We start from the raw sequence: 495,905 nt of genomic DNA, 5'->3' as shown, positions 1-495,905 counted from the left end.
TGGAGGCCGTGAAGTGGGAAGATGTCCCTAGTCGCCCGAGAGCCAGAGCGTGGGTCTCGGCTAAGCCTGCAGAGCCTGAGAAGATCCTCAGGTTACTGCAGGTCTGCAACCCCCACCTTCCTACAGCCGATTGGAAGGTGGCAAAGGTGGAGGATATCCAAGGGCAGAGGCGCCAGGTTATCCTCGTCCTAAATGAGGAATCCATTGATCTCCTCGCAAAGTCGGACGGTGTAGTGGATTATGGCTACAAGAAGGTCACCATATCCACTTACAAGTCCGATCGCAAGGGCAGGCAAGTGGAGGTCGAGCCAGACCCGGAGCTGCCGGAGATCCCGAAAGAGGGGGCCTCGTGCGAGGAAGACAACCCGGCGTCGGATGCGGCGTCCATGATGTCGGACGATATCTTGGACGACTACGCGTTCGACGAGAGCGACCTAGCCAGAGGTCTCAGCCACATCGTTGTCGGGGAGGAGCCGGAGTCCCCTGACAGCGATCTAGAAGTAACAATGGTGGAGGCGAGCCTCAGGAATGTCGTTGACGCTCCTGCAGATAAACCTCCACCATTGTAAGGCAGCATGCGCTGCTCTACTGCTCCACCTGGCCAAGGATGGAGCCGACATAGTCCTCATTCAGGAGCCCTGGATCCTCGGAAACAGGGTCTCCGGTCTGAGGACTTCTGACTACAAGCTATATGTAGCTGAAACCGCAGGTAAAATTCGTACCTGCATTCTTGCAAAAAGAGAGTTGCACCTATTTTTGCTCCCAAATTTCAGCAATGAAGACCACACCGCAGTGAGCCTCGAAGGCCAGGAGCGCTCACTGAGGATCTGCTCCGCATACATGGGGCATGAACAACCAGACCCCCCTCCACACGCGCCTCTCCGGGCTCTAATCGCAGACTGCTCGGCCAAGGACATCGGCCTAATTGTGGGGTGCGATGCCAATGCACATCACTGTCAGTGGGGAAGCACTGACACAAACGAAAGGGGTGAGTACCTTTTCAGTTACTTACTGACCACTCAGATGGTCTTACTAAACCGGGGTAGTGATCCCACCTTTATCATTAAAAACCGCAAGGAGGTCCTGGACCTCACGCTTGCCTCTCATGAGATACAGCGTAACATTGTATCCTGGAGGGTCCTGGAAGAGCACTCCTTCTCGGACCACAGGTACGTGGAAACTGTCTTCTCCTTCTCAGTACCGAAGCCAGTCCGATTCCGAAACATCAGGCGGACAAACTGGACTCGGTACTCTGATTACCTCTGTCGTGTTCTCCCTGAGCCCCCATCTGAGGAGGAGTTCTCCACGGAGGCCACGACTCGTCTTCTTAAGATCTTTACCGACGCCTGCAATAAGGCGCTCGACAAAGCATGCCCCTCTGGCAAGAACAGAGGCCGGAAGAAACCTGAATGGTGGAATCCGAAACTGGGTGAACTCCGGAAAGCCTCCCGGAGACTCTTCAATAAAGCTAAGGCTGAAAACGTTGAGCAAAACTGGGCCGAATACAAGGCCAGTCTGTCAACCTACAACAAAGAACTTAGAAAAGCCAAACGCGCCTCCTGGCGTAAGTTCTGCAGCGAAATCGAGAGTAACTCAGAAGCCTCACGCTTGCGCAGAGTTCTCTCGAAGACAACACCCACCCTGGGCTACTTGAAGAACACCGACCAGTCGTGGACTACGTCCAGCGAGGAGTCGCTAAATCTTCTCCTAAATACCCACTTCCCTGGCTGCGATGAAAACAGACCCAACTACCTCGCGCCTCCTTCTGTCGCCTCAAATGCCATCTTGGGACTGCTAAGCCAGGAAAACATTTCCTGGGCGATCAGAAGCTTTAAACCCTACAAGTCCGCGGGGCCAGACGGCATTTTCCCTGCCCAACTGATTCACGCGGGACATAAAGCCATTAACTGGCTCAAAATAATTTACGAGGGAATCTTCTCCCACGGGTGCATTCCTGACACCTGGCTTCAGACCAAAGTCGTATTCATACCCAAGGCAGGCAAGCCCTCGCACACTGCCCCAAAAGATTTCAGACCCATAAGTCTATCGTCTTTTCTTCTAAAGGCGATGGAGCGGCTCCTGGGGCTGCATCTAACGGCGTGCATTCCGTCCAGTCTGATCTCAGACTCCCAGCATGCCTATCGGAAGGGAAGATCCACCGAAACGGCCCTACACTCGATCACATCGATCATCGAAGCGTCCCTTAACTTTAAGGAGTACACCCTAGTAGCCTTCCTCGACATAGAAGGCGCCTTTAACAACATCCTTCCGACCGCCATCACGGGCGCACTGACGGATCTGGGCGTTGACTCCAGGACGGTGAGCCTGATCGATCAGATGCTACAATGCAGGACGGTTGAGGCATCACTGGGGACGTCAACGTGTACCAGATTTGTCAGCAGAGGCACACCGCAGGGCGGAGTCCTCTCGCCCCTCCTATGGAACGTGGCAGTGAACACACTGCTGCGGGAGATAGAGGGGGGTGGCTGCCGTGTGGTGGCGTACGCGGACGATGTTGCCATAGCATTCTCCGGAAAATTTCCGCAGACATTGTGTGAGTGCATGACAAGTACTCTCACGAAAATGTCGAAATGGGCAGACAAATGCGGGTTAGGCGTCAACCCGTCTAAAACGGAACTGGTGCTTTTCACTAGGAAGTACAAAGTTCCGGTACTGATTCCCCAAGACTATGTGGGGAAACGCTAGTCTTCAGCAACAACGCCAAGTATCTTGGCCTAATCCTCGATAGAAAGCTCGATTGGAAATTGAGCATAGAGGATAGAGTAAAGAAGGCCACAGTGGCCCTCTATACCTGCAGGAAAGCCATCGGACTAAAATGGGGAATGACCCCCTATATAGTTCGGTGGCTCTACACCGCCATCATACGACCAATCATGCTCTATGGAGTGGTGGTATGGTGGCCAGCCTTGGACAGAAGGACATGCCTCAATAAACTCAGCAGAGTTCAACGCATGGCAGAGCTATGCATAACTGGCGGGCTACGCACTACTCCAGGGGAAGCCCTGGATACTGTGCTGGACCTCCTCCCTGTGGATCTCATGGGAAAGAAGGTGGCAACACTTTCCGCCCTCAGAATGAGAGAAGCCAGACTGTGGAAAGCATCCGCGGTTGGGCACTCGGGAATCCTGATGAGACTCCCGCAATTACCAGAGAGGACAGATTACTGTATCCCCAGTGATCACCTCTCGACGCCCTTCCAGGTATCAATCCCATCTAGGGAGGACTGGGAGATGGGCGAACCAGGACCTGCAAATGCGGTCCACTTCTACACTGATGGCTCAAAGCTAGACGGCCGCGTGGGAGGCGGAGTCTACTGCAGCGAGCTGAACATCAGTCATTGCTTCAGGCTCCCGGATCACTGTAGTGTGTTCCAAGCGGAGGTTGAAGCCATCAAGGAGGCCATTTCGATTGTCTCCAAATTACTTCTAGATACGCACTTAGTGTGCGTCTTCTCGGACAGCCAAGCAGCTATCAAAGCTCTAGGCTCAATATCGTCGAACTCAGCGACTGTAAATGACTGCCGCAGGTCTCTGCACGAGATCGCAGAGCAGTTAGATCTCTTCCTTATATGGGTCCCCGGCCACAGGGACATCGAGGGGAATGACGCCGCCGACGAGCTAGCCAGGCAGGGTACTACGATTCCTCTCCTACCGGAGAGGGAGCAAGTAGCGATGCCCTTGGCTACCTGCAGGCTCCTAACGCACGAATTGTTCGAGCAAAATGCCAATAGGAGATGGCAGCAAACCGTTTCCTGTAAAGTCTCAAGATTGATATGGCCATATCGATCGAAGAAGCGCTCAGCAGAGCTGTATAAACTCAGCAGAGCACAGTGCTCTGCAGTTACTAGAGCCATTACGGGACACTGGCAGATCGGCACTCACGCCTCTAGACTGTCAATCCCTCATAACGACTTCTGCAGGAGTTGTCGCGACGAGGAGGAGGAGGAATCGGTCCCCCACTTCTTCTGCCACTGCCCAGCCCTTGGAAATCGTCGTCTTCGTATTCTCGGGGCCGCTTTCCTCACGGACATTTCGGACCTGTCCGTAATCAAACCAGGGACCTTGTCCAAATACATCCAAGCCACCGGATGGGACTGCCCTTAACCTGCAGAAGTATGCTCTCACGGTTCGGGCAACGCGAAGGGGCACATGCCCATGCGGCAACACAACGGACCTTTTATAGGTCCAAGTGAGCTTGGGGGCGGGAGGCTCTTATCCCCCCCCCTCCCGGCTACCGCCTTAACCTAACCTAACCTAACGGGCCAGGGCACGATCCCGGGTCCTGGTCAGCTGTCAAGTGCTGACACTGGGCTGTCTCTGTTATTCTGTGGACGAGCATATCTCTGCCTGACCGTGATGAATGGATCGCAAATCTCTGAATGGCCTCAGATGAATGATGAACTGAATACTGAAATAATGTGGAGTGAAGTGCCCCTCTCTCGTAGTAGGTGTACAACGTTCTGACGATCCTCAATCAACCTTGCAGATGCCACTCGCTAGCCCATGTCCATGGCCCACGTCCTCTGAGGGCCGTGCAATTGTTGAGATTGCAAAATATTGAGTTCGTTTTGATTGATCGCCCACCGATTTTTGGCAGTTGCGCTCGTGTGGATCTGCAATCCAAATGAAAAACAAAAAATGCTTACAAAAAGTATATTTTTTTCGAAAAAAAAAAAACCCTAATAGTAATGAAGAGTGTTTGGGGAATTGATTGATTGCCGTTCGTTGATAGTTGGAAACGAACCTATAGTGAAATTCATTCCCAATCAGATTTGCTGCGCCTGCTGCAGAGACAATATCCGAGTATCTGACGGGGAAACCGCAAAAACTACTGTAAATTGACATCATAAATTAAAATTACTTCCACCCTTCTTCACCTATGCGCTCCAAGGGAAGGCCGAGACCATGGCCCAAACCCCGTCACAGCCCTCAGGGTTTGCCAGCTCTCAGTGTTAGGGGGTTGAGCCGGGGCTTTGGCAGAGGCCGAGGCCGGGGCCGGGGCCGGGGCCGGGGATGGTGCGACCACAAACCAAACCCAAATTCCAGCAGTGGGGGGAAACAGGAGATAGAAATATATGTATACAGAGAGAGAGAGAGAGAGAGAAAGAGAGAGAAGGAGAGAGAAAAAGGCTGAAAGAGGGAGAAAAAGGGGCGAGAACGCAGCCATCAACACGATTATTTCGCATAAAATAAATTGATTCCTGTTAAAAGTCAAGCATGTCCTTTGGTGCCAAGAGAGGAACGCCATACACCCGAGCACATAACAGACAAACCAAACCGTAAACAGCGCTTCAAAAATGTCGAAATTTGTCCACAATAAGTTCTTTATTGAGTCGCCACAGACAAAGGATTGCTCCGTCGCATCCCCGTCCCCGTCCACGTCCACAGTCCCTACCCGTTTTCATCTTCGCTATAAACCACGGCCAAACCACTCGATGAAGCAAGAACAAAACAATGAGACAATAGAGCCGAAGACTGGGACGGACTGTGGCATGTCTTCGCCGTGATCTGCGCCGGGCAACCGCATCTGGGAGAGGGGCTGTCCTGTCCCGACACCTCTGGCTGACACCTTCCCTCGCTTTGTCCGCATAGAAAGTGGCATATAAATAATGACGAGCGGGCCAATTTCGGGCAGTTGCGTCAAAAGAAGACTCGATTCTGACTCTGCTTTTCCATTGTGACTGCGGGCCTTTGTCCGAGCTCGACTCTCGCATCGGCTCGGAGTACCAGCGGAGTACCAGCCACCTTTCGTAGCCACTTCGTCCTGCGGCAATGCGGTCGCCAATGTGGCTAGCGGCAGGGTCCTGGCCTGTGGCTCCTGTGGCAGACACTGGGTCGCCGCTCAAATTGAGCGTATTAAATCGATTAGGTAACGCATTTTAGTCACCATATTTGTATTTAGTTTATAAACTAATTCGATACTGGACGGCCCATGAAACATGCCACCTAGGGAGTCACTCAGGCATTTCATTCATATCTGCGAGGGGCAGAGGTTGCTTCAGACCTATGAAGGTGTGGCTGGTTACGGTTGATGTCGGCATATTTTACAAGACTGCAGGGGGTTAGGTTGATTATTAATGAAACGTTAGAAGATATGATCAATACGATTATGAACTATCGACGGGCACTTGAATAATCTGTGTAATCGTAGAATCTGCCGTTGACTGCCGAAGACTGGGCTATTTATTATTTAAATGTAAGGAGAACATTAAAGACTTGTTTTTATAGAAGGCTTTAAGTTGATGTTTCGAAAAATGTCATCCTGGTATGGTTTGGATAAGCTTCGGATATGTGTATTTATATTTTCGTTAGATTCTTTATGCCTGTTCTGACATTTAGAGACAACTCATTCAGTATATTTCATACATAATTGGATGACCCGGCAACCATTTAAAGCAATATCGTGACTTCAGGAACCGTTTAAATGGTCCGGTGGTGTCCCAATTTCCGGTAGTTGCAGTTTTCATTATACGAAACACATAAAAACTGAGTCATATTTGAATTTGAGCCTATGACAATAACGACAATCTTTGTCCACGGCACATATCAGCACTTTCGAATGAGCGGAATATTTAATATTTGGCTCTAACTTAAATTCGAGACGAAGACACAAAGCGGATGCAAGTGCTCGTAGTACCTTTTGCGTTATCTGTGAGTGTCAATTACGAACCAACGGAACGAACTCCGTTCCAATTGTCGTTGTTGATCGTTCCTCTTGTTATGCCATCGCTACATGCTCATACGCACATTTTCGTTATCTTGTTGGATTCGTTCGTCTGTTCTTTCTGGCAAACTGGTGGTCTCCAAATCCAATACAGCGAATGTGGAAATTCAATTTTTGCTCTGCTCAAACCACCTTTAACGCACATTGACATTTGCTCAGAAATATTATGACCATCTTGTAAAAAAAAGCGCAATAAGGCAACATCGCGCTTACATCAAACTAGAAACCAGCCAAAAGAAAATTATCCCTTTCAACCATTAACCATCAACGGCTTACTGATTACTTGGAGAGTAGTGTAGGCTCAAGCCATGGATATGCCGGACAATTCGAGTAGAAGTATGCGGCTGTCCTCCATGCCAGCTATGGGGTGCAATGCCCTGGATGCCAGCATTACGATGGAGTCTCTGGGCATGCATGCCCACATCCCCAAAATAACACAAAAGGGAATATATTATAAGATAATTACCCATATCCGAAGAACTTGTAAGGCTAAGTACCCCCTCTCAAAAAGGGCTTCTTAATATAATAAAATTGTGTATAATGTTTTAATGCCACTGAGATCTACTTCAAGAAAAGTTAAAGTTAAAAAATAAATCTCCTTAAATCCCTGTCAACGAAACAAAAGACATACAAATCTGTATGTTAGTTAAAATATTTATATACAAATATCAGATCCAGAGATATATATATATAGAAAGATATAGATGTTCTACTCCCAGTGGCTTGCAGAAATATACCAACAATTTTCTAGCTATTACTTTGATGTGTGGGCGTTTGTTCTACGGCGTGCTTTAGCAATTCTAATTTTACTTTACGTAAAATTTAAAATGTTCATGTTTCTCTCCTCGGCTCTTTAATGGCGGTGGAAGTGGCATAATTTCGCCTGCAATTTTCAGTTTTTTAAAATACCATATTTTTGCGTAAGCCTAAGCAATTTTGTATTAAATACAAAAAGTATGATGAGTAGACAAATTTGCTTTTATAATGAATTTTTTCCCGTTTTTTTGTTTATTTTGGAACATTATTTGTTATTGCAGTCAAAGTTTTTATGTAGAAACAAAAAGGAATATCGTCGATGACATTTAATAAATGAAAATCAATAGGGGAAATCGAACATGAAATAATACAACTTAAGTATTAAATAAGTACAATTTGATTTCGAGTTATACATATATGTATGCAAATCTACTGATAAAGAAATTCGATAGCATGGATGCTCTGTAATTGAAATGTTGGTGTCAGCGATCGTGTTTGTATGTGTCCTTATCACTTATTGAAGGCAGATCGCAGTAAAACAGCCAAAAAATATAATCCACAACCAAATGGGAATCAGCTTCTCTTGAAATGTTTATTGCGTTCAATCGAATGTATTTGAGTAATTAATTAGCATGATTAGCATAGCAATAATAATAAAGCAATAGCAATAATATGCCTATAATAATAATATTCTCGTATCTTCAAAATAGTGTATGCCGCAGATACCAAATTTGGTTTGTCTTGCTCTTATAGTCTCTGAAAGCTAGGAATCTAACAATACAGACAGACAGCCAGACTGACAGTCAGACATGGCTATATTAGAGTTGTGGGGAAAGTGGATGTGTGTTACTCCCAGAAGGAAGCGTTTCCGATCCAATAAAGACTATATATTCTTGATCAGCATCAATTGCTGAATTGGTAAAGCCATCTGCATCCAGACTCCCGTGAGTTCACACTGAATCAAGTTTGTTTCAAAATTTCACCACGCCCCCTTCCGCCCCCAAAGAACGAAAATCTGTGGCATGTACAACGCAGAGTCTTACATAATGACCATATGTAGCAGATTGCCGAACCTGTAACTTTTAAAATAAATATGGAATTTAATTATTATTTTTTATTTGTATTGAAATAATGAAAAGTATGCGTTTTTTCTCATTTTTATTAAAAAAAAAACGAAATAACGTGTTTATTTTTTCAATAAAAATTGGAAAATATAAGTTTTTTTTTTTTAGTTGGCGTAAAATACTTCCTTACCATTGATTTATTTGGGTAAAATTTGCATTCATAACTCTTTGCGGTCCCTGGATTATAGTATAGCCCATGGCATATTTGATGATTAGCTTTTGTAAGAAAGAAAAACTGTATGCTAGTGGCATTATTTATTTCCCGATTACACGGTTTCCCGGAATCTTTTCTCTAATTTTCAACGTTAGCTGTGGGTGACCATTTATGTACAATGTACATATATTGCATTCATTTATTTATTGTGTGATTTAAAGTTCTTTCAAGTTAACGAAAGCCGTGGACCTGTTCACACAAAGAGTACCTTCCGTAAGCCATTCACCCGCATCCCACATTCTCATATCTTAATCGCTCATCCCATATCGTATGATACAACTTTAGCTCCCGTGATTGGCTTTAATTTACAATCGCCTTAACGACTCCGACGTCTCCTTAACGTTTGACAGCTAACAAAACCTTAATAGTGGATAGCGAACAAAGCAGCTCTAAGCTGCTCATTGCCCACCATCCAATCCCTGAAATTCGTGAATCAAAGTCATATTTCTGCGTAACTTCTGTCAACGTCAACTCAAAGGAGCAGCCGCTCCGTTTCCCGGGAACTACTGCGCCCAGTTACTCGAGAGCCGAGTTTCGCAGACTGAATGTCTGCCCGACCCCGCCATGCCATGAGGCTTGTGATGTACCGACTAATAATTGAGCCATTTAACCTGTTACAATTGAATTTCGGAGAGCCGTCATATTTCTTGGTCCTGCCGGACCGATTCTAGTCTCGAGTTTCGAGAGCGCTCCCATTATTAATTAGCAGAATTGTCTATTTGTGAGGTGTCAACAGGTAAATCCGTCATTGTGATTGCGATGCCGATTTTTACAAGTGACGAGCGAGAGCGAGAGTATCCTCGCCGAGCTGTCTTTGTTTTTGCAAGAGGCCGACGGGGCAAGAGCTGGCGGCTAGATCAGAGGGTGCGGCATGTAGCCATGTCACGTTGCACATCAGAAAGAGCCCGATCATCGGCATCGTCTGGGCTCTGGGCTCAATGTAAAGGATAATGTGGCAAAATCCAGACAATTGATGTCCTCTGCGGCACTTCAAATGGAAGATCGTTTGTTTGCTGTTTGCTATTTGCTATTGACCAGGCCAATGCACTTGACGCTTGTGGCTAGGGGAGGGCGCATATAAATAATAATCAAACAAATACCCATAAATGCGATGCCGGGCCATTGTTCGCCTGTAATGCAATTTTTCAACAGTTCCAAACCTCGAAGTTGGACACGGACTGTTCGGGCCAGACCTTTCGTTCAAATTCCAGCTTTGGCCGTAACGTAAAGCTCCCATAGATGGCGCGCTGAGGGAGACAGTGTCAGAAAGTTGGCAACTCTGACATTTCCTGCCGACGCGCTCGGCCGTGGTGGGTTTCTGTCACCCCACCCTGCCCCTGAGGCGAAGTTGTGCGGCAGACTTGACGACGCGCCACAGTGCGCATTGAATTTCCAAAACTCGGCGGAGTCGGTTGGCGCTAAAACGCGAATAAGTGCACATCGCTCGCAAACAAAGCTCGCGCCTGGTCTCGGTCCCGTTCTCGTGTCGAGCCACACACACACATACACCGTCACAGCCACAGTCACACACACACACACAACAGAAACAGAAACACCAACACACCACAGAAGTGGTCCCGTTCTCCCCCTCGAAAAGAACACGGAAAACTAAATAATAACGCGTCGGTGGAAAAATGCATTACTAAGCTAACTGCTGGTCGAAAACAGCTGCAGCGAGTGGAGCGGAGTGGAGGGAGTGATTAACGGGATAGTAGCCCTAGCCGAGAACGAAAAGTGAACTGAAAATCGCAGGCCAGGCCACATTTCCTCACATGTTTTCCAATGCAACGGTTTTCTTCTGTATCTGTTTTCCGCAAAAACCCATCTAACGACTGCAACTGACAAAAAGCCTGAGCGAAACACCGAATTTCAAGCCGAGTTTTAGTGAAAAGTTTGGCTCAATCGACAGCCCCAGGCACAATAAGCAAAATGGTAAAAAGTGATTATGAAATGGGCCTGCACGGGGGCGTGAGGTGTGAGCTGTGGGTGTGGGCCTAATCAGCTGAGCCCCTGTTTATCCAACCAAGTTCCGAACCCCATCCCCTTCCCCATCCCCATCCCCATCCTGTTGGCTTTATGCAAATTGCAAGTCAATTGTCTACTTTCCTTTATTTTTGTTCCTCCTCTTGCTTTTCTTTTCTATCCCTTTCATGAGTCCTCCCATTGTCTTTGCACCGCTGAGGAAAACACGAGTGTGTATGATGTAAGCCGAGGCGCCCCAGTCCGACCCAGTCCGCGCCACAAGCCCCGCCGACACTTCCTTCCTCATCTATTTAGTTAGCGCAGCCATTTATTTTTATAAGATGGTCGCTGGGTCGGTTGGCAGCAGCCTCCTTTTACTCTTGCGAGCGTCATTGACGACATCATCGTTGCTTCCCCCACCACCACCTCGACACGACATCAACAGCAACAACTGTAACTAACAGCAAAAGTCAAGCGAAAAGCGCTCCACCTACAGCCCAGCCCCCCACTCAGCCACCTTACCCAACAGCGCGTAAGAGTAAAAGCTTCGTGGAATAGCAGAAGAACAGAAGAGGAGGGGGTCGGTCCATGAATGTGCGAGTAAATCGATATTATGCGGCATGACCGAGTGGCCCACAAGGCAGGCGCCGAGGTGGACGGGGACAACACTCCCCTCTTCGCCCACCATTCATCGTTTGTGTATTTTTGTGGTGAAAAACGCCACTTGCTCTCGCTCTCTCCCTTTCTCTCTCTCTCTCTCTTCTTGTACCCCCTGACATCTGCTGCAAATTTTCGCTGTTATCACACCAGCAGCAACAGCAACAGCAAAATCTGCAACATCAACCAAATTGCCACTAAGAAACAAATTTATTCAAAAACATTTACGAGTATTCTTGCTGCTGCCTGTCTCCGGATCCTGGCAGCACGCGTCGTGATTGAAGGAGTCCCCCGACGACGACGACGACTTGTAGGATATGATGTCATACGATGTCTGTGGACCCACGGGATGCCTTCGAATGTATATAGTGCGAGTACTCTCGTTCCGGCCGAACCGCCTCACTTCTCAGCGCCTCACGGGCCTTGAGTTTACAGCTGCTTGCTGATACATATATTTACTGAGCGCTTATCACTCTGGGATGAGGTGAAACACATCAGTGTGCCCACGGCATTGACGCCTCTAATTACTGCCAGCAAACAAATCGAGGAGGCTCTGGTATATCGCCAATGGTGTATCGTCGAGCGTGTGTGCTCCACTCTGTGAAGACTGCGGAATTCTAGATTTCCTTGAGCCCACAAGAGCAAAGTGTGCCGTATTGAATGTCACCCAACTCCAATGGTCTTAGGCTGCGCATTGGCAAGACAAATGCTAAAATCGCTAGCGCTAACGGATATTCAATTTCAAGTCAGACCTACTGGTCAGCCAATCGGTCATTCGCCATGTCTGAGTACTGTGGTTGCTCTTCTCTTTGGACAGAAGGAAGCACTTTTGCAGGCCAATCTGTCATTTCCCGCTTTTATAGGATAGAGCAGTCTTTAAGGCCATACATATACATATATGACATAGGAATTATCGATCTATCGATCGTTAAAACATTTTCATTAGACAGGCTCTGCAAGGATGGTAAATTTATTGGTATATTTCCGATAAGAGGTATATAAATACAAAATAGAAAAGTTCACTTTCATTGTTGATGTTCTGCAGTACAATTTGCTGATAAATTAATGGAAAGTCTTTGGCTGGTGCTACGTTTTTCTTGTGCCATTCAGTAGTAAGAACATTGCTCTTAACCATGAAAGGAGCCTGTTTTCATCCAGGGTATCACTACACTCGCAGCAAATTGATGTCGTTGTTGTGTTTTTCTCTTTTGCTTGCATTTACATTTGGGATAGACGGCTGCAGTTCAGGGCGGGTATCCAATTTCCAGTGCCAGGCCCCCAGACACAAGCCGGCACAGTACCACAAAGCCAAGCAAAGTCGGTGGCAATAAACCTTATAAGCTTGCCATTTTATCCGAGGCGAGCTGCGAATTGCCCTTTAGGTACACACACTCGTAGACTCGTAGGTCTAAATGAGTAGGTACTTCTGTTTCTATATACTCAGGGCTGACGCCTCTAGGCGCTCCAACGTCGCGTACATAAGCCGCACTTTCCTAGCAGTCGCTAGGGTGGGCCCTGTAGGGTGGGGCCCATTGTCTTTGGCTGAAGGGTTCTAATCCGTAGCCTCCGTTTCCGCACACAGATCGTACGTCGCCGGTCCCGTCGCGCCCGTATGTGGAACATGGGTCTGCTCTTCCTGATCTACTACTGCGTCAGCATCTACTCGGCCAAGGGCGACACCAGGGAGGGATCGGCGCTACCACTGGACGTGGGCAGCCTGGCCGAGGATGAAGGCGATGCCGAAGCTAATGGAGAAGTAACTACCGAGATGAATCCAGAGCTCGAGAGCACCACGCCATTTGATGTGAGTAGGGTCTGATAGGCGTTTCACTGGTTGGCTTCACCCAATTGTTCCCTCCACAGGCCCCGAAAGCCACCGAGGCCACTCACTTGCATGGAGCCGTCCCGACCTGGCGTCCCAGGCGCGACAATTGCACCCCGCCGGCCATCGAGCAGTTTCCTCAGCCACTGATGAACAAGTGGGCGCGCCAGCACGGCGGACTTATCCTGCACATCCTGGTGGCCGTCTACACCTTCTTTGGCCTGGCCATCGTGTGCGACGAGTACTTCGTGGCCAGCCTGGACCGTTTGTGCGAAGGTGAGCCCGGAGACTTGAGGGACTGGACCGGACCGGACCAAAGCTTCCGCTGGGGCGCTCTACTAACTCCAAATATTTATTACAGAGCTAAAGCTTTCTCCGGATGTGGCTGGCGCCACATTCATGGCTGCCGGCAGCTCGGCCCCCGAACTGGCCACCGTGGTCATAGGGGTGTTCTTCGCCAAGGACGACATTGGGATCAGCGGAGTCATCGGCTCGGCGGTGTTCAATATTATGTTCGTGATATCAGTCTGTGCCCTGTGCTCGGGAACCGTTTGCCAGCTGAACTGGTGGCCACTGGTGCGGGACTGCTTCTTCTACTGCGTTTCTATCCTGGTCATGCTGATCATTATCTTTAACGACGTCATCTCTTGTGTAAGTGCGCGGAGAGTGCAGCGAAAGCCACGTAAGACCGCAGACTAATCTTCGACTTTCTCTCCAGTTCGAGTCCGTGGTGATGCTGCTCTGCTATGTGGGATACTGTGTGGCCCTCCACTTCAACACGGAGCTGGAGCGCTGGGCCCTCGGGCTGAACTTGCCGTTTAAGCTGCCCAGCAAGGAGGAGCAGTCGGCCTTGGTGACCTACAAGAATGTTCCCGAGAGCTCCTACACCCAGGGCAGTGCAGGACAGGGACAACAGCAACAGACGAGCATGTCCAAGGAGTCCAGCGATGGCGTGGACGCCACTATCACCCAACCCCAGGGCGAATATCAGAACTACAGCGACACCAATGCCAGCTGGGACCCGAATTCCGCCTGGGGCGAGGAGAACCAACCGAAGCCAGCGGCCGCCAGTGCCAGGCCAAGCCAACCACCGGTCGACGACTGGGGTATGGGGCAGTTCAGTCAAGGCCAGGGACAGGGCCAGGAGAACATGGCTTACAACTCCGATCAGCCCGAGTCTGTTGTGACGGGCGAGGCTGCGGCTGCGTCGGCGTCCGCGGGTGCGGGTGCAGGTGCAAGTGCGGCTAAAGGCCCAGTGGTGGGCGCCCCTGCTCCCACTGGCGTTGACACTGGCTACTACAAGTCGACGGACAAGCAGCGCGAGCCCCGCCCAGATCCCCTAATGCGACCGACGGAGGCCGGTCTTCCAGCGCTGGTTGCCTGGTATGTAGTGTATCCGATACACTTCCTGTGCAAGAAGACGATGCCCGACTGCCGGCAGCAGCAGTTCCGCAACTGGTATCCGTTCACGTTCCTGCTATCGATGGTTTGGATCTCGTTCTACTCGTACTTTATGGTGTGGATGATCACCGTGATCGGGTCCACCCTGGCCATCCCCGACACCGTGATGGGCCTCACCTTCGTGGCTGCTGGCGTTTCTGTGCCGGATGCCCTAAGCTCAATAGCCGTTATCAAAGAGGGCTACGGCGACATGGCCGTGTCGAATGCGATTGGCTCGAATGTCTTTGATATCCTAGTGTGCTTAGGTCTTCCATGGTTCATACAAACGGCCATCATAAAGCCCGGCTCGCACGTGAATGTCATCTCCAAGGGTATGTACTCTCTCCCCCATCTCCCCCTTCCCCGCCCGCCCGTTTGTGTCTCCCCCGCCCGTAGTACTCGTCGTATGCAACATGTGTGTGGTATGCCTGGCATGAGTGTTCTAACAGTTCGCCTAGCTGACGTAGCAGCAGCCCTGGCCGTCACCCGGTCTAATCTTTGAGTGCCCTCTCTTCTCCTCAACCATTCCAGGTCTCGCCTACTCGACGCTCTCGCTCTTCTCTACCGTCGTCTTCCTGATCCTCTCGACGCACCTGAACGGCTGGAAGCTGGACAAGCGCCTGGGTATAATTCTGATGCTCTGGTACCTGTTCTTCATCACGCTGGCGTCGCTCTATGAATTGAATGTCTTTGGCTATATGAACCCACCAGAGTGTCCCAGTGAGTATCCAAATCCATTTCCACAAGACGTTCCCCCTAATTGCCTAATTCCCCTTCAGGCACTTTCTAAGCAACCAAGAGGATACCAACACCAAGTACCATATACTCTTATAGTATAGTGCATAAAGAAGCATACAATACATAGTACATAGCACACACCCATGCATTTGCATATTCATATTCAGAGGAGAGTCGTGCATAGTCGCATCAACAACAAACTGAAGCGCCAGCCACAGCCGCCACAACCGCAGGAGTTCGTCATTGTAAGAGGAACCGACTCGTACATTTAATGTTAATTAGTGGACAAATTGAATACTCAAATCGCGTTTTACATGGATTTTTACATTGCACCAACCGAAGAGAGAAACGATAAACTATAAACCAAAAAGATAAAAAGATAAAAGATGATTATATATATTATATATTTACTAACATATACATATACAATATTTAATGATATTTAGGCAAATAACAAACCATATACATATGTACGAGAGTGCAGCCACAATTAAAGTACACATACCGGATAAATAGCACTGTAGATAGGGAGACAAATGCAATTAAACAAGCAACAGAGGAACAGAGGAATTTGTTGCAAAACGGTTTTAAGGAACAAGTCGAACAGAACAACGCAAACTTCTCACACCACAAATCAAACTAATTATACGATCATTATACAACATATGTACATATATTTATGCATATGTATGCATGTATGTATATCGTATAAGTATGTATCTGCATGTATATACTTTTGTATCGCATCGCTTTGTTAAACAGTTGATCACGCTTAGTTTTAGTTTAGTTTTAGTTTTAGTTTTAGTTTTATAGTTTAGTGTATGTATCTCGTTAAGGATCTCTCCATTGTTATTTCTTGTGCAGTCGATGTACACGAAAACGCCCGTAGAGACTTTTGGCCTCCGGGCTGGTCGATCCAGACCAGGAGCGCATATCCCTGCGCCGCGGAACAAGAGCAACGAATTTTTTTACGTTTTCGGATATTTTATTTTTGGTTCTCATATACAAGATGAATGAAAAAACCAACACCCATGTATGTATGTATATTTTTTATATTTAAATAATACATTTTCAAATAATATAGCCACTTCGATTCCACGAGAATCGTCCTAGGTTTGGCCGAAGACATTTGGGTTTAGATTCCGAAAGAAAGTTCGAATAGCAAAGAACAGAGAAATAAAGAAGCAAGGGCCAAGCGAGAGAAAAGGAACGAAACAAAAAGAAAAGAAAAGAAAAGAAAAGAATACCTTATGGCAATTAATCGCGTCAATTTTCGGATGTAAATAGTATGAGCGGGAGCATAAATAAACTAAAAAGCATTATACAAATCACATATATTCAAGCACGAACAGTGAACGTTTAAAGTCAATTTTTGGTGCAAATTGTTGCGCATAAATCGAAACAATATTTACTAGGAAGTGATAGATCTTCAGAATTTAAAATGACTTTTCGTTTCATTTGATGGTGATGCGGATTCAAGGCATAGCAATTACTTGTTCAATTGATAGATGGAAAATCAAATCAGGCTAATCATTGATTTAACATTTAATTATTTTCCCACTCAAGCAATCCGAGTAAAGTAAAAATCCAAAATGCGGAATCATTCCAGCTTAGGGAATACTGATTACATATATGTACATTATTTTTGGCGCACTTTGGCTTTCCTCCCAGCTGTCCAGATCGAGACCGAGATCCAGATCCAAGATCCAGGCCAAATCCAGCTGCATTTACCACACTTTGCCCAAAGCTGCTTTGCAAAACCAGATGGATCTGACCATGACACAGAATCAGTATCAGAATTAGCTGCAAGCAATGTGTAAGACAAATACGAGGATATACATTAATACTACTACTATATAGCATAAAGAGCAATGCACTGCTATAAGGACGCGCTCAAAAGATACATAGTTACATACCAACACACATTCATACATACATATATGTCTACCTAAACATAAACATAAACATATTTATACATACAATTACAAAATACATAAATACATACATATACAACATATACAAGTAAAGATATAGTTACATACAAAGATACAGATACAGATAAAGGATGTAAATGCTTAGTAGGTATATGAGTATATACAGTATATACATATGATGAAGGAACCGAAATGGAACCCAAGTAACTGAATCCAATGATTTATCGAAGCCGAAGCCGAAGCCGAACGCAACTTCCCAGAATCGAATCGACTTATAAGCTAAAGATAGTAGTCTTAATCCAGTAAATGGAACAACTACGATACAACCATAAAACGTACGAACAATCGCCGGCTGAAACTCCCCACAAAGACATACATAAGTGTATGTCGTATAACATATAACTACTATAAACATAGTCACACCTCAAATGCTACTACGGGCATTGCCCAGGTACAATGTTCTTCCTCCGGACTCCCTTACTCTATAAAGACAGTCAGTGAAGCCAGAAGTTATTCCGATCACGTTGTACATATTATATTAAGTTAATGATGGTAATCATTGGGAGAAATTTTTAACTGCAATACCTTATATGTACGCTTCCACAGGACATGCAGCACTCTCAGTTGACTCTGTGCACCCAGTACTCCATGATATTCCAGTACTGCTCCTAAACTCAAAGTAAACTCAAATAGTTTCAGTGTTGTTTCGATGACAAACTTAAATTAGCAGTTCGATTCAATTATTAGGGCGAAATCAACAATTTAACAGATCGTTACAGAGCGTTACGGACTATGAAGGTATCTACTTATACCAGTGTTCTATTCAAATTATTTGATATCTACACACAGTACAGTACAGTACATACATATATGTATCCTTGACAGACTCAAATCAAATATTATATATTTCGCGTTACTTTTAATTGTATCTAATGCAATTTGCAATCTATAAACGGAGTACTATATACGAGTATTTAGCAAAATTATGTAATGATGTGGATCATGTTTACTTAAGAGTTAAACACTAAGACAAAACCCACGCCACACTCACGCCACATACATACATACATACATACATACATACAAACTATACATATATATTTATGTACAATAATTGATACACTTTTACGAGTACAACCAAAATATACTATACAAAAACCACACAATACAATATTACCTATTACCTACATATTTACATCTGACATTTGTGTTAATTACGACTATAATTGTTTGTGAAAACTATATTGAACCTATCAAATTTAATTACGAGTACGAAGCCCGTTTAAAAATAAACTTCAGAGGGCAAAACCCACACTTATTCGTGGGATGTACACTAACAAAACAATAAACAACATAATAAACTATTGCTAATATACAAAACTGTTGATGTTATGTTTAGTCTAACAATGAATTCCGGAAATAAATGCATAAATATACACAAAACGTTTCAGGAGACAAATGTTCTTTGACCTTTACAACTAAATTAGAATAACGAAATAGGTGGCAAAAAACTACCTTTTCACATCCGCTTTCCGTATTGGATTCGTATAGCGCCAAACAGGCTGAAAATATATTGGCTATTGCTCAAGGAGCTGTGTTTCCGAATCGGACGTTGAGATGAGGTACTGACGTACAGTAGGTCCGTTTCGGGTCGTCTTGATACTGCTGGTTCTGGGCACCTATTTTCCTTAATCAGACGTATGGTCAACAGGTATCCTATCCGTATTCCCTTATAAAACTTGCAATCCTTCTTGGGCATATGGTGGGCACTTCTTAAATGTCTCTCATTAGAGGTACAGTATCTTTGTCATGTTTCTGGTCAGCTCGGCTACCATGTATCGGATCGGTCGGCAAAGAGGGCTAGGGCCTGGCGGTATCTTTGTAAACTCCAGCGGAATAAAGTAGTTCGTGTTAGTTGGAACGATGCTATAATTCATCAAGAGAGATGAGTGACAATCTGAGTTTCTGTGCACCTATTTCTGCCTGCTCCTTTCCTATTAAGTCTGGCCTGTAAATGAATAAAATGGAATTATGCCAATCATTGGGAGACAACTGTGTTGTCCCTAGAAAACTAAAACTTCTTTGGGATGCCTGCTTATTCGCTGGTGAATTTGAGGTTAGGCCGTTGGCCTAATCGGCCACCGCTGACCCACCCCACCTGCTCGTTGGACCAGATATGTGTACATATTATAGTCTGTATGTCTATAGTATGTTTGACGTTATGTTGTGGTCCAAAGTATAAAAGCTCAAAAGCGTTCGGTTCCATCATAATTATCTGAACAAGGAATGGATTGGGGAGGGTGGGCGAATAGTAAATGCTATCAGCAGGCTGTCCAAAAGCTTGGGCAGCTTAAAAGTCCCGCTGTTAAAGTGATAGTAGCGCAGAAAAGCTCTCTCGCCCTTTTCCAGAATTCTCAATGTCAGCGAGGCCGAAATACAGTGGGCTCCAAAATAACCGTTACACACAGGCCTTAAAAGAACCAAACGAAAGCTTTCTGGAGCAAGCAGACGACAGACAGCTGGCCGGCGGAGGGTTCGTTCGGCGTCGTGTCTCATTCGTTTTTCAACGGTCAAAGTGGTAGCAACCAACGGTCCGAGAGTTCTGTGCGTGTGTAAGTGCTGTCGGGTGGAAAGATTATACAATTTGTACACGCACACACACGGCTACGTACGGGCGTGTAAATTCTGCAACCTGTTCTCTAGCTGAGTTGTATGCTGGGCAGTACGCTGGGCCCCACTGATAAGGCTTATGGATTTGTCGATTATGTTGTCGTAGACCCAGTTGAATTATATAACGTTTACAAACAGATTGTATTCTGCATATTCGAACAGTTGATGGCAACCGTGCTGTGCTGACAGCTGACAAACAAATTCAAAAATCACAATATATTAGCACTGCATACACAAATGTAGAAACAGATGTAGATACCCATGTTCTGATGTGTGTGTGGTGTGCGCACATATACGTATAGTATATGTGTATGTATGTATATGTATTTCGAAAACAGAATCGCACGGCTCCCCGGCAGAAACTTGTTTACCAGCGAGATAAGGCCAGAACCGTTGGGTCACAAGCATCGCCTCTGATAAGGAGTGTTTTGCCCGAGTATTCCGATTGAGTTCATACGATTTAGAATTTAATTATGGCAGACCCCCAGAATCCAATCCCAAATCCAACCTCAGTTCTAGAGTAATATCTTATCAGAGGTGCAGTACGTTTTAATTAAAATTTGACTAATCTCAATAGGCGGGACCAATTTGCAGCCTTTTCGAAAATGACCCCACTGCCCCGTGTTGATATTGACCAGCCCAAATATGACCAGAGCACTTATGTGGGCAGGGCAAAGCATTTCTTGCTTGTTACCAATCCGCTCAACGTGCTGGCCACCAACACGAAGCTGGAGCAGGCCCGCCAGATCGTGTTGAAGTACAGAGCTGGCAAGGAGGTGACTGAGTGCCGAACGATTGAGGATGTGTGGAAAGCAAAGTACCTGTATGATTCGGCCTTTCACCCGGAGACGGGAGATAAGCAAATCATAATTGGCCGCATGTCGGCTCAAATGCCCATGAACATGCTGATCACTGGCGGTGAGTGGGACATCAACTTTTGTGATTCAATTGTACCATTCCAGAAATTGCTTCCGCGCTTTGATTAATAAAATAGTGTTGTAATGGTGTACGTATCGCTTTTTTAGGAATGATGGCTTTTTACAAAAGCACGGGCGCCGTTGTCTTCTGGCAGTGGATGAATCAAACCTTCAACGCCATTGTCAACTACACAAACCGCTCGGGTACTTCGCCCCTCAGCAACTCGTAGGTACCTCAGCCGTGAGTACGATTCCACATATTAAGCATGTTTGCCTCTCTCCCCAGGCAACTTTTGACCTCGTACTGCCTGGCCACCGGCGGAGCACTGGCCACGGCGCTCTCTCTCAATCGGGCCGTAAAGAACATGAATCCACTGGTGGGTCGTATGGTGCCTCTCGTAGCTGTGGCCGCCGCCAACTGCATAAACATTCCCTGCATGCGAATGCAGTAAGTGGAGCTGGGACAAAAATTGACATAATAATTCACTCGAAATACTTTCAGGGAGATTCGCAACGGAGTCGTATTGCTGGATGAGAAGAACGCCGAGGTGGGCGTGTCCAAGAAGGCCGCTTGTGTTGGCATATCGGCGGTAATAGTGAGTCGAATTTGCATGGCCCTGCCAGGAATGAGTAAGTCCAGTCCCAGCCTCAAATATGAGAAGTACGGATTTACAAAAACTAACATATTAATTATTTTCAAGCGTTGACTCCGATGCTCATGAACTTGCTTGAAAGGAGGGGCTTCCTAGCCAAATACCCGAAATCGAATGCTCCTATCCAAACCCTATTCTGCGGTTTCGTGCTCATATTTGCCACACCACTGGGCTGTGCGTTCTTCAAACAGCGGGCTGCCATCAAGGTGGCAAGCTTGGAACCCGAGGTTCGCGAAAATATTGAGAAGAAACGTCCCGAACTAGACACCGTCTGGTACAACAAGGGCTTGTAAGCCGCCCAACTACGAGCTTATAGAAGACAATATCTTGGTTAAGACTTTTATTTATTTACTCATTGTGCATTTAGCAGGCATTTTTGTTTTTTTGTTGACAAATATACCTTAAGATCAGATAAGGGATAATTTCTTCGCATGGCGTTTAAATTTACGTCTGTATGTATGTAGCTTGTTTTACTTATAATATTACTCCACATTGTTAATATACCTTATGCGAAAACCAAAATGATACTCCAGAATTGATGTTGTCTGTATAAAAAAAATTCAAGCAAAGCCAATAAATTTCTGTTACACGTTGAATTTGAATTGAAAAATAAAATTGTATCTGTCTCCCTGTGTGAATGGTAGTGTGGCCTGTTTTCCGTTTACTAACACTCTCAAGATAATTTATAGCCTATCGTTACCGAACCACCTCAACCGCAATGTTGGAGCTGTATTTCGACTGTTTTCAAAGATACTATCTTTTACCAGAAATTTTTAAAATTAATGAAAATTACTGTTAAAATAAAATATGCATTATGTTATAAACGTAAGGCATACAAATTGTTTTGTATTGCTATTATCGCCTTAGAGTACATTATGAAAAAAATATACATAAAGGAAAAAGAATATAATAGAATTCAGAAATTTTTTGTCATTCCAGGCTCCAATTAACGAATAAACTAGTCAGTCTCTGTTTTAAAGCCATTAACGATATTTTGCAGTTAGTGGTTGGTATATGTATATATACAGGAAACTAATCAAAGGAATGAATAGGTCTAAGAATGTCAACCTAAGAAGAAGTCATTAATAATGTTTTAAATAAGCTTGGAAAAGAGAATTTTAATTTTAATTAAATGAAATAGGGTATTTCCATACTCGTAGCGGATACCTGCTGACCAGAAACAATGACTTAACATTCCAGACCTTACGTTTCCTTCCGTACTAAAAATGTTCCAGTCCCACCTGAGCGATAGTTTACCCAGGGCTGAGGGCGACGCGCCATCTATCGGAATTCCAGGGAGGCTTGATGGTGTATGGTGATATCGTGTGGGCGCTGGGATTCGTACTGGGGATATAAGGAGTAGAACAGGATTAGCTAGATAGTGATTAGGGAGATTAGCTTGATGTATTATTGAGGTTGAAAAGAATTAATAGACGAGAAAACTATCAGAAAACGTTGATTGAATTACAGAAATCATGGAGCGTGGACGCCAGGGTAAAGTCGACCCGTACCGAGGACTTGTATGGTTAAGACCGAAATTTGAATGTGAGTAAAAAAAAAAGAAGGCGGGCCACTCAAATGGGGTTTAACGCAGTATATTTTGCTCATAGCCGGACCGGAATACAGCCACCGGAACCGGGACAGAAGGTTACCTGGAGACGGTTACTTGTGTTCGTGACCTGTCCAACGTGAATATGCCGAGTGAATTATGTCCAGTGAGTTTGTTCCTTTTGGGTGTGTGTAAGCCGAGAAGCGCGTGACGTGAGACGGTGGGCAAGAGGACCAGCGTTGGTTCCAGGGCAAATGAAGCCTGATCGTTGCAGTGCCTCCCACACTTATAGTCTCGTGCACCCCGTCAGAGTCACACACAAAAGAACATAATTCACACACAAAAAATAGTTCACATTTAATGTTATTTTCTTCCTCGTGTTAGCTGGTAACAAGAGCTGTTGGTGGGTTAGTCTCTGTAGGGGTCTGAGTTAAATTAACTCACGTAAATATCGTATTTATTTACCTACACCTATGCCATTAAGCATGTATGGTATTGGTGTGTAAACTACAGGGATACTAGTTTAAACATAATTTCAGCATGTATTTCGTTTTTTTCTTTTGGGTCAAACGTTGTGGTGTTCTTTTTTTTGTTGCCTAAAGCCTCTCAAATTCGAAATTATTGTCCATTTCGAATTTGAGAGAAACTGAGGCCGGATTAAAATGGTATTAAAGTAAGAATATTTAAAGAAACATGAAAGCGTAAAATAATATAGAGGGAGCCCGCGTTGCATAAGCCACGGATTAAGCCAGCCGCAGCCGTTCCAGCAGAGGGTGGCCAAAATTACCGTTGTTTTTGGCCAGAGGTAGGGCGAGCGCGTGAAGTGGAAACACCTACAGTGTTCACTTGTGAATACATGCTTATCACTTTTCACTTTAAGCGCTTGTAAAATCTTTAAGAATGAATCAATCCTTGTGATTTTTTTTTAAGATTCTTTAATTTAGTGAGAATGAAAAAAGACAATAATTTCAATTCAAAGAGATCCTTTTACTTTAATAATTTTTTTTAAATATTTGTTCCCAAGGGCCTTAGCTTTTATCATATTCCAAATAAGTATTGGCATACTCGCGACTAAATTTAGTAGGTGCTGGCAAGGTATCTTGCGCCACTCCGACTTCACGCGCTTCCAAAGACTCACCCAATCCCTTTGGTACAAATTCGTACTGAGGAAAAAGAAATCAAAGTCAAGTATTTAGAATAAAATTATGTGGGCATGGCTAAATGTTTTATATAGCTGGGAATATTCGACGGAATATCTAAATTGAGAAATATGTATAATAGAACTTGAGCTCGTCAGTATATTTACGGTATATTTTTAAAATGAGACGGTATATTTTGGTATATTTCTGAGGGTCGGACGCTATATTTTATCAATAACTCCGCGGTCACACTTTTGCTGTGCCCAGTTTTGTTTTTATTTAATTTTGAATTAAATTTTGAATTATAGTTTAAGGTTGTTTAGTGATAAAGTTATACTCAACAGGTGGGTGTAAACAGCTTAGAGCGTTAAAGTATCATTGATCAAACCCATGAATAGCGCTTCAACGCTCTGAAGGGGATGTTAATTGTTGTTGAAAAGAATCTTAATTAAGGTGTGGTTTGGATGTTTGACTAAGCGCAGCTTAGTTTACTCATCATGGGCGGAGCACCTCCTTCAAAGACATAGCTCCACTACAGCCAAGCTTTGTTTTTTCACTTGGATACTTACATTTTGAATAGTTTAATTAATTAATTCTCGTATTATATGCGCAAAGATTATTAAGAGTAATTCCAAGTTGATTCAATGAAACGAAAGCTTACGACCACACCTATCACACGAACACACACACACAGACACGTAGTGGATTCCTAATAACGAAAAAAATAACGACTGACGGACCGATGTTCGGCGATTTGTTTATACGTCGCTGTTTGTTTACGGCACTAGCTGTGAAAATAAACAAGATTTCAATTTTGCATTCTTCTGCTTATAGCCTCAGACGAATCTCGAACGAAAATGTGCCACTAGTCTGGAGCGAAACGACACCTGAAGTAGTTCCCAAATTAGACTTGATCTAAACCAAGCCAGTATGCCACTGAAAGGCGGCCTTTTGGCCGGCTTGTTCCTGCGATTACTTGTCCTGGCAACGGCCCAGCAGCCTGGAGACCTCCCGAAGGGCCAACTGGAGCAGGGACCGCCTATGCAGCCCCAGGCATATCAGCCCAGCTATAACAAGGACTACTCGCCGCGCTACAATCCGCTTTACACTGGGCAGCAATCGAATCCGGATACCACGCAATACGACAATCCCTTGCTGGACAAGCAGAACCCAAACAGCTACAACACTTACTACGATGGCAATCGGCAGATGGGCGTCGGTGTCGGGGGCGGAGGCGGAGGCGGAGGCATCGGAGGCCTCGGAGGCAGCAACATAGGCGGACCTGGGAACAGTCTGGGCGGCGGCTTGGGGGGACTGGGTCCCCAATACGATCCCTTCAATCGAAACAGTATTAGTGCAGGCGGAGTCAGCTATCGGGACATGTACAGCGACGAAGATAACTTTTGTCCAGAGTATTGGGTTTCGTTTAGGCAAACGTGCTACCGCTTCATACGCTCGCCGAAGCGCAATTGGGCGGAGGCGAAGAAGATTTGCAAGGCCTACAATGCGGATCTGCTCAACGTGGACAATCTGGAGAAGCACGCGTTCATACTCAAGAATCTCATATTGCAGAACCATCGGCAGAATCGCTTCTTCATCTCCGCTCGCCAGACAGGACCCCAGAATTGGGTCAATGACGACAACACTCAGCTGGTGCAGATCGAGGACTCATTTGCCTTTGACGAAGAGCAGCCCTGGGAGAACGAGGATCTGCACGACAACAGATTTCTGGTGCAAAACGACCTCATCAGCCGGAATCGGAATCTAAACAATCCCAATCAGTTTTACAATGCAGTTCCTGGCAATGTTAACCAACGAAATCAGAACAATCTGCGTGGCTTCATCGGTGAGTAAACAAGTCACTTAAACATGTTGTAAATGTCTCTTACCTACGAATTCCAATTACGAATTACCCACAGGTCCCAACCAGCCTTTTGGAGACAACGGCTATGTGCGTGACCGCGTCGTCTATGCCTACTCAAAGAAGCGGGATCGGTGGATGTTTATGCCGGCCTACGAGATCGAATTGAATCTGTTCATCTGCGAGTCCCGGGTGCTGTACAGTCCGGACAATGTCAATATCAAGCTGGACGACAAGCGTCCATATCACTATGGTCTGGACATAAGGGACATAGAGCGCATACCGCGCGGACCGTACTTTGTCAAGCAGCCTAATGACACCACCTTTGACGTTAACAAGAATCGTCTGATCAACGATGTGACACTGAGCTGCCTGGCCGGCGGCTTCCCCACTCCGTCGTACTACTGGTACCGTGAAGTGTATGTGAATGATACGTTGGAGTACCAGAAGATTGACCCCTTGGCTCAGGATCGCTATACGATATCGGGTGGCAATCTGATCATATACGCGCCTAAGCAGGCCCTCGACCAGGGAGCGTACCACTGCGTGGCGGAGAACAAGTTCGGCCGCATCCGGTCGGAGAGTGCGCACTTGAACTTTGGGTTCATCATGGAGTTTAATCTGAAGCGTTCGGCGGAGACCAGCGAGATGAACTGGGGAAAGTCTATATTCTGCGACCCGCCACAGCACTACCCAGACGTTCGCTACTACTGGGCCCGTGACTATTTCCCGAACTTTGTGGAGGAGGACCAGCGGGTGTTTGTCTCCCGCGATGGAGCCCTCTACTTCTCATTCATCGAGACTGTGGACAGGGCCAACTATTCGTGCACGGTGCAGACTCTGGTATCGGACACGGGTCGCAATGGGCCCTTCTTCGCCCTGCGCGTCACGCCCAACAGCAACTACCAGGCTCTGATATTTGCCAACACCTTCCCAAAGGTCTTCCCGGAGGCACCAGTGGCCGGTAATGAAATACGCCTGGAGTGCATGGCCTTCGGCTATCCCATTCCCTCATACAATTGGACGCGCAAGGGCTTGCCATTGCAGCGCAATGCCTACACGGCCAACTACGGGCGCGTTCTGATCATTCAGAACGCGACAACCAACGACAATGGCGAGTACAGCTGTACCATTAGCAATCCGCGCAAGACACTGGAGAAGAGCATCTACATAAACATCCAGATGCGACCCGAGTTTACGATCCCTCTGAAAGATATGATCAAGGACTACAACAGCGATGTGACCTTTATCTGCGAGGCGTTTTCCATTCCCGACGCCAACTACACGTGGTACAAAAACGCCGAGCGCCTCGACCCGCTGACCATTAATCGGGATCGGTATGTGATCCAGGATAATGTGTTGACCATCAAATTTCTGGAGAGAGAGAAGGATGAGGGCATGTATCAGTGTGGAGCCCAGAACCAGCTGAAGACCTCATTCTCCTCGGCCCAGTTGCGAGTGCTCTCCATGAAGCCATCCTTCAAAAAGCACCCACTCGAGTCCGAGATCTATGCCGTTTATAACGGCAACACAACGATCGTCTGCGACCCCGAAGCAGCTCCGCGACCAAAGTTCCAGTGGAAAAAAGACGGTCAGCTCCTAGGCTCGGGTGGACATCGTCGCATCTTGCCCAGCGGCACATTGATCATATCGCCCACCTCTCGCGACGATGAGGGCATGTACACCTGCAGTGCCTCAAACCAGGCCGGTACAGACGAGTCCCATGCTCGCGTCATTGTGCTTCGTAAGATAAAACTGTGCCTCTAACTGTGGCGCAACTGTTGAAAACAAAACTATTTTCTATTTACAGAGGAAATACGCTTCATCCAAACACCACCCCAGCGCATCGTCTCCAAGGAACACGATCTGATCTACCTTCACTGCGAGGCCGCCTATGATGAGCTGTTGGACATTGCCTATGTCTGGAAGCACAATGGGGAGATTCTAAAGAACAACCACGACGGCACTGAGCGCATTGTAAGACTGAACTGATATTGACTGCTCTGTATTGAAACCGATCTAATATCATCCGCATTATCCGCAGATTGTCAACTGGAACAGGTTGACGGTGCACAACACCACCATGCGGGATGCAGGCGACTATGAGTGTGTCGTCAAGTCGGCCGTAAATGAAATCAGCAGCAAGACCAGCGTGGTGATAGAGGGGGCACCCGGCGCCCCAGGCGGCGTTCAGGTTATTCAGATTAGCAAGACGAAGGCGATCATCGAGTGGGTGGACGGAGCGAACAATGGTCGGGCCATCCGCTACTACAACATCCTGGGTCGGACCAATTGGAACCGTACCTGGGTAAATGTGTCGACGCATGTGCAGGCCCGTGAAGTCGATCGCTACACATCGCGGCAGCAGGCCGAGGTGGTAAACCTGACTCCCTGGTCGGCCTACGAGTTCAGTGTTACTGCTGTGAACGACCTGGGCATAGGCACGCCCTCAGCTCCCTCGCCCATCTACAGCACGTATGAGGACAAGCCCTACATAGCGCCAAGGAATGTGGGAGGCGGCGGTGGCAAGATCGGCGATCTGACCATCACCTGGGATCCCCTGTTGCCGGAGGAGCAGCACAGCCACGGCATACGCTACAAGGTATTTTGGAAATTAAAGGGCGCCCTAGAGTGGGCAACCGACGAGATAACGAAACAAAACATGGGCGTGGCCGTGGTCAACATTCCGCTCAACAACTACTACACCGAATACGAAGTCAAGGTGCAGGCCATAAACAGCATTGGCAAGGGGCCAGAAAGTGATGTCGCTATTATTCATTCTGCAGAGGATATGCCCCAGGTGGCTCCGCAGAAACCGTTCGCTATGCCTTTCAATTCGACCTGCTTCAACGTCACTTGGTCACCCATTGACATGTCTCGCGAGAATATCCGCGGCAAGCTGATTGGTCATCGGGTAAGAATCTGAATGGATTCTGGCCTGAACTATTTATTATAGCTTTATGCATTTTTAGTTGAAGTACTGGAAGACAACACACCAAGAGGAAGATTCCGTGTACTACCTCTCACGGACAACAAGAAATTGGGCGCTGATAGTCGGTCTGCAACCAGACACCTATTACTTTGTCAAAGTGATGGCCTACAATGCTGCGGGCGAGGGACCCGAGAGCGAACGATTCGAAGGTTGTCTCAGGCGAGAACAAGAAAGAGATTTCATTATTTAATTGTGGCTTTCCTTTGAATACATTCCAGAACGCACATATCGCAAGGCGCCACAGAAGCCGCCATCTTCGGTGCATGTTTATGGAATAAATCCATCCACCGTTCGAGTTGTATGGCGATACGTATCACCCTCGCAGGACGAAGAGCCGATTGAAGGCTACAAGGTAGGGGAGCTAGTCCGCGATATTGGATTAATTATTAACACGCCACTCTTCTTAGGTTCGCATTTGGGAAACGGATCAGAACATGATTACTGCCAACAACACGATCGTGAAAGTGGGACAAAAGCTAGAGTCGTACATCAATACCCTCACGCCTGGCAAGAGTTACAACATGCGTGTGCTGGCCTTCAGCAACGGAGGCGACGGTCGGATGTCCAGTCCCACGCTGCGCTTCCAAATGGGCAAGACCACGCGTAATGCCGCAAACACGCACTATGGCCATAACATTAATACGGCGCTGATCATGAGCGTGTTGCTCTTTATCACTACTTTCTTTTACACAAATCACTAAATGTAGGACAAATCAGGAAGCAGATCAGCTTATTAGGCAGTAAGAAACGAAGAGCCGTCCAGGATTAGACAAAGCGCAAAGCTTTATTGACTATACACACACAAAAAAACCCAAGAGTCTCGTTTAGAAGATAAAAAGGTCAACAAGCATTCCGTATTTTCTTAAATACCAAACATGACGAACTCGAATTGATCACATATAGACGTATATATATATGCACAAACATCAAAATACATATACATATATATGGTAAAAAGTTAAGAAAGTGACCTTATATAAGAATAAGTAGCCCAAAATGGGGAAAAACAAACCTTTTACAAAGATTTTATGAACATATTTTTGGATCTAGCAACGAATTAATTGTATTAGTGTAAGCTGAAATCAGGTTTCTGATTTTTTATTTTTTGTGTCCATTATTTTGTGCTTTTTTTATACCAACAAGCTTCATGTAAATGCAACTCCGTCCAACTTTCTTAAAAAAAGGAAAAATAAAAATGTTTTCATTTATTTCAACTTGAGCAGTTCTTGTTTCCATTTATCTATGTTGTCGATGAAGCACAGCCGATATGGTGCGGGAGTATCGTGTTTCCATGAAACTGGCTGCTAAGTAACTTATAAAAAATATTTTATCAGTCGTTTGGTATCGCTGTTCGCCAAAGATACGATTTTGTTTTTTTCCAAAAACAGTTTCATAAAAATCGGTCGAACAGTTTTGGAGATTTGTATATTATATATTATATTTTATCTGTATCTATTTTTCCTTACATTTTTTATAAACATCAGTCTGTTTTTTAAAGCCGATACTCAAAAAGAGAATTGGGGCATAGTAGATTTGTTTAACGCCCAAAAGGAAGCGTTTCCGACCCCATAAAGTATATATATATATCCTTGATCAGCATCGTTAGCCGATTTGATAAAGCCATGTCTGTCTGTCCGTCTGTTCGTCGTTCTTGTTTAAAGTCTAGTTATCAGAGACTATAATAGCTGGACCAACCCAATTTTGTATCCAGATATCACACAGCTACTAGTGTACTTACAAATTTAGCCCCGCTCCTTTCCGCCCATACAAAGAACAAAAATCTGTGGCATGCACAATTTTGAACATACGAGATAACTAAAATCTGAGAATCATAGAGAAGGCCGTATCTAGCAGATATATAGCCAGAAAAAAAAAATTACATTTCAGTGGCTACACAACTCCGTCCACGCGCTTACTTATTTTTTGTATCTCTCTCTCTCACACACTCTTTGTCGTGCATTACTGACCTAGTATCGGGTATAAATAAATTCCCCCTCGTTTATTTCAATTGTTGTCCGAGATATCCTATCAATTGGTATATTGTGCAACCTGCGGCCTGGGAAACACTCAGTACACCCCAGTACCTAGTGCAAACGAGGGGGCACGTTGTGAGTTGCTGCTGTGACCGCAACTCTACTATAACACCCGATACTTAGTCAGTATGGCTCGTCGGGCGCTGCGTAGCCACTGCAAATTGATTTGTTCTTTTTTGCTATAAAAATGATCCGATCTGATCCAGATTCAGCAATATGATATATAATTTTTAGATATGATAATTTTCTATGATTGTGCCTTTTTAGTTTTCTCGCATCTTCAAAATTGCGGATGCCACAGATTTTCGTCCTTTGTGGGGGGCGGACTAGGTTATTGATGCTGATCAAGAATATATATACGTTCCATCTATTTTCACCACAAATCTAACATACCCCTATACTCATTTTGAGTATCGGGTATAAAAACCAAGTAATAATCTCCTAAGCCATACTAGCCCCTGCCTGGAAGTACGGCACTCAGGTGTATGGGATTGCCACCAAGACTAACCTTGCGAGGATCATGACATTCCAGAGTACATTTCTGCGTAGGGTCTCCGGAGCTGAGTGGTATATCCGTACCCGGGACATCGCCAAGGACCTTAACGTACCATTTGTTGGTACCATATTTGTAAGCTCAAAAGCCACCCTAATGTACTGGCTAGGCGTCTTGCGAGAACCAGATACAGTCGTAGGCTGGCCAGATTACACCCAGTCGACCTGCCCAACAGCTCTACCCTAGAAACCTGGACAGATAATTGAACCAAATAATGTCCTCCTCCAAATTCTTCGACCTTGATGACACGTATTTTTTGTGATTATTTATTTATTATTTTATAATCAAACATATAAAATACAATACTAATTATAAAAAACAAATCTTTCTCAATCAATTTAGAAAATAATATCGGAACAAAGATATATGAAAGTGTGTTTTTATTGACGGCAATGCCCATATTAGTATCAAGAAATTTTATTTCCGATGATGGACAGAGAACGAACGCCTTAACGACCAGTGAGCATTTAATTATTATGATTATTATATTATTATTATATTTAATATTATGAAACTTGAAGAATTTTAGCGCAGTTCCGGTGAACTGGGGGGTGGGTTTTTTGTAATTAAAGAGGAAGGATAAAATGGATCTACAAGAGTTTAATTTTAATTCAAGTTGTGCACCTGTTTGAATGGAGGGAGTTAATTGGGTTAAGTTGGTTTTTTTCATTGGTATATTTCGGTATACTTCTGAGGGTCAGACGGTATATTTTATCGCACTGCATGGAAACCAGGGTGACCGTTTACCGTATTTTTAATACTTTTCGGTATTTTTTAGGTCAAAATTGAACCGACGTATATTTACGGTATATCGGTGTATAATGGTATATTTTGTCAATTTCATCAATCTATTAAATTTCATTTTCAACGTTATATAAAAATCCAATAGAAGCAAGTATTTAAAATAAGCCAGTTAAGCAGAAAATTGATTCATCAATCGTATAAAATTACTTCGGCAAAGCTAAATGTTCTATATAGCTAGTAATATTTGATGGAAGATCAAAAACCAGGAATTCGTCGTAATAACCGGTTGACAACAATGATTCTCGGCAACCTAATTTTCATACCCTAGAGAAAAGGATATTATAGAATTGAGAAAATGTTTGTCATCGCAGCCTCCGTAGGTTACAAGATACTAATCATATGCATGAATATGTCTAAAACATATAAATTTTGGAAAATTTCGTTGTTAATTACGTTTTAAAAAGAGTTCGGAAAACAGGGTCTTCATAATAAATTAACGAAATAGGGTATACAAAGGCCTACACACGCATCAAGTCTTTAACATTGCGACTGTTTTTAACGGAATCTCTAAATTGAGCAACATAAACGACTATCCTCTTTCGTTGTTTTGTGCGACCTATTTCGCTAAAACCTTTTTTCAGACAAGATCGAATAAAAGCAAGTGGTTAAAATAAGTCAGTAAGGTAGAAAATTAATTCATTAATCGGATAAAATTATGTGGGCAGAGCTGAGGATTTTATTTAGTTAGTTATATTGCATGGAATATCAAAAGCTTGAACTCGTCAGTATATTTATGGTTTTTTTTTTAAATTAATCGGTATATTTTGGTATATTTCTGAGGGTCGGGCGATAAATCCGCGGCCACACTGATGGAAACGCAACAGACAAAAAATACATTAAAGCTTTGTTGCGGCGTTGAAGAAATGCGAAAATGTTTCTATAACGCACATCGAAAGGCCGGACAATTGGAAACACAAACTAACAACCCGAACAAGGGTTCGGAAACAACACCCTTCCACCAGAAACCTCGAGAAGAGCACATCGTCATGGCGAAGGCGAACGGTTGGTGCGGAAGTTCCTCAAAATATACGCGCACCACAGAACTGCGGCGCGTCGAGGATAACGACATCTACAAGCTGGCCACAATTTTGGATGTCAATGCATGCTGGCGAAAGCTTATGTCGATCATACCCAAAGGCCTGGACGTGCAGGCCTGTAGCGCAGCCGGTGCGGTGAAGATTACTGCCAACGGCGGGCCAAAGTATACAGCTCAAGACATAAGCCTGATTGACGGAGTTGCGGAAAGGTTACCTCCCGATCAAAGCATTTCGCAGGTAATGATTGATGAGTGGAAAACTTCGGGGAAGCTAAACGAGCGCCCCACTGTCGGAGTGCTACTGCAGCTCCTAGTAGAAGCAGAGCTTTTCAGTGCAGCTGATTTCGTGGCGCTAAATTTCCTGAATGGTAAGGTTGGAATTTTCTGTTTTTATTCAATTAAAGAGTTACGTATCGTGACCTTTCTTTATTTAAGAGCCCAAACCTGAGCGCCCTGCTGATGGACCTGCGGCGCATTTCAGCCTAGAGCTCGGCGACGATATGGACGTGGACACCGAGGCGACGGATGCAAGCTATCTGCCCAACACAGCAGCATTGAATGCGGCTGCCCAAGGTAGTCTGGGAATCAACTTAGATTACTTTGACAAGCACATGGTGCGGCGCGACAAGAGTGTGCCGCAACCATCAGCGAGTGTTCCTCCCACAGCGCCGCCTCGTTCCTCGCGACATCAAAAGAACGCTGCCAGCCCTAGCGCCTTGACGGGCACCACATCTGCGACGGCAACCACTCCCAATATACCTAATCTAACAATCCTCAATCCCAGCGAACAACTACAGGAGCCGGCGCAGGTTGAGCAGCCGCCTCCACAAAATATCCCAAATCTGTCTATACTCATTAACAGCTCAGCAGCATCAATGACAACGGCTTCCACTGCGCTTGAGAATACGAGCAATGGAAGCAGCTCCACAGATCCACCCAACATACCAATAATCACTCTTTTAATTGATAACCCCGCCGAGATAAGCGGCCCTGTCGCTGCGGATGCTGTATCAGCCAATTCGACAACTACCCCTACGGCGGCAAGCCTCAATAATTTGCCAATGATAAGTGCTTTAAATTTGAACGCTGAGAATGGCGAAGCCTTCCATCAAGACAGTGGTAGCACAAGCAGTTTGAGTAACGACGAAGATGACGATGACGACATAGACGAAGAGGGAGACTACGCCGATGCATCCCTGCCAAACCTAAGCAATTCCGAGCAGCACAACTCAAACAACGACTCCAGTCTGACGACGGTCACTGGTACAAGCGGTGATAATAGCTTTGAACTAACCAACGACTCCAGCTCAGCTTCGAACGATGATTATGCCAGCAACATTCCGAACTTGAGTGAATTGCAGCAGTAGATACATATGTAAATGAGAAGACTTAATCGTCCGAATACTTAGTTTCCGGACAACAAGCCAGACATTCCATTCCGTTAACCATATTAGCTTAAGTCTATACAATGTGCATGTTCGTGTATTTACTTTTTACTTTATACGTTATGTTAGCCGATGTTGACGGCGGCGTGTAAATGTGGGCCTAGTTATATGATGCTTACACCTATAAGGTCCAAGTAGAGTCTAAGATTTAAGGCAAGCGTTTAGCATATGTATGTTTGTTGTCCATATCGCGTCTACTGACACAGTCCCACGGCGGGTGCGACGGTAATATCAAGCATTTCCATTTCATCAACCATATGTGTATGTAACCCTATAACAAATTTAACAATAATTTGTATGTTTTACAAATGAATGCATTATAAAAAAATGAAGATATAACCAAAAAAAAAAAAACGTTTTGGGGGTCTGGTTGCCGATTTTTAATACCCTCTAAGAGGGCATATCAAATAAATTATTATTGATTAGAATGACAAGCTAAGGTGTATTCCAAAGCAAACTAATAGCTCAGCTTAGAAGCTATTATGGACAATCTTTGCTCCACGTAGTACATATGTCGAAACGGTCCAAATCAGACCACAAGTGTGCGGGGGATAAACTTTTTACGTGTATGTAAATCGGCAAACGAAAGTGCGTGTTCGGCTATTTCTATCCGCTCCCACCGATAGCTATAGCATTCGGAATGTCCAATTGTAGTTGTGCGATAGACAAAGACCAGTAGAATGATTATACATATGTCATTCCTTTTGATTAATTTAGGACATTGAAAATTTATTCTCAAAAGCGCGCTTCTCAGGAACGGAACCACGAACTGAACTAGTATCTCTGGTGGAACCAGAACGCTGACATTCGAATTCATGGTACCCTGAAATTTGTCGGCAGCCCTGAACGACACATCAACAACAACAAGAAAACAATACAAAAAGGCAGAATACAATAGCACATTTATTAAAACAATCAATCTATTATTGTATTTCCAAGTTCCAGTTTCCAAATTAAGTATTTTGAGTTCGTCCGGGCGAGTTTGGTTGTGTTGAATCCAGCAATATTATTCGAAACATGGACGAGTCGGAATTGCTTTTCAATCTGTTTTACCTTTTACTTTGTTTGGTCATAATTTACCCACCGGAGGAGTTTCAGCGTCTGGGCTTCACTATCGAGCAGTTGTTCTCATGGTTTCTTGGAGAGGAAACGATGGACTTCGTAGGATATCACTTGCGCCGCACTTCGCTCAATCTCTTCATGCACTCGTGCCTGCCGTTTGTATACTTTCTAATCCATAGGCTGAAGTTCTCCGTCTTTGCCACGCAAGAGCCGCTCGAGCACTCTGAGCTTGACCCAGATTTTCCAATGCCCCAGGAGGCGGTAGCGTTCAAAACGCTCACGTGGAAGACGGCCCAGCGGTTTAGCGTTCTGGCCGTGCTCGCAGTGCCCGCCCTGATATTCAACTGGCACCAGCAAAACTGGCGGCGACATCCAATCAACAAAGCCCTTTCCAAATACGCAAACACGCCGAGTAGCTACAGTGCCGTCGCCAGCGACATTAGCACTGAGTTTCGTCGTCCGGAGATCTATAAAAAGAAACTAAATTCCATAAGCACTGTAATAGCCACGGAGAACTGGATAATAAAGACAACAATGTACAATGTTCACTTTGCGCACCAAACGAACACGGCTCTCAGTGTGGCAAAGGTCCGGCTATATGTGCTTTTCCCGCGATCGTTTATTAATCCTCTTTCCTTGCAGGCGGAGACCTACAACATAACACACCACGATCAGAATGACACTCTGCAGATGATCAGCATCATAGTGCGACCCATGCGGCAAGGTGTGGCCGATTTTCACATACGAATCAATGCATTGGAATTCAGAAATTTGGAGGAACGGCTGAGGCGGCCCATTGCCATACCTTCCAACATACAGTTCCATCGCAACGTGCTTGACCGCTTTGTGGATGTTTTTAAGGCCCAAGTGGCCCTCAATCCCGTCTTCCAAGCGGAGCCAGTAACGGAAAAATGCTTCGCCTGCATGCTGATCGATCCGAACATTAAAATCAACAAGCAATGCGCCGATGTGGAACGCAATGGCGCTCCCCTGACGAACGAGGCATCCTGCTCCAACTGCTACTGCCGCCCAATGTGGTGTGTGGAGTGCCTGGCCCGGTGGTTTGCCGCCCGCCAAACGGACGTGGATCGCGCAATTTGGCTGGAACAGAAGTGCACGTGCCCAATGTGCAGAGCGAAGTTTTGCGTGCGCGATGTGAGCTACATCAGAGCGCCGGAACAGCGGGGCGATGTCAATGGAATCCCTAGCTCATGATTTGAAACTTTCCGACTGTGCTAAAGCAACGATTAAACGACTCGTTAGATCCAACCTTGTGCTTTATTGGCTAGACTCAAATGTACTGCTTCTGACATACATGCAATACAATAATGTAGCTATAAACTTAAAGATATTCTATAATTTAGTGCAATTATCACGTTTTAATACTTTTACAATCTAAGCAAGCAGCAGATAATAAATTAACATAAGTACAATCGATCCAAGTTCAGGGAGAGAAAGCGTGTATATTATATTGTATATATTATGTTGAATATATGAATATATATAAACCCCTCAGCATGCTTCATTAAATGCTAAAACAAACCTAATCAAGCAGCCAGCGCAAAAATTAGACGCAGCCTTTACTGGGCGTAGTGTGCATTGTAGTCCACAAATCCTGCAATAAACCTTCCTGCTCTCTCTATCTCTCTCAAACTCCCAATTTTATATAATAAAGCGTCATGCACTGTTATATACATATAAGTGCGTAGAGAATAAATCAAGCTGTGAAACAGGTTTCCACTATCTATAAATTCGTTTCGTAAAAACTTTTGTAGCACTCCACTTTTTCGCGTTGACTTCGAGCTGAACTCCCTGTTACCGTTGGAGTGCCGAAGGGTCCTGTTGTGGGTGAGGCTGCAGACTTGGGCCCGGCGCTAGAAGAACTGCGCGATGAGATCTTAAATAAAATAAAAATAAATTAAATTTGTAAATATAGATGTATGTTCGAACTGAATCTCCTTAGATCCCACTTATCGTTCCGGGTCAGGAATCACAGCACAGACTCTAAGCTAATCAGAAGACATGCCCGAGCAGGCGGAATATGATTTCTTGTTATGATTTAGCACCTGATTTTAATCAAACTTGGGGACATTTATATAAAAAGCCTTTTTGACAGGTTGCCGGAAAGAAAGAGAAAAACAAAAGCAGTGCGAAGCACAGCCACTTCAGTGTTTGTATCTATACATATATGTATGTATGTATACATGTGCAGAAATTTGTTATTGTTATTTCACAGGTTTTTGTTCTTTGATAAGGTAAAGAGGAAAACCTGCAAAATACGTGTATGTATTTGGTGTATGTCGGTGCCTGCTTTTCTATTCTTTAACTGGAAATGCCATCGTCATAATTTGTGCGCTTCATTATTATCAGAGATACGCCACAACCGTATCGTGTTCTAGCATACCCATATACTGATAAATAAATACATACAGACATGCCTCAGCCTTGATTTTGTTAGCTGATAATTCCAGAAACGGAAAATAACACCAAAAACTTTCCCATAATTTGATTTCAAGAATTCCTACTCGTATTTCACGAATAAGCGAACCATCTAGACTACTTGGATCCAGATTTCTCTAGAATGTCCTAAGCCATTACTGCATTATGGGAAAAATTGTATCTTTGGATCGCTTGTCTGAGCTGGAGATCTCTCATCTAATCCCCTTACTATATTCTCTCTATTGACGATCTTTTATCTGGCTTAGGAACGGCCGTAAAATGTTAATAAACGTATACATATACCAACGGAGAGTCCTCATCAATCGCCGATATAAATATCAAGTCGGCATCATAAAACGCTTCTCCCAAGTTCAATGCACAGACGACAATGACGCGACAACAATGTCGGCGGGCAATCGATCGACCGGTCAATGCATTTGCATTGCGCAATCAGCTCCACACGCCCTCCTTGGACATCCCTCACACGATACGCGACTCACGCCCCCGTCTCAATCGTTGATTTGGCGCTACCCTGTCGTGCATTTCCTTTACTCGTAATATGGAGTAGAATATTGTACATAAAATGGTGTACAAAATCGTATTAAATGACATTTTGGCCAATCTGAGTCGCTGTACTCATCAAAAGTATAGTGTTTCCAGATAGGTGTGTTTTTTCGTGTGTCGGGGTCGGGTCGGTCTCAGGTGAATATGCGTGGCAGAACGAACAGAACAGGCAGCAACAGAAGCAAAACCAGAAAGAAGGCACATACAGAACACTTTTGATCTTGTTTGTTTGGCATACACACGACTTTTGTTTCTGTTTAGTAATTCCAGTTTCTCAACTCTGTTTCGGTTCATTATTTTGTTGATAAAAAGCTTTTTTGCGAAACAAACAAACGATTATAAAAAGAGAGTGCAGTGCGCAGTGTATTTCGATTGCACTTTACGAGCCTCATTTATGGGACCTTTTGTCTGTAATTGCCCTAAGGCATACATACATATATATTTGATAGGGGGTGTGGGGTTAAACCCTAATAAGCGCCTTTCCGTAGTACATTGCATACTACGGTAAGGAGGTGAGAAATCATTCATTTCACCTACAAAGTACGTCGTTGCAGGTAAAATGGCAAAAAAGTTCCCTTTACAATCTAATCTTATCATGGCTTAGTTCTTTACATATAAATCTTGCCAAGGCCAAAGTACACCAAGAATATAGTTTAATTTTGTTAACTTCCTTTGTAGCCTTTATAATATAGGCGGAACCAAATGACCATGAACGGGCCACAATCTTGGGCAAGCTTTGGGGCTCATATACTGGCGTTTTAAGGGACTTTATGTCATTCCGCATCAATGCATTTTTAAATTAGTAAAACTAATTATCATTTGAGTAACAAAACACAGCATTCTCGCACACATCAGGATCGAGTACCGCCAGTGCAAGTGAGCATCATCCTGGTGTTTTCAATTTCACTCGACGCCCTACCTCAAGTGGCATTGAATGGTAAACAAATACTTATATGAGTATACATGTGTGTATATACATATGTATCCGGGCGCAGATCTTACAAAATGTCCAATCCAATGCACTTGAATGAATAAGACCCCACAATGCCTACACTATACTATATACAATATGACTACTGCCTTGAGGTCTGTTCTTATCACAACAAAGCCAACTTCCGTTTTATTAATGAGCATTTCCGTTTTCCCGGACTGACTTTGTTGTGTTGTAGTTTTATCTGAAAAGTCAAAATTGTTTGCATTTCACTAGGAAAACGTGGGGCTGAGAAAGGAACCAAGAAACCCTAAAACGAGGTAAGTCTAACTACGATTGAATTGGTGGAACTGCTGAGTTTATAGACAGTGAAAGAAATCACGTACCCAATTCACAATATGGGTCGCTACTCGCGATATACTGATATTTATAGAATGTCTGCGCTGATAAAGCAACGGGCCTCGAGCAGGGAGGATCCGGGAGATAGTAGATGGGAGTTGGAAAATTGACGCACCTTTTCGTTTTCCTTCGTCGCCGCACCGCCATTGTGTGCGTCAAAGAGCTTGCCATCGACCACATCGCGCTTCTTGTTCTTTGACCTGAAGCGTCCGGACCGAGAGATCGTAAAGTTGCGCCACTGATGGCTGTAATCGCACCGCTTTTCTTCCTCATTAAGGACGCTGTCCAGGTAGTGGATGGTCGGCTCGTGGGCGGTTGTCATTGTGTTGCTCATTGGATGGATGGTGGGGATTGGGATTGGAGTGGAGGATGGGGGATGGAGGATATTGCGTTGAGGATCGTTGGTGAACCTATTTCTTCTCCTTTTTCAGCTAGCGGCAGCGTTGGTGACACACTGGTTCGATGGGACAACAACAGCCTTATTCGGCTTCGCTTCAGTTCATGTTCCTCCTCTCCTTTGTGGGTTGATTCAGTTGATATATTGATAATCTCGGGCAGGAGCGATAGGAGCACTCACGCTCATACGATGCACATACGAGAGGTTTATGGGTACTACACACACACATACATATGTTACATATGGATGTACATTTGTCTTTTGTTTTGTTTGTTTTTGTTAAAGAGATGACGCGTCGTGCGTGCCGAAACCTCACTCAATGGTGCCCGTGGCGCGTGTGGTCTGCGATTGGGGGACGAGCACCCGATGTGGCTGCTATAACCGTAGTCGCACCGACGTCGACGTCGACGCTGGCGTTGACGCTGGCGCTGCTCCAGCGCACATTGGGCCAGGCTGCCGAAATTTTGCCATAAATTCGAAAAATTAGGCTAAAGACTTGAACCTAGGTACAGTTGACTGTATTGATATACATATTTATAAGAACCGATATACATTTTAGACCGATCCGACCACGCACATCCCTACTGCCCATATACGTGCAATTTTTACTAGTTGTTTTTGTTTAGCATTATTATTGACGTAATTATTTGATGAGTATTTATACATTTCCTCTATTCATGCTTATTTAAGACGATAACCATTTGAATGGCATCTCCTTAAATTTGTTATATTTCTACAGCATTTTCGATTTAAGTGTCTAAGATCATTATTTTTTTTACTAATTTCATCATTTTTCTCCGTGCTTGAAATATCAAGCTCACGACAATGAAAGCATGTATATTGATATACTCGTACATCCAAATATAGAGCTGCTTTGTCTAAAAAAAATTCTGACTAACCTACTAAGTGAAAATACCCGTAAAATTATAACGGTCACAAGTGGTCGCAGTTAATTTAATACACATTAGTACTTTACAAATCTAATACATTAACTTAACATAGTTAGTAAGGGGCATAAGAAGACACGAACAAATTTGTGGACCTCAATTGACAGGCAAGTTAACTAGGGTATGCTCTATGATAACGTATCATTCAAAAAAGGTTTTGGTTCCAGAATATTCGCCGTCTGGCCCAATGTGCAGCGACTCGTTACGTTATGTGCCTTGGTCTGTAGACTGCCGCCTACTTCATACCGCACTCTCCCTCCTGCACACCCCCACCGTCAGTCACAAAGAACAAACGCAACCCGTTGGCTTTGTTACTGTTCTTGCTTCTTCCGCCAAAAGTGAGCAAACCCCAGACCCGAGGCGAAGAAAGAAAGCAGCAAGAAATCTTTCTACTGCCGCGAGCGCAAAAGCGTGTGATTGCTCCTGAAAACCCAAACAGGTGGGCCAAACACACAAATGCACATACACAGCTGTGCTCAAGCACACATACGTCACCGGTACCGTGTCGTCTCCCTCTCTCTATCACTCTTCTCTTTCTCTCTCTCTTCTCTTTGTGCTCGTACGTGTATGTGCCAAGATTAACTGTGTATGGGTCTTCGACTTCTACAACCTCTCCAATACCCTACCTACGTTATATGAAACCCCAAGCGCCCTACATTTTTGAAAGTAACCAAATTATGCCTATATGTATAGGTATACCTATATCTGTAATTCTTAGATAACCTATTCAGATTGAAACAAATACAAATACTATTTATTTATACTTGTAGAAGGACTAGATATGACTAGATATCATTGTTACGAAGCCCATCTATAAGTCGAGTCGGCCGCATAGGGTTCGCTTTTCCTTCAGTGGAAGTATCTGCCAAATGCACACCGATATCTTGCTGCCGGTGCTGTCGATGATAAGCGCAAATAGACAAAACAAACACAAAACTTGCTAACAATTATAAATGATTAGATCGCTTTTTGGAGCATTCACTTTGGACGGTTCTTTAACAGTATCTTTTTGTATTGTACAAATGTATATGTACACACATATGTACATACATATATCATCCGTCGCAAGTTTACAGACGACTTTAGATTTTATATACATTTGAAGTATGTAGTTGTTCATTTATATAAAATGCATGAGTCGCTGGATCGGCTTAAGCCAAGCCAATGCTGCTTGTGTGCTGGGGATATATGAATCACACACCTGCATAGATTCAGCTTTGTACAAACATACATACATATGTATGCCAGGCGGCCAGTTGCGTTGCGGATAAATTATCTTGAATCGGAATGACTCAGCAGCCCAGCCCCAGCCGGCTTACAAGCCAGTACATATTTATAAACAAATTATTCGCACTTTCTTACAGCTTGCATAGACCAGTACCAGCTCATACTCTGTCTGCGCTCTCTCGCCCACGGACGTCAGTGATATAAAAAGCCTATCTAATCTGGCAGCCGGAGCACAAGACCTTGCGAATTGCACTAAACTGCTCACAGTGTGGTGTTACACCAAAGTTCAGAACAGACCCAAGCGGTTCCAAAGGTCGAGAAGTTGCAGGGGCAATCGAATAGGAGGCTATCAATGTCCTGAAATACCCGTAATATGATGTTTATAATTCACCCACAGCCAAGGGTTTGCTTTTATTTACAGAGGCAACTTTGTAATTTACAAAAATGGTAACGAATAAATCAAATATGTGGAAGCATATATGTATATGTATAACCTACTTGAATATTACATCTATGAAGGGACATGGGAGGGGAGGGAGTTTTATTTGTGTTGCTAACAAAAAGCTTGGCCAAATATTTCAACATACACTTCATTTTCTGAAGACTTGACTTCTACAATAAATTTTGCTGGCTGGTTCTCAGCTAGTCAATAGCGTGCTCCTGCAGGTGCGAGAGATGAAACAATCTACGTAAAAAGCCGAGAACTAGAAAAAAGTTAGCATTATCAATTGGGTCCACTGTGCCGTCCATCTAGACAATGTCCCCATGCTGGCGGTCTCGTTCACGGGCTGCTGCGGCGGCTATCCGGGAAGCTTGGGCCACCGGGGGCTGCTGTGGCTGACGTGCGCCGCCGGCAGGATTGTTAGTGTTGCGATGCATAAAATTGCGTATATTTTCCTCCGTGTAGTCCACGATGCGACGCTTCTTTCGACGCGCATACTGCTTCTGTTTCAAATATATTTTTAGGATACCCTTAACCGTTATGAAGGTCAGACCTCCCAGCAGCGTGCGATGTAACGTATTGTCCACAGAGTCGAAGAGAATGCGACCTACGATTGATGAGATGGTGGGCAAAAGAAGGGCCCCACAGAATACACGTGTAGCTGAAACTGGATCAGACAGAGCAGGTGTGGCCGGATTGCTGTTGATTGGCTGCTCCTCCTGGGTACTGTGGAATTAATGAACGAATAAATACTTTGACCATCCAGATAGTTTCAATGGACTGTGTTCTCTTACAGGCTCGGATACAGGAGGTTAACAAAGGGAAATTTGCGCACCACTGTGCCACGGTTGCGAATCAGACGCAGCAGAGCATCCTCCCAGCGTATTAAACGGCCGAGCACCAGACCCACTGGAATGGCTGGTAGCCCGATGAGAAGAACGAGCGGATCTCCCGCCTCCATTATGGACATACCATGCTCATGACCCACGATCTGTCATAGGAAATGTGTTTTCAGGCGATCTTAATAACAACAAATAAGGTAAACGCTTGCCTGTAAGAATGTTACCGCCCCGTAAGTAACTGCTGTCCAATATAGTGAACCCACAAAGAAACCAGCGGCCAGAAATGGACTCAAGCGTTTGATCATGTTATCAACAGCTTCCAGAGCGCCACCGAGTTTTCCCATTTGTGGGAACACAATTATGTATTCTGTTTGACACTGCGGGCAGGATACGGTGCGCAGCGCATTTCCCTTCTGCGTCTTCTCATCGATCCAGCGATATAGGCAGCTCTGATGCACCCACTTGGTAGTCCCGCGGCACTTGCACGGCTTCACCCAGGCAGCCAAGCGGTTGTCCTCGTCGGTGGCAAAGCATATCCAACAGCAACGTTCCGATTCAGGGGGCTCACCACCCACCAAAACTGTTGTGGATGTGGTGGCATCTGTCGATGTTTTATCTGCGTGGGTGGAGACTTGGGCGTTTCCTGATCCTGGAGCAGGTGGCAATATAAGAGTCGTGTGGTCATCAGCGGACGCGGGTGAGGCTGTGTGCGGCGGGCTATCACCGGTATTAACGTCAGTTGCAGTTGCAACATCGGCAGTGGGCACTGCCGCATTGTCAGCCATTTCGCTGCAAATGTCACACCATATACTACTTGTGTTAATCGTCTGCACCTGAATTTGACCTGTTCAATTTAGCTTACTCTGCGTGCGTACCGCGGCCTCTAGTTTTGCTTTGTTTCTTTTGGTGCAATTGGTACTTTCAGCTGCGTAGTACGTCTGAATTTTTAGTTTTACAACAAAACTAAAGCGAAACTAAAATAAATTGTTGATACATATCTACAGTGTGACTGACACTCAGAAATATATATCAAAATATACCGTCTCATTTGAAAAATATACCGTCTCACTTGAAAAATATACCGTAAATATACTGACAAATTCAACTTCTATTTTACATATTCCTCGTTTTTGATATTCCGTGGAATATTACTAGCTATATAGAAAATTTAGCCACATAATTTTATCCGATTAGTGAATTTATTTTCTACTTGACTGGCTTACTTTAAATAATTGCTTTTTATGGGATTTCTATATAAAGCGAAACTAAAATAATTTGTTGATACATATCTAATTCCGATTAATTGAAACCAGGCTTTATTTGGTATTTAATTCTATGACCGCATCAGTGTTGCCACTTCAGCTCTTTTATAGCTGGGTGTGGCCATTTTTAAAGTTCGATTGCTAGAAAATATGTTTTATTAGCCGGAAATCTGGCTATTTCAAATATATCGGGCTTCCGATACATACCAATGAACAATAAAAATTTTTTGCTAAAAAACGTTGGTTACTTTTTAAAATTTTTCAATTAATTTATTTTTTTTATTTCCGACAAAATAACGTTTTTTTTTTAGATGTCGTGCTGTTATGCTGGCAGAGTTTTTCTCAACGGTGACTGGCCACATTGATCGTTTTGATTACTGTCACATCGTCACTTTTCAAATATGTAAATATTAAGGGGTTACGTGAAAGTGTGGTAGTATATGTCTTACATTCAATCCCATATTATCATTGCGGATTTCACCATCATTGGTAGTTTCATTAAAAGTTGGGGTTACGCCGAATTTCAAATCAGCCTCCCGGCTCATCCCAATTTTTTTGATTTGTGCCGACGACTTTCCTAAGATACTCCTCTAAAGTTCTGTTAAAACGTTCTACCATTCCATCGGATTGAGGATGAAGTGGTGTTGTACGTGTCTGCCAAATTCTTAATGTCTCACATGCATCTTTGGACGTGTGAGACTCAAAATTACGACCTTGGTCAGAATGTAATTTCATTGGTACTCCGAATCTTGTTACCCAATTATTTATAAACACATTCGCCACTGTCGATGCCTCTTGATTAGGGATCGGATATAAGAATACAAATTTATTTCCACTGTCACTGGTTGGGAATGGGCCTGTTATATCCATTGCGATCCTCTCAAACGTTGCTCCTGAATTGTACTGCCGCATTTTTCCGAAAAAGTTTTTGGGACGGAGGGCAACATAGAGTCGGCCCGTCACCACTATCTGCTTTCACAGAACGGCAGTCTCTGTGGTCGAGTTTTGATTGAAATCAGCCAGAGCCGAGGGTTCCAGAGCGAGGTGGATTTGTTTCTGGTGCAAGCAGTCCTTCAGCAACTGTCGCTGAAGGATCGCAAATCCGCCGAGGACACGTTCATTGAGTACACACGCTATCACCCGAAGCTACTGAGGCACGAGTTTCCCTATAAGGAGCCACTGGTCAACTTTTTGTACTTTCTGTTTCGCTTGATCGAGACAAAGAGTGTGACAGGCTTTCGTTCCCTGCGAAAGCTCTACGATCCTTCGCTAAAGCGCGATACATCGTTCTTGAAGTACGTAACGAAAATTGGAGTCATCTACTTTGACGAGCAGCCGGAGACAAATGCCGGCCCTCCCGGATTGGGTGGGATGTTCGGCGACATATTCAGTCGGCTGATGCAAGGTTTTGACGAGGAGGATGCGGAAGATCAGAGCACGCCCCAGAGAAGGCAGAACGTGAACGAGCTCGACTAACAGCAGTTCCAGCTGCAGCTTCGTCACGAATGGCAATGGAGAACTTCTTGGTTCTTTTTATTAGTGGGCGCTTTTAGTCAACGAGGTTCATTGGCGCTATTTCACAGGACTATTCTTTTCCTTGTTATAATATTATTTTGAGAATGGTTAAATACGGAGAGCTAAAATTTGAACAGTTGAAAAAGGAATTAGCTGAGCGGGGCTTACCGACAAGCGACTTGAAATCCGAACTGCAGCTACGGTTAAAAGCTGCAATGGAGAGAGCAGGCCTTAATGTAGAAGAACTCGTAGTCTTGGATGAGCAAGGCTCCAGGTCGACAGTGCAGGAGAAGCAGTCGGTGGCAAACAATGGCCAAATGATGGCGATGTTGCAACAGATGATGCTCCAGATGAAGGCTGCCGAGGTGCTGCAATCGATTCCCGACGCAGATAAATTGAATTATGAGGCTGTTAAGCGTGCATTGGAGCGTCGATATGGAGGTGACCACATGCGAGAAGCGCATTACTTAGAACTGAAGGACAGAGTACTTCAAGAGTTCGCGACAGACATAGAGCTACTCTCACGCCTGGCTTACAATGATGTCCCAACCGACTTTCTAGAGAGATGCAAAATCAATGGTTTTATAGACGGTATCAAGGATTTAGACACACGCCGCGCAATGGTACTGATGCACAGAAAAACATACGAGGAAGCGGTCAGTCAAGCATTGTTGACATGTGAAACATCGGTATTCATATCCCGTCCATCACCAAAAGTGCATACTGTACAAGCGGAATTGAATAATGGTAATCGACCGAAAAGAGCGAAAGTACAAGGAGTATTTAACGGAGCATTCTTCATTTGCAACCAAACGGGTCATATGGCGAGAAAACGTCGCGACAGACAAAAAAGACCGAGATCCTGGTCCATGGAAAGGACCTCGCAGTACTTATAGAAGGTCTAAAACATACTAGAACTATAAAAACAGAAATTGTTTTAACTATACAGAGAGAGTTTATTTTCGAAAGGATTAATGAGTTGTTCCAAACAACTTCTAGCTAAGACTGACTATTTTCCATATTATCCGACATGACAACAATAGTCAGTCTACTAAATGTCCATTCGTTACAGTATATTAAAATTATAACAAGGAAAAGAATAGTCCGGTGAAATAGCGCCAATGAACCTCGTTGACTAAAAGCGCCCACTAATAAAAAGAACCAAGAAGTTCTCCATTGCCATTCGTGACGAAGCTGCAGCTGGAACTGCTGTTAGTCGAGCTCGTTAACGTTCTGCCTTCTCTGGGGCGTGCTCTGATCTTCCGCATCCTCCTCGTCAAAGCCTTGCATCAGCCGACTGAATATGTCGCCGAACATCCCACCCAATCCGGGAGGGCCGGCGTTTGTCTCCGGCTGCTCGTCAAAGTAGATGACTCCAATTTTCGTTACGTACTTCAAGAACGATGTATCGCGCTTTAGCGAAGGATCGTACAGCTTTCGCAGGAAACGAAAGCCTGTCACACTCTTTGTCTCGATCAAGCGAAACAGAAAGTACAAAAAGTTGACCAGTGGCTCCTTATAGGGAAACTCGTGCCTCAGTAGCTTAGGGTGATAGCGTGTGTACTCAATGAACGTGTCCTCGGCGGATTTGCGATCCTTCAGCGACAGTTGCTGAAGGACTGCTTGCACCAGAAACAAATCCACCTCGCTCTGGAACCCTCGGCTCTGGCTGATTTCAATCAAAACTCGACCACAGAGACTGCCGTCCTGACAAAGCAGATAATGATGACGGGCCGACTCTATGTTGCCCTCCGTCCAAAAAACGTGTGCAATGAGCTTGTGCAAGACCGGATGTCCGTACTGTCCGTGCAAAGAAATGCTCCATTTGATGGCGCGTTGCTGAAACGACATTACAATTCAAGGCCCATTTTATTGGAAAATTTCATTACTTACAATCAGCGTCTCACGCTCCACTATGCCTGAGCTAAGACCTTGTATGAGGGTGCCCAAGCGTGGCACCCAGAGGAGGTTTTCGGTGTCCTCAGGCAGTGGCCCCCTCTTCTCGAGTGTGTCCACCAATAATAGACACAGGTCAGCCGCGCTACCCTCCTGCTCCTTGGCAATCAGCTTCTGGGCCCCGTCAAAAAGCAAGTCCAGGCAGTCCTGGTAGCGTTTCTGCGCCGTATAACGAAAATATAACGTTCTGTACATCATGTGCGCTTCGTAGAAAGCCCCCCCGGCCAAAGAATGGGACAACTTGGCAAGAACACGGCTAACACCTCGCTGGCCCGTGGAGTTGGAAGTTGAGCTGCTGCTGGCGATCTCGGCGGTGGTCATTGTGTATAACGGATACGGCACTGGAGTTTTTAGGCAATTTATTGGTGATTTCGAAGTCTAATTTTATAATTATATATTTATATGTACGTACATATTATCGAAATAGATTATTTGTCCGATGACACATACTCGCTGTGAATGGCAAGATTAATCTGGAAAGAAGAAGACAAGGAAACAGTGGAATCAACTAAATACAAAAAATAATTCATTTGTGTAATTTCTAAAATAGATGGATAATGAGCCGAAGGAAAGAGATACTGAAGAAGACGAGGCCGCCAGTGGGAGTATTTCCGTCGCAAGGAGCTTTGCCCCCAATCGTTGGGTTAAGCTGAATGTGGGCGGCCAGATATACACTACCACTATTGACACCTTGGTTGGCAGAGAACCGGACTCTATGCTAGCGCGAATGTTCCTGCAGGATGGCAGCATGAAGCCCAGCGAAAAGGATGAACAGGGGGCCTACCTGATTGACAGGAGTCCACGTTACTTTGAGCCCATTATTAATTACTTAAGGCATGGCCAGTTCGTCTGTGACGCCAACGTTAGTGTGATGGGAGTTCTAGAAGAGGCACGATTCTTTGGTATTTACTCGCTGATAACCCACTTGGAGGAGCGTCTAGGACAGCAGGAGGAACCGCAAAGCGACAGACCGCTTACTAGAATGGATGTTATAAAGGCCATCATACAAACCTCCGTCATAACGGAGCTCCGTTTTCAGGGAGTCAATCTGTCTGGAGCTGATTTGCGAAAGCTGGATTTCCGCAACATTAACTTTAAGGTAAGCTGTCAAGCTGGTCAATGGGAGCCTCCCACATTATTCTACCAAATGTATCTACCACTACTACATCCCACAGTACGCGAATATGTCGCACTGCAACCTTTCACACACAAATCTCAACTATTGTTGTCTGGAGCGAGCGGACCTGCAGTATGCGAACCTGGAATGCGCGCAATTGGTTTCGGTGCGAGGTCTATGCGCAAACATGGTAAGAAAATGCTGTATACGATTGGTGGCCTGAGACAGATTAATCTCAATTTAGGAAGGGGCCAACCTACGCGGTTGCAACTTTGAAGATCCCACAGGAGTGCGTACCAATCTGGAAGGAGTTAATCTGAAAAGCGCCTGCTTGGAGAGCAGTAACATGGCTGGTGTCAATTTGCGAGTGGCCAACCTGAAGAATGCCAACATGAAGAATTGTAATCTTCGGGCCGCCGTTCTGGCCGGAGCAGACTTAGAGCGGTGCAATTTGTCTGGCAGCGATCTCCAGGAAGCTAATCTGCGAGGAGCGAACCTAAAGGATGCCGAATTGACGCTAATGGTGACACCCCTGCACATGTCGCAAGCCATACGTTGACGGAAGCAGTTTTATTTATTTTTATTTTCTTAACTTCGTAGAAGGGACAATACCGTGTGCAATTACATATCTCCTTAAAGTTCTAAATTATTGAAACAGATTACGATTTAAAATTAATGTTTGTAAATAATTCAGTTTTTAAAACTAGCCCCTTAAATAAACAGTGTTAGGATTAAATTTCAAAATATCGTCATAATGTTTGCAATTCGATTAATTTGTGCATCGCTGTGAGAAAAGAAGCGATAACCCTCCCTATGTCACACACCTTGCAATTTCTTGGTAACCTTTTGTTTTGGTAACGTGCAAGATGTTATTGTTTTTTTTTTATTATTTTATTGTTATTATGTTTTGTCCAATTCTTGATAGCCTCCCACATTATTCACCTTGGGGTGATAAGAATGATGGGGTGATAAATTCGATGTGTATTTTTGGAAAGAAAGAAAGAAAATGTGAAGCAGTCGGCGGAAAAAACGGGCATTGAAAACATGTTAAAGTTTTATCAGGACAATGATCCGAAGCATAAGACCCATAAAGTAAGGTCTTGGCTGCTATATAACTGCCCAAAAGTAATCCCTATTGAAAGTTTGTGGAGTTATCTGGACCGCCGTGTACACAAAACGCCAATGTCGTCCATATCCGGACCTGCTTCAGGAAGGTAAAACACATGGGCATTTCCGCGAAAAGGTCAACCAAGAGTCGCAAAAAAAGTACCGAAGAACTTACTGTTTTTTATTATATATTACATATTAAGAAGTATTGAAATTTTATGTTTTTGGGTTAAAATAGTGAATAAAAGTTCATATGTAAAAAATAATTGTAAGCGAAGTTGAGTTTGTATGTGTCTTGCACTAGGAACGTTTTATAGGCTTATTTCGTTAAAATGTTTACTACATCTAGAGTTCTCTTCGCGTAGAGCTTCTCTTCTTTAATTGTACTTAGATAAGTGAAGTTACGGTAAAAATTACAAGGAGAGACAACAGAGCACGAATTAACCATATTTGGTCTAATCTTTAATCTGATCTTCTTTTGTCGCGTGAGTGACCGATAAACAGCATAAGTTGTCAAAGCTTTTGCATTTATTGATAATAGTGTACGAAAATACATATACTCGGAACTGTTCGTATACACGTATTCATATTACTGTATTTTTTGTTTCTCGTTTCCTGGGCTTCCTCTGACATCTCTCCAATTTGTAGGCTCTGATGTCCAATTCAAATTTGACCATGTGCCAGAATTTTATGAAGCGTGGGAGCTCTGCTCTAACAGCTCTGCAGTCTTCGAGGCATATTCACCAAGCTTGCGGGTATTTTTTTTTGCAGTTCAAAATAAACAAAATGGTACCCAATCTTTTTAATCCACCGCAGTTAATTGTGCAGTAATTTCGTTTTTCTCAAAGAATGTCCGTGATGAGTTTCCATCGTTTGTGTTTCCAAACCGACCGTTTTTCGTGCAAGCTTGTGGCAAGTAAATCGGTATAGAAGCCGAACGGCTCCGAAACGCAGAATGCGCTTTTAGACTTACGTAATATCTTATTCAAAAAACATATATAGAAAAATTCTCGGATACAGTATGTGAATAAAAGTTACATAAATTTGTGAACACTGAAAGAATTTTCAACTACGAGTGCTAAAATCTTCTAAGCTAATAGTACGATTATTATATGAAAACTTGATTTTTAAGAGCTCTGGAAAACTCTCTATTAGATGCGAATATAAATTGTATACAAAGCGCTCATGTACTGGCACATATGTATGTATGATTAGTGGTTTAGCTCAAGTTGTTAACCTGTTTAAATAAAGGGGGGGTTAAGTGGGCTAAGTTCGCTTTTTCAACGGTATATTTACGGTATATTTTGAAATGGGACGGTATATTTCTGAAAGTCAGAGTATATTATAGTATATTTTGAGTATGTTATATCGATAAGTCCGATGATACATCGTTGTTTTCAAAATGTTCGGCTAAAATTAACCCATGAAGGGTATGAAATGAATATAGTAAATAAGTTTTTTTTTCAAAACAGGGTAAAATAATTTCAAAAAGAGTATTTTTTTATTTTAAAAAAATTGTCTCCAAGGCAATCATACAAATTTTATCAGAGCCATTTAGAAGTGGTGCCTAACGTGTCAACTATCATCACTCATTAAGGGTGGCCTAATAATTATAGCTGAGGGTAAAGGCGAAAAATAAATCATTCAACCTAAAACTTCAAACTAATTTTATCATTAGATCACACACATTAGCAATATTGTAAACATCGATCACATCGATGTTGTTCCAAAACTTTTTTTTTCGCAAAAACGTGGTTGTGTTCATTTTGTCCATTTCATATAGAAATCCAATAAAAGCAGTTATTTAAAGTAAGCCAATCAAGTAGAAAATTGATTTATCAATCGTATAACTATATCTGGGCATGGCTAAATGTTCCATATAGCTAGTAATATTCCACGGAATATCAAAAACGAGGAATATGTAAAATCACTATCCATACAGTATATACTGTATGGTTAGTGGTAAAATATAAGTTGAATTCGTCAGTATATTTACGGTATATTTTTAAAATGATGCGGTATATTTCTGAGGGTCGGACGGTTTATTTTATCGAAAAGTCCGCTGTCACACTGGTGGAGTTGGAAGGCACGTTGCCGAGAAATTGTGTTCAGTGAAAAAAGAAATTGTTGAAGAAAAAAAAAAAAAGAAAAAACAGTTCAAGTACACAATTTTTAATCGAATTACTATGGAAAATCAAAGCAACTCAGATCCTGCAGCTGCAGCCGCCGCGGAGAATGGCGCTAACACAGCCCAGGAGGTGTCATCGACAAGTAAGTATTCTCCGTCAGGGTGACGGTGACGAAGTAGAACTGAAAACTTGCATATATTTTGCGCGAGTGTGAGAATGTTATCATAAACATTCTGCGTCGTCGCGTTCGTATATGTGTTTAGTTAGTGCATTGCACTATTGCTGCCTTTAAATGAGATCAAGGGAATTATTTTAGCGGGCGGCCCTAGACGAATATTTTTTCTTTTTTCTCACTCCCCCCTCCACCGTGTACATTCGGCCATTTTACATAGAGTGCACAAAAAAGTTGTCAAAAAATTCCGCCATATTTCTTTCTATGCGGCTCTTGCGGTAAATGAGTTGTCAAATTGCCGAAACTATACGTCAAAAGGAAACTCGGATGAAGAAGGATAAGAGCAGAGAGATGAGAAAAGGTACAACAAAAACAATTGTCTGTACATGCCCGCTTTTTTCATGTCGGTCGGCGGTCTTCGGTTTTTGTTGTTGATACCAATTACGTCATCGTGGCGCGCATTCTTATGCTAAAAACTACTGGGACTGCTTACAATTACCAAGCGGTGCCCGCAAATAGTGCACAATGAATCATCATTTTCGGCAAACATTTTGACTGCCCTTGCTCGATCTGTCTAGTTTTCGGGCGGTCTAATGTCATTCTTGTCGCCTGTCCAAATGGACAGGCACAGTCGAACACAAGCACACATCACTACTCACATGCATACATATTAATTGAGAAATTCGCGTTTTGATGCGCTCATCGCCAAGAAATGTTTAGTGCGTGTGTGTGTGTGCCTGAGTGCTAGAGCGTTGCCAACTTATTGGTCATGCGTCAATATCGATATTTAAATGCTTTTAAATTGAATTTTCAAACACGCACACGCAATTTCTTTCTGCACATCTGTATGCACATACATTCACGTATGTTCATGTGCACCAGAATTTGTTTGTCATCATTATTTCTGCACACACACGCACGTATGCATTTGCGTGTGTGTTCATGTGCATAGACTTTACGGAAATTCAAACATGTGGCAACCCTGCCGAATGTTTTCCATGCACATTTGTTTGTTGAAAGACAGTTCCGTGCCGGCGTTTAGTAGTGTTTGTTTAGACTAAATTGCTAATATCTGATTGTTGGGCGTGGAAACCGGTTTATCAGCTCCAGTATCAGCTGAGAAATTTATTCGCTTTCAGTCCAGCGTAAAACTGGCGTGATAACATGCCTCAGCTATGGGCTCGGGTCAGCGATAAGAACTGGCGGCGACCGCCGCTCACTTCTTTTTGTTTTTTACCGGCTTACGTACTTATGCATTACTTGTAAACTGAATGCTCAAGAAACTAACATGTTTCCTCCAACAGCTCAGCCCGTGGAGCCCACAAAGCGCTCGCTCCGTGTGCAGACTTGGAAAAAGATCCAGGAGGGCAAGGTTGGCATTGGATTTAACAACATATTCAATCGGATTCCTGCATTTGTGGATGCCGATAAGGCTGCTGCATTGCTCATTCAGGAGGAGGAGTTCAAGAAGGCCGGTAAGTTGATTGAGTGATCACATTTATAGGACACGACACTCATTTATGTTTCTATTTCCGCAGAGCACATTAAGGTGAACATCGATCGCGCTCTTCACGACTTTAAGGAACAGGCTTTGCTCGCCGACAAGTCTGTTTATTTGCCCAGCACACGCGACTCGTCGGCACTGTGCCTTAAGGTCGATGTACCAGCCGACGCCACCGAGGAACAGAAGAAAGAGGCTCTGCGCGTCCAGGATATTCTCAAGTTCCGCACGGAAATCGGAATGGAGAGTAAACTTAAATTAGACCTTGTGGTGATTGGTTCCGTCGTAGTTTCACGCGAGGGCTACCGTATTGGTCGTGGCAATGGTTTTGCAGACCTGGACATTGGTCTGCTCATTGAGTTGGGTGCCATAACACCGGACACAGTGATAGCCACGATTGTGCACGATCTGCAGGTGGTGGACACTCTGCCCTTGAATCTGTTTCAGAAGTACGATTCACCAGTGGACATTATCGTAACGCCCACAGAGGTCATACGCGTTGCAAAGCGCTTGCCCCGTCCCAATGGCGTCTTTTGGGAGATTTTGTCTGAACGTCGCCTTAAGATCTTGCCCGTTCTGCAACAGCTCAAGGAGCAGGAGGAGAAATCAGGCAAGACCATTGCCTTGAAGTCGGAGGACACTGATGTTGAGCAGCATCAGAACAGTAGGCGCCGTCGTGGGCCATTGCGTCGTCGCTTCCCACGAGGAAACCCAGGACGCACCACCTCACAGACTGACAACGAACAACAGGGCGTAAGTAAAATAATTAATACATCTGTCTAAAGTGTATATTGTATGGATATATGTATGGTTCACCAATGCAGGAAAATACCCAGAAACGCGCTCCACGCCGAAAGGGTCGCTTCGTCAACCGCCGCAGACGCACAACCAAGGTGATTTTAATTGATGGTACTTTGGGCCATTATGGACTCCCTTTTCACACTTTCATTAAATTTCAGTCTGAGGGCGATCAGTCTGGAGTTGAGGGAGGTGCCAAGAGTGAGGATCGTAAGTTCGATGAGGGGGGCGCTGGCGAGCGTCGTCAGACGAAGAAGAAAAACCGCGGGCCGCGTGACTTTTGCGTTAAGTTGACTAACTTGACTCGTGACATTCGCGTCAAGGATCTGAAGAGTGAGCTTCGCAAGCGCGAATGCAATCCGATGTCTATCGCTTGGAAGGGTAAGTAGTTTTATAAAACTTTGGAGGAGAGGAGAACAATGACTCTTTACTCACTCGACGCTTTTCCTGACAGGCCACTTCGGCAAGTGCTACCTCTACTTTGGCAACCGCAATGGCACTCCCAGCACCCAGGACGATGTCGACAAGGTGTTGAAATCACTGAACGATCTCTCGCTGACCATCACCACCGGTGGCGAGCCGGCTCCGGCAGTCGCAGCTGTTGCCGAGGGTGATACTGTAGTGAAGTCGGAGCCAGACGAGTCTGCAGAGACAGCGCAGAGGAAAACCATCAACGTGCACGTCGAGCTGATCCAGTTTGGCGCCAAGAAGAATGGCGAAGCTGCCAATGCCGGCGCTGTCGAGGTGGGCAACGATGTCGATGGCGGTGCGCTGAACGGGGCGGAGTCTGCTACTGTGGGGGCCAAAGACGAGGGCGCTGCACGTATCGAGTCTGTGGACACCACCACAGTATAGTATGACCAAGCGCTTAGTGCAGCCACCAAACGGCTGCGGCGGATGTCCGCCGGCAGTGCCACACATGGAGTTCAACGAAAAAAAGTAACATTTTGTTTAGAAAAAGCCGAAAAATAACAAACAAAAAATGACACGCCGAACTCCAAACACACTACATACTATACTACACTACACATACACTTACACTCATCTCCCTCCCACACACTCACACAAACATACACGGAACATCATTTTAGCAGCTTGTAGTTTCTTCTACTCCTTCATTCTTCTAACAAAAACAAAAAACCAAAAGAGGAGAACAAAAAAGCCGATTTTCTAAAGAGACACAGAACACACACACACAACTGACGCTTTTCTAAACAATTGCATTTGTTTTTGCTTAAAAAAAAAACAAAAGAAAAATTCGTTAAATCTTGTAAGCTATTCAACTTAATTGAATCTTTAAAATACTCCTTCCACAAATACAGAGTGGAACACCATTTCTATTGAGAAAGAATCATTCACACACTTGCTCTTTACGCTTCTCGTAGTAAACGCTCCCCGTGCTGGGGACTTTCTTGATTTTTTTCTATTTTCTCACCCTCGCACCGACACCCAGCGACCATCTTCCGACCCCACCCAGCCCCCAATGCAGTTGAGCTGCTGACGACAGGGTGGGGAGGGGAATGATGGGTGAAAGATGTTAAAATGATATTCGTAAAATGTAAAATTAACCGTAAAAGCCCACAAATGAAAACGAGAGAACGCGGATAGAACCAGAGAAATTAACAAACTATTAACATGTTGCATTTTGCTGATAAAATAATATACAGAAGGGGATTATTATAGAAATTTGGTTAGTGTTTAGCCACTTTCGCCACACACCAATCCAATAATAACACCAACCCAGAATAACTATTTAACGAGAGATCAACAAGTGCGTGAATACAACAATTATACATACAGAACATAATTATTTACTCTTTTTTATACAAAAAAAGGCATTACAAAAATATGTGAAACATGAATGAAATATAACTTGAAATAAAAACTTAAAAAAAATCGAAACTACGCTGCCAGTTTTATTGAGTTCTTCCGAACATTCCTGGTGAGGTAAACCCCGCTTTCTGCAGTGCCTCTTTACATTTATTTTGATTTCAGCTAACAGCTAATCATACATACACGCATATGTACAAAGGGACTTACAGTTAAGACTTAGGCAAAAGAAATACAAATTATATGTTTTATTTTATTTATATTTATGTATAACTACGCGTACACGTGCTCGTACAAAGGTGAAATTCAGCGGAACTCGAAAAATACTCGTAGGTTCTGGATCTCTATGGATGTGCCTTGGGGCTTGTGCTTGTGCTCGCAGTGAAACCTGTTGCGTTGCCACACGATGATGCATAAATATGTACTTATATGCACATACGAGAATGTGCCATTAGTTCCGTGCGGAGGGTTCGGGTGCTATTCGCACTGATCGTACGAAACTACTTTTGTGCCGTGCCCGTTGCCTTGTCCAACGTGCTGCAGAGCCGTGTCGGGGTGGCTGTTGTGGCTCCTCCGCCTGTGCCCTGCGGGGACGGCGTGCGATCTATGAATTCGATGCTATCACTCTCTTTGCAGGCGGTGCACCTTGCGTTGCCAGATGGTGAATTCGTGGCTGCTGGCATAGGCGTGGGAGTGGTGATCGCGGGGTTTGTTGCATGGCTAATAGACGTGGAAGTGGACGAGGCGGGCCTCTCTTGAATGGGGGCCAAGCTGTTGACTATCGAGTTGGCCATGGCCAATTCGAGCTCACGCTGCCAGTCGTTCTCCTTCTGTTCCATGGCCTTTCGCTTAAGCTCTTTGTAACGATTGTAGACGATGAACTCTTTGACGAGCACGGTCTCGGGGTCGCTGTCGCGTTGGGCTGACCGCTGTTTGGCCAGACGCTTCTTTTTTTTGTGCAGCGGCCGCGTCTCCACAATCATCTCCTCCAGTTCCAAGCACGGGTCGCAGTTCAGGTGGTCTTCGGGTGGCTTGAAGATGGGCTTTATTTTCTTGTCGAGCACCTGCTGAAAGTCAATGTTCCGCAGCAACGGCGTCTGGTGCAGCTCATGCTGAGTGCTGATCCTGCCCCCGGGATACGTGGAGAGTAACTGCAAGAAAGTAGAGTGCGATCTGAAACGACGATAACTCGGTGGGCGCGCGCAGCTAACCTACCTTCTGCAGCAGATCGATGAAGTTGCTGCTCCAATAGCGGGGATAGTGCACAGGGGTGTTCAGGATGTTCTTGATCTCCGCCAAGGGCGTGTTCGAGTGCACCACAAAGGGGCGGACGTTGCTTCGCATTTCGTAGGCCACAACGCCCAGGGACCACCAGTCCACTGGGTAGCTATAGCCAGCTGTAATTAAATTGAAACAATCAGGAAGCAGTCAATTATCGCTTCGGTAGGTTTAATTCAGCTTGTGCCCGGGCAGACACACTCACCCACTTCGTCCAGGGCGCATAGAAAAACCTCTGGCGCCATATACGGCTTCGTTCCCGACATGCTGCAGGCCATCGCATCCTTCTGCAGCCTCGTCGCAATATTAAAATCAGTCAAATGAGCGTGTCCTGGAATTAATTTCTCGTCAGTGGGGGCGGCACTCTTAATGCATGCAAGTGGCTCCTTCGATTGGGCGTACGAGTGGGTGGTAATCTAATTGCGGTTGGCTTTCCATTTCCATTCGCCCATTCCCTTTACTCCGCTTGCAATTCAATAACAATTATTATTGAATGTTCTTGGCAATGTTCGTGAATGAAGTGCATTCGAGAATATTGAGTGGAACACGAGCACTGGCAACAGCAGTTGTACTTAGACAAAATCTACTAAATTGCGGATTTTTATAGCCTGAATGAAGAAAACAATTTCCCGCGGCTGACTCGTATATTTCTGTGTTATTGCCACGAACAAAACGAGTCAGAAAATCGTTCCGTGGTTGGAAATTCCACTTAGATTGGGATTGGAAAAAAATACTTTCCCTAACACTATAGACAGTGTGAATCAGAACACAATATGTACGTGGATATGAACACATCGTTGGATCACCTGAATGTCATTAAATAGACTCTCAGCCCGCCTGGCTGGTTGCTCGTCCCATGTCGCCATGTCCCACTGTATGGCTGGGTGGCAAATGAATAATTTGTGCCACCCCAAGAGAAGCTTCAGTGGCCGTACTGTGTACAGAACTTTCCAAATGAAATCAATACATTTTTGAGCACGACCACCATGTCATTATTATGAATTATAGACGCGGATGGCCTGGATGTTGTCTCGGAAAATGAAAAGCGTCTCCCGTCCAACCGGAGCGAGTCCTGTTCTCCGGATACTCACCGCCATCATCCAATAGAATATTGTCTGGCTTGATGTCCCTGTGGACCACCCGCTGCGTCTGCAGGTACTCCAGCGCACTGCCAAGCTCGCACACTAATAAGGCCACACTCTGCTCGGAAAATTCAACCTGAAAGGAGAACGGACACAGGCATGGGCCCGGAAAAGGAAGTGGGAGGGCGAAAATGGGGAGAGTCTGAGTCTGAAGGCTAAGAGTTGTCGCGTGCGGACTTACTCGGTTCTGTAAGTGATATCTCAAATCGCCACCAGTCAACAGGTCGCATACCATGAATAAGTCCTCCTCGTCTGGATGTGGATGTGTGGGTGTGAGTGTGCCATAAGGATGAAAGATATACGAGTATAAATGTCATAGTCTCGGGCTTCAAAGGAAATGTACAGAGTTAATTTGCATTTTGATTGCCAATCAGCCACAGCAACAGAAACGGCAACGGCTCCAAGAGCAGTGATAGACTCAGGAACGGAGCTGCTAAGCGGCCAAAGGTGGCAGTGCCAGTGGCAGTGGCAGATTCATTTGCATACTCGAACTTACGGGAGGTGCTTGCCGGGTCTGTCTGGGCTGGGTTTGGGTTTGTGTTTGTGTTTGTGTGCACTTACCCTGAAATGAGAACCATAAATTGACTAGAAACGGATGCTCCAATGAGGACAGCAGCTCAACCTCCTTGATGACACCGCCCAGCGCTCCACGCATCTCGCAGGCGGAGCGACTCACATATTTCATGGCATACAGAATGCCGCTGTCTCGCTTCTGCACTATGCACACCTGTGAATGTTCGATTTTTCATCTTGTTAAGCTCAGTCCCACACGATAAGTATGCCGGTGCACCCATGTGGGTGCATGCGGATGCTCTTACCTTGCCAAAGCTTCCCTTGCCGATGGCACGAAGTATTTGGAAATGGTCAAAATTTACTGCAAATGTAAGAGAGATGGAATGCGTATATCAGCTACATATATCACCTGATTTTAAGGATTGCAGACCACTTTATTTACAATTGAACACCCACCCGCACACCCCCTAAAATGTATTACTACCCAACGCCAACGGCATAGTCTGTCCCAGCTGATGCAATAATCGCGGGCACAGGAAGAACGGCGGCAGGAGATCGACCTCGAGGAGCCGCAGCTGGGGAAACCTGTGCCCGACGAGCACTTCAAAGTGGTCCCTGCCCAGGTAGTTGAGCCTCAGCTCGTTCAGCTGCGCACGGCCGTTGGTCAGGAGGAAGTCAAAGTCGTCCTTGTGCAGCGGCACCTCCAGCAGATTGAGCTCAATCTCGGTCAGTTGCGAGCGCCAGATGCGCCCCAGGAGCGGGCGACACCGCTGGAAGGTCTGGAGCATGGCCAGCTGGTCCGGCAGGGCGAGGCATTTCAATATTTTCACCAGGCACAGTTCGTCCATTCTCCACAGCTCCATGGCCCCCCCAGCTTTCGACCCCTCAGTTGGTTTCGGGTGCGTGCCCGTAAGCTATTTCAATATTTTCAGTCAAGGCCGGGCTACTGTGATGTTCAAGCTACATATTTGCTTTAATCTATCCCAATCCCCACTCACCGTCATCGTCGGCGAGCAGACTCGCGTCGGCTCTGCTCGATGTATTGGCGCCCATGGCTGTTACATCAATGGTGCTCGCCAACCTGCGGATCCACCTCTCCCTTTGAAATCCAATTGATTCGGCTGTGGCCAGTCCTGTCCCTGTTGTGTTCCGTACCACGTGTCCGTGTCCGTGTCCGTGTCCGTGTCCGAGTACGTGTGCGTCCTCGCTGCCTCTGGCCGCAGCTGTGGATAGGATGCGGATGTGTGCTCCCAGCGGAGTACCCCGGTGTTTGCTTGTTGACTCGGCTACCTGCCCTCGAACTTGGGGAGCCAGTTGCAAGCACGATCCGTCTGAAACGACAGACAGAGTGGGGGCTGAGTGGATGTGGAATAAAGGTTCCGACATGTCTGCGGAGTTTTATTTTATTGCTGGTAAATATCTAGTGTAGGTAAAGCCGATTGTAGCTCTCGAATAAAATTCACTGCGGAATCAAACGCGGAGATTTTTCTGGCATCAGAGCAGACTGAAAACTTCAGGAATCTAACTTTCTCAAATTCAGTTGAAAAATTCCGCACAGCAGACAACAACAGAATCGATCGTTTTCTTTATATCTACAATTCATACGAGTCGACGCCATGAGCCGCGGAAACTACATAGAAATAGTGGCCAAGTCCGTAGATATGGAGGCAATCGTCTCGGTGCGCAAGAATGAGTTGATTCGGAATCTGCGGGCCCTGGTGGCCGTGCGTTTCGAGCAGGCTATTGACAAAATCGTGCTGGTCTTCGGCGGCCAGGTGCTCCGTGATGATGGCACTATTGACACCGTTGGCATCACTTCTGGCGTCAATGTGTATGTGGTGTGCCGTCGAGGCAGCGCAGCGCCCAGCCCACCGGCAGCTGTGGCCGCGCCCCCAAAACAGGCGGCGTGGACCGGCCTGGTCGGGCGTAAGCTTGCCGAAGGCTTGAGAAAGATTATCTATAATTCGGACAGTCTGAGGAACCTGTTGATGAAGCACTTGAAGCAGGTTCTGAAAAAGAATGGCATCACGGGCGACGCGCTCCGTAGTTACTTGAAGAGCAATCGCAAGGTGGCCCTGAAGGTGTTGCTGCCCATGAGTCTGGCCAAGCTGGAGTATGCACGCCGTCGACGTCATCTGCTAATAATGCACTTGGAGCTCGTCCCTGGTGGTCATCAGCTGCTGGGCCGCCTCGAAAGTGAAATGCGCAGATCCGAAGAAGATATTGTGGCCAGGAACTATCAGCAGTTCTCGCGCGGCCAGGACAATGGGGGAAATTCCCAGCGCGGACTTGAGAACAGAGAGCCGCTGCCCAACCCTTGGCAGGCGTCGCACAGCGCCTTGAACCTGGGCGACATTCGGGCCGTTCTTCGGGAGGTCATGTTGGATCTTATTTACAAGTATTTGCTACTGTCTTTTCGTGAGCAGCTGGAAAAACTGATTGAAATGGGCTACAATAATCATCTCCGCAATGTTCACGCTCTCGTCATCTCCTCGGGATGCCTGGAGAACGCTATCAAGCTACTGGATGTCTGGAACCGCTAATGGAGCACCAGAACTTACACATTGCCCCATTTACCCCCGCAGTCATATACACACACATACAAGGCACACATTCTTATTTTTTCATTTCGGACATATTGTACAAAAAAAAAAAAATGTAATGCAATGCAGAATTCAGATCAGATCGCATAAATATTATAACCAGAACGAAGAAAACAACTCGGTCCCACAATTTATTCCTCGGCGCGATCGAGACGAAGTAGTCTAGTAGTCTAGGAAGAGAAAACACAACGTCACGACTGGTCTTTTCGCTATTATGTAGTTACCCTGCAGTACCAGCAGTGAGAGATGACGAATGTCATCTACAATGTCATCGAGGCGTTGACGCCAGCCAAATCGAACCCTTTGTTTTTTCTTTTGTTTCTTTCTTTTCCGCGCGTGCCGAACGTAATTCGGTTCTGCCGACCGTGCGCAGTAGCAGAGAACTTCGTTTTATCTTTTCGTCTTCTTTGCGCCTGCGTCGACAGAACTCTTTTTCTTTCTTCGCTTTGCATTTGCTATTTTCCGCGCGTGCCGAACGTAATTCGGTTCTGCCGACCGTGCGCAGTAGCAGAGAACTTCGTTTTATCTTTTCGTCTTCTTTGCGCCTGCGTCGACAGAACTCTTTTGCTTTGTTCTTTGCTATTTGCAATCGTCACGGTGAAGATGAAAATACCCGACGAGCCAGCAGAAAAAGTGATTCGGAAGGTTATTCACAACATTAAGAATAGTCATTTTCAGAAGACCTCAAGAGAAAAAAAAATACAAAGCAGACAATAATGAATAATAATAAATAAAAATAATTGGAAAAATAAACAATTACAATGTATTACTTTTTATATTAAATGCATGATTTTTCGTGAAAAATCACTTATTAAGTGCATGATATTTAGGTAAAAATCATCACCTATAAAATGCATGGTTTTGAGGTAAAAATCATCGCTTATTATGTGCATGATCTTTAGGCAACAATCATGCATTTAATAAGCGATGATTTAAGCCAAAAATGCATGATTTTTCGTGAAAAATCATCGCTTATTAAGTGCATGATTTTTCGGCAATGCTCGATGACAATGTCATCGATTATACCCTAGGACATCTCCATGTTAATGTCATCAGCTCAGCGTATGGCCGGTCATCGACTATGTCATCGGGGGTAGTGACGCGGTCATCGACGTGTCAGCAGCTGAGTCATTAATGACCCGTACTGCAGGGTATGTACATATATTCGCTAGTATTAGTCGGTGTTTTAGTTTGCGTAATATGCAGAATATATTGAATGGAGATTTTTCGCTATCGAAATTGTTAGTCGAAAGCTCCTGGCCCAAACATTGCCAATTCAGGATCATATTCGGACCATATGATAGATCTCCTCAGGTCGATTAATCTGTGAATTGCCTCATATTCCACCACGAAGTGATTACAACTAAGTGAGTCCTTCCGCTGTTTCTTTTTCTATACCCGATACTCAAATTGAGTATAGGGGTTTATTAGATTTGTGGGGAAAACGGACGTCCCCATAAAATACACATTTTTGATCAGCATCAATGGGCGAGTCGATTGCGCCATTTCTGTCTGTCCGTCTTATTTGACGCCTAATTTTCAGAGACTATAGGAGCTTCAGCAACGAAATTTTATATCCAGACTCCTGTCATATCACTCTGGATCTAGTTTCTTTCAAAATTTCGCCACGCCCTCTTCCGCTCCTACAAAGGACGACAATCTGTGGCATCCAAAATTTTGAAAATACGAGAAAATCAAAAACAATCAAATTTGTTCCTTTTTTCCTTTTGTTTATAATAATGACACAAAACAAAAGGAACAAATCAATTTCCGGTCGCTACGCAGCGCCCGACGACGCGTTCTGACTGATTTTCTGTCTCTTTCGCACGCACTCTTTTGTGTGTCGTTCAATATTAGCGCCGTCAGGTGGATGAGAGCCATACTAGCTATGTATCGGGTATAAATGTAGAGTTGCGGTGTCCGCAGCAACTCGTGATATGCAATACTGCATCTTTCAATTGGCAATGTAATTACTGCACCATCAAGTGGCCCGTGTGATCCCAGGCGGTTGCCCTCCTGCCGTCCAACCGACCGAGGAGCGCTGCCGCATGACGCGTGGTGCGTCAACCGAACCGAACCGAACGCGAACAGGAAAGACAGCGGTTAGACTAAACTTGCTAAAAGAGCTACGCATGCACTCAAAATACAAATACAACTACAATTACTAATTACGAGACAGGTACATATGTGAGTATTAGTAATTTAATAAGAGGAAGGGAATTAGAGGTGGATATAGTCTGGTAGAGGGAATTATAGGCCGAGCATAAGACCCTTAACGGATCTACAATGTGGAGGGGACAACGATATATGTGTAGTTTCTAGTGAATCTAATAGAAATCGTGACGTTTATGCGGCTCAACAGATCAGGGCTAACTAGGTCACCCATGATAAAGTTGTGCATAAAAATCACACCAAGCATTTTTCTACGGTTCACTAAGGATGGCAGGCTTACTAATAGCAATAGAAAGACGGCGTTCCCGTAGGCCCCGTAGAGCGATGAGTAATTCGTGACCAGTTTTCGTTTTTAAAGCTTGATTGGTTTTGTTTGACACTTGTGCACTAAAGTGGTCAGAGCCTTAGGGATTTGTGGAAAATATAAACATGTCAGCTCTCCGTAAAGTTTCCCCCGTCAACGTCAAATATGCGGGTCTCCGAATGTCCTCCTCCTCAGGGTTATAGGGTACCCAGGTCCATAGTTTAATAGTTGCAAAGTGTTTTAGTTTTAGACTCGATGCCAGTCTGCTTTTGTATCACAATACTTTCACCATTGGCACCTCAAGGGATGCCTCGCCACGCTTAATTGGAAGCAGTGTTTTTCTATGATTGATTGAAGCAATTTTGTCGTGCCTGGCATACGTATTTGGATGGCTTCTGCTGTCCCACTCCTGCCTCCGCTCGATAAGCCGTTGCTTCGCTTTCCTTCAGAGATCTATCCATCAAGACGTCTTTGCGCTCAGCCCCTGACAGTTCTCATCGTGTCTCGTCCATCAAGGGGTTCATCCCGTTCCTAGCCGTTCCGTTTCCCCGGCGTCATTGGAAACGTATCAATTGTACGCCATTTGCCACCAGACGCAAATACACCCGCCCTCAAATAAGTAGTACAGTTCTGTATATTTCCATCATGCGAGCTGTGGCCAATGGTTATGTAAAAGTACCATTACGTTGGGAGCCTTCCACGATACGGGGCTCTGAGAATACAGGCAAGGAAAGATATATCCGGATGGAGTACATATGTACATGTGTATGGGTCATTGGGCAGGCGGACCCATGGGATGATTTTTCAAATGTCTTTCGGGCCATCCCGTAATAGCTAAACTTTTACAAATCGCAGTGGGCTGTTAGGGGGCTGGTAAGATTCCCTCACGACATCCAGCTAATGGAGCACACTTCCGCGATATCGACTTACATTCCGTCAAAGACTGCTCGGAATGGACGTTGATTTGTTTATCGCAAGAAAGAAAACGAATACTCCCAGCCTATTCCAAGTTCCAGGCTAGCTATAACAGAATGAAAATTATGATTTTTCCACTTTTTGTTTCATTAGTTCTAGAATGTGGGATGGGGTGGGTGCCATCCCATTAGGGATTCCATTGGGTATTTAGCTTCACAGGGCGAAGAGCGACGGGAACAATGGCTGGTGCCGTTGGTTCGGTGAGAAAAAGTGTCCCACGGGTGCCGACTGAGCTAAAGGAATTGCTCCAAAGTCTAGCTGCTCATTAAATGCTCAAGGGGAGCGGGAATGGCCTCCGGCTGTGGGGGCTGGCGCTTTTGTTGCTCTCATCGCTAATGTAGCGAAACATTCGTCCGTTTTGCATGCTCATTTTTGCATTTAAATATTTTATGAATTCGTTGATGCGGCGCAGCTCGGTGTGGCGCCACGGCACATCAGCAGCTCAGACTTTCCTTTTGATGTGATTGCTTGAAAAAGAAAACCAGTCAGCAGTCTATCCCTGAGCCACGTGTCACCTTGAAATCCCCAGTGGAAGTGGAAAGTCAGCGAACGTGTTCCTCTCTTTTTCGCCCCTCAATGGTGGTAGTGTGTGCTCCTGGTCCTGTTCGCCAGGTCCTCGGTAGATTGACGCGGGTGGCGGCTCTGGTTGCTTTTATTTAAATTAGAAGTCCTTTATTGAGTTACGTGAACAGCAATTTCGTCAACTTTGCTGTGGTTTGTGGCCAGCCTCACCTGCGGTAGCAGCCAGGGCCCCACCTCAACGTCTTTCTGAATATTAATTTTCCAGCGCATACGCCATCCGGCATCCGCCATCAGCAGCGAGAGGTCCGTTTGAATTCAGCATTAGTATTTAGCTATTGTCTCTTTTGGCACAGGCCACAGTAAGTAGAATCCATTCGCAGTGAAGGTGACAGTGGGAACCAGTTTATTGGGATATTCACGGCACATTCGGGCATGCCCACGGTGACATGCGAATCCTTTCACCAACCCACCCGCACATAAAGTGGTGTGCGTGGCTGTGGGAAGTCGCCAACCGGTCCACAGAGCACTCATAAAGCGGATTTCGGCTTTTGGAGAACGGATTTCATCTTACGAAATCCGCTTCCGAAGTCCCCGGCTTTCTTCCGCTGGATAAAGCGTTTTCATCTCACGGAAAACGAAGTTAGCCCGACAAAAGCGTTGGCAGGGCAAGGGGTGACAGGAAGGGACGGAGCTCCACTTTAAGTTTCAATTCTGTTCGCGGTCTGGACGGGGTCTGATACTGATGCGATAAAGGCGTAGGCGCTTAGCTGCTCTGCTGGCCTTTTTATCTCTGCCTGCCATCGTTATCTGTTCCCTTCGCTACCCTTCGCTCGGTAGTCTCCGGCATCTCCGGAACGTGACTCATTGACGCCAACCCGTCCGCAGTTGCACACCTCACTCCACGCTGGCTGCCAAAAATAATTTACTTAATTTATCGATTTTACATAATTAACAATCGCCCGATTTGGGCGCACCGAAATGGGTCGAGTAGGTGGGGGGCTTGGAGCAGTCGCTCCGCTAGCCATTAGCCAATGGGCTATACATTTGTAAAACGGTGCTGGGCCTTCGGCAAACACCACATAAAAAGCGAAACTCGATCTGCGAGGACTCTGTGCTGTTTGCACTGGCCCCCCCCGCAGTAACGCATCAAACATCGAGTCCGTGACAGCCGTTATTAAAACACAAATGACAGCAGAATCAATCAAAATGCTGCCTCGATTGGGGTGTAGGGCGTTGGGCGTGCGGCGTGGGGCGTGTCTGCAGACTCCAATTAGAAGAGCGCCTAATTAATGCCACGGCTCAGAATGTTTTCATATTTTCAGAGCTTCTCTTAGCAAACGTCTGCCGAAACTTGTCCGGGGCCACGGCCTCAAGGAACGGAGCGTAGACGAGTGGCGCCGAATCTGACCCGAGCCCATCATTAGCAGCATGTATAAAAGGGCAAAGCAAACACCGGGAATTCAGCTCTGAAAATTTGCATTTTTTACGGGCGTTTTCCCTTTGCTTCGGCGTTTATCCTGTCATTGCTTTTTCCCCGCTAATGGGATAAGACCCTCACAATGAAAATCTGGAGAGGCAATCCAGCCCGACTCGCAGAAAACGAAGCTCAAAATGCGCACTAATCCCTGGCGTGCCTCCAACGGTGTGCCTGCCACAATGCCTGTCCTGTGCTCCAGGCGTCGCCCCCTCCGGGAGCTCCTCGAAGGATTACAAGTGTTGACAAAACCACGGCGGAAGTGTGAGTGAATGCCGCCAGACACATGTTTCCCACGGCAAGCCCATCCCCACGTCTCTCCGATACAGCTATGTATATGGCGACGCCTTCACTATTCACACCACTTAATCATAATTCATATGAGGATGAGGTCTGCCCCTTCACGTCCACAGCACATTAACACAAATCGCAGCACAGAGCAAGCCAGGGGAGGGAGAAGGAGCGCAGCAGATGGGCATTCCGCCGTAAGCTCCATAACGGGCAAGGGCCTCGTAAACGGCTGCATTTTATGATATTTTGTGTTTACGATCAGAGCGGACCTCAGGGCGAAAAGTACGAGTATTACTCAGGTTACGGGAATGGTATGGTATGGTATGGCTGCCGGCGTATTGTGGCCTTTCGTTTTGTCCGTTTTATGATTTGAAAATATTATGGCGATTTATAAACACAAATTTACTTGCGTTTTAATATTTATACCCCGTGCGCGTTTAGGGGAGCCCCAAGCATAAGGCACTTCCTGATTAGAGCCTTGAACCAGTACTACGGACTGGTGCTGAATTCTGTCAAGTTTCGGGATTGGAAAATGGGACAATGGATGGGGAAAGCACTATTCATAATGGCGCTTTTTAGCGCTTGGACTGGACTTGATAGTCAATCAGTTACAACTCTGATCTGTGGGCAGGGGCTTAGCACAACTCTGTACCAATCAACCTGCGAATCAGAACCCGGCGAAGTGACATCATCGTTATAGCCAGATGAAAAATCTATAATTCGTAGCGACTCGGTGGAGCCGGTACAGGCTGTGCACGCTTATGGCTGGTCGCTCAGAGCAGAGCAGCCCTTTGGGAGAGCCTTTAATGTCTCGATCTCGAGCATAATCTATATTAAAATGTCAATCATAGATGGGATACACACAGAAAAGATAACCATTTTGGTGTCAGGAGTCGCCGCCACCCCCAGAACTGACAAGTAAATTCAATGCTGCGGACCCATACGAAACGGGGTTCATTGACATCCCGAGTCCTTCCCTTCCTCTCGCCTGGGCAGGCCAGGGGCAGGCAGCAAAAATAACAGTACGCGTTCGAGTCGAGTAAGAGCACACCCAATCGGACACATCAAATTTGCTTAAGTCAGCAGCGCACTTTGGGAATAATTGCTAGGGTTCGGACTGGGGGAAGTGCTCATGGAATTCCAAAGATGGGTGGAATGGTAGGGTAGGGTAGGGTAGGTAGGGTAGGTACCACTTGGCTCCTTTGAATTTATCGATTGAGATTGCTCACTGCCAAGAAGTGGGTCCCTCGCACGTCTCGTAGACATGATATGCATGCATGTGATGTATGTACAACGTTCGGCTATTCAAATTGCACTCGCAACATTCGCCCTGTTGTTAATGGTCCAAAATGTCGGCTCACAACATGCCAAGACATCTAGGACACGACCCTCACACCCAAAGGGGGAACTGTATATGTATACACTTGGGTACACGCTTGGGTACCTGCATTGGCGAAAGCACATAGAAATTGTCCTTCTTGTTAGGTGGAACTCCGCTCCTGATGGATGTATTATGTGTGTTAAAGTACGCCGGCGAAAAGTCACGCGATTTCCCAGATAAGCACTCGAACACATTTACTATGGGGGCAGGGATAGGCGCCATTACCGCTGTCATTACCGTTACAGTTAGTGCTAGTGTTAGCATCGCCGTCGGCAAATCACATTCACGAACAGCCCGTCTGTGTCTGCGGCCGTGCCACAGAGACCGAGACCGTGTGCGGAGAACAACCGGTGGCCGCCATTGCCGGAGAACAACAGAACCGAACAGAACAGAACAGAACAGAACACACAACAGAGGACTGCTCGTAAGTGGAGTGGATGCACCCTTTGTTTACGCTTTTACGCGCTCAGCGTTGCCAGACTGCCACGCCGCGCGACCAACAGAAGAGAGCGCGAAGACGCGCAGACGCGCAGGAGCGCTAAGAGAGCGGGCAGTGCTTTTCGGAGGAGGGAAGTCTGTGCCGAGCCTTATGAATGAATGCCAATTAGCCAAGCTGGCCTGGCTCTGGCTACACTTTATTGTCGTGATTATTTTCGTTATGCTTATGATTAGGAGGTCCTACACCGGTCCCACAACCGGTGCTGTGCTTGTTGTCTGGGCTGGAGGGGCATTAACCTAAACGCAAATTGATTGGCCGCATCGCATGCTTTAACATCCAGAGCCAGAGCATCCATCTCGCTGACGGATGGGCCGGCCCCGACTGGGGGCTGGAGGCTGCCATTTGCCTTCCAAAATGAGTATTGAGGTGCAATGGAATTATTTTTTAAGTGCCTACACATGACATTCTCCCCAGACATCGTACTAATTCTCCCGTTGAGAGAGCTTACACTTGTAGCTCTTCATGCGAGTACCGGGGGCACCTGAAGGACCGCTATCCTCACGACCCCCGACCACCTTTGGCGCTTTTCTCGGCACTCTTCTCGGCCTTTTCGTGGGAAATACTTTTGCGAGCTGTTCGCACTGTTTACTCAAAATTTCATTGTTTATTCTGCTGATAATGCTGCAAAGAGATAGCAACGAGAGACACACAACCGAAATACCTCCTCTGCCGGAATACATGCTCTCCCAATCAAGAAAATTTCCGTCCCCTGTCCACAGTCCCGCGCTACTAATGCTCCTGGCGCCTAAAAGGCCATTTAAATTCTACAAAGTCAAAATTGTTTGTCTTATGAATAACGGGGCCAACACGTACATATAATCCAATGCAGTTTAGGACGCTCTCTTTGTGGATCTGTATCTGTCTGCGTATGCGGCAAAAGAAAGGAATGCCAACTGGTGGCACTGCCTTCGTCCGCTTCGTCCTAGGACTGATTATGAAACTGTTGAAAGGGTATAATCAGCTTAATAGATGGTAGGCTCAAGGACATGTACGTTGAGAGTGTTCCCAGGTAGTGTGTGACCCTCTGATAGGATTCCGCATTGTTTTCCAGGCTCTCCACTCCTTGCTGGGCTTCGCTTTGTTTCATACAAAGAGTGCCACACAAAGCACACAAAGACGCCCCCAACAAGGATGTGTTTTGGCTGGGTGTTTTGGCAAGGCAGCCTAGCCTGCTGGATTCCTCTGCTGTTGGCTGCCATTTCAATTTGCCAGCCAAAGGGAGGGTGCCCGCTCCTGCCCGCTCATGGGAACTTTTTCTTTGCCACATCCGACCAAACCAAACCTCCTCACCGACCACTTGCCGCACCGCACTTCGCTACGCCCCAGGCAACAGGCGCCGTTTGGGATTTCAATTAATTGAATTAAACGAGTCGTCTCAAGGCGACTTCAGTGCCGAGGTCAGAGCAGAGCGAGCGCACTCCGTCCGACTTTCTACAGCCCCGCTCGTTGCAGAAGCTCGCGCCGCCTTGCACCTGCAGCCGTAGCTGGCAACCGAATCCCCCCAATCTCCCCAATTTGAATCAATCACAAAGCACCAGGACAATGGAAAAGAGGACCCTCGTTGTTCTGCAATTACATAGATTTCCCTAGTGTTGTTACCCAGAGTTACATTCTGGGTTACATTCATCCGAATCATTTTGAATCCCTGTAATCCTCGTACTGTGCGAGTGCAAGGCAGATATACTATGCTATAACAGTGTGTAGTATTTTCTCATTAAATAACAGTGGTTCAAGAAAATCCAATTAAATCCCTAATTCAAAATGTCAGTTTCTTTTTACTTTTATTTACTGCCAAAGCATCCACAATTATTTCACTATCTGCCAGACTATTCTCCTCCTGCGCTTGAGCCCAGCAAATCGCCCATCAGTTCTTGACAGCCTGAAGCAGGTGAGGACGACCGTAAATCAAGTCAGTAAGTTGGACTTTTATATTTTCAGTTCATAGGTTTATCCCAGCTCAATTCCCGTCAGAAGTTAACAAGAGCCCAGGCGGCCCCTTGAACTCCAGTGCTGTTTGGTTCTACTTTCCTTCTACCCATCCTGGTCGTATACACACTCGTAGATACTCCTGTCAGAAGCTGCCATCTTGGCAATATTTAATGCAAATCTACTATACTTTTATCGTCGCTTTACTATTTGGCTCTGTTCTTGTATTGTACAATTTTCCTCCTATGCACTGTTTGAGCTTGAGGTATGGAGCGCTAGATCACTTCCTCTGATTTGTAAACTTTTAATCAACACTAATGTACCGGAGCCAAAATGAGCCGCTAGTTTCTATCGTAATTGGAACTAAAACTTCGGCAACGATACCAACTAAAGTACGGTAGCGGTAACGCAATTAGGTTTGGGGTAGTTTTCAAAATTGCCACAAAAAGTTTACAGCTGCAACGCTTCCATGCGCTTGTGGGAGGGGGTGTTGTGGGGGGGTTGTGTGGCAGGCGGAAAATCGTGCAACAAAGGGAATCATCCAACGTGGAAAAAGAGCGTTCGAGCGGTTTACTTGTCGTCTTTGCCTGTGTGGCGGTCGGAACGGCTCAGGGGAAAAGTCATGCAAATGTTTGATTAGAAGCGAGAGGGGTGTGGGGAAGTGCTCAGCACATTTTCGGTGCTAGTCGAGTATCCAATTAAATGCTGGAGCCAGTTCTCTGCTGGCAATCAATATTATTCGAGTGCATAAACGGGGAGGAGGCTGAATATATTCTGTGTGTGTGTGTATTCATTCGTGGCTGGGTTTCTCGGTCTGAACATTTCATTCGATAATGGGCGTACGATTCTGAAATAAAAGTAAAAGACTTTTTGCAGATAAAGTAAAGAGTTGTGCATATTTCTGCAAGTGTATCTTAATTTTTTCGTTGTGTCGTGCTGTTTTCAGTTGCTTCGCTCAAGCAGAATTGCCCGGAGATGAATACCAGGAGAGGCCTCGAATATCTTCCTACCTGCCCCTTCTGCTGGTCATGTGGGCTCGACACACTCCCTGCATGTATGGACACAAACGCAAGCCACACAACATGCCACAGGCGCGGCGCGCTGGGGACAGAGAAAGAGGAGACCAAATATTTGCGCCGCGAACAGGAAAGTACATATGTTTATTGCTCAAGGTGGCTGGTTTCTGTCATTGCAAGGAACTCAGCTCCCCATGCGACAGAGCAGCATACTTACGCTCACACCGATACGGATACGGATACGGATACTGGCAGGGACTGGCAGTCGTACAATTAAAAGTTTCAATATTTTGATGCATACTTTAAGGCGCCGCCGTCGCTATCGCACCCACCCCCGCCCCTAGTGGCCCCGTGTCACCCGCCCCCTTCCACTGGCCGTGCAATGCTTCAGCGTGTTAAATGCGCCGGACTGGGCGTTGCGCTAATTGTTTTGCATTAATAATCAGCTCTGCCGAGGGGCCTGACTCCTTGGCGTCCTTTGGCACTGCCTGATAGTCCAGCCAAATGTCATTGGGGGCGCGTTGGGGCGAGACCAGACCAGGCCATATGCCAGAGCAGTCGGAGGGGACGGGCCGTGGCGATGGTTTTGTTAACGCTTCATAAGCTACCAAGTCGAGTGGCCTACATGGAGCTGCAAGAGCATGTAAAGCGTTTCACTATTGCTGCAGGACAAGGACATGCCGGGATGCCAGCACCCATTCCGGAGCGGCGCGGCGAGAGGTTGTTGGAAGATCTAAAACCACAAGTTAGATATCCAGTACAAAGTTCTTCTTTTCGGTGCTTACCCACCCATACACTGGCTGTCGCAGAGATGTGGCAGTAGTGGTGGCTGCCAGGCACACAGACAGATACGAGCACAAACGGAAGGCCTTTCTCGGGCTCAGTTGGCTAGCAAAGTTTTCTTGGCCAACTAATTTACAAAAGTGCGTGCTCCCCAGTCGCCGCTGACTCTTTGCACGCGGAGGGCCTACGAGTAGGACCTACTTTCTGCAGCAAAACCTGAATCTCAGATACCTGGAAATCTTCGTCAATCCACATTGAGATATGAAATGAATCAGATTTAATAAACTTTACATCCATAGTTTTTGTGCAGGATTAGAAGGATTCCTCTCACTGTGAGCCAATAGATACAGATTTCGATATACTTTTAGATTAAGCAATTGGCATACAAACCTGCTTGAATAGGCAAAAGTTCGGTTTTTTTTCATATTTTTATAGTCCTGATTTCCTTTACTATTATCTGCTTTATGAAAGATGATTCTTGATTCAAGTTTTTCCTCAAAGTCTGAAATATTGAATCTTCTTAAAAAAATCCCAGAAAATTGGCACAATCTCGGCTAACGTTATATTTTTAATCTTTTATTACCCCGGAATTGGGTAACGTACGTCAGATGCCTCCGGACCTTTAACAAAAACACAGAAAACGTTTTTATGGGTCATAACTGAGAAAATGAACACTCCATACTTCATTTATTCGTATAAAAAAATGTATACTCATAGTCCCATCTAATTCGCGGAGTTTTTTAATTTTGAACCCCAACCTCAAAAAACATTTATGTTTTTGATAACGTAACATCAGGTCATATTTTGTCTTATTTCTTTAAAACCGTACATTCGATTGTTGTCCTTTTTGTTGGTAAATATATAGGGCTATCTACTGTTGTCCTTTTTGTTGGTAAATATATAGGGCTATCTACTTACTACTGAAATATAAATGTACGAATGAAACGTAGCCCCCAATAGAAATGCCCATGTGTAGTTATTACCTTTCGAAAACATTAGACTGCGACCGGTAGTTGGGGTTCAAGCAATTGTTTATTTGACCAGTTGGGTGGAGTGAATGAACAACTTAAACTTGTTGAAACAAAGTCAGTTTCTTTACTACTTATGTAACAAATATGTACAATAGAGCCCTACATGAATCCACAGTATTCCGCTATACACATGCCACTTGAGTGCGAAGCCTTCCTGCAGATTCATTCAGATTCAAATCACTAATAATATACGGATAAACTGCGGATTTTGTACGAAAAAAAGGAATAACGAATATTTTTAGCGGGTATCTTTTAGTCGCAATATGCAATCATGGCCTTTTCACTGCTTTTGTGGCTGCTTTTGTTTGGTGGCGTAAACTTTTCCCAATTTGCCCCACTGCGGTTACTGAGAGCTGCGCATCGCTTAATTAGCACAAGCCATTAATTATACTTGTTTGTTCTATTTGGCTCCGGACTCTATTATTGCATTAAAACACGAGCAGATACACTGTTTTTTTCACTGTCAAACTCAATTTCGATGCATGGGCGAGCGAGGGTTTCCGCGGAATATGAAATGTCAGAGCGAACTGAGACTCGATGAAAAATTTAAAGCTTCGTGCACACATCCGCCATCCGTATGGGATTATATATATTTAATGGGATTTCAATGCGGATCCGATTAATGACTTTTCCCCGACAGTCGACAGTCGACAGTCGACAGTCACAAAGTCACAGAGCATTTCGCTGCGGCAATTATCATTCTGTTTCGCTATTGTATGCTTAAAATTATGAATATCATGTGTACAAAGAGAAAAATACATTCTCGGGTGAAACATGCGAGTATGTGTAACCATTTCGATTCCGTAACCCGCTTAGTCCTTCTGTCAGCCGTTAAATCAAACTTTAATCCTGCAATTAAGTTAAACAAGTAATCATTTAAGGACAACAGCCGCCACTCCCGTCCCGTCCCGCCCCGCCCCTGTCCAGTGTCGTGTCAAAAAGGTGTCCACGTGGGGCTGTGGGCCCAAGCTGCGGTCGGTCTCAGTTCCAGTTCCAATAATTGCCCCTAATGGGCCTGCTAGACAAGCATGAGTCATAAATGCCAATCACTGGGTCTGGAAGGGGACCCTCTGCCAGCCAGAGGCAGATGGCACTGACCCGCCGGGCCATTCCGTGGTCACATTCCGCCTTTATTATCAAACTTGATGTCGCCCCCCAGCACCAGAGGCCGGCCGGCAGTGGATTATTATTGCATATGTTATGATAAGCGTTGGCACCTCGCTCCAAGCACCAGCACCAGCACCGGCCAGAGCACCTCCAACAACAACCCCTCGACAGTGTCCAGCCCCAGGCGAATGTGGCCTCCGGGTGATAACATAATAACAACATGGCCATAAAAGAGGTTTGTTTGCTTCTGGCCAACAGCACAAGCTATTTATCGTCCACCGACCATGAGGAGCAGACCATCCACTGGGTACGTGGCCGAAGGGGAGCCACACTCCTACCAGCCCCCGGACCATACAGTTTTTTTGACGCAAGGGACCAAGGGCCAATGTTCCTTTTTTTGTTTATCAAAGCTGCAACTGAGCTCGGTCCAGTCAAAGAGCTAATGGCAGGCATATTCATGGCTGACGTGCGGGATAATTGCAAAGTAACCATACATAATCCTACACACACAAAAAGAGTTGTTTGATAAGTGAAATCTAGTTTCTGGCCTCATTATTTTGACTATCAGAGTCCCCTGAGAATACAGGTTAGATACTGCCACACAAGTATTCTGCGAGCTTGAACATGGTCCGTCTTGCAGGCAGTTCCCGTCACATTTCGAGTGCTTTAAGTCGGTAAAATGTATCCTTTCCCATTGGAGAATTTAAACCGAGCTGAAAACGATGCAGTTTAATGTTTCGTTTCGGTCCGACTGCGAGACTACCTTTGCCTTTTTCTGTATCACATTCCTTGGGAAAATGAAATAAAAAGACAAATAAGGGAATATTTTCATAGCTCCACTGTCTGCGAATGTTCCAGCCCGACGGCGAGAACATCCCTCGGCCTGGTCTGGTCTGGTCTGGTCTGGTTTAGTCTGGTCTGAGCCGACCAATAGAGCTTTTCTGTGCCGTGTGCCCTGTGCCCACAAAGACTTAATCCGAGCTCTGTTCTGCATGCATTCTGCATTCCCTTTCTCTCCCAGCTCCACCCTGCTCCTTGTGTCACCTGCAGGGTATTAAGGTGCGACAGGGAGGAGGGAAGGAGTGCTACGCCACACACAGCACATTCATTGCAGAGCCAATAATGTTGTTAGAGCTGATGGTAAACTGTTGCATGCCTTCCATTGTGGCGCTTCCGTGCGTAGTCGTCGCGTCGTTCGCCTCGCAACAGAACAGAACAGAACAAAACAGAACAGAACGCAATTAAAAAGCACAAAAGTGGGCCAGAACGAGAGGATGGAGCACCAACAGGAGCAGCACAGAGGAAAGAAGAGGCGTGGGGCAGAGAGGAGAGGAGGACAAAGAGGTGCACTCGAAAGCAATTTTCCCCAGAGTCAACAAAAGCGGCGAAAAAGTGCAATTCCGAGTGGTTCGGAGACGGGGGCGAGCAGAGGAGAGGAGAGCAGAGTAGAGCAGAGTCTAACACAGAAAACTTTGTTAAGTTCTGGGCAATGCCAAGTGGCGGACTTTGCGGGCTTAAAGTTTTGATTATTTATGCTTCCAACTGGCTTACGAACTTGCACTTTTCGAGTGGGCAAGCTCGAGCTGCTGATGGCCACGTCCCCCAGTCGAGTCGGAGCTCCCACTCGGTACTCAGCCAAATACTCGTACCATAGCACTGTGTACTGCACAGTGGTGAGGGCAAAGTGAACAATTTAACTTCAACATATTTTAGTTGAACGCCCAAGGATAGGCAAAAACAACAGCAACAGCAACCCTCCCAAAGAGGGTCCGCAGAGTGGGTCAGCTGTAATAAAGGGTGGCTGGAGCTGCCTCTAAGCCATGATCTGAAGCGAGCTGGCACAGATTGACTTGCTGGTTGCCAGCAGGCAGGGCGGGCACGGCAGGCCGGGCGCTAAGCGCATATGTGGCCTTGGCCTTGGCTCTGCCCTAAGCCGGAGCTGAGGATGAGGCTGAGGCTGAGGCTGAGCATGAGATGGCAATCGAATAGTGTAAACAGACCCATCCCTTTTGCCTTTTGGCCTAGGCAAACAAGTGTTTGGAAGCCAGCAGTCAAGAGCTCAGAGCCCCGGCTTAAGTCGATGGCGAAAGGCAAACAAACTGAAAATGAGATTTACGTTTCGTTTAGTTGAACAACGTGGAAGGGGAGGGCGGCGCGGGGCTTGGGTCCGGGCCTTGGGTATGCCCTCGGCATCCCAACGCCCCTCCTCCTCACATATGCCCACGGGCGGAGTCCAGGAATGTGTCCTAGTCGCAAAAGTCAATAATCAGGGAAAACTTGAATGTGTTGTCAAGGATACACAAACGGCAACAGATATCAAAGTGCTTCGACTCGGGCTTGAGTGTGTAGATGTGTCACAACAGAATCGCTTTAAAGCAAACTCAAACCCGAACTTGAACACCGAAATCATTAAGGGGCCAGCCCTATAAATTTCTCAATTTTAATCCTAATGTGGATTACTCTTACTCCCAAAAATCGAAACCATATTGCACACAATAGAGGGTATGGGAGAGACAATCTGGGAATGAAGTGGCCATTCGATGCTCTCCTAGAAAATTCAGTGGAATGCTTTGCATCCGACTTCGCATTAGTTGGCCATCTGTTGGCGTCCGGCTAATCTTCACTCATCCACGTGCAGGGCTGGGACTTTGGGCTACACTTTGATATGGGGCTAATGCAGGAGCTTTGCATTAATTACTGGCCCTGATGGGACCTCCCTGATAGGCAGCCAGCTATATTTAGAGCGGGTTCATCGGAGCGTGTGATGGATGGGACTAATTATTGAGTCAACTCTTGCGCAATGCGTGGTTGGAGCCGGCTGTCAGGCAATTAGTGGGTAGATGGGATGTTCGGAAGTATGTGCAACAGTTGAGCTGCAGACGGGGGCACACGGTGACGCACGGTGACGCACGGGGACGCACGGGGACCTAGTCTACGTCTGTCAATCCCGCGGCTGACATCGCACTTTGCTTTGTTTCTGCCAAAAGAAAACCATTCCAGGCACTGCTCTGGCGCTGCTCTGGACTTTCAAATTTATTTTATTGTCACTTGAAGCAGAACGGACAAACCTTTTAGTGTTTCGTCATTCGGAAGAACGATGCTGCTCGGGACAGTATTGGTTCAGGCCAAGTGCCGGCAAATATTTACCCAAAAAGACCAAATTAACGTTGCCTTCCATGGCTACGGCCACCTTCGCATGTATCCGTTGAATTTAAAATTCTGGCAATTAACTTGTCGACACTTTGATGCGGTCCCTGGTCATTGGGCCGTTCGACTAGCCGGCAACTTTTCCTAGCTGAATTCATAAAAAAAAAAACAAAAACTAAAATGCAATACGTAGTACAAAGGTCTGAGCATTTGTTGTGGTCAATACAATCCAGTGTATTCGATCCTGGTGGCTCACCTATGCACAAATCAATGGCTTACTTTTAAGGAGGGCCTTATGAAAATGAAAATAGATCACTATATGTGTAGAAGGCATGGAAACGATTGGTCGAATTGTATTTATATTTTAAAAAACCGAGATTGCCTTCTTGGCTGACTAATGCTGTCATGCCGGACTACATTAGACACTCCAATAAAGTCTCTCTGTGTAGTAAAAGTATTCTCTGTTTGACTAGTGACTAGTGCTCTAGTTGTGAGACCCTTGCTTGTACCACTAGGAAAGCCAATAAAATAGGTAATAGAATGAATAGGATATACTTTTGTTATGTCATCGACATCCCAGGGGGTTTTTAGGGTTGAACTTAGATCTCTGCACTCTTACACTCTTATTATTTAGCCAATGACTCAAACTATGGTATTCCTTTCTGTGCAACAAACAGTGCAACAGGATTCTATTCCCGGTGGGCATCTGCAGGGAGCTGCGGCAGGACACCATCTCCTGGCAGAAGATGGACTGCTTTGAGAGCATATTCGGACATCCACTCTGGCCTGTGGTAGAGCACCCACAAGTTTGTATTAGTAAAGCAATTCATTGCTTAATTGTTTTGTTTAGCCACTGGAGGAATGGAAACACTGGCCTGGCTGGTATCACGAGAAATCCCAGTACCTTTATCGACGGTGTTTCAGCTAAAGCAATGTTGGGGCCAGGACACTGGCTTTGTGCGTGTCAAATTTTGGGCTGGGGTCGGAGCCAGAGTGCGGTCAGGACTCTGCGACGTGGGCTATCAGAAAATCGAACCGTAATAAAAACCAATCAAATACAATATAAATATTTGTCATAAAGCATCGCATGGAGCCATGGAGCGTCCGAGACCGACTGGCGAATGCGTCCGATTGCCCAGCAAGGCACTGGGACACGTTCTTTGCCGTTGGTCACGTGCGGAGCTATGCTCAAGAGTCCTTTTTTGGGTACTCCCCTCCCCGCCCTCGACCACCCCGTCCACCACTGTTCGAACAACTTGAGTTGAAGCTACGAGAATTCCACAACTATTTAGGGGCCTAATTAAGCTGTCAGAAGCAAGCGGTACAAAGTGGAGCACTTTGCTTGCATGGATGTCTGAACATCAAAAGGCCTGGCTCATCGGGACCTCTTTTAACCGCCGAACAAATCCGGCCGAAGTGCTCATTTCCCGGGAGGCGGCAGGCGGCGGGCGGCAGGCGGGAGACGTCCTGAAAACAATATCCTGTTTAGGGCTCAGCTAAAGCAAAATCGCAGCCCAGACAGGCCATATTCAATTTGCGTTGCCTGGCGACGGGAAATGAGTTTTCCATTTTATTTCTTGTTGTTCCTGCGGACCCCCAAATAGCCGCTTAGCCTGAGCCCCAAGCCGCCAAGCCAAGCCATGCATAGCCACCCCCTCTCCTGCTCAAGGCGATTGCGTCCACGCTGCCACGTTTTTTGCCAACTTTTAACTAATGGCACGCATCCATCAGGCCCCACACACGGGTGCCATTCCGTCCACAGGTTCGGGAAGCCCTTTCTGTTTGTGGGGCAGAATATCGGGAATTCTGGTCCGACCGGCTTGATTAATGCCATGCCCTGCCCTGGACGTAGATATGCTGAACCACCGCAGAGGTGCACCTCCTACTGCTAGTCCTGTGCCAGGGTTTGTTTACACATATACTAGGTTCATATACGATTATCGGATTCCAAAGCCCCGAACAAGTGGATTTAATTAGTGCTGGTTAAAGTCCCTTTTAACCCGTGCATCCATCTGCCCTGCCCGCCTACCCTGCCTACAGCCTGGTTCTTACTTTTTGAAGGAGCCTCCGTTATTTGGTTAGGTTAGTTAAGTGAATTTAGCATGCGATTCGAGCATCTCCGGCCCACACCATACCACATCCACTTCCACATCCAGGGCTCCCTCCCTTCACTCCACTCTCGAGGATGTTTATGCGTATAAGTGATATTTATTTGCACATTGCCGACTGGCGCCAGGCTTTGACACATGCGAACAGACTCCTGCCGACGCAGACACCGAACCGACAAAAGCACCGACGGACAGCCACACTGCTCTGCCTCCGGATATTACGTCTTTGGTAGTCGCTTACTCCGTCCGAATCGTCGTCGCGTGTAGCACCCGCACCGTGAACGGCTAAAACCAAACTGAAGCCATAATATTATTTGGCACAGAGCCGTCAGCCGTCTTGTCGATGGTGCCAGGCGCAGTCGCAGTCGAAGTAGCAGTCCGGAGTCCTTAGTCCGGAGTTCGGTAGACGTCAAAGAGCGGCTTCAATGGGGGTCCAGTCAAACACTCGCCGGAATATTGGCTGACGCTGAACGTATGTGTGTACGATGACAATATTTGTGCACTTCCCAGCGATTCCGCTTCTCCTGGCCCGAGGAGCCAGCCAGCGTGCACTTTTCCGCCTGCTTACTTGTTGAAGCTGCCATTTTCCATTTGCCATTGGCCGGAAAAACGATTTGGATTCGTCGGCAATTGAATTCCGAGAGTTGGCTGGTACATATTCAAGGCTTTCCGGATGGCATTTGTAACAAAATTGTGGGCGCAAACTTTAAATTCGATTGGATCAATCGACGGTTTGATAATCCTGAAATATTTATTCCCGATTTCATATGCTAGTTCAATTGAGTTTGTTAGTCACGCCTCATCGGACACGTCACAAATTATTCAGAGTGTTTTTATACCCGGTACTCAAACTGAGTATAGGGGTATATTAGATTTGTGATGAAAATGAATGTGTGTAACGTCCAGAAGGAATTTTTTCCGACCTCATAAAGTATATATATTCTTGATCAGCATCAATATCCAAATCGATTGAGCCCTGTCTGTCTGTCCGTCCGCCCCTATGAGCTCAAAAACTATAAGAGCTAGAGCAACGACATTTTATATCCGGCCTTCTGTGATATGCCACTGCTACAAGTATATTTCAAAACTTCGCCCTGCTCACTTCCGCCTCCACAAAGGGCGAAAACCTGTGGCATCCACAATCCACAATCTGGGGCATCCACAAATCTCAGAGACTATTAAGGCTAGATTAACCAAATTTGGTATCCTGTTAGATCTCACTATAAAACGTATATCTCAAAATTTCGTTCCCGCTCTTTGTTTTTAATTTTTATACCCGATACTCAAAATGAGTATTGGGGTATATTAGATTTGTGGTAAAAGTGGATGTGTGTAACGTCCAGAAGGAATCGTTTCCGACCCCATAAAGTATATATATTCTTGATCAGCATCAATAGCCGAGTCGATTGAGCCCTGTCTGTCTGTCCGTCTGTCCGTCCGTCCGTCCGTCCGTCCGTCCGTCCGTCCGTCCGTCCGTCCGTCCGTCCGTCCGTCCGTCCCCTTCAGCGCCTAGTGCTCAAAGACTATAAGAGCTAGAGCAACGATGTTTTGGATCCAGACTTCTGTGATATGTCACTGCTACAAAAATATTACAAAACTTCGCCCCGCCCACTTCCGCCCCCACAAAAGGACGAAAATCTGTGGCATCTACATTTTTAAAGATACGATAAAACCAAAAACGCAGAATCGTAGAGGATGACTATATGTTCTAGAGTGTAAAATCTCAACCAGATCGTATAATTATTATAGCCAGAATCAAGAAAACAATTTCATTCTTTCTCGCTCTGTCTCTCTCTAACACACAGGTTTCATGGTCGGCTTTGCCAATTGCAAAATATGAGTTCAAGGATCTCAGAACCTATAAGAGCCAGAGCAACCAAATTTGGTATCCACACTCCTGTGATATCGGACCTTGACCGTTTCGTGTCCAAATTTCGCCACACCCCCTTCCGCCCCCGCAAAGGACGAAAATCTGGGGCATCCACAAATCTCAGAGACTATTAAGGCTAGAGTAACCAAATTTGGTATCCGCACTTCTGTTAGATCTCACTACAAAACGTATATCTCAGAATTTCGCCCCACCCCCTTCCGCCCCCACAAAAGACGAAAATCTGTTGCATCCACAATATTGCACATTCGAGAAAACTAAAAACGCAGAATCATAGATAATGACCATATCTATCAGATTGCTGAATCTGGATCAGATCGGATCATTTTTGTAGCCAAAAGGAACAAATCAATTTGCAGTGGCTACGCAGCCCCCGACGTCACGCTCAGACTGATTTTCTGTCTCTCTCGCACGCACTCTTTGTCGTGTCGTTCAATATTAGCGGCGTCTGCCGGAGAGAGCCATACTGACTTAGTATCGGGTATAACTGTAGAGTTGCGGTGTACGCAGCAACTCACAACGTTCCACCTCGTTTGAGTTTTATTTTAAGCAAAAACAATAAAAATCAAAAAAAAATAATTATACAATAAAAATCAAAAATTATAATTTTTAAATAAAAATCAAGAATAATAATTATAAAAATAATTATTCAATAAAAATCAAGAATAATAATTATTCAATAAAAATCAAGAATAACAATTATAATAACAATTATTCAATAAAAATCAAAAATAACAATTATAATAATAATTATTCAATAAAAATCAAAAATTATAATTTTAAAATAAAAATCAAGAATAATAATTATAAAAATAATTATTCAATAAAAATCAAGAATAACAATTATTCAATAAAAATCAAGAATAACAATTATAATAACAGTTATTCAATAAAAATCAAGAATAACAATTATAATTACAATTATTCAATAAAAATAAAAATAACAATTATTCAATAAAAATCAAAAATAACAATTATTCAATAAAAATCAAGAATAACAATTATAATAACAATTATTAAAAAAAAATCAAAAATAACAATTATAATAACAATTATTCAAAAAAATCAAGAATAACAATTATAATAACAATTATTCAATAAAAATCAAAAATAACAATTATAATAACAATTATTCAAAAAAAAAATCAAGAATAACAATTATAATAACAATTATTCAATAAAAATCAAAAATAACAATTATTCAATAAAAATCAAGAATAACAATTATTCAATAAAAATCAAGAATAACAATTATAATAACAATTATTCAATAAAAATCAAAATTAACAATTATTCAATAAAAATCAAGAATAACAATTATAATAACAGTTATTCAATAAAAATCAATAATAACAATTATAATAACAATTATTCAATAAAAATCAAATATAACAATTATTCAATAAAAATCAAAAAATAACAATTATTCAATAAAAATCAAGAATAACAATTATAATAACAATTATTAAAAAAAAAATCAAAAATAACAATTATAATAACAATTATTCAAAAAAAATCAAGAATAACAATTATAATAACAATTATTATATAACAATTTAAAAAAAAAATCAATAATAACAATTATAATAACAATTATTCAATAAAAATCAAAAATAACAATTATTCAATAAAAATCAAGAATAACAATTATTCAATAAAAATCAAGAATAACAATTATAACAACAATTATTCAAAAAAAATCAAGAATAACAATTATAATAACAATTATTCAATAAAAATCAAAAATAACAATTATAATAACAATTATTTAAAAAAAATCAAGAATAACAATTATAATAACAATTATTCAATAAAAATAAAAAATAACAATTATTCAATAAAAATCAAGAATAACAATTATAATAATAATTATTCAAAAAAAATCAAGAATAACAATTATAATAACAATTATTCAATAAAAATCAAAAATAACAATTATAATAACAATTATTCAAAAAAAATCAAGAATAACAATTATAATAACAATTATTCAATAAAAATCAAAAATAACAATTATTCAATAAAAATCAAAAATAACAATTATAATAAAAATTATTAAATAACAATTATTCAATAAAAATCAAAAATAACAATTATTATTATTATTCAATAAAAATCAAGAATAACAATTATAATAACAATTATTCAATAAAAATGAAGAATAACAATTATAATAACAATTATTCGAAAAAAATCAAAAATAACAGTTATTCAATAAAAATCAAGAATAACAATTATAATAACAATTATTCAATAAAAATCAAAAATAACAATTATAATAACAATAATTCAAAAAAAATCAAGAATAACAATTATAATAACAATTATTCAATAAAAATCAAAAATAACAATTATTCAATAAAAATCAAGAATAACAATTATTCAATAAAAATCAAGAATAACAATTATAATAACAATTATTCAAAAAAAAATCAAAAATAACAATTATAATAACAATTATTCAAAAAAAATCAAAAAGAATAACAATTATAATAACAATTATTCAATAAAAATCAAAAATAACAATTATTCAATAAAAATCAAGAATAATAATTATAATAATAACTATACAATAAAAATCAAAAATAATAATTATTCAATAAAAATCAAGATACTTAAAATGAGTGTAGGCGTACATACATACATATATTAGATTTGTGGTGAAAATGGATGTGTATAACGTCCAGGGGGATTGTTTCCGACCCCATAAAGTATATATATTCTTGATCAGCATCAATAGCCGAGTCGATTGAGCCCCGTCTGTCTGTCCGTCCCTATAAGCGCCTAGGGCAACGACATTTTGTATCCAGACTTCTGTAATATGTCACTATTACACGTACATTTCAAAATTTCGCCCCACCGGAGGCGGAAGGGACCTCCACAAAGGACGAAAATCTGTGGCATCCACAATATTGAAGATTCGAGAAAACTAAAAACTCGCAATCATAGAGAATGACCATATCTATCAGATTGCTGAATCTGGTTCTGATCGGATCATTTTTATAGCCAAAAGGAACAAATCAATTTGCAGTGGTTACGACGAAATGGTCATACTGATTTTCTGTCTCTCTCGCACGAACTCTTTGTCGTGTCGCTTAATATTAGCGGCGTCTGCCGGAGGAAAGCCATACTGGCTAAGTATCGGGTATAAATGTGGAGTTGCGGTCGCAGCAGCAACTCTCAACGTTCCCCCTCGTTCATGTTCAATTTACTAGTATATTATGCTCTTTCGTCTGCCAAATCGGGCGACAAATTTGGCTTCAAAACTTCAGAACGGAATAGTTGCATCCTTACAGTACAGTACTCCGATAAGTTTGCGATACTCGTACTTGATATATGATTTACTATACCTATGTATAATGTTCCGTATACAATACACCCTTGTGCTCTGCTTATACAGGGTATAGAAACCAAAAACCAGCGACTGACAATTGACTTTTATTCGAAGTGCGTTTCGAGACAATAGTTAGTTCGTTTTGGTTTTGGCACTCAGTTAATGGCCTGCAACGGAATGTAGTATTTATGAATATTTAAAGCTGGACAGCTACTGCTACTGAGAACAAGTTCAGATGAAACTATCAGAGATACCAGACAGAAATACCAAAGTCTCGACAGGTTTTTCTGATTTTGTTGTTTGTTCAATCTAAAAGAGCTTGCAGGTGACACTTTTCATCCATGGGAAACATTGACGGACAGGCCAACAGACTGACAGACCGACACAGAGATAGAGCAGAAAAACATGTCACATTCAGTTCTACTGCTTTCCCACTTCCATCGCCAACACAATGGGTGTCACCATTGCATTGTCCTGGCAGAGTCCCAGGGTCTGTCCTGTCTGGTTTGGCATCATCTCGTGTCATTCCCACTGCCTCACAGCACCACAGTGCCACACGGCGAATACTCGTTGCTATTTGAGTTGTTTTTCCAGTCGAACAGTTTGATGGTGCGGTGGAATAAACGCATTTTAATTAATGGCCATGTAAACTATTTACTATTTTCGGCAGGCCAGATAGGAACTGTTCGACAGAAAAAGTACTCGAATGATACATTAATATGTATTTGTACAATATTTAAATAGGTCCACAAATTATTCCAAATTAAAACAAAAACCATTATCTTGGTTCAAAAACTACAAATGTAGAAGAAAACATTGAAAAAATACATCCCCTAAGGTCAGTCAGTAAGGTCATTTCTATATGTCCCATTTTATATATGTATTTATTAAGTTTTATAAACAAAAAGGTGGTTGGCAGTACAACTTGTTTATTGGCCAATTGTCTTATGTCGGCTACTATCTGATACTCGTATGGTGATCCGATTTTACCCAAATCTGTACAAGTTATGCTAAAAAATATTCAACATTTCTTTGAATAGTTTTCAAAATAGTGCTTTCTATTTCATGGGATCGGATTATTCATTCTTTTATGGTGCAAAAATCAATTTCAAAGGCATACAAAAATATTTTTGATTAAGCTAAAAATCGTTATAGCTAATCCTCAATATAAACATGACTTGGGTTTATGATACATGTTTATGGACACTTCTGTGGAAGTGTCAACAAAGGCCAAACAATTAAAAGCCGATAAAAACACATTTCCACACACTTTTGTCCCGATTATATTTCTAAATAATTCCCGATTCTAAATTGATTGGAATACATTTTCGTTAATTTTGATCTGAAAACCTATTAAACTAGGCAAAATTTCGCTTTTTCGGTTGTAGTCATGTTTTCCTTCGCTGTTTTCTCCTATAAGAAAGATGATTATTTTTTAAATTTGTCCCTCAATGTCAATGTCAGAAGCAATCCGTTGGCCCAAGCAGATCTTTCTATGCTTATCTGTATCTTTATAGAAGTGTATATTGAAAAACAACATTTGTGAAATTTGTTTACTACATGGAAGGTTATATTGTAGAAGTTATTGGGCCTTCTAAAGGCACCCATCACTGCTGAATGGCCACAAAGATTGAGAGACACAGGATAACGGAGATGATTCCTGCCATGGGAATGCCGTAAATTACAATGATATGACATTCGGCGTAGCTCACTGCTGAGTTATGGCATCTGGAGGGAGATTTGCGCTAACAATTACAAGGCAGGGCTGCGACGAGTTAGGTTTGCACGTGTGGGCGATCAATATCACATGAAATAAATTGTTAAGGCGTGTGTCATACTACACCTAATTCTGTGTTTACACGGACTTTTTTAACACGGTTTTGAAATAACACGGTTTGAAAATCATACATTTTGAATTTTTTACACGGTTTTACAGTACAGGTTGAGCGATTTGTTTTTAAATCGAATTGAGTAACTTATACAAATTATTTCTGCAAACACTTTGATTTGACATCCCTGCCATTTCATCTCTCTCTCTCTCAGTCATTCCACCCACGAATTACTATCCGGCCGTTATGCCTCGCTCACTCCACCACTTTTACAGAATATCGCGATAAAGCGGTTGTTCGAACTTATGGACGTAGGCGATGGACTTCTTGGTAAAGTAAATCTGTTGGCTCATGGAGGCCATGAAGAAAAAGAGGGACAGTGAATTATTTGTATAGGTGCTCGGCAGTGGGGAACTTACTATTAGCTATTTTCGCATACGATCCAATCGAATACTGTATCATAGGCCATAATATTGAATTCGTGGGTTCAAAGTGGGCCCAAAAAGGTTCAACTGTTCGTAAGTACATACATACATATGTACCGATCGAAGTCAGAGGATAGCTTGGCAGTCGGACTGGATTGGAACACGGCCATAGCCCAAAGGTATACTTGCCCTATCCTTTTCAAGACACAGCATTTATTGTTGTCCAAAGCGGTACTGGCTTTGGTTGTGCAATCTGTTGGCTGGCTCATCATCATCCTTTTAGTTGCTTGTCATTTGTCCACTGACCAGGTCCAACAGCTTTCCGGAGCCATAACGAAAAGCCAAATACCCGTACAAATGCTGGCCAACGCACACTCGCATAACCAGGACGAAGAGCCAGGACAAAGGAAGCCCCAGAACGACACCAACATGAGCCCAACAGACATCAACTGTGGCAGCTGCCCGTGCAGGGAATCGGAGCCAAGGGAAATACAATTTGAAACCTTTGTTGCGGTCTTCCCTCAGTTGCGTAGCCAGCTCTCAGTATTATATGGTTTTGCTCCTGCCCTCCACAGCTGGCACAGGCGAATGGTTGACAGGGCCCCTGTACAGGGCTGGAAAATCTCTTACATAGTTCCCTCCTACCGTGGGAAACTCCTCTACTGGGTCCTGTTTGGAGCGTGCTGCTTTATTATAAACGTCCCACAGGCGTGCAGGCGGAACAATTCGACATTAATGGGAGAAATAATGCTGGAAATCAGGACGGATATTCCTGACAGCCTTGACATGGATTGCAGCACCTTCCGTGGCAGGCAGAAGTTGCAGTCACTGATGTTTGGAACGAGGCTGCGAGAGTGCCCCGAACCCCATGAAACATTTAGTAACCTGAACTAGGAATTTGCACTTGAACTGGTCATCAGTCACAGATGGTGTGAACTTCCTCCATGGAGGAGTGGGGGGAGAGAAGTTCGACATCCAAATGGTGTAAATGAACTAATCTCAACTAATGGCCGTGCCTTGTGTTGGGAGCCAATCATCTCCTCCTCGGAAACCAGAAAAAGAGCTAGGTTTCAATTCACTTTGCTGGATCTAACAAGCATTTAATAATCTATAAAAAGGATAATTGTACAAAAGAACTTAAGGAACAATTTGTGGTGTCTACTTAATTACTCGTACGATTACGATTTTTGTGGCTTAGGCTACACTGTATGTGTGCCACAGTTTGGGTTTCATGGTTTTGTAATTTCGATATGAAAAATGAAATAATTTCCTTCCTTGGATTAGATTTATTTGCTTAAACGAATTACGTTTTAATTTCGGTCTTGCTTCTGTGGATTGTGTGCTTGCAGAGTTTACGTTTGGCGTATTTAAACAGCTCGGTGTTTGTGTGTTCTATATTGTGTGGTTGTTTGTGGTTATTCAAAGGACATCGAGTAAATTAAACGTACATACAAAATATTCTCTTTACAAACTAATATCAAAGTTTAGTTATCAACAGTTTAATTCGTGGCCGACGCATGTAGCATGCGCGCTCCTTGCTCTCTCAACTATAGATATATGCATGATCGCTGTACATATATTATATTCTATTCAGCGAAAGGCTGTGTAGCGTGTTCCTCTCGCTATTTCTGCGACCTGGTGTCACCTCTCGCTCGTTCAGACGTTTATACTTTAGTTCAGTTTCAGGGGTGTATGGTTGTATGGGGGTGGATAGATGATGGATTGTTACAAGGCTGTTCTGAGTCTGTGGAGTCCGTTTCTTCTCTGGATTTCTTGCTAACTTATCCGCAATAAATGACTTTGTGTGCACCTTACGTGCGGCTATCACAATTCCATTTTCGTTCAAATTTCTTGTCTCATTTGTAGTTGTAGTAGTTTCCACTCTCGCCCTCCAGAATTATCCTAGCATATATGTATAGTGTAATAGTCTCGTTGCTTGCAACGCATAGCTCTGCTGTCAACTAGTGTACGATATCGAAATGATTAGAAATTATAATCAGGCGTTCAGGTCAGAGTTGGAAACTTTGGGGATTGGTCTACGGACACATGCCATGCCGTGTGGCATATAGATAGGTAAGGATAGGAAGGGATGCTCACCTTCCAGGCTAAACAAACGTAAAAAGTAAAGTAAAAATACGAAAAACTGTCTGCTGGAGCAAAGATGTCAAATCTGACTGTGATCTGGCGCCGGTGCAGCTGCTGGTCCAGTTGCTGGTGTTTCTGGCTTGCCAGCATTCAGCTTTGCCTTTACTTTCAGCAACAAAGCTTCAAAGGAGTCCTCCTGCGGCTTTGGGGCCGGTGCTTCCTTGCGAAACACATATGAGTGATAGTTGTTGATGCCAGCATTGTCTGCGAAAGGCGAAGGGTGAGTTATGTTATTCAAAGGCCCTTTAACCTTAGCCTGCGACTCGTTTGAGACACTCACCTAAATCGGCATACGAGGCACGGCAGAAGGCGCGTCTTCCGCCGAAGCTAATATCATACATATTGATCTGTGGATCCTTTGGGCTTGTGTCGATGGCCGTGAATGCGTCCTGCGCTCGCTCATACGTCACAAAGCCGTACTTCATGCTGCAACAGTAACAAACAAGCGATTAGAATTGCAGTTCTGTTTGCTGGAGTATTCTGCTCTCCACTGCTTACCCGTTCTCCTTGTAGTGTATTGTTATCTGCTTAATGTTGCCATAGGTCAGAAACTTTCGGCGCAGCAGCTCTTTGGTGGTCTCCTGCTCAATGCGACCCACATACACAATGCGGCGCTCCTCCACCGCCGGCTGTGATACGTTCCGATCCACAAATCCCCGTCTATTGTTGTTGTTGTTTTCGAAGCGCGCATCAGATTGTGAGCGCGAACGAGAACGCCGCAAGGGGCGCTGCGGACTGCGACTACGACTACGCTCCCGATCGCTGATTTCGGAGCCCGAACTGGAGTAGCCGGCCCGGTTTGGCTGCTGGTTTTTCGAGCGTCGCTTGTTGTAGCTGGTGCGACGCTGTCGGCGCTCATATTTGCCCGCCTCCGAGTACGATGAGGAACTAACCGAGCTGCGGTGGCGGTGCGTGCTACGTGAGGAATAGCCCCCGTTGCCAAAACTGCTGCCTCCGCACGTGGCCGTTGCATCCAAGCTGCGCAGCCGCTCTATTAAGTGGGAGCGGGAACGGGAACGGGAACGTGACCGTGACCGGGATCTGTACGAAGCCAGGCTGCTGCAATCCGAAGTGGAACCTCTCGAGGAACTAGATTCATCCGAGCCTGGGACTCGCCGTTTGCGGTAGTTGCGCCTAGAGCGCTCGCGTGACTGCCGCGTGGTGGCGGGCAGCACCAGGAGGGGAAATTCGGGTTGCAGATCCGTTTGGGTATACATGCTGACAAGAGTTTTGCGCTCGCGGTTCTTGGGCAAGTGCATGATCACCATATCCTCGCCATGCGGCACGTTCGTCTCAGCCCCACTCGGGGGCTTGGCTCCCTTGCCCCCGCCAGCATTGCTCTTCGGCAGCAACGTGGCCATGGCCGTGCTGCTGGTCTGTCGCACCACCTCGGTCTGTATGCTGGCTATGAGGGAGTTGCTCATGTTCTTTTTCGCGTCCGTGCCGTTGGACATGTTGTACAGGAGGACCGAGGACTTAAGCAGCGAGCGAGGCGAGGCCTTGCTCAGCTGGTTCGGTGGTATCGTTATGTCCGTGTTACAGCTGGCCGAAACAATAATCAGTGCGTCCAAGTCGGGGCGGAGTATGTTCTTTCTGGGCGTCGTCGCTGTTGCTGTTGCTGCTGGAGGCTCGCTGTTGTTGTCCCCCTCCAATTCGACGCGGTACGTGTCCTTCACAATGTCTTTGAGCGGCGGCAGCTTCGTTACGCGCGGCACCTTTGCCGACACGCGCGAATCGATGATCTTCAGTTGCTGGGCCCGCTTCATCTCCAGCATGCGCAGCACCTTGTTCTTGGCCACAGTAATGGGATCCATAGGCAGGTCTGCTGCTGTTGCCCCCCCTTTAATGGGGGGGCACTTGAGACTGTTGACGATCTGGGCTATAGCCACGCTCTTCTGTTGTTGCTGGTTCGAAGGCGTTGTAACTGGCATTGGTTTCAGCGCGCCCAGAGCACCCACTGCGCCAGTTGGGGCCGTCGTTTGTTGCTCCAACTTGGGCTGTTTGGGAGGCGTGGGCTTGACCTTCGTGCCGGTCTTGGCGACGGCAGTACCGCCGGCACCGCGACGCTGCTTGTACTCCTCCAGATTAAGTTTTCGTTTGGGCGCCTGTGTCGATGCCACAGTACCTGTTGCTGTTGGTGTTGCTGTTGCTGTTGCTGGTACTGGCGGCACGCTTGCTGCTGCCGCTTCCCGATCATGCTTGAGAAGAGCCAGATTCTTCCCTCCCAGGCCCAAGCCAGTGCTGGCGGCAGGCCGCTGCTGCTTGCTGCCGATTGCAGATTTCTTGCCCTCTTGAGTTTTCTTCGAGGCCGCTTTATTCGACTTGGACGCGGCACCTCCCGCCACCTTTCGTTTGAGGAAGTCGCACTGCTTCTTGTTGGGCACCAGGCAAATGTTGTTTGTGGCCTTCGGCTTGGCTGAGCCGGTGGCTCCTCGAGCCTGGATTTCCTGGTTTTCCATCGGCGCCAGCTTGGGCTAAATGTGGAATGGGCGAGAGAGCATTTAGGTATTTCAACTGAGAGTCAAAACTCTTGGCACTCACCTCTTTAGCAAGAGACAGTGGCTTCTTCGCAGACCCTTTCGGAGACCAGGATGGATCGGCCTTCACATTGTCCACATAGCACAGATCCTCGGGAGCAGCTGCCTCCGCTTGCTCCAGATTGCCCTTGACCCACAAGGTCTCATCCACGTCCACCACATCGACAGTTTCCACATCGATGATCGAGTCTGAGTCGTCGTCAGAGTCGCGCAGCTTCGTGGGTACAGCTGTAGGTTTTCGCACAACAGAAGCATTGGCAGCACCAGCACCGGCTGATGGAGTAGATGGTGGCTCTGATGACACTTTGGAGTGAGTAAGTGGAGCTGTTTCTTGGATCCGCTTCGACTCTGCCAAGCGGCTCGCGCTTACGTTCTCCGAAAAGTCATCTTTAGTGATAAAATCAGCCAGATCAAAGTTATTAGCGTCAATGTTCAGCCCCAGGGCATCCGCCTCCGAGACTATGGTGTTGGTGCTCAGCGTTCGACTCTTGCGATCGCTGTACTCATCCAATGCATCGACATTGTCTCTGAGCAGACTCGTATCGTGCTTCCGTTGTTGTTCCAGTTCCGGTTCCGGTACTGGTTCCTCGTCATCGTCGTCGTAGTCGCTCGAGTGCGACTCGTAGTCGCCAATTGAGGAGCTATCTGTGCGCGTGCGAAACGTAGAGTTGCTGCATTGACTCTGCACATCCTCCCCTTCCTCCTCATCCTCCTCTATGTGACCTCCTCCAAGACCTGCAACGGCTAGATCATCATATTGGCCTGCGGCGCTCAAATGACGCTGCTCATAGGCCACTTCCACCTCGCTGTCGGTGAAGGCCTGATAGACCTGGGCATTGAGTGCGTTAGCCTCCTGGTCGTTCAGCTGCTGCTCCACGCAATCGCTGTAGATCAGCTATTCAAACAGATGGATACACACATTTAGCCTCCTGAGCAGTTCAGTGTTTCAAGTTCTCGGGCCACCACCTACCAGGTTCTTGCTGCTCTGCAACTCCACCTCCTCGTCGCCGTCGTGGCCCAGCAGGGAGTGGGCGTCTGTGGGCGCAATGGGCAGTATTCCGTTCAGTGTATCCGTCAACTGCAGGCTGAAACCGAGAATAAAACAAATGATGCATAAGCATACATATTGTCAGCTCCAGTATTCAGTACTTACTCGTCGTTGGGAGACCAGAAGTTCGGCTCGGTCTCATATTTTGCAAAGTTTCCCTCGAAGGGATCCTCGTGGAAAACATTCAGCAATCGGGAGTCCATCTCGTGTCAAGGGGATTGCTGCAGACCGGAAGAGATGCAGAGACTCGGTTTTGTTAGATATAATCGTAGCAGTCGAGACATAGCCAAAAGGAAAATACCACATCCGTCTCCGAGGGATAAACAGTGGAATATCAAGCACCCGCAGAAGCTAACCATGGTGGGGGAATCACACCGCAGGGACTTTCTTTCCACCAATCATTGAGCCATTGCCATTGAGCCAGGCAAAAACCACACACTCACGGACCTGAGTACATATTAACAACTACCAAATGGAGATTCGGAGATGCCTCCTTCTGTTCAATGCAAAAACAATAACTCTTCCGGGGAAACATCGTCTCCTTCTTCAAGTAGCCTTGGAAAAGATATGTATCGAGTATCGATAGCGAGTAATCGAAAGTGCCTTTTGACACTTTAAGCCTGTCAAGATGACTTGAAGGAGGCAGAAATTGTTCATTTGGCATGTGCTTTCGAAGTGAAACAGAAATACAAGAAATCAAGTAGTAAAATCATAAAATATTATTGAAAAAATTGCCATTTTCTGAATATATATATTCGTAGAGGGGAAAACATGCCACAAAAGGTGTTAACACGTCGCCAGCGGAAGGCAGCCGATGCCACACGTCAAGCAGAAGAAGAGGCGCTCAAGAATCCACAACCAGTGACCGCTGTGAAGGGTGTGAAAAGGGTTCAGGCAAAGCCGCCGGAGAAGCAGCAGCAGATAACACCAGAAGGTAAGCCCCCCGCAGCCACGCCCCTATCACCGCCAAAGCCACCGACAAGTGGCAGAAAAGGGACTGCTCCAATCAACAAGACAGCAAAACTGACACAGAAGCGGACACAATCGTGCAAACTGGTGGAGTCGATAATCTACAGCAAGAACCCAGTGCCCAGTGGAAGGCTTCCGAAGAAGAAGCCCGAGGCACTAAACATTGAGACCAAGCCCCTTTCTGGGGCTAAGCCTCGGACTGCTGGCTCAGCCTCAGCCTCTGCCCCTGCCGCTGCCCCTGCCGCTGCCGCTGCCGTTGGCCCTGGCACTAGCACGGAAAGGGAAATGTGGCGCAAGATTCACCCCGGGCATCAGAAGCATGCCAAGGAGCGTCTGCTTTCGATATGGAACAAAATACATAAACATATGGGCTTCAGCACCATGAACACTGAAAACTCGCCTAAGACGGTGAATATCCCATTGCTGAATAAGATCTGCGAGGAAATCAAGACTCGTTGGCAGGGAATCTTGCCGGTTGAGGGCGAAGAGACCCAGCCGGAGATCTATGGGAGGCGCCAGAGAGAAGTGTCGCCGAGCTTGTCCTCGCTGAACTTCACACCCAGTGAAATGGAGCTGATTCCAGAGACATTGGATGCAGTCGAAAACTATTTGGCGAGCATCGAGACTGAAAACGAATTCGACTTCGAGAAGGACGCGTCCACACATCCCCCAGTACAGCAGGCTGATGCCGCACAGATTGCGCCCCATTTGCAGCCCGAGCTCCCTGCAAATAGTGTGAAAAAGCCCGAGAAAGCCCGGAAATCTGTTACCATCCGTCCAGACGACTCCATTGAGATCATTGACCGAACCGGCTACTTCGTCATCAGCGGCACAGACGAACAGTTGGCCCAAAAGCTCATCGACCTGAAAGACCAAGGCGTTACTGTCGAGCAGTCCCTACAGCTCCCGGAGGGCACTGATGGGATAGTGCTGCAGCAGCTGAAGGAGCTGCTCCTGAACCGTGAGCAGATTATCCAGAAAATGCACTCAAAGCATGACACGCTGTCGATGAGACGCGAGCTGCATGAGAAAAAGGAGCAGAACAAGAAAGCCTAAAAATCTCATTGCTAAGCATTACACACTAACAAATAATAGACAATAATCCCAAAAAACATATGAATTGATCGACACTGGACAAAGAGCACTCACACACACATACAAAGACATTAGATAATTCCAAATTCAAATTTCGCGCGCGCAAGACTCAACAAGTTGGCAACGCCAGCAATGCACCGCGGCCCAAAACGGAACAGCAAAAAGCAGCGTGGCACGTTGACAGGAGAAAGCAACATGCAGTTTTACCCACCCTCTCACGTGCATCCCGGGGTATGGGGTGGATGCACGTTGCATCTGATGGAGAGGCCACAGGATTCACAGCGTCTGAGCCGCCGCTCCTAGAGGAGTTCCCGTACTGTGGCTTAAATTTAAATCACGGGCTAACAACAAAAACAAAACACATGCGCACGCACACACACAGACGAGAGACAGATGGAAGAAGAAGATAAGCCGCCGCACATGTGTCGCGGGCCCACGGACCACGTGTGGGTGTGTGTGCGCGCGCATACGCTTGTATGGGTAAACGCCGCCGCCACGCCATGTGCTTTTTATGCTCCTCAACACAACAATCAAATTCAAGACTACACTTTTGCTACAGTTCGCTATCACATTTCCCGAACACCCGCACACCACACTCACACCCCTTCATAGACACCAGCCGCATTTTGTTTAAAAAGCTGTTTTCATTCGAAATAAATAAATGTACGCGAAACGGATTCACCGACATATGTACGTATTAGTGTTCTTGCGAATTTGATGACCCGCCAGAGCACCCACTCCGCGGCTGGAGCGCCTGGATCAGCTTTCAGGTGGTTTTCAGTTGCCATATATTACCTTTGGGATATTTCAGCCTGCGCACGGCACCTATTCACTGTTGATCTTGAATCCTAATCCTATGTCTACTGTGTATAAATTGTTGTTTCTTATAGCTTGTTGCCGCCGTCTGTTTGTCTGTCTGCTTTAACCTCACATGTTGAGCGCTGCGTCCGCAGCACCAACACAAGCACAGGTCCCTTAATCTACGTTATTGGTTTAAAAAGCGTCGGCAACGATATCCAGCTATGTCTCACTGACACTTTCATTCAAATTCACAGATTATAGTATTCGAACGCCACTATAATTCATTTCACGCTCGGTTTATCTGATAAGTTTATGAATCACATTGCTCAAAATATGTTCACGTGGACCTGGCTGCGCGGCAATGTTATTCTGTTAGTTCGCGGGCCCCTCAGTGTGACTGAGTGACTGACCCTATGAAATATACGTAAATATACCGTCTCATTTGAAAAATATACCGTAAATATACTGACGAATTCAAGTTCTATGTTACATATTCCTCGTTTTGGATATTCCGTGGAATATTACCAGCTAAATAGAACATTTAGCCATGCCCACTTAATTTTATACGATAGGTGAATCAAGTTCCTACTTGATTTGCATAATTAGAATAATTGCATTTATTGGCTTTTGTTTAAAAAAGGGTTTAGCAAAAAAGGTCACAAGAACGGCGAATTAACCAACAACAATGTCTCGATTTGAACTAGAGGTGGAGAACTATCGATTGCACTGTTGATGTTTTTCGAAAACCTATCGTCTACTATCGGTGGTGCCCACCATTGGCCAGCAGTGTGACCGCGAACTTATCGTAAAAATATACCGTCCCACAGAAATATTTCTAAATATACCGTCTCCTTTGAAAAATATACCGTAAATATACTGACGAATTCAAGTTCTATGTTACATATTCTTCGTTTTTGATATTCCGTGGAATATTACCAGCTATATAGAAAATTTAGCCATGCCCACATAATTTTATCCGATTAGAGAATTTATTTTCTACTTGACTGGCTTGCTTTACATAATTGCTTTTATTGTATTTCTATATAACGTTGAAAATTAAATTTAATAGATTGGTGAAATTCACAAAATATACCACTATATGCCGATATACCTTAAATATACCGTCGGTTCAATTTTGACATCAAAAATACCGAAAAGTATGAAAAATTCCGTAAGCGGTCACCCTGATAAGGCTACATACAACATTTAGGCCAGCGCTACTAACCATACATACTGTATGTATAGTCTTTGTACGAACTCAACCTCGTCGTCCTTACATACTCTCCCCGCTGTTAGTAACATTTGTTGACAAGTGCTGTTAGGCGCGCTCTGTTATCGCTTTAATTCAAACACAAATTCTTTTTTTAATACCCTACAGTGAATGCAAAATGGTCATGATGACGTATGAGGAGAGGAATTCCACTTGGTTAGGTTGGAACATATTTATTTTATTTTCAATTTACTTTAAGGATGCAGATTTCCGATCCGAACATCTGGCACAAGCATTTGTTTAATTATTGAGCTGTATAGCGCTTCTTCTGACCCGACAACGTACAAGTAGTATAAAATCAGAAAAACATGTTCGGGTTAGTATGGTTTGTATAGACGAAAATGCGGGGGATAACTACACATATATATATATATAAGCCGATTCAACTCGAGGATAATTTAACGACGCTTCACACTAGTCCATTCGCCATCGTCTACGGCCTTGTTTTCTGTGGGAATTAAATTATTATTAACTCTTCAAAGCTGGACGGGGGTGAGGGAAAACTTACCCTTGTCCTGGGGCTGATCGCGTTTGGGAGCGGGCTCATCGCGTGGGCCGGGTGCAGTGCGCCAGTTGCCACCACCACCGCCACCACCAGCAGCAGTACCAGTACCACCGCTGGGTCCACCCTCCTTGGGTGCGCGGGATTCTGGGCCGCGCAAATCGCCGCCACGCACCTCGCGGTCGCGTCTCTCGCCAGCAGGGCGACGATTGTCACGATCACTCTGACGTGGAGCGTCGCGCCAGTTGCCACCGGTTTCGCGCGGTGCAGCATCATCATTGCGGCGTGGCCCATCGTTGCGACGGAAGCCACCACGGTCGCGATCATCTCTGTCGTCTCTGTCCCGGCGCGGTCCATCGTTGCGGAAGTCACGATCACGATCGCGGTCGCGGTCTCCGCCTCGTCGCCACTTATCATCTCGAGATGGCGGGGCAGCACTACCGCTGGCATCCTTGACTCCCGCACCACGCTGAGAATCTGGCTCGCGACGCACACGCCAGGAGTCGGTGCCCTCGTTGTCCTTGCGCTCACGATCGCGATCTGCACCTCTCTCGCCGCGTTCTCCACCGCGCTCCATGCGTTCGCCACCGCGATCCATGCGATCTCCTCCACGCTCTGTGCGCTCTCCGCCGCGCTCCATGCGATCTCCTCCACGTTCCATCCGATCCCCGCCACGCTCCATGCGCTCTCCACCACGCTCGTTGCGGTCCCCGGCACGTTCGTTCCGGTCGCCTGTTGGCGCCGCAGCACGACGCCACTCTCCGGCTCCGCCGCCACCTCCAGCTGCAGCTACCGCTGCGCTGGGCCTGTCGCCTCCACGTGGACGCCAGGTGTCGCGCTCTTTATCACTACGCTCGCGCTCGACGGCCACCTCCCGAGCCAATCGGTCGCGGTCTTCCTTAATTTTACGATCGGCCTCCTCCTCCTTGGCGCGCTGTTTCTCGTACTGGGCACGACGCTTCTCGTCCTCAGCCTCGCGCTCGAGGCGACGGGCCTCGGCAGCGGCACGCTCTTCTGCGGCCTGCGCCAGGCGGATCTCTTCCTCCTTGCGAAGGCGTTCCTCTTCCTTTTCGCGCAGGAAGGCCTGACGACGATCCTCCCGACGACGAATAACGCGGTCGGCCAGGCGCTTCTTCCGCTCCGCCTCCAAGGCGATCTCGAACTTCTTGAGCTTCTCCACGTAGAGGGAGGCGCGCTCCTTCTTGAGAGCCTCAAGGAATTCATCTCGGTCGATATACATGCGCTTGAGGCGCTCCTGCTGGCTGACAGCATCCTTGCGCTCAGCAATGGCATTCTCGATGCGCGTCTTCTCGGTGGCTTCCCAGAACTCCTTGTCCTTGACCTGCTTCTCGGCCAGATACTTCTCGAAGAGAGGGATCTCCTCCAGGCGCTTGGCGCGCTCATAGTAGTCGATCTTCTTCTCCTGCGACTTGAGCTTCGACTGCAGCTCCTTGGCCTCGCGCTGAAGCTCCTCGCTCTCGCGCTTGGCGATCTGCTCGGCGTCGAGCTTCTTGATGCCCTCCTCGTCCAGCTTGGAGAGCATTTTCTTGCCGTGGGCGGTTTGCGATATCTGCTGCACCTTTTCCTTGAGGCTCTTCTCTTTGATGGCCTGAATTTCATTCTGGTGGCGCTTGCGCTCGCGCTCCTCCTGCTCCAGCTCCAGGCGTTTCTGCTCGGCCAGCTTGGCCTTGCGAGACTCCTCTTCCTGGCGGCGCGCCTCCTCCTCCTCGCGCGCGTTGTTCTGCTTCTCGATGTACTCCTTGCGATCCTCGATGATCTTCTGTCTCTGCAGAATGCGCTGGTGCTCGCGATCCTTGATCTCATGGTAGTGGTGCACCATTTGGGTGCGCAGCTTGGCCCGCTGATCGCGCTCCCTATTCGGATAGACAATGGACACGGCTCGGGTCAGCACGGTGGACATGTTCACCAGCTGGGAGCGAATCTGCTCGGACGGCATCGACTGCAGGGCCGGTCCATCCGGGCGGTACTCGCGCTGACTCTCGGTGAGGTCGGTGCCAAAGTAGATGCTGTTCTTTTGATGATCGATGCGTATCTGCATGTCGTTGTGGCGCACCGACTCGACCAGCAGCTTTTCCAGCTCGAAGATGTTGCAGAAGGTGGCCAGCTCCAGCAGGCGCTTGAACTTGATGCTATCGTACACCTGCGAGATCTGCCGAATCAGGCGCATGATGGTGACGTCCTTCAGCGACTGAATGTAGGGGCTGAGCAGGTTGGTCTCCGTGGGGCCCGTCTCGATGATGTCCACAATGGACTGAATCCTCTTGCAGAGATTCAGGGGGTTGAAGTCCACCTCCAACCAGTTGTACAAGTTCCGGAAATCCTCGGAGACGAGTTGCGGCACATTCAACCGCACCTAGAGGGGATTAATACTCGATTAACACTCGAAAATCCTTCAGCGGAGCTTCTACGATTGCTACTCACCACCTCCCGGATGAGAGAAACACGAGTGGGCGGCTGGGGCAGGCCAAGAAGGACGGCCAGCTTCTGGGCCTTCTCGAGAGGGCTCTTGTCCGCCTCAATGAACCTGTCGAATTCCGGATGGGCCGACGGCAGAGGAATCGAAAGGGTGGCCAGGAGAACATGTGCAGCCATGCGCTGCAGGTCGTCCTTGGTCAGATTCTTCTTCAGCTCGCGCGTCAGCTGGAAGAGCTTGAGCAGGGCGGCGGCATGGAAAAGCTGATTGCCAGCCTTGCTGAAGACCATGGCAAGCTTCTGGTAATAGTTCGCCATCGTTTTGGGCACGGGCGTCTTCTTGGAGAGGGCCATCAGGCCGTGGATGTCCTCGATGGCCTTGTAGGCCTCCTGCCACAGCTCCATCTGGATGGCCGAGTCGAGCAGATACAGCCTGGTGTCCAGGCATAGCTGCTGCGTCTCCACCTTGTTGATCGAGACGCCTGTGGTCTGGTTGCTGCTCTTGCAGATGTCCTCAAGATGCTTGCGCAGCTTGTCACACAGACGACGGAACTCGCTCTTGCGATTGTATTTCAAACAGAATTGGAAGGCCATGCGAGCGATGTCATGGTACAGCGCCTCGCAGTGGGTGTTCACACGAAGCAACTCCAGGCACTGGCAATACGACTCCCAGAGGAACTTCACCCAGGGCAAGAGAATGGTGCGGTCGGACCGGTCCTGGGCATCTTCACCACACACTGCGCTCATCAGGATGCTCTCGGGAGTGGCGATGTTGTCCAAGTCGTCAAGCTCCAGCACAGCCACAGCCGCGGAGGACTGCGCCTGGGCGGCCTCAGTGTGCTCCTCGGCCATTTTCAAGTAGCCGCGGATAACATTCTCCAGCGAGTTCACGTTGACCAGCTGAAACATGTTGCGGTACTGGAAGAGACCCTCCTTGGCAATGTGCGACTTCTTGAGCTCCACGCACAAGTACAGGTACTTGAACATGAGCGGCTCAATGACCGTCTCCGAGTAGGCATAGTTCCACCTCTTGTTGCGGAACACTTCCTGAAGAGTATCCAGGGCCCTCAAAGGCTTGCCCACCTCAATAAATTCTGAGGAGACACACAGAGAGAGAGAACGCGGAACGTTAAAATGCGAATGGCAAGTAAGAGAGAGAGAGAGAGAGTAGCCGTCTGACATTTGTCGTCGGCCACCGCATGGAAAATTTTCTGCACTTACCATTAGCTCTTTTAAGAGCATTTTCCGGACGTTGGGTATAACGCGCCATGTTTGCTCAATTAAATGTTTGTGCACTGACACTGGCAGTTGCTTTTGTTAATGTTTACCGGGCCCGAAGAGCTGAAAATTGTACAAATTTTCGGCGCGCCTACGTGTGGCCTTCGAGGTTAACACAAAATGGCCGAGTTTACGGCTGTCAGTTCCAGTACTGCCAGATTGAAGAAAAAATAGGCTAGAATAAGCTACAAATGAAAAAAAGCTTAAAAATAAGCATACCATAAAAACACATTAAAATAATGGATTATTGAAGTTTATTGATATAGATTTTTGAATTTTTTATTAAATTAATGGCATGATTTATCCACTTCATCATGCTATGGCCGAGTGTACAAACAAACTGCAGCCTTTTGCTGGCGTAATTCGCATGACTTGGCCCCAATTGTTGCCTTTCAAAAGCAGAAGTAAGCTTTTGTGGGGTCAGTTGGCACATTGCGTAGACCCTCCTTAAATTCATTGAAATTCAACCAAAAATTGTGGAAATTTTTTGTATAAAACACTTTTGGACTTTGTAATTTTGCAAACATGTGCAATACTGTAGTGTGACTAAAATTTATCAACGAAAAATTACTATACATTTACACACAAAATTGGATGGTATGGTTTAATTTTTGTCCGATTTCTCGATAAAAATTAACAAATATAACAATACAATTTTTTTTAAGCCAAAAAAGTGAATGAAATTTTAAATAAGCTAGATTTCAAGTATAAGCATTTTAATTAATTCTCAAGTATTTGATTTTAAAATAAGCCAAATCTACTTAAAAGAAGCTAAAATGGCAGCACTAGCCAGGGCTGGACGACATTGATGTTATCAATAGCTGCCGATAGCTATTGATGATTTGAACTCGGCCAGCCTGCCAGATGTAAACAACAACACGCGGGAACAATTCGCAAATGCACGAAAACTACGAGCTAAACAATCAAAATGTGGAAGAAATATATACTATGGTTTGCACAGGAGCATGTCGACTTCAGAATATCAGAGTTCGAATCACTTGCTAAGATGTTTGGCTTTCAGTTTCGACGAGTGTCCGAACAGCTGTTGGTAAGTTACTTGTCAGTTAATTTAACTTTGTTTAACTTGTGTTTTGCAGAAACCCTTCTGGCTGGTGGAGTTCCCCAACGAAAAGACTGCTTTGCAGTATGCATCCCGATCCATTGCCTTGCGTGCTATATTCGAGCTCTATTCCCACTCCAATACCCTGCCAGAGTTTCACAATAGACTTCGCTCTCACGTGGATACGCACCACAAAGAGATCGCGCGCCTCTTCAGCTCCGATGTTAGCTTTAAAATCACTGTCGAGACCTACAACAAGCATTTTAGTCAGCGGGAAAAAGTTGAGAAGATTGAGACGATGGACTACTTACCCATTGAAGGCACTGTCGATCTGAAGAACCCTCAGGTGGAGTGGTGGTACATAGAATTCTGGGGCTTGGATCCAAAAGCAGTGCCTCCTGTGCCCGACGACATTCTTTTCGGACGGCTTCTGGCTCAGGGTCAGAGGCATTTGATCAAAGATCTCTCTTTGAAGAAGCGAAAATTCATCGGAAACACCAGTATGGATGCTCAGCTGAGTCTGCTCATGGCCAACCAAGCGATGGTGCGTGAGGGCGACTTGGTGTTTGATCCATTCGTCGGGACGGGCTCATTGCTGGTAAGCGCAGCCAAGTTCGGTGGGTATGTCTTGGGAGCCGACATTGATTATATGATGGTGCATGCGCAATGCCGGCCCAGCCGTATATCCCAAAGGGTTCGGGAAAGGGATGAGAGCATCAGGGCGAATCTGAAGCAGTATGGGTGTGCGGATCGCTACATGGATGTGTTGGTAGCCGACTTCTCGAATCCTCTCTGGCACCCTCGCCTTTTATTCGATAGCATCATAACCGATCGTAGGTGGAGCAGTATTGCGGCGCAAAGTGTCCTCCAGTGAATTCTAAACCGAAATTTGAATTTTTAGCTCCATACGGAATACGCGAGGCCACAGAAAAGGTGGAGACCAAAAAGAGTGCCAAAGAGGACACACGAAGTGAGGATATGGTCCACTATCCGTCCACTTCGCACTATTCCCTGCAGAGCTTGTACTGCGATCTGCTCGAGTTTTCTGCGAAGCACTTGAAACTAGGAGGACGCCTCGTTTGCTGGCTACCCTTCCATCGGTGAGAACCCATCCATTTAATAGATTGGCCAAATTAAAAAATTCACCCACCCCACTCAGAGAGGACTACGATGAGGCAATGCTGCCACATCACAAGCATTTGCGGCTGGTGGCCAACTCCGAACAGCCCCTGACTGGCAACACGTCCCGCCGCCTGCTCACCTATGAGAAGAGTTCGGAATACAGCCACGCAGAAGCTTCAGAGCCCAGAATAACACATGTACCTACGCCCTCGGAGGACTTCAGAGATCGCTACTTCAACAATGCGCTGGAGTCTCGCAAGGATCGGCGAATGCGCAAGGCAGAAATACGTGAGCTCGGTCGCCTGGAAATGGAAAGTCGGGGGAAGATTCCCACTGACGGGCGCGCGAAGAAATGTGACCTGAACAAAGCCCGTTTCGTCTAGACACAATAGTAATAAATCTTGTATAGGATTTGTATTCTTTAACATTTGTATCCTAGAGAAATCACAATCAAAACGATAAGCTAATTTGTGTCCCGTGCCACCGCATCGGCCTGCTCTGCTACACGACAGTCGAAAATGTTGGCAAAACTGCTGAGAAAGGCAGTACTGGCCTCCGGGATGCCAATGTGCCTGCCCAGCTCTTTGGTGAGGGAGGTTACACCTTTGCCCTCGATTCCACATGGGATGATGTGCTCAAACCACTTCAGATCAGTGCAGCAATTCAAGCCAATTCCGTGTGTGGTGACATAACGAGAGCCGTGCACGCCAATGGCACAGATCTTGTGGTCGCCCACCCAAATGCCTGTGTCCTGTGTGGTCGTAGCATCTGGAATACCCAGCTGTCGGCATGTCTCTATTACCGTGCGCTCCAGGGCGGCCACATACCAGCGGATACTCGGCTTGAATTGCCGCAAGTGGAGAATGGGGTAGGCAACCAGCTGACCAGGCCCATGAAACGTAATCAAACCACCACGATCCGTGCGATGGAATTCTGCTCCCAATTTTCGGAGCCGATCCTCATCGTCTTTCGTATAACTCTTGCTCCGAATTCCTATGGTGTATACAGGATCGTGTTCCTGGAGAACGATGTAATTGCGAAATTCAGCGAACTCGCCTAAGTTTTGTGTGGACTTCGCCAGCAGCTGCTGCAACTTCAGTCCGCTGGCATAGCTATGGCGTCCAGCGCGCACCACAGTCACGAGCGGTCGTCTCACACACATGTTAAATTCATTTGTTTAACAAAAAACATTATTCATTTTCATATTTTAAATTAACCAAATTAGGGTTGCATTTACAGTTTCCAGCCGATGAAAACTTATCGATGTATTTTATCGATACTTTGGAAATTGACAACTTGCCGGGAACTGCTAGATTACATTTAAAAAATATATATTTCAATTCAAAATAGTGAATCAACTCATTTTTAATATTCGATTCGAAATGAATCATGGATAATTTCATGGATAATAATTTTGTTGTGCGTGCACGCACCCTGTGACTGGCTGCTAGCGGTGGAAAAACCTCGATGCTCGTTGTTTTCGATGTTTTGGAGTAGTTTGGTCGCAATGAGCTTCTTCTTCTTATATTTGACGTTTGCAATAAGACGATAAAAAATACACTCACACTCGCACGCGTTGGACATTATTTGTGAGTTTCGCGTAAAAAGACGTTGCAAAAAGCAGATCAGCATACTTATTGATTGTTTTAATGCCTCACAGCTCGGCCCTCGCTGGAAATGCTGTAGACCGTAAATGTTTCGTCAGGACGAAGGACACGCGTAGACGAATGAAATTCCAATAGGAGAGCGCAGAGCTCAGTGTGTGAAAAAGACACAGGCTCGAGAGCACGCTTCTGCGTTTACGTCGCGGGATATGGCGACACGTCAGGATGACCGCGGCGATGAGATTGGTGGGGGCGGGGAGCCTGCAACCTATCATGTTCTGCCCCACACGGAAGAGATGGCGAATTTTTTGGCCCATCAACAGCAGCAGCAGCAACATCAGCAGCATCAGCAGCATCATCAAAACTTTATGCTTCATCAGCAACATGGTCAGGCTCCGCCCGGACCCATGATGTGGACACCGCCTCCTCCGCACTTGGGTGCCCCGTTTCCGCCGCATCTTCAGCAGCAACAGCCGCAGCCGCCACCGCAGCCCCATGTGTATAATGAATATCTGTACAACCTGGCTTATTCGGGCCAGCCTGGACAGCCCGAGACCTACTCGGTGCTGCCCGTGGGGCATGGGAATTTTCTCAAAGTGTATCACTGTCCCGAGAGCCCGGTCAACGACGGCACTGCTCCCCACTTCACGCATATCAACATGGCATCACTGAACCACCAGCATCCACATCACCAAGCCCCGCCACCGACACCCCCCCAGCCGACGCCTCTTTATGAACTTTTCGCCGCAAGTCCGTTGCTGCCGAAGCCGGAGATGAATATGGTTGGGGCATCACAGCCTCAACCGTCACAGCCCCAGCAACAGCCCCAGCCTCAAGCCCACCTTCAGCAGGCCAAGCCCCATCCACATCCACATCCCAATCCACAACCACCTCCGCCCCCTCCTCCGCAAGTCCTCCACCCTCCAAGTAGCGCAAATCTGCTCATCAACAATCTGGTGAACAACTGGTCGCCAAATCTGACTGGAGGCAGCTACATACAATTCGGGGACGAGATCAATGAAAACGCCACCAACCAGAAGGAGTCACCGCCGCCTGCACACCATGAGCAGCCATCGCAGGCGACGCAGCAGCCCCCGCAGCAGGTGCCGGAGCAATTGAGCAAGCCTGCAAGCCCAATGCCTGTGGCCGCAAAGGCCGCCAAGTCTTTGCCAACTGCCACCGTCTGTAAGTCCCCTATTGTGGTGACAGGTCAGCCCGATGGCAAGAAGCGCATTGTGGCCGAGGTGAAGCCCATGCCAATGTCCTACTCGGATGTCCTGAGCAAGGGCACGCAGTCGAGCGGCTCAGGAGGCGAGACGCGCACGGCCAACGGATTGGACTATGCAAGTCCGCAGCAGCAGCAGCGACGGCAGGGTAAAGAGGAAGGCGTCGCCGGTCGGGAGATGCGGACTGCGAAACGTTCTCCATTGCATGATGCAAAGGACACGCCGCTTCTTCTGGCCTCGAATGCTGGTCATGCCCATGGCAGTCGTGGAAAGAAGCGTGGACAATCCAATCACGCGGCACAGCTAAAGCAACAGCAACAACAACAGCAGACGCAGCCACAGCCCCAGCCCCAGCCCCAGCAATCTGCAACGCAGCAGGCCGCTCAGATCAAAACGAATAAAGCCACCAACCAGGAGAAGAAGCGGCCCTTACCGACAAGGATCAACGTTAGGGCTAGCGAGCAAAAGACAAGCACCTCATCGACTCCCGCCAGCAACAGCAATGGCAACGGCAGCGCCCAGAGAGAGAACCACACAAGCAACGGCAATTCGACAACGAATCCTGCCATCAATCCAGGCCTTTCGTCCCGCAAGCCGAGCAGCAGCAGCGGCAAACCCAGCGCCAATGCAAATGCAAATCAGTCGAACTCCACTGCCTCATCGATTCCAAATTCGGGCAACAGCAACAACACAAACAACAACAATGTTAGTTCCTCTTCGTCCAAGCGATATTCCTCCTCAAACATGAACGTAAACTCGAATAACAGCTCTGGCTATTCGTACTCCTCGAAGCGCAATCGAAGCAACAACGCCTACTCCTCCTCATCCAACTCGCCCTCCCACGCCAGCAGCTTGTCCAGCAACAGGAACTACGAGCTGGCGAAGCGGATTCTGCACACCTGGTGGATTTACACTCTGAAATTGCTCACCTGGCTGTTCTACCTGGTCTACGACATTGTCGTGCTGGGCTTCAGCATGGCCTATGATAGGCTGGCTTTGGCCTATGTGGCCGGGCTGGCATATGCGCGGCAGCTGCACAAGGAACTGAAGCAGAACTCCGGCAAGCCGAGCATTTGGTGGCGCAACTACTGGCGACGCTTCGATGCCCGTTTCGCCAAGAACTCGCGCTGGGCCTTCTGGCGGCGATTCTACAAGCGGAAACCACCGGAACCCACCTCAGAATCGTTCAAGACGGGACGCCTTCCGCAGACAGGCGAGGAAGCAATGTACTCGCTGCTTAATTGTAAAGGAAAAGATGCATACAGGTGAGCCGCCATGATCAACGATGCCCAAGCTTTGCCTTTAAACACACATTTTTCTTGGTTGCAGCATACTGGGAGTGCCGCCAGACAGCTCGCAGGAGCAGATCCGCAAGCATTACAAGAAAATTGCGGTGCTGGTGCATCCGGACAAAAACAAACAGGCTGGCGCGGAGGAGGCTTTCAAGGTGCTCCAGCGGGCCTTCGAGTTGATCGGGGAGCCGGTACGGTTTGCTGTGGACCCATTAATCCACAAAATCCCACCTCGATGGCAGTGCAAACTGATCCGTTTACTTCTTATTTGCAGGAGAACCGTCTCCTCTATGACCAAAGCATCGCCGAGACTCTGCACGCCGAGAAGGCCTGGACGGAGCTGCATGATCTGCTGTCGCAGCTGCAATCCAAAATGGCTGAGGCAGCCAACACTATAAGGTATGTGACCGCAATGTGCCGAAAGGCAGCAAAAGCTAAAACTTGCGATGAATTGCAGATGCAGCACCTGTGCCCAACGCCACCCTCGCAAACTAACCGAACGTCCTCACTACGCGGCGCGCGAATGTGCCTCCTGTAAGATACGTCACTCTGCCAAGGACGTAAGTATCCCTCATTCTGAGTAGGAAGTATTTGTAGTTATTGTGTGTCTTTTTTCGTGGCAGGGGGATATCTGGGCCGAGACAAGTATGATGGGTCTGCGATGGAAATATTTGGCTCTGATGGATGGCAAGGTGTACGACATAACCGAGTGGGCCAACTGCCAGAAGGGCGCCCTGTCTCATTTGGAGCCCAATTCGCATATGGTGCAGTATCGCATAGTTCGCGGTGCCCAGCAGCAGCCGCCATCGCAGCAGCCGCAACCACACCACCACCCACAGCAGCAGCAGCAGCAACAGCACCCGCATCCGCACCACGACCGCGGTGCGCACCATCCAGGCGGTGGAGTCAGCGGCGTTAGGTAAGGAGAATGCGGCGATAGCCGTATCCGTATCCAAGGCATTTAACTGGCAACTGGTCTCTTCTTTTCCAGCGAGGCCACGCTGCACGAGTTCTTGGACAATTTGTACAGCGGCCAGCATCCGGGTGCGCCCAATGCCTTTGCGGGCAACGCACGACGTCGCGCGCGCCGCAACTGAGTCCCTGGCGCTGCATAGCCCTAAGTGTTTTTAAAATCTCTAATCTACAATTATAATCCGTGCCCATGCGTGTCCATCGTCGGCTGCGTGGTTTTTACTCACTTGTACACACCCATGCGCCAGCAGCAGAAGCAGCAGAGGCACCACCAGAAGCCGAAGCAGCTGCAGAGCAAGTACTCATCTTCCTTTCTCATCCCGCGCTGGCCTGCAACACAGTGGCCCGCCCAGCCCATCAACGTTGAACAGCCATATTTAGCACTTCTCTGTATAGTTTACATATTGCTTTCAATTTGAAAGATTAAGATGATCGTGAAAATGTTGTACTTGTCACGTAGAATCGTACGATCGTACAATTGCCTACCACTTAGATACTGTCTATGTTTTAGCCTCTATTCTAATTGTACTTCTAATTGTACTTCTACTTCTGCCTATCACTTATGGACAGCTTAACACACGCCTAGCTCGTAGCCAGCAAGTTTAGCTCTAAGTTCTAAGTACATTAGACCCCGCCCCGCCTTCGGCCTCGCATACGTTTCTGCAGCGTACAGCGGGGAGGAGGCACACATGTAAAATCTAACGCATCCAAATTAAACATAAATGTTAATAAAACTGTATTGAACGCCTAAACCCTTAAATCCAAGTCTCGATTCCAGCAAATGACAACAGACAGAGAGACAGAGAGAGAGAGGGTAGGGCAGGGCACTACGAACGAGTGTGTTGCTCCACAAAAGACCCTAGATGGTGTGTTGTTGTTTTGCCGTTGGAATCGATCCAATATATCCCACACCTATGCCAATTCGAATGTTCCGATCTGGATTCCTCTTTTCGTTCAGCTTCACCATTTATTTATAATAAATTAATCGAACATTATGTGGGTAGTCGTTAGCCGGTAGCCTGTGTTCATTCTTTTACTTTTAATTTGTTATTACTCCGTTTATTTTTTAATTTAGTTTGAAACGTTGCACAAATTGGCCCAATCCGATCCCGATACTCGGTATGTTATTGTGGGGGGGTTTCCGTTTCCGTTTCTGGTTCTGGTTCTGGTTCTGCCTGACTTAAATAGTGGTTGACTATTTTGCTTGACTTTTATTTGTAACAATTATTGTGCCTAATTTTAAATTACACTTGTTTTCTGATCTATACATTTACAAAACTTCTCGTCGTTGACTGCCACGCCAGCAAACTCTCTTTTTTTAATTATTATTATTATTATTATTATTTATACGTGTACGTGTCCGTGTATCAGTGTGTGTGTGTGTGTGTGTTTACGTGTGTTTGTATTATATAAGTTAAATTCTAGATTCTTAAATAGTTGAATTCCATGCTCACACACAAGCTCAATTGAATAAACTTGAGTTAGCTTTTAATTTAGTTTATAAATTGTTTTCATTTTCATTTTCCTTTTTCTTTTGTTTCTTGAATTTTCGCATTTTATACAATTCTCATGGTACTGTACTTCTAATTTGTAAGCTTTGTACAACTAAAGTAGTTTTTTAAAAGAAAAGAAGCAACAAAATATTGTATGTGTAAATATATATACTCGTATGTATGTAAGTATGTATGGATGCATGTATGTTTGTATGTGTGGAACTCCGATCTGACGCACAATCTGATTCTGATTCTGGTTCTGGTTCTGTTTCAGATTCTGTTCAGATGATTCGCCTATGCAAAGCCTATACATTTGGATATGGGGATGCATAAATAGGTATGCCTGCGCGCATACTCTCAGCATGACTGTATGTCCGTGTTTGGGAGGTGGGGTGGGGTGGATGTATTGGTGTGGGGATGCTTTGTAGCGGAGATACGACGTAAAACATGCCCATAGTCTAAGCTTTCGGTTAGACTCTTGGGAGTTTCTCTCGCCTTTTTCTCCAGAATGTGTTCGGTGTGTTTATTACTTGTATTTATATTTGTATTTCTCTGTGCTGTGTCTGTTTGAGTGGATGTGTGTGTGTGGATGAGAATGGGAGAAAGTGACGTGACGAGACGTGTGACGTGGTAATGACTTGTGGAGCTCCCCCCGTTCCGGGGGGGCACTCCCGGCGCCGCTGATCCATGCCTGATCCTGTCCTAGGCTCTGTGCTGGCGCCGCCCCGCTTTGCCCCGATATTATTTCTGCGTCTTCCGCTGCTTCAAGTCCTGGGAGGCGTCGTCCAGCAGCTTGGTGGCGTATCCGTTCGTCAGCAGGCCGTTGGGCCCTGCCCCTCCCTTGTGGGCGCTGCCGTTATGCGTCGTCGTCGACGCCGGCGCATTGCCGTTGGCCAGCTGCTTGTAGCCGTTGCTGAGGCCATTCGCATGCCCGTTGGTGAGGGGCGCCGCGCTGCCGTTGGCTGCCTTCGACGCCGGTGTCACCGACGCGGCCGTCGGCTGGGGCATGGCCAGGTCGTCGTGGGCATTGATGCTCTTGCAGTAGCCGTTCGGCTTGGCGTGTCCGTTGGCCAGCAACGCGTTCTTTCTCTGCAAAATGGTCAAAAACGGGAGAGGTATAAGGATCGATGCGATGCCGACTGCGAATACCCCACGGATGCCCCCAGTCCCCTCGCCCTGCCTCCGGCCACCCAGTGACGTGACCCACAACACCACAGCCATCGTTATGCAATGATCTGCCCCATCCGAGTCGGAGTCGAACTCGAAGTCGGAGTCTGTGTTTGTTTTGTTTTGTTTTGTTTTGTGTCTTTCCCGTTGCTGTGGCTCCTCCGTTCAACTTTCACTTGTGCCACGCACAGCGGATGCCGCCGCTGACGATGGCATTATAACGATCGTTAAACGGCTTCGTTTCGGCGCTTTTGTACCTTATTTTCGCCTTGTGCTGTGGCTGTGAACCCAACGCGGCATCCGAATGAATCCCAGGCCCCAAAGACCCACTTGACGAAATCTCGTTAATGAATTTGGACCACAGCATCTCGCGCATATGCAATAGGCGGACGGTGGACGGCGGACGGCGGACGGCGGACGACGGACGACGGACGACGGACGCTGGACAGAGACGTCCGCAAGGTGCAGCGCTGGCGATGATATAAGCGGCGCTCTTGCCCCCACTCTTGGGATCGTTTTCGTATTCGTATTCGTTTTCATTTTCATTAACACAGACCGGAATCTGGAACACTGTGTTTCTGGTGGCGTCACAGAGCCACAGAGAGCCCCGAGTCCCCTTGCGACACGCTGCCTTAATTGCGGTCTTGAAAGACGCCTCGGGCAACGTGGGAAGTACGAGCCCAAAAATCTCCGATAGATAATAATGGGGCCAGGCCGAGGCCCCCACCCCGCCGCAAGACCACCGTTTTGTGGCTGTCTTCGGCTGATCTTGGCCAATGATAAACGCTGGCCCGTTAGGGCCATTAATGTGAGAAAGTGTCGTCGGGGGGAGGAGCATTTCCGGGTCTGTTCGGAGGCAGTCGGACTCACCATCAGACGGTTCCTGTAGGCTGCCTTGTAGAACTCGTTGAACAGGAAGAAGAACATGACGGCGTGCATGCCGATCCACCAGACGAACGCCTTCGGGTAGTTGCAGTCGATGAACAGGAGCTGGAAGGCGTGTACCATGATCAGGATGAACTGGACCTGCGAAAGAAGGTGGCAGAGAGATGGAGGGACAGTTATGGAGTTATGCATTTCCCTAAGGTTAATCTGGCCGATGGCAATCTTACCATCTGAAGGGTGGTCAGGTACTTCTTCCACCAGAGGTACTTCTGGTATTGGGGTCCCATGGCCGAGAACATGTAGTAGGTGTACATCACGATGTGCACGAATGTGTTGAGCAGTCCGAAGAAGGTGCTGTGGCCGCCTGGTGGGACGGTGGATGGGATTGGACGGGGGGATCGGATCAGTCAGTGGGCCAGCCTTTGGAGCAGCGCAAACACTCACCTGGAGTGAATTTCACGCCGAACCAGACCGACATGGGCATGCAGCCGTGATGGATGACGTGCAGCGTCGTTACCTGGCTGGTCTTCTTGCGCAACACGAAGAAAATCTGTGGCGACACAAAACAAAACAGCGAGAGCGCGTTGATTCATGAATGCAATTATCGCTCAAGGAGCGTCGCGAGGCGGCGCCCCAGCTTTGATCTGTCACTCACCGTATCCATGAACTCTGTGAACTTCGAGAAGTAGTACCACCAGCAGGCATGGACCATCTGATGATTCCGTCATTCAAAATGAAACGGGAACAGCAGGCAGCAGGCAGCGGGGAAGAAAGTTACATATCGATTAGCGATGTTTCTCTTTCCATATTTCTGTGGTTTATTTCTGGCATTCATTTATCTGAGATTGAGTATCTCCTATCCCTATCCCTATCCCTATCAATCATATCCCCATCCATTGGGGGGTTTAAGAGGAGCTTGAACGCCAATAAAATTCCATAAAGGTGGATCTAATAGTTTATTTTCTCTGGGATTGAAATGGAATTTACGGATGGGATGTTTATTACCTTACAGTTTCACTTCGGGCTCGGGCTTTTACTCGTATATGTTTCCAAGGATAGGGAAAGTAATGTTCTTTGGGATAGGGATAAGCTGTACACTCGTGTCGGTCCAGCCGACAACGGATCTCACTCGCAGCACATTCACAGCTCGTTCCATTAGGTAATACTCGTTACTGTTACTCGTTACTCGTAAATCATATTCAAATCAAGATCGATATCAAATCAAATCAAATCAAACATTCATGCAGACTTTTCAGGGCGGAAAAATAGGATAGGGAGAGAGAGAGAGACAGAGAGAGAGAGAGAGAGAGAGAGAGAGAGAGAGAGAGAAAGAGATTCCATAAACAAATTAAGTATTTCCGCTCGAAAGTATCAAACGAACCGTTTACGGGTGGATACATTCAATCAATCGTTTCGTTTGATTAATTTGAGTTAGTTTTATTGGATCGGAGTAGATCAGACAGATCAGAAGTCTTGAAGGGGGCCTTGGATCTCTTGGGTTTAGTGACAGTGGAAACACGTTGACAGTTATCAGTTATCAGTTATGTACGGCATACACATGCTACAATCTGGGGAGGGGGTTAGGATCTGAGTGTGGTGTGGTCGATGTTAGCATTAGTTTTTTGTATTTTTTTTACTTAGAATAGAGTTAACCAACCATTAACCCAACCAACTAATCCATAAATTAAGTCCCGTATTATCAGTGTTTGTCCGCGCATGTATCTACATCTACATCTATGTATATATCTATATCTATAGCTAGGTGTGTATCTACATATGTGTAATGCTAGGAGTATTCCCACGTATTCACGCACACAAACCAAGGCGAAAATTAAAATAATTAGAATGCTTATCGGTCTATGGGTGCATCGCAATCGCAGTCGCAATCGCTACTGTTATCGTAATCGTTATCTTACGGCTCGTGGTGAGGTTAACACATACCCTTAACGTTCTAGGATTATTACTATAGTCGACTGGCTGACATCGGAAGCTATAATGTCCAGTTAGCCAACCGGAAATGGCTATCTGCAAATGTAGAGCACAAAATGACACGTTTATATCCGTTCTTGGTTTTCGTTGGAGGAAGAGGGGATGCGATGCGTGGATCGAGGATCGTGGATCGTGGATCGTGGATTGTGGATCGTGGACGCAGTCGCAGTCGTTGTGTTGGTCGTGTCGCTGGCTTCCTTCCTTTGGCTCTTTGGCTTTCTGGCCTTCTGGCCTTCTGGCCTTCTGGCTTTCTGGCTTTTGTTGTTGATTTCGTTGGTTGTTGTTGATTACTCACTCTGGTATTTACACTTGTGCATGTTCGGAGGCGGGTGCGGGTGTTAGTATGAGTAAAAAGTAAAGACTTAGATAGTATATCTACTTAAGCAAAAGAAAAGCGCAACTATGATTAATCGAAGCGAAATTAATCACCATTTGTAGAGTATTTCGGTATGTGGCTAGCGTTTATATACAAAACAAAGCATTTTTCATTTTGTTGCTGGACAGCCAGGATCTGCAGGACCTGCTGGATCTGCTGGATCTGCTGGATCTGCTGGATCGATACCGGTACGTTAGAACGAACACTCGTTTGGGATTAGTCAAAGCCGGCGCGCACACACACCTGCCGCAGCGCGGAGTGGCAGGAGTCGCAGGAGCAGCCGTGTGCGGCCGAGAGTTAATTGTGCCATGGATAATGGATGTACATACTTAGTAGCAATAATGATTGGTGGTAAAGGGGGTAAAAACAACGAGGCGAAGCATTGCGTTGCATTGCACGGCTTTGCATTGCTGGTTAAAACTCCAAGAAGCGTTGGCTCAATCGCTCGCCGCTCACCGATCACCGATCAAAATGTGGTTTAATCAAAGCAATGCATACGCTGGAATGTCTTTTAATGCGCAGATCTATTGCACTGTATGCGGATAACTGCAAGAATCGAATCGGTGGGGGGGATGGGGGCAGGGCTTGGCCCTCCTCGAACTAGAGATGGCTCTGAATGGGGGGCCTATGCCTACGCCTACGCCTACGCCTACGTCCAGTTTCTGAGACACTGGATCGTGGGAGACTGCACACACTTATACGCTAGTAGGGGGATTGGCTTTCGGGACACTTACTCTCCGGGATGTGGCACTATCTGTGTAGTCCACCGGCTGGCAGCGGAAGCTGTACGCGCCCCACCAGCCGCCCATTAAGCACTAGAACAAAGAAATCATTTGCAAAAGAAAGGAAAGGAAACAGAACAGAACAGAAAATGTCATAAAGTAAGCCAAATCAGGATCAAATCAAATCAATTCAAGCGCCAAGCATTTTCCCATTTCTCCATTTATCCATTTATCCGCTTCATAGGTTTTCCTCCAGTTCCAGGCTCCAGGCTCCAGGCTCCAGTTTACGATGCGACAGCGACGACAACGACGACGACGACGACGACGATGAGAATGTGGCATGTGGCTGTTGGGAATGTTATGGGGGATGGGTGGATGGGTGGTCGAGTACCTACCTCGTAGAACAGCCACGCGCTGAAAACAACCTGTATGGCATTGTAGAGGACTAGTGTGTTCTGGAGATGCAGGGGCTTTCGATTCTCCATTAACCGCGGTCCCAGCACCTGCGAACGAGAGAGTTCCGTATGGAATCATCGATAAATACAATCGCCGGCTCGGGCTTCCCCCCCACGATTCGCCCTGACTCATGGCAGTCCCAGCCTGTGCTCTGATCCCACTTGCTCGCCTATCGCTGACACTCCCACGCGGCCAGGTGGAACTAGCACTTGAGATTACCGCCGCCGATTAGCTTAGTCCGCGATTAGCGATTAGCTCGATTGGCGGACGGACTCGAGTGGCCTCGAGTGGACACCTGTTGAGGCGGCAATAGAATCCGGAACTCACCTTGACCAGGTAGACGTATGTGAGGCACACAGCCAGTGTGGGAAACGGGGATGACATCATGGGCCAGTCCTTTGTCCTTGAGTCTGCGCGCGGAGACAAAGAGGGAAGCAAATCGAATTAGTAGTCCTCTGGCATGGGCCCCTGCCTCTTGCACAACACCAAAGCAGCAAAGCAGCAGAGCAGAAAAACAGCAGTTACAGGCATCTGTTAGATAAGCGCTCGCCGTGCTCTTATCATTCGCAGCCACATCGCCGGCACTGGCCCTGATCCACTCCGGGCCGTTTCGTGTCGCCGCCTGGCCATTGGCATTGGCCATGCCCAGACGGCACGGCGATCTTCGTGCGTGCATCGGAGGGGAGGCAGGGCGATAATGAAGAGCTGGGCACACACGTGCACGCTCTTAACACTCTTAATTGCGGTCCAATTCAGACCATGGCGTATCTGTATCTGTATCTGTGCCTGGGTCCGAGTATCTGCATGGTCTATGGCCGAATTTCACATTCGAATCGCCGCTAAATGCCATAATTTTCGATTTAGTTCGTAGGAAATTAGTTGGGAAATTTGTTTATGCAAATATTTCTCCGGAAATTATCATCAATTAATAATCATTGTAATCGCCTACAGAGCGATATTGAAATGTTTCTTCTGATTTCATCTCACTTCAGAAATATTACCACAGGGAAGCGAAAGTAAGTTATGTTTTTGAATTCCATCCGCCAAGGCGTAATATTATATTTAGTCCAAAGGGAATTGGAGCTCACCGACTCTCTGTGAAACTTCGTGGCCCATAAATCGATTTCACTTGGCCGTTTAATGGCCCTCTTCTATTTCGGCGCGAGATATCGAATATCGCGATAGGAACTGCATGGCATACAATACACTATATATAGGTATTTGTACATGGCTTTGTATATGTACAGTGAGTGGGCCAATGGGAATACATAGAATGTTATCATGTAGAAATACTATATTGGAGCAGGCATTGGGGCATGGAACTTCCCTTCGCTGTTCTTCGGACTACAGATATATTACGAGTATATTCTGCCTCTCTTCAAATATATATACATATGTATTGTATGTACATTTTTGTAAGTTTGTACTGGCCCCCGGTCTCTGGTTAATTAGAGAGCAGGTGTCAAAAATTATTTAATCTTTTGCCAAACCTTTTGCCGGTTTTGCAGAGAACTGTGCGAGAGTACCAGTTGCTGTTGTTGTTGCTGCTGTTGTTGCTGCTGTTGATTGTTGGTCAAAGCTCCCCCAAAATCAAGGTTAGGCAAATTAGCAAAGGCCCCCGTGGGCCGTCCCCCCACTTACCACCATGTGAGTCCAGGTACCTGGTTACGGTGTCGATGTATTTCATAATTAAGGCCATTGTGTTACTGTGTAGTGGTTGCCGCTTCTGCTTCTGCTTCTGCCTATTCTACTGCAATTTTGCTGGTGCTTGGGGCTGATTGTATCCTTTTCTTGGTGGTTCGGAGTCTCCTGTTCTGCGAGGATGTGTGATCAGGGCTGGTCCGGTCTGGTCTGGTTCGTGGATTCAGAGCATTCGGGGTGTCGAGCTGCAACGAGGGGCGAAAGATTAACAATTTGTTATAAATAAAAACATCTGAACACTGTGTGGACCCAGCAGATGCCGGCACGTGATGTGGCACTGCCCCTCGGTCTCAGCTTTACCGAAGCTGATGCCAATACCAACCAACATCGATACCAATTCGAACTTCATATCAGCCCACTTTCGGCACACCGAATATTTGGCACAAATATCTGTATTTCAATATTCATGAATATCATTCGTGCGAGCAGTAGAGCTGGGCTCTGGGCCGAGAGACAGCAGCGGATTGGGAATGGGAGTGGGAATGGAAATGGGATTGGGAATGAGGTTAATAAACCAACAGCAAAAGCTGCTCCGTCAGCATTTGATCGGCACATTTACATCTTGTTTGCAGTCGATCGTTCTCGATTCGGCTCGTCTTTTGTCTTGCCATTTGTTTTTTGGCGATACACCGACTCACCGCAGACTTTGAGCCCCTTATCGCCGACTCGCGGCCGATACTCGTATCTCAGATCGATAATTGCCCAAATAGGGCGAGGAGGAGTGGCGGAATGTGCCAGCCAGAAAGTTCAAGGACAGCTAAGCGGGCACTTAGCTCCACGGTCCAAAGTCCAGCACTCTCGAATGTCTCCTCTCTCTGCCCCTTCTCTCGCAGTCTCCAGGAAAGGTAAAGCTCCTTATAGAGACCCTGAAAGGCAGGGCTTATTTGGCTGCCAGCCGTAGGGGAATGGCATCTATTGGGAGTATAGAGATACTCTTGGGTGTACGAGTATTTATTTTCAAGCCATTGTTCTCTCTCCCGCTCTCTCCCTCTCTCTGCCCGTCTCCCATTCCGTCCCATGGGGCATTACTCATACGCCGTGTGGAACGTCAGACAAGTGGCGTACCGTAAATGTTTAATAATAGAGCTCAATGGCATCTTTGAGCTGCACGGGGCAAGGGGGAGGTGTAGGGGGGGCGTGTAGGCGATAATTGTGTGAGCGGAGAGCACTGTGAAAGGGCATCGGCTAATGGCACTACAACGGTCCTTCTCGGGGCCTCCTCGGAGGCCGGATAGGCCGACAGGCCACGGGCCGTGGGTCCCAGATCAGAGACAGCAGGCAGCATAATGAAAGCACTTTTGTGGTGTTTTCCGTTCCACAGAGCAGGCCAGGACAGTGCCGGGAAGTGCTCTCCGTTGAGGAGAGAGGCAATTTATCGGAGACGGACTCCAGTGGGAATGGATTCTAACGTCTACTCGGGCCTGAAACTACTCAATGGCCAGAGAGCAAACAGAAACTACAAATGTTTGCCCATTTGATGGGCTTGGCGGCTGGCGGCTGGCGGCTGGCGGCCCAAGGCAGCAGCGGGCAAAGCAAACAGAAGTGCAAACACCTTTGCCAAACAACAACGACGACGACAACAAGAAAGCAAATTAAGCCACTGCCACCGAAAAGCCAAATTTAAACTAACCCAAAGTCAAAACAAGGCAACAAAAAAAAGAAGACATCCACATAGACACAGCCAACGGAAAATGCTGTCAACAGAGATACAACAATACAACAAATGGAAGAAGACGGGGCAGAAAACTGGCACGAACCACCGAGTGGGCGGCGGCGGTGGAGGAGGAGGTGGAGGAGGAGGTCTGGCAATGGCTTTGTTTCGCCTTCGCCTGATTTAACAGCGTCGAGGGGCATGGGGTATGGGGTATGGGCTCGGTTGTAGCCCACCCATTGCAGCCAGGTAATCGTAAGCTCACCTTCATTTAGAAGAGGGCTCTGAGCGCTGAAAACGATGCCAGCCAGCGAGTTTAAGCCGTGCCAAATATTGCTATTTCATTGACCTGATTTCGTTGTTGCTGCCGCTGTCGTTAGCCCCATGTAAGCCCACACAAAAGCCAAACCCATGAAGCAACAATGCACACATGAGCATGTAAGGCGACACCCCAAAACGACACCAGCACCAGTCCCAGCACCAGTCCCAGTTCCAGCCCCAAAACAGTGCCCGTGCCCATTCGCGGCACAGACAGCAACACGCCGTTTAGCCGGCGCCACGTTGTCACACTCGAACCCGTACACCCGTACACCCGTACACCCGTACAGCCCCGTACAGCCCCGTGCAACCCCGTGCAACCCCGTGCAACCCCGTGCAACCCCGTGCACCCTTTCACCCCCGTACACCATCACGTGATGCCGACTCTTTGGACTCTCCATGCCTTGCCATTCCATTCCATTCCATTCCGACCCGTTGCTCGATTGCTACGGTTTCTCTTCGGCCTGCTCTTGCGCAGAGACTCGAGGCGGATTCTTGAATGAAAAACGCGACTACGAGAGGAAAACCCTGCGGGGCCTCGACTCGCGTGACTCACTCGACGCACCCCCAAAGGCTCGCAGTGCCACCAGCCCAAAAACTAAAGTAAAAAACAAAAAAAAAAACAAAAACAAAAAACAAAACCAAAGACCAAGAGGCCATGCAAAAAAGTGAGGCAAAGCCGGTGGGGTGGGGAGGGAAAAGAAGCGCCCACCACGCCATGAATGACGCCGAAAAGGCGCGTGGCGTGTGGCACGGTTCTTGTTTCTTGTTTCTCGGCTTTTTTTGTTGGTTTTGTAGCAGCTATTATGTCAGTCACCGTCGGGAGAGGGTATACCCCAGGTGGGTTGATGATCCACCTCATCAATTCACGCCAGGTCTGCCTGGTGTCACGTGCGTGGAGGAGTTTGGGGCTGGCCTCTCCCATTTCCCATTTCCCCCCTTCTATCTGCTATTTGCTATTGATTTTTATTTTTTGGTGAATTCTTGCGTCTTCAATTTCGTTGAGGCCACAAGTCGATGGGATGGGCGGGTGAGGCAACGGCAACCCTTCGCTTGGGGCGGGGCGGGAGGGATGGGGAATGGGAATGGGGAAACCGTTTGTGGATGCCGACTGCAGTTGTTTGGCAATAAAAAAAAGCAACACACACTCTGACATTTCCGCGGGAGCATGCACCGTGTAACGACGGGTCATCCCAAATGCCAGATGAAATTATACCTGAGTTATTGGGCTTTTAGTCCCAGGCAAAGCCGCAGCAGCAGCAGCAGCCACATACTAATTTGTATGCCCCTTCCCCTAACCCTTCCCCTTCCCCAGCCCCGGCATCATGAATTAGCATTCCAGCAAAAGGTTCAATCACATCCACGGAGAGAAACCGTGAATGCTCGTATTTGGCGATAATTAATTCATAATTAATTCGATGTAAATTGCGAAAGTTGAGTCAATTTGTTGCGCATACGATTATGGAGTGGAATAAACCGATGGAGCCCGAAAAAAGGGAACAACTCCGACAGACGAGGACAAGGGTGGGAGGGAGAAGAGTGGCGGCGCAGCTCCGGGCAGCTATCCCGGGGACCACACCATAAACACTTTTTGATCTTAATCCATTCTGTGATCCTTTTCGCCGAGGTGGTGCCGAGGATTTACCTTGATGCGGAGTTGTTGCACTTGAACGGAGCACAGGACAGCGATCAGCGATCAGCGATCAGCGGACGGCGGACAGCGGATGGCCAAAATTGGCCGAAATTATCCGTCTGGCGCTCCTCTGGGGCCCGTGGGTGCACTGGGGAACCGCGCGTCGAGAACGTTGTAACAATTATGTGGTCGGTTGTTGTGGGGAAAGTCGACACACACTCCACTCATGGGCTCTTATCACTTTGTTGCAGGCTGCATCCGAGTCCTGTCAAACACTGCCCTATTCGGACCTGGGCCTTTTTGGGCCGCGCGGTAGGGCGGAGACAGCAGCGGAGCAGCGGAGGTGTAGCGTATTCGGGACCGGGACCGGGACCGAGGGAGACACAAAACCGTCAACAACGACTAGCGGAGCACGACTAACTTGGTAGGGATGTCGGAGATATATTGATATATCGCCAAGGCAACCGACTCAAAACAAGACAAAACTTCTCTGTTGTTTCGCTGTCCGCGGCCGAGAAAGTATTGAAATATTAAAGCAAAATGCCCAGTCCCCATACCCCAGTAGCATGCTGGCGTCGCTGTCATCGCTGGCGTTGCTGGCGTCGCTGTCATCGCCGGCGTCGCTGCCAGCTCCGCGAAATCGAGCATTGCGCTCTATTTTGCTCTCCGCCCGTTCTCTCGCTTGAAATGAAGTCGGATTCTTGCTTTGATGCGAATAATCCGAAATAGAAATAAATCGAGTTGTTTTTTTGAGGGCTTTAATTGGGTTCTGAATGTGATTTCTATTTAAGAATCACCCACTCAACGCGAGAGCAATGCGTTGGGCCCAGTGAAAACGAAGCCGAGCGAGAGAGAGAGCAAAACACGATGTCGCACTCGAAGTCGCCGATTGCAAAGTCGGGCTTTCGACGTCAGCGCTGGCGTTGGCGTTGGCTTCGGCTTTGGTTTTGGCTTTGGCTTTGGCAGGTACTTTATCTTCAGGCCTCGCGGCGCTGTCGCTATCGTAGTCTTCGCCCGATTACGAATTAATACAAATTTCTTTGCATACATTTCTATTGTGATTGGCGGTCGAAAGGCCTTTGACTGTGTGGCTGCCCGATTTGGGTATTTCGTGGGACTTGATTTGGCCTATTCACGACTCAAGATGAACCGTTCCCCGCCCACCAGCTCGGCACCACTCCCTTGCGTTGGGAAATCTCCGAGTGGACCATCCGAAAACCAGAAAGAAAGGCCAGGTCAGTTTAAGGTCCGAACATAAAGAGAAATCCCCGCAGACCCATCTTTCCTATGGCCTACTAGCCGACAGATTTCTATCATTCGTGGCTCTGCCATGTGGAAATTTGGATGCCCATGGAACAGGGTCGGAATGCTCTCTTCTCTGCGCTGCAAACATCGGCCCAAAGCCATTGTACTCTCATCTCGGAGAGGGTATACATAATAAAAACAACAGGTGAATATGCTGTCGGCGCTGTCGCAACTGCGCTGCCTCGCTGTCGCTGCCTCTGCCGCTGCCGCTGCAGCGACTTTGAGTGGTGTAAGGGCCAGCTCCGCGTCATGATCATGATCGATTTCGGAGGCAGGTGATGGCCCGCATACCAAATCATCGAATCCCCGCACTTGTCGATCAATTAATTATTACGGCATTTCACACACACACACACACACACACACACCCCATGCACGCACACACGCACACACGCACGCACAGCTCTTGGGTTTTTTTTCACGTCTTTCAGGTTTTCTTTTCACGTTTCTCTTTGACCGTTGATGGTTTTGCTTTTGGTTTTTGGACTTTTGCATTCAATATCGAATTCATGGTCAAGCCGTTTCCGAATGTGTGTCGCCAAAAGGAATCCCCCCCCCCCCCACCCCCTGTCCAAGAGCAACAACAAAACAGGCAACAGCCAACAGGTTGACCTGACGAAATGGAGCTGGAAACGCGTTTGGCTCTTGACGCAACCATCTAATGCGGCTTTTGTTGGTTTTTTGTTTGTTGATTGTTGGTTGTTTATTGGTTATTGGGTCGCTCCCCCTCCCCCTCCCCCTCCCACTCCCTGCCACGCAGCAGAATGCCATTTCATAATGCCGAAAATTTCGATGTTGTTTTCAGATCAAATCCGGGCAAATATTCAAACGTTCACGCTCTGTGCCCGCATTCATTCCTGGAGCTGGAGATGCAGCTGGCGAGGGTGGGGAGGGGACGGGGGTGGTGCCCACCCACATTTCCGACAAACAAATTGAATCAAGGCTGAGGGCCAAGCGATGACTTGTTGAGGGGTCCGGTCGAACGCCAGCACCTGATGGAAGGCGACGGCGGCCCTCTCTTTGGCGCTCTCTCTTTGCGCGCTATCTAAGAGCGCAGGCAGAGGCAGAGGTGGAGGCAGAGAAAGATAAAGATAAAGAGAGAGTTCTTTCTTTCCCTTTGGGTGATATGCGAGTGGAATATCTTGGAATTATGTCATACATATCTTTACACTTACACGCACACACACACACACACACGACGTGAGGTGTGTCGCCACACATGCCCCGGCCCGCGTCCCTTTTAATCAGTTCGTATCACTCTTGACTAATCGGCTGACCCCATCTGTCGCCGGGGGAAGGGGCGAAACTAATGAAACAGATAACTGCAGGTGCCCACAGAAGAGAGGAAGTGTTTGTGGAGACACCCAGAGAGTGAGAGAGAGAGAAAGTCCAAGAGAGGGAGAGAAATAGTGGGCCAATTAATGTTGAAAAGCAGTGCAAGGGCGGGGGCACCGGGCACCGACCGGGCACCGACCGGGCTATGGGACAGGCTAATTGAACAACACCCGGACCCGGACCCACAACCGATCCACACACGGCCAGTGGGGGCAGGGAGGCAGCATTAACTGATTTCGCTTGACATCGCTTGATTTATCGAGTGGAATAGATAAACAACGTTTAGCATTCGATAATGTGTTTTCCATGGCGCGGGGGGCACTTTCCGAGAGGCGGAAGCCGACACTTGAACTGCCGTCTGTTACGTGGGTATCCGTCAGATACTACGCGTATTAGATACGGTATCTAACGTACCAACATACTCGTACTACCGTACTATCGTACTACCGTGCTAGCGCGACCGACGCGACGACACTCCTCGAGCTGTTCTGCTCGGGCCACTTGAAAGTTGAAATCAAAATCAACATCAAGAATCGAGACTGCAACTGCAACTGCAACTGGAATTGGAATTGGAATTGGAATAAACACTTTACTTTGGTCTTTTCGTGGATTTGTGGCTGTATCTCGGGCAGCGACCAAGGAATTTTTGTGTGTGGAAATCGCTGTGGCCTGACCCAAAAAGCGAACCGGACGAGACACAACTCAAAGCGAAAAGCGAAATTCAAACTGAGGCCGGAGAATCGGGCGAAGAGCGACCGAACCCCCAAAGGCCGTCCAAATGCCGCTGCAAGAGAGCAGAGAGCAGCAGAGGGCCAGACCAGAGAGAGCCGCCGCGGAAGAGCGCGAGACGAGACGGCGACGGCGACGGCGACGGGGACGGCGACGAGTGTGCTGTGGGCTGTGTATCTGTATCTGGTGGATGGCAGCAGGCGGCAAGAAGCAGACACCGCCACCGCCACCGCATGGCAAATGGCAAGAGCTGCAAGAAGAAGCACTGGGGGCAGTATGCTACACCTTCAACGTTGCGTCACGCGCACACCACATAGCCACATAGCCACCAGCACCAGCACCAACACCAACACCAACAGCAGTGCCAGCGCACAGAAGACACAGAGATACAATCTGCCAGATACATTCGCTGCGTTGTAGCGCCAAAAGGCCGGCTGCTCTTCAATGCCGCTGATAACGTCTGCTCGCTCTCTCTCTCGCTCTCGCTCTCGCGCTCTTTGTCTCCCTCTGTGCGTTCTCTTTGGCTGCGGCAGGCAGCGTGTATCCATTGGATACGAGGGTTGTCGCTACGTTTCGGGCCAGCAGCCAACAGCCGCCCGGAACGCACATGCCGCCAAATAAGTGGCAGGCTCGAGTGGAGTGGAGCCCGAAAAGAACATCGAACACAGCAGCAACAACAACTCGTGTGCCCAAACATGTGGAGGCCCGACCGACCCGACCCGAGCAGTCGGCGGGCATTATGTCATCGGGGGAGTCGGTCGCTGGGAGACCGAATCGCTCTCTCTCTCTCCCACTCTGTCTCTCCGTCGCTCTGTTTCTCTTTCGAGTCGATTGTTGTTTGTTTGCATTTTACTGTTGTACTCGTATTCGTATTCTGCTCTCAATCTGTCCCAAAGCCACCCCTTGGTGGCACAGGCACGCACACATGCACAACGATACGTACACGGACAGGACACGGGTCAGTAGTTGCTTCGGCTGGTCCTTCTGGGTGTCATAGTACCCTGTAATCGCGGGGTATATACTAGAGCAGAGCGGGGTATTTGTTATTGGTACTCCTATGGGTATGGCTATGGTGCTAAATGGTGCTTAGTAGAGGGTATCTTCCAGTCGTAGCACCAACACCAACAATGTTCGGTTGTTCGGCTTTTCTGCTCCTCTTGTTGCTGCTCTTTTCTGCGGAAATGAACCGGAAATGACGTTACCCCTTCACAGATACCGAGCACCCCCTCTCTAGACTGAAAGGACAGCTCGAAATTGTTAATCTAGTGCAAGCATTTCCGTCTCTATGGAAATTGCCAGACTATGATAAAACTGGAACAGTATACTTGGAATATATAATTGTCATTGATATTTATGATACATTTACTAGCATCTTCCAGATGCAAATGTATCTCGGCTGAATACTAAATGCCCCGGTGTCTGTATTTGCATTTGTATTTCTTATTTTCGAACATGTCTTGTGCTTTGCTTCTCTTGAACCAGAATAATAATATTATTAATGGCTATGATAATGTTTCTGGAGTGTCCATCAGCCACAGGCAGATCATCTGCTCTCACCTCTGTGGTTCTGCCTATGCCATATACCATACGTACCATTCCGAGATCTTAAATTAACAAATAAACCATCCAGCTGATTGCGCACCAAATTTGTGAAAACTGTTGGCGATACTTCGGATCTCTTCGGAGGGCAAAACGTATCGACACATCAAGTGGGAGAGAGAGAGGGAGACCTGCTCCTAACAAAGCCGTTTCAAATAAGCAATTAATATTGCATTATTGCGCAACAGAAGTGAGCAATAAATAAATAAAAAGTCGGCGACAGCGACCGACCATAACGCACTTTTGAAGGCAAACAAAATGGAGTCAGAGGAGGAAGAAGAGGCGGCAGCGCCAGAAGAAGACAACAAATCGAGTCGAATCGAATCGAATCGCATCGAGTCGATTCCAATAGATTCCGATACGCATGCGCAAAAGCTTCGACGGCGACGGCCCGACAACTCGACGATTTCGTAACACGAACAAAATGCGTAGGGGCGTGGCGTAGGCGTGGCACGGCCAAGTCGGTGGGCTCCGACTCTGTTTCTGGCCCGTGGCCAAAATTCTTGGGGCTTTGGCATGACAATGTCAAAATGAAACGTGTCAAGCCACGATCCACGATCTACGATCCACGATCCACGTTCCCCGCTCCCTAGCTCCGGGCCCTTGTGTCATCGCGAAACGCTAACGGTTTATCATCCACAAAGAAAGACACCAATTTACATCTCACCTTGGGGCCGCCTGCATCGCCGGAGCCGCTCTCCGCCGCTCTCCGCAGCGCTGCCTCGGGCCGTGTGTTTGTGGGGGGGGGGCTCTGTCTGTGTGCCCGTGTGGCAGTGGGGCAGTGTGCCGGCGCATATAAATCGATTAATAAGTTTCGTAAATGAAATGCCATTATCAACAGCGGCAGCGGCAGCACTGCGTTGCCACAGTCAAGCAACAGTACAAATAACGGCAAAGCCGGAGGTTGCATTGCCGCCTGCTCCGACTCCGACTCCGACTCCAGCTGTTGCTTGCCCCAGGCACAGCATCATCATCCGCAGCAGCGGCAATTAAAATTAGCTTATGGCTCAGCTGTTGCTGAATTTAATTAACGAATGCACTCACACTGAGTGGAAGTCCCCAATGAGAGCCGCAATGAGAGCCACAGTGCGAGCCGCCTTGCACAATGGTGGGCGGCTGTGCAATTAACTAATCATAGTCATAATCACAGTCATAATCCTAGTCCTACGACCAGACTGGAGCCCGGCCCGTACTCGGTTTCCTTCTTCAGATTGATTCGACCTGGGCCTGCCCGCATGCTCCGCCGCATTGATCATGGATGATATGCATTCCGCGCATGCGCCACGGCCACCTCGGGGCGGCACGGAGCACCACGGAGCACCACGGAGCTGCGCGGAGCTGCACGGAGCGGACCAGGTCAGGCCAAAGTAATTGAGTCAAGGGCGCGAGCGTTTTAAGCAGCCCAGACACGTAGGGAATTCGATTTTGGTAAAGCCAACGCGTGCACCAGACCTTGGCCGGGGCAGACGAACTCGAGGGGCTGGAAACCGTCGAAACAGATCAGCAGGAGGTTCTATTAGAACTGGCCACTCGTAAATGTCATATCATTAAAGCACTTCCTGACCTTAAAGCAAGCTTAAATCACCTTTCACTCTAGTAAATCACTCTTGTTAGCACATGCAACAGGTTGCTCTGATAAATAATCTGTGGGGCTCTCGCATACAGCATTCCACTGTATTCCACTGTATTCCGCAGCATTCGAAAGACAAAGCGAGGGGCGGGGCGGCTCATTACGATAGCAGGGCCGCGTAACGAGGTTCTCCACGAGTATTGGCTCGCTGGCTGATCGCACTGACACTCGACCGACTATAAAAATAATTAAATATGCAGCAAAGAGACCAAAACCAAACAGCCAACAGCCAAAGACAATGGCAGCGACAAAAAGAAATCTATTTAAATTGGACTCGGGTTTGGGCTGGCGCTGACGCTGACGCTGGGGCTGGGGCTGGGGCTGAGGCACTTGAGCCATTGCACAATGGCCACCTCATCGCAATAGACAAAGCACAGAGCCCAGAGCCCAGAGCCACCTTTCAAATTGAAGGCTTAGTTAGCTAATGTGTGGTAATGATAATGATTAAGCTTGGCAAATACCCCAAATGCCAAATATGCGTCGTCTGGGGCTGGGACTGGGACTGGGACTGGGAGTGGGAGTGGGACTGCGGCTGGGACTGCGGCTGGGCATGGGCATGGGCCTCGGTCTGGGCCAACTCAACCGAAAGTGACAGCCCAATGGAAGCTCCATTGCGATTGCGGCCCTGACTATGACTTTCTCGTGGCCAACACTTGACAATTCTACGGGCCATAAAGCCGAAGCTGAAGCTAAAGCTAAAGCTGTCGGCCCTCGCAATTGGCCGCAATAAAAAGTTGAACCATCAAATGTGACTCGGAACGGGTTCTAGACCCCGAGAAACGCGTGAAATTTGGCTAAAAATTACGCTCAATGATAATGAGAAGATCATATAGCATATGGCTTGAGTTCGTATCACTGTCTACGTCCGTATCCGCGGCCACGCCCAGCCAGATGGGGGTCGGACCAGCTGTTTGACTAACGGACGGGTCGGGTATGACGGTATGACGTTATAGGTATGACGGGTATGGGTATAGGGATGAGGATGGAGATGGAGATGGTGAGACGATCGCAAACACCTAGAGGCTGGAAATAAAGCTCAGTCGAGCGTTACAATTTCGCAATTGCCAAGCAAACACAAAAGGTTTACGGAAAATAATCAAAATAATACCCGTGCCCGTGCCCGTACCCCCAGCAGCCGGGTTAGGTTGGGCTACTTAACCTTTCACAGATCCGTTGCAGCGGTGCACGTGCAACGCCCACCTAGGAGGAAATTTGCATGGGAATAGTGCGACGCATTTGCGATGTCATGGGAAACACGTCAGAGCCGCGATCTGCGTTTGCTCGTATTTGGCTAGAACGGGGGATGGGAGCACACAAGCCACACACTCTCCATACCCATTCCCATTCCCATTTCCAGCCGCTTTATTTGCTCCACACAATCGGATGGATATTTCGAGAGTGCTAAGGAGGGGCCCGGCCCGGCCCGATCCGATCCGATCGGAGTATTGGTCTCTTGGAGTGGAGTGTGGGAATACGATCGAAAGTTGATATCGTCGTGGGCCACACATGGCGCAATTTGTAGCTTATTTGCCTCAAACAGCGGACAATGGATAAACAAAGTTCATCTTGGGGTCCGTTGAGCCGCAGCACTCGAGTTTTTCCGAGGCAAATATTTGGCCAGCCCAGCGAACATTCGACTCCGATCCCAACTAACTAACAAAAATTCAAATATTGGAAAGCTTGTCTAATGCGAGGGAAAGGGAAGGGAAAGGGCAGGGTACGGAAGGAAAGCGAAGGGAAGGGAATGTACGATGCTCGATGCACTTTGGCACCGAAGCGATTACGGAAGGGAAACGTAACCAATGGACGGACACTTTAATTAAGATAGAACCAGTAATTAAAAACAACAGGCGTCTAAATGTTGTTGTTAATCAACAGCTATTCGAGTACGAGTACGAGTACGAGTATTCCAGTAATCGCAGCTCTCTACAGCTGCGGCAAAACAGTGCCATTTCACGATGGAATTCCTTGGGTAATTGCACACAATTCGATGCAATCGAAGGTGCTTATACTAGAGCCAGATGCAGGCATTAAGCATCGATTAACGAATGCCGGGCTGGAATTAACTTCATTAATGCTACCTCCTCCAGGAAGCCACCGCCCACCGCCCACAGCCCACCGCCCACCGCCCACCGAGCACTCAGGTCTCGCTAAGGTCTCTCTAAGGTCGGCTTGATCTTGCAACTTTGGGGGCAGGGCCGGCCGTCGGAAGGGAACGTGCCGCCGCTGCGACAAGTGTTTCATGCCAATTAAAATGGTTAAACGCTGGCGAGCCGAGGCCGGCTCTTGGGCACATTTCTCACCTCACATCCGTCCCAAGGCTGCCCCGCTAATAGCCACTAATCTGTGTGCAAACCCGCAACAAAACACCACCATCCCAGCCACCGCCGACCTATATAGCCACATGTGCGTGCGCTCCTCGCTCTCGCGGCCCATAGACCACAAATGAGCACTCGGCGCTGGCTGGAGCAGGCCCTGGCCAGGCCAAGACAATGTCGAGTCGGAGGCGGAGGCGGAGGCGGAGGCGGAGGCGGAGGCGGAGGCGGTGATGGAGGAAGAGTGGGCAAGACTGGGCAAGAGTATCTTTTTTGGGTCTGTTTCTTTGTGGAGCTGCTGCTTGGGCTGGTGCTGTAGCTGGCATTGTTGCTGGCTTTTGACAACTCAATCAACGTCGCAAGGTGGTTCATCGCCGCTGCCAGCATCATGAACATCTCCACCTCCGCTTGTGCCCCCACTTCTTACTTCCATTCCATTCCATCTTCTGCCGCATTTCAATGTCAAAATCCGCTGGCGAGAAGTCGGGGCTTTGTTGACAGCTTTATAGCGAGCAAAGCGTCGGCGCAAACGACCAAAAAACTCTCATTAAAAAGAAGCAGCTCAAATGCGCTGTACAATTGTACAGACAATTGTCTTTTGTTTTGGCCACATTAGTCACTAATTTGAGGCTGGTCGGATCGCGGCCTTCGGGGTTGCGTTACGGGCCCGGACCCGGGCTCAGGCTTGTGTCTCACCCCCTCAGACTGCTTCCGGAGTAGCAAACAGAATCCGTTTCGGGCCTTGACTCTGCTCGGTCCAGGTGAAAATCGTCAATCGTAAATCGTCAATCGTAAATCGTAAATCGCAAATCGCAGATGCGGAAATAATCGGGCCGTGAAAAGCTGTTGAAAGCCCGTCACAGCCCATTCGGGGGTTAGTTCTGGTTCTCTGAGAGCGTGCCCCACAGCATTTCCAAATTGCGATGCAGATGGGAAAATTGTTCATTACTGCATTACGGCCCTGTGTTTCCGCTGCCCTCAGCCCTAATGGTCGACACAATTTGGCCAAAAAGCGCCAATCACCTCGGAGTTCAGCTAATTATAAGCCTGGCCAACTGGCCAACTGGCCAACTGACCAACGGAGTAGCTTACTGGAGGGAGGGAGAGGGAGAGTCCCATGGAGCAAACCCCAGCAAACCCCAGCGAGCCCCAGCCCGAATCGTTTATGGAAGATTTTGTAATGATCAATTTGTTGCATTTTCCGCTACTCTCTTCGTTCGTTGTTGTTGTTGTTTTTTTTTTCTGTTGTTCGTCGCACTAATTACGGCAATTAACAGGCAAGATTTGTAGACAACTTCACACATACACACACTGATGTGATTGGCTTTTGTATCTCCATCTCCATCCCCATTGATTGTATCTGCGCCTTTTAGTGTCTTTCGGCAGTTTCGTAGTACTCGAAGTCTGCAAGTGGGGCAGCAGATGATGACGGATTGAAGCCGATTGGATTGGATCGGACCATCCCGAGACCCGAGAGTGAAGTTCAGGCAGGGTCAGAGGGGCAGAGGGGGGAGAAGCTATCAGCTGATCCGGAGGGAATTTCATCTAATCTCGTAGTCAGAGTCACAATTTCCTCCTCACACGCACACGTCTCCCCACACATGCACCTTCTGAGCCCCTGTCAATATCTGTCCAGATCGGTGAGATCTCGCTTCTGTTTCTGGTTGCTTGGACATGCCCCACACGTAGCAGACAGCGGCAGACGAAACTCTGTTAATTGTCTTTATTAGTCACCACAGAACCCCAAGAGCCAACTGAAAACTTTTACAGGTATCTGTATCTGTATCTGTATTTGTATCTGTATCTGTATCTGTACGAAATGTGATAATGTATTGTATTTGCATATGGGTATTTTTATTTATATTCGTACTCCCCCTCTGAGCGAATCATGTGGCATGGTGCCCGATCGAGAGGCCTCTCCAAAGCCCCGGCCATTTCGCAAGAATCTCCGATCAAAGTTCAATCCCGAAACGATGACGCTCACAAATGGCAGGCAGTACGAGCAGAGACGTCTATTATCTGATTCTAAAATGAATGACCATTCAGTTTTGGTTTGGTTACGGCGACTGAACCTAAGTGAATGGCTGTGGAATACTCGTATGTAATTATTGGACAACACATCAGAAACCATAAATATAATGATCTCTACTACTGCTCTCTTCATATCTGCCCCAACACTGTGGCAAACCCACTCTGCATCCCACCACATCGATGCATGTCGATACAGTCCTACCAGTTGCTGCCAGTGCATTCAATTTCCTCCAGTTCTAGGCAGGCATAGCGTAGTTCCACTGTACATTCGGCAGCCTTCAATCCCTGGGCTCCCTCAATCTGGGAGCAAATACATGTATGTATCTACGCGCTTTGTTCCTTCTATTTTGATAGCCACTCTGCTGCTCTCTCCCAAAAGCACAGTTGGATGGGCGTGTGCGCTGGCTGTTTGTCAATTAGCAGGTTGGTCCCGCATCCCCCCATCGCCGAGCGGTGAGGAAACGGAGATCCTGTTCCAGACGGAACGGACGGAATGGATGTTTGAATTATTTATAGAGAGGTGAGTGAGCATAGTGCCGCATAGCCGTCGAGTGATCAGCGCTTTAGTCGTGATGTACTGAGGTCTGCCCGCTGGATGAGTAGTCGCTCTAAGCCGGTCTCTGGGAACGAGGCACATTGACCGTAGAGTGGGGGAGCTGGGCGAGGGGGAGTGGGGCCTGCGAATTCGCTTGAAATGGGTCTACGTGCGTGGCATTCGAAGATCGGCGGAGGAGCGCGAATCGTTTGCATATGTAAATGCCGAAAACACAGCCGCGGCTTACAATTTGAAATGATTTGCTTGAAATGATTCTTGGGCGTGGACAGCGGCAATTATCTGTAATGTGGAATCTGAAGTCTGGAATCTGTAATCTGGTATCTGGAATCTGGAATCTGGAGAGGAAGCAAGAAGTCGTCCCGCTCTGAGTCAGAACAAAGGAATTGGCAGCAGGTAGCAGCAACTGGAACTGCAGGAAAATCCCGGGAGTTTCCAGCCCATCCATTAACCTGTTCAATTAATTGGCAACACGGAAGCGAGCATCGAACTGGTGGGCCCATCTGAGCATGAGGAGGCCATTAAATATGCGCCGCTTCCATCATAATTCCTCGAAAGTTGTTCCCAAAAGCCGTTTACAACTTGATTCTGATTCTGATTCCGATTCTGATACGAACGATTGACAGGGGGAATTGGATGAGGGCAGGATGCAGATGCACTCCGCAACAAACCAGACTCTGGCCTGTCACGTCAAGTGGAGACGGGCACCGATCCGGCAGAGAGTCAAGTCCAAGGTCAGGCCCGGTCCAAGGCGGTCCAAGACACACAGGTTTTATGGGGAAGTTTTTGCGCAGTTTATCTTTGTTTTTACTCCGCATTAATATTTACAATATTACGATGCTCCATCCAGAAAGGGGAGGGCTGCACCAAGGGCGTGCTAATTGTGGGGAGCAGAGAGCAAAGAGCAGAGCAAAGAGCAGAGCCCAAAGGTACGAGAAACAAAACAGACGATCGATTGCATGGAACGTGGATGATGGACGGGAGCTTTCAAGCTCGATCAAAGCTCTGCACCTGCATCGGGCACAACAACGAACAAGTGGAATGGAAGTGGAGTTAATATCGTTTCCGATGGGCAAGCAATAAAAACAAAAGCCAGCTGATCAGCTGATAACCATTGGAACACTTTCGGAGAGCGAACACGAAAGATCTCTTCTATGCTCTTCTCTTTGCTATGCTAATTCGGTTGTGCTCGCCTTTCGTCGCTCGGGTGCAAGTGTCAAAGCGTCAGGGTTGCCACATAGCGCGGGTAATGATAGTCGATTGACCAGTTTAATCGATTAGCTAGACAGAGTGGCACGGGGCGGCAGGGAGCCGAGAGGTGGAGAGAGGTAGTGTCCAAAATGGTTATTGTGAACGGACCCACGAACAGTTGCAAAAGAGCAGGCAAAACACATGTGGAGGCAGGCAGGCAGGCGGCCAGGCCTGGCTTACCAACTTACCAACAACTCTGTAGATCGGCAACAGCGAGGCAAGGCGAGCCACAGCGAGGAACGACGACGACTCTTGGTAAATCGCGCTAGCAACCGAAAACCAAAAACCAAAAACTGAAAACTGCAAAAACCACAACACTAAAATTGCACGCGGCGCGAACTATTTCCCAAATTGTTGCCAAAGAACTTTGTAAAACTGATTATTTTCGCAACTGCTTGCAGTGGCCCACACGATCGAGACGGGGAGCCGACGACGAATAGCGCGCTTGACTTCTGAATGAAAACTGAGTTTCGCTCGCGATGTGGGGCTGATTAAACGCGAAAAGTGGGGACGCGGCCGTCTGCCGTCTGCCATCGGCGTCTCCGTCTCCGTCTCAGTCGTCGTCGGCGCCGCCGCCGCCGCCGCAGTCAGCGTCAACCAGCCCCAACGTCAGCTTAGCCAGTATGGGCAGAGCACAGGCGCAGGCGCAGAACTTGCAAAGCTTCTGGCTATGGAAACTTTACGGTCGGATCGGTCGGGTCGGTCGGTGACAAATGCAGCCAGAAAACTTTCCGCGGTCCCAGCGTCGAGTGCATGGAGCAGAGCAAACAGTCTAATTGCCCTGCCCTGGCCTGGCCTGGACCCGACTCGACTCGAACCCGAGCCTGAATTTGAACCCGAACCCGAACCTGAACCCCTGCACGACGTGCTCCTGTTGTTGATGTCAGCGGCGCATCCAAGGTTCAAGGGGATACATCGCATCACATCACATCATTGTTGTCCATTTACTGGTTTCTCCCACTGTGGAATGCTGTGGAATGCTCAGATCACAGCTTTCCAGCTGTGCAATGTCCAAGGGCCTCGGCACAAACAGCAACACGTTACAGATGCCGCTGCAGGACCCAACACTTGTTCCAATTAACAAACTATGCCCCAAACTCGATAAATCGATCAACAATAGAGGCCCGTTGAAGCAGAAGGAAGGGTTTTTCTCTAGGTAAAGTATTCCCGATCAGCTGGATATCGGACACAGGAAGAGCTAGGAAGTATAGCTACACAATGTACTCGTGCAAGGATTCTGGACTCGTTTTGTTCGATTTACCAAAAATTCTGTGTAGATCAGATCTACTATATGGAAAATATGTACTTTGCTTGGACCAAAATGCATCTGAGCAGCGAGATGGAGTGACGACAATGCCGTTCCTACTTTGTTGAAAATCGAAAATTGCAAATCATCATTTCTAGGTATAGTTGATTAAAAATAAAAGGGAAATTTAGTAGCTGCCTCGGAAGGTGCTTCGAGTGGAAGAAGGTCGACTGCAAGTACTAAAGTATGTAAACATGATTTGGCAATAGCTTCGATCGATAATAATCGACTTGGCAATGAAGAACCATCGCTGTACATTCGCTGGTTCGCAGACTAGAGCCTAGAACTGGATCGAAATGTATTCACTTTACTGCATTGGGTGGCCGCGTTTAAAGAGCACTGACGAGTCTTACAAGTGTTTGATTAGCTCAATTGAGCACGCGCGCGCGCCACTGACTCGCACTGGGAATTACACAACAATAGACTTGAGGCAAGTGGTGCCCTCGAGGCAAGTCCCGGCTCTAGACAACTCCACACAACATCGCCGCCAAGAGCGGCTCCTCATCCTCATCTCAGCTCATCTCAGCTCATCTTGATGCATTTAGTTGTGTAAACTTGGCTAAAACACTAGGCCGCCGGATCTCGGATCTCAAATCTCGGCGGACGGCTGCGGCTTGCGCCTGCACTTTGACAAGGTCAAGTGGGTGCCAAATATTTACCGTCCAGCGGTCGCCACCCATCGACCGGACACACACAGGGCACTGCCCACAGCCAGCAGCCAGCGGCCCGTCGGACGGTTTTTATTTGCCAATAATTAGTCAATTAAGTAATTGCTAATTTCGATGTTTAGCCAATGGCAAACATTTCATTGTTATTAACTTTTCCCCGCATACTCCTATGCTGCTACGCTGCTCGCCCAGCCAAGCGTTGCTCGCCGACATTGGCGGCGCTGCCGTTGGTCAGCCGCGACTTGCAACTGATCCATTTCGGGCGCCAAGTGGGGCATGGCATGCAAAGCTCTCCAGCTGCGGCTTGTCTGTTTGCCGGTTCCGATTCGGATGTTTTATGGACTCATTACAGACCCATTCGCCATTATGAGTGCTAATAAGTACGTACAGCTGTGCATGATTGATTCCCAGCGACAGCTTAAACTTTGCCTTCGATCGTCGTGGCCAAGTGGATTTGCCTATTCGCCAACTTACATCATCTGGCCGTTTTCCCCTAACGGTCAGGTGGTGTTTCTATTTATAATCCCATCTCCAGCGGCTTAGATCAATGTTGGCTTGCATACGTAACAGCCGCACGAGTGGGTTGCAGCGCAGAGACCCAGCGGGTCACAAAGTGATAGTCATTGAACATGGCAATGGCAATGACACCACACGGACACAATTCCAGGAGGGAGTGTCCTTTCTGGCGGAAAGGCTTGAAGTCGAGAAATGAAAAAGAGATGAGACGCGGAGACTAGATGGGAATGGCCCTATCTTAGTATTGCCTTAAAGATAATGAATTTAAAGATGCACAAAACATACATTTCATTTAAATTTTGGCTGATGTGTCCGCCCTAAAAGTAGGCAACACTACAAAAGTACAATTTTCTTGCAGCAATCCTGGCCCTCGCCTAGCACGGAGGATACGTTCCTAGAAATGTCCGTAGCGAGACATGGATTCAATATAAAGAAAGCTAAAATGTACTTCCTGTTTTATATTTATCATTAACAGATTAAATCTTGAGACATTTTCAAAGGCAAGAAGGGTCATAACATAACATATTGTTACGTTTTTAAGGTTCGTATTCGATTAGGAAACAGAGACAGAGAGTTCTTTCCCTCTATTATTTAGAAAGGCTTTATTTCCGAAAGAATTTAGGCTGCGTTCCGAAGGAGCTGTGGGCTTCAACTGACTATTTATAGAAAAAAGCCCCGCAATTAATAGTCGTCCTACTCAATCTTCCATTCGTTACAATGTTTTCTTTTTTTTGGTGGCTCCGCTTGCTTATCAAACATTATTATCGATTCTTCAGTGGCTTTAAACGTTGCTTTGTAGCCCTCCCTATAAGGTAACTCCAAGCAGCTAACATATGCGAATCCTTCTTGAAGTTTTTCCATCTCTAAACCATTTATGGGTTCGGTTTCTTCCGAGCTGCTGCAATCTCAATCAATCATCAATGCCTCCATCTTCAAACAACTCTTGAAACAATATTCCAACCTTCAATTAAATTCACATTGTGGCACTTTTACAGGTGCTTTGTTCTGTTCTGCCGCTGTAAGAGCTGCAAATTGTATATTTTATTTATTTATTATTTATTAGCGTTTTGATTTAATCGAGCTGTACGAACGTTTCACTTACTACAACGTCATTAACATTTTATTTGCCCGTTTTCAAAGCTCAAGTTTGACTCAAGTGTGGTCTTCCCCTCGTTCTACATGCACCCCATTCGTAGTAATATCAATATTCTGGGTAATCGTCTGAGGACGGGGCCTTCAGCGTGTTGAAGGGGGAAACAGAGCCAATTTATAATCGTGTAATCGGGCTCGGTGTTTTGCAGCTCTGCCGATAGCAGAGCAAAAATAGTTTGTTGGCTTTACCATTTCAATATAAATTAATAAGCTTTATTCAGGTTTTCCATAGTTTTTGAACTTGTCAGCTTAAACCACATAACTTAATAAAGAAACCAATCAAATACAATACAGTACGATACGTTAAGTTTCGCTAGGTTACGTTACGTTACGTTACGCACAGATTAACAGACAGTTACACATACGAATAGATCTTCTCGAACACTAACCTCCTCGCTCCTCTTCTCCGAAGTGAAACCGCTTAGCTAACAACTTCAAACCAAAGTGGGGAATGGGGAATTTAATACAATAAGTAGTCGTAAGGCCTACACTTACAAAACATACGAGTATACATAAGCCACACCAAATGAGGTCCAATAAAAACGAATAGTCGACAACTTTTGTTCTTCGTCTGCACCGCTGGCGCCCAACGCAAAAAACTGATTGTCTGCTCCTCAAGCCGTTTTGCACTTACAGTCTAAAAGCTTTATCTCCATGGTCTGTCTGTCTGTCCGTCCGTCTGTCTATCTATCTAACTATCTGTTTGATTGCTCAGTTAGCTCTTGTGCTTGTGCTACACATAGGCTGGGGATCGTGTGTCTCGTTTCGCAATTGGCTAGCTAACTACTTCTCAAGCACTATACTTATCAGTATTCATACATAAGTTTTACTATAAGACCTTTACAAAGTATTGCAACAAACAAAAAGGCTCTTCCTTCCCTTCTCTACATTCCTCGCTCCTGGCTCCTCGCTCCTCAATATACAAAAACAAGCTACAAATAGTTTAACGTGTTCTTTAAGTTTAAAGCAGACCTAAGAGCAGTTTAGTTATCGTTTATCGTTAGGATTACGTCTCGACTGTTATCAAAAATTGCCGTAAAAAAGTCTACAACTAGAGTGTGTGTGTCGCCCGTTCGAGTATATCTGTATACATATCTTTAGTGTGTGTGTGGGTGTGTGTGTGTGTGTGGGTGTGTGTGTGTGTGTGTGTGTGTATAGTGGTAATGGGTATTTGCTTGGGTAGGGGGATCTAATACAATATAAATGGATCTGTTCTGTCGCTGGTTTCGAACACGTCTCGCGATTCATTGGGGATCTACAAATATCATTCGAAAATATATGTTTCTCTGTCGACTGTCGACTTTCGAGTGAGTGTCTGCGTCTGTGATGGGATCGTGTGGGGGCTGGGCTTGTAAATTTGTGCCACAATAGAAAACGTTTATAAAAAGCTCGGTTCGGTGTGCTCTCCTCCTTATCCTTCTCCTTCTCCTTAGCTTTAGTCGGTTCTGTTTAGAAGGCTCGGTTGGGGTAGGATGGGGTGGCGGCAGGACAGTTTGACTCGGTTCGTGTCGGTTCAATTTGGTACAATGCGGTTGATCCGAAGGGATTCCGAGGTGAATTGTTTTGTGTATTAAACGTATTTGTTTATAAGTTAATAAAAGAACAGATCAAAAAGCGATTGGTTCTCCCGGGTCCAGGTTCCTTGCCAGGTTCCAATGGTCATACTGCAGCTGCATCGTGGCCGTCTTGTTCTTCAATCTGGTTCGGTTACATGCTAGCACTTAACGGTAAACATAATGAATATCATCGTAGTAAATCTTAGTAGTAGTTATTTGACTTTGCGCTGGTGCAGACTAGAGCTACTGCTGTCCGGATTCAGGATGGACTCGTTGCTGGACAACGCACCCTCCTTGAAGAAGCCCTCCTCGAAGCCGCCGCCACCGGCATGCCCGTTCCCGTTCCCGTTCCTCGTCACGTACTCGTCCTCCAGCACGGGCTGCAAAGAGAACAAACGATTGCCAAATGAGTTCAAGTTCAGACTGAGGACTGTGTCCAGCGGACGGCGGCACGACACGTGTATGCCGCGAGCCGAGATTCATCTGCGCCAAGCTGCGAAGCTGCGTGTGTGTGCCATTCTAATGGACAGCCGCAGAATTGGGATTGTGCCTATGCTTGGGCTTGTGCTTGGGCTTGGGCTTGGGCTTGGGCCTGGGCCTTCGCATCCGGCTTCACATGTGAGCGCTAATTGAAACGTCCCCCGCCAGCGCTGAAAGTTTGCAAGTGCTGTGCTGTGCTGTGCTGTGCTGTTTGCGTTCGCGTTTGCTTAACTTAGCTAGTTAGAATTTTTAAGTTGATCAACAAAATTGATGATACAACACAACTGCCCACAGCGACTCGACTCTCCTCCAACTCTGATGGCCCAGGCAACACAACAAACGATAGACCCCTGGACAGGGTAGGCCAGGTAAATGTGTTTGCTCAGCCAAGGCTAATAAGACTCAAGGGCTACTCGATCTAAGGTTGCGCATTAAACTGCGCATTAAGCCCGCCCTGGAGAGCGGGAGCCGATGTAACAATGTGACACCTACCATGCAGGCCCCCTTATTGCTGCCGTTGGCGACCAGTGCATCGCCGTTGCCCAAGTGCTTGCTGTGCCCGTTTGTGTGCAGGCCATGGCCATTGGCATGACCGTTGGCCTTGACGGCCTGCCGGCGACGACGGGTCACAGTCAGGTATTTGGCTTTGTAGAAGTCGGAGAACAGGAACAGGAACATCACGCCATGCAGGCCAATCCAGACCATGAAGCCCTTGGGATAGTCGCAGTCGCGGAACAGCAGCTGGAACTGGTGCGTGAAGATGGCCACGAACTGAACCTGAAAGAGGGACCGTTAGAGCGTGTGGCACGAGTGCACGGGTAGATCTTACCATTTGGAAGGTGGTCAGGTACTTCTTCCACCAGATGAACTTCTGGTACTTGGGGCCCATTGCTGCGATCATGTAGTAGAAGTACATCACAATGTGCACAAAGGCGTTCAGCAGGGCGAAGAAAGTGCTGTGGCCACCTGGGGCAAACTTAAGACCCATCCAGACCGAGAACGGCATGCAGCCATGATGGATTACGTGCAGTGTGGATACGTGCTCATTCTTCTTCCGCAGGATGAAGAAGAGCGTGTCAAAGAACTCGGTGAACTTCGATATGTAGTACCACCAGCAAATGTTGACCATCTGCAAGGCATAGAATGAAGTTCTACCTGTCGGAGGGCGGTTCTGTGGTTCTGTGGAGCACTTACCCGCAGGGCCAGGGGACTGTGGCCGTAGTCAACTGGCTGGCACTTAAAGCTGTAGTGGCCCCACCAGCCGCTCATTAAGTACTACAACGACAAGAGATTGAGAGTGTTTGTTCTGAGGGGCAGGTGCTGGCGATTCTAACCTCGTAGAAGATCCACGCGCTAAATATCGTCTGTATCGCGTTGTAAATGACTAGCACCGACCGCAGTTCCATTGGCTTCCGCTTGGCCATCAGCCTTGGTCCCAGGGATTTGCTGAAATATGCATAGAATATGCACATTCCGAGGGTCGGCAGTGGCGAGGAGAGCAGAAAGAAGTCTTTCACACGGGGATCTGAAATAAAAATGTGCGTCATTATCAAGATCCATTATCCATCATCCATCCTCCATCATGCTTACCGCTCTTGTTGTCCAAGAGCTCCCTGTACCACTCCTGGGCCTCTTGCAGTATGATCGCCATTCTTCTGCTCGTCTGCTGCTAGCAAGGCGGTCTGCAGTTCCTGATTTCGGTGTAAAAAGCTGAAAGGGAAATACCATTAGTGTCAACTAGTCATCTGCTGAGTAGGATTCCCTCTCTCCCCATCTGCATTCGAAGAGCAACAGCTAGATCGCTTTCAGCAGGAACAGGAAGCGATACCCGACCGATCGGCATGCCGGACACGCTGTACGGTGACATTGAACCTCACCGCGAACCTCACAGAGTGGCATCTGATCTCTCTGTCCCTGTCTCTCTCCCTCTCTCATCTCCCTTTGTCCATCTCTGGGCAGTGGTCCCGGCTCGCTCTCGACAACAGAGCACACGACAAGTTAATTGCCGGTGCTTTTGAGGCTAGTACACACAATAAAATGCAAAATGCATGCAATTAACAATCTGCCCGTTAATCAACACTTGGGATCGGGAAATTACATTAGCGACGTGTGTGAAGAGGGCGGCGACGGCGGCGGTAATCAGGGGCGTGACTTGGCCAGTTGCTCGCCCCTGCATCGAGAAGAAATTGCACAATGATCACGGCTATTTGTCGTTTGCTATTTGCCAATTGCCATTTGCTGGCAGACAGCAATTATTCCTGAAATGCAGCCGCTGGCTGGACAAAGTCTGTACCTTGTGCTAGCCGGATTCCAGCATACGGCGTACCGCACCCCCCTTCCGCACCGCACTGATCGCTCAGATCGCACGATCTGCTCAGGTTCAGCGAGTTCAAGCTCCGATTCAGGTTCTCGCCAACCGTCGTATGAATATCAATTGATTTGTGTGGCATTAAGTCCAGTGAAAGCAAATTCCTGATCGTATCGCGATCGCCATTGCAGTCCCACCAGAGGGTTCTGTCTCCGGCAAGGTTTCGCTTTACCCTCAACGGCGTGAACGGCCTTCCCGCCCACGGGCTCCGTCGCCATCGCCCGCGACGAGCCAAAGGCATTTGAACGACCTGGTCGCGGTTGCGCGGCCACTTCAGGTTGCTTTTTTGAATGTCATGAACAATAAATTGGTCATGGAGATGGCTGTGTCGATGTCGATGGCGATGTCGATGGAGACGTAAGAGTTGAGCAACTGGCTCAATAACCGTTGACAAAAATGTGCCGCTTTTATTACGGCTGTCGTTTCCTCAGCCAGCGCCAATTTCGCGGCTGTCGCAATTGGCGTGGCTGTGTGGGTCAGTGGCACGCTTTGGGGGCGGCTGACGCTGCCGCTAGCGTCAAGCCGAAGGCGTGCAGCATCCGAGGTGCGACGACATACAGCCGCTGTTTTTGGTCGCATATTTTTTTGTATTTTTCGTGTTTTGTTTCGAATGAATTACGAAATACTCGTAGCATTCACGATGACATTTCTTTTGAGGAACGGGATGGAATGGGATGGGCAATGGCAATGGCCCCAACTAGAGACCCCCACCCACCCCCCGCTGCCTGCCTGCCTGCCTGTCGAAGGTGTTGCGGGTTCGTTCGAATTGTCATGGCAAACAAACACAGAGGCAGAAAAAGGGAGGAACGCTCCCGCTTATGTAATTGACTCGCTGCCAATGGGCCCAAGGGGGCCAAGGGGCCAAGGTGCCAAGAAGATACAAGCTACGGAACGCAAAGTGAAGCAAACAAAATCCGCAAACAAGTCGGGGGTCGCGGGTGCGCGGTGCCCGGTGCGCTGTGCAACATGTGCTGCGGCATCGTCACCGTTTGCGCCCAGGTAAACAATCAATGAGCCATCAAGCCCCAGCCGCCTGTTGCTCTTCCGGCTGTGGCAGCTCGACAATCCATCCCCATCCCCAGTGCAGCCTAGAGATGCGCAACGTAAGTCGTAGTCCAGAGAGTGGCAGAGTGGCCGAGTGGCAGTTGGGGGATGGGGGGGATGGACTGACGCCTGCACGCCACTGTTTGTGGTGTGTTTACACGATGTTGCAGTAACCGTGGTGGAGTGGTTGCATTTTATAAATCAATTAGAGCAGCTCCGCCCCACCGCCAGCAGCAGCAGCAGCAGCGGATAAGGACAGAGGCAGAGGCAGAGGCAGGGGCAACAGACACACAGCGCAAATAGTTTGATGAGTTTGTTGATTTTATCGCCATCCATCCTCGGGGCGTATGGTGTACGGAGATTATATGGCTCTGGCCATGTTTTCCATTGTAATCGTTCGTTTAGAAAACCTAATTAAGTGGAAAATCGATGCAGAAGAGCGCCACTACAGGCCATGTATGCAAATATGTGTGTATGTGTGTGGTGAATGTACCGAAGTGGGGCATGGGCATGGTCATGGGGCAGGGCCAATGACGCATTCCCGGGCGATAAGCCAGGGACTTCTTGAACACGTTCACACACGCACACACACTTTGGCCCCCCAAACCGACTATCAATAAGTGAGTCACATGGCAGACTTTTAATCTCCAGAGATAGGGAAGCAATTTCGTCGAAGTACTCCCGGCACTGGCCCCAATCGGCGGCCCTCGTTCCACAACGGCTCTTATCAATCTCAAGGAGTATGTATGTATATTTTTGGCGCTGTTCGCTCCTCGGCAGATGTCAGATGGCAGATGGCTGATCGGCTAATTGGATTTGGCCGATAAGCCACCAAAAGCCACTAGCCACACCACTAGACCTGACCGCTCGACCACTCTTCTGTGTGCAGCATATCCGAGTACCGATCGCCGCACGGAGATCATACAAATTAGCTTCTGGCCGTGCTTCTGTTATCTTTGCCTTCCACTGGATGTGTGTGTGTGTGTTTCTGTGTGCACTCGAGAGTCGCGTCACGTTTGGGTCGCACTTGGGGCGATTATACAATGGGGGATTGCAAGACCGAAACACGGGCGGCTCGAGCGAAGTGGCCATTGGTTTCGGCCACGCCACGCACCTGCTGCCTCCCCCTGAAAGTTTCGCTTTCTTGCGGGAATGTAATGCTTTATGTTTTTTGGCACTGGCTGGGTTTTTGGTTTTGGTTACGGATTCGGCCTCAGTTTGGGGTTTGGGCCCTTTAATTATGTACACATGTACATACAAATATTTATGGGCGGGCTTACACAGATTATCTAATCACACGCACTCGACACTCGGCACTCGACACTCGCACTCGCTCTGGACGACACTCACACTCACAGTAATGAAATCAACACGGAGTTGTGGCGGGTCTTCTTGGCCCGCGTTGTTTGGGTATTTGGGTATTATTTGGCAACAGTTTGTCGCTGATCGGTTGTTCCGGTTGTGGCCCGATGCTCTGCGTTGGACGCTTTTAAGCCAACTGACGGCTGGTTGGATGTGCGTCTGAACCTTATCAGGCGGGCGGGCAGTGGCGACAAACGACAATAGCAACGACAACGACAACGGCAGCGGCAACGACAACCATACGACGAAGCTGAATCGATCAGTGCGCGCACGAGTAAAGCGATTATACGGCTTAACGGTGAATCATGCCAAGTACCAACTGCGAGAGCGCGCGCCCTGTAGGGAGAGCCAGCCCACGAGAGAGAGACAGAGAAGGAGTATCGGGAGAGAAGTGAATTTACTTCGTTCGGCCCGGCCAGGCTTATCGAAGTCGTCGTCCGGTCGTGCATGCGCCGTGCATCGAGCGGCGTGAGTCGCGTGAGTGGAGTGGACGAGAGCCAGCGGCACGACACGACACGTCAACGTCAACGTCAACGTCAACCCGCTACTTGAACCGTTGGCCAGCGTGCCAGAAATCCAACTGAAGCCGCGTTCCGGCCGGTCCAAGACGGCCTGCTGCTGGTCGGGCCGTGCTCCGCGTCCAACTCGAGCTTGCATTGCAAATTATGTACATGGTGGCATGGTGTGTGGACGCAGAGATACACATCGTAAAGAGATACACGCAGGCACAGCTGCAGATACGGATACACTGAGAGAGAAAAGCATGCAGAGACAAACAGAGAGAGAAAGAGAGAGAGAGAGAGATGTTGAAGCGGTGCTTTTTCTGTTTCTGTTTCTGTTGCTGCCGCAAGTCGCCATCTTCTGTGGCGGCAACAGTTGGCTGATGTAACAGCGCTGGCTGGCTGGCTGGCTGGCCATTTCTATGCATTCGAACGGCTCTGGCTGTGGCCTGCTCTGCTGGCTAGATGGCTGGTTGTGGGCTATTAGAGCTGCTGCCAAAACCACTTTCGCTTTCCGGGCCGTTTCTGTGTCCGTGTCCGTTTGTGTGTGTGTGTGTGCTGCCCGCTGTCCAGAGAGTGGGGTAGTAGGGTAGTGGGGTGTCAGACTCAGACGCCACTCGGAAGCAGCGCCGCTGCTTGCAAAACTGTGCCACATGCAACAAGTGTGCGGAAATTCCCGGCCAGACGAGACCGGAGACCAGAGACCAGAGACCAGTCTGTGCCGCGTGCGCTCATGCTGAGCGAGACAGAGAGAGAGAGAGAGACAGCTGATGTTTTTGGTTGCAGCTCAAAGTCGAGTAACCGTTACCTGCATGCTTCCATACTTGAGGCCTAATTTGTTGACTTGAGTGGTCGGTCGGCCAGTCAACCGGCCCGCCGGTCTGGCCAACGACAGAACTTGGCCAGCTGGAGATACGCTTTGGTATCGCCTGGGCCTCTGCCTCTGCCTCTGCGTCTGCCTCCACTTTCTTTTCGTTCGATTCGTTTCTGTTCTCTCATAACGGAATGCAAATGTGACCCTTGGTGGCACGAACACAAGTTCGTCTCCAACTCCATACTGGGGAGGGGCAGGGGGCGATGGTTGGCGGCGTGACTGTACCTGCTGTCTGGCATTTGCCCGTTTACCTATTGTTCTATTTGCCTTGCCGAACGGTTGAGAGTGCCGTTTTCCGCCTTTTTCCATCATCTTTTCGGCATGTGTCGCTGAGACAATGTCTGTGGACAAATTGGTAAACAAACTAAAGGTCGACTGCAGGGGAAACCTTTGGATCGGAGATCCAACCAACCCCACACCCCCCCCCCAAAGGCGCACAACCCCACAGTATCTTTGGCACGAGAGGGGAGATACTCGAATACTCCACTGATATGGATGCGTTCGTTCCTCAAAGGTCGTTAGAGTCGTGCGATAACTTAAGCCAACAATCCATCAATTAACTCCATTCGGGGACAAATATACTCGTCGCATACTTTGGACGCAGCAGATCCATTTTCAAAGTAAACATAGCCGGGGACCGAGAACGGAGAACGGTGAACCGAGAAGCTAGAAGCTACAACCGAGGGTTGAGAAGCGCTGGGTAGCAATCAAATCAGTAAATCGAACAAATAACACCTCAAAATTCCCCTGAATAGTGCCGTTCAGAATCGTTAGCCTTACCTTGACCCCAGCCATCAGTCACTGCCGTAACTATCGTGGGTGTGTGTGAGTGCAAGTGTGAATGTGAATGTGTGAATATGAATGTAAAATGGCTCGAAATTTGAAAATAATACGCGAAACGGGTCAAAGTCAGACAAGTGCGGGGAAATTGCTCAAATCAACGCTCAACGCTGAATGCTGAACGCTCAACGATCAACGCTCAATACTAAATACTCAACACTCAACGTTCAAGACGCAACGCAAATTAACTTTCTTACAAAACGGAAATAGTAGCACGTAGCCCCAAATGAATTTCATGGTCAAGTTGCGCAGCCAGCAGCTAAAGACATCTTTTGATACCACACACACATATACGTACAGTACAGTGAAATCCTCCTTGGGCGGACATTCACGGTCAAAGTCAAACCGAAGCGCACGCAGCAGAGGTCGAAAGGCAAAAAAAAGAAACAGAGTTTATGCAAATCCACGTTGACACAGATCGCACCGGACTACATCTCTCTCTCTCTTGACAAATAAATACATTTAATCACATTTACATATATGCAAACTATTTATATTTCGTCATACGGGGGTCTTGCGGGGATTATTTATGTGCGAAACATTTGGGCGAATATATGGATCTAGGCGAAATTCATTCCAGGGTATTCTCCACCAAGAGAGACCAAGAGATGTTTTCACTCTTTCGAGCTTGCACTGTAGGTACATAAATAGGCGAGTACATATGTATATCCTTTGTGGGCGCATCTCATTAACGCTAGATGGCGCTGATTGCATGGGCAAACACATGATGATTCCACACCCTTCTACCCGCCCAGCCGCCACATGACCCGTGGATATGGAACACACTCGTAGATCGAGTAAATTTGCTCGGGGTTTTTTTTGTTATTTTATTTATGAATGAGTCGAGCACATCCATAACTATGTTCACGCACACTCGTCGCGTATACATACATATGTGCCCATGTATAAACTCATGCATGTAAAAAGCCAATGGAGGTCGATGAAAACACCTGTCCAACTGGCCAAGCAGAAGCAGCGTCAGCACGTACAAGCCAGGCCAAAATGCGAGCAGCAACACAAGGGCCAATCAATTTTTGGATGCGCCCGGAATTGGCGCAAGCGACGATTTCGCTAGAGATGAGCACATTGAATGGGAATCGGAGAGGAAAAGGGGAAGGGCTTTCGGGGGCACTGACTTATGAGTAAGGGATATGCAAACTGCGCCACCCTGGTATTATCACTGTGTGAAATGTTTGCTTTCAAGTGTCACTGCACTTTCAGTCGATCGTTTATTCGGGCTGCTGAAAATCGAGCCCGGTACTCGATACTTCGACCACAAAATCTACAGTTGCCAAAGGAGGCTATCTCTCCCAATCTCAACCGAGTATTCTACGATAACTGTGACATTTTTGTACCTGATACATATACACCCATACATACATACATATGTACAAACGATATATATTTAATTTATTTTTAATTTGTATTTAACACATTTGTGTTTAAATCAAAACTGAATTATAATTTGTACATACATATGTATGTACTTAAAAAACTAACATTTCTCTTGGGGTAGCAAATTGCTGTTCGTGGGAAGCATCCATTGTTTAGAAATAAAAATAATTTTAGAGCATGGCGCAGTGGTAGGTGTTTATAATTCCCATTTAGTAGCATACCAGAGATACAGCAGGGAGAACCAATAAGGCCAAAATTCCCTGAGAGGGAGCATCGACCAGAGTACGTACCCCCGCAGCTCCCAACGCCAAGAAAATAAATAAACAAGAAGAAAACTCTGGATTCTGAAGGTCAAGTTTTAGATACCCTCTCAGATATCGCTACTCGATATATTCAAGTCTATTATGAAAATACGAATGTTTGGATCGATCTTTTCAATGGGATCCGTGGGATTTGGGGATACGAATCTTAGAAGAGACGTTCAAAGGGTCGCCAATTATTCTCTTCTTTTTGCGCCCTTTTGGGCAAAATTGTAATACACCTTGAAAGAGTATAAAAACAAAAAGTATATATGTACATATTGTATGTATTTTCAAGTGCGTCGCGTCCCCTTACAGGCCAGATCAGAGAAGGCCATGCCGCGGCATGGCATGTAGAGATGGGCGCAGTCGGGTTTCTATGAAACTATATAAAGTATAAACTAAATATAGGAAATATATTGCTGGAAATGACTTTTAGTTTCCCATGAAAATTGATTATACAGATTATACAATTCATTGGGAATTATATAGTTACGCCAATACCCCAAGTTGATTGCAACTCCAAGTATCGGAGAGCTCCATAAAATATAATCAGCATTTTAGTAGCTTTCGTTCTTGGTGTGAACTTTCGAGCACGAATGAGTGCAGCACGGGCCACGGGGAAATACAGAGCTGACGTCCATCTCTACTTGGAGGCTTACTGCAGTAAAATACTTGGCATTCCACGCGTCTCAAAAGTCAAATAAAGGCGGCCCCGATCAGTTGGTTAGGCCGCTTGAATCTACGCCCGAAGCACTGATGGTAATGTTGAAATGAAAGCGCAAGTATCGGGCCCACAGCCGGTCACGCCCGTCCAGTCCCAGTCCCAGCCCGAGCAGCCCCTGATATTTGGTTAGTGGCTTGACGGAGAGGCCAAGCGCAGAAGCAACGACAGCAACTGACCATCTGACAATCTGACTAGCCTAATGAGATCTTTGATCACTGACGAACTCGCACACGCATTTCCCCCGAACACTTGTTGATAATAAGTCAAATATGTACGCATTGAAATGCATGATTCCGGACGGAGTTTCGGCATTCTAAGTCGTGGTGAAACCATTGAGAGTTGACGTTATATAACGTCCGGCCAGGTAGGTTGCCAAAAATAAATAAAAACTCGTCTGGATTATGGTAAGACGGGGCCCAGAAAGTAAAATACCCGTCCACAAACGCCACACATCCACACATGCACACATACATTATGTATTTATGGCATGGCATGGCATGGCATGGCTTGGCTTGGCTTGGCTTGGTATCGTAAGGGCAAAGGAAAACGAAAGAGCAGCACACAACACAGATCGAGATAAACGCTCGAAGAAAACAAAACCAGATGACGAACCTGGTGCGGGACCAGCACGAGCACAATGTGCAAAATATGTAAAATACGAAGTCAAAGTCAAAAGGGCCCGCGATATGCAAGAGCTTCGAGATTGTTCGTAGGGATACAATAAAACAAATGGATCATCTGTGGATCAATTCAACGCTGTTACCGACTACCCGGACTCGGAGCACGACAAATAAATGCTTCCAAAAAAACACCAATGTGTACATACGTAGTTCGGGAAATTTGAAAACTTGTTGGCGATGATTAAATTAATATGCAATCTTGGCCATCACAAGTCCATAGAGATGCCAAATTACAAGTTGTGTTTCAGTTTAGTTTTCGGGGAATGGCCTTAAAAGTTTTTTTTGGAAAACCCCATGAAACACGCACACTGCGAGCCCCGTCTTTTGGCGATCATCATATGGGAATCCTGTGGGCAAAGTCCCAGACCTTTATGCAAATTTCCTTAATTGATGCCAAAAGAATCGATGCAGCGGGGCTGGGGCTGGGGCTGGGGCCCGTCTCTAATTAGAATTATCTGGCATCTGGCATCTGGCATCTGGCTTCAAAAATAACCATTTCTATAGCTTCGACTATAACTTATGCAAATCAGCAAGCAGTTGGCCCTTTTGAACGGAGCGAGACTCTCGAGGCATGGCCATAAAATCTAGGCCTGATTCTGATACAGCCTCTGGGCTAGGCGGTAAATATTTATAGAGCTGTAATATGCTGAAACCCGATTAAAGAAGACTTTCAACTGCCGCCAGCACTGCCACACCACGCCGCGCCTAACGGCATCTCTTGGCTTTACAGCGCAGAGCAGAGCACGGCAACAGGTGGTCGAGGCAGTTCTGATGATGCTGCTGCTGCTGCTGCTGTGGTGCGGTGCCATTCCATTCAAATGTTTGTGGTCAAACAAATGACTGGCAGCTTCTGACATGGCTCTGGGAAGTAGTAGTCTGGGAACAAAATGAGATGTGGTACAATGACCGAGGGGCTCCGATGGCATGGAGAGCATTAGGAATCCCGGCAGAAACTGGTTGGAACAAAGAACTTTGAGCATAATGACAGTGGTGCCGAAAAGTGCTTATTAAGCATGCGCTGCTAAAACATATATTAGCACACACGCAAACAGACGAAAATATTTGTGCATATGTGTACGGTATACATAGGTACTATGTCGGGTCCGAAGAGCCAAAATCGGTTGGACTTTGGACACGCTATCGTAATGAAATTTCTATTCGCCACGATATGTTTAATCTGCTTATGTGTGCGTGCACTGAGCAGATCTCTCTCGCACACGTCGTCTGCTCTGCTCCCGGGAGAACTTCAGAGAGAGAGAGAGAGAGAGAGAGAGGGGTGGGAGGTGTGATGTGTGAGGTGGGTCGAGGATCCGACGAGGCAACACCACACCCAAGCAACCAGCCATTATGGCTATGGCTTTTCTTAAACTGATTTATAATGAGCAAAGTGGAATTATCGTAAACAGTGTAATTTGCCCCCACCCTCCACAACCCCAATAACTGTCGACTCGGCTTTTAGTTCTCACTTCTCGCAATCCTCCACCGCAATGCAATTATCCGTACAGCGGCACGGTGGGGGCAAGGTGCAAAGTGTTCAGTTAGCACTTTCGGTTCAGTTTGCATAGATTCCGGACTCCGGACAGCGCTAATTGATGTCAGGGCACAATTCGAAGATCGTAACGGCCAGCAGTGCGAGCCAAGTATTTGGCGCATCAACGCAACGTGCTGAACCCGCAGAAAGCTGCAGAAAGAAGTGCTTCCGCATTGCCGGACAGGGGACAGGTGAAACTTTCTTGATTGACGGACAGCGAACAGTGAACAGCGGACAGCGGACAGCAACTGCAAGCAGTGCCGCCGTTTAGGGCTGGAGTTGATGTAACGGGGAATACATACGAGTACATACATACATATGCATGTGCGCCAAGAGGCATATCGGCGCCGCCTGCATTCCCAATTTACCGTTGTTTATTCCCAGCAGTACGACACTATGCCCCCCCTCCCCCTTCAACAAATCACCTAGCACGTGTGCACTCTTCCGCTCTTAAGGCACTCTCTTAGGCTGTCTGTTGCTTCGCGGCGTGACTCTCTTCGTGAGCGTCTGGACTGGGTGCGGTGGGAACCAGGAGCCGCCAGCGCTAGCAGCCGCGCCACTTTTTTAATTAAACCATTGCGGCATATAAACCACAGCGATGACTAATTTTTCAAGGTGTTGGAGTGGGGTGGAACTGCGAGGGGAGTGCGTGGGAAGGTATACAATTCTTACCGTCAGAGTTTGCAAGGAAACCGGCAGTCGAGTCGAATAATGTAATATTTCGGCGGGGAATTTTGCTTAAAACGAAAGAATTTTAAACACACACGAACACACACACGGCACAAATACGGCAAGAGAGAACACAGATATACGGATGGACGCGCGCTTTTGGAAATTGAAAAAGCGACGATCGCTACTTTTCCGCTACGCCGACCTCAACGATGAGATGATGATGATGAGAACGAAACCAACAAACAACAAAAGGCAGTTTTTTCACTCTAAATTAGCACACACCACACGAATCGAATCGAACAAAAATTATATCCGAAAACAAAAAACGCAGCAGCAACAGCAACCATGCGCAAGAAAAGTCGAAAAAACCATGGTAGAAATCATATCTTCAACTCTTAACTCTTAACATAACTGAATCATCTTAAGAGAGAGCGAAAGAGCACGAAGAGCACGTATCCGGCAGATTTTGGTTCATGGAATGGAACGACTGATTCAATCAACAAGACACTGTTAAGCGAGATACATACAGAGGCATCAAATCGGGAGAGAGAGCTTTGAGCGAATCACCACCTTGATTGGATTGATTGATTATTGGATCAAACAAATTTATTTAAATATATCTAAATAAATAAAATACCTATAACGCAATTACTACTCAAACATTGAATGCGTAATAGGTGCGTCCAGTCGCATGTTAAGTGAATCCAGAGTATCTACAGACTATATTAAGTGTTAAGATACTTCGTAGCATACTATTGGGTGTAAATGTAAAAATCAAGTAGAGAGCTAGGAGCGATGTTCAAATGTGTCAAATGGTATGTGTTGCCTATCAGCGCAGTGGTATTCTGTGGCCACGATTACGAGTTGTGGTATTCTGTGTCCCATTAAAATCGAACCAGTTAACTCCACTCATTTAAATAGATTAAGTTAAACTGATTGTACAACATATTTTATGAGCTTATTGTTTGTTTAAATTTTTTGATACATATGTACGTGTATATTTATTAAATATTGTTGTTTTAAAGCATGTTTTAATTGCATCCCTGCGTAGTTGGCATTTAAGTAAAATTAAGAAAGAGTTCCGTTAAAGAAAAGAGTTCAGAGAGATATCTTTATTTTCAAAAGTATATTTAAGAATAAATGGTATAGAAACTTATACTTTGAACTTTTGATTTCGGTCATTCAAATAAATAAATTAACGTTACGTGCTCTCTCTCCTCTCTGCTTCACTTTCTCCCTGACTTCTCTTTATTTCTGCCCTGCCTTCTTTTATTTTTCATACGAGTGTTATTGAAAAACACACCGCAACTCTCCCTTCATGCCCTATTCCGTCAGAAGCCATCGACCCATTAGAGGTTTTTATGAATAAAATATATATATTAAATCAAAAGTTGTTGCCATTGAAACAAACAAGTAAATGATTCATAAATTTATAAAAAATATCATTAAATAGTGGTTAAACAGTCGCCCTTTGTCTAAGTTAATCCAATTAACTGAGGAATATTTAACTTCGAGAGCATACTCGTACTCGTACTCAGGAATAGACCTGCGATTCTCCAGCGAAGTCATCTAAGCCACTATTTCAATCGGTTAAGAGCTCTCTGATTGGTGAAAAGTGGCTTTATTGGAACTATTCGATTACTATGTAATGATTACTTACCACTGCTCTTTGTTCCACGGACCTTTGGCGGTTACGATTTTAATCGTACATACATATGTACATAGGTCCATGGCTCTCCCTCCTCGGGCACCAGTACTCCAGATGGACGCCTTCCAGCGAGCAGCAATGTGCACAAAATTAAACGTGCCTTCGTCCATGGTGGAAAACGCAGCGAAAAAATTAAAAGAGCAGAAAGAGAAAGACTTTCTTAGTACAGATTGACCTGCCATTGAATCTAAGGGAATTGAGCGACTCGGAGTTTGTTATTTATGTAGACGAATACCATATGCCATGGTACAAACACAGTACAACATCACTTGTCCAGAAATGCAAAGTTCTGGCAGTCGCTGCAATTCCAATAGACGTACTTTCTGTACCTCCATACATCGCAAACATCTCTTTTGGGCGGCATCGTGATCAAGGAAGTACTGGATAAGGTTTTGAAGGAGATTCATTTCATGGGTATGCCAGCTTATCTGCTCGGAATCATATCAGACGCCAGAGTTTTAATGACGAATTCCCCATATTGAGGGACCTGCCTCAACTAAAAAATATTTTAGGCAAGACTTTTGTCCATGAGGATGTTTTGTTGTCCAAAATATATGCAAGGACATGGAAAAAAGAAAATTTCAGATCTATATTTCAGGCAACGAATAACTGGAAGGACACCCTGCCCCCAGACGTTATGTCTAATGATGTTAAAAGAATCATGAATTGCGAAATATTAAACCTGTTGCGCGCCGCGGAAATACATTTCAAATTCACTGACGAAAACATTACTTTTAAAAACATGAACAGTTTTGCTTTCGAGGCACGTGGGAGGCACTTGGGCGCAATGTTCCGTAATATCTTAAAGGTCTCTTTTAAAAAAGATGTTAGTCATAATCCATTATTTTATAATACAGTAATAGTGTGCATGGCTATATCCATAATGAACGAAAAATTAAAAGTATTAAGTAAGTCATTAGAAAATATTTTTTTAGAATTAATAGTAGTAATAGCATTCATGCCGCGACAAGACAACGCTTGTTCGAAATTGACCATGCGATCAGATGAATACGAAGAAGAATCGCGCCGTTTGCAGCAGTTGGAACAATTGTACGTTTCTCGCAAGCGCTTAGGTGATCTCAAATTAAGCGTATTGAAAACGGAGAAAGAGGCTATGGAGTTGGAAACGCCGAGAGATTGCATCGACTTGACGCACATTGAGGCGTTGATGCGTCCATTTTCTGGAGATGACGACCAGGCTGTAACCAGTTGGATAAGTAACTTTGAGGACATTATAAATTTCCATGGTGTATCCGAGTCCAAATTCTGGATATTGGCGAAGCGGTTGCTAGGCGGATCGGCGAAGGCGTACATTGACCATGTGGCGCCACTGACTTGGCAGTTGATGCGAGCAGAATTGCTCAACGTCTTTGAGCAGAAAGTGACAGCGTGGGACATTGGAAAGCGGCTGGAGGCACGAAAAATTGCAAATAATGAAAGCGCATTGCAATATTTCGTCGCAATGTGCAGAGATTAATTTCGGAGCTCTTGAGAGACTTTATTAGGAACAAACGCATTGTAGTGTACATGGATGATATATTAGTAGCGACTAAAACAGTTGAAGAACACATGGATATATTAAAAAGACTATGGATTCGGTTTAGCGAGCAAAATTTAGAGATAAATCTAAAAAAGTGTAGGTTTGTCAATCGAGTTCCTGGGGTATAAAGTTATTCAAATCGGAATAGTTCCTAGTGATTCCCATATTGAGGCCATGAAAAAATACCCAGTCCCTCAAAATGTAAAAGCACTGCACTCATGCTGGGGATTCTTTTCGTATTTTCGACGTTTCATGTTGTCATTTGCGACGACAGCTAAGCCCTTGGTGCTGTTGTTAAAAGAAGGTGGTCCGTTTCCCATGAATAGAGAACAGGTGAAGACTTTTGAAACTCTTAAGAATGCGTTGGCAAATCCTCCGGTATTAGCCATTTTTAGCCCAAATAGAGAGACGGAATTGCATACAGACGCAAGTTCATACGGTTATGGCGCAATACTGATGCAAAGACAAGATGATGGGAAGATGCACCCTGTGTCCTATTATTCCGGCAAAACAACAGAAACAGAATCACGTTATCATAGTTTCGAACTAGAGACATTGGCTATAATTTATGCATTGAGGCGTTTTAGAGCATATTTGGAGCATAAACTTGTCCTCGACAAGTATCGATATGCCAACACACATTCATTCGAATACGACGATCAAGAAGGAAGAACATACAATAAAAACGTGTTATTAAAAGTTTACAGTATTAACAAATTATTCATTTAAAAACACGATGACAACCAATAGACAGAAATGCAGCTTGCTTATGCAGCGATAAAACACCAAAGAGATGCAATATACTTTTTTAAAACAAGCAAAATGTATTAAAAAATATCAAGTCATTCTAAAAGCAGTTTACACATTTGATTGGATATTGAAAATTTAAAAAAAGGATATATAATCTTTAATAAGCTTAAAATTACGCATGAATAAATTCAGCGAGGCCACGAGAAAGAAAATGTATATCCTTTAACGCTAAGTATGTTTAATCTGGTGTTTTTTGGGTATTAACGTTTCTGCCATCATACAAAAATATAATATTTTAGGATAAGTAGGAAAAACTACATTGAGTATAGAGACAATATTGGGTCAATTCGAAACTGGCATCCATGCCGGTAATGTATAAGTGTTCAAACCTCTTCGACCACTTTGGGAATTTATGCCGCAAAAATGTTATCACAAACTCGACTATAATATTTTGGATTTCAAAATAAAACGCCGATAAGTCTCGCACAAAATATCCGATATATTTCTGTGCCTGTGCATCGATAAGTAGATTCAAAAGACGCGGGTATAAAGATAGAGAAGTAAGCAACAAAGCAAAAAAAAAAAATCGTTTCTCCGAAGGCCAGTGTCCGAACTCAGCAAAGTAGTTTCGTTGCAGATATATCTCACCTAAAAGACCATATTATTATCTTAACCAGTCCAAAAAAATTAGCTTCTACCAAAAATATATATCGATATATTGATATTTCAATTAGGGCTGCATTATTACATTGACAAGTTTTAAGATAATTAAGAAAAGGGCTAAAGAATTAAATAAACTCGATACTTTTTTGTTTCCAGTATTGGAGCCAATCTGTATCCTGCGATGCATTTCCAAGAAAATTGCAATAAACATCGCATCGGCTTGGCATATTTTTGTTCAACTATCATCTTTTCCTCCAGGAAGTTGTACAAACTATTACTATTTACTGATGTTGGGCTTGGAGGCATTATTAAATTCACTTTCTAGACTTCGAGGCCCTACTTTTTCTCTCAAGCGATATATTGATATTTGAAAAAACATATCGATAGAGACATCGATAATTCTTGCAGCCTAACGATATTCATCCCTAGCATCACGTATGTCATATCGCGTTTCGCATGGAAATATCTTGAAATAATAAATAACAAACCAACAGAGGCATTGCAACCCGGATTGTGCTGACAAAAAACACATGCAACAGAATAAAAGACCCTGTGCATCGTGAAACAACACAACGACGAGAAACAGAAGAAAAGCAGTGTTCATCCATATAATCGCGTTGTTTGAAGGGTAAGTGTTTGTTTACTAAATGGTATTGTATTTTTTCTTAATTTTTCCCGCTTTTCAGGCCTTTTCGCTAAGATAGGATTCGGCCAACACCACAGATTCTCTTCTCTCAACCCATAGTATTGACGCAGGTAAGTAAGTCCGCTCATTTCTTAGGTAGTTCTAACTAATTTAATACTCAATACCTCTCCCTGCAGTGATTTTGCAATACTCGGGCGGCAGCTCGCACGCACCGTAATAGGGCTACCACTTTCACCCCCGCCCCCCTACAACTTCATCGCTTTGTAAGTGCTTCATCTAATTAATTGGATTGTTTTTGTATAGTTTTCCCAAATTTAGTCTGCTACTTTACCACTACCTCTGCCTTATACCTGTTCCTGCCTGTACACTTCCGCACTCTGTGCTGTACTGGTAACTCAGTACCGGATCCCGTGATCGCTTATCAGGCTCATCTCCTCCGCACAACTGTCTCCGGCCACTCCTTCCGGTCAACCAGTGTCCAAACTGCATATGCTTCTTGGACTAATAGGGGTCCTCTGTGCGCATTTAAATCCTGCCACTTGTTGCTGCTGAATTCATGGTAATCTAGAGTATTTCCAAATATTACTTTATAAGCAGGTTAATTTGATTATTAATTAATTATGTCGTATGCCAATCAAAAAGATACGCGAAAATCCGGTTACAAATGCATTATTCCTACCTGTCTGTCTGGATATAGAAAAAGTTCGGCCAATTTACCTGTAAAGTTATTCAAATTTCCATCGGATCCATTGTACTTCAATAAATGGGTTGAGGTTTGTGGCTTAGATAAAAATTTGGTGAAAAAAAGTGCACATATTTGCGTACGGCATTTTAAAGCCGAGGATATAGGAATGCGTAAATTGAAGTCCAAATCAATACCAGCATTGAAATTGTCTGCTAATACTCCATTGAATCAGTTGCATGAAGGTTTTTATGATGAGAATTCATTTTCGGGCAATGCAGAAGATAACGAACCAATTGAAAATCCAATGAAATCAGAGGGAATCAAACTGGCCGAAGTTCATAATAACATTTCAAACGAACTAGAGCAAGAGTCCGAAACAGAAACACCTGATAAAGATCCACTAGAAAATAATGAATTGAATTCAAGTATTTATGGTGAGAATTCCTTTTCGGGCAAGGCATTATATAACGAACCAATTGAAAAACCTATGAAATCAAAGAGAATCAATCCGACCGAAGTGCATACTACAATTTCGAACAAACTAGAGCAACGGTCCGAAAAAGACACGCCTGATGTAGATCCACTAGAAAATAATGAATGGATTGATGTCAAATGTTGTAAAAACTGCATAGAAAAAGATAAAAACGAGGCATATTTCACGAGAAAATACTTTGAGTTATTGGCAGAAAAAGATAAAAAAGAGGAAGACATTAACAAATGGAAGAGACGATATGCGTCCCTGAAACAATCTATATCTCGGGCCAATGCTCATAGGCGCCGGAAAACTAAAACTAACTCAAATTTGTCTGTTCTTCCCATAATAGCCAACATGTCTCATGTTTCTACGGAGGCAAAAACGATATGTATCATGCTTTTGAAAAAGTCACAGATCTTTAGCCCCGCAGAAAGAGTTATTGCGCAAAACTTAAACTTTTACTCGAAAAGGACTTATGAATACCTCCGAGATGTTTTAAACTTACATTTGCCAGCAAATATAACTTTAGATCGATGGAGTGAGCGTTTCGGATCAGGATTTACTCCTAAATTACTCGGGCCCCAGTCCCCAAAAAAAGTTGTATAAATTGCTAAGGAAGGGAAATTATAGCCAAATACATAAAAGCTGTTGGTGAGAGAGGTCTGTGTTTTCACGATATATTATATATATACTAATATTTGTATTGTTTAATTTATTTTACTCTGTCGGATTTCGTAAATCATGCTAATAAATAAAATCGGTCGCACAGTGGTGTCTCAGCTGAAATCAGAGGGCAAAAGTTAACTAAACGGATCTGATAGAAAATTTTCCAGAGCTTTCCAAAATGTAAAACTCATAAACAGATTTTAGCTTTGCAGTAATAGTGGATGTGTGTAACACCCAGAAGGAAGCGTATATTCTTGATCATCATCAATAGCCGAGTCGATTGAGTTATGTCTGTATGTCCGTCTGCCTGTCCCGATGAGTGCCTAGTGCTCAGAGACTATAAGAGCTAGAGCAACGAAATTTTGTATCCAGACTTCTGTTATATGTCACTGTTACAAGAGTATTTTAAAACTTCGCCCCTCTCCGTTCCGCTTCCACAAAGTATGAAAATCTGTTGCATTCACATTTCTGAAGTCAGGAGAATGACTTAATCTTCTAGAATTTGAACCAGATCGTATATGTATAGTATTACTATAGCCAGACTGAAGCAAACAATTAAATTTTGTTTCGCTCTGACTCTTTCCAACACAACAAAAGAAGAAGGAACAATAGACAGTAAATCAAAAGAAGAAGAAATTGAATTACAGGAAGAGGCTATAAATAATCTCACAATTCCAGCAATAATAACGTTACCTGAATTATCAGATACAAATTGTTCAGATGCTGAGCAATAGTCTAAAAATAGTTTAAACGAACAAGAAAATACCAACATAGCAGAGTCTTCAGCTGCCGATCGGGTATATGCCAAGGAAATTTTGCAGGAAATTCCTGAATTTGGTGGTAATCCATCTAAAATGATTTTTGACAGCAATAAAATTGGTCAATTTAGCAAAGGTACCTTACGAGAAAATTTCTGTAATTTAAGCAATAAAGTAAAAAAATAATTGTCTCCACGCTCTGTAAAGGCCAAAAACTACTATTGATGCAGCTATCAATAAATTGCAGGCAACTATCGTCGTACAAACAATCCCATTTGGTAATGAGATAGACAATTTACAGAAATTGCTCGAATCTTCGTATATGATGAAAGACTGAAGAAGCCGTAGCTATGGTAAAAAATTGTGAGCATGGTAAACTAAAAACTATTCTTGAGGATGCACATTTAAAACAATGAAGGAAGCAAATACAGAATGACACTGCAGTACAGAAATGACTGGTAGTGCAAGTTCCATTCTATACTCCCAAAGAGGACATGCGTGCCGTGGCAATAACTATAGAGGTAACTGATGTTTATCTCTGTACTGTAACAGTAGACTCCACCTCCCACGCGGCCGTCTAGCTTTGAGCCATCAGTATAGAAGTGGATCGCATGTGCAGGTCCTGATTCGCCTATCTCCCAGTCCACCCTAAAGCCCGCCAGTTTAGCATAGCTCTGCTAGTAGTTGACCTCTACTGAGTTTGTTGAGACAAGTTATACTCCTTAGAGCATGATTGGACGCTTCGATGATCGATGTGATCGTGTGTAGGACCGTTTCTGTGGATCTTCCCTTCCTATAGGCAAGCTGGGAGTCTGAGATTAGACTGGGCGGAATACTCGCCGTGAGATGTAGCCCCAGGAGCCGTTCCATCGTCTTCAGAAGGAAGGACAATAGCCTTATGGTTCTGAAACCTTTGCCTGCCTTGGGAATAAAAACGACTTTTGTGTATAGTGTATTTTTGTCTAGCGTGAATCAGTTGGGCAGGGATGATGCCATCTGGCCCCGCAGACTTGTATGGTTTAAAGCTTTTGATTGCCCTCACTTGAGGCAACGGAAGGAGCCGCGATGTAGTGTGGTCTGTCCTTGTATTCGGCCCAGTTCCGCTTAACGTTCTCAGGCTTAGCTGTGTTAAAGAGTATCCGGGAGGCTTTCCGGAATTCACCCAGTTAAGGAGTCCACCATTCAGGTTTCTTCCGGCCTCTGCTCTTGCCAGAGGTGCAGGATATCGTGCGCCTCATTGCAGGCGTCGGTTAATATTTTAACAAGATGAGTTTGGCCTCCCTGGAAATCAGGTGGGGTCTCAGGGAGAACACGACAGAGGTGGTCTGAGTTCCGAGTCCAGTTTGTCCGCCTGAGGTTCCGAAATTGAGCTGGTCTCGGTAGTGAAAAAGAGAGTACGGTTTCCACGTACCTGTGGTCCGAGAAGGAGTGCTCTTCCAGGACCCTCCAGAATACGATGTCCCCATGTATCTCATGAGAGGCAAGTGTGAGGTCCAGGACCTCCTTGCGGTTTTTAATAATGAAGAAGGGATCACTCCCCCTATTTAATAGGACCATCTGGGTGGTCAGTAAATAGTTGAAAAGGTACTCACCCCTTTCGTTAGTGTCAGTGCTTCCCCACTGGCAGTGGTGTGCATTGGCGTCGCACCCTACGATTAGGCCGGTGTCCTTGGCCTCGCAGTCTGTGATTAGCGCCCTGAGCGCCTGTGGAGGGGGTCTGGTTAGTCGTGACCCATGTACGTGGAGCAGATTCTCAGTGAGCACCCCTGGCCTTCGAGGCTCACTGCTGTTTGGTCTTCATTGCTGAAATTTGGGAGCAAAAATAAGTGCAAATCTCTTTTTGCAAGAATGCAGGTGCGGGTTTTACCTGCGGTGTCAGCTACGTATAGCTTATAGTCAGGAGTCCTCAGACCAGAGATCCTGTTTCCGAGGATCCAGGGCTCCTGAATGAGGACTATGTCGGCTCCACCCTTGGCTAGGTGGAGCAAGAGAGCAGCGCATGCTGCCTTACAATAGTGGAGGTTTATCTGCAGCAGCATCAGTGCCACCTCGGCAAACGAGCGGTTGCTCAGTGTTTTCGTCCTCTTGGCCTGTTTGGACTTGCGCGGTGGTGTCCTCCGCCGAGCGTTGCCGCTTGCTTGGGGCCTTGGCTGCGGCCTTGCCAGCTTTGGCTGGCTGGTAGTCGGGCAGGACCGTCTTGGCCCATCGCCGCGATTCGATTCCCTGGGCAGACGCCAGGAACACCGGGTCGTCGTTGACCAGGATGAAGGCCGCACGTCTCTTGTCTTGACACTTGGGCCTATCTTTCGAGGCAGAGGCGCCGCCTGCCGGGGTTGTCAAGGGGTCCCCGGTCCCAAGGGGTCTGCCGGCCCCGATATAGCTCTGCATGGCCGCCACACCGGTAACCAGGACGCCCTTGGGGCCCCCGACGTGGATTGGCCCGCTTGGCTTTTCGGTCCTCTCCTCGCAGCGCCTGCTGCCTGAAAACGGTGGACCGACTTAGTCTCCTTCCCCGTCGTTTTGGGCACTGGTTTCCCAGATGCGTTAGTAGAGGGATGGTCTTTTCCCTCCGGCACTTTAGGAGGAGTGCCGAGCTCCTTTGCAGTGTTTTTTGTATGTATATTTAAGTTGGGCATAGTTGGTCCCACGACACGGGAAGGGGCTAGTCGCTAGTGGTGTTAGTCGTTAGTGCTCATGTAAGTGTATATCCTTCAACGCTAAGTATGTTTAATCTGGTGTTAATCATAATCATAGGTTAATAGGTTATTTAAACATACCATTTCAGAAACTACATTGAGTATAGAGACAATATTGGGTCAATTCGAAACTGGCATCCATGCCGGTAATGTATAAGTGTTCAAACCTCTACGACCACTTTGGGAATTTATGCCGCAAAAATGTTATCACAAACTCGACTATAATATTTTGGATTTCAAAATAAAACGCCGATAAGTCTCGCACAAAATATCCGATATATTTCTGTGCCTGTGCATCGATAAGTAGATTCAAAAGACGCGGGTATAAGGATAGAGATGTAAGCAACAAGGCAAAAAAAAAAAAAATCGTTTCTCCGAAGGCCAGTGTCCGAACTCAGCAAAGTAGTTTCGTTGCAGATATATCTCACCTGAAATACCATATTATTATCTTGGCCAGTCCAAAAATATATATCGATATATTGATATTTCAATTAGGGCTGCATTATTACATTGACAAGTTTTAAGATAATTAAGAAAAGTGCTAAAGAATTAAATAAACTTGATACTTTTTTGTTTCCAGTATTGGAGCCAATCTGTATCCTGCGATGCATTTCCAAGAAAATTGCAATAAACATCGCATCGGCTTGGCATATTTTTGTTCAACTATCATCTTTTCCTCCAGTAAGTTGTACAAACTATAATTATTTACTGATGTTGGGCTTGGAGGCATTATTAAATTCACTTTCTAGACTTCGAGGCACTACTTTTTCTCTCAAGCGATATATTGATATTTGAAAAAACATATCGATAGAGACATCGATAATTCTTGCAGCCTAACGATATTCATCCCTAGCATCACGTATGTCATATCGCGTTTCGCATGGAAATATCTTGAAATAATAAATAACAAACCAACAGAGGCATTGCAACCCGGATTGTGCTGACAAAAAACACATGCAACAGAATAAAAGACCCTGTGCATCGTGAAACAACACAACGACGAGAAACAGAAGAAAAGCAGTGTTCATCCATATAATCGCGTTGTTTGATGGGTAAGTGTTTGTTTACTAAATGGTATTGTATTTTTTCTTAATTTTTCCCGCTTTTCAGGCCTTTTAGCTAAGATAGGATTCGGCCAACACCACAGATTCCCTTCTCTCAACCCATAGTATAGACGCAGGTAAGTAAGTCCGCTCATTTCTTAGGTAGTTCTAACTAATTTAATACTCAATACCTCTCCCTGCAGTGATTTTGCAATACTCGGGCGGCAGCTCGCACGCACCGTAATAGGGCTGCCACTTTCACCCCCGCCCCCCTACAACTTCATCGCTTTGTAAGTGCTTCATCTAATTAATTGGATTGTTTTTGTATAGTTTTCCCAAATTTAGTCTGCTACTTTACCACTACCTCTGCCTTATACCGCCCTGTACACTTCCGCACTCTGTGCTGTACTGGTAACTCAGTACCGGATCCCGTGATCGCTTATCAGGCTCATCTCCTCCGCACAACTGTCTCCGGCCACTCCTTCCGGTCAACCAGTGGCCAAACTGCATATGCTTCTTGGACTAGTAGGGGTCCTCTGTGCGCATTTAAATCCTGCCACTTGTTGCTGCTGAATTCATGGTAATCTAGGGTATTTCCAAATATTACTGTATAAGCAGGTTCATTTTTTTATTATTAATTAATTATGTCGTATGCTATTCAAAAAGATACGCGAAGATCCGGTATCAAATGCATTATTCCTTCCTGTATTTCTGGATATAGAACAAGGTCGGCCAATTTTCCTGTGAAGATATTCAGATTTCCACCGAATCCATTGTACTTCAATAAATGGGTTGAGGTTTGTGGCTTAGATAAAAATTTGGTGAAGAGAACTGCACGAATTTGTGAACGCCATTTCAAAGCCGAGGATATAGGACTGGCTAAATTGAAGTTAGGAGCAATACCAACATTGAACTTGTCTGATAATACTCCATTGAATCAGTTGCATGATGAGAATTCATTTTCGGGCAATGCAGAAGATAACGAACCAATTGAAAATCCAATGAAATCAGAGGGAATCAAACTGGCCGAAGTTCATAATAACATTTCAAACGAACTAGAGCAAGAGTCCGAAACAGAAACACCTGATAAAGATCCAATAGAAAATAATGAATTGAATTCAAATATTTATGGTGAGAATTCCTGTTCGAGCAATGCATTATACAACAAACCAATTGAAAAACCTATGAAATCAAAGAGAATCAATCCGACCGAAGTGCATAATACAATTTTGAACAAACTAGAGCAACGGTCCGAAAAAGACACGCCTGATGTAGATCCACTAAAAAATAATGAATCGATTGATGGCAAATGTTGTAAAAACTGCGTAGCAAAAGATAAAAACGAGGCATATATCACAAGAAAATACTTTGAGTTATTGGCAAAAAAAGAGGAAGACGTTAACAAATGGAAGAGACGATATGCGTCCCTGAAACAATCTATATCTCGGGCCAATGCCCATAGGCGCCGAAAAACTAAAACTAACTCTTATTTGTCTGTTCTTTCCATAATAGCCAACATGTCTCATGTTTCTACGGAGGCAAAAACGATATGTATCATGCTTTTGAAAAAGTCGAAGATCTTTAGCCCCGCAGAAAAAGTTATTGCGCAGAATGTACGCTTTTACTCGAAAAGGACTTATGAATACCTCCGAGATGTTTTAAACTTACATTTGCCAGCAAATGTCACTTTAGATCGATGGAGTGAGCGTTTCGGATCAGGATTTACACCTAAAACTGGAAATATGTTGTAAGCTATAGGATTGTTTCTGCAAACGGTACAAAACACAAACAAAAGTTATTGCCTCAGGGCTTAATGTAAGAGTAGTTATTATTTTTTTTGTGAAATCAAAATTAAATTACCACACCAGAAATCTCTTATTCGATGATTTTTAGATGACCTAACAGAAGATGACAGTTATTAAAAAATGCAAAAAATAAATAAAAAATGTATTGTCATATTACGAAATCTATATAAACATATTTCACTATTTTTTCACATTTAATTTTTTCTTTTTATATATATTTTTATTGTTGAATTCACTTTGCTCTGTCGGACTTTGAACTGGGGAATTTATATCCTATAGTACATATAGTATATGCTAAGTAGCAATCTTTAAAGATCGGTCAATAAAAAACGACGATCTGAGAATCTCTTAGCGTCGCACAGTGGTGTCTCAGCTGAAATCAGAGGGCAAAAGTTAACTAAACGGATCTGATAGAAAATTTTCCAGAGCTTTCCAAAATGTAAAACTCATAAACAGATTTTAGCTTTGCAGTAAAAGTAAATGTGTGTAACACCCAGAAGGAAGCGTATATTCTTGATCATCATCAATAGCCGAGTCGATTGAGTTATGTCTGTTTGTCCGTCTGCCTGTCCCGATGAGTGCCTAGTGCTCAGAGACTATAAGAGCTAGAGCAACGAAATTTTGTATCCAGACTTCTGTTATATGTCACTGTTACAAGAGCATTTTAAAACTTCGCCCCTCTCCGTTCCGCTTCCACAAAGTATGAAAATCTGTTGCATTCACATTTCTGAAGTCAGAAGAATGACTTAATCTTCTAGAATTTGAACCAGATCGTATATGTATAGTATTACTATAGCCAAACTGAAGCAAATAATTAAATTTTTTTTCGCTCTGACTCTTTCCAACACAACAAAAGAAGAAGGAACAATAGACAGTAAATCAAAAGAAGAAGAAATTGAATTACAGGAAGAGGCTATAAATAATCTCACAATTCCAGCAATAATAACGTTACCTGAATTATCAGATACAAATTGTTCAGATGCTGAGCAATAGTCTAAAAATAGTTTAAACGAACAAGAAAATACCAACATAGCAGAGTCTTCAGCTGCCGATCAGGTATATGCCAAGGAAATTTTGCAGGAAATTCCTGAATTTGGTGGTAATCCATCTAAAATGATTTTTGACAGCAATAAAATTGGTCAATTTAGCAAAGGTACCTTACGAGAAAATTTCTGTAATTTAAGCAATAAAGTAAAAAATAATTGTCTCCACGCTCTGTAAAGGCCAAAAACTACTATTGATGCAGCTATCAATAAATTGCAGGCAACTATCGTCGTACAAACAATCCCATTTGGTAATGAGATAGACAATTTACAGAAATTGCTCGAATCTTCGTATATGATGAAAGACTGAAGAAGCCGTAGCTATGGTAAAAAATTGTGAGCATGGTAAACTAAAAACTATTCTTGAGGATGCACATTTAAAACAATGAAGGAAGCAAATACAGAATGACACTGCAGTACAGAAATGACTGGTAGTGCAAGTTCCATTCTATACTCCCAAAGAGGACATGCGTGCCGTGGCAATAACTATAGAGGTAACTGATGTTTATCTCTGTACTGTAACAGTAGACTCCACCTCCCACGCGGCCGTCTAGCTTTGAGCCATCAGTATAGAAGTGGATCGCATGTGCAGGTCCTGATTCGCCTATCTCCCAGTCCACCCTAAAGCCCGCCAGTTTAGCATAGCTCTGCCAGTAGTTGACCTCTACTGAGTTTGTTGAGACAAGTTATACTCCTTAGAGCATGATTGGACGCTTCGATGATCGATGTGATCGTGTGTAGGACCGTTTCTGTGGATCTTCCCTTCCTATAGGCAAGCTGGGAGTCTGAGATTAGACTGGGCGGAATACTCGCCGTGAGATGTAGCCCCAGGAGCCGTTCCATCGTCTTCAGAAGGAAGGACAATAGCCTTATGGTTCTGAAACCTTTGCCTGCCTTGGGAATAAAAACGACTTTTGTGTATAGTGTATTTTTGTCTAGCGTGAATCAGTTGGGCAGGGATGATGCCATCTGGCCCCGCAGACTTGTATGGTTTAAAGCTTTTGATTGCCCTCACTTGAGGCAACGGAAGGAGCCGCGATGTAGTGTGGTCTGTCCTTGTATTCGGCCCAGTTCCGCTTAACGTTCTCAGGCTTAGCTGTGTTAAAGAGTATCCGGGAGGCTTTCCGGAATTCACCCAGTTAAGGAGTCCACCATTCAGGTTTCTTCCGGCCTCTGCTCTTGCCAGAGGTGCAGGATATCGTGCGCCTCATTGCAGGCGTCGGTTAATATTTTAACAAGATGAGTTTGGCCTCCCTGGAAATCAGGTGGGGTCTCAGGGAGAACACGACAGAGGTGGTCTGAGTTCCGAGTCCAGTTTGTCCGCCTGAGGTTCCGAAATTGAGCTGGTCTCGGTAGTGAAAAAGAGAGTACGGTTTCCACGTACCTGTGGTCCGAGAAGGAGTGCTCTTCCAGGACCCTCCAGAATACGATGTCCCCATGTATCTCATGAGAGGCAAGTGTGAGGTCCAGGACCTCCTTGCGGTTTTTAATAATGAAGAAGGGATCACTCCCCCTATTTAATAGGACCATCTGGGTGGTCAGTAAATAGTTGAAAAGGTACTCACCCCTTTCGTTAGTGTCAGTGCTTCCCCACTGGCAGTGGTGTGCATTGGCGTCGCACCCTACGATTAGGCCGGTGTCCTTGGCCTCGCAGTCTGTGATTAGCGCCCTGAGCGCCTGTGGAGGGGGGTCTGGTTAGTCGTGACCCATGTACGTGGAGCAGATTCTCAGTGAGCACCCGTGGCCTTCGAGGCTCACTGCTGTTTGGTCTTCATTGCTGAAATTTGGGAGCAAAAATAAGTGCAAATCTCTTTTTGCAAGAATGCAGGTGCGGGTTTTACCTGCGGTGTCAGCTACGTATAGCTTATAGTCAGGAGTCCTCAGACCAGAGATCCTGTTTCCGAGGATCCAGGGCTCCTGAATGAGGACTATGTCGGCTCCACCCTTGGCTAGGTGGAGCAAGAGAGCAGCGCATGCTGCCTTACAATGGTGGAGGTTTATCTGCAGCAGCATCAGTGACTGTCTAAGACTCCAATGAGGGTTTTTCCTCTTGCCACCTCGGCAAACGAGCGGTTGCTCAGTGTTTTCGTCCTCTTGGCCTGTTTGGACTTGCGCGGTGGTGTCCTCCGCCGAGCGTTGCCGCTTGCTTGGGGCCTTGGCTGCGGCCTTGCCAGCTTTGGCTGGCTGGTAGTCGGGCAGGACCGTCTTGGCCCATCGCCGCGATTCGATTCCCTGGGCAGACGCCAGGAACACCGGGTCGTCGTTGACCAGGATGAAGGCCGCACGTCTCTTGTCTTGACACTTGGGCCTATCTTTCGAGGCAGAGGCGCCGCCTGCCGGGGTTGTCAAGGGGTCCCCGGTCCCAAGGGGTCTGCCGGCCCCGATATAGCTCTGCATGGCCGCCACACCGGTAACCAGGACGCCCTTGGGGCCCCCGACGTGGATTGGCCCGCTTGGCTTTTCGGTCCTCTCCTCGCAGCGCCTGCTGCCTGAAAACGGTGGACCGACTTAGTCTCCTTCCCCGTCGTTTTGGGCACTGGTTTCCCAGATGCGTTAGTAGAGGGATGGTCTTTTCCCTCCGGCACTTTAGGAGGAGTGCCGAGCTCCTTTGCAGTGTTTTTTGTATGTATATTTAAGTTGGGCATAGTTGGTCCCACGACACGGGAAGGGGCTAGTCGCTAGTGGTGTTAGTCGTTAGTGCTCATGTAAGTGTATATCCTTCAACGCTAAGTATGTTTAATCTGGTGTTAATCATAATCATAGGTTAATAGGTTATTTAAACATACCATTTCAGAAACTACATTGAGTATAGAGACAATATTGGGTCAATTCGAAACTGGCATCCATGCCGGTAATGTATAAGTGTTCAAACCTCTACGACCACTTTGGGAATTTATGCCGCAAAAATGTTATCACAAACTCGACTATAATATTTTGGATTTCAAAATAAAACGCCGATAAGTCTCGCACAAAATATCCGATATATTTCTGTGCCTGTGCATCGATAAGTAGATTCAAAAGACGCGGGTATAAGGATAGAGAAGTAAGCAACAAGGCAAAAAAAATAAAAATCGTTTCTCCGAAGGCCAGTGTCCGAACTCAGCAAAGTAGTTTCGTTGCAGATATATCTCACCTGAAATACCATATTATTATCTTGGCCAGTCCAAAAATATATATCGATATATTGATATTTCAATTAGGGCTGCATTATTACATTGACAAGTTTTAAGATAATTAAGAAAAGTGCTAAAGAATTAAATAAACTCGATACTTTTTTGTTTCCAGTATTGGAGCCAATCTGTATCCTGCGATGCATTTCCAAGAAAATTGCAATAAACATCGCATAGGCTTGGCATATTTTTGTTCAACTATCATCTTTTCCTCCAGGAAGTTGTACAAACTATAAATATTTACTGATGTTGGGCTTGGAGGCATTATTAAATTCACTTTCTAGACTTCGAGGCCCTACTTTTTCTCTCAAGCGATATATTGATATTTGAAAAAACATATCGATAGAGACATCGATAATTCTTGCAGCCTAACGATATTCATCCCTAGCATCACGTATGTCATATCGCGTTTCGCATGGAAATATCTTGAAATAATAAATAACAAACCAACAGAGGCATTGCAACCCGGATTGTGCTGACAAAAAACACATGCAACAGAATAAAAGACCCTGTGCATCGTGAAACAACACAACGACGAGAAACAGAAGAAAAGCAGTGTTCATCCATATAATCGCGTTGTTTGATGGGTAAGTGTTTGTTTACTAAATGGTATTGTATTTTTTCTTAATTTTTCCCGCTTTTCAGGCCTTTTTGCTAAGATAGGATTCGGCCAACACCACAGATTCTCTTCTCTCAACCCATAGTATTGACGCAGGTAAGTAAGTCCGCTCATTTCTTAGGTAGTTCTAACTAATTTAATACTCAATACCTCTCCCTGCAGTGATTTTGCAATACTCGGGCGGCAGCTCGCACGCAACGTAATAGGGCTGCCACTTTCACCCCCCCCTACAACTTCATCGCTTTGTAAGTGCTTCATCTAATTAATTGGATTGTTTTTGTATAGTTTTCCCAAATTAAGTCTGCTACTTTACCACTACCTCTGCCTTATACCTGTACCTGCCTGTACACTTCCGCACTCTGTGCTGTACTGGTAACTCAGTACCGGATCCCGTGATCGCATATCAGGCACATCTCCTCCGCACAACTGTCTCCGGCCACTCCTTCCGGTCAACCAGTGGCCAAACTGCATATGCTTCTTGGACTAGTAGGGGTCCTCTGTGCGCATTTAAATCCTGCCGCTACTGCTTAATTCATGGTAATCTAGAGTATTTCCAAATATTACTTTATAAGCAGGTTAATTTTATTATTAATTAATTATGTCATATGCTAATCAAAATGACAACCGAAAATGCGGCTACAAATGCATTATTTCTTCCTGCCTTTGTGGATATAGAGACAGTTCCACCAATTTTCCTGTGAAGTTGTTCACTTTTCCATCGGATCCATTATTCTTCAATAAATGGGTTGAAGTTTGTCGTTTAGACAAAAATTTGGTGAAGAGAACTGCACGAATTTGTGAACGCCATTTTAAGCCTGAGTATATAGGAAAGCGTCGATTAAAGTCCAATGCGGTTCCAACATTAAACCTTTCTCCGCTGACTCCATTAAATGCAAGTATTTGTAATGAGAATACATTTTCTGGCCATTCAGTAGGCAACAAACCAATTGAAAAACCAATGAAATCAAAGAGAATCAAACTGGACGAAGTGCATGATAAAATGTCAAACAACTTAGAGCAATCTTTTGCAGATTATGACTTAAATGCAAGTATTTGTGATGAGAATTCATTTTCAGACATTTCAGTAGACAACCAATCAATCGAAAAACGTATGAAATCAAAGAAAATCAATCTGACCGAAATGCATAATAAAGTTTCGAACAAACTAGAGCAAGAGTCCGAAACAGAAACTTCTGAGGAATATTCAGTTAAAGATAACGAATCGAAAGATTCATTTGAAGACAATGAATCGATAGATATGGAATTGCGCAAAAAGATGCCAAAAAAAGAATCTTCCGTTAAAAAAAAACACTACCGCCCAAACGGTTGCAGGTGTATTATTTCTTCCTGCCGTTGGGGATATAGAAATAATACGAAAGATTCCCGCGTTAGATTATTCCAATTTCCGTCGAATCTAGGCTTGTTTAATAAATGGGTTAAGGCTTGTAATTTAGACAGCAATTGTATCAAAAAAACTGCACGAATTTGCGAACGCCATTTCCAGTCCAAGTATATAGGAAAGCTTCGATTGAAGCCCGAAGCAATACCAACACTGAACTTGTCTGATAATACTCTATTGTCTCCATTGAATACAGGTATTTGTGACGAGAATACGTCTTCAGGCCATAAAGTATACAAAACACCAATTGAAAAACCTATAAAATCAAAGAGACTCAAACTGGGCGAAGTGTATAATACAATTTCAAACGACCTTGAGCCAGAGTCCGATTCAGAAACGCCTAATGACGATCCATTTGAAGATAATGAATCGATTGAAATAGAATTGTCCAAAAAGGGACGGCATTTTGACGCCAAGTATATAGGAAAGCTTCGATTGAAGCCCGAAGCAATACCAACGTTGAAATTGTCTGATAATCCTGCATTGAAACCACTGCATGAAGGAAGTTATGGTGAGAATTCATTTTTAGGCAATGCAGAAGATAACGAACCAATTGAAAAACCAATGAAATCAAAGAGAATCAAACTGGCTGAAAGACATAATACAATTTCAAAGGATCTAAATCAAGAGTCCGAAACAGAAACGCCTGATGAAGATCACCTAGAAAATAATGAATCGATTGATGTCAAATGTTGTGAAAACTGCATAGAAAAAGAGAAAAACGAGGCATATTTCACAAAAAAATACTTTGAGATATTGGCAGAAAAAAGAAAAAAAGAAGAAGACTTTAACAAATTAAAGAAACGATATGTGGCCCTAAAAAAATGTATATCTCGGGACAAACGGCGTCGGAGAATTAGAGCTAACACAAATTATTGTGTCCTTCCCATAATAGCCAACATGTCTCATGTTTCTGCAGAAGCAAAAACTATATGTATCATGCTTTTGAAAAAGACAAAGATCTTTAGCCCCGCAGAAAAAGTTATTGCGCAAAATATACACTTTTACTCGAAAAGGACTTATGAATATCTCCGAGATGTTTTACATTTAAATTTACCAACAAATCGCTCTTTAGAGCGATGGGCTGTGCGTTTCGAACCAGGATTTAGTCCCGATTTAGTAGGCCAGCAGTCCGAGTAATTGCTAAGGGGAAAAGAAGCAGTAATTGTGGCGAGGTCTTCGTTTCAACTATATGAGCACATGATACTCAAGGCAACGAAAAGTATGGCCAAAATTCAAAAAGGCCGTTGGGGAGACAAGTCTGTGTTTTCATGATTAGAAATCTGGATATATATTGTAAGCAAATGGTACAGAATACAAACAAAAGTAATTGCCTCAGGGCTTAATGTAATAACAGCTATTTGCAATTTAAATTTATATTTATTTCATGCTATTTTCCAGAGCTACAAGCCTAAACTTATTATTACTTACTTATTACTTACTAGGAGTGAGTTATTTTCTTTCGAAACCTATATTAAACCAAGGGCCATTGTTCAAACAAGAACTCATTATTAAACACGTTCAATTATGTAAACCGAACTCGATCTTTTACATAAATTAGCGGAGTGTGAGCGGAGGTCTATTAATCCATTAACAAGTACGACAACAAAACATAAGTGGAGAAACACTTATCCAATATAGTCCCAAAATAACACTTATGGATGCATGCACTCGAATTGCAAACCGCATTAACTTTGTACCCATTTCGTGGGTCTTGCACCTCATACCTTATTGTTAGATCATATATGTATAAGGCTTAGATTTTAAGAATAAAATTGAGTTCGAATTTACTACTCAACTCACAATTATCTACTCTTTTCTTTTAAGGTCCCAAAAATTAGTATGTAAGTTATAAGTTTATTTTTTATTTGTTTTTGGATGTATATATTTGATGTTTTCACATGTCTCATTTTTCTTCGAAATATTTATATCATTTGATTAATTTTCCTGTGTCGGATTTTCCAAATAATAATAAAATAATAGTCTCTGAGATTTGTGGATGCCCCAGATTTTCGTCCTTTGCGGGGGGCGGAAGGGGGTGTGGCGAAATTTTGAAACTAACTCGTCAAGGTCCGAAATCACAGGAGTGTAGATCAACAATTTGGTTGCTCTAGCTTTTATAGTCTCCGAGATCTAGGCGCTAATGTTTTGCGCTAAGCAAAGCCGGCTATGATACGTGTGTGTTAGAGAGAGACAGGGCGAGAAAAAATGAAATTGCTTTCTTCATTCTGGCTATAGTAATGATACGATGCAATTCAGGTTCTGCAGTCTAGAAGATATGGTCATTCTCTATGATTCTGCGTTTTTTTCTCCTATCTTTGAAATTGTGGATGCCACAGATTTTCGCACTTTGTGGGGGCGGAAGTGGGCGGGGCAAAGTTTTGAAATATACTTGTAACAGTGACATATCACAGAAGTCCGGATATAAAATGTCATTGCTCTAGCTCTTATACTCTTTGAGCACTAGGCGCTAATAGGGATGGACAGACAAACAGACGGACAGACAGACAGGGCTCAATCGACTCGGCTATTGACGCTGATCAAGAATATATATACTTTATGGGATCGGAAACGATTCCTTCTGGACGTTAAACACATCCATTTTCACCACAAATCTAATATACCCATATTACTCATTTTGAGTATCGGGTATAAAAATGTAGCATTTTACATAGGAAAATATGCACCAGCAACAAAGTTAAACCTTAACCTATTATTGTGAACCTTTTAGACATTGTAGCATAATGTACTTACCGCTACATCTGTCTCTGTCGATGCCTACCAACACCAGCCGTTATATGTATCTATGTAGCTTACCTCTGCCAGGAGGCGCACACTGAAGGAGGAAGGGTGGTTAGTGGGCAGAGAGTTGAGGTTAAAATAATGATCTGATCTAATCAAAATTTTGAAATCTGGTAAATATGGTAATATTCTGATTCTGCGTTTTCGGTTTTCCCTCTTAAAAATTGCCTTTGATTTTCGACCTTTGTAGTCTCCACACAAAATTTTGTTGCTCTAGTTCTAATAGTCTTTGAGAACTAGATGTAAAACAAGACGGGCAAACAGATATGGCACTATCGACTCAGCTATGGATGCTGGTAAAGAACATATATACATTGTGTGGTCGGAAGCGATTCCTACCAACTCAAAACTAATATAGTCCTAAACTCTTCGAGTACCGAGCATAAAAAGTACAATTTGGTTGACTAGGAATATCAGTCGACAGCTGGCACACTATTTGTGGAACAACACTTTCATGCCGTCAAGGCGGTCAGATTAGCCAACTTACATATGTAACCCAAATCATTCTCGATATTGAACGGGTAAGTACTATTTTACCAAATACATTGTCCAGAATTTTCTCTTTTTGGAGAAGTGTCGACCGTATGTACACACCCTCCTACGAATTCGTATTTATTAACTTATTAATGTTTGTACTTGTCTTGAAGGGATGAGCACGCCCTTCCACAAGCCTCGCTTCCATCTGGGTGTAACACACATCCACTATCGCCACCATTCTAATATAGACCTATACTCTTTTTGAGTATCGGGTATAAAAAGAAACTTCAATAGCTCCATTCACGAGAAGGGGAGTTCCAAATCGCTGTTGTCAGAACGATTATTTTCTATGAATTTATAATTTATCTTATCTTCAATCTATTTCAACCGATTTCAATCCAATTCCATCGATTTCTACCGCCTGCAAGCTAGTTCGATCGCCTTCAACTTACTTAAACATATTTCAAACAATTACTTACTTTAAACAATTTCAATCCATTTTTACCGTCTTAATCCTAGTTCAATCAACTTTACAATATATTTCAATCGAATTCAAACAGTTTCAACTGAATTTCAATCTAGTTCCATCAAAAATAATCGATATAGATAATTATTGATAATTGAATTATAATTCAAGAATGATCCAGTTCAAACAGTTTCAACTGAATTTCAATCTAGTTCCATCAAATATAATCGATATCGATAATTATTGATAATTGAATTATAATTCAAGAATGATCCAGGCCTGCAACTTAAGATTTCAATAGTTTCAATTTGTAGTATTGATTGAACTCCTTCCATGCAAGCCATTACTGATTAAATATCAATCGTATATGTATCTCATTTCATTTGAATGGACCAGCACGCCTTAACACCGCATATTTAATAAATTTAACAGAAAAGGATTCTTGACCGATTTTCATTTTTAATATCATTCTTTTATTCAATATGTAGAAGTATTTAGTTACAAGTTTTTTCATTAGTTATGTTCATCATTCGTACGTACATGCGTGGCTAATAAGGTTTCATGTTCTTCTCGTTAATATCTTTGTTTAATTTAAATCAAGTTTCTGCGTATCTTCTCTGAGTGGGTATTGTTGGGGCTATAGGGTTTTAAAATATAAAGGAGTTCAAGCATTGGTCAAGAGCGGCTTCTTTAAGCACCCCAAACTAAAGTGGAAGATCGATAAATGTGGGCATTGAAGGGTTAGAAAAGTAAATACAGGGAATAGAACTGGTTCGAGGTAATTGATTGCTTTTCTTAATAGACCTTTCGACCTTCCACTTTCTAGATCGTACAGCTTGCTGTTGAATACAGGTTTTATTCATATACAGTTCGGCTGTATATTTATACTGTATGCTGTCACTTGCTCTGCTGCTTTTTAAACTGATTTTCGCTTGCCTTATTGTAGTTCAAGGAATGACCAACTTATGGTTTAATGCTGTGGAAATATGCCTACCCTACCCGAACTTCGGGAGTGCAAGTACAAATCTAAATACATTTATGTATACATTTCTACAATTTGGAAAAATTCTACTAGATGATAAATGGTATGGTATGAATTTTATTGTTGTTTTTTTTCGACTTGATTTTTGGTTTTAGGCTAGGTATCCTTCCTTTTAGTATGTATAATCTTGTTAAAATTTATGGCCTGGTAAAAGATTTGCTTGCCACGGCTGATAAAAAAATATTTCTTGTTTACTTACTGGCTCATTATAAAAGTTGATCATTTCTTGGGTATACATATAATATAGACAGCTATTCTGTTCATATATAAAAAATGCGCCGTATAAAATGCCTCAAGCTTTGCGCTCATGTTTGTTGTGCCGTTTTGTTGGTGTCGGGAAGGGCTGAAGGGTTTGGTTAGTGTGTACTATTTATATATATGTATGTATTTACTTTCATGTATATTTAGTAATGCTATGCTATTCTCTAATTTCATGTCGTATTAATATCAATTTTGATTTTAGTTTTGTTGTCATCGCAGCCTTCCATTGAAGCCAATTTGTTGAATCTTGAAGCTGAACTTGAAATTTATAGAACTGAAACTGAAACTCTAACAGAAATAGAAATAGAAACAGAAACAGAAAAATAAGCCCAAGTTTTTATTCTAAATCCATGTGTGGTGTATTGTGTGAAGAAGGGCCAATTGACTCGATCAAATTGAGAAATAAAACGTTTGCTTTTTGCTACATAATAAACTTGTTTTATTTTTTTCACAAAGAAATTAGCGTTAATCATATTCAGTATAATCATAATAAACATAAGAGTCTAATGCATAGTTAAATCAAATGCTCGAATGCGTTCCAAAATTTTGTATATATATACTCGTACTCGTAACTTGTGCCAATTGCTCGCCGTTTACAAAACTAAGGGTTGGCTCTGCTTGTATACTTGGATTGGTTGATCCAAGTGTCCGTGTTCGAGTGTGTAACTACAAAATACATCTCGTAATTATCCAATATAATTTATATTTATATTTATATGTATGTATATATTAGTATATTTTTATATATAATTTATAGTTTTTCTTCTTCACGTCTGCTTCAGGAAATGCCTGGCCGTCAAATTTCCTTCCTCGCTCGGTTCGTACTTTCTTTTTACAACAAATTACAAATGGTTTATTCAGTGTATGGTTTTTAGCTATGTCCTTAGCTTAGTTTACAAGGTTCTTCTGTCGAAAAATTTTACAAATTTCTGCTGCTGCTGTGTCTATATGGTATACTTTACAAATCGGTAATTTGTATGCCTTTTCAATATCGTTATCCATTCTTGTTTCCTATTTCGTTTTTACAATAAAGTTGGCAAAGAAAAATGTACAATTTTCATTGGGTTTCAGCGACCTTCTAGCTTTTCTTCTGCAAATTCGGCTTTCGACCACGTGGGCCGTTGGCCGTTGGCCGCGTGCCGTGTGGCACACAAAAACCATTTCACTTCACGTCACAAGTTTACATGGATCTCGTAAAAGTTACACTACATATCTCCGACTCGTGCTTCGACTTGCTTGTTCAAGTGATCTACATGCGTGCAAAAAATTGTTACTGTAAAAAGTGGGCGCGTGTAGAATACGCCAGCTTACGTGTAAATTTCACTGTGTCTCTGCTCTGCTCTGTATTTGCATATACTTATTCAGTATACAGTATACATATACATATACATACATATTTAAAAACGTTGCTACACGTCGAGCTCAAAACTAAGTGTAAGACATATGTTTTATATCTGTTTGTGTATATAGGTATAGTATATATATATTTATTGTATATATATATATGTATATATGTATGTATGATGTATGTATATAGAGTTGCAGGCTTACACTTACTATTACGACTAAGCAGCTTGCTGTATGTATGTGTTTCTGTTTCTGTGAATGTGAGGGCAAATGTGGGTGTTCGGGCGTTCGGGTGTGCGGGTGTGCGGGTGTTTTGTGTCATGTGTGTATACTAAACGTTAAATGCAAAGAGCGTCTAACGTCCAGCATGTACATATGTATGTATCGCCTACAGAAGCATGTCGAGATTCCTACATACAATGGATTCCTCTATGGATTATATGAATTAAAATTATCAGTGCATTGCGCTCTAGAGACAGGCAGTTGATTAGTTAATAACTAAAAATACCAAACGAATAATACCAAACTAGTGTTCGCGCCGTCGCTTGAAATGCTCAAATGATCTTAGCGCTGGCGATTGCGGGTTTATTGCGGGGCCGCACTTCTATGTATCATGTTTGTTGTTGGTAGGGGTACAGAAAGATATAGTTACAAATGGTCGATGAATGGTACATACATATTACTTTTGTTATATACAAAACACGACAACGACGATGATGACGATGACGATGGCGACGACAACGACAACGACAACGACAACAACAACGACAAAAACACGACAACGAAATTGTGTGTACAAAAATATGCATTAATACACTTTACATTCATCTCCAAAAATTGTTTTGCATGGATACATCTGTGCTTCGACGAAACCGACAAAAGGTCTAAATTCGTTCGTTTTAACCGTCTCTCGTTTCAGTAATCAGTATTCAGTATTTTAGTATTGGAATAAGGCGTCCCGAAATAGTCTAAATTTATATAACAAAATGTACAAAATTCTTGGTACTCGTATTGTTGGTTACTTTTTACAATGTATGTATACATATAAAATTTTTGTTTGCAATTTACAAGTGTTCGATAACATGCTAAAAAAATTCTATACACTTACGTGAGGGATAGGTTAGGGGGATGGAAAGGGATGGTATCGGATCGGATGGGATGGGATGGGATGGGAAATGAGGCTCATAGATGATTCATAGATGTCTGTTGCACAGCGATTGCAATTCAAGCCGCGCAGGGGCAGTAAGCACTTTCTGTAGTCTGGAGTTGTTTTTAAGCATATCCGTATAAATACATTCTATTTCGTACAGTAAGGTGGGCTGGCAATGACTGACAAACGAAAGGGTTTTGCAAGAAATTTGGGAAACCAAAAAAGGGGACACGTAAAATTTTGCATTCGCTTCGTTTATGGTTTATTTAATATGATTTGCGTACATTTGTTCTGCCCTCTCTTCTCTCTTATTTGCTGTTTCGTTTTGCTGATACAAGTAGTAAAAATCGCTGAGAAATCAACATCTTCAATTAAAAAAAATCATAATTCGGTAATCAGTTGGGCTTACTTGGCTAAACAGGGGTTGGGTTCTCTCTACTGGCGCCCACCTTTCGCTTATCTTCTTCATCCCGATCATATTATATCATCGGTGCGTGGGGCCATGAGGATGTATAAAATTATAAATACATGCGTGTAGGATCGAATAGAATATGTATAGTAGTATGGGTTACTGCGACTTAAAATCAAACAAATTTACAAATTACATACATATGTATACAAAATGGATAATAATAATAATATTAACTTGCTTCCGATGCATGCGTGTATGGGTGTTGTGTACGTGTGAATGTTGGTGTGTACAGGTGTGTATGTATGATGTTCTGTGCGTGTGAGTCTTCTTGGTTCGCTTTCGTTATGGTAATCGGTTTCGTTTTGTTTTGTTTTGTTTTGTTTTGCTTCGTTTCGTTTTGTTTCCCTCTATACACAGCAAGTACATCATTTACAAAAAATAGTTCAATTAAAATTAATGAGAATTTTACATAAAAGTTAAATTTTACATGTGAACAAATTGAAAAATTACATGGTTTCATTGATACATGGTTTGTAGTTTGGGGTTTTTTGTACAAAATTTTACACAGTGCAAAAGCAGCGCGAATGAGTCGAAGAGTCGTTAATTGTGAGAGTGTTTGAGTGTTTCGGTGATCGTGTGTGTTGCGTGTGTGTGTTTGTGTGTGTGTGTTACCGGTTTCATATTGTTTTGGTAGCTGCTGGCTCCATTAACATATATTTACTCTACATTCTACACTATGTGTGGTTTATGTTTGCTATTCGTTATATAAACGTATGCATATTTGAAATGGTTCCTCTGTCCGAACTTATAAATTCTACGCATATTCGTGCTGCCGCTCTCTATACTCTTTACTCGTTACTCTTTACTCTATACTCTCTACTCTCTACGCTCTATATCGCAATCTCCTCCAATTTCCGGCTCTTCGGTTTGTCCTCTTATCAATTTACAGTCGAAACATTAATCATTTACAGATAGGCTTGCTATATAATCATTAATTTACAAAGTTACAACGAAAGTGTACGCAGACAATTTGTTTCTTTGACAATTACATTCATAATAATTTCTTTGTTTTTCTTTCTTCTTTTTTTGTTTTTAACTTAAACATGCGATTGCATTGTACAAATATTTCGTTTGAAATCTTCCGTTCATCTATGTGCTATTTTTTGTTCGTAAAAATACAAATTAATTTTGAGTTTTTTTTTTTGTTTTTTTTCTTCTTTCGAGTGCAGTGCGCACAGTGATCGTTGCGGCTGCCACGAGACGCACGCCATGGAGGCATGGCATTCAATTTTGGGTGTTCTGCTCGGGTGTTTGCTTTCACTTGTATTTGAGAAGCGTGCATGCGTGCGTGCGTGTGAGTGAGTTAGTGCTCTCTTTACAATTCTCCGACGGCCCAGGCGGGGCCTGGAGATGGGGGTCTCTCTCTTCTGATTGCAGCTCGATTCGGCTGCTTGTTCAATAAATTAGATTACATTTATATGTATTTATTTATAGTATGCTTTAGCTTTTGGCTCGTCTCCTTTGCTCTCCTTTGCTCTCCTCTCGTTTTGGCAGATGCCAGACTAAAAACTAAACCTCGATTCGAGAAGGAGGATGTTGTTTCTGTTGACTACATCGACCGTATGATTTCTTCTTTACTTGTCTTTATAGGACGCCGTTGGCGGCTGTTGGTGGTCCAATGGGACCAAGGCCACTGTTGACGGCAGCCACCATCGGCGATGACGACTCGGACACAGCTGGCGATGTTGGTTCGACAATCATGGCGCTGCCATTCTCCTGCACGGAGCAAATCGTTGGCGAGGCGATGCTGGTGGTGGTCGAACAAGAGTTGGTGCTGCTGCTGTTGCTGTTGTCCAGCGAGACGGCTAAGGATGCGGTCGCTGCAATCGAGCATGTGGATGTGGTCGCAGCTGCGCTTCCGGCACCGCTGACTGCCCCCGCAACGGATATGGGCGTTATTTTCATGTAGTATTTCTCCAGCTTGGCGTTGATGTGCTTCCCGTAGGTGTACTTGCGCAAGGCCGTCATGTGGGGCCGTATCTTGGTCATCAGCTTCTTCAGCTGCGTCGGCTCGGACACATCGATCATCTTCTGGACCACGTAGTTGGCATACTGGTCCTTCATCATCACGTGCAAGGCGCTAAGTAGGGCGGAAAGTAAGGAATGGAGTGAGTCTGACATCACTGAGATTAGCGATCGGCTGTTAGCGACTTACTTGTCATTGAAGGTGCACACCTCGTCGATGAGGCCCGTGCGCTCGCCGCGTGTGGCGTGGGTGACGCACTTCTCTACGACGTTCGAGGCGAATTTGTGCTGCGAGAGCACCAGAACCTTGCCGCGCACGCTGTTGATGAGTATGGACTTGTCCTCCTGCTTGCCGTGCTCTGTATGGACGGGTGAATGGGAGAGTCAAGGTTAGTGGGCTGCCAGGCTCCCAGGCGGACGCTGGGATTCCACCGCGGAAGGATGACTCACCTAGCACGTGCTGTATGACGTAGTTGCCGTACTGGTCCTGGATCAACTGCTCGGTGTTCTCGTGCAGCTCGTCCAGAATGGGCGTGGTCTGCTCGGCTGTGCAGTGCTCGAGGATGCGCTGGATGACGCGACAGCCGTAGGGATGTGTGCTCAGCGAGTAGACCTGCCCCTTGAAAGCGTTGATGATGAACTGCAGGGCCACGGGGTCGACGCACTCGATGCATTTCTGCACCACGTGGTTGCCGTTTTGGTCCTTCACGCACTTCAGCACGTGTCCGTCCAGCTCGTGCACGATCTCCTGCTGCTGCTCGGGCGAGATGCTTTCCAGGGCCTTCTGGATCACGCGGCAGCCGTACATCTGCAATGCCAGCTGCAGCACGTGGCCCTTGACCTGCATGCCCAGGGTGTTCTTCTGCTCGGGCGTGCCGAACTCGAAGAACTTCTGGATGACATAGTTGCCGAACACGTCCGTCATCAGGCTGTAGGCGGCGCCAAGAATCTCGCTGAACACCATCTGTTTCTCGGCGGCCGTGGCCCGCTCCAGCTTCTGCTGGATGAACCGCGATCCGTGCTGGTCCTGCGAGAACTCGACAATGTGGTTCAACAGGTCGCGCAGCTGCAGATTCGGGTAGCGCTGGTTCCGGAAGTCCTCCAGGAGCCGGGACCTACCTGGCTGCGGGGCCCCCCCTGCACCTCCAGCAGCTCCGGCCGCAGCCGCCGCCACCGCAGCAGCGGCGACCACCTGGCGCGAGTTGGCTGCCGCTGCCGCAGCTGCCGCCGCCGCAGTTCCCGGAATGGCCAAATGGCTCGAGAACAGCGAGCTGTTTGAGCCGAACATGTTGTTGACGGCCGCCTGGGCAGCCGCAGCGGTGGCCGGAAGGCCCACGGCCATCTGCCGTTGCCGCGACTCGGCGCCCGGAGCCCGGTTGCCCAGCAGACAGGACTGGGCCGACGGGGGCGGCGTCAGCGGGGCCCCGATCGGACTGGCCGAGGCGTTGGCCGCCGCAGCAGCGGCTGCTGCTCCCAAGGCCCCGTAGGCCCCGGCGCCCGACATCGCTCCCGGCCACTTGGCGCGGGCAGCGGCGGCAGCAGCCGCCACGGCCGCTGCCTGGGCCACCGTGCTGTTGACCGCGTTGGCGGCCGCCACTGCGCTGCTGGTGTAGTCCATGGCCGAGGGACTAAAGGCGGATGTGGAGCGATCGAAGGAGTCCCGTCGACCCGTCAACGAGTTTGTGTTCAAGGCGAGGCCTGCAAAAGTGACACAGAGAGTGGCGTTTGGTTATTGTCTGCTTGCAATATTCATTGTGTCTCAAAAGAAAGGTAAATCTATTCACACATCTATTTTAAGTGAGGTCTATTCTGGGAGTACTACGACTATGAAATATGATTATTTGCATGTTGGAAAGAAAGGGGAAGAATGAGCATGGTTGGTGTTGTTCGACGAAGGATCAATGCCTTTGTTGGGCAGCCTTTTGCCAGTCTTTGCCAATAAATGTTCTATTCGAATCGCCTTTCCGTTCAGTTTACGGCCTTAACCAGTTTTATGTTGGGCATAAACCTCTGGCGCAACTGTGCCGCTTTCCTTGTAATTAATCGAGCGTACCGGGAACGGGAGGAGGCAGGAGGGACTTGGAGGAGTGTCTTTACGGCGCCTGTAAAACTTAATTGCCCGCTTCGAGGCGCATCTGCCTTGGCGGCTTGGCTTAGTTTTCGTTGGCCAGTTGGCATTTCAAATGCAGGAACATCTGCCTCTGCCTCTATCTATCTCCTCTCCGAGTCTTTATGTACAGCATTAATGTGGCGCACACACATGACTCGTGTTCCAGCCCCAGGGGATATGTAAAAGGATGCTGGACTGGAGCTGGGGCTGGAGCTGGGAAACAATAAGTGGATGTAGCAGCGGGGAAGGCGGTGGCAACTTGATTGATGCTGTAATCTGTCACTAGCATTTGATTTGCCATCAAGCCGGGGGCGCCGGGGAAGTGACAGCGAGAGATTTACAGCAAAAGAATCTCCTATTGCGTCCCCCCTGAGCCCCCTCGAGCGATGAGTTGGAAATGCGAAACTCTTCGCAAAAGCGAAAGTTCTCAGTGCGAGACATGAGGCGGGGCAGAACATGGAATAACAACTCCACTTTCCAGCCGATTCCAGGACCCCTCAGAGTGGGTTTGCCGCATACATCGGAAGCTGCAACTTGCAACAGCGCGCTGCAACGAGGAGCAACGTTTCAGAAGGGCAGCACAATATTAATTGCACAAATTTATATTTGGCGAGGGGCAAGGCGGGAGGAGGTTCGTAGCCACAAATAGAGGGCGTGGCAGGGCCACGTGGGCACTCCGTTGACACAGAAACTTATCCAGCAACTAATGCAGGGCCAAAAGCTGCGGCAAAGCGGAAAATGGGCTGCCAAAGCCCGGAAGTAAGTGGCTCCCAGGTGGGCGGTTGGGCGGTTGGTCGGTTGAGCTGTTGAGGGGTTCCGTGGTTTAGTGGTTGAATTGGTTGAATCCTGGCTGGATGGTTCGTGTCAGAGCGGAGTGGGTTCGAGGGAGAGCACTCTGTGGCCGAGTATGTGCAACATTCAGTGGGGCACCTCTGGCCGCGTCTGGGGTGCACATTGAATACAAATTGTCCCCATTCCCCCTAATGATAATCCATATGCCATAAGGATCTCAACGACACTTTCCACATCGTGTATTTCCCATAAATAGGCAGATATACGAGCATATAGGGTGTATAAAGATCGGTTTCGGTTACTTTCAGACGCTTAAACACTAATTACATTTCATGGAATGTCCTCGTGGGATGGTGGCCTCTAAACTGCTCTTTTTCATAGCCTACTTAGCAGCGCCAAAGTTGACACAAAGTTGCCCAGGCTCATAATAGTTCCCCGGGTCCCGCTCGCCCTCTCCTCCCCCCTTCAGTCCTCTTTAAGTGACTTGAAATTATAATGCCCCGCGATTTTCTTAGCGCCAAAGACAAAGGCAAAACGCGAGAGAGAGAGAGAGGGAGAGGGCGAGTGAGAGTGAGAGTGCGAGTGAAACGTGAAACGTGTGTGCATGTGCATAATGGGCACGTGTGTGCATTTATAATTCATAAAATCATTACATTAAGCCAAGGGCGGGCAGAGTGCCGTCTGCTGCGTGCGGGTGTTTGTGGAACGTGTGCATAAGCCACAAAATGTCGCCTGCAATAAACTTGGCGTCTTTTTAATGCCACCCTCGTGCCACCCCCGTGCCACTCCTGCCACACACTCGTGTATCCAATGCCTACATACAAACATATGTACTTGCTCGTATAATGGTTGCAGTTTCATTTGGCAAAGTGTGTCCCCAACGCGGGGCCTGCTCTCACACCCCCATCTACCCATCTCCATCACACTCTCGCTCTCACTTGAGCAAAGGAGGGACAGCGAGTGTCTGGAAGAGGGAATGTCCTGCCGCCCCCCCCACAAATTGCATGAATAATTCCCTTTTAAATTGTGCAACTACACGCACCAGACCCAGACCCAGACCCAGACCCAGGCACAGACCAAAAGACAGATCCAACCCCCCTCCCCCCTAGACTGGGGGTGGACCCCTAGACCAATGAGTGGAATAGAGCAAATACATAAGCTGAACAGATGCGGAACATACTATTCCAAGAGCCTTCTACTTCGCCTCCTCATCCTCATCCTCCTCCTCCTCCTCCTACTCCTCCTCCTCCTCAGCCGCGACATTTCATTGATGCAAATTGTTTGTGTATTTTAGCCCTCCCACAATCGCAACCCCCCGGCATCGTCTGCATTTGAAATGGCATTTAGTCGCTCTAGAGACTCTAGGCTCCATCCTGCTGTCTCGCTCCCTCTGAAGAGGCGCCAAATTAGTTGCAATTTAAATGCACGAATTAAAAACTTTTGCCGCCACCGCCAGCGCCACTGCCGCTCTGCCCCTCTGGCAGGCAGAGTGTTTGCTGTCATTTATTAAGCATCGCATTCGCAGTCGCATTTCACGTTTTTTACAAGAGAATTTCGGAAAACTTTCCTCTGCCTGCAATTAAACTCCGCCCCGAAGGGCTGCAGCTGCTGCAGCCCGATAAAAGTAAGCAAATTTTAATATATTTATCAGTTTTGTAAGAGAAATAAAGTTAGGGCGAGCATATCCACAAGACCCAAGCCCAAGCCCAAACCCATGTCAATCGGCATCATTTTCGTTTTGTATTCCCTTCGCCGTTTGCACCACGTTTCGCCACGTTACGCATTTTCCGTGTTTCGGTGCACACGGCAGTGAGGCTTTCATTATGCGTAAGAGCCAGGGTGGCAGGGTGGCAGGGGGGTGGCAGGGAGCCAGCAGCGTGCAACACCTACCGACACCACAGCAAGTGTCGAGCGTGTGCTCGACTTCCTCCGATGCCCGATGCGCCGTGCCCCCGTCCTTTGGTGCCTCTGTAAGCCAACATAGCAATTGACATTTTACAAAATAAACGAATTCATTTGCACAAAAGGCTGCAGCACAGAGGAGCGAAGGCAAAGGCAAAGGCAAAGCCAGATGCGGATGTAGAGAGCGGCTCAATGTGGCAGTGGCAGGACGAACAATGTGCTGCATTGTATGCAAAGTGGTCGGTTTACTGGGTGGCACGGTGGTTGTGCCTTCACTTTCCCTTTCCCTCTGCCTGTGCGAGTGTGCGCCTCGAAGGAGGAGTCCTTCGATCCAATCACATGTTGCCAACATGCGAAAGGTGTACATAATAATTTAGCCGGCAGAGAAGGAGGAGGATGTTGCCTGCTGCCACTCGTACTCCCATTGTTTTCAAGGCAATGCCCCAAAATGGGTTTGGCGGTTGCAAAGCCAAGCCAAGCCAAGCCAAGCAGCCGTCTCCCTCCTCAGCCCCTGAGTCTCTGGCAATCCAACAGGCAACGCAACCCTTCAGACCCAGGCCAAGGTGCATTAACGTTTGTAATTGCAGCTTGTCTCTGAGGCAGCAATGGATTCCTCCATTCCTCCCACTCTGGTGCACAGCTGCTGCTGCTGTTCTCCTTCAGTCAGCCACTTAAAACAATATAATCTCCATTAAAAAGCCTTTTTGACATTGCACACAGCGAGAGCGAGAGCCAGAGGCAGGGGCGGATGGAGAGAGCAGGGGAGAGGGCATCGATTGCACAACATAATGAGGAGGGGAATGCCTCCACTGCCTCCTGGTAGTGCGAGAGGAGGCCAAACTGTGGGGGGCCCCAATGTGCTAATTGTAATTGAGATGCGAATGTGCAAGTGGAATTGTCAGTGAATGTGGATGTGGCTGCAGAGGTGGATACGTGCATCTGGTACACTTCTCGAGAGACCCTTGGCCTAATCACCTGCATCGCAGTTTTCCACTGAGGCACGTCGGAGGAGCTTGGCTTGCATCTAGGAATAGATTCGATTGATTCCCATTTGCATTCGCCCTTCTCGCTCGATTCGAGGGCCAGGCACAGCTTTAAGCCGCGCCAGAGAAGCAATTACGACAGTCCGTTGGACTGAAACACACACAATTGAAATGCGTAATCACTCATACGTCATGTGGAACAGTCGACGGACGGTGTGTGGGGGGGGGCGGAGTCGGGGGGAAAACTTCATTAAACTGCCATATGAGAAGCCAAAATGAATTAACGATATAATAATGCACGCGCCGCTGTTCCACTGTCCATTAATGGTCCGTTGCGGGAATTTTTGCATGCGGTAAGCACAGGATAGGGGGGCGGGGGGGTAGGAGCTGGAGTTGGGGACGTCCGTCAGTCGGACAGATTCGAAAACTGTCGGCGGAAAGCGCAATAATTGATTTCGCCCGACCGTTAATGGAGTTAATGGAGCTGTCCACGTCCGATCGGGGCAGCTTTAAAGCTGCCCGACTCCTGGCCGTCGATTTAAGGATATGTAAAGGAAAAGGAGAGTGGCATGGGGCATGGGGCATGGACAGGGGGCAGACAGTTTGAGCACAAAGTGTAAACTTTCATTGCCTGACTGCTGTTATTAATTATAATTTGAAATTCTATAAATTTACAACAACAATGATAAGCCAACGTCGACATTTTCCTTTCAGCCAGCTGGCCCCACCCTCTCCGCCTCCCCCCGAAGGGCTTTTGGAGCTCGACTTCAATGGCAAAATGTTATTTTTGGCCATGCCGCACAAGGAGCAGCAGAAGCAGAAGCAAACACACTGGGAAAACAATAGGCACATCGAGTGCAGAGGGCAGGACCCACAGCCTGTGCTGCCAACTTGTTTGAAATAAGCTCCGAGTCGGCGCTGCCATTCAATTGACGGGAAAAGAATGTATACAGAATGTATAAGGACTATTGCCGTATTTTGTTTGAATATTATCTATCAATCAGCCGCATGCCGTGGCTGTTTCGGGTCCCTCCTCGGCCATAAGCCTGGAATAACTATCAGCCGGTTGCAATGTAAAACGGAAAACCCCAGAATAGAACCTGCCAAAAGCCAAAAACCTGGCAGTGGCACTCGTCGAGACTCGTGCCACACCACACCACGCCACCTAGGGAGTGAGTGTGTCGTGTCTGTAGCAAACGTTGAAGTTGCAGCTGAAGTTGTTGCAGCAATAATAACATTTTGCATTTTGCATTTTGCATTTCGCATTCCCCTAGTTTTCCCCCGATGGCTTTTCTGTTTTTGATTAGATATATTCTGTACAAATAAAAGAATCTACCGATTCTCCAGCATTTATCTTTGGAATTGGAAGCAGTGTATGACTGCCAGACACCCCCTGATCCGATGGGATCTCTGAAATCCCTTGGCATTATAATTACAAGCGACGCCCAAACACACGGGCGGAGGCTTTACCGAATGGGGATTGGTGGATAAACCCAGATTAATGACTATACAGATATACAGGCTATACAGTGTGGTGGAGGAGGGACAGTGGGAGTGGGAGTGGGAGGAGGATGTTAATGATATGCAACACTTTACACTAATTACAATGGGGGTATTACTTGGGGATGGTGGTGGGGGGGGGCGAATGGTGGGATTGACGACTTACCTCCGACACTGGAACCATTCTGCTGCGAGTAGAGATTCTGTTGGGCTGTCTGCGGCTGCGGCTGGTACAGTTGTGGGCCCTGCGGCGGCGGGGGTCCGGCTCGGGCGGCGCCCGGCGGCACCAGCACGGGGGCGGGGCTAACCAGTCGCATCGGCGTGCCGGTGCGGGGTCCACCCATCAGGAGCGAGCCGGTGTGATCGAGGAAGGCCGGTATGACCTGGACGATATTTTACAGAGATTTCGTTGTGGTTGGTTTCATTTTGTACAGGGTTAGAATCGTTTATGCAATGCAGATGAGTATTGAAAAGAGAACAGAAGTAGGAGAACATAACGGGCCCACTGTACAAGGGCCCCCCACCTGTGGCAGGCGGCAGGTGCACGCAATTTACATGACTTCAAATTTACACGACTCAAGCCCTGGGCCTTGTACAGCGCCCCAATCGGTATTGATTGTACAATGTGCTGAGGTGTGTTTGTATGTACGTGTGTGGTGGGGTGTGTGGGGTGTATATACAAGGCGCTGAGGGGAGCGGGGAGTAGTCGACGACTCACCTGATACGGCTGATTATCGGCTCCCTGCTGCGAGGGCGTCAGCGGGCGGCGCGGCTGGGTGCCCTGCTGTGGTATCAGATTCCCGGGGTACATGCCCCACGGCGCCACGCCGTAGTACTGCGGCATCTGGGCGGCGGCTATCATGCCCATGTAGGGGGCGGCCTCCTGGCCCGGATTGATGACGTACGGGGCCGCCTGTTGCGCGGCATAGGCCGCATTCTGTTGCGCCTGCTGGGCGGCCAGAAACTGTTGGGAGGCCGCGGCCATCTGCATCTGCTGCTGCTGCTGCTGCGACTGCTGCAGCGTCCCGTTGGGGGCGCCGGGCGGGGCTCCGACTGCACTGGCGGCGGATGTGGCGGCTGCAGCCGCGGCTGCGGCGGCGGCTGCATTGGAGGCAACTGCCGCAAGGCCCGGATTCTGCGAGCGGAACAATTGCTGTTGGAAGAAAAGCGGAAAGGCAGAGTTGCGGATTAGTTATCGAGCAATCGAGTAGTCGAGAGGCTGTAGGCTGTAAGTTTCCGAGTTGCCTGCCACAAGCTCACATCTGCACTGATCGGCACCAAATAGACAGCTTCCTCGCAGAAAAATTGCATTTCCTTCTCATTAACAAACAGAATCATTCTGGAACTATCTAGTTTTCGGCTTTGATTACTTATTGAACAGCTGTTTAGTTTAGCAGCTTTCGCAAAGGTATTTTGAACTGGTAAGGACTGTCAAGGACTGTCAAGGACTGTCAAGACGAGGCGAGTCTTGACAGTTCTAAATCGAGGGACATATTTCTAAAAGACTAAGTGACCGAACGAAGCCAATACCCCACAGAAACACACATCTATCGTGCTGCGATTACAATCGATATTTGAGCAAATTATCGATTGGTTCCCATCGCTATGCCACACACTTGTCGCACGTATAACTTTTGCCCATCTTCAAGAGCCGATGGGCCGCAGGGCCCGTCCCTTCCCATCTCATCGTCTCAGCTTTAATCCGGTGTGCCCTCTGATGCATGTAAAGCATCTGGCATCGTTTTTCAGAGGGCTCCGGCACATTCGTCTTGGCTTACGTGAATCTGTCGCGTAATAGGGCGCAACAGTGCCCGTGCCCGTGCCCGTGCCCGTGCCCGTGTCCGTGCCCGTGCCCGTGCTATACGTCATGCGAGTATCAAGTATCCGCATCCGTAGGGATTCTACGAGTAGCATACGCATTTGTAATATCTTGTGTTGTTCTAGCACACACGTGGAAACATGATAAAGTGTTTTCAATTGGAAAATTAAATCAAATCCAATCAAATCAACATGCGATACTCCCTCACTCGTGGGGGCACCGGCATTGGCAGGAGCGGTATCCAAAAGGAAAGAAAACAACAAGGAGAAAGGACGAACGCATGACTGAGTGTTCTGGCTCCATTCGATCCGATGCTGCCCCATGTTTCCCCTCCCCCCTGGGCCTTTGTTTGTGCCCTGTCTGCTGCAGTGTTGCCATATCATTGCCAGGGGCGACAGCTACTCAGGCGATGCAAAAAAGACGCAAAAATAAGGAAAAGGGCAACAAACGAATGGAAAAACTGGCAAAATTGTAGACTCGGACTCGCACAGTCTTTAAGGTTATAGAAACTATAGGAATCGCAGCAAAGGGGATTTGTTCAGTGTGGTGTACGGTCGAAGGACGATCTGTGGAGTAGAGTATCCCCTGAAGGAAAGTCTGCTGCCGACTGTACTACTTTTAGAGGCCCGCTTAGCCAGTCCTGGTCTGGTTACTCCGTCGGTTCCCCTCGGACCTCGGCCTGTGCGAGCTGTGCCTAGCAGCTTCCACTGCTCGAACAGGCTCCTGCGGGGAACGTACTCCCTCGATGGGGCCTCGTGTTCACGGGGCGAATGGAAATTGAAACGGCAACTTGGCCAACATTAAGGGGTAGCCGGGGAGAAGCCAAACAGTGGCAAGGAAATCAATGTGAATTATTGATGAATGGTGCAGAGAGCAGAGAAGCCAGAAGCCAAAAGGCAGAGCGAAAGCCAAATAAAAACGAAACGTGCCAGAAAAAGATTACAAAGTAAAATAATAATAACACGCAAAACTTCTGGAAAACAAAGGAATAGGAACCCGACCCGAAACCGAGTGCAGATGGTGGTAGGGGGTAGGGGGTAGGGGGTAGGGTTGGGACTACTGCTGTGCCGAAGGGCTGTAATGGGTATGTGGCGAAGGCGATGAAAGCCAAACATCATGGCCTGCATACTTTCGGGCGCGTGATGCGTGAGAGCAGCACTCAGGACTCGGGACTCGGTACTCGGGCTCGTCCTGCCTGCGCCGCCATGAAATAATAATCAGAAGCCGAATAAGCGTTGAAATCAGAGCCGGGCAGAGCTCGAGCCCCCGGTTGCCATGGTGTACCCCACTTCCCACCCCCCGCCACACCCCTTTTTGATTATTAAAACGAAATTGAAAACAAAGGGAAATTGTATGTCTACGAGTATGTGTGTGTGTGTGAGAGAGGGAGAAAGAGAAAGCGAGAACATTATGTAATTTCACGCCGTAAAGTATGCAATGCTTTGATTTATTTTTGACGAGTGCCGAAAGTGCTGTCTGCCGCACAACATCGCGCCAGCATCCCCTTCGAGAGAACAGATCCAGCCATTCCCCAATCCCCAAGTTCCCGACTTCAGCTGGCAGCTGGGAAAACAGCTGTTGTTGAGTGATGGCGCCACACTCGCTAGTTCGCAATCGCTAGTTCGCACTCGTTCCTTTTGAGCTGTCTGTGATATATGCAAATAGCGCATACTCGAAGTTCAGGCTCAACAAGTGAAAGGATAACAGGATAGACTGTGTTCCAGGAACACAGTGGAAAATGCTGGCCAATTTCCCGTCTCGTAGGGCACATTTCTGGCACATTTTTCCCTTTTCCTTTCTTTGCTTTCCTTTTATAATTTTCGGTGGCGTTTCGACCCCCCCGCCCTGGGTTTTCATTTTTATTTCATTTCATTTGCGAGTTGGCCAGAGAAGGGCAGGGGGCACGGGGGCACGGGTGCACGGGTGCAGGGGGGGCGGGGGCGCGTGCTTAATAAGCTCCCTGGTGTACAATTTTCAGCGCTCGACTCGTAATGGAAATTATAGCTGATGTCATACACAGGGGACTCTGCCCCGGCCTTTCCTCTGACTCAGGACTCTTTGCCAGTCCTGCGCTCCACTCCACTCCACTCCACTCCAGTGGGCTCTCCTGTTTCTGGTTTGTTTCTGTTCTGTGACGCCCTTGGAGTGAAAGTGAGCCAGCCAACTATAGGAATATTTCCCCAACCCATCTCCAGCCCAACCCCCAACTTGTTGCAAGTGGGTCGCAAGGGCAGCAGGGGGGGAGGAGAAGGGGCAAAGTTGCCGCTTTTAATGTTGCTTTGTGCCTTTTTGCCTGAGTGGATTAGTTAGTTGGAGGCAGGCAGCAGCAGGTGGGGCACACTCGCTAGTTGATTTATAATTATGGCCGGCAGCAGCACCATCACGAGCAGTGCCACTGGCTGTGGCAAGTAGGACCTCGACTAACTCCGCCCCCGCCCACCTTGCCCAAAGTTTCAAGTGGCACATACACAAAGTTGCTCGGCTTGATTTGCTGCAATTGGTGTGTGTTTGCCTTTTTTGGGTTTCCTCCCTTTTCTCCTTTTCCTCTTCCATTCCTTTTCCATTTCCTTCGCCTTCGACGCTGCCGATTGACATAGTTTCTGTTGTTTCGAGGGGTTTCTGTTTCCGTTTCTGTTTCGGTTACTGGAGGACTTTTCTGTTCTTTCGTCAAGTGTGGATGATATTGTTCAGGTCGGAGAATGAATGCTTCAAGTGATTCGAATTAGTTTTCACATTTTCCCCCAATATTTGCTCTTGTTGCTAGTGCAGGCCAGGCCTTTGTTTGCTCTTCCTTTGGTTCCATAGAAGTTCTCCACTTAATTATAAATATTTGATACTTTTCCAGATACATTCGGAGCTTTCATTCCCTTAAATATTCCATTTATATTCGTAGCCAACAAGATAACATTGAAAATGGATTTATTGTTCCAAAAACTATTCTGCAGGAGGTTGAACGGGCTTAACCTATTTTAGGAGCTTTTGTGGCAATGCCAAAAGTTGAACAAAGTTCATCGAAGCGTTCCTTGGAATCTTGAAAATCCATGTCGAAAATCGTAGCAAATTATGACACGGTAACTATTTTTCGTTTATCGTTAAATGATGGAAAATGCGACCGCACAAGAAAAAGCTGTCAGCATGATTTGGCCAAAATATGCAAGACTTTTGCAAGGAAGTTTCGATTTTGACCTGGTCAAGGCTATGGCTATAAAAGACAGGTCCCTACGCAGGTTGTTTGAACAGTTTCTTGGGCGTGACTCGTATTTATAGAATTAATTTAGTCGAAATACTTTGTTGTTTAATGTTACCCTGTTCACACTGTTCAGGGCAACAGCATTGTCGTCATTGCGTCACAGAGTGCGCTTCGGTTCCAACTCGATCGCGCACGCTCGGGGGCGCTCGGACGATCCACACATGCCTTACTCCCACGACCCACACAAGCCACCCCCTCACGATCCACTCATGCCTTCCTCTCACTACCCACACATGCCACCCTCTCACGATTCACACATTCCATCCTCTCACGACCCACACAAGCCACCCCCTCACGATCCACACATGCTTTACTCTCTCGATCCACACATGCCTTCCTCTCACGACCCACACCCTCTCAACCGGCCGCGATTCACCTACAATACACACAGACGATTCAGAGGTGGGTTACGCGCAAACTTATGCATATTACACGTATACGATTTATTAAATTTATAAAAATGATTGAAATTCATTAGAAAAATCACTGCAAGCGTTTATGTCGAGTCCGATGCCCCCCTAAAGCTCAGCATAAAGGTGTACAAGGGGAGCACTGATCTTCTAAGGTGCTTCAATTGATGTGGATTTTGGCAGAAATAAACATTTGCCAGCAATCTTCTATATGTGTTTGGAAAGCATGCAAAAATGTGTACTTTTTGGGGGGAAAAAATCGACTCAGGCTTTTCCTTGGATGCCAATAGCCATAGCAATGGCATAGAACACCTTTTGGGCATTCAGGGAAAGTTAATTTTTATTCGAGAATAGTAGTAGTGACAAAATTCGTCGAGTGTGAATCAAAATTGTATTGGCCAGAAATGGAGGAGGAAGCCAAGAAGCTGCAGGCCGCCGCAGGCGTCTGCTGCTGCAACTGCAGGCAGAAGCTGAATCCCCGCCAGCTGTTCGAGGACAACGTGGAGGACATCGCCAAGAGCCTGGCGCAGATAATGCTGATCTGCGGCATCCACGCGACGAAGTGCCGCCAGGCGAGGTCCATCATCAAGCGGGCCTTCGTGTACTACGAAAAGCTGAGGACCCAGTGCAGCCCGAGTGCGGCGCCGGGGTCGCGTCTCAATCGGAGCGACGTGCTGCAGGCGCTGCGCATCAAGTGCCAGATGGAGCGCGTGGAGGCCATGCTGTCGTACTCGATCGTCAAGCGGGCGTTCAAGGCCTTCTTCCACGGGAAGCCGCCGGCGTCGCTCAGCAATCCCTTCGGGGATGCCATGGCCATTCACAGCCAGCAGCGGGCATGGATGCATGCCGCCTACAAGACCTCCAAGATCTTCGAAGTCTACCAGCCGGCCTTCTTCTGGGCGCACAAGTTCTACGAGAGGGAGATCGGCGCGGTCTACGAGGCGCTCTACAGCCGCATGAGTGCCCGCTGCAACCCGATGCAGGTGCCGCTGTGCACCTGTCGTGGCTGCTCCAAGCAGGTGGTGCCCGGCGACCCAAAGCCCCCCGACAGACGGGTGCTTAGGAAGCTCGCCCTCAAGGACGACTGCGATCCGCCCAAGGACTGTATTCTGTGCGGCCTCCAGCTGCCCCGCCGAACGGCGCCGCTGCCACGTCCCGTGCGCAACGCAGAGGTGAATCTGCCGCGCTGCGACAAGTGCAACAGCCCGTTCCTCATCTGTGAGTGCAACATCGACCAGCTGACGGGCGAGCAGTACGGGGAATGCGGCCAGGACTCGTACAAGGTGAAGTGGTACCGCCTGGAGGATGAGCAGCCGCAGCCGAAGCCCAAGCCCAAGTCCCAGCGACCGCCGTGTGCAGGAGACATGCCACCAGAGGACGAGGACGGGGACGAGGACAGCAGCACGGCAGCAGCGTCCACCGAGGATTGGGAGAACCATCACTGTCCCGTGGACTGCAGGCACGACAGCTGCAGTGGGTCCTCGGATGTGTGCCCCGGCGACGTTGGATCCTCGAACGTCTGCCATGGCGGGGCCTCGAGTGAGGGTTCCACCAGCGAAAGCTGCACGGATCCTGGCGACAGTATGGTGGACAAGCTGGAGGATTATCTCAACAAACTGTGGGCCGAAGAGGTGGCCGAGAAGAAGAACCCGCAGACGTATGTGGCCAGGACCATTCCCGAGCCAAGAGAACCCTGCAAGCGCTGCAGGGGTTGAGGATCGATGCAGTCCACCCACTCCACTCCACTCCACTCCACTCCACTCCACTCTGTGTTTCTTCCTTTTGTCTGAGATTTCGGAAATACAAGAAGTTCGAGTAATCGACTAGAGATCCGCAGTAGCCATTAGTGTCTCTGGAATGGCGACGACCACTTAGCCACTCTCAAGTAGCCATCCGCACTTCTTCGAGGTGCACCGCCCCCCCCCCCCACCCCCTCGCTGGCAGGAGGCCACTCCTCGTGAGCTGCGCTTTAATTAAATATCAATTACGCAGTCGGCCCCCTCCCCAGTCCGCCCACGAGCTCAGCTGAAAAGCAATCAATTAAGTGTCCTTCCCAAGGAAGTGTCCATTTCCATTTCCATATTCCCGATTCCGATTCCGATTCCAGAGAAAGGGTAGGGGGAGGAGTGCACTGCAAATATTTGTAGTCTATTCCGAGGCGCAATAAAAACAGAACGCCAATCGACTATGAATGATGGAGCGGAGCCGGCGCTCCCCTTTCGATGGTCAGCCAGTGACAGTTGCCCCTGCCACATGGCAAATAAGCATGAGAATGGAACGGGTTCGTTGTGCCTCCCCCCAGCTCATCCTCCTCCTCCCCCTCCTAGGGGTGGGTGCACAAACGACTTGTAAACAAAATTAATGCCACAAACAAACATTAGAGCACTTTCGCTGTGTGGCTCATTAGGCAGGGTGTTCGGTTACCCCTGCCAGTGGCCTCTGGGCGGTTGGGTGTGGTCAACACCACACACATTCATTTCGTTCTGGAAAAGCCAACAAGTAGTCCGAAGACCACCGAAGAGTCCCAGTCGCAGTCGCTGACCATTAAACCGAATTACTTAATGGCCGCACGCGTGTGTGCCTGCTTTTAGGCCCAGGACACACCCACACACACACACACACACACCCACACACACATAGTGGACAGGCAAGACTTTCTTGAATTCGAGTTTCGGCTTTCTTTTCCTCCTTCGCTTCTCTGCTGTCCGTCGGTGTGTGCGTGATTGCTGTTTGTATATTGCTTTTTAATTTTCCTCGTTACTCGCAATTTCCAGCTGAAACGTGAGCCTCAAAAGGCGCACAACCGAAGAGAGAGAGAGAGAAAGGAAGAAGGATAAGGATAGGGCGCAAGGAGAGCCACGGTTAGAGGTGGCCTACTAAAACCCGCCTTAAGGTTGGGCCCCGGACTTACATTGTTGTTTCCATTTGGAGCCCCAACTTTGCCATCACATATTTCATAAGTTGGTGAAACTTCAGTTCCCAGTCTTGCCAGGAATTCGATAGTTGTTTCCCTTTCCGCTTCGTGCCTTTGCACTCAAGGATATCGGGGTGTGACCCCGGACCCCAGACCCCACATCGGGATGGGAAGAGTTGGGCAATCGATGACAGGCAAGCGGCGGACTAGTTAGTCGCTCAGTTAATCGGAGAACTAAGTAGTAAATGTGTAATTTGTGGGAAGCAGAGAGGGCCTGTCTGGCAGGGTACTCTCTCCCTCGAGGAATAATAGTTCATTTGCGCTCATTACCAGCGGCAATAAACCAATGGAACCTCTTTCTCTCCTCTCTTCTGCTCGGATTTACAATGTACGGGAGGGCCTTTAAGAGGGCCAGCCAGCTCCAAAATGCGCTCCATTTCCTTTGCAGTGTTATTTTATTTTATTAATGAAATTACGCAATTTCCCTTTTACGTTACGTTGCGTTGCGTTACGTTTGGTCTGGTCTGGTTTTTGTTTGCTTTATTTAACGAATGACGCAGCTCCCTGCGAATGGGGCGAATGAAGAGAATGAAGAGAGTGGAGGGAGTGGAGGGAGTGGAGAGAATGGAGAACTCTGTGCGAGTGTTAAGTAAATGTGACCTTAATTCGCAGAGCGGTAAATGCTATGTTGATATACGGCTGGGATGCTGCAACGGGCGGGGCACAACATTTGCATGGAGAGGACATTTAAAGTAAAATATGGCCAAATGCCGCAGGACAAATGTTCGATAAGCGGGCGCTTGGGTTCAAAGGACGCTGCAAATTACCGCAAAAGGAAGCTCCTCCACAAAGGCTGTTTCCCCGTTTCCCTGTTTCCCCGTTTCCCTGTTTCCTGTTCCAACAAATTGAACATAAAAATGTTTGAGGAAAATGAAGCCATAAATGCGCAATCACGGAATTACACAAAAAGTACGGCAAAAAGGACGTGGGCGCGGGCACGGACACGGGCACGGGCACGGGTGGGTTTCCCAGCCAAAGTGTTTATTTATGCAGTTTTTATTTCAGAGCGAAGTTCGTTCTAGCCGAACATTGCGCATACGCAACGTTGTGTGCCCCACGAAGGTAGAACAAACTTCAGCAGCAGCCGCCCTCTGCCTTCCCTGCCTTGCCTGCCCGTCAGGTTTAATTGCCTTGCAAATTGCAAAGGAAGTAAAACCACGCAGATCCCTTTGAATTTCATAACAAATTGCTGTAAATTGAAGTGAGCCACCCCCCCATCACCAGCCCCAGCCCCAGCCCCAACCCCGAGTCTAGGCATTGTCTTGGCCGGGAAAAGTTTGACTGCTCGGCTCGCATCGCCGGAAAACCGCCGCCCATTAAAACTATTTGCCGTAACAAACAAGTCGTCCGGCAGCTGGAAAAAGGAAGAACGTGGAGGGCGAAGAACATTTTTGTGTGTGGCAAAGATTCTTGCGGGGCCCAGCGGACCGGGTGGCAAGTGTGGGAGCAGTGGGGCTGTGCAACACCAAACTTTGATTGTCTGACAAGCTTTGTTGCATACTTTCGGGGCGAACGAAACTATTTGCCGAACTATTAGAAAGTCAATTAGGGCTTTTTTCTGGCACTTTTCTTTTATTTTTTTCCCCCTTTTTTCACACTTTCCAGAGCTGATTGCGGCTGTGTGCCGCTTTAAAGGGTTTTCCAGCTGCAAGCTGCCAGAGTTGATTGAATTAAGTCTGTGCTTCGGACAGGATGCACGTAATTTCAATTAAAATCTGTTTCTGTATCTGCTGGAATCGCAGGACACCTGCGGAGACAACAACTCGCACACTTTTCCCTGGTTTTTCCGGGCCGATTGTCCCCGTTTGACAATTGCTTTCTGATGTCCCGGCAAATTGCGCTGACAGCATTTCAACCGAAAAATAGAGATCGACCCGACCCGCCCCGCCCCGCCACGTGTCCGTGTCTGGCATTGGAAGGGCTTGCGATGGGGTAAGGGGGGATGGCATGTCCCGGGAAATGACAGACACAGATTGGGACAGAGATACGTGGATAAATATTATTCGAGTTTGAGTTTAATAATTGAGTTTCAATTAATTATGGCAATAGATACGTAATTCGGCGGACGAGAAATCGATTTTGTTCTCCATTATCTAGTCATACGAATGTTACTGGAAATACAGACACAGCCTGGCATAAAACTGAAGCAGAATGAAGCAAAAGCAATGTTTATTCTCTAGCATTTTCCCTGGCAGACTTTTGTGGCTTTTGTGGAGTGCATATTGTTTGCAGGGGGCGGATCTGGTCGCAATAATCCAACGTAGAGGACGGCATAATTACGTCGTGATAAGAAATGCAGGTGGGTTCCAATATGAATAGGTTATTCGTGTTGTATGTGGAATCGCAGCTAAAACTAGCTTACGATCCACGCAACGGTGAGCGCCGTGTGGATCGTAAGAGCGCACAGAAGCGAGAGAGCGAGGCAAATGTTAACAGAGCGAGGCAAATGTTAACAGAGCGAGGCGGATGTTAACAGAGCGCGGTACCCAGCAGCGATAACAGGCTGTTAGCTTGGGCTGCTAACAGCGCGGTTGTCCTGTTACAGCGATTACCCTGTTTCGCGCTGCTTGGCTCTAGCATTCGCTTCATTCAATGAATGATTCATTTGCTCACTTCCCGAGTACGTGAGCGTGTGTTTCCTTGGCCATTAATTGACAGGAATATCGACGTCACTTCCGACGCCCCCATAGCAGCCACAATGGCCCTCCTCCGTGTGCTTCTGCCACAGTTTTGCCACATTTTTCGGTTATGAGTGCTACGTGCCCAGCGTCTCGAATTCGATTTCATGCTCGACTTGCTTTTCAAATTAACTGAAAATCATTAATTGCTAAGCAAACCCAGAGAGTGGACGGATACTCGGGGATACCCAGTCCAGTATCGACCCGGACCCCGACCCCCTCCCCCCCACCAGTTCCGGGGATACCCGTCCGTTCCGCCCGGCTCCTCCGCAGGCTGCTAATTGCCAGTAAATTAGTTTCTATTTGCAAATTAAATAACCCAAACCAAACCAAACCGAACCAAGTGTCCAAGCTGTCAAGCTCTTTGACTGACAGACTGACGGACAGCCTGACGGACGGACAGACGGACGGACGGACTGGGCGACTACGGGACTGAGGGACGGTTCGACACGGCCAGCGAACTGCAGCGTTTTCAAATTCAATTTCCATTTCAGTGTAAAGTTTACTCCCTCCTGATGGAAATCTGCTTAAAGTCCTGGACGAGGACGAGGGGGTGGGGGTGGGGGTGGGGGTGTAGAAGGGGCCGCGTGTGCTGTGCAGAGTCAACAAAAAGCGGACGGAAAAAAGCGCAAGTAACCAGACACGCCCCCCTGCCGCCTCCTTCCGTGGCTGCTCCTGGGAGAAAATCGATAGCCTGATTTTCCACGGTGAAAGCAAACAAAAGACAAACACACATAGCATGGAAGGCACGGATGGAGGCCGAGGCGAAGGCGAAGGTGGAGCAGCATATTCCGAGGCAGCTTCGTCCCTCCCTGTCCACGCCCACAAAAGTAGGCAACGCTCTGCCTGCACACAATACATTTTTAATGGGTGCCCTGCTGCTCTCTAGGATTCCATCTGCGTCTAGGACATAATGAGTAGGCGCCGCACTGCCTGGCTCCCCCTCGTCTCGCCCACCTGCAGCCACACGCCTCTTGAATGCCATTTTGTGGGCGTTTTGTCGCCCACATTCAGAGAGGCGTACGACGACCATGAGATAAATGCATGAGAAGGAGAGCAGAGCTAAATGAAATTAAGCCCCCACCCCCCCCTACGAGCACACTGTTCCTCCCCACCTACCTACCTCTCTCTCTCTCTGTCTCTACGGGAAAACATTCTAAGCTTAGGCGTAAAATGCCATTAGATAAAAGTTGAAATGGCATTCCTATGAGAGGGGAATGCCTACTACACATCAAAGTCTTGCCCAATAATCTCTACTACTCATTTCGGCTCGAGCGAGCCGAGCGAGTGATCAGGGGGTTGTCGCACCATCAAGGCGAGTGTGCAGGGGGTTCCTATATTATTCCATTGATGCCTCCCCGCTCCCATGCAGAAAGTGTTGTCTGCTCCAGGTGTTTGCTTATACATGAACGAGCGCCTAATGAATCATGGGATATTTACCGCGCCCCAATTCGCCCCACAGTCCTCCACTTTGCCCCTCTCTCGTACTTTTCTCTTTACTGCACTCGTAAAAACCAAAAATTGAACGCATTTCGATATTTATCGATTTGCTGTCACGTTATCTGGCCAACATTTTGGGGCTTTACTAACCAAACAAACCCTCAACGCCATCCAAACCCCCCACCCCCGCTCCTCACGAGTGGAGTACCCACAAAAACTACCTTCTGCCGCTTCTAGGGGCGGGGAGGGGGGGGGGGGGAACTATTAATGCCGGGAACGTATCAAAATGTTTCAAACATAAATCAACACAAAAGTTCTCATAAAACCCACACACACGGATAGTGTCAATCAAATGGGAAATGCACCCAGGCCTGCCCAGCCCGTACTCTTTCGCTAACCCCCTTCCCTCCCCCACTTTCGCACCCGTCCAGCACCACCCAACACTCTTCCAAGTGCGAGGAAATATTTAAAAACAATTTAAGCAGTTACTTTGCTTTTCTCTTCTTTTTCGGGGGTAGAAAGTTTCCCTTTTTTTATCGAGAAAAGCAGGTGAAAATGTCAACGACAATTGCCATCGCCGCCAGGTGGCACTGGTGCGGGTGAGAAAGCAACAATAACAACAACAACAGGCCAAACAGGCGAAACAGCAACAACATTTGCATAAATTTCAAGCAACGTTTGGCGGCAAAAGTTTGCCCCGAAAGTGATTTACATGAGCAGAGGTAGAGGCAGAGGCAGAGGGGAAGGGAGAGCTAGATGGGGGATGGGGATGGTGTAGTCACCCCCCCTCTACTCTATGCATCCTTAAGTTCAGTTTAACTTTTGCTATAAACTTTTGTCACGCCTCCACATCACGGCCCTGCCCCTGCCACGCCACGGGGAGTTCTTAGCGCCTCCGTTAGCGGGTCGGGGGGTTGCTTTTTCTTCTCTTTTTGTACGAGTACGGGGGAATTTCAGCTTTTTCCTGGTTTTTGTATTTTTATTAACCACATTAGTTGATTTTTGTCACGCGAAAAGTTTCCCCCGCTGAAATGTGATTTATGGAAATTTCCTTCACACTTATGTCCCTTCTCCCTCCCTCTCCCTCACTCCCTCACTCTATTTGCGTGAATATTTTAAGAATATATTTATTTAGCGGCAGGACTACAACTACTGTTTGTGCGAGTACCTTTAACGATTCTCCTTCGAATTTCAGCTTGGGGTTTCCTGCATTTAGTTATTGTGATTTGCGTTGATTTTGTGGGTGTCCAGGGGGGCGACCAGAGGGGGGGGGGGGGGTGCAGGGCGGTTGGGGTGGGTATTTGCGTGGACTTGATTTAATGACCCCAGCAGTTTTATTATTTATTTATTTTGTTGGAATTTAGTCAACAATTTGTTTGATTTGATTGCTTGGGCAATGAGGCGGAGAAAACGAGCCAAGCAGAAGGGGAAAACACACAGAAAATACAACAGATGAGAATACCTATGAGATCTCTGAACAGAGACTATGCATCTTTAAATATAAACCTGGAAGTTAAGACCCAATTCAAGGGTAGGACACGCTTCGCTTCGATCTGCTGTTTCCATTCTGTGGGGTCTTTAAATTTGGGAGTTGGGCCAGACACCAATAAACTTGAGGGACTTTCCTGCCTTAACCACTTTCAAGTTCAGCACTGGACTCGACCCGATCCGACCCTTCCTGCCACTGCCACTGCCCCTTCCACGTGCATCACCACATAACCACGCTGTAAATGCCCAGTGAATGTCATAAACTTTGATTTCCTTTTACGGCCACGACTAATCCAAAATGGCTGCCCCCCCCCCTGCCCCTCCCAGAGTTTTTGGATGAAATTTTTATGAGACCGCAACACGCACGAAACTAACGGGAACACGAAATAGAAAACAAAACCCACTAAAAACAGAACCTAAATCGGACCACGACTACAATTTAATTTGTAAAAAATCTATACAAACACTGTGTGCACACACTTTGTGCGCCCACTGTGCACACAGTGCATACAAAAAATATACATACTCGCACATGTACGAGTATTGTGCCACATGCGAGTGGTACAGTACACAATCCATTTGTGTTATGGCTCGTCTCGTTGGGAACTTGAAAAATGTTTCAAAATGTTGCATGTCGTGTCGAGCACAACTATTTTTTAGTGTTTATTTTTACTTTCACATTAAATGCCATGCACTGGCAGTGGGACTGGCCTACCCGCACTACCGACGGCCCTAACTGGGGACATCCTGGCATCGCTGGCAGCCCTGGCAACCCTGGCAGCCCTGCCACAAGGCCTAACAGATTGTAACTGGATTTTTATGGATCTGCGGAATTTTGTTTCGCTGTTTTTTGTCGTCTGTCTGTCTGTGAGTCCAGCAGAAGCTGCTGCAAAGCTTGTTACATTTTTCATTTATCAACCCGGACCCGGACCCGTACCCGTACCCGTACGCGGACCCGTACCCATACGGGAGTTGTAAAATGATTTTCGATTCCTTTTTTTGTTGCTTCTGTTGAATGGTGAGTGCAACTCAGTACTTACAACATTTTGTGGAATAGTGTCAAGGGGGATTGGATGGCCGGAACTTACCTAAAAAGGGGATTGATAGGATCTATGAATGCATATTTTATCGACTAAATATCGAATGAAACAAACAACAAAACAAATACGAAAATGTGTGTAAAATCTTCAACCATTAAAGGGGCTCTTAAATTATTTCCATCCCAAAAACCAATAGAATTTAGAGAACGAGCGGGAGGGAGGCGGGGGCCTGTGCCCTTTACCATCGCATGATAGTTCCCGTTCCAGTTAAAATCACTTAATTACAAATAATACTTGAACTCGGTCCAATTGATTCATCGTTCATGTCATCGAACCCTTCCATCGCTCGTCGCCCGTCGCCCACTCGCTTTTCGCTCTCTCGATAATCATATGCAAATTATGATGCGCTTAATTTGGGATCACAGCTCCCTAGATAATTGCCAAAGTTTAAACTTTAATTAAAATTGAAAATTGTGTTGCCGTATCTGAATATCTCTCTGTGTTGTGGGGGCAGGTCCGGGTCCGGGTCCGGGTCTGGCGCTGGCCCTGGCTCTCGTTCTGGCTCTGGCCTGGAGCAAAACAGCTGCGATAACTTGTGGAATGGCTTTGTCGAGCCATCCCCCGGAATTGTTTTTGGATTTGTACAAATGTTTTGTCACTGTGCTAAATGCAAACTTCAATTAGTTTGCCCCTGCCCTGCCCGGTGGCTCTCCTCTCTACCCTCTGGCCCTCATGGAGCTTACAACCAAAGCCACGAGAGTCGGAGTCGAGCATATTTCAGGCCGAAAACGTTTGGCATATTGACAGGCGCATAATTAACACTATTATCAGCGTATGCCCATAGATAGGCGAAAGGGAGAGGGCCGGGGACGGGGCGGGGCGGGGAGGAATTTCCACAGATTGTTGTTGCCAAAATATATTTTGCCGGCCATTAAACTATTGCCACAGCTCTGGAGCCGTGGACAAGCTGCTGACCAGCGCAGACCCCCTCCCCACTCCCCACTATCCCACAGCTCAGGGCCAAATCCATGGCCATATTTTCTGATTGCACATCGGCCTGTCTAATCCTTGGCCAAAGTGTGCAGATCCTTCGTTTATTGGTCGGCATCAGCAGTCCGCTTCCTGCTTTCGAATGAAAGTTGCCGCCACACTCGAGCAGGCACTGCTCTTAAAACGTGTTAAAAAACAGCTCAGAAAATTACAGAAACGAAGCCGAGCCAGCTGCCAAAAGTTAATTAAACTTATTATTTCTTGGTGCCGTGGTGGCGTGCTTCGATTTCTCATGTTTCACGCTTCATAGCCACGAAAATTGTGCGTACAAACGCGAAAAACAAAAGCCAGCCAATTGTTAAATTGTTAAATAGTTAAATTATTAAATAGTTAGTAGGAAACCGAACAAATGGGACTGCAAATCGTCATCGTTGCTGCCACAGTTTGCCATGGTCTGCTAACGATTGGCGCAACGTTGGGTAACTCCTTGAATGCGGCATAACAATGGCCAAAGATTAGAGAAGGAAAGGAGGAAATTGAGGAGGCTCTGGAAACGCAATTAACAAGCAATAAAGCCACTAAAAGCCATTTGTAACACTATTCGAGGGAGGAGAAAATTGTATCTCCATTTGCCATGCATTTTGGGGTCATTTCATAAATTTCATAAATGCAACAAAATATATGCACAAAATTCATGTTTTTTCCATTTGATATTCGGCCAATGGGATGCACTTAAGCGGCACATTATTTATGCAACGATTCAGACTAGGAAAAAATAGAACAAAAATATATTCACACACGTTTGCGGACCGATAAGATGCCGTATCTGCGATGTCGATAATTTTATCGCTTATCGCGGATGTGGGTGTATTTTTGAAATGGAGACTTGCCGTGCCTGTTTTTGTCGAGTTTATTAACAGATGGCGGCGGCTGCCACGCCCTAAACCTAAACCCACGCTGCATGCCCCTGTGGCGAGGGTCGAGCGAGTGCATGCCACATTTAATTTCAAACAGATTGTTGTTGCGGTTTTGTTTGTAAATACAATCGAATTACGTTCACATTTACATTAGGGCGTTCTTTTTGGGAAGCGTGTGTTTTTGTGTGCGAAATGCATATTAAATATTTAATTAGTTGCCCTGCAAATTGATTGGATTAGTCGTCCGCGAGGCTTCGCTGTTCGATGCGGCACAAATTGGTTTTGTCGTTAATGAACTTTGTAAACTTTTTAAACTCTGGGGCATAGTTCACGTGGGCACGCGTGGGTGTTGCAAATGCCAGAGGATGCAAATATTCTCGAATTTATTCTGCGGTGCACACTTTTGTACGTGTGTGAGCGGATTGGCCATAAATTTCCTTTCATATGCAAGTGCTCGAATCGGCATCTCCATATTTCTCTAGAGACATTTCGAGACTGAGAAAGTTCAAGAGCAGCCAAGACACAAATCGACTGTATTGGAGGAAAATCTTTCAGCAATTTGATGAGAATTTATTAGCCTTGGAATGCATTTATATTTCATTCAAAGACTTTCTTCTTAGTTTCCCATATTTTGTTTTTTTTTAAAGAATATTTACCAAGAATTATTTATATGCAATAAATATTGTGTATTATTAAAGGGTCCTTCATGTGGCGTTAAGGCTTTCACAGGAACCTAAAGACCAAAAAATCAGTTGGAAAGCACGGACAAGCTGGGGCTGGCGTGGCAGGCAGCATCAGAGACAGAAGCAGAGCCACATAATGCCACTTAATTAGCGAACACAGACACATACAGACGCATACAGGCACACAGAAATACGGACTACCACAAAGGCAAACACATGCTGAATGCACATTAAGAGAGAGAGAGAGAGAGAGGGAGAGAGGGAGAGGGAGCCAACGGGCCAACGAAATTTGCCGCAAATCAAGAGCAACGAAAAAGTCAAGAAAAATTAAAAACTGGCACACATTCCAGAGAGAGCGGGGAGACAGGGAGAGACAGAGAGAGAGAAGAGGGGCAGCAGCAGCGGCAGCGGCAGCGGAAGCGGAAGGAGATGGCAAATGTGGGTCAACTACTGCGTTACCCATTGTTCACACACACACACACACAAGCAAAGCTCGGCTTTAATGTCATTTGCATTTTTTCCATAGCCCAACAAAATGGGCAGCTGCTTTTGTCTGCATTCAAGTGTGTGTGTGCACTGTATAGGTGTACTCAACGAGTGTGTGTGTGTGTGTGAGTGCAGAATTTATTCTTTCCTTTTACTTGATTTAATTGTGCATAAATATTTTCCCATTGCCATTGCTTCTGCATGCAAATTAGGCAGAGAGCAGAGCAGAGCAGGAGCACAGAAAAACTACAACTGACTTTAATGTCATGCAGGAGACGCATTAGTGTGTGTGTGTGTGTGTGTGTGTGTGTGTGTGTGTGTGGCTTGGTAATGTCAAAGACAATCACAATTGTATTTTTAGTCGAGATTTGCAGTCTTAGAGGGATAAGCCGAGATCAGGACGGGGCTTTGGCCCTGTGCTAATGGCACGTCAGCGGAGCTACTCGTAGAGCCACCAGGATACACCACACTCGCACTCGTAATCGTATTTTACTTTCACCACCAGGAGGAACGAATTTACGAGTCTATAAACCATCAGCCATTACATTTTCATGAGTCAGTTCTTTTACACAACTTTTGGTCATTAAAATCCAGTTCTTAAATTTCAAACGTCCTCTGGGATAACTAGCATCTGAGCGCTGCCACTCTAATGGCTGGGATACTCTCGTATTCGAAGAAGCGGCAGAGAGCAGAATTCCTGAGAAGATAGGAGATTCGAGGACAGACAGAGGGAGGGCTTCGTCCCTGACCGCGACCCGTTGCCTTCTCGGCTCCGTCTGAGTCGGTCCCAGAATACAAAAAGGTGCAGAAAAGACGAACTATTCGATCTCGTACTTTTACAGCCTTTGAAGATCCGCCAATGCGCCAAGACGAGGCATATTTTCCCCGAGACTGGGACCGACTGCGCCTCGCCAAAGACTGTGTATTTGTTGTGGGATTCTGGGACGGCCTCAGCAGCTCAAGGCATCCAACAGGAGGAATGGGGTTTGTTCCTTCTGAAATTGATTGGTGATTGTATAGACTTTGCTGCTGCCAAATGCAATGATTATATTTCTGATAGGCATGAATAGAAACAGCAGACTATTTGGCTAGGATAACGATGCCCCTTAGCTTTACTGAAGAAGGCGGAACCCCCCTTGGGATATCAAAGCAACGATCGGTGGATCCGACAATGTATTTTTGCTTTAGAAAAGTACACACTAGGAGTGCAATTAGATCTATAAAAAAATCTAATTAAAAGGATGGATCCATTCAGCTTTCAGCCGGGAGAAAGGAAGAGAGCCACGGCATGTGGGGAATCGATAATCGAAAATGATACTCTCGGCCTTTACTTCCCCTCGACTCCACTCCACTCTAGGGCAGAGCAGTGAAATCGAGTAGGAAATTAAATGCAGTGACAAATTGCACAAATTACGAGTGCAAATCCTCTGCAACATTGCAGCAGCAACTGCCGCTGCCACTGCCACTGGGAATTGCACTCTAAATTCTAAACTGCCAAATGCGGCAATTGCAACAAATTGCAAATGCATTTTAATTGCTGCTCGCAGCGTCGGGTGGCAGTCACAATTTTTTTTTTGCTGGCAAACTGGAAACTAAAACACAACTAAATAGAAGCCATCAAGGGGGCGGGAAGGGGGAGGCGTAAGCCCACTGGCTGTCGCACCCCCTGCTTGCCATTCCATCTGCACAGGACTAACGAGCAACATTGTTGTTGATGATGACAATGATTAGATGCGATAATGCAAATGAGTCAACAACGATGAGTCCTTGGCTCCAGCTCCCAGCTCCAGCTCCTTCTCTCCTCTGATGATGACGTTGCATCACCAAAAAATTTGCATGCCAATGATACATGGCTCTCTTGCCCTCCTCTTGCCACACACTACATGCATCTATGAATCCGTATATTCACTTGTGGGCGTGTCAGAAACGGGCGTTTACAGCAACGACAACGATGAGGTTGTCGGCGACAGGACGGCCTGGGAGACCGTTGATGACGTGTGGTTGTCATTAGAGGACCGCCCCAACCGCCCCACCCGCCCAACTGCCCGACTGCCCAACTGTTGGGCACATTCGTTCCTCCTCCTGTTTTGCATCGGTATCACTGTCACTGTCGCTGTCGCTGTCGACAAAATGCCCACCACACACTGACCAAAAATGCATACAACATGGCACAAAGGGGCAAGGACCCGGCTGGGGCTGTGGTCTTGGCGGCGGGCCCCTTTGTTGGGCGCTGATTTTCACCCCGTCACTGGCTGGGCTTTAGCTTTAATTTAAGGTTGCAGTTTTTCGAATTATGTGCAGGCTGTTGCATAAAATGCTAATTTTTTAGACGCTCCCCCCACATTCATTTGCATAATAACTCGGGGGAGCCCTGGGGGCAGCCCTGGGGGCGGGCGGGCTGCCCTCAATTATTGTTTGCCAACAATTCGAATGGGAATTTTTGTTTAAATTTCCAGCCCGTTTCCCCCTTTGGCTGTCACAACAAATAGCCAATCCCAATCCACTGTCCCTGCCCTTGCCCCTGCCCCCAGTGCTGCTCCAGATACGGCAGATCCTATTCCAGGCATATGTCGTCGCCCACCCACGTAATGACATTTTGATGACACATTTTTTGTTGGTAGCGGGCCAAAGTTGATATGGAAATGGCGAAAGATTGCACTGGCTTATGCATGGCTAAAAATACAAAAAAATGTATCTTATAGAGACACCAGCATCCAGTGCTCCCTGCGACAATTAACAGGACAATCAGGTGCGACCAGGATAATAGATTTCTTGCGTTAATTCCGTTTCCAGCCCCTCCCTTCCCCCCCTCATTGCTGCTTAATGACTGCTCGGCAGGGCTATTAAATGGCCACTGGCTAAACAGCAGTGAGGGTGTAAGTGTGAGTCCTGCCAGGATGCATTACGCACCCACTCATGCGAGCAGAAACCAAAAAGTGAGTTATCATGCAAGCACTTTTCTAATTACGATTTCGGGCAACGATTCTCCGTCTACGACTACGAATCCGAGACCGAATCTGACTCTGACGGCCTGTTGACTGCGAAAGGACATTTGGGGACAGGACCTGCAGCTGGTAGAGGCCCAGCGACAGACACAGGGACAACATTAGCCACTGAAATTTCCCCAGGCCAATGTTCTGCCCAGTTCGTTGTTGTTCTGGCGATGTTGTTGTTGCTGCTGCTGTTATGGATGCAACTTTAAATTGCTTTGCCAGTGAGTTTTTCTAACAGTTCTCCCCCGAGGCGAACCGACAATGCAAAGGATTGCTACTAGCTCTGGGTCTCTGGGTCCGCCCTGGACTGGCTCTGGCTCTGATGCTGGTCTTGTCTGACATTTTCATCGTCTACTCGAATGTCTGTCTGCTGCACTCCTGTGGGGAATGCGCCACTGCACTGATTGCACTTTGCCTCAAAATTTCACAGACTAGAGATGTGTGCCAGTGCCAGTGCGAAGCCCCCAAAATGTCTGAGTGCGTAATGCGTGGAAAGGCGGGGCGAGATGAGGCTTGGGGCAGATTCTGTGGTGCTGGGGTGCTGGGGCGCAGAGGGACGCCCCACAGATATGGGTGATAAAGTGCAGACATTTGACAAATTAACTGCTTTGCGTCATGCGCCGGAAATGTTGCAAATCTCGTGCCGTCAATCGCTGCGCCACAAGGCGCCCCTCCAAATCGCCGGACTCCAGTAGAGCCTCGGCTCTGGCGCGTTCCGATTTGATTGATTTATGATGCTTTGCCCCCCCTCACACACACACACACACTCTCTCACGACTCCCAGACAGACAGACGGGCATGCGAGGTGTGACATTTGATGCCCACCGTAATTGAGGGCCCCCCTCCCCCAATGATGAACGAAAATTAAAACAAAGGAAAAGGAAAACAAAAATCTTACTTGATTTTGATTAAAGGCCAGCGAAAGCACATCGTCACTTACCTGGAAATAGAAAAGAGAAAGAGAACATAAATAAAGGAACAAAGTGGAATGGAACGCAGAATGTAGTTATTTGGAACAGCGGAATGAAACAGTAAACGTTAGATACTCTTTAAATGTCGAACAATATGAAAGATGCGGCTTTTTCGGAGTTCGTTCAACAGAGGAACCCACCAATGCCCATCAATAAATCCCTCCACTCAGCTGGTACAGTACTGGCCTGGACTCGCACAATTCTGGACCGATTCCACCACCCACAACGGGTGTAACCACCCCTCTGGCACGAGCACCACTCTCTTCGCTGGGTCCTTCCCTCTCCTGGGAGGACATACATAAACATTAGCCAAAGCATATAATAACACAGCAACAAAGTCGCCGCAATGGGGCTTGTGCGGAGGGTGCGGGGGAGCAGGAGGCGCTCAAATTGTATTTAGTCGTAAACTGCACACACGCACACACGGAAAAGGAGGAGGAAGGGGACACCACAAGGATAACATAAAACTATCGGGGACTGCGGGACGGCCGAGGCCATATAAGGGCCATAATTTCGACACTAATGCTAAGCCACAAAAAAATTGCCTCCTTGGCGACCTTGCGGGGGGCTGGAAGTGGTCAGACTTTGACATGTGTCAAAGGAAACCCTCCTGATGGAGTGCCCCACCCCCACCCGATAGATGGGGGAGAGTGTGCCCTGCAGTAACACCTGCGACCTTAGAGAGAGATCCGGCACGAACCTCAATAAAAATCAACAGTTTATGCGAGACGCATGATGTCCTTGAGAGTGGGACGACGGGCGGGATGCGATGGAAATGTCATTTTTACATGGGGGCGAGCTCATCGAAAGGACATGCCGAACATGCCAAACGTGGCATCCTCCCACCCACCGACAGACGACAGACGACCGACAGCCGTCTGGCAAATGTATTGCCTTCTATTTGCATTTTCTATTTATTTCTTTATCCCTTTTCTGGTTCTGTTTCTTTTTTCTGCTCCTTTCTCGTGGCTGTTACTTCTGGGGTAGCGTCTGGGGCTTGGAGGCTGGGGTCTGGGGCAGCACTTGAGCTTGGGCCCGCCATTAGTGGCACGTCCTTGGATATTTCGTGTTTGTCCTGTCTTCCACTTTGGCACTCATATTTTATTAAGTAGCAAAGTTGACAAGGGATTTGCCCAGAGGAGAGCCAGAGGAGAGGAGGTTGGTATGCTGGGCGATTGGGCGATTGGGCGATGGGGCGGAGGACCAGCCCACGAGGGTCTGTCATTTTCTAAAGTAAATATTGGTAATTTTTATAGGGGATTTTCCTTGATTTCCCTTTGAGCATATGGCTTATCCCGAAGCTGGACACAAACTTTGCCCCGAGCTCAAAATTAAGGACATTTATTTTTGGCCACTCGAACCCGAGCCCAAGTAAAAGTCCAAGCCCGAACCCGAATCAAACTCGAATAGCATTAAGCGAAAGTGATTGCAGAAGATTCCCAGCCCCCTGCCCCCCTGCCTTGCCCCCCTGCCTGCCGAATACCAAAGGCCGAAAGCCGGAAGCCGCCTGGCAACACTCGAAAATTAGAAAACGAGCAAATTATTAGAAAAGTTGTCTTGGTGAGACGCTGGTGGAGGAGAGGGGGATGGGGATGGGGACAACGCTTCGTTGCACAATTTTGTGGACCTGCGGCGCAAATTTGTACAGAATGCAACAGACCGTAAGAGACAACATAAGCGATAACACAACAACCAGACGCAGACGCAGACGCAGACCTGGACTCAGGCCCGGACCCGGCCAGGATGTTGCCTCGAGTTGTGTTCACAGCGGTTGCTAACAGGATTTGCCACACCCGCCACATCTGCCTCCTGCCACTCCTCCCAGTCGTTACCATGGCAAAGACTAGGACTGCGACTGGCATTGGGGCCAAGTGTCGATGCCTGGCCTGGCGCACGCAAATTGCCAATCGGTAAGTGATTTCTGAGTCCGCTTTAAAGGTGCCAGTCGGAGAGTGGCGGATAATTATCCTTTAAGCTCGGTGCCACGCGCAAAGGTCTCCCCTCAGCAGCCTCTTCGCCACACATCATTTAACTCTGGCCCCAACCGGTTCAAGCCCTCAGAACCATCTAAGGAGCGTCTCTCTGTAGGGGCAGGCTAAGAAGGAGGGGGAAGAGCGAGTGATTTTCTGTTAAAATATTTAAAAATCATGCCCGGAGCAAACGAGCCTCAAGGCATCCGCCGGCAGTGGAAATCGGGAGAAAAGAGAGTGGAAGGATTCCGGCTCAAATATTCACAGGGACGTCCCAGCTTTTGCCCCAGAGAATCGAAAGTAGACACATACATTTATTTATGGATATACATATGTGGTTCCGATATAAATAAAATGCCATATTCCCTGACATGAATATTTAACAATGCAACAAACAACGAGACGGCCCCACTGCATTGGTAAAATATCACAAAATATTCATTTCAGTTTCATTTTCCCCTGTCCCTTCTCCCTTCTCCGAGCCCTTTCTTTCATCATCGTTTTCTGTGTTGATTTTTTTTGCTTTGCTTCGATTTCCATTTACTTTACATTTTAGTTTCATTTATTTTTCCATCATGTGTCTGTTGTGCGTACGAGTATTTTTTATTATCGTTGAGAAATTGGTTTTCCGCTTCCTTTCCCCCCGTTTTGTTGTGTTTGTATTTGTGCTTGGGGTTTCCTTGGGGGGCAGCCCGCAGTACAGGCAATTATTTTTGTATTCCTGGATGCCATTTTTCCTGCATTTTCTTCTAACGTGTTCCACTTCCACAATTCCATATCAGTAACAGTTCAAGCTTGTTCCACAACCAGTGTTCCCATTTTGGTGGTTCTGCACTATTTTTTTCCCTAACTTGTATCATATTTTCGGATGATAATAATTCTAAAAGGACAAACAGCGAGAAAACAAGTAATATTTTTGTGTCGCTGCTCGAACGGTCCCCTGCTGTCAGAGAAGCCCTGATTTATTCATCCGAATGTGTCAGCTTTCAGCATTTTCTGACGCAATACAGCAATACAATCAAATCCAGCCGAGGCAAGGCATTCCGCCGCATTTCGCAGTAATTTTGCATGACAGATTAATAAGCCCCTGCCGGCTTCCAGCTTCCAGCCAGCAGCAAAGAATTGGCATTAAATTGTAATAAATAGGCAGCAAGCAGCAAGCATCTTCTGTCCCAATTCATATGGCAAATCTCCAAGAAGCCAAGTGGCAGAAGGGGCAGAGAGCATGCCTCGAATTGCCATGGCACCAGCAGCAGGGCAGGGCAGAGGGGGAAGCTGGGAAACTGTGAAACTGAGCAACGTCTGCAGTTGAAACACGAATTTAATTTTCTACTTTTTATTTTTTTTTATTTGTATTTGTATTTATTTTTTGCTCCTTGCTCCTTTTTCGTACTTTGGCGTCTGGCAGACACAAACAGAATAACAAGCCGCAAGCCTGGGGCTGACAACTCTCCTTAAGCCACCTTACCTTGCCGCTTTTCCTCCCTCCCTACCTCCCTCCCTCCCTTTCTTTGGTTTTTTTCTTTCGGTTTCCCCCTCGCGGCTGCTCGGAAAATAGTGGAAACTTTTGATAATTACATTTGGCGGCTGTTGCTGTTGCTTTGGCAGCTGAGCCAAGGAGGACAGCACAGCCAGAGGCAGGGGCAAAGCCACAGAGGAAGCCAAGGTAAGGAAAGCCAAACAGCTGGGGATAAAATGGTTTACGAACACGGCTGAAAACTACAAATATGCGATGGATAGGCATCAGATTGTTCTCGTTGGAAGCCACAGCCCTCGGGGTCTGCTCTTGCCGGACGAATTACGACTAAAACTGATGTTTTAGAAGGATGATCACTGCCTTCCTTCCTGGGCAAACGATCAAAGGGGATCCCGTAATAATGGGTAATGGGTAGCCGTACCTTCCTTCCGATTTTCTGTCAATTTTATCTAGAAATGTGAGCAGTTCAGTTTGCTGGAATTTATTTCATTTTCATTCCATTTTATGCCCGCGAATCTTACGTCTTCCTGCTCTTTGTGCATAAAACATTTCGAGGGTAGATTTCGGTGGGGCAGGGGGGGGGAGGCGCCACCTTCGGGCAATTTCTTAAACTAATTTGCCACGAGGCTGCCGTTGCTGCTGCCGTTGCTGCTGCTGCGGTGGCGTCTGCGGCGCTTGTCGTTGGCGGTTTTTGTGCCTTTTAAGTGTCTGTCCCGGGCCCGTATACGGGTCCGCATCCTGGGGACTCCAAGTATGCAAAGTGGAAACGTTTACTGGCAACGGACCGCGGATGGGGGGCAGGGGGACTGGCAGAACTTTTGATGTTTTTTTGTTTGCCGGTTGGTTCCGGGGATTCCGGGGTTGCCGCAAAGTATGCGGCCATCAATCGGTCGTGGGTCTTGGGTCTTGGGTTGTGGGCATTTTTCGTAATATCCGGCTTGAGCATTTTTAATATAGTTTCGCACAAATTGATTGAAGGCGGATCGGACTGAATAGACGCCCCCCCCCAGTGGGGGGTGGCAGAGTCGAGAGTTAATTGCTTTTTGCCCAGAAATATGCCATCACAAAGGAGGAAACATGCATTCTACGAGTACAATGTATGAGTGTGCCTGCCTGCCACACATTGAGGCGTCTCTGGCAGGCAGGCAGCAGGAATTTAAATATGTAGTGCTCTGCCCCTGACAGCAGCTGAATGGGAGGGCGGGGCGGGGCGGGGCGTACGGATTCAAGATAAGCCCAAGTCCTAGACTAAATCGCAGGACAATTAAACTTTTAAGCAGGCAACGACCCAACGAGGGAGACGACAAACGGGAAACGGGAAACGACAAATGATGAAATGCATGTAAATGGAAAATAAATATCAAAAGCAGCACAATAAAAAAAAAGGGAGCCAGGGAGGCCAGTCGTCGGCTGACACATGCCACAAACGGAGACGGGACAGGACAACGGGACAGCAGGATTCACCCGGGCACAATGGAAGCGGCACGCCGAGATAGAGAGAGAGACAGAGAGACAGAGAAAAGGAGTTTTTCCTTTGGCTCTGCTGCTGGCCCGCTTTTGTTGTGCGGCTATGCAACAGCCGCAACAGTTCACATGGCTCATTTTCTATGGTCAAAGGAAGCACACACACACACACACACACACACACACAGATGCTTTTTTCTTCTTCTTTTTTTTTGTATACAATACAATAGAATACGATATATATTCATACGCACACCCACACACCCGCACGTATGTATGTATGCGTGTGTGTTTGTATATGAAATATGGCAAATGTCATTTAACATGACAGCTTGATGATAATAGCAACAACAGGAGCCAGCAACAGCAACAATGGCCCCACCCCGCACCGCCCCAGCCCCCCACAGGACAATGAGAAACGCAGCGGGAGAGCAGGAGAGCCCCAAAGATGGGGCCGGCTGGCTGATAGACGGAATCTTAACCAGCCAAATGGAGACGCTTTTGCGGGCAGCGAGAGAGAGATGAACGCCCAGAAAAAACGGAGAGAATGGTGAGCCAGAAATCACCAAAATTATGGCTACACACACTTCGGGGGCAGCCCCACCCACTCCGAAACAGTTCCCGATATGGACCCCATCCATATGGGCCCCATCGGGCAATGAATCACATTCGGAAAAGCCTTTCTGCGCTACCTGTTTGGAGCCACTGCCGCCCCACTGCCCCACTCTATCGGCTAGCAGCTTCTGCTCTGCTGGCATCGATGCCGAAAACCACAAAAGCGCATTTAGTGTAAACCGAGTCGACCGCAAAGCAATTGCACAAATGCGAATGCACAGAGGGGCTCCTGCGGGGGAAATGGAGTCCTGAGAGGGGGGAGAAGTCGCTAGTGGAGCTGGCCATCCGGCAGTGCTGTTAGGCGCCTGACTGAGCATAAACGTCAGTGTCAGGTGTGGCCCTGCTGTTGCTGCTGCCGAGAGCCGCCATTTTGCACAAGCGGCAGCCGGAAATGCGGTTACATAATCTCCATATCCGGTTGCCCAGGCCAGATGGCAGACCCGACCCGACCAGAGAGGATGCAGGATGCAGGACCCAGGGAGAACATGTCAAAAACTGCAGCATACTTTTTGGCACATTATTAATTTTTTAGTTTTTGCTGCTGGTGCTGCTGCGGCGGCATCCAGAGGATTGCCAGGATCTTGTTTGCATGCGCTTTTTTTTTCGCTTTCCCCAACCGTAAATTCCGTTTCGTTGCCATTCGTTTTGCTCCTGTTTCCGTCTCTGTTTGCTGCATATTTGATGAATATTTATTTTATCAGCAACAAATTGGATTTGCTTTCGCTAAATTTTAGCCAGTGAAAAAAGCCAAAAAAATAATCACTTTTTCAATTATTCTGTTCCCGAAAGTGAAACTGTTAAAGCTGCCGCCCCATGCTGCACCCCCTCCATGCGACCCGTGGAACATCCGCTTGCAAAGCCACAATGAAAATTTCCGGAAGTTGTGCATAAAATGGGCTATGCATACGGAAATCATCAACTCAATGGCTGAACAAACACACCAACCGAAAGAGAGAGAGAGAGAGGGAGGGAGGGAGAGAGGGAGGGAGAGCGAGACAGACAGGGAGGAGAGAAGTAACAAAGGCAAATGCGAGTGACGCCAAACGAATGACCAAAAACAATGCAAAACGGCTGCCAATGTCCGGCAGGGCAGCGAGAGAGACAGACAGAGAGACAGAGAAAGGAAGAGCGAGAGGCAGGGAGTCACCGCAGAGTACGGGGCTGGGGCTGGGGATGGTGATGATGATGAGGATTCTCATGGCGACCTTCGACTCTGCTGGCCTCTGTTATGAATGGTCCGCCCGCCGCAGGAGGGATCCGAGTTCTGAGGGCTGTCCGGCTGTCCAGTCCGGCTCTGTGGCGCGGGTCCTGCCTCATTCCGCCTCTGTCAGGGTCGATTTCACATTTATTTATTGTTTCAACTGGACGTCGACCAAGGACCGATGGAAAAAAGACCGAGCAGACCAAGAATATGGCTCGGCTCTCCGCGTGGCTGAAAACTCTCATGACTCATTTGATTTCAATGGCGAAACTTGTTCATTTGGCAGCGAAAGTATTTAACGTTTCCCAGGAACAATGGGCAGGGAAATTGGATGGAATGAGCAGCATATCGTTGTGGAAAAATCCAAATTGAATCAAGTGTTTGTCTGAGAAAGGGAAAGACTAAAGGATCGGACTATCGGCCTTATACCGAAACATATACCCAAAAATGTCCCTACTGTTCCCACTGTGGCCACTGTGCGGCCCCTGCTTGTGGGGTCAGGCCAAATCCGGTGGCCAGAGGGGGGGGGACGGCCAGAGTTGTCGGAGGACAGGGCTTTGCCCTACCACAATGACGCTGATTCCGATTCCGATTCCGTTTCAGATGATGATGATGATGATGATGAGCTTTTCAGCGGGAAGACCGGATCTGGGTGGAAACCGGAAGCCCACGACCAGCCAAGTGATTTCTGTGCAGGGGATTTGGTAATAGTTTCTGGGGATTACCGACAGTAAATGCATTGTCGTGCCGCGAGAGGTCATAGGAGGGGAGGGGGAGGGATGAGCGCAGCGGGGTGGAGATGGAGCAAACGTGGGGCCTGCTAAATGTTTAATAACTCAAGTAGAAAATTAAAATTTGTTGTTGGGGTGTTTTGTTGTTGCTCTTCCGTTTGATATGCAGAACAATTTTGGTTTCGAACAAAAGACGAACCGCAAAAACATATTTTACATAATTTCCGAGAGTTTTCAACTTGATAAACAATTTCATTGAAACAGAACAGCAGATGCTTAGCAACAACAACAAGAACAATAAAGAGTAATAAAAGGAATTTCGCTTTCATGTTCAACCGTCACAAGGGCGGTGGGGAGGGGGGGGGGGATGGGCCCAGGGGGAGTGCTGAAGGGATGCGTTGCTCGCCTTTTCTTTATTTTCATTTCTTTTGCCTTCACGGCAGGGCCAAAACTTTTCCAGGCACTTTATAAGCTTTTTCCTTGGCATTTACATGCACACACACACACACACACACACACACACACGCACACACATTATTGCACGCAATGTAAACCTTACACAAGAAAAGGTGCGTTCGCTTCTACGGGGTCCTCCACCCAGCAGGTGGCCGAAGTAGGTACCTACACGGAATGAATACCCTGTAAAAAGGAGCCACAGAGAGTACCCGTAGAAAGCTGGGGGCATGGATCTATTCCCCTACTACTAAAGCACTGAGCAGGGAGTAAGCTTTGGAAAATGCAAGCAGAAGCTTCCCAAATGATGTTCGATCGAACACTCGCCTCACCGAACGATGATCGAACCAGTTCTGTCGCTTCGAACACGTCGTTCGTCTTCGAACACAACAAAATCGACGAACAGGTTCGCCTGTGAATGCCCACCGCTTAAGTGAGGAAGAGGAATTCGTAGACTCATCTGAGGATATCCTTTGCGAAGGGTTGCTGGGGTTTCGATGTACTTGCACGATCAGTGAGTGCATTCGGAATTCGGGGTCTCCCCTGTTGCCTCCTTTTCCGCTTCTAATGTTTAAGGCGCTGCTGCTCTGCCGCTGCTCTGCCGCTGCTCTGCCGCTCCTCTGCTGCTGTTGTCCTCAAGTGCAGCCAACACATTTTTGTTTAAATTTCAATCAAAAACAATTTGAAAGCCCAACGAGGGCTGCTAGTACTCGTGGCACTGGGGGGATAGAAGTAGGTCCCAGAGGCTGCGGCGGCTGCAGCGGCGGAGGTATGCCGGCAGAGTGCCTGCAGTGCTCTGCCTTCGTAGCTATTCGCACATTGCCAAAGTTTTGGCCTTTGTTTTCCGTTTCTTTTTTTCTTTCGACGCTTTGTTGCCTGCACTGCCTCGCCTGCAACAAGTTAGAGCCACACACACACACAGACGGAGGCGCCTCCAAGTGCAGACGCACTGTAAAATGCACAAAATTGCCGTTGGAAAATCAACAGAGCCGCAGACACGGCGCCGCCTCCTGCCCCGCCTCGAGCGGCCATGCGAGCGAGTCCCGGCATCCTCTGCATTTCACTTTCCACCGACAAGAGAAAGGGGGGGGGAGAGAGTGCAAGGGCCTCTCCTGGAATCGTTATGTTTAACTACAATTTTCCTGGGGCCAAGCGGGGGAGCAGGGGTGCCGAAGGAGGGAGTGAGGGGCCCTTTTCTTAGGGAGTGCAACATGGTAAAGTTTTTTACATAATTAGAAATATGAAGCAGTTAGCAGGAGCAGGCATGCAGGGGCACCAGGGGCTACAGGGGCTACAGGGGCTACAGGGGATTCCGAGGATATGGGGCCTTTAATAATGATTTGTTTTAAGGTTCATTTGCCTCGCCAGAGAGGGAGATAGAGAGACGGAGAGACAGAGAGCGGAGAGGCGGCTCCTTCGTCTCTGAAGTGCAGTGTAAATGTCTTGACTTTTTGTGTTTGTTGAGCCCTTAAGCACCAAGCACCACTCTGTGCGAGGCACGTAGGCAAAAATGGTAACAAAAGATGAAAATATAGAGTGAAGGAGCCCCATAGAGTGATAGGGATAAAGGGGGAGGGGGACAGAGAGAGAGGTCAAGTCAAGTTCGTGCCTGGGCCCCTAATGAAAACGCTGCTCGCCCATCGAATTCCTTTCTGGGTCTAGCTTTTGTCCTGCAAAATAATATTTTTGACCCTAAACACTGACATACATACACACACACGCACACACACACACACAGGGAGAATTGTGTGCATGCATTTTGGGGATATTTTCGTCTGGGATTCGGCTCTCTTACGCTCTCTCTGTCTCTCTATTTTTAATTAATTAAGACTTTTGTTGGCTTGGCCTCGTGTTCACTTCAATTAGAGTCCAGCATTGCCTCAAAAGGGTTAAAGTTGAACTCAGGCACAGGCTATCGAGGGGAAATAAGAGAGCGAAACATTCCCTAGATTTGGATCATTCAATCTTATCCAAAGACATTCTATTCTAATTCCTGATCACCACATTTGAAGGCCACTTGAAGGCCGCCGTGAAAACATTTCCACTTAATCGTTGAATGGACTCGAGTTCCCCCCACGGCACTCCCTCCGCTCTCCACGGCTTATCCGCTCGCTGGCTTTGGTCCTGCGTCCTCCCTTCAGAAAGGATACTCCACTGCTCCCTCGAATTCCTCCCACAAAACACACACATAATTACAGAAGTAGCCAGAAATAAATTAGCTATTAAATCCCGGCAGTTAAAAGCCTACCCTCGGGCAGTTTCAGTTCCCCGCCCCCGCCCCCGCCCCCCGGAGGCAACCGAAAAGTTGTACTAATTGCGTAATAATCTTATTACATTTAAAAATACATTTACAACAGCATTTATACCTGGCCCCAAGGCCAGTGACAGCACAGCCAAGAAAGAGCAGGCAGAACAGGATAAGAAAGAGGCGGAGGCGGAGAAAGAGCAGGCAGAACAGGATAAGAATGAGGCGGAGGCGGAGGCCAAAGTGGAGCCAAAGGCAGAGACAGGAGACGGAGACGGGAGACATAAAAGACAGACAGCAGTCAGTCAGGGCGATGAGCGAAGAGGCAGACGAGAGAGAACAATGATCCACCGGAAGCATTGATAAATGAACGAACGGACCACCCCCCCCATCCCCCATCCCCCTCCCCGTCCCATCGTTGCGGAAACTCCAATCAACTTGAACATCTTCTACGTAGTTGAGTGAGGAAATAAATCTAAACATTCAGACCGGATGGAGAAGGAGATGGGTCTGGAATGGGGACGGAGAGGGGGATGGGGATGGGTGTCCTCCCAACGAAGGAAAACTGTCAAAATTATGCCAAAGCTTATGAATATGAAAATGCCTGCGAAGCGCATGACAAAAGTTTGCAAGACCAGAGCCAGAGACAGAGACAGACCCAGAGACATGGAGAAACCCGAAACAACCCCATTGGCGGGGTGGGGCGTGGGATGGGGGACAGGAGTCGCCCGGTGTAATGAGTAAAATGTCACAAGTTGACGCAAGTAAATATTTAAATGTCAGATTTCTATATGGCCCGAGATCCGCAGACAAGAGACCGAAGACCGAAGACCGAACATACCGCCGACTGACTGACTGTCAGTCGGAAGGACACTGAGCACAAAATATGTCTCATAATTCGAGTCCGGGGGGAGGGGAGGCTGACGGCATTCCCAGGCAATCCCGTACTCCCCCTCCGTGCGGAGAATCCTCCTTCTTTGTTTTGTTCCGGCGGCAGCCCTCAACAAAGTAATGCGGGCCAAAGACTTGAAAGAACATTTCACAACTGACTTTGCATGGATGGACCGGAGCCAGAGAAGGAGAGGGATGGTGATAGACTATCAGTGAGAGGGAGAGAGAGCTATTTTGGTCTCTGTCTGTAGTGCATGTATGCAAAATATGCTCGACCGCCGTTTGACATTTACAAATGACAAACATTTGACAAACAAAATGCTTTTTTCGTTGTTTGCCTCCGTCCATCCGGCTGTCTCTCTCTCTCTCTTTGTGTCAAAAGCGTTTAATGTGGGCTTTTCCCAAAAAAGAATGTGGGTGGGAGGGGGTGGGGGCTGCGCCAGGACATGTATTTGCTAAGGACCCGCAGCAATTTCTTCACTTACCTTTTTCAGTTTTTTGGTTCATTGCGCCACCGGAAGAGCAGCGCAACAGCGCCGTAAACAACAAAAGAGACAAATAATTAAATGAACAGAGAGAGAGAGAGGAAAGGGAGAAAGAGATGGAGAGAGAGCAGTTCCCAGGTGGGGAAGGAGACAAATGTAAATAGAACTACGCAGGGCAATTAAAAAGAACAGGATGGATGGGGGATGGGGGATGGGGAATGGAATGGAATGGAATTGATTGCAATGGGTAGAATATGACCATTTTAATGAATATTTTAAATTGTTCAGTGGAAAAACCCAGAGGATCGACAGGGAGTTTGAAATATAGATCATGGTAGATCTCTACTGTTCCCTACTTTACCCTGTTGTTCCCAACTGCTCCCAACTGTTCCGTACTGTACCCTGCTGTACCCGACTGTACCCTACTGTTCCATGCTGTTTCCCACCGTAACCTACCGTTCCCTACCGCACCCTACCGTTCCCTACCGCACCCTACCGTTCCCTACTGTTCCGTACTGTTCCACACTGTTCCCTACTGTTTCCTACTGTCCCTAAACGTTTGGCCACACTGGAATACTACCGAGTATACCTCCACTTAAGAAGCGCGCAGACCGACGGTCGATTGATCAATCTAAATGCCGATCAATCTCAAAGTACAATGCCTCGTTTCCCTCTCAGAGATACTGGGACTCGTAGAAAATTGGACTGGAGGTATTTTTGTTGGTAATTATGAATGGAAGAAATAAAACTATTTATATCCTTAATTATTCTATGAAATGGCATACCTAGATATAGGGAGAAAGGGAAAGAATGTTCTTTTGATGCCAGCTCCAACCCAAGCTCCCCGAAAGCAGACAGCAGCTCCTCCCTCCCTCCAGCTAGTGGGGCAGGCGGCAGGTGTGTGGGTGTATAGGCGGGCTTATGAACATTTCCCCAGGTTGGTTTATGTCCGGCAGTTAACATTCATTCACTGGACATCCCCCCGTCCCCCGCTCCCGGCTGGAGCAGAGCCATTTCCACCTGCAACGTTTGGTGGAACGTTTGGCATGTGGCGTCCTCAGGTAACAATATTCCTGTTAATAACTATGTCCAACATTCTGCCTGCACTCCACCACTCCCCCCACTCCCTCCACTCCCCACTTGGCATTCTCTTTTACTAACAAGCTGCATGTCATTACTTCTAATAAACCCAGGGGAGGGTCCACCCAGAGAGCACACAGCCATCGAGTCCCGCCCTCGCCGAGTGTCTTTGTGGGGGGGTGGGGGGCATACGCACCCGTCTAGAACACCCGAATCGACTGGGCCTAAAACCCTCATTGGCCCCACTCCCAACGCAAAAGCACTCAACCTCCTCCACTACCTCCACCGCCTCCACTGCCTCCACTGCCTCCACGGCCTCCACTGCGTCCAGTTCCTGGCTCTGTTGGCTCTGCTTTTTTCCTGTTGGTCATTTGCCTGCGAACAGGAGTTGTTTCTGTGTAAATATTTGGCTTTAATAGAATAAAATGATGCGGAGCAGTGTCCCAGAAAAATTATTTACGGCCCTCATAACAGGGAAGAGCGATCCAGGGACGAGTCACCAGGGAGGGGAGGCCTTGGGGCCAAAACACTTAAATTAATAAAGTAAATAATAGGAATTACGCACAGGACGAAGGAGCGCCCGCGCCCCCGCCCCCGCCCCCGCCACAGAGAGCGAGAAAGGACACCCAGGATGTTGGTCCTGCTGGTCCTGCTCGTCAGGTGGCGCCCTGGCGTCCAAAAGCGTTGAAAGTGAATTAAATGCCATTTGTGGCCCCAGGAAGCGAGAGAATTTTACGCGCTTCCTTGATGGGATTCTGCGGCTTTTGTGGCGGTTCCCTTTTTCGTTTTCGTTTTCCACGGGATCCTTCGGAATGCGTTCCATTAGGTCATAATTAATAGAAGCTGTCCATCAGACGGATGTGATTTCCCGGTGAAAGTGCAGGCCGGAACAGCCAGCGGGCCGTCTCTTCTTTTCTCCATCTTTTGATTAATTTATGGGCCCCAGATGGGGGGACACTCGCAAGAGCCGGGGCCAGGGCCAGGACGGACATTCTGTGGCCCTTCAATGTAATCACATTTTGGCAGTTAGCGCCTAATCCCGCTCAATGTGGCTTACGCTTGGGCTTAGGCTTACGCATAGAGGGGGGGAAGAGGGGGAAAAGAGCTTAAGGCCCTCTCTGATTGAATTGGAAAATAATTATGCCGTCTCGTCTGCGGCTGCATGTCCTTTTTCCCGCCTCAAAGCATGTTAAAGATCGATGGAGACGGAGACGGACACGGAGAGAGGGAGAGAGAGAGAGAGAGGACTTACCTAGAATGAGAAGACAAATTAAATTTTGATTAATTTTCTAGCAATAAAAGGGCCAAAAAGAACAACAGCCACGAGGACACGACTGGCTGGCGGACTGACAGGTCGCCCTGTCGAAATCATTTAAATAAATTGCCTTTCTTCTGCCCAATTTGAAGGCCTACTTAAAAATCCATTACGAAATTTGCATAAATCTATAAAGAAAAGGAGAAAAGAATAGAAAAAAGACGAAGGAGAGGCTGGCTAGCAGTGGGGCAGGGTCTGGGGCACTGCCGTGGGGAAATTATGAAGGATATACGAGACACTACAATGTTTTTCTTGGAGGGAAGATTGGAATAGGAATATTCCTTGTAGGTCCATTAATACTCCTTGGAAACATACGCCTAGTGGAATATTAATCCTTTTTGCTTTTGCCATTCGCTCGGTAGAGCATGGGAAATTCGTTTCGACCCGCCCCGAACCCTGCTTGATGAAATTGACAAGGAGCTGTCATTAATTTGCATCAAATCAATTTCTCTTCGACAGCTGCCAGCCGCGGGGGCAAGGGAGGGCGAGGGCGAAGGAGAGACCCTGTCCTGGCATAAAAATGCAAATTTGTTTCGGCTTTAAAGGGGGGCTCCAGCAGAAAGACGTGCCCCAGGAGAAGACAAGGACCCACCCTGACATGACACTGGCATATGTGACATGACAACAAATAAAATTGCTAAAATATTATTACAAGTAATGGGAGCAAGCAGCCGAAACACAACCACCGGACCCCGGACCCGGACCCGGACCCGGCCAAAAGGGTGTTGATATCGAAGCTGTATGATGAAGCCGATGATGACACGATGAGGATGTCGACGCCTCTGCCGATACCAATAGGCATATCCATGGCAGGGCCTCCTCCATCCTCCATCCTGCCTCCCCTCCTGCGAGTGCGGTTAGACGTGCCCAAAATACATTAAAAGTTATACAACAAATGGGAAAATAAGCAGTGGGGAGCTCAGCACCAGGCTGGGGGATGGGGGTGGAAAAGTCTCAACATTTTCTATACAAACAAATTGCCGCGTACGCGACTTGAAAGCAAAATTTGATTGATGTTGCATTCCAGAGACGACTTTTGGGGGCTCTCGCCTCACATGTCTGGAGGGCACAGTTCCACAGGACGAGGCATTAAATACCCTGCCCAAATCAGCCCCCAAAAGCCTGGGAAAAGTTTCGTTCCTAATGTGATTTTGAGTGTTTATTGTTGTGGAATTAAAAGTGTTTCTGGGGCCCGACATTTGTGAGCTTAGAAGCGATGCCCCCCAACCCATCCCAAAGAATTCGAATCTAATTGAGTGTGACGGTGATGCCAATGCCGATGCCGATTCCGATTCTGATGATTCATCGTTGGGGGCGGCGGCCGAGACACCCATGGCTAGGATAATTGAAAGTCTGTCAACACTTTTACTAGAGCAAAGCAGAGCATGGCGAAATAAAAATGCAATTTCTACGAACAAGAATGTCATAATTCTGCGAATATAGACGGCAGGAGGCAGAGACCAGCAGCTGCCTTCTCTGCTGGCCCTATTTATAAACCGTTTTTGTTGCAGCCCCCCAACAAGCGGATTTATTGAAAACTTTTTGGTCAGTTGTGGGTCTGTGTCTGTCAGTCGGCTGCCGCTGCCACTGCCCCTGCCACTGCCACTGCTGGCTGTTGCATAGTTGAGCCCATTTCTGTCCAATTAAAACGCATTCAGCCTTCGGTTGATATGCGAGAACAGATTTGCTTGGGCATCTACGAAGTGCCTTCAGAATAATACGAATCTGAATAAATCCTGGGATTCTGTTTGCTTTGGATTCTAAATAAATATATGATTGGAAATGTATTTACATGTGCATTGATTCAAAGGGAATATCTTGCGAATACTTTATTGTTTAAAGTTACTTTTATAGGTATTTCCCAATGGCTTTCGTATCTTAATGCCTTCCCCCTTTCTGGTAATGTTCGAGATGGCAATGAAGATACATCCACACGCATTTAACTGCTGTTATAGTGGGGGTAGGGGGGTAGGGGGGTATCTTTGTCAATTGCCATCGACTTCGAATGCGGAAAATCTTCAAAGGTCCTCCCTCCTGGACGAGCATGTAGGTAATATCCGTTTGGCAATTGCAATCTTGGTGCCAGACAATCCATTTAGCCCCTTCCCTCCCTCACACACACTCTTACACATTTTTGGGGCCATAAAAACGCGAGAGAAACGCCGACATTTTTGATTTTATGCGATACACGAGAGTTTGCGGCGAGCACCGCAAAGTATGCAACATTTATTTTTAATGCGCGCCAAACATATCTTGCCCCCAGCCCATGCCACAGCACCAGCCACAGTTGCTAAACAGAACCCACTTTCAGCATCAGTCGACCACCACATAAAAGATACATGCATGTACTATATACCAGATGCCTGTACACCATATACGAGTGTACATATATACACAAATTTATATAAATTTTTACGCGTTTAGAATATCAATTTGGTGGATGCGATTTGGTCATAAATGCCACGACGAGCACAACAATAAATTCATGGCGCATTCCAGCGCCCGCTTACGAGGCGGGGGGGGGGGGAGGGTGAGGGGGATTGGACAACGAATTTTTCCGCTTGTTCCCTTCGGTGACATGTTTTCCTGCGGTTTGCGAGCGGTTTTTTTTTTTAGCGAAAAAACTGCAACAACAAAAAGTATGGCGTGTTTTTTTTGTCCGGGGATACCGAATATTTTCTGGTTCTGTCATTGGGACAGAAATCGGGCGCAGTGTTATGTTGCTGGCGCTGCTGCTGATGTTGCGGTTTTGTTGTTTGTTGAAATTAAATTATGCGGTTTATGCACGCACACACACGCACACACCACACACACACACACATACAGCCATGGCACGGGAGGCTGGAGAACATGAAAGTTTTATAATGCAAATGCAAAAATGCTACTAACAAAAAACGATTACATTTTAATTGGTAAATTCAGCGATGAAAGCAAAGCCCTGCCGCCCCGAGAGACACTTTTCGGCGGAGAGTCCTCTGCCAGCCAGTAGATGGCGGCACGGGATACCTAATTAAAATGACGAAAAAGATGAGAAAAGGAAGAGCGGGAGCGGCTGCCTCGGAGTTCCATCTACTTCCCTTTGACAGTTTTGTCGTACATCTCCTCGCTGCCATTCCATTTCCACTGCAGGCCCCCCCCCTCGCCTCCCCACTTTATGGCCGCCTTTTCTAACGTTTTTCATGGTCCTGCCCCCTGCCCCTGCCCCAGCCCCTACCCGGTACAGTTTACAACAAAGCAATTTCCGCAGACGACACGACACGACACTTTTCGCTCTCGAAAGAGAGCTAAAAAAAAAAGAGAGGCAGCAGCTTCTCTGCTCTGCTCCTGCCATTCGTTCGCTTCTTTTTTTCCTGGCACTTAAAAAATTTACAAAGTGCTTTGTGAAGGAGACCAAAACGCTTCAACGCTCCCGCGGCTGCCGCTGCCCCTGCCCGTGCCCCCGCCCGTGACGCTGATGCGCTGCCGCTGCTGGCAATGAAGTGCAAATTGCAGTGCAAAGTGTCCGCCAGCCACGCCCACCAGCATCCCTGCCTCCGCCCGCTTTCCTCCCCGTGTCCTTTGCTTCCTGCCGCCGTTTCGCAACTTTTGCTTATTTGTCACACGAATTTTTTTCAACTTTTTGTGCGCCGCAGCAGCAGCAGCAAGGAAGTCACTTGCAGTTGTTACCGCGACTCTCCCACCCACTCTCCACTCTCCACTCCCTCTCTCTCTGACTCTCCCTCTCTCTCTCTGTATCCCTGGGTGTTTGGCAAACTTTTGCGCTGCTACGCCTTGGCATTTGTCTATGCACTGGTCTGCCGCCTGCCCTGCCTCTGCCCTGCCTCTTCTCACAGTATTAATTGTTGCCAGCATTTCCCTTTTTTTTTTTTGCATCCCGTTTGAAGTGGATCCCTGAAGTGTGCGATGGGTTTTTTTCTGGTTCGCTCTTTGTCCAGGGCCCTTATCCGAGGATCGTCTGTCAATGCAGCTGCCTGTTAAACAGAATTTAGACAAGTCTTTAGATGCAGCGGATCTTAATGATATTCTCCACTGTGGGCTCGTTGACAGCGTGTCATCTCCAGTTGCCTTTTCGGTTGTCGATTTACCGCTGGTTCTCGTCCACTGCCTGTCCCATTGCTGTACATGTGCCAGAGCGAGAGAGAGTGCGTAAAGAGCGACGACTCGCTCAGAGAGATGATCAAAAGGGACTGAATGATGAGAGCGCAATTATGAGCGTGGGTTAGAAAGAGAAAGAGGAACATGATAATTGCGTCGCAGACAATAATTCTCTGAGAGTGATGCTTTTGCAATGCTGGGAGAGCAAGAGAGCCAGAGAGCCGTTCGAGAGCCGGACCACGCCATTATTACGCGGCGTCATCGCTGTTTCAAGAGTCGAAATGGAAGCAGACTTGAATTCTATCGGGATCCTGACATATGGACAGAAAACAAATAATTTGCGTACGTTTTTTTTTGCGATTCGATAGCATTTTGTTAGCTTTATGTTTAGTGCGAAATATGGGATTCATCGAGTTTTAGTTTTTATAATGATAGCGAAATAGAAGCCGACTTGGCTTAATCTTGTTAAGTGAAAAAATCAGCGAAACGGAATATTCTAAGGCAATTAATTTATTTTAAATGATTAAAGAGGATTAATGTAGGTTTCTTATGAGTATTTTTACTCTATCATCTCACATTTTTCCACAAATCACTTCATATTTCCTCAATAAACCACTATGTAGGCTTTTAGGAGCGACTTTGAGGAAATCTTTTTGCCTTTCTTAAAGGAGAAAATAGTGAAAGAAAACAAAAACTATAAAAATACCAAAAAATACCGAAAAAGCGGACTTTTGCTTTTTTTAATAGGTTTTCAGATCAAAATTGATGAAATTTTATGCCAATTGGTTAAAAAAGTGAATTTTCATTCGATTTAGATAATAAAATCGGTAGAAAAGTATATGGAAATGGGTTTATATTTATTAATTGGTTGGCCTCGGTTCAAATTTCCCCGAAAATGCCCGTGGATTTTATTTGAAAGATAAGCGCATTGATAGATAACGATAAGCTACTGTTCAATCTACTTGCATACGAGTATCTGCTCATATCTCCCCCCCTCTTTGTTATCCTTCCCTATGCCACAATGCCCCCGATGGGCGGCAACTATCGCAGCACATAATTCACGGCAATAAACGGGCTGCACCTCAAACCAAGGGCTGGAATGAGTTGCAGGTTGCTGGCCAGGGGACAGGGGAAGGACTCTCACACACACACATACAGATGACATAAATAAACCGCACAGCATTCGAGGCCTTCTGGCCGGCTTCTGTGATGTTTGGCCAGCCATTTTTATCTCACTGCGGGCACGGCACTCTCTTTGCTCTCTCTCTCTCTCCCAGGGCGACCGGACATAAATCGCGAAAAATTGGAGTCGCCTCAAAGCAAATATTTATACAAAAATAAAACATATACACGATATGTATGTCCTATTGACTATTAATTCCTGGCCGGCAATTAATTTGTGTTATTTATTATTTTATATTGTGCGCGTGCCCCCCCCCCTCCTTCCCCGTTCCGTTCCGTTCCGTTCAGAAGAGAATTTAAACATTTAAATCATGAACATGAAATCTCATATTTCACTTTCCAACTTTGTCTATCATTTTGTTAGCGGAAATTTGCCGAGCACACACACACACACACACACAGAAGTGAACGAAAAAAAAAAAGAGAAAAACTGGAAGGGAGGGAAGGTTAAATTGTAATATTTCGTCACCTTTTGCAGGAGTCCGGGCCAAAAGGCAAAGGCTCTGCATAATTTAGCGAGCAGTCAGCCAGGCAGGCAGCCATCCAGCCATCCAGCAGCGGCAGACAGTAAAGCAAGCCCCGTAATGTATGCTATGCCCCAGAAGAGGGCAAGAAAAAACAGCAAGTGCCATTACCATAACCCACACACACACACACAGCACACACACGCATACATATGAAGAAGCGCACATACGGTACAGAGAGAGGGGGGGGGGGGGGGGGGAAACATGGCCGGAAGTCACTTTAACGATGCGCGAGTAAGTAATAACAGCGGGCAGAAGGCTGCAGGAGCAGAAGCAGGAGAAAGGAAAGGAAAGAACGGACGAAAGCCCAGACAAGTAACGGGAAGACACAAGAAGTGGGAGGGAGAGATGGAGCATGAAGTACGGACCAACAAAATGGTTCACATTTGTCCTGCATGTGCGTGTATCTATTTTTTCAGCGCCAGACCCACCCACCCACACACACACACACACGCCGGCAACAGGGTGTCCGCCGTCCCGTCCCCCTGAAGCAGCACGAAACGGGGAACCAGGTAACCAAGAGTTCTAGCTCCACACCACCGACCCGGCCGACGCTGCCTCCCTCCGGCTCACGCCCCGAGGGCAATGGCTGAGATTGCCGCCAAACAGCCAGGAGCAGCCCAGGCATGGGCAAGTGAGCAGTGGACTGACTGTTTGGATACCCTGTAAACACTTCAGAGATGCAGATCAAGGTCCCTGTTTGCCATCGTAATCGTTTCAGTCGGTCCAAACGATATCCTACATTAGGAAACTTGGACCCAGGTTCGGGTCCAATCCCCAATCCTAAGGCAGAAAAGGAAAATAAAAGAAAACAGGTTAGAGCAAATGCAATTGCAATTGGATCGCCTCAATGTTTGCCGTATCTTAGGGATACACAGATGGAAATACAGTTGCCGGCTGCAGACCGCCGTTTGTTTTGGCTCTGGTGTTTAGGCAAATGTTTGTTGGGATCCAACAAGGACGGAATGGTTGGAGGATGAAGGATGAAGGATGGAAACTGCCGACTGTTGGCATTTATGATGCTCAAGTGAAATTATGAGTCGTTGAGTAGACAACCCTGACAACGACAGGGGACAACGACAAGCAACGTGGCCGAGACGATGATGGAGCAGCAGGAGCCACTCCGGAGGGAAAAGCGAGAGCGAGTGGCCGAGGCACGAGCAGAAAGATGATGACGGGGATGTCCACAGTGGCAGCGGCGCTGCGATCCGAGCTTACAGTCGGGGGGCTCTGTTAGCTGTAATCTGTCATATGCATACCCATGTACACGTTCCTTATACATAGAGAGGGACCCCCAACCCCCCCGTGCAGAACACCACATCACGAGACTGACAACTGCAATTGCCAGCAGGTAAACGTGGCAAAGAAATGAGAAAATATAACGAGCAGACAGGGCCGGGAAGGAGCAACGTCGTAACAAATGTTGCCGGCGGAGAAAAACCGGAGAAACGAAGAGAAATGTGCAGCTTATAAAATGCACGAAACACACATATGCGAAATACAGAAATAATGGAGGAAGGATTCGGATTCCTTCCACCTACCTTGAGAAATGTTTAGCATAACCTCCTCCCCCTCGTCAACCCGCCCTCCTTTGTCTCTCCTTTCATTCTTTCTTGATGAAACGGAAATTGCCAAACGAAGGCAAACGGAAATGAAATCAAAATGCAAAATGAAGCATTTATCGGTTGACAATTTCTAGAGAAAATCTAGAATATGGGGAAAATCAAAACCGATCCGGATATCAATTTATTTATTTCAACCGGTAGGGGGCGCTCGCAGTATTCCCTTCACAGATGCAGATACAGATATCAAGAGATACTCGCACAGTCCCTGCAGATATCAGCTATCAAGGTGGACCCCTCCCATCTTTTGGCAAACGAAAAACTGCAACGACAGCAGCAGCATCTGCAAACATTCCGCCGGACAGAACGGACCTTGTATTAGGCCCAGGCACGTCCCGGACATGTAATACGATGGGCCTCAGGTCGGAGCCGGGCTCTGGACAGCACAGCAAACTCTTCCGCAGGGAAGGCTTTTTCGGATCCGAGCAGGGGTTTTCATTCTTTTGCACTTTATGTTTTCCCTCCCAGAAATTTGTGTGCGGAAGGGAGGCGAAAAAACCGAAACTGAAACCTTTTGTGCCGTGGCAAATGTTTTGCGGTTGTTTGTCCGCCTTCTCCGCCTCCTCCACCCAGCCCGCGACTAGCTCGAGAGTCCAAAAGTCCATAGTCCGTAGTCCGTAGTCTACAGTCTAGACATTGCCATTTCCGTTTAACGTGACTGTTGCCAGAGAGGAATAGGAAGTGACGGCAGAGGAAGACGACTCTGCGACTGGTGGTCCTTCCATTATCATCATTTTGGGCTTTAATTCGCGCGACTTTTGCTCACTTTTTGGCTGTTCGGTGTCCTCGCCTTTTTTATGGCATATCCCCATTTGCATATGGATAATGAAAAGGGTTTGCGGGCAGCACCTTCTCTTGTTTTGCTACAACCACAAATACTATTTTATTAATGTACTTTTCCTTCCATGGCTCCTTCCCCCCCACCCCCCTACCACCTTCGGTTCTCCGTAGCTTTTGGCTAATTCACTTAGTTTCTGGCGCAGGTTCTAAAAGGGTCGTAAATATCTTCAGAGTCGCCCCCGCCCCCCATTCTCCCGCGTGCCATTTTTTATTGAAATATTTTTAGTCTCGCTTTCATCGCGACCCCCCCTCCTCCCTCTGCTCTACTCTCCATTGTGTATTTATTCCTCTTTTTTTTTTGCGGCTTATGACGTGTCAATGATATGAATTTAATCGATAAACCCCGCGCTGAACGGAAACTGGGAAAAAACCACAGAGCAGAGCAGGCGGCTGGCAACGATAAGCGCACCTCCTCCCCCCGCCCCACCCCTTGAACCGGGCAGGCCGTGGATTTCATGTGAATTTTTATGTGCAACACACTCAAATGCGGCAATAACAATACATAATTTAAGCAAACAGCAAATATTTCTCGCCGATTCGTATCGTGTTAAAATCCAATTCCGCACTGGCATTCGCGATTTCCCAGCGGCAACCTTATCAAATAAATATTATGCTGATAGAACACTTTTTCGGTTGTGCATTTTTCAGCAGCAAACTCGAACAAATCGGGATCTCTGCGAGATGGAAAATCATACATGATTTCGGATGCTTCTTCACAAAAATAAAGCGAATCTGCTAAGAAGAAGTACAGAAGCAGGAAGGAGGATCAATATGCCACAACGGAAACTATGCAGGGGAGTAGCCCGTTACTCTTCGCTGAGAGCGTGGTCTGAGCGCGAGGAGGAGTCGTCCCTGAGACAGAACTAGAAGGAAGATCAAAAAGGAATTGCTAAACAGAGAAACACCGCTCTGCTGAGGACCATCCTCTTTTCAAACTCTCTCTCTAGGTTCAGAGAGAGACAAGCGCGAGAAAGAGATAGCAAACGTTTCACATTCTGACTGAATGAGAAACGGATGGTCCTCGAAAGAGAGCAGACGCTGTGACTCCCTGCGCTCCACGCACAAAAAAAATGCAGGAAGAAGAGGATAGAATGCCGTCCCCCGACAAATGGGAATTGGAAATTGTGTCGATTACTCGTTCTATTTAAACTTGAAATTACAAACTACATATTTCCACTCCACAGAAATTAAGCATCCATGAATTTACATACATTTCATGCATTCGTTCATTCGTTCATTCGTGGCTTTGTTTGCATGGCAATGCCATCATCCGAGTACGAGTACGAGTACTCCCAGAACGGACTGCGGTTAATTCGTCACTGAATGGCTCTGTCTATAGCTAACTCTGTGCACACATGGACACGTGGAGCCGAATACATATTCGGACTGTATATGGAGGACTGTGTGTACATATGTATAATATTATTGGCAATTTTTGCAGTGTTTACAAAGTTGCAATGTCTGTCAGGACGGAGATGGAGATGGATAGATGGATGAATGGATGGCTGGATGTGTAGGGAGAGTGTGGGAAGGATATAGAGTGAAAACAAATTCAATTGCAAATTGAATTTTTATTGAATGTTGGCGGCGTTGCTTACAAAAAAGACAAGACACGAAGGAGAGAGAGAGAGAGAGTGAGAGAGAGAGAGAACTTTCCAAATACAAATCAGATTCGGTTCCAGACATCGCTTCGCGGCTTGTTCTCGGTTATCGGTTCTCGGTTATCGGTTCTCGGCTTTCGGTTCGTTTCGGCATTCTTTCTTTTTGTTTTCTTTTGCTGCTTTGACATTTTTTTTGCCTTCTGTTTCCTATGTTATGCCCATATGAAAGTTTTGCTGGCCGCTTTCGGGGCTTTCCCCCAAAGTCAATAGCAGGAAATTCAATTTTCCCCGGGAAAACTAAAGTCTACAAAAGTTTACCCTTCCCCTCCACCATCTCCGTCTCCGACTCCTTGTTTTCAGCCCCCTCCCCTCCCTCCGCTGGCCACACTCTGGCCTGCATATTTTATATGTGGGCGAAGAATCTTTTGGTTCAAAAAATTCTAATATGCCAGCTCTGGGCTGTGGTTCTGCTTCTGCTTCTGCTTCTGGTTCCATGCCACCGGATGAGGGACGGGACTCGCTCTGCCCCCCTTCTTTGGCCTTATCGTCAGTGAATTTTGTTCATTGTTTTTATCGGGCAACACAGGAAATGTTATGGGAATTGTTGCCCTTATCAGGCGGCGTGGTTCTTGTTCCCTCGACCCTGGGCCTGACACAATTTCCAGCCCGGCTGTTGACGAGTTTTGTGTTTAGTTATAATTAAAAAAGCGAGACATGGTCTATAACTTAGCTGCCAGATTATTCTCCCTCGACTGGCTGTCGTTCATCTTAGATTCGATGGAAATGCGGGTCTCGAAAACTTACCTGAAACGAAAGAGAGAGGAGAAATTTAGTTTTGTTGCAAGTGAAATGGAAAGTTAAGATCTGCTGATGAAGAAACCCGAACAAAGCGCAGGGAGATGGGCTTAAGTGCTCCAGGGCAAAAAAAAAAAAAAAACATAATTAAAAGCAATGACAATTTGGTTTTCCTCTCCGCCGACGGTGGGGGCTGGGGCTGGCTTTCCATCAACAGTGGGCGGAGAGAGTGAGAGAGAGAGGGGGCGGGGGAAAGACACACAGGCAAATCCCCCAAACACGTCGCTCACATTTCAATTTACGCATGAAAATGTCATTTCCGACAAGACCAAATTTGCATGCAGGAATCCGGCGAGGGGCGGCCGAGGGGGAGGAAAAAAGAGGCCATCCTCCCATCTTAGACACGCCTTTCCCTGGCGTCGTCCCCCTCTCTGTCCACCGACTCCGAGTCCTGCCAAGACTCTGTCTCTTGGCGCGTTACGCACGCCAAAAAAAAAAGTGTAATAAAATTAAGAATTCCAAGCTGCCGTGACAAATATTTTTCTTCTTTACATTTCCTTTTTTTCCTCTCGTACGCAATGAATGGTAAATGGACGAACGGACAGAGGAGAGCGGGGAAAGGAGACTGGGGAAAGAGCAAATGAGTGACAGCTCTCGAGGAGTGGGATGGAGGGATGGGGAGATGGCGACGACGTCAACGACAATGACGTTGAGTGCCAATTTCGCACTGGAGCACCAGAATCTGTCCTACACCCCGATACCCCCCACACCACCCCACCCATAGTTACACAATCTCCCCATCCCCATCCCCATCCACGTCCCTGCCATGCCTGCCCCCCCCATTGAGAGAGTATATTAAGCCATAAAATTAGTGCGTATTCCTCCATGGGTTGTCATGGCGGAGGATGGGCAGGCAGACCCCAGTACGTGCGCGGCATTAGAGGCCAGCCGAGTGGAGGAGGAGGGGAGTGGTGGTTCCAGTTGAAATTTGTTTATTTGTGATGTATCGCATAATTAGAGGGCGGCTGGCTGCCCTGCCGCTCTGCCCCCTCCACTGGGATTGTGGGAGTGGCACACTCAACTCACAAAAGAGCCAACGAGTGGTCGCCTCAATGAGATATGAGATTAAAGATCAAGCGGAAATAATAATCCATTCAGATTGAATAAGAGGGCCAGTTATGACGGGCTGACTAAGGGGGACGCGCACATCTCGTATATCTTTAATCATCATTCGGATTGTGTGTATAAATATACATAAATATAGAGCTAATAGTAGGTCATACGATAATACGACAGTTCCACAGACACTCGGGGAGGATTACAGCCCACATTCCCGGACGAATGGCTGTTGAAAAACAACAAAACCCCACGAAAATCTATTTTATGTTTTTCACGTAATATTTGAACCCATATCCCATATCCTACCCATATTTATATAATAATCATAATAGCTGCCCCGGCAAACCATTTTCCGCTATATTGTGAATCATTTATTTTGCTCCAAACGATTTCCTTTGCAAATGGATCCATGCCGATGATTTCTGGTAATTGCACTTTCCATGATTCTCTACCATCTGACTCATGTTTGAATTTAAGCACATGATAATGGGGAAATTCCTTGTCCATGGCACAAATCAGCACTTTCGGATGAGCGGAATATTCAAAACTTTGCCCGTTCTCGAATGCGAGACGAAGAAACGAAGTGGATGTAAGTTCTGGATGTGCTTACTGGCGTTGTCTGCCCTTTTCTCTGCCCATTACCTACTGATACAAATCTGTAGAGCCGTGTGGGTGGAGTTCAGGACTCGTGAAACGAAATATGTTAAATAAATGATGAAATAAACTCGACAAATCTTCGGTTCATTCGAAATGAATGTCTCCCCTGGCTTTTGGGAAGTTTCCACAGCTTATCCCATGCTTAAATATCCTAAAGCAAAGAAACAGAAGCTACCCTGACAACTCTGCGAGTCTCAGTGCTTGTAATATTTTTTAATTGGCATCAAATATCTCAGGATTCGTTCGAGTGACAAACATTTGAATACCACACGGCAACCCTTGTCACAGGGGCTGATGGGAATACCAATAACATGGATGTTCTGTTCAGTTATGAACCAAAGGCCACCAAAGGACCAAAGCGTAGAGCATCTAATCCAGTGATAAGCATCTGGAAGGCAGGCATCAGTCAGTCAGTCAGTCGTTTGTCGAAAATCATCGAATTAGTATGCAAAAGACAAGACGCCAGATGGTCGGTCGGCGCTTTTCTTGTAAACTTATGAGGATGATGGGCTGCTGGGCTGTTGGATGATGATGAGACGACCCGACGATGTCTGACGATGTCGAGATGGAAAATAAATGAGTTTTGTTATCATAATCACAAAATTATTAGCACTTCTTATGAATAAGTTTCACAAGAACTGGGGGGGGCGGAAAGGGAAAGGGCCCCGCCCTCCGTAGAAGAATATGTTAATCAGGTCAGATCGGTATTTCTTCTTGTTCGTGATGAAGATGATGATGGTGATGCAACAAGAAGGAGACGAACATGGCCAGAACAGCCCACACAACATTTGTCAATTTAAATGAGTCGTAAACACTTTTCGCCAATTTTTATGATTAATTAAGTGTCCACATTAATTGCAGTCGAACATGAAGCTGCAACAGCGGCAGGGACACGTACACAACATCAGAGACAGATGCAGAGAGGTAGGAGGAGGAGGAGGCATGGCATGCGACAAGGCCCCAGCAATTTGCTGCCACGAAAAAGAACCGAAACAAATTGCAAAGCAATCGGAGGGAAGGAAGGAGAGAGGCAGGTACAGATGCTTTTACAAAATACCCTCTATACACATCCATATATCCGAATCTAAGTATATCTGGCAGCTGCTTTGCTCCTCCACAATCTCAGAGGCAACTCAGGTAGCCCGTGGCCATTGGCCAGATTGTCCGCTGAAGCTGTGCTCCAAGGCTGTTAATGTTCGCCTTCTTTAATAAGCTTGATTAACTGAACAAATGGCAAGACAATAATAAATTACACAGCGGAATGTACACCGCCGCCGCGTTCGGGGCATATTAATAGGGTCAGAGCGCAGTGGAAGAACATCAAAAACTAATGAAAAAATGAGAAATTGCGCAAAAACAAAAAACACACAAAATCTGGGAAGAATAAATAAACATGACAGATGAAATTGAATGAGACAGATGGGGAAACTGAGAGGCGGGCCAAGTGGGGAGCAATGCGGGGTCGTGCGGGAAAATAAATAAAAAATGTTATTAACTTTGAGAATATCATTATGCTGGCCATTAATAGGGTGCCGCAATAGACGATGATGATGAAACGTCTACGGATGTTCTGCATTCTGCCGGAATGGAGGCTGCCCCCCAAAGTTGAACTCGGGAAAGGGCAAACCATTCAGTGCAACAAATAAACAATTCACGAGAGAGAAAAAGAAAGGTGGAAATGAGAACAGGCAGCTGCAGAATAAGCTGAAAATTAGGCAAAGGAATGTGCAGAATTTTTGCCATTTCCCATTTCCCATTTGCCATTTGCCATTTGCCATTTCATATGCGGGCTTGGGCCACAGAAGACAACAAACCCAAACAGTTGCCACTTGCCTCTTATAATTTATGACAATTATGATTGCATCGCATAGGATATACGATGTATATACGAGAGAGATGGATAGGGACCAAGAGAGCGAGCGACATGGAGATGCGGGGAGCGATGGGGCGGTGGGGCGGTGACTCGGCTTAATTATAATTAGATACAAAATTGCACACGACTGCAATAAATGATTCAATTATTTATAATGCTTGTACGGAGACGTTAGAAAGCCGTGTATTTGCATGGCCAATGGTCTGCCCGCCCCTCGCCTCACGCCTCCCGTGTATTGCGCGTTAATTATGCTCAATTTTCGTATGAAAGTTGCTGGCAAAATGCTTCGTGTAAAACAAAACTGACTTTTATTTGTGGCATAAATCATGTTAATTAAGCAAAGAGATCTACCAGAGATGTACCCTCTACACATCGTGTCTATAAGGGCAACTCCATTAGCATTTCGGGTGGAAACAATTAAAGTGCCTAAAACTTTTAATGATGGACAATTTATTAAGTGCCCCGTCGGTCGGTCTGCTCCTCCCCTTGAATCAATCCATTTGCTCTTGGTCTTGCCCATAAATAAATTCTGTCTAATTTATCTTTGAAGAGCCTTCCTCCTCCTTCGCTTCGATCGCCCAAAACAAAAACAATTATTTAGCAACTATTCACAAAACATTAGCAGAAGATCCAAAGGTAATGATTCCAAAATGTTGTTGATTTGTGCCGCCAACCCCAAGCCCCAACCCCCAACCACAACCCCAACACCGACACCGATTCCAACGCAATATTCAGTATTCGGTGTTCAAAAGTTTGTACAGATTTCGTGGCTGCTGTTTTCTCGTTGTTGAACAACGCAAATTACGCAACAAATTTAATTGCAATTAAATTGAAATTATATCAGTAATTATGCATATGAAAGTAGTAAACAAATAAGCAACAATAATTGCACGTTGGTAAACAGGAATTAATGTTTGCGCAGAGCGGCATAGATACACAGAGATAGAGAGAGGGAGAGAGAGAGAGAGAGGGGCGAGAGGGTATGGCAATCCGTGGGTACAGTGCAAACAAAACAACTGGAACTAGTTCAAAATGTGGCCACACAAATCTGGATCGAATCGAATGCTAAGAATTGAACAATTATGGGACCCATTCGAGCCCTCCAATCAACAGGCAATCGCATGGTTCGGCTACTTAGAATCGTCATGGCATCGTCGTCTTTCATGTGTCAGAGCCGAAAATTTCTGGTTTTTTTTCTCGCTCACTCTCTGTTCGTTTTTCTGGAGAAGGGAATCAGCCAGTAAACCTATTGTTTTAAGACTATAAGAGCTAGAGATACCAATTTTGTATCGACTGTTAAAAGTGTATTTCGAACCGCCCCATCCATCCCCATCTGTGGCATCCACAATTTTGAAAATACGAGAAAAAAGATACGGCAGAATCACAGAGCCTGACTATATCTTCCAGACAGTAAAATCTGATTCACATCAAATGAAATTTCAGTGGCTAGGCAACCCCCGCCACGCGCCTACTCATTCTCTGTCTCTCTCTCTCTCTCGCACACCCTTCGTCGTGCAATGTGTGCGTGAGAAAACGGCTGATGTTGGTGTGAGAATAGAAACAACAGAGAACGATGTAAATAAAAAGTGTAAGAGAAATGGAAACAAATAAAATTAAATATATAAAAATCTCCCAAAATTCCTATGAAATTTTTGTGTTGGCCATTCGTCTTTTTTGTGAACAGCGATGCCAATATAAATATTATTCTATAAATCATAAGCTCACATACGAGTATACACCTCCTCCTCTCTTTTCCTCAGACGAACTAGTTCCTGAGGAGTTTGATTAGCCTAGAACTAGTTCTCGGCGGGAAATTCGCAGTGCTATGAATCGAATCAAACTATGGGCAACGCAACAAGGATAAACAAGGCTTTCTTAAGCCAAAATTAATCCGAAATGCATGCTCTTCTCTCCATTCAAGTTCACGCGTCACAAATACTCGTTAATCGAGGCAAGTAAATACTCGGCGTACCAGCAGCAGGGCAGCAGCAGGCACACCCATCAAACGATTCAAACAACCGTGTCCGTGTGCCTGTCTTGTGAGGCAAATTTTTGGCAGCTCTTGCCACAAAAACTAACAACAATGGCGGGGGAAGAGCAAAGGGGGGGGCGAAGGAAGGGAAGGCGCAACGAAAATGCTAATTAATGTGATTATGTGGCCATTTTAATGTTAAACAATTGTTTAGCGATTAGTCAGGCGTCAGAGGAGCCGCCCCACAGCGGCAGAGAGATCAGATGGCTGCTGCCGCCGAAGACGACGACGACGACACATGTTTGACACAGCCGCGGGGAGGGAGCAGGAGGAGCGGGGAGCACCAGAGATACCCGGGCGCCGACTTGATGATTAATTGTTGATGTGCCAGGGAAAGTGCAGTGCCAGCAGCAGGGCAGAGCAGGGAGCAGTGAGCAGGGAGCGGAGAGCGGAGGAACAAAGAAAATCGCTGGCAATTTAATGCCAAAAAAGTTGTGCAGGGCAAAAATTACACATACGCCCCATGGGACGCGGTTACACACCCAAAAAGAGCCCAAAACAGATTGAAACTTTTTCTTTAAAGCTTCTCGACGTGTTGAAAGTGTGGCAAGTTACGCACATTAACACCTGCCTTGCAACTACCCAGCTGGAGGAAAAATAGCGAATATTAAAAGGGAGACAGGGGGGGGGGGGGGGGTGAGGAACCCTCTGTCCGACCTACGTGGCAAGCCGTTAAACAGCCGCCGCTAGAGAATGTTTCCACTGATAAGCGCCGACCCGCCCCTCAGCACCCACCGCATTGGAGCACCTGCCAGGCAGGTCCCAACATGACAGCTATAGAGACATTAATGTGACGAGGGTTCTGGGGTTTGGTGCTGCGGATCGCCCGAGTCAAGGGGGGGGGGGGGGGGGGGGGGGAAAGCCAACAACCACAGGAAAACGGTAAGGACGGTAAATCTGTGCAAACGGAGCATCCCCGTCCCCCTGCCCCTGGCCCTAGACCCACGGTCGGGCTAGACATATGATACGAGTACGAGAGGCGGCTCTAAGCCAGACAGATTTATCTAGGCAAATAGAGCGAATAGCTTCTGCTTCTGTGGGCAGATAAGACCCGAGCCCGAGAGTGTCGCATTGTTTGGCCAGCAGCTAGATCTCTCCATATCTGCCAAGATGCCTGGACCTTGAGGGAACCGATCTAATCTGACCTTGAGGGAACCAATCGGTTCTTGGTAGATCATTCCATATACATGCTAGGACAATTTATCGTATATTTATGTTTCTGATTCATTGCCTGCCATCTAGGGCCTCGTGTTAAGCTTTTGCCGAGATTCTTTGGGGCAGAAATAAAAGCCTGGTAATTGCCTTTGGGCTGGGCAAACATCGTTGTGTGTGCGAGCGGTGTTTACCCACCGATTGGCGGTGACATTGCGGCAAAGATAAAGAAAACTACTCGCACAATAGCGCATCGGAGCCGAATCTGAGGTGGAGGAGGAGTCGTCGTCGGAGGAGGAGAAGGTGGGGCAGATAACAATGTTTCTCATTTGCGGCTACACACAGAAATAACACTCGAATGCGTTCCACTCTCTCTGGGCCCCTCTCCCCCCCCTCTCCAGTCGTCGTGTCACACATTTTACAATAGACAGAAATTAACTTTTGCTGTTGAAAGATTTTTCACTTGAAGATTTCCTACTTTCTATTGGGGAATGGGGGCTGGGGGCTCTCCAATTATCGAACTGTCCCACAAAAAGGTGAACACGACAATTGTGGGTGATAAAGAAACGAAGAGTCTATTCGAGTCTCTAATTGATTTGTTGCCTATCTCTGTGGCAGGCCGATACCCATCTATCTATCTATCTATCTATCTATCGGCTGACAATGACAATCAATTGTCATTATGTTTTCTTTCTCAAGCGGCGGCTAATTGAAAAGTGTCGGAAATGGAGGTGGAAGAGATAGAGCCGGAGGGCCATCTAAATTCAGGGGAATTGAGAGTGCCCCAGGCAGCGGGGCATCTATCTGTGGGTCTGTGTCCGCCATAAATAATTCAACATGCAACAATATTCTTTTTTGGGGCACACACACAAGGTGGGCATCTGCAGATACTCGTTCGACAACCCTCGCTCTCTGCGCCCAGATATCGCATATATATATAATATTAAATTTCGATTTTGCAACCCAAAAACAACAACAGCCATAGCGATGAGACCCCGAGCACGTGCGCTAACCTTTGACATATGAGAATGGCGAAACCATCAAACATATTTTATGTATTAAGGATATGCGAGACGACGACGACGACGACGACCCGTCCTCACATGTCCTTTCCACCCACCCACACAGACAGACAGACAAGCAATAAACTCCACCAATACATGTGTGTGTGTGTGTGTGTGTGGGTCGGGGGGTGGTGGGGCGGTGGGTGGAATATATATAAAAAACACGTTAACCAAAATAAGTCCACAAGGGTGAAAGCAGGGCGAAAGCAGAGGAAAAAAAGGCGAACAAGAAATCACGTTACAGGACTTGCAGCAAGGACGCAGGACACAGACCCTCCCACCACTCCTGCTGTCTCTCCTTCTCTGGGGAAATCAAAACAGATCAAAATGTCATCTTTAAGAGCTTAAATTTGTATAAAATTGCGGCTCGTAAACCCCAAACCGCCGGCCCCGAACGGCGTGAATACCCCGCCCATATCCCGCCCCCCATCTACATATATCTGTCCCTTTTCTATGACTATCTGCATCTCTTTTCAGTGCTTATAATACGAGTAGCAAAGTGTTTACCAGACTTAGTCGTCGACGGCTCTTGAATAGTGTCTCGAAAATCACTCATAAAAAACTCGAATGCTTTTCGAGGAGTCAACCGATTTTGAATTGAGTTTGGGTATCGTTTGGGTATCGTTTGGGGTTGGGGAGAGCGATAAAAGAAAGATGAAAGTATGGCTAGATTTAAATATATTTCCCTCAGATAATACCTTCGGGTACGCACATTGTATTCTGGACCGAATGGCCTTCAAGCCATTAGAGAGACAGTTGCTTAGGGCCAGGCCAGAGACCAATCAATACCGTTGCCAGCGAAGCTCGCAGCAAAAAGATACTTGATCTCAATCAGCTTTTTGCTTTGCGTTGCACGTTGCAAGTAGCAGGTTGCAGGTTGCAGGTTCCAGGCGAAAGAAAGCGTTTTAGGAGCTATAAAAAGACAACTCAATGCATCAATTCAATTCCATATCGGAGGCAGCGAAAAACGAGAAGAAAAACCAGCGACAGTTCCATTGGCTGTACAGAGAGAAGGGAGTGGGGCGACTGGCTGTACACAGAGGGGAAGGGAGGGGGGCGACTGGCTGTACGAGTAGACAGGGCAGAGGGAGGGGGGGAGGTGGTAGGGGATCTGAAATTCAAAGGCCACCAAAGACTCAATAAACACATCGTAAATGGACGTGAATGCAGTGTGCAAGAGTGGAGGAGGAGGAGGGAAGGCGAGTGAGTGGACAAACGAATCTGAATTGAATGAGTGAAACTTTATACCGTACGTACTCGTACCCCAGAGTCCACACCCTCACATCTGTACAGGTCCCTCCATAAGCCAGAGGCAAATGCTGTGATTCCTCCCGAAGAAGCCCCTGTTTATGGCACAACAACAACAAACGGCTGGGCCGGACGCACATCATCCATCGCCCGTCCGTCCCCATGTAGGGGAGGGTGACAAAACCTAATAAAGTTTAATTAAACTCAATCAAAATCCATTTAAGGCGGTAAAAAGCAGAAGACAAAAAATAATAAACGAATGCCAGCCACTGAAAGAGAGGGCATGCCTCTCTGTCTGTCTGTCTGTCCTCCTTCCCCCCCGGGGTTGCATTCTACTTTGCATATGCCTGGCCACACTAATTGAATTTTTTATGCTGCCACCGGGCATGCCACTGCCACTGGACTCTGGTGCTGCAGCTAAACGGAAATGATGTCACCGTCGTAGCATGCGGGAGGAAGATCCATCACACTCAAAGAAACATTTTAATTGAAATATCATTGGGCACAACTGTACCTGTCGCTGTGCAGTGCAGCCAGACAAAAGCTGATTAACTTCGAGTGCAGCAGCAGGGGAAGCGGGGGAATCGGCGTTCCCATCGCAGTGTGAATCAATGGGAGTCGTAATGATGATCTCGCACACTCACCCTCCACCATCCCCATTTAACCATTAAGTGGGTGCATGGGCGACAGGCGACAACAATGTTAACCAATTTCAAATTCAAAACGATGTCTCTCTCCCCCTCCCCTCGCAGTAGATGTATCTGTTTTGTTGGGTTAATTCAATTTATCAACGGAACCCCACAAAATGATGAATATGAGGAGTGGAGAGCGAGGGTCAAAAGGTCAATCTGTGTGTGAGAAATCACATCAAATACACGGAGTGTGTACAAACAGCCCCAATTAGCCTGTCATACATAATCCAAAAGATCCATTTCGAAAGAATTTCCCCCGCCCCCCCGCATTACCATAAAAAATCTAAAAATTCTCCCTCTAGAGAGTGGAATAGGTGCACAAATAAATATACATATAATACGTCTCGTCTCGTCTCGTAATTTAAAAACAATGTGCAAATCGCCTGCCATGCCGCTGCTGGCCAAACAACGAATATTTTTCCATCATCAAAAACTAAACACAAGAAAAGGAAAATGAATACACATGAATACTTATAGAGTGAAAAAAGCTGTGAAATTTTGTTTCCAAATTAAAAATAAATTTTTACCTCAGCGTCGAGACCCACCGAGCGGGGCGAGCGGGGGAGCGGGCGAGCGTCCGACGTGCAGGTGTGTGCGGTGATGGGATATTTTTAGCAGGCACTGTTGACTGCGCACTGCTCGCCCGATTCTGCCCCTCCCCCCCTGCCAACCCTCTCATATTCTGTCCGCCTCTGCTTAGTGAGTAATTAAAGCAGCAAACGGATAACGGTGGAAGCGGAGGGATCGGCGGGATGGAGGGGGGCTAAAGGGGGGACGAACCGACTGTCCTTTCACTTAAGTAGACATTAATTATACGCCATGAACTCAAAAACTAAGGCAAATCCCAACAAAATCAAATATAAATCGAAGAAGGAAAAGCCAAAAAGCGGTAAGACCGAGGCGTGGAGTACCCTAAAAGATCGAATTTTAAGCAGTGCTAAAGCATAAAATGCATTCCGATTTGTCATCCTTCGGTAGAGATAGAGGTGTGTGGCAAATTATAATAAAATACTTAGTACCTCCCCCTTCGACCAAGGCTGAAAGATTGGCCCCCATTCGGGTGGCAGTAAATACTCGTACAATAATGAATATAATTATGAACCAGCTCTGGCACGTACATATATACAGCTCGTTAATGCTGCAATGAGGTATCCCAAATATAGCCCAAGGTGTGTTTCGCATTCTTTTTCGAGCGGTTTTTTTTTCGTTGTGTTCAAATTCAAAAAGTCAGTACTTTGAGTAAATTGGCTACGAAAAACACTTGAAAGCTATGAAATGTAGATGGTATTCCATAGCAGAGACCAACAGTCGACTTTTCGGCTAAGAAGAACACAAGCAAAAGGCAGAAATTTAAGTGGAAAGTGGAAAATGGAAATTTCTTTAAATTTGCTGTCAATGGATCTATAAATAAATTAGGGAAATGACTCATCGATGAAGGCGTTTCCCAGTTTCCCGTTACAAATCCTCGAAGCAAGGGCCAATGGACCCCGCAATGCATCCCCAAAAGGGGCACCGTTCCCGATACCCGTTGATGGTTGAAACTCACCTGCAAACAAACAAGAAAAACAATAAAAAAAAATTAGATATTAAAAATTTATTTCAGATGCAACAAGGGGCAGGAGACGGGAGGCAGGAGGCAAGAGGCAATAACAACGGCGGCGGAGGGGAAAAAAATTTCGTAAGTTCAAAAATGTAATAAAAATAAGAAATTTATGAAGAATTTAGTAAGTGAGGAAAACCATAGACGAGCAGAGGGGAGGGGGGAGTGCCTGCCTCAAAGAATTTATGGCTGTAAAAATGTTTATTGCTTCTGTTGCTTCTCCTTCCTCTCTTGTTTTTCTCTGCAGGAGGAGTGGGGAGCGGGGAGAGGGGAGAGGGGTTAGATGGGGATGTATCTGTGTCTAAATTGTTGCACTGGCAGCCAGAGCGGGCCACTTGACAGGTAGTCTCCCCAGAGAGGGGGGCGCTTTTCGGGGGGCTGTTTGGGGGCCTCATAAATTGGGAACCGAGTGTGAAATGTCCAAGCAGCCACCAGAAAGAAGCCTTCGATTCCCATTCGCCTCCGCCTCTAATGAGCAGCGACCCCCCCCTTTTAAATTAAAGCCAGAAAAAAGTCTAGGAAATTCAAATGAATGTACATTTTCTGCTGATGAAAGAGCATTTGATGAAAGTGTCAAAATTAAGGCGGCCACGTCACATGCATAAAACATCATAACGAAGGAGGAGGTGGATGGGGCGGATGGGGCAGAGGCAGAGGCAGTGGCAGTGGCAGCTCTTAGCATCGGCTTAATCCTTCAACCGTTGCTGCTCTGGATGAGAGATGATGCCGCTCTCTCTCTCTGACACTAGGATGGATGATAGAGGCGGGCACAGCCGAGCCTTGCAAATAATGCAGAACGAATCATGAATGTCCTTTTCTGAGAAGGTGTGCATATTTCCACCAGAGAAGGCTTTCCATTGAGGTTCTCTGGGCTCGATTTCAATAAACAATCAAGTGCACAGAATGTGTGATAATATTTCAAAATGCACTAGTTATGGCTCCTCAAATAGTCAGCCTTTCGGCTGTCTGCAGTGCCGTGTAGTGCAGTGTACACTGTACACATTTTGTGTATATATATATTTTTTAATCAAAATTCTCTTAAATAATTAAAATGCAAATTGTGCGAGCATAAAATAACAACAAATGGAAACAGGCCGAGAGACGCAAGGACGAAAGGACACTGCAGAGGACAAAGAAACCAAAGGAACAACAAACAACAGCAGAAGCGCCAGAGACACCAGAAACACCAGAAGGGAAAAAATCCACCCACGGACAAGGGAATGAAATGATATGATGACAATCCTCCTGCTGATGATGATGATGATGCTCGAGAGGGGGGAGGGGTGGGGTAGGGGTGTGCTGACGACGACTTTGACAGTTCTTTGTGGTATTTTCAACGCTGACTGACAACGACAGAGATGGTTGGTGGCCAGGGCGGAGCTGGGGGGGGGATAGGGGGGCCCTTAAAGTGTTAACGATGATAAAGTTTGGCGAGAGAAAAGAGAGAGCACACTCTCCCTGTCACGCTCTCTCTGCTGCCGTATCGCCATATCACGCACTCGCACACGTGTTAAATTCATGGAACGACGACATGCATACGAAAAAGGGTTGTCCTTCCTGGAGTGGAAGATGGGTGGGGGGGGGGGGGGGGGGGCAGGAGCATTACAGGGGAGACCACCAAGTGCGAGTGGCACGTGTATGTGTCTGTGTGCGGTCTGTGTGTGTGTGTGTGTGTGTGTGTGTGTGTTCATTAAGCTGCTTATTATGTTTGCACTTAAAAATTCATATGTGACTATGGCAACCCTACCTCGACCCAAGAGAGGCGGCAAACAAATTGTTTGTGTCCTTTAAAGCCTCTCCCTCGCCCCCTTACCCCCTCCTGCAGGCCCCGCCACTTATTGGCATACTTAAGCAGGACTACCGACCGACTGGCTGGCTGGCTGTCGAGCGATGCTTCATTAAACTGAGCCAAGGATTTGAAATTTTCAGCTGAGACCAGCCATGAAAAGGGCACGTTCCCCAGTCCCCCGCACACCCTTAGCCCGGTTTCGTTTCCTTTTTATTTTCATTTTTATTTGGGTGTGTGTTTTTGCATATTAATTTATTGGCAGAGCCCCGGACAAAATTAACAACTTGTAAAACACACAGAATGCAATTAAGTATCCGCCGTGTGGCAACACGGAATACCGAAACCGAGTGCTTCCACTTTTCCTTTATTTTGTACAATTTTATAAATATTAAATTAGCAGCTTGAACGGGGTCAAGTTGGGTAATATTTGATGCGTCCCTTGCGCAGGTGAGCGGAGGGGCGGTGGGGGAGCGCGGGGGAGCGCGAGGGGGTTTCTGTTGAAAATAAATGATTTGCCTTGCCCAAGCCACCCCAAAAACAACAGCAAATAAAACAGAGAACAAAACGCTAAGAGGGAAAACTGTCGAGCAACAAAAACCGCAAAACATTTCATTAGAGCCATCAAAGAGGGAAGGGCACAGATGATGTTCGTACGAAAGCTTATTGCGGCTAATGACGGGGCTTAAAAAGGGTTGCCACCAGACACCGTTCTGTACAAGATCAGCCGCCGTTTAGCTGGGCTTCGTGCCACATGCACCACCATTCGAAGCCAGGGTGAAGAATATTCGTAGAACCATATCCCAAATAGTTTTCACACCCTTTCAAGGATGTAGCCCCAGTTTCAAGCTGGGTTTTCCCTGCTAAAGATGCACCCAGAGAGGAGAAGAGTTACCACCCAGCAAGCCCCGAAAGGGAACCCAAACGAGGACCCCAAATATGATGAACTGCGTGGCCAGGTCTGAGGTCAGGGGAGGGCGATGAGGCGCTGCTGCCAGACAGATAAGGGTGGAGGGGGGGGGGTAGACGGGACCAAAGTTTATTTAAGCGAAAATGTAATTTTATGCTTTTTAATTGAGCGAATATGCGTGGCAGCATGTGGCAGGATGCGGAGGGCAGGGCAGGGCCACCAGACAAGCGGCTGAAGTGGACCTGGACGTGGACCCGGCTTGGGGTTTGTGCCTTGATGAGTTTGCGCCGCATCCAAGCGAATTAATGAACGTAACAAAGTGCGAGAATAGACCTGAGACGGAGCAGGATGAATGGAAAGATGAATGAATGGATGGATGGGTGAATAAGAGAGAGAGGGAACGAGATTGAAGATGGTTATATGCTAACTGCAGGTGTTATTCGCCCTGGACAAGTGGCCCCACGCTAATGTATTTAAACAGTCAGCGGGTGGGAGAGGAGGGGCTCCCCCGATGTTGGCTTGATGAAAAGCAATAAAAATGCACATTATTAATCATCATCAATCAATGTCATCCATCAAAATGCGTTCGCTCTCCTGCCAGCACGCTCTTGTGCTCCTTGTGGTCCACCACTCCCCTCTCCCCACTCACCTCTTCCCTTTCCCATTGTTCTCCATTCTCCACTCTCCATCTCCATCTCTTCCCCACTCTGTACTCTCTGTGCTGCTGTCCATTATCATCATCAACGCCTTTTTACCTAAAACACCAGACAACAGACACACGTCCAGACAGGACCAAAGGACAGAGGAGCAGGAGCCTCTGAGGAGGGGACTCCTCTATAGTTTGCTAACAGCCATTTTAATACTTAAAGCTGGGCTTAAAGCTGTCGTTTGATAGGAGAAGGTGGTGGCTTTTAGTGAAATTAGATAGCCTTTTTTCAGCCTTTTGTCAGCATGTTTTGTGCTGCGAATGGACGTTGAGTGATACTTTGAATATTGAATATTATTCTTAAGGATTCCTCCAGCACCTGTGAAGGGAGCTCCCTTGTGTCACAGACAGTTTACCAGTTTACACGACCATTTACAAATGCTCCATCAAATGCCACAGACAGCAAACCACCATTTCCCCCCCGAAACTGACTTTAGAAAGGTTGACTTGACTTGACCCATATTGTAATATCACTAGTTGGAGGCATTCGAAAGAAAAGTTCCCTTCAAAATTGCACGAAAGTCGGGGTCGTCGCTGTCGCTGCGTCCCTTCCTTCCTTCCTTCCAATTTGGCGGAAGGTTCAGTGAACTTTTGGCCAAGTCAATGACCAAAAGAAAGGCACTCCAAGCCGTCACTATACAAAAACGGAGTGGAAGAGGGGCAGGGGCAGGGAGGAGGCACACACACACACACACATATAATGATAATGATATCATATGAATAAGCAGCAACAGATGTAGGGAAAGAAAAGACACAGAAAAGAGAACTCGATTCGGAGCCACTTTTGCGGTTGAGAGCAGCATAATTTCTTGTTTTGCTTTTGTGTTTGCCTTTGTTTTTGCTCCCTTTGTCTTTGCTGTGTGGTAATCAGCATAGCCCGCTCTCGCTCGCTCTCTTCTAGGGTGGCATCGAACCATGTCCAAGCTTCTGCTCTCTGGCACACGTCTGCTCTGCTCTCTGGCACACGTCTGCTCTGCTCTGCTCTGCTCCGCTGCGATCTGCTCCGAGCCTGAGATTACATCACTGACACCCTTTTGCCATACCCTTCCCGAGGATGGATACGATGCAATTGAAAAGAATTTGGCAAAAGAAGGAGGGTTTTCTGGTCGATTGTTTCCAGTTTCCTCCTTTTCTATGCTCCCTAAAACTTATTGCTACTGTTCAATGTATCACTCCTACATTAATTTCGCAACAAATGTATCATTTATCATGTATCAGGTTTCATCTATCGTGTTTTCTTACTATCGCGCCTTCGTGTCGCAATTCTCTTCGAAGCTTCGCGACTCTTTCCAAAAAACAATAGCTTCAAATCAAAGTTATGAGAGTTGTTCATTATTTTGTATTATTTTGGCTTTGTTTTGTTTATTTTTCTTTGCGTATTCCAGTCGATAAGTCAGCTATCGATATACAAAAGCATCAAGCAAATGGATCGTTCTATTTTCATGCTCCATTTTTGAAAATCAGATGCTTCTTCTATATGCTTCTAAACCTATAATCATGTGCGTTCCCTAGCACTATCGTATGAAATCCATCAATGATCAATGATCAATGATGAGTTTGTGCCCAATGCTTCTCACGATAGGTATCCCATGATCATCCCATGAATTCCCAACTGATTGCATATCGCGAGTATGTGGAGGTGGTGGTAGGGTATATGAAATTCGTTACTCTCAATAATTTTAAGAGTGTCTTCTTCATTGACTACTTCTTTTCTTTGCCGCTTCTTCTCTTTCTTCGTGTCATTGTCTTTGTCTTTGTTTTGGTCTACACATTGGGCGCTAATTTAAATTTATCAACCGTTGTATTTTGTTATTGTCTTTTTTTTTGGAACTGCTTCTCGGAGGGCGAGCGTGTATCTCCATCTCCCTTGCCGCTCTCTGGCTCTCTTTCACACTTGCCGTGAATTTAATTAACAAACTGAAGGGTGACCCTCAACGACGACACCCAGCACCACTCTCCCCTCTCCCTCTGTTCCCCCCTCGCTACTCTCCACTCACGAGTCGGTAGCCAACTTCTTGGCTCTAAAAAGTCTGCTCATAAACTTTTGCGGCACTTTGCCGGCACTTCTCCTCCTCCTTTCCTCCTCCCTTTTCCACTCACCCCACCCCTTACCCATCGTTCTCGTGAGTAGCTTGAATAGCAATTGACATACAAAATACTTTTGAGTGTCATGCCATGAAGCTAGCTACCTTTTACCTGTACACCCCTCTCTCCCTCTCTCACACACCATCTCTCTCCCTCTCTCTCTCTCTCTCTCTCTCTAGTTTCTTTACCGTTCGTTTTTCATTGCGCCATTGTTTCGTATACGACACAATTTACCGTTACTGCATTTTTTTTTGGGTTCTGTTTTGGGGAGGAACGAAACTTTATTAAACTTTTAAGCTGCGACCTTTTTTTCCCGACTAGTTCCCTCCTTCAAAGGGAGGGGGTTGATAGGGGGGGAGGAATACCAGATAGTAAAGAAGAACTTCCAACTAGTAAGTGGAAAATTGAAGGCGAATCCACGCCGAAGTCGCAGCCGAATGCAATCTAAAAAGCGATTGGGCTTCCAGCGAACCAAAAAACCAACTAAATTACGCAAATTTATTCATTCACCTGTATACAGTCGGAATTCGGAAGTATCTGAGACCAAAGATTCCGAACGAACGCTTTTAAGTGCCGTCTGAGATACATTCGAGCTAATGGCCGAATGGATCGGTTATCGAATAATTAAATCACATTTTGGGGTCAAGTTCAGTGGAAGACACACAAGAAGCGTGACTCGATCGAGTTTCTGAGATCAAAACGTAAACAAAATTAATTGGTGGAAAAAAGAAGCTCTCTTCATCAAGTTTTGAACTGTTTGAATCCCTCGAGAGTTTCCTTAAATATCTGGCAAGCCCCAGGAATACTTTTCACAGCAAACGTGGCTCTTTCAATGCTAAAATCAGTAAAGAAAACCTCACATGACGCACACGACCCCCCACAGGCCCCACGGCCCGGAAAGCGGCACAAAGCACAATCGTAACCCACTTTTCCCTTAGCCACAATGTCTAAGCGCTACACTCCACAAGCAACAAAAACTATGACTAAGTATTGCCTCTCTCCGGCCATTTCTTATTTCGGATCTTCATCACCAGCCTCCTCTCTCCTCTCTCCCTCTCCCTCCCTCTAGAGACGGATGGAAAAAGTGTCAAATCAGACAGAAAACAAGCATAATTATGCTGCTGGCTGCTGGCCACGCCCACGTGTTGACCGCCTTTGTTTTTGTACCTGGTGAAAATTCCAAAACGAAAATACACATCAGGAAAATAGAATATTCGGCTAGCAAGACAGTTCATCATTTATTTTGGTCTTCCTTCTCGTATTTTTCTTTGAGATTTTTCACACTTTAGTCGACGACATAAAGTGTTGATACATATGGCTTTGGGGCCTGTCAGATCTGTAGATCTAGAAGATGTATCTGCGGCATAAGAGTGATTAATGGCGGGAAATCATGAGGAGATAAATACAGACTCAAGAATGAAACACGATAAAGGGTAAGATAATGAATTGTGCATTGAATATTGTAGGGAAATAGCTGAAGATATAGCATAGATATTTTATACAATTTTCTGTGCACAACTTTTAAGATCCATTTCGTGTAAGCCAAAGATACTTCACTTTAGCATTCCTCCATGTAGGATTTGCTGTTGGCCAACTTCGGATTAGGTGCACCAGTTCTCATTGGCTCTCCATGGATATATAATCTGGACTGACATTGTCAACCCGAGTGCTGCTGCCGGGGTCAGAGTGAAGTGAGAGCTGACAGGGACGAAGACGGAATCGTAGACGGAGACGGAGGTTGGGTGCGTTTTTTTGCCAGCTTTGACTGACAGTTTCAATTTGCACTAACTTCAGTTCGGGTCAGGACAGGACAGGACAAGCCTGGGCAGAACAGGCGGCCCTTAAAGGCAACTCCCCGCCCGAAAAGCCACCAAGGGTGAAGCCTTTCTTCGGGCATTAAGGTCAAAAAGCGTTAAGCCAAAATAACAGCAACAACGAAACAGGTAAGAGTGCAAGTAGAGGCAGAACAAAAGTCCAACAGATTTGCTGCAACAACCGCAAAAAGCACAAAGGCATAACAGGAGTCGGATGGGGCACGGACGGAATGGGGACGGGGCAAGGGTAAGCCGTGGTGAGAGAGTCCAAGAATCAGGTCAGGCCAGAACCGAACAGCAATGTGCAGTGCTGTAAAGGCCAAGCGAAAATAATTGGCCAAAAAACAAACAAGATTTGGCTTCATGCAGTTCTGGCTTGAATGAAAAGAAAGCTGAACACACACAGAGAGAGAGAGAGAGAGAGAGATGAAAAGCGACAGACGGACAGGGAAAGAGATCAAATGATACAGATACGGATCCAGAGCCAAGAACCCAAGAACCCAAGAATCCGTAAATGCAAAAAGCAAACGGCAAATGGCAAAAAAGCGAAAGAACCCGAACCCAAGCCAAAGCCAAAGCCAAAGAATGGAAGTTGATTCTTCTTTGGTTCTTGGGTTCTTTGCTTCACCGTTATGTTGACCGCTTTACTTAACGGTACCATCGAACACCTCGCACACACACACAGACAGACAGGCACAGGCACGACGGTTCTGGAGAACCGGTTTCATTTCGTTTGACGGTCGTCGCCGTCGTCGCCGTCGCCGCCGTCGCTTCTTCAGCATTGACACCCATTCGGAAGAGTCGCGCGTCGCGTCGTCGGGCGGCTCGTTCGTACCATTCTCAACCGGTTCGGCTCCTTCCCCTCCATCGTCTATCGTTCTTTTTGCTCAACGAATTCCTCCCGAGTGGGAAGCTTTCTAAATGAATGACACCACGTATGTCTCATCTCTCATGCCTCCACAGATAAATTAAACTTTGGACAAACTTTAATGAGGAGAAGCCAGCAGGTGGGGCTTTGATCGAATTGGAGCATCTTAGATGAGAAGATCACACGAGATTGATGAAAGAAGAGGATCCCAAGTTAAGGAAAGATTATGCGGAAAACATTGTCTATACAATACCAAGATATCGCATGAGGAACGGAACCAAAGAGCTGTTCTATGGTAGAGCTTTTCACCAACCATCTCTGACAGCGGCCCGCTGCCTCCTGTTCGGGGCAGCTGAGTCGCTCCCAGAATCCAGCAACGTAGGATCTTTCGGTCGTTCGCTTCGCCCAAGCAAATGGTTGAAAAGGGAATGTCTAACAAATTGCATGTCTTCGGCAAGACGAGTCATATTTTCTCCTAGCCAGGGACCGACTGCGCCTCGCCATAGACTGTTTATTGGCTGTAGAATTCTGAAGAACAGACGAGCCTAAGAGAGAATTGCCCTTATCTTGAAGCATCGAACGAAGATTGAAATGCCATTTGTTCCTTTTGCAATGTCTTGGTGAGTGTACTTATGGTCTTTGGAATGATGCAGCTACAACCCATTCCGACCCTATTTCAAACCCCAAGGAGCTGTTCATCTTGTACATATTTCAACATTGTATTTCATTCAACTTTCAACTGAGAAAAGCCTGGCTGATGGTTGATGGCTGATGAATCGCCATTCAGATTCTGCATCGATTTGATAAGTATCGAAATCATCATTAGAGCCGATTAGCTTTCATTTTCCTAATTGAATGAGGTCCGATTATTGTGATGGAGTTTGCATTGAGTGGGGCGTTCTAAGCACATTTACATAAGCGCTTGGTGGCGGCCCAACCAGCCGGAAATTGGCCAACCCACGCGCGGAATAAACACTCGACGGCGAGCGACCGCTTCCGTTTGATTACCGTTTGTTATTAGCCCCCTCTCTCTCTCTCTCACTCTCTCTCTCTCTCTCTGCCTATGCTTCTTTATTTAACTCTTTCTGGCTGACCAGCAAAAACAACTCTTGAAAAAACAGTCGAAATCTATACTCAACAAAAAATACAACAAAAACGCAACGAAATTCGCAACAAATTAACAAAAGAAACTAGGAAAAAACATGAAGCCCGAAACCACCGAAACAAAAAATTGATTCTAATTTAAAAAAAAATACAAAAAAAATCCAAATATTGTGCAATTTGTGAGGCAAACTTTCAGCGAGGGTTGCCACACCAGTCGGAGGAGCCTTGCGGTTTCCCCCCCCCACTCCGTTGGTGTCTCTGTGCAATCGGAAAGTGCAATGTAATTGAATTAACCAAAACTCTCCACACTCCTCACTCCACACTCCCCACTCCCTACTCGTGTTCAACACTAATGCAATTAATGTCGTGTAATCCAATTACAATGTTTCACTCAATCTTTGTAGACATTTTAATGCAATAAAGTGTGTGCACACACTGGGTGTACTTTCAATCAATTTTACTTCGGTTTTGGCTTCATTGTTGCGGCAATTCTTATCCCCCCATTGCCCATCTGTTCGCTGAACACGTTTCTTCTCCGCTAAGTTTTCGGCTTGTTTATGATCTTGACATTTTCCTTTCTGGTAGAACTTGCTGTAGATTAAGATTTCTTTTATTGCCTTCCAGCCCGGGCCAGAAATGTGGCTCTGCCGCCTCGGACTATAGTTAATTAGTGGCTCGATTGACGTCGTGTTTGTGTCTAGCTTTTGGCACTCCAATTTCATCAGTTTTTATGGATTAACTTGCAATCGAGTGGCCCAGGCGAACCAAAGCCGAAGCCGATGGAGGGGCGCTGCCGCATGACGCGCGAGGCGTAAATGCAGGAAAGATGGATGTGTACTAGTACTAATCACAAGAAAGGTGTTCATGCTAGTCTTTATAATCTCCGAAGAGCATTCGGGAGATGATTTGTCGAAGAAATATGTGGATTGCCACAAATTCTTTGGCCAGCAAAAGCCGTTCGACTTGTTTCCAAAGTTAGCCGATAAATTATCAACTTGTTTCATTAATGCGTTGTATTGGATTTGACTCTCATTTGCTTTGTGCTTCGGACGACAACAATCCTTCACTTCACGAGTAGGCCGTAGCCGGCTAGCCAACAAATTTCTATAAAATAGTCTGTCCATCCATCCATCAGATTTGCCTTCAGTCCACATTTCGTTGAACTGCGACATTTGTTATGCAAATTTCGAAACGAATACGAAAACGAGTATCGTCTTTGAGGCCTACCAATGCGTTTACTGAACCCGAATTCTCCGAACCCGAATTTGAACTCGATTCGAAATCAGCTGTGCTTATCCGAGTTTAAATTTAGTCGCTGCCCTCCGAATAATCGGAATATTTCTAATCAAATAAATTAAACGTTTTAATAGGTTTGAGTATTTGGAATAAAAATAGTCCGAAGACTATAAATAAACTGATTATATCTCTATGAAAAATGGATACAAACCCAAGATACTGTGTCGCTACTGTGCTCTATATATCCTCTGCCAAGTATCCCCCTCTATACACAGGGTATTCCCTGTCGAAACGATGGCGATGATGATCTCTGTTGATGACTAACCCTCCGCCACCTCATAAATACCTCAATATATCTTGAATATATAAGGATTATACACATACGAGTATGTGCAAACATATTGTATATCTGCTGAACGATTTCTTGGCCAAATTTACGACACTCCTCCCCGCCGCAGAGAGTCCGGAACACACGAGCATCCGAGGGGGTCTGTTCTTTGTCCATCTGCTGCGCTGTGGTGCCCCACTAATTGCCCAAACAAAATGCTTAGCCGCAGAGTTTAGTAAATAAAAACTAATTGGCATTGCATGCTCCCCCACTACTTCTTCCCAGTGACGCACGTGGCGCACAGATTTTGTTTAGAAAAAATTATATAACACAGTCTGCAGGGCGAGCCGTCTGTGAGGGAGCCGTCTATGCCCCAAAAAGGGAGCTCCAAGGCATTTCCACCTCCATTTTCCCCCATCAACAAGTTACGTACATTGTCACCTACCTGCAACGAGAAGAGAGAGAGAGAGAGAGTGAGAAATGGTTTTTGGAAAAAGCAATTTCAGATATGTTGACAAATAAATACAGTTACGGGCAAAAGATTTACAACGCCATTCGGTGGGATATTTCCGTGGCTAAATGTAAATCTCTTTCCGGCTTAGGAAGCGAGACCAAACCGCAACCCATTTCGATCTTTAAATTTCCATCGGGCTTTGATGGAAAACAGATTGCTTCCCTGAATGTTTCAACGGATTCTTAAATGTTTAAAACGGCAATAAATTACCACCAAAATAGGAGCTACATCTAAACAAGTCTCAAGTGTCTCTCTCACAGAAATACTCGCGGAATATTCATAGAGGTCTCTCCTCCAGTCTCTTCAGCATCTCAAAGACGGGCTTAAATATTTGCATTTAAAGCGAAACAGAAGCGTACTGCACTCTCCAGTCTCCCGAGGACGCGGATCCTTGTATCCTTATCCGAATCCTTTGCTTGCAAGAGCTGCACTTCATTCGGTGAAGAAACTGCCATAAATCAGGCGAAACAAGAGCCCCGCGACGGGTCGGCGGGTCATCAGGCCGAGGAGGGACCTCCACGGAGCCCCCTGCCCCTCTGCTGACCGTAGGAGCAGAGCAGGCGGTTGTCAACTCCAATTTGGTTTCTTCTCATAAATATTGACGCGAAAATTGTCGCTGCGCAGCAGGAGGGGGGGTGATGGGGGGGAGAGGGTTATTAAAAAATTCATGGCTTGTAAAATGCTGAAAATCCAGGCAATGGAAAATTTAAAATGCCTATAAAGGGGCGTGGCAGGGGAGAAGCAGAGGGGCGGGGGAGCATTCAGCGAATTGGCCGGCAAAGCGGCTTATAAAACAGAACAGAAACCAATGCCGCTTGCCCTGTGGCCTTTCTGACCGCAATGTTGGTGGTGGAGCTGCAGAAAGGAGGCAGAGTGGGGTGTGGCAAGGGGGCATGGGGCACGGGGCATGTGGCATGGCTGCGTTTGACGTTCGCGCACACTCGAAAAATATCATTTACATATCCGTGTATCCGCATCCGCATCCGCGGAGCAGTGCCCGCCGCCTGGCGAGAAATACACGAAAAGCTTTTAAATTTTTGATAACCCCATCCTTTCCCCGTACCCCTCACCGACCCAACCCCGACCCAACCCATCCCCATTTCCCATGTGGAGTTTTCCCTATCCGGATATCCTTTGATTTCTGCCATCAGTTTTGGTGCGGGCTCTGGCTGGGGTTTCCCCTTTCTCTGGTTTTGACTTGCGGGATTTTATTTTTTGTAAATTAAATTTAATTTTCCCGTTGCCTGCGCTCGCCTTCGCCCCCCCCCCTGGGGGGATCCCATCCCGCCTGATCCTGATCATATTTATATTTCATTTACTTAAACCCTTTGCCTTTTACAATTTAACCAAAAGTTGAATCTCTCTCCCACTCTCTTTCACCTGTCTCCTTTCCTTTTTAATAGACAATTTTAATTCATTTCAATTAAACATTTTGTTGTTTGAAAAGTGCATCTCTTTAGGGCTCCCCCCCATTTTCGTTTTTCCCTTAATTTGGATTTATATATTTGTTGTTTTTGCTTTGTTTTTGCTATTTACTTGGCCCTCGGCTAGAAAGATATTTCGTTAGCGGAAAATATGTATTTTTCTGTGGCTGTTGTTGTTTTTGTTTTTGTTTGTTTTGTGGGGCGCGGCGTGGCGGCACATCTGTGCGGTTTTTGCCTTTGGTTTGTTTTGCTCTCTGGTCTCTGGGATCCCTGGAAGTCTCTGTCTCTGGCTCTCTCTGGTTCTGCTTTTTGTTTATGTTTTAATTACGTTTTTGTGGTTGATTTATGCCCATGAAATGGCGTGGGCCGCACCGAGTGGAGGGTTGGAGGGGAGGCCTTGAGTGGAGCAAATGGAAAGTGGGTTAACAGTGTCCTGGATGCTGGCCTTATCCACCCATAACTCTGTTGATTAGAACTTTACATTAAATGTTGGCAGCACTTGATTTTGGCAGTCGCTCCTCTCGAGTGTGGCCGATGGGAATAGAGGTAATAATTGGGTCTTTGCAATGGCACAAGGCACTACCCGTATCCCATTAAAAAAGTGAGGGGGAAAGCTGTGAGCCACGGCCCTTGCTGCGGTATTTAGCATCTCGCTCTCCTCCGCCAGTCGGCGCACATTGCACGAGGAAGAGTGTGCTTCAGAGACTAGCTCTCTGAGATCTTGTCTTCCTTGGCTTAATCTTTGAGTATCGATAATAAAAAGGAGTTCCCTCCACAGGGAGGATGTTGGTTAGTTTTAGTCCCAGTTTTGATCCTCTAGATGTTGTTCTAAGAGATATATTCCAGCCATTTGTCATTTGTTTAGCCGTAATCTCAGCCTGGCTGACCTTTCTTATCTGTGATTCCCCCTTTAGTGGGTCGTGGGTCGTGTGTCGCCTGCAATGCGCTTTCTATTTGTTTGAGATGATAAATGACTGAGCCCGGTTCTCCGTCTATCCGGCAATCCATCCATCCATCCATCCATCCGTCTATATCTATCCGTATCTATCCTTGGATGCATGCACCCAACTAACTAAATATCTGTGTATCTATCTGGGCGGAGGCTATCTATTGTGTGTTCCGTCCGTTGTGTGTATTGTTGCTGGCCACTCGGTTGATGAAGGAAGGAGATGCTGGGTGCTACGTTTGAATATTTTCCCTATATCCATTTATACTTATGTACATCACTGTACACAGTATATGTACGGATATACGTGTGTGTGAGTGTATGGCCATCGAACATTTTTCGGTGCTGCCTGCAACTTGTCAGTTTCTGCACAAAGACCATCAATTTATTTAGTTTTATTATCTGCACACGCAGTGCGGAGAGTTCATACTTGCACATGGGATGGGGAAAATGGGCAAATGGGAATCGGGTATTCGAGTTTTCGGGGTCTGGGGTTGGAGCAGCGGAAGTTCTTTCTATATTGGCTCAGAGCTCTTTTTCCCTCCTCTCTCTCGCTGTCTATCTCTGTTGCTCTCTTGGTATTCCCTTTGTTTACGCTTTGCACGCAATGCATAACAGCGAAAGAGCAAAAAATTGTTTGTTGCAAGTGTCGCGGCATGCCCGGGCACCTCCCATCGCCCACCGCCCCCCTGCCGACACCCTTCTGCCCAAAAACAAAATACAAAAAAAAAACAATGGAGTGAAAAAAGGAATATCTTGACACTTTATCGTTAGCCAAAAACTAGCGCAGCGCAAACAAAAGCCAGGAGATGGGCATGGGGCAAGCAGAGCGGAGGCAGGCACAACATGACACGTGGGGGAACTACTATGGCCAAGGGGATGGCATGGGATGGGGGGACGAGGGGATGGGTGGATGGTATAAGGTTTTGGCATTTTCGCGCTTGGCGTTAAATTCCCCTGACAGCTATAAAATTGCATTTTAGAGCAGAGAGAGAACAGAGAGAGAGAGAGAGAGAGAGAGAGAGAGAGAGAGGGAGAGAGAGGGAGAGAGAGGGAGAGAGAGAGAGAGAGAAGTGAAGTCAAACCGAAACTGAAACCGAAAGAAAGCAAAGGAACGCAGCGGATACAATGTATCTATGTATCTAATAAATAGTTATTGCCAAAAGCAACAACAACAAAAGGAACAGCCAAAAATAACAAAATTGATATTCCCTCGAGTTGCGAGAGAGAGGGAGGGAGAGGGAGAGAGGTGGGGGAAAGCAAAAGTGCGACATCATTATATAAATTGTGCGGTGGCCAAAGTGAGCATCATATGTTTCCTATCTGTATCCATCAGATACTCGGATACTCGAAAACTGGGGGAATGCAGGCAGGCAGGCAGGCAGGCAGGAAGGGTGGCTGGGTGGCTGGAAGGGTGGCTTTCTTGTAAGTTTGAAGTGATTTCACACACATGTTTTCCCCAAAGCATCTCTCGTTGCTTTCTCCGCTCCGCCTCCTTCTTCTTCTTCGCTCCTCTGTCAACATGACCACAGAATGTTGCACAGCTGTGCGAGAACCACGGGGGCAGGACGGGAATATCGAAGGAGGAGCAGAGTTTGCTTTGGTTATTTGTCATTGATGGAGATGGCAATCGGGGCGGTGGCGGGGGCGGTGCGGGGCGTTTGTTGTGGCAAGAGTGGAAGTGCGAGTGAAGGAAAAACAAACAAAAATTCTTGCACGTGACACGGAAATCATATTTATCCGATGCCCCCACAAATGGAATATTTATGCGATCATCGAAAGAACAAGTTTCTCTCGAACTTAAACAATCTTTTAATACGGAATTCCCTTATTGCCTTCAGGGCTCAAAGGGGGATCCCAGGTGTCCCACTTCCACTTGAAAGTATCTCGTCCTTGATCTAGGCTTATCCCTGATAAATATTTTCTCCAGCCCACCAATGGGCGGAGGGAAGGAGGCGGGGTGCGGTTTCCGTTTCAATATGTCGGAATAAGTAAAAAAATGTTCGGATTGCAATCTTCGAGCGAGTGAATTTTTATGGGACATCAACAGAAGGCCGCGCCGAGGCACGCCCCGCCCTGACATACGCTGACAGCAGAGCGGCCTGGGCCTGGGCCTGCAGGCCTTCCGATAACATTTTCCCGACACGTGTCTGGTCCACGTGTGTCCTTGTCTGCGGGAAGGGTTACAAACTGGCTGCCTTCTCATTTAATTTCCTTTTTTCTTGTGGCGGTGACGACTGCCTCCACTGCTGTGCCACTTGCGGCGAGATTACACGCTTGTCAGCGGAGTCGTCTCCGCTACAGACACCCGTATCGGAAAGGGTTTGGCGGAAGGGTTCGGTTCGGTTCCTGTTGAGAGTTCAGTGGAGGACCTAAGGACTCCATTCACACGAGGGCTGGCATACGTTACCCCCTCCCGTTCCCCTACTCTCTGTGTAGTAGTTTGTATCCTGCTTATTAGGAGGGCTCCTCCAAACCTCCAGCCCCCGTGGCACATTCAACTTTGGCCGTCTTGAAAAGTGTTCAAGTGAAACTTAGATGAACTCCACTTTTGGATTACATTTTCCTCCTTTTTGTTCGTTTTCTTTGGATTTTTTGGTGCCCAAACAAATTTCCAACATCCTTCCTGCTCTAATCCTCATTTCGGGCAAAAGTTCGCCCTCTCTCTCTCGCCTCTAAACGATTATGAATGCGAAAGCAGGCCTCTGGGGGGTGGTGGGGTGGTGTCCCCCCTTACAAAGGAGTAGCCTTCCGGCTACTAAGCGGCTGATGAAGTGGCACTGGCACTGGCACCATCTACGGCTCCATCTCCAGCGGCTCCAGCGGCAGGCATCAAGGCATCAAGGCGCATAATTTGCTTAAATAATTTGCAAGTGCAAAGTTATGAATTGCTCGGATGAGCAGCAGCAGCAGGATCCACTCTCCACTCTCCATCCCCCCCTGCCACCCCTTGGGGCATCCGCTGGTACTCGCGTTGCAGTAGCAGTGGATTGGGTTTGCCATTTCCGAGGGAAATGCATTTTCCAGCAAATTGTTTCCCCTCGAATTGCTCGCCCGAACATAAAATGTTAATTGTTTGTTTTCCCCCATTTGACAGACCCTCCCACCGCCCACCCAGCACCCTCCCACTCCAGCGACGAGGCATACTTTTGTACAATGAGGAAACGGAGCTTAGAATCTACAGAATGGGCACAAAAGAGCAACAACAGCAACAGAAGCGACTGAAACGGCGGGAAAAGTGGGTTAAATGCTTAATGATCTCATGATCATCACGATCATGATGAGGATGGAAAACGATGGGAATGCGAATGGGAATGGGAATGAAATTGCAACTGGAAATGCAACTGGAAATGCAACTGGAAAATCGCGACTGCATATCCGAGTAGAACTCGTATACTTTTCTCTTCCATGTTTGGCTGTGGCTGTGGCTCCGTTTCTACTCAACAATAAAAATTCACACCCGCCCGCCACTGTCACGGATGGATACGCCATAGATGGATGGCTACACGGATGCGCAGATACTTTCTGGGTGAAAGTTTCTCTTGGCTTTTCAGTGGCTAAATGCAATGAAATTCTGATTTTCATTACGAATGCTCAAACAGTGGGTAACTTTTGTCTGAGGAGCAGCGTTAGACCAGAGACCTGAGACCTGACATTCCCGCCGCCAGTTTTTATGAGAATTATGACAATTTCTCCGAGGCTGGCGTTGGCCTCCCCTCCCCTCGCCACCCCTCACCGACGTGTGGCACAGTTTGTCTGTGAGTCGCCGTAATTGTTCTTACGTGACACATTTACTCCGCAGAAGAGAGAGAGGGGGAGAGAGAGAGGGGAATGGAAAGGTATCTCTCAGATACTTTGACAGTTTCGTGTGTGTGCAAGAAGTGTCTCTTTTCACGTGGCACGTCTGGGCCTAGGCTGGGGTTGACTTTTTGTCAGTTTGTAGGCATCGCTAGCAAATGTATCTGTCAGATACTTCCCAGAATTCGGTACAGAGATTTTCAATGTTCGGGACACGTTTCACGGGACGGGACAGATGCATCCGTCAGATACATTCGAAAATAATACTATCTGAAGGTAGTAAAAGATACAGAGGAATAGCGACTGCATCTATGATGTAATATTTTACTGTTTAAAAAAGAAAGTATCTTCAAGAATGTATCTCTGCAAAACATGAAGATCCCATCTGCCGATATATTTAATATTTAGTATCCGCATCTGTCAGATACTTTTGCTACTAATATAATGTATCTACAAGATACTTTGTTAGGGAAATAACGCCAAAGTCTTTGAGTATCTGTGAGATACATTGGTGTTTCTGGGTTCTGTACACACTGCACAAAATTCAACCAATTACTGGTCGCCTATCCCGCACACACACACACGCACACATAGGGATGCCTGCTCGCAAATAATTGATGCCTGCTTGCCTCCGCGTAGTATCCCTCAGATACGGATACAAATGATGCCTTCTGTAGCTATTTCTTGACTTCTTGACTGGGTTAACTACCAATCAATGTCCAGCCTAGACAGCAGACAGCACACACACACGCACAACAAATATAGAGACAGGTACACACACACACACACAGACACACACCCAGAGAGGGGGCCAAAAGGCCAGAAATGATCGACCAATAAACCGAGTCGAAACCAAAACCAAAATCAAATCCAAAACGCACTTAACTCAATATGGCCAACGTTTTGTTCTCCTCTGGCCCCGATGCTCCCCCCCCCCACCCCCTCCGCCTCCTGCCGTCCTGCTAGCCGTATCCTGTATCGCCTGTACCACCACCCCAGAGCCGCTCCGCATCCACATCATTCAAATATAGTCTCTCGCAGCTAACAAATTGCACTGTCGAATGCAATATTTTTGCTTTTAGCCATAATACCTTTTACATATGCTACGACAGATGGCAGAAGGGCATTTTAAGCTGCCATCTCTCCTCCCCCCAGACAGCACCCACTTTCTGCTTCCCCCTCGTCGCTACTCTTGAAGCCAAAAGGTAAGTAACTTGCATGCAATGCTCATGCAAGCCAACCGCAAGAGTCAGCAGAAGGGAGTCCTGGGGGCGAAGAGTGCGGCTCGGGCAGGACTGTCTCTGGCTCTGTCTCTGCCTCTGTCTGAGGGCAGCAGCCAAGCCAAGGCAGGGAACCAGGCACCAGCTTGTTAGCATGAAATGTGTCTGGGGTCTGGGGTCTGGGGTCTTGGAGGAGGCTCCCTCCCCTTCCCCCCTTGGACCACAACTCAGAGACGGAGGATGTGGAGTGCAGGAGGAGGAGGAGGAGGAGGAGGTTGAGAGACCGATGCTGGCAGAGTGATAAATCCTTGCGGCTTTTTATTTCCACTGAAGCGTCGCTCGCTCGCTCTCTCTTTGAGTGTGTGTGGGTGTGACATGCCACGCCCCCCTCCCAGCCGCCTCCTTGGCGCGCATTGCATTACAGGCACAATAATTCTTACTGACAGCAGCTCTTGGTCTTGGGTTCTCTTTGGGTTCCTTTTGGGTTCCTTTTTGGGTTCCTTTTGGGTTCCCTGCTTTCCCTTTTCCCTTTGCAGCCACATGAAACGCATTAAATTTCCACACTTAGCGCCCAATTAAAGCCCAAGATTCAAACCGAAAGAAGCAGCCAAAAAATACAAAAAAATACAAAAAAGAAAGTGTATCCTTGCTTTTCCCTTCCCATCCCTTTCTTCCTTTTTTCCTCTGATCATATACCAAAAACAAAATGTAAGCCTCGTTAATTTCAATTTAAGTGCAGACAATTTTCCACAAAAAAATAAAAAAATATACATTTATAAAAAAGAAAAGAAACCAAACACAAAAAAGTGAAAGAGAATCAAAAAAAGAGCGAAAAAAATACATTTTTACAAAAGGCAAAGCGCAAATTAACGGCTCCATTTTCGAGGGGTACCACCCTTCCCCCCTCACCCCTCCCCAGGAGACACAAACACACACATTAGCTTTGGCTTTGAATACAACAGAAAAAAAAAGGAGAGAAGTATTTTATCGTTGGCCAGGAAACAGTTTTGCGGAAGCCGGAAATGTTTCCACTTCCATTCCCCTTTTTTTTTCTGTTGTAATCCTTTGCTTCTTCTATTCGGATTCCCTCTCTAAAAAGGGTTCCATTACGCTCCGCAGGGAGGGAGGGGGGGCCGCAGTGCATTAAACATTTCACTAATTAAAGTAATGGAAAGGGCAAAGGAAATATTTGCAATTTATTAACAACAAACCAGCAGTTCATCATTCCATTGCCACTCCACTGTGCCCCTGCCCCTCCCCCTCCCCCGTGCTCCATGGAGGGATAATTGTGTTTGCGACAGTCCCAATGAATGGCGTCCACAACTGGGTCGAGTGTTTCGAGGGGGGCGGGGATTCTAATACCCGAGAATATTTAAATAAATTAAAACAAATATTGTGTATATTTTTAAAGTGCGCAAAACAATTGTGGGATTTAATTGTCGTATAAATCAGAAAATTCCTCCCAGCCATGGCCATTACAATGAAATCAAACAGCGACCAGCCCGAATCGCATCCCGGGGTTTAGTCAACTTTTTAAAGGCAAAATAATCCTATATAAAACAAAGTAAGATCTCCCAGAATTCCCAAACCAGTTACAGAATTTAATGTCACAAAAAAGAAAGAAAGAAACCCACAAAAGATGGAGGGAGAGAGGGGGGAGAAATGTACTTCAAGTGTTGACAATTGACTTACTGACTCGTAGCTCTTGGCCATAAGCAAACACACCGAAAAAGAACCCAAGAATCAAGTCCAACACGCTCTTCTAGCCACTGGCCACACGAGGGAGGGACGGCCCGGCAGACAGGCATTCAAATTCAGAAGCAGCTGACTTTTGGACACGTTTTTAAGCTGGGCCAACACACACACACACACACAGCAAACTACTCTTCAGGTCTCCGAGTGTGTGGTGGGGTCATTGACATTGACATTCGAGTGTGAGCAAATAAAAGAAATTCTGCCAACAGATGACGGATGAAATATTTGAATTATTTATGTGGCCAAGAATGCCTATAAAACCATGAAATAATTTCTTTGAATATCGAAACAAAACAGCCGGAATAAATACACACAAATTGGGGATTTAAAGAGTGTTTGAAGAGGGAAATTAAAGTTCAGGAAAGTTTACACATTTCGATTGATTAATTCGAGGAAATCGGTGTGGAATATTCCCTGTCCCCTAGTCAAATATTAAGCATCTTCATCTTCCCATCGAATCCGCAAATTGTTAAGCACTTTTTGGCCCATTAGCTGTCCGCCAATGAAAGCGTATTTTCTTTTGATATTTGCGCCAATTTTCGTGCATCGTTTGCCAAGTGAATCCGAATCGATTGAGTACGGGTATTATTTTTGGACAAAGCCGCAAACAAATCCAAATATTAGCCCAATATTTTGACGACTATTTAATGCACTTTAACGACTTTAAATAAATAAATCCACCAAGCTGTGTGGCTGTGTGGCAGTGGGCCGGATGATACCAGCCAGGAGGGAATGCTGGGGGGAGGGGGACCCAGACTACGACTACGACTACGAAATTTTCCGCACATTTGAGCGGAAAATTATCGATTTATATGTGAGAGGCGGGGGAAGGGGGAGGCAGCGGCAACCAGAATGCAACAAACAGCGGCTGGCAAATAGAGCCACGGACAGAGACAGGGGCAGGGACACAAGGAAAATGATGCCCAGCATTTGATGAAAGAGGCAGCACACAGACGCACAAATACTTGTGTTGCATTTGCAACATTCCCACACACAGACAGAGATACAGATACAGCTACAGATACAGATACAGCGACAGCGGAGCGTGGCAGATGGATGACACTCTCTGAACGAGCAGGGAAATGGGGAAACTCTTTTGGGAGGCTACTTTTGCTTTTGCTTACTTTTCATTGAAATATTTTCCGCTTGCGAATGGAATTTCCCCCCCACCCCGCCCCGCACCCGTGCATCTGTGGTTCAATAAACTGGCGCGTGAATTTTCTATTTTCCTCAAATGAATTCTATTTTGTTGTATTTTGTATCTCTGCTAAATGTTGAACATGTCTCCCCTGCAGACGGCTACAACAAAATATGGCGCCCAATATAATGAAAGGGGGGGGGAGCCCAGTGAAGAGAAGGAAGGAGTGCAGTGCAGTCCGATTTAATCGGGAATAGCAAGAGGAAGAGGAGCTGCCGGCTGCGTTTTGTGGGCCAAAGACGGCCAGAGAGAGGCACCTGTACCTGCAGAGAAAGATACAAACCGAATGTGCAGCCTGTCTCGGTTCCCATCGGACATCGGACATCCGAGTAGCCGTAATCCCATTTGTGTGGGCGGGAAAGATACAAACAAAAAGAAGAAGGAGAGCCGAGAGACATCAGAGAGAATTTTATATTTCGGTTGATGGTCGAATGTAATAACCCCAGGACCCTGTATCTCTACAGATACACAGATACACAGCCACATTTGTGTGGCTTAAAGATACACATAATCTATGGAAGTCCCAGATTGATTCGGACTAGTTCTCATCTTTTAATCGAAACCTCATTAGATTTTCGCTGGAAATCATTCTATTCCCCCCCCCCCCCCCCCCCCCCCCCCCCCCCCCTCCTCCACGAGAGAGCCTTGAAGCTATCAATACACATCCCTCCACCCCACCCCCCTGCCGACCATTAATGTGTATATTTTTTTACACTCCTTCCATCGCACGAAAAAGAGAAAACTTTTCATCTTTTCATCGGATTTTTCCCACCCTCCCCCCTCTGCCCGCTGGGGGAGCACTCTTTCTGGTTGGGTGCGAGACCTTTTTTTATGCCTCTGCTAATTTGCTGTCATTTTGCTTTCCATGCCTAGAGGAGCTTTTCCTCTGCCTTCCCTTGCGCCACCTCCCCCTCCCCCTCTCTCCCATGCATTATATATCGATCAAAATTCAATTTGTGACGCTTTTTTTTTTTGTCAAGGTTTAAAGCCCAGATGGAAGCCCAGTCCAGATGGGTGATGGCTGAGGGGTGAGCGGGGGGGGTTGCGGGTGGAAAAAGAATGAAAATTAAGTTTAATTGAAAAAGTTTGTCACATCTTTTTAGCTCATTTTTTCTCGTTCTCGTTCTCGTTCTTGCTCTCGCTCTTGCTCTCGCTCTTGCTCTCGCTCTCCCTCTCGCTCTCGTTCTTGCTCTCGTTCTTGCTCTTGGTCTTGGTTTTCTGGTTTCTCTTTTCCTCTTTTTTATGCGATGACTTACGTATGACCTCGAGCGGTTTTTAATTAACCCAATTTGCAGTTTGAGCCAAAGAAAAACTTTTCCCTAAAGATTGCTCTTTGGCTCACGTTCTACAACCTCTTCACAGACACACACACTACCCCCCTCTCTCTCTCTCTGTCTCTGTATCTCCCTTTCCATCTTTCATGATGCTGTCACTTCAAATTCAAATTCTCTGAGAAGGGGGGAAGGGGGAAGGAATCCTACTCTCCAGGTTGGCAAAACTTCAAGTTCGACTTCTGTTTCGATGTCACAAGATATCAATGCCGGAACGGGCAGAGATGTAATCTTGGGCTCATGTCGACTTCCGTTGACTTTCTTCGCTTCCGCTCCGCCGAACCCACATGATCCACAGCGAGTGCTGCCTGTCGTGCTTTTCCGTTTTCCAAAGGAAAAGATAACCAAGTTATGCTGGAGGACAGTCCTGTAGTCCAGCTTTAAGCATCGCATCTCTCTCTCTCTCTCTGGGAACTTCAAGCCATAAACACAAGATGTTGTCGGTGGAGGAGGCGGAGGAGGTGGGCCGGGCTCTCGAATGGCTGCAAGGGAGTATAAATTGGTGGACAGGCAGGCAGACAACACATGTTGTTAATAACTTTATTGTTTGCTCCTCTTCACACCATTTAACGTTCGCTTAACGTTCTCGTTGTCCCCCCCAATCGCCTACCCATTCCCCACCCATTCCTTCGTCTCCTTCTCTCGAAATTGAAACACGTGACCGGACTGGACCTTGGACACAATTATAAAATGAGACGAGAGTTTGATTTCCTTTCTCTGGCTCTGGCTCTGGCCTCTGGCCTCTGCGATGCCTTTCCTCCAACTGTTTTTCTGCGAACGTTGACAGAAAATTAATTAAAAAATTCCCACTGTTGGTGGCAAAAAAAACTATATAATGAGTGGCTGCCATCGATTGCAGTTCGGTTCAGTTCTCGAATGGCTGGCTGGACCTTCTGCGATTGAGTTAAGTTCATTACGGGACACGGCACGGGACACGGGGCACGTCTCGATGGTCACAGGTGGCACTGGGGATGGGTTGATGGCTGCACTTGATTGGATTAGTTGGAGATAGTTTGGGGCCAGAGCTAGAGACAGTCTCATAAGGCGACATTCTCTACGGATAACATGGGGATACAATACCAGATGCTCTATGATTTTTGGAATCCCAAACATATCCCCTCGATGCACAATACACCTCCGATTTGCTCCAGTTTTCACCTGCAGCCCAAAAAGAAAACCAGACTGAGCTCGAGCCACGTTCCGAAAACAAGAAAAACTGAATCAAATCCAAGACAAGCCAAAAACTTATCCACAATCTTTTCCCTCTGCTCCCTGCATTTTCACCGCTTTTCTCCTCCACAAAGCCAAACATAGAGTCGTTAATGCCGCAGTTTTCCATCCACACATCGCAACAAATCTTCGGTCAGTAGGGGCAGGGGCAGGGGCAGGGGCAGTGGCAGGGAAAGGGGGAAAATCAGGGTCTTCTCAGCTTTCCTCCGAGCGCGTAGCCACGGCACCTAATTTGCTGCAATTTCCACCGCAGCCAGCGGAAAATTCTTCTGCTGCTTCGTTATTAAAAATGCATAAAATCTGCACAGACCCGCAGCCGCAAAACGAAGGGGGGGTGGGGGAGACCCACAGATACATTTTCCAACGCTTTTTATTTTCTCGTACTTTTTGTTTGCAATTTTACACGCAGCGTGCATAAAAATAAATATTAAAAATAAATTAGAGCTACCTGTGGGTTTTTTTTCTTCTGTATTAACTTTTAATTTATGAAAACTGCAAGAGAGAGAGAGAGAGAGAGAGAGAGAGGGAGAGAGGGAGAACTGCAGGTGCAACCGAAGGCGAAGGAGAAGAAGAAGAGATTGCACTTTAAGCGAAAAGAAATAAAAGAAATAAACACCAACAAAAGTTCACACACAACAAAGCCGATGGGGAATGGGGGGAGCAGGGGGGGGAGGAGCAGCAGTGGGCAGGGACAGGACTGAGACACGTGTGGCACACACACTCACACACTGCTGTTGCACTGCCACATAATTGAAATTATGTTTGGAAATTGCTATTTGCAAGGTAAGCAAGAAAAATGAACAGAAATGAGAACGGGCTATCCCGGAAAGGGCGAAAGATACGAATTTTGTATGCCCTGCAATGATTTGCCTGGAGAAAGGGTACATCTTCGTCCACCCTTCGAACATACCCCACATTTCCCACAAAAAAGTATTGCGAAAGGGTATTCAAAGATAATCAGAACCGGGAAAAAGAAGAGCGAATAATAAAGGTTTAATATTGCAAAGACACTGCAGAGATCGTGGAGTAGGAAATGATTGGATTTGAAGGGGAAGCACCCAAGCAGTGAGGGGAGTGGCAAGCAGGGGCAAGCACTGGCAAGCAGTGGAAAGCACTGGCAAGCAGGGGCAAGCACTGGCAAGCAGTGGAAAGCACTGGCAAGAACTGGCAAGCAGTGGCAAGCAGTGGGGAGGGCTCGTGATCATTCATGTTTGATTTCATAGAAAGTTGCGTGATTTAATTGATGATGGGACGTCGAACCCGCGACTCCCTCGCTGCAGCGGTGGCTCCTTTGCGCTTCCTGCAACACCCCCACAAAACGCACTTGAGCAGAACCGACAAGAAGAGGGAGCGAAAAGGGGTCGTGAGAGAGGCACAATAAAGTTAGGAAGAAGAGAAGTTGGGAGGAAGAAAAAAGCGCATTTGAAAACTTAGTTAAGGGCCAGGCCAATCCAAGAAACAGAGGCAGAGAGGGGGGGGGGGGGGGGGGGGGGGGGCCCCAGAGAGAGAGAGGGAGCAACTGTTGTAATGACATTTGGAAAAGGCAACAACAAGAAAATAAGTTTTTCCTTTTGAGAAAAGCCTCTGCTGCCGCTTGTCGGCCTCGAGCACTTTTCAGTGTTTAACTTGTGTGAAGTTTCCAAGTCGGAGTTGGAGTTGGACAAGACGGATAGATGGATAGATAGATGGGTGGATGCATGGGATGGGATAAGATGGGTTAGACATGGCCACTTGTGGAGGCTAACCCACTGAGCGGTGCGCCTCACGACAGCTGTTGCCAGAGGCAGCCTGTGGTTGTGGCTGCCTGCCACTGCGGCTCTTCGGCTCTGCGGCTCTGTGGGCCTTTTAAGCAGGTCAACGCTAGACATGAGCAGCAGATTGCAGTTGTCGAGAAGTTTCGCCTGAAGTTAATCTATTTGAAAAGTTGAAGAGCACAACATATTGGATGGAAAGAGATGGGAATGGAGAGAGAGAGAGAGAGAACCGTTTATGGGTATTCTCTAAACACTCCTAGTAGAATACATCCCCGACTCTTTTAGTGGGTATTATTTCCCCAATTACAGGCCAAACAAGTGCTGCCTCCATTGATCCATCGAATCTGTATCCATCCACTTGCATAACGAAAGCCTTTCACCCGCCCTCTGGCCAGAATTACCATCTAATTACCATCAGAGTGTCACACACAGGCATTTGACAATGACATCTCCCAGCTGAGTCCCCACCGTGTGCCTCCCATCCAGAAGCAAGTCGAGAGGCAAGTGCCCTTGCGAATGGGGAGGATCTACCTTCCATTCAAGTACTTGGTTATGCACTTTGATATGCGACAGTCAGTCAGTCGGTTCCGTTCTGGGGCTGGAGAGAAATGGAAACCCGAGTGCACGGAACACGTCGAATACGTAATCTGTGGGTGGTGCATGGGGGGTTGGGGAATGGGATTGAGGTTAGCAGATTGCTTTACATGTTTAACAAATAATAAACATTTATTATTTAGCTTACTTTTGGGGTACTTTCCACCTGCCAGCTGGCGGCGTAAATTGAAATGGAAACGATTGTAGCTTATAGCTTATAGCGGGGGTGTACTGTGATTACGTATTGATGATGATGATGATGATATTCTAGCTCAACCATAATCCCTCTCTCTCTGTTTTAACCACTTTACATGGCTTTTGCGAAGCGCATAAATCACTCAATTGGAAAATGCACTCTCGCTCCACACTGGTCTCTGTCTATCTGTAACCCCATCGCTCTCACCCATACCGCATCCACTCGCTCGGCTCTGGCCCAAAGCATAATTCATATGCTGCTTAAGCCTGGGCCATAAATTTACCGACCAAAGCAGAGAGCACACATTAATTAGAGCTCAAAGCGTACCTCTCGGCCACAACCGCAACCGCAAAAAGAACAAAGATTCGCGGCGCCCCAACCGAGGCGATCCCCAAGAAAATCGAGGCAAAAATTCAACAAAAAACATAGCATTTGGAATAATCAAAGTGTCAGTCAATCCAGGCATCGGAAGATGCTAATTCAAATCGAACAAATTGTAAGCAAACAAAGAAAACAATCAACGGAAACAATTACAGGGGCGATTAATTAGGGGGCCAATTCTTTAAGACAATTTCGGATATATTTTCTGTACTTGGAACTGCTGCCAATTCAGAATCTCTTCAGACTTACAATATGCTCCTTTAGCTCTTTGCTCCGGATTGGTCCCAGCCACTGATGTAATCCAATGTAACGCTTTTGTACCATTTTCAAGGCGGGCGCGCCCTGGGCATATGGGCCGCCCAGCAGGGCGCTGGCAGTCTCTAGAACCACCATTTTGTGGCTATCGCTTGGGCTTGTGATAGCTGTTGTGTTTTGTTTCACTTTCCGGCTGATAAACACAAACGATAAATGCGAAACAGATTTGTTGCCTGCTTTTGCTTTTGCTTTTGCTTTTGTTTTTGCTTTTGTTGCTTCTTTATTGCAGTGCTTTCTTTGGTGCACAAAACATTTCAGAGTGTGCGAAGGTCGGGATTGATGCAAGTGATTGACAAACTGTTGACTCAGTGTTTGTTCAATTTGTTGTTGGTTGTTAATTTTTTGGTCAGCGTATTTCAATTAAATTTAAGCCACCTCTGCGCCGTCAGACAGACGTGCCGCTCCGGCCGCAAAAGCGATGAGGACCCAAGAGGAGCCCAGCAACTGAATGGAAGGAACTCTTCGGGATTCGGGTGGCGGGTGTCGGGTTTCGGGTGTTATAATCTGCACTTTTAATCCTCAGACAACGCCGGCGACGACAGTTTCAATTTACTTTTGCCATTTGGCAATCCTTGAAATCAATTAAATGACACGCACAATCCATCCACAATAAAAATCTCTTTTTCTTCTCTTCTCTTTTCTTTTTCACGTTTTACGATTTACGATGTATTCTTCTTCACTTTGCATTCATTTCCCTCAACTGGAGTGAGATTTGACACTTTTATTTTGTATTTTCTTTACTTTTTAACAGGCACTGATCAGAAAATTTAGAATTTTCTTACAATTGTACAATGTTGGGGCTATTTGTACGATTGCACTTGGGAAAGCACATGGGCAGGCCACGAGAACGCGGACACAAACGACGAGACCACGACGTTGCGGCGTTGCGGCGAAGTATGTGATACGGAAAACCGGACAACCGTTATGTTCAAAAGTTCGTCGCGAACTGGCGAAACTGGCAAACTGCGAACTGATTCTGAAGTTGACGAACGAGCCGAGCGAAGAGGAACGAACGAAAACACAAACGAAGAGGAAAGAAACGAAGCGAAGCGAAACGAAACGAACGAGCCCCATAGACGAAGCAGAGCACCACTACCACCACAGCGCCGCCGAAGCAATTCCCCTAGCGAATGCATTCGTTCAGTAGAAGAGCGGCACGGCAAGAGAGCGCGGGAGAGCGCTTGGAGACTTTTTCACTGTAGAGTTGGGCGAAAAACACTTGTTGTTGACGTTTTTCCGCCGCGGCACACCCCAAACCATAAGTGAGAGCGAGAGACAGACACTTCGGCAGGGAGAACGCTCGCAGTGAGAGAGAGCGAACTGTTGCTTTTTGTATTGGAGACTCTTCCCTGCGGCGGACTCTTATACGCCTTATACGCTGCTCGCACAGCAGCAAGCAACAGCATTGCCAGTTGTTCGAAAGAAAGAAAAGCGCAGTTATCTTTTGTAGAATATCATCGCCAGCCGAAAGTTGCCGAGGCCTGCGGAGCGGTGGGGTGGGAAGGGGAGGGCTCGGGAGTATGCATTGCATAGATAAATTTTGTGCATTGTTTGGTTTGGCTCAGTCGCTGGAAAAGAAGCGCACAATTTGGTTAAAAACAAAAGTTAACAGGTTGCCACTGGGCTGGGAGATGGGGGCTGGAGAAGTTTGACTTTCCTGCTAGACCTATGAATCATTCGGGGTTGCATTCGCCCACAGCTACAATATTTAATCTTTAACAAAACTTACTTCAAAGTATATTTTAAAGTTTTTAAAACCATATTTCTTAAACACCTTTTTTGGTTATACTTTTAAGCCGAAAATTCAAATGTGGTTCATAATATTTGTTCAGCAGTTTTGCATCGACTGGACCCATATTCGTGTGATTTCATCATTCCTCTTTGAAGTTTCTAAGCATTTGATCGAATTTGAACCACAAATTCACAACGATACATATTTCAAGTGAGGAGATTGAGCCAACGAATTATGCCTAAGATCTTTCTCCTGGTAAAATCAAAAGCCATCTTTTATCCTTGGTTTTTAAAAGTTCTTTAAGTGCCGATAGATAAGAATAACTTGTCCATATTTCATCAAAGAAGCTTCTTCAGGTTTTCTTCAGCCATGTGTACATCTGTATTCCATTGGAGGCAAACACCTTTAACGACTTTAACCAAACTTTGACCTTTTTGGCCTGTTCTAGCCCTATGGCTACTGTGGAGAAAATTGTACAAGAACAATTTTAAAATATTTCAGAAAGTATTGTGGAAATTTATTCCTTTTCAGGGACAAGGGACTTCTATAAAATATATTTGATGTTAATACCTACAATGTTCCTATAAATAATCAAAATAAAAAGTTTATGCCACAACCTTTTTATGACAAAAGAATGGTTCTTTGCAAAATCAAATATTCTAGAGAAATATCCAGTTATAAAGATGTTCAAATAAACTTAAATATTCAAACGATTATTATCTAATATTTTGCATACGAGATGGGCGTTCAAAAGAAAGTCAAAACTCCAAAGACACGTCAAAAATGTGAGCCCCCTGCCAAGGGAGGCGCTCGGCCATTAACTGAATTTCACCAGCAACAAAGCAAACATGGGAGGAAAAAATAAACCAATTCTAACCAAAACGAGCTTCATTAATTATACACAACTGGATGACAAGTTTCAGACGCCTTGTAAGCATTTTAATGATCATAAACCAACGAAAAGAGCCTGGAGTTGAGCAAGCCCATGCGGAGTTTGTTGACTTCTCCAACAAAGTGTGACTAAACAAATTAAGCCGAGAACCGCAGAGAGAGACGACGGACGAGAGGTGAGTGATGAGGGGCAGGGGGCATAAAGCACGAAGAAGATCAGCAACGAACTCGAAGCGCACTAAATTACGAATTAAGTAAGGTTCGTTCGTAGTACCTGGCAACACATCAAAGCGAGAGCCAAAGCTTTTTGAGTGTGAAAAAGAAGCAAGAACGCTTTCAGCGAGTGTTGCGACTGAACACTGAGCAGTACTCGTACTTGTGTCTCTTCCTTGAAAGGATGAAATGAGCTCCTGTAGGGATTGCACTTAATCTTGTGCATACTTTGGACATTTTTGAAGGGCCTTAGTAACGCACGAGAGGTAACCTCTCGTCACCTCTGCAGATTACATTTTCCTACACGAACACAATACATATATCCTCAAACTCCACGTTCTACTACAGGGTAGGAGATGCTACATACATAAGCGGATTTCATGCACGACGTTCAATCGAGGCAAAGGCAACCTCGTCTCCATTTATGAAAACTGGAAAATCGCTGGCAATAAATGGAATATCCATCATCATCATTATTATGGTCATCATTATCAGCGTTCTCCCAAATGGGAACAAGACGAGAAAACAACATTTTCTGCAGCAGCAGGAAGAATCTAACGGCATTCGACATCATTCGAGAGGAGAATGCAGAAATGGCCCGAGACGAGATGGCCCGTCCACACGGGGAGACGGGCAACAGCAACTTGTTGCAAACCGTAGCCGTGTTGCAGCAACATGGTATGGGCGCATCGGTAATTAAGCGGTAGTTTCTTGTTGCGGCCACCGATCTGTTTCCCCTCTGCTCCGCTCTCACGTGATGCGTGATGCGGGTCTTTGTTTTTGTAGCCCACAAGTTCAACGGACGGAACACATGAGAAATTAGCACAGCAGCAGCAGCAGCAGCGGCAGCGGCAGCTCAAGAGAATTATGCAAACTGCGAGAGAATAGAGCGTTGCCGTTGATCTCTCCGTCGCTCGCTCCCTCTCTCTGGCCTAGGCAATGACATTCAAAAAAGCTGCCAGTCAGGCTTGAGATGGGAGGAGGAAGTTTGTCGCGCTCTCGCTCCCGCTCCCGCTCCCGCACTCAGCTGCTTGTTGTTTGTTGCTTTTGCTCTCTGCTGCCCTGCTCTGCTCTCGCAGTATTTGTGTATTCCAGTCAAACAGCTTTGATTCGAGTTCGTTCACCGCACGAAATACATTCGTATGGCATCAGCACAATACAATAATGATCATCATTATTGGGTTCTCACCAAATGGAGGACGGGACGCCTTGGCCTAAAAATATTTTCAAGCCAGCCTCCAAGCGAACCGCGACCTGCCTAACTGCATTCGGGGCCAAGCAAAGCTCTTGGCTTGGGCTCTCCTTTGTTTCTTTTTCTTCAAGCAGAGAAAAGCGAAGAGAGGGAGATGGAAGGATAATCCGCATCGCGATAAGCCATTCCTTGGATCTGGGATCTCCTATCTCTCTTGTTACAGCAATTAGCCGACCCGACTGCGGTCCCGCTCAGAGGATTGTGTGTTCTATCCGACAGTAATTAATTAAAAGCACTGCATAAATTTACAAAGGTTTTTTGCACAGTTTGTCTCTTGCTCTTTAGCGAGAGGGTGCTATTATTTTAGTCTCTGCTTTGCTTTGCTTTCCTTTGCTTTGCGACTTTGTCTTTGAAACATGATTGACAGTCTTGCCTCTCTTTCTGCCTGAATCATGCAAATCTTTATAAAAATTCGTAAACGTATCTGTCAGTCTCTTTGACAGCTTCTCCGTTACCGTTAATCTTTCTTAGCTAATTAGCAGTCCAGCTACTGCCAGACTCCTATCTGTAACTGTTTCCAGACGCCTCTTTTCCCAGCCCACTCTGCACGACTCTCCTCTAAACAAGTGGCACAGCCGCCGCCTGTTTCCATTCGATAGATTATGAACCACATTCGCGGACCCAAATGGTTTGTTCATTCATTGATTAAATATTGTAATTTGTATAATAATAAACACAAACTATAAAAAAGTCTGGGAAACAAAGTCACATTTCAATATGGGAGCTGCTGCTCAAAGAATTGCCTGATTATAATTATTGCCTAACACGGCACTTTTTTAGCAGATTTTCCACATCTTTTCAAGTAACTTTATTTTCTACACTTCAAAAGCCTTGTCCCCAGCGATATTGTACGTATCGATAAGCGAAAGCAACATCGATCTATCGCACATTTCCGAAACTATTGTACCTATCGATCCATTGGATTATGTTTGGATCAAAGTATCGAAGTACGATTATTTCCGAATACTATACAAATAACTTGCTTTTCATTCCCTTTTCTTTCCTCAAATCTCTTAGGTTTCCCATGAATCTGAAAGGGTATTAACGCCTTCGGCACAGCCTTTATTTACTGCTCACTTCTCTCGTTTACTTGTCGCATTTAATTTTAATTATGTGGGCCTATAAATTTACCCCTGAGCTGTGGCTGTCGCTATCGCATTCGCTGTTCGCTGCGGCTTTTGTTTTGCCAAATAAATTTGTTTAGTCTGTCAAGGGTCTATCGATAACGATAACTTAACGCGCTCAGCCGTGTGTGTGTGTGCGTGTGCACATTCCTCTGACAATGCATTTCATTTCATTTCATTTGCAATTCACACTAAAGTTAAGTGCCCAACCAGATACGACGGCACACACACAGACACACAGACACAGAGACCTGGAGGAACGGTGAACGGGGAACGGGGAACGGTGGGACGCAGAGGGGTTTCAAGTGTGTCAGTCGGTTGCATTGAGTGGGTGTCGAGACTCCGGCCGGCAGGGTTGTCAGGTAATTGAATAACGTCCTCGAAACGTAGTATATGTATATGAAAAAAGTGCAGTGTTTTGCACACAACTTTTTCTGTTCAGTTGGAAACGTAAAAAACAAAAAGAAGCGCGGAATATTTGCCCACAATTTAGATCGGTATGCAGTTAAAATGTTATTAAATCGATTTTGGTTGGAATATAAATTGTTTGCCTGATACAGGAATGAACCTTAATTACTTTTCAATATCTGAACAATGGCTCGTTTATCCTTGTTTTGCCTGCATTCTGCTGCTCTCAGAAGAGACTTAATGAGAACATGGCGTAGTCCTCGGTTACCATAGCTCCGCTCAGCACATACTCCTCCTCCCCCTTCCACTACGAGGACATACATATCTCGTCCATCTCCATTTCGTTCATTCATCAGAGCATCGGAACCACTGCTCATCTGTGCCGCCTGGCCCGGCCCCTCCACCACTCCACCACTCCACCGCTCCACTCCATTCATCGGTGGATGGCATATCTAAATTGAATTTATAATAGTTGACAAGACAAGACCTCGCCACTGAACCCAGCCACCGTCACCGCCACCGCCACCGCCACCCACCTCAGTCGGATGGTCATTCAATTCAGAGCAATTCTCATTCATTTACTTCAATCACTTCTCACATTTTTTTGCCCCAAAGAGGGAGACGGACTCCGAGCGAGGACTGAGGACTGAGGGCAAGCGGGGGGAAAAATGTGGCGAAAATTAATTAAAAATCAATTTGATTTTGATTGTTGACCGGCTTTCAACCTCACAACTACTCGCCCACTCTCCTCCCACCGACATCTATCTCTCTCCATCCATTGGTAACCCATCTATTTGTTCTCTCTCACTCACTGCCTCTCCCTCTCCCTCTCTCTCACCCTGTCTCGTCTCGAATGTTTAATTGACGTTTGGTACAATGTTTGACATTTTTGCTCCACGAACTGACGTTTTTTTTGTGCCTGTTTCTGTTCTGTTTCTCGTTTCGTTTTCAATCTTTTTTATGATTTTTCAATTATGCATTTTGTTGTCAATTTTTTTGGGCCCCAGGATCGGAGCCATGTTGTTGTTGTTTTTGTAGGGTGTACAGTGTGCACACCCACAAACAGAAAACAAATCAAAATAAAAGAACACTTTTAATTGAATTATTGCGCAAGGAAAATAAATAAATAAGTGGAGACAACGAGCAGCAGAGAAAGGGAGGAAGAGGCAACGAAGAAGCTCCATTTAAATTCGCGTATTTATTTATCGATAATTAAATTCGATTCAATTGATCAGGCTCGTACAAAAACCTACTTTCTATATAACTTGATGTGAAATGTATCCTGCCAACGAAAAGGAAATTAGTTTAAATTAATTAAAATGCACACATATTTTTTTTAGCTGCCTTTAGCATTGGAGGGAGAGGATAACCTTCCCTTCTAACAGACATTTTCAATGGCAGGCAGGCAGCAAATGCAATTTTGATGGCCCCAAACACGTAGGACACACAAAACTGGGGGGGCCAAACAGCAGCAACATTTTCATGGATATTTTGCTCGAACTGGAAGCCAGCCAAAACAGCGACGAGTGTCAGACAATGCAAATTAATGAAATGAATGTCAAAGCGAAGTGGAAGCGAGAGACGAGTACTAAGAGTAAAACGAGTATAAAACAACGAGTACAAAGAGAATGAAGAAACCTCAAATACTCTAACAAATATCTACTTATCTGCCTAATAATATTATTTATCATGACGTATTTTGTAATCGTCTTGAGAATGGTGTTCGGCTTTGTACCCATAAAGACGAATAAAGATGATCTGATCCTATACCTAAAAAACGACGAGCAGCAAGCTGGTTAAATTTCTTATAAGGTAGTGTCTTCCCCACATCTGCTCTCTTTCGAGGACCATCCGTTTGTCAGTCGTTGGCCAAACGTCATCGAAAGGGCACTATTTTTTCATTGTTTACGAATAGACTCTTACACAGAAAACAATAAAAAGAATATGCTTTGCTATACCACAAAATAATATTTTAATTTGATTTTGAATTATTTCGTATTATTTACTAGCGAAATCTATGTTCTTTCCTGTCAGTTGAAGCAATAACAAGCGAAGAATGCAGAAGAGTTCGTCTCTCTGACAGCCGATTGAGAGAGTTGATAAAGTGGATGGTCCTCAACACAGCGGACGACATCACCTTATAAGGTGCACCAACGAACTTTTCAACGAAGAATGACGACGATCTCTTGAACATTAAACTTCATTTTAAAAATACCACATATATTTACAGCTTAATATTTACAATCCACATAGATCGGCCAAGAAGTCTGCTGTCAGAGACGTTTAGCATTTTTATAGAATCGACAAACTTCAGGCGAAAGCAATGATACCCTCTCCAGCCAGGGTACAGAAGACACAAAAAACAGCAAAAGCAAAAGCATATGACAATGAAACACCTTTTTGCTTCCATTAAGCTTTAAACTGGCACAAAAGCAGTAAAAAAATCATTCTCAAAAAGGCAAAAACGAAATTAAGTAAATAAAAACAAAGCTAAAAGCTGCCAGCAAAAGTATTTAAATAAAGCGAATTTAATCGAATGCTTCGAGAATCACAAAAGTGGCAGAATGATAAAAAATAAATAATAAATAAGAAACGAAACCTTCGGTAAACATTACAATAAAAGATAATGCTGTCGCACCTTGAGATTGTATTCATCTTTCGAGTTTCTCTTGCCGGCGGCTTTAAGGAGTTGCAGCATTCCTTGGGGTTCCGTTTGGCTTCAATGGAACATTCCAATAGTTTCCCCATTCCCCATCTGTGCATTGGATCGGTGTACAGTCAGTCACGCACTTATCGCCAGGCATTGTCAGACCCAATTAAAGAAAACTAGATTCAGCCCGAAGCTTTCTTCCTATGCAGCAGCTGCTGTTGCTGCTCTTTGTGCTCCATTGTTGACTGATTGAACGAATGGCAACGGGAAAAGCTGTTGGGGCTCGTATAAGGCAAGAGATTCATCGACAAAGTGCAGTCACGCATGCGATTTATGACACTTGTGCTATTTTTGGGACGGTTACAATCAGAGTTCTTTGCTGCTTTCAGCCAGAATCGAGCATACGAGAAGATAAGCTAAGACGACTGATTCATTGTACGGTTGGAGTCACGCCCACCGTTCGACAGCCCGGCTGGTTGACTGGTGAAAGTAGAACATTGTTTAGGCCCGAGTACAGTCACGTTATTGTGGGGGCAGTCGTGATCATAGCGGTAGAGAGACAAAGGCGGTCCCCCACTAAACACAAACATCAAGCATGCTACATTATTGGACCCCAAATCAAATGACCTGCCCAAGCATCAGTTTATCGCCCGATTCGTTTCTTGAATTCCTAATTTCGAGATCTCAAAGTTTTGCCATTCTCAACCCCATTTCCGACACCAATTGTCACATTTGTGGTGTTTCGTATCAAGGGATTGCATTCCAAAAGAACTCGGAAATACGAGAAAGCCGAAAGCCATATCTACCAGATGGCCAAATCTTTCTCTCCTCTCTATCGCACACATTCTTCTTCGTACAATGTGCGTCCTCTGATCTGTTGACTGAGTATCGGGCATAAATGTAGAGTCGCGGACCTTGACGCGGCTTACAACGTTTCCGTTCGTTTCTCACTACTTTTTTGCTCACTTGTGAGCACGATGCTAGCATATTGCCTATTAGATAATCCCATATACGTGAATACCGTACATCTAAGATACTTTATAGTTTGAAAATACGCCGTAGTATCCCATGTATCTCCCAAATGCCATACAAGCGGCTTTTCCGGACGAAAGACTGCCCCGATTAGTTTCCCTTTTTTCTTCATTATCTAATCACGCTGATAAGGTGAGAGATTCCAATACAGTACTTACAGAGAAAAGACTTTTGAAACTTATCGACTTATTGGGGAGCCATATATCTTTACAGCTTTAATTTTGTAGCTTCCACATACCTGGAAATAAATAAAATGATACAAAAAATTAGTTTTAAAATTGAGCAGATAAGATCAAAGATTATTTCGAAAAAGAGATGCAATGTAATGCCCACAAACATGCTCCAGGATTATCCCGAGTCCGAAATTCTACTGGAACTCCACCTCTCTTTCATTATCCACTTTCATGGTCGCTCTCAACTTGATTAAAAATTATAACGCACTTAAAAATATGTGTTTCCGAGTTTTTTCGTTGCCGTTGCTGCTCGGTGCTCGGTGTTCGGTGCTCGGTGCTCGGTGCTCGGTGTTCACTTATGCCTCATTTAACCAAATTAAAAGTAAACACGAGCCAAGTGCAAAAAAGCAGGAAAATTAAAAGGAAATTCTCTGTGGCTCTGCGGCTCTGTGGCAGATTTAATCAGCGACGAGAAGCTACCCAACCGCGAAAAGTATGCAGTGGAAAATTATGAAAGCCGGGAGTCACAGAAAGAGAGAGAGTGAGAGGGGGGCGAGGATGAAAGTAGGTAAACACAGGAAAAGTAAAGTGAAAGTGAAAGTGACACGCCAGTGACACGGCCCAAAAATGAGCCTCATCCACAAATATTGAAGGGTACTTAAAGGCATCCCACAGACCCTCTATTCGAACAGATGGGAGAGCCAACTCATTTGGAATCTGTTTGGGGAGTAGGCGGAGGATATCTCGGGGAAATCAATGGAAATTTCAAAGCAGAAGCAGCGCCACTCAAATATGCAGCAGCATTTCATTCTCTCTCTCTCTCTCTCTCTCTCGCCTTGGCCTTTGTCTCTGCTGATGTCATCGGAGTCGCCTCAAATAGACCGCAACCAAACAGTTCCTCGAACCCCCACCACACCCCAACAGCCCGGCAATTCAGGCTGGCACCCCAAGGAGGGGCAGACAAACTAAATTTGTCCTGTCTTCTCGCTTTAGTGCTGACTCGAGCGAGCCAAGCGAGTCCTGGGAACAAACTTGTCAGCCCTTTTTAAGCCTTCCGATGTATTTATTTTGCCTAACTGATGGCTTTCGATGGACGTGCACTTTTCGAATAGCATTCGATTTATCCGAGGAATAGGGAAGATCTTCGAGACTCGATCCTTGTTTCCTTTGAGTATCTGTTTCGTTTGACTCTCCATCCCATCCCCTCCTTCATAATTCGATGATTACTCGGCACCAAGAAAGAGCATTCCGTATTCTGTCTCAAAGAAGCGGCTAAGCCTTCGACTTTAATGGCTTTAAGCAGCTACGGTCAATTTAATTTTCATGGCAGCCGGCAGGAGACAGTCGTCCGACCAGAAGTAAGTAAACGGCAAAGGACTAAGCACACATAGGGAAGAGGGATGTAGTAGGCATGTAGTGGTGTGTGTGTGTGTGTGTGTGTGTGTATCCTGCATCCCCGCACTGGCCAGGCGACAATTCGAACGAACATATGGAGGAAACAAAAAAGGAGCACACAAACCGAAACGGAGAGGAGCGGACGGTGGAGGAGAGGAAAAACTTGAAAGGAAAACTTGATTATAAAGCGATGACTTCACACTTTGCCGGACTACGGAAAACGGACTACGGATGCCGGAGGTGGGCTGGGGGTGGGGAGTGGCGAGTGGGTTAGGACATATAATTTTCTTTTGGCCTGGACAAGGACATTGTGCAAACAGAGGCGTGTACTGCATAGTAGAGAGGACGAGAGAGCAAGGCGATGGGGGATACGAGAGATTCTTCTGTAATTTAATACTTTTCTAATATGCAGTTGTCTCTGTCTCCACCTCTCTCTCTCGCTCTCTCTCTGTGTGTGTCCCTTTTTTGAGAAAGAATTTTAATAGAATTGGTAAGCTGAGTTGGGTATGCGCTCCCTCCGTCTCTCTCTCTCTCTCTCTTGCCCGAACGTGATTAGATGCCCAAAAAGTAGGCAATGAAATTTGGAAAATATGCTCTGGTGTTTGCCCCACACCCCACACCCCCACCCCTCCTCACTAGGTCACACTCAAACGGTTAAATGGGGATCCAAGGGGGCTGTGGGTGTGCCGAAACAGCAGAAAGTAGAGTCAACAAGTCGAATCGAAAGAGTTTTTTATGATGTCACACACTGTAGGGCAGAGCCAGTAGGGGGTTGGTGTGGTGGGGGGGAATAAGTAATTGGATTGCTTAGGATGGACATTTATCGAGGCTCCTAAGTCATCGTGCTGCCCCGCTGGCGCTGCACTTTCTCTTGTGTATATCCATTAAGGAGCGGTACAAATATCGATCGCTAGAGTATCGATAGGGAGATAAGGTATCGCTGGAGAGTATCGGTTAAGGGTACCATCGGATAGGTTAGGGTAAGGTCCCTTAGAAGTCCCTTTTTCCTAGATAGAACTCCATTTTCTTTCTTCGCTTCGAGCAATTATCCAAAACAACTTACTAATTCTCTCTCTCGCTCTCTCTCTCTTTCTCTGTCTCTATCTCTGTCGAACTTCGCTGGAAGTCTAGTTAATGCCATGTCGTCTCTGAAGCTACGTGCCACTTGCTCTGGTAGCAGCCACAACTATCCCGCCATATACTCGTACAATAGCGACAATTTGCCAAAATAAGAAGCACAAAAAGGAGAAAATGAAGCAGAGAACGAGAGCCGGTAGAGATGAAGAGGAAGATGTCGAAGCCAAAAATAAAGTCATGTTTAATGGTGCACAAAACACACCGTAAAAAGGCGACAAAAAAAGAGGAGGAGCAGGAGGAGGAGGATGCACTGAAGAAGCTCCCACCGAAAGGGGGAAAAAAGTGTCGAGAGACACGAAGGAGGAGGAGGAGGAGGAGGAGCAGGAGGCACAACGGGCAAAAGAAGTGAATGCAAAGTTATTTGATTAAGTCACTTAGAAGAGGAGTAGGACACGGGATAGCGATGGCGATGGGTATCCTTTGGCAAGGCTAGTCGCCCACACCACAGAGTAATGCCACTCAGACAGGCTGCGGTGCAGGGGGCGGAGGAGGGGTTGTGGTTGGGGTTGGGGTAACAGCAGCATTCTCGGCTCTGCATGTAATATTGACATATTGAACAAACGTGCGGCAAGCCCAAAAGTAAAATTGGCGAAAAGAAAAGAAAAACACATCGAAAACGCAAGTGCAACGCAGCAGCTACTATCGCAGACAGGAGAAGGGGGAGGGGAGGGAGGAGCTGGGTGCTAGACAAGGACACAGCCCGGGCTTAAAGGACTAAATTCATATTAAAAGTACGCGCAGCAGACATGACAGCCAGTAAGCGGCAAGGCGACAAAGACAGGGAGAGACACTCGTCGAGAGCGGAGTACAGTCATCGAAGCTGAGAGATGGGTGCGTGACTCACGAGACAAGAGAGCAAAATCATAAAAGAATCATCGTATAAACATCTCCATCTCCCATCACCAGCAACAGCTGATGTTACCAGAGCATAGCTAAAGCAAACCCTCTCAAAGGACCGCTCTCGAGGAGATGCACCTTTCACCGATAGTTGGCCGGGGCGCATCTCTAGCACGATCACCCTAGACCCGCGCCCATCTCTGCTTTCCACTCGAACCGCACATTCAGCTGCTGCAAAAATGGTCAGGGGTGAAAGGGGGTGAAAGGGGGAGAGACAAATTCTAAAATATATTGCCAAAGACTCGACAGCATAGACGCACGTACACTCCTTTGCCACTCGCCCACCGCGCCACCCCTCCGCGCGCCCTTTAGTCCTGCAGGAAGCAGAGCGGACGGAAGGAGAAGTAACCAGCATCGAGACACATTTTCTAATAATGTTTCAGCGTCACGTATTAATGCGTTTGTTTGTATCTTCATTTTACCCGCTGGCATTTTAATGTATTTATTTTTTCTCCGCTCTGCTCCCCTTTCTCGCCTTCCCGCTAGACCGCTCTTTGGGAGCCAACAAAGGAGGAGCAGAAGTAGAGAGAGATAGGAAGCAGAACCGTTCTCTAGTGGTTTTTTTTCGGGCATGTTTGTGCATGCGACACACTCGTCTGGATAATAATGAAGTACGTTTACGTGTAAACTCTATCTAATATGTATGCTAAAAGCTTCCACAACAAAAACCACTGGAATGAACACACAGGAGCACAGAAACAGGAGAGAGAGAGAGGTCGAAACGCGATGAATTTTTCTATTATTTCATCTGTCAGAGGGGAAGAGCTCGAACCCGCCATCCGAACCCCACAAAGGGGTTAGGAGTATCAGGAGTTGAAATTAATTAGAGCAGCTTTTGCTGCTTTCCGGAATCGAGTTGAGTGCTAGATGATGCTCTAGCTCTAGCTGGAGCTCTGTCCCGGGGAATGCGATGATGAGCAAGGGGGAGGAGGCGGAGGCGGAGGCGGAGCTACGGGGGCAGAGGCGAGTGGGGAAGTGTGAAAGGCTTAAGTGGCACTGAAGTGAATTAGAGCAAAGAGAACAGCGCCAGACTGATAGTTTCTGGTTGAGGTGATTGATTAATTGGAACGTGCCAGCCAGAATCCGAATAATTGCCCCACAGCACTCGAAGGAGTGCCCCCGTATGCGATAGGAAAGATTATTCTATAGCAGATAAGATAGTTATTAGGTATTTGTCTCATTATCGATACTTTGTAACATACGATACTTACGATAAACATCGATATGAGTGCAATGAGTGCAATTTTTCAAGAGAGACATCAGCAGAAGGCCGTTACGCACATATCCCATGCGAAACGCAGCCCTCCTCCCGCCCAACCGACCGAGTGGCGCTGCCGCATGACTCGCATGTATTTATATACACTATACGCACCCTGTGGTTCTGGCTTGGGCTACTTACTTACCTTAATTTGCCTTACTTACCATTGCCTAGTGCATAACAGACTAGTCTATGGCTAGTACAAGCACTCGGGGCACTCTGGGTTGACCCATGACCCACCTGAACTAGTCGTGGGTTAGTCAATGCTGGTGCAACGCCGGGAGGCTCTGCTTAAACACTCTTTTGCCCACTTGCTCGAAAACAGCCTCGGACTAGTCCGAAAAACCGATTGCCGATAAAAGAACTTACTCAAAAATTGTTTAGCTTTTATTTATGGACTAGGAACAGTCTGCACCAGTTGGCACAGTCATGGACCAGTCCGTATGGACTAGGAGGAAGTGGATGCTGAGACATGCCCTAGTTGAAGGGAAAAGGGAAATTACATTGAGATGGGAGGCTCAAGGGATAGGACTTTCAGAACCACAGGGCAGTTTTACTGGAGAAACCAATGGCATATGGGCACATCAATGGTTCCCATGATAGCTTCCTATGACAGTAGCTACCACATATGATATTGTAATCCAGTCTTGTCCATTCCATCTGGGACCAATTCTGGAGACAACAAAGAGGTCTCTGAAGAGGCAATTCCTTCCTTCTGCGTAAAGGAAGGTATTCCCTTCTTCCCTTCCTTCACAGCACTCTTATTGCCTCTCGTTTAAAACCGATCCAGAACTCACATTTCGATGCTCTCACACACCTCTTAAGGACATTCCATGCTTTCAAGTTAACTGAAAAGTTTGAAGCATTTTCCTGCGCTCTTGATCAACTTTTCTATTCAGAGCTTCTTGCCATTTTCCATTTCCGTTTTGTGATGTTGTGGAAAGTCTAGCATAGTACTCCTGGGCGTCCGTTATATACACATTAATACACTTTTGCATGAAAGCCACTTTACACTATTACCCCCCCACCAGGTGGGAGGGGGGGGAATGTGTGGACTGGCGACTGGGTGGGGGCAAGGGGGCAAGGGGGCACGGGGGGCTGGGTGTGTTAGCGGTTGGGTTATTGCAAAACTGCGCAACGTGGAAAAATTCATCAAGCGCAAAATAACATTGCATACTTTATGGCGCATTATGAAAACACACGCGCTCAGGACTTGAAGGGGGGAGGGGAGGGGTGGGGGGGGGGGGGGCAGGAATAGGGATAGGGGAAAGGGCATGGGCATGGGCATGTGGGAAAGCGAGATGGAGATGGAGAAATTTGCGCTACATTTACACAAAAACGTTTTAGAAAATGTGCGCAACATGACAACCCTACCCCCTGTCTCTGTCTCTTTCTTTCTCCCTCTCTGTCTTTCTCTCTCTTTTGCACACACTTAAAACTATTAAAAACATGGAAAACGCAAGCTGGCAGTTAACCCCGAAAACCGTTCCCCCCGCCCCCCCCCCATTCCAATCCCTTCTCCACCATCGAGTTATGCAGATAGCGCTCATGATGATGATGACGAGAGCCAGACACAGACCACAACACTGGCAGGGAGGGAGGGGAGGTGAGGTGAGGTCTGAAGAGAGTGTCGGGTGGGCGGAGAGCGTAATATAGCTGCGAGGACATTCAGAGTAAACAGAGCAACAATCATGGCGACGTCTACGAGGAGGAGGATGGCGATGATGATGACGATGGTGGCGTCTCTAGCTGACGTCAGCCAATATCCCTCCACCCCATTGGGGGGATATTTTCGCCATATGGCAGAGTAATGATAATAAACTCCTAAAAACACAGACACACGCACACACAGGGGGGAAGGGAGGGTGCGGGCGGGCCAGAGCAACAGGAGGCACAGCCACACAAGCAAAAGTGTCGTCATTCTGTCGGCATCCGAGCGTTCATCGCCTTCCAGGATGTCACTCGCATCTTATCTGGAGAACGAACTGAACCGAGCAGGAGGCCTCCTCGTCCCCACAGATGCAACGGCAACAGTGGCAACAGCAGCAGCAACTTTGCAGCTGCAACGCCCCAGCAGATAGTGCCAGTTATTTTCATTCAATTTCAAGCCAGCCCCGACCCCAGCCCCAAGCCCCCCAGCCCCCAACGAACGCCGGCTGGCCAACCGCTGAAAAATGTGCATTTTGTACGATTTCCATCAGTCAGAGAAGGTTGCGAGAAAATTCAAGCAACAGTGAATCAGAGCGGGAATGAAAAATAATGAAAAGGTTAAATTCGTATTCCATCCGAAAGTTAAGCAATGTTTGTGGTGGCAGAACGGGTTGGAAATTAGGGAAAATTGTTTTGAATCCAATTAAAAGTTGAACCCACTTTGGGGCCATTAGGAATCGGTTGTTAAGGAGTAGTATTTCCGGTCGAGTGACCAGAGTCACCAGCACAACTTGATCAGGGATCACTGATTATCAGAAATGGAGCATAAGAACAGTACAATCCATTCTCTAGATCCATGATGCATTGCTGTGGGCCTATGTATATCGATAGCTGACATATCGATTGCAATATGCCCTAAATTGCGAAGAAAAAGTAACAAATTATTCCAGGAATTATTCAAATTTAACGTGACTTCTTTCTGGTGCGAGTCACGTAATTTCAAAGCCAATATCGATAGGTTCTGAGCCGATTATATCATAGGGGTATCCTAGTATCATAGGGGATGACAGGTAGATGATAGATGACACCTGATGCAAGATGCATGAAACATTGTGCTGGTGGAAGCACAATTAACTCTGAAAAAAACCTTGTATCAGGCTTGATATGAGCCAGGAAAGGATAAAAAACTACAGTCCCTAAAAATCTCCTTGAAATACAAGAGGCCAAAAAACTGGCAACATATTTTGTGGCCGTACAGTACGTGAATAGCGAAAGCTTTTAGTTGATAAAGTTGATGAAGTTTTCCATTTCCTGGCCGCAAAGTGCATTAATATTTTGTACTTGCAACTAACTAACCAACTAACAACTGACAAATGCAATTAAAAATGTGCAGAGACATCTCATTGCCGGCAGGGACTGCCAATAACAGGCTAGAAATTAAGAGCATCAGACCAGGACCAGGCCCAGGACTAGGGCCAGAGCCAGGACACGGGCTAACGTTGTTTCATCAACTCATCAGCATCATCCTCCGGCTGCTCCGCTCCTTGGTCCTGTACTGTTCTGTTCCGTCCTGATGGTGGCTGGTGGCTGCTGTTTCTGTTGCCTCCTCATTGCACGACCCCGCAGGCGTTATATGTAATTGCATTTTTTAGTTTTAATGGAGCGTACGGAACGAGGAATAGGAACAACAACGAGTGGGATGATGCGAATGTCAGCGGGAATGGGATTGGAACCGGGCAACGGCAACGCTTCCCTTTGGCTGGAAGCTCTCTCTCTCTCTCTCGCTGCGAATGTAATTAATTTGTAACGTTTGATGACAAGCTTAATGGCCAGCACAGTCCTGCTGGGATTGAGGTGGAATGAGACGCACCGAGGCCCCGGGATGGGGTCGGAGTGTGGCCAGAGTGGGGTCCACCGCGTCCATGAGGGGTGCGTGCTCGCGGGGTGGTGCACAGCTCGTAATAGCTTTATAATTGATTCAGATATGATTTAGCAAAAATAAATATTTAAAAAAAAACCCGCCTAGCACTGCATTGGGGATGGGCGGGGACTTAATTGAAATTGTATGAAATGTATGGGGTGAATGGGAGATTAAAAGTCCCTGAATCATTATCGAGAGCATTGGTCTATCGATTTCAGGCGGATATTTCTCCTTCCAGCATCAGAATCGCCAATCGGCTTAAGCGCATGCCCGATGCATCAAATCTGAACGAAGATTGAACGGAAATCTACTTATTCGGGGTTTCGGGAACTCGGAAATGATTCATTTTCCACTGCCAGACTTCGTGTAGTTTTTAAACTCAAAATTTAACAAAACGAACGAATTAAAAGTAATCATTTCTCTATAAAGATCTTCGATATTCGTGGCCTAAGCTGAGACTTCATCTGGAACCGCATTCCTTCCATATTTGCGACTTCAGATCATTCCCAATTACGATTTTAGATCCCATTCGAATACACTGGGATACATCGTTAGGATCTCGTGTAATTACGAAAAGAATTTCCATTTGCTTCTCCTGGAGTCAAACTCTTGCCACAAAATTCCATCTCCTGCTGATTTCTTCGGCTTATCGCCGAATTCCAAGTCGCATTCCCCCGTGTTGCCCTAATAGACCGCGACAAAAAAACTCTACGAGGGGGGAGGGGCGAGACACGTGCAAAATGAGTTAACAATTTGCATGTAAATTTGCTCCGACAAGTCGCTTAATGTTAACCCATTAAAGCCGTGAAAAGCTGTCGTCGTTGCCCTCAAATCAAATTGTCGCCATCGTCGTCGTCGTCGTCGTCGCCTCGTCATTGCAGATTTTCCAGTTGGTTTCGCCCCGATATGGCGAGCAAGCAGACAGCGAAAGACACAAAAGTCACATTAGATGACTTCCCAACGATACCATAATGAGCGAAACCCTGGGTATTTCTACCGCCTAATGATGTTTAGAAAGAGACAGACAACCAGGGTGACGGATAAAGATAAAGGTTATAGGAAAGAAAAAAAGTAAAAATGAAGTATTATATTTAAATATTTATAATTATTGCTGGGCGCATCAATCAAATGGATGGCGTGAAAATGCTTAGACATTAATTGGAATCTCCCTGAGGCGGCAGGGCGGCAGGGTAAACAAACCAGAGTTGTCAACTCTTCGCATCATTCTGTCGCAGTCCCCCCACTCTCCACTCCCCACTTGGCTCTTCACACATCAGTGCTGCTATCATCAGGGCTCTTTTTCTCAATCTTTTTCGCCCTGTTCTTCTTCTACATGTCGGCAAAGTTTTTTGATATCATGAGTGTGGTTAGGTGAAGCAGAGTGGAGCGGGGAGCGGGGAGCGGGGAGGGGGGCACTGGGCGTTGGGCACTGGGTACTGGGGTCTAGGGTCTGAGAGTGAGTCTACAAAAGTGTCACAGCATAAAAGCACAATCCAGCGACGTCCCTCTACCATGCTCTGCCCTGCTCTGCGGTGCTCCTCTCACCCGTGTGTCCAACAGCACTTGAGTGTGAGAACATGTGGACACGGTGGAAAAGGAACACCCAAACACCCGACACACACACACACACACACACACACACACACACACACACACAGAGAGACAGACAGACAGCCACATGAGCGTTCTCGTTGCTGTGTCATTCACACCGAGACGAACTTTTTTCGTTCCATCTCTCTCTCTATTGCTATTCCCCTTTCACTCTACTTTTGATACCCAGTACCCACTAGAAGGTAGTTCGATCTGTGCCAGAGAGGGTTACAGTAGATAAAAGGAAAGAATTTAGAAAAGAATTAAGGCTCAAAGACAGTTCGTTTAGATTCCATATTTATCCATCTTCATTTGTGGGAATCTCTGCTTTTATTTACGATAATCCTTTAAAGGGTACCTACAGCGTCGACTATTCGTTTCGCCAAGGCTTCCATCTCCTTTTTTGGGAGTGAATGAGGGAGAGAGACGACAACTTTTTCGTGCCGAGTTTTTAGCAAACTCATTTATGTAGTTTTCGCTTCGTGTTTACTTAAAGTTCAACTCGAGTGTTGTTTTTACAAATTGTTATCCACTCCGTGTGTGTGTGTGTGTGTGAGGAGTGTGTGTGTGTATGCAGACAGTTTTGCAGTCACTGCAGTCCGGAGCTCGGGGTTTCGGTTGTGCGCTTTGGTGTTGACCTTAGTTTTTCTTTCAAATTGTTCCCTTTTCAGGTTACATATCCGGCTCTGTGGCGCTGTGGCTCTGTGATAGTTTTAGTTTAGATTAGTAAACATTTCTAATTAATGTTGAAAACGAAAAACGAAAAAGAAGAAAGGAGTTGCAATTGCAATTGGGTGCAGGAAATACATACATATATAGAGTATTCCAGAGTATATAGAGTTCTGTGATCATTAAAAACATATCTCCAATCGCATTAGGTTCTCCCCCTTAATGCCATCGTTTCATTGATGATTTCCCCCCCTAATGCCGATGCTGTGGTTGACGTAATCCTATCGAGAAACCCATCAAAATATTGTAGACCAGCTCGATAAAACAAAAGAGAGGGAAAAAACACAAATCGTTGGTGTCAACAGTTTGGCAGAGACCCCAAGTGGCCCCCCCAAGGAGCGGTGAGGGGGTTGGAGGGCCCTCATCAACTTTATTTATAGTTTATGCGTTGATTTCTTTCTTTATTGATTTTCATACATAGCATTGATGATTAATTTAATTAATCAAATAGACATTAGCGGCACGAACCATCCCGGATCGGACGGATCGAATCAGCGCTTGGGCAATCATTAAAAAGGTTCTAAGAAAAAAGAAAAATAGAGGAGGAGGAAGCTGGAGGAAAACCAAGCGAATCCGTTCGATGAACCGGGTACGAAAAAAAGTAGGAAAAAGCAAATTATAATGCTAATTATCGTTCGGCTTAATGTTCGACTTGTTGCATTCTCTCGACTGTTTTTTAGAGCGTGGAAAGTTTGCTTAGAAAGTGCCGAGCCGAACAGCAAAACAGAACACAGTCCAGCATTGGCCATTGACCCAAAAAGAAGCCAAGAAAAGAAGTTTGCAATGGAAAACTCATGCCACACGTACGAGGAGTGCAGCTTAGGAAAAACCAGATCTTCCAAGGAGTAAAAAGAGCAGCCAGGGAGAGGGACAGGGGCAGGGGCAGGGGCGGGGCCAGGGACAGGCAAATCTTGTTACTGACATTTACAGCTTGGACAAAAATGCCGGACGGAGGGCACCCAGAGAGGGGGAAAGAGAAAAAGTGCGGACAGACATGGAGATAATGTCTTTGCTTGTTCCATGTCCCATTGCAAATCTCAGTGGACCGCACTGGGAACCCAAAAAAACAACAGAAAACAAAAAAAGCAGAGCACAAAACCCAACCAGGAAGCCACGCAGGGAGCCACAGATGCTGGACGGACGAGAGGAGGAGGAGGGCTCCACCAGTCAGCCAGTAGGGGGGTCTCTTCTGGCCACTTGAGTGTGTGTTCGGATCGATGTTCTAGGACAGTTTACATTGCAAAACTTTTGAGAAATCGAAGCGGCACCGGGGCTTGGGAATAAGTACTATCTAGTGGACCCTAACGAAAAGAGAGGGATAATGAATGATTCGATGGCTCACATATCGAATCAACTCTGCAAGGAGTGCATCATCGTAGAAATCCCAGCGATTCGCTTCAATTTATTGCCTTCGATTGTAATTATTCAAATGGTTTTTCAAATGGTTTTTGTTCTATTTTTTCCACTTTTCTTTTGCCTATTTCTTCTTCGTATTTCTCTGGTTCTGGTGGCTCGCGGTTTTGCTTCCTTCCTTGGTTTTTTGTGCCACAAGTGCCACAGCTGTATCGAGTTTTTCCAGTTGACTGGGCCTTGGAGGAACGCCGCGCTATGCAAATTGTTTGCGGAACTCCAACTAAATGAGATGGATGGCAAATTACTTGCCTTGACTGCAGTTCGAGGAGCACTGCACAGTTGCAGCTGCACTGGCACTTTAATTGGGATGCAATAACTGTTCTTCGCTCGTTCGCATAAATAATTGGCCCATCGAGGGGGTAATGGACAGAAATACTCGAATCGAATGGAATGGAGTGAACTTGCTAAACAAACAAAGCCGAAAGCTGAAAGCTGAAAGCCGCCAGCTACCGCCGGATATGACACAAAGCCACAGCAACAGGCCAAAAGAAGAGAAAGGGGAAGGGAAAGGGGAAGGAGGAGAGGGAGAGGGAGAACTAACACCCAAAACGTGACATCATCATATAATGATTTCTAGGAATAGTCAACGCCGCGCCGCCAATCATAAGTCCGGGGCCTACAAATTGCAATTAAATGTGAATGAAAAGGTAAACGCAAACACAAAACACAAAAGGGAAAGGGAAAAGGGAAACAGAAACAGAAAGAGACTGCCCAAAGACTGTAGGAAGAGGTGGACAATGACCCAAGTGCTGCAAACTGAGACAAACTTTGATGACGGCGCTGACGCTGACGCTGATGATGGTATTTAAAATAATAGTAAAGCCAATGCTCGAGTAAACAACAATTAAACTTAAGCGCAAAATGCGTAACAGCCGAGAAAGAGCGGATAGAAAGAGAGAGAGAGAGAAAGAAAGGAGGAAGCACAACAATGGATGGCATTAGAGATGGTAGGCACGCGGCTCTGCACGACGCCAAAACACATAAGGAATTCATTTTTAACCCCCTATGAAATGGTCTAAAATAGACATAACCCCCTAAGGACAAATGTATATATTAATGCCCACAAAAACGATCAAATTTGAAGCATTGTAGCGCTGACCAGGTCTGAGATATGGTGGTAATTGTGAAGAATTTAGAAATAGTGTTTTTTCTACGTTTGATCTCAAGTTTTTCATCCCTTAAAATAGATGAAAACCAATCTGTTGACCCAGGTGTCCTTTATGCAATATAAGCGATATGGTAACCACATCTGACCGTAAACTAGATCTCAAAAAGGTCTTTGTGTTTGTCGAAAGTGCAATTTGGTTTCTATAGGGCAAAACATCGTTTTTTGTATGTTAAACAATCGTTGGATATATAAGTATCCATGATATATCTCAAGTAATCGCGCAGGTAATGGGTTAAGAGGACATTTGAACATTTTATAAGGAAAGCTTTGCATGAAGTGTGGGCAAAATATTAATTTCATTTATATAAAATACATTCCATTTAATACCTAAACAAAACATCAACGCAGAAGGCGTTAGTATCGATGATCTCAATGAATTGGCGTCGGAAGATTGAATATTATTTATAACCCCTTGTTGTACCCCTTTGTATCCCTCACTCTTTATACGATGTTTATGATTTCCATGGGGAGCCACACAAAACACGCACGAGACATGTCCATCTCTAGGTTTTCAGACCCAGGCTTTAAGTCGAGACACAAACCAAATGGCCACAAGCCGTATGGCAGGGGGTAGAGTGGTGGGGGGGAAGAAGAGTCTCTCATTACCATATTCGCACAACAAACTTGGGGGCCCAAAGCATGTTGCCAAGCTCAGTCTCAGTCTCTGTGAAGGCCAAGGTCAGGCTGGCAACATGTTGCAGACGAGCCTTGGCAATGGAAACGAGTTTCTCCGATCGACTTCCACGGCAATACAAAATGTTGCATGAGCGCGAGACGATCTGCAGGCGGGGTCAACAGATGCACCGCGTGATGTTGCTGGCAACACCACATACATATGCACGATAAGGAGAGAAGCAACACCAATACCAGCGCCGGCAACGACTGCCGGAAAACTTTGGCCAAGACCAAAAACCACTTAAAAAAGGTCAGCCAAGTGTCACGCACACATACACACACACACACACATACCGGAGAAGGAGAAGCAGTGGCAAATCCATTTCCCCCAAGCATTTTCAGTGAATGCCAAGACTTTGCAACATCAAAAGAACTTTGCACCATTCTGCCAGGCATCGCGCACTCCCTCTAATGCTATCCAACACCCCACCCCACTCCCCCTGATTGCTTCCCCCTCCCCAAACTAATAATCATGACTTGTTAATCTTTACGCTGTTCCGTTCCGTTCCGTTCCGTTCGGTTTCTTCTCACCCGCTTGCCTGCCTGCCTGCTTTTTCGCTTCTTTTTCCCAGACCTTTTCTACTTGTACTCGCATCATGGCTACTCTTTTCACTGGTTGGGCATATCAAAATTGTCTGGCAGGCTTGTGACATCCCCTCTGTTCGAGCCGTTCGCTTATGGGAAACTTTTACAGCACATAATCTTGTTCTACACCCAGAGAAAAAAGATAAATTAAATTAAATAAATTTCCTACAAATTCAATATAAAATTTAAGTTGTAAAATGTTTAATATTTTGAGCAAATTCTATTTATCTCTATTTTCTATTTAATTTAAATATGGGTTCCATTTCTCCTCTCAGTCTAGGGTACTCCCATGTTCCATATCCTCATGCAATCATCCTCAAATATTCTTTTTTTCTATTTTAAAGTATTTTTCGACATCTCCCAAGCTGTGGGGTGGGGTGTGAAATGGGCTGTTGGCGGTTTTTTTTTTCTTTGCTGATGTCTTTTCACGCATTATCATCATCATTGAGGGACTCCGACTCCGACGCCGAGAGATGATTACTGGAATGCCACCGACTATTATAGATGATGTAAGTGCAAAGAGGCATTGAACGTTACTATTTGTGTTTGCTTGTGTTTTTGTTTTTTGTCTTCTCATTTTGCTTTTCTTCTTTCATCTTTTCTGTGGCGAGCAGTTTTGTTAACTAATACCAACACTTCAGGAGCAACAAACTTGGCCCAGACTCCGGCCAGACGGCACAGCCCAGGGCTCAGAGCACAGAGCACAGCGGAACCTTTCACTTCGATCTTAAATGCTAAATTCCACTAAGCAGCTTAGCACCGTTCTGGTGGCAAAGTTCGGGGAAAACTTTGCGCTTATCCTTGAAGGAAAGCACTTTCTCATTGACTTCTCGTTGCCAAAAGGCAGTCGTGGGTGGGAGCAGGAGCCACCAGCCACCAGCAGCCAAACAGACAAAAACGAGACCATCATCTGCAGTCAGTGGCTTGGAAGCTACTTGACTGCATTTTCTGTTTAGCTGCGTTTAGCTTACCAAGTATTTTTGGCACTTAACCAAGGTTAAGTAAGTCTCTGACTTTCTCTTTCCCTTTTCCCACCCCCTTTCCCCTCCCCACCCCCAAGCAGAGCACACAAAAACAAGACCATAAAGAGAAGAAATGCAGAGTGAATAAAAAATAGAGCTTAAAAATTGTCATTCAAGGACTACTAAAAAATAGGTTAAACTGCGGAATATTCGTTTTTATTTTCATTGAGATATTATGGATTTCCCTTCCAGAGGAACCCCAAAAAAAAGCTTAAATTTGGGATGGAAACACATCGATATATTTTTTGGAAATAGATTTTGGTTCTCTGTTTTGTGCCATTCGAATGTTTCATTAAGTTGTGATATCTGTGGCCCCCTCTCCTTCTTTCTATATATGTCCTAAAAACAATCTTTGGTGGCTTTTAAACATATTCTCTAAAAAGATTAATACCCATTTTTAACCATTTTCACCTATTTCTGCAGCACTTTTGGGGCTCCTAAGGAAATGTCTCTGAAACAGGACTTCACTCATCGTTTAGCACTCAATTTTTGCTGATATTTGGAAAAAAAGGATCCCTTTAGATGTGAGGACATGTCTGCAAGGCAAATGGCCCCTTGATTCGATATTTCTGTTGAGTGGGGTTTGGTACTCATCGGAGGACGGATATAGTATATCTGTCAAGCTGCTGAAATACTTAAGATCCTTCTCTTTAAATTGGTTTTAAACTATCGTTTGCCACCATTTTCACTACTTCCCCAACTATTCGATATTTCTTCCGATTTTTATAAGCTTTTCAAGGTCTTCATTTGGCTTTGCATCCCAGCGGTCTCTTTAAGCACTTTTCTGGCTTCACTCGTTCGACGAGACATTGAAAGACAGAGCAGGAGACAGACAGAGAGAGGGAGAGACAGACAGATAGAGAGAGAGAGAGAGAGAGAGACAGAGATAGAGGGATATAAGCGAGCAAAGTGCGTGAACAAAAACAACAAAATGGAAATGAAAATTGAAATTGAAAACGTTACGCATGCGTATGCGAGTCTTTTCTTTCCCCCCCAAAGAAGGAGGGGCGGGCGGAGGGGTCTGCTGTGCTGTCGCTGGACTTTCAAACATATCGCATATCAAAGTGAAAGAGGGAGATGGACAGTGACGCAGCGACAGCGAGAGCGAGCGAGATGGCAGTACAAATTGGAAGCTGCAAATGGAAATTTTTTGCAATTGGAAACGTGAGGTTGAGGCGCACCACACACCGCACACCGCACCCCACCGCATCCACCCATCCCTCCACTCGAATCTCTACTGTTCAGTGAGCATCGCTGGCTGACGGGAGGCTGGAGATGAGGCTGAAATCGAATCCGCTCCGGCTGAAATTCCGGCTGAAAGCTAATAAAAGTACGCGTGTGGCCAGAAATATTCGTCACAAGGCGGTCGACAGCAGCGGCGGCAGTACCCACCAGTAGATACCGCAAACCGGACAAAAATTATGGCGACATGGACCTGGATGTCCTGAAGTATTCGTCCAGCATTGCCTGGGCCAGCATCCTCACATGGAGCCTCCTGGGGTTGAGCTTCAGGAGCTGCCAGGCAGTGCCAGGCGGAAGCAGCGGCGAGCGGTAAGGATTCCGTCAAAGGAGTCGTCCTTTCAGCATCTCAACTCTGGCCATTTTGCAGGGTCCACATCCGCCTCCACATGCCGGAGGTGGTGCGCCAGCACACGCACTTTCACAACGTCTACAAGTACCCCAAGAAGTATCCACAGCACACCGGTCCAGCGCCTGCTCCAGCCCCTGCCCCTGCCCCAACGCTGACCCACCCGAAGCTGGTGGGAAAGCCGCATGTCCAGCTCTTGGGATACACCACGGCGGCCGGTGGCACGGGCCCGATGTCGCCGAGTCTGATGCAGTTGATGGCCACAGCGGTGGCGCCCACCCCCGCCCCCGTCCACACCAGCCTGGCGCCCAACTATGGGCCCGCTCTGTTCGATAGCTTCAACGAGGAGCTGCAGAAGCAGGAGGCACCCCTGAGCGCCACAACGACAGCGCGGCCGATCGCCAAGAAGCAACAGTTGCTGCAACAAATCTTCACCCCGAACGTGATGTCCGCCCTGCAGCAGGAGGCGGAGGAGGCCGAGGAGCCGGACAGCTCCCTGGAGGAGGATCGCTTCGAGAAGAACTCCCTGCTGAACCTCAACTTCCTCGAGGCCCTCCAGCGGGAATACCTCAGCAAGTTCGGGGGACGACGCAAGCGCAAGAAATCGGCCACAAGGTTCGGCACACGACCAAAGGACTACTATCCTGTTGCTCCGCTGAAGCCCAGACCCTATTACTACCACGGCAATCAGGAGGAGGACGATCCAGCCGAGCACTTCGAGGACTACAGCGACGAGCCGCAGGACGACTACGAGGAGGTGATGATGATGTCGCACGAGGGCAGCGGCAGGGGCAGGTCCAGGGGCAGGCATTCGAATCCCACTTCCTACATCGAAAGCTCCAGCTACTATCCGCCCGAGACGGGCCTAGACGATGCCCAGGGCTACGACAGTGCTGTGGCATTCAGTGGCCAGGACAACAGCATCTCGGCCGTGCCCACAGTCGATGAATTCCTGGACGATGCGAACAATCATCCATCGTCTGGCTATGGCAACTTCTACGATCCCTACTCCTCCCATGAAATGGCCTCTCAGCCATCGCCCTGGCAGCCATCCCCCACGACGGCCAGCACCTCCGCTGGGATGGCCAACAGTTGGACAGCCAGACCCACCGCCCCATCTAGCTCCCAGCCCTCGAAGGGCATCCGATTGCGGCCCAGAAGTCCGGGCGGAAGGGCCAACAAAGTCCGCTACGTGAAGCTGGTGACGCGCAAGAAGCGCAGGAATCGCGAGAGAATCAGAACGAAAAGGTATCGTCCTTGACGATCCTTTTCAGCTCTTAGGAATATGGTTTTCGAGTTACTGTTAATTCAAGTATACGTTTAATAAAATGTTAATTATTTTTAGTACAAATTCAAGGACTATTCAAATATCGAAATATTCAAGGGCGCAAGACAGAAATTAGATCTGAAACTCATGCAAGTCTTACCCAAATATGTGAATTATTTAAAAGTAAATCGAAAAGGTTGAAGCCCTTACCTAAAACGAGAAAGAGAGATTTCAATTAGACAAAAATATAGATAGATTATACACAGATTGCAATGAAAGGAATGTTTCCGTTCGCTTAGGGGAAATTCGTACAGTAAAAAAAAACCATCGCTATTCGACGAATGTGCCGCAGGGTCTACGATTACTCCCATTAAACTGACTCCAAGTGTTAATTATAAATAAGTAATGTATGAATTCCCATCGATAGGGGACGGGGGTCCTTGGCAGGCTTCTCCTTTTCTGGCGCTTCTCGTGGCCAAAGCAAACTCTCATTAGATGAGCACACAAACCAGCATAGAAACCAAACTAAGGGTCGAAACTAGAAGCAGAGGATGAATGGGAGACGAAGCCCATAAACAGTAACCAGAAACCAGAAACCAGAAACCGATTCGTAGCCCCCCTCCCCGCCTCAGCCCAGCGCCACCCTTCGCTCGTTGTGGACCAAGCAAATAAAGTGCACAATTAAATGTGTAGATCGGGGCAAGGGGGGAGTGGGGGGGTTGGGTGGTGGGGTGGGTCTCGACTGCGAGCAAATAATAAGTACAAATGCTAATAAAATTCAATTAAAGGCCACAAAATTACAATAAAAGTGGCCCAAAAAGGGAACTAGCTCTGGCCAAATGTCCGCCCGGACAAAGTTCCGAGCGAAAGCCCCAGCAATGCTGGAGGGGGGACTGGGACTGGGCGCAGGGGTGCCACATGAAAAGTCAAAATTAACGACTCATTTGGGCAAATTGAAGCCATAAACTACAAAGGCATAGGGAAAGGGAAAGAGAGATGGAGAGGCAGGCATCTCTTCCTTGGCGACATTTGAACCAAAAGGAATACGTATATATTTTCCGAAATATATGCTAGAGAGTGACAGGACTTCTCCTGAGAGAGAGAGAGAGGGGTTTGAAGCTGAAGGAGGATGTGGGGAAGGATGAGTTAGGCGCAGGCTGAAACAAGCGACAGTCGTCCGTCTATCCTTACACCCAGTATTCCTAGAGCATATGGGTATATCAATCAGTTTGCTGTAGAAACTGAAGGAGTGCATTGTTGTTGGTTTCTTGGGACCGACTCAGACGAAGCCGAGCAGGCAGCGGGGCCGCAGTCGGACACGAAGCCCCAGTCTAAAGTCTAAAGGACCCAAAACCCTAGGAAATTCTCAGACTAGCGGGTATCCTTTAGTCCGAAAGACGACCCTTGCTTCCCTTCTTGTTTTATTTCATTTTGGGATATAAACATGAAGGACATCCGCGGAGAGAGGGGAGTGCAGGTCCTCGGGTCGTGTGAAAACATTCGTTGCATACTTTGGGGGCCAGCGAAATTAAAAGCGTGTAAAGATTTTCATTTTCTTGGGCAAAGCGGAACGCTTGAGGGGGGATGCGGAATGCGCAGGGGGTGGGGGTGGAGAGCAGAGGCGTGGGGCGTGTGGCGTGTGGCAAGCGAAACACATAAAGTGTTGATGTGTCAGCCATATGACATTTATTGTTTAGACGACGACAGCGATGTCTGACTCTGTTTCTGGTTTTGGTCCAGGGGTGGCTGTTGGTCTGGGGGAGGGGAAGAGGAAGCCGGAAAAAGAGAGGAAGAGGAAGAGCAGCCATGTTTATTATGCCCACCAGATGGCATTATTGCGGCATTGGACAAAGGCAGAGGCAGAGGCAACAAGTGCAGAGATGCCCAGAGAGCGTGGAGAGAGGGAGAGATGCCCAGAGTGGGTGGAGAGAGGGAGAGACCCCCAGAGATGCGTGGGAGCCAGGCCTTGGCCCATTTTAGATGATTTATGGCTAGGGGGAAAGGCGGAACAGGATGATGTCATAATAAATAAATGTATTTACGATTAAAGTCGTTCCAGCTTGAGCCTGCGCAATGATCAATGGCTTCGCTCTATGGCCATGAATAAATTGTTGCCAAAGGTCACGAAGGAGTCCTGGTGCAGGGCCTGGTCACAGGGCTACCACTGGCTATCCATCCAGGAGGGACCCATTGATCCGAGTTGGCAGCACCAATCGAAAATATGGCTGCCGCCCTTGGTTTCCCAGCTCTCAAGACCCGGCCAATAAACACTCTTAACGATGATTTTCCTGCAAACATTTATACATTTTGTGTGCTTTATGTTGGCCAGCGCCAACGTAATTGATTATCCCGATATAATGGCCAACAGCGAACAATACTCTACAATATCCGATGATCCCCGTCGCCGCTGACCCCAACATGACAAATTTATCTGCCCACAAGAGAGCACACAGAGAAAAAGGGAGAATAAGAGCCAATTTCCCTTACCCATTTCCGTTTTTGTTTTAATGAAAGTGACATTAAACGCTTCCAGAACCATTGAGAGGGGGCTCCACTCTTCCCCAGAAAAACATATTTTCCATCAAGTTTATAAGCCTAATAAACGCTTTATGCTCCGTTCCCCCTGATATGTGCCTCGTAATAATTTTATTGAACGAAAAATTAATTTTCCAATTCTCGGCTGAGAAACAAAAACATTCTCGTACATCGTTAGAGCCACCGGAAAATCATTTGTCATGGAGCCCAACCCCCAAGCCCAAAGAAAGGACGAAACGAAAAACTCTTTTGGCTTGGCTAATTTTTAGACAAATGAGACTAGAAATAGAAGCTCTCGGAGGAGGATGCTCTGCCACTGCCAAACAATTCATTAATTTAATTAATTTGTGGCAATTAAATATGGTTGCACAATGGCAGAGAGCATAGCAGACGAATTTCAGCCCAGTCATCATCTACGATTCAATGGGACAGTCATTTGTTATGTATACACCATCGCCAAGCCACCCAACCACCCACACACCCTCCCACCCTATGCACACAACTCCTCCTCCACCTTCACTCGCATGTTCATCAATTCCCAGGAGAATCGAGGGGGGGGGCGACCGAACTCTGACCCATTTCTCCACTTTGTTCGGGTGTGGTTCAAGGGTGAGAAGAGCCGCCACAGGAGTGGGCTTAAATGGGTTAAGTGCTGGTGGCGTTAAACGCATTCAGTCGCAAGGACGCCTGTGGCAGTCAACACCCACTAAAGCGAGCCGGGAATATGCTCTACAATACAATTACTTGTCATGCCACGCCCATTAGTCGCCCATATCCAAACAGACAGAGAGCAGGGCGAACATTAGAGTAAAAGGAATACATCAGGAATAAATATCCTTTAAAAATACGTGAAAAATATTGTAAATTCCCAACAGATCATAGCAGACTTTACTATGGAGAGTTATCCATCTATCCGATATATTCATTCGAGTGCATTCGTATGACATCATTCCCATCTTCTGGGTGTGTGAGGGGATGCCGTGCCTTCTTCCCCATGGCTCATCATCATCAAACGGACTTCATTTGCATTACAGCCCCTCTCTCCCCTCCTCCCGCGACCCCAGAAACAATCATGTAATCATCGGACAAACCGCTGGACAATCAAGCAATTTAATTAAAATGAAAAGTCCAACAACAACAACAACGTTGTCGTCGTCGTCGTTGGACAGAAGAGCCCGCAAATAAAATACTCGCGGGCATTACGACAAATGTGTTACAAAATGCTAATTAAATGCCATGGAAAATTGGGCCAAGCCTCCGAAATGGAAACAAACCTAATCACACCCAAAGGGGCTCAAGGGGCTGAGGGCTGAGGGCTGGGGTTGAGTCCGTTGAGGATTGTTTCATGCTCTCTCAAGTGCATTTTCCACACAGAAAAAAACAAGAACATAACGCAATCCTTGAGTATATTTTGTGATAATTAAGTGAAAATTACACACACACACACACAATGGTTGTTATGTATAGATATTAGATATGTATATTGTATATGGTATATGGTATATATTATTCAGTCACTCTCCATTAGCTAACAAAAATTCCTCGGACAACGAAGGACGAATTTAGCAGGCAGAACATTGCATTGCATTCAATTAATTATCGAAAATATAATTTAAATGTTGTTTTGCAAATTAGTACCACTCTCGACACAAATACAAGTCAAAGCGAAGGCCTCCATTTTGTAATAATCAATTTGGATCCTTTAATGAAATTTAATCAAAATCCCTTCTTAGATCCTACAGCCTACATCCCGAAACAAACCGGAGATATATAAGTTTATCCATTCTGGTCTTGTAATAAACAGAATTATATCTACGTAGGATATTATTTAGGAATAGTCTATTGACATTGTTAATCGCGATAGTCTGGTATGTGTGAAAATAAAATGGTTTTTTTTTCTGCTGCTGCTGCTGCTTGCGGCTGGCTGCTACGCGTCTCTCTCTACTACTTCTATTGCTGTTCCTTTTTTTTCTGCTGCGCTCTCCGCTCTCCTTCTGCCGTTGCTGCTTCTGTTGTTGCTCTGCTGTTAGTCTGCTGTTATTGCTATTTGTCTGCTGTTATTGCTATTTGTCTGCTGTTAGTCTGCAGTTGATCTGCTGTTAGTCTGCTGTTACTCTACTGTTGATCTGCTGTGGACCTGCTGTTACTCCGCTCTCCATCTGCCGTTGCTGCTTCTGTTGTTGCTCCGCTGTTAGTCTGCAGTTACTCTACTGTTGATCTGCTGTTACTCTGCTGTTGATATGCTGTGGACCTTCTGATACTTCCGTTGCTCTGCTGTGGATCTGCTCTTGATCTGCTGTTACTGCTGTTGATCTGCTCTTGATCTGCTGTTAGTCTGCAATTGCTCTGCTGCTAACCACTGCTCCTTCAACGCCAGCTTTCCCACTCCTTCTTACATATATAGATCTAATGCTCATTATTCTGTCTGTCTGCTTTCCAGCAAAGGCTTAAGTACGAAATTTTCCACTTCAAATAGGCTTTTGTCAATGGAATTTTCTGCCTTTGCTTAATGTTCTAATGATACCAAAAATTAATGATAGATGGTATTTTCCCTTGAATTATTATACATATGTATATCTATGACTTTTGACTGTCCCAACACTGGATTTCTTAATTCTAGTCCTATTTTCTTCTTTCTTTTCGACTTAAATGGAAATTCTTCGAATTTAACCTACTTTTGGCTTCTGCTTTTCCTTGCGGCCTATCTGCTAGATGAGATACATATTTAGAGGCATTTTCTTGATAACAATTAAAAACGAATGAGTGCCGCAGTATCACCATCATCAGGAACCGCACAGCAAACGCAGATTTGCAACTGCAACAAGACAACAACAACAACAACAGATGCAACGGATGCAAGGCCTGCTAGGCCGGAAAAATAAATAAATATAAGCAAAATGTACAATATGCGCGTGCTGTGTGTGTGCCACATTCTTTGGTTATGACGATGATGACGATGCAGTGCACAACAACAGTTTTCAGAATATGATTATCATCAGGGGAGGAGGAGGAGGAGGAGGTGGAGAACCCACCCCATATTACATATTACAGAGAGGGGGAGTCCATCATATCTGGGGGACTCTGGGTGTCGCTTTCGGTCAGCGGGACAGCTGTGATTACAACTTTTCTGTTTGTGCGGTTGGGTCTGTTTCGAATGGGTTGGTTTTTGTCGGGATTTTGGACAGTTATGATGAAGAATATTGTGTGCGTGTGCCTGTGTGTGTGTGTGTCCGATGTGGCACATGCCAAAGGGCAAGGCACTTTAAATGTGGCACACACACACACGCACACAGGGGCAACAGAGTTGCAATCTCGAAAATTGAAATGCAGTCAGGCAAAAGCCTGACAAAATGAATGGCTAATATCACAGCAGTTCCAGCAGCAGCAGAAACCGATCCATTCCGATTTTCCCTGCTGAAGAAAACAGAGAACACCCGCTAAACGTTGAAAATGATCCTTGAGCTCCTCCTCCTTTCCAGATCCAGATAAATTCCATTAACTTAAGCAACCAATAGACAATAGCCAAAGGTCTGCCTTTGTGTCCAGCATTCGATACAGTTTTCGCAGGAAATTGTCACTCCATTTGCAACATATCATAAACGTTGACAGGGCTTGACCCCTGGCATTATTCCCGACCAGCAAACCCACTCAACCCACCCATTCGAAGAACCTTGAAGTATTGTTTACGCAAAATACGAGGCAAGAGAGAGACGGCGGCGTTAGAGTTTTCATACAAGAAAAATAGTGTAAAATCAACTGAAAACAAATACGAGTCGAAGGAAAATAAAACTGAGAATACATTTTACTTCCTACTCGCATATTGCCACACACTCTGACCTTCCTCCTTCCTCCCTCCTCCCTCCTGAAAGGTGGAATACACGCCCCAACAATGCAGAGGAGGACCATCCGAAGAGGACTGCTGCCTGCGTTCAAGTGCCCTCTGTCCATATATCATTCAGAATATGGGGGAAAAAATGTATTTTTATTATTATATGTATTTTTCTCTGCCCAACACGGGCTCGGGCTCGGGCTCGGGCTCGGACTCGGGCAGCACACCACTTGTCCTTGGCTCTCTCGGACATGGACACACCACAAGCGAAAAGCGAGAAAAGGGAAAGGAAAACTTTTGTCATTGAGAGCTGAGCGGTGAGCGGGGAAAAAGCGAAAATTGAAAAATATGCACGGGCGGAAAAAGTTTTCCATCATCACACACTCACTAGTCACACTAGTATGCGTATGCGTATGCGTGTGCGTGTGTGTGTGTGTCTGGGTGGGTGGGGATTTTGTTGGTGGTTAAATTCAGAGAACACCACAAAAACAATTTGACAAGAACTGTGTCAAGTGCAGAGCAACAGAGCTGCGAACAACTAAAACTGAAAAATATTTAAACAACGCTTCTGGGGCAGACAAATATTTGAAAATACTAATTAAAATGGAGAACGAGCTGAAGATTGTTAATAATTGCAACGAGAAAGGAAATATATTTTCCCAGCAGCCAAAAATTGCATCTTCCAAACGAAACCGATGGGTAGTTTATGCCTTCAAAGAGTACAGGGCTCTCCGTTGATTTATCTACTGATTCGATTCTATTCTATTCAATTATCCCGTACACAGTATTGAGGATAATCTTTACAGCCAGAATAAAGAAAACCAATTGATGAGCTCCCCTGTGGTTGGGCTCATTGAACACCTGGACCACCAAGGCACCAGCTTTTGAGGAGATAATTTAAGGATGGACACACAGATCACATATATATTTCAACTCAGTACAGGGTATCTTAGTGTTACGACTGGAGATCGGCCTCCAGAGCGCTCAAGTAGGATGCTTCGGCCGAGACCGAGAATGCAAAAACAAAATGCGTGGCGAGGCTCATCGCTGCTCGGCTCGATTCTCGCTGATAAGATACCGATTATTTCCATATTCCGAATACATATTTCTCAACAACATTGATTCTTTATATTCGAAAAACGTTATTAACTTTACTACCAAAATTATTCGAAAACCGCGTGGTTTTTCAAGTGAATTTTGTATTTATTTCAATTTAATTTGCATTGCACAAAGTTTCATAAAGTTTGCTCCAATTTATTCAGCATTTAATTTGCCATGATTCCCATGCTCCCCCCCTCCCCCTCATTTCCCGTGGCGCATTTTGGCGGGCGGGAATGTGGGAGGTGGGGGGAAGATTTTCCTATGCCCTTCAAAGTATGCAACAGAAAATGAAGTTCACTTTTTCGTCCAGCGAGAGGACAAAACGCGCGTCAAGGATGGATGAGGTCGGGGGGGGGGACGTAGGTTTATCAACACTTCCGCGCGGCGGTGCGCATACAAAAGCTGGAAAATTTACGCTGAATAACTGCCATGCCATTCCATGCCATGCCATGCCATAGACATAGATACATGCACACACACACGCTCCCAGGGATGCGTATCCTGCTACTTTGCAGGACATTGTTTGCGCTTTGATAACACAGACACAGACACACACATATATATGCGTTGTCATTACTACTATTGCACATGCCATGGCTTTGTGTTTGACTACAGCGGCAGAGACACAGAGACACACTCCTGGGGAGATGCAGAAGAGGAGATGGAGAGGTGGAGAGATGGAGAGTTGGAGATATGGAAAGGACGCTCTGCTGACGATGCAGACAGCCCTATATATGGATATGGGTTGAGTGCGGCCTAGCGGCAGGAACGGCAGGAACGGCATGGACGGCAGCAGCAGTCAAAACTATTTTTCGCTTGGCATTTCAAGCATTTAATGGTTTTATTTCGACAAAAATTCGCCCCTTAAGCGCGCTAGAATAGTCCTTGCATGCCAGAGAGAGAGAGAGGCACACAGACAGATAGAGACAAAGTCCAACTCGTCCTAGGCCATGACGATGATAGCTTCCGTTTCGTTTCGTTTTGTTCTGTTGGGTTCCGCTCTGCTCCGTTCCGATCCTCTGCCTCCACTTCATTATCCGCTCCTCTCCATTCCATTCCATTTCGTTTCGTTTCGCTTCGTTTTGCTGCCATTTGCCTCGACCATCTGTTGGGTGTAAATTCATTGTCATGTCGTTTTCATTACGCATACGCAGTGTTTGGCAAAGTATTTCAGTCGCTCAATGAAATTTATTGAAATATTTGCACAAATTCAGGCCGAGCATCGTTCGAAGCGGAGCCCCTGCTTCTGGCAAGCGACACTAATGAGTCCGTTCGCTTATGGGGAATTTGTAATGCGAGTCATAGTCGACGAGTGTGCCTCAATGTGTTGTACAGGTAATTGGTGTAAGACTGCTAGTGGATAAAACGGTTACAGCCCATTAGGAGACGCTTGGCTTAGAACAAAAAAAGGTAGTATAAATCCCTAGAAACGTTCACTACGTCTCCCAGCAGTACAAACCCCATTAAAACCAATTCCCAGCTCCGCCAAAGCTCCTTTGAAAAGGACTTTCATAAAGCATACATCATGCAAATAGAAGAAACCCCCCCCATCCCCATCCCATCCCATCGTGTACATCCAGGGAGCTCTTGTACCAAGCAAATAGAACGTGAAATGAAATTAAAAGAGCAAATTACGCTTTTCAAAACTTGTGCAAATAAATACAAATAGCAAAAAACGGGGGAAACCTGAGGACAGAACGGGACGGGAGGGGAGGGGAGGGGAGGGGAGGAGAGGGGACAACAAACAGGCAAAAGGAGATCCAACCTAGAGAAAAACGGACAGGAGATAAGCTGCTCGGGGAACGAGGAACCTGCCTAAGCTCACCTACTCCCGGAGCTCTCATCCGGTTGACTACCACTGGCCTCCTCTGCTTGTCATTAATATTTCACAGCAGCAACAGAGGCAAGGGCAGAGGCAGCGGGCAGAGGCAGAGGCAGCCTCTGCAACAACGAGAGAACAGTTTACATTCTAAGCCCATAGAAAAGAACGAGGATTTACCGCCGTCCTCTTGCTCGCCCGCCACCCACAATTAAAATCAGATTAAAGTTGCGCTAATTTATGCGACCGCACGGCGACAAAACAAAGCCGAGATGGCTATGGCTATGAGGATGGAACAGGATGAAGCATGAGGCATGACATCATCCGGGAGCAGCTTAAAAATGGAAATTTTCCCCTGTATCCCTGGATACCAAAGTTTCGCCCGAGTTCTTGGGACTGATGTCTTCTGGACTCGCTGCTCTTTGGGAATATTTCGCGAAAATTGTTTACAATTGTTCAACGGGACTTTCCGCACTCAAGTCGGTGCTTAGTTTTGCCCAAAAGTTTGTCAAAAGTCAAATGGCGCTCCTCGCACTCCGATTGCTTTCCCCGGGCAATGGTCATACGAATGGTGTGGACGAAACCACAAATCGAACAGGGACAATAGGCCATTTGGACCATCTCCATTTGATCAAAACATGTCGCATGCCAATATCCATCCACACATCCATCAAATCGAACAATAAGCCAAAGGCACGCGGAGAGCTCTCCATTGAGGGGAGGTGCATCACACCTCCCACACTCGGAATGGTTTCCAATTTTCATAATTTTCATTAATGGAAAAGTTAGAGTTAATGAAAAAGAGCCCATAAGGCTCCACTGGAAATCCTTAGAAAATGAGCTTAGAAACTTCTCGCATCGGGGTCACCAAAACACATAAATCTACGCTAAAATCGCTATTAAAATATTTCCGTGCCTCCAGAACTCAAAATAGTTAATAATGTTGGTAAGTTGTTTTTAAAATTGCTTTGGGGAGACTACAATACCGCAAGCCTAAGCTTTGTCGGGGTCACCAATCCGTTCAAAAATTTCTCCTCAATTTCTTCATAATTCCACACATTTAAAGCCACAAAAACGTTGCTGTGGCTGGGAAGAAGTCTCCCCTCAACCTAACCATTCCGTTGCTTGGTTGTTCATGTTTCTGGTGTTTTTGTCTGGGTTTCTGGACTGGCAAAAACACATTGCAAACAATTCAATTTAATTAAGAGTTTCGCCCCACACGACCATAGCCCTCCAGAACGTACTCCACACCCACTCTGAACATTTTTCGGGGACTATACTCAATCCATACATAGCCGAGAAGGCGAAGGGAGGCGAAAAGAAAAATTGTCATTCGGCTTTTGTTGCATCCATCAAAAACAAAACACAGTCAGAAAGTTTGTTTACCAAGTCGGCGATGAGCCGAGTCCTGGTGTGGGTTTGGGTTTGTGTTTGGGTTCGGGTTAGGTTTGGGTTGGAATCTTTTTCTATTTTGCGATTTTGTGTATTTAATTGAGCACATTGTTGTCTGGTTGCTGCAGATTGAATGGGGACTGGACTGGACCGGACCGGATGCCCAAAAAGTTGTTTTTTTTTGGATGCGTACCAATATGTGATTCATTTGGCTTGGACTGCAATTTTGGAATTAATGTGACATTTCTGCTGATACTTGGCTTGGGCTCCGACAGCTCCGAATTCATGGCAATCAGCTATGCAAAGCCACAAAAGTAGCCACACACTAATCCAGGGAAAGGAAATTGAATGCAATTTATTGAATTCGCATTCTGTTGAAAGTTCGAAAGAAGCTACGGCTCCTTGCAGAATGTAAATAAATGTCGAGACAGACAAACCGTCGGAAGGGAGGAGTTGCGTGCAATAAATTCGGTTGGCAACAAATCCGAGGCAATTATTTACTGTAAATTTATTTTGTTTATTAAAAGTAAAGCTCCCAGTTACATATGGGGCAGGGTGACTCGAGTGCCACTCGACGGGGGGATTGTGACACACAGCTGGGACCTGCGAGCGAGACGAAGACATGCTCGAGTGTTGCCCAAGAAGCTGAGCAAACATAACACTTTCCACCAGGGACATGGGCTGTCTGTCCTTCTCTCTCCGTCGGTCGCTGTTCAGGGAATCAACACAGAGCACACACGCATACATATATACTCGTACAAATTATTTACTTGCACTTGGGAACTTTTCTTTTCTGAGAGAGACAGACTCTCGGGCATAAATGCTTTTCAAATTCCACTTGAAATTGTCTGTCTCAAGCGAACTGCAAGTGCAACAACTGAACCGGATTTCATAATAATTAATTGGCTCTATTTATTTGCACATCTGTAATACAATACACATCTGTGTGTCCCCTTCTCTCCTCTCGTCTCCTCTCGTCTCGTCTCGTCGTGTGGTCTAAGCTGCTACAGCCACTTTCTCCTCCCCCACATTTCTACAGTCTCAAACATTTATTGCTCTTCCAGTACATATTTTACTTTTATTCGTTTATTAAGTGCCAATGGCAAAACTGCAAGAGTTTATAGCATCCTTTTCGACTTAAGGATGCGATGCAGACACAGCCCCAGCCTCAGTCACAGCCACAACCCCAGCCAGAACCACAACTGACCGCAGGACAAATGCGAGCAACGAGCAGATAGGATGCGTATTTAGAAAGATATTTTGCAAAAAGTTTCCCTCTTTGATTGTTTATGATTGAGCGAAACTCTGTCTGTGATTCCAAGCCGGATTAAATGCAGGACACGTTGTGGGGGGATGCAGGATGCCAGACATTTTACGATGTCGATAAATCCTGTGCATTATCGATTTGGATTCCTGCAAGCGATGCAAGCGGCCCATAAAACTCCTAATAGAAAATTACTTAATGGCGGCTATCGAGAATAATGTGAAGCCCTTGCGAGCCACAGGAATACAGGAATAATACTCGATGGCCTTGTAAACAAAACTCGTACAATTATTTGAGGGAAAATTCGAGACAGTCTACCCCCCCTTTCGAAACTCTCGACACTCCCGAAAGTCCTTGTGTTTTCGTTAAATACCGACGAATATACAACAACTTTTAGTTACTCTTAACTTGGCCAGAAATCTCTCTCATGACTATTCGTTGTAATTGTATTTGGCCCCAGGCGCATTGTCCTTCTACTGCTACCTCCCCCTCATCCTTCTGTTTGGTTTTTGGTCGAGAATCTTGGCAAAAGCCAGCTTATTGTTAAGGATTTTATGGTCGAAAGGGTTTTTGTATATTTTCGAGCGTTATTATATAATATTCTCTGTCGTAATTCAATTCATAATTAAATCTCACTAATGGGGTTTTGCACATACATATTTTTGTGTGCAGAGTCATGCGTAAATTTTATTGCAAAATTTAATTGGCTGCCATTTGGCCAGCTCGCACCTGCCCAGTGCCCCCTGCCCCCTGCCACCTTGCACCCTGCAAACACCCAAGGCATCCAATTCATCCAGCGGAGCCAAGGCCCGGTATTTTAATTGAGTTTTTGCGCTTCTTCTGCTCTGCAGTCCGACGGCTATCGGAGGCAGACAGCATCTGCCTACTCCCCACTCCTCTGACGGTGGGGGGGGGCGGGCCATTATCGCACACGACTAGAACTGGGGGCTAGGGCTGGGGTTAGGGCGACAAACGTCAGTGCAGTGGCTGGCAAAGGCTGGCTGAGCGGCTCAATTCTTGGCAGCGCATCGCAACGTTGATTGTTGGCAGAGCCATAACACGCATACGCAGTGTGGGAGAAGTGGCGAAATTGGCAAAATTTCTATGGATATTCGATTCGAAGCTTGCACATTTTTGGGCCAGCTTTTGAAGGCAATTATGCGGCGAATGAAAAGCAATTGGCCTTTACACTCCATTTGGGGTAATATAGTTTATCGAGAGCCCGTCATAATGGGAGAAATTCTCTCGAAAACGATTGCTTTAGTTGAGTTTTATTATCGTTGATTTAGGGCTGTCTGTGCCTGTTATTTATCGGTTCGTTATCGATAACTATCCTGTGCTGAGAAACCCAAATGCTCTGCGTTAAAGCCTTCGTCTTCCGTTTCGCTAAAATTCAACGCAGCTCAACAATCGATAAAAATTGTTTTGAATAGCAAAATAAAGCGACAATTGTGAATGGCTCAGCAGACAGCAGAGTCCGCGACAGCAAAGCGGAAGAAAAGCGAACTAGCAAAAAAAAAGAAAATGCATGCAGGCAAATCTACCTTAAAATGCAGTGCCATGGATAGTGATCCGGGGAGCTAAGGGACCTGCGTTCCCCCCCCCTGCCTTTCCGGAATGGCTGTCTGGCATGCCGGTATGACAGACTGACGGACTGACAGTTAAAGCCAGTCCGAACGGAGCTCTCCCTCGCTGTCTCTCTTTCCCACACCCTACGAGATGCCACCCACATCTGCACCATTATTTATGCATCAATGGCTGCTATGACGGCATTCGCTAAATTGAAACAGTACATAGAGGCGGAAGAGGAGAGAGAAAAAGAGAGCAAAGAGAGGACAAGGACACAATGGCGCCAAACAACGACAGCGACACCGACGGCGACGACGACGACGGCACACATGCAATGCGACGCCAGCAGAGGCAAGGCAGAGCGCCGGATAGAGCGGAGGGGGGAGGTGTGCGCAGGTAGGGGAAATAAAAGCTGCAGAAATATTGGCGAAATTGAAAGAAGTTAAATAAAAAGTGGAATAAAGCTGTATGCGGCGTCGGCGGCGGCGTTGACGCCGTCAGCGGACACATAAAAACTGCAGCCCTATGGGCTTTTGTTGCTTCTACTCCTTCGTTTGCCGTCTCTATCTCTCCCTTGGCCGCTCTGTTGATGCTCTGTTTTGCTTGCATTGGCTGCTCTAAGTACTGGCTAAACAAGACAGCAGCAACCTTAATGCACACTCGCTGCTCCATGGGGCAGGGAGCTAGTCGCAACCATTTTGATGAGTCATCAAGGAAGAGATTGATGAGCTTTCGTCACTCTTTCCTTCTGTGATCGAATGTCATCGGGAGAGTACTCTGAGCTTCGGCTTCAGAGTCGTTTGGGCAGTACTGCGGCTGCTCCTGCCCCTCTGTCTGCCGCTATTGTTGTTGCTTTTCTATGAAAGAGGCAACAAAACTAAATAAAAGCTCCCCTACTCTTTATCTCTTTCCTTTTTCTTTTTCTCTCTTTTTTTTGGCCTTTGTCTGTTGGCACTGCTGTCGCTGCTGCTGATGTTGAGTGGCTGCTGCTGCTGCTGTTGCTGCCCCCGACGACGCTGTCTCATAAAAACTGCAAACAGAAGCAACACAAACACAAAAGCAACAACAAAAAGGGAGCTGCTCCCAAAGTCGCGTCGAGTCATTGAGCCAATTGAGTAAATTGTTTTATTGAAAGATTTTTCGTTGTGTCCTTGTTGTTGTGGCTGTTTCTGTTGCTGTTTCTGCTACTGTTTGTGGGATACCCTTGCAGCGGGTATGCTAGTTTCTACCACAGGTTTGCAAGGCACAAAAGATGTACAGATTCGTGATCACTGATCAGTCTGCGATCGGCTGATCCCTTGCCGCACACCGCACCTCGGAAACCTGCCAGGACCTGCCACCTCTAACAAAAGTTGCACAATATGCCACCCGAGGGTGTCAAACACTTCCGGATCGAAGCTGGAATCAATTTCTTTCCACTTTGATCGGATGGTGGCTATGAATCGACCTTAGACGTCGCTCCTTCCCTGCACGACTATTTGAGCAATTTTATCAAGCTCCGGCGGTCTCCTCGTGTTAATGGCCACCCGTTGACATTTATGCATTTTTTTATGGTTAACAAAATAAATCCCTTTATGGAAATGTTGAATGTTTGCTGGATGAATGCTTAGTTCTTTGTTTTGAAATATGGGAAATGGTAAAGTTAATTTTCATATGAAAATAACTCTTTAAATATAAATAGCCCTCAGCATTTCTTGAGCATACTAAAGCTAAAAACATTAATTTAATTAACCGATTTTTAGAAAAAGTTAAAATAAACGTATTTTTAAACAGCAGAGCTGAAGGCCCTAGTAGCTAGTGCTCGAATGGTTTTTTTAAGTTTATATTTTATATTAGCGTTAAATTTAATAAATAAATAAAATAATTAAATAATTTCATTTTCGAATTATTGCGGTACAGACAGGCACAGGCTCCGGTTTGCACTTTCCCAAAAAAAAACCTTACGATTTACTTTTAAAAATGTTTTCGAAAACAAAAAAAGAAAATACATCAATAGGTTGACGCATTGGCATTTCCTTGAAACCATTTCCAGAGCAATTTAGTTTGGGCTTATTTATAAATAATATAATTTTAATAAATAATATAATTTTAATAAATAATATAAATTAAATAAATAACATAAATTAAATAAATAATATAAATTTAATAAATAATATAAATTTAATAAATAATATAAATTTAATAAATAATATAAATTTAATAAATAACATAAATTAAATAAATAATATAAATTTAATAAATAATATAAATTTGATAAATAATATAAATTTAATAAATAATATAAATTAAATAAATAAAATAAATTTAATAAATAACATAAATTAAATAAATAATATAAATTTAATAAATAATATAAATTTGATAAATAATATAAATTTAATAAATAATATAAATTTAATAAATAACATAAATTAAATAAATAATATAAATTTAATAAATAATATAAATTTGATAAATAATATAAATTTAATAAATAATATAAATTTAATGAAATAAAAAAAAATTAATTAATTTAATAAATATTGAATATATATTATAAACAATATTATATTATTATAAAGCCTTCCCAAACTCAAATTTGTCTCTGAAATAATTGGTCTGGGCAACATCCAACAACAGCCCATATTTGGTTATAGATTTATCGGAATAGAATCTCTGTTACTCGTAACAGAGGAATCACATCGATGACAAAAAGTTGCGAAAGCTGGAGCAACTAAAAACACAACACACAGAAGTAAGTGAAAACCGTTTTCCGGCCACACCATTGATTGATCTCTGATTGTGGGATAGCCTTAAATTCATAATTTTTGGAAATTTCCTAACAAGTTTTCAGGTCTATTAAATTGTTATATATTATTTTGTGTTGACTAGTTTGCATTTGAGAGCATTTAAAAATAAATATCTAATACGCTGGAAGGCTACCAATTGGATTTAATCCCAAGTTTTGTTGCAAGAACAAACTGTAGAATGGAGTGGCACGTGAACTCCTGTCACCTTTCGTCCTCAGACGTAAATAAATCTCTAAAAGAGCCAGAAACATTTGGAAAAAGTAAATATTAGTCCCATTACGAGTATATTATTATTTACACAAAACCATTTGGCATCATTTTTGCACTTGTTCGAGCAGACAACGAGAGAGCGAAGTAGAGAGATTGAGGAATAATTTTTGGATTTACAACGCTGGTTTATGTGATTTGTGTGGAAATTAAGTAGGAATTTGGGCCTCATTAGAGCCCGGGGCATTCCACAGAGTCCGAGTGTGAGTGCGAGTGGCATTCCACGTTTCAGAGTATTCATTTAGACCCAGAACCACACCCACACGCACACACGTCAACGTACGGAAAGCGCACTTCACAAATCAATAAAAACGTCAACATCAAACATTTTGTCATTAGTTTTTGTCTGCCCCCCCGTCCCCGTGCCCCGTCCCCCTGCTGTACCTCCACCACGTGCCACTAGCATAACTGGGCCCCATAAATTGAGTAGAAAAAGCGAGCAGCAACGAATATTTTTGCATTTCACTATTGTTGTTGGGCTGCGACCCTCAACCACTCGACCCCTCTCACTCTCTGGCTACCTCTCTCTCTCTCCCTTTCACTCTGTCAACCAGCGGCTGTACAAAAGCCAATTTCAGCAAGTCGACGCCTATGACAATGGCAGGATCGGACCGAGAAGAGGGGTGTGGGTGTGGGTGCGAGTGCAGTTGCTGCAGGGACGAGGAAGCGGGGAGGATTTGAGGTGATTCGGGGAACGGTCTGTCAACAGCAGAGAATTTGTGCGGCTTCAGTGGCAGCGGGAATGGACATGGGAACGGGAGTGGGGACAGAGACGGCCGCCTGTCACATGTCCTGGCCGCCTGCTTTGTCAACACACATACACACACACACACACGCAGGCAGAGTCGCACTACAATTCAAGCACAATGGGATCAATTATTTTGTGAGTGAGTGAGTGATTGTGTGGGTGGGTGCGTTGCGCAATCATGCTTGCGTATGTGGAGCGGATGAGGATGAGGCGGAGCTTTTGCCAACCCACCAACACACACACAGACGAAATGCCTAAAACTGTCAAGGGGCCGCTTTTGAGTGGTCAATCAAATGTTGTTTTGAAGGTTTCTGTGGTCTTGCATTTTCAGCAATTGGTGCATGAGTGTGTGTGTGTGTGTGTCCCATGTCTATGCGAGTGTGAGTGTCACCAGGGTGAGCTGTCAACTTGTTTGGATTCGCAGGGCATTGCGTTGCATAACATGGGAGATGCCAATTTCATTTAAATCACAGCCCGTATCGATACGTTTGCCGCATGGACCTGCCAGCGTGTCATTTGTCATTTTACGCACTAATTTCTACGGATCCCAGCGTTGGGGCTGCCAACCTGCTGGAACTAGCAATCATACGTTTATTCCATAAGTATAATTTTTTCTTTTTTACATATTTATATTTTGTTCTATTTTGTTATTCTTATTCTTAATTTTACTAATTTTTCTCTTTTTCGCTTTTTTTCTTCTCTTTTTCTCTTTTTTTCTTCTCTTTTTCTCTTTTTTTCTTCTCTTTTCCTTTTTTTCTCCTTTTTCCTCCTTTTTTTCTATTTTTTCTTTTTTCTTTTTTTTATTATTTTTTCTTTTTTTTATTATTTTTTCTTTTATTATTTTTATTTTTTATTTATTATTATTATTATTTTTTATTTATTATTATTATTATTTTTTATTTATTATTATTATTATTTTTTATTTATTATTATTATTATTTTTTATTTATTATTATTATTATTTTTTATTTATTATTATTTTTTTATTTATTATTATTTTTTATTTATTATTATTTTTCTTTATTTTTTTAATCTTTTTGTGTTTTATTTCATTAACCCTTCTTCCCTTACAGCGGGCGTGTTAAAATTCAGCCAAAGAAGGAATTATCTCCGACCTCATAAGCTACACTCATACATTTATAGATTTTGCTCTTAAGTAATTTATAGTTATCCTTAGTTCTCCCCTTTCTCTTCTTGTCTCCTAGGTTTTTTGTCTGTCAATGCAGCTGTTGAACATTGATTAAAAAATATCTAATTAAAACGATTTCTCATTATTTTCTTACGTGGCTTTTTGTTTGTTCTTTTGGCCGTTTTCAAAATCAAATGACATTACGCGAGTCTAATTAGTAAAAGCTCTCAGGGACTGCTCATTGCTGGTCACGATTCTTCATTTTGTCCATTTGAAAAAGCACCAGAAAAAAGAACCCGAACTGAAGCTTTCGCATCGCGTGAGAAATGCTTTTAATAAATTATAAATAAGTATTTTTGATGAGCGAAAATTGTTTGTCTTTTGACAACGTGTTAATAAATGTTGTCACTCGAAGGTCGTCTCGTCGTCTGGGTTGGAACGGAACAGAACCCCATTCTCGAGAGTGACAGCTCGTCTCCTTTGCTTATTGATGGAATGCGAAATAAATAATGAGCGGAATTATAATTGGGTGTGTGTACGATAGTTGTTGAAAAGCAAAGAACAAATCGTGAATTGAAGCAAGAACTAGTTTATGAGTTTCCAAGAATACAATATTCCTGAAATATTTCGATTCGATGTCGAGATCTCAAGATCTTACATCATTTTGCAACACGTAATATTTCCATGGTATTCACTGATAAAATTTCATAAATCTCGAAATGTTCACTCCATGTTCAATCATCTACTCGAATATCTTTAATCCCCAAGGCAACTGATGGCAACGGATGGCCATGGCTGTCACCGAGCTTCTATTTCCCATTAACTTGAGGATATTAAATCCTTAATCATTGAGCCCCGAATGCTTCAGCTGGTCGGGCAATTAAAAACGAAATGAATTGTGTTCCATGAATAATTTACTGTATCAATTTCAGTGGCAGGCGACACCGACACGCTGCATGCCACATGCCGCACAGAAGCCCGACGACAATATTATGTTATTATTGAAATTTCATTAAAATAATTTTAACAAAATAATGCCATTGTAGGGATGCTCCCTGCTCGGCAAAGCCTGGCCGCCGGTAGGGTGGCAGGGAGGGAGCTCTGCAAATGCCGGTGAAGCGTGCAGAATGCTATGCATAATTGATGGCAAACAGGAATCAATCAATCATAAAATGTCAGCCTCCTCCCCGGCAGGCCTCCCCCCCTCGCCCAGCAGAGGGGAGGGCATTTAAATAAATATAAGACAAAGGCATTTCAAATGTCTAATCTTTTAAGACGGAATTCAATTGACATTTTTGTGATAGCAAAGCGCCCCCACCCAACCCCAAGCGCCACACTTTAAAAAATAATATTAAAGGACTTCCAAAGACTTTAATTTGCTGATAAATTCCACACGAGCATCATTCGGCAATTAAATTCATATTTAAGTTGCAGAAAGCGCATTAAAATCTCTGTATAATTAATGGATATGCAATAATTATTGTTGCCGGCTTCAATGAGAATTTGTATATATTTATTATGTGTTGCGGACTGCGGACTATGTATTTTAAATTTTGTGTTGAAATAATAATGTCTATAGTGCAATCAGGCACAAAAATGATTAAGTTTCATGTGAAATCAATCGTTCAACAGCCAAAGAACACTCCCAACAGCAAAGAGACAATCGATCCGAGCCCTGTCTGATGAAATGTAATTAAATTGGTAGATGGATGGATGGCTGTAGCATTGTTTGGCCCAAGAAATGCAAACGGCAGCCACACAGAGGCTCATTTCGTGTTAATCATATTTAATATTTACGGGCTGCGGTAGAAAATTGAGCAAATACTCGCCAGCAGACAAAAATTAATGAATTTCGATTGTATTTGAGGGAAAAATGGATAACCCCTCCCCTCTCCACTGTATCGTATTCTGTTCGTACTTTAAGCCAGTCCCAGACGGGGCTCTTCATAATCTATGTTCAAAGTGTAAATGACAAAGGAGTTTTCCACCCGAATGATCCATGTGTGTAAAAAAAAAAAACAGAAACGCTCCTTTTCACATATTTTTCCGATGCAATTTATCATACCAAATGTTTCATTGTTAATTAAATCCAATGCCCAAATGAGCCACATTAATTCGCACACACACAGGCACACACGCACAGGCACAGAGCGAACATCGATAAATTATTAATTTTATAACGTTTTTTTAATAAACCGGCTGCAGTTTATTAAACAAACAACCTTCACAGAATCATCGTCGTCGGGGTGCCGCCAGGAGGCCAGTTTATGCTGCAAATTGGCTGTCAATGAATTTCAACACGAGGTTGGAGCCCTTGCCCCATTCATCGGGGTAATTAAAGCGTTAAATTGAAAACAAAAGCATCCCCCTCACCACCAACCTCCACCGTCTTTCCTTCCTTCCCCTTGGGGGAAGTCAAGTGAGTGTCAAAAAATCTTCTAGCCAAACGAATTTCGGGGTAAACTTTTGCCGAAAACTAAAACTTTTGCTCCACCCACACACCGATACACCGAGGCACAAAAACAAGGATACGGATACGGATACGGATTTGTGGGGAGTACGAAGACCGAGGAGTCGAAGGCCTAGAAGGAGATGGCAAAGGAGTAGAGTGGAGCAGAGGAGAGGAGAGTGGAGTGGAGTGGAGATGCCGTATAGACAACAGAAAAGCGTAGCCATAATGAGTTGTAAGCACAAGTTCATACAAAAGGATTAACAACAATAGTGCCAGTCCCCATCCCCATCCCCCCTTCGCAGATTCCACCACCCACTCACTCCGACATTCATTCATTCATTCATTTGATGTATGCCGCATTCTTTGCCCCGAAAAGGATGCCCAATGAATGGTTAAATGCTCTGTTATTCCCAGTGTCTGTGTCTGTGTCTGTGTCGGTGACTGCTCCTCTGTCTGTGTGTGTGAAAGTTTCTGTTCTTGGCTATACAAAAGGATTAAGATACTATCGACCAAGTGAGTCAAGAACAGGAAACGCTGCTGTGGGGATTACTTTCAGTTATACTCTTATGAATTCTGAATGTGAAAGTGTAGTGGAATATATCTATTCCGAGTAAAACTAACCCACAACAAGTGTTCCCAGCCCCAATCCATGCCTCTGGCGTCCTCGTAATCACTGCTGCCACAACAACCTGCTTTCGCTTGGGCTTGGCCTTGGCCTGGCACCTAATCAGGCAACCGACGAAAATCTATTACATCAATGGGTTAAACCTTTGCCTCGACATGGTCCATTACACGTACACAAAGTGGGATGGGGAATGGAAGGGGCTATGGGATGGGGAGCGGAGGTATGCTACGGAGGGGATAAACTTTTGCCAAACAACTTCATTAAACAAGAAACCCGAACCGACAGCTAGACAGGCACCCCGACTGAAGATACTCACATGAGTGGCAAAATGGGAGTTGGGGAAATGGGAAAATCTCGACGAAAATCCATGATGAAGTGGAGAAAACCACAACAAAAAGACTTAAATGGTTTCACTAGAGCTTTGTACATATATCTATGTAAGTGTGTGTGTGTGTTTTAGTGTAATCACTAAGCCAGAAAAGGGAACCCACACGCCTTTTAACCAAATTCCACTAATTTTCACCTCAATGTCAAAGGTTTTTGGCTGTAGTGAAACGATTCGAATTCGAGGCCAGCAGAGCCCCAAGAAGGTTCCAGCTCTGGGTTCTGGCCGGCAGTACTCTTGTACTTGGCTTTGGCTTATTAAAGTCCCAAAGTCCACGGGGAAGACGAACGACGGACGACAAATCCAATTTAGGAATCGAATGAAACAATTTCTGTTCGGTCGTCTGCTTTTTTCTACAGTTTGTTGTCGAGTGCGCCAAGGAAAGTTTTTAATAGTGCAACACAACACCAGACACACACACATAGAAGACACAGAGAAAACACAGCTTTGCTTAGCTGCCACATAAAAGTTTGTTGTGCCTCCTCGTCGCGCACCCACAGCCCCATCCCCATTCCCATTCCCATCCTGTGCAACATCTTCCTCCTCTACTTGAGCCACTTAAGTGCAGAGCAAACAAACTTATACACACACCGGCCCGTCCTTCGTGCCTCTATTGCTAAAGAAAAGAAAGATATTGCTGTGAAAGTTGTACATCCCCAGCATCCCCAACATCCCAGCATCCCAACATCCCCAACATACTGTGTACTATATTCCTGGCTGGTGCTTCGTATTCAGTTTCGGTTTCTCGCTTTGGTGTAGTAAAAGTTTTTAATAATAACCGCAATACAAGAATATAAACATTTATATTACTGCTTCATAATGCGGTTTCCAGAAGAAGACGAAGTAAAAGCAGCACCACCAGAGATTGTGGCGTTGCAGGGCGAGTGGTGGTCCCCCCTGGTGGGGTGTGGTGTGGTCTGGTGTATGAGCAATGTGCTTTCTTGTATTATTTTACTTTGAGCTCTGTTTCTGCCTCTGCCTCTGCTTCTGCCTGGCGTGTCAAAAGATTGAAGGTTAACATGCATGTAGCGGGGGGGGGGATGCCCCCAAGTAGCAACGGCAGGTGCAGATGCCATAAATGTAAACTTTCCTATGGCTTTGCAATCTTCCTCAAAGAAGCTTAAGCCACTACTTTGCGCAGTTGGTGGCAAGTTGATAGGAAACTCATGCGTACACCTCCAAGCCTCCACGCATCCACGCCCCACCCGCTCCTAAGCCCTGGCTAACACACATGGCGCATGCTATGCGGCGGCTGGGGAAGCTAATTGCTGGGAAAATTAGCTGACAACTTTAAAGATCCACTAATTTCTCATAGGCGAGAGGACACGAACCGCGAAGGCGATCATTAATGGATGGTCTCCCAGTCGATTGGGTGATCATGCAACCCAAAATATAACCCCCTCACCCCAGGGGAAACCTTTTGATTGAATAAATAGGAGAACGGAGAATCGGCGGAATACTACTGGAAATGCCATTCAAAACGAAACTTTTTTGGGGAGCAGCAGGAGCCGTCAGACTTTCATTGGCACCTGCTGCTATGGGCGGGGGAGGGGAGGGTAGACGGCACCCCCTGAGGCAACATAATGGCAACTCAATTAAGCAAACCGAGTTGTTTCCTTTCCCCCAATTCCAACTCCAACTCTGACTCGTAGTCGCAGCACTTCCATTCCATTCAATGCACTTCGATGGAGGATGGGGGATCGGAGAGAGCTGCTGCTCAATGGCTTGGCATTTCCTGTTTCCTACACGCCAGAGCCACACTAAGCGCCACTTCCTCTTAATGCCATCCAACAAAAGGGAATCGGAGTCAGCGGAAGGAGTGGCTGGCGCAGAGGAGGATAAAAAATGCCATTGAAGTAGAATTAAAATTGCACAAAATGTCCGGAATGGAGAATGGAGTTGACAAACAAACGGTACTGAGAGCGACTTCGGACAGGCCACAGACACAGACAAAGGCGGAAGTGATAGAAAATGTTTTAATGTTGCACCACCAGAAGGACGCTTGAAGCGAAGCGAAAAGGGGGGCGTAGGTTAGGGTTAGGGCCAGGGCTAGGGCCACGGACCGGACCGAGCATCTTTCTCTTTATAAGACAATTTGATTGATTGTTCGGGCCAAGTCAGCAACAGGCCAAAAGGGAATATCGTTGGCCTGCAATGCAAATAAAATGATGAGCAAATAAATTTCGCCAGCAAACGGAGAAGAGCCAGCGGTTGACATCGATAGAGGGAGGCGGCGGTCTGATTGATGGTCCTCTCAAAAGATTTCAATTGAAGACACGGTTCGAGTGAAAACAATTTCCAGACCGAAAATCGACTTTCCTTTCATTTAAAATTTATTAAGAATTTCCCCATTTGTTTGTCCTGAACAAATGTTTGCTCAATTTTTACAGTCGAATGAATATGTGTGGAATATCAAAATATCTATCAAAAATATAATTAGTTTCACATTTCCCTGCATTCTTTGTTTTCTTTTCAAATTAATGCTCTATAAAGCGCATATATATGTCCTTAATCGTTTCTAAAAATTATGGATATTTCATGGATCAAATATTAGAATTACTGTAAAAATTGACTGTCTTTTAGTGCCTTTTTTTAGATTCTCTACGCTTCTTCTGCTCCGTAGTTTATTATTGTCTATAGAGAGGGATCTTTAAACATCTAGATCCCCCACGGATCTTTAAAGATCTATAGGCCTCTCTCTGTAGATCCCACTTGATAGATCCCTCTCTTTAGATCACTCTCTGTAGATCCCCCTCTGTAGATCCCTCTCTATAGATCCCTCTCTATAGATCCCTCTCTCTGTATAAATCCCTCTCAATAGATCCCTCTCTATGGGATCCCTCTCTATAGATCCTTCTCTATAGATCCCTCTCTTTAGATTCTTCTCAATAGATCCCTCTCTTTAGATCCCCCTCTGTAGATCCCTCTCTATAGATCCCTCTCTATAGATCCCCTCTCGATAGATCCCTCTCGATAGATCCCTCTATATAGATCCCTTTCTATAGATCATTCTCTACAGATCCCTCTCTCTTTAAATCCCTCTCTATAGATCCCTCTCAATAGATCCCTCTCTATGGGATCCCTCTCTATAAATCCCTCTCTATAGATTCCTTCCCTATTCTTTAGTAAAGATTACACATGTATTAAGACACTCCCTTATCGTTTGCAGAATTATCGCAATCTGACCTCTGAACCCACCATTTTGGATAGCATCGAAATACGTGCTGTTGCCAAAATATTCAACATTGATTTATTTCTCATCTATTTGCTTTTCATCAATATCAATGCTTGCCGCCTCCGCCTTTCTCCCTTCGTTTTCCGTCAGTCAATCAATCCATCCATCCACCATTTTATTTTTTGTTCCCCCCTCTCCCGTCTCCCCTTTCTCTTTTTTCCATTTTGTGCTCAGCCATCCAAAAACTCAATTTCTCGCTATTAAATAAAAATCAAATATGAAATCGATACGTTTAGACCACACTTCATTTAATGGCAATATGCCACGCCTACCCACCAGCCCCGTAGCACCCCATCGAACCACCCCAACCAAAGGCCACAGAAATCATAATGAGAAAGGCGGAGAGAGAGAGGGGAAAGGTCAAAGGAGCTGCGGTGGCAGCAAAAACAAAAGGAGAAAAAGGGAAGAAAAACCCCTCCACCACGAAACTTGAGGCAACATTTCGATTACAATTTGCTGTTCGATGAATCGGACGGAGGACTTCTTGACTTGATTTTGTGGGACACATTTCAAGTTCAACCTAAACAGCATTTCCGCATTTCTTCCGCTAGTACTTTCTTTCCTCTTTCTTTAGATTTGTATTTTCTATTCTATTTAATTTTTTCCCCTTTATTTTGTCTACTTTTCCTTGGCTTTGTTTCTATTTCCTACCATCCTTATTTACTCCCCAATTGAGTTTTTAATCGTTTCTTCGCTCGAAGCAGATGCCCGTCGCCCCGTTCTCCACTCGGATGTTCTTGGGTGACACGGAACCCCTCTGGGGCTCCATCGGTATCCGTCCTTATCGGTAGCCGGACAGTCGAACGGGGACTCTCTTTCCCTTTTCCTTCACTTTCCTTTCCTGCAAAACTTTCTACAGCTTCTCTGCTTCTGTTACTCGGTTTCCCTCTTGATTCCGGCACTTGACTGTCATTGTTTACATTTACAAATTGTTCGCTTGTCCGCAAATTGCGGAGCGTTTTGTTGGTCCTTTCGCAGGTCCTTTTTTTCGGGGCATATCTCTTAAAAATCTCCCCAGTTTCGGCTCGGGCTGCTGCTTCCTTCGACTTCCTCGCTTCGGGGCGGCAGTGGCAGCTTGGCTTTGACCAAATGTTGCAGTAACAAAAGCAAATGTCGCTTTTCCTGTTGCCCATTCGACTCCGCCTCCACCTTCGCCTTCTCCTCCGCCTCCACCTCTGCTGCCTCTGGTTCACCTCTTCACTCCTCCTCCTTCAGGCTTCGTTTTTTTTTTTTAATCATTTAGCCGCTTGCGGTTTCTGGTTGTCCCCCCCTCCGCCCTCTGGCGTGTTTGTATTTGTTCATCTGCCGAGTTTTCCGTCTGTTGATTTATCATGATTTTTATTTGGCTACTGAGAACTTTCGGTATTTTTCTATCGTTTTAAACAGAATATTTGTTCATTTCGGTGGAAAGTGAAACCCGAATCTCGAGGAGTGCAGGTGGCTCTAATTTATGCAGTTTTAAAAGAGATTCAAACTGGACAAAGTACGTTAGGAGTTATCAAAATTTGGTATTGAATTAATAATATTATTTACAATAAGAAATTTGTTAGCCATGTGAGTGCCAAAGGCTATGAACAAAATATGAAATACAAATTTAAATAAAACCCTCAAACAATGAATACTTTAAATAGAATTGGACCTAGAAAATTCCGAACATTCTCTCCTAGTAGTAAATATTTATATTTCTATTCCTATTTATTTCATTCTAGGGCTTGTTCTTTCGTTTAAGTCTCCCATCTTAATATTAGTTTTCCAAACGCACAGAATTTTCCAGATTGATTTGTTGTATCCAGATATATCCCCCAGAATGTTTAAGATTTTTTTTTTTTAGATGGGGTTTTTTCCACCAATTCGGGGATTTCCCAAGCAGTTTACATTTTACAACATTAAAAGATGAATGTAAATGCAAAATAATAACTAGAACCCAGAAGAGATTTTTTTCTGAATTTTTTTTGTTTGAAATTAATTTTTTTCATGTAAAATATGATATTATATACAATAAACAAAAACAATAATTCTGTCGCATTTCTTTATACTTCTTAAGCCCTCATGTCCGATTATGCGACGGAACCACTGTATTTTGTTCTTGGATTCGAGGACATTCTGTTGGAATTTTCGCATGTGCGTCGGGCATCGGTTATCGAATGAATCTTGGATTAACACATTTACTCAGCTTCATGAATGGGCTACCAATAGCTTGAAACTAAACCACATTAAATCAGGAATAAACATCCCTCACGCAAATGAGCCACAAGTCGATTCCCAGGCTCGGCCAGAATGAGCTCCCGTTTCCTTTGTCAGCTTTGAGGCTCAGTGGTCGTCAGGAAGTGTCAGCTAGAAAAATATGACACACAATCCCAGACCCAATCCCAATCCCAATCCCAATCCCACTGGCTCTGGCTCTCCTTCGCTGTCCATCTTTGTTCCACTCAACCCGTTCATAAATTGAAAGTAGGATAATGTTACCCTCACTGGCTGACTGAATGGATGACTGACTGACTCGGTGACTGTGTTAGTGAGTGAGTGAATGACTAAGTGAATGAGTGACGGGCCAGGCATAGGAAAATGCCGCACATTTTTATGACAATAGCTGAAAATGAAAGCGCAGAAAAGATGGAAAAAACTGAGGGTTGTGTGGCTCTGTCCACGATGACATTTAAGAGCGAAAAAGAGCACAGAGAAGAGTCTCCGAGGGCTCTTAAAATGAGTTTTGTGTAGAGTTTAACTGTTGAATCGAGTGGGGGAGTTGCACTCGAATTTTTATGATTTAAATGCTTGGACTTTATCCGAGGGAAATTTCAATGAAAGTTGCCTTTTATTCCAGACTTGATATGGCTACAATTTTCCACAATTTCAGATATATTTACAGCCCTTTTGTGGTGAAAATATGTTACGTCATTTGCGAATGACAACACCCGGCAATCGTCCTCTCTCTCTCTCTCTCTCTCTGTGTGTCTTTCTCTCTTATAAAGTCTCCATTTCCATGAGTGTTTCTCCACTCCTCAGAGTTGACGCAAGCGCATCGAGGGATGGTCCTCCAAAAGGGGAAAAACTCTCCATTGTAGAGATGCTTCGAGAGGAATTGTCTTGCACTTGCAACAAGTTGCTCCACAGCCTGTGCAATGGGAAAAAAGAGAAGGAGCGGGACATTCGAGGGCAGTTCATAATTGTAAAGTATTTCAAAGTCCGTGTGCACTTAATTGCATAATTGCCCAGTGAAATGGAAACCTCTTGCAGGCAGTGCAGTTAATTTGTGGCCGGAGCCACAAAAACAAAACACACAATCAAACAAATTAAATCAATCACGAGCAGATATCTAAATAGAATGGCGAATGGGGAAAAAGGATGGCGGTGGGGGAGGGGCAAGTGTCAAGTGGCAGTGGCATCACGACAAACAACAGTAGCAATGGCTAAATAGAAATTTTAATTCAATTAATTATGTTTTCACTTAGCAGGAGCAGAAGGAGCAGTAGGAGCATCATCAAAGTGGAGCCGAGTGGAGCCTTCATCTTGGTCCTGGCATTGTGCAATGGAAATTGAATTAAGGCAGCTTCCAGCAACGCACTGGCACAAGCTTGGGGCAGGACGGGGCAAGCTGTAACTATGCTGTCGCCTATGTGTCGCCTTTTGGGAGTTGGAGCTACTGCCCCTCTACAATGCACTCCCTGCCTCTCTCTCTTTCTCTCTCTCTGCCACTCCTGATAATCACATTTGATGGGCTGTAAATCATATTACGCATACGCCTAGTGTGCCTCCGTAGAGCCCCAAGCAAGCATGAAAATGCAGGCCCCAGCCACGGCACCCTCTACCCCAGAGAGACGATGACTGGCTTGATTGTTGTTTAACTTAATTAGCTCCCTGGGTTCCATTCCATCCCATGCTATCCACCCCCCCGCCCCCCCCCCCTTCAGGGGGTATGTGTGTCTGGGGGAGAAAAGAAAATTGCTTTGGCAAAAACTGTTGCATAGTTTGTGGCATCTGCTGGTCAGACTCCTGCACAACTGTACTTGATGGGCTTCGGCCTCGGACTTTGGGCTTCGGGCTTCGAGGGAAAAATGTTGAGAGAAAACTTGTTTGGGCCAATCCAATTCGCATTGTTTTGATAATGGCATTGTGTGATTGTGGGGGCGTAGGTCGGGGGTCAGGGGTCAGTGGGGTTATATCACTTGTTGAAATCCTGGCAGTTTGTTAGGTGAAGGATGGGTTTAATCAGAGAGCATTCTATGGGAAATATGTTTCTGGGAATGTAAATTCAATGCAGAAAGAGGGATTCCTGTTTCATTTCGATAATTCTTAGAATAATGATGTCCAAACATGAACCAAATAATTCACAGAAAAATAGATAAACATGCATTTGCAAAAACAATTCCACTAATTTCACCACTAATTCTCTTCCTCTTATTAAATTACTAATCCTTACACACCTTTCTAGTAATTAGTAATTGTAGTGGTATTTGTATTTTGATTGCATGCTTAGTTTCTTAGTAAGTTTAGCGCTAATTTTCATCGAATGTAAGTCTAATAGCTAACATTTCGGTTCGGCTACGCACCGTGCGTCATGCCGCAGCGCCCCTCGGTCGGTTGGGCGGGAGGAGTGCTGCGTTTTGCCTGGGATCCGCGGGTAACAGCCTTCTGCTGGTTTCACACGGGCCACTTGACGGTGCAGTAACTGCATCGCCTCTTGAAAGATGCAGTCATTGCATGTCAACATCCAAGAATAATATATATAGCATTTGTTGAGTACTAATGACGTCTAAGAGGCATTTACGGTTAATAATCACCAATTTATTGACCACCACCGACGTTTTCAACGAATGAATGAAAGTTTTCTTTTTGGTATCCCCTTTTTTCTTATCCTTTTCCCCGAAAATTCTCCATGAGAGTTGGGTTCGTTATCTAGGGTGGAATTTTCAGCTGCTTTCATTGGCAAATGAATCATTCTTGAACCAAACAATACGACATTTTTTGGGGTATAAATTTCTGCTGGAACAGAAATGTCGTTCCATAATTCTATGGAACTTGGAGGCAAATTATCGCTCCACATTTTTGGTTTACATTTTCTTGTCCATTCCTGTCCAGGCCATTCGTTTCCTCCCCAATTTGAAGCTCTTTTTTGAAGCTTATTCCAGATGAATTATATTTAAAGCTATATCTGTACATACCACATTCCCATAAATTGCACATCTATAAGTTGCACAGCGTTAAGTGGCTTTCAACTCACCTGCAAGGAAAGAAGAGAATTTGAAAAGGTGTTAAAATGATTTACATTTTGAGATGCTAGATATATTGTCTGCATAATGATAAAGTTATGCCTCGTTAGGGACCCCGGGGTCTACTTAGTTAAATCACATGACTAAGAATCCAATTGCCACACAGCCGAGTGGGGAGACGAGGCGACGGGTGGGGCTCAGGGGCACGAGCCAGTGGAGGAAGTGAAAAAAAAAAACGGAGCAGCGAGGCGAAAAGCGAAAATAAAATGCAACAGTGGAAAACAGCAGCAGCAGCTTAAAATGTGGCAAAAGGGACATCACCCGAAAAACGAAGAAGAAGAAGAAAAATGAACAGCGCATGGAAATGGAAAATAGAACAAGAGCAAAGTGGAGAAAGAGGACGAGGAGGAGGAGGAGTAAAACAGAAAGAGCAACAGACAAACGGGCCATGCAACACAAATTTTCATGTTCGACATGAATTGGGCGGAGACGGAAGGGTGGAGGGGCGGCGGCAGAGAGGGGGTCAGGTCAGCCACGATGATGCAACAACATCGTCAAACGGAGGCGCCAACAACACAGGCAAAGCCCAATAACAAGGTGCAACAGGGCAGAGGACGAGGCCTCCCTCCCCCCCTCCAGTACGGGGCTTGAGGTCGGCTACTGCCAGAGAGATATGGTCACGGCTTTGTACGGTTATTTTCCAAATGACTGAGAATTATTAAAGGGCCATTACTGCAGCTTCATGGAGCTTCGAGCACACACCCACCCACAGGAGGCACAAGTAGGCGGCACCAGCGAGGCACAAACGGAGGCACGGGGGCAACGGAACGAAGCGTTACAAAATAACCGTTAGTCATTGTCATAGACAAGTGCATTAAATCCCACATTGCTGCATGGAAACTAAAGACCCAAGAGAAATTGAGAAGAGAGCGCAGTAATTAACACCAATTTGCTGCCGAAATCTTACGGAAGAGGTCTACCTAGCGAAACTCCACCAAATGGTGACCCCGACAAGTGGATATTTGTATAAAGACTTGATGCAACGAAAGGAAATACGAGTGGCAAGTGATGAGATCCTCTTTAGTCGAATATTTTCATAGAAACATTAATTTTGAATATTACAGCATTTGGAGACCCCGATAGATGGATATTTGTGAAGAGTACAAAACTTTGAGTCGGGGAAAGACTGTAGGAAGAGATGTCATCTTTTAAATTACTATATATTTAAATTTATATTACTATGATGAGACATTTTATAGTCACTGTAAGGTTATTGTCTATACTGTGTCCTCGTACACAACCCATATGGTGACCCCGATAAGTTTAGACAAAATACCTAGTATGTATCTTGGCACATTTAATATTTCACATTTATTTCTTTGGCATTGTGACATTGGGTGATGGTGAAAAGTAATCCTCTACAGAAACCTTTCACCCATGTCATTTATATTTACTGAACAGATGCCACAGATACTACTTGCATAATTATAGTCATTACACGCTCCCAGCTGCTGGTGCTGCCGCTCCTGGCTCCTGGTTCCTCCTCCGCAGAAATAGATGAAAACTCATGACAAACTTCTGGCAAAGGCATCCCATAAAAAATGCAACACTTGTGGGGAAAACATGGGGAAGGACGGCAAGAAGAATAAGAGATACCCTTACACAAAATGCCGATGGTTGGAAACATTGGCAACAGTCAGTAGAAAATTAATATAATAACGGGAGACGAAACAAATTCTTTTCTTTTTGTTTTTCAGGAATAATTGCATTACAAATTCTACTCTTTACTAAAAAAGTAGCATCCGAAAAATTACGGGAACAGGACGAGAGGAGGAGGAGGAGGAAACTTTATGAGAGACGCCATCTTTTGCATAAAATTGCAACTTTTGCATTTCATAAATGAAACATGTGCATAATATTAAATAAAAATAGCATGTAAGTAAACAACGAGCAGCCAGAGAGCTCGAGGAAAGCGTGGTGGCTGACGGGAGAAAGTCAGCCAAGGAAAACAGTTTGCCATTGAAATTCATGAAATGTCTCAAGGACTCCCTTTCCAGTGCCACCGCGCCTCTGTCACTGCCACTGCCACTGCCACTCATTGCCTTATTCATTTATTTATTGTTTATCAAAACTTAATTTAATTGCAAATTATTGCCAACTCCAATTTCGGTCTCTCGCGGTCTAGGTCTGGGTCTGGGTCTGGATCTGGGGCTTGTCCAAAATCCACACACGCTCTCAAAGGCAATTAGTTTTTGTTAACCAACACGAGGATAAAAGTACGAAACTTTCCATCAAGCTAGAATTTCAATTTCTAGACCAACCCAAAGGATGCACCGCTTCGGTTCAGGTTGCATGCTTCTGGGGAGAGCGTGTTTCGGCTAGTTTTGTTTATGGTTCGCTCTCTCCATCAAAAGGAACTTTTGCGGACTGAATGGTTTAGTTTGGGAATTTGTTTCGAGCGAGAAGTTTGCTTTTTCTGATGCTGTTTCTGGCTTATCTTAATGGAAGTAGGGGCTTCGAGGGGTGGCGTTAAAGTCTAAAATGTTACATTTTTCACAACATCTCCCCATTGAAATGATTAACTATATTTCTCTATGCCACACATACCACACTAGGTAGCTGCAGGGAGGCCAGTCCATCATTTCACGTCAAGGCACGATAAAAATCATTTCAATACCTTCCAGAGACCCGAACACAACCCACCAAACTTTGGGAAAACTTTCCTCTGCTTTTTTTTTTCAAGTAAAACTTGTAAGAAACCGGGGGGAAAATCAACAGAAAACATCAAAAAGACTGACAGAGGGAAGCTGACACTGGCAATGCGTCCGAGTTGGGGAGTTGAAGCTGGAGCTGGAGCTGAAACCAGAAATGCCACTAACTGCACAAATGGAAGTTTGAGCGGGGAACACAACTCTCTATAGTCTACTCCAAATGATATGGTACTGAACAGCAGAACAGCAGAACAGACAGGAACAGAACCGAACAGAGCGGCACACTCGAGCGCGACTGGGAGAACAAAGAATATCCAAAGTTAAATTAAATTGTAGTTTGTATGACAAACTTTGTCCTTTTGCGAATGGATGTCTCACCTGACTCTCAGAACTGGGGAACTGTGGAGCTGCCTTTCAGATACCTTTCATTCAATTGGTTCTCTTCGTACAGCTCGATTCTTATCAACCTTAATTAAAAATCCACAAATTTTATGCAAAGCTCAATAAATACGAGTGCCACGGAGTTGTAAGCTCATTAAAAACCCAAATCAGACAACAGAAATGCAGATGCTAGATGCTAGATGGCCACGCCACACAATAGCACTCGAATAGTGCGAAGCGAGGGAAACTTCCAGCCAAAAAAACCACCAAGATCTCAAAAAGTTGAGAATCGCGCAGCAAAACTTGCTGCATGGCGTTGTGGGGGAGGCCGAAAGAAGGGGCAAAGAAATGTAAAGGGAAATCAAGGTGAATTTTAATGAAAAACATAATTATAATTCATGCAGATTCTACTCAGCCAGCCAGAAGAGACCTCACGAGTGCAAACTTTTGGATAAACTTCAAATTTCGTGGCGGCTGCTGCTGCTCCTGCGGTTCTGCTGGTTCTGCTGTAGTTGTCCTGGTTAGTTTTTCGCATATTATTTGCTCTTGTTGTCTGTGGAATTAAAATGTAATTATGTCGTAAGGCCTCAGAGCATGGCATAGCATACATTCCGGAAACAACGCAGAGACAGGCTCCACAGAGCAGCCATTGGCGGGGCGAACAAATTGAGTTTTAGTTTAATAAACTTCCCCCAAAGGTTCATAATTATGATTTCTGAATGGCATTGTCATGGATATTTAAATATGAACGAGCCTTTTGCCCGAGAAGCCGTGTTAAGGCTTCAAGCTTCTGATGCGGTGAAGGTTTAGTGAAATGGGATTTAGGTAGTATGATTCGGTAGAAAATCGATGCATTATATATTTCCCTCACTCTCACCACAAAGGTCCCTATCATTTAATAACAACGACCCCATGCAACTTATCGCAAACCCCACCAACTCAAATTCCAAAATTATCCTCAAATTCCTACAAACCGCAAATATCCTTCACAATATATAACCGAACATACTGTAAATAAATACTCATCCCAACATCTTTGTATATATGTATAAAATCTGACCCAATTACCCTAGAGCTTAAGGCCTCAGTAGCTATAGCTCCAATTCCTGTTTATATTTAGTTTTTTTTACCATATTTGTGGACGTTGACATGCAATGACTGCATCTTTCAAGAGGCGATGCAGCTACTGCACCGTCAAGTGGCCCGTGTGACACCAGCAGAAGGCTGTTACGCGCGGATCCCAGGCAAAAAGCAGCCCTCCTCCCGCCCAACCGACCGAGGGGCGCTGCCGCATGACGCGCGGTGCGTAGCCGAACCAAACGCGAACATGCAAGAAAGATAGCTATTAGACTAACATTCGAGGAAAATTAGTACTAAACTTACTAAGAAACTAAGCATGCAATCAAAGTACAAATACCACTACAGTTACTAATTAATAGAAAGGTGTGTAAGGATTAATAATTTAATAAGAGGAAGAGAATTAGTGGTGGATATAATATGCAATTAACTAGCTATTAGCATTATTTAATAATAAAATAATATAAGTCGGAGATTGAGAATTGATGTTACTATTTTGTTAAAAAAAAAAAACAATTAAACGAAATTCAACAAACATTCGTCGAAACGATACATGGTTCGATACATCGTGTTTAGATTCAATGTTGCTGAGATCATAGTCTGTGAGCGAGAGTTGAGCCTGGGCGCAAGTGATAAAAGGAAGGAAGGAAGAGTGAGAGGGAAAAGATCACATGAGAAGAGAGAAATTGAGTCTGATTTTGGGTACAGAAACAAAGACAACGTAAAGGTGGCGACTTTCTGTGCTTTATTGGCATATTGAAAAAATGACTGACGAAGATGTGACCAGGAAAGGCATTAACGGGAGTACCATTCATATAGAGAGAGGAAATAATCGAATAGAAGTGAGATAGAGTAATCGAAAGAGAAGAAGCTTGAGCTACGAGAGAGAGTAGAGAGTAAATTCAAACGAATTAACAGGAAATTGTGAAAACCTTAATGAAATTGAATATGAGACGATTGAACGGAATAAGTTATGATTTATTAAAATGAATCCATCGACAGCAGATCCCTCGATTGCGAGAAGGATTATACGCTAGGTTGTATAAGTCCCCCCCCACACATATATTCAATTACATCGTTGGAAAACTCGTCAGCTGTTGGTTGTTGTACAGAAAGTGATTGGAAGGATCAAGGACAGGTGAAATAAGGAATCTGATGAAATATTATCTGTTTGGAAGCAGTCCAACGACAGAACTACCATTATCAAGAAAAACACCAGTGGAGAAGAGCTTTCCGTGTATGTCGTTTTTCCTTAAGTCTCGAGTCTCGGTGGCAGCGGTGGTCGCAGAATAAATCCCGTAGGAACTGTAGCAAAGTAAAGAGCCGTGGGCAAGGATTCTGGTCCCATCCATTGAAGGTTTTAAAGGAACAGGCTAAGAATGCGTTAGAGCTGCCCCTCAATTTGCAATCAGCCAAATAATTGAATCAGACACGGCTGGGAGATTGTTTTAACTTTATTACGGCTGTAAATATAATATAGAATCTAGTAGATACAATTCTGCCTTCAGTGTTCTTCAGATGCGCCCATCGCCCATATACGAATGCAGAAGAGAGCACTGAAGAGAGATCCCTTTCCCCCAATTAAGGATGATGCATTAGAGAGACAAACTAAAGTGACAAAACCAAAGGCAAACAATGGGGAGCAGAGATAAAATGTAGAACTAGATAAAGGAGAGGCAGCTCATAATTTTGATTGACGAACGTCTATCAAAAGAGTGAAAGACTAAGCGAAGGCAGGCGCGGAAGGACGGAAGGAGGGACGGACCCATCTGCTCCACACAGTGGAGGGGGCGGTGGAGGACGATGCTGATGGTGTCAGCAGACAATGACAGTTGGAATGACAGCTGCTGCTGCACTCAATCCTCCAGCCAAGAGTCTCGCGTGGCATTCAGAATGCCATTTGAAGACGCACTCTCATTACGGCCAAAGAAATGGCAACAAAAGATCCTGCTCTGGGGGCATGCCACCGCCACACCCAGCAGCAAACCAATAGAAATGCAACGCGAATGACATTTTATCGAAAACAAAGGACCGCAAAACTGTTTCGGGGACCACCCCCGACCCCACTCGAGATTCATACGAGAGAGAGAGTGTGCGAAAACCGAGGCGAACATCCTCCGGGGGTTCCTTCGTCGCCTGCTAATGAGCTCATTGTGTCGAGAGTGTCCCGTCCCGAAAAGGATGCAACACACACACACACACACATGCGAGGCATCCGCGACATCCTCCTGCCCCCGCCTCACGCCTAATGAGATGCACAAACCAACTCTCACACAGCCTCCTCCGCCTCCTCCTCCATTTGCTCACTTCATCTCTGCGATTATGTTGGGGATTACAAGTTGAATGTGTGTAAATTAGCCAGCACTTTGAAAAGCTTAGCTAATCGTTATCAAGATGAAGATCGAGGGGAGAGTGGAGGGTGGCGAGTGGCGAGTGGCGAGGCAGTGTTGGGAAAAGACAAAAGGCGATGACACATAAAACCTTCACCATACACTGCATATTCCATTCAGATCTGTTCTCTTAATTAATTTCAGACCAAGAAAGAACCTTGAATGTGTCCGAAACTTGGACTCACTTTTGTGGGCCTTTCAGAGCGCATTTTTAATTAGTCTTCTGTGGAAAATGCAAACGAAAGGAAAGGCTGAACACGTAACGCAGAAACCAGCCAAATATAGGCATTAAATTGCCTTAAGTAGCCTCTAAATGATTATGCAAGTCGGCCATTGCTGCAACATTTCACGCCCCAATGGAGCGCATCGCGGCCGAAACAGAAGCGCAACTAAAAAGCCAACAAAGAGACTGAAAATAGTGAATCGAAGCAGGAATTGGACACGGCTGGGGGTGCAGTGAAATCGTACAGAGGCACCACTTGGCCTCAAGTTCAATGATTCATGCAGTCGATCGATTGATTAATCTTAAACACACATAAATCAGAGCTCAAATCAACACTCGACAAACGGACTGGGTCTTTCGTCGTGTTGCTCGCGTGATCAATGAAACTATTCAGAATTCAGAATGCATATAGATTGCAATCGTTAATAGCTTAACGCTATAAAGCCATCAAACTTTGACTCCTTTCACACGGCCACCGAAAGGGGGCGGCAGATGGGGGGATGGGGAGCGCAGGAAACCATTAAACATCACTTTCTGTATGAATATAAAAATCAAATGAATATTTACTTGTTTTTTGTTTGATTCTTTTCGTTTTTCCTTTGCCTGAACATGCGGCAAATTTAGTTGACAAAAGCCGAAATGATGGCCAAAAGAGTAAAAGAATGAGTGGAAACAATAGACAGAACCCCCGAATACCCTTTCAGAGGAATTTCGAACAGACTGCTGTCTGGCAACACTACGTTGATTCCATGTACAAATGTCCCATAAGCGAAGGGACACATGCGTTGCGAATGGCAAGAAACAGAGACCATTCGCCGCGAGTGCGTAGACTGGAAAATATTTTAGGAAAAGTACAATTATTCTAAAGAGAAAATTGTGGTCTTATGAATCGAAAAGAGGAATTCCTTTTCGGCTTCCAAGATATAATATCTGAAGTATAAAATACACCTCACGGTGTGAAATATCCCTTTTAATGGAGGACGAAATCGTCCCTAAAATTATAGTACCCTCCTCGACCCAGGAAAAGGGAAAATTCTGTCATCAGCAAAAAGCTGGGAAAGCAACAGAGGAAGGAGAGAGAGAGCGAGAGGGAATTGCGACTAAATGTAGCGTGAATATAGAGCACGGAGTTATAGACAGACATCAGGACAGCCGGCAGAGATAGCTGCAGCTGTACTACGGGGCCCCCGCGGAACGGCAAGAGGAAGGGGAAGGAGTAGGTGTAGGAGTAAGGGGGGACAAAGATAAAGTTTGCGTGTGACATGCAAGGCTCATCGAGACTCCCATTGGGGATTGGAATGGGGAGGGGGATAGGGATGGAATGATGGGATGGGAATCATCGCCTGGTTTGGCCGGAGAAATATAGTATCAAGGAAATATATATTTAAATTGCACAGCGACACCGAAGTACAAAAGCGTTGAAAAGGGTTCTTCCAGTGCTCCACAGGAGGAGAGTGTTAGTTGGAGGTCTGAACATAACCATTAAAGTGCACTGAATCGGAATATATATAGATGTGGATTTGTGGACAATCCTCCCCCCCTATCCCCTATCCCCTATCGCCCATATCCATACCACAGAGAGCAGGTTGATTGAGCGCCCGTCGCGGTGGAGTCTATGACTTTGCTGTGTCGCCAGTTTGCTTCTCCTCCTTTTTGTATATTTTTGTAGAGTTTTCTAGTCACTATTTTCCACATACGAGTGCGAGAAGGAGTGCGAGTGTACGGCCCGTTGAGCACTAAAATGAAGTCGCTTGACAACTCTAACTGATGTTGATTGCACGGAGCCGTGCATTAATTATTTACAATATGGCGGGATAGGACAACACTGCAACTTCCACTGGCACAGCCACTGCCACCGCTACAGCTACTGCTACTAATAGCGCATGCCACATGCCACATGCCTCGAAAGTGTGCAATTAGGATTTGGCGTGATTGTTGCCAAGCGTGGCACAATTGTTGTTTGATTGGTGGCAGTTGATAGTGTGTTTCGAGAATCAAAAATTGGGTTAATTGTTGCTTATGATACACACACGAGCGCGCATTATTCTGTGGAAATTATTTATGGAATAGAGCTCCTCGAGGATCAAGTACAGCTGTGCTCGCAACAGAATAGAATACCAGAAGAGACAAGATAAGATATAAAAACAGATATAACAATAGAAGCAATGGTCCCCAATCGAATATTGTTTAGCATGTGAAGGTTTATTTTATTAAATAAAAAAACACCTTGACAAGTCTTATTCGAGTCGTCTTGATGAAATGATACCGGCGTAGGCTGGCCAGAATACAATACAGTCGACCTGCCCAACAGGATGATCTAAGAGGAGCTCTACCCTAGAAACATGGACAGATAATTGAACCAAATAATATCCCATTCCAAATTCTTCGACCTTGAGATGACACGCATTTTTCTTCCTTTTTTTAATTCATTGTAAGTTTTCTGTGACTGTCGTATATTCATTTGTATCGTTGAAATTATTTTACAATCAAAAATACAAGATACAATTCTAATTATAATAAAAAAAAGGATTAAAAGAATAAAAAGAAAATAAGGATAAAAAAAATACAGACTATAAAAAAAAATAAAAAATTTTTGAATTTAAAAAAAATAAAAATAAAAATATATAAATAAAATATATAAAAAATATATAAAAAAAATATAACAAAAATATATATATAAAAAATATATATATAAAAAATATATATATAAAAAATATATATATAAAAAATATATATAAAAAAAATACTACAAAAAATAAAAATAAATTAAAAAAAAAAAAAATAAATTTAAAAAAAAAAAATTTTAAAAAAAAAATAAATAAATAATAAAAAATAAAAATAAATTTAAAAAAAAAGATATATAATAAAAAATAAAAAACAAACAGAAAATAAAACAAAAAATATAAAAAACACATAAACAAAAATGAATACAAAAAAAAATAAAGCCTAAAAACAACCCAAAATATTAATTAATAATTTTTCAGTTAAAAATGTGCAAGATGATGGAATCGATCAGATATACGAGTATAGCCCGTAAAAGACTTGCATATGTTTAGAAATACGACTCGAAAATGATTCGGAACAGATCACAAAAGCGGGGTAGAAGCGGCTCTTCAAGACGAGTCGCGGCTAGGGTACCCTTCTTCTCCCGACAAAAGTATCATTATGATTGGAAAATTAGATCATTTTGGACTATTTTAATCAGATTGAGGACTCGAAAAAACCTGAAAAGTGATCGGAAATTTTATAAAATTCTGTCTGGGCTATACCGATCATGTAAACACACTTGTTTGCAGAAGCACGTTGCCATCGGATCGGTATTTCAGTCAAAAGGACAAAACAAGTTGAAGTGCAGCTGTCGTCAGAAATACACACTCCTGATGTTAGTAGTCCTGACAAACCACCAAAGACCCTTCTATAACTCAATTAAGAACCCACATGCAGATGGGATATTGGATTCTCCCTCATTCTCCCCTAGTTCCCCCCACAAACGCACTTATGCACGTCCCCCAAAAAAGGTGTCCAAGTTTTAAAGAACTTCTATTTCGAACAGACCAACTTTAAGAAGCCATACACTCTATCAATTACATGCCCCGCCCATCCACTCAAAGCCTTCGACAACTAGCCCAAAACCGTCAACATTTTATCAACTCCGAGGACTCCCACGCCCCCCAAACTATATGTGGTTTTTATGCTCTCTTCTAGAAAATTCAATGAAAAACTTTTACACACCCTGTGTCCCTAGCATTTAAAGGATGTGTAAAGTGTCTGCCATGTGGTTTTCTTTCCCTTATTCTTTTTATTGTGCTCGGGTGCTGGTTGGTGCTTTACATGCTTTTAGTTTTCAGTTTAGCTAAGCTTTCTGACCAACAAAACTCGAATGAGCTAGACGAAACGGGAAAACAGAAAGTGGAGGCCACGGGGATGGCTGGAGGCTGCCAGCCAAGAAAGCAGGCAAAATCTGGTTAAGGGACTTGCTTTGGGGCATTCGTGGTTAACCCTTTGCTAATGAGCCAATTTAAATTTATGGCCAGCACCGCCGCCTTATGGCTTACTGTTTACTGCTCCCCCAACAAAGAACTCAACTTTAAATTTTACCCAATCTGCTGTGCTCGCTAGCTTCTTGCATTGGTTATTCATCAGAGGGAAAAACTTGTCAAAGTGCAGCAGTTGCAGCGGATGAGCGCCACGGGAAATTGGTGCAAGGAAATGGCAGGAGTGGCAGAGGCACAGCCAAACAACAAGTGGCCTGGAAAATGAGCAGTCCGCTCTGGAAGCACTGGCAGCTGGCAGCCGGAAAACTGTCTGCGTATGAAAGGTGAGACATGAAAATGCTCTGAGGGAATTGCCCAAGAAATCTCGTGACAGCTCCGACAACGAAACAAACAACAAGTCATTGACAGACTCGACTCGACTCGACTCGACTCGACTTGGTGCTCGGTAAGGGCGAAAATCCAAAGCTAAGACTACTTTATCAGCATAATTCCAAGGGAGAAATGACAAGAGGAAAAAAATAAATATATATAGATATAAAGTTACCAAAGAAATGGATGAAAAAGAATGTCCAAAAGAAAGCAGTCGAGTAGGAACTTTTCTCAGGCTCTCCTCTGTCTGGCTGGCTTGCTGCTTAATTATGAAGCTTGTTAACTATTAATGAAAAAGTTGTTGTAAACCTCCCCAGACGTAACCAACTAAAAGTTGACAAACTACGGCAAAAGGTCGAGAGTTGTGTGGACGAGTAGGCGGAGGTACAATCGGTGAGGGGTCGTTGGGTGAGTGTGGTTTGGTGGAGTGCTTGGAGTGGGCCACTTAACCACACCAGCAACAACAACAACGAAATGGCCTCTCGGCTAATCACGAGATTGAAATAGAATTCACGGAATCAGCACAAACCCAATAGCATAATGTTCTCAATGGCTAATTAGCTCCATGGAATTCATGGAACCCGAAATACGAAACACGAGAACGTTCGCTTGTAATTGATTTTGCGCGTGGGAGAAACAATTCGAGGCAAAAATATAGCCAACTAATGGGCCCTGCCCCTGCTTCCAGGGTTACCCATCTTCTTCTTCCTCCAAACGGAACTCTCTTTTCCTGCAGAACTCGCTGTCGTATTGCATCCTATTGCGCTCTCTCGCTCAGCAATTCCTTTTTGATCTTCCTTCGATCTTTCTCTCTCACAGAGAGAGAACACACTCTCTCGCCACACTCGGCTGAGACGTGGTGAAATTTGTAATAAGGTGACGTCGTCCGCTGTGCTGAGGACCATCCACTCATCCAACTCGCTCTTTCGGCTCTCAGAGAGACTAGAGTTAAAAGGAGATAGCAAACGTTTTACGTTCTGCACTCTTGGCTTCCTCTTTCTACGACGTTTGGAAAAAGACTGAAAAACGGATGGTCCTCGAAAGAGAGCAGATGCGGTGATGACACCAGCTTATTTATTTCACCTTGCGCTGAGAGAGGCCACGCTCTCAGCGAATGCAAATCAAAAGAATAACGGATTACTCCACTGCGTAGTTTGGGCTCTTGCCTGTTGATCTTCCTTCTTGCTTCTGTAGATCTTCTATAATTTGTGCTCAACGACTACAGATACGACCAGGCTTCGAACCAATATTTCGTTCCCGTTCTACCAGCTTCAGTTGATCCTCTCCCCTTATGCATCTGGATGCTTAGTCTGATCCTCTCGTGCGGGTGCCCGCTCTGCTCTACCTCAGCTGAATTCAAAAGTCTTTTTCTCGATCCTTTTCTGTAGCTAGTGCGATGACACAAATTCGTTGTTTTACAAGACATTATGTCCCGAACACTTTTGAGCTAAGACTAGATTCAAACTTCAATCATCGGTCTACAAAATATCTTTTACACGGTCGTGGGCATATTAATAGATAAATAGATACATTAATCCTTCAAGCAAAATTGAGCTCAATCGGTACAGAACATTCCTATTTTTAAAGAATCAGCACTCTCTTTGGAGAGTATTTGGAGACATTAAATCATTTTGAGAGGCAATTTGGAATAAGTTTACATTTTATATATGCATTTCATGTCTTTCCCTTGAGAAGATGGCTTCATTTCGTCTTTAATTTCGCCATCAAAGGGTATCCCTGTTCTTAGCTCATCAGCGTTCGTGCAGCGCTTTCTTTCTGCACCTCCGGAAAAACTAATTTCGTTTCCAAGCCAGCTGACAGCCCATTCTTCTGGTATCTTCAGTAATTATTTCGGGTTCATTGTCTTTAGCCCTACTTATGAGCTAATCAAGCGACTGTTCCGTTCCGTCTGAGGCTTGCTCAGACTTCACTCAGTCTGGCCGTCGCGAATAAATGGCCACAGCCAGGCCAAATTAATTTGATTAATTGCGTCATGCAGAGAGCAGTGTCGTCAAATGATTTCACACCAGGCATTGGCATCGGCATTGGCGGGGGGCAGTGGGTGGTTGTTCGACTCGGCTTTCCCCATCGCTCTTTGTCTCTCCTTCTCCCAATCCCCCTCCCATCCGCTCTTCCTTTCCTGGTCCCCCCCGTGTGCTCCCCCCTGGAGTGTGATAAGTGCGCTTCTGGGTGTTGTATTGCACGACTGCCATGCGCACTGAAATTTACGACGTAGTTTTTCTAATTTTCCCATTTAATTAGCACACCACCAAGGCCACTCACTGCAAGGTGGGGCTGGGCTGTCAATACGCTCCATATTGGGTGTGCAGAACGAATGGGGCGTGGGGGAGGCCTCGCGGGGTTCCCTGGGGAGCAAGTTTCCTGCGGGCGTCAAGACAAATGATTCGACTATCTGACAAACTGTTGCCATCTGCTTAATGATGTCAGCATGTTAATTAATGCCAAATTATTTGCTCAACTTTCCCCCAACAACGACACACAATTTTCACAACCCAACGTTCCCATTTGAATTTTGTAAACCCTCCCTAGGGGGGGTGGCAGAAGAAAGAGTTTAAAAGTCAAGAGGTGTCAATTAGAGCCCTGCATAGATCCGCAGTGTTGATTAAATCACAGCTATACCCAAGCCTCTTAAGTGCTTTCGATCATTACGAATCCTTGCGAAAATTCAATGGAGAGTGAGCGAGAAGGAAAAACCGAAATTTTGCGTCCTGGCGAAGTACAGATTACGATTTCTTCTTCCGGCAGGGCTCTAGTATCAGACGTTAATCTGAACTGGAGTTGGCATAGAGGATACACATATATTTCTATAAACTTGCACCATTTTCAGTTGAAAGAATGAAGGAAAAAGCGTCGTAGCTACCATCTTATTAGTGCGCCACCTCATATTTATTAGGCAAATGATAGCTTTTGGCATTTAATTGTTCTTTCAAGTTGTTCAGCCCTTGAAAAGGATCCCCCACTAACGCATTATGGAGAGTTCTAATTTGAATTTAAATTTGAATTCGAAGGCATTGCCGGAGGCGCTAGCCTTGTGTAGCATGCATCAGGGCGTCGCTTAATTAATGTCTAGGCTACCAAAATTGTGACGCCCACTGCCACTGCCACTGGCACTGGCTGCCTCTCCTCCCTGGTCGATGTCAACTATTTGCCACTTACTAATTAGCATTTGCGTGTCCACACAAACTTGAACGGGGAACGGGAACGGGAAGCGAAGACACGACAGACGGAGGCCCAGTGCTTGCTGGAGCTGAAGCTGAAGCTGAAGCCGCAGCCAAAGCCAAAGCCGAAGAAGGGGCAACCGCTAATTGGGCTTTATTGGCGGTAAATGTCAAGTGACGGCATTGGATGACACTTTCCCCATTGCTCTACCTTCCTGCCACTGCCACTGCCAGTGCCTCTGGCTCTGCCCCATTCAAGACAACAACAAACCACTTGATTATGGCTTTCCTGATAAGAGACAGCGATAGTGGGCCAGAGAGTCGTCGCCAGTGGCAACTGAGGCTGAAGCAGCACCACCGAAGCACCGCCTGTAAAGTGGGGCTTGCCAAGGAGTTCTATAGCATTTACTGAGGATACTACTTATATCCCTACTAGTTCTGAAACAAGCAGGCTGGCAGGCCTCGATTGACGTGTAAAAACTGCCAATTCGCGGAGCAATAAACAATTGCAAATTAATTTACTAAGTGCCAGGCACACATCCATAATGAGCTTCATGCTTTTTGTGCCAATTAACGCTTAATTAATTGCAGAATTAATATATGCCATGGACAATGGGGCACGGCTGGAGACGGGGGCAGGAAGCCAGGGACAGGGAGACAGAGAAGTAGAACAGATGTTTCATTTCATTGCATTTCCATTGATTTAAATGCATTTTTATGCAAATTTCACACTCACACTGGAGCGCACGTGCCCGTATAAATTATGCACAGAAAATGCGAATGTGGAAATGGGGAAATGTGGAAATGGGGAAATGCCGCTGGCAGTTGTACGTTCCTTCGGAGCACCGCCGCCTCCCCTCTGGCCCTGGAGCATCGGTTTAATCCCATTTGCAATTTTATATTTTATTTTTTTTGTACTTAGTATTGGCCCGTAGTCCTAAAACTATGCAGCATTTGCTGGCCACTTTAATGTTGAATTATTGGATAATTTATTGAATGGAATGCATAAATCAAACACTTGCAAAAATATTAAATTATCAAATGAATTTACATAATAAGCACCGCGTGCACAAGTATTTGCATTCAGCATTGGTTTTGTACGTAGAAAAGTCGAGTTTCATCTGTAAAGATATTTACATATAAATGAAAACATTGCATTTCCATCCATCGAATAAGAGTCTTACTCCTCGACTCCTCTGACGCAACTTCAGCACTTCAACGCCTCACCTGCGCAACAGATGCTCTTGTAATACCCGTAAAATGTAACAACTTAATCCGCAGTATTCGAAAATCAATTAAGCAGACTTTCAGATCAAAGCCAAATCTGGCCCCGTCGAAGACAACGAAAGCCTCGGTTCGGCTCCACCGACTGATTAACACACAAAGGCAGCCAATGAAGCGTGGCTAAGACAGACAGCGCGGCCGAAAGTGTGGGGCCAAAAAGAAAATCAAGCAAAAGCCAAAGCCAAAGCAAAAGGAAAACTTTGCTTCCGCCTTCAGATGTTTTAGGCCTCAACACTTGTAATTAGTTTTTTTTCTCTTTTTATGGCAGAGAGCGAGAGGAGAATGGGATTAGTGCACGGGTCTTTAGGCCAGGGGCTAACAAAAGATCACGCCCAAGACGAATCGAAAGTAAGCAACGGGCAGGGCCTTTCTCCTAGAACTTTCTTCGATTTGTAATAGTACTTTGGCACAGTCTGTGGTACAGGCTATGGCACAGCCTATGGTAAAGCCTATGGTACAGCCTATGGCACATTCTATGGTATGTGGTGCAACCTATGGTACATTCTATGGTACAACCTATCGTACGGCCTGTGGTACAGCCTATGGCACAGCCTATGGTACATTCTATGGTACAACCTTTGGTGCAGCCTATGGCACAGCCTATGGCACAGCCTGTGGTACAGTCTGTGGTACAGTCTCGCATGCCCGAGAATGCAAAAACAAAATACACACAGTGTGAGTGACGGGCGCTCTACTCGTACTATTCGACTCGAGTTTTGCTGATAATAATTCACTTCGGTGAAGTCGGTCAAATTTGATCATAGGAAGACCAGAGAACTGCTTTGGGTGATTGCGAAAAAGAATAAACTCCCCCGTGTAAAAGTGAAATATAAATACTTTTTGGATGTTTTAGGTCTCCGAATACGACTTTTTTTTCCTGATGGGCCATTTAGAAAGATCGAGCGTTGATCTACATACTTTTCATGTGGCCATGTCTCCGGTATTTTCCTAGTGTGGCCGTACATTTATGGATTATTAATATAGGCTGCCGTACTGACTGAAATAACCCCTATCCCACCACACTTGCATCCTGTCTTTCTCGTTTTTGGTAGTGGATGGTCGGGTGTTTGTCACTGCACCTCAGCAATGATCGTGTCGATTGAGTAACGCAATGAGTAACAATCAAATCGTATCAATTTGGAGGAGCTGCCGGCGCGGGAGATCCTCCTAAGCCGAAGGCCTTTTCGGCTTTCTTCGGATCGAGTGAGTCGGTCCTCGCACTGGGATGATGGGGTGATTGAGTAAAACCCGATTGATCGAAACGAGGCGTTTGCCCGCAGGAGCCGAGTATATTCAACGCTGAATATTGTCGAGAAAAATTAAGTCGTATAGAAAGTAAAGTTCCCACAAATTCTATCGCAAAACACTTCCCCCCAATCATATGCTATTAATTTCTCATTACTTTGCTCCCCGCTTCTTCCTAGATTCCTAGCATTTTTCTTCATTTGCCGAGAAGTGCTGCCGGGCAGATACGCAGATACGCAGATACGTTATTGGTCACAGTGAAATTTATATTGATGGTTCTTTGGCAACAGTTTGCATTAATTTCCAACGATTTGCCAAGCTGTTGTCCTTCATCCCCACACATCCCTGACACGGCTCCGGGCCACTGCGGGACTCCTTCTTCCCCTGCGGTGTCCTTGCTCCTGCTGCACATTCTGCTCCTTCTGCCGCATATAAATAATGATTTCTTTGCCATTTGAATGGCAATCCATCCATTTGTCTTGTGCATTCTGACGGCATTAGAGGGTTGCACATGTGGAGAAGCTCGTTTCTTTTGTTCTTCTCTCTCGTTCATTCTCTCTCGTTGGGTTCTTCATCATTCATTCGTGTACAAAATTGCACTTTGTTGAAACAGAACAACGAAAAGATGCTACAAATGCAAACACTTTAAAATATATATATATTCCGATTTCGATTTCGATCCATGTACGTATCTGTGGGCATTTTTTGTGTGATTTTTGCATCCTCATCGCAATTTTCTTTCACTTCTTATCGGGTTTCTTCCTCTCCCTCTTCCTCTTTCTCATATTCCAGCAACGAACAAAGAAGTCGCCTACCAAGTCGTTCGTCTTCATATTTATTGCATAACCATTGTCGAAAATCGGTTGCATTGTACGCCCGAGCCCTGCCCCTTCCCCCTTCCTTTATTCCACTTTTCCTTACTTATTTTCGCATGCAATTCGTCAAGAATTTCAACGCCGCCCCTTTCGCTCCTTGGGTGTTAATATCAACGCGAATTTAATAAGAAATATGCACGAGCAGGGTGGAGCAGCGGGGAGAGGGGTGGCGACGGGGCCTCCATTATCCATTATCGGCAACATATTGCCTCCCCTCTTTCATATTTTATTTCCTCCTCTTTTCGCCTGCAATATTTACGACTTGAGCGCTGCTTTATCTCTGCCTTTGTGCGTGCGTCATAATAATCAGAATATGTACAATGTATGGTATATGCTCGTTTATTTAAAGTTTATAAACGATAAGCAATGTACTGAACTTCCACTGTTCCAATTACATCGAATGGCTTTTAATAGAATTAACCAAAGAAAAACCTCCGGCCTGATCCTACCGTTTAGACAGCTAATAGATACAATTAATTCCAATGCATTTACAAAAGACACTATTCAGAGAATTGAGAGAAGATATAGAGAAGATCAAGTGTCTTTATTACGGAACCGGACATCGTTCTACCATCCCCAACCTCGAAGGAACATCCGCCCGGCCTGATGTCTACACTTTTTAATAACTTTTTGATTGTTTAATGTGCAGATCAACAAATTAGAACACTCGAAAATTTAAACTGTCTAGAAATTATAGACGGCCATTCTAATGTATTGAACGCTGTTCGATTACCCCGCTCGATATCAGCATTAATCCATAGGCTATAGCCAGTGGTGCGATCCCCATTTTTGTGGTTTGCGGTGAAGCCTACTGTACCGCCAGCCTCACACACACTAGAGGACTGCCTGAATCTACAGCATAAAATCAAAGCTATGCTCATGCCCCTTCAATGCGTTCGATCAATACGAATCCAGGCTTCAGTAGGATTCGAATCATCCCGAATCCCTGCAAACCGAATCCGAGCACTGCGGATTAATATCAGCCAGTGACTCGATACACACCACAGAGAAATGTGGACATTGTGGACATACACCCATAGTACAGTATTTTTGCACACACGGAGATCGGTAGCGTGCATGCACAAACATGTCGCATAGACGTCACAGTCCACGTAAGGCGAAGCAAAAAACCAGCCACGAAAATCAAGTATAGAGTGAGCGAGAAAAGAACCAAATCGATTCGGATCTGACAGAGTGAAAATGTCGGGATTCGCTAATGAGAGAACTGAATCGCTGATTCTATCGGACCGAACGAAGCGAGTCCCGAATCCCACCGAATCGATTCGAATGCTCCCGCACTGCAGCGGCCTTCTTTCGCCTTCTCTATCGCTCTCTTGCGCTGTCGCACTCTCGCTTGCCTTGGGTCATGGAAATTCGGACCTTGAATCTGGGCCTACCACTCCCTTCTTCCACTCTATAGTTCTTCAATCCGACCCCGTCTTGAATCGAGCTAATCATCGAACAGACTCGTCGTGCTCTCGTCCTACTCGACCCTTTCGCTATCCTTTCGACTCTGCATTGCAGTAAATACCAACCCCCATTGTCCATTGTAGATAGATATAGATCGCTCTATAGAAAGATAGATCGCAAAAAACCTTGCTGAAAAAGCTCAGTAGCTCAACAAATGCTCTGAGGTTATAGCCAGTGCTTCTAATTTCTCGACTGTTTTGTTTAGTTTTTATTTTTGGTATAAATTCCTTTTTTTCCTTTTAATCATGTCTAATATTTTAGACATCCGTAGCGATATCGTTGTATCAAATTCGAATAAATAAAAAAAAATCAACACTGATTTGATGTTAAAAAAATATATAAAAAATAATAATATATAATTAAACAGTTTTTCTATGAATTTAGTGTTTAATTAATTAAATATAAAAAAAAAAAAGTATTGTTTTGTGTTAAAATAAAGCAAGCAGAACAAATTTTGGACTTTGTAAGAATCTAATGTACTCCAAAAATGTCAAAAAATAATCTCATTAATTGTTTTATTTAGAAATGGAAATATTTTTGGTTAAATTCTCCCAAATTGTAATTGAATTATAAGGATATGCTGTTCGGGCTCTATCAGAGAAGGACTCCACACACACACACACACACACACATACAAGGAGAGATGCAACAAAAAAAGTGGCCACGGAACACAAGAAGCGCATTAAACTTTCACCTTTGGTTCAATTTTTCACCGTAATGACATTGCAGCTACTTTGGTCCCGAGATCTGATCTGGTAAGACCGCAGTTGCGGGCTTTTGTTGCTGTTGCTGTTGTTTTAGCCCCCTTTTGTGGCAGTGTTGGCCTTTTCACTTTGATGCAATTTCGTGTAGGATACTTGCAGGCAGCGCACTTAAAAGACACACATCCGCCGAGCGAGAAAGGGGCGAGAGCGAGTCAGAGCAACGATAAAGTTGTGCTTTACGCTCCGTCTCTTTCCGGCGATAGACGAGTGTCTCGCGCTCTCGCTGCCCCTCTCGTTGTTTGGCCAAGAGACAAAAGCAACACGAAAACGCCTGCAGGATGTGTTGTGTGTGCAGAGAGAGAGAGAGAGAGAGAGAGAGGAAGAGAGGGTGTGAGGGAGGCAGAGAGTGATAAAAAGCGGAAGTGCAGATTTCCCAAGCCCCAACGACGACTAAAGTGTGGAAATGTCAATTTGCTTTGTGGGCAACACAGCAACAGGGGGTTGGGGGGGGGGCAGACGCTCGAAGGGATTGTAGCAGCGGGAAGGATATATAGAGAAGAGATAGAGATAGAGAGACAGAGAAAAGAACAGCATCAGCAACTGCAACACCGAATATTGATTTTCAATTTGGAAAACGCACGGAGAAAGCTTTCACATCCCTTTCTCCATCGGGGCTTCCTCTGTGTTGCTGTTTGCGGGACATAAACCCCGGAGTCAAGAGAAAGAAATGACACTGACGGTACAGTGAACCACCGATAAGCGATAAGCTAAATTTGCTACCCTCCGAGTCTAGGAATGTCCATCGAAGATACTTTTGATCCACAGGCCAGCAGCGACTGCGACCGCAGGAAATGCCATGCCAGGGGTTTGAAAGCCACTGAGCGGCCAGACGCAGCGAAAGCTTAAAAGCAATTTTGTGGCTAATAAATCCGATTTCCGTTTTGTTTCGAAATAAATTGCATGCAACGGGAAGGGAGGGACGCCGAGGGCGGAGGGGGCAGACGGAAATGGCTAGCAGGGGACGCAACAAACAAGGACCCACGTAACCGACGCATCCGCCGGATGTGCAAAATTAGGCTGTTTCTGTTGTCCCCAGCAACAGCCCCACCCCACCCCACCCCACACATGACCCAATTTTCGAATGCAACCCGCAACCGCAATGGCAATGTCACTCGGGGGGAAAATCCTACTGTATCCACAAACATCCTTCAGCCGCTGGACTCAAGGCCTCGAATCGGCTCCACTCACCTGAACATCAAAATTTTGCTGCTGCTGCAACAGATTGCCGGGAGATTCCATGAGATTGGGTCCAGCTCCTTGGTGGTTCATCATCGGGGACTGTGGAAGATTAGACGCGGAGATCCCTCTCATTAAACACAAATTAGGAATAAGTAGGACAGTGTACACGGACATCATTTCGATTGGGTGTCAAATAATTGGGTTGTAAATAAAGGCAGTTAGATACTTATATAAAGATTTGCCATATCATAGATCTCAATAGATTGCAGATGGAGGATTGATTGGGATTCATATTCGCTCGTAAAGAGTGTTTTATCTAGATCATACTTGACCGGGCATCCAGTAATCACATCATAAAATCCCAAAACACAAGCTGGCTAGTGCTTCCCAAACTGTAGGGCTTACCTGTGCCGCCATCGGCATTCCACCGCCCACGCCGTTCATCATCGGCGGCTGCAACTGGTTCATCTGTGCCGCCATCTGCTGGTGTGCCGCATACCCCCCACCACCTCCGCCGCCGCCGCCGCCACCTACGCCGTTGCCATGGATGCGGCACTCGCCCATTCCAGATCCGCCGCCCAATCCACCGCCCACGCCCACGCCCATGCCCTGTCCGTGGTCCATGAGCATGTGGTTGAAGGGGGGCGGCAGCTGGGGGAACCCGCCGTGCTGTGAGTGGTCGAGTAGATTCTGGGGGCGTGGCAGGGGCAAGGTCTCTTCGGCGGGCGAAGGCTGCCGCGAGCCGGGAGTGCGACTGCATATAGAAAGAGAGAAAGAGAGAGAAAGAGAGATTTGTACATTAGCATAATTATAGATTTAATTGAATTAAAAGTTGTTTTTGCTCAAAAGTAGGTAACATACAGTTTTACAGCATAGTGTAAATAAAGTTTTACAGCATAGTGTAAATACAGTTTTACATTAATTGTTCAGCTAAACAGATTCAGATTGACTGCAACTTAAACTGCATTTCTATTAACAGAACAGTTTGAGGAACGTCGTGTTAACATGTCGTTAACATGCAGGAAATTTAACAGAACAGATTTGATCCAATAACAGTCGGCGCAGTGGCGCTCCATGATGTCATAGTTGAAACATTCTTGTTTACAGTGCGGTTTCATACATTTTAGCTTTTGTTATCGTTTCCAGTCTTAGTTTTCATATATCAACGGTTGTACATTCACTGTGACAACCGCTTAGCCACGACTTACACCACAGCCAAGACATGACACCATGAACTAAATTCACATATTACACAATTGTCTTAAAACTTCAGTTTCTGAAACTGTGGTTGGCACAGTTTGAAAATGAAAATTTCTAATATATGAAAATTACAAGGAAATCAAAGTTGAATCGAATCGTTTAAAACAAAAATCTTGACGAAGAAATCCGCCCGCTCAACACCTTCCACAGATGAATGACTAAACATATCAATCAATTATCTGAATTCAATTTCAGCGCAATTATCACTAATTATCGCCAAACAGTTTCTAAGCCACTGTTCCGAGGGCAAAACAAAAAGGAAATAACAAAAGACTCAAGCGACAAACTTGTTTCGAGCCAAAGACCCATGACGTCAGCGCCCAGCTGGGACCCAAAAGTCCATAAATAACACTCGAATCAGCATGGAGACAGCGTTTTTAACGAGCGGCGCTTAAAATGCAAATCAAAATCTAAACAATAAGCCTGCAAAAAGCAACAACAAAAGAGTTTAGATCACACTCCGAGCAGCAGATGTTTTTTAGATCATCCCGCTGTACATATACCGATTAAATATTGCGCTCCGAAACTCACATTTGCATAGCAGCTTCCATTCATTCAGTCATTTATTCACTCGCGCTTAACCCAATGCACTTAACCCCCTCTCAATGCAAAGTCAATGACTTTGCAACTGTTTTACTTTTTTCCTGCCTGTGCAGATGTGTGGGTATACCCTTTCACAGGGTACTATGGACGAAGTAGACCAACATTTCGAATGAACGAGTGAATGTATGAGTGATTTTTGTATACCCCTTTCAGAGGGTATTACGTGTTTTACCGAGGGTTTGCAACGCAAATAAATTATTTCGATGAAAAATTTTAATAAAGAATTATTGTTTCAAGTTTCATAATTGTTTGGGTTCCGAAACATAAAATCAGAATGGAACTATGTACAATTTTCAGTAAACCGGCAACGAAAATGCTCTGCTTCTGTAACTTTAAATTATATAAAAATCTAAAGAATATTTCAGATGACAATTGGAAGGGTATCAAAAGCATCGACACCATTTGCGACCATTTGCGAGCATTCCTTTCTTTCTATAGCTAATGGCCGTTTAGCTGTCTATCTTGTTCCTCTCTGCCGCCCGCTCTCTGTCTCTCTGTTCCTCTCTCTCTCTCTCTCTGCCCCAGCTCGGTTGCATGTGGTAATTGCCATCTATAATTTCATTGTCGGGTCATTCACATCGCATTCGACAAACACAATCCCACAGCAGCAGAACCGAACCGAACCGAACCGAAATGATTAGCAATATTAGCCAGTGCTGCTGAAACTACAACACTGAGAGAAACGGCAGTGCTTTAATGAGTGTGATTAATTTGTTGGGGGCGAAAGGAGGGGATTATGTGAGGCCAAATTATAACCAATCACTGACAGAACTGTCAAACCATTGGGTGTTTTGTTAGGTGATTGATAATCACCGCTCACAAACTTGTGAAGAGCCCAAAAACTACTCGTATCTATCAACAATCAACGAAATTAGATGACCTTCCAATGTTTGGGAATATTTAATAAAGTATTTATGAGTTTGTACTAGTACAAAGATAGTCTTTATATAAGCGGCAGAACCTTTTGAAGAGTAATAGAGAATACATCGATATTGCGATACATTATCTTAATCTACAAATTAATTCTTTCTCTTTTGAGCTCTTTCGATGGTCTTTTATGTGTGTATAAACTTAATTGGATTTTAATGAATCACACTAAAGAATGCTTTATTACCCGCACTGCACTGCACAGAGGCACAGAGATACAGCGATAAAACCCTCTCGGGAGCGTGGTGGTTTATGACAAATCGATAGTATCACTCCCGTGATTGTAATTGCTCGATTCGTATGAGCCACAACAGCTTCTTGAACTGATGAAATGGAAAAACTACCTACTCTATTAGTCATACCTCTAGTTCCACTTGAGATCGTAGCTCGTGACTCCCAACCACTCCGTCAGACATGAGGCGGGTTGCACGATGTCCCCCGTTCCTCCCCAACCCATTTATCTTATAATGCAGCCTGATACCCTGTTGCACTCTCTTTTGCTCATCCATTATGACCAAGGTCAGGTTTTCATTGGCAGCTTTCCATTGGAAAAATTCGGGACTTCTTTGACCTAGGGCAAAGCATTAAGAATTCTTATTTAATCAACCCACTGGCCCGGCCCCACTATTTCCCCGAATTTTCACTTTCCATAAACCATAAACAAAAGAAAGTATGGCCCCAAAAGAGCGACAGAAGAAAAGGCAGCCAAAAGGGTCAGAACAGGTGGAAACGCGCAATGGAAGGTGACAGAAAAAAGCCCGTCAAACACGTGAGTGTTCCGATGAGCCACCGATCTATATCGTACACTTTCCAGCTGATATCGATATATGTGGAGGACCTGTTTTGTGCGGCTTTCGCGAATATCGCTAGAGCACATTGACAACAAAAAATAAAACAAAAATGTAATCCATTGACCATAATTTTGAGCGATTTTGTGTGTTACCAAAAAAGGATGAACGCAATGGAAAAATCTTTGGCGAATCTGTCGACTTTTCTTCGATATGAATGAGTGAATAATGGCACGAGTGAGTGAGTGTGAGCAAATTAATGAGTGCATCAGTCAGTGAGTGATTCACGGCTCTGCCTCACTTTGGCTGCCTCAAATTATTTTTAGCAATGCTACGATTTTCAATGTTTTCGCAATTTTAATTTCAAACAAAAAACAACAACCAAAAAAATTTATAACACAAAAACCTTCAAAAGCAGACACAAGCGCAATTGAAGCCCACACTGTAACGTAATATCAAACGAAATCGAATCGAAAATCTATAGAAAAGTCAAACAAACAAAACGTTTCCTTTCCTTGTTGTTTTTGTTGTTGTTGCTGTTTTTGCTCTTGTCTTGTCGCGTCTCATCTCGAGCTCTCTTTGTTGGTGTAAATGGGAGGGTAAATGTCTGTGCTCTGCATCTTTGTTGCTGTAAATGCTGCTCGCTCTTCTCTTCCCTGCGCTACTCTGCTCAGCTCTGCGCTGCTCTGCTCTGCTCAGCTCTGCGCTGCTCTGCTCAGCTCTGCTCTGCTCTGCTGCTGCTGCTGCTGTCGCTGATTTTTCTCTTGCATTCAGGTGCGTTTTCCTCATCTTTATCTTGGACTATTCTGCTACTTCTTTCGCGGTCGATGTCGCTGCTGCTGCTTTTGCGTGTCCGTCTTCCGCTGCTTTGCGTGCATTTGCTGTTGTATTTTCTGTTCCGTCTGCTGCTGCTTCTGCCTTCTGTGTCCCCTCTTTCCCGCTGCTTACATCATAGCAGTTATTACGTTTGGCATTGAAACAAGTTTCGGCTGCCGGCAATGAAATTGCAACAGCCACACACCAGCAACAACAAAGGCAGAGGGAGAGCGCGCGAGCAGCCGGCTGCTGCCCGAGTGCGACGAAGTGAGACAGAGAGAGAAAGAGGGAGACAAAACAGAGCGGGCAACCGCAGACTGGTTTCTTTATTTTTCGTGTTAGGCCTAAACGCCGCTGAGTTGATCGCGTCTGCCGTTTTTCTTTTGTTTCTGTTTTTATTGTTGTATTCCCTTGCAGAGGGTATACGAAATATTTGAAGAGCTTCGTATCGCACAGAGGGAAACATCTCTAACTATATAAAGTATATATTCTTGATCAAAAGAAACGCTTTTATACATAACAGACTTAAATTTAACAAAAGTTCCCGTGTAGAAGTTCATAGAAGCTTCTGGAACAGGGGGTCACTGCGTTTGTTTGCGTAGACAGCAAGCAAAACGGAACTTCGTTGTATTGGTGTGCCGACCAACACAGACGTGTACGTGAGCGGCAGCGCATCAGAAGAGCACTTTTCTATGCACATGAGACAGGGCTATGCTCTCTCTCTCATTTTTACGGTGTGACTTAACAGTAAGGGCTGTGTTTTGGAAGATGGAGGAGTGAGGGGGATGTAAATGCTTTCTCCTCTTCTCATTTGGAAACAGTTAGAACAGCGTTGGAGTGTGTTTTTAAAAACATTGTGCCAAATGTTGCCAGATTTACTGATTGTCCAACTAATTCTAATTCTAAGTAGCCCAGATCTAAATCCCATTGAAAATCGATGGGCTCTGCTTAAAAAACATTGGAAACATCAATTCAGTAAAATTGCAACCATGGGTCGCTTCCCAGCAAACCAACAAACATGCCTTTTGCGAGAGTTCCGCAAAATGCTGGCAAACGAGCGATATGGTTTTGTATCGCAAAACTCTCGCAAACGAGCTTGCAAGCGAGACAAAAATGAGCTCTACTTCTTCTGTCGCTAAACGCTCGCAAACGATATCGCAAAAGGCTCGCAAACGATTCCTTTGCGAACTATCATAAATGATACTTTCACTGCCACAAACTGAACGACAAAAGTATCATATTTCTATCATATGCGGGTCCGAATGCGAGCGTTTTGTCGGGTTAAGTCTCGCATTTGACTCGTATGCGATATCATTTGTGAGCGTTTGGTTTGCTGGACTTATGTACATCGAAACAGCGCACTGAGTTAGTAACGCTCTACATTGAAAATAGTCCATCAGTTGTGTTAACTCAATGAGCATATCGTCGAAATGCGTGAAAGGCCTCTCAACGGTTACTATAAATCAGATAATTCAGTTTTTACAACGATTCTCGTCCCTGGACGTCTGGTATCAAAATGTGGAAATTGACGCCCCCGAACTTATTTTTGTGGGGCTATTTTGCGCCAGCCTTCCTCACACCATTGAATAGCCCAAGGCAAATATTCGTGTGGAAAGATGCTCGAAAAAGTGATGGAAAACGCAGCAAAAAGGGCACGCTTTATTGTGTCCACTTGATTGATATTGTGTTCAAAAATTAGTCTGGGCACACCCATACCAAGGATCTCTCAAAGGATCTAGATCCATGGGGCTCCTTTTGCAGAAAAATCAATCCATAAAAAGTTCTGTGGTTTTTAAGGCGGATTTGTCAAACTAAAACTAAGATTTTTAAGAGCCAACATGGGACCAAGCTCCTAGTTTTATCTTGTCCTGGTCCTAGCCCTGCAAGTACCCTACCTCCGATGGGCACGCACTACTCTTGCCACATGCTACTTACAACAATTCGAATTTAACTCAATCTCAAAGTGTCATCGTCATCGTCATCGTCGTCGTCGTCGTGGCTGTCTTCGTTGCGCCGTCGTCTTTCCCCCATTTCGAGAGGCGCAAAACGCAGGTGGGCCACACGAAAAAGCGCTTTCCCCACTGCCATAAATAACAATTAAAAAATAATAATAAATACAAAATATGTAAATGGAAATACTCGTACGAAAACCGTGGGCAGACACAACAATCACTTCAAGAGTTTATATCGTACACGTTTACGGAGATATGGATGTACGTACGAATGTGTTGTATTGCGACTGCAATTGAAGACAATGAAATATGTATGAATGAATGAGTGAAATATGGGTTAAGCCCGAAACGAACAGAAAACGAAAGCATTCAATTCAATACTCTTTTGTGGGTCAATCATTTTGTTTCAAGCATGGATGTACCTATGGAGGTACTAATGGATACTTGGGAGGAATGCCAGGGTGGGATGACAGGTTGTTCTATGTATTCTTCTAAGCTTCATACTAAACTACATACTTAGAAGTCTTCCATTCGAATAAACAATGCCACCAGGGGAGTAATCACCCGTAAGGCTCACCACGCAGTACATTTGAACGAAGAGCCACGAATTGAATGAGCGAGGGGCTGTTTGCGAATTCATTCGAATGCCCTCATCTTTTTTTGGACAGTCTTTGGCATGGGATGAGTCTTTCCGTAGAACGGCAAAATGAGGCATTAGAAGGTTCAGTCAAAGGTAAATCCATAGATTTTTACAAACGATCCCTTAAACGATGCCCAATTAATCTACCTATACATGATTTTCGACTTTTCGAATATTAATATTTTCCAGATCATAAGCTGAATCTAAAACGTGTTTGGGTCCGATTTATAGCTGTATTTATCTTCTTTTAAGAATTGCAAAGTTCTATACAACCCTGCGAAAAACACTTAAGTCATGTGAAAAAAAGAAGCATAACCTCTTAAAAAACATTAAAGAAAATACCAGTTTTAGAGGTTACAAAAAAAAACCAAACCTTGGAAAAAAATGCATCAAAAAGGTTTAAAGGCCCCGAATCTATCAGAAAAAGTGTGAAAAAAATTGAATTTTGTAGGCTAGTGTTATCGCTGTTACCGATTGAATGTTTTGAATGCTTAAAACTCCGTAATGAATGCTATTATTTGCAACCAAATTAGTTTTATCATGTCCATTTACCCCCGAATATTCTCACACCAAATGGATGACTGAGTTTTCTAACATCTAACCCGCAAATCGGGCTTGTAAACATTCTCCGGGCAGAGTTGCCTGCCAGTCACGATGAAAGCGTTCGACTGGAAAAACGCTCTTTCCCCTACGCTTACGGGGGATATCAGAGGAGAGGCGGCCGCAATTGAGAGTGAAAGTCTATGCAAAAAGAAAGAGGCAACCTTGAACTGGAAATTCATTTCAATTTCAGTAATCATAACATGGTAACACGGGGCCGAAGAGAACCACACACAAGCGGCTTGGGGCGAGAGGAAACCTGTTTCTGTATCTCTAGAGGCTAGGTCTGGTCTCCGGCTAGAACCAGAGTCGGGGATTGAAAAGTTGTCTACTCACTTGAAACCCTTGTCATCGTCAATGCCATTAACGACACCGTTTGTGTTTGAGACCTGATCGTCCTTCTTCATGCCGTTTGTGTCGAACGGAGAGTTTGCCTTTTCCTTATCATCGTGCGACTGCAATTTCGATTGTTTGGTAATTGGTATTCAAAGAGATCTTATGACGACGATGAGAACTCACCTTATCATTGTCGTCAAACTTGAGGTTGCGCAGCCGCGGCTCTAGGCCGGACAAGGGGCTTTCCTTGTTTGTGGGCGATCCGCCCAGAACATATTCAACCATTTTGGCGCACTGTGAATCGCGGGGACTGAAAAACGTACGTGCAAGGCGATTAATAACTATTCAGATGCAACATACAGATCGGAAAATGTACCCCCTTCGGCTGTACAAATACCAGAAGAGTAGACAAAGAGTCTGACGAGTCTGATCCAATTCTTACCTCAATATGCCCGCATTGCCGCTGTTGGATGTGTCGGAGGTGCCACCGTGTCCCGCATAGCCGCGCGATCGTGGCGGAGCCAGGATATTCTCGCCCTGCGTGGACCAGGTGTGGTCCTTCCACACCGACGACGGGTCCCCGACGCCGGGGATCTGCAGTGGATTCAGGGGTCCTCCCGGTGCGCTGGATGTGCCTTTGCCATCGGACTTCTCCCACAATTTCTTGGCAGTGGATGTGGTAATCTGTAAGGACCAAAAGAATAGATCCAAATTATAATTTGCATGTCCATAAATTGAGGGCAAGATGACAGCCCAAAGTCAACCCCAAAGTCAGAGTCCCATAAAGCGTAATCATATTCCCCCTGTCATCCTCTTGATGTTCTCATAAATTTCCCACTAATCCACTCCCTCTCCCTCTCTACGAGTCGAGAACAAAGTTAATTCCCCCACATTTAGACGACATTTAATGACAACTTTGGCCAAAAAGTTCGTCGTAAACCGACAATTTGGGAGAGGGCTGGGATGTGGGATTTCACTGTACTAATTTGCTTACAAGAAAGGAATGCACAGGTACTTCTGGTCGATGTTGCCTGATTTGTGGGGGATGGATAATGGCAAAAGCAAACCAGAATATGAGATGCGAGGGGAGGCGGTGGGGGGAATCGAAGAGGGACATCATTCCCGCTGGAAGCCAGAGCAAATATCACAGAAATCACATCATCACATAAGAAGGAGACCAAAAAGTAAAACACAATAGCAGCGACAATTAAATCAAACAAATTGTTAATTAACTTTTCCCCTCGCGTTTGCCTTCGTTTTTCCTCGTTTTTTTTTTTTAACCATTCCCAAAGGCACTTCCTTGCGTCATAATGCGACAGAATAATCCTCGCCACTCGCTATACCCCAGCCTTCAGCCTCCCACACACACACACACTCGCCACACACACGCTCGCCACACATATACTGGCATATCCTGGCATACAGTTTAAATATTTAATCGCTTATCAACTGGGTTAGCCCACGGGCTGGGCGGGGGAGGTTGGGGTGCGAGGGAGGGAGATGTAAAGCTGTCGACTTTCTCGCTGCGCCTCCTGCATTAATAACAACACACAAAAGCCTCCCAGCGTAAGCCAGACCACAACTTTCGGCTAACGTTCTCTTGGCCCCTAACCCCCCTAGCACTTCACATGATCCATGACTGAGAAGGTCCTACATCGACTAATGTGTCACTTCAATGTTTAATGGAATCAATCAATAACTTTACAGTCGACACATCGCCTCCGACAAAACCGTCTACGCAATGCTCATAAATTTTCAAAAGTATTCAAACATTCAAAACTCTCAGTAAACACAACAAAATTTTTGGTTCCCTACTTTACACAGGACTAATGTGTATACCGTGTATCAAAGACCCCAGAATCAGCTGGGAATGACAGATCGCCGACGAGTGAACCCCCTACAACCGGACATCGTTGTCGGTATGTAAAAACACACGATATGTGACAAATTGCATTGTTTTATGTAGCTTTGAAAAACACCATTAACTGAGCAAAGACTCGAATTTAAATGGAGTACCCATAACAATTTTAAGGGCATTCATCGGTCTCTACCTTCGCACCGAAATTGATATGCCCTTGAAATTAGACGACCAATAAATTTATGTGTTTCTACACGTACATACATTTAGGCTGATATTTACACACTAGAGCCCTGCATACACCCACAGTATTCATAAAAAAGCAGCCATATACTTATGCCTCTTTAATGCGTCCGATCATTGCGAATCCCGCCCTTAAGTCGGATTCAAATTACTCCGAACAGAGCAAATATAAGACTATAATGAACCAGTTATTCTAAAAATATAATGCCCAAATTAAAGTAGATTCATCGGATACATCAACGGCAAAGATTTTCAATCCCAAACCGGTTTTTCATTCGATTAAAAAATTAGTTCTTTACTTTGATTATATTTATAATTATTGCTGACCTCTTGGCAGTCATTTCATTCACAAAACCGAAACGAATTAAATTTCTGTTGTGTTTTATTTACAGTGCATTCCCAGCCGCCGCATGCCTTGCTGCTGTCCAGTACCCGAATCCCACCAGAAGGTGGTTCGCCAGCAGTTTCATGTCCAGTCACAGGTCACAGTCCAGGAGTGCAAGGTCAGGAATGCTCCAGCAGAGACATCTCTTGGTTGAATGCCCCACCAGTCGGGAAATCCCTTGGCCCAGGACCTCTTCCAAGACTAGTGGAGTATTTGTTGATCGCTTCAGTGCTCAAGATCGCGCTTTGAGGCAGTACCTCTGTTCGAGAAGGTTATCCGCAAGATGGCCTTCCTTTTCGTCAAGAGTGAGGGCACCATCTTCCTAGGCCTGCTGCTGGTCCCAGTGCAGATCAGCGGAATCCTCGATCCGATGAAGAATCCCGCCCGGAAAGCCCTCACTGTGGCGCGGAACTTTATTGAAAAACGAGATTCTAACAATCAGTACCCAAAGCTGGAGATGGTGTCCGCATAGAAGCTGCTCGTGGAAACATCCACCTGAATGTTCCTGACTGCGCAGTGCTGGCATCACTATAATCCACCAAAATCCGTCCGTGCAGGATCGCTGAAAGGCAAAGTACTGTCCTTTAGAGACTTCAAGGCGAAAGGGCGAAGCTGTAACCAGATCCGGTATTATTATGATACCTGATTTTTTTTGTGCTATTTTGAGTGCCACGAACCGTCGGAGGTCGTCCTGAGAAGAACACACGGCTTATGAAAGGGAATTGGTGTTACATGAAAAATACATTTAATTTTGAACAGAAAGAACATGTTGGCTTTGTCCGACGCTGATTCTAACGGATCGAGCGAGGCGAATAGCGAGAGAGACTTCGACTCACAGGGTTGGATGCAATGTGCTCCCTAAATTCTGGTTAGAGACGTTCTCGTTACTTTAAGTACATTCATTTAATCGCAGATGCTACCCTCTCTGCGCGTTACGAACTTCAAAGCAATTTAAACTTACCCTCTTCGAGGGTGTGAAACAAAAACGCGGAAAAGTGCGAATTGCAGGCCAGAAGAAGTGCTAAAAACCAACAACAAATGCCACAGCAAAACGCTGACGCAACATTGGCTCTAAATATGGGTCAGAGACTCTCGCCAAAGTGCATGAAAATGAATGAAAACGATTTTGTATACAGCTTTACTGGAAAGAATTATACTGTACATAAAATAAATTATTTAAACCGAAAATAAGAAAGAAATAATTTAAAAAAACACAGTAGACAGAGCTGAAAGAGAAGAAGAGGAGAGTGGAGGAGAAGCGACAAAAAATAAACAAATTGCGGCGCCAAGCAAAATTCAACAACAAAACAAATTATGATGAAACTGATGGGCGATCTATCCAAAATTAATGAAATTAACTCGCACAATAATAATATGGACGATTGTTTTCCCTATTCTTGATGTATTATTTATACGATCCAAAAGACTTTCAGTAGATGAGTAAATATAAGGCTCATTCCATAGGCCATAGGCCGTTCCACCAGGGCTCACTCTTATACTTTCCCATAAGTGAACGGACTCATTCCAGATTCCGAATTTGTACGATTCAAATGCCGTTTAGGGTCGGTTTTTTTTTCAACACGGATGCAGGGTATACGAAACAGCTCAATGCGGAAAAGTGACAGAAATATAAACAAAATACCGGGTTCTTTCAGCACGAAATTGTTGTTTTTTGCAAATATTTTAATAATTAACAGCGGAGGAAGAGGCAGAGGCAGAAGAAGACATAAGGAATTTGAAAATGTTTAGTATACAATTATTGCGTTTCAATGGCAAAACATATTCTCCCCTACCCCCCACCCCCAACCCTAATATTAAGCCACTTGGGCCCCCCTCAGAAAATCCACACAAAAGAACAAAAAATCGTTCATTAACTTGTCCTTGACTGTGAAAGAGACAGAAACACAAACACGCACACACGCACACTCAGCCGGAACCAAGGGGAGTGCAAGACACAGAGAGAAATGAAGAGAGCGAGAGAGAGAGCGCGACGCAGAAACCGGCCTCTTTATACAAAAAAAAAAAAATAAAATCATGCGTGTGAGACAGACAGACAAGACAACACTCACAAGAACAAAGCGAAAATGCTCACAAAGCAGAGACACGGACAAAAAGAAAAAGGAAAAACGAAGAAACCGACACAGTAGGCAAAAAACAAAATAGAGAAGAAAAACTTAGAATGCCAAAAGCAAAGCAAAGCAAAGAGAGAGAGAAAGAGAGAGAGGGCGAGCAAAACTCCCAGCCAGGTGGAAGGGTGCGGGGGTGTGGGGTGCCCATAGGCTCGTGCGAAGAGAACGAAGAAGAACAAAGCATAAGCAGCAAAAACCAGTCGGGAATTACACAAATTCTATATCCAAGGCACATTTCGTGTGAGGTGCGGCATTCCCAGAGGGCGCTCTCTCACTCCCCGCAGCGCTGCACCCCACTTGAGTATGCCTTGGACAAATCCGTGATTTGTTTCGCTCTCTTCGCACCCCTTGAAATTTGAAATTTATTTAAATTTCCTTCAACCTGCGTCGAGTGTAAATTTGTGTAAATTTTGTGCGTTGATTGATGGAAAGTGGTTCTCCAGGTTGGGTTTGGTTCGGAATTTCCTGGTGATTTGAACTTCCCACCCCCACGCACAGACATGACACGATCTAGGAACAGACCTTGGATTGCATATCAAATTCCAATGTGACACATTACCAAGTGATAATCAAGTGACTAATGATCCGCGTATCAGTTTAGAGCTTACAATGGATGGATCTCTGATGGGGCACATGTCACATTTGTTGGGAGGAGAGCCTGTCCTGTGCCCAAGATGGACCCCATAAAAACCAAACTTCTTGAGCGATCGAAAAGCTCTATTTTCGGACATGGAACCAGAACTTTAAACTCTTTCTCTTGGTTAACTCTTTCAGGTTAATAACTGGTTCTATTCCGCTCCATTTAATCCATAATCTCTAACAATGCAATAAATACTCTTATGGGCTTTTAAGGTCAATTTTGGTAAACCTTCGAGCCTTTCTTCAAGGCAGTAATTAAACTAGTTCATTATGATAATTGAACAGAGCAAATATAGACGATAATGAACCAGTTATTCTAAAAATATAATGCCCAAATTAAAGTAGATTCATCGGATACATCAACAGCAAAGATTTTCAATCCCAAACCGGTTTTTCATTCGATTACAAAATTAGTTCTTTAGTCCAGGAGTGCAAGCAGAAACATCTCTTGGTTGAATGCCCCACCAGTCGGGAAATCCCTTGGCCCAGGACCTCTTCCAAGACTAGTGGAGTATTTGTTGATCGCTTCAGTGCTCAAGATCGCGCTTTGAGGCAGTACCTCTGTTCGAGAAGGTTATGCGCAAGATTGCCTTCCGTTTCGTCAAGAGTTAGGGCACCATCTTCCTAGGCCTGCTGCTGGTCTCAGTGCTGGTTTGAGCGGAATCCTCGGAGATCCGATGAAGAATTCCGCCCGGATAGCCCTCACTGTGGCGCGTAACTTTATTGAAAAACGAGATTTGAACAATCAGTACCCAGAGCTGGAGGTGGATTCCGATTAGAAGCTGCTCGTGGAAACATCCACCTGAATGTTCCTGACTGCGCAGTGCTGGCATCACTATAATCCTTAATAAATCCATCCGTGCTGGATCGCTGAAAGGCAAAGTTCTGCCCTTTGGGGACTTCAAGGCGAAAGGGCCAAGCTGTAACCAGATTCGGTATTATTATACCTGATTTTTTTGTGATATTTTGAGGGCTACGAACCGTCAGAGGTCGTCCTGAGAAGAACACACGGCTTGTGAACGGGATTTGTTGTTACACAAAAAATACATTTAATTTTGAGCGGAACGAAAATTTTGTTGACTCTGTTCGAAACACACACAAACACACACTGAGGAAGTAAACAAAAACTAAGAAAAAATGAACTTTTCGGCAGAGACTACTTTGATGACTTTGAAAATTGAAAGAAGCAAAGACAGAGACAGCGACAATAATGTGTGAAAAGTCTTGAGTCGGGCATCAAGATTATATTGTTTAACATAATAATCAAGGGGCAAGGCGAAGACGAAGGCGACAGAGTGGCCGGGGTGGACGAAGCACAGCCCGGATAGGTAACATTTTTTTTGTCGTCCGTCCGCCTGTCCGCTGTCGGTGTTCTCGAGTTCTCTTTAAGTTGAAACTTTTCGCTGGCACCTTTCCTTCCGTGTTGTTGTCAAGTACAAAGACCTTTCGCGTGTCATACGAAAAGGCAAACGAAAATAAACTAATAAAAATAAAGTCAAACACACACACACACAGGCGCATGCAAAGCCAAAGAAAAGGCAAATGCTATGAATATGCTATACGATGCACCGAAAGAGAGTCGGAGAGAGAGAGAGAGAGGGAGGGAAAGAATGGGAGTGCAAGGCATAAATGAATGCACATACATATACATATGTATGTAGATATAGAAATATTCCTGTAAATGCAGAAGTGGGCAAAAAACTTACTGTCAGCAAGAAAGCATTCGAGAACATTTTATAATCGAAAACCCTCCGATACTCAACGAGTTTTGGGATATATTAGTTTTCTGGTCAGTTTTCAGATGTCTGTAATATCCAGAAGGACGTGCTTCCGTCCCTATAAAACTTGACATGTACACATATTCTAGATCAGCATCAATAAGCGATTGATCTCAGAGACCATAAGAGCTAAAGCAACCAAATTTTGTATCCAGACAGACTCCTGTGATATCACACCCCCAAAAAGGACGTAATTCGTAATTTCTAAGATACGAAAAAACGCAGAATCATAGAGAAGGGCCACATCTACCAGATAGCCGAATCTGGATCGGATCGGGAGAAAGGAAATGGCAGTGGCTCCTTCTCTCTCCTTCTCACACACCCTTCCTCGTGCAATGTGCGACCTCTCACGGAGGGGAGTGCGATTTAACGGCTGGTTTTGGTGTGAGAAGCGAGCGATAAAGAGAGACGGATCTACATCCGATATAAAAAACAGTAGCGAAATGGAAAAAAAAAAATATTTTAAAATTATAATAAAATAAGTAGATGAAAAGAGGATAAACGGAGTGCAACAATTAAGACAAGAACATAAATATCGCTCGTGGTCGTGCTTCCTCTCTTTCTCCCTGTGTTCGAGATTCAAAGAGATGGCGGAGATATCCCCTATCCGCATTTACCAAAAATTCGATTCTTCCCTTTTAAAACATATTTAATAAGCTACCGGGTACCGGGTGTAAAAGTAGAGCCGCTGCCCTTGCCACAAACAAGGCTCAGCGTTCCCATTCGTTTATCTTCCCTTTTCGGTGTTTCGGGAAGAATATGGGGTTTGTTTTGTTTTGTGTACCCTACAAAATGGATAGTTTGACTTATTAAATATTTAACTAAATAATCACTCCACTTTCCCTCAAGGCATGTTTTATTAACTCTTAAATAATCCAACTTAATTAAAATGAAATTAAGACATTTTTCTGGTTGATTTATTATACATTTTGCAGTACTCACAAATGGAATGGAAACCTTGAATCTTAATTGAAATTGTCATTGTCATTTCTTGAGGAGTCCCCACTGTAGTGTCTACTGTTCGCACAAATAATATGGCAAGTATTTTCGGCTCTTGGCGACTATCGATTTTAGTGCACTTCGCTCCGGCTTTTATTTTGTTTGCAAACACACACGAAAAATGCAGACAGGCCGGGGAAATGCGTTTATTGCGCTTTTCATTCCCCGATTTCGACGTCGACGTCGAGCATATTTATTTAGCCTCCTCTCCGTTGCCCCCCCCAACCGTCCCATCGCACAAACGGGGCTCGGATTCGAGGGGGGTGTGTGGTGTGTGTGTGTCTGTGGGGAAATGGGAAATGTTTGTGGGGGAAATGTTGCCTGGGAGGGCAGACAGAAAGAAGGGGGCAATGCATCGTGTGCGAGTGCAGTAAATTCTCAATAGTCCTTGAAGATATAGGTTTTTATTAAAATGCTGCCTGATGCTTGTATCGCAGAATAAACGACGAAATCATTTACGCCTCGCGTGTTCAATACCCTATCCTAATATCAGCGCAACTCGATTCCGCGTCATGTACACGACATGTATGTGGGTTTTGCAATTCCCGTGGTTTCTCTTTCACAGCATTCGCTTGTGCATCGTCGTCACGTGGTACCGAAGGGGACAAGGAAGTGCCGAGCGTATCCCTTAAATGATCTTCAGAAAGATATTAAATAGTCCTTTGAAAATGGTTCATCTTCTTTTCCAACTTCCCTCTAAGAATTTTATTTATTATCAGAGGAACATCTCTTGCATACCCCATATCCCATGTTGTTTATTCCCCAATTAGTCATTGCATTTACTCGTCTTCCCAAAACCCACTTGTCACCTCTGTTTACTGAGGAGATATGTATGTATATATTTCCATTCATAGATTTAATGGGAAACCTACCAGTGCCAAAGTGCAAACTGGAGAGTTGCGCAATAAACAGGGGAGTTACTGAAGTGAAGACACTGCAGCGAGCGAGTCTCGACACCTTGGCCAAAACGGATTGACTTATTGTGCCCAGAGGATGGGGCCACTGCCTGTCGGACAATTGCCGGACGAAGGCGCCGGAATTGTTGCCTGGAACTTGGCCAACAACAAGTCAAAACTAAACCGAAGAGAGGGACAATGCCATGAAAAGAGGGAAAGCCAACACAGGATGATGGATGAAGGGAGCCGATAAGGACGGAAGCAGCAGCGGGCCCCCGACGACGACGACAATTCTCAGACAGAAGACGGACGGACGGAAGACATGACAGTTTAACTTATGGGGCGGCAGCAGCATTTGGGGGGCTATTGGGGCGTGTCCAAATCCAATAAACGGAATACGAAGCAACAAATAACAAAGTTGCAGAATGATGATGAATGAAGAGGCGCCCCCGAAGGGTATGCCAGGGGTTTCATTCTTGCATTCGAGGGGAATGCAAGTCACGTGACTTTGGTTAAGCATTCAAAACTTTTCCCGTGCCACCGCACCGCACCGTGCAACCTGCTCCCCCTCTTGCCCCAAACTGCGGGAAAAGGTAACTTTTCTGAACGTTTCAAAGTTCTTGGGGGTGTGGCCTGAAACATGCTGAAATTATTTCCAAAATGATTATGAAGCTAGCCAAGAAAACGGGGTAGAAGCATAGTTCCTCTTACGGGTTCAAAACTACACAAATGAGATCCAATGAGAGAGTGTTTTGGCCGGCCCCAAGGGATGTCCCACCTCATAATGGCTTCGGCTTCAATGGTCTTTTAAGCGAATTCAAATTGGATTCCCATTTATGATAGAATGTTATATCCAGAGCCATACCCTTATCGGATCGACGACTGTCATCGTTTGACATCGCGACCACGCCCCTAGCTCTAGAATGGAATGGTATGGTATGGTATGGCTTGGTCTGGGAGCCTCCTAATCAGTCAACGAGTTCAGTCAGACGCAATGCAATCAAGCGTGAAATAGATCAAGAGGGTGGACGGACGGACTGAGGGACGGACGGACGGACGGGTTACACAGGCAGATGGAGGTACATGGTGCATGGGTAGTAGTTCGTTCGTTAGTTCGGTCAAAGGCAAAAGCAAATCGCATATATAATTGAAACCGGAAAATATTTATTTTCATGTAAATTCCCTCGAAAAAAAAAAGAAACATTGAGGGAAGGAAGGAAGGCAGTCAGGGCAGGGCAGGGCAGGGGCACACCACACAGGCAGCATAAAATTCTAGTACATCTCTAGAGGTGGTTCTAGTTCCCTTCCGCGCCCCCCCCCCCCCCCCCCCTTCGATTCCACACAACCCACCCTCCGATTCTGCGCTCACTTTACAGTTTTGGCCCCCAGTTTACTTTATTTTTGTGTGGGGTTAAGCTACGTGAAATGCATAAGAACAATTGTCAGTCAGTGTGGAAATCCAAAACGAAACAGCAACAAAAAACAAAACAGAAAGCAGAAAGCCATTGTCGTTATTCCGACTACAGGATACCCCGCGTTAAAAGGAGAGTTCTTTTCCCAGTTCTAGATGGGAGGATGGGAGGATTGCAGGATCGATTCTGCCAAAAGAAGAAGCCAATAATTTCTTAAACATACACTTACATAAATTTCCATGCGGACCAATACACCCTTGTGCTCTTCGCATGCGGGGTAGACAGAGGCCAAACAGAATGAATGAATGAATCAAATGAAAGAAAAAGCGAAAAATCAACTGCAGTCAGCAGAAGCAGCGACGGCGACAGCGACGGCAACCGCAAAAACGGTTTTATCTATGGGGCTCAGGCGGCGCGGCCCCTCCTCCGCCCCACCAGCGGGCAGAACCAGAACCAGAACCGAAACCAAAACCAAAGCTCTGCCTGCCCCATGCTGGGGCTGGGATTTAGATCGGGGCAGCACTGCTGTTTTTTGTGTGGAGCCATTATCTAATAGCAGGGATATAAAATGAATGAGTCTTGTTCTCACTTCTCTGTCTGTGGGGGAAAACTCTCCCCCCCACTTTCCCCCCTTGCCTTGACGGTACTATAATAATACATTTTTATGTATTTTTCACATGTCTATTCGATTATCCAGGCTTAAATGAAGCGTTTATTTAACTAATGCTTAACTAATGAGCGATATGGCCCAATCAATGGATATCATTCGAGTCGAAATTAATGATCAATTAAATGGAATTACAAAATATATTTTATTCATTTCAATTATCAACAGAAGCAAATTGGCTGGAAAATAAAATACTTTTTGCGATATTCAGATGTTGATTGAAATTAATCAGAAAGAGGCATGCCACTCATTTTAGTCTTAAAAATTATAAATTGGTTTTCTTTAAATTATAACAAATAAAAAGCACTTCTTTGAGTGAAAAAATCAACGATTCATGTGGTAAGAGTTTTATGCAACAGAATAAGCAGTGTCCGATCAGATGGTACACCCTCGGGAGGCAGTCCCCCCAACCATTAAACGAGAACAGGTGAAATTATTTAACAAATATCAAGAACAACGTAGCTAGTATTCGTAAACCCAATAATTAACCAAGCCGGCCGTCTAAATGGAATGCCTGCTTCCCACGAACCTTTCAATCAATCGAATCAATAATAGTTCCACGCTCCCAGAAGAGAGCATAGGTACAGAGAGAATATGCACACACATATGTACATCACATGTATGTGTGTATGTAGGGAGCCACGAAGGAGCAGCTTTTCAGCTTTTTCTGTCATTTACCATTTCCTGTCTGAGTGCAACATCCTCGGCGGAGCGGGCATCCAACATGAAGTCGTGCAGTAATTTCATCATTGGACAGGCAGGCCTTCGAAGGCGTGAGCGGGAGCGGAGTAGAGAGGATCACAAAGAACACACGGAGCACTCAACACACGAATCCAGCAGCAGTTGGAAAAGAGAGCGGCGGGAGAGAGCAAAACACGTTACACTGGCTTTTTTTTGTGTGTTTGCCGCCTGGTGCTTCTTCTTTTTATGGATTGACTGGATTACACACACACACGCACACAGGGATACATATATATATTGGTAAGATTGTGCCTTCTTTTCTGGATTGGATTTATGATTAATTCACAATTTCGTTATTGATTTTCGAGACTTTTGAATCAGCTGCGATTTTCACAGGAACATAAACTTTTTACATATGTACAACACACTCTCAGATACACTTTCACATATATACACCTCAGCACACGCAAAGGAACAAAGCCCCAAATAACGATGGTATTGGTTCGTTTTGCTTTTCACTTGTCCTCTTTGGCGTTGTTCTGCAACCCTCGTGCACGGGCGGGAGGGGCAGAGATAGGCGGCAGAAGAAACCAAAAGAAAACGTGCTTAACGATCGACAGCACACGAAAATTGTCTCCCGTTTCATTTACGAGTATATTCCATGCAGACGAGTCAACTGTTGCGGCCAAAGCTTCGCAGCGGAATAATGCTCGCAAAAAAGTATCTCACGCAACGCGAGAGAGAGAGAGCAACGTACACAGTGCGAGAGAACAGCAGCTGTGTTGCCCAGCGAGCAGCAGGCGACAATAACATAATCAGCCACAATTTATGCCGCCGAGAGTAACGCTAATGAGTGACAGGGTAGAGGCGAGGAGACGCAATGGAGGTAGTCGGCTCTCAGTCTACACTCTCCCATTATCTCAATCTCTTGTCGCAAAGCACACGTGCAACCAGACGTAAGCTTTGCACACAGTCCGACTGCCCTCTCTGTATGTTTAGAGTGTATTGGTTAAGCCGCATTTGGCATAGTTTTTTTTTACGTAATGCGAGAGCAAAGCCGCTGAAGAGAACCCAGCTGCGAGCCGAGCTTGATTGTTGTTTTTGTTGTTGTTGTTGTTGTTGTTGTGTGGGCAGGCAGTCTCTCGCTCGCAACTTAAAATTTGTGAGAGCGTTTGTGTGTGATAAGTGGCTGTTGGAGGTGAACGAGAGAGATGGAGCGAGGGAGAGCGAGAGCGAGCTGTGTGATCATGATTTTGCAAGCCCAAGCTCAAGCAGCTGTTTGATTACAACAAAGAAAGGCAAAGAAGAGCAGAACAAGCAAAGCCGAAAGTTGTATTCCCTTTTGCATACAAAAAGCGTTTCAAGCTTCATAATTTTTAGGAATAGAATAACAAGACAAATAATTTTCAGTTTTAAAACCTTTCGCAAATTCACTTCTCAACGAGTTGTGTCTGTAATCGTACATTATGTACAAGTTTTCTTCCCAAAGTTCTAAAAATTATATTAAACCGATATCGTATCGTCTCCTATGTTTATCTTGCAGTCTAAATTGGACTTGAAGCCTAGTGGAAAGCGACCATTAGAATCTTTAACGAAGACATTCCATGGCAAAATCTATGCAAAACGCCATGTTCTCTTTCCTCTTCTTTCTATCGTGCTAACGCGTTAGTGGCTGGCAATTAAATTCGTTTGAAAGAACACTGTCTGACTCTGCAAACAGAGAGTAATAGTAAGAAATTAATTTGTCAAACAATTTGCCGCTGTAGTTCAAATTTGTATTTAATTAATGCAATTGAGTGCGGGGGGGATAGTTACAGTGGCGGAGAAAAGTCAACCAACATACGAGCACCATTTTTCCCATCTCCAGAGTCCTGCTTAGACTTTTTTCCGCCACTGTGTTGAGGAAGCGTACAGAGAGAAAGAGAGTGAGCATTTATTTCAGTGACAGAGCGCAGCAGCTGGCCAACAGCAAGGGCACTTTATGAAAAGGTGAGGCATTGGAAGAGTACGCTCCTCCGATAGTCGCCTATTTTGTTTCAGTTTTATTTGTTTGGCTATGACAAGAGAACACAAAAGATAGGTAGAGGCACACAAATAGAACAGCGGGAACCTTGCAAGAATACACCTTGGCCACCCGGTTAAGATGGGTCAGAAGAACGTGCCAAAAGACAGTTAAAATACGAGTATTGGAATAAAAAACACACACATGTGTACGAGGCCAGAAGAGAGCAACGAGTAAGAGAGTGAGAACTAAACCAGGTCTAGCCGGCAATGCAAATCAATCTAAATCGCAGTCGCTGTCGCTGCCGACGTCGCTGCCTATGCCTCTGCCACTGGCTTTGGCGCCTTGGTTGGCCACACGCAACAACAAGAAACATCACATTTTCCGTCATTATCATCAAAAGCGTCTTGGATGTTGGTAAATTGCAAGCATTTCCAGCTAATTGGTAGCCATTAGGAGGGGGGTAGAGAAAGAGATGAGCCGCAGGGCAAGAGGAGTGAGTGAAAGAGAACAGAGCGCGGCGTTTGTTCAATTAGAACGTAAACGTTGGTGCGCCTCAATGGGGCGAGGGAAGGTAAAAGCAGAGCAAAAGAAAGAACGAACGAACGAACGAAGAAAGAAAGAATAGAAAATGCGAAGCACAATAAAACTGCAAGAAACACCCCGTATCCATGGGGTTATTTAACCCCAGAGCGGTAGAGTAGTTCATATCATTAGTTTCTTTAAATTATAAATCCTAACTCCTCTCTGAAAATAAGATTCTGCCTTTGTAGGTTTAAACATGATTTTCTGCCTATCAATTCGCGCAAAATATCGAAAACATAAAATATTTGCATTTTCAGTGGAAAAAAGAAGAAGAATCTCTAACAATACAAAACGGAGATGACAACGCTCCAAAAAGCTTCTTAACAGCGATGTTCCAATTAGTAAACCGACGACGACGACGCCGCTGTCGACCCATTATCCAAGCAGAAAGAAAACGCTGGCAGAACAGAATAGTCCACCGACCGAGAGAGCGAGAGCAAAAGCTTTGCTCAAAATCAGACACACACATAAATCATTACAGCATTCGAAAAAAGTAACAAAGGAGAGGAAGGAGAGGAAGGAGAAGGAACGGGTAGGTAGTGGAGAGGGGTGAGTAGCAGGGAACATGAAAGAACGAAACGCAAGTAAAAGGAACACCACAACGGCGATGACGAAGAAGAACAAGAAAAAGAATCGCAGAAATGCGAATGCACCACATGCAGGGAGCAAGAACAAAGTAAAACTGAAACAATAAGCAAACAAAAAAAAAAAGATGAAGGGGGACGAGTCTCCACGACTCGACACTTTTCCACGTCTTCCCCCTCGTTCAACCAGAATACACCACTGTTAAGCGCAAATCAATGACCTACGACATCAACAAGAGAGCGCGGCGTCAGACACACGCAGAGAGCGGAAAGATAGTTGTGGAAGCGGGAAGGATAGAAAGAGACGGTCGAGAACATGGCAGGAGGCGGTTTGGGGGGCTTGCGGCAAACGTTGTCTGCTGCTGCTGTAGCTGCTGCTTCCCCCACCCCCTTTGGCAAACAAGTGCAACAGCTACAGTAAGCACTCGCAAGGAAAATACACTCAAGAATTCAAATGGTCAAATTTATTCGAGTAATAAGCTCCCTATAGGAGTCTTACAGAGAAGATAAATGATATGCTATCAGATATTGTAATTTATCTTAGTTTCTTTTGACAAGTTTCCACTGTGCGTATTGTTTCACACCTTCAACATTAACGTCTCACTTCAGTGCTTACTGTAGCAAGGGAAAAAATTAAGCTCGACAAAAGTGGAGTAATAGCGCGAAGCGTCAAAAGGAGAAGAAAAATACCAAGAACAACAAGAGCTGAAAGTACACCAGCAACAATAACTTTGTCGAAGCTCTCTTTTGGCGTGTTTTTTTTTTTTTGTAGGAGTACAAACAGAGACACAGAGAGAGAAAGAGAGAAGGAGGAAGAGAGGGAAAGCTTTTTTGTTGTCATCGTCCTGCTTGGAATTCTATCCTCCTGCTGCCTTTTGCCTTTTCCGTCTCGCATAAATGCAATAAATACTTTACTTCAGTGACGAGCGAGAGAGAGAGAGAGAGAGAGAGAGAGATTGCACAAAAGGAAGTTGTAGCAAAAAATATACATACTCTCCGTATAAAAAGAGGTTGCCCAAGATCCAACATTAAGGTGAAGTTTAAATGCTCTATTCGGTTTTAAATAATATTAATAATACTAATAGCGGGTTCAATATTTAGTCTTACTGCATACAATTCGTCTCATTCAAGGCGTTTTCGGTCCACTTTTGTGCACCAATCATTGGGGAAAAGGGCATTGCGAGTGCTGCTCTACCTGCAGCCCTTTTCCCGACAATTTGCTTGATAAAAACATAATCGATTGTGCGCTAACCAACACTTCAGCACTTGAACACATGCACAAGTGCCATGTCCCTGTCTGTGCCTACGTGTGTGTGTTTGTGCGAAGGAAGTGAAAAGGAAATGGCAGTGCACTGTGAATCACCTGGACCAGCAGATGGAGCGAGCGAGTGAGTGAGACGAAGGTAGCGCTGGCTTGTAGAAGGAAGATAACCAAGCGAGTGAAATTCTTTAATTAAAATTGTTTTTCCTGTAAACAATTGTGACATAACGAGGAACAGAAAGCAGACGAGCAGCCACAGCTCATTAAGTCCTCGTCCAGAGAGTAAGTAAGTATTAAATTATTTTATTTATAAACTGCAAGGCGAATTGATTGCGAATGCCGGTCGGTCGGTCGGTCGGTCTCTGACGTGTCTGCTGGGGTCTGGGGTCTGGTCTGTTGGTTTCTAGGTAAAATACCAATAGTCTGTTTGGTTCGGGGACTTGGCCAGAGAGTTCTCAAGTTATCAAGTTGGCCAACCAGCCGCCGAGCGACATGTGAGGAGTGCTCCAAGTGTAGTCTGGTCTGTGTGGCATGTGCAATGTTCTGGCTTTATAAGGCTGAAATATTGCAACCGGAATGGGATCTCCCTCTCCCTCTCTCTCTCTCTCTACATTCGCTGCAGCAGAGCAGAGACTCCACGCAAAAGTTAAGAAAATATATCCACAGAAACAACACAGACAACAAATGGCAGGCAGTCAGAACAGCTAAACAAACCCCCGTGCAACAAGAAAAACTAACCAAGAAAACTCACAGCGAAAGAACAGCTGCACACAATTGCTACGGAGAAATTATCAAATCAGCAATGAAGTCTTCAACTCTTCTTTTTCCCTATGTACAAACGACGAGTCGTTCCACTATACGATCTCCAGACCATCTATTGTACGTACATATTTTTCTCAGTATTTTGCAGGTTATGCTGTGCAGGGACTGGCAAATATCTTTTGGAGATTGCATCGTTACAAGTCCCGAGACCCGAATCGCTCGTGGCGAATGGCCTCTGTTCGGGTCATTCAAATCGAATGTGTCCGTTTGCTTATGGGACATTTCTGCCGCAATTCCCTAGACGAACGGGGTTACTGTGCGATAATTACTTTGAAAATGTTGATAATTATTTGTATCAATCAATATTAAATTGATTTTTGTCACAAACGGGAATTGTGATGGCCTTATTATGCCCCATTCTGCTGTGGCGACCATAAAATGACTGAGGGTCGAGTTCGACGGCAACATTATCTTCGGAAGCGGACCCCTTGCCAATGACTCATCTAAAACAATTCAGGGCCATCCAGACACCTCATCATCATCGATGTTAATCGACTGAACCCACGTTGAATACTTTCCAATTAAATTAACGAATCGACAGAGCCAATGAAAAAGTCCTTTACATAAACTGCTCGCCAAAGGGCAAAGAAAGAACCCACAAATGGAGCTTTTATATGTTCAAATGTAAAGTTTTAGCAAAAAAAAAAAAAAAAAAAAAAAAAACAAAATCGACGGAGAAACTTTAACAATTCTATTTCATTTGATGATATTTTCTTGTTGGGTTAATCAATAGTTTCGCCTGGGTTTTATGGTCGTCCCCCGAAAAGTTTGTTCATTTTCATTGCTCAACTTTTATTTGAGCCTCTCTTGAAAGTTCCATATTTCTTTGGGCCTCATAAAACTATTGTTATGGGCCATCGAGGGCCTGCGTTAAGTTATCCATTATTAAATGATTTAGAACCGCGGTGTGGGCGAAGTCATTGATTGGTTAATCCTCATTCCTCAGCAATAAAAAAAACCCTTGAAGGATCTGAAGCTTCAATCGGTTTGATTTAATGACGCAAAGCAGCACTCCACCATGAAGCGCAAGCGAAAGCCATAGAATGCAAAAACAACATAAATGTCGCGTGCATGAGGCAAAACACTAATGCTCGACTCGAGTTACGCCAATAAGACGATCTCTTAAGCTCCCGATATACCCATCTAAGTGTGTACTTCACAGATACATTCTTATACACGACTGTTGGTACCCAAAATAAAGGCTTGAGCACTCTAATTTCTTCATCAAATACTGTGGATAAATATGTATTTAGTTGATGATTTGTAGAGCGGTTACCCACACCCACACCCACAGAAATATAACATATTATCTATGAGAATAGCCATCAAGCCTCACAATATTGTCGATGGACAAATATTATTGATTGAAATAAACGGGCAACGCCAAAAAGTGACGGGACACGGGATAAAAACTCTAATCAGGGATCGATCACAGGCCTGGGTTGATCGATTACTCGGGGCGGGATTGGTTTACGGTTACTCACCGCTGCATTCCGGTTGGCGGCGGACACCACGGAGTTGTTCATATACTGGTTCTGGGGCGGCATCATGGCAGCGCCCATTGGGACCGTGGGCTGTCCGCCCATGTAGACGTAGTCCTGGGGTCCGCCGGGCGGGCCGAGTGGCGGCTTGGGCATGCCCCCGTTCATGCCCGGATGCATGGCACCAGCATGGTGATCGTACATGCTGCCCGACTGGGCGTAAGGGGGTATATGCCCCAAGGCAGCGGCATGACTGAGAAGATTCGAATTGTACTGTCCGGGATGACCGCCGGGCTGCTGCTGCTGCTGCTGGCCAGGATGCTGCTGGTTGCTGAGACCGACTCCCAGGCCATTGCCGTTGCCCAGGCCGTTTCCTCCGCCCATCAGATGATGCTGTTGCTGCTGCTGCTGGAGATGCGGCGGCTGTTGCTGCTGCTGCTGTTGTTGCTGCTGGTGTTGGGCCGCCACGGCAGCGGCTGCCTGGGACATCATGTGGTTGTGCTTGGCCACGGCTGCAGCCTGTTGCATGGCCGCCATGTTCGCGGCTGTCGCTGCCATTGACGGATGGTGGAGCCCGCCGTTCGAGCCGGAGCCGCCACCGCCTCCTCCTCCGCCGTTGCCGCCGCCCATGCTGCCGAGTCCGCTGCCCATGCCAATGGTTCCGATGGCTCCAGGTCCGCCATTGCTGCCGTTTCCAGGCTGCAGCTGTCCGCCCGGAGCTGCGTTGGCTGGATTCATGGGGGGATTGTACTTCCATTTATCCGGGTTCTGCAAATACCAGATACAAAAATGTTTGATAAAAACCAGGTTCTTATTTCTCTCCCCTTTTCGCCCTTGGATCTATTTCTGCTGTCTCATTGCCAAAAAAAAAAGGAGAACAAGTGCCATAAGCTGTTTATGCAACCGTTGCTGGCAGGCAGCGACCTTTCGGAACTTACACAAGCAACCACCCGCCAGGCCCTTGGGGGTGCAGCGTTCCAGACAGCCTGCCTGCTGCTCAACGCAGCCGAGAACAAAACGTTCCCCACGCCATGAAAAGATTGACACAATATTTTGTGTGCATGGACATCGCAAGAGAAGCGAATGGTTACGAATGCCCCAAAGCCTAGGATTCTGATTCTGATTTGCAGGTCTGTATGCTGTTGCAGGTGTCTCTGCTTTGGCCCCAGATGCAGCCACTTTTATTCTACACACAGAACCAGAACAGAAGAGCTGAAGAATCTATACAGTTTTAGTCATTGTTTGTCCATTACAAATACTTAAACCTTTGCAAGGGAATTCCAAAGATGGAAGGCTATTTATTATGGCTTATGGCAGATCTATCCATCCTATTCCCCCTTAGCCACCCTCCGCTCATACTCACATCAATGCCGTGTCCATCATCGCCGCATGCCCAACGCGTTTGCTGTTGCTTCTGGGCAAAGTGGGCTGCGTACTCGGCGGCGGCTGCCTCGTGCAAGGTCGAGCCTACGCCGCCAGCTCCCACTCCGCCGCCGCCGCCACCGCCCCCGCCGGGCGAGGGACGTTGCTGGAAGACGTAGCCGACGGCAGCGGCCGCTGCAGCGCCGGCTGCATCGGCGACATCCTGTGACACACCGCCGCCGCCGCCGCCACGAGACGAGCCTATAATGCCGTCCGAGCCAACGCCGACGCCGCCGCGGCCGTTACGATCATCGTTACCACCCAAAAACTTCATGTGTTGTTGTTGCTGCTGTTGGTGCGGCTGTGGCTGTTGCTGCTGTTGTTGTTGCTGCTGTTGTTGTTGAAGGTGTTGAAAGTAGGGTGGTGCTGGACCGTAATGTTGTTGCTGCTGTTGTTGGTAGAGCTGTTGCTGCTGTTGCTGGTGGTGGTGCTGCTGCTGCTGCTGATGATGCTGCTGCTGTTGGTGCTGATGCTGCGGATGGTGTTGCGGCGAGGGCGTCGATATGGAAATGGTGGGCGCGGTTAAGAGCTCAATTTTGACGGCTTTTCAAAGCTGTCGCAGCTGACGAGGGGGCGCGTATTGCTAACAGTGAAGAACGAAGACTGCGAGAGAGACTACGGGACGACGACGACCACCGCCGACGACGACGGACGATCGAGAGGGCGCGGATTTTACGTGGTCCCTCGTTACGTTACGTTTTGACGTTCCCTTTTACGATCTCGCACCTGCAGTGCTTCTCAAACTTTCGATCGATCCGATCACTGCACTCTGCACAGTGGTATTTACTGTATTATTTGTACAAAAATTATTTAATTGATTTTGTTGTTGTTTGATGTGGTTTTAGGGAGCACAAATTTTTAGCCTAACACATTTAACATTAATTTACAGCATTTGCTTGAGATTTCTTCGTTTTTATTTATTTATTTTTTCATATTAAAAAAACTTATTGGATTTGTTGTCGGGGTTGGATCTAATATTTTGTTTTTTTTTTTACAGAAATTTACACTATTTAACACAAATTTTAAGAATAATATTTTACACAGTTGCACAGTTGTTGTTTGGTACTTAACAAAAATTACGTAAGAAAACTGGTTAAAATTGGTTGAATTTTTACAGATTTTATTATTTGAGAATTGTGAAATTTCCTCCTTTTTGAATGAAGTTGTTTATTATTTATATTTAGGATGAATTTTAATTTACACGACGTTTAATGATGAAAATATACACAAACTGAAATGAGAAAGATGGGGGAAAACGTATATTAATTCTCGTCTCCAAGAGTCCAAGATATTGGGCCAGTCTCCTACACAACAATGCCTGGAAGGGGTTCAAACAGGCAGAATTATGAAACATCAGAACATAGGAAAGCCCAGAGAAGAAGCCAATCGCCACTGAAAACACGCACCACTGTGCCGCAGACACAGACTGCTACCCTGTGGCATAAGTCGGTGCAGTAAGTAACAAAACATGGCACGGAAAATGTTCAATAAAAGAAAATTCTTCTAAAACAGAACGATGAGTACAACAAATGCCAGAACTGATTTCCTCATTATGAAAACAATAACAAAACTGTGAAACGAGTGGCGAACGGAAGGAGGAGGGGGGCAGATAGTCAGCGTACAAGAATAAAAAGAAGCAGAGCCAAGAACAAGAACAACGCAAAGCTGAATCATGCGCGAAAAATACAGAAAAGAAAAAAGCGCGATGAACTCAACCCTGGGATACCCGTTACCCAGAGATTTATTATTACGAAATAATGAGATAACAGTTTGCAATAAACTTCGATTTTTTTAATTAATGATATGAAAGAAAATAAAAGAGTTTACAGAGAACATTGCAGCCCGTGTCTGTACAGTAGTTCTGTTTTTTTCAAGTATTAATATTGCTATTAAAGTATAGATCGGTAAAGTAGATATGTAAATCTAATATGGTAATCTATATTCGATGCTGATTAGAATAATTGCATTTTTAGAACCTGAAATATTGGGTGCTTTTCGTGCAGATACTCATAAACATACAGGGTATCAAAAGCGAAAAGACAACGCAAGGCGAGCGGCGGCAGCGGCAGCAGAAAAAAGGGGGTGGGTGGACGGACGGGTGAGGAGAGGAGAGAGAGGTTGAAAATGGAAAACATATAGAATTAACATACTCATATAAACAGAGGTACAACAAGAAGGAGACGCAACTACGGCGGCGACAGCCGGCAGAGTAGACGAGGAACGACGACGAATGGCGGCAGGCAGGCAGGCAAACGAAGAAGGCAGGGCGCCGCAACTTTTGAGGTTACGTTACGAAAAACTATGCGAAACGAAACGTTGTCGTCTGTGGGTCGGCTTGTTTATGAGGAGCCTCTCCTGGCCAGGCCACCCACCCCATATCATAGCCAGAGAGAGCCGTGCCGTGCCGAGCCGAGCAGAGCTAGCAAGTGCAGCAGCAGTAGCATGCGAAAATCGCAAAAGTTGCCTCCCTCCGAGAGAGCTGCTAGGGCCCCTGGAAGACACACAAACACACAGGAACAGTCACACGCACACATTTAATATAAAAACAAACATAAAGATAAACCGTAAAAGAGACATGTGAAAAACAAAGGCACGAGAACGAAACAGGAGCAGAGTGAGTGCGCAAAGGAGGGGGCGTGGCTGGCTCAGGGAGGATACAGCTGATGAATATTGAACTGAATTATTGAATATTCCATCAAGAAATTCATTATTTATTTCATCTTTTATTATTATACGGTTGTTAGACGGCGACCAATGTATTCTTATTGGGAAAAATTCGTGTACACAAATGCAAGCGTCCCCAGAGAGGGAGAGAGGATATTGAGAGAGCACTCGCTCGTACACACACACTGAAGAGAGCGCACAGTGCAAATGTAAGAAAAAAGAAGAAGCAGCCAAATGGCCGCCGCCGCCGCCGCCGCTGCCAAGGAAGAAAATGATGGGACAAGGCGAATAATGAGGCGACACATCCAAGAAAACAGACAAATACACACGCACTGGCACACGAACGCACAATCGGAAAAATATTTCACTAAAATATAAAATATTCATTCTATTCTGCTCCTCTTTTATGTGTGTTTGCAGTCGGAAATTGTGACCGCGCAGTCGGTAGCGACCCGGCCAAAAAATTTAATTGATTTTTACCTTTTGGGGAAAAACAATTTTGTTTCTTGCATGTTTTTTTTGCAAACTATTTTTATACTTGTTTAAATATAAAAAGCGGTCTGGATACACACACTCTACACACACATGGCACGCTGTCGCCGCCGCCGTTGGTTGCCGCAGTCGAAAAGGAAACCCGATGATGACAATGTAAAAAGAGGCAGGAGGAAAAAATACGGGAATCGAATCGAACTCATTTTCTTTTTTTGGCACTTACACATGCACTTCCATTCACGACACGCTTAAGTTCTGTTAATGTGTGCTTTTGTATTTAATTTAAGTTATTTAAATTACAATTATTTACACAGGATGAAGAAGAAGAATACGGCTAAGAATTCTTCAACGTCGCGTCCGTCGCAGAACGATAATAAAAGCGAAATGCAAAGACACACAGGGCAAATACAACAACAAAAAAATAGAACCGCTGAGAGAACCAGAACCTGGTTCCAGAGAACCAGAGAACAGAGCATGTCCAACAAGAGAGCGAGAGAGGAGAGCGTCAAATGAGAACGAGAGAAAGAGCAGACGGCGTTTTACATAGAATTGTTTAAATGTAATACTAATTTATGGTAAAACCACGGGGGGGAGAGTGAGACGGGCGCTATTCTCACCCGATTTTGGGTTGGAAAGAACACTTACAAAATGAGGAAATTATCACAAATAAGCCGAATAAATTGCAGCATTTATTTTATTCTATTTTCTTACAAGTCTCTGTCAAAATCAATTAAAATCGGCCATGCATGGGTCATTCAAATTGTTTATACATTATTTATCAATCGATTTTAGGCATGCTAAATTTGATTAGACGCCAACGCCAGAGAACCACACACACAGAGCCATATATTTCCATCCACATCGCTCATACATGCATACACACACAATGGTGTTTGTTTTGTTTTTGTTTGCGGCGTTTTTTTATCAACTGCTTTGCGGCCGACAGCTACTTTTTTTGCCATAAGCACGCGGCTTTTGCTGCTTGTTCTTTCCCGCACGCACGCACAAACACACACACAGATTGTTTAGCATTGTTAATTTATCCTCTCTTTTGAATTTGTTTATATTCATTTTCAATATCATTCTGCTGCTGTTTTATGAATGCAATACTGTAACGCTATATATGGGGGTTATCTTTTTATATTATCGAATATATATTCTGTATTTTGCATATTCACACACCTTAGCTTATTTGAACAAAATTTACATATTACAAACTGCTTTATGTCCCGCTCGTTGCACACGATTGAAATGAATGAAGCGGAGAGAACGATAAACAAAACCACCAAAGGAAAAACGCCAAAAAAGAGCCGTAACAGCTGTTTGTGAGTGTGGCCGCATATCGAAACCAGACCAATCGATAGCCATGCAAACGATAGTGCGTTTAAACGATAGTTTCTGGTGCTTCTGCCTGGTACTGTACTCCTTAGATTTTGAAATGAAATTAAATTTCGCCCCCTTTTCAATTAACATTTCTAGCTCATGCTTTGATAGCTCCAATATGTAATTTATCAGAATCCTTGCCGCCTTCTCTCTCTTTTTCCGGCAGTCGCTCTGTCGAACCAAGCCCGTAATAATTATATTATCAATAACCCGCCCATAATTTAAACACGACGTGTTCTAATACATATACATACATGTGTATTTTAATTTTTAAACGGTGTAGTCATTTTGAACAATTCTTAGTGAAAATTATAGAAGAAATACATTTCTTTTTCTTACTTTCGCTTTCTTAGAAATAGGATGTGTTGTGCATTTGCATTTTGAAACGATTGAAATACTTCAATGAAAGCAAATGGAATATGCAAAATAAATATACGGGGACAAAAATTTCAGATTTCAAAATTTTTAGCCCTATATATGTAAGTATTTATAGAGGGTTCTGTCCTGAATTGTGTGTGGGGGGGGGGGGGGGGGGGGGGGGGGGGGGGGGGGAATGGAAAGTTTCTGGATCCTTTCCTGTATTATGTGATCTGTGGTGCCGAAGGTATTATTTCTTATGTTTGTTGTATACCTAAAATTAATATAAATGTCGAGATGCTTAGGCAATGCCTGATTCGGGACCTGCGGCATCGGACTCGGAATCAACGATTTCGGCGGTATCATTGGCGGCCTCGCCGTCGCATGTCGACTTGGAGTCATCCTTCGAAGAGGCTGCACCTTCGTAAGCGTCGTTAAAAGCGCGGGCGCGATCGGCTGGTTTCTTGCTTGCGGCATCATCATTGGAATCGTCTTCATCCTGGTCGTGGTTCAAGGCGCTGTGATTGGCTTTTGGCGGACGTCCGCGCGGCTTGGGAGCTCCCTCATTCAACAGCTTGTTTGGTCCTGCAGGGCGTCCACGCTTCTTAACTACAGGGGCAGATGCAGCGGCAGCTGGTTTCTCAGGCTGCACGATCTGCTCCTCCACAGAGTCATCATCTTCCTCTTCTTCGTCATCGTCGTCCTCCTCCTCAACAGGCTTGTTGACTTTTGGACGACCTCGTGGACGACCAGTTGGCACATAAGCTTGCTTGTTCAATGCTGGACGACCGCGCTTCTTGGGTGCAGGTCCATCACCGGTCCATTCGGCTGCCGGGGCAGCGGGACGTTTCTCCACATGTGTTTTAGGCCTGCCCTGGCCGCGTCCGGTGCGCACAATATTCAGATTGACGGACCCAGTCGGAGGACGTCCCGGCGGGCGACGAACCTCTTCATCATCATCGTCGCTCTTCTCATCTAATGTGTGGAGAACAGCATATGGGAATTTAAATAAAGGGAAATCTTTCACAAACTAAGGCTTACCTTCGCTCTCACTGGGCTGATGCTTCTTGGGGCGGCCCAGCTTGCGGCGCTTGGACGATGTGGTCTTTGATTTAGCTGGGACCTCAGCATCGTAGTTGTTGATGCGTGGGCGACCGCGGCCCTTGGACGACAGTTGGGGCGATGCCACAGTCTTTGCCACATTCTCATAGGAATCGTCATCACCATCCCCTTCACCCTCGCTCTCGCTTAGATTGATTGGTTTCTTTGACGGTCGGCCGCGCTGAGCCTTAGCACTCTTTGGTGGGCGACCACGCTTCTTCGGAATCATGGCGGCGGCGTCCACCACGCTCGGACTTGCACCAGGGTTCTTTGGGGGCCTACCGCGCTTCTTTACCGAAACCTCTTCCATGGCTGCTTTGCTGTTGCTCTTGCTGCTGCTGTTCGTGTTTTCTTGCGGCAAGACGTCTCTTCGCGAAATGCGCGCGCTCTCTCGGCTCTGCAGTGGCGTCCCCTACCAATACACACACACACGCAAGCAAATTTCGCTTCTTTACGATTGCGTCTTTCACTGTGCGTCTTCGAATGGTTTAACTGGGGAATGAAAACCGCGAATAGTATTATCTTTGCACAAAACATTTTCCAAAAAATTAATTTACTAAAATGCACTGCTCTCCTCAGGGAAAATTCTCAATTTTCTTAGCCGCTTTTATTTCCTTACCTCGCCGATTTTTCTTACGAGCACGCTTCACTATGGAGTCGGTTTTCTGTGTTTTCTATTTCCACTGTCTTCGCTCCCTATCGATATGCAGACGCAACTATCGCACGCGATTCAAGCAACTTGAAAAAATAATTTAATTTCAGACCAAGGGCGGAATTCGCTGAATTTAGCTAGATTTTACCTGAAATCCACTAGAAAATGCCTAAATGTCGAATTTCGCTAGTAGATTTTGCATAATAGTCTGCCGGCCGGCTTACAAAATTCAAGGTAGCAACCGATAAGAATTCGCGGCGATACAATAATGCGATAACTGGCAAAAACTTTTGAACAATTTATTCAAATCTTGAAACTATACTTTTTTTTATTTATTTTCTTTTTTAAGGAACAGACAAATACTAATGCTTTGCAACCCAAGTTGATACTGAATAACCATACTCAAAAATGACTTTTAACAATCGAAACTTTTTCAAAGGCTTGCTACATAGGAATATAAGTAAGTAAGTAAGTAAGTAAAGTGAGTAAAATGAGCTGAAAAACTAGCAGTTTGATACCATCTCCTTTCAATCCAGCAAAGGAGGTTTTCGAGCAGCAAAAGGAATTCACCGAAACGGCAGGTGAAGGTACGATGATGCCACAGGAGCCAAAAGAAAAGATGGCGGTTGAAGTGCCGTGTTAGGAGGCACTGCAACTAGCCGACAAGCCAGTGGAAGACACAGGACACCTAAAAGTCACGTCGCAAAAAGCAGCTGAGCTGAAGCACTAGGCTCTAGCCCTTCCAAAATACCAATACAATAGAGTGCTAATGGTTGTAGAGGCAACACGGTAAGAGCTGCCACCAACAATGTCCGAAGTCAGTGACGCCAGCCACTGGAACAGCGATGACGACAAGTTGGTCAATTGGTTCAGTCGTCTGCTTTCCAGCTGGATTCATAACGAGGAAGAACACTCGAGCAGTAGCGATTTGGAATAACATTCTAACCCATCCACACCAAGACCGGATGGCATTTATTGTATGCGAAATAGTACCTTTAACTTTTCAATAATTTCATCAAAACACCAAGCTGTGTGGAATCTATGGATGGTATCGATGCTACTGCGTCAGGTTGTGTCGTATCTGGAGCGAAGCACAGCATCGGACATCTGGGTTGGCTTGATCATTTGTAGACATAGCTGCTGCTTCAATTTGTGTGGAATCTGGAAAGGAAAACTTTTGAAGTGCGGTAAGCTCCTGGCACGTAAAACTGATTCTGGTTTGAGATAAAAGACATGTTGGGAAGAAAATTCAAAGGATTGACTTTCTTTGGCATTGATTGGGCCTTGCAGCTCTTCTTGATAATATTTTAATAATTGTTGATAATGGTTTTAAGTCCTCCTAAAATCATTTAATGTTGAAGGTAAGAATGTCCCTTATCATATCCTTCGCTGTATATGCTTTCTAAACGTTCTCGAATACACCAATATATGTACAAGCGCCAGGCCAGGCACCGCAGTACAATGAGAAGACAGTGGGGGTTACACACAACTGTTTATTTAATTGTTAAACAATAAATATACATATATTCGTATGTATTATCAGATTGTATTGTTGTACAATTAATGATTATTTTATATAGAGCCATACATTAATACATATATATTTCATATTTCTGGCAAACGCCGATTCTTGAGTAACTCATTTAACGATTTATGTATGTATATTGCAAATTGTTAATCGAAGAGATATATTCGTGTATATATATATATTTAATTGATGGCCTGCTCCACGGGCATGACAAGTTGAAGGTTTTTTCTTTCTTATTTTTTAGGAACACACTCTAGCACGCACACACACACGCGCACACGCACTCACGTACACTAGAACAAAACTTAAGATTAGAAATTTAAAAAAGGATAAATTTACAATTGCGCAAATGATACAAAAAATGATTAAATATGAATAGGATAGTGGGTATAGGAGGAGGAATAGAAGTCGGATAGAACCTATGTGTAAATACAAATTAATTACAGTATGCGGCTTGGGGCGGGCAGAGTAGAGTGCGGTAGGGAGCGTCTTCGAGTGTCCAAACAAATTGTTTCTTTCCTTCGGATACTTACAGTTTAAATCTTTTCTTTCTAAGTTTCTAATTTATACGCTACGTACGCTACTACAAATCGAATAATGTTTGTTTTTCTCGTTTCTTTATCATATAAAAACAAGTATTAGAACAACAAAAATATTAAATTAAAACAAAGACAATGATGTAAAACTAATTGAATGGGTGAGGAGGGGATGGGACGCTGGGGAGTGCTGCTGTTGCTACTGCCTTAGCTGGTAATCTTGTTTCGTGTGTTGCTTTTTGAATCTCATAAGTTTTGCAAGAATGACAATAATTTCGTTTCGTAGTTTTTATTCGATTCCAGATTACGCAGCGAGTGGCGCTCCTCGGGGAATACATGTAGATCGTACGGCTTGTTGGCCTTGTTCAGAGCACTGATAAGTCGGGAGGTGTGATAGAAGTGCACATTCTCATCGATCAGGCCATGAATCAGCAGCAGCCGATTGTCCCTGCAAGAGAACAAGAACAAGAACAGCCATTCAGCCCAACCATGTAATGTCATTCAACACCGATTGAGACAAGCACTCACTCTTCGGGGAAGGAGTTCACATAGTTGAGCACTGATCCGGCCGAGTATCCAGCCTCGTTGTTATGCGGCAGATCCATATAGCGTTCCGTGTAGCCCGTATCGTAATACTCCCAATTGGTAACCGGCGCCCCGGCAATGGCAACTTTGAAGATTTGCGGAAATTGCACCAGGCCCATCAGGCTGAGGTATCCACCTGAAAGCACCACAAATCAGAAATCATTACAGACATTGCAGCCATGCCATTCGACTAAATTCAGTAGATAAAACACCAACTTACCGTAGGACCAGCCGTGGATGGCCACACGCTCCATGTCGATGTAGCCCAGCTGGTCGGCCAGGATGCGCAAGGCATCGACCTGATCGGTGAGCTCCACCTGTCCCATCCGGCCGCGTATGTGGCTTTCGAAGCGCTTGCCACGGTGGCGAGACCCGCGCGAGTCAATACAGATCACGCAGTATCCCTGAGCGGCCAGCATGTGCATACGCAGCTGATGCTTTCCCTGCCAGACACACAGAATTTCAAATACATCAAAAATTTAATACGGCAAACTGCAGCCAAGGAACCCACCTTGAAGGTATTGTTCACGGTCTGCACTTCAGGCCCACCGTAGACATTGAGCACCGTGGGATACTTGACGCCCATCTCGAAGTTGTGGGGCTTATAGACCATGGCATAGACGATGTCACCCGATGGCAACTGCGGCCGAAAGATCTTGGGGCAATATTGTGGCTCAGGCTTGCCGCCCTCGTGCAGGTATCCCATCAGCGAGATCTGTATACCGTTGACGCCGCCGTTCTGGCAGGTCTGGTTCACCCGCATCACCTTGCAGCTGGGCAATCTCTGGATATTGCAATAGACCAGCAGCATCAGCGAGCATTCCTACGGGGGACGAATGGCACAAAAGAGCAAGAAATTAGAACGAGACAAAAGGAACCAGGAACTACGAGAGATCATGAGACGTACATCATCAAATTCTACGAGGTACGAGTACCCCGGTTCGGTCAGCAGGCGTATGTGCTCGGGTCTCTGCAGACTGACTACATAGAGATGCTTCTCCAGGGGGGTGTCGCGCAGACCCACGAAGTAGACCAATTGATTGGGCTTATCCACCCAGATATTCCTGGCCAGCACCTCCCATTCACCGCTGGTTAGCGCCACCTTGTTGATGATGCGCGGCTGGAGGGCCGACTGCTCAACAAAGCTGGGCTGTGGCTGCTGCTGCTGCTGGGGAGCAGGTGTGCCAGCATCGGACTGGCCATTGGCATTGGTCAGAACCAGACTGGATGTGACGAGATACAGATGCCGGAAGCCAGTCTCCTCGGAGGCCCACACATAAGTGACACTAGTGTCGCTGACGTCGAGGATGCACAGCATGTCGTGGACATTGATCCAGCTCTCCGATTGCTCCGTGTAGATCACTTGCAGCGGCGTGATGGTGCGACTGTAGAGGCTGCGCCAGCTGTGGTCCCCAATGGAGTCTGTGGGCGTGGACACCTGGCTGCTGTACGACTCGCAGAAGTTGTCCAGCGGTATGAGGAACAGGTCGAGCCTCTGCTGCTTCCTGTCCAGTCCCTGGACCCAAACGCTGTAAGCGAATAACAAGTGAAGGATGAGTGCCCTAGGATTATCCAAATCTACTCACTAGTTGGCGTCTGGTGTCCAACCGACGCGGACAATGTACTCCAGCCAACTGAAGACGGCCAGTAGGGAGTAGGGCAGGTCCTTGATGCAAATCTCGCTGATCTGCAGCGACTCGTTCAGGACGAACTGAACGAGCTTGAGCTTGGACTTCGCATTGGTGCTGCCACTGCGTGGGAAACGATACTCATCCACCCGGCCATGAACGGCCGTCGACGAGGGAAACGTGTACAGGGAGACCTCCGTTTCGTCCACCTCCTCGTACACAATGCGGTAGATGCCATCGTCAGAGTGCGGCTGCCACCAGAAGCCCTGATAGCGGCTAAACTCTTCTTGCATCACATACGAAGGAACTCCGGCACTCAGCGCATCGTCTGGGTAGGAGTGGCGGCCGCAGCTTGTGTACGTGAGACGCTTCTCGTGCCCACTGAGCGTGTGGGTGACAAAGAGGTCGCAGTCACTGATGTACGCAATCATGTCAGAGTTTTGTGGACAAATCTGCGGATCCAAAGCGGTCCACTGCGGGCAGGTGCGTAGCTGTGTGGGAAACAGCAGGCCAGACTAGTCGGTGGTTGGAGAATGTTAGATTGGAAAGAGATTCATTGATGCTGCTTACATTGTAGCCCGTGTCCAGACACTGATACAGATCGTTGAAGCAGGGAAACACGAGCTTGCCGGAGGGCTTGTGCAGCTCGTAGCATGTGATGCCCCAGGTGGAGAGGCGCTTGCGCTCTTGCAGCAGCTGGAACTCCCTGGCGTAGGGACAAGAGCTGCCACTTGTGCTGGTGCTTGTGCTGCTCACATGGGCACTGGGTATGGGCTGTTGCAAAAGTGGATTCCACGACAATCTACAACAAAATTAAACCAGATTAAGCTACAGACCAGGAAACGGACCAGAAAGTGGAGCATTCCTACTTGGGTCTATGCGCGGAGCCAAAGTGAAAGGTCGGCTGGCTTGATCCGCCGGTTGGGGATCCTGCAGCGGTGGTGGGAATGCCGACGTTGGAGTCGCCATCCAGACGCTGTATTAACAGCTGCTGCTCGTCCTGCTGCTGCATATTGATGTCGGCAAAGAGCAAGGTCGTCTCCCAGTTCTGCGGTGGCGAGCCGACGAAGTAGCAACGGGCTCGACCATCCGACAGATGGCGGAACTGGACGTTGGTGGGCACCATCGAGGACAGAGTGGAGAGCTTCTTGCGCATCTCCTGAACAATGATCTTGTTCTCTGCCCAGCTTTTGGATGGTGTGGGCGCTGCAATGTGTCCATCGTTGTCCACGGCGTCATCTTCGTCTTCCTCGCAATCGTCGCAGTCCTCGTCATCATCCCCGCCCAGACCATGGGGTGGCGTTCCGCTGGTGGGGGAGCTCAGGTGATTGGTGATCACTGAGGCGGCAGCCACGACCACCTCGGTTGTGGTCGCGGTGGCAGCCGCAGCAGCCGCTTGTATCGGCGAAGTTATCGAGTTGAGGGCGCTGCCGATCGAGGAGTAAAACGCATTCGCCGTCGTCCCCAGCGATCCCATGCTGGTCAGGCTGGCAATGGAATGCGTCGATCCCGGAGTACTGGCCGCACTCTGGCTGCTCCGATCCATCAGGCTCATCGAGCTGGTTCCGCCTGCCACACTGACGGCCGTGGAGACGCGGGACGTGAACCCGTCCAGGAGATTCACAAAGGAGGTGGCAGCGGCATTCGTTATGCTGTGGCTGCGGTAGTGTCCGCTGTTGTTGTTGTTCCTGCCGTGTGGCAAAGGATCTGTTTCAATGCCCATTAGGGTGCTTGTGCTGTTTGCGTTGGGTCCGCCGCCGAGATTCACATTCAACGGTGGACTCGGGGACGAGGCCAGCCGAGTGCGTTGCTGTTGCGCCGTCTGGGATCTACTCCCAGTGGTCTCCATCCTCACTGGCTCTTCTCCGGGTGCTCTCTAGTGCTGCAATTCCAAAATTTGACCCAATTTAAGCAGCTCCGACCACGTACACACACCACAGCCACACAGAAATGCTGGCCCTCTTCCGATTTTTTAAATTCTCACTAGCGCACGCACACACGTGCACGGAACACACGAACACAATAACACTCACACACTCACAGACACCGAACGCTCCTCACACGCTGGCTGGCAGTGCTGATGGTTTGTTTATATTTTGCTTAACATTCGCCTTAACGCAGCAGCTCTGGGCTCGAATCGAACAGATTTTCTTAACTGGATCGCATAGCATTTGTTTCGTTGTCTCGTCTTGTATTTTCCACACTCATGCTGGCTCGGCTTTTTCTTCTTCCTTTCTTTTTCTGTCTTGTCTTTCTGCTCTGCTCTTCGTCGTCGTCTGTATATTGTTGTTGTTTTTTTATATCTTCTCTTTTGCAAAAAGGAAAAAGTGAAAGTCGCACCGTGCGACGGCGTTTACGGCTAGCTAAAGCGCTGGCGTTCAGAGTTCTATTCAGATGCACCAAGTTAAATGCTGGCTAATTTTTTTATTTAATTTAATTATATTTATTTAATTATTTTGGTTCGGCCAGGTAAATTAAAACAATGAATGATATCCCGGTGGTATTTTTTCAAATTTAAGCTTGGCCACATTATCCGGCCGATTTTTATATAGCGATATCTCGATACAACGATAGTTCCAAGTGCAACGTCTTTTATGGCCATATGAAATTAGACTGCTGACTTTGGTGAAAAAAGAGCCGCTACCATGACAGACAAAATACGAAATTAGTTTTCGTAGCCGTCTCCAGGCACATTTACCGGCTAGGGTATCAGTCGAAGAACCGAAGCACTTTTTGTGGCATAACGATGGCACATTAGCCAGGTAGCAAAATTGTATCTAAAAGGTATAACAATCGGTTATATCTGGAAAGTCAAGATGCTTTTCCCATGAGGCTGTCTCTGTTTTTGCAGTTGATCAGTTCGGAGTTCTAATTTCAAATGGCCAATACACTAATTTGAGTTTTGTCATTGCATTGCTCAACCACATTGCAGACTGAGCGAAATTGAATGTAAGAACACCCTCAACGGGTATGCTATTTTAATGATACAATCAAAAATATTATTCGTTTCGAATAGTAAACGAATCAAATGTAAATTCTTGCAATATATTGGTGGTGCCAAAAATACACTTGTCAATCCGACTCGTGGGGCTGCCAGTGTGCTCTAGCCAGAGACGCCTGCAGGGAGAATATTTAAGTATTGTACGTAGTTTGCGGCTTTTTCCGCATACATTGCCTCAAATGCTGGTTCATAGCCCTGGATTTGGCCCGTGAATGTATTGCGTGGGGTGTTCATACACCAACCCCGCACCCCTAGCTTCTCGGCCCTTCGCATCGTATACTTCAGTAAAATAGTAAATCAGTAAAATAAAGCGAATGTAACTATTTTACCAATGTGAATGCCATTGATCGGAATCTTACCATTCGAAAGGAGACCCCTGCAAAGGAACTGACTTTGGTTGTGTTCTAATGTTGCGGATGTGTTGGCTTTAGCTCACCTTGCACAATACCGAATATTTCAAATTGGCAATCTAATATCTTTTGAATCAGCTGTGCAGCTGGTTGCGCTGGTTTTGGCTTCGCCTCAAGCGTAGTTTGTGTGGTCACATTCTTAGTTGATTTTGGTTCTTCCTCAGCTATCTTTTTGCTACTTTTCAGATCTGTTTGTGTTTTCTTAGACGACATATTTCACGAACGAGTGTTTTCTACTCGGCTACTACGTGGGTCGCTGTTGCGTGGAGCAAATCGGTTACTATAGAGGTGTTATAGCCTGCAACGGTGCGAACGGTAACTGTAGAAACTCCTACTCACCCAATATGTGGGTGTTAGCTAAAAGCACAGACCACATCCTGGCCAGCAAAGGACAGCGGCATCTACAGTGGATCCTGGGAAGCAGTGGCAGAGTTGCGTGGGAGAAAAGGAAACGGGGCGAGGAAGAAAAAAAAAGAGAGTTTCCGGTGGAGAATAGTGGAGGCCGCACGTGCCCTAAAAGAAAAAAAGGAAACAAAGTGGGTGATCGTGGAGACGACGATCCCACCAAGACATCAGCGGCAGGCATCAACATCAGCAGAAGCGGCGGACATCGGCAGCAGCATCCCGGTACTGGCCAGGCCGGGAAACTGATGCGAGAACCGTCAGCGGAGCACCCGCACCAAGGGACCGTCAACGGAGCACCGACTGGAGACACGTTTCTGTCCCCACACACCAGCCCCCCCGGGGAAAGAATCCGGACTTCAAAGCAGCAATACACACACACGATTCACACACACCCACCTTCATCCACCCACATCACACACAACCCACGCATGTATACCCTCATTCATAACACATCACATGACATCACCACATTTCACACATCTACACCCGTCCGACCCACAATTAAACAAAATATCACGATCATACAAAAAACACCACGATTAAACGTAAACATCAGCAAGCATCAGGAAGCAACAACCTCTATCAAAGGGGGCTGCCAATTCGGCCGAAATAGGGTTTATTTTTTTTTTTTTTAGTATTTTTGTGTTAGTATTTGTTTCATTTATATAAACCTAGATTATTAATTAATAATGTTCAAGATAAATAAGAAAATATAATGGATATAAAAGGAATATTTGAAAAGAGTCATGAGTGAATAGAAAACGGTAGTTGGGTGGGACGAGAGCGAGAAGAAGAGCGGGACCCTGAATATGAAAAGGGAGCGAATTCAAAAGGTGGCGCTCATGGAGAGGTGGGACCCTGCTAGGGATAACGAAACCAACTATCCCCGCTGACGAAAGTGCCAACGAGGACAAGTCTGTCCTATAAATTAGATTTGTTTTTTTTGTATGTTTTTTTTTTGTTTTTGTTTTGTTCAATCCGTCCCCTGGCTTATCGGGTCGGAAACACCCCTGACTTCCCCGTGAGCTAGCTGGGAACGATAGGCCAGGGTGGCAAAGAGGCGGATCATAACAAAGCTTGAGGAGTAGTTTTCTTTACAAATTTTTCGTGTGAACTATTTTCCATAGAAAATATATACATATATGATATAATCAATTTCTATGTGAAAAATATAAAATTATTTTTTTTTGTTATTTAAAATAGGTGAATTTAATTTTGTTCTGCCTTTTTGTTTTGAGCTTAATGACAGCTAATCAAATACAAATATAAAATAAATCAAGAAAATAGGTGTTGTAAAAAAACCTCACTTAAAGCATTTCAACGATACTTTGCAATTTGTGGTCTTCTTACAGAGACCAAGAATGAATATCGGGATCCTGATCCTGAGATATAGGAAAGTATTCAAATGCATGAGTACGTCTAAAACATATTAATTGGACAAACATTTTTTATTAATTACGTTTTTGAAAACAGTTGGGAGCAACATTGACGTGACAACAATGCGACTGTTTTTTTTTTGGTAAACTTTTTTGTTTAAACCTTGTTTTAGTCAAAATACATCAATGGGATACAACTATGTGGGTAGAATAGTTAGTTAACCAGAATTATTTTTCTCTTAGGTTTTATTTCTTGGACCTTTTTCGTTAAAACCATTTTTAGGCAAAATCCAATAAAAGCAAGTATTTTAATTAAGCCAGTCAAGTAGAAAATTGATTCATTAATCGGAGAAAATTAAGTGGGCAGGTTAAATTGTTTTATCTAGCTAATAATATTCGACGGAATATCAAAACTGAACCATAGGAACGACTATCCTCTTTCGTTTTTTTGCTTTGACCTATTTCGCTAAAACCTTTTTATACGCAAAATGCAATAAAAGCAAGTGTTTAAAATAAACCAGTCAATAAGAAAATAGATTCACTAATCGGATACAATTATGAGGGCATGGCTGTGGGTTCTATATAGCTAGTAATATTCCACGGAACATCAAAAACGAGGAATATGTAAAATAGAACTTGAATGTGTCAGTATATTTTGGTATATTTCTGAGGGTCGGATGGTTTGTTTTAACGATAAATCCGCGGTTGCACTGGAATAGAAGCAAGCACCCGTACCCCCGACACAAACAAATATTTTTTGCACTAGCCTGAAGAACGAACAATGCATACAGTTTACGCCCTGCTCAAGAACAAATTGAGCGATGTTCATCCTTTGCACAACATCGATCTGGAGCAAAACGTGGCCTACCTGAAGACAATCGTCACAAAGGAGCTTCAACTGCAGTTCGATGCCAGCGAATTGGGTGAGTGACCGACACGGCGTTGCACATAACGACGCATACGCATTGCGCATCGCCATTAAGATTGTGCTCACTCATCATCTACGCATCTACCTTGCCTTACACATTGCGATCTGCCCCAATCTGCAGAAATCTGCCATCATGGCCAAGTACTCGACGATGTGGAGACTCTTAGCAAGGCCATCAAACCGAATGCCGTTATCCACTGCTTCCGAAAAACGACGCGTTACACACCATATGTTCCGCCAGCGGCATCCGAGATCAACACGAAGCTCATACAGGAGCTCTTCTCCCTGACCTCGCACCTGCAGGTCAGTGTCAGCTGCAGGTTCAACATTCTGCAAACGATCCTGGCCGAGTATCCGGAATTTCGTCGCAACCTGGGTGCACAGGCCCTGATTCGCGACTCTGTGCTGTTCAACATGTTGCACGAGCCGGAGGTGGTGCAGAATCTGGTGCGCGAATATCCCCTGATCTGCGACGCGGCCCCTTTCATCGTGGAAACCATACGCAAGGAGCTGGCTCGGAACAGCTCCGCCACCCAATGTAAGTCAATTCTTTTTCCCTTGTGCTTTTTTCTGACGATCAATCTCACTCTTCAATGTCCGTAGTTCAAGAGCAGGCGGCCTCCGAGTCTACCACCTCGTCGGAGGAGGAGAACTCCCTGGGCGCCGGAAGCAGCAGCAGCGGAAGCAGTGGAATGGTGGCCGCCGCCGCAAATCGTCGCGATGAGCTGGCCAATATCCGGCAGATCAGCCGTCAGCAGCTGGCCAATGCTCTAGCCAATGTAACCTCGTTTAATTCGCTGTCGAACATCGCCCAGCGGAACGCGGATGAAGCCCAGCAGGGCGATGAGAGGCCGCGCACCACCTCGGCCCCCATTGCCGGTAGTAGTAGTAGCAATTCTGCTCTAGGAGCTAGCGGCAGCAGTTCCATTTCCTCGGAGCTGTTTCGCAGTGAGCTGGCCAGGGCTTTTCAGTTTTTGGCACAGCCACCAGAGGAGAACATGGAAACAGGAGTCGAGGTATCATCCGACGATGTAGACGACGACGACGACGACGCGGCTGGTGGAGACGACAGCGATGTCCTGCCTCTGTGCTATCGCCGCCATCGCTTCACCGAGCAGCTGCGCACTATGGCCGCGATGGGCTTCATCAATCACACACAGAACGTCAACTATCTGACCATGGCCGATGGCAACGTGGAGCATGCCATCAATCTGCTGATGCTGGGCATGAATTGAGTCGCACAAACAACTTGTGTATACTTTATGACCTTATATATATATTTATTCTGGTATTTCTGCAAGTGCTGCTACTGCTTCGATGATGTTATAGAAATACCTTTAGGCGCTGCTTAGCATTAGCTTTCTTTGATGTGCCCTCTTCTCTGTAAACTGCCGCGCACTCTCTCAACTTATGCAAAGAATATCTCACGAGAATTAAAAAAACACATTGAACAGAGCCTGGCGTCTATCGGGTTGCGGGAGGCTTGGAATAGGGATGCGGATGGTTAGATTTTCAAATTAACTAATTGATTAAATAGTCCAGCGCCTTGTCCTTATTGTTGTCGAACTTTAGAAGCGCCGCAGAGATTTTCGTTTCGTCGAAGCCGAGCTCCATTAGTTCGCCCAGGGGGATGAGGTGTTCGATTATCTGCGAAGGATAGAAGGAGATTAGTGCTGGGGAGGATTCTAACACTCATCGTCCGCACCTTCTTGTCGTCGATGCCACACAGACTGACAACCTTGGCGACACGCTCCAGGGGAAATCCCATGCTGCTAATGCGTTTCACTAGTTTCTGTGCCGGCCCAGCCAGCTCTCCAAAGGTGTGGTTGTCCATCTTCTCCGTCTGCTCCAGTCGCTGTGGCGAAGTCAATGGGAGATGTGGCTTCTGCTGCTCCTCATTGTGACTGTGTAGGCGGGTGCGGCGTTTTTCCGCCTGCTGCAGCTCTGTTTTCAGCTCTCGCAGGATGTCGGGAACACTCTTCGACTTGGTGGCCGCCTCTGCCTCCGCCTGGCTCAGAGCCAAGACAGATGGCGACGGCATCACATGGTTGGGCGTGCCAAAGCCATTAGCGTAATAGTTATTCTGATTGTGGTAGAGCTGCTGCTGCTGCTGTTGGGGATTGTAGGGATGGCTATAGCCTTGCATATGGTACACCTGAAATGTCAATCCATGATACAGACTGTGTGTGACACGCGGTAACGGTAGTTTTGTTACCTGAAAGTGCGCCTGGTCCTGATTCTGTTGCGGCTGGGACTGCGTCTGCTGCTGCGAAACGCTATAAAGAGGCGTCTGATAGAGGGACGTGTTTACATTTTGCGCCTGGCCACTGGCTGGAATGTTGTTACTATCTTCATGCTTGTAGGCATTGTCATCATCACAGTGAACATGGAAATTGACGCTGTCGAGCGTCGCTTTGGTTTCCGCCAACGTCGTTACGGTCAGCGCAGCAGGAGCTGGCAGCGTTTTCTGCTCTTGATCCTGCTTCACATCCTCCTCCTGGTCCTGCTCCTGCTCCCCCTTCTCAACCTGTTCCGCTTGCAGCTGGAGCTGCCGTTGCTCCTTCTGCTCTTGGAGCTTGGTCTGATGCAGCACCTGCGCGAGGACATCCAAATCGTTGATGGTCTTCAATTCAATATTATCAAAGGGCGTTGAGTTCATATTGTACTCGAAGTCGGCATAGTTAAGCGAGCTGTTACGCTTGTGCAAAGTCTGAGCGATGGCCACTGGCGCCGTGCTTAGGATCGTCGGCTGCAAAATGTTGTGAAAATTGCACAAGATTATTGACTTTGGTTCGTGGGAGTCGTGTGACTCAGATTGTTCCGGCTCTAGCTGGTGTGGCTGCCGCGGAGGCGGCTGTTGTTCGTTTTCCTCCACCACCTCCACCTTCTCGTCGTCATCGAAGGATGACAAATCGTCGGCACTGGGGTAGTCGACAGCTCCGAGCATTTCCTTCTGCTTGGCCTCCACCTCGCGCTGACGCTCCACCTTGCGTCGCTCCTGGCGCTTTTCCCGGTCCTTCCTCTGCTGCTGGCGTAGCTGATGCCAACTGTGCGCCTTGCCCAGAACAGCGCGCTCCAGTTGGAAGTCATAGTGGTAGTCAGGCTGATCTTCGTAGAAGTTTTCTTTGTATTGTCCCAATCGGTTCACAGTCGTTTGTGGCAGCTGGTAGACGGGTGGCGGAGGTTTATAGCGTTCAACTATCTTGACCGGGACATCGTCCATGTTATGCTAACGCATTTACAGCGAATTTTGTTAATTTAATGAGCCAACTTCCCTTCTACGCGTTTTTTTCTCTCTTTTCTTTTGTTGTTGCACAAACCAACAGAGATGGCCAATTGCCAGTCATCAGTTACAGCTCTTCCCCCGATAGTTTTAATGTATCGATGTCTTGCTAAATATTTGTTTGAAATTATGGGGAAATACGAATGATTTTGTGCGACAGGTGGTCTCTCAAACCAGTTGGGCTAATTTTTTCACTCGGAATTCTACATGTCCGCGTCAACAGTGTTGCAATTAGCACAATAGACTTTATTCAAATTTGAACTTCTGCCGCTCCTTGTTTCAATAGATATGTTCCGATATGTATCGATGGTTGTGACTCATATCCAGTGTTACCAAATCAGCTATTATAGCTAGTTTTTGTCTATTTTTCAAGTTCGATTGCTAATTTTCTTTTGCATATGGTAATATAGCTATTGGCCGTCTTGGGCTGAAGTTTTAACGTTTTACCCCAGGTCAACATAGGTAAATCCAAGGTCAGGAATAGGATGGCCATTTAATAATGGAATAAATTATATATGTCGCTCAATAATTTTAGATTTAAATTATTTACAGATACGTGTTGCGCAGGCAATGCCTAAATACATTTGGTACAATGGATAAGTCCGATAATAAGCTATAGGTCCGATTCTGACAAAAAATGAACTGTTTAGTTGTAAATTTAGCCATGTGTTTCAAATTTGCAACAAAAACAGCTCTTTTTGGTCTAAACAGTTGACAGCACTGGGTTTTTACCAAACACAGATCCTGCTCATCATAATTCGATAGTTGGTCTTTGGGCCATCACTATTTCACAATTTGCAATATAAACAAAACGAGCGATGCGTGCGCGATGGATGTCGAGAACCTGCTTAGTTTGAACCCCAATCAACTGCTGGCAGAGATCACATCGCTGCTAATAGCCACCTCAGAGCCGAGCGACACCAATGCCCTGCTGCTCAACCATGAGCTGCAGCGACGCCTGCACCAAGTACGCGCAAAGGTTCTAGCGTTGCTGAAATCTGTCCGGGCTCGATATGCACGGAACGAGGAGATTTTAATCCGCCGCCTAAAGCCGCGCACCCAATGTAACAGCAGGCTTAATAAGGGAAGCACTGAAATGTATGGAATATGTGGAGCGATCCGCCGTGGAGCCACCTTCCACTTCAAGGGAAATTTGTATTTTCGAGATATTGATGGACGCAGTTGTCCGAATAACGAGGACTACGAGGCGCGTAGTCACACAGAGATGTTTCCCTCGGACTTCGATATGCGCTCCAAACACGTGTGGACTATTTTGGACAAGAAGAATTTGATTATGGGCATCAAGCAACAGGTGAGTCTTTGGCCGAACGAGCCGCATTTTTGACCCACTACTGACCCTACTGACCCACTGACCTACTACAGCTGCTGGACCATGCCGCCTGTGAAAAGGCTCCAAACTCTCTCAAGCGAAAGCCCATCGAGCGACATGTTCGCTCTCTGGCCAGTCTGCTGGCCAACGCCGACAGCAGCTTTAGCATCGACTGGACCCAGATCAGTACTCTGGACCTGGAGTTCCGTCATTCTACCTACAGCTCAGAGGCAATGTGGCGCGTTTATCTACATCCGCAGCTGAGCCGCGAGGACTGGAGTGCGTCGGAGGACGCAGCTCTGGTGGCGGCGGCCAAAGCGAATCACATGCAGAACTGGGAGAAGATAGCATCGGCGTTGGATCGGCGATCGGACTATCAGTGTTTCGTGCGTGTCCTGGTGGCGTGCCGTCACCACCTGGAGCCATCGTCCAGTGTTCGATGGACCGAGAAGGACAATGAGACACTAAAGCGTCTTGTCGAAATGAATACTGTGAATGGCCAGACCAATTGGCAGCGGGTGTCGGAACACTTTCCCGGCAGGTCCAAGTCCACTCTGATCGGACGCTATACGTATACGCTGCATCCAAGCATCAGCCATGGTGAGCAGTGTGGAATGGAATGGGCTTTCTCCCCCAACGTTCCTCCAACTAAACATTTTCGGCTTATTTCAATTGCAGCACCCTTCACCACGACGGAGGACATAATGCTCTTTGCTGCCGTGGAGGAGTACAATGGTAAGTTCAATAGCTTTCCCCGCACTCTGTTTCCCAACCGTTCGCTGGCACAGCTCCGTACCCGATACCACAATAACCTCGCCCAACGCACCAAGACCGACCCATGGTCGGTGCTGGACGACACCAAACTGATGGATTTTGTCACGGAGCACGGGGCCGCTCAGTGGGTGAACTGTGCTGCGCATCTTGGAAATCACACTAGGACCAGTTGCAGGACGCGTTTCTTGGTAATAAAACGCTTCCTAGAGCAGCATCCTTCGGCCACGGTCGCAGACTTTCCGCGCCGAAGGTGTTTTAAAAATAAAAACAATATCGTCACGGCTGACAATTGGGCGGAGTGTCTGGAAGTGTGGCAGCAGGATCCTGACTCCATCGATCCGTCGAAGCATCAAACGCGTCCACCGAGAGCAGGGGAGAGAAGGAGCTCTAAAATAAAAGTCGGGGCCAGCGAAATAGATGTGCAGTTCTATGAGTACTTCAAGTATAGCTACGATCTTCAACTGAGGGCATCACCGTCGTCGGAACACTTTTCGATACCCAAGGATGCCTTGAATCTCGCATATGTGATCGAGGCGTTAAACTACAAGCCACCAGAGGCCAAGAACTTGAAGCCCATTCAGAGCGTTTCAATGCCCCTGCAATTGTGTGCTTCCTACAACCAATTGCTCAAGACGCTGCCAAAAAAAAAGAAGGACAAAAAGCCATCCCAGGACTCGCTACTCCTGCCCCCCAACTGGTCAACGATGATGGGATTCCGTGCCATTTGCATATTATCCGGCGACAGTGGAAAGCTCTCCCCCGCTGAGTCGCCAGCCTACGACGAGTCATCGCCGCACATCCAGCAATTCCGGCACCGTCTGCGAGCCCTGTTTTATCGCACCATTCTGCTGAGCCGACTTGAAACGCATCTCTTCAATGAGCTGCCCTCTCACCTGATGGCCTTGCCAAGACCTTTGGCCAACTGCATTGAATCCGGGGCACGACCGACGCAGGAGGAACTGAGCAGACAAATTGCAGTCAAGCAAATGGCACATGTCAACCGATTGGCTGAGCCACAGAGGAAGAAACCGAAATTGGAGCCCCTCAGCGAAGATGAGGGGATGAGCTTCAAGGAGGAGGAGGACTTCTTGCCTTTATAAGTTTATTGTTTACTTTATATCGCATCGTATATTACTCATTATAATAGCTAACAAATATAATTTATAAAGTTGTAGGTACTTTCATCGCGTGTTTGAGTGTGTGTCTGTATGTTTATAGTACGAGTACATTTTAGGCAAAGGAAAAACAAAGGCACACCTCCAGGGAGAATGGAACGCCCCCCGAGCGATGTGCGAATGTTCATAATTTGCACTGCAAAGCATTTTTTGTAGCAGACTGTAAGTAGATCTAATAGAGCACAAAGAAGCATTGCATTAGCAGCTTTAACAGATGACGATTCGTATTCGTGTTCATTGGAAGTTGCTAAAGTCCGTCTTCAGCTTGATGGTCGGCTTCTGTGGCTTGGCCAGCAGACCGTTCCTCTGGGCTTCCGTTGCCTTCTGGGCAATGTTAATTGACTGCTGCTGACTGCGTATGGCTGCCTCCAGTTTCTGGCGCAGCTCCGGTGTCTGACCCATCAGTGCCTTGAACTCCTGCGGGTATTTCGGCCCAATCTTGAGCAGCCACTGCAGGGCCTGCTCGTGCAGCTGCCGCTGGTATTTGGCCAAGGTTCGAAGGCGGCTGGGATCGGCCAGGAAACCAATCAGTACAGGCACCAGCAACGTCAGCATTTGTATGTCTGTGAACATGGTAGAGAATGTTGATTAATACTGTTTCAGTGCTTGCAGAGGACACTGAACATCTGTTCTATGCAACAAGTGCGACCCCATTGGGTGCCAGCTGTCCACAATATAAGTATACGACCATCAAACATGCAACAATTAAAGCGTGATTCCGTCTGTGTACAGCATCTACAACTAAACTATACGTTCCACATCAACTATTCTATGGGTTTGTGCAATAACAATAACTGTGCAATAGAGTAGTAGTACAATGTGTTTCCGAGCCAAAAGACAGTTGGTATGGGTTTCCGCATAAGCGCCGAGACGAGTCCACTTCCACTCGATTTGTATAGTTGGTTATATATGTAGTTCTGGGTCTCAAATATGTGTTCGATCGATAACAGATCGCAGACTGGATGTACGGACATGGGATTTAGGATGGGATCTGTGTTGTAGATCTCCTCGTATTCCAGTTATCTTAAAGTCTCCAACTGTCTTTCTGTTCGGAAACGCACTGTGGGGTGGATGTGGCATGAAACATGTGCATTCTTTTGATCGTGCTCTTTCATTTACCTTGTAGCAAGTTCATGTTTCCTAACGGTTTTAATTTGGTTTAATTTCGTGTGTGTTTTAGATGGTTTGTGAATTGATTAAAAAGAGAAGACGGAGACGAAGAGAAAAGAGCAAATATGTAATAGTCGAATTTCTTGTTCTTGTCTCGCAAATGTGCTGTTATATTATTGTTTTTGTCGGCTGCATTCAAAGAAAGAGATAGAGAGACAGAGAGAGAGAGAACAAGGCGCCGCGGCTTAACGGCAAATGCAAATGTTGATGGGATATGCCGATGGGATGGACAAGGTGGAGTGTCAACTAGAGGGGGAGGGAAAGGGGTTTCCGCGATTCGCATTGAAAAACAAGCTATAGACTATGTAGAGGGTATTCCCGTTAAAAAATAATAAAATGAGGTCTAGCGAAACCAAAATCGAAATATGTTTTTTTATGTACGAGTACAAGTGTATCTCTGCACACCCTACAAATGGGAAATATCTATAGTTTGACTAAAATACCGAACAATGTATGGAATCAGGAAAACTACATTTTTCTGAGAATAAAGCTCTTTCTATCGAAATAGGCTTGTGTGAAGCGAAGAGGCCTCTTCTCCGTCAATCGGAAGAATCTTTTCATCTGTTCTCAAGGTTTGCGATCTTTTCTTCCCTGTTCCATTTAATGGTTTCTATTGACAGCTATTGATATCGATATTGAATTGATTTCCTATCTACTATAATCTAATATTCTAGCTTAATTTCTCGTTGCTGTGTTACTGGGTTTGGCGAAACTTTTGCTACCGCTTGACCACAAGATGAGTAACGCCCATACATTTCTATGGTACACGATTTCTTTAGGATATTTAGGATTTGGTTGGAAAGCCAGAAGGTATTACTCGAGCTCGGCCACTCTCTCGACAGCCTACGACTGTCGATAGGAATGTATGCGTGCACACGCATTCGACTAAGGGATACAGAAGTTTATGTCGCAAGAAACCCCCATATGGCATGTGTTTCATGGACACAGAAAGTAGCGGAAAAAATGGAAAATAATGCTATTTATAGGCAGAAGAGAAATTATCAATCCCAGAATAAGGCTCCATGAGTACAGACTTGATGAACAGGAATACCCCGAATGGAAAGACAACTCGAGAGAGCGATCAGTAATCGCCTTAAACATGAGCACTTACGGTGCTGTGGCTCAGCCAGATCGATCAGCTGCTCCACGGTGACAATGCTCTCCAGGGTGACCTGCAGCTCCAGTTCGCTGGCTGGCGTCTTGCTGGACTCCGCGTACAGGGACTCGATGATGCGTGGGGCCAGGGCGTGGATGTAGGGGGTGGCCGTCTTCAGCTCGGCACTGGCGAAAATGGAGCGCGTGGTCTCGATGCACTTCAGTTTGACCGACAGGTGCTCCGACTGCAGGCACTGCCGGAAGTGGTTGATGCAAGGATACTGCAGCGAGGGCGCGGCCACCACGGAGGCTGGGGTATGGAGAATGAAGACGGCGATGGCTAGCAGCATAGTGACCTCATCCACTCTGCGCTCCTCGTTGTCGCCAGCCGTCTTGGTGAGATCTATGACGGTAGCCAAGGCGCTCTGCAGCAGCTGCTGCCAGTCCTCGGCGGTGTCCGCCTGCCGCGACCACCGATGCACGCAGACCGAGCGCAGGCACTGAAGGGCCGCCTGCACGGCGCTGGTGTTGGCCAGGATGCTGCTGTCTATGGCGGACTTGTTGGCTATTTCCTTGATGATGCTAGTGGTCATGTACAGGATGGTGGGCAGAATGGTGAGGGCTCCGCGTGGCGTGCAGAGGTCCAACAGCTGTTCGACGCACTGCAGCCCACTGGCCACCAGCAGACCACTGTCGTCGCTCAGGACGGAGAAGAAGGAGGCGGTGGAGTGGAACTTGGCGTAGGCGTAGTCCAGCTGGAGGCCCGAGCCGCTCTGCTTGGTTGGGTTCATACTCGGTATCTGGCGAACGAACAGGCAGAGGCACACCTCCAGCACGGCGTACACGTGCGAGCTGCCGGGCTGCATGGAGTTGTCCTCGCCCAGCTGCAGGCTGTCTTCGGCATTGGCGTTGTCGTCGCGCCTGTTGTCGAGATCCTCGCGCGCCGCCTGGATGGTCTGCTTGAGGATCTCCACGCACAGCAGCTGGACCAACAGCTCGTCGCGCGTCAGGATCTGTCGGTGCAGCACGTGACACAGTTCGATGGTCAGGGCTCGATCCTTGATCAGCTGCTGGCGCGCCCACTTCGAGTCGAAGATGCTGTGCAGGGATCGCAGGCAGCTGACGATGTTTTTGGGCTTCTCCGAGCTGCGCATGCTGCACAGGGCCTCCATACAGATGCCGAATATCATGTGGAATCGGTCCGCCGAAAGGGAGCCGTGCGTTATGTGGTTGTTGTTGGACTCCGCCGATGAGCTGGCGGCTGTTTCTTGGTGTCGGGCGAAGCCCTCGTCCCGCAGCCACAGGGCCGAGGCGTACAGCAGCGGAGGCCAGCTGGTCATGTAATGCGGCTTCGAGGAGTTTATGGTATCCGTGGTGTAGAAGGCGCCGCCATCGTGCGGCAGCTGCGACTGGAACTCGGCCGGCAGCAGCAGCAGAGCGTGGTCCTTCATGGCGTTCAGCCAGTGCGTGGACAGATTATGCAGCTCCGGCTGCACCAGTCCCAGCAGACTCTCGCCCCTGCTGTCGGGTGTGGGGTCTTGGTCCACATCCGCCTCCACGGCGGTCAGGGACTGGACGGCGGCGGTCTGCTGCGACTGCAGCGAGAGGAGGGAGGCCGGCGCCTTGCCGTTGCCCATCATGGCCACAATATAGACCTCGGCCCAAGCCTTGAGGATGCTCAGCTTCTCCAGCGTGGCCATGGACTCGTTGTACAGCTGGGTGCTGTTCGTCTTCGTGTACAGCTTGCTGAGGGAGCTCACGAGCAGCTGGTGGACGCGTCTCAGGTCGCTGATGTCACGCGCCACTCCCGAGCCGATCCACGCGGAGCACACCTCACAGGCGGCAGCCGTCACGTGGGAGGGCGTGTCTGGGGCAAAAGCGGGACGCAGGGCGGCCCCCACTTGCGCCTGGAACTGCTCGAGCAGCAGGTGGCCGGGAAACTCGGGCTCTGGGACGTTGGCGAAGCGATCGATGATCTCCTGGAGGGTGCGCAGTCCCTCCAGCCGCAGCTGGTCTGAGTCGGAGGTGGCCGCCATAAAGGACATGCGGATGAGCTCCGCCAAATGGAGGATTAGGTAGTCGCCTCGGGACTTGATCATCTGCTGCTCTTTGGCCTGGAGCAGGTCGAAGTGCATGGGACTGGAGGCTTCGCAGCTGGAGATGATCCTCCGGACGCAGTGGGAGGCAAAGACGCGGGTCGGCCAGCGGGGCTGTACTGCCGGATGGGTGGAGGTGTTCTCCTCCGCCCTGTACTCGGTCACATCGTCGGCATACTCCTCCTCCTCGTCGTCGTCCTCCTCCTGCCCCGACGTGTGATCCTTGTTCGCGTGATCCGCCCCAGTGGGGGGACTGTCCTCGGCCAGGCCGCCCTCCACGGCCACCGTGAGCACATTCTTGCAGAGACTCAGCCAGGAGCTGAGATTGTCTGCCGCCAGCATCTGCAGCATGGAGGTCAAGGTGTCGTGTATGTTCTTCAGCATTTCGGCATCCGTTTCGGTGTCCAGCATCGAGAAGAGCAGCCCGGGGAGTCCGTACTCGGTTAGCACTAGGTCCGGACACTGCTCCGGGCTTATGGTGAGCGCCAGCTCGCACACTTCCTTCGCCTCGCGGTGCGCCAGCTGGCGCAGGCATGAGACTGCCGCCTTGCGCAGGATAAAGTAGTTGCTGGCGAGCATCTTGACCAGCGTCGGGACCAGCGAGTCCAGCTGCAGGGACTTGCAGGCGAACAGATGCAGCTGCTGCAGACACCCGATTGCCTCGGCTTGAACCAGGGGGTCCGCGTGCGCCTGCAGAAGGGCGGCTGAGCACAGGAAGGAGCCGCGCATGGCACTGACTCCAGCAGCGCTTCCCTGCAGCTCCGGTCCTACGGTGGTGATTAGGGCATTGACCACGCGACCCACACACTGATGCACATCCACATGAGCATGCGGGACGCTGAGCAGCAATTTGAGGGACATCGTGAGCGCCGCCTCCACATAGCCCCGGAACATGGGACCGCCGGAGTCGGCGATCTGAGCCAGGGCGTACAGCGACCAAACTTGCACCACCGGCGAGGCGCTGTCCTGGGCTAGGGCCAGCAGGATGGACACGCTGGTGCTCAGGTGCTGAGAGGAGCCCATGCCGCCCACATACCGGTGCAGGCAACCGAGGGCGTGCGAGTGTCCCGTGCGTGTAACCACATCCCTGGCCGACTTGAGCTTGTCAAAGCTGTTCTGCGCCAGTTCGGCGGTGAAGTGCGAGTCGCCCACGACCTGAGCCAGCCTTCCCAGAGCCTCGCCTCCCGCGCAGCGTATCGTGGAGTTGGCACTGGTCAGCGAGGCCACGATTAGACCTGTTGCACTCCTCCGCACATCCTCCTGGCCCAGGCTCGTCTTGCTGTCCGTCAGATTCTTTAGCGCGCACAGCAGCGCCGTGAAGATGTTCATCTGGACCGCCTCCTGGCGGCTGCTCTTCGCCTGCTTGATGCACTCGCCAAAGTGCTCCAGCATCTGCAGCCGATGCTTGTTGGCCACCTTCGGGAAGATGGTGCCGTACAACGTCACGGACATGTCGATCACAGCCACGCCCAGCGGCAGGGGACCGGGACACTGCTGGGTCTTGTTGATCAGCTGTAGGTTTCCAGAGCTGCTGCCTCCGGAGTTCCCAGTTCCAGACGTCGTGGCTGAGCCGCTGCTGCTGCCGCTGCCGTTTCCATGGGCGTACCAACTGGGGCGGTACAGGCAGCAGGGATCGTGCTCCAGTGCCCCCGAACCAGCCGCACTATTGGGCTGCAGCTAATGGAGTAGAAAGTGGGTCATTAGTCGAAGTGTTTCCTTCCAGAACGAGTGAGTAGTGAGTAATTTAACAGAGCAATCAGCCATGCTCTGGTTTTCAACAATTTATATTTATTAATGTTTGCAACCGCTGATGCGATTTGCGATAACCGGAGCATGGCTGAATAAAATATACGCATGCGAATGTGCATGTGCCACAGAATATATTTGTGGTAATGCAAACTATATTCGAAGCAAAAGAATAATAATACTGAAAAACGATTGGCTCTAGGAACAATCAATGAAAACGAAGGATTCCGTTCGCTTATGGGTGATTTGTACAGCGTATCAATGTCATTCTGTTCTGCTCTGTTAGAGAACAGTACCCTCGACTCGACTCCCAATCAGTGAAGCACTGAAGCTTAACCATTCTGTATTCTGCTCTACTAGATATTCAAATATCTATGTGCATTGCTCGTACTATTAAATCTAGAACTCTGAGTAATTCCTGCCCCCTGCCCGCTGTACCGATACATTCTTAAATATGCCCTCACACGGAAGCAGCATAGGCTGCAACGTTCTTTCGTTCTTTAGCTGAGTCAAAAGTAATCGCTCCTCGGAGTGCAAAGAACACTGGTGCAATTGCTGTCAATCACAAATGCCCAATAGCAAACCAGACAACAATATCATGGTATCATCAACTGCATCTCACTCATCTTCCATCGCAATCATCAAAGGCTGTCGTCGGTTCTTCTGACCCTCTTTGTGCACCGTAGGTCCTTCATGGCGTGGCCATGTGGCCATGTGGCCACAACCCACATAGAAAAACATACACACACATAATAACATTTGGTGACCCCGACCTTGGTAATCTTTTTAAACTGTCAACCAAGCGACAGTGAAAGGATTCAAGACAGCTTCTATACAAGTTGGCACCAGGCCAGACACCTACGGTAGCATCTCCTACCAGTAAGTACCACCACCTCGGACAATCTCACACATAATCAGCCAAGAGCAAGCCTCCAAGTCGATTACCATCGAGGCGATCAAATTAAGTTGTTGTACGTGCCTTCCATAGACTGGAGAACACCACAAATCCCTCCATCTGCAATATTACTCTTTTGACCAACATCGGTTGCATTTTGGAGCGCATCCAGCTGCACAGCGAATAAAACAGCCTGGCAGCCGCCTCTACGTGGCGATCTTCAATTAAAAGCTTATGCAGAATTCAGGCAATCGTGTGGAACGTCAGTCGAACGTCAGAGAATCAGCTGAGCCACCAGCCAACGGAGGCTTACAGCAAATTGCCTTCCATAAAAAGCAATCTGAAACAGTTTTCAGAGGCGGGAGGACGCACTTCAAGTGATTTGTTTACTTCAGCATTCGTGAGGAGTATGAGCACCCAGTAAGAGGAGGATACGACTGGAAAAGGCGGTGTAAAGAGCATTCGCAAGACTAGAAACGTCAAGCCATGATGACGGCAGCTTCCACGCACCAGTATTCCAAAGTTTGATGGGGAAATACTAAAATGATCACAGTTCCATGATCTGTTTTCAGGTTTGATTCATAAAACAACTGTGCCCACGGTACGGAAGATGTGGCTTCTTAAAGCCACGCTTACCGGCGAGGCAGATGGATTGATCCGAAATATAAATAATGATAGGAGGTATAACCGAGATACAGATACAACAGAGATTTCGCAAACACGGTAGTGAGCCACTTTCTCAACCACAATACAATCCATGACGATCCCAAGTCATTGAAGAGCTGTACATAACAAAAAGAGAGTCCCTCGCATCAATAAAGGGATCGGGCCTCAATAAATCCAATATTGAATCAGAAACAAACTGGAAAAGATTGGACACCATGCTTTAGTTCCTAGAACCAAGAATTCAAGCATTAAGCCTACAGCTGCCAGGCGGCGGTTCAGATAAACATCTTCACGGCTAACGGACAGATTGGACTCTGTTTGAATTTGACCTATGTTAAAAAAGAAATACTCGAATGACACTCGAATAACAGACAGTTCTACGCTCAATGTTTCACCCTCCCATATCATGACTGTCATTTTAAGACTCACCAAATTAAAGTCTCGCTTATGCCCAGTGCTCATGGGAGAAATATTTCTGGCCTAATCCGTTTCCTTGAATAAATGCTAATAAGGAAAACGCTCCTGGTTCAATAAACATGTTACGTATATCTAGATAACTCTACAGTATAAGATCTCATGTTTGGCCTCCACAATAAACTGTATATATATGTAAATATCTATGTGTATTCAACTGAATTTAAACATTAGAAAAAGCAGCCAGCAAAAAGCCCAATAGAAGGGTTAGATAAGCATTGAGGAGTAGATTCCTATGTGTTCATGCAAAAGAAAAACTTAAACGAAAACAAAAATAGAAAACGGAACTGAACAGAACTCAGATTCTGAGAAGAAATCATAAGGAAAGCAAAGCATAAGCGATTGAGCCGCTGCAATTCACTTACATGCTCGCCATCTACTTTGCGATTGGGCTCCATCTTTGGGAATGCATAATTACACAGAGTAGAGAGAGGGTGGGGGAGAAAGGATTCAAAGGATAGAGATTTGTTAGCACACCACAAACACAGGACACACAGTAAAATAGCCCTACAGACATCCCGGAAGAGTCTTTCTTTCCGACCGGCTAGACAACCCACCTGATCCTCGATGGTACGATGGTTGGTCTCCTGGAGCCAGGTGCCGAGAATAATGGAGTCATCGCCGTGGCAGAGCGTGCGCAGCAGCGAGTTGGTGGTGTTGGCCGCGTTGTCCGAGAGCGTAAACTCCGAGACGAGCATGCGGAGGAGATGCGTGTAGGAGGCCTCCAAAGCATTGGGCGGCAGCAGAGTCAGCGTCTCGAAGAGACGTAGGCGCACCATGGCCGCCGGAGCCTTCAATTGGGTGCCATAGCTCTTGAGGACAGTGGCCAAACTGCAAGGCGAAACATCATCATAACCATTCGCACATAACAAAGAGGTTGAAGGCAGGAGAGATATAGATCTGGATATGTACTCACTTGACCAGCATGGCCAGCGCACTCTCGATTGGAGTGAGTAGCCGTCGGGTGATGTCCTCGCTGACCAGTTCCGGACAATTGAGCAGGAAGCTGTGCATCACAGAGAGGGCACCCGCACGTCCCTCGAGCGTCACCTGCCAGGTGAAGGCGTCCCCGCGGGCCTTCTCCGACTCGAGCTCCTTGTTGGAGCGCGGGAAGGAGTTGCGCCACAGGAGCAGCATGCGTGGCAGCAGACCCTTGACCACCGGCGATCCCAGAGTCATGATAGCCCCGATCAACAGCCAGCCGGCCTGGGTGCGGTGCAGCGACATGCGGCTATTCTGGGAGGCGGAGCGCAGCAGCTCCTCGGCGCAGTTGAACACCACCTTGCCCTTGGTGTGGGGTATGCCCAGCGGGGAGTAGCGCACGCTGCCCAAAATGGCCGCCAGGGCGCAGCTATAGCCGGCGATGGCCTCCGGTGAGGAGCGCATCTGCTCGATAGCTTCGATGAAGCGGTCGACGAGCGGCGTTATCTGGCTGGGCACGGCCACGCAGCAGCAGCGTAGGCACCAGGCGGCCGCCAGTCGAGCGGCGGCGCACGGATGGACCAGCACCGCGCACGTGGCGTCGATGGTCTGCAGGGACTGGTCTCCGAGCAGGTTCTGGGCCGTAGTGCCCAGGCAGATGAACAGGGAGCTCAGCTCCTGGAGGGCGCACACGAGCAGGTGCTGGCTGAAGAGGGTCTCTTGGTTGGAGTCCTTGGCGTTCTCTGGATTGAAGTCGATCGAGTTCATCTGCTTCGCCACCAGGTGGATGAGCTCCTTGCAGGCGGCGGTCTGGGCCTTCTCCCCCAGCATCTTGCCGATCGTTGAGCGCAGAATGAAGTTGATACACTTGCGCGAGTAGACGGCGTCCACGTGCGAGCAGGCGGCCTTCGGATTGGCCACCAGATCCAGGACGTGGGCCAGGAACACGCTCAACTGGCGCTCCAGCCAGACGCTGCCCATGAATTGGACAAACACCACGTACGCATGGGTGACGCCCACACGCACCTCCCGATTCACTCCGGAGCTGCCCTTGATGATCTCCCCGGTTCCCTTGAGGAAGGAGGCTCCGCCCCGCAGAAATCCCGACATCAGTATGCCCAGCGCCTCGTCCAGCGACACCAGCCGCTGCGTGGCTCCCTTGCCCGCCTGCAGGACAACCGTCTGATTGGCCTTCTTGTTTAGGGCCGCCTCCGCCAGCTGCTGAGTGTAGGCCAGGAGCGTGCCCAGCAGCTGGGCCACAGCGCAGCGCACCTCGTAGTTGCTGCCATCAAAGGCGCGGAAGCAGAGCGTTCCCAGGCTCTCAAGCTCCGTCTGGTACAGGAACGGGGCACTGTATATCATCTTGAGTATGCAGCGGGCGGCGGCCACTCGCACGGCCATTACTCGGTCGAGCAGGCAGTGCTTGGCCGCCTTGTAGATGTCCTTGTGCACGTTGGCAATGGCCGTGCCCATGCCGGCGCTGACCTTCTCCAGGGTGTGCATGATCTCGATCCGTGCTTGCGACTCGGCGTTCTTCAGGGTGCGTATGAGTATCTGGACAGTGTCCTCATAGGTTCTGCCCATCATCCTGCCGAGCTTCTCGTACATGGAGCCCAAGACGCAAATGGCAGCGCTGCGGAAGGGAATAGTATCGGAATATTATTGGATCTAGGATTGGGCCTGATATATCTTACAGCTTGGTGGGCAGATAGCTGGGCGAATCATCCTTGTTCTTCAGGATATCATTGCATGCATTCACCGTGTCGAAGAGCATGAAGGTGTCGCCCACCGAGAAGAGGGTGGCCAGGGCGCTGGCTATCAGCTTCCGCATGGGCGGACCGGGGGCACCCTGGATGCGCTCGGACAGCTGCTGGACCAGCTTCTTCTGGTTGGCCTTGATCTCGTGCTTGGCCACATGGGGCAGCGACTTCTCCAGGTACCGCAGCCACTCCAGCTCGAACACCGGCCGCTTCGGCTCCGGCAGCTGCTTCATGGCCTCCTCGTTGAGGGTCAGTGTGTGGGCGAGTTCCATTTCGTCGTGTGGTGGCTCTGTTGACGCCTCCTCTGGATGCTGTCCCCGAGCGGATGGGGCGGTGTGTATAAACGATCTGCAAAGAACGCGGAGAAGCACACACAAGCAAAATAAATGAATTGTGGAATGTTTCGTTAATTAATTCATAAACACATGGATGATGCGCGAATGACTATGGATGTTTGACCTTGAACCCACAATTATTTCTGCTCCAACGATTATCAAGCAGCTGCTATATCGATCAACATATGCACTATTGATCTATCAAACTTTATAGTTTCTTCTTTAAAATTCCCCCGAAAGACTAGTTTTGTATCTCACTATTTGTCCAAACAATTAGGTCATCATAACAAACAGATGTTGTACCATCCTATAGTACTATGGGAAACCCATTGCCCTCGAATTTGCCCTCGTGGAAAACAATTTGATTCAACCTCTGTCCCACTAGAGCTGATTGACAAACTCGAATATGACTCACGGAACCAAATATGAACCATTTCATTCAAGAACATGTGTACTATACAAGAGCCTGTGAAACTGATAGACTTTGGCATCAGACAATTTATAATGGAGCATGGTTATTCTTAACCCGAGTGTTTTAAAAATAGTTTTCAAGAAATTTTGCAGCCTAAGTTTACCGTTTCTGATACCTGAGGCGTTCAAATTCAAAATTGAAGAATAAATTCAAGAAAAGTCGAAAAATATGAGTTTCTCGTTGATCATTATTTGATCTATAGATTGGAAAAGCTTATCAGTCTATCAGAAAAACTTGTTTTCATTTCAGAAATAAAAAAAGATGCAGAGTTTAATTATAATCGGGCAGGACACGAGTATTTTAAAACATTTATTTCCGAATTTAAAATAAGAGTTCGATTCTCATGGATTTTCATAAAATAGATCGCCTTCTGCATAACTTTGAACACAAATGTTTAAATAAATATGTATGTTTCACCTTTGTAATGATTGTAAAGAGAAACACAGTACACAGACAACGAAACGCCTTACAAGTACAGGGTATCAGCAGTGTTTTACGGAGCGAATAGAAAGTGAAAGGAAGAAGAGATGCTGCCTGCCACCGGATTGTGTGGAAAAGCATGCATCACTCGGTCTATATATGTACGTATATGAGGATGGGAATGACGACTCCCATATGCACGAGTATGAGTACGTCTGCCAAAGAAATATTCAAATATATTTGTTATACATATCGGTGTAACACCACTTGGCACGCTCCAACGGAAGCTGCACCATAGCCAGAAGCAAGTCCACGCCCCTGCCCCTCGCCCCCAGCTAGGGTGTAAAATGGGGCATCACCCACCCACACATATTTCCATTCAGCTTTCCGATAAGCACGGGAAAGAGCTGTCGCCTTGGACTCGATAGCGCACAGCCCATTGACATAGATGGGGACAAAGTCAAGAGGAGCCAAATTATTAATACGAAACAAAGACTTTTCTTCGAAAAAACGAAACGAGGAGGAGCTGTCGGAGGGCCCCGTCATTGCTTGTACATATACGAAATGATATCCGCCGGCTATGGGTAACGGGTATGTGCTGTGGCACAAAGAAAGACAATGGAAAGGATACTAGGGGTGAGGTGGGGGTATGGATGGTTGAGAGGAAAGGGGCACAGTGCACCATTCTGTATAGAATACCCTACAGTGAATGCATTTGGATAGGCCTTTCAAATTTATGAGCATTCGCTTGTGCGTCTCGAGTCGAGCATTAATGTATCGAGTCATGCACACGCAATGTGTGTTGTTCTTGTGCTTTTCTCGAGTATTCTCTTTTGCAGCTATATATAAAATGATAACAAAAATACCGTTCTAAACAAATATGTAATTTATCTGAGAAATTAATCTATGAAATTGGATTCCTAAGGGTATCCAGATATTTGGTTAGCCCAAGGAGAATTGGTTTGGTTTACTGCCTTCCGTCTTTGTTTTCTTTTGCTTTTGTTTGCGGTCTCCTCAAGTGGCTCGTGTGCACGCACAGAAGGGGTACAGCAGTGAATGCAGAGGCCTGGCTTAGGAGGACCCCAAACCGCCAACAATTTACGTCTGCAGGCTAAAGTTACATAAGACGCTACTGGGCTGCTGCTGCTGCTGCTGCAGCCCCCACTGTCCCCAAGAAGGGGGCGCAGGCCTTAAAGGAAAACAAGTAAAACCTGTAAGGTGCAACATACAAGAGCAGACCAGACCAGACCATAACAAACCACATAGACAGGCTAGACGACATGTCCATCTACGGGGTACAGGGTGTCTCTCTATAACATTCTGTGGTGTGTGGTGGTTTGTGTTGGTTCGTGGTGTGGTGTGGCGGCTGGCGGGTGGGTGGTGATTTCTTGGTGGTGGGTTGCTTGACTTTTGCCAACCGTCCTCCCTCCCACCTCTCTGTTTGGTGTTTGATATTGTTGTTTTTCTTTTACCTGCGCGCCTCGTTGATAACTTTGCGCAGAAATTGCGGCGTGCGTGCAAAGTTAAGGTTTTCCATTCCGGCAATTCCTCAAAGCATTACAGCCGCCGAACGAACGAAAGAAAAGAAAACTTTCTTTGGCTGGGCCAATATGTTGTTGCTGCCTTGTCCTGTCTCGCCTGTTCGCTTGCAGGTTGCAACTTTCTCACAAATCAATAACTTTGTCCCATCGCACACTGAACAAACGCAATCTTCAACCTTCAAATCGAATGGCTAGCCATAAAGGCTGTGTATTTTTTCACTTCCTTTCCCCGAATGGGATTTTTGAATCACTTGACGTTTAATGGAATAAAAACAGCAAACGGAAAACGGCAAACAGAATAAATGAGATAATTCGGGAGCGTGGCGGTACTGCGGTGCTACGCGCAGCCAAACGGCAAATGAAATGAAATTGGGAGAGCGCGGCCAAAGCAGCGCTTGCAAAAAACCAACCCACCACCCATTAAGAGCGTGACAGCCAAATGGAAGGGAGAAAGAGAGCAGCAGCCCGCCGAGCAGCTGATGGAGAGTGCAGCGGCAGAGACAGCAACAAAATGAAAATAACGATTAATCGTTAATGACGATAACGATTATCAAACGAAAGACCTAATGTGGTCCGGTTCCACTACAATTCCCCAGTGGACAAAAACTTCGTTAACGATATCGCAAACGAGAGTTACGCGAAACTCAGCCGTGTAAAACTATCGAATTAAGATCTGAAAACGATAAAAAAATAACACTAGTCGCTCAGTTTGTGGCAGTGAAAGTTTCATTTTCGATAGCTCAAAAACGGATCTTTTGCGAGCCTTTTATGATATCTTTTGCGAGACTTTTGCAATATAGTTTGCGATCCTTTTGCGAGCCGAAATTTTAATTTTTAAAGTACAATGAATAAATGAATTAGATTAGTGAATTCAATTTAATTTGTTTTTGCCCTTTCGACACTCTGTCCTGGGCGTACAGAAAGAATTTTTGAGCGTAATCAGCGTCTTCTAAAGAAAATCTTTCCTTAAATCCCGCTGTAAACAAATAATCATGTTTATTATATTACAATATATGTACATATTAATTTAAAAATAATACTATGGATGGCTAGAGTAACCCGCAAGCCCCTAATACACTTTTTCGCCTCTGTGCCACGTCAAGAGCACTGTCGTGCGAGCTCGTCGGATACACTGGAACGCCAAGAACTCCGAATCCATTTATCAAAGGCCTTTTCGCCCGATATCATTAACTCTGCGGTCTGTACAGAATTATATTTGAATATATTTTTCAAATTTACCTCGTGAGTTTCACGCATTTCTAATGTACTCTCACTAGGCAAATATTAGATTGTAGGCCTGAATTGTACACCCAACATCTTTTTCAAAAATTCAAAAACCTGCGATTTTGTGACTTGTATTTTTCTAAATTTTCACTTTCATAGAATTTTGTATTCGTGTCGATACAATGGCTTGCTGTACCTGAAGATCACTGTCGCACCTTGTAATTTCAGCGTATGACTTTATCGTTTCATTGCTGCTGCGCTGCCAGCAGATCGACAGATACAGAGTAAAGCATATATGTACTAACTTTTCTCACTTTCACTTTATCTTGTCTGACATTCTTCAATCGAAGAACGCTACGTGTGCTTCTTTCTCAACCCACGAAAACCATCGACTTTTTCCTCCCATATATCTGTACGATCACAATAGAAATACCCAAGTGAAAAAAGGGTATAAAAGTGCAGGGTATAAAAGCTTCTACTAAACCGAGACCTGCAGTTCCCACAGAGGAAATTATACAACTTGTTTAGTATAATTGGTGATTTTTGATTGCACAGTAAAGCCTGAAGCATGCATTTTTGTATGGAGTAACTTGTGCAAATACTTTACGAAGTACTTAGCACCTAACCCATCAACCTGGGTTCAATATGTTATGTACGAAGATGCCGCCTGGACAATCCCGATTGGAATGCCACTTTCTACCAATTAAAGGGAGATTGGGCAAGGGTGTGGAGTAGGGATAGGTATACGTATAGGAGAGGCTAATAGGTTCCTCGACTTTATTATGGCTTAGTTAGGCTTAGGTTTAGGGTAAGAACTGCATGCTGGGTATAAAGGACAACGCCTTGGAAGTGGCACTATTGGGGTTGCCCAGATCTTTGACAATGCCCTGGACACGAGCCACCACATCACTGCGCTGGATGTCCCCGCGATCCAGCATTCTCTGGAACATGGTGTGCAGTTGCCTGGCCGCCGAGGCAGTGGACAGCTCGGAAAGCTGCTCGAGGAGGTCCTCGGAGTAGCCCTCGTACTTGTTGAGATTGGCTGCCTTCGCGTCTCGCTTGAGCAGGTCGTAGACCAGCAAAAAGTCCACGTAGGGCTTGGTGGGCGGCACTCGCTTTTTGCCCGCCGTCGAAGCGGTGCTCCAGCGGTCCATGGCGGACTCAAAGTCAAAGGCCGCCCGCCCGTAGTTGTCGTCGTACAGGCGCAGAAAATTGTCCAGCGATTCGACATCGTTTGTGAAGTCATCGTGCCGTATCTCGCTCTGGATGTCGCGTATCAGCGAAAGGGGCAGCTTGTCAAAGTCCGCATCGTCTCCGATTTCATTGAAAAGGGCATGACCCTCGAGCGCCGGCTCTGGGGCGGGTGCAAACAGAGCCGGCCTGTGGGGAGGCGTGGGGGCCGAGGTGGGGCGCTCCGTGGTCGAAGTTCGTTGCGGTGTCTCCCACCAACTGGGCGGTTGCCACCAGCCAGAGCCCGAACCCGAGCCTGCTGGACGTCTGGTTGTGGTTTTGGGCTTGATGGGCGTAAGCGCGGGCGCGGGAGGCAATGGTGTCGTCGAACCACCGCCATTCGAGTCCATGTCAGAGCCATTTGCGTTGAATGGCGGCTCAATGGTGGTGCTGGAAAGCGGCTCGTACTGCAGCAGGTCGATGTAGTAGGCCAGCGCCTGCATGGATGCGGGCAGGTAGCTGGTCAACAGATTGGCAGGCTCCGCCGGGCTCAAGAGCAATCCCAGCAGTAGCGCCAGCAAAACCTTCGGTCTTAAACAACTACGCATTTTACTGGAGTAAGTATCTTCGAACGTTTAACCGGGAACGTTTTGATCGGGGGAGCTTTGGGCGAACAACTAAAACTGCTTCCCAGCAGCCAGCGAGCATCGATGAGTAGTTCCCCCTGGATCTCGGTATCTGTATCTGGTTTCCAAAATGGATGCTCTCGGGGTTTCTTTTTTGGCAAACTTGTTGGGCCCAGAGGCCAGCGACCGCGTTTGCCGCTTGTTGCGTAAATTTTGTAACCGTCGCGTCTTGGAGAGTTGTTCTTGGAAAAGAGTGAAAGATGTTCCGTTGCCAAAAAATATAAGAACCTGTTTTCCAAGAAAGGTGCCTGCCTCATAAATATGCAAAAAAAAAAAAACACACACACACACACAAGCGACCCGAAAATAAACCTGAAATTGGTTTTTTGTTTTATTTGTTTGAAAAAGGTATAAAATAAATTAAATCGAAAGAAATGCAGGTTTCGAGTCTTGAATGCAGTTTTTTTTGCACTGCGAAAGTTTGAGAGTGATTGATCGAGTGTCAAAAAAAGCATCCTTGCAAGAAAGCTTCTTGCCAAATCAGAGAGAACCAAAATAGAGAGAGAGGAGAGCGAAACAGAGTGAGTATATTCTACCTGCCAGAGAAGCTAAACATTAACCTGTTGTTGTTGTTTATATCTGAAGATTGTTGTTCCCATGAGCATAGAAAAGTTTTCGCTTTTTTTGAGGCAGCAACAAAACGGAACAAGGTAAACCGGGTCACTATAACGGGTTTCGATTGCAAATTGTGTCACTAGTCTTCTTGAGCACCGCCTAACGGACAGCGCAGCTTGAAACTATTTACCCACACACGCACACACACACACACAACATGTACTAGGAATACACACCAACTACAAACCATGGCTTTTCCAGAATTTTTTCATTTCCACCTGCAGCTAATTAGCATTAGCGCTAGTCATAAGTATTGGTTAAAGCGTCAGAAATTACACACACAGATAATAATATATTTATATTGGTGCCGCTATCTGTTGCAGACGACAACTCCCACACACCCACAGCTTCACACAAGTGCTGTCATCGCAGGAAATTTGTAAAATTTGGACTGCACAACTCACCGTTTCACTTGAGGTGCCTGCACGTGTCACTCGTTTTCCGCTTATCACATATTTACGCACACAACTTAAATGAGAAATTGAATTTTCCACAATTTTCTATGAAAACTCACTTCACTACGCACTGATACTGATATGTGCGTTTGTGTGTACAATTGATAGTTAAACCGATAGCGATAAGTGCACACATGTCGGCGCATCCCTGTGATTGTCAACGACCAGCTGTTTAGTTTAGTCGATTTATAGCACGTGTATTAATTTTGTTTGGTCTGATATTGTTTTTATATAAGAAAATAACATTGAACGGAATCCATAATGGCCAGAAGACCTGAGCACTCAGCACCGCCAGAAATTGTGAGCAACTAAAAGGCAATCAAATCAGCCGCTAACGTTTTTCTCCCTCTTAAAGTTCTACAACGACAATGAGGCAAAGAAGTATTCAACAAAGTAAGTGGCTTGCGTTGATTGCAGAAAGAATAATATTAATTCATTTCGGATTACTGCAGCACTCGCATCATTGAAATTCAAGTTGAAATGGCCGAGCGTGCACTGGAACTGCTGGCTTTTCCCGACGACGATGAATCCCGCTTGATTCTGGACATTGGCTGTGGCTCTGGTCTGTCGGGCAGCGTCCTGGAGGACAGCGATCACATGTGGATCGGTATAGACATATCCAAGTCAATGCTAGACATTGCCGTCGAGAGGGAGGTGGCCGGTGATGTTATATTGGGTGACATGGGCGAGGGAATGCCCTTTAAGCCGGGTACTTTCGATGGCGCCATCTCAATTTCGGCTCTCCAGTGGCTGTGCAATGCCGACAAATCCTACCACAATCCACACAAACGTTTGCACAAGTTCTTTAGAACACTCTTCTCCTGCCTCACGCGTACGGCCCGAGCCGTTTTTCAGTTTTATCCGGAGAATTCCGATCAGATTGAAATGGTCACATCACAGGCCATGAAGGCCGGCTTCTATGGCGGATTGGTTGTGGACTATCCAAATTCTGCCAAGGCTAAGAAATACTACTTGGTACTGATGACGGGTGGAGCGGCGGAGCTGCCGAAGGCGTTGGGTAAGTATCTGGCATGCAACAAAAAAGAAACACGCTTTGAGCTTCGCCTGTTGCAGGTGCCTCACCGGAGGAGGAGCGTCGTGTAAACTACATAAAGAAGCGCGATGCCTGTCGCGAGGCGCGCGGCAAGGCTCCGAAGAAATCACGAGACTGGATATTGGCCAAGAAGGAGCGGAGACGTCGCCAGGGCTTGGAGACCCGTCCGGACACAAAATACACGGCACGCAAACGCACTGGACGATTTTGATTAAAGAGAACCAGCTCATGCGAGTCTTATATACAATTTGCATATTTATTTCAACATTTAAGCTTAGCGGTATGTACACTGTGGACTAGAGAGTATTACTATGGTTTCTCCCCCGCGGTAGAGGTGGTTGGTAGCCCCTCCAATTCCTGCCGGTGCCGCTCTTGGGCTTTTTGCTTTGGAGTATCGTAGGAACTCTCAGAGAGAAACATAAGGTAAACGGCGACGCCGGCAAAAATGAAGGCCAGCATTACAACATCCGTCTGGGTGGAGGCTTTGCTAGTCTCCTTTTGGGTCTTTAAGCGATTGTACTTAGCCTGTGCTGCCTGGCGGCGATCGAACGACTTTCCGTAGTGATTTCTTGACCATTCGTCGAAATCGTAGATGGGCGTCCGGCCCTCGGAGTCGGCTACTTTGGACTTCTGAAAGCGGGACTTGTAGAATTTTGTCTCAGGGTCATCCTCCACGGGCTCGGGCGCATCGTGTATATCCTGGGCATATTGTGCTCCGGCTGTATGAACAATGCCCTTATCGTAAAGTCGACGCAAACGGTAGTTACCCAGGACCTCGTAGGCCTGATTGATGTCGCGAAACTTCTTGGCTGCGCTGTCGCTCCCCTGATTCCTATCCGGATGATAGAGCATCGATAGCTTGTAATAGGCGGCCTTGATTTCATTTTGAGTGCACTTCTTTCCAATGCCGAGGGCATCGTAGTAGTTCAGTTGTAATGAGCTGAAGGATGTGTGGAGATTGCGTGAGAGTTGTCGCCATAATAGTGGGCCATGCTGAAACATGGCTTTAAGCTTTTGTTTATATGCTTTTCTCGTTTGTTATATCACAGAAATAATGCAACACAAATCAGCTGATTGAATTTGAAATCTCGATGGCTGTCTGCGCCCCAAGCTGACTGTCAAACAGCTGTGTAGCCGGCTTACGGCGAATGTCAAACTGTTGCAACTATTTTGGGTTTTTGATTTTTTGAATTTATTTATATATAGACACGCCGCATAGCAAAGCACCATTTGGTTGAAATTTTCTTCAAAGCGTGCTTGATTTTCCCTCTAGCCTGTCTGTATCTGTGTGTGTGCCTCGCAGTGTGAGTGATCGAGAAGTTTCTGGCTATTGAAATTGAAATTTAGGCCAGAAGGTACGAGAAATTGTGAATCACTAGTGATCATCTCTATAGGAAAGAAATTTTCTGTACAATCAGATCCTCCTTTTATTCAGAAAATTGTGTAACCATGACAAACACCATCAGCAACGACGAAGCCTCGGCCGGCAGCCACAAAGACAAGGGTAACGAGGCTTTTAAGGGTTCCCAGTGGAACGAGGCAGTGAAGCACTACAGCAACGCCATCAAGCTGGGTGCCACCCACAAAGAACTGCCGGTGTTCTACAAGAACCGCGCAGCTGCCTACCTGAAGCTGGAAAAGTTCGAGAAGGCCGTCGAGGATTGCACAGAGTCACTCAAGTTGGTTCCCAACGACCCAAAGGCTCTGTTCAGGCGCGCCCAGGCCTACGAATCGCTGGAGAAGTACGAGGAGGCGTACCGCGATGCCACGGCTCTGTTCAAGGCAGATCCGGGCAACAAAACGGTGCAGCCAATTCTTCAGAGATTGCATGTGATTGTTCAGGAGCGAGTGGCCCGCAATGCCAAACTCTCGACCAAGGTTAAGAATATGATGGATCTCACCTTCGACCTGACCTCGCCCCTGGAAAAGCGACGCTCGGCTGCCAACAACCTGGTGGTTCTCGCCAAGGAGTCCACCGGCGCTGAGCTGCTCTACAAAGAGCACTGTGTGACCAAGGTAGCCACTCTGGCCAAAGTGGAGAAGGATCAGGAGATCTACATAAATATGGTGTACGTGGTGGCCGCCCTCTGCGAGAACAGCGTCGAGCGAACCAAGGGAGTGCTCACGGAGCTGGGTGTGCCCTGGTTTATGCGTGTCCTCGACCAGAAGCACGAGGAGTGCGTGGCCACGGCCCAGTACTGTCTTCAGACCATCATCAACGCCCTTTCCGGGCTGAAGAACAAGGCGGACTCCAAGCCGGACAAGGAGCTCTGCTCGAAAAACAATCGAGAGATCGATACTCTGCTCACCTGCCTGGTATACAGCATCACGGATCGCACAATTTCTGGCGCAGCTCGGGATGCCGTCATAGAGTTGCTCACCAGAAACATTCACTACGCGGCCCTAGAATGGGCCGAGCGTCTGGTGGAGATTCGCGGCCTGTGCCGCCTCCTGGAGGTGTGCTCCGAGTTGGAGGACTATAAGTACGAGAGTGCCATGGAGATAACCTCGTCCTCCTCTACAATTGCGTCGGTCTGTCTGGCCAGGGTCTATGAGAACATGTACTATGACGAGGCCAAGTTACGCTTCGTGGAACAGATCGACGAGTTCATCAAAGACAAGCTGCTGTCGCCCGACATGGAGTCCAAGGTGCGCGTCATCGTGACTATAACTGCTTTGCTGAGCGGCCCCCTGGATGTTGGCAACCAAATTATCGCCAGAGAGGGTGAGTCTTCAGGGTGGGGATTGTTTGTTGAACTTAACTGATTCCTAATCTTTTCGTAGGCATTCTGCAGATGATTTTGGCCATGGCCACCACAGATGATGAGCTGCAGCAGCGTGTGGCATGCGAGTGTCTGATAGCCGCCTCCTCCAAAAAGGACAAGGCCAAGGCTCTTTCTGAGAATGGCGTGGACATACTCAAGCGGCTCTACCACTCCAAAAATGACGCCATCCGAGTCCGCGCCCTTGTGGGATTGTGCAAGCTTGGCAGCTACGGTGGAGGTGATGCGGCTATTCGGCCATTTGGCGATGGGGCAGCCCTCAAGCTGGCCGAAGCCTGTCGCCGTTTCCTGATCAAGCCCGGCAAGGACAAGGACATTCGACGCTGGGCTGCCGATGGCCTGGCTTATCTCACGCTCGATGCCGAATGCAAGGAGAAACTGATCGAGGACAAGGCCTCCATACACGCTCTGATGGAGCTGACCCGCGGTGGAGACCAGTCCTGTCTGTACGGAGTGGTCACCACCTTCGTCAATCTGTGCAATGCGTACGAGAAGCAGGAAATGGTCCCTGAAATGGTGGAGCTGGCCAAGTTCGCGAAGCAACACATACCCGAGGAGCACGAGCTGGACGATGTGGACTTCATAAATAAGCGTATCACGATCCTGGCCAACGAGGGCATCACCACCGCACTCTGTGCTCTGGCCAAAACCGAGAGCCACAACTCGCAGGAGCTGATGGCCAGGGTTCTGAATGCAGTTTGTGGACTCCAGGAGCTGCGCGGAAAGGTCGTCCAGGATGGCGGCGTCAAGGCGCTTCTGCGCATGGCCCTCGAGGGCACAGAGAAGGGCAAGAGGCATGCCTGCCAGGCTCTCGCCAGAATCGGTATAACCATCAACCCAGAGGTAGCGTTCAGCGGCCAAAGATCTCTCGATGTCATTCGGCCGTTGTTGAATCTGCTGCATCAGGACTGCACGGCACTGGAAAACTTTGAGGCGCTGATGGCTCTCACCAATTTGGCCAACATGAACGAAAGCGTCCGCCAACGCATCGTCAAGGAGCAGGGACTGTCAAGGATCGAGTTCTACCTGATGGAAGATCATGTATTTCTGACGCGAGCAGCTGCTCAATGCATTTGCAATCTGGTGATGTCCGGGGACGTGGTCAAGATGTTCGAGGGCGAAAACGATCGCGTCAAATTCCTGGCCCTTCTCTGCGAGGATGTGGACGAGGAGACAGCCATGGCCTGTGCCGGGGCCTTGGCCATGCTCACTTCCGTTTCGGAGAAGTGTTGTGAGAAAATATTCGCAGTTACCAGCTGGCTGGACGTACTCCACACACTGATAGCCAATCCCAGCCCTGCGGTTCAGCATCGGGGCATTGTCATAATACTCAATATGATCAATTCCGGCGAGGAGACTGCCAAGAAGCTCTTCCAGACGGACATTATGGAGTTGCTGAGCGGCCTCGGCCAGTTACCGGATGAGTCGCGAGCCAAGGCCAGAGAGGTGGCAATTCAGTGCCTGGCCGCAGCGGAGAGATATCGCATTATTGAGCGATCCGATGAGGCCGAAATTCCCGACGTGTTTGCCGAAAGTGCCAAAATTACAGAATTTCTTGATGAATAATTTCACTTATTGTTTGCCGTATACCGTATACTATTTCGGTTCCACTTACCGTGCCTTTGTCCCTGTTTTCACTTCATTCTTAAAAAGCATTCTGCTACTCATTGTTTCATCCCGGGACTTAATTTATTTCTTTAAACTATTTTAAATTCTAATCACGTGCTTTTAAATATTGTATGAATTTATTATTAAATTGACCTGAAATATTTTAGCAATCCTTTGAACACTTCTTGTGTACTCGTCGCAGTCAGTCTTTCTTTATTTTTTACTTGTTTCTTGTCACGTTTGAATTTTTGTGTACCCGGGAACTAGTTGCTAGAACTAAGCTTCGAGTTATGTGGCAGGCCGTGAATTTGGTGTCAAATATCAATCGAGTCCTGTTTGAGAGTAGTTTCTTCAAAAGACTTACATTTTTGTCGAAATTCACTCGTCTCTCACACGCAATTTCGACGATGATACTGGACAGAACTACTTTCTCTCGAGCTTTGGGTGAGTTTGCCGCCACGGCGCTTCTGATGATAGTCGGCTGCATGGGAGTGGCGATGACCTTTCCGGAGGAGACTGGATTTTTGGTTGGCAGCCTTCAATACGGACTGACTGTGGGGATAGTGGTGCATGTTTTCGGCTGCGTTTCGGGTGCCCATACCAATCCCAGTGTTTCGATTTCGTGCTGCATTCTCGGCCACATAGCCGTCGACATGATGCTGGTCTATGTGGCCTGTCAGCTTGCCGGCGGCCTTGCCGGCTATTACTTTCTGATGGCGATGCTGCCAAAGGATGTCACAGAGCAGAACTACCCGGCTGTCTGTCTGCAAGACCCGATGGCCGACCTGTCTGACTATCAAATTTTAGCCGTTGAGTTCACCCTTACTTCGGTGCTTGTCCTGGGCTGGTGCGCTCAGTGGGATGTGAGGAATGGCGGCTGCCTCGACTCGGCCCCAATTCGAATGGGACTCTTAGTGACTGCTTGTGGTTTTGCTGGGGTAAGGGAGAAGAGGAGCTTTACAGCAGATTCAGAATAACAGACCAATCCTCCTTTCCGCCAAGCGTAGAACCAACTGACGGGAGCGTCTATGAACCCAGCCAAAACACTCATCCCTTTGCTGTTTCACGACTATCGAGGTATATTTTATCCGCAACTGGGTGGTCAGACACTGGCTGCTGTTCTGGTTCCATTTATTTGGCGCTGTGCCCTTACTTCTAACGCTAAGCCTATGAAAACGACCTCAAGACGTCCGAAGCGTACCCGGCCATATTAGAACTTGCAGACTATCCGCTTTCTTCTGCTTCCCTTCCCATAAGCTTACTGAGGCATTCTAATCGAGTTATATACCAACTATACTTACAACTCAATATTACCGATAGAGTGCTGGATCCTCTGGGTTGTGGAAAGGAACGCCACATCAAAAGTAGCTGTTGGGTTCTCTGTCCACTAAGTAATTGTGTGTGGTTAGTTTTTAAGCTCTTAAATGATTTATAAATAAATCATGCTGATATGATCAATCTTTCTAATTTCATGAGTTTGTGGGATTTCTCGCGATTTGATGGGGCTGATATGAGTGTTTGCGTGATATGAATAGCTCGAATAGTCTCTGAGAACTATGAATTACAAACGTCGGACGCACGTACTATATAAAAATACAAATAGGCTTTATCGACCAGAAAGGTAGTAGCTCTAAAATATTGAAAGACTTGCTTGTGTTAAGTTCGATGTTAGGTAAACTCTGAAAAAAAGCAGGCGATCAGCTTGGACTGCATCCCAATAGATCTTGGCTAAACATATTTTATTTAACCGAAACTGGACACCAATTTCCGTTGCTCTTTCCCTTTCGTTTCATTCACCTATAAGTCGAAAAAACACGGATAACCATAGATATATTTAAGAAATCGCTACAATAATTGCTTGCAAGTTAAATTGAATTACTGTTCTATGTTGGGATCTGTTGGGATCAGGAATCGTCTGCATGTAACTCCAACTATTTGCTCTTGATTAGATCCTCTACGAACGTAAAACTAATGTTCGTATCAAACTGGAGCTTCTTATCGAAGATCCACTGCATCGACAACATATAATCCCCCGTTGGAAAGGGAAGGCGCAGTAGCTCGGGTCTTAGATAAAAATCTGTAATAATCTGTGGACCCTGTATTGGAGTTTTAGATGTTGTACTGCTGAGAAATACGCATATTCTCTTACCACGTAGGGGCATGTGTGATTAATGTTAGTATATGGTTTGAAGAGCCCATAGACTATCGATAGAAAGGGGGTATTTCGCTTTCGCAAATGCAGACAGGCATCACATGTTACATCGAAAAGCCATGGCTTGTAGCCATTTGCCTTTTTGAAAACCCGCATATGAATTTTAATATCGTTGGCCGGATGTAATATCGTTCCATTCATATTGAAGAACACTTTGCTTCGACTGACAGCCTTCAGACGACAGTTGTGGAACACGAACCAGGATTGGTTGTAACTTTCACACACGGCATTCGTAAACTTGAAGATGACAGCATCCTGAAAACTTGGTTCACTATTGTCCACTTGATTAGTATTATACATATATTTACGTTAATAGTGATGCTGAATGCTAGGAATAATCCGATGACCGCACAGATAATCAGCTGAAAACGCATAGTTCCTGCCTTGGGGGAATAATAACTTTGGAATGACATCAACGTGTTATTTTATGCTATGTCCATTTCCGCTTGAATGAGTTTAATTGCTTTAATTACTTTAAACACTGATTTAAAACTGATAAACTAGAATTATAGGAATAGCCGATCTTCTGCACAATCCATTCTTGGTCTAAATTCACTTCAGTGGATCCTCCACGAATGTAAAACTTATGTTCGTATCAAATTGTGGCTTCTTATCGAAGCACCACTTAATCGTCAATAAATAATCCCCCGTTGGACCGTACATACAAATCTTTGAAAGTCTGTGGACACTTTAATACAAATATGAGATGTTACGACGGTATGGACATGTGTGATTACTATTCGTAAACTCTTTGAACAGCCCATAGACTATATTAGAAATGGGTAGATTTCGCTTTCGAAAATACAGACAGGTATAAAATCTAGCTTCGAAAACTCATGGCTTATATTCTGTTTTTTTTTAAAACGGCGGTTGTGGAACGCGATTCATAATTTTTGTATACCTCTCGCAGACGAAGTTTTAATCTACAAAAATCTAATATACCCCTACCCTCTGGGAGTACCGGGCATACAATAATATCTTTTCCCGCATGAAAGAGTCAATAAAATGTTGATGATCATGTTTCATTTTGCTTAAATTACTTCCGGAGAACATCGAACAAGAGATGTATCTCATTTATAGAAAATAATTTCGATCAAGGCGTAATAGGTCGAATCTCAAAACGAATGGTTGTAGCTTTAAAATAATTTTGATTAATATTAAAATATAGCTTTATAGCTCTTCAGAAGATTCTCTACGAATACTGTTGGGTTATGCAGCATAACATTAGCCAATACTCCAGAGATTAGTGGAGTAAAACCATATTATTTTTCGTCTACTGCCCACTGTAACACATTATAGCCAGTCTCTATCTCTCTAGCGCTTTTCTTGTATTACGGAACGGGTTATTCGGCCCGCCTGCCTTGAATTTAGTCTTGATCTCACTTCTCGCATTTTGCATAATTGACCTTCAATCTGAAACAGTCTTAGACAGACCGACGTCTCCAATCCGACCCTGTATTGAATCGCTAATTCTTGCTATCGCTATCGCATCCCCACACCTTTTACTATATATATTCTATACTTTCCGCCACAATAACACAATAAACGAATCGTCATCAAATAATCCCCAGTTGGAAAGGGAAGACGCAACAGTTCGTGTCTCACATAGGAGTTTTTGACAATTTGTAGGCCCTGTAAATTACACTTTAAATAATTTTGACCTAGAAAGTTTTCGAATATCTTACCAAGTACGGACATGAGTGCTTAATGTTTGTAAACTCTTTAAATAAAATATAGGCTAAATTAACAAATGGTAGATTTGGCTTTCGCTTATATACATTTGCCCTTTCGAACGTGTGGCCATGAATATATCGTAGGCCTGATGTCATATCGTCCTATTCATTTTGAGCACCACCTTCGTTTCACCGACATCCTTCAGACGACAGTTGTAGAACTCGAAATAATTCAGGAACTGTTTCATTGAAATCGAATGTAGAAGTTAGAAGTATTCCGAATAGAACACAGAACATTAGCTTGGACTGCATTGCTAATAATCGAACGATAATCGATAAGCGAATTGAATCGCAATGACGCAATATTCTAAGCCACAAAGCGTTCCGGATTCTCGAGGATTTTCAAACCTCATAAGCATACTCTCGACGGTTCTATATCCCATTCGGATAACTGAAGGCCATATTGGCCTTGCATACAAGGAATGTGCGATATCGAACTACCCTACTCAGCAATCTCTATTCAACATCCTTCCAATCGGTTACGATTATGTGCGTGGCAACAAAAGTGAAACAAATATTGCATATAAAAAAGTTCGAGTACGATTACGATTACGGAACCTTTTTTAGCTGACAATGAGATTCTTCTGTCCAAAGGCAGTCAGGCAGCCATTGCACCACCATTTCGCGTCATAATAATTGACTTTTAATCAAACAATAAAAGAAAAAAATGAATTCTCAATTGTACTTTAAAAATATATTGAATTAGTTTTTCTTTTTTAGTACCAGTAGATCCTCCACGTAGGCAAAACTAACATTCGTATCGAATTGTGGTCTATTATAAAAGAACCACTGCATCGACAACATATAATCTCCGGTTGGAAAGGGCAGTCGCAGTATTTCGGGCTTCAGATAGAAATCCTTCACAATTTGTGGACCCTGTGGGGGGTCAGACTTAACACAGATTTGCATCCAAGACTATTTAAATATCACTTACCACAAGCGGACATGTGTGGTTGATATTGGAAAATTCCTTGAAAAGATTGTAGACTATACGCATAAACGGATTATAGGTCTTTCGCAAAAATCGGCACGCATCGATGGTTCCTTCCAGAAGCCACGGCTGGAAGCCGTTTGCTTTTTTAAAAACCTTGGCATGAAGCGATACATTATTTACCGAATGTAGTATCGTCCCATTCATATTGAGAAGCACCTTTTCCCGACTGACGGCCTTCAGGCGACAGTTATTGAACACAAACGCGGATGTGTTGTAGCTTTTGCAGACGAAGTTCGTGAACCTAAAGACCACAGCATCCTGTGGAGTATTTGAGCAATGTTTGCTAATTTACGATAGTAAAAGTCCTCCTGAAGATATGATATTTACATTAACTTCAAAGTTGGCGGCTAGGAAAATTCCGAAGAGAGCACTGAAAAGCAGCTTGGACCACATGGTAATGCTGTACCAATTACCCAATGCCTAATCGAGTGCCCAGTGGGTTTCCGCATGACAGAATCACTAATTTACGTATACCACCTATATGTTTCTTATGCAATTTATTTGCAATTATAAATGAAGTCATTTCTAATTGATCTGTATTTGTATATTGCCAGCCAGTATAAGTATATGTAAATACACTTCATATACAGTGATTTTCACAAGAAAAGTAATTTTATACGATATAAGATTGACTCATTATTTGGTGAAATATTTTAATCGAAAAAGTATAAAATAAGGCGAACAAAAGTATTGGCATATTCAGCATTTAGCATTTGTTAATTAACTATGTATGTTCTTTTAAACTGTGGCTGTTGAGCCACTGAGCTTCTTCAGAGGCGCCACTGGATTGATTAAAATAATTAAAACAAAAAAAAAAGATTTCGATAAATCATTTTATTTCGATTTGTAATGCTAGTGAGACAGGGCCACTGTGCCAGACGACGGAACTTGTGCTTCCGATGACGATCGGTGTAGATGTGATTTCTGCTATGCAGGCGAGCTTTCCGATTAGAAAAAGGGATATAGCGATATAGCGATAGAGCCATGTCTGATTTTCCGTTTGTTCGTCAAGATTTTAGAGACTATAAGAGCTAGAGAAAACAAATTTTGTGTCCAGTCTCCTTTGATATCACAATGTTTTAAAATATCACAATTTCTCCGAAAATCTGTGGCATCCACAATTTTGAAGATACGAAAAACTAAAATTTATAGAGAATGACTATATCTACACGAATATACTCCTTGACTCTATGAGTACTGGGTATAAATATATATTATTTGCAGCATTAAAGAGTCAATATTTTATTGATGTAGATGATTCCAACTTTCTTAAATTACTTCCGAAGAACATTGTTGAAAAATATTTGGTTTGAAGCGTTATTCGTTAAATCTGTAATAGAAAGTTTGTAGCTCTCAGCAGTCGCAGTATATAAAATACATTTACTTTAAGATTCAATTTTCATGCTGAGAACACTCCTAAAAGTACACACGTGATCAGCGTGGACTGTATTGCTATGGTTCTTCAAGATTCGTGAAGATCCTCCACAAATACCATTTATTTAATTGATACCTTATTTCCTGAAACTGCGACTCCTGAGAGCTACAAACTTTCCTTGCACAAACTCACATTGTGACAATCGATTGATAAAGAAATATTCGAAAAATCGATGCAATAATTGATTGCAATTTAAATTTGTTAATGTTCTATCTAACTGTGGTCCGCGATCAGTTCCAGAATGTCTTGGCGAGAAGGGAGGCACTAGATATCCTAAGCACGACAAAGTCAGTGCGGATCTACTGGGTTCCAGCCACCATGGCAGAACCGAGAATGAGAGAGAACATGCGTCCCTTAGAACGCTACAAATCGATTTTAGAAATGCAGAGTAGATTTTAGAAAAGAAGAGTACTTCCACCTGCAGAATCACGAAAACCATGTGCAAAGAACGCACTGGAAAATTCAGTCACTACTGCACCTACCACGGAAGGACTGCAGATTGCTTGTGGGAATACTCGCTGGTCACTGTCTAGCTGCGTCGCACGCTGCAAAGCTAGGCATCGCCAACCGAGACGGCTGTGGGATATGTGATGACCATGGAGTAATCGAAACCTTGGAACATCTGATCTGCAACTGTCCAGCTCTCTTAAGGGCAAGGATTGGGTGTAACTCTCGCAGACGAGGTTTGTAAACTTAAAAATTACGGCATCCTGAAAGCTGGGTTCACTATTGGCCACTTAATTAGTATTAAACGAATGTTAGGACTAATCCGATGACCGCACAGATAATACGCTAGCAACGCATATAAACTGATACACTACTGGCCGCTTATGAGCTTTCTTTCACGTCTTATAAAACTTTTCTAATAAACATAATTTAAAAAAATCAAATTTACTTTTAGTTTTCTAACCTACAGTAGACTATAAAAATATTTATCATAAGCATTTTTCATTACAAATATATATTTTATTATCGATTAGACCTTGAAAACATAAACAGGGTTGGCCAAAATAATAAGTACCGAAATTCTACAAAGCGAAAAACTAAAAGCGTATAAACATTTTTCCTTATTATTTATAATCTTATACTAGTATCCTGTATAGCCACACTCATTTTGGATGACTTCGGCCATTCTTCTTGGCATACTAGCAATAACTTTGCGGCAAGTCTCCACTGGAATCTCATACCACGTTTTTTGCAAATATTCCCGACAGTTCTTTGGCTTTTCAAAAAGTATTTGTACCATTTCGACTTTTCAAGTCACCGCAAAGGTTTCAATTGGATTGAAGTCTAGAGACTGACTTGACCAAGTCATAACGCTTACATTGTTTTCCGTAAACCAAGCTATGACCAGCTTTGAGGTGTGCTTTGGGTCATTGTCCTATTGAAAGACCCATCCCAAGGGCATGTTTTTCTCAGCATAAGGTTGCATAATATCTGTCAATATGTTTTTATACCCGAATTGGGTCACAGGATCCGTTATGCGATGTATCGGCCTCCGTTCTTAACCATTTGTACTTGAATATGCAAGAAGTCAATTAAAACCGACAAGCCTTTGACCAAATCCTTATCAAATCCATTAAAACTTGAAAATGACACCAGTGTACTTATTATTTTGACCAGACCAAAAATGGCCATCCAGCAAAAATTTTAGCATTGAATTTAATAAAGACGGTTCCCCACTTTAATTTTTGAATTAAATATTTGGCAGGACTGTAACCTTCCCAAATATAAACAATTTACATCCATATATTTACAAAAATTCGAGCCATTCCATAACAAATTACCACTACACCGATGTACTTATTTTTTTGGCCAGTAGTGTATGTGCATCGCTCTCTCAAATCGTGTTATCAGTGCTGATTTTTGCTTAACCATGTTTTATAAAAAATCCAATAAAAGGAAGTCCATCTCGTGAAAAAAATTGATTTATCAATCGCAAAAAGTTATACGTTAAGTTCTGTGAGTTCTAGCTTGCCATTAATATTAAACCGAATATCAAAATGGAGGAATATGGTTTCCAATCCAATAGCAAGGGGGTATTTTAATACTCCAACGAAAATAATGAAAATTTAATAATTTTAGCGCAGTTCAGGTGGAAGATATCGTGGTCTTTTTAAGTTCAGAGAAAAGATGGCATGAATCTTCAAGAAGAATTTACAATCAGCTAAATTTTCCGTCATTTAGCTAAAGTCGTTGAACTGTTTAAATAGAGGGGGCTTAAGTAGGCTATCATCAATATATTTTTTTCAAATGTATATTTATGAAGTAAGGGTATAGAAACTTCCATACGCAGGTTTTTAGAATTTTCGCTCTCCAATCGTACTTACGTGTATCATTTATTCCAATAGATTGCATTTAAATCCTTTTTGCTCATTCACTTTCAAACAATTTCCATTTGGCGCTTAAGTTTGGTGGGACCTTTTTGGGATTTCCTCTGATGGGATTTTTCCTCGCCACAATGTCCTTTTTCAGCTCAACAATTCCATACTCACTTACGTTTTCTTACGTCTTATGTACCTGGCAACAGTCAATTTTTATGGGCCAGACTCATGTGCCGAGAAATCGAGCAGCACTGTTCCTCAACATGGCGCGGATCGAGCATGGATGTTCTAAAATTGAGAGAATGTTTGTCATCTAATGTACCAAATAAAGGCAAAAACTAGTCAGTCTCTGATTTAGAGGTATTTCAACGATATTTTGAAGGTTGTGGTCTTCTTACAGAAACCAAGAATGGGTATCGGGATCAAGATATACAAGACCCTAACCATATGCATGAATATGTCTAGACCATATCAATTTGAGATAATTTATTTATTAATTACGTTTTAAAACAGTTTCTTCATATTATATTAACCAAATAGGGTATACCTATGCCCAAACTCCGGTTGACGTGACATTCCATACTCACTTACCTGACCTTTTTTGTTTAAACCTTGCTGCAGTCAAAGTACTATAAATGGGAGTACTTAAAAATAGCCAGTCTTGTAGAAAATGTATTCATCAATGGCCTAAAATTATGAGGGCAAAGCTAAAGGTTTTAATTAGTCAGCATTATTCAACGGAATATCAAAATTGAGCAATGGTAATGATTTTTCTCTTACGTTTTATTTGTTAGACATGCTTCGCTAAAACCTTTTTTAGACTAAATCAAGTAAAAGCAAGTATTAAGAATAAGCCAGTTAAGTAGAAAAATGATTCATCAATCGTATGAAACTATGTCGGCATGGCTAAATGTTCTATATAGCTAATAATATTAGACGGAACATCAAAATTGAGCAATATGGTTTCCAATCCTTGACGGAAAACGATTAACCTATTATAAGCCAAGGAGGTACTTCAATTTTCCACCGAAAATAATGAAAATATAATAACGTTAGCGCAGTGCAGGAGAAAGATATAGTGTTTATTTTTTAAGTTCAGAGGAAAGATCGCATGAACTTGCAATCGTTAATATATTCCGCCATTTACCTCAAGCAGCTGAGCTATTTTAATAGAGGGGGCTTAAGTGGGCTAAGTTCTTTCATCAGGAGCAAAAACAGCAATCGCCGTAGCAAGAAAACAAGTCAAGTATTCAAAACAAACCGGCCAAGTAGAAAATTGATTCGTTAATGGGAGAAAATTATGTGGGGAGGGCTGAGAGATCAGAATTGCTTGTAATATACTACGCAATATAAAAAATCGAGGAATATGTATAACAGAACTTGACTTCGACAGTATATTTACGGTATATTTTTTAAGTGAGACGGTATATTTTGGCATATTTCTGAGGGTCGGACGGTATATTTTAACGATAAATCCGCAGTCACACTGCAGCATACATAAAAAGGTAAACTCCCAAAAATAAAGAAAATATAATAAAAATAAAATAAATAAAAATAAAAGTAATATACATAATATAAATTGTGCTCCTTTCCTAAAGTATGTATGTAGTGAAATTACATAAAACGCAATTGTTTAGTGACAGCTTTTTTATCTGCTGGTGACGAAGTGGTTGTCATTGTGAGTTCACTTGTGTGTGTGTGTGTGTGTGTGTGTGTATGTGTGTGTGAACTTGTGTTGATTTTGTACGTACTCTGCTGCGGGGGGAGCACTTTGGACACAGAGTTTCGATTTTCCATCCATATCTATACTCAGAGCCACAGCCAGAAGAGAGAAGCACTTACATACGTCTTTGTCTGCGTTCAGAGAGGGCTCGGGCTGGTATTAGATTCGCTAGTGTCTGGTGTGTAATAATATTTATTTTCTGAAAAATTTAGCAGTGGCCTGGCCCAAGTATAAGTGTGTGTGCGAGAGTGTAAAGTGTAGTTATGAACATGTTTTGATGGGGGGCCAATATTAACATATATGCTATACATGCATACATATGCATGTGTACAGCATATTGGATATACACAGACACAATTTGCCCCATCATCGTATTTTGAAACGCTATTGTAATTGCCAAAAACCAGCCAGCGAGCTTTTATAGTATACATATTCACATTCATATAATCGAATGTGTGTAACGAAGAAAAAGAGCCGTTGACTGCCATGACTACGCAATAGCAACAACAAGAAAGAACGCATACCAGTGCACACCTCTCTCTTACTTTCTTTGTGTGTGTGCTCTCTGGATTTCTCGTCGCTCTCCAGCTGCTCTTGCTCTCGTCCGTCTGTGAAAGCTTTGTTAGTGTGTGTGTGTGCGTTGGTGGGGTCGGTCCGGACTCTGGAATACTTTGCCTGTGTGTATGTATATATTTTTATAATTTATTGTTTTTATTTTAAGAGGGGGGGCACTTTGTCGTTTTGTGGAGAGTGTCGTCCAGCCGAGACCGATCCGACCCTGTCCCAAGCACTTGAGTACCCCTAGCTCCAGTCGCACGCACTACTAGTTCTCCTCGCCTCTCCTCCGAGTCCGGTGGATTGACCTCCCTCAAGTCACACGAATTGAACCACAATTACAACCATAATCGCTATAATAGACCAGTATTTGTACAATATATTTATTGCCTGCCCTGCCTAATTTCTTACATCTAATTTACATAACATTGGCATTCGCTACTCATTGGCCGCAATTAAAAACAAGGCTTATACAATATTTATAGTCAATATATTTGAATATTATCCTACATATACTCGTACATACTGTAATGCTAACAAAACTAAAAGAATAATAGTCCAAAATTAAAATCCCAGTAATTAGTTTCTCAACCGAATGTAATAGCAAATGTTTTCTTTTACTTTTATTTTCTTTGTTTTTAGCATACATACAATATTTTATTGCTGGTTTTGGTGGTAAATTTGCATTTTTAACGGCCGTGGCCAGACGTGCTCCCGCTTCTTTAACACACACGTCTCTCAATGACTTCCGATCATCAAGTGTTTCTTTGACTCGTATATCCACATGTAAAAACAAACCGATACTGAAATATCAACAACTAAAACCGAAATGTATACTAAATACATACTATGTACCACATAAGACCGCCATTGCCGTTGCCGTTGCCGTTGACATTGTCATTGCTGTATCTGTATTCAATCTCACTGACCAACTACCGCAAAGCGCAATTGCAAATGCAAACTGAAAAAAAAAACTGCACACACCTCAACCTCAACCTCAACCTCTACTCAACTCAACTCAACCCAAAGCTCAAGCTGACTAGCCAACTTATATATGTAAACGAATAGTCCTCGTACTGCCTACGAAAACAAAACCAAAACCAATCGAAAAATCAACCAACAACCAATCTATCAACCGTCTACTGCAACTGGCGACAGAACGGCTTTAGTTTGTAAGCTTGTTTTTTGTACATTTTTAAAACACACTAAATTAAAAGCATAAAGCTTGGCCTAATGGAATTGCAACCCGATTAAAATTGCTATCATTTTCAAACCAGCAGAAACAGCGTGCCATACGAGTACTACTATAAGCGTGATTTTCTTGCATTCATTAATATTTTAAAAGGGGCTTGCAGTTTCCATTTAGCCATCCTGTAGAATAAAAGAGAAAAAAGATTAAATACCAAGAACAAAATATTTTAAACATGTACCATTTTGGAATAGCCATCTTGTAATTATTTGTATTCGTCTACATGTACGTTCCTTTTTAATGGTTCCAATACGATCTAACCCCCCATCCATATATAATATTTACAATATAACTACACAACTCTGTCACACTGTTTGTTTTACTTTGCACATGTTCGTTTCCTTCTTTGCGCGTAGTATTTAAATAGTATATTACCTACTTATAGAGCACATATCCCCAACCAAAACACACCCCAAACACAGCGCAAACACATGTACGTTAAGTGTAATTCTCTTATCTGTCGCTCTCTCAACTGGAATCTTTTAATTGTACTAACTGCCCCCCCGCCCACAAAGCGATAAGTGATAAGTTTGTAATCAGTCATCCTGCCCTCTCCACCCCTCACACCCATCCATCCATATTCTCATGTTCCCGTATTCCTCGAAGGAAACCAAACCAATAAATCCCCAATCCCCCTTTCCACTCCCCAATCCCCACTAATATTGTTTATGTTCAGTTTACACATTCATGTTAAGCACACAACGTCCACACCCATAGAGATAAATATCTTATGTATGTATATACTCGTATGTCTGATGTATGAGGGGAGGGGCAGCGCTTAACGATAGGTTATCGTGTTTAACAACTCAAAAACTGGAATCGCTGAAAGTGTACAATTTGTTGTTCTTGCTTATCACACTTTCAGAAGGAGGACTTTACTTTACTCACACTTACACACACATATGTTTAACTGTTAACTATATATCGTACTGTATCTTCATATATATATATCGTATATACATACGTATGTATCTACATGCGGAGACGGACTGAAGAGATTTTGATCCAAGCAAGAAAACACATTGAAACAAAGTACAACAAAAAGTACGAGCTACGAGCATTTCGAATTTTAACCCTTGATTGGGTTTACTCGTAGTCAATCATGCCTTTGGAAACTGTACATCTGTACAAATATTGTCTCGAGAATACAAATGTAATAAAAATGTCTTCCTGTTCTTATGATGTGCATTGAGAGACCTAGTAAAAATTAGAATATTATTTTCTGGACTCATATTACGTTCGATGTCAGAGCTACCAAGCTACGAATGATTACTGCAATGTGCATACGCCAAAACACGAGATTGCCAAATTTAAAAACTTATAAGAGAGCCATTAAATATTGGGCACCAGATCCACTGAATCGGACAGGAGCATTTTCCACAAGAAGTTGTAAAAGCCGTCTTACGTGTCACCTACCAAAAGCGTACTCGACTCGATCCCATGGATCGGCTTGGCTATTTTTGGAAAAATTTTACTACACTAGCTAAACAGAAATGAAAAGAAAAGAAAAGAAAAGGTGTCGTTTTCTTGCCTAGGACCGAACTGTCTCTTAGTCCGACCTCGTATACCTTTAGTTGAAAGACTAACCACGCACGTATCTCATCTCAGTTCATATCATATAATTGACAATATATTAAAGCTACACTGTTGAACGAAACTGAAAATTGTTGCTGTTTTATTTATTACGATTACAACGAATATTTACATATAGCCACACATAAAAACAAACATATACAAACACACATATACTATATATTTTATTATCCTTACCCACGTACATACATATACATATGTAAGTAAGTATTTTGCCTACTAGAGAACCATAAATGTTTTGTTATTGAGCATGTTGGCTTGTTGGTTGTTTGCTTTCTGTTCTGGAGCGCGGGTCCGGCTTAGATTACCACCTTCCTACATAAGCAAATACTCGTACAAACAAATAAACCAAACACCAAATAGTAACTTAGAGCTCAGCTGACTGTAAAAGCGGTTTCCTCTTTTCTTCTACACCCCCACAGGCTGCGTTAATATAGCAAAACCAAGAAAGGTACAATTACAAGTCGAAAAACAGTAAGAACAAGAGCTGCCACAGCAGCAGCAGCAGCAACAGAAGCAGAATCAGACGCGGCGCAGCGCATACAAGTACAAGTAAGTGGGGAATAGGTCAGGTCGATTCGGACTCGGACTCCATCGCAGGCGTCGCACAACAGGACGAGGGAACTATCTTTCGAGGAGCCAGAAGCTCTGAGAGCAGCGCAGCGCCATGCTCAACTCCAATGCCAATGGTGGCAACGGGAACAACAATAACAATAACAACAACAACAACAACAATCATGGGGGCAGCAGTCGGCGGCCCTTCTCCCGCAACTCCTCCTCGGCACGGTCGCATCGTGGCGGTGGCCGCATTCTCTACTCGCCGCATCCGCATCCACATCTCCATCCGCACCCCCAGCAACAGTCGCAGCAGCAGCTTCAGCAGCTGCAACAGCAGCGGTCAACCAGCAACAGCCTAATGCCGGGTCACAGTCCCTGGTGCAATGTCAATGTGATGGGGCGTGGCAATGAATCCGGCGGAAACAACAACAACAACAACAACAACAACAATGCCAACAATAACAAAGATGCAAACGACGGCCGAAACCCAAATTGGTAAGAGCCGAGAGCCGCTTGCGTTAGATCTTGTACTCGATTCGATCCCAATGATCGGTCGAATTTATGTTAGCTTTAAGTGACATAAAAGCGAATTTGAAATAATCCCCTCCGCTCCCGAGAACCCCCACGATCCCCTCGATCCCCATGCCCCATCCTCGATGCCTCGATCTGCCATAAATAACCAAACATGTCCTTGTAACTCGTTCCGTTTTCTCCTACCACGCTCCCCACGACTAGAACAGTTTATCTACTTTCTATCTCTATCTATCTACTTCGTAACCAACCACACCTAAAATGAAACCGAATCGAAAATCGCTTTTAGGCTAAAGGGAGAATTTTGTAATTAATGTCGCGTGTAGTAAAAATCAAATTGAATTGAATTGAATCAAACCAAACATTTAATTGGTCCTAACCGTTGAATTTTCGAAGCACTAAATAATAAAGCTTGCATCGCCATCAAAGGTGGCGCCACATAAAATAATGAATACTGTTACTGTTACTTCTTGATCATTTGTAACTCTCTTACGTTCTCTTGCGTACTGTACATTTTGTGTTTTGTTCTTCGTCGAGATTGGCACATTTAATCCACTTAAAACCCAATTACCATGATTACTAATTATCGTTGTATCTATCTCTGCATTCACATCACATACCACATACATATACATATGAACATCCCTAGCCCTACCAACAACCCGACCCCCACACACGATCGACCATACACCACAGCAAGAAAAGTTTTTTATTTCTATTTAAATAAATGTAATCGTATGTACATTCTCTAACCGCTTCTACTCCAATACAAGCATTTGAAACGTGTGAAATTCCGTAGACGATATCGTAATAACAGAATCAGAAACTCTTTATTTCGAATTTAACCATTTAAAGAACGTTCAATGTTTCGTATAACAAAAAAAAGAATTCCCCAAGAAAATGCATGAAAAGCACTTGAAAATGGCGACCAAAACGTATTTTGTAGAACTTTCTCTTCAGTTTCGTAGTCGTTTCTTTCTACAACAAGCTTCTTGAGTTTAAGTAAAGCGCGCTTGACGGACTTTCATACATAAGTACTTACCAGCATGCTCTCCCTCCCTCTCTCTCTCTCTCTCTCTCTATTCACTATTTCTCCTGCCCATCCAGAACATCAGCATCCTTGACGGCCAAGTGTGCCTCCCGCGAGGAGGGGGCTTGCCTTAATCGCCATCGAAATCCTTTCCTTCTTTCACACTGACTGTCTTGTTCAGGCAGCTGTTACCTTAATCACTCTACCGCTATAAGATGTTCGCTTTGTTCACAATAGTTGGCAGCCCGTCCGTAGAATACATCTGTTAATGTTAAGTTATTCTATATAACGAGTATTGGTTGTGGAAACGTGAAGAAGAACGTCAAGTGGAAAGCGCGTAGCCATATGTAAGTGTAAGTGCTTTTCATGCATCACCGAAAATTGGGGGATAACTGAATATACATATACATATATATATATATATACATACATATGAGAGCAGCGAAAGCTCTCAGCATTAGGATTTGTTCGTTCTAAATAATAGTAATTGAAATCCTCTCTTATCGGATCCCTCAGGGGATTCCATAGTGCCCATCATGATGGACCTCCACGGTTCGCCTACCATGTTGGATTTTTACGCAAAAGATTTTCCCAATATGGCTATCAAAAGATTTGTGCCCTCACCTTTTATTGAACCACTCAAATTTGACTCCGTTCATACAAAATAGCCATGTACTCATGGAGCCCAAGAGTTCCTTTTTCTCAGTGACTCCAGTCGCAGCCCAGTCCCAGTCCCAGTCCCAGTCCCAGTCCCAAAGCCAGACAATAGGCCACTTGAACCCAACGATTCTGTTACATATCTATTATCGTTACATACCTATGATTTGGTTAATATTATTTTCGTTTTGCGCATAGTTTTGCTTCAAGTTCCATGCTGTACGTTAAAACTATCCAGCAACAAGAATCAACCAACCAGTCGAAACAAAATTAAAAACAAGCATAATGCGATGATAAAAAATTAAATATACTACCTATATGAAATGCAAGCGTGAAAAAGTGCAAGCCAAGTATGAATTTAGTTACAAAATTTCCTCTTTATCCAAACCGTACCGTAAATAGTTGTAATTTTTTTTCAATTCAACATTTTATGAATGATATGCATTTTAGTTGAGTTTCTTGATTGATAGCTAAGTACATACTATATTGATGGATTGATTGATGTAATTTGCTTACCTGCAGTAGGTCCAGTCCAGTCTAGTCCATCCGCTCCGAGTCGGGTCTACATACATACTCGTATCTTGCCAAAATGATCAACAAACTCAGCTTAATGTTTTACTTATTTATTTGCATTTTGCACACTGCGGCTTAGAATGTTTAACCAACAGTTTAAATGTACCCAATAGAACTTCCAAACCAAATGAAATAATTTAATTAAACCTTAACAGTGCAAACCAACAAATTACCAAACCTTGTACCAATACTCGTACCAGATAAATCCAATAACTCTTTTTTAAATAGTACTCGTGCTCTTACAATAGTGCAAACATGCGTTCGTTTCTGCCCTTCCTTCCCTGTCCTTCCCTTCCACAATTTTTATTTCCACAACAATTATCTCTCTTCTACTCTTCTACTGTTTGTATACGTATACGTGTGTGTCAGTGTCAGTGCGTGTGCGCGTGTGTGTGTGTGTGTAACATAAAGTACAGTAAAGCATTGTAGTATGGTCTTTGTCACACTCTGTTTATCCAGTACTACTCTGTAATTGATTTGTCATTCTACTCAGTTGTTCTTTGGTTTATAGCCAGTTGCAATTGCAGCTTTTGCATCTAGTCCGTAAGTGTTGCCGTTGACACGATTATATTTGGCGCTTAGACACGCCAACGCCCACGCCCGCCCCCCTGTCCTCGGCCCACCTCTCTCTCTCTCTCTCTATATTTATCTCTCTTGCTGTGTGCCGTATACGTATGTATGTAAATACTCGTAGGTATACATAAATATATAATTACATTTTGTTTAGCCGATCACTCGGATCTGTTCTCACCCCGCTAAGTATTTGTCAAAGCTTTGCATTCGCATGCGGTTACGTTACGGTTACGGTTACGGTTGTGCTTACGTCTACACACGTACTCGTAAGGCTGAGGACATCCATCCACCTCTGCGGCGCACACGGCTGAAAAAGCTCGAGCTTACAGTAAATTACATATATACGAGTTCTTTTTTTACCAGTTTATTTACGTTTTGCGTTTCTCTTTTGTATAGTTTTGGAGCATGACCAGCACTCTCTCTCTCTCTCTGTCTATATCTCTTATTTCTCTATATATATATACATATATATATATATATATACCTCTCTCTGAAAAAAACTATATACATATATACTCGTATGTACGTATCCAACATTTCTCTCTCGTGTTTAGCTAGTGCGAGCGGCCTTACGTTGTCTTACGTTCGGGTTGCCGTTACATACGTTACGTTCAATTCTGTTCGGCTGCGTTCCGTTCCATTCCATTCCATTCCGCTCCGTTCCGTTCGATTTGAATAGTACGGAAGAGTGTGCAATGCAATTGGCATTTTGTTGTTTTGATTTCCGTTTTGGTAAAAGCGTAGTGTGCATTCAAACAAAGCAGAAACAAATAAATAAATAAAATAGCAAACTAACCAAATTTCCATCTAAAATGCATTCAAAACCAAACATTCAACCAAAAGACAAATAGAAAAGCAAACGATGTGAAAACAAATTAGTACGTACGTATTTGTTTTATACTAAAAATGCATATGGTGTGTGTAGTAGAGATGCGTGCATATGCAGGATATATGTGGCTACATATATCGGCTATTGGATCTTCGCGTACATCGTGAAAATGCACATATGCATATCGGGAATAAATATATAAATACATATATAGACAGACTATAGATCCCACATTACCATTACTAGTATTACTCCGCCGTGTAGACTCGGCTGCATATGCACGCATTGCCGCTATACCTCGTATATTTATGTGTGTGTACATATTGATATTATATATATATATATCTATATTAAACTAATAATCTAATTATTGCATTTTGCCATTTACATATATATTATTTTTATCTTTTCGTTTTTCTTTCTTCTTCATATAAAAAAAAAAAACCAAAAACCGAAAAATACTGCAAAATAAAAACTATATAAATAACGTATATGTGTGTGGCTACCACTCTGCATATATACACTACTACTACTACTACTACTACTACTACTACCTACTACCTGTACATGTATATGCATACAAAATAACTATATATGGGTTGTGTTTATACTACCACACACTGCTACTGCATTGATTTGATTGAACCATTTTCAACTGTATCTCGTAAACCGAATATTATACTCTCTATATACGTAATTTATGTATTACATATTATCTAAACGCAACTGCAAACCTAAATCGAAAATCCAGCGATGTACAAACAAGTAATTCTAGCGGAACTTGTATTTATAACAATAGCAAAGCGCATCATCATCACCACCACAGCGTCCACAGTCAAGGTCACACAACCACCACTCATCACCAGCACCCTCAATCTCAGACTCAGTCTCAGTCCCAGCCCCACCCGCCTCCGCATCCGCATCCGAATAATAACTCTGCCCCACCTCAGTATAACAGCTACAGCCCCCCATTAAACGCGTACTCAACATACTCACCAAATACTAACCAAAACATCAGCTCGAGAAGCACACAAGAGAACCACCACAGCAGTCGAAGCCACAATCACCCGATTCCTGATCTCAATCTAAATCCGAATAACTATAGCAACTACTTTGACATTTGCCACAGTAGCGGGGCACAAACCCACACATACGGCTCCATGTCCGTGTCCGTGGTCCGACTGAATCCCGCCCGCTTGTGTCTGACAGTTGGTCCCGCATCGGACCCTTCGCCCCCGCCACCCAGTCAACGCCACTCACCTCTCGTAGTGTCCTTTGCCACCAGTCCTGCAAGTCCCCATCTACATCCACATCCACGTCCCAACGATCATGGCAACCATGGCCACAGCAGCCTTAATCATTTCGTCCCCATTCGTAGTCAGAACCAGAACCAGAATCAGAATCAGCCACATGCCCAGCCTCCTCCTCATACCCATCCACACCCCCATCCACATCCACATCCACATCAATATCATCGGCAAAGCCCACATCAGAGCCACCACAATCCACACCACAATCAGCCACAACCACAGCAACAGACTAATCGCCAATCCCTCCCGCTAACACGAACGAATTCGAATTCAAATTCAACAAACGCAACAACTTTCAATTCAACCAATCCACAAACAACAAATAGTAATCCTACTGATGTTGTGAATGTAAATTCTTGTACCGATATAATTCCTTATGGGTCGTCCTCGTCGTCAATGCTGCCTCAACAACAACATCAAATTAATATTGCATCCGCACCCATCAATAGCCACAACCAAGGACAGGGCTCCTCCTCGGGACCCAGTCACAGTCACCACCAGCGCGGCTACAACAATCGCGGCGGCAATGGCAACGGAATCAACATCAACAGTAACAGTAATAACGGTATTGGTAACAGCAACGGAAACGGAAACGGCAACGGCAACGGTAGCGCTAACGGTAATGTAAACGGACCACCCGATTACATGAACTATCGTCGAGGCGGAGGCGTGTGTCCAGCACTGTCGAGGGACAATGGACACAACCACAACCGTCGCCACATGCCCGATAATCATCTGAACAATGCATCCGCATCCATGAACAGTCACAACAATCCCGGCCACCACCAGCGCAACTACAATGACAGGAATCTGAATAATAATAATAACGTGGGTACACCCCCCCTTCCCCCACCATACACTTCTCCAGCAGTAGTCGATTAATAATTTCGCATCCCGTCTCAATCCCATCCCAGCACTTTGGCAATCAGGATCAAGGTGGTCCCGACCATCGAGCCGATGGATCCTCGTATAACTTTATGCGCAATGGCGGCGGCCCAGGCAGTGGCTATGGTCGAAACGGATCCCATTATCAGCATATGGGGAATGGCTACGGAAACAACAACAATAACGGTGCATCTACATCAACAGGTGGTCCGGGTCTAATGGGTGAAATGCCTTCTGGCTCTGGGCTATCGGGCTCAGCCCTGTCGCTCAACAACGGACCCGTGGGCCTCAACTCGGACAGTCCCTCGCGCAAGCGTCGCCGGATCTCGGGTCGCCCGCAGGGCGGTGCACAGCCCCCGCACCGATGCCTTCTTGCTCAGGTATTTTTGGTGCAGAGATCCCATTTATAATAATCATATACTGACTTAAGTATTTGGTTACCCTTTCCAGATGCAGCAGGGAAGTCCTCCACTTCGTCGCCCGCGGCTGCGGGATGTGGCCACCTCCACGGGCCAGCAGCAATACGCCCAGCAGATCCACCAGACGCAGCAGCAACCGCCTAACTACCACCAGCTGCACCACCACCAGCATCAGCCGCAGCACTATTCGGCCCAGCAGCAGCAGCCGACGCATTCGCAGCGCTCCCCTTGGGAGCTGGGCGGCAATGGAGCGATGCCGGGCGGCAATGCAGGCGGCGGAGGACCTTCGAGCAGCTCGGTTGGGACTATACTGCAGCAGGTGCAGGCACCGCCACAGCCGCCCAACCACCAGCAGACGGTGGGCTATGCGCCGCCGCCGCCGTCCGCCTCGTTGATGGTCGACCTCAATCTAAACCAGGTGCCTGTTAGTCTGGCCTTGCGCCAGGAGCCTTTCTGGGCCTCCTTCTGCACCTACCCGATGCCAGCACAGGCACGACTGGCCCCATGCCACCTCCACGGTGTATACACGCAGCCGTTCCCCGCGGCCCCACCCGGCCTGGCCGCCGCCGCGCCCATGCAGGTGACCCAGGTGCCGACGCCCACGCAGATGGCCGCCGCTGCGGCTGCTGCCCAGCACATGCTGGCCCAGGCCACGCTCACGGCTCAGCAGCAGCAGCGAGATGTAGCCGCCATTGCCGTAGCCAACTTGACTCCCATTGACCCGCCAGGTGCCCACCACATGGACGGGCACCATGCAGCAGGCGCCGGACCAGCCCCAGGACCGCATGCCCACCCCCACGCCCACGCCCATCCCCATCCACACCAGCTGCCGCCCGGAATTCACATCACACCTATTAGCGGTGCTGCAGCGGCGGCAGCCACTCACCACTTACATTCCACGGCGGCGGCGGCCGCTGCCGCTGGGCAACTGTCGCAGATGTCGGCTGGACCGCAGCATGTCATCATCTCATCGGAGCGTCGTACATTCCCGCCCCATCGGCGCATACCGCGCTTCTGGCCCGCCAACCATGGACACCGGCATGTTCTGCCGCCGCAATCGCTGGCCGCCCATCAGGCGCCCGTGCAAATCCAGACAACGGCCGGTATCATCAATCCGGGCTTCTTGCTTAACTTCCTGTAGGTTTACGCCGGAACCAACGAAGCTTAAATCACTAATTCTGGCTGATGTCTCTTTCAGGGCCATGTTCCCGCTGTCGCCATACAACCAACACGATCTGAGCTCCGGGGACACCAACGAGACGGAGAACTACGAGGCGCTGCTCAGTCTGGCTGAGCGCCTGGGCGAGGCCAAGCCACGCGGTCTCACCCGCAACGAGATCGATCAGCTGCCCAGCTACAAATACAACCCGGAAGTGCACAATGGTAAGTGTACATGTTGTATAGTGAATCTAGGGGAAACGCTCAGCAATTGTATATTTTTCTGGCAGGTGATCAAACATCTTGTGTGGTCTGCATGTGCGACTTCGAGCTAAAGCAGCTTCTGCGTGTCCTGCCCTGCTCCCACGAGTTCCATGCCAAGTGTGTCGACAAATGGTTAAGGGTGAGTCCGAAATTGCAACCTGAGAACAGAGATATCAACTAACTAATTGGCTTAATCGCATCCTCCAGTCCAATCGCACTTGCCCCATTTGCCGTGGCAACGCCTCGGATTACTTTGACGGCGCTGATCAGCAGCAGCAGCAGCAGACTCAGGCCACTGCCAATGGAGGATCGTCGATAGGCAGCACTCCTGCTGCCAGCAATCCCGGTTCGGCAGCAGCCGCTACAGCCAATCCCCAGCAGAGCCAAGCAGCTTAGGGCCTTGTCCAAGGGCCTGGTGTTCCAATGCCAATATCCATACCCATACCCTTACGCATGTGCATACGAATGCCCATCCCCGTAATCGTATTCCAAATGCATTCGCCATCAGCCCCTGCTGCGGCTCCTACTCCGGCTTTGGCTCTCCAACGCGGCGAGGAATGGACGGAGAGGAGTGGGAGTAGGTGGAGGAGCCACACACCCGCCTTTAATTGATGTAACGAGCAACGAAACCAACTGCCAAACCAACTGTCGCTTCCCTCAGCTCTTTCAGTCACGTCTCCCGTTCTATGCCTCGCCCTAGCGCCACCTCTTCAATAGCTTCTCGTACACGTTAGTTTGTATGTGAGTAATGGTAAACCCAATTATGAATAAAGCCCATATGCATACCACCAAGATTTCAACTATTTAAGTATCTAATATAGTATAGGGGTGTGTGTAGGCAAAGAGCAGGCTAAATGTACTAGGGTATCTGCACAAACCAAATGTATCTGTATCTGGAAAAATTAATTCAATAGATATTTCTTCTCCCTTTAACACTTGAGAGATCAGCAAATGCTACTGTTTTCCACTTTAATTCATTATAACTGCTAAATCACAACACAAACTTAAATATATTCATAAAGATATACTATACTTAATGAGGACTGGTTTCTCAATGTCCATTAAGTGCGACGAAATATTTTGAACTCCGGTGATTAACAGTACCGGAGCTTTATAGGACATTGGAAAGCCTGAACCTAAATCGTAAATGGTGTATCTTGAATTGTTGCTGTCCACACACATACATATTGATAACTCTCTACATATATACAATATACATAAATATTTACGTAAAATGGAATATATATATTTGTATTTGTAACTTGGATTTATGTTTTTTGCTTTCGAGTCTGGCTTGCATATTTGCTGCTTCCTCTCCATACACTACATTATGTATGTTTGTATAATTATAGTTATCGTTTTTAGTTTTTATCAAAATACTTACCCTTACCTTACATACGAGTACATACAAAAAAGCATATACAATATATAGTGCATTGCATTTTATACTTATTGTACGAACTGAACCCACTGAAGAAGTTCTTCTTCTTGCACTAAGCAAAAACAAAACAAAAAAAAACAAAAATAAAAACAAAAATGGAAAATATCCTTACAAAAATACATATACATATATATATTTTTGTTTATACTGTTTGAGAATATAAGTAACTAAAAATGGAAGCAACTAACCTTGAAACATATAAGCAATCTTTAAAATCGACTTAACCAGATGAGCGACGACGACACAAAAGTTTCAGCAAATATACTATACATATAGATACACACATACATATATACACGCGCAAACACGCAACCGGATGGAAGAAGCCGAAACATGAATTTAGCAGACATAGATCCAAACATAGAAACATACATATGTACATGTATGTATGTTGGTGGGCTTGATAAATGTACGAGCACTTGTAGTAGATGTGTGCGTAACTAAAATGCAATTACTAAGAGAACTACACAATTATTGTAATCGGTATCCAGACTTGGACTTCTCCTACTGACCCAAACACTTCCGTAGTAAATACTTTTGCCTTTAAACTGTAACGTCTGTAGCTCTACACCTAAACCTCCTTGAATCAATGTGACTTGTCTATTAGAAAAGGGAATATTTAAATTATTGCAACAGCAACGTAACGTAACCAAGCTGAGCCGAGCATCAGATGCATAGGTACGATTGTCGTATAATTATAAACAACCATTACATATACGATTATGTATGTAGTTACTATATAGTATAGAGAGTTTCCTTCTGAAATTGATATACGATTCAAGCAAACTACGCGCACTAGCCTGTTAACTGTAAACTGAAAACTGTTAACTGTTAACTGTAAACTGTAAGCCGGAGAACGATTTGTAAACACAAAAACAATTTTTACCAATATACATGTACAAGTACGATACAATAATTATCTATCTATCGATCGATCGATATACACATATATACACATATACACATGCATACATATATTATATGGTACATAACCAATCAACATGATAGCTAAACATAAAACCAAACGAGGAAAACAAAAGAACAAGAATAACAAGTAAATTGAAATGATTCCTGCCCTCCATTCGTATTAAAACCATTGAAACTAACTCAACTTTTTATAGCATATACGAGTATATATAGTATTGTGTACACATATGAATATGAATAGCCTTGATTTTTTGTGAGAATGGATATACATACATACAAACATACAAGTACATAACGTCAGTGTAGCCTTCTTCGTTATTTGTATGTTGCTTGCAGCCAGCGATTGCGAATGCGATTGCGATTTCTATTCCGATTCCGAAAACAACTCCAGCACTTCGGGGCCGATCACTCCAGTCCAAACCTTGCCCCAACCCCAAAGGAAATTTCTCAATCCTTATAAACGCTATGCATTACTGAAATCTTGATACCTAGTATTTGTATATGTAAAATGTGTATGTATTTATTTTTAATCTATATGAATGGTATTTCCAAAAGACCATTGTAAAGGTGTTGTGCTTTTCTAGAATTTTATTAGTAGGAACATCAATGGAAGGAAAAAAACAAAAACCAAAAGCAAAAAAACCAAGTAAAAATCTTTATTTTTCGTCACAATAACGGAATGTTATGATAAAATGAAATAATTATATATAGAGTATATATAGATATATATATATATATATACATGAATTGAATACCTTTTGTACGTGCACTGACATACTTACTTACGAGTATACATATGATATAATAAAAATTCAATCAACCAAGCTACGCAGAAACAGAAACTGAAAGGAAATGGATATTTTCTTTCTACCCGGATTCAATTTCGCTCTTCAGTTATTTCTATATGTCCGACTTTTCTCTAACAACACTAACTACGTGTTTCCATCACATAGTTTTCTTCAAACTCTTTCTGGTTTATTGTTTTCCAAACACTTAACAAAAATCAAAAGCTTATCATACAAATATATTTATAGTATAAAAAAAAAAACAAAAAACAAACAAAAAATACAAAGAAAACAAGAAAAAAAAATTATAAAGTTTTGCTGTGATGTACGTTATATATATTTAATTACATAAAATGCAATAAAAAATTTAAAACATATAAAGCATAATTCCAAATTATTACAACAACGTAAAAAATAAAAAATAAAAACAGAGGAAGAATTAAGAAATACAAAACCATTTTATGCATGAGGATTTCTTCAAAACAAACAAATATTTACGACATACTAAAACATCTAAACTTGTCTAGAATTTATGCAATTTTAAATGTGACTATATAGTTTTACATTTTTGTAGACAGGAACCGAGACACTCTCTTCTAGTAATTGTGAAATCAGTTAACCATAGTATTAAAACATGTTTTCAGTGGCATTGTAACGGTGAGCGGGCGTTTTTAATGTTAATTGCAATTATTTATATTTTCGGTTTTGTATTAACTCGCAAAATTTCAATAAAATTCAATGAACGTCAATAAACTGCATATGGTTTTATTTGTACCTTTTGAAGGTTGTGCCGGGGGAAATTTTGAAATTTAACAACAAAAAATCAAGTTTAATAAACAAAGATCCTTGGCAAGTCTCATACAAAATGAGGGGAACGTTGTGAGTTGCTACTTAGTCAGAATGGCTCTCCTCCGGCAGACGGTGCTAACATTGAACGCCAAAAAGTGCGTTTGAGACAGACAAAAAATCAGTCAGAACGTGTCGTCGGGCACTGCGTAGCTACCGGAAAGGGATTTCTTACTTTTGGCTATAATAATAGTCCGATCTTATCAAGACTGCAATCTGGTAGATATGGTCATTCTCTACGATTCTACGTTTTTGTTTTTCTCGTATCTTTATAATTGTGGACGCCACAGATTTTTGTTCTTTGTTTTGATATACACCTGTAACAGTGATATATCACACATATCGCTCATAGGGACGGACGGAAGGACAGACGGACACACAGACAGACGGACATGGCTCTATCGACTCGGCTATTTATGCTGATCTCTTGGAAACGGGTTGGAAACGCGTCCTTCTTGACGTTACACACCATTTTCACCAAAAATCGAATACACTCATTTTGAGTTTCGGGCATAAACAAACGAACCGCCACATAGTTTTGCGGGCTAGACTCGATCCCGATTCACACTTCGGCTTCATAGGAACGACATATGTTAGTTGGTGGTTAGACGTACTGTTGGCTTCGCATCAACAACACTATATTTATGAAATATATGCGTATCTCTCTATTTTAAAAATGCGAGTCAGTGCAAATAGCCAAATAATTGCATGATAGTATACCGAAATTTGAATGGAAATCCGTGTTCTGTTAGATAAGTCGATTATTATATGTGTATTAAAGATCTATTAGGAAACATGTGGCTGTATAGCTTTTTTAATGGCCTTTATAACTTTTTGTTCAACCTTATTTTGAATCAGTAACTTCCAAAATTCCACAGAAGGGTCCAGAGGTTTTCTAGGACTTTTTCCAACTTCAATGAAATTGAATTCAATTCAAATTGTCAAGAATTCTTATCTGAGACACGAGCTGTTGCGTCTTCCCTTTCCAACTGGGGATTATTTGATGACGATGAGGTGGTGCATAAATTAACACGTTGGTCTTTTTCAACTATTATCAACTATTATCATCAAGAGCAGGAACAATGCGGTGCCAGCTGATGATCTGTATGGGCATCAGATTATTTCTAACACTCAATATCATAATTATTTCAACTAATAATAAAGGGGACAATAGTGAGCCATATGGAGCCAAGATGGCGTCATCTTCAAGTTTACGAACTTCGTCTGCGAAAGCTACAATCAATCCTGGTTCGTGTTCCACAACTGTCGTCTGAAGGCCACATTCGGTAAATAATGTATCATGCCCAGATTTTCAAAAAAGGAAGCGGCTTTAAGCCGTGTATTCTGGAAGGAACCGTCGATGTGTGCCGATTTTTGCGAAAGACCTATAATCCGTTTATAACTAAAGTCTACAATCTTTTCAAGGAATTTTCCAACATCAATCATACATGTCCGTTTGTGGTAAGTGGAATTTCAATATTCTTAGATTGAAATCTGTGTCAAGTCTGACCCTCCATAGGGTCCACAAATCCACTGCGACTGCCCCTTCCAACCGGAGATAATATGTTTTCGATGCAGTGGTTCTTTTATAATAGACCACAATTCGATACGAATATTGGTTTTGCCTACGTGGAGGATCTACTGATACTAAAAAAGGAACTAAAAGGAAAAACTAATTCAATATATTTTTAAAATGCAATTTATTTTTATTTTTTTATTGTTTGTTTAAAAGGCAACTATTATGACGCGAAATGGTGATGTAATGGCTGCCTTTGGAGAGCAGAATCTCATTGTCAGCTGAAAAGCCATTACGTGATCTTATCCGACATGGTGCCGATTCGCTTTCCAAAAGGATCCTGTTCTCCTCTTCATTGTCTAGGATCTGTCTCCGACCAACTCCTTTCCGCAGTCAAAATTGCATTCCCTCTATCCCTTCTTCCTCTTTTCATTGGTTACATTCGCTCTCCCAGTCAGTCTCTTTTTACCCGCCCCATACAATCGATGTTAAACTCTATCCTGCTGTAATGGACCTAGCATAAATTAACACGTTGGTCTTTTTCAACTATTATCATCAAGAGCAGAAACAATGCGGTGCCAGCTGATGATCTGTATGGGCATCGGATTATTTCTAACATTCAATATCATCCACAACTGTCGTCTGAAGGCCGTCAGTGGAACGAAAATGGTGCTCAGTATGAATGGGACGATATTAAATCAGGACTACAATATGTCTATTAATGGCCAGACGTTCAAAAGGGCAAATAGATATAATCCCCGGTTAATCAACCTTAACTATGATGTCTGTCAGTATTTGTTCCAAGCATCAAATTTAAATCTGAACGCAAACAAGTCTTTCAGTATTAATCCAAATTATTTTAGAGCTACAACCTTTCGTTTTGACCTATTTGACCTATTACGCCTCGATACAACTTTACTATAAATGAGATACATCTCGTGTTCGATGTTCTCCGGAAGTAATTTAAGCAAAATGAAACATGATCATCAACATTTTATTGACTCTTTCATGCGGCAAAAGATATTTTTGTATACCCAATACTCAGAGAGGTTAGGGGTATAATAGATCCGTGTAGATTCAAGTTTACAAACTTCGTCTGCGAGAGCTATAAAAAATCACGGTTCGCGTTCCACAACCGTCGTTTTATGGCCGTATTGCATCTAACCAAAATCTATTTAAAAAAAAAAAACAGAATATAAGCCATGAGTTTTCTAAGCTAGATTTGATACCTGTCTGTATTTTCGAAAGCGAAATCTACCCATTTCTAATATAGTCTATAGGCTGTTCAAAGAGTTTACGAATAGTAATCACAAATGTCCATACGTCGAAAACTTAAACATCTCATATTTGTATTAAAGTGTCCACAGATTGTCAACGATTTTTATGTACGGTCCAACGGGGGATTATTTATTGACGATTAAGTGGTACTTCGATAAGAAGCCACAATTTGATACGAACATTAGTTTTACATTCGTGGAGGATCCACTAAAGTGAATTTAGACCAAGAATGGGTTGTGCAGAAGATCGGATATTTCTATAATTCTAGTTTATTAGTTTTAAATCAGTGTTTAAAGTTATTAAAGCAATTATACCCCATCAAGCGGAAATGGACATAGCATAAAATAACACGTTGGTGTCATTGCAAAGTTATTATTCCCCCAAGGCAGGAACTATGCGTTTTCAGCTGATTATCTGTGCGGTCATCGGATTATTCCTAGCATTCAGCATCACTATTAACGTAAATATATGTATAATACTAATCAAGTGGACAATAGTGAACCAAGTTTTCAGGATGCTGTCATCTTCAAGTTTACGAATGCCGTGTGTGAAAGTTACAACCAATCCTGGTTCGTGTTCCACAACTGTCGTCTGAAGGCTGTCAGTCGAAGCAAAGTGTTTTTCAATATGAATGGGACGATATTACATCCGGCCAACGATATTAAAATTCATATGCGGGTTTTCAAAAAGGCAAATGGCTATAAGCCTTGGCTTTTCGATGTAACATGTGATGCCTGTCTGCATTTGCGCAGGCGAAATACCCCCTTGCTATTGATAGTCTATGGGCTCTTCAAACCATATACTAACATTAATCACACATGCCCCTACGTGGTAAGAGAATATGCGTATTTCTCGAAAGTTCAAACTCTAAAACTCCAATACAGGGTCCACAGATTATTACAGATTTTTATCTAAGACCCGAGCTACTGCGTCTGCCCTTACCTACAGGGGATTATATGTTGTCGATGCAGTGGATCTTCGATAAGAAGCTCCAGTTTGATACGAACATTAGTTTTACGTTCTTAGAGGACCTCCTGAAGAGCAAATAGTGGAAGTTACATGCAGACGATCCTTGAAAATCAGCAGATACATAAAACAGTAAAAATTGTTGTACCGATTTATCAAAATATGTATGGAAAACCCGTGTTTTTTCGACTGATCGGTGAATGAAACGAAAGGAAAATAGCTACGGCTTATACTTTCGGTAAAATAAAATATGTTTCGCCAAGAACCATTGGGATGTAGTTCATGCTGATCATCTGTGTTCCTTTCGGACTGAAACCAGCATCAAACTTAAATCTGAATTTAAAGAAGTCTTTCAGTATTAATCCAACAATTATTTTAGAACTACAACCTTTCTATTCTATAAGTAAAAAGAATTTTCTATAAATAAAATAGTTTTCCGTAATCGATGTTCTCCGGAAGTAATTGAAGCAAAGTGGACTATGATTATCTACATTTATTGACTCTTTCATGCGGAACAATTTATATTTCGATATTTGGTACTCAATGAGTATAGTGGTATATCAGATTTGTATAGATGTAAATACGTATATTCTTGATCAGCATGAATAGCTGCGCCGATATAGCCATGTATGTCCGTCAGTCTTGCTAAACGCAAAGTTCTCGGATACTTTATTAGCTAGAGCAACACAATTTTGTTTGCAGGCTCCTGAGATATCGTACTAAAGCGGAAGCGTGAACTTCACGGAGCTGCGTTTCCTTCCCCTCTCCGACTGTTCTCCACGCTGGTTCCATTGCCAAAACAGGTGGATGCCTGCTCCAGGAGCTTCAGGACTATAATGTTCAGGTGGAAGGTCCAGTCCAGCACCAGCTCACAACTCAGGTAGTGGGAACGGCAAGAGGATGGGAGCACTACTTTGGCTCTCTACAATTTTTACCCAGAAAGGCTTTACTTCTTGTCCAATCGGCTCTATACATTTAACGAACCATTAATTAATAATTAATAGTATCAATTAAAAATAGGAAACAACGACTGTACAAGTTCATAACTTGGGCCTTATGTTTGTACCTAATTTATGTTGTAATTCCCATATATCCGCTATTTCATATAAAACCAAAGGAATTCTTGGTTTTATCAAAAGAAGGTTTAAAGAATTTTCTGATATTTATACCACTGAATTACTTTATGTTTCTCATGTGCCAGAAATTACCAGAAATATGAAGATATTCTTAAGTCTGTTTAAAAGTTATTACTTATCTTTGCTCTCCACGTACTGAATTGAGACCATTCTTATGAGAGTAGGCTGCGTCTCGTTAAAATCCATTCTCTTAAAACCCGTAGAATCTGCCATTAAGTACTCTTTCTCCACAAACTTCTCTCTGGTGAGGTTGAATCCACTGACCTCATCAGTATTATTAGTGTTGCTGTGGCTGTGGGTTGGACCCCAAAGTTGCTATTTGAGCCAATAATCAGCCCCATCGGGTCAGAGTAATGTCCTTAGTCATGTCTTTTTTCTCCCCTGTGACTTGGAAACCATCACGATTGGCAATCAGTTTACAATGCCAGCTTCTGGTTCACCATTCGGTCAACATGTACGAGTAAAATTAGCAGCAATAATGGAGTTTTTTTCCCCCCCCTGATTGTTTGGCATCATCTGGCATTTGGTAATTTGAAAATTTCTTATGTCACATTGTTGAGTGGCTCTACGGTGACATTCTTTCGGGTACGAAATATACCTATTTTTGCACATAAGACAAGACCGTCACATTAAGATTCTTGATTTTAAAACAGCCCTTAAGAATAGGATTCAATGAATGAAACTTAAACGAAAATGTGGAGAAGCATGAATAATCAATTTAATTGATCATAGCTAAACATTAAACAATTCAACTCTTTTGCACAACTTTAATCATGGAAGTCAATGACTACATGGACTACATTTTGGCAGTTAAAAAAAAAGCAAGCGGCAAGGACCGCGGCTCTTAGTTGATAAGCCTGTAGTCAGTCAGCTTATGATTAACATAACTTATAAAAAATAATTATACGTAAGCCGATGATTGCCGCATGCTCCCTGTCTCTGTCTTTTATGATCTTTCTCAGTTGCTCGCACTTGTCATAAGAGATTGGAAAAACATAGAAAAAGAGCACGACCCTAGCGGTCGTTCTAATTCGTTTGGTTCTAATGTAAATTCTTCCACTTCCTTTATCCCCTTTCCATTTAATAACCAATTTTATTAGAATTTCTGAATATTGTATCTGTTTCCATTTTTTCGCTGCTATTTTGTATTCCGCAACATACATACATATGTCTCTGTCTCACATTTCTCACAGCAACACCAACCGTTATATACCATCTGACTAATGATTGAATTTAAGAGAACGAAAATATGGACCATCTTTGTCCATTGCACCGATCTGCACTTTCGGATGAGTTAAATATTAAATATCTGGCTCGTACTAGAATGCGACATGTACTTGTGTCCGTGTCTACCATTTTCTCTGTGAGTCAAGTCCACGTAGTTAATTTCGATCCTCGCGTGCTTCTTGTGAATGAGATTTTAAGTATAGAACAAGCCGGATGTGAAACTCAGATTCCCTGGCACCATCCAAAAATTGCTGATGATAATAACAATAACAAAGTTTTGGTGTAAGGTGTGAAATTTCACAAGTTAAAATGAGTATAGTAAATTCGTGCATATGTACTATATGTATGTATAACGTTCCTTGTTGGACTCCCTTGAAAATTGCTGCAGCTCTTTTGCTCTTGCTCTTGTACGATTTAAAACATATCTAAGCGCTAACTATTTGTATTGCCACTTATTGTTGCATTTAAAAATTATCGGGTAATGATCGCATAAAAAAGTGCGGACTAGGAACATAACATCCCATACGGATTGTGCACTGAGAAATTTTTGGAACGGCACCATCCCTGAAATGTGTTATGGCTAGTGGGAATGGGCTAGTACACCTAAATCTGTTTTTACACGGTAGATTGGTTTCAGAAAAAACTGCGGAAAAAAAGACATTGATCGTATGCAAAAAGGGTTGATTGGTTCCTTGACTCTAAAGCATATTAAAATTAGGGAAAAATAGGAAACCTTGGAGAAACAAATTAGCGTATAAAAAAATGTCTTTACCAAACACGTCTGATTGCATTGATTGTTGACAAAATACTAGCACATTTCTATTGTAAAAATGTAATCCCCTTAAATTTCCACAAAAAGGGAATTCCCCTAAATTTTTGCTATCTACAATTGCTCTGACCAGTAAATTTGCTTGCATGTATGTATACGCAAAAGAGAAAAACAAATACATACATATGTACTTATTCGCTTTTTGCTCTTTCTTGTTTTCGTTTGGTTTCTAGCTGTTTGTGAGCTGTGTGTGTTTCTATCTATTTGTGTTGTTATTTTAAACCGTGTTAAATGGAATAAAAACGTGTACAAAAATTAAATTTTTTGGTTTTCAAACCGTGTTATTTCAAAACCGTGTAAAAAACGGTGTAAAAAAGACATTGATCGTATGCAAAAATGGTTGATTGGTTTCTTGACTGTAAAACCAATTAAAATTAGGGAAAAAATTATTAAACGTTGTAGAAACCAATTAGCGTATAAAAAAATGTCTTTACCAAACACGTCTGATTGTATTGAAAGTTCGCAAAATTTTAATTTTTTTCTTTATTGCATCTTTCTAGCCGGCTTCCTTTCATTTGTTACAAATGCCTGCCGTTCTTCTTCGTCGACGAAAGATAGAATCACTAACCATATATTATATACTATATATATATATATATATGTATACACAGTATATATATATACTGTATGGTTAGTGATAGAATATAAAAATATTTCGCTCGTGCCCAGGCAATACCATCGGCTGCTTTTCCAGTATTAATCGGTATTTTTCGGATCCAAGTACTGGTCTGCTAAAGGGCACCCCTCTTTAGGTCACACACCATGCAATTTGTGTACTGAAATGGTTTTTTCTCAGCTGATTATTTAAATTAATCAAAATATAACATGTAAATCGCTTCAAAATGGAAAGTTTTGGTACATTAAAGTGAAAATGTATTTTTATAAAAGTCATAGTCAACAATAAAATAAAATCCAGTAAAATAAAATACTTTGAGCTACAGCTGACAGATATACTAAAACCAATTGAATCAATATGTAAGTATTTTATAAAAGTGTAAGGAATTCAACACTTAATTATTTGTAGGGGCAAGCATAAGACTTCTATTCAAGACGATATAATGGTGGAGTTTATGAAAGACAACCCGGAGATCGCCAGGGGTTTCGTCAAAGGAGACCGCGCAGCAACAGATGCCAAATGGTCAAAGCTGACAAAAGCATTAAATGCAGAAGGACCCCCAACTAAGGATCCATCAGGGTGGAAGAAGGCAAGTTTTACACGTTTACCTGGAGTATTTTATTGAAATTAGTTTATTTTTAAAGGTATGGTCTGACTGGAAAATTGTGGTACGCAAGAAACTGGTCCGAAACAAGCAGGAGGTCGAGAGTGCTGGCGGCGAGCCATACTCCCTGGTGGCTATCCAGCCAATCGAGGAGGAGATTGCTTCCTTGTGCGGCCTTTTTGCGATGGTGAATGGAGTAGGAGGAGGTTTCGATTTTGGAACACCTATAAAGCAAGAGGTAGGCCAATTAGAGGAATCGCCATTGTCTCCAATATCGACGACCCGGTTTGGTGAGGAATCGGAAGCTGAAGCAGAGCCCAGAGCGAAACGTGCTCGCCCGTCTGCTCCACCTTTGAATTTGGAGAATCTCTGCTCTCTACAAGCAGAAACTTTGAATTCGGTGGCTGAAACTTTGAAAGAAATGAAAGAGCAGCAAAGCAGCCATTTCAAAGCTTTGGAAGAAATAGAAAGGGAGAAGCTTGAGGTTTTAAAAAAGCTATTAAATTAAAACATTAGGACGGCCTAGCTGAGCAAGTGTACCAGCTATCTCTATTGCGAGTATTGATGGTCTTCTTATTCAATTCCATTGTCATCTTCCCGAGGTCCGGCCCAAACTAAATAATCTGCGACTGGCAGAAACGACAAGCAGAAACTTTGAATTCGGTGGCTGAAACTTTGAAAGAAATGAAAGAGCAGCGAAGCAGCCATTTCAAAGCTTTGGAAGGAATAGAAAGGGAGAAGCTTGAGGTTTTAAAAAAGCTATTAAATTAAAACATTAGAACGGCCTAGCTGAGCAAGTTTACCAGCTATATCTATTCACGTGCGAGTATTGATGGTCTTTTTATTCAATTCCATTGTCATATTCCCAAAATCCGGCCCAAACTAAATAATCTGCGACTGGCGATTTAAGTATGCGGTAGATATTGAGGAAGGCGCTGCAAGTATTAATATTGCTGCATGCGAATATGGGGTCATTGTTAAATGAGCGTCGAAGGGTCTAAGCCTACTTTTAAGAACTCATAAAACACTTTACTACCTTTTCTTATACCTACTAATTAGTATATACATACATATACATATGTACAAAAAAAAAAATTTCATAAACATCGATCGAGCCGTTTCAACAACAAGATTTGTGTATATTAGAAGAGAAACAAATAGCAAAATGATACCAATGTGTCAGTATTGAGTGTTTTTGTTGAAATAATGGTTTTGTAAATAATATATGAACATATAAATTTAATCAAATATACAATATTTAATTTAACGTATTTATGTTTGATGATATGTTTTTCCGACTTAAAATGAATATATTTTTAAGAACACTGATTTGTCCAGTAATTAGCTGAAAAATAGCAATGATTTCAAATATTTTACTCAATAGAAAATACAAAAAAATCTTCCACATGTTCGATTTGTGTGTAATTGTTAATATTTCGTTGTAAAGCCTGTGGAAGTAATAGCATGAAGAGTGAAAAGACTAGTATTCGCTGTAACAGCAGCATTGAGAAACAACTTCTTTTTGTGCGACTAGGGAAACAAGAATTTGTAATTTACAATTAATTTCAGTACAATTTTGAACAGTTTCTATAATAATTAATATTGTATTCGCTACTTTTACTGACTCGATTGAGATTCATGTAAATGAAATAAAATTCCAACTATTTTACATGTTGCCAATACATCTGTGTAGTTTCCATGTAGAGCAGTTTCCAACGTTCTGACAGTATAAACTATAGAATCGTTAGTTAAACCAGTATTGTTTTTCGCGGTTTAACTCAAGCTGTTGACCTGTTTAAATAGAAGGGGGTTAAGTGGGATAAGTTCGTATTTTTCATCTGTGTATTTTAAAAGTTGCGTCGTATTTTCGTTATATTTCTGATGATCAGACCATATATCCAGGGTGTCCCTTTAGGGTGTTTTTTATAGTTTTCGGTATTTTTTAAGGTCAAAATTGAACCGTTGGTATATTTACGGTATATCGGTATATAATGGCATATTTTATCATATATCATCAATCTATTAAATTTAATTTTCAAAGGTATATTTAAGAACAAGGGATATAGAAAGGAATCAAATAAAAGCAAGTATTTAAAATAAACCTGTCAAGAAATTAGGTTAATTAATTAGATATGATTATGTGGGCAGGGCTCTGAGATCCATCTAGCTAGTAATATTCGACGGCATATCAAAAACGAGGAATATGTGTAACAGAACTGGAATTCGTCAGTATATTTACGGTATATTTTTAAAATGAGACGGTATACTTCTGAGGATCAGACCATATATCTTATAGACGGCGGGTAACACTGCTTGTAGCGGCATTTTGGAAAAAAAATTATAAAAGATCCCGCCATTAAGCAGCGTCTAGAGTTAAATTTATTGTTAATTGTAGTTATACAAAGTGCACACCACGTAATTTTTAAACACGCGTACTTTGGAGGTCAATCTATGCCATGGAATCCAATTCGGCGGACAACAGTTTGGGCTTGGGTCCCGGCGGCCGCAGTGTCTTGAGGGAGATCAATAAAAACGATGGCGACACTAAGGTAAGGCAATGCGCAGTCTGCAAGCTTCAGCCAGCTGTGGGCGTGTCCCTTCGATCGACTTAGCCAAACACATTCACTTTCCATCATGTGCAAATGGATCGGTCCGTTGCGGCATCGGCGTCCCCTCCGCAAGTTCGTATTGGCATTGTTGGGCTTCTGTGACGTGACCATGCACCCCCGCGCTGCATGCATCTGGTCTTTACAGGTCTCCAGAATGTTGTGTACTGCGCTACAAGTAATTCTCTGTTTCTGCTCGTCGTATATGTTCTGTTTTTGCTGTTTTTATGGGTCTTATGGCAGCTGTCGCCTCTGCTTTGGATGAGTGGCCTGCGTCCCCTATCCGATCAGTGTGTTCCATATCTGGCAGCGATCGGACGTTTACCAGCTGAGTAGAGTACCAGCCTAAATGGGTAATAGACCAGGCAAGGCATCAGTGAACTCGGACTCTTGGCAAGAGACTCTGGTATGCAATATGAATATCCATTAAATGCATAATATTGTACACAAATACTATGAATTCTGCCCGTTTTGGCCGCCTCCTGCTCTTGACATTTTACATTGTGGGCCGGCGAAACAGAGTCCAGATGTTGGCAAAGCTTGCCAAAAATTGACTTGGCCAAAGTGAAAATAAAATATAACCGGATAACGAGGCGCGCCCTGTTGGGATCTGTGCATCTGGCAGGGGGATCTGCGATTTTCTCGGAAGTGTAATGGCCTGAAGAGTGCTGTCGCACACCCCCGGCCAAAAGGTCATTGTACAAGCGATCAAAAAGTGTCTTCCCTCTGCCACCAACGTCGTTCTGGAAGGAGGATATGGTTGCAGACTCCCCCACATTTCAGTCGTCGCTGTCTGCATTTGTTTTCGGCTATTTATAGTCTATTTTATGTTTTATAGCTGCCTTTTCCCTGTTTGTTTGCTTTAGTTGGGAACACAAAAGTATTCGAATTACAGTCCAAGTCGTAGCTTCGCTCCTCGTTATATCCCATTTTCTGATTGGGTTCCACTCGGCTCTGCTTTTTTCAGTTAAATCAAATGATATCTTGTCACCTGTCACGCATCGCACAGCCCCAGCCTCTTCTTCCATCATCTGCTATTCCGTTTCTCTCAAAATATGCAAAGTCAGCCGTGGAGCAATGTGGAGCACTTCCTCGAGTGCACGATGCGCAACAATGGGCCCAGATCTGACTCTGCCTGCCGGCTACGGGATTGCATGTCACTTGGCATCCACATCCAAACACACACACACACCTACACTGTGGGAAGTACAGGGCTCTCCAACAGAAACTGACTGTCTAACACTTTCATTCATTATTCATTTCCAATGAAATTTTGCTCCATTTTTGCCCCGTCTTGCTCTGGGTTTCGGTTTATTTGCATTGTATTGCACTATTGCCTCAGTCTGAGTCTTGGTCTGGGTACGGGTCTGAGTCTTGTCTAACTTTCAGTTTGCCTCTGTTATTCCCCCAAGACGGTTGACATCCATCGGGGCTGTAGAATCGTTTTTACACTCGCAAATGAGTGCACTCATTTACGAAATCAATAGAATTGTCGGAGGTTCAATTAAGTGTCTTTTATAAATTGAATTGCATTTATTCGCCCCCAGATGCCCCACACGTGACTTAAGTGATCGGGGATCTCGACGATAGGCGATCTGTGAAGTGATAATTATAATATAACAGCTGATGAGGGCTTAAAGAATTATAATCCATCTGTGATATCCTCATGCCGTGTCTAAATTTTCATTTCACGTTTATTCAGTGATAGTGGATATTCAGGAGCTACTGTGCTACTCATGGAAAGACGAGCTGATAGTGGGAAGAGCAGAGCGCCCATGTGGGCTGAAAATCCCACGAGACCCGAAACACATCCGGATCGTTTTTGTGTATGCCACTCGAACAGGCAGCGACGTTCCTCTGACAAACACAAACACAAACACTAATACAAATACAAATACACACATGAATGCACTGAAATATACGACGCTGAGCAAATTGAAAACAAAAATATTTTTAAATTGATTTCAAAGACAGACCCGAACGGACCGGAGCCAGCGAGAAACGCACGCGGCGCCGGGTCGCTAGAATCTCGGCTATTATTCAATATATTTACGTATCGTATGTACGTACTACGTACTCGTACGTACATATAATGAGATCAGAGAAAATAGAAAAAGTCACAATCGAAAAAGTCAAATTTTCAAAGTAGGCGAGCCCTAACATATCAGAGCATCAGACTATACTATACGTATCGAAAATAAGACAAAGACGGAAAATCACTGAAATTTGATCATTTTTATTTTTATGGAATTAAGTGCAAAGTAGTGAACCGTAAACTGTGAACGGAACGTCTCGAGAAGGTTAATCGTGCGTTGAGACACTGGGCGACTTTTCCGCCATGGATTTCATCACGAACATGATCAAACGGCCCCTGAGCATTCGCCTGTCAGACGCCAGCAGCAGCAGCGGCCTGTCGTCGGCGGATCCCAAACCAAAGGATTCCCCATCTGCATTGGCTAGCATGGCTGTCCACCCGGTCTTGACCACAGAGGATTTGATTCAACTGGGGGATCCGGAACCGCTGCCCAGCGGCAGGGAGAGCATTCAAAAGCTCCTGCTTGACGTCAATGTGAATCTGAGCCAAGTTAGCGCCCACGAAATGGAACATTTGCAGGCCATGAGTGCGGAGGTATGTCATAAAAGTTCTGCCAAAATATTGTGTCGATTGTGGGCTATTGGAGGGATTTGCTATTGCGTTGTAAAAATGTTGTGTATATATATAAAGCTGTGTCATATGTACTGGGTGTTATCCTGGTCATCCTTTTTCCTCTCATAAATATGTATTCGCATGTTTTGTAGAATTTTTTAGAGTTCTCCTGTACTCTTGATTCAATTTTTCTTAGGATTTCCATTTATTTGATTGGCTTCTCAATCTCAAATTATCCCCAATTCCATTTGGCTTTAATTATTTGTTCCCCAAATCCCAATCTATCATAACCACACACCCATTTTTCCCAGCCATTCCCGACTGACTTTAACCTTGCAGCTTGATGGTAATCATCGTATTGCGCTCTAATTAAATTTCGCTTTTACAACATTGCACCAAGGCCCTGAGTAGTAGACAAAACTCGGACCCGTACCCGTACCCGGTCCCGGCATGTTCGGATTTTCTTTTCGCAATGCACAAAAGCCGACAACGACCCAGATACACTGCCACTGCCACTGCCCCGTCTCTGTATTCTGTTGTCTGGCGCTGTTCTGTGGGTTTTTAAATTAATGACATTTGCTTGTCCGTCGGTGAGATGGGAAGAAGTTGAGAATGAGGATGAGGATGCAGATGGGTATGCGGACGGGGTGATTGTGCTCTCACATGCTAATGTGCGGGCAGTGGTAAATGGTTTGCCTATATCGTGCCTAGACATGCAGATTTTATCGAGTGAATGGCTTCCAAAGAGAATCAGATCAATTTTGATTTCTAATATCGATTAAGCGGAGTGATCTTGTATCGAAAAATATTATATTTGTATCCAATTAGAGGTATAAGTCATTTAGGACAGCGGTAGACCTCTAATTCTAATAGGACCCACTCAAATTTGGTTTATTTTATGATCATAGATCTGTACTCAAAGAAAGGGTGAAGGGCACTTCGTTGTCTGGTCCCAGATGCCACCTATTTCCGTCACCAGGTCGTGTTCCCTGTCCCTCTTTGCACCCCTGTGGATCCTTCTTTCATGTGTCAAAAATTCCTAATAAAATCCCAAAGCAGCTGCTGCACCATCCCATTCCCATCATCATCATCTTCATCATAATCTCGAGTTGTTTACGATTTTCGTCTGCAATTGTTTGGATTATGTTGATTTTTCTTTGCTTTATTTTCATAATTTTTCATTCGAGGAGGAATTGTTGTTTCTGCTGTCATCTCATGTCTCACGCGATGCACGAAATTGGCAATTAATTTTCTTTGATTTTATGCACCTAATTGGAAAAAATCTTCTCCACTTCTTCTCCATTCGGCAGATGAGTCCGCTGGCAGTGAAGCAGAGTGTCAGGCCGAGTTTGGAGAAACAAAAGACTCTGGCTACGGCAATGATCATACCGCTATCAGAGGACCTGGCGATTGAGCCAGTGGCTCCTAGATTTGGGATGTTCGATGAGGAGAAGATACCGGAGCTCGCTCCACTCAGTGCCGAAATGGAGGGTAAGTCTGATCCGATTGAAAACCAATGGAAAATCTCCAACTATCTGTCGATTTCCAGCCGAACTAACAGCGGATCAATCGGATGCGGATGTCTTTGTGGAGTGCATGTCCCTCAACAGCGAAAAGTTCTCCTGTGATCCTTCAGAGCTGGAGGCCTATTCGAGTGCCCTCAACGATGTACTGGAGCAGCAGCTGGAGCAAACAGTCAGTGATCCACTGGCTGGCGGTATTGCACACAACACCAGCTACGAGCCCATGGATGTGGACGAAATCAACGAAACCATGGAAATGCTGAAGGATTTCTTGGCTCCAGAGGATCATCAGTTGCTGCAGCAGCAATTCCTCGGGGATGCCTTGCCGCCCGGTATGGGTCAAGAGCTGTACCATAGGCAACAGCAGTCGCCGCAGGAGGGAACAGAGGTGCCCCTGGAAAGGGAGCAGTCACAGCCACAGTCAATGCCTGTGCAGGAAGTTCCACAGCTGGAAAAGAAAGTGCCAGAGGCAGAGCAATCCGTTGGGCAGTGCCAGAAGCAAGACGTGCCCTTACCAGCAATTGGTCTTTTCCAGGAGAATGGGTCGACTCAGGAGCAAGCAGAGCAGCAATTGCCAGCAGTTGATCCTTTCCAAGAGCAAAAGCAATTATCTAAAGAACTGGAAGTGGCTCTGCCAGCAGCAGTTGAGCCTCCTCAAGAGCCGAACCAATCGACTCAGGAGAAGACAGCGCAGTCGCAGACATGCCAGGAGACGGAACAGCTTGTGAAAGCTCTTACGATGGATCAAATGCTTCAGGAGGAGCCACAAGAAAAGACACAGAACTCAGAGATATGCCAACTGCACGATCAGCAGGTCATAGTACATCCTCAGGAGGTACAATTTGAAAAGCAGGAACCAAAGGAATGTCCTGTGTTGATGAACAGCAGCCATATTTCCATGGAAAACGAGCACGAGCATAGTCTTCAGCTGGAACAGCCTCAAGAGCCGGAAATACAAACAGAGCAAGTTGTTCCATCCCCAGCAGAGGAACACTTGAAGAAACCAGAAGAGCCAGCTGTAGCTCCGCTCTCCCCGCCTATTCCCACTCTGCAGGCGAACAGGGTGGAGTATCCCATATCCCCGCCCATACCCACACATCGAGCAAAGACTGCCGAGGAACTGATGTTCCTCGCACTCAAAGAGTTCCCCTTAAGTGCTAATGAAGGTGATCTAGGATTAGATGATAAGGCAACTGTCCCAGAAGAAAAAAAACCCGATCAGGGGACTGTGGTGGCCGTTACACCTAGACAGTTGCAACAAACCACCAAGCCCCTTTCTCTAGAGCTGGACAGCAGCTCCTCCAACTCCAAGGTACTCTCGACAGGACCCAATTCACCAAGTTTTCCCATTAAAGGTCCGACTGAGCAGTCTGCGCACTTTCCCCGCTCGCCGCACGCTCCGGCCGAGCGTGAGGAGATGTACTACCTGGAGGAGGCCGTCAGCAATCTGAGCATTTGCGCGCCGGGAGTCATTGCCAAGTCGCCGGTTACCATACAAGTGTCGCAGCCGAGTCCGGAGCAGCGTCATCTGAATGAGACGCTGCCCATGGGTGAAGTTTCTCCGAAACCGCAGGATGGAACCTTCGATAGCGGAAAACGGATCGAACACAGTCCTCAAAATGAAGATACACCGTTTCAAGATTCGCCCACGTTTGCCGTGTCCCTGGGAGCAGCCGATGATCAACGGCGTCGCACATTCTCCGTGGTCAAGTCCACAGATGACCAGCAGGAGGCAGGAGAGAGCAAATCGCGTCGTACTTTCTCCCTGGAGAAGGACAAACCTCGACGCACTTTCTCCCTGGAGAAGGACGAACCCCGACGCACTTTCGGTGTGGAGGCGCATGCCTCGCCGGCAGTGGAGGCCACGGAAGAGAGCATGGGCAGCGAGGATTTCGAGGCCATGGACGTGGACGTCTCTGTGCAGGTTCATGAGGCCCCTACGCTCTCGTCCCCGCGGACCCCGGCCCAAGATCCCAAATTGCCACTAATCCCCACCCATCAAAACCTCACCCGTCCGCCTATCCATGTGGAGTATGCTCCGGCGGCCTCTCACCAAGGCAATGCACCCGCTGTCGTCGAGGAGCAGGCCCTGTCCGCCAAGGAGCAGGCCCATCTCAGTGCCAGCGACGAAAAGGATGTGTTTGTGGAGCACTTCGGGGCCTTGTCGCCCGTGTCGGATGACATGTTCAAGACGCCACAGTACACCAGTAGTGGGTTTAATAATTTAGCCAAAATGAAGTCCGGATTAGGAGGAGGAGGAGCTCCCACAATGTCCCTACCTGGAGAGAGGCAGGAGGAGGAACAGTTTTCCGAAGAGGAGTTTCAGGATGCCGCCAGTTATACAAAATGTGAGTATTCCAAGCTTCTGTGTTCTATTCCTGGAATGTGAGTCCCAGCCATGCAGCTCTTGTAATGGATCTCCACTGTACATCGCTTCCTTTGCATGTCCCGTGACTTTAGGCTATCAAACACTCCCCCACCACCCATTCCAGCCGCATATCCATTCCATGCATCCTTTTCGCTTTTGAACTTGAAATTAATGCATTCCATGAACTTTCCAACCGGCTGTGGCTTATAACGAAATCTAACTGTAAAAATAAATCCCCGCACATGCAAGGCAATGAACCTGAACTTCACAAATCAAGGGGCTGATAGAGAGACAGAGAGAGGAGAGGAGGGAGAGTTGTAAGCTGTGAAACAAACAGGAAAACCAGCGAAAACGGCAACGGCAGTCACAAGAACAAAAATGTAAAAGGAAAGTTAACTTCAGGAGGTCGAAGTCGAAGCTACCCTTGACTATATATTGTTCCTTCGATAGTTAATTGATATAGTGATCCGATTTGTATTTGACATTTGACACAGCCATATGTATAGTTGGAATATCTTTTAACGTTACAAGCATCTGGTCAGTTATTATCATTATACCTTCTTTAAGTGGAATCACAGACATACACTCTCACACACACACACAATATCAATTAAGCGCATAATTTTTGAATGGTGTGTGTGTGTGTGTGTGTGTGCGCATGGGGGAGTAGGAAGGGATAGTGCACCCAATATTTTTGTCTGCACGTTTTTGTTGCTCTTCCTGTTCCTGCATTTTATGCTGCCCTCTGCCCTGAAATGCCGCATTGCCCTCGGTCCCTTTCTCCGCTCCACCACACACAACAGGAGAGAGCTAGAGCTCTCTCTGGTTTAGAGCGCACTCGCTCTCTGGTTACTCCGCTGTTGAGGCCTTATCAGTATACATATATCGTATGCGGTAATCATCGCCAACAGAATAAACCGATTCGCTGTGACGTCATCTTGTCCAATTGACGAATTGCTGGCTGTATCAGTGCCTGATGAGCGCATTTATATTTTTGGCAAATTAACAAAACGTACACATGTATGTCTTAATTTGGGAATTGCTCATGTATGCAATTAGAGGGATTTTATTTATAATTATTTAATGCTTGTCCTGCTCATTATTTATTACATTTTAAAACATTGCGAGCTCGCGCACATCTATCGTTATCGCTGTACAGCCAAATGCAACTCTGACTAGGCCCCCCCAACAGAATACGCACACACACAAACGATATCAACAGCAGAACTGAGAAGCTTCGTATTGCTCTCTCTACCCCATCATTCATAGAAGCAAGACTAGACTACAGTGAAAACTGATTTAGTAGGAAGCTGTTTCAGCTCTTCATTTATATGTAATATTTCCTAACAGAAAAATCCTTCAATAGATTGGCCTTACACTAGGGGTATTCATTTGCGTGCATTAACTGAATATAAATGTTCCACATATTTGCATTCCACCATGTCGCATGTCGCACTGTTGTCGAGCTCATGGCGCTCACTCGCTCTCTCCCATTGACACACACACAGCTATGGATAGGCGCATAGGAATTCAAGTTAGAACTCTGCCTACCATGCACTTTTACAACTGCAGCTGAGCGAGAGAGAAGATGGGGAGAGCGGGCTACCTGCTCCGAAATATACACCGAGCGTGTACACCGATGCTCTCTATGTCGCTCTCTTTGCGCACTTGCTGCATACGCGTCACTGTCACACACTCCAGTCAGAATCTGCCCTACTCGAGCTAGCTCTCTCGATCTCTCTCTCTGTCTCTGCGTGCGTGCGCTGGTTTTCTTATTGGACTTGGGTCGAAACGTAAGCAATAATTCCATTTCAGTTAGTTTTCAACACTCGCTCTGCTCGCCCCGCCTTGCCGCCCGTGACGTCTTCGCTCGTCTTTCGATTGGCGCAACTGCTAAGACAGAAAATGTAATTTTCGGTTGGAATATACTTATTTCGGTTGTCCCGATGATGGAGAACATCTCCAATTGGTGTTTTCTTAGGATTTAAAGCTAAAAACTAAAAATATCTCGAGCAGCTGTGCCCGCAACAAAAAAGTCTTAAGAAAACAACAAAAAAGCATCAATAAAGCCACAAGATGAAAAAAAAAAAAAAATTGATATACGCAGAGAGTGAGAGCGTAGCGTGAAACTTCATTGTGTGATTCGGTGATTCGCTCCACGAGAGAGCACCGCAGTGTGTGTGGGAGGAAATAACTGGAAAAAATCTTGAAAATTCAAAAGTTGTCAAAACGACAAGCAATTAAAATGCACTTCAATGTGAAAAGTTTCTCTATTTCTCGGTCGCACTCACTCGTCTCTGGTAGTTTCGCGCTCTCTCTATGGCAGTTGGTTCTTGCTCACTCGCTCTCTCTCTCTCTCTCTCTCTCTCTCTCTCTTCTGCATCAGTCTGTCAATCAACCCACTTTTAAACCTCTTTTTTCGATTGCATAAAATGACTCACAAGTCGCGATGCAGCGTCTTGTCTTTCCCTTTTTTGTTTTGTTTTGCTTTTGCTCTTGGTTCTGCTGTGGAATATGTTATGTTTTTAAACTACAAATACTATTCTTGCCGCACCCCTGGGTCGCCCTCCACTTGGATTCGCAGGTGACCTGCATGTCGATGTGGGCCTGCCCGGGTTCTCATTTTACTATTTTTAAAGCCGCCCATTATTGTACCTTTGAGGCGAGAGGGTATTACGATCTGAGCAGATGTCTTCCCACGCAAAGTGCACGCTTTTTCGATCCCAGAAGTGATGCATCTGAAGGCTCTATACAAATTGGAACCGTCAAGAAGTCGCCTATCCATAAATTGGTCAAATCAGATCAAAATCGGATCACCATCTCATGTACCTGAATTGATAGTCAAGGATATCTGAAGTGTTGGCCTCTACCTCTGACATTTGTTTATACATATGTATGTACGTGGATGGTAAATAATGTGGCTTCTGTGCAGAACATGGCACACCCTCTACATTTTGTGCCCCGGAGGGTGTGTGGAGGGGCACTCAAGGGTGCAGAGTCCCCTTCATTTTGAGTCATATCTTATTTTTTCGTGTTTTCCATTGTTCTTCCTTCCTTCCGCTTTGTGTGGCTTTTCGGCGAGCCACACTTCCGTACGCATACACTCTCCCTCTCACACGCATTTAAAGTGAAAGAGAATGAGCGGAACAGCTGAGAAGAGAAAGATTCGACAACTGCTTGTGGCATTAGAGGCAAAGAAAGCGGAGGTACTACTCATAGGAAAAGAATCCAATCTATTTCAAAAGATGAGAATTGTTGGATACATTTTTCTACTTCAAACCATCTTAGTCATTTCTTAGTCAAACCATCAACAAGTGAAACATGGATATTAGAGATAAAAGTATTCCGATACCTATTTGTGTCCCTTTTTCACAGAAAGAGCATCTAACAGCCGATCACATTAAGGGGAAATGGAAATGAGAATAGAGAAGACAGATTTCGACGTATTCCGCTAGATGGATAGTCCTTGGCCATTCCTTTCTCTTTTCCATAAATATGTACATATACATACATAAGAGAAAGAAAACGAAAGACCAGGATTCCTTTCTCCTTTCACAACTTATGTTAATAGAAGATAGAATCCACCCTATTCCTTAACTATTCGTTCGTCGAACGAATTCTGCTAAAACACATCCTCCAAAAATCGACCTCAACCTTAACACCTTGCTTGAGCTTCTCACGTCTCGCAGTTTTTATCTCAAACCCCTATGATTGTCATTCAAGGGGCGTTTTCCTAAGTCCCCTACCCTGCCCATATTTGTGTGTGTTCGGATCAGAGAGGCAGGCCGAATCGTATATTCTTGATGTTGACAGTAATTGTAATCGAAACTATAAAGAACCTGTGACTAAAATCTGATGTTTTTTTTCTCTCTTACTTCCCATCCGACAACAAAATATACGCGCATGCACTTCTCACACACACAAACAAATACGTTGCACTGCCATCCACATGCACATCTACATCCACAGTTATACTCAACTCTTCAGATTTCGATTATTTGTACACCAAAGGCAGCAATAATGCCCCAGTGGATCGGAGCTCGTTGCTATTAAAGTTTGATCCGCTGCTCGGAGCTCCAGTGCCAGTGAACCATCCACAGCAGCAGGAGCAGGCCCTGCTCAATGTCCTGGGCAATCATAATCTGAATCGAGCCCTGAGTCCCACATGGGAGGAGCACGAAACGAGCGGCAGCAGTCACTCGTTTGTCATTGAATCCAGTGCCAAAGAAATAGTCCAGAACTTTGGGCATAAACCGCCAGTGGATAGGACAAAAGTGAGTCAAAACTGAGGACGATGTGCAGATGATGTGTTACTAAAGATTTTATTCGTTTCGATCCTTAGAAGCATGCTAAAATGAGTGTGGACGTTATAGACAACGAATGCAATAAAACCTTCGATAATTGCAAGTATGTAGCAGGGGTCCCAATCAAAAGCAGGCTGTATTCTAACATTTCCTCCCTATTGCATAGCCTTAATACGGAGGACAAATCCCACACCTACAACAATATGGACGAACTGGAGAAGAAGATCAAAAATGAAGTGTGAGTAGATACTGATCTATGCTGAATTCTAATGATAATATACTGACTTGATTCCCATATTACCTTTAGAACCCGCTCAGAGGACATTGAGAAGAAGCTGAAAGATGCAGAGCAGCGTGAAGAGGCGCTCATTAAGCGCATTACAGAAAAAGATAAAACAAATTCAAAGCTCACGTGCGTTTCCATTGAACCAGCTCCAATTAATTGATAATTGATCTACCATAACTCTTTTGCAGTGGCGTCATCGAGGCCTATGAGAAAGCCATTGCGGAGCTCATCAGCGAGAAAGAGCAGCTGATACAGAACTACGAAACGCAACTGCAGGATGTGCAAACAGATCGCGATGCAAATTACCATCACTTGACGTCGCTGGAAACGACGTTCTTCGATCTGCATGTGTAAGATATTTATCTGTCTTCATCTGTCGGGGATAGCCTGTTTGAACAACAAATCTAAAATGATGTTATTACAGGAAATATGAAAAGAGCAAAGAGATGACATCGCAGCTGAAAAACAGCGAGGATACGCTGCTGGCGGACCAAAAACAGCTGATGGAGAATCTGCGATTGCAAGAGCAGCGCTACGAGAAGATGAGAAGCCATGCCATGCTGCAGCTGGAAATGTGAGTGCGAAAACCATTTACCAAATACCCGGCCTCAATGATTCAATCATTCGTTCCTCTTTTAGTGCCAATAAAAAGCTGGACACAAACGCAAGGGAGCATGCGGATGAGGTGAAAAAACTGAAAGCTTTACTCAAAAAGGAGGAAGTGTCGCGCGTCTCGACGACCGAGCAGCTGCAGCAGAAGTCGCGCGAGAATGCCGATCTGCTGAAGATCTGCGAGGAGCTCATCTACGGCAAGGGCCAAGGTGGTAGTAGTTAAACTCTCTCCAACGGATTTTCCTGGAATATATATAAACGCGCACACACATCCACTCATACACACAGACACACACACACACACTTGGATTCATCTGGCAAGTGGAACGCATTCGCATACGCATTCGCATCTTGTGGCATGTCTGTCTATCAATCCGAAACTCGCGCCACGCCACGCCACCCTTCATCCGTCAACCCCACATTACATGGTGTTCTATTAATTTTTTCTGTTGTGTGCTCGTTACTTGAATATTAAAATTAATAATGTTTAGTTGTATATGAAGTAATTCATGATGTATTCCCAATGGGCTAACGATCCGACAAAACATATTATACTATTTCTAGATTTTTAGTTAACCCCGCAAACACTCACAACCCACACAGTCCGCCCTCCACCCCTTACACCCAGCGAAACGCTTCGGAGCAGCCCAATTGAGTTCCCTTTGTGTTCCGCAGACGCCTTACGGGTGCGCCGGCTACCCAAACATATATGTTACTAATTCTCTATCGAATCTGCCTACTGATTTCTGTTCTATGATATTATCGCGCGGAGAGATCTGCGTCTGCTGTCGCGACCCCAGAACTGTTTTGTTTGGAAGCAAATCGATTAAATCAGAATAAAACAAGAAACATATAAAAGAACAGCGTACGCTTGACGCGCGCTCTATACTAAATGCTTAAGTTTAAATTTAGTTTAATTTAAATGAAAATTTGTAATAGTTGCATTAAGAATAACTCTGTATTACTTACTAGTACTAAAAGAAGAAGCGTAAAAAACAATGGAATTATACAAAAAATACACGCAACAAATTATTTATGCATAAAAAGCCATACAGATCTATTTCGTTTTCAATTGAAGCTTGAATCCTTATTTGCTTTGCTCTCGAAGAGGCTGCCTTAAATTAGAAAAAAAAAACGTAGTTGAATCGAATAAGAACAACACTTTATTACACACAAAAACAGACTCTAAAGTTTTGAGCATATTTATTGTAGCTGGCTTTTATAGAGACACACGCCCGAAAAGAAAACCCTCTGACTCTTGATGAATTTTACTTCCATTTATGACATTTACTAAACTATAAGATCGCACGGAAATTGTTGAGAAAAATGGAAACCAAACCTCAATGCATGTAGTTTAGAGACAACACACAAGAAACAAAAAAAGAATTGTATACAAAAATTTGTACCCAGTCCATATAATCTGAAAAAATGCTACTTCATAATATATAATGGCATACATATATATTTTTCTAAAGTAGAGAAAACACATAACACAACACATGCGCTTTTAAGTGGAGTATTGCGAAAGGAAAGGAGAGTATAGTACGGTTTGTTGTTTGATATTTGAGAATAAATCGGTAATATATATCAATGCGCTGTAAAAAATACACACATAAATAGTATTAAAACATGCCTCCACATACGACAGACGATGTGTTGAGCATGTTGTGTATGTAAAAGTGATCGAACAAGTTGCATAATTCAATAAATACAATATGTAATTGCAAGAAATACAGACATTTTGATTTTTAATGGGAACATTCAAATATTTTAAGGTAGAGATTTGATTGTGTTTGCAGACGGGCCTTTTAGAGTTGACAGCCATTTTATTCCATTCGAATCATCTCGTTTTTGTACGCACTTTGAATTCCCGCGCCTCGCTTTAGTGCTTCTCACTGCCATTCAGCCCGCAACGTGTGCACCTTTTTCCGTGCCAACTGTTGGCAGCTAGACCCGAGGAGTCGAAAGGTGAGTGCGCCTTCTGTCGAATATTACACCTAACTTTCATTCCATTGCTGCCTTTTTTGATCCCATAGCCCATGTTTCTGCTGTGCATCCTGTCACAGCGCCTGCTGTCTCCTCTAGAGAGGCTGCTGAGAGCGCTGTGGCGGCTCAAAAGCCGAAGCCAGAGAATAAGTTGTGCGCCAAGGTGGCTGCCCTTGAGTCCAATGCGGAGAGCATCAAGCATATTGATCGGCAGCGTCAGGAAGACATGAAAATCATCCCAAATCGCTTCAAAATGCACCAGGAAAACTTTGTTCCGCAGGCAGTGGCACGGGCAACACCACCGCCAGCATCAGTACCGGCGACAGTATCCAAGGTGGTACGGCCCATGCCGCCGCCTATGTCTGGGCTCTCTCCGGCCCTTGCCCGCAGCAAGAGGCGCTCAGGTAAGCCAAGATGAACCGAATGAATTCATTCGAAAAAGAGCGCCAAAAGATCAGGGCCAAAAAGGATTATCTTCAGCAATTGACATTTCAATGCATAGGAAAACCTCCCGAAGAAGAGAAATCCTTAATCCCTCTAATCCCTAAGAGGACCTATGAAGTGCCAGCCGACAGCAGCAGCTCTATTACAAGTAACCGGCCCCATGTCTAACAGACTATTGTACGGCGGACTCAATAAACACGTAGCACAAAAATTAAATTCCTTGTATTTTATTTATATTTGTAAAAACAGTACAATATAAAAAAAAAATACAATTAATAATACAAATATTTTAGCATTTTTTCCTTTTCTTTTCCATTCTTCCTTCAAACGTAAACAAACTTATTCCGTTTGTTTTGCTCAAGCTCATATGTGTATGTATGAGTAAGTAAGGACAAAGTACAAAGAAAAAAGGAAAAATTTTTAAAAATTTCAATTTTTTTTATCGATTTAATTTTTTTTGCATTTTATCGATTTTAAAATAAATCTTTTTTTACTTCTTATCGATAAAATATATTTTAAAAATACCGCAAATATACTGACGAATTCATGTTATATTATACATAGCATGCTTTTTACTTGCTACTGGATTCGCGTAACTTTAACATTAAGCTTTCAGGCGGTTATTTTTTTTAAATTTGGCCACTGTGAATTAACATAAGTATTCAAAGACTAGATTGGTGAAGTATGGGCGGTGAGCTCTAATTATATGTAATTGGTTATTTTTCTTATCTCTGAATAACATATTCATACTACATGAGTTTTGGTGATAACGCATGCAAACGTTGTGCTCACCTTCCAAGAATAAAAACTCCAGACTAGGTAATACAGTTTATTCCAGAGAACTCTCTCTCGCTGTCGCCAGTAGACATCATACATACATATGTATACCCTGTCTATAGATAATGTGGAATCGGTAATGAAGAGGGCAAAGCTCAGCTTTGGTGAATCCAAAAAAGTAACGTTTTATCCAGTTTATGTTATGTTTATGTTCTGACCGAAAATAATGATTATTTGTATAGTCAAAAATATCATCCACTTAAAATAGCCGCACAAAAATACCAAGAGAGGCCTTTAAGAATAATTATATCTATCGATTTCCAGATTCAAGAATATTATTCATAATAAGACGCTAGGAAAATATGTATATATATTCTTGTTGATTGGAGTATTTTCCAAAAACTTCAACGAACTAAAATAGTGTACTCGAAATGGGATTCTGGACTATATTTTCATAAAAAAATACTTTTTTTAACTTGAAACAAGTTTAATATGTTTGTTGGTACGGATATAGATGGATAATTGGCTAATTAGTAATATTTATTTACTTAAATAGTTATTATCAACGAAGAGTTTCCTTAGGACTTAAAGATAATTTGTATTGTGTGATTTTTAAAATATAAATTATAATTATTGTCCAAACTACATTGCCAACCAATGATCTAAAACATGATGTTTTAAAAAGATTATTTTTTTATGGATTCTTAATACAAGAATTCGTTTCCAACCGCTTTGTCGAGCAGACATCAGAGTCATGTCGATAGAGTATCCAAGCTCCATCAATGGGGGAAAACGGGCTCACGCTTTTGTTTTTATATAGAGGCGTTTGGGCACGACAGACCACAGTTGGTCGTCGCTTGTCGGCCGTGTCGAGTCTACTAAAAATCGTTGAGTGGGTGAAAATATATACGTTTGAGAGTTTATTCCAAATTTTAAGCTAAAGAGCCCAGTGTAAATCTAAATTTGCTTGCTAAATAGTCGAATAAATAAAAAAACAAAAACAAAGAAACGAGTAAATGAAGAAATCGACTGTGCGCTTGTGACGCTTACAACCATTTAGATTTTAAGTTTGAGTTTCAGTTCAAGTGTTTACTAAATACAATTAATCTATTTTTAACAGTTTAGCAGCGTCTCGTTAACTACAAGATACAAATATTAGGCAAACTAGTCGCGTCGTACATTAAACATTGTTAAACAGCTAAACGGCCGACATGCAAACAGTCATTAAGTAAGTTTATCTTTGTTAATATTACAGCTCCAGTCACTCCTTCCCAGTACGTCCCATAATGCCTATCCATAAGTTCTTCCATATTCTCCCCCTATAAAATATAAAGTACATGTTTGCTTCTGGCTCTTCCACACTATAAGTTTCTCGATCCCCGCCACCCATAACATAAGTTTCACTAGCCGCCACCCTAAATTCACACGAATATGTACATATTTTATATGGACGCATCGGAAAAAGAAAGTTGCGCATGTTTATTGAAAACACGTTTCGTCTGTCTTACGGATTCCGGCAGTGGCAATGACAGAGCCAGCAGCCGGCAAATCTTTGTCTTTGGCTTTGCTTTTATTTTGATTCAATTTTTGTCGATGAAAATTCGAAAAACGTGTTTTCAGTGGGGGCCCCAGTTCATTTGGGGATCGGTTCGGTGTTAATCAGGTTCACTCAACTAAGATGAAATGGGCTCGCTCTCCGAAAAAAGTCAATTCATTAGCGTTTCAACTAATTTTTCAAATTCCATTCATTCAACTTCTTCTGGGCGACTGATTTTAGTTTGTAGGAAACGTTCAGGGCGGTTTCCATTACCTTCGATACCCAGTCGGAGCCTGTAATTAGGAACATTTATTTATTTGCTGCAACGCGTGTGTAGAATTAGTTAAGGGCACTCGTAACATACAATTTACAGATTTTGTTCCCACTGCTACTACTGCTGCTGACTGTAGTGCATTGTCTTTGGTGGAGAACCTACGAGTCGAGTGTTTCCTAGTTATCCATCCATCCGTTTATGAATCATCTTAACAGCATTTCTATTGTCTCGCTAATGGGCCTCAAATTAAATTATTCAATGCGCAAACAGAAAATATTTACAGAAGATCCCAAACTCTTGCTGAACTCCACCGCCATGGCATCCTCTCGAAACTCGAAACCGATCGTATAATACCACACCGCATGAATACGCGACTTTGCTTATCGTCTTTAAATACCTTTTCCCCAGGAGATCAGTTATTTTTGTTACTTATAAACATAAAAGTTATGTCTATATTTACGGCGGAATGAAAAGATTTATGTTTTTGCGTGCTTTATTTATGCGAAAATTTGTAGGTCAAAATTACGTAAGCTTAACATTTTGTTCGTATTTTTTGTTGTTTGTTGGTTGGTTTTTGGTGCCTAAAAAAAGGTCGTCTCCATATCTCTCGGGCTCGATTTCAGAGAAAAAAAACTCTCAACAATAAAAGGCATTGTGGACCCCTCCGTCCCCTAAAAGAACAAAAAAAAAAAAACACAACCAAAAATCACACCTTTAGAGTCGATTGCCTTACCGGTTTCGACTATTTGACTAATTCTGAATGAGTTTCTTTATTTTTTCCTAAGTGTTTTTGTGTGGAATTTGGGGCAGACAATGAGTTGACTTGAGCTGAGAAATCAGCCAAGAACTAAAGCCTTTAGCGGACTATGACTAGTTGACTGTTTTGTTTGTGGTTCTGTTTGGCAGCTATTTGCTCCAAGTGCATAATTAAATGCACGCAGACCTTTAAGTGCAACTCCGATTATGGTCAGCAATGTTTTGGCCGTGCGGCCGACTGGCTGCGTTTTCTTGGCTTTTCATTTTATTTTTTCTTACGTCTTCTGAAGGTGAAGTGAAGTCTGTGGTTAAGAGCACCCACCGCCATCGAGCATGTACATGCACAGAAATAATAACTGACCTTTCCCTTTTGAATTGTTCGTGGCCACAGCTCAGAAGTACGCGTGTGTATGTACATATGTAATCGTCGCGGTCAGTTCCATTGGGTTACGAAATGGCTATGAACCCCAGAGGTCTTTGGTTTTTCTGTGATCGACACTTTCTTTTTGGTTGGACTCTAGAGTATGCTTACGAGTATGCCTCAATCGAAATACTGTAGATAAGATGGCAGGTGGTGATCTGGTAGGGCGGATCTCTTCTGGTTGGCTGACAAATTCCATCAGTAAGCACGTTTTGGCCATGAATCGTACCCAATAAATCATGTTATCCTCTTTCCAGCTCTTCCTCGACTGCTGTCTTCTTTGAATTTCACAAGATCTGTAATTTACGGAGGCATTCAGAACCTGTGGTCTGACGGAGGGCGATGGCGGGCTAATCGTATCGCTTCCTTATGAACCGTACGTGAGTCGCTGAAAATGAGAATGAGGCCAACAGTCGGTTTAATTTCAAGAATAATTCTTGGTAATTCGACAAGATTTTAGAGCGTGTAGTCCACGTAATGGCCCGGTCTTTGACTTGTTTTTCCTCCTTTATTTTTATAAGCGGCCTTATTACTCATTTTCCACATAATAAAATGTCAATTATTTTCTTATTTGTCTCTTCAGTGATTGATGACGATGTTGGCTTTGGGGTTTTGAAGTGCTTGAGGAAATACGCCTGTGTGGGTGTGGGTGTGTAATTGTTATGGCTAATGCGGGGGTCGATGGAACCTGAGAACGTGCCGCTAGTCAGGTGATATGAGGATCGCTTGAGAACAGTTTCATGTCTTTTGACTTCTTGATTTTAAATGAGTTGACGATCGGTTGTACCACTCAGTCCCACTCCCGCACGTTGTGTCTCTCTCGATAACAGTTATTAAACGAACCAGTACTCCCTATGATTATATTCATAAATTTGAGGTCAAACCCTGAAAATAGGTGGACACACCATTTCGCTGACAACGGACGATGCGTAGTGCATATCAATTAATTGAACTTGGGGCTATTGTTGACAACTCGTATGCTATGCTATTGTACATATTACTTATCATTATCATGTGCCAATATCTCCAGTGTATTGCGTGTCTGCGTTTTGGGCACCCTTCCAATACAATATGATAATTTTCATTATGTTAGCATGCAAAACGCAACTTTTCGACATCTGGCAACCTTGGTGGCGCGGCCGACAAGTTGTTGGCAATCCTGCCACATAACGGTAATTAGGTGGCCTTGCCAGTGGCCACAGCCGTGGCAACGGCAATTCAATCAACGTCGGGCCCCGCGGTTGTTGTGTCTTATTTTCCCTTTCCTTAGTCCATCAGCATTCACATTCTGCACCGCTACCCGCTACCCACTACCCACTACCCACTACCGCTCCTACTCCTACATATATCTCCCTCCTGAGCATCCTCCGTGGACTGCATTTTGCTGGCATTTCTCTGTGGCGCTTCCAGAGAGGCTTCCGTTGGCTTTTCCTGCCCTGAGCTGAGCCCCATTAAAGGTAGCAAATTAAATGGCCCGGCAAGGCACTAGGCAAATTGCATTGTCGCTGATTTCTTCCTGCTGCGGCAAATTGCACTCTTCCTGCTGATAAATAGATTTCGAGAGGTTTGTCGTGGTCTCTTAGCTCTTGCCTCTTGCCTCTTGGCCGTTTGCTGTTACGTGTTGGGTCTTAGGTCCTGTTGCCATTTTTCACATTTTTCTCTCCAACCAAAAGATCAATCCATATACAAGAAATCCACTTTGGGACCAAGTTCAAGTTTAAGCCTGACAAAAGAGAAAGCTTGGACCCCACCCCAACGGATTTGCATAGAAATCAGATATAGACATACATATGGATAGCTGCATATCTCTTGTGCTTCTCATTTATCTAGATTTTGGATTGAAATTGGGTTTCGCTCCGGCCAAATGCGTCTCAGTTGCAATCCCTGACATCTTAATGAGCGCACACCACACAGATGCCACAGATATATCTAGATATAGATGTAGATACAGATACAGATACAGATACAGATACAGATTCACTCTCACTGGGGAGCGACTCAGTTAAAAGATATGACAGCTTTTCGTTGGGCAATTAAACGCGAACAGATTCGGGCAAGTCTCGGAGCCACAGAAGCTTAGTCGCATCTCTCACAAAACGAAATTAAAATGTATTAGGTAATTGTGTCTGTGGCACAAATTAACACTTGAAAGGCAATTTGTCGCAGCATTTTCTTTGGGGGCCTGGGCATTACGACAAAGTACAACGACAGCCAATAAAACCCCAAAACTATGCGAATTCCGGACTGGGAAAGCGGTTGAGGAGAAACGCTTACACGTGCCTACGGATAAACTTACGTCCATTACGTTTAGGATCTCTATGATTTACGAATGAGTTGCGATTGCAGAGCCGCAACGAACGAAAGTTAAAACTTCGCTAAAGCCTGCCTGTGGCCCTCATTGAATATCGAACAGTAGATTATTTTAACAATAAATTCAAATTCGTTCCCTAACAATTGCTAACTATGTCATAAGCGTCATGCTGCAGCTAACTTGCTCTATTACGGAGTGGAGTAGCTCTAGCTATATCACATTGTACGAGTATACGGGGAAATTGTACGAGTATAAAATGTTGGAAATTCGACTTACAAATTTGTAAAGCAGAGGTTTTGGAATGAAAATGCAATGCTTCAAATGTCTGGAGGGACATCCATCTGGTAATTCCTCAATCTTTGGAAGATATGGGGCAAGGAAGGGTCATGCTCTAGTGTCAAAGAAAGTAAGCTTCATATTGGAAACATAATTTTATCATATTAGCTATTATACTTCCAACATTGTCCCGAGGTGCTAGTGCACGTTCATTAATGTGCAAATGGCCCAAAAGGAAGCGGAATTTCCAAATACTTTATGTAATGGGGCTGCATTAGGGAAAAGAAAATATAGATAATATTGCAAAAATGTCTGGGCTGTCAATCCAAGCTTTGAATGTTAATAAAGACAGAGCCAACGGACACCAGAAACTATCAAAAACATATTAAAAGGCAAAACAATAAAAACACACAGCCCCGGAGCCCATGAGCGTCAAAAAGTTGCCAAACGTCACTCGCACAACGCACAACTCACAACGCACACAGATTCAAATATACTTACATACCTATGTATGTACGTATCTAGATATATATATGTAAGTATCTATATCTTTGCGTGTGTGCGAGTCACGTGTGAGCGTGTGGGTGACGCCAATGTTGTTGCCACGTCAATGGCAAAAGCACACCGCCTGCACTTGACACATTTATTGGGCAACGCAACTCGTCCGCCGACAAGACGCAGAGATGAGATGATAGACAAAAGGAGGGCTGCGCTTCAAACTGCCCGACCTATTGACATGGACCCTGCCGGAGCCCCGGGGTACCGTACCAGAACACCTCCTCGCACCCCAGCATCGTCCAGCAGCTGCCACTTACATAAAGTTGGTAACACTTGTGTATTCATCAGTGAGAGATATCTCTCATCTGCATGAATGCATCTGGGCATCCATCGCAATCCCTGATAAGGCGCGACACAGCGTCCATGGGAATGCAAAAGTTAAGCTAAAGTTAGGCCCGGGTTCGGGTGGGGTTCGGGTGTGGGCTCGGGTGTGGGATCGGGTGCAAGTTGCATAATGGGATACAGCTTCTTGGGCTCTGGTGTCGGTCGTCGGTCGTCGGTCGTGATCTTCGCATGTGATTGGGGGAGAGCTGCCTTAAGGAAATGCCGCCAGACATCGAGGAATGACGGCACGATTCTCGGCTAATTGGGGAAGCTCTGAGCTTAGCAATCTCGGGATATGATCGATAATCATCTATCATATTCGGCAAACGGAATCGACAGGTGTGAGGGATTATACAAGATTATTGTGAAGATTATCTTTAACTGCAACATGAGAAAGGGTACTCAAGTTTCGATAAGACCCTCATCTCATCGTTTCTGCTTATTCACCGCCTGCTCACTCTGTTTATTTAGCATGTTTCTGTGTTAGTATGCTCCGAGAGCTCGGGAGCTATCAGTAGGACGGAAACCCACTCAATGAGAACACACTCTCGGATCTGGGGCCCAGCCGAGCTGAAAATGTCGTTCAACTTTGTAAATTTCGCATCATTAGCTGCAATCGATTGCAACTGTTAAAAATTGGTAATATAATTTACAAAACTGGTTAATTGATTGGCATTCTTTTCTTAAAATTTCGACATATTAACCAGTTCTTTCGGTAATCTTTGCTGGAGTAGAATTCATTAAGTCGACGAAACTTGAGTATGCAATTGAGAATGGAATAAGAAAACCGAATAAATAAGATATACTATGTACTGTCAAAATATTTGATAAATGCTGAAAACAAATCAAATATGTAAATCCGTTTGCCAAATTCCACAATAAACTTATATGGAAACTTTCAAGAGCGCCTCACGCACACATACATACTTATACATACTCGTAATATACATACATATGTTTAGTATAGATGGATATATTTTATTTATTCATTCCCTTTTTTGTGGCTTTGGATTGAAAAAGTTCAGGCACATTAACCCAGATAATTGCTTTAACATTGGTGGAAAATTTTGCGTGAATTTTCGGATGTACATAAATCTCGCAGAATGCGATATCTGTGGGCTACGGCTACTGTTCATCGAGCCTGACCTGACCTTTCTCCCGTAATCGTGGCCAGTAGTGGCCAGTAAACGCATTTACTGCCCGTGACTTAATCGCTCATTAAAAGCATCTTCGCTGCTGGTCCAGCCATTACTTTTGTGTTATTATTTTACAATTTCAGCAGTAATTGAAGCGTGCAAAAATTCATCAGTTTTCAGTTTTTATTTTTTGATCTACTTACACTTTGACCACGGAAATGGTTTAACATTAAAAAAGCTTCATCCATATAAGCCCGACACTGACTCCGAGCGTGTGTGTCTGCGGTGTGGGTGTTGGTGTGGGTGTGGGTGTGGGTGCCGGTTTTTGGTGGGAGCTTCGCTGGGTATTTGGTCTGGGTGTGCGTTCGTGTGCCAGTAAATCAGCAAAATATTAAAATAGTGTACAAAATTCATATGTCGTAACTACCCGTAGCACCAGCAGAGTGGCTGGCTGAAATGACTCTTTAGACTTGTGCGCACAAAATTTAACCAGTTGAACAACAAAAAACAGCACTCGTTATAGCCACCAATTTGCCAGGCCGAGTGCGCCAGGTGGTTGCGGGAAGTCAGGAAGGCAGATCCATTGAAAAATCGGAAGTGAGCCCAACAATTACACTGAACAGCAGATTTGAGGTCTGAGCATTTCATTGGATCGATTGCCACGCCACATTAAGAACTTATTGTATCCCACATTTTATCGCAAAGTTCTTAGCGCTGTCGTATTTGGACAGCTACTCAAGCGCAGTCTAAGCCATAGAGGATCAGTGGAACCGAACCTTCTTAAAATTTCTTTACTGATAAGTACAAACACTACTATGAAAATCCACGAAGAAATTAGTGATAGGGCGGCTATCAGAGCTAAATAACCAGATCGTGTCTTCTCGGTGACAGTTTCCTTAAACCTTTGTAGTGTGGAGCAGACTGTGGAGCAGAGGCAAAGAAGCTTCGATCCGATTCAATTACATATACATCCTCCCTCGTTTATAGGAATCCAAGCTGGTGGCGACGACGCACCAAGTTGGAGAGAAGCCTCCTGATTGTCAGCAGCATTCTGTTCGTGGTGGCAGCAGCCGTCTTGGGTCTTTGGCTGAACGATGTTCTCAGGTCGAGGGGCAACAACATGGGAACGGACGGGGGCGAGACCCCAAAAGCCACGGCCTTGCATGGGGATACCACCAGCATGAACCAGGTGCCGGTGGCTCCGGTCAAGGGAAAGTCGGAGATGGATAATGCCTGCCTCAGCCGGGAGTGCATCCACACGGCCTCGACTGTGCTGCGGAAGATGAAGCCCGAGGTGGAGCCGTGTGACAACTTCTACGAGTTCGCCTGCGGCACCTACATCGAGGAGGAGAACATACCCGATGACAAGGTGGCCATCAGCACGTTCTCTGTCATTTCGGACAAGCTGCAGGAGCAGCTGAAGGAGATCATCACCGCGGACCGCCCGGACACGGAGCCCAAGCACTTCCGTCTGCCCAATCTGTTGTACAAGGCGTGCATGAACAAGAGTGAGTGGACCAGTAGATTCTCCAGAGTGGATATTAATGGTAGTAACGTTTGATCCTCTTCCACAGCTCTCATCGAGTCTCGGGGCGCTGAACCCATCACCAGGATGGCCGAGTCCCTGGGCGGTTGGCCACTGCTAAAGGGCGAGGCCTGGAACGCGGATAACACCTGGAGCTGGCAAGAGCAGGTCAAGAAATTCCGAAACGCCGGCTTCAGCATGGACTACATCATTGACTTTTCCATCGGAGTGGATCTTCAGAACAGCACAAAGCGATTGATAGATGTCGGTAACGAAATAACCTCTGGAATGATCTATAACTGAGGACTTTCTCTGAATTGCAGCTTGATCAGTCAGCGCTGGCCCTCAGTCGCGAGTATCTGGTCAAGGGATTCAATGAGACCTTGGTTACGGCCTACTACGAGTATATGGTGGACATTGCTGTGCTTTTCGGCGCCAAAAAAGAACAGGCCAAGAAGGAGCTGCTGCAGTCTCTCGAGTTTGAAATGGCGCTGGCAAATGTAAGTTACTCTGGTTTGTGGCGGCGTCGCCGTCCCAATCCGTGCTGTAATATTCGCTTCTCGTAGATCTCGTGGCCGAACGAGAAGCGTCGCAACTCCTCGGAGCTGTACAATCTGCGCAGTCCGCAGCAGCTTCAGGCCGCCTATCCCTATGTCCAGTGGGTGGACTACATGAATGCCCTGCTGCCCGAGGGCCTCAGCATGGCCGATGACGAGATGATCAATCTGTCCGTGCCCAGTTTCTTCGAGGACCTCGGCAAACTTTTGGCCAAGACGCCCCAGCGGGACATTGCGAACTACATGTTTTGGCGCATCCACTCCTTCTCGATCGGATTCCTCAGCGAGGAGTTCCGCAAGAGGCAGCTGCAGTATGCCACAGCCCTGTCCGGACGCCAGGAGCAGGAGGCGCGCTGGAAGGAGTGCGTCGACATCGCCACTGGCAGGTTAGTGTGTCCCCCTTCGGCTGTCTCTTGGGCTGCGGTGATCGGGAGGCTGTCTTCGTAGATGCCTTGGTTAGGCCTTGCCACCTGCATACTATGTACATATTCTATCTGCAGCAAGTTTCACTTGTTTCTGTATCTTCTTTTGGTTTCTTTGTGATTTTGCAGCATGGATGAAGAAGAAGAAGATAACGATAGGTACTTACAAAATTTAGAGAAACGCATTCAAAATTTCCGAAATTTTCACACGGGAACTATAAAACACAATACCCCCAATACACATCACACAATCGCACAGACATGCCCAGGCACAGAAACGCACAACAATGAAGGAAACCGTTTGTCCAATAAATAATAATACGAGTAGTTAAGTGCTAACAGACCCACATTTAACAACAACGGCAACAGCCGCTGCTTATCGAAATCGCTGCATAGCGGTATTCTAGTGTCGATAAGTGGGTTTCATTTTGAGTTTCAGAGCACTTTTGTTCACATTCGATCTCATTAGGCGGCTCTTTTACTTTGCTCACTTCCCCATGGTCCCAGCATTCCGGGTAGCCAATCGACCTATCAAGCGACTTAACCAGACTTATATCTTAATTATGCATATTCATTTTGTGTTTCACTTTCACGCCAACTCTTCCACCATTTCAATAACTGCACACCTCCAACTCCAACTCCAATCAACATTCTCGAATCTCCAATCTCCAACAAACGACATCACATCTAATTAATCAACATTCGAACATCAGCCTGGGAATATCGGTCGGATCGCTCTACGTGCGCAAGCACTTCAACCAGGACTCGAAGGCGAATGCCTTAGACATGGTCAACGACATTAGGGCTGTCTTCAACGACATTCTGGACGAGGTCAACTGGATGGATACCAAGACCAAGAAGGAGGCTAAGCTGAAGCTCCACAGCATGGCCACGCACATCGGCTATCCAGACGAGATGCTCGACAATGAAAAACTGGCCAAGTACTACGCTAAGCTGGACATCAATCCCGACAAATACTTCGAGTCCTTCCTGGGCATGAACATCTTCGGCACCGATTACTCATTCAACAAGCTGCGTCTCCCCGTCAACAAAACGGATTGGGTGCGTCACGCCCGTCCAGCCATCGTGAATGCCTTCTATTCGTCCCTGGAGAACAGCATACGTAAGCGGAAGAGTTTTCCGCGGCAAACAGGGTCTTTAATATATACTTCTCCTCCTGATTTTGACAGAGTTCCCCGCGGGAATACTCCAGGGTCACTTCTTCAATGCCCAGCGTCCCAAATACATGAATTTCGGAGCCATTGGCTACGTGATTGGCCACGAGATCACCCACGGCTTCGACGATCAGGGTCGCCAATTCGATGTCAAGGGAAATCTGCGCGACTGGTGGCAGCCGGACACCCAAAAGGCCTACCTCTCCAAGGCCCAGTGCATAATAGATCAGTACGGCAACTACACGGAACGTGCCACAGGTCTGCATGTAAGTCATATTTACTGTTTGAAAGTTTAGCTCGATTCTAAATGGAACTCTTCTTGGCAGTTGAATGGCATCAATACGCAGGGTGAGAACATTGCCGACAATGGCGGTGTGAAGGAGTCGTACATTGCTTACCAGCGATGGGTGCAGAAGCACGGAGCGGAGCCCAAGCTGCCCGGCCTGGACTATACCCCGCAGCAAATGTTCTGGATCTCAGCCGGCCAAACCTGGTGTGCCAAATATCGTAAAGGTACACATAAACAGCTCAATATCTTGAGATTTTTTTACTGAAGAATCTCCTTGGCTTGCAGAATCTCTCAAGATGCGCATCACCACCGGCGTGCATTCGCCATCCGAGTTCCGTGTCCTGGGCTCGCTCAGCAACATGAAGGACTTTGCCAAGGACTTCCAGTGTCCCGAAGGATCCCCCATGAATCCAGTTCAAAAGTGTGAAGTGTGGTAGAACGGTCGGTCACCAGCTGTTGTTGATTTGGTGGCAATTAGCCAATAGAAAGGCCCGCATATAGAAGGGCTAATCTCACGTAGAAATACAAATACAAAGCGTATTAATACACAACACAAATGTGTGCATTATGTAAAAACTTATTTAATAAAATTTGTTTGTATGTAAACAAGGTCGTTGCGGCGTTTCTTTTGTCTGTGGGTGTGTTTGAAGAGTAAATTCTACCGTTTATTTGCCTCCCCTCTCCGCTGTTCGACTACAAAGCCAAAGCAGACTGCTAAGACCCGGAAAATTCCTAAGATGATTAATTCCCCTTCTGGAATTGCTTGCGCACAGCATACAAAGTTTCTAATAAACATAAATAAAAAATAAACTTAACTTTTAGTTTTCTAACCTACAGTAGAGTATAAAATTAGTTAACAAAAGTATTTTTTATTTCAAGTATACATATATTTTATTATCGATTAAATCTAAAAAACCTAAACAAGGGGTCGCCAAAATAATAAGTACAGCAATTTTACAAAGCTGGAATCTCATACCACATTTTTTGCACAAATCCCCAACAATTCTTTGGCTTTTGGAAAAGTATTTGTACCAATTCGACTTTCCAAGTCACCCCAAAGGTTTTCAGTTGGGTTGAAGTCAGGAGACTGACTTGGTCAAGTCATAACACTTACATTGTTTTTCGTAAACCAAGCTTTGACCAGCTTTGAGGTGTGCTTTGGATCATTGTCCTGTTGAACATGTCTCAAGGGCATGTTTTCCTCAGCATAAGGTTGCATAATATCTGTCAATATGTTTTTATATCCGAATTTGCCTTTTGGTCATTGTATACATCTTCATCATTATCAAAAGGATTTATTTTTGTTTCGTCGCTCAATAACATGTTATTCCACTTTAAGACCCATCAGAGCTGATTTTTTTTTACCAATTTCAGCGGGTTTGCCCTTGGAAGACATGAACGGATCCTTTTTTACAAGACTGATGATGCGGGTGTCCGTTGTGTGTAAAGATTTCTTCTTCCATCCTCGATTTTCAATAAGCACTTTAGATATTAAAGCATTCTGAAAAAAAACTACCGAGCGTCCAAGACTTTTCGCAATCTCCCGGAGAATTTTCCTTTCTTTTTGAAGATTTATGTAAAAATTATTTTCTTCAGCAGTACCAAGCTTCTAAAGAATTTTTTTTACCTCTCATGTACTTAAATATGAAAGAACTCAATAAAAACCAACAAGCCTTTGACCAAATCCTTATCAAATCCTTTAAAACTTGAAAA

General features: G+C 45.4%; 45 protein-coding genes and 4 long non-coding RNA genes across 98 annotated transcripts; 29 read left to right on the top strand and 20 right to left on the bottom strand.

The window, feature by feature from the left end:
* The first annotated feature begins 10,201 nt into the window (after positions 1-10,201).
* Positions 10,202-17,446, top strand: LOC108157329 (probable sodium/potassium/calcium exchanger CG1090). The gene is made up of 7 exons (XM_017289345.2): positions 10,202-10,770; positions 13,040-13,261; positions 13,321-13,555; positions 13,641-13,930; positions 13,998-15,051; positions 15,251-15,439; positions 15,499-17,446. The coding sequence occupies exons 1-7, from the start codon at positions 10,768-10,770 to the stop codon at positions 15,507-15,509; spliced, it is 2,004 nt and encodes a 667-aa protein (XP_017144834.1). The 5' UTR covers positions 10,202-10,767; the 3' UTR covers positions 15,510-17,446.
* Positions 17,447-19,898: 2,452 nt separating this feature from the next.
* Positions 19,899-22,265, top strand: LOC108157392 (sideroflexin-1-3). The gene is made up of 6 exons (XM_017289433.2): positions 19,899-20,003; positions 20,639-20,979; positions 21,087-21,204; positions 21,265-21,426; positions 21,481-21,608; positions 21,680-22,265. The coding sequence occupies exons 2-6, from the start codon at positions 20,667-20,669 to the stop codon at positions 21,922-21,924; spliced, it is 966 nt and encodes a 321-aa protein (XP_017144922.1). The 5' UTR covers positions 19,899-20,003; positions 20,639-20,666; the 3' UTR covers positions 21,925-22,265.
* Positions 22,266-24,555: 2,290 nt separating this feature from the next.
* On the top strand, positions 24,556-30,380 carry LOC108156284 (contactin). Its single transcript, XM_017287659.2, has 8 exons — positions 24,556-24,663; positions 25,154-26,165; positions 26,239-27,924; positions 27,991-28,157; positions 28,225-29,094; positions 29,153-29,321; positions 29,391-29,524; positions 29,580-30,380. The coding sequence occupies exons 2-8, from the start codon at positions 25,250-25,252 to the stop codon at positions 29,871-29,873; spliced, it is 4,236 nt and encodes a 1,411-aa protein (XP_017143148.1). The 5' UTR covers positions 24,556-24,663; positions 25,154-25,249; the 3' UTR covers positions 29,874-30,380.
* Positions 30,381-33,350: 2,970 nt separating this feature from the next.
* Positions 33,351-35,357, top strand: LOC108156569 (protein Tube). 2 transcript variants are annotated; one of them, XM_017288103.2, is made up of 2 exons: positions 33,351-33,966; positions 34,034-35,357. In XM_017288103.2, exons 1-2 carry the CDS (start codon positions 33,372-33,374, stop codon positions 34,963-34,965), a joined length of 1,527 nt encoding a protein of 508 aa, XP_017143592.1. In that variant the 5' UTR covers positions 33,351-33,371; the 3' UTR covers positions 34,966-35,357. The 2 variants fall into 2 exon arrangements, with proteins under 2 accessions (XP_017143592.1, XP_033244547.1); XM_033388656.1 differs by having other exon boundaries at positions 33,880-33,971.
* A 510-nt stretch (positions 35,358-35,867) lies between these two features.
* On the top strand, positions 35,868-37,647 carry LOC108156570 (E3 ubiquitin-protein ligase TM129). The gene is made up of 2 exons (XM_017288104.2): positions 35,868-36,693; positions 36,748-37,647. Exons 1-2 carry the CDS (start codon positions 36,061-36,063, stop codon positions 37,318-37,320), a joined length of 1,206 nt encoding a protein of 401 aa, XP_017143593.1. The 5' UTR covers positions 35,868-36,060; the 3' UTR covers positions 37,321-37,647.
* On the bottom strand, positions 37,365-41,187 carry LOC108156571. Its single transcript, XM_017288105.2, has 2 exons — positions 40,554-41,187; positions 37,365-38,002 (listed from the first exon to the last, which is right to left on the bottom strand). The coding sequence occupies exons 1-2, from the start codon at positions 40,770-40,772 to the stop codon at positions 37,850-37,852; spliced, it is 372 nt and encodes a 123-aa protein (XP_017143594.1). The 5' UTR covers positions 40,773-41,187; the 3' UTR covers positions 37,365-37,849.
* A 774-nt stretch (positions 41,188-41,961) lies between these two features.
* LOC117187022 lies at positions 41,962-43,706 on the top strand. Its single transcript, XR_004471833.1, has 2 exons — positions 41,962-42,886; positions 43,147-43,706. It is a non-coding gene; the product is annotated as an uncharacterized LOC117187022 (long non-coding RNA).
* LOC108157133 (E3 ubiquitin-protein ligase MARCH5) lies at positions 43,384-45,310 on the bottom strand. 2 transcript variants are annotated; one of them, XM_017289033.2, is made up of 4 exons: positions 45,156-45,310; positions 44,503-45,103; positions 44,246-44,442; positions 43,384-44,177 (listed from the first exon to the last, which is right to left on the bottom strand). In XM_017289033.2, exons 2-4 carry the CDS (start codon positions 45,076-45,078, stop codon positions 43,760-43,762), a joined length of 1,191 nt encoding a protein of 396 aa, XP_017144522.1. In that variant the 5' UTR covers positions 45,079-45,103; positions 45,156-45,310; the 3' UTR covers positions 43,384-43,759. The 2 variants fall into 2 exon arrangements, with proteins under 2 accessions (XP_017144522.1, XP_017144521.1); XM_017289032.2 differs by having other exon boundaries at positions 44,503-45,082.
* Positions 45,311-46,452: 1,142 nt separating this feature from the next.
* LOC108153864 (Golgi to ER traffic protein 4 homolog) lies at positions 46,453-47,201 on the top strand (the record flags this gene model as incomplete). The annotated part of the gene is made up of 1 exon (XM_017283961.2): positions 46,453-47,201. A coding segment is annotated over one exon (579 nt), but the record flags the coding sequence as incomplete, so codon positions are not given.
* An 801-nt stretch (positions 47,202-48,002) lies between these two features.
* Positions 48,003-49,528, bottom strand: LOC108156930 (Golgi to ER traffic protein 4 homolog). The gene is made up of 3 exons (XM_017288686.2): positions 49,439-49,528; positions 48,964-49,367; positions 48,003-48,909 (listed from the first exon to the last, which is right to left on the bottom strand). The coding sequence occupies exons 2-3, from the start codon at positions 49,345-49,347 to the stop codon at positions 48,283-48,285; spliced, it is 1,011 nt and encodes a 336-aa protein (XP_017144175.1). The 5' UTR covers positions 49,348-49,367; positions 49,439-49,528; the 3' UTR covers positions 48,003-48,282.
* A 24-nt stretch (positions 49,529-49,552) lies between these two features.
* Positions 49,553-50,889, top strand: LOC108156931 (BTB/POZ domain-containing protein KCTD9). 2 transcript variants are annotated; one of them, XM_017288688.2, is made up of 3 exons: positions 49,553-50,125; positions 50,202-50,333; positions 50,388-50,889. In XM_017288688.2, exons 1-3 carry the CDS (start codon positions 49,577-49,579, stop codon positions 50,700-50,702), a joined length of 996 nt encoding a protein of 331 aa, XP_017144177.1. In that variant the 5' UTR covers positions 49,553-49,576; the 3' UTR covers positions 50,703-50,889. The 2 variants fall into 2 exon arrangements, with proteins under 2 accessions (XP_017144177.1, XP_017144178.1); XM_017288689.2 differs by having other exon boundaries at positions 50,422-50,559.
* Positions 50,890-53,305: 2,416 nt separating this feature from the next.
* Positions 53,306-57,129, top strand: LOC108156338 (methenyltetrahydrofolate synthase domain-containing protein). The gene is made up of 6 exons (XM_017287737.2): positions 53,306-53,521; positions 54,856-55,026; positions 55,090-55,805; positions 55,877-55,945; positions 56,012-56,231; positions 56,305-57,129. Exons 1-6 carry the CDS (start codon positions 53,437-53,439, stop codon positions 56,703-56,705), a joined length of 1,662 nt encoding a protein of 553 aa, XP_017143226.1. The 5' UTR covers positions 53,306-53,436; the 3' UTR covers positions 56,706-57,129.
* LOC108156337 (serine/threonine-protein kinase 32A) lies at positions 56,908-81,982 on the bottom strand. Of its 4 annotated transcripts, XM_017287736.2 has the most exons (10): positions 63,676-63,737; positions 63,441-63,543; positions 61,612-61,944; positions 60,919-60,974; positions 60,662-60,827; positions 60,282-60,352; positions 60,050-60,176; positions 59,164-59,289; positions 58,896-59,077; positions 56,908-58,831 (listed from the first exon to the last, which is right to left on the bottom strand). In XM_017287736.2, exons 3-10 carry the CDS (start codon positions 61,664-61,666, stop codon positions 58,181-58,183), a joined length of 1,434 nt encoding a protein of 477 aa, XP_017143225.1. In that variant the 5' UTR covers positions 61,667-61,944; positions 63,441-63,543; positions 63,676-63,737; the 3' UTR covers positions 56,908-58,180. The 4 variants fall into 4 exon arrangements, with proteins under 4 accessions (XP_017143225.1, XP_033244614.1, XP_033244613.1 ...); XM_033388723.1 differs by lacking the exons at positions 63,441-63,543; positions 63,676-63,737 and adding an exon at positions 81,897-81,982; XM_033388722.1 differs by lacking the exons at positions 63,441-63,543; positions 63,676-63,737 and adding an exon at positions 70,399-70,724.
* LOC108156340 lies at positions 61,022-61,566 on the bottom strand. The gene has a single exon (XM_017287739.2). It carries the CDS (start codon positions 61,474-61,476, stop codon positions 61,081-61,083), a length of 396 nt encoding a protein of 131 aa, XP_017143228.1. The 5' UTR covers positions 61,477-61,566; the 3' UTR covers positions 61,022-61,080.
* LOC108156339 (ubiquilin) lies at positions 62,132-63,333 on the top strand. Its single transcript, XM_017287738.2, has one exon. The coding sequence runs from the start codon at positions 62,230-62,232 to the stop codon at positions 63,154-63,156; it is 927 nt and encodes a 308-aa protein (XP_017143227.1). The 5' UTR covers positions 62,132-62,229; the 3' UTR covers positions 63,157-63,333.
* Positions 81,983-90,496: 8,514 nt separating the features above from the next.
* LOC108155529 lies at positions 90,497-98,426 on the bottom strand. Of its 2 annotated transcripts, XR_001775049.2 has the most exons (8): positions 98,018-98,426; positions 95,264-95,379; positions 95,081-95,195; positions 94,115-95,005; positions 92,072-94,047; positions 91,854-91,999; positions 91,526-91,777; positions 90,497-91,389 (listed from the first exon to the last, which is right to left on the bottom strand). XR_001775049.2 is itself a non-coding variant. In XM_017286390.2 (7 exons), exons 2-7 carry the CDS (start codon positions 95,359-95,361, stop codon positions 91,593-91,595), a joined length of 3,411 nt encoding a protein of 1,136 aa, XP_017141879.1. In that variant the 5' UTR covers positions 95,362-95,379; positions 98,018-98,426; the 3' UTR covers positions 90,497-91,592. The 2 variants fall into 2 exon arrangements, 1 of the variants encoding a protein (XP_017141879.1); XM_017286390.2 differs by having other exon boundaries at positions 90,497-91,777.
* LOC108155530 lies at positions 95,418-97,907 on the top strand. 2 transcript variants are annotated; one of them, XM_017286391.2, is made up of 2 exons: positions 95,418-95,858; positions 95,920-97,907. In XM_017286391.2, exons 1-2 carry the CDS (start codon positions 95,821-95,823, stop codon positions 97,181-97,183), a joined length of 1,302 nt encoding a protein of 433 aa, XP_017141880.1. In that variant the 5' UTR covers positions 95,418-95,820; the 3' UTR covers positions 97,184-97,907. The 2 variants fall into 2 exon arrangements, with proteins under 2 accessions (XP_017141880.1, XP_017141881.1); XM_017286392.2 differs by having other exon boundaries at positions 95,418-95,861.
* A 1,024-nt stretch (positions 98,427-99,450) lies between the features above and the next one.
* LOC108155528 (eukaryotic translation initiation factor 3 subunit A) lies at positions 99,451-103,640 on the bottom strand. Its single transcript, XM_017286389.2, has 4 exons — positions 103,450-103,640; positions 102,238-103,322; positions 99,802-102,169; positions 99,451-99,741 (listed from the first exon to the last, which is right to left on the bottom strand). Exons 1-4 carry the CDS (start codon positions 103,496-103,498, stop codon positions 99,692-99,694), a joined length of 3,552 nt encoding a protein of 1,183 aa, XP_017141878.1. The 5' UTR covers positions 103,499-103,640; the 3' UTR covers positions 99,451-99,691.
* Positions 103,641-104,326: 686 nt separating this feature from the next.
* On the top strand, positions 104,327-106,144 carry LOC108155516 (tRNA (guanine(10)-N2)-methyltransferase homolog). The gene is made up of 4 exons (XM_017286357.2): positions 104,327-104,554; positions 104,604-105,399; positions 105,468-105,666; positions 105,726-106,144. Exons 1-4 carry the CDS (start codon positions 104,435-104,437, stop codon positions 106,069-106,071), a joined length of 1,461 nt encoding a protein of 486 aa, XP_017141846.1. The 5' UTR covers positions 104,327-104,434; the 3' UTR covers positions 106,072-106,144.
* On the bottom strand, positions 106,084-106,952 carry LOC108155518 (putative lipoyltransferase 2, mitochondrial). Its single transcript, XM_017286364.2, has one exon. The coding sequence runs from the start codon at positions 106,848-106,850 to the stop codon at positions 106,152-106,154; it is 699 nt and encodes a 232-aa protein (XP_017141853.1). The 5' UTR covers positions 106,851-106,952; the 3' UTR covers positions 106,084-106,151.
* Positions 106,953-107,151: 199 nt separating this feature from the next.
* LOC108155515 (putative mediator of RNA polymerase II transcription subunit 26) lies at positions 107,152-111,542 on the top strand. Of its 2 annotated transcripts, XM_017286356.2 has the most exons (7): positions 107,152-107,277; positions 107,349-109,783; positions 109,848-110,001; positions 110,085-110,209; positions 110,268-110,370; positions 110,434-110,729; positions 110,802-111,542. In XM_017286356.2, exons 2-7 carry the CDS (start codon positions 107,502-107,504, stop codon positions 110,905-110,907), a joined length of 3,066 nt encoding a protein of 1,021 aa, XP_017141845.1. In that variant the 5' UTR covers positions 107,152-107,277; positions 107,349-107,501; the 3' UTR covers positions 110,908-111,542. The 2 variants fall into 2 exon arrangements, with proteins under 2 accessions (XP_017141845.1, XP_017141844.1); XM_017286355.2 differs by having other exon boundaries at positions 107,152-109,783.
* A 564-nt stretch (positions 111,543-112,106) lies between these two features.
* LOC108155517 (elongation of very long chain fatty acids protein AAEL008004) lies at positions 112,107-136,382 on the bottom strand. 6 transcript variants are annotated; one of them, XM_033389135.1, is made up of 11 exons: positions 136,110-136,382; positions 119,512-119,756; positions 118,198-118,280; positions 117,810-117,917; positions 117,427-117,507; positions 116,269-116,352; positions 114,983-115,039; positions 114,772-114,877; positions 114,555-114,691; positions 114,313-114,468; positions 112,107-113,364 (listed from the first exon to the last, which is right to left on the bottom strand). In XM_033389135.1, exons 2-11 carry the CDS (start codon positions 119,567-119,569, stop codon positions 113,017-113,019), a joined length of 1,218 nt encoding a protein of 405 aa, XP_033245026.1. In that variant the 5' UTR covers positions 119,570-119,756; positions 136,110-136,382; the 3' UTR covers positions 112,107-113,016. The 6 variants fall into 6 exon arrangements, with proteins under 6 accessions (XP_033245026.1, XP_033245024.1, XP_033245025.1 ...); XM_033389134.1 differs by lacking the exon at positions 116,269-116,352 and having other exon boundaries at positions 113,017-113,364; XM_017286360.2 differs by lacking the exon at positions 117,427-117,507 and having other exon boundaries at positions 113,017-113,364.
* Positions 136,383-139,760: 3,378 nt separating this feature from the next.
* Positions 139,761-154,252, bottom strand: LOC108156264 (elongation of very long chain fatty acids protein AAEL008004). 4 transcript variants are annotated; one of them, XM_017287627.2, is made up of 7 exons: positions 153,892-154,252; positions 143,190-143,309; positions 142,934-143,124; positions 142,794-142,874; positions 142,429-142,728; positions 142,092-142,376; positions 139,761-141,499 (listed from the first exon to the last, which is right to left on the bottom strand). In XM_017287627.2, the coding sequence occupies exons 2-7, from the start codon at positions 143,248-143,250 to the stop codon at positions 141,332-141,334; spliced, it is 1,086 nt and encodes a 361-aa protein (XP_017143116.1). In that variant the 5' UTR covers positions 143,251-143,309; positions 153,892-154,252; the 3' UTR covers positions 139,761-141,331. The 4 variants fall into 4 exon arrangements, with proteins under 4 accessions (XP_017143116.1, XP_017143117.1, XP_017143118.1 ...); XM_017287628.2 differs by lacking the exon at positions 153,892-154,252 and adding an exon at positions 146,362-146,683; XM_017287629.2 differs by lacking the exon at positions 153,892-154,252 and adding an exon at positions 146,368-146,683.
* Positions 154,253-158,946: 4,694 nt separating this feature from the next.
* Positions 158,947-161,147, top strand: LOC108155878. The gene is made up of 4 exons (XM_017287004.2): positions 158,947-159,180; positions 159,239-159,308; positions 159,375-159,461; positions 159,517-161,147. Exon 4 carries the CDS (start codon positions 159,819-159,821, stop codon positions 160,962-160,964), a length of 1,146 nt encoding a protein of 381 aa, XP_017142493.1. The 5' UTR covers positions 158,947-159,180; positions 159,239-159,308; positions 159,375-159,461; positions 159,517-159,818; the 3' UTR covers positions 160,965-161,147.
* A 3,911-nt stretch (positions 161,148-165,058) lies between these two features.
* Positions 165,059-175,362, top strand: LOC108155879. 7 transcript variants are annotated; one of them, XM_033388466.1, is made up of 5 exons: positions 165,059-165,159; positions 165,228-165,530; positions 165,589-165,658; positions 172,321-172,403; positions 172,540-175,362. In XM_033388466.1, exon 5 carries the CDS (start codon positions 172,757-172,759, stop codon positions 174,695-174,697), a length of 1,941 nt encoding a protein of 646 aa, XP_033244357.1. In that variant the 5' UTR covers positions 165,059-165,159; positions 165,228-165,530; positions 165,589-165,658; positions 172,321-172,403; positions 172,540-172,756; the 3' UTR covers positions 174,698-175,362. The 7 variants fall into 7 exon arrangements, with proteins under 7 accessions (XP_033244357.1, XP_033244353.1, XP_033244354.1 ...); XM_033388462.1 differs by having other exon boundaries at positions 172,459-175,362; XM_033388463.1 differs by lacking the exon at positions 172,321-172,403 and adding an exon at positions 165,725-165,811 and having other exon boundaries at positions 172,459-175,362.
* A 4,906-nt stretch (positions 175,363-180,268) lies between these two features.
* LOC108154994 (maternal protein pumilio) lies at positions 180,269-387,919 on the bottom strand. Of its 7 annotated transcripts, none has more exons than XM_033389405.1 (13): positions 387,847-387,919; positions 383,450-384,739; positions 382,090-382,854; positions 364,107-364,348; positions 363,848-363,974; positions 363,665-363,783; positions 356,148-356,496; positions 355,752-355,841; positions 191,545-191,979; positions 190,993-191,209; positions 183,990-185,237; positions 183,730-183,898; positions 180,269-183,654 (listed from the first exon to the last, which is right to left on the bottom strand). In XM_033389405.1, the coding sequence occupies exons 2-13, from the start codon at positions 383,780-383,782 to the stop codon at positions 183,159-183,161; spliced, it is 4,590 nt and encodes a 1,529-aa protein (XP_033245296.1). In that variant the 5' UTR covers positions 383,783-384,739; positions 387,847-387,919; the 3' UTR covers positions 180,269-183,158. The 7 variants fall into 7 exon arrangements, with proteins under 7 accessions (XP_033245296.1, XP_017141026.1, XP_017141027.1 ...); XM_017285537.2 differs by lacking the exon at positions 387,847-387,919 and adding an exon at positions 386,888-387,100; XM_017285538.2 differs by lacking the exons at positions 382,090-382,854; positions 383,450-384,739; positions 387,847-387,919 and adding an exon at positions 375,349-376,034.
* Positions 196,585-198,144, top strand: LOC108154995. The gene has a single exon (XM_017285544.2). The coding sequence runs from the start codon at positions 196,710-196,712 to the stop codon at positions 198,018-198,020; it is 1,311 nt and encodes a 436-aa protein (XP_017141033.1). The 5' UTR covers positions 196,585-196,709; the 3' UTR covers positions 198,021-198,144.
* On the top strand, positions 302,738-304,433 carry LOC108154996. Its single transcript, XM_017285545.2, has 2 exons — positions 302,738-302,947; positions 303,006-304,433. The coding sequence occupies exons 1-2, from the start codon at positions 302,826-302,828 to the stop codon at positions 304,243-304,245; spliced, it is 1,362 nt and encodes a 453-aa protein (XP_017141034.1). The 5' UTR covers positions 302,738-302,825; the 3' UTR covers positions 304,246-304,433.
* On the top strand, positions 365,358-369,636 carry LOC117187212. Its single transcript, XR_004471967.1, has 3 exons — positions 365,358-365,583; positions 366,158-366,268; positions 369,355-369,636. It is a non-coding gene; the product is annotated as an uncharacterized LOC117187212 (long non-coding RNA).
* Positions 369,268-370,048, bottom strand: LOC117187213. The gene is made up of 2 exons (XR_004471968.1): positions 369,900-370,048; positions 369,268-369,838 (listed from the first exon to the last, which is right to left on the bottom strand). It is a non-coding gene; the product is annotated as an uncharacterized LOC117187213 (long non-coding RNA).
* On the top strand, positions 385,468-387,049 carry LOC117187214. Its single transcript, XR_004471969.1, has 2 exons — positions 385,468-386,122; positions 386,253-387,049. It is a non-coding gene; the product is annotated as an uncharacterized LOC117187214 (long non-coding RNA).
* Positions 387,920-388,308: 389 nt separating the features above from the next.
* LOC108155966 (chromosomal protein D1) lies at positions 388,309-390,403 on the bottom strand. 2 transcript variants are annotated; one of them, XM_017287144.2, is made up of 4 exons: positions 390,306-390,403; positions 390,063-390,243; positions 389,446-389,997; positions 388,309-389,379 (listed from the first exon to the last, which is right to left on the bottom strand). In XM_017287144.2, exons 3-4 carry the CDS (start codon positions 389,813-389,815, stop codon positions 388,706-388,708), a joined length of 1,044 nt encoding a protein of 347 aa, XP_017142633.1. In that variant the 5' UTR covers positions 389,816-389,997; positions 390,063-390,243; positions 390,306-390,403; the 3' UTR covers positions 388,309-388,705. The 2 variants fall into 2 exon arrangements, with proteins under 2 accessions (XP_017142633.1, XP_017142632.1); XM_017287143.2 differs by having other exon boundaries at positions 390,125-390,243.
* A 1,445-nt stretch (positions 390,404-391,848) lies between these two features.
* LOC108155965 (dipeptidyl peptidase 9) lies at positions 391,849-396,934 on the bottom strand. Its single transcript, XM_017287142.2, has 8 exons — positions 395,304-396,934; positions 395,005-395,236; positions 394,393-394,949; positions 393,714-394,335; positions 393,318-393,629; positions 393,027-393,249; positions 392,750-392,942; positions 391,849-392,669 (listed from the first exon to the last, which is right to left on the bottom strand). Exons 1-8 carry the CDS (start codon positions 396,281-396,283, stop codon positions 392,468-392,470), a joined length of 3,321 nt encoding a protein of 1,106 aa, XP_017142631.1. The 5' UTR covers positions 396,284-396,934; the 3' UTR covers positions 391,849-392,467.
* Positions 396,727-398,318, bottom strand: LOC108155967 (acylphosphatase-2). Of its 3 annotated transcripts, none has more exons than XM_033388622.1 (5): positions 398,185-398,318; positions 397,872-398,125; positions 397,795-397,811; positions 397,580-397,714; positions 396,727-397,211 (listed from the first exon to the last, which is right to left on the bottom strand). In XM_033388622.1, exons 2-5 carry the CDS (start codon positions 398,056-398,058, stop codon positions 396,909-396,911), a joined length of 642 nt encoding a protein of 213 aa, XP_033244513.1. In that variant the 5' UTR covers positions 398,059-398,125; positions 398,185-398,318; the 3' UTR covers positions 396,727-396,908. The 3 variants fall into 3 exon arrangements, with proteins under 3 accessions (XP_033244513.1, XP_033244514.1, XP_017142634.1); XM_033388623.1 differs by having other exon boundaries at positions 397,872-398,101; XM_017287145.2 differs by having other exon boundaries at positions 396,727-397,551; positions 397,605-397,714; positions 397,872-398,308.
* A 1,999-nt stretch (positions 398,319-400,317) lies between these two features.
* On the top strand, positions 400,318-402,009 carry LOC108154656. Its single transcript, XM_017284993.1, has 3 exons — positions 400,318-400,549; positions 400,676-401,092; positions 401,158-402,009. The coding sequence occupies exons 1-3, from the start codon at positions 400,408-400,410 to the stop codon at positions 401,787-401,789; spliced, it is 1,191 nt and encodes a 396-aa protein (XP_017140482.1). The 5' UTR covers positions 400,318-400,407; the 3' UTR covers positions 401,790-402,009.
* LOC108154655 (putative uncharacterized protein DDB_G0271606) lies at positions 401,767-403,897 on the bottom strand. Its single transcript, XM_017284992.2, has 3 exons — positions 402,770-403,897; positions 402,260-402,709; positions 401,767-402,201 (listed from the first exon to the last, which is right to left on the bottom strand). The coding sequence occupies exons 1-3, from the start codon at positions 403,775-403,777 to the stop codon at positions 402,076-402,078; spliced, it is 1,584 nt and encodes a 527-aa protein (XP_017140481.1). The 5' UTR covers positions 403,778-403,897; the 3' UTR covers positions 401,767-402,075.
* Positions 403,898-404,601: 704 nt separating this feature from the next.
* Positions 404,602-407,119, top strand: LOC108154654 (snRNA-activating protein complex subunit 4). 2 transcript variants are annotated; one of them, XM_033388505.1, is made up of 4 exons: positions 404,602-405,149; positions 405,221-405,767; positions 405,846-405,902; positions 405,956-406,081. In XM_033388505.1, exons 1-4 carry the CDS (start codon positions 404,667-404,669, stop codon positions 405,976-405,978), a joined length of 1,110 nt encoding a protein of 369 aa, XP_033244396.1. In that variant the 5' UTR covers positions 404,602-404,666; the 3' UTR covers positions 405,979-406,081. The 2 variants fall into 2 exon arrangements, with proteins under 2 accessions (XP_033244396.1, XP_017140480.1); XM_017284991.2 differs by having other exon boundaries at positions 404,607-405,149; positions 405,846-407,119.
* On the bottom strand, positions 407,030-424,951 carry LOC108154651 (HEAT repeat-containing protein 5B). Of its 5 annotated transcripts, none has more exons than XM_033388501.1 (8): positions 424,807-424,951; positions 417,874-418,287; positions 416,175-417,812; positions 415,816-416,089; positions 415,624-415,656; positions 409,398-413,154; positions 408,236-408,256; positions 407,030-407,679 (listed from the first exon to the last, which is right to left on the bottom strand). In XM_033388501.1, the coding sequence occupies exons 2-8, from the start codon at positions 418,209-418,211 to the stop codon at positions 407,351-407,353; spliced, it is 6,390 nt and encodes a 2,129-aa protein (XP_033244392.1). In that variant the 5' UTR covers positions 418,212-418,287; positions 424,807-424,951; the 3' UTR covers positions 407,030-407,350. The 5 variants fall into 5 exon arrangements, with proteins under 5 accessions (XP_033244392.1, XP_033244390.1, XP_033244391.1 ...); XM_033388499.1 differs by lacking the exon at positions 424,807-424,951 and adding an exon at positions 420,639-421,058; XM_033388500.1 differs by lacking the exons at positions 415,624-415,656; positions 424,807-424,951 and adding an exon at positions 420,639-421,058.
* On the bottom strand, positions 422,672-423,949 carry LOC108154657. Its single transcript, XM_017284994.2, has one exon. It carries the CDS (start codon positions 423,707-423,709, stop codon positions 422,735-422,737), a length of 975 nt encoding a protein of 324 aa, XP_017140483.1. The 5' UTR covers positions 423,710-423,949; the 3' UTR covers positions 422,672-422,734.
* A 66-nt stretch (positions 424,952-425,017) lies between the features above and the next one.
* Positions 425,018-426,158, top strand: LOC108154660 (probable 18S rRNA (guanine-N(7))-methyltransferase). The gene is made up of 4 exons (XM_017284996.2): positions 425,018-425,157; positions 425,213-425,250; positions 425,310-425,875; positions 425,932-426,158. The coding sequence occupies exons 1-4, from the start codon at positions 425,119-425,121 to the stop codon at positions 426,120-426,122; spliced, it is 834 nt and encodes a 277-aa protein (XP_017140485.1). The 5' UTR covers positions 425,018-425,118; the 3' UTR covers positions 426,123-426,158.
* Positions 426,141-427,015, bottom strand: LOC108154661 (dnaJ homolog subfamily C member 30, mitochondrial). Its single transcript, XM_017284997.2, has one exon. The coding sequence runs from the start codon at positions 426,911-426,913 to the stop codon at positions 426,221-426,223; it is 693 nt and encodes a 230-aa protein (XP_017140486.1). The 5' UTR covers positions 426,914-427,015; the 3' UTR covers positions 426,141-426,220.
* Positions 427,016-427,173: 158 nt separating this feature from the next.
* On the top strand, positions 427,174-430,472 carry LOC108154653 (protein unc-45 homolog B). The gene is made up of 3 exons (XM_017284990.2): positions 427,174-427,266; positions 427,347-428,636; positions 428,696-430,472. Exons 2-3 carry the CDS (start codon positions 427,361-427,363, stop codon positions 430,258-430,260), a joined length of 2,841 nt encoding a protein of 946 aa, XP_017140479.1. The 5' UTR covers positions 427,174-427,266; positions 427,347-427,360; the 3' UTR covers positions 430,261-430,472.
* Positions 430,473-430,577: 105 nt separating this feature from the next.
* LOC108154659 (aquaporin-2) lies at positions 430,578-431,760 on the top strand. The gene is made up of 2 exons (XM_017284995.2): positions 430,578-431,240; positions 431,310-431,760. Exons 1-2 carry the CDS (start codon positions 430,593-430,595, stop codon positions 431,514-431,516), a joined length of 855 nt encoding a protein of 284 aa, XP_017140484.1. The 5' UTR covers positions 430,578-430,592; the 3' UTR covers positions 431,517-431,760.
* LOC108154652 (transcription factor mef2A) lies at positions 430,662-454,794 on the top strand. Of its 7 annotated transcripts, none has more exons than XM_017284987.2 (9): positions 440,423-440,505; positions 441,921-442,450; positions 444,543-445,173; positions 449,623-451,009; positions 451,096-451,446; positions 451,517-452,622; positions 452,684-452,868; positions 452,934-453,046; positions 453,115-454,794. In XM_017284987.2, the coding sequence occupies exons 3-9, from the start codon at positions 444,788-444,790 to the stop codon at positions 453,301-453,303; spliced, it is 3,717 nt and encodes a 1,238-aa protein (XP_017140476.1). In that variant the 5' UTR covers positions 440,423-440,505; positions 441,921-442,450; positions 444,543-444,787; the 3' UTR covers positions 453,304-454,794. The 7 variants fall into 7 exon arrangements, with proteins under 7 accessions (XP_033244395.1, XP_017140477.1, XP_017140476.1 ...); XM_017284989.2 differs by having other exon boundaries at positions 440,426-440,505; positions 450,631-451,009; XM_033388503.1 differs by having other exon boundaries at positions 440,438-440,505; positions 441,921-441,953.
* Positions 434,822-436,487, bottom strand: LOC108153866. The gene is made up of 3 exons (XM_017283964.2): positions 435,569-436,487; positions 435,182-435,499; positions 434,822-435,123 (listed from the first exon to the last, which is right to left on the bottom strand). Exons 1-3 carry the CDS (start codon positions 435,632-435,634, stop codon positions 434,950-434,952), a joined length of 558 nt encoding a protein of 185 aa, XP_017139453.1. The 5' UTR covers positions 435,635-436,487; the 3' UTR covers positions 434,822-434,949.
* A 5,290-nt stretch (positions 454,795-460,084) lies between the features above and the next one.
* On the top strand, positions 460,085-460,749 carry LOC108153868. The gene is made up of 3 exons (XM_017283966.2): positions 460,085-460,160; positions 460,214-460,531; positions 460,585-460,749. The coding sequence occupies exons 1-3, from the start codon at positions 460,095-460,097 to the stop codon at positions 460,747-460,749; spliced, it is 549 nt and encodes a 182-aa protein (XP_017139455.1). The 5' UTR covers positions 460,085-460,094.
* Positions 460,750-464,604: 3,855 nt separating this feature from the next.
* On the top strand, positions 464,605-466,349 carry LOC108157170. Its single transcript, XM_017289089.2, has 3 exons — positions 464,605-464,833; positions 464,883-465,063; positions 465,119-466,349. Coding segments are annotated over exons 1-3 (651 nt in total). The 5' UTR covers positions 464,605-464,831; the 3' UTR covers positions 465,587-466,349.
* A 1,035-nt stretch (positions 466,350-467,384) lies between these two features.
* LOC108156146 (transforming acidic coiled-coil-containing protein 2) lies at positions 467,385-480,574 on the top strand. Of its 6 annotated transcripts, XM_017287468.2 has the most exons (11): positions 469,674-470,313; positions 471,642-471,822; positions 471,881-474,202; positions 478,192-478,496; positions 478,565-478,629; positions 478,693-478,764; positions 478,834-478,938; positions 479,001-479,162; positions 479,237-479,386; positions 479,452-479,633; positions 479,989-480,498. In XM_017287468.2, the coding sequence occupies exons 1-11, from the start codon at positions 470,023-470,025 to the stop codon at positions 479,994-479,996; spliced, it is 3,843 nt and encodes a 1,280-aa protein (XP_017142957.1). In that variant the 5' UTR covers positions 469,674-470,022; the 3' UTR covers positions 479,997-480,498. The 6 variants fall into 6 exon arrangements, with proteins under 6 accessions (XP_017142959.1, XP_033244573.1, XP_017142957.1 ...); XM_017287470.2 differs by lacking the exon at positions 469,674-470,313 and adding an exon at positions 467,385-467,627 and having other exon boundaries at positions 479,452-480,574; XM_033388682.1 differs by lacking the exon at positions 469,674-470,313 and adding an exon at positions 468,019-468,090 and having other exon boundaries at positions 479,452-480,574.
* A 2,882-nt stretch (positions 480,575-483,456) lies between these two features.
* On the top strand, positions 483,457-494,805 carry LOC108157341 (neprilysin-2). 2 transcript variants are annotated; one of them, XM_017289358.2, is made up of 11 exons: positions 483,457-483,523; positions 483,752-483,859; positions 491,212-491,732; positions 491,799-492,013; positions 492,073-492,249; positions 492,316-492,692; positions 492,858-492,887; positions 493,442-493,851; positions 493,919-494,169; positions 494,230-494,416; positions 494,478-494,805. In XM_017289358.2, exons 2-11 carry the CDS (start codon positions 483,843-483,845, stop codon positions 494,627-494,629), a joined length of 2,337 nt encoding a protein of 778 aa, XP_017144847.1. In that variant the 5' UTR covers positions 483,457-483,523; positions 483,752-483,842; the 3' UTR covers positions 494,630-494,805. The 2 variants fall into 2 exon arrangements, with proteins under 2 accessions (XP_017144847.1, XP_017144848.1); XM_017289359.2 differs by lacking the exon at positions 492,858-492,887.
* The last annotated feature ends 1,100 nt before the right edge of the window (positions 494,806-495,905 follow it).

This window comes from Drosophila miranda, chromosome 2, assembly GCF_003369915.1.
Source record: "Drosophila miranda strain MSH22 chromosome 2, D.miranda_PacBio2.1, whole genome shotgun sequence".
Taxonomy (NCBI): Eukaryota; Metazoa; Arthropoda; class Insecta; order Diptera; family Drosophilidae; genus Drosophila; species Drosophila miranda.
This window is presented reverse-complemented; position numbering and strand designations above follow the sequence as displayed.

Coding starts and splice junctions, on each gene's coding strand:
- LOC108154661 (XM_017284997.2), bottom strand. CDS start 426,913: ATGTTTCAGCATGGCCCACTATTATGGCGACAACTCTCACGCAATCTC.
- LOC108155515 (XM_017286356.2), top strand. CDS start 107,502: ATGGCGACACGTCAGGATGACCGCGGCGATGAGATTGGTGGGGGCGGG. Junction 110,371..110,433: donor TACGTCACTCTGCCAAGGAC/GTAAGTATCCCT, acceptor TTTTCGTGGCAG/GGGGATATCTGGGCCGAGAC. Junction 110,730..110,801: donor GGTGGAGTCAGCGGCGTTAG/GTAAGGAGAATG, acceptor CTTCTTTTCCAG/CGAGGCCACGCTGCACGAGT.
- LOC108156146 (XM_017287467.2), top strand. CDS start 470,023: ATGGATTTCATCACGAACATGATCAAACGGCCCCTGAGCATTCGCCTG. Junction 478,497..478,564: donor CGCCAGTGGATAGGACAAAA/GTGAGTCAAAAC, acceptor TTCGATCCTTAG/AAGCATGCTAAAATGAGTGT. Junction 479,387..479,451: donor GCCATGCTGCAGCTGGAAAT/GTGAGTGCGAAA, acceptor TTCCTCTTTTAG/TGCCAATAAAAAGCTGGACA.
- LOC108154657 (XM_017284994.2), bottom strand. CDS start 423,709: ATGCGTAGTTGTTTAAGACCGAAGGTTTTGCTGGCGCTACTGCTGGGA.
- LOC108155518 (XM_017286364.2), bottom strand. CDS start 106,850: ATGTGTGTGAGACGACCGCTCGTGACTGTGGTGCGCGCTGGACGCCAT.
- LOC108154995 (XM_017285544.2), top strand. CDS start 196,710: ATGGAGGAGGAAGCCAAGAAGCTGCAGGCCGCCGCAGGCGTCTGCTGC.
- LOC108157133 (XM_017289033.2), bottom strand. CDS start 45,078: ATGGCTGACAATGCGGCAGTGCCCACTGCCGATGTTGCAACTGCAACT. Junction 44,443..44,502: donor GGGCGGTAACATTCTTACAG/GCAAGCGTTTAC, acceptor TTCCTATGACAG/ATCGTGGGTCATGAGCATGG. Junction 44,178..44,245: donor AACCTCCTGTATCCGAGCCT/GTAAGAGAACAC, acceptor TTAATTCCACAG/TACCCAGGAGGAGCAGCCAA.
- LOC108156931 (XM_017288688.2), top strand. CDS start 49,577: ATGGATAATGAGCCGAAGGAAAGAGATACTGAAGAAGACGAGGCCGCC. Junction 50,126..50,201: donor TCCGCAACATTAACTTTAAG/GTAAGCTGTCAA, acceptor TACATCCCACAG/TACGCGAATATGTCGCACTG. Junction 50,334..50,387: donor GAGGTCTATGCGCAAACATG/GTAAGAAAATGC, acceptor ATCTCAATTTAG/GAAGGGGCCAACCTACGCGG.
- LOC108155878 (XM_017287004.2), top strand. CDS start 159,819: ATGTCGTATGCCAATCAAAAAGATACGCGAAAATCCGGTTACAAATGC.
- LOC108154996 (XM_017285545.2), top strand. CDS start 302,826: ATGGACCTGGATGTCCTGAAGTATTCGTCCAGCATTGCCTGGGCCAGC. Junction 302,948..303,005: donor GGCGGAAGCAGCGGCGAGCG/GTAAGGATTCCG, acceptor GCCATTTTGCAG/GGTCCACATCCGCCTCCACA.
- LOC108155528 (XM_017286389.2), bottom strand. CDS start 103,498: ATGGCGCGTTATACCCAACGTCCGGAAAATGCTCTTAAAAGAGCTAAT. Junction 102,170..102,237: donor TTTCTCTCATCCGGGAGGTG/GTGAGTAGCAAT, acceptor AATCCCCTCTAG/GTGCGGTTGAATGTGCCGCA. Junction 99,742..99,801: donor CGATCAGCCCCAGGACAAGG/GTAAGTTTTCCC, acceptor TAATTCCCACAG/AAAACAAGGCCGTAGACGAT.
- LOC108154654 (XM_017284991.2), top strand. CDS start 404,667: ATGGATGTCGAGAACCTGCTTAGTTTGAACCCCAATCAACTGCTGGCA. Junction 405,150..405,220: donor TTATGGGCATCAAGCAACAG/GTGAGTCTTTGG, acceptor GACCTACTACAG/CTGCTGGACCATGCCGCCTG. Junction 405,768..405,845: donor GCATCCAAGCATCAGCCATG/GTGAGCAGTGTG, acceptor TTTCAATTGCAG/CACCCTTCACCACGACGGAG.
- LOC108156339 (XM_017287738.2), top strand. CDS start 62,230: ATGAGCCGCGGAAACTACATAGAAATAGTGGCCAAGTCCGTAGATATG.
- LOC108154651 (XM_033388499.1), bottom strand. CDS start 420,703: ATGGAAAACCTTAACTTTGCACGCACGCCGCAATTTCTGCGCAAAGTT. Junction 415,657..415,815: donor ATCGTACCATCGAGGATCAG/GTGGGTTGTCTA, acceptor GCATTCCCAAAG/ATGGAGCCCAATCGCAAAGT. Junction 407,680..408,235: donor AAACATGAACTTGCTACAAG/GTAAATGAAAGA, acceptor CCATGTTCACAG/ACATACAAATGCTGACGTTG.
- LOC108153866 (XM_017283964.2), bottom strand. CDS start 435,634: ATGTGGTCCAAGCTGCTTTTCAGTGCTCTCTTCGGAATTTTCCTAGCC. Junction 435,500..435,568: donor CCGCCAACTTTGAAGTTAAT/GTAAATATCATA, acceptor AATACTCCACAG/GATGCTGTGGTCTTTAGGTT. Junction 435,124..435,181: donor ACCACACATGTCCGCTTGTG/GTAAGTGATATT, acceptor GACCCCCCACAG/GGTCCACAAATTGTGAAGGA.
- LOC108157329 (XM_017289345.2), top strand. Junction 13,262..13,320: donor AGAGCACCACGCCATTTGAT/GTGAGTAGGGTC, acceptor TTCCCTCCACAG/GCCCCGAAAGCCACCGAGGC. Junction 13,556..13,640: donor CCTGGACCGTTTGTGCGAAG/GTGAGCCCGGAG, acceptor TATTTATTACAG/AGCTAAAGCTTTCTCCGGAT.
- LOC108155530 (XM_017286391.2), top strand. CDS start 95,821: ATGTGCTTTCGAAGTGAAACAGAAATACAAGAAATCAA. Junction 95,859..95,919: donor ACAGAAATACAAGAAATCAA/GTAGTAAAATCA, acceptor ATATATTCGTAG/AGGGGAAAACATGCCACAAA.
- LOC108156571 (XM_017288105.2), bottom strand. CDS start 40,772: ATGAGCAACACAATGACAACCGCCCACGAGCCGACCATCCACTACCTG. Junction 38,003..40,553: donor CGACGAAGGAAAACGAAAAG/GTGCGTCAATTT, acceptor ATTTTATTTAAG/ATCTCATCGCGCAGTTCTTC.
- LOC108157392 (XM_017289433.2), top strand. CDS start 20,667: ATGACCCCACTGCCCCGTGTTGATATTGACCAGCCCAAATATGACCAG. Junction 21,205..21,264: donor ACTTCGCCCCTCAGCAACTC/GTAGGTACCTCA, acceptor CTCTCTCCCCAG/GCAACTTTTGACCTCGTACT. Junction 21,609..21,679: donor CATGGCCCTGCCAGGAATGA/GTAAGTCCAGTC, acceptor ATTATTTTCAAG/CGTTGACTCCGATGCTCATG.
- LOC108155965 (XM_017287142.2), bottom strand. CDS start 396,283: ATGGAGACCACTGGGAGTAGATCCCAGACGGCGCAACAGCAACGCACT. Junction 394,950..395,004: donor GTCTGGACACGGGCTACAAT/GTAAGCAGCATC, acceptor ACCACCGACTAG/TCTGGCCTGCTGTTTCCCAC. Junction 393,250..393,317: donor CCGTGAACAATACCTTCAAG/GTGGGTTCCTTG, acceptor TGTGTCTGGCAG/GGAAAGCATCAGCTGCGTAT.
- LOC108154656 (XM_017284993.1), top strand. CDS start 400,408: ATGCATACAGTTTACGCCCTGCTCAAGAACAAATTGAGCGATGTTCAT. Junction 400,550..400,675: donor GTTCGATGCCAGCGAATTGG/GTGAGTGACCGA, acceptor CCCAATCTGCAG/AAATCTGCCATCATGGCCAA. Junction 401,093..401,157: donor GAACAGCTCCGCCACCCAAT/GTAAGTCAATTC, acceptor CAATGTCCGTAG/TTCAAGAGCAGGCGGCCTCC.
- LOC108156930 (XM_017288686.2), bottom strand. CDS start 49,347: ATGACCACCGCCGAGATCGCCAGCAGCAGCTCAACTTCCAACTCCACG. Junction 48,910..48,963: donor TGGAGCGTGAGACGCTGATT/GTAAGTAATGAA, acceptor ATGTCGTTTCAG/CAACGCGCCATCAAATGGAG.
- LOC108155516 (XM_017286357.2), top strand. CDS start 104,435: ATGTGGAAGAAATATATACTATGGTTTGCACAGGAGCATGTCGACTTC. Junction 105,400..105,467: donor CGATAGCATCATAACCGATC/GTAGGTGGAGCA, acceptor TTGAATTTTTAG/CTCCATACGGAATACGCGAG. Junction 105,667..105,725: donor TGCTGGCTACCCTTCCATCG/GTGAGAACCCAT, acceptor CACCCCACTCAG/AGAGGACTACGATGAGGCAA.
- LOC108154659 (XM_017284995.2), top strand. CDS start 430,593: ATGTGGCAGGCCGTGAATTTGGTGTCAAATATCAATCGAGTCCTGTTT. Junction 431,241..431,309: donor CTGCTTGTGGTTTTGCTGGG/GTAAGGGAGAAG, acceptor CGCCAAGCGTAG/AACCAACTGACGGGAGCGTC.
- LOC108153868 (XM_017283966.2), top strand. CDS start 460,095: ATGCGTTTTCAGCTGATTATCTGTGCGGTCATCGGATTATTCCTAGCA. Junction 460,161..460,213: donor CATTCAGCATCACTATTAAC/GTAAATATATGT, acceptor CCAAGTTTTCAG/GATGCTGTCATCTTCAAGTT. Junction 460,532..460,584: donor ATCACACATGCCCCTACGTG/GTAAGAGAATAT, acceptor ACTCCAATACAG/GGTCCACAGATTATTACAGA.
- LOC108157170 (XM_017289089.2), top strand. Junction 465,064..465,118: donor ATCCATCAGGGTGGAAGAAG/GCAAGTTTTACA, acceptor TTATTTTTAAAG/GTATGGTCTGACTGGAAAAT.
- LOC108156570 (XM_017288104.2), top strand. CDS start 36,061: ATGGACGAGTCGGAATTGCTTTTCAATCTGTTTTACCTTTTACTTTGT. Junction 36,694..36,747: donor CGGCTCTCAGTGTGGCAAAG/GTCCGGCTATAT, acceptor CTTTCCTTGCAG/GCGGAGACCTACAACATAAC.
- LOC108157341 (XM_017289358.2), top strand. Junction 491,733..491,798: donor CAAGGCGTGCATGAACAAGA/GTGAGTGGACCA, acceptor CCTCTTCCACAG/CTCTCATCGAGTCTCGGGGC. Junction 494,170..494,229: donor AACGTGCCACAGGTCTGCAT/GTAAGTCATATT, acceptor TCTTCTTGGCAG/TTGAATGGCATCAATACGCA.
- LOC108156338 (XM_017287737.2), top strand. CDS start 53,437: ATGGAAAATCAAAGCAACTCAGATCCTGCAGCTGCAGCCGCCGCGGAG. Junction 53,522..54,855: donor CCAGGAGGTGTCATCGACAA/GTAAGTATTCTC, acceptor TTCCTCCAACAG/CTCAGCCCGTGGAGCCCACA. Junction 55,806..55,876: donor CTGACAACGAACAACAGGGC/GTAAGTAAAATA, acceptor TCACCAATGCAG/GAAAATACCCAGAAACGCGC.
- LOC108155966 (XM_017287144.2), bottom strand. CDS start 389,815: ATGGAAGAGGTTTCGGTAAAGAAGCGCGGTAGGCCCCCAAAGAACCCT. Junction 389,380..389,445: donor TCAGCCCAGTGAGAGCGAAG/GTAAGCCTTAGT, acceptor TCCACACATTAG/ATGAGAAGAGCGACGATGAT.
- LOC108154655 (XM_017284992.2), bottom strand. CDS start 403,777: ATGGACGATGTCCCGGTCAAGATAGTTGAACGCTATAAACCTCCGCCA. Junction 402,710..402,769: donor AGGACCAGGCGCACTTTCAG/GTAACAAAACTA, acceptor TTGACATTTCAG/GTGTACCATATGCAAGGCTA. Junction 402,202..402,259: donor GTGGCATCGACGACAAGAAG/GTGCGGACGATG, acceptor TATCCTTCGCAG/ATAATCGAACACCTCATCCC.
- LOC108156337 (XM_033388723.1), bottom strand. CDS start 61,666: ATGGGCGCCAATACATCGAGCAGAGCCGACGCGAGTCTGCTCGCCGAC. Junction 60,828..60,918: donor GCAAGGGAAGCTTTGGCAAG/GTAAGAGCATCC, acceptor GAACATTCACAG/GTGTGCATAGTGCAGAAGCG. Junction 59,290..60,049: donor TATTCTATTGGATGATGGCG/GTGAGTATCCGG, acceptor AATTAATTCCAG/GACACGCTCATTTGACTGAT.
- LOC108156284 (XM_017287659.2), top strand. CDS start 25,250: ATGCCACTGAAAGGCGGCCTTTTGGCCGGCTTGTTCCTGCGATTACTT. Junction 26,166..26,238: donor CAATCTGCGTGGCTTCATCG/GTGAGTAAACAA, acceptor AATTACCCACAG/GTCCCAACCAGCCTTTTGGA. Junction 28,158..28,224: donor ACGACGGCACTGAGCGCATT/GTAAGACTGAAC, acceptor CATTATCCGCAG/ATTGTCAACTGGAACAGGTT.
- LOC108156569 (XM_017288103.2), top strand. CDS start 33,372: ATGGAAACGCAACAGACAAAAAATACATTAAAGCTTTGTTGCGGCGTT. Junction 33,967..34,033: donor GGCGCTAAATTTCCTGAATG/GTAAGGTTGGAA, acceptor TCTTTATTTAAG/AGCCCAAACCTGAGCGCCCT.
- LOC108154653 (XM_017284990.2), top strand. CDS start 427,361: ATGACAAACACCATCAGCAACGACGAAGCCTCGGCCGGCAGCCACAAA. Junction 428,637..428,695: donor CCAAATTATCGCCAGAGAGG/GTGAGTCTTCAG, acceptor ATCTTTTCGTAG/GCATTCTGCAGATGATTTTG.
- LOC108156264 (XM_017287627.2), bottom strand. CDS start 143,250: ATGGCGATCATACTGCAAGAGGCCCAGGAGTGGTACAGGGAGCTCTTG. Junction 142,377..142,428: donor ACCTGACCACCTTCCAAATG/GTAAGATCTACC, acceptor TCCCTCTTTCAG/GTTCAGTTCGTGGCCATCTT. Junction 141,500..142,091: donor GCAATAAGGGGGCCTGCATG/GTAGGTGTCACA, acceptor TTCTCTTTGCAG/CCCGTGCTGGAGGACGAGTA.
- LOC108155879 (XM_033388466.1), top strand. CDS start 172,757: ATGTCATATGCTAATCAAAATGACAACCGAAAATGCGGCTACAAATGC.
- LOC108155517 (XM_033389135.1), bottom strand. CDS start 119,569: ATGGCCTTAATTATGAAATACATCGACACCGTAACCAGGTACCTGGAC. Junction 116,353..117,426: donor ATAGTGCCACATCCCGGAGA/GTAAGTGTCCCG, acceptor CTACATTTGCAG/ATAGCCATTTCCGGTTGGCT. Junction 114,878..114,982: donor TCACAGAGTTCATGGATACG/GTGAGTGACAGA, acceptor GTGTCGCCACAG/ATTTTCTTCGTGTTGCGCAA.
- LOC108154660 (XM_017284996.2), top strand. CDS start 425,119: ATGGCCAGAAGACCTGAGCACTCAGCACCGCCAGAAATT. Junction 425,158..425,212: donor ACTCAGCACCGCCAGAAATT/GTGAGCAACTAA, acceptor TCCCTCTTAAAG/TTCTACAACGACAATGAGGC. Junction 425,876..425,931: donor GGAGCTGCCGAAGGCGTTGG/GTAAGTATCTGG, acceptor CGCCTGTTGCAG/GTGCCTCACCGGAGGAGGAG.
- LOC108156340 (XM_017287739.2), bottom strand. CDS start 61,476: ATGGAGCTGTGGAGAATGGACGAACTGTGCCTGGTGAAAATATTGAAA.
- LOC108155529 (XM_017286390.2), bottom strand. CDS start 95,361: ATGGACTCCCGATTGCTGAATGTTTTCCACGAGGATCCCTTCGAGGGA. Junction 95,006..95,080: donor TGCAGAGCAGCAAGAACCTG/GTAGGTGGTGGC, acceptor CTGTTTGAATAG/CTGATCTACAGCGATTGCGT. Junction 91,778..91,853: donor TGCCTCGTATGCCGATTTAG/GTGAGTGTCTCA, acceptor CGCCTTTCGCAG/ACAATGCTGGCATCAACAAC.
- LOC108154652 (XM_017284988.2), top strand. CDS start 444,788: ATGCTCAACTCCAATGCCAATGGTGGCAACGGGAACAACAATAACAAT. Junction 452,623..452,683: donor GGCTTCTTGCTTAACTTCCT/GTAGGTTTACGC, acceptor TGTCTCTTTCAG/GGCCATGTTCCCGCTGTCGC. Junction 453,047..453,114: donor GTGTCGACAAATGGTTAAGG/GTGAGTCCGAAA, acceptor CGCATCCTCCAG/TCCAATCGCACTTGCCCCAT.
- LOC108154994 (XM_033389405.1), bottom strand. CDS start 383,782: ATGAAGTTTTTGGGTGGTAACGATGATCGTAACGGCCGCGGCGGCGTC. Junction 364,349..382,089: donor CCGCCAACCGGAATGCAGCG/GTGAGTAACCGT, acceptor TGGTCCTTACAG/ATTACCACATCCACTGCCAA. Junction 183,655..183,729: donor GTGTGCACCTTCAATGACAA/GTAAGTCGCTAA, acceptor CGCCCTACTTAG/CGCCTTGCACGTGATGATGA.
- LOC108155967 (XM_033388622.1), bottom strand. CDS start 398,058: ATGTCGTCTAAGAAAACACAAACAGATCTGAAAAGTAGCAAAAAGATA. Junction 397,212..397,579: donor CGGAAAAAGCCGCAAACTAC/GTACAATACTTA, acceptor TATACCTTTTAG/ATACAATTTTGCTACCTGGC.